This window comes from Anomalospiza imberbis, chromosome 17, assembly GCF_031753505.1.
Source record: "Anomalospiza imberbis isolate Cuckoo-Finch-1a 21T00152 chromosome 17, ASM3175350v1, whole genome shotgun sequence".
NCBI classification, from domain to species: Eukaryota; Metazoa; Chordata; class Aves; order Passeriformes; family Viduidae; genus Anomalospiza; species Anomalospiza imberbis.
The window spans coordinates 10,046,554-10,623,269 of record NC_089697.1 but is presented as its reverse complement, the minus strand read 5'-3'; the positions used below and the strand labels follow the sequence as shown (position 1 = coordinate 10,623,269).

General features: G+C 42.2%; 2 protein-coding genes and 1 long non-coding RNA gene across 5 annotated transcripts in view; 1 reads left to right on the top strand and 2 right to left on the bottom strand.

The window, feature by feature from the left end:
* Positions 1 to 104,110: 104,110 nt before the first annotated feature.
* On the top strand, positions 104,111 to 527,912 carry CDH4 (cadherin 4). 2 transcript variants are annotated; one of them, XM_068207967.1, is made up of 16 exons: positions 104,111 to 104,273; positions 106,251 to 106,362; positions 354,840 to 355,063; positions 370,185 to 370,361; positions 425,924 to 426,079; positions 435,070 to 435,214; positions 448,276 to 448,448; positions 480,895 to 481,032; positions 500,433 to 500,618; positions 505,912 to 506,165; positions 509,250 to 509,392; positions 513,310 to 513,543; positions 514,600 to 514,833; positions 518,957 to 519,096; positions 520,933 to 521,097; positions 522,472 to 527,912. In XM_068207967.1, the coding sequence occupies exons 1-16, from the start codon at positions 104,202 to 104,204 to the stop codon at positions 522,676 to 522,678; spliced, it is 2,760 nt and encodes a 919-aa protein (XP_068064068.1). In that variant the 5' UTR covers positions 104,111 to 104,201; the 3' UTR covers positions 522,679 to 527,912. The 2 variants fall into 2 exon arrangements, with proteins under 2 accessions (XP_068064068.1, XP_068064069.1); XM_068207968.1 differs by lacking the exons at positions 104,111 to 104,273; positions 106,251 to 106,362 and adding an exon at positions 189,385 to 189,448.
* On the bottom strand, positions 283,448 to 284,323 carry LOC137484450 (uncharacterized). The gene is made up of 2 exons (XR_011004869.1): positions 284,004 to 284,323; positions 283,448 to 283,771 (listed from the first exon to the last, which is right to left on the bottom strand). It is a non-coding gene; the product is annotated as an uncharacterized lncRNA (long non-coding RNA).
* Positions 527,913 to 557,147: 29,235 nt separating the features above from the next.
* Positions 557,148 to 576,716, bottom strand: part of TAF4 (TATA-box binding protein associated factor 4) — a 37,376-nt gene continuing 17,807 nt past the window's right edge. The window contains exons 3-16 of one of the 2 annotated variants that reach the window (XM_068207966.1): positions 572,459 to 572,625; positions 571,600 to 571,719; positions 569,833 to 569,952; positions 568,978 to 569,100; positions 568,190 to 568,279; positions 566,891 to 567,145; positions 566,539 to 566,683; positions 565,931 to 566,045; positions 565,162 to 565,331; positions 564,434 to 564,564; positions 563,666 to 563,791; positions 562,228 to 562,284; positions 562,013 to 562,132; positions 557,148 to 558,679 (exon numbers count right to left, since the gene is read on the bottom strand). In XM_068207966.1, coding sequence (XP_068064067.1) covers positions 558,512 to 558,679; positions 562,013 to 562,132; positions 562,228 to 562,284; positions 563,666 to 563,791; positions 564,434 to 564,564; positions 565,162 to 565,331; positions 565,931 to 566,045; positions 566,539 to 566,683; positions 566,891 to 567,145; positions 568,190 to 568,279; positions 568,978 to 569,100; positions 569,833 to 569,952; positions 571,600 to 571,719; positions 572,459 to 572,625 — 1,907 coding nt within the window. In that variant the 3' untranslated portion in view covers positions 557,148 to 558,511. Of the gene's footprint in view, positions 558,680 to 562,012; positions 562,133 to 562,227; positions 562,285 to 563,665; positions 563,792 to 564,433; positions 564,565 to 565,158; positions 565,332 to 565,930; positions 566,046 to 566,538; positions 566,684 to 566,890; positions 567,146 to 568,189; positions 568,280 to 568,977; positions 569,101 to 569,832; positions 569,953 to 571,599; positions 571,720 to 572,458; positions 572,626 to 576,716 lie in introns of those variants that run through there. The other variant, XR_011004797.1, reaches the window with a different exon arrangement.

The window sequence follows — 576,716 nt, the reverse complement described above, 5'->3', positions numbered from 1 at the left end:
GTTAGACTCAGAGATTTGTTGATGTAACTGAGTGAGGCTGCCAAAAACCTCCAAGAAAAAGTTGTTGATATCAGGATGGGAGCAGCTCTATCCTGGGGGTGTCCAGGCTGCTTTGATATCTTCTCCTGCATCATGAGGTCTTGTGAGAGCTGCCTCAGCCCTTGGTTCCCTGCAATGCTCTGTGGCTGTACCTGCTCATGTACCACATGAGAATATTTTCATCTTCTGCTTTATGTCGTCCTAACCACATCTGAAGAATTATTTACTGCTTAGACTGCTTGCTTGTTTTGGGTCAGATTACAAAATATTTACTTATTTTGCTGAATGGTCTACATGGCTTTTGGTGGTCTGCAGGTTCTTAGAAGCTGGGGAGGTAATAGGTACACCCACCAGAAAAATCATGGAATATTTGCCCACTGAGTTGATATCCTTAGCGAGAAACTAAGAACCAAATTGACAGAGGAAAAAAAAAAAAAAGATGTTTTCCAGAGTTAATTCAGAACAATGAATTAATCTGCCAGTCTATGGCAGAGTTTTCCAGGGTCAGCAGAGAATGGCATCAGCAGTCTGGTGGAGGAAAGCTCACCTTGGCCTGTCAGAGCTGTGCAGTTCTCTGTGACTGAGGAGTTTTGGAGGTTGTGTTATTTTCATTAGTGCTGTAGTTCATTTGACAGAGGTCAATATTTTTTTTAATTTATAGCTGTCAGTTTTCAGGGGTAAATCTGCATTTTTACTTATTTTTATGAGGAAATACATGAATTTACCCTATTAAGATTTCAATCTACTGTATCTAATGTACTTGTTCAGAGAAAAGACTTAAGCAAGAATGAACACATTCCTCTAATTAGTCCATCTATACATTAAGTAGTAAAAAATATGTGAAAAAATTAATGCATGTATTCCAAAATTTGTCCAGTTTGGGACTTAGAAATAATATCAGCTCTGAAAAGTGATACTTGATAAAGTTTCCTTGCATTCAGCTGATAACATCTCTTGCTCTTTGGTTGTGAGAATAGCCAATCCCCCACCACAAGCTTTGAACTGCAGTGTCTGCTGTGATCCTTTCACAAACAGCACAACTCCCCTCAGGAACTCAACACCCCTGAGACCAGAAAACTTTTAACTGGGGCACAGTCACAGTATGTGACTGGTGGCTCTGTATGGGTGAAGTCTGTCTGACAGCATCACCTGATTCAGCCTAATCAAGTGTCAGATCTCGTCAGACACGAAAAAAGATGCATTTAGAATCTGGTGAACATATATATTACCCTCTTTTTCACCCTATAATGTTTACTCACACCAAAGAGATCTTATGAGACCTTTTGTACTTTAAATTGTTTGACACCACAGACAGAAAATAGGAAGTTTGTGGGTGAAGAACCTGCACACACTAGTCCAGATTCACTTCTTGCAATTGTGTTTCTTTGCTGTCTCTAGCAAGTCTCTTGGTCTTTCTGCATCTCTGTATTTTTTAAAAGAAGTAATCTTTCCAGTATCCCTAAGTTCCATGCATCTCCATGAATTTCTGGTTTAATAAGAAATACCATGAGAAATCTATGGAGCAAAACTTCAGTGTGTGGTTACCTAAATGCATGATCCAGATGTATTTCCCAGCACCTTGGCTCATGACAGCTCTCAGTTTGTTCCTGACCACTTACAGACATTTCTTCTTGTCCTGATCTCTGTGGGGTCAGGACCAGAATGAAGAGCACACTCTTTTAGCCTGTGGGATGGCGAAAACACCTCCTTAGAGGTTCTGCCTCACCCCACCCCTCATAATTGGGTTGGGTTGAGTTCCATCATTGCCAAGCCTTTCCCAGCAGAGCTCCTCTCTGGCTCTGCTTGGAGCACTTCAAGAGCCAGTCAGATTCCTTCAGGCCACCCCTGAAGGAGTTCAGGAGAACTTTCCACTGCCCTACATCAGAGAAGGAGTCTCCCATAGTGGAATCCTTTGAATGCCTCAGGGAAATCCTAAGCCCCCACGTTGCTACATCCCATTTATTTGGGGGCACATGAATCCATCAGATCAAAGGGAAATATAGGTTGGATATTAGGAAAAGTTTTTCATCGAAAGGGTGATAAAGGTCTGGAATGGCCTGCCCAGGGAGGTGGTGGAGTCACCACCCCTGCATGTGTTTAAAAAGCCTGGATGTGGCACTGGGTGCCAGGGTTGAGTTGAGGTGCTGGGGCTGGGTTGGACTCAATGATCTTTAAGGTCTCTTCCAACCTGGTCATTCTGGGAATTCAGTGAAAGCAGTGCCTGTATATTTGGCTGGTTAAGCAATGCCTTCCTGCTCCAACAGGAGGTTCACTTCCCCTTCCCCTCTGCTTCCCTTGGCAGTTCAGTGACCCTGGTTCAGCATAAAGGATCTCCATCCCTGGGGTTTTGCATTTCAGAGCTGTCTGTGTGTTCATTTTAGGGTCATGCTGGGCTGGGGTGAACATATTCCTCCTAAGGACTCTCAAAAAAACTGAAATTATGAAAACTGGCAACAATCATCATTCCTTCCTAAATTTATGTGCAGTAAAATAAAGCTTTGTCTCAGCCTTTGTGTTCTTGGCATGTTCTGCTAAGGTTAAATAGTTTAGTAAAAAGGAAAAGAAAGCCCAAAACACACTGGGGATATCAAACCAGTAGAAAAGAGATGTTCATTGCTTTTTTTTTTTGCTCTGAGTCAGTGCAGATTGACTGTTCAATAATAGCCTTTATTCTCTTCTAAAACGTGCTCAGGAGCTATGGAAACTATTTCTCATAATCTTGCCTTTTGTTTCCCTTTGCTTGTTTATATTGGCAAGCTTTAATTTATTAATTGGAAAACTGTCAACATTTGTTAATGTAATATTTGAAACAAACATATAAATAATCTTAATAAGTTTGGATAAATGGGCTTAGTAATTATTTTTTCTTTGAAAGTTTAATTAGAAAGGGGTTTATAGAAGAGTTTATACTATCTGCCTGTAATAGTAAAACTTTGAATACAGGTTGTGTTCTCTCCTTGGTAATTTTAAATATTTGTGAAAGCTCTCTGGTACCCTGATAAAGCTTCTCTAGCACAACTTAAATCATCACAGGTCTGTCTCATGCACAGGCCTCAGATACTTCTTGATCTGCTGATAAGCAAATGTCAAAATATTGCTTTAATATGCAATATTAGTGCATATTAAATGCAGTGCACCAAACCTCTGTTATTTCTCTAGAATAAGCCATCTCCAGCCTTTTGGAATTGCACCTCACCATTAATGGTTAGAGATATTTAAGGAACATCTTTCTATCCTGGCTGAGATACAACTTCAGCAAATTTGCCTACCCTTGGAAAAGAGGATATGGATTCAGCACTTGCAGAGCTGGCAACCTGGCACATGCTCATAAATCAGGTCATTTCCCATTCAAATGGTAATATTTGCACCAGCAATTCATGTGCAGATGGAGGTACATCTTGTAACCCCAAAATAAAGCCTAGAATTTGAAATTGTGCACTTTATATGCAAGCAATTATTCTTTATCATATCCCATCTATCCCTGGTGATAAACTGGCAAAAGGAGCAAAAAGGCACTGCAAATTTTTTAGATCACTTCTGAATAATGCTGCAAACAGATTTGGGTGAACAAGGTACAAACCTGTCATTCTGTAGATTATTTATATGGTTAGATGCTATTCGTTCTTAAATTCTAGATGAAAGAGTATTTTCTTACAAAATTTTCTTTTTCTGGCTTTTAGAATGGTGTAGTCTCTGCTACACAATTGGTCCATCTTCTTGGCTTCTTTGTTCAGATTTTGGGAACATGTCCAGCTCAGATTTAGACATCTGTGTGATTTTATACAGTGAATATTTCCCTTGAAGCCAAAGGGAAGTACCATCATTTCATAAAATAAGGCACATTCATAACGCTTTGCAAATTTGTGGCCTTGATCCCTGCGACCACTTCCAGCTTCAGCTGGGTCATGGAGGTTTATGATGACTCCAGTTAATGTTTGCTTTACTGGGAAAATGATTTTTTCCACCTTCTGGGGATCTACCTCTCTTTAAAACATAGAAACCCAAAGATACCAGGACCACCTTTCAAATCAGGATGTCCTCATCGTGCTGTGAGAGCAGTAGGGTGATACCTGCAGCTCACAGCTGCATAAAGGCTCTTTGAATTCTCTGAGGCCATCACAATTCCAGGAATTACAGCTGAACTCTGTGTTTCTCAAACAAAGTCAGAGGAACCGGCTAAACTTTTTTAAGAGTATTGCAAAAAAAAAAAAAAAAAAAAAAAAAAAAATTCAAGTAGATGCAGATGATGTTGGCTTGTTGGCACTGTGCTTTCTGTTCATATGCTAAAATTCAAACATCCATTTATTGCTTGAATTTTGTCCCATTCTTTTTCCTCACTTGCTTGTGGGAGCTATAAAGAGAAAAGCAAAAGAAGAGGGCTTTGTGGACCAATGCTGATTTCTGTCAGGATGTCACTGGGGTCCAGGCTAGGGACACTGGCTTGCCTTGCTTGATAATTCTGAAGAAAATCATTAAGTGCTGGGTTTTGCCTAAAATACAGGCTGAAGCCAGGCAAGGGATTTGTTTTCACCTGTTCCAGGGTGAAGAGTATTGTGTTTCCAGTCTGACCTGCCAGGAACCAGATTCTGTTATGCACCAAACACCCTCAAATTCTATTGACACCAAAAAGGGTTTAGATCTCCCTGCACCATCCCATACCCAGCCCTGGGTTTTTAAGCCTCTTTGCAGACCCCTCTGTTTGATGACTGCTCTGAACAACTTACAGCAGCTGCTACAAGATTTTAGCAAGTCAGTGAAAGCGCTGGAGACAGAAAAAGGAGGCTTAAAATCCACCTGTCTTAGGGGAAGAGGATCCTTTCAGGTGTGAGATAAATGGCAGCTGCAGCAAAACCTCCACAAAAGCTGCAGCTTAATGAGAATCCATCAGGCAGAGCTGCTTACTCACAGCCAGCTCCAGCCTCTCAGGGAGAAAGGTGGGAATTGGCTGAGTAACAATCGAGGTATCAGCCTGTGCCTGCTAAGAGATAAAAACAGGAAAGCCTGAGCACAAGCTCTCTCAGACTCCTTGAGTAAGGAGGCCAACATGCTGGCAGGAAAATTCAACTTGTTCTGCTGAGTTTGTTCACAAGACCCCATTCAGTTAATTTAACACTGCAGAGAGCTGGGAGTAGCATGGAAAACAACCACAGAACGCTTTGAGAGTGGTTGTTTTGCTGAGGCAATACCATGAAGGTTGGCTCCTGGTCTTGCTGGGGAAAAAACAGGTCAGTTTGGCATAATCTGATATTATTCCTGTACTTCAAAATAATTATATATTGTTTTCTTGACAGCAAAAAAACATAGCAGCGAAACAAGACATTTTAATCTAGTAGCAAAAGACCAAGGACACAGACAAATCTGTGCTTTGGATGAATTTTGGTGAAAATGTGCTCAATCCATATGAGAAAACTTCCTCAGTGAAGGCTTTTACTGCATGCTTCTCCCATTTGCTAAGTGATAATCATGATATGCATAACACTGGAAGGTTATAATTGAAAATGTCTTTGGGTCATCACTGGTGGCAACATTTGTTTGAGAGTTATCGGGTTAATCTAATAACGCCTGTAAGGAAAGCATGCAACCACATTAGAGCCAAAGCCGTGATTGCCACCCTTCCCACAGAAAAAGAGATGACTATAAACATTTTCTGAGTTTCTTTCATGGTAGATTAGGAAATGAACCATCATGCATGCTGAATATTTAAGAATGGGACTAAATTAAATTTCTGAAACAGAGGAGGCAAAATACTGTATAGCCAAAAGTGGATATTTTAGAAATCTAATTTCTTGAAGCAAGATAAATGCATAAACAAGTGTTCTGCTTAAGCTTATTAAGCATCTTGCTACATTTCCCTTCTGCTATTTTTTTGGCCATTATTTTTAACAATCAGTAGTAATTTGGGCTGTGTCCACTGCTTGTGTTTTCAAGCTGAGGCATCTCAAGAAAATATCTTTTTTAAACAGAAATTGCACTGTGTGTGGTGGGTTTGTCCTCAGCTACTTATACTATTATTACTTTACTTTATATCAATGTGTTTATTGCAATGCACTTCTGTGATGACTCATGGGCAATCACCTGCATCTTACAGAGGTATCAGCCTTTTGGGGCTCCCCTTTTAAATTTCTCTTGGCTGCTGTTCTGTTGCTGAAAATTAATACAGCACAAAAGGCAACTGTAGGTATTGTTCAGTGAGTATCAACAACATTCCCTCGCTAATCCTTCTTCTGAGCTGAGCAACCAAAACTCAGTCTCCCCTTTAACCTTCTCCTTTGCAAGAATACAATAGCCTAAATTGTATTATTTTGTCCTTGTGCAGTGTAGTGCTGGTAACTCTTGTCAAAGGGCGCCCACAAAAATGTTCTCCTTTAGCTTGTAATAAATCCTTTGTCCCCAGGGTGTGTGTACTTGCAGACAAGGCAGAAGAGGAAAGGCTTTAGAGCATCTCTCCTATCCTTTAAACAGAATTTTCCCCCAGTATTAAGATGCAGTTCCTGGAGACAAAATCTCTTAGTGAATGACTTGTATATGTTTTTGAACAGTGTGCAGAAAGAAATGGAATGGTGTTGGCCTAAAACTGCTCCTTCTAACAGTGGGGGGGTGTCTGTTGTTGAATTCAGTGGGTATTGAGTTAAACCAAAACAGAGCATTTTGAAAATCTGGCTTAGAACTTCATTTCTCAATGGGAATTTAGCTGGACTATTGACTTCAGAGGGCTGAGTTATGAGAACCTTGGTATGGATGCTTCATGTCTCCAGAACACTTTCTCCAAGTGACTTCTGTTCCAAAGGCAAGCCAAGAAACACTTATTCACAGCCCTGATGTGTAACCTGTGGTGTATAATAATGAGTGGTGTTCCCCTGTGCAGCTGCCATTCCAACCAGAGTGGATCAGGCAGCAAAACCCACCAGTGCCAGAGCCCCTGGACACTTTGGGGTCCAGCTGGGCTTGTCCCCCACACCCCTCAGGGGGACAGGGATCCAGACAAGGATCCACATTGCCTGGAGGCTTTTCAGAGCCCATTTCACTCTGCAGTGCAGATGCTCCAGGAAAATGAGATTGCTGTATTCTCCTTCAGCTCCCATTCATGGCAGGAAGATTCTGGGACTGTTTCTTGGTCACTTTTTTCAGGAGCTCACACAGATTTGAAGCTTCCTTAAATGCCTCTATTTTGGAAAATCATGGCCCTCAGTGTTTTTTTTTTGTTTTGTTTTTTTTTTTTTTTTTTTTTTTTGTGTGTGTGTGTGTTTTTTGGTTTTTTTTTTCCCTTTAATAATCACAGAACTGAGAATAGAACCCCTGTCTGCTGAACCATGGAATAAAATTTATATCCATTTGAAGGGCTAATATAACGAGGTCATGAGAGTCCCCTGTTAAATTTGGTGTGTATCCTCCAATCACTCTGAAATTAAGACAGGACAGTTGAACAGCTTGGACAAAGTGCCTGGGCTTGCTGGAGCCATAGATGTGACTTGAGGGATGGGGAAATTCACAGTTGCTAACAATAGTTTTTTCTAGCCAAGGAGAAAAGATGACAGCTGAAAGATTTGTCTCTTAAGCATGACATAGCTTTTCAGTAAAAATATTGGTGTCTCAGCTGGGTGAGGTGAAAGGGTTGGAATAATTTCACTAACACCCTTTTGCCTCCTGTTACCAGAGTGCTACTGACCATGTGAGTTTAAGGTTTTAATGTTATTTATTGGTGAGTCATCACATGTCCCTGGTGCTTTAAAATAAGATCAAGACAAGTATTCCTGTCCACTAGAACTTATAAGGCAAATTAATTACATTTTTTTGGTACCAGATGAAGGGAATCATAGTGGAAAGGTTATCATAGCCTAGAGAAATGGGCATTTTGTACACAGGTAGATGTACCTTAAAGTTATAGATGAGCATAGAATAAAGCCCAGTTTGGGGTTATTATCAGCCTAAAATAAATTATATAGAATTTCCTATAAAACATCTGTGTATTTAAGTGAGTTTCTTCTACGTGTGACATTTCCTAAAGTGCACCAGACTTCCCTTTCAGCAGATTATAAAGGAATGTTTTAGGGACTCATCACTTTATTTGAAATCACATGCACTAGAAATACTAAAGTATTGAAGAAATATGGATTCTTGAACTAATTTGGAAACCACTTAACTGTGGGTCTATATCTTGGCATATTCCTGGGTGAGGTGCAACCACTCTGCCCTCCAAGTATGTCTTGTAATTCCCACCTGCTTCTTTATAGATATTTTTATTTAGGGGGAAGCAATGCTCTAAGAAAAAGACCTTAATGGAGCTACTCTTGCTTTTCTCCTGAACCCAAATGTGTGAAGACAATTTTTCAGAAGTTAAATAATCTCCAGCAACTGACACATAAATTATATGATTTTTGTAATGGCTGTGCTAATCTTTTTCATTTTTATATGGAAGACATTTGTTTTAGTCTTAATCTATATTTTTTTTCATGGACTCTGCCCTTTTTAATATTTGAACATCTGAAAAAGAAATAGACTCTTCAAGCTAATTGATAATCTAAGTAGTTTGGTCATAAAAAATAAACTGAAGCTAGCGGGCAGTTTTCAGCTTTTTCATACCCTCTATTTCATCTCAGATCTCTTAATTACAGTACCTCATCATAAAACATCCCTAACAGAGTAAGCCAATTAATTTTATACAGCAGCATAAAAACTACACAATGTGATGAATTAGGGTATTTGCCCTGCTGCAAACTTGCACATAAACTTGGTGCCTTGGTCCTGATAAACCTGAGGTTTCCAATATATCCACGGGGGTTTGAGTTATTTCTTGTGTCTTATGATGCTCTAGGTAAATGACTTGGTGCTCAACAAAGTAGGAACATAACAAAAGCAAAAAAAAAAAACCCACCCTAAAATGTAATTTTCTCAAAGATCTGTGCTTGTCTAGTACAATAATTGCATCAGTTGAATGGGAATTTGTCACTGAAAGAGCAAGAAGAATACAGTGTACACCTGAAATTTTAAGGGAAATGCCTTGAAGCTGGGTGAATATTGATGGTAATATTAATAGATTAGTATTTCCAATAGGAAAAGGAGAGATGGAACAGCAAAACAGCACAAAATTCAACTTTTGACTGCTATAGTAGTCTGGGAAAGTTCAGATCTGGGGCTTGACACAAATTTCTCAGCTTTGACCCCTTGTAATTAAAAGGCCGTCTCACGTGAGTGAGGCTGACAATGGAGTGTGTCTGGGTTGAACTCTCTGAGCTCTGGTCCTTCCTCGCACTGAATTCTCTGGGTGGATTCCACCTAATTGTTCAGGAAATCTCTGTTCCCCAGACCCTGTGTGACCCTCGGGTGGCTCCTTTGTAGGAGGGGACCAGGGACACCACAAAGAAAAGCTCCAACCCCTCTGAATGTCACAGAGCTGCTGCTTCCTAAGGACTGGGAAGGGGTGGGTGGCCAAATGGTGGCTCAGTGCTCGGGATGAGCCATCGCCTGCAGAATGAAAACTTGACATCTGTCCAGCAGCACTGCCTGACTCAGCCACAGCCCAAAGTTACACCCCCCAAAGTTAAGCCCCATCGCCCCCAGTAATTTTGTGTAATCACCACTTTTGTGTTCTCTTTCTGCGATAAATACAATAACAAATACTGATGGGGAGGAAGAGGCTCATTTCACACATCTCTGGGCTAGAGGGTATTTTTACTGTTTCTATAATAAACACAAATACATATCTATGCACTCTCAGACATGTATATTTTAATTAATCCCTGCTCCTGAGTTTAATTACAAGCTATTCCATAGCCAGAGTGTGGCTCACAGCACAAAGATAAATTGATACTCTGTCAGGATACCCAAACATCTTTAGCAAATTTTAAATCAAGTGGCATACAGTGTGAGGTTTTATCACTCAGCTATTCCTGCCAAATTATAAAGGAACAATATATATACACCTCTCTCTAGGCTTGAGTATGCTAATGATTAACTGAGAATATTTTCTGAGTGATTTGTTACATTAAAAAGCACTAAAATTACTTATGCCAATAAGTATGTTATAGTTAAACTCTATGTATTATTTAAACAGTTTGGTTACTGCTAGCATGATTTATAAATTCAATAAAAAAATGCTCAGATTTTCACTGGTTATATTATTAGTCTCTTGATAAAAATTCCTCGCTTTTCTCCCATCTCATGGGAACTTAATTTAAATATGAATAATGGAAAAAAGCCCACTTCCAGAAATTTAAACTAATCATGCCTTTTAAGGCAGAGAAACCTTGGATTGAATTTTGGAGTTAGCATAAAAGAATGAAATGGTAACAAATTATCTTATAACTTGATGTGTGATAAAATGCTGTACGGGTTAGATGCAGCATTTGTGTTTTGAAAGTCAGATGGGTATCTCAGTAAACAGTCATGAACATGCTAACAGTTGATAATTAGTGCAAAAAGGTATAAATTGACAAATCTCAGAGGGGGAAAAAGTCTTTAAGTTATTTGCAATATTTTCCAGTCACATATTCCAGTAATACTGAATGGAAAGAAATGCAAATAGATGATGGTGAGAAAGGAGAGTCATTATTTTTGACTAGCTGAAGCTTTGGGGATGTTTTATTGTGGGGAAACTGTTGGAGCCCATCCTTGCCAAGGAGAGGGAGGCATTGAAGTGTTTGTATGCTCCGTTACTGGAAATAGAGCACCTTGAATTTAGGGCAGTTTTTCACAAGAATCAGCTGCTGAGGCTTTCCTTAACAAAGTCTCTTTGTCTTCAGAAGTTCTGCATGAAAGGGCTTCAGGATCTTGAGGAAAACAGCCTTGGGTGGAAGTGGCAAACAGTCAGCTGGAACTCAGTGCTGCCCAGCAACACTGATGGGTCACATTGCTTTGGACTCTGAGAAATTATTTGGCTTTCTGAAGAAATTGGATTATTGAGGGTCCTGATTGGACTCAGGGGTGCTGTTGTATCATGATCTGTCACTGCTGGGTTGGTTTTCAGGAAGGTCCTGGTGTTCTGGAGGTCCCGGGGAGGGGAGTCAGTAGCAGCAAAAGTTGGCTTCTGAGTTCCACCACCCTGAGCCTGCTTTCCACCATCCAGCACCTCCCGAGGCCAGCAAGGGAAACCAAACCTGCTGAACTCACGGAAGGAGTAAGATAAGTACAGAAAATTATCCATAGCAGTGCTTCCATGCTGGTTTGATGCCAGACTTTCAAATGGAGCCATGTTAAGGATATCCTGGAGCTGCCCTGGCTTTTCATATTTGGTGTACAGATCTTTGTACCCAAAGCTATTTAACTCTGGTCACATCTTTACTTTTGCTTGTCCTGATTTCTTCTGATCTTTACTGTCTCCTTTTCTATTGCTTTGACATCATAAATTGAATTGTTGGGTTTTTCAGAGATCAGCTTGAGGTACATCCTTTCCAAGAATTAAAAATGTTTTGCTGAAATAAGAATGAATTATTTGGTTTTTTCCCACTGGAGCTTAAATCTGGCATGTTCTGCAAGTGAAGAAGAGTCTGATTGGTGGTCCCGTGTGTGGTTGCACTAAAACAAACGTCAATAGTGGTTTAAAGAGAGTGCAGGAAAATACCCCATGGGTTAATTAGGCAAGTTCCATAGCTTGATTCAAATTAAGCTCAATGGGTCATGGAAAAATCATTTTTGTTTATCCAAAACCAGAAGTGGGATTCAAATCTTGATAGTGAGTTTCAAGTAAGTGTTCAGGCTGCAAACAAATGACACATTATGAATTATTTAGGAAGGTCACTGACTGTTCTGGCTGTGCCTTGAATTCTCTCTGCAGTCAGTCCTGCTGTCTGCTACACTGGCTTTAGTTTACAAACATTACTGGCACTTTGGTATTCCAAAGTTATCTTTTTTTTTTTTTTTTTTTCCCTTCTTCTCCCTCTCCAGGATGTCTCATGCTTTTGTGAAGGTTTGGCACGTGTCCACTCTCCAATCCTCACAGATGTTGCCCATTTATTTCCACAGCTGGGTGATAACATCCCCCAGTGTGGGAGCCTGAAGATTTATCCGCTGCTGCCAAAGTTGTCTTGTTCCTTGCTCAGGGCTGGAAATGTGACATCCTGTGTCTCCCTTCTTCTGCCTTTGTTTCCTCATTTCCGAAAGATATGGCACTTGTTAAGAGAATGCTGGTAAAGAAAGTTAGAAATCACTATTAATGAGCCTTCTGTATATGCAAATTCAGAAATGACAGCTTATTCTCTGGTATAATTAACAGTATTATTTCTGCTACCATGGATAAGGTTTTGTCAGTTCTCTTTTCCAGTAAAATTTCTGGTGTAGTTTAAACCCCTGGAAATAGATCAATTTATGAGGAAGCTCTGTTCCTATACATTCAGTCAAGAACAGAATTATTCATAAAATTCTATTTAAATGACATTCACTTATTTTCCATTAGAAGAAGATAAAAGAATACTTTGCTTACCAATTTACCGTGGTTTGCTTTTTAGTTTGCTAACAGAAAAATATGTTTCTATTAGAAAGTATTTGGCCATTATTTTTTAGCAGCTATTTTTATAATGTAAGAAACTGAAGAAGTAAATGGCTGTGATATTGTAGGTCACATAGTTATTCTAGATACAGAGAAAATATTCTGTAACCTATTCCTGTGTTTATTCTTAAACATCTATCCTCCCTGAGTGCCAAATTCAAACATTAGTCTGCGGCTGGTGCATCCTTCTGGCAGGCTGAGAATCTGGACCCCTTGGCTGCATGTTCTGGTTGTAAATCCTGTCACTTAATCTTGCCTAACTGAGCAGAGAAGTCAGGGTTCTTCATTAGCATACAGCAGATCCTGGGATGAGGATGATTTGTGCAGCAGCGCTCTCAGATGAGCTATTGATGATCCCCAGTGAGATCCCAGCAGAGGGAATCGCTCTGATTTAAGACCATAATTCAACAACTGCTCCTCTCACCTAAGATTTGTATGTTTAGAAAAATGACAGCTCGCTCTGGTGGTCCAGAAGCTTCCCAGCAGAGGGGTGGGCTCCTCCTCTCCCATCTTTCATTGCTGTTTTAGGAAAACTGAGCCATAAAATGTGTTGAATTTCTTGGGGTTTGCCTTCTAAATTTTTGGGCTCGGTGGCAAAAAGCACCTGTTGTGTTTGCCCTCAGCAGGTGTGTTACCTTCCTTTGGAAAGCTGTGCCTGGATCAAGTAGAGCATTTTGGAAAGCAGCAGATAATCTGGGAGCTGGGGATGATGGGTGGCTCCAGCTGATGGAGGGGCAGGAAGGGAAGGGAAGTTACAGCCCCAGTGTGCCTGGGGGTGGAAGGAGAAGTGTCCCAGAGACTCCATGGGACCAAGCACCAGGTCTTGAAGTGAGAAATTCCCTGTGAGAACATGGCTGGGAGGGAAATTGCTGCTCGTGACCTTTTTTATATCTCTTCTGGTTTGCTTTCTAGTTTTCTGTTACAGAAATCAGAATCAGCCCAGTTTGCATCCTGAAAACAAAAAGCTTTGTCTTGCTAATGGCATGGAAAAGGTCTGGATGAATCTGCCTCAAAGCCCTGGCTGACTCTGGGAAGCACCAGTTGCTGGATTGCTTTGGGAGCTGTAAACAGAGGTTGTGTGATCTGGATAATGAGGAAGACCCACACATAGATTTCTGTTTAATATTTTCTGCTGGTACAATTTTCATTCAAAATTGAATATTTTGTTTGGCTTCAAACATTCCATGGGCAACTAAGGATTTGGTTTGTGGCACTTGGCAAAGAGAAAAGAATCTAAATTCATGGGAAGAGTTGAAATGATTAAATACATTTTCAAGTGAATTTCTTTCCCACCAAAAGAAATCTACCCCATTGTTGTCACCACTTAGATGGACTTCACTCCCTCACCTTTTCTTTACACAGACAGATACCTCTCACAGCCTTGAAAGCAAAACATGGATCAATGCTGTTTTCAGAACAACAGCTAAACTCTTTCAGCTGATGTGTCACTCCAGAAGGTGCCATTTCAGATGTGATTAAACAAAGGAGTCAAACATGCTACAGTACATTAAGTTTGAGCCAGTCTTTGGGGATCTGTTGAGTGATAGTGGAAATGAATTTAGCAAATCACACTGGGATTCAGGATGCTGGTGGCTCTACATGATGCTTTGGGCTGTTTTCATTAATTGCTTTGTGCACTTGTGGTCCTTTTTGGTTTTGAAGCTTGTTATATTTATCAAGTAATGTAGCAAACAGGCTGTATTAGTGGCTGTTTAGTGGAAATAAATAACCATATGTTTGTGAGCAGTCCTTTGGCTACTTGCCATGTCCAAATTATTGTGAACAACCAAGCTTTGTAAGCTGCCACATGGTCCCTGCACTAAATGCCTCAGATTAATTTGATCACTTAGTGTGTGGCTTTTGATAAAGTAGAGTAATATGGAAAATACAAAAAATAGTAATGGTAGATTTTTCTTGCTTTAATTATTGATTTCAGATCCATAAGTATTTATATGATTTGGGAGAATTCCTGGTTTGACTTCTAAGTTGCCAGACATGTTTTCTTTTCTTTCCAAACAGTAGAAATATTGACTATAATGTCAGTGAGTAAAGTTAAATGTTAGTGGGAATAGCCAGTAGGAGAGAGAGGGATGGGGGTGGGCAGAAATCAAGAATAATTTAAGCACAAGGTTTTGAAGATTTTTGAAGTCCACAAGCACATACAGGTGACTCCATGGATTCCACTACAGGATTTCCTGGGGATGATATCTGAATTGTAGAGTGTTTACTTTTCTTCGGAATTAAGAGAGGGTACTCTTCACATTGCTTTTAATAAGTCCTTATATCTGGCATAACTCTCCATCTGCAATGAATTTTAAATACATAAAATGTAGGAAAATGTGTACATCATCTGCATTTGCAATATTTAGAAACATATGCAATGTTACATCCTCTCTTCTCCCATCACTAATATATAAAGCTTAGAAGAAGCAGTAACAGCAGCAGGTTGTGCTGAATTCACCTTGAACTCCCATCCCTATTTTACACAAGCAGTGTTTTTAAGGATGTCAACATCCTCTAAACTATCCATGCCTGCAGATCCTCAACTTAGAGACACCTGTGCAGAGTGAAAGGTCTCTTGCACAGGCATTTCCATATTGCTCCAAGTTCTAGAAAGGAAGCATAGTTTCTTTTCTATGGATGGACAAAAAAAAAAAAAAAAAAAAAAAAAAAAAAAAAATCAAGTATTAAGCTGCTAAGGCCACAAAGGGAGAGATTTAATAACTGGATCCAGGCCTCCTGATCTGTTCCTTCACCGGGTGGCCAACTTTTCTTTCCAAAAACTTGCAAATGTGGCTGTTTTGAGGATGTAGATCTGGCAGCACTTTAGAGCCCCTGCTTTTCACATTATGCTTTAATAATATTCAGTTCAGTATTCTTTATGGGTGTGTTTCTCCCCCTGAACTGCAATGTCTGGGACTTTGGTGAAACTAGACCTCCAGTAACTGCAGATTTCAGAGTGGCTGTAACTGTTTACTGAGCATGGAAAATGATTCAAAAATGAGACCTCTAGAATGATGCCAGGCTTCATTCTACTACTATTAAATCAAGGTTCATTTTTATAGAGCAGTTTGCTCAATTTTACTCCATATTAGAGGAGATCAATGAAATAATATGATATTTGACTAGAAGTGACACCTGGAGTTGTACGGGAATGTTTGCTTTTCTTAGCAAACCGACTTTTCCAAAAAGACTTTGATCCTGTTCTTGTATCCACAGACTTTGAGGAGTCAGTGCCTCTCAGGTACTTCAAAGTCTAACCTGGTGACATTATGGTTTAATAAATATATTGCTTTCCACTTTCACTTCCACTGACAGAATACTCTTTTCACATTTCCATTACCTAACTTTCAGTATGCCTTTCAGCACTGAGCTGGCCTGTAGCTGCTCCCATCACAAGAAAATTTGTTCTCCTAATTCCAGCCACACTGTCTCTCAGGCATCAATTCATCACTTAAATTTGTCATAAGTGCGTTAAATAGAACACTGAAATTGTTCTTGTCAAGTAATCTCCAAGAAGTATAGAGTATGACTCTGCTACATCCTTGGATTCTGCTCTGACATTTTACACTGTCAAAATAAAGCAGACGTTCCCCTCCTCCCCAGTAAAAGTCCTTTAAGCCATTAAATTACATTATCATTTATACATATTTTTATCTGCTGTATTTGCATGGCTATAGTTATGGATCTGTCAGTGTTTTTACTATAAACCCCTATTTCCAGGGATTTAGACAGTAATTCTGCCTTAATAATTTGCTCCAGGCTAAAGCTTAAAATGCAAAGTCTCAGGCTGAGAATAGTATTTTTTTTTCACCATTTTGAAAAGCAAATCATTTTGCCTTCTCTTAAGTATGGGAAGTGCAGTTGTGCCTTCAGGGAAGAGCTCCCTGGAGGGGGCTGGGGGTGTTCTCCCAGGCAGAGGATGAGCCTGCTGAGCTCTGCCCTCAACTCCAGGGCATTAAATGCTTCAAGCAAGAGAAATCTTTCCTACCCTCCTGAAAAATACTGGGGTGCCTATGCAGCATCCAAAGATTGACTGCAGCTTGCAAAGGCTTGTGCCAAAGAGATCTGAAGTGGGGAGTTGGATGGTAATAGCAGTAACTCTGGCAATGTAGAGCTCAGCACAGGTTTTTGGGTGGTTTTTTGTTTTTTTTTTTTTTTTTCAGCACTGTTCCCAGATAGCTTTTTCTGCAACTGCTGAAAACTTGGCTGTGCTTTGGTGTTCAAGTGAAAGCAATCCCCATCACTTGCCAGCTGCCATGGTAACAGTCTTGCCCTACTATTAAAAAATGAATGTTATCACCCCAAAATCATGAGTGCCTTTGAAATGATGAGATTTGAGGTCTCCCTTTTAAATTTTTTTTTTGGGGGATGACTTTATTTGGAGCTTTTAAGCACTTTAGTAATTCCAAACTTATACTGAGAAGATGCTCTCAACCTTTCTGCTATGTGAGAACCTGGTTTTATGTATTGTTATCATTAATAAAAGAAGTTTGGCTTAATCAGATGATTCTAGGACCTATGATTTTAACAAAAATGTTTTAAAAATTGCAGGGTTTGAAGTGAAATTCTGAGTTGGTACAGATAAGTTAAATGCTTTCTGACACTTTACACATAATTGCTGTTTAATTTCTCTCACTCTCCCTCCCCCCATTTTCTCTCTCTTATAGAGTGCCACAGACACAAGAGGCAATATTTGAGTTCATTGCCAGAGAAATCAGATGGAGGGTGAACAAATTGATCATAAGAACAGAAAGCAGCCATTATTTGCCTGATAATTTTTGGTAATCAGCAATAATGAGAACAGAAATATAGAAAGTTCTTGCTAATTGCATCATTTTTTGTGTGTGTGAAATGTTAATGTTTTCAAGAGAGGCAGCAATCATTCAGAAGAAGAAAAGGGTGCATTTTCTTACAATATTTGTTGCAGGTGGCTATTGTTTAAAGAGGTTTCCTTGTACATCTCATGCTTGTTAATTATTTAAAATGAGCTGCTTCTATGTTATCTAACTGCTCCTGGATTGGAATTTCTGGAAAAAATATTTTTGCTGTGAAGTTTAAAATGTGAAGGGAATGAAGGGAATGAAATAACTGTGAGGAATAAGGAAATAAGATTAGAATTGACCTTGCTGCTGTGAAGACTCTGCTCAGCTCTTGGGGATGGGGAGGAGAAAAATCAAAGATGTTAACCTTATTCTCTTTTTTCCCTTGCCTGCAGAAGGCCTCTTGGCACATACATCACATTTAATTTTATTTCTCCTTCTTGTATATATTGCATTAACCTCAGTTTGCATTTGGCTTGTTTTCTGCCTTTAAAAAATGATCTGTGGGGAGCTGTACCTTTCATTTGGCAATCTCCAGTGATTTAGATCTGAACTTTCACCAGAAAAATGATTTGGTTGGAGGGCAGGTCCAGTGGCCTCCAGGCTAACTTGCAATTGGCTTGGAATTTCCTCCACATGCAGCAGCTGGCAAAGGGCTGGGAGACCCTGGCTGCACCAGGCAGAGACTTCTCCAGGGACTGGGATGGCACCTGAGGAGCCTGGAACAAATCAGCTTCCAGGTCAGCTCCAGCTGGACACTGTGTTTCATGCCATGTTTTATACTCTGTGCAGGATGGAAATGTTGGTTTGAAGAGATGCTGGCTTAGGACTGCCCATGGCTGCAAAGCGTCTGCACTTCCCAAGTTGGGACAGGGGTTTGGGTTTGGAATTCACATTCTCTGGACAGAGAGACACAATTCTGTCTCTCAGGAGAAGCACAGAGAGAAGAGGAGAAAACAATCTTTATCTCTGCTCCTCTGTTTTCCCCATGTGGAATGTGGTGTGGAGATTGTTTACCTGCAGTGATTGCTGGGTTGGATTCTGGTGAAGGTTGTTTGGGGTCAGTGACCAGTGGGATCCAGCTGTGTTGGGCTCTCAGCAGAGTCACGAGTTTGTAGTTAATTACATAGGTAAGTAAGAAGTAAGTATGTAGAATAGTACAGTATCTCTTTAAATAGTATATTAATGTATTATAGTATAGTTTTAATAAAGCTATCCTTCAGCCTTCTGATCTGGAGCCAGACATCATCATTTCTTCCCGTTGGGGGTCGCCTGATTTCCGATATTTGGGGAGTGGCTCCTTGGGCAAGGCAGACACATCCCTGTCCCCTCCTCTTCTCGTTGCAGGCGCTGCTGCTGTTGAATGATTTGCTGGTTCTCCAGGGTTTTGTTAATTCTGTCCAAAGGTAGAGTCCTATGGGAAAAGTTCCATCAACTGGTGTGTGCTGCTCTTAGCCCTGAGCCCTGGTCTAAAGCACTGGCCAGTGCCTGACCCTGTGGATCAGCAGGAAGCAAAGCACACTCCGAAGCCTTCTTCCCATGCAGAATCTTGGAGAAGCCCCAAAATCCAAACCAAAGCCAAGCTGTGATGCCATTTAATAAGAGAATCCAGGGCTGTACAAGGGCAGGAGAGATGTTTGCACAATAACCTGCAAATGCACCACTGGAACAGCAGAGCTCAGTCCTGCCAGGGAAAGGCTCTGGTGGACTCTCTGCTGTTTATTGGAAATGTCATGACAACTGGATATGACTTTTGCTTAGAGTTGCAGTGCTCCAGTGAATTAATCTCTCTGATAACTGGGAAGATGTGAATGATCTCAGCCTTCTCTGCACCTCCTTTATGTACTTAGTGTGTCCTGAAGCTGAGAATTTTGGCAGCAGGCAAAGATTTTGTCTTACTCTTTACTTGATTGCTTGATTGCTGCTGCTTCTTGGCAAGAGCTCATTTACTGAGAAAAAGATCCTTGATCTGGAAAGTGTGTGTGTGTGTATACTTTTTTTTTCCCCCCAAGATAAAAATATTCTAAAAGCAGAACTGAACAGAAGATTCAACAAAGTACCTGTCATGGATATACTTTGGGTTTGTTCTAAGAAATGGGAATATTCTGCCTTTGTGGTGAAAAAAATGGAGAAAACATGTTTGTGTTATTCTATGTGTATTTAAAATGAGAAAACCATGAAAACTGACATCTCCACTTCCCTATGCATTGTTTAAGTGACATTAAATGCAAATCTCAAGATAGAAAAATATCATAAGCAAACAATATTTTTTCTCAGTATTTGTAGTATATTTACAATTTTTCTAAATGTTCCTACACCACAGAAATGTTGAGATGTATTTTTTTCTATACAGAAATACACTAAGGTTTTTTCTTTAAGCTAAGAAAAGGAGGATTTTTCAAGACAGATTTTAGATATTTAAGTATGTATTCTTCATGATTTTCTCTGTTATGCACATAAGAGCTTCTGCTGAGGCCAGTTATTATTGTGACAGTCTTTTTCATGAAAAGAAGAATTAAACCTGCAGCACTTCTCCCGTGAAAAACCTGCAAGGCTGAACTCTTGATTTTCATACCTGCTGAGGTAATGGTTAATGGTAGTGCTTCACACTTTTGGAGTGCTTCAGCTTTCTTTCATGCTGCATATTGATTGAGTTACTCAATATTTGACAACACGAAGCTTCTTTTCCCAAGATATTTGTTAGAGAAAATCTCTGTTTTTCCATTTCCAAGGAAAGGCTTTAAGCACGTTCCTCAATGTTTGTTGTGTTCCTAATGACAAGGTGTGCAACCAGCCCTGGGTGCCTGAGCAGGGTGGGGTCTGTTGGTTCCTCACACTCAACAATTGCTGTCACTTGAAGACATTTGAATAAACAGTTATTTAATTCACGTTTCCCCTAAAATTACCTGCAGAATTTTCTTAAAAAATCCAATCAACTTGGATAAAATGATTATTTGATATGTTTATGTTGGGTTTGTGTATAGAAAAATATTTGGGTTTGTATCTTGCTTTGTGATTTCTCCCTTTTTCAATCAGAGCAGGTTCTTTGCTTTCCCCCCACCCACCACATACAACTCGCCAAGAATTCAGTGGTCGTGAAGTCATTCTGTCAGCCTGCCCTGCTCACAAAAATCTGTACGGTTGCATATTTCTCTATTTTTGTATTCCTTTTAAGAATTTCCAGAAAAATAGTTGATGACCATCATCACTTTGTAAAGGACAGAAAACCTCCTGTCAGCGTTACTCTGGCTGCTGGGGTGAAAACTCTGTGAAGTAGCTGTATATGAACTGTTGCAGTAACTCGTAAATTATAGATGAGTGCTGTGATTCCACATTCTGTAGCAGTCAGGTGCTGCATATGATCCTTTCTTCCATCCTTGCCTATTCCCTGACTAAATAAAAGATGGGCTTTCTGTATAACCCCTCTCTTTTAGGTTTATTTTATAAATATGTCTAGTGGATATTAGCTGATTTTGACTCCATATAGTCCAGCACCTAAAGGAAGAGAGGATTTCTCTTTCTGTTTCTTTAAATAAATCTCTTGAATATTCGTCTGGAAGCCATCAAACCTGTCTCCAGCTCAAGGTGACAGTGTCTGTACCTGCTACACATTTTTGGGGATTTAGCCAGTCCTTTTCTTCCAAGGATGAGAAGCCACATGACCTTCTCCTGAAAGAGAGACACAGCCCTTGTTTAGTATTAGAGACACAGGGATGTCTGCAGACATCCTGAAGTGCAGGGTGGGAAGGTTATTTGCAATTTTTCAGGATGTTAAAACTACACTAAGAATTAATTTCAGCAGATGTAAACTTCTGCATGCCTGTGTGTGCAGGCTGACATAGTGGTGACTTCATTAGCCAGTCATCAGAGAGCTGTGACTCATGCTCTGGTGGCACTCGGATGCATTGCAGATCTTTGTATTAAGTAAGACTTAATTAATATTTAATTGGCAATTAGGAAGGAAAGTTTTGAAGAAGTTGATTTTCACTTTTTTTTCGTCTTCCGGGCAATACTAGGCTCTTAACCTCTAGTGATGGTTATTGTTAAGTAGGTTGAAGGAACTGAACAGGAAATACATAGAGAATTGAACTTTGAATGATTTGAAATTACCCATTTCTTCTACCTCCTTCACCACATGTGCACAAATTCTTCCTTAAAAAAATAGCAAAAAATTCTCTGTATATTGTTTGCTATCATAAAAGTAAAGGCTGAAGTTTGATCATAAAATGTATTCCTGCATCAAGAAGTCTGGCAGAAGAAATCAATAAAAAAAATTGCTTGTCTTGTTTTTGTTTTTTTTTTTTTATTTTTTTTTTCCAAAATAATACTCAGAGAAAATACGGTAACAGATCTTGAAGGCAGGTCAGGAAGGTCAAGTTTAACTGAGCAGAGGCATGGCATGAACAAAGCGTGTGACTAATCCATGGATCCCTTTATTCTCTGGGCACTCTTTCCATCTCTGTTGGACTGAATTAAAGAAAAACATCTTTAAACATTTTGTTTACCCAGTGTTCACCACTGAAATAGCAGGGTTTCAGTGATTTGCACAAATTTAGGGGTTTTATTTCCACTGCCACTCGTTTGTGAGTGCTCATGGAACGGGTGACTTTGACTGCTCTGGTGGAAAAAAGAGCAAGTGACAAAACCCCCAAGGACAGATTTGAATTAAATTTTGTACGTTGCTTGATTTGGGGTTTGCTAAGACCTTCTGTATGTGTGAGAAGCAAGGCTTTTCTTTATCCTTTTCTTGTATATTTTTGGCAGCTTATGGAGATTATCAACATTTTATATGACACAATAATGCAAAGCAGGATACATCATGCAAAAAGGGCTGAGTTCCACTCTGGGCAACTTTACCAAATTCCTCCCCACTCTCTTTCTGTTGGCTTTGTAATCTTTTCTTGAGAAACAATTGCTTCTTCACATGGAAACAGGTATATTAGTGGCAGCTCCAGGCTCTATGCAGCATATGATGCTGGAAGTTTAATTTAGACTTGGAGAAATGAAAAACCGTGGAAAAAAATTTGTGTGGGTTTTCATATATTGCAACATACTAAACTATATTAACTTTATCCAATGACCTTTGTTCAGCCTATGGTTTCATTTCTTGGAATTGCCAACACCAAAGCTAGAAAAATCTACAGGAAGCCATAAAAGATGCTTCATAATAAACACAGTCACCTCACCACATCAAGTTGCCCAGGGTAATGATTAACTCTTTGTATTCTTCAGAATTTCTTTATTTCAGACCTCAGTTCCTTGAGGTCTTTTTAGTAAATATGCAGCTAATTTTAGATGTACTGTAAATACATCAAAGGCATGATGGCTTTTCATTTTCTTTTAAAGTGCTTGTAGACCTTTTGGTATTCTGTAATTCCAGGACCTAGGTGTTACCATCTTTATTTTGACAACCAGAAGTTAAAATAGAGAGGAAAGTTTAAGACCAATGTTTGTGGTCACCCCTTGAATATGGGGCCACACTGACCACAAAACCTTCCTCTCCCATTGCATATGGAGATCCCTAATGATTTCTTGGCAGTAGGGTCAAGAATACAAAGCTAATGAAGATTTTCTGTAAAGGTGATAAACAGATTTTTTTTTTTTCCATTACTCTTAAATTTTAGTGAGGATTAAGCTCTGTACAGATCATGGAAGCCTGCAGAGCTTTAATTACTCATCACTGGAAAAGCTTTATTTTGCTGAATAGTCTTTCTGGATTTGGCATGTTTCTGATATTGAAAAATTACTCACAGGAATAAAAAAAAGTAGACAAAAATAAAATTGCAAAATTTTAATACACCAACAATTAATTTTAATGAAATTCAATCAGAGTACAGTGAACACATCTTAAATTAGCTAAAATATTCTGTATGTGATCCTGATATTTTAATTAAAACATCACTGTAAGGATTCAGTTAGTATAGGATTCAGTGGAAGTACTGAAAATTAACTGTGGACACAAATTCTTAGAGGAATGACAAAAATATTGAGAGAGTAGCTTGTTATTGTTTTAGCAACAATCTGTGATTGTAACACATCCCTGTAGCCTGCATCAGCTATTTTGAATGAGGCAGGTTCAGCTCTGCACTGTGTTTTTCTCTTTTTCCACTCTCATTGAGCCTATTGTGTCACATCCTAGAACAGCCCATGGGTTGGTCATTTCCTCCTTGCAGATTAATCTCCTGTCTTTTGGCAAAGAGAACAGAAAAACAGAAATATAAAAGCACAACACTCTGCTTTCTTTTGGAGCTTAAAAGTAGGTTTAAGAATTATTTGTCTCTTGATTACCAGCTTCATATTTTTTAGAGGTTGTTTTCATTTGTTCCTTGGAATCTGGGTTTCATCACATATCATTGTATGGTCAGTTGATGAAATGATTGAGAGGAAAAAAGGTAATGAATCAGCCTTTAAAAACTGTACGTCTGCAAATCCTAAAAGCAGCCAAACAAAAGCTAAACTGAAAGGTAGGACCCTTCTTGAAAGAAAATTAAATGGCTTTATAGATACTATTATTTTCTAAGAAACTATTTTTTTATACTGAAAAGAAACTCTTTTCAGCAGTATAGTACATACAACTTCTGACAAAAAACTGGAAAGCAATTTAAAATTTCCCAAAAAGACATATGACAATATATTCCAGACCTCTGAAAACCGGGGTGACGCTGTGGGGTGCTTAATTATAGACCAAAGTTTTATCAAACTAAGGAAAATAGAAAGTACTAGTCTAAGTATAAAGCTGCAAAGAATGTTCAGTGGTTTAATTCTTAGAGTGAAGTAAATTTTTTTATTCCTTTTTTTTTTTCCTCAAGACCAGCTGCAGGACCACTGATAAGAAGTGCAGGGGAATAAGAGCCTTTGGGCTACTTGTTCCATTATCTTTGGATGAAGATGCTCTCGATTGTGGATGGATGCTGCATCCACCTCTGTGGAGACACATGGAAAATACTTTTCAGAAGAATTTTAGACAGAATAATGAATGAGCAGGCATTTTCAAAAGACTTTTCAATAAAGAAATTATGTCTTTGAGGGGGATTTGATTCTTACCCCTATAACAAATTGTAGGAACACCCATCTCAAAAATCTCTCCTAGCTTTCCCAACCACAAAAACTTATCTGTAGATTATGAAAATGCTGCACTTCATTCCCCACAGGCTGGGAGGGGATATTTCCTGGCCTCTGTCACTCATTATGGCTGTGCTATCACAGAGTGATCCAGGCCTCTTGACTTCTCTTTCTTTCAGCACTCCATGGCAGTATCAGCCAACTGGAGAAACATCCCAAAACCAGATGTTTTCCTAAGCTTGGAGCGAACGTGAACCTAAAATTCCTGTGAGTGTTATTCTGCATTTAATGAACCCAGAACATCTGTGTGTTGAATTTTAAGGTTTTGTTCCCCTTGAGGTGTGGGTGTTCAAAGGATGTCTCACATTCAAGAGGCAAATGTCTCTTGCAGTTCTCTCTGAGGTGCCTTCCACAAATTTTAGCTTTTCACTTCCTGAGAGCCACAGGGCTGGAAGCCCCAGACGATGACATCAGGTGGAGTCCATCATGCATGTCCTGATGTCATCACTCAGGGGCAGGAATCATTCCAGTGACACCGCAACCAGCCAAGGGCCACCCAGCTTTACCTTAAAGGCACCTGCACACCAAGAACTTCCCAAAATAAGTGTGCATCAATTTCCTCTGCTTGCCAAAAAGCAAATATCCCCAAGGGACATCCAGTGGCTTTTCTCTTTATCATCTTGTTCTCTTTCCACTCCCTGCCCAGGCTTTTATTTTCTGCCCATCCTACCCTCTCTTAACGCTTTTCTCACTTCTAATGTGCTTGTGTCCCTTCCTCCCCACCCTCCCCCTGCTCAGTAGCTCCTGTCCTGCTCCTGTCCCCCGGGTCCTGCTGCTCACACACCCCTCCATCCCCCTGCTGCAGATTTGAAGCTGAAGGAAGTGACAGGCGGAGTGGACAGCTGGAGTTTTTCTGACATGACAGCTTTCCCCTGTGCCAAAGATTAGTATTGCTGCTGTGGTGGTGCAGCCAGATATAAAATACAGCCCCAGCCTTTCCCTGAAATATGCCCTATATAAATTCCAAGCCTTGGGTGAGAGAAAAGTTGACTATACTTGATGCCATCTTTTTTTCATGAACATACACAATCTATATATAATTTTTATATCCAAGCTTTCTTCCAGCCTTCCCAGTCAAAGCAGCAGGTCCGAGGTTCAGAGAGAATTGCACATATGTAACTTTTAAAGCCTGGTTGATATTCTGTGTGAATTGGCAAATAATGACAGAAATTCCTAAATCATGATTTAGCACAACCAGACAGGTGCTATCAATGTTTACTCTAATCAGGAAAATGACTTAATCTGTACAGTCATAGAATCATAGAATTTTTTAGGTTGGAAAAGACCTTGAAGAACATCAAGTTCAACAATTAAATTTATCTTTAAAGGGAAAATGTTTAATTTATCACTCTACAAAAACACTGAGTGGGCTATAATGTTAAAAGCCAAGATGACCTGGATTTTACTTGTCACTAACTATAGATAGCTGCAGACATAATAATAATCATCATCATCATCATCATCAAAAAACAATAACATCATCTAGTTCTACTAGATTAAAAAAATGATCTGGTGTGGAAATGTGGAAAAACCACACAAACTTCAACAGTTTGTGTTGAAACACCTGCTATTGCTCATATCTTGCAGCAGCAACAATCTACCCTGTATTTGGCAGTATTGTATTGTTTGGTATGACAATTGTCATGTTCCAATGCCAAAAAGTAGGATTTGACTATTTTCTTATTGACAGTAATATAAAGCAGCACATTAGTTTTATTTTACTTATTTTACAGAATTCCACAAGATAAAACCAGAATCTGTCCCATTAACTTGGCATTGAAAATCTGGGTAAAAACCTCAAACCCATGAAACCCATGAGGGTGAAAGTTTTAACTTAAGATCACATGGTTTTCACAATTATTTTGGACTAATTTTAAGGTTTTTTTCCTGTGCCAGTCTGAAATGTCATGGGTCCGTCATGACTGATCTAAATTAATAACTAAAATACTGAAGATTTATTACCATAAAAGGATTTCTGCTTTCCAAGTGATAAGAATGTTATGACAAGTATTGATCTACTGAGGTGGTAGTAGTCACTGAAAGATGGATCTTCCCATTTAATTTTTTTTGTTCTCTTTGCTATTATTGTATTTATTGAGAACATGTCAGAACAATTGGCACAAAACCTTGAGATGCTGATAAACTGATAAGATAAGCATATATGTGAAGCAATAGTTGATAAATGTATATTAACTGAGGTTGTTTGGACAAGGAAATGTAATACTTTCCACATCTCCTCTTGGAAATAAATGGAATAGTCTATCTCACCTCCCATGTGTTTCCCAGTAATCATCTTCAGTTATTGTTTCCCAATTAATTGCAGCCTTTTAGATAATGAACGGAGTCCCTCTCATGGGGACAGAAAGTCAGAGGATTGCTTGGAAAAATTCTCCTTTGAACAATGCAACCTTACATGCAGATTATTTCTAAGCAGATTTTTTTCCCTATGTCACACTCATTTCAATGTGTATTTGGAGACTCCAGAATTTATTCCAAGCTAATTTACAACTAAATTAAAGGAGGTGAAGGAAACACCAGAAAGAAGATTTCATGCAGTTTGTCACTGTAAGCTCCAAGCTATTGAGGATTATTCCCTTGTTTTTGTGGGGGCTTTATGATCTTTATTGTGATTTAAAGAGGAAAGTGCACTGGATTCTTTTTTTCAGTATTCTTTTCTCTTCTGTTTCTGTTTACTCCTTCCCTCATTGTTCATTTACAATGCTCATTTGGAGAACACACAACAGTGGAAACATTTGGGAGCAGGGAAAGATTTTAATTGTAGTCTTCCAAGGCAACAACGACAAACATAAACCATTCTACATCAATGTCTGTGTTACAGCAGAGAAACTAACTGAGGAATAATGGGGAAGCAAACAGAAAATATTTGCTAGAAGGCAAAATTGGGCACAGGCCAGATCACAGATTTCGATAGGAATTTTTTTTCCTTAAGCCATATACCAGCCATGCTACAAATATATCCCAGAGCAGGAATTAACTGCTTAAGAAGGTTGTGCTAATGGGGATGATTTTAAAGCAGGGGAAGCTTTGCTGTTTGTGTTTCAACACCAGTAAAAGAGGCAGCATTTGGAGTCCACTAAAGTAACTCTTCATGCAGACATCTCCTGACAGGCATGAATATGTGGTGTGCATAAATAAATGCATAAAATGCAATAGAATTCTTATGGAAAGTGCCCCATTGCAGGGAATATATTTTTAAAATGCTCAAGGTATCAAAAGTGCATCACCCCCTGTGCTGTTTAGTTGCTCCTGGGATATTGGAACACTTGACATTGCAGTGCTCCTAATTCTGTTGGGCCCCACTCCTGGTGTCCCTGAGTCCAACTTTTGAACATCACAGGTAATTTCTCCCTTTAGTATAGAGCTGAAAGACTGATTATAATTTAGACCGCTCGTGTGATTTAAGTTCATTTAGTGTGGGCTTCACTTAACAGATGGGCCAGGGTTACCACATTGATTTGCATAGAAATTAGAATTGATCAAAACTAAATTATTGATTTTTTTTCAGTTGAAAAACACCCTCTTCAACCTTGCATTCTCATGGAGCACCTCCTAACTGATGAGCTGTTATCTTTACAGAACTGGTAAATAAATAATAAACTGGTAACATAATAAAAACATAATAAATAGGGTGGGATTTTCTGGTCATTTTGAACATTCTAGAATGGATAATAAGCTTGAATCAGAAGAACTCCCTTTTAAATTCTATGAAGACCTGATGATACATTCTGATATCATCTTATTATTTGAGAATGAAAAAGGCTTGATTTTCTGCTTCACATTTAAAATTTGGTTTTCCATTTAAAAATTAATTAGAAATAGTCCTCCTTCCTAGTTTTTGTTTGTCAGTTTGGTTTTAGTGGTCAGATTAATTTATTTCTTAGAAGTCCCTTATAGCACTTTCCCACATTAAATTTTATTGAGTTTTCTTCCTCCTAACACTTCCAGTTCTTTATCTCTAGTGATACAAAACTCCTCTTCCCTTGCCTCCCCTTTTTTCCTGTTAAATGCTTTTTATTTAAGGAACTCACGAACAATGGCATTTATTGGAGAGCTCTGAGAACAAAGTTTAATTCTCAGCTCTGCTGTGTGATCCCTTTATGACACTGAACAAGTTAGCAGGCTCTCTGTGTGCTGTTCTCTATCTATAAAAGACAGATAATAGCACTTTCTTAACTGGCAAATCTTAACAATGTAGGTATTAAAGGTTATGTGTATTTCTGCTGAGGCATAGCCAGAACTTTTAAATATATACAATTTTTGAGGTAGGTTGTGAGCCATTTCCTTCCTTTTATTTATTGCTAACCTCGGCAAGGTTTTTCTTCTTGTTCCCTAAGAAATGTATTTTCAAAATTTGCTGCAAGTGCCATATTTGATCACAGGTATCAGAGATCCAGTTAGGAAATGGTGTGATTTAGGAACTGCAGAAACAGAATTCCAGAGTCACTTTTCCACTACTTAGTTTCCATCTGAGGGAAGTCTGTACCAATGGGTATCTTGCTGGAATTCAATATCCTGAATATTACTTTGATTTTCTTTGGGTAGAGAGGAAGAAGGTAAGTTCATTAGTATCTACTTTCCTCCAAACCACTCCTGCAATGACTTTCCTTTGGTTTTTCAGGTAGGTGATTGCTTTTTTGCCTTTTGAGCCACATTCAGGTCATCCAGCTCCCTAGTAATTTGAATACCAACAAACTGGGTCTTTCTGACAGCCTGAGCTTGACAGGCTGCTCTAAGTCCCTCCACTGAATTGTTGGTCTGTCATGTTATTTCCCCTAGAAATGCTATAAGAGCTGATAGCAACCTGAATACCTAAAAATAGATGGGCAGAATAGGCCTTGGAATATGTAGCTGGTATTTTATCATCTTGGCTCCCTCTGCCATTTCGTGGCGCAATGTGATAGCTTAAAATAACTAAGTGCCATTCTGGTGCCAAAAATATAAAATGTCATCCAGTATTACAGTATCCATTTCAGCTATGGACACACTCCTCACACTTCCTTCAGCAGTTTTCCCAGCACAGTTAATTCCAATTACTGTCAGAGTGAAAACTCTTGCAGGTAACCAAATTTATCTAATCCAGAGAGACAAATTTAGTAAATGGGGCCGAGACATTGCTCTCAATCTGCACACCTGGGTTTGATCTTTCTAAACTCTCCACGTGGCCTAAGATCCTGCATGGTCCTTACAACAGCTGCTTTGTCTTTCCACCACAAGTCAGGAATAGAGTAAAAGGAAAAAATCTGCCTTGCCAACTTGTACTTTCTTATAGCCACAGGCTAATTTTTGTTGTTCTGGGGAGTAGTGATGCATATAATGCATGTACAGTAGATTTGATGAGCTGGAGGCTTCTGCTTCAGATGGTGTTTCTGGAGTTTTTTTGCTGCTTTAGTGCAAGTAAAAGGTTTCTTCTTTTTGGCAGAATGAGTGTTGCTGCCATAGATTTTAGATGCCTCTCCTGAAAAACACATCATGTGCTGGAATTACTCTATAGAAAGCCAAGCTGCAATTTTTAATCAAAAAGATACAGAATTGTGTACAGCATTTTTTTACCAGTTTGACCAAGGTGAAATGGGCAAAACCCAGCTGAGTTCTCACCAGTAAGAACCAGAGAGGGGAATGGGAAGGGTAAACCCAAAGAGCTGTAATACAGGTTAAATCAGATAGAGGGATTGTTTTAGCTCTTAAATTTCATACATCCTGATTCCTCCTTACTCTTCGCGTAGCTGCCACAAGAGCCTTTCCAGCTGCTGGGGGCTCTGCCCTCACTCTGATCTGGGGGGAAGCGCAGTCACTGGCACCTCAGCTGTGTCCCTGCAGTGCAGGTGGACAGGGAAAGGAAGAGAGAAATTATTGCTGCTGCCGTGGGACAGGTGTTTTGAACACTTTTATTCAGTTCTCTGGTGCATGAGAGGCTTCATTGAGCTCCTCCTCATTCTGTATTCTGACCCTAATCCAGTCTGGGTTTTTCCCCATTCCATATTCCAGTGCTGATACAGACTGGGTTTTGCCATTCCCTACTCCAGCAGGAATCCAGTCTGGGCTTTCTCTCATTCCAGCAGAAATCCAGTCTGGGTTTTCCCCCATTCCAGCAGGAATCCAGTCTGGGTTTTCCCCCATTCCAGCAGGAATCCAGTCTGGGTTTTCTCCCATTCCAGTAGAAATCCAGTCTGGGTTTTCTCCCATGCCTCATTCCAGGTAGGATCCCATCTGTGTTTTTCCCCATTTCACATTCTGGCTCTGATCTAGTCCCCTCGTTCCCAATTTCGGGCCCTGCCAGAGGTTTTTTACTTTGTTTAAACTATTCTTTCTCCTCTTGGAAAAGCACAGTTGTCTCTTGCAACTGTCAGGTATTTTTCTGCAGTAAGGAATGAGCTAAGAACTGGACAATGTTTATTTTATCATGAGAAATAATTAGTGTGTGAGAGATTTGGGCTGTCATCAGTTTTTATGCCCGTGATAAAGCAAAATGAATTGCTAGAAAATGAGCCAAAATAACACTTAGAGGGTCCTGTGCCTTGTGTATTTTTGGTACCTTTGCCTTCAGATATTTCCACTCAGATCCTCACTTCATCCTTTCGCCTTTCATTTCAATTGGTTTGGAAGTGCCAAAAGCATCTTGTTTGATTCAATAAATGTTTTGTCAGTCATAGGCAGATTGTTTGTAGAGCTGCAGTTCTCTTAGGTATGTGTTTATGAAGTACACAAGCCTGTTAGTGATGTTTTTTCCTTATATTCTCTTGTGCTTTGTATTTCTGTAGAGCTGAATAGAAACATCGTACCATGATAAGGTTGGGCTGGTGGCTGACTCACCTCCCTTCTCACCCTCCTGAGCTGCAATTTTTTGTGTTTGCCTTTTCTGCTCAAGTTTGGCAAAGGCACTGTGATTATGCACTTCACACGTAGTGGTCCCGAGGTAATGTTATGGATCTTCTTCCTGCCAGGAATGGGGATTCAGTGCTACCCTGGGCTGAATATTTGGGTTGTCAGAAGTGTTTGAAGGGTGGCAGGGTGGTTGTTTCATCTCCTAAAAATGAGTGTAAAAACCAGTGCAATAAAATACAGGACAGAGGCGAGAAGTGATTCATTAAGGATGGACAAATTGGCTTTCAAAAGACAAAGTAACTGCTCTCCAGAGGGGTAATACAGCAAGTTGCTGAGCAGTCTGGGTTGAATCCAGAAAAGGATTTAATTGTGTGCTTGATTTAAAAAATTCAAATAGTCCTTTAGCTTTACAGGGAAAATCCATGTGTGTAAAGTAAAACAGAATAGAGTCTTCACACAATTAATCTCTTCATCTTGCTCCATTTCCTTGAATTTTGCTCCAAGGCTTCCAAGCCATGATTCCACCTTGGAGTGATCTTGTATTTCATAGCACACAAATGTTCTCAGCTGTGTGCAACCCTTGGTTTCAGATCTTAGCTCCTGTCTAGGGATTTTTGGGATATTCACATGCAGCATCCCCAGAGTGAAGTACACACTCAAGGAAATAGCAACAGAATAGTGCTGGTTTTCACAACAAATCCATTCTCTGTCCTTCTCAGGGCAGCAGTTTTCAACTTTTCATTGGAGAAGAAGAGGGCTGTGAGAAAGGGCTCCTCACAAAGGACAAAGGTTCTGGTGTAAGTGAATATATACATTAGCAATTAGCTGCTATATGATGGCTAGGAAAACTCAGAGAGAAGTTTAGGATAATAAGATGAGTTCAGGAAACTGTTCTGAAAGACCTTAGGGCCAGATTCTAATTAGCAAATGACAAAATAGTTCAGAAAATAAGACTAGTACTGTAAGAATCTTGCCATAGTCAAAGCCCACCATCAGCAAAGATGCTTAATTATCCTGCATATGATAATTCCCTTGTGGAGTTATATGATAAGTATAAAGGGCATTGAAGTCAGAATTACCCTGAAAGTCTTTGGCCTGAAAAGCAGAAGAAGTGAAAGAAAATATAACCATGAAAACAGTTTGAAACAATTTGCATCTTTTCAGTAACTCCTTTTTGACCACTCTGTAAACAACACGACAGGAAAACAAGGGAAAAATCTGTGGGCTGGAGTCTCTTCTCTTTTACATGAGCTTAATTGTGTTTCATTAGTCCTGATTTTAATTATTGCAAGCAAAAATGAAGCCAAGGCTTGCTTCCTCTTAAGCTGCTCAGCTCAGATCCATGCAATTCTTTGGAAAGAACAGGAGCAAAGCAATCTTTGGGTACCATAATAGAACCCCTGAACTTTGATCTCAATCAAGGCATTCTGAAAAGAAACAATAATGTCATAACTCCTTGAAAGCTTGCAACACCAAAAAAAATAAAACCTCTATCAGAAACCTGCCCACAAACACTGAGACATAATTCTCCTGACCCCACAGCACTGCTCCATATGTTGTATATACTAAAGAGAAAAAATGGGTTTTATTTGTACCTACACTCTCACCAATTATAGCTGAAGTTGTTGGCTCCCTGTGTGTTGTCATTGACACAGATGGATAAAAACAGATACAGCGTGTAAGGGAATATTATAACTCAGAGCTCTCGTGCTGCACCACAGACAGGATTTAAATTCCTCTATACCTCTTAGCTTGAAAAGTCCTCTGAGAAATAACCTCTCTGATTAGGGCCTGTGTAAAGTAAAACTTCCAGCCTTTGTGTTGGCTTTCAGGCTGGAAGGCACAGCAGGAGGAGATGAGACCCCTTGGGGCTCAGGGGTGTTTGGTACTGGTTCTGAGCTGCACATGGGGACAGGACCCTGCTCGTGTTGGGAAATGGATGGAGGGGCTTTTTTGTATCATGGAAGGGAGCAGTAAGTGACAAAGTGGCCAGGACCCTCCAGGCAGGGGCCTGTTTGTGCTGGATCTGCAATGGTTTAGGTGGCAAAACTATTTCATTTACCCCTACTATCCACTTGTCCACAGAGAACAACGGCTCAGCTGCAAGGCTTCCAGCTCTGAGCTGCTCAGAGCCCACATTCCTGTTCAGGGGACTTGCCCATCAAGTGGTGACAGCACAGGGTCCCACCAGCAGGGCACTGCAGTGCCAGTTCCACCCCAGGGATGGCACAGGCTCTGCCTGGAAGTGCCAGTTCCACCCCAGGGATGGCACAGGCTCTGCCTGGAAGTGCTTCCTCACTCATGGTGATGCCTTAAAGAGCTGGAACAGAGGCTAAATGGAGTTAAGAGAAATAAAGTGGAGATTTATTGAAGTGTCTTCAAAGCCAACGCCCTGGCAGTACCCAGATGGCTCCAAGATGGAAGCAAGGCTTGGTCATGAGATCTCACATTTTGATAAGTTTTAGTCCATTTGCATATAGGACTTAACTGTCCAATTAATAGCTTCAAATGATGAAGTTTCATCCTCCCTGCTTGCTTGCCCACCCTTGTCTTTTCATGTTGTTTGTGCTTTGGGCATGAAGTTTGAAGAGATTGTCCTTGAGTCTCCAGCTGGAATAGGACTGTTTTGTCTCCAAGCACCCTGTGAAAAGATCCTAGTAACACTTACTATAAAGCTAAAAGCTGCACACCAAAGCAGAGCAGAAAAACTTAAAACCTAAGGTATCAATGGGTGTCAATCCACACCAGGACCTGCCCATTGCTTGGTCATGGTTTTCCCCAGCACTATTAGGAATCTGCAGGGAGGATCCCTTCAGCCTGGCAGCAACTAGAGAAAGGGCCCAGCTTTCAGTTTAGACCCCAAATATCCAAAACCCATGGTCCTTCCATTGTGGGGGGTGTTTTGTGGCTTGGATGGCTTCCCATGGTCCAGGAGCTGAGTGTGAGGGAACAGAACTGAGATGCTGTCTGTGTGTGTCAGCAGTGATCCTCATCACCTCTAAACTCATGTGAACTAGATTTGAATAGGAGAAGTATATTAAAAATTGGATTCTGGAAGCAGATGAGGCATAGCTTTGGAATTGAGTGATTAGTGGTTCTACTAAGAATGGTTTAGTCAATCCAACTTCTGTCACGGGTCTCTTGAAGTCCTGTGAATGAGAACTTTGTGCCTGGACCTTTGTTTTTGGAAGGTTTTCCCAGGGTAATTACCTTAAGTGAAAAGCTGGGGAAAGCAAAACAGGACTCACAATGAGCAGTGCCAAAAATCACACTTCCAACAGACAAACCTACAATAATAACTGATTTTAACCTTAAAAGAATGATCACCATGAATCAAAAACCACAGGGGATTTTTCTAATTTTGCAACCTGCTTTAAGGTTTTTCTTAGATTTTCTATTCACCACAACTGAAAAATGGTGTTTAATGGCCTTTTTGAATCTTGCTAATAAAGTCTTTAAACTATGTAATAACCACACTAAATATAAGCTAAATTACAACTTTAAATTTGCAAACAAAATGATCCCCATAGGTTTGAAGGCAGGTAGTGTTACATGCTTGTGATGCAAATCTTTGATGCTGAGAGAAGTTGTACCTTTGAATTCCAGGATGTGGGAGATGAAGGGTGTGGTCTTTGAGAAGCAATTTTCCAAAGCATTTCCTTTCAGTTTAAAAACATTGTCTTACCTGGTATCCAGGTAAATATCAGGAGATATGTGTGACAGAATGTGTGCAGACAAAATGTTTATGAAATTAGGTGGAATTGTGATAACTTTGAGCAATTGCTCCATGTGGAAGTCCTGAAATTTCTATTCTGAGCAAATCTACAGGTCAGTTCACACATCCAGACGGGAGATAGAAACTGCAGATGTGGTATGAAATAAGAAACAGAGAAAAAATGTGCTTTGGGGAAGACCCAGATGACACTCAACACCTTCTGCCATGTTGGAGTGATAATCTGAGTGCTATTTTAATACTAACCATAAAAATGTAGAGCTAAGATCTCTCAAGTGATAGGCCCCTAAACAAATCAGAAATTGTACACCAGCATTTTGATTTAAAAATATATTTTTGAGAAATCAGAACCAGTTCGTAATGATTTAACAAACACAAGTGAAACAACCCAAAATTCCCAATGCAGAGGGGACCCAGACTGGCCAGATCAGGATTTTTTTGAAGGTCTGCTTCTCACAGAGCATCCCATAGTATTTCTCCAGGCAAATCTTCTCTCCATGACGAAACCTTCATTCCCCATATATATTTACATAAACTTGCTGATGTTTCTCTGAAATTCCAAGGTAATCTCTGTGATAGGACACAGCTCCTTGATTTATTTATTTATTTACACGACACTAGGCAAAACAGAAATTTGAGTTCTTCTCACAAGAGTTTTTTAGCATCACTGAGGACATGGGGATCTTTATAGAATTAACTCAGACATTCTGGAGATTCCTCTGTAGTTCTGTGGGATTAAAACACATCCGTGCCATTGACAGCTGTCTCATTATCTTCAATGGCAGTCCTTGGATTTATTACCAAAATAAGTTAAAAATGAGTGTTGAGGCTTAAGCATGGCTTGGTTGCCATTAATGTTTATCAGTGCTCTTTGCATTTGAACCGACAGAGGGGAGATTGCAGGAGGCAAAACCTGCGCTGATCCTGCTCAATGCAACAGAATTGCAGGGTCACACTTCACGTGTTTTCTCTGTTTGTTCATAAAGCTGGAAATGCTTTTAGGAGTCCGTGCTAGTGCTGCAGGGAGGCAGTTGACCTGCCAGCCTGTGGAGATGGAAAGGCCATCCCAGCCCATGCACTTGGAGAGCACTTAATGAAAAATCCCTGTTTTGTGTGGGCATCAGTGTGGGGGTATTTTTGTGCACTGAAAAAAAAAAATCAGTTTTCACGAAGAGTTCCCAGAAAATACCTTATGTGATAAAATTTTAAACATTAAAATTTGTGTATCTACACCAATCCTGCAATGATCTGACTTCTCTGATGTTCTCTCTTCGATTCTGTCCACAGACAATGCCACGCTGTTGTTAGAAAGACAAAGGGGGTGAAAAAGGAAAAAAAACCCAAGGACATTTAATGATGAATTCTAAAATCAATTTCTGCCCTGTCCTGTCCTCCCCCCTTCAGACACTGAATTATTCAATGAAAAGATCTGAGGCACATGAAACACATTACAAAGGAAGATGTCAGCCAGGGTCTCCATCACCACAGTCTTCTTGTTTTTTCTTTCACAGAGAGACTGAAACCCAAACTAGCCATATTATTTGATGGAGTTTAAAGAAGCAGAAATTTTCAGGGGCAGGAAAAATAGTGTTTGTAATGAAAGATAAGCTAACTTCCTTTGGAATTTTTATTTGCAACACACAGGGCAAGTGATACTACAATGTGAGCAAGGGGTCTAAAGAGTGTATTTGTGATGGGGGAATCTCTGATGCCAAACTGGTGGCAGCAATAGTGGGTCAGAGGAAGAAGAAGGAGTTGCTGGGCCAGAATCTCATTTAGACAGTGCTTTTTTGGGTGGAAAATATGGACTGTTAGCTCTCCCCAGTAAGTGTGAACAGGGAATGTCCTGTGTGCTGAGCCAGGCTTTGAGTGCCACATGTCTGTGCTGGTTAGTGCAAGTGAGCTGGGAATTAGGGTACTTGGGCCTCTCTGAATTGTTTCCATTGGAAAAATCAATTATTTATTGATTATCAGTGACAGTTCATATTGATTATCTGTTTTTAATACATTAGGTATTGCTTTGGCATGTGTTTTTCCTTTCTGAGGAATATGCCAAGCCCTTTTCCACACTGAGCTGTGAATTTTGGATCATGTCTCTTTGCTTTGCACAGTGCAATAATTCGTTTTTCCCTGTGGCTACACAATCCTCTGGTTGTGCATCTTTATATGTAGTATCACTTCCTCTGTTTCAGAGAAACAATTATTTGAGATTTGCAGAAATATCCACAAACCAAACAGCATTTACCCCTTCCATTAGATGGAAAGTGGTTGCAGTCACCTTCTGCTGAATTATTGAGCTAAGAGGTCACAAGTAACAAATGCAATAAAAACCCATTTGCTTTAGGACTATTAGCACAATTTGGAGATAATTGTATTATTTTTCAAATATTCCTGGTATTTATTTTAGTTCTACAGTCATGCAGTTGAGCTTTCAGCAATGGAAAGTATAAGAAATCTCTTTTTGTTTCGGTTGTTTCTATAGAAATCAGGGGAATTATTAATAAACAGAACACTTGTTCTTGTAAGTCAGGTTAGGAGAGCCTCTGAAATACAAAGCAGTGCTAGAAGAGTTGCTCTCCATGTTATCCAGTCGAGTTTCTAAGTGGTAACACATCCTCTCATCTGTGATGCTGGAACAGCCCTCAGCTTCCACTGCCATCAGCAAACACACACTGGTTTATCTCACTTAAAGATACCTCTGGTGTGTTTAAAATACATTTTAAAAGATTATTTGACTTAGATATTTCCTCAGTTTTTTTGTTGTGTGTTGATATTAGGGGTCTGTTATTAGAAATTTAGAGATATTAGATCCCTAGGTAGGTCCCATTTCATGGAAATGAGAAAGATATAAAAAATATATTTGATTTTTTTGAGTTTGCTTTATTTAATATGAATTGTTCTCTGTATTCCTATTGCTGGGAAGATAGAAACTTGCTCGTGAGTTGTCTGTGAAAGTCAGAAACATTTATGAAAAGCAGGCAATGTTCTGTGTAAATGATTGAATTTTGGCTGAAAAGCTGGAACTAGAGATGCACTAGATTTACTCAGAGGTGAGACAAAGCCACATCCACTCGTCCTCATCCTGCAGATCTAAAAAAGACTTAATTTATGATTTAGGCTCTATAATTTAAGCTCCATCCCCCAGTGTAACCTCTGTACTGGTGTCTGTGCTGTCATGGCCACTCATGGGAAGGGCTCTGCTATTCCTGCCACCTTCCCTGGAGGACAACCATAAATATTACGGGGGGGTCTGCATAAATAAATATTTCTTTAAGCCCAGAGAAGTTAAGGAATAAAAATTCATGAAGTACAGGTCTTGTCCAGGGTCAAGTCTGAAAGTTTAGTGATAAATTTTGGGGTTTACCAGGGTAAATTGCTGCCTGAATTCAGAGCTGCATTTGCTGCACAAACCAAGGTCCCAAACATGGAGACTGGTTTAGCTTAAATCAGGCTCATACATCAGTAACAGAATTGTTAATTGACTACAGAATCATTTATAGCCACTTACACAATATCAAGGTCTCTGATACTAAATTTACAAGTTTGTTTATAAGGCTGGTGAACAGAAAAACTCTTTACTTGGAAACTGTTGCAGTTTTTAGTGAATTCATTGATATAAAGCTGCAATGTCAAATTCTCAGCTCTAGACTCCAGTTCTGCCTAAGAGAATGAATCTGTGCCAGTTTACAGTGTCTGAGACTTTGGTCCCATGGGTCCATTTTTAGATTCACGTTTTGACTATAATTGTATTCTAAAGTGTAAGAGAATATTATGTGGCATTTTTTCCTACTCTGTTAAAATGATCCCAGTATAATGGAAACAGGAAAAAAAAATCACTTAGACAGTTTGCAAAATTGCAGTTCTGCAGAAAGGAGGGAAGCGAGTATTTCTATTTAAAAACGTTGGCAAATTGTCGGGCAACGGAGCATGGATGGAAGAAGAAATGGAAGCAGGAATGTCTGCACAGCTTTAGCAAAGAATCTGTATTTGTGGGCACTGTCGACACTTGCAGAGCCTTCAGTGAGCTCTGCAGAGCTCTGTGCTCTGGCAAAAATGGTGTGGGTTTGGGAAAGTTCTGCTTTCCATTGCACTCACTTGACTGTACTTAACTGTGCACACATCAAAACTCTTGCTCCTCTATCTGACAGAAAAATGACTTTGAAATATCCCCAGTCATCCTTCCTGGGTATGTATGAAGATGAAGATAATGTCAAGCACTTTGATATATTCATTTATAAATAATTCATCCAGCTGCACACAGTTATTTATTATTATTATTATTATTATTATTGTTATTATTAATTATGTGTGTAGAGCTGAAAAAGACAGGAAGGCTGTACTGCCCCATGAGAGATACTTAATCTTAAGAATTTGGTTAGACCACGGTGTCTATGAGTCTTCCTTTCCATGAGAAAAGGAAGACAGGCAGTGATAAATAAATCTGATGACACAAAGGCTTTAATAATGTTGATGGGGAGAAATATCATTTGTTTGAGATGATTGCCTTGGGAGCACAGGCTCCAGCGAGTTCCCTTGGCAGGAGCTGAGCTCGCCCTGCTGCTCTCAGTGAGCTGTGGCTGTTCAGGGCAGCAGTTTCCATCAGAGCACATCTGGATGTTCGAGCACCAAGTCTACATTAGAGCACATCTGGCTTGGCTCTGCAGCCTCCAGGTGGCCACAGCAGCTGACTTGGGCAGGTATGTCAGGAAAAGGGCAAGAATTGCTGTCCAGGTTAAAGCAGACATCCAGAGGAACGGCACGGGCCCAGAGGCAGCCGTGTTTGAAAACAGAATTCCTGATCTCACTTTATTTAGCTCTCTGAGAGAAAAAAAAGGGTGTGAAGCAGAAAACAAAGATGCAAAGAGGAGCTTCACAGCAATAAACCACTCTCAGACAATATTTTGCTTTTATATTCCCCCTGCAATTCAGAGATATCAAAAACACCTCATTGAAATTACATCAAATGTAATGCTGTGATTTACTTCTGGCTTTACTCAAGGAAAATATTTACATTTCGTGGCAGAACTGAGTAAAGTCTCAATAAAAATTAATCTCTACAGAGGTAATTATAAAACCTACTTGCTGTGTTTAGACTTTTAGGAAAGCATGTAAGGAAATAAACTGAACTTAGTGCTGGTGCAAAGTTATTAATCTTGAATTCTACATTGTGCAGTAAAAATGGAGTACTATAGGACTAATGTACTACAGGAGTACATTCCCTTTGGGAACCTTATTTGGTCCTGTGCAAGAATCATTGAAAACTTTTCCAAATGTAACTAAGGGCAACAAAATATTTCAATATGATTTTGTCACATTTTATCAACCTTTAATGCTGTCCTGGGCATTATAATTCCCTGCATTCAACCCCTTCCAGTGTTCTTCCCTCTGCAAGAACACCTACAGGTCCTTGTACCTATAGATGGGGCAAATAGCTGTGTCTGGGGGAAATAATTTTCTAGATAAGTGAATTTGAGTTCTGTTCAATTAGACTCTATATTATGGCTTCTAGGCTTTTGGACAAAATATTATTTAATGCTATTATAATGTTGTTATGCAGGTATTATAAAGATGGGTTTGTATTTAAAATTAATTGTGTGTTCCAAATTCAGTAATTTAGTGCTTTGGACAGGTTATGGCTTTTTTGCACACCATTACCACCACCACCCCTATTTTTCAGTTACCCATATTTGATAAATCAAATAATCACAATGTTTTTAATTTTTCCTTTTTATAAGGAAAGTGTAGCTCTGTGTCTGAAAACGTTGCAGCTGCTGAATGGCTGAAAGCTTACCCCAGTCTATTAACAGGAATATAACAGTTTTCCTTCTCAGCAGCCTAGGTGTTGAAACCATCTCCAATTTCATTAAAGCATACCATGGAAATAATTTTCTTGTGGGAGATATAATGAATGTGTGAGGCATTTTTACAACATGCAGGAGGCTATAAATTTTTAGAGAGCTTTTATTGTTATTTCTATGCTGTAAGTCACATTTTGCTGCATGTCATAAAGGTTTGAAAACCAAGAATGCTTTGTAATTACTCAGAAAAAAAAATTGACTCATTACATCTTAGATAACAAAAGAAATGCAGTTTTTGGGCAGGATGTTTACCAGTTCTACTTATTCCAATGGGCCTGGGTCAAGGGCAAACTGTTCTAAAGCTGGAGTTGTGTAAAGCAGCCTTTGCTGTTTGAGTGCACACAAACAATAACAGAATTTGTCTGAAAGTGAGGGCTGATGGGATTCAAGGTGAAAATGTCCTTTGTAAGGATGTGTTTTACATAGCAAGGCATCCATCTTTTGTTTTGTTCTAAAAGCTTTGCGCACACTTCTGCTTTGGCAACATGGTCACTCCCTTTTCCTGCAGAAATATATGCACATATGTGCAGTAAAACAGTGAATAAGAAGTGTGTCCTCCTTAATAAGCATTCATTTCAGTATTGTAACACTCTTCCAAAATCAATTTTCTAACAGAACAACTCCTATAACACAATAGAATAACTCCTGTATCAATTATACAGGATAAGTGTGTGAGGACACTGAATGCCCCAGGTCTCTCAGTGCCAGGGCTGCCCAGCTCTGAGGTTGGGCATCCTCTTGCCAGCAGTGGAAAATGAGCCCCTGCCACGCTCCTGTGCCGTGGGGAGGACTCGGGCTCCTGCCTCTGCCTGGCTCCTTTAGATCTTCTCATGGAGAAGCTTTGGAGCTCTTCCCTGCTGACAGAGCTGATCAGTCTGTGCAGGGTGCTGAGTTTAGAACACATCCCTGCAAAGTGGGTTTGCTGTCGTGTGGGTGAGGAGGAGCCATCACCACGCAGGGACAATAGGCAGAAGTGTGACACTTGTGAGAATGTCCTGGGGACTGAAGAGTACTTCTGTGTAAAGCCATTCTCCTTGGAACACACTTGTGTGAGTGGCACATGCTGATTTTGTTCTGTCTCTAAGGTGTTTGTTTTTATCTTTGCACAGATGCCTGAATATGCTGGGTTTTGTTTTCAAGGTGCTGTTATCATTTTTTGAAGCTGAGAAGTAGTACTTTAAAAACAAAGTGAAATTTAAGAGCCAGATTGAAGCCTTCCTTATAAACCTGTTTGGAAAATAGGAGACAAACTACTTGTTTGTTAAAAGCAGTTTGTTATATCATGTGTGTGACCCTTATAATCCACCATCTGCAGTAAACATCCTTTTCAAACTCTCATTTCTTTGAAACAGACCTAAAATAAGTGTAGCAATATTTTTGAACAAGTTACTGCCTGTCACAGAAGTTCCAAGTCCAGCTGAAGAGGAGGATATGATGCTGCCAGGCCTTGTATGTCAGAATAGGCTGTTGTGAATACACCATGAGCTGATCTGTGTCTCACTTTAGGGCTTGGGAACAGCAGGAAGCTCCTTCTCTTCCAAAAATTACAGCACTGGCCCTTGGAGTGTAGAAAAGTGAAAATGAGCCCAGCCTTATACACTCTTAATGTGAGTTGGTACAAGTGAGCCACAGAGAACCTTATTCACTTTCACATTGAGGCTTTAAAACTCACTTTTTTTTCCTACTTTACAACCAAAAGAAAGAAAGGAAGGCATTTGTGTTGCAACATGTAAATTCCTTCTGGCCAAGGATGAGACAGTCTGATCATTCAAGGATATTTGTCCATATGTGAGATTATTTTGCTTTATCTGCTGATGAAAAAAGCACGGTGGTTGCATAGGAAAAAGTAGTAATAGTGATTAAAAAAAAATTAAAGAATATTGTAGTGTATAATCCTTGCACAAAATGAGACTTTATCAAAGAGATAAAGAGATATTTGATTTAAAAATATATATAAATAATTTTATGCCAGTGAAGTACAGATTTTCCAGGAAATGAGAGAGAACTCCAGGGTCAGCAAGTTTGCATGGTGGGTCCTCAAATGTGATAGGATGTCACTCAACTGTTCCATATTGCAAACGAACTCTTCTCATCAGGTCAATGATTTTTATCTTGTTTTGTTTACTTGTTTGTTTGTTTACATTGCAGCATATGGGAAACCTCTGCACTCTCAGAATTCCAGGTATTTTTTGCTGTTGAGTAGATTGGGAATATTTCAACTATAAATCATAGAAAGCGAGGCTGCAATGATGGGTTTTTCTAATGGCCCTGCTGAGGAGTTTTTTGGCAATAACAATGTATCTGCACACATCTGTATTGCTGTCTACTTAGGGCACAAAAAGCTATCATTACATGTGATGGAACATCAAACAACTATTTCATTAATGGTCCTATTATGAGGAAACACAGTGACATTAGAATACCAGCATGGTGTTACTATAGATACCTGGTTTCTCTGCAACACTGGTGTTTTCATAAACTCACATATATCTGTCTGTGTTTTATAAATAAGTATAAATGTATTTGTAGATACATTTCCCTCTCATTCACGGAGGAAAATCTTCTCTTTTCAAGTATTTATCAGACTTTAGTTCATCATTATCCAAAGGACACTACACAAGCTGTATGTGAATGGCTTCAATTTGATGAAAGTGCTTTAAATGTAAATGCTCAAGAGAATAACTTTGTAATTCATCTTATCTAACAGGCAGTATATTTACTGAAGACTCTCAGATTTCTCTGGTCTGTTTTACACTTTTGCACTGTAATGTTTCCCTGTTGAAAGCAGGAGTTTGAGGGAGACCAGGTTTGGGTGTGATCCCTTCAGCTGAGGCACAGAAAATTGTTTTAAATGTGCTGGAAAATCAAAACTATGAGTAATTACCATTCTCTCCCTTAGTTGTGCTCAGACAATGTGTATTCAAAGCATTTCACAAACGGTAATTGGTTCTCACAATTTGTGTGGCTTAGAGAAACATGGGAATAGTATTTTCCTGACCATGTGGTAAAAAAAAAAAAGTGACAGGGACTGCATAATGTGCCTGAAAGGAGGTGGGGAGGGTCATGCAGTAAATCAGTGTGAGATGAGATGCTGAGCCCTATTTGTGTGCTGTAATCACTGGATCTGCTGCCTCTGGTCACCACTGGGATCAGCCGTGCATCACTGCGGTGCTGGTCTGCATTTTCCACAGGGGTTGGTTTGTTTGTTGCTTTATGAATGTTTTTAAGACTCGGTTGCATTTAGAGATAAAAGCACATCCCTCAGTACCAACGTGCTGCATATTGATATAAAAAAGTGCTGGCTTCAGTCAGGCAGTTGGATTTGACCTTACTCATTAACTCTGTAACAGGAAAAGAGAGGAGAATTTGTCCTCCAGCTAATGAGAAAGCCGCGGAGTCCAAATTGTCTCTGATTCAGTACATATATTTTCTGGAACCTTGACTTTCTTGTCTTTGAAGCTTATTTGCTTTGTATTTCTGCTGGTTTTTCTCTCCCCCCTCTCTTTCCCAAAAATTGTTATAAAAATGATGTGGCAATTTCTAATGTGAAATAGAGGCAGTGTGTGGAGCCGATGTCTGCAGCGTGCAGAGATTTACGCTCTCTGCATCTCTCTGACCTTGAAGTCATTTTGTTCTCGTGCTGTCACTTGGAGTCTGCTCTGTGAGATGCTGAGCATCCCTGGCAAGCTCTCTCCACTTGAGTAGAGCCAGTGTTTTGCAGGATTAGCCTCCTCACTGAATCCTTCTCCTGAAAAATTCCACCAATAACTGCATGCACAGGGGTAGGATCTTGGTCAGGAAACTTTCTCTGCTTCTCCACCTAAGCCATGAAAAGGAGCAGCTCTGTCACCATTTCAAAGCAGCTCACTTTCTTTTGAACACAGCTTGATTGGGATGAGTTGTGTGGTAGTTTTGTGACTCAAGGAAAAACCTTTTAGAGGCACAACTGTTACCAAGCTCCTTGAGGAGAGGAGTGTGGATGAGTGTTCCTGTGTTCCAGTGCAGGACACAACTGCAAGTTTGTTTTTCATTCAGAGGGTACGTGGCAGAACAGAGAGAAATATGTTATGTAATTCAAAACTTTATTCTTGCTTACTTAGAAGTTGTGACATTAAAGCAACCATGTCACCTTACTCTGATTTCCTTTCGGAAGAAATGCAAGGCCTCAGAAATTGCATGTAACAGCTGTTTTTCATAGCCTATGCTTTACCCAAAGTCAGGCAAGAAAGGGAAGATCAAACTCCATCATACTTATGTGTATAAAATGTAATTATTTTGTTTACGATTAATCATACCTTTGTGTTCTCTATCACTGCTGAAACTTGGGGACCTGAAAAATGAGAAAGACAATATCAATTTGGACGATAGCTAAGATTAAATTCAAGGGGGCTCCTTACTGAGATTTAGTTTACTCCTCTTTAAATGCTACCATTTCACACAAAATTGGGTTCTGTTTGGATTAATATATTTGAAAATTAAATTGATTTATAACCAATTTTCTCCTCTTTTAAACAGCGACCTGCAAGTGTTTCTCCAGGGATCTACCAGGATCAGAGAAATTATGTGTTGTTTGAGTTGTTCACTGGAGCAGAATCTCTCACAAACATGTGCATATGGTGCTGGGTGCTTTAGGGATCGCACTAATACATTCACCTTGCTGTACATTTTTCTTCTTATCTTGAACTTGTATGTTCTCCTCACTAGGAATTAAAAAAAATAAAAATGAGCAAAGAAAACCAGCAAGATATTGCTAATTTGATGGCTACAAAAATAATATATTCCTTCTTATTCAAGTCTCAGCACTGAAAGTGTAAAATGTGCTAATTCTGAGTGCATCTGTCGGGTGCCCTGGTCAGCTGCTTAGGGAGAGTTGGCAATTCCCCACTGCAAAATCAGAGGAAAGTGGGCAGTTAAATTATCCTCCCTAAAGCTTTGAAATAATGAGAGAGTTTTCTCTTTATCCAGTCAATGTTTAAATGCTGGCTGTATTCAGAAACCACAGCTATATATCATCTGAGAGTGAGACAGAAAATAAGTGAAAATCCTAAATTGTTCTCTGAGCAGCAGAATTAATGGGTCGTGATTTCCTAAAGTTCAATCTCCTTAAGACATTTCAGTCCCTCTGGTGTTTTTAGCTGTTGATTGCCATTACCATGAACTCCCTGTGGAAATGCAAGGCTTGTCTCTGCCCTGCAGAGCCTTCCTGTACAGGGGCATTTTCCTACACATGGAGCTGGGGGTCAGCCTCTTCTCCCAGGAAAAAGAGGACATGGTCTGAAGCTGCACCAGGAGAGGTTTAGTTCGGACATCAGGATGAATTTCCTCACAGAAATGGTGATTCAACATTGGAATGGGCTGCCCAGGGATGTGGTGGAGTCACCATCCCTGGAGGTGTTTAAGAACTGGATATGGCACTGAGTGCCATGGTGTGCTTGACAAGGGGGTGTTGGGTCACAGGTTGGACTCGAAGATCCCAGAGGTGTTTTCCAACCTAATTGACTCTGATCCTGTGATCTCACTCAGCTTGTGTGCCCATCACCCACAACCCCAACCTTAGTGCTGTCGGGAAACGACGGCAGCGAAACAAGATTTAAAAACTTGTCAGTATAATTCCTCAAATGATCTAATCAGCGCTATTGCTCTCTAGTGCTATTGCTGTGTCTGCTGCAAGGTAATTCCCAGCCATAACTCATCCAAGCTGTTCCTGCACTGCACCTTTCCCAGGGCTCTGCTGGATAATTGCTGCCGTACGCGAGCACGCGGACGCTTGCTGAGCGCAATCACAGCGGGACCCGCGCTCGCCGCTCGGCTGCCTGAGGGGATAATGCATGCCCCAAAAAATGAGCTTAATGAAAATGTTTAGGATATCAAATTCAGCATCAGGGATGCTTAGAAAAGCACTTAGCCATGGAGTAAGGGCAGCATAATGCACTAAGCTGTTGTAAGGTCAAGGTTTAGAATTCCTTCCCTAAGTTTCATGAAGAGAAAATTAAAAATAGCTATAAAAAGAAAAGTCATGAGGAAACAACTCCAATTTTTTTTTGCTTGTTCTGAAGCTGTAAGAAGCTTGTTTTCGTTATTGAATATGTTGGCTACTTAATATAATGAAATGGGATCAAACATTGCAAAATGAGTCAACTGATCTGATAGTTATGAATTATCTAAACCTCCTGCAAAATATTTATTTACCCTCTATGTAAACGTTTCCACTGTAATCACAGGAAAGTTTATTCATGTCTCAAAACTCCCTGAAGGCACAGGGTGAGATTTCCCAGGCAACTCCCTAGGCTTATTTCCCTATTGGAAAACTAAAATAAGTAGTCAGGTGTCCAGATGTCAGATCTGAGATCACAAGGAAGCATTTCATTGTCAGGTGCATGATTACATTTAATGTTGATAATCCTACACAAAACCTCTCTCTGGAACAAATGGGGTTTTATTATCCCAATGTTGATGGGGAATGATCACATGGAGCCATGGGTGAGACAAGTTAAGGGTTTGCAGGTTGCACTGTTGCATAAAGCAATAGTGGTGTCCAACACTGAGCTTTCTTATGGTGCACATAAGGATCTGGTGCTTCTCCCACTTCCGGACCAAACAGTGCTATAAGAAACCTCTTTGGGGTAAAAAGAAAGAATTCACAATCTCAACTAAAAAAACAATTATTGACAGCTTTGACATGGATTGCAGGTCAAGTGATTCACCAGTGCCTTCTGCTGTTTTTTATATCCATCTCTAATTATTTCAAGACATACGAAAACGAAATAGGAAATGACACTCTTTATTTGTAGGAGGATTGAATTTATGAGTGAAGTTAAGAAAGGATATGAGATGCAGAGTTATTATTTGAAGAGAAAAGTTAGAAAATAAAAAAGAATGAAAACTGGCTGTGTAGGGTTAAATTTACTCTCAAAGTTAAATATTTAAACCTGGATGAGGTCAGGCTCATTAGGCTTTGAACAGGTCATCTCCTGCTTTCTGTGAGGAGAACAGTGCTGTTCCCTGGTGCCCCAGGGAAAGAATGCAGGCAGAAAGAAACACAGAGACAATGAAATAACAGGGAGAAAGCAGGCATTGCTGCAGAATAATATTTCCAAATTTCGGAAGCTGCTGATACTCAGGTCAAGAGCCAGGGAAGAAAAAAAAAAGTACTCAAAAGCCAAGAAAACTGAAGGCTTTATTTCTGGCCTCAAAGTTTGATTTCACTGTTTCTGATATTAAAAAAAAAAAAAAAACCCAAAACTTTTTTTCCCCCAGTGTGCAGAATTTCAAATGGCTGCTTTTGAAGGTCTAGCGCCTCTCATTCAATTCAAATTGCAGAGTCAGGAAAAATGTGCACACACCAAAAGAGGCATTTATTGAAGGAGAGAGGCAGGGCAGGGACTCCTGAAGGAAGTGCAGGAGACAGAGCTGGGACAGCTCCAAGCCCCTGCTGAGGATGATGAGCCCTTTCTCCAGCTCCCAGTGCATCACAGAGACCCAGCTAAAGCTCTGGTCAGGACAGGCCCTTCAAATTCAGGGTTTCTGAGTCGTGGCCTTGTTGTCTGAGCACATCAAACCCTGTTTGCCATAAAATATGAACCATTTCCTGGAGGTTTCCAGGAGGAGGTTGGGAGGCAGCAGCGCTCTTCGCTCCACATCCCTGTTTGATGCATGCAAGGAATTGCAAAGGAAATGGTTGCATATGCTCTTTATATTTTCTTTAAGAAAAATAAAGTTATATTAAAAAGAGGCTCTTAAAAGGAGATAACATCAATGCCTTTTTGGCAACACTGTGGCCTGCAGTGCAATCTTGAGGAGGCAGGAAAAGGTAAAGCCAGTAAAAAGTGAGCTGGTTTATATGAGATAAAATTCGGCCCTAAGAAATGAGGTTTAAAAAGCTATTACTTTTGCAAGTTTCAGTGGAGCTTGGAGTATATTTATTTTAATTCCTTATCTCAAGCACTACAAAAAGAGGAGAATTGAGGGGAACCCTCCCAACCTGCAGTACTTCCATTTTCCATTCACTCTCTAGGCCTGTAGTTTCCTGATGACAGATGTTGGTTTTGCTGCAGTTCAGTCTTGTTTTTTACCCTGTACAGATGTGATTTACTAGATCATAAATCAGTCACTACTTTTGGAATTTCAGCTAACAGATGTCCCCTTTAAAGATTTTAATATAAACACTGTTAACCCACAGATTCTTTTTGAGGAAATGCCAGTTGCATACAAGAATGCCAATTGGCAGGAATGTGAGTTGAACATTTGACATATTAATAGATTTCTTTTTCTGAGCGAAATCAATTTATTTTTTATAGAGAAGGCATGGATGCTTTAGTCCTCCATTAGAGCCTCAGCTTGCTGTATCTGTTTGCTTGCAATGATGTCCTTAACTAGAAAACAGATGCACTCATGAGCATCAGAAATCAATCATAGCTGTTGGCACTTTAATAAACAGCTGCCTTCTTAAATGATTTGGAATAAACACTGATCATCACCAGCTCTTTTTGAAGGAGGAGCAGTAGATTATAAAACTGCTGATTAGAGGGGGGGAAAACCTTGAAATTAGAAACTTTAGTGGTTGAAAACCCCTGATTGAGTTCTTTTAGACTGTCATAAGATTTACAGAAGAAAATAATTGCAAGATATTGGCTGCTCCGTGCAATATCAGTCATATGACCGCAAGAATGGTGCTTGATATATTTTCATAAACTTTCTTCTTCAGAAATAGATTTTATGCATTAATAAGTCATTTATCAAACTTGAGCAAAGCCGAGCCTTATTACTTCCTTGTGCAGTTCAGAAGGAATTTGTTTAAAGATACCAAATTCCTTTCCTTGCTCTCAGATGGAAACTAAGAGAAAATGTCTTACCCTCCTTCTGCTCAGGAGATGCATCTGCTTTCAGGGTTTTTTTACTACCTGTGCATGGGCCCAAGGATTTACCTTTGAGATAGCAGCTGCAATTCACAAAAGGTACCTGGGAAGAGGCAACCAAATATCAAACAGCAGCACAGTGCAATAGCACATCACATTTTTCATACAGCCCTCAGATTAGCTTCAACTCCACCTTGCTAAGTAGCTTATCAACAGAAGAGATGTAAGAATAATTCTACAGCAACTGCTTCATATGGCTTAGTGACAGAAAAAAGCAGAGATATGTTACAGTATATGCTGCTGCTGCTGGTAATCTGCTTGTTCTGCTGGCTGTAACCTGCCCCTCTGTAGCTCCTGTGATTTTGGTTTTCACTGTATTGTGCAATCAGGGCATCATCTGGACCTTTTCCAGTGGCACTGGGCCCTGCTAGTGCAAGTCCTGGCGCTGTGGCACAAAGTTCCTTGTACTTCTTTGTCACAGCACTGTAAACATGTCTGCACAAGAGATTAGAGCTGAGGAAAGGTGTTTATCTGCAGCTGAGGTCATGGCTGTGTGAGGCACGGGCACGGGCCCTTCATGCAAGGCTTTGCACTTTGGCATTGTCATCTGTGGCCACGGCTTTGGGGAACTCACACTGGTGATGATGGAGATAAAATGGCATTCAGGAAAGACATCCTGGATCCTCTGGAGATTTCACTTATCTCGCCCAGAACACCTATAGAGAGAGGATCCATGCTGCACTCTATTATGAAAAATAACTGCTCCAGTGTGCTCACAAAGGCTATTTGAAACCATATCCTTCCCTTCCGGACTGCGTATTATTTTACATTTAGGTCCTGTTTCCAAATGGCTCACAGAGGTCTGTTGAACGATTATTCACTGGAATCAACATCAGAACCCATCCTTTTCCCCCAGGGTCCTCATCTCTCTCAGCTCCCTGTCCCTGAGAATTCCACTGCGTCTCTTCCCTTGTTCTCACTGTGCCACTTGGACTCTGCCAGAGGGACTTGTTCTCTCAGATCTTGTGTTCTGTGCTGCTGCAGCCCCTGGCAGCCAGGACAAGGAAAGAGTGAAGTCCTTAGCTTCTTGTTGCATTAAGCAAAGCCAGCACAGGCTGAATTATCAGAGATCTTTAGGTGCCAAATTAATTGGAGTTTTTATTGTTCATCTATAAACTGAGATTTTAGGGGATGACACTTGACAGAATAGGAGAAGATCTGAAAAAATGTTGCAAGGAGAGTTAATGTTGTGTATTAGTTCAACCAGAACTCGGAAAAAAGGAACCAAACAAAACAAAAACAACCAACCAGCTATTAAGGCCCATGAATCTAACCTGAAGAAGGAATACCCCAGACACCTCTTCCCTCTCACCCCCTATTTCCCATGTTTCCTCTACCAAAGGACCATTTCTTGTGGCAATAAGACTTGTCTGGCTGCAGTACAGCTGTGCTGTTCTTCTCCTGGGAAGTTATTCACACTTCCAGTGCTGCATGGGAAGAACCCTGGGACCTGGAACTGCTTGATTTAGTGTGCAGATCTCATCCTTACATGTACACACGCTGTAAATGTTATTTTGCCTGTAGTTCATTTTGTGGACAACATCAGGCAAATATTAACAAACTGAGAAAAAAAATTCCCCCCTGCAGGAGTAGAGCCTTACTCTGGGAATTCCTGGCACAGCTCACTAATGCCCATGACAGCAGCTGTCATGCAGTGGATGACAAGCAAATGCTTTCCTTCGTTACTGAATATTTAACATTTTGAATCCCACTCCACCTTCCTTTTACAAACTGTCATGTGAATGCTTTGTCTTTCTGCTTGTGTCTGTGTAAATGTTCAATGGCTGGCTGTGCTGTCTGTTCTGGTGGCCATTGTCCCCACTGCTGAGCGCTGTATGCCTCGTTTATTCTCCAAGAACTTTGCAGTATGTCTTAGAAATCCACTTAAGATCACAGTGCATAGTTTCCAGGTTTCATTAGCTTCAGTACAAAAGCAGTTTATGCTCCTGTTTTGTTGCTGCTTGGACCTTGATTCCCCCTAAAAGCAGCTCTCCAGGAAATGAGCAGTGCAGGGAGCTCACTCTGAGTCCTCTTACTGCACGGCTGCCTGCTGGCACAGGAGGGGCACTTTAGTACTGCCCCAGATGGAAAATCATTTTAAAGGGCAGTTCCTCTTGCTGGCTTCTTCAGGTCTGCTTGTGAAAACCAGGGCTCTGAATTTCAGCTGGCTCTGAAGGGCACAAAACAAATGAACTGTTTTTTACCTTTGCCTTGTGCCCATGTTATGAGCAGGCTAAGCTTGCTTTACTACTTTTGATTGTATCCTTTCTCCAGAATGTCATTTTTTCATTGTTAAGCTGAGTGGCATAGTCAAGAAAATTTCTGTGGCATATTTTTAAAATAACTCTAGATTTAGGTCTTCTTTTGTGGTCTGATTGTCAAAACTCAAAGGAGTTCACAAAGGAAGTTCTGAAGTTCAGGGCCAGGTGTTACCTGTGTGTTGAAGTATCCATGGGAGGCAGAAGGTATTTTATATTTGTTGTTGCTTTTGTGCTACAAACCTGTATTTAAACCTGACTTCCAGCAAGAAAACATAAGCATGTTTCCTATCCCTAGTCCTAGAACTATTTTATGTTGGAATCAGTATAAATATCCCAACAAAAAAATAAGCATAACTTGCTGTCATTTTGGTCTGAACAGAGCAGTGATCTTCCCTGGATTTCACGGACAATGGAGACAAGACTGTGATGTGGAGGACTGAGGAACAAACCTCTTTTTTATGTAGTGAAGTTCAGAGCAGAATTCAGTTTCACAGAAACTTCTGTGCACTCTGAGGAGTGCAGTGCACTCTGAGGCCAGCGGTGACATTCTGGGGGCTCGGTGGCACTCACAGCTCCAGCTGCCACTGTGCCCTTTGCCACTGCCCCCACACAGCCCTGGGCACTGAGCTGCTTCCAGAGAGGAGTGAGATGGGGAGGGATTGGCTACAGAGCAGTGCAGAACACAATGCCTTCCTTCACCCACTGCCCTTATTCCATAACCTCCCTCAACGCCTTTGAAAACTTTTTACTAAAGATCAGCCCAAAACTTCACATCTTTCAACCTTGGAGAGCCCATTCAAATTTTATGACTTCTAGCCTGTATAATAAGCCAGGCCGAATCCTTCTGCTCAAGAAAGCTTTGGAGCTGAACTCTCACATTGTGGCTCAGGTATCTTCCCCTCTGGTGTTTTTTATTTCATCAGTCAGCAGGGAAGGAATGGAGTATAAAAATCTAAGATGAAAATCACCCCACATTTATCTGTGATACATTGAGGTGTTTGTCAAGTTTTCACTGGCATGATTAAAAGAGGGAAGTTTCTGTCCTAATCCCACCCAGAAAGAAGCATTCCCTTTTATTAAGTCTCCCTTCTTATACTGAACCTGCAATTCATTCATGGTGGGTATATAGCATGATCCTGGGATGTGCAAAATATTTAATTAACCAATTACAGCCTAAAGTTGTTTCTCCCTTTTTCCAGCATGTGTCACTACCTGCATCACTCCTGGTTTTTAAGCCATCTACCTGAGACAGAGAACTGGTTAAAGGATGTACAGGTTAAAGATCAGCTCTGTTGTCACACAGTGCACCACTTTAATAAGGCTGCAGAGACAACTCATAGCAGGCTGTTAAACAGCCACAGGTACCTGTTCCATGGAGTCAGCAGCTGGGCAGGAGATTTTCTCTCTGTTTAGTTTATCTCACCTGCACCACCATGTTACAATACACACATCAGCAGGCAAGTATCAGGCATGGCTAATTAATGTCTCTGAAGGGTTTCTGTTGACAGGGAGACTACACTGCATTTTGCACACCAGTTTACTTCAGATGAAACAGCTTGAAGTTTTTTCATGTCAGATTTGCTTAACTTTCAGATATGCACAATAAATGTATTTCTCTATTAGTCCCAGTATTTAACTCCAGCCTTTTCTTTGTCACATAAGAGCCACACATCAGTGGGTGGATGTGCTGAGAAAAAGGTGAATATCCTGTTGTGTTCCTGAGCCCAACATCATTGAGAAACGTGGCCAGAAACTCACAGCTTTGCACGGTGTGCAAACTCAAAAATGAGTGTCACTCATTCCATTAATAAACATATTGCATGTGACTGGAAAGAGAGATAATCTCAGAAATCAGGCCAAGGGCTCCACATTATGAATATTGCAATTTCACTAGTCAAATCTGGGTCAAAAGTGGTCAATACAAGCATAAATCTATGCACCTGTCCACAGCATTCTGCCTCTATTCCAGCAGCAAGCAAAGCATGTTAGATGGAACAATAAAAATTCCAGGCTAGGCATTTCTTCTGGGTTATGCTGCCCTGGATCAAAGCAGCCAAACTCCCAAATTCCTGATCAAGGCTGAGAACAGTTTGGACATGCTGTAATTTATGAACAACCCCAAAACTCAGCATAATTAACTGCAAATCCCACCCCTCTAAATCAATAAGAAATCATCTGAGATGTGTCTTTTTTTTTATTCTTCCCACAGGAGAAAGTGGCACACTTGATATCAAAAGAGCACTTTAAACTTAGCAGGGTGGCTTTATTCACTCATTGTTCTTTTCCACAAGCCTGTCCCTCCAAAGTAAGCAATATTGGGCTTTTTAAAATCCATTTATTTTCCTTTTTTTCCTGTCCTTCTCTCCAACTTTGACTTTCTGGCTTTTCAGCCTGTCCCCACACTCTCCAGTGTGCAAACTGTGGACAGCAAGGCACCTGCTATCAAAGCAAACAGGTTCCCTCACTTCCCACTGTGATACTGTTTTCTTCTGGCTCCAAAGTTCCCAGTGGTTTTGGAGACAAGAACACACATCCTGCACTCTGTGACTCATCTTCAAAGTCGTGTCTGTTGTTCCAAAAGCCTTTTAAGATGCTTCCTCAAAATAGTTTTCTAAAAAAAAAAAAAAAAAGGAAATTCATATCTAATGATCATGAAGTGATTGAACACAGTAAATGTGAATAATTCCCCTGCTTTAAAGTACAAGAGAAGGAGGGGAAGAGGCTGGTTTGTGTCCTTTGTACTTACAGCCAAATTCTGGGCCAGGAGAGGGATTTTGGTGGGAAAATGGATTATCTCCCAGCTCCTCAGATAATCTGAAGCAGCTATTCACCTTTCAAACATTCACTTCTGGACTTATTGATAACTTATTTCAGCTTCCCCTTCACCTTTTGGCATTGACGTAAAGCAGGAGGCAGAATTTACTGCTGCTGGAGCTTATTACCATGACTGCTATTGCTCACAAAGGATAACAATGCAAATTATGAGCTGGGACTCTCCTGGGGTGGAAACCAGCAGCAGTTTAGTGAAGTCACCCAAGGTGGGACAGTTTGCACCTGCACAAGGGCTGCTCCATTAGACCACTTCATGATTGCAAGTTAATGAGCTTCAGAATCCTAAACCTAACTGCAACAACAATGTGATCAGCAGGGAGAGCCTTCCCCACCTGAGAGAGGCACAGCTCAGGGTGGGAGGAGAAAAGACACAGCCTTGACTTAGGGTGGTTGCAGAAAGAAACCTCCTTGGTACCACCAAAACTTTCACTGCAGGCCCTGAAATTTGGCAAATGGGACTCGAGGGTTGCTTTTTGCCCCCTGTATGTAGAATATTTAAGCTGATACTGGAAGCAGGAGAAGCAGAGTCTTGGTTGGTAACTAATGTAACTGAACACTGCTGCAGCATTGCAGATTTGATTTTCAGGAATGACTGAAATTTTTGTTTGCAAACGGTGGCTTGAAATGTATTTTGACTGGGAAAACATTGCTCAGCCTTACTTACTGCAAGTCTGTCTGTGTCAGACTTTTACATACTCCAGGCTCACTGTCACAAACCCTGGACTGTGCTTGTAACTCCCTGTGATTTTACAGTTCCCAATAGAGTAAATTGGGGTGATTTATTTTTCCTCCTCTCTCCCCCAAATTATACCATTTTCACAGAGCCCCCAGGGACTTAAACACCCCAAAACTCCAATAACCCCTTCAGGCTGAAAATGCCAGCCTAAATCCCAAGTCCTTTCCAGGTGGAATACTCCAAACAAGAGAAGTCAGAGCCAGCACTTACTCTTACACACCTGCAGCTCATTTTCTCACAGGAACTTCTCACCACAAATAGCACAGAGAATGTAATTACATGTAACTTTTTCTATTATTTTTCTATTAAGGGATTTCTTAATGCAAAAAAAAGTTCCACTTTTTTTAATAACGAATGAACAGAGAGATGTCTCAGCATTGAGAGGGTTTTAATTAGAAATGCTACCTGTAAGTACATCTAAACAGTTGGTAGGAGCCATGGAACACTTCTAATTATAATCATCATTTTGTTTTTCTCTCAGGTAGCTTAGCTCATTAATTACTTTTTAAAAAATCAAGTCTAGCATTCAATTTTACTGTGCAATATAAAATTCAAATTAGACTGCTATCACTACCAAAATATTATGAGCTGATTTATATTAATGGTATTCCATACACATAAATATCAGTAAGTTATTGTCTATAAATAAATTGGATATTGTATTCCAAACCTTTGGATTCCCAGAGTTCACCTGTGTATAGGAAGTCATTGTCTTAAAGAAGTATTTGTATTATGTATATTTTTGGGGTTTGACCTGTTTGATAACTTATTCCCATTCCAGATGCAGTGTGGGGCAGGACAAATTTCATCAGCACAGTGAGCTTAGGCCATGACAAGGAGTCCGGGACTCTTTTCATTCCTTGTAATAACATCTTCCATGGACACTCTCTGTGGTGACGAACTTGAATTCCAAAATCGTGATGACTAAACGAGGTCCAAATTCAGATTGCTAAAAATACATCTCCTACATTTCTGGTTTACTTTGCTCCTTTATGCCCAATTGAGTTAAATGAGGTCACGACAGAGAACTGCTTTCAGTAAGACCCACACAAAACCTCTGCTCTCAAAAAGACCCAAGGTGCTCACAAAGATATGCTGAAAAATGGGAGTGTTTAAAGCTTCCCCACCACTCTGCTCACTTTTAGCTGTCCCTGAGCCAGCACACTCGTGGTGGAGCCTTTGCCTTGGGTTGCTTTTGGAGGATTTTTTTGGGATGTGAGGTGAGGCTTTCCTACCTCAGAGGCACCAAAGAACCACAGCTGAGGGTTTCATGGGAAGGAGTGTAGTGATGTGAAGGAGCCAAACCTCCCTTCTAAGGGTGATGTGCTGTCTCTCTTTTTTTTCTCTGCTATATTCAGTCCAGCCCTCATGTAAATGTGTTATCGGGATGTCTCTTCCATGAGCCCATTATCTTTACACAGAGCATCTTTGCCTTCAAGTTCAATATTTTCAGAAAGCTGTGCTCCTTCTGGCGCTTTGCTCAAGTTCACTTAGTCCCATGAAGAAAACTAACCATGAAAAGTCACTCTACTCCGAGTGACTGCACTGGAAAAAATTTGTGCCTTTAAGTTTTTCTTAAAGGAGAAGGGAATGCAGCACCCTCAGCTCAGCTTCAGCTGTGCAGTCTTTTCTCTGGCTTGGTAAATGTTTACCCTCTCATTTGTTCAACAACAGCTTATTTTCACACTGTAAACAAAGGCCTTGTGTTTAACAGCATTAATTTGACAGTGTACAGTGTTGGCAACATCCCACTAATATGTGGTGGTGCTTGGTAAGAGGTGTGTTGAGCAGGAAAGCTGGATGAAGCTCGAGAAGAAAGATGCAGCAGGAACAAGATCCTTTGACTCTCTGGGTGGATGCAGGTCAGAACTGCTTGGCTCAGAGTCCTCTGGCTGTTTGCAAACCTCAGTGCATCAAAAACAGAGCATGAGCTGAGCAGATCTGAGCACTGAAGTGCGTGGAAGGAGCACTTGGCTCTTTGGAATTTCTGTTCTGACTTATAAGTAATGGGACTGCTGGAAAAATTTGGTTTTCCTAAGCACAAAGCTCAAAGCACAGATTTGGTTGGGTTTACCTGAGCAAACCCTTAAATAGAATGCTTCAGAGATGCCTGCACTTTGTGAGTTTACCATATTGCTCCTCAATTTCAGTCTTAAACTAAGCCACTGTGGTATCAGAAGCCTCTCACTGAACCCACGGTTTACTTATTTCAGTCACATTCAGCTGGCATCAATGTTCTTGGAAATCCAGAAGAATTTATGTGGGAGATGGAGTGCTTGCTCTTGAATAAACCAGGATAAGAATTACGACTCAGGCTGGAATGTAACGAGAAATGAGGTCTCAGGCTTAGAGCGAGAATGTTCTGAGCTATTTTCTGTTCTCAGGTGCTTGAAATAAGTATCATATTAGAGAGGGAAAGTTATTATTGTAAACTTCTTCCAATTCAGTGTATATAATAGAGATGTCATGGAGGAGATAAACTGTATTTAATTTTATGTTTGAGTTCTGGTTGTTTGTTGCTATCTCAGGGGGAGGGAGCAGAAGGTTGTTTCTCAAGTCCTTTAGTCTTTAAAAATGTCAGAATTTGATGCAGTGCTGTAGAGTATGCACAATTCTTTCTCTCTGTGATCCAGAAATTATTGTGTTGTGAAATGCTGAAAGCTTAGGAGCTTCAGAATAACTGGAGGTAGTTTAAATATGAAGTACTGGAGTATGTTGTGTCTTAGAGGATTTCATGCTGGATTTTATTTGCATCAACAACGTGGAGAAGTTCTGTCATTCGCTTGCACATCATGCATGGAGCTGAGGAGCTGGATGGCACCCAAAGAGAGACCCTGCTCCCCTTGTCCCCCTCTCCTCAGGCCCGTGCTTCACACCGTGGTGGCTGCAAAAGCTGGCTGAAGGCAGTGTCTGATGGCAGCCAGCAGCAGCTCCTCTGCTCGGCAGCGTCTGCTGTGTTTGCACTTCTCTGCCTTCTGCAGGCAGCTCTGAAGCACCACAGCTGTCCCCACAGAGGAGCCAGGAGCTGAGGGGGCTTTTCAAGTGTCTGCACATCTGGGATTTGGTAATTAGAAAAACAGGGGTCTCTGTCTGGTTCTCCTGCAGCACAAAGCCCAACAGTTCTAAGTGCATCAGCAGCTGAAGTGCCTTTAGAGCTTTGTGATAGACATTAGTGCTCTGTGGTTTTTTGGTTCTATGGACAGCTCATTTCAGAAGTCTGAAAGACTGTGGGGTTTTATGATAAATATTAATTTGATTATGTGCCAATGGGGCTTAGCACAGCCCCAGCATATGTTGTTCTTCCTGGGGCTTACCTTGGGCAGGAATGTCAGAAGATATTTACACAGCACATGCTGTGTCCTGGTAATGGCCAGCTGACTCGGACTGGGACTGTGTATGAGCTGTGCTTGAGAAAAACTGCAGGACTGAATTGACTTTGAGGTGTCATTTCCCCTGAATTGCTCAACCCCTCCCACCCCACTCCCGAAATACAGTTAAATGATTACAATGACTGCCTAGACACAGCTGTTAATAAAATGTTAATGAAATCAGATTAAGTCAGACCCATTATAGTTTAAACATTAATATTCCCCTACTGAAACTCTGGTACAAAGCTGAGGATTCCAGATGTCCTCCAGGGAGGGGCTGTGGTAAAGCTGAAACCTACACACAATGGAAATCAACCTACAAAAGGATGTGTTAGATCTGATATCTGCAGTTTGCTCTGCACTGATCTCTTCATGCTTGAAGCAGTTTCTAGAAGGTAAAAACCCCACACACCATGGCATATTCTGAAGCAGAAAGCTGTTTCATTGCATTAAGGCATTGATTGTGTAAATTCAACACAAGCTGCTCTAAAAGGACATTGTTGGAGGTATTTGGAACTTTAGCCCTGAGGAAGGAAAGGCACCCAAATTGTTTGCACTGCACCCATGAGGGCTCTCAGTGCTGCTGCTCCCTCCTTTCTGCCCCTTGCTCTCTGCTGGTACTGGACCCATCACAAGGAAAATTACATGATGTTGTTTTCCTGTTACTGCATTGACGTTTTCTTTTTTCTGGTTTAAAACTGAGCCCAAGCTGTGGCCAGAGTCTCTGGCCTGCAGGGAACTCTGCTGCTGCACTCAGCTGGGACAGCCGTGGTGGTGGAGCCAGGGATGTGCCACCCTCTGCAGGTGTGACTGTGATGGGGCTGGGGGAGGACAGGATTAGCCAGGGATTCCTCCCGGTGAGGATCAGCTCCTTTCCTCCCTCTCCTCTCCTCTCCTCTCCTCTCCTCTCCTCTCCTCTCCTCTCCTCTCCTCTCCTCTCCTCTCCTCTCCTCTCCTCTCCTCTCCTCTCCTCTCCTCTCCTCTCCTCTCCTCTCCTCTCCTCTCCTCTCCTCTCCTCTCCTCTCCTCTCCTCTCCTCTCCTCTCCTCTCCTCTCCTCTCCTCTCCTCTCCTCTCTCTCCAGAGGGCAGGACACATGGGAAGCACGGCCACGGATATATATTTATGGGTTATCTTACTTTGGAGGTTTTTCTGGGATGGTCTTGGCACCCTTAGAGACTGCTATGACTGAATCACAGCCTTCTGGAATTTGTGTTTAGCTCCTAGAAATGCACTAATCTCTGGCTGGAGTACCAGGCAGTAACCTTCAGTCATTTATACACCTGTAACCCCTCTGTCCCCTGTTTGTCACTGCTCCTTCTCACAGCACAGATCCATTCCACCCAGCCTGACTACCTAGGACGAGCCCTGTGTCCACTCCATCATTTTTATTGCTCTCTTCAGTAGTGTCTCTAGTTTGTCAAGGTACCTTCTCTAGAGGAGAGCCCTAAAATATATATATGCACTACATCAACCTTGAGCTGGGTTTGTGTAACTGGGAATTAATCACCCCTGTGGCCTCACCCCCTCCCCTCAGGTGCTGGATACCTTCTGCTGGGTGTTAATGCTCCCAGATGTCCCCCAGTTCCTGTGAGGAAAAAAGTTCTCAACACACAACATTTAGTTTCCTGTGTCTAGAATTTAAATACCATGTACTTCATATGTGGAAGGATTGTGCTGCTCACTCATTTTCAGTGTTTCCAATACTTTCCTCCTGTTACAGTACTTCCCTCTGATTTTTTCTCTCTGATTGACATCCTTTATTTTTATCTTTGTAGAATTTAGTTTCCATTATTTTTTCCTGTTCCTGGAAAAAAAAAAAGCCTAAAATAGAAATTTCCCTTGATTTCTGCCCATAATTTAAAATTTATTTCCTGTGACCTTATTAGCTATTCTCCATTGTAAGTGTGGCAATTTCCAGAGCATACTCAAGTACCACAATTTGGCTGGGACAATAGTGACTAATGTGGTTATTGCTTTCATCAGCTGTGTTTTCAAACACAGCAAACAGAAACATGTCAAACTGTAGGTACTGAGACCTCAGAAAGGTAAGTAGGGTGTGATTCAGCACCACCACATCAAAAAAAAAAAAAAAAAAAAAAAAAATCCAGTCCTTTGCTGTGTATGACCAGGAGTTTGTGTCACTTACCTGCATTATGGGTATTTTGAGGGTGTTTTGCTATTTCTTGTTCCAAACTTACAGCAGCAATTCAATATGGCTCTAATTTCCTTAAAGAAAGAAGAGACCTAAATTTCTATCCCACAGATCCAGAGCCAGAGCCTCCTGCCTGTGCATGTGCAGGGTACAAACCCCTCCCTCACGTCTGTGAGATGAGCACACACCTGCACACTGAGGCTGATGACAGGAGCTCCAGCTCTCATGATCAGAGAACGCACATCTGGAAACCAAAATTCTGCACTTACCATTTCCACAACCTGTATCCTCCCCGCCAAAAATCAGCTGTAGTAACCCAGAAACCAGAGAAGGAATGCAGGCACAGCATCAGGTAAACCAAGAAACTATCAATAAAAACATAGAGCTGTAGTACTCTGGTTTCAGTACTGCATCAATAAATTATTTGATCTCAGGTACCACAATGATATATAGAATATCACATCAACAACAACTGCGTCTGGCAGTCTCTGGAACTGACTTTGTTCACTGCTGCCTGGCAGAGCTGGGGCTCACTGGATTGATTAATTCATTTCTAGGATGGTTATGCTTCACTTCTTTAATCCTTTCTAACTTATAATTTGTAGAGGGAAAATAATACTTAAATTTTTAATTGAGTTATGAGGATACTCCTTTTAGGTTGGGCCTTTATCAGGCTGTTCCACTTAATGTCACTAAATGAGATGACTGGGAAACAAAACAGCAAGGCATAAATTTTTCCTGGTTCTTTGACAACTCAAGTTGCATTCATCTGTGCTTAAACACAGTTCTGAACCATAACTTTAACTGGGAGACGTGAGAATATTATCAGGGAATGATTCATAGCATTAGATATCACCCTCCTCTTGCAAAACATCTTCTCTGTTACACTGTTTAGTTTGGGTTTTTTCATTTGTCGCATTAATGTGAGTTGTGAGCCGAGCTCCAGAGGCAATGTATTGCATACAGGAGTTGTTATAGAACATTAAGTCCATCTCATAATTAAATGCTCTATCTATTTTCTTGTAAACAATAAGACCATAAAAGAGGTAATAGAAAAAAATGATGTCCTGAGTGTAATGGCTTACACAAAATACAGCCAAAAGAGCTCAGTGTTACAGCCTGCTGGAAGTGCCAAGTCCTCTGGCTTTGTCCTTAGCCCAGTGCAGAAAAGTTACTCTCACCCATGGGCTTTTGAGCACAGCAGATCGTCTCTTCATGGGCTCTGAGCATTGCATGGCAAGGGTTCCCCAGCTAATGAAGGAAATAATACATTTTTCTGGGTACAAAAGTACTTTAAAAAGAGAGTTTTGTAATCAATTTAAAAGCTAGACCTGAATTAGTATTAGATTTTCCTTATGTTTAATTAAGTCTAATTAAACAATGCAGACATCTTCCTGTCACCTGTGTTGTGATCATGTTAAATATTTAATGCCTGTGAAGGATTAGGCTGCACATCTAATCTATATCTAGCAATCTGTTCTCTCTCTGGAGTATTTTTTTATTTAGTTCTGCTTTTGTATAATGGGCTGCCTTTCAAAGGAAACTGTTAAATACTTTGGTGGGAAGGGGATGTGTCATGCTGCACTGGGTGCAGGAGAATATTGCTAAGGAGGCACAGAGTGTGGGGGCTGCAGTGCCCTGCCCAGGGGGTGTAGCAGGGACAGCCCACTTTGCCTTTCTGGGGGAGAAGGCATCAAAATCAAACCTTTCTGTTTGTTTAGAAGCTTCAGTACATCCCTCTTCCCCAGCAGAGCCAAATGATTAAGGACTTTGAAAACCCCAGCACAGGGTTCACATTGAAAATATCCCTTGCAGCGTGCACACATTTCAAGGTTGCACATTTCTTAGACTTGTTTTCCCAAGGGGCTGTCAACTGTGTAATAGAAAAATGTATTTGTACATCTCTTCCCTCCTGAGCACCTCCCCATCCCTTCCTAATCTTTGCACTGCCTCTGAAACACAGGAATGCATCTGTTTATATCTGGTCACCTCTTGGGATGGACCCATTTAAAGGAGAGGCCAAGGATGTGTTTCTGGGAGCAAGTGCTTTAAGAAATGGGTATTTGCATCTGGTCATAATAATTGTCTTCTCTAACAAAACCAGTGGAAAAAGAAATCAGCTATTCATCAAAAATGGGTTAAATGTATTCCTATTCATGCTATAAAAGGCACATAAAATACTTCTCTGGCAGTTTATTTGCATTAGCCATTACTTGCATCTGAGGACAAAAGACAAATTCACATAATTATTTTTCAATTGGTTGGGTCTGTGTCTGTGTAATCATTTTTTCACAGTGTATGAAGCCCTTTTTCAATAGACCATAACAGTAATAGCTATTTCTTATTTACAACTGGAGGAGAAGATCCAGCTACCAGATTTTATTATGCAGAGTGAACTTTTCAAAATTAAATTAGCAGAGCTAACGTGGTGGACCATAGTAAACTAATTAGTTGTTAGACTGTTGGCAGAGATAGTATCAACTCTTTCAGACTTCCTAACAAACATCCTCAAAAATTACAAGCAAAGGGTTTCTATTGCAGTTTGTTTAAGCATGAAAATATTCATTCTCTTTAGTCAGAGCAAAAAGGTGATGGCAGAAGAAGCAGCTCAGGGGCAGAGCAAGGCAGGAAATGGCCCCAAACCTCCCTGATCAAAAGCAAAGCCCAGTCAGATGGATGAGAGGTTTTCATTGCCACAGTTTAAGTGGCTTGAACATTGGTATCTTTATGATCTCTGGATAAACCCACAGGCTTTGATCTACAAAAGCAGTACGAGGTCCAGGGGGGTTTGTGGAACAGAGCTCAGTGGGGTAACCTGGACCAGAGAGGAGTGCTCAAAGACACGAGCACACCCACCCATCTGCTGTGGGGCTGTGACTCCAGCAGCACCTTCCTGGCTCCTGTTAGGAGCCTTGATCCTCCCTGTCCCCAGCCTGCCCGGCTGCCCAGGAGGAGCTCTGCACTTCTGTAAAATTAATGGCGTGCTCATCATGAAATCCACGCCACATCTTATTAAAAGTGCTCTGTCATTGAAAGTAGAAGGTGGAGGCTTCTTAAGCTGGGGTTTTGTTGCCCTCTAGTGAATGAGGTCAGCATTATGCATGGGAAATTATTTTGATCACTGCATAATTAATGTGCTCTGAATTGGTACAAAAGTGCAGCCAAATTGCATCCTGTTCCCACTTGAATTAGTTAAGCTACAGATACTGTTTCCTACAATGTGTTGCTTCCTTGCCTGAGCCTTTTTTTTTATTCTTGCAATGAGAATGCACGACTGTGTGGGTATCATGATAAGGCAAGGAAGCCAGAGACAAGGAATAAATCAACTAAATAGATCTGCAGCACAGTAGCTTTAATACGTTGGTATATACTTAATACGTCTCCTGAAAAGAATGTCTAATTATACTGTCATGGCAAAAAATGTATTTTCAATAGTGATAAATTATGCCATCATTTACTTTCTGAGAACATGCTGAGATTTATAAAAGATTACTGCAAAATTATCATGCCAGAATTTAAAAAAAGAAAAGCCAAACTCAGTTATCATTGGCATCAGGAAAGAAAGAATGGGGGGAAAACCCCTTTCAATAATGAAATAGAGAGGAGAACTGATAAAATGTTATGCAGAATGAAAATATTCTGCCATGGAATGAAATTCAGCCTTACATTGCTCTTTTTTCTGGATTTTTTACCTGCTAGGGACTATTTTGGGGCTTAGATGAGGAGGCTGTCCCAATCCTGTGCATAGTTGGAAGCCACATGGCCTAATTTTTCAATGACAAGAACTTGACAGTTTTGCTTATCTGGTATAAAACCAGGAGGAATTGAAGGAGTATCAGGCCCCAGAACAGCACATTAGAAAATGTGAACTTATTTCATGCAGTTTTTGCTCCAACAGCCCCCAGCTCAGCTGACCTGGGGTGCACAGGCAGAGGCAGCAGCACCAGGACAGACCCCGGTGCTCGCTGTGCTCTGGGTGTGGGTGACAGAATTGGCTCCAGAGCAGCTCAGTGACATTTTGTTAACCACAGCTGGGGCACTCCAGGCACATTTTACCAGCTGTGATTGTGGTATGCAGCATATTCCGTACCTACAGCACCCAGCACTGAATTGCCTTTTAACTTTTTAGCTCTATTTTAGCTGCTGCGAGATATTTTCTTCCTAACAAGCGTGATTGGCAGCTGCTTTCATTAGTCCAAGTTAACAAATACAAATCAATCTCTTGTTCCCAGCAAACTCTTAATTCTTTAGAAAGTTTTTCCCTCTAGCCATCAGCAAGTACTTTTGGCCATAAGAAAATTAACAGCTTTGGTGTATTTTATAAAGACATTTACATGCATCTTCTTCATGTTTTACACTTGTTCCTTAACATTTTTTTCTCACATGGTGAATTTTCTGTAAATATTGCTGCCTTCCTCTCTGAGTCTGCACACTCTCTGGAAAACACTATAAATAGAGAGGGTTCCATTGGAAAGTACTATTTGCTGTTTCTAAAATTCAACATTATCCTTATGCTTAAATTTAAAAATACTACTGCAAGTTCCACAGTGAGGGTTGAAAGTGTTTCCTGAATATGTGGTAACTACTTCAGGGATGGCTGTTGTTGTTGACGTGGCAGGAGGAACAAATCCACACTTATTGTTTTGCTTTTCTTTCTTCTCTTTATTAAATACAGAGGTGATAATTGCTGGGTTTTTTTCACAGCTGGCACTAAATGATAAGTTTTCTTCTCATTAGACCTGTAAGCCACAGAGAGATTTGCTCAGCTTCTCCATTTTCATCAGATAAAATCTCAGCAGATTTTAGTCTCTTTAAAATGAAGGCCACATTTGGTCCCAAGAAGCATATTAAGTTTGTTTATTTTTTTTTTTTAATTTGAATCCCAATTACAACATTTTCTTTTGATGAAAAAGGCATTTTAAGGGAGGGGAGAAATGATGTGACCTGCCAGTCACTGAAGATCTCCACTGCACGAACTGTGCTATGAGGTGAGAGGACATCTATGGCTGCAAAACTAGATGAGATCCTTACACTTCTAATTTTAAAATTTCTGGACACTCCTAGCTTTAAAGCATAAAGCAATCCTGAATGCTTCCACACTCATTAATCTTCACTTTCAGTTTATTTAAAAATTAATCTTCCTTTTCTTTATATTTATTGAATCATATTTATTAAATTGAATACAATTTATGCAGAACAAATATTAGCTGCAGCACAAAATGACCTACTGAGCTCAAAGTCTGCAAGAAGAAAAGGAAAACAGTTGTGCTAATAAGATCTGGCTTCACTTACAACACTTTTGCAACATGAATCACTGGGAACAAAACCTTTTTTCTATGACTGAGTGGTCTGAAAACAGAACATTACCAACCAAAGAGAGAGAAATTTTGTACGTGTGATTGTTCACAAATGGCTTTGATACAATGAGTAATTAAGAGGATTGTGTCTCCCCAGGTTATTCCCAACCCTTCTTTTCCAAAAGCTCAAAAATGTCACCTCCCCTTCAGTGACCTCCTGTGCCCTGAGTGCTGCAGAGCTCTGTGGAGTTTGGGTGTCCTACAAATATTCCCCATCTTTGGCTGGTGGGAATAACACAGGAAGGAGCTGGGCATCTTTAATCCCTTCAGACATCGTGGTCCTGCCCCACGCTCTGTGTTTCCATCAGGGATCCCTGCAGTCTGCTGGGATTTTGTCCCTGTGAGCCCAGGCAGGCAGATCTGACCCGATGGCTCAGAGGAACGTTTTCTGCTGGGTTCTTCCTTGGAAAGCCACATGCTGACATTGTAAGAGTTGATGCAAAATAGTTTGAAGTTGATGGAGATTCAGGATTAACTCAGAGAGTCTGAAAGTCAAGCGCAGGGTTTGATTTCAACAATAGCTACAGATTTGAGAGGGGGAAGAGCTTTGGAGCTTCCTGGGTTAGTGGCAATGCTCTGAGCTGAGCCAGTGCAATTTGGAGGCACACTTTTGCCCAAGAATTGATTACTTTGACTGAAAACAATATTTGGATTTTCACAAACAACCCCCGATCAAGGATGCTTTCTCTCGGAGGTTATGGGAAAGATGGTCAATGATTAAAAAAAAAAAAAAAAATTGAGGATTTAATTTTTTTTTAAGAATACCTGCAAATTTGAAGGGCAGAAATAATTACCTCTCCTGCTGTAATAGTCACAGATTTTCTCAGTCAAGAGAAAACCTCCAGTTAGATTCTTTAGAAACTGTATTTGTACAAATACAGGAAATGGATGTTTGCTGTCATCTCTTCAAACCTCCAATGTTTGCTTCATTAAACTCCATGCAAAATGTTGTTTCATGAGTGGGTCCTTTCCTTTCTGCAATATTTTTCAGTCCTCTTTTCTGTTTGTTCTTCCTTCTTATTAGTGATTCTGAAGATATTTTGTACCTTGTGCACATTTTTTCTTATTAAAAATGTAGAAGTAAATATTGCTCTTAGGGGTTTTGGAGTAAATCCAGAATTAACTTAATGCTGTCATGGAGCTTCCTTCATTTTTGTAATGCTATATATCAGTGCTCTGAGCCAGAGTCCCTGCATAACATAAAATTTAAATTCTACTCAACAAAAATATTTCAGTGAAATGTTTTTCCATTTTTTCTCATTAATCAAAATAACATGTTTTTCAGAAAAACAAGCCCTGATCGCTCTCTTTGTGAAAAACTGAAACTGGATTATCTTGTTAGAAAATGTAAATCTCTGGAACCTGAATGACACATTTCCACTACCCACAAATCAGATTTTCATTTCCAATAAACTTCTTTTCTGGTTTTGTTTTGTTTAATTATAAAAACCTAAAGCCTGTCAAAATCTCAGAATGACACATACAACAGAAAATCAGATTGCTGCCCACCTCTATTAGTTTCTATAACAGTCTTCAACTACTAGGAGGAAAAATGAAGCATTAGGAATAAATCTGTTTCGATGACAAGATGCATCTGAACTTCTTATTTTCTGACAAATAAGAGGAATAACTTTACATTTCTCTTGCTGCTTTCCAGTTTTCTGACAGTTATTTCTCTGCCTTCTTCAGTGCCAACAGAAATGAAAATATAAACTTCCATTTCCAAACTGCACATCCTCCTCTGTGGCTGCGGGGCTGTGCACACACATGCTGGGTACATTTTTTTTTTGTCTGGTGCCAATTAAAACACACACACACACACCAAGGCTTGTGTTTTCATCTGACCGTGCCTTGATGTTTATTTGTAATAAGGTGTGCATTTCTGGGAGCCCTTTTTTCTCCCTCAGAGATTGGTGTGTGTCTCACTTGACAGATAAGGGTGGCATTGACTCAAGTGGGATCATCAAAACCAACACACTTTGACAGAAGAGGCTTCATAAATAATGTGCATCGGTTTTTACTCTGTCAGTGTAAATGCATCTCCTCCACTACTGGTTTCCACTTGTTTTATCCAGAATGCCTCAGAATAATGAATAAATCATGGTCCTGTATACATGTATGTATGCATATGTATGTGTATAAATTTATAGATAATTCATGCCATAAATATCTATTTTGGTCTGGCACGGAGGTCACCTATAAGAGTGGAGGTGTGTTAAGACATTGTACCTAAAGTATTAATCTAGTTTCAGATGCTGCAGATTATTTCATTTAACAAGAGAAACAGATGAATGCAGATCATCTTGATGCAGTCTTTTTTCTTTTTTTTTTTTTTTTTATCCCACAAAGAACATGCAGCGCTTGTGATCCCCAGTGGAAAGTTCTTTTGCTTATCACTCCTGGCTGTTTCCAGTCATTAATTGGCCCCAAATTGCTCATTAAGCTTTTCTGAGCCTGCCAGTTCTCCTAAGCTGTATGTGGTGCTTTCTTCTGCCTCCTCTCTTTGGTTCTCTTGTCACATAAATCTTCATAAGCAAGAGTCATTGCCTTTCCTTCCATGTTCCTTTAAAGGAGAGGTACAAGTCAGTGTATTGGGTTTCTTTTGAATTTTTGGCTCCACACAGGAACATCAATTGTTGACATAGTCGCTTTTGTTTATAAAATATATTTGAAGAACATAAACAAAAGAAGAGACATATTTTGGTTTGAACTCCATTTATTGGGCGGATTTTACACCATCTTACTTCAGTGATGTTTAACCTGTTTGTGACTTAGAACACAAAATTGATAACTTCAGCATACAATTTAGCCTCTCCAGTTACCACGTGGCCTTCAGCCTGTTCCATTTTTATTTTCTCCACAGGATAAAAGACACTCTTTGTTTTCTAAATCACTGTGCAAGTCCCCATTGCTCATTTGCAAACTATAATTTACACAGTGTTGCAACACTTCAGTACTGAAGCACCTGGAAAACAAAAGAGCCGCATAGAAAATGTGCAATAATGTCTGGAAACTAGCCCCCAGGACTGTGGGGTACAAAGCCCATTTTTCTCTGTCATTTGCAGAATAAAAGAAGATAATTTAGACCTCACTGATGTATAATTAGTACCCAAGGAGTAATATCTTCATTGGACAAGAAGGAAGGAATGGAGAAGGGTCCTCAGGAGAAAGGGCTCTGACTAGAGCTGTTGGCATCAGCCCTGGATGTGATTGGATTTTATAGATATGATGCACTAATAGAGGCACTCATCCCCCAGAACAGGCAATGCTCTCAGCTGGGGCTCCCAATGCACTAATTACTCTGTTTAACACAAAGACAGTGGTGAAATGGTATTCTGATAGAAAAGCCATGTTATCTGCATGCCCTGGGATTCCTACTGAGTCCTGCACCTTCCACCTGAGAATAAATGACAAATTGCTTTTCTACTTTGTTCTTTCTTCATTACCTCTGAAATGCAGGATGTGGTCTGTGGATTATTGTCAGATCACATTATTCCCCCCAAAATATCCAGAACATGTTCATGGCACTCAGAAGGTGCCAAGTCTGACATTATTTTAATGTATTCTAGGACATTTTTGCCTTTCAAATGATCCCTGATTCTTTCCGAGGATTGTACACTGCTGATGAGTAAGAGAATAGGAGATGCTTTGTTTAAATTGCTCAAATACATCATAAGGGAAGAGGGGGAAATGAGAGGAAGGGATCAGAGCTGGAAGAGCTGGAAGGGAGTGCTGAGAGGGAAGTGAGTTCAACTGCCCAGAATCTACTGGTTACATTTTGGAGATGGGTTTGAGTTTGGGCTTGTTGGCTTTTTTTTCTGTTTCCTTGGGTTTTGCTATAGAGGGAGGAAAAGTAAGTTTAAGTTATGGTCAGAAACTTGACAAGTTTAGAATTGGTTGACAAATCCAATATATTGCTGGCAAAGTTTGTGAAACATCAAAGTGCAAGAGGTTGGAACACCTACAGTAACAAGTGAGAAGCAAATCATGACAGAGTGAGTGACTAGGGTGTTAAATAAAGTCACAACAAAACCTGTCACAGGTTTTCTGACAAGCTTTGGAAGAGCACCTGACAAGGTGTTCTCACATTAATAGCAGCAGTTATTGTTTGATTACATTAGTACTAGGAATGCAGCAGGGCTGTTATTTTGTCTTTCTGTCTCCATAAGAAACAGGTTTTTGGTCACCATATCCTACTTTGGCAAAGATGCTGAGCAATTTTGTTTTCATATTAATTTACGGTGTCCCTTTCCTATGGGGAGATGGTTTTATTTTGACAAAGAGCAGTAACACTCAAGAACTCCTGATATTTAATGTATAGAGAAGGTCATGAATTTATGTCCGTGCTGGGGCAAACCTTACAGTCTCTGTGCCAGAGACGGATGGCACTTGTGCTATGCCTCACTGCAAAGGGAGACAGTAAATCATAAGATGTTACTTCTCACCTTGCTGAAGTTGTAAAGTGAATATAGCATTTCTCTTTATTGAATCATCCAGTTAGGGATCATTCACAGGGCAGGTCAGGTCACACAGGCTCCCCAAAAAGCAGAGTTACATTCCCAGAGTAATTGAGACACCTTTTGAGACACAAAATACAACATTTTGGTAGCAAAACCTAATAAATACCTGGCTGTCCATCACTGTCTCTTTGCATTGTCATGATGAAGCTTCTTCTTGACATCTGATTTAAAAAGAGATTGAATTGTTACTTCTGCTAATGCAGGGTTGATGCTGCTCTCACCATGGATCAGCCCAGAGTGCAGAGCTGGTTAGGCGGTCCCTGGGAAATCCCAGCAAATTATGTTTGGGGAACACGTCAGGGCTTGCAGGATGATTTTTGTTTCCTTTCCCCTGCTCCACTCCATTACCTCATGCTGCTGTAAGGTCTGACAGGCAAAGCTGAGGCAGCAGCTCCTTGCAGGGAGCCGCCCAGCACATTTCAGTGAGGTTTGGGCAGGTGTGGCTTGGCCTCTTCACCTCCCAGCCATGGACAGAGCAGCCTGAGCCAGCAGGGCTTCTGAACAGAGCTGCTCTGCTCCCTGGGAGCTCAGCAGGGAATCTGCCTTTTGGGACAGCAGGCATTTAATGCTAGATCAATTAAGGTGGTTTTGTGGGTTTGATAATAATATTTCAGATTAGTGAAATCAACTGATGCACATGGACACTTTTCCTAAATTGGCAAAGTGTTCTAAAGCTTGTTCTAAAGCTAAGATTGCACGTTAACTTCTGAATTATTTCATAAACATTGACTTTTTTCTTTCATTTTTGCTTTACTTTTCCAGGTATTCACTTTTTGGTTAAAATCTGTGCATTGCCCAACCATCTCACACCTTTTGCAAGGATCCACGTTTGACAATATTCAAAATACTGCAGTGACACAAACAAAAACTGGCTTAAAAAGTCCAGAGATTACACATTCAAGCCCTGATTTTATATTAACATATTTATTTGCTGAAATAAGTGGGTGGTAAAGGAAGCCAGTGCCACAGGCAATCTGTGTCACCAGCTGCAATGTGCATCTTCTTGGTAGTTTATAAGCAAATTCTTTAAATTTTTTTATAAAGAATTTGAATGTTTTTTGTTCTGCACTCGGATCTGTCCTTGATAGTACAAGAAAAAAAAAACACAAAACAAAGTAACAAAACAGCCTCTCTGATAATATAATATAAAATTATTGAAAATTGTTTAGCTGTGGGAATGGAATAAGAAAAAGATGTAAAGAATCCTGACCTGTGGGAAGAGGATTGGCTTCTGGAAAGATAGTGAGGGTTTGCCTTTTATGTTTGGTGCAAATACAGATCATTCAGCAGAGAAATGTGCAGCAGTTACAACATTAGTTGATTGGATAGTTAATAACTTGGACACAGAGGAATTAATAAAAGGAAATAGATGGCATTTCTAATAGCAGTTAAGAGGAATAATTGTTCTATCTAACAACTGACTGAATATGTCAGGCAATAGCAGCATCAGAAGGAAGGTAAATGCCAAACAAGTAATTGAAACAATGATAGCTTTAAAGCTGGAATATTTGATTGGGAAGCAAACCTGGCATTATGTAAGGACTTGTGTGCATGGGGAAATCCACCAGCATACCTTTGTGGGGATAATTGTCCCTCTCAAAGCCACAGAAGCCTCCAAAGGCAAGGCATTGGAGTGCAGAATGAGATTCTCCACCCGAGGAGCTGCAGAGCTCCAGCTCCTCCGGGTGCTCCCAGGGCTCAGCTTGCCCGTGGGGCCAAACCCTGCAACATCTGCTGGGTGATGCCAGGTCCTGCCCAGGCTGGGCCATGCTCCTTGCCCAGCACAACGAGGGCTGCAGTGCTGTGACAAGATGCAAACCAGCTGATGCTGCTCAGGCTGTGACACATCGAGGAGCAAAGTGACAGCCCCACGTGGGAAACATCTTTTAAAAGCACTCAGGCTCCTCACACACCAAACAACCCCACCACTGCCATATTCTACTATGGCATATTTTCCAATTGTGCTAACATAGTTTTTACCATTCTTTAACCTGCTTGCTAAGAAGAAAAATGAGAGTCTGATGTTCTCTACACCTTAATTAAGTTGATAAATAGTATCTTTGTGACATGTGAATAAAAAGTTAACTCAAAGCTTTGTGTTTGCAAAGAGACAGTAATTTTCATGACTCAAATTTTAATAAGCTGGATTTGAAACTCGGTTGACTGGGAGGCAATGAGGTAAAAGGAAAGATCTAGCATTTCTTTCTCAGCACCTCACACACTTGGCTCTGAATCTCTGAAACCTCACTCTGGTGAACACAGAGTATCTCTTTAAATGGGAAAATTCATATCTAGCAGGTGAAAAAGCCTAAATTAACAGATCTGAAAACCACTGCTCTCGGAGAAAGGAAAAATTCATCTCCCATCCGAGGGTCTGAGCTCATTCAGTGTGTAGCAGTGTCTGTCTGTGCTCTGCTTTTGAGAGAAGCTCTAGCAGGGACTCCAGCAACCAGAACGGGAGCAGGGACACGCCACAGGTGCACATCCTGTCTGAGCCCCCTGGAGCAGCTGTGCCACAGCTGGCAGCGGGTGTCCAAGAGCACAGCTGGGGAGTTTCAACCCTCCCAGGCCTGTCAGAAATTGCAGCAGAGCAGCACCCTCTGCTCTGTGTGAGCCTGCATTTGGGTTCTGCCTCTGCAGACATGGCAGCTCGGAGGAGCCCAGAGACAGCACTGCCTGGAGAACATTTTATGATTTTAACACGCTTATGTACTATTTGACTCTTTTTTAAATCACTGTAAATGCATAAAGATTATAGGTGCTCATGTAGGCTATACTTTGGTAGAAGAAAAATCAATTTTTCATTCGTCAGCAGCAGCTTGCAATACAACTGGAATATTACCTGAACCAAGTAAACAGAATTATCCTCTAACCTGAATAAGAAAAATGTAGCAGAAAGTATTTATCTCTCTATTTTCAACTTATATTATCTAAGTTTGACTGTGATTTAAAAGAAAGAAGGGAGGGGAAGATGAGCCAAATGCAGAATTGTTATGAAAGAAGCAAAACCAAGCCCTATGAAAGGCCTGTGAAAGGTTCACAATTGAAATGATTTTCAGTTTAAATTACTTTTGCAGGACTATAATGTGGCAGTCAGGAAGCTTCTGTGAAAAGTCCATTCGTTTTTCTTCTATATTTTTCTATCCTTTTATTGGTTTGTGTTTGTATGAACAGCCTATGGCCCTGAAAAATGCCTGTTTTAAATGTTCATCCCTATGTTCCTGGAATATCCGAGCACATCACACACATTAGGACTTTTTCTTTTATAAATCCTCTGTAAACATTCTATTGTTGTTGTTGTTATTATTATTGTCCCCTAACAGTTATAAATTCCTCGAGGTCACATTAAAAGAAATGGGAAATGAATTTTTTGTCATAGAACTTTATTTTCCTTGTATCCTTAGGCTGAAGATCCATTTGTAGAAATCTCCCTACAAAACTGCCAAAAATGGTTCCCAGGTTGAGGAGCATTCCATGGACAGCAGCAACACCCAGCAGGGCATTGTGCTCCCTGTGTCCCAGCCCTAAATGCTTCCCAAAGGTGCTGCATCCCATTTGCCCACCTGGAACATTGCTTTCAGAAGTTGGATAAATCTCAGTGACAGATGCAAAGAGCAGGACAGCCCCACTCGTGACACATCAGAACATTTTGGTGTTTAGAGATAAAATTTTGGATGCTTTTTAAATTATATATTGTAATTACTCTGTCAGGATTAATGGAACTGCACCACTCTGTGTGAGTGGAGTGTTTTGCTCAGGGGATTTCTGTGTTGTGTCCTTACCTCACTTTTTTCAGGAATATTCATCCCCTGTAATAACACAAGTGGTCAATGACCCAGGGCTGCACATGGAACAAACAAATGAAAATCCACTCCTGCTGGATTTCACACTCATGGTTTCTCTCCTTCTGAATGTATAAAGGGAAATGTAGAAAATTCTTAAAACTTATATTAATTATATACTCTCTCATAATTTACTCTCCCTTTTATGATCTAATTATAGAATTTGATTTTGTAAGCTTTTTTCCTGCTTTAGTGCAAGAAAGAAGGATTGATATATTCCTAAAAAAAATGTGTGGTTTAATTTTTCAGGATATACTGGGGGGAAAAGGGATGTAATATTAAATCTAGAATAGACTAGAATAGACTAGAATAGAATAGAATAGAATAGACTACTAAGAACATGAGATCTGTTCGTTCCATGTGGAGTCATGCACAGCTTTTTACAAACAAATGTTTCTTAACCAGGAGTGATTGCCACTTACAGGGGCCAAAAGCTTGCCTGGAAACTGCTCTGTGCTCCTAAACTTAAGGACTTTAAAGTAATTAAACTCTATTTATATATCCAAATTTTCATCTCTTAATGCATTGCAATTTTTCATCTTCTATACTTCCAGTTTTGTCTTTAATTTAAAGATTTTAGGACAGTATAGTTTTCTTTTCCTTAATTTCTAGGCAATGTTTTCACCTCCTTGGGCTGTTATAGTTTCACCTTTCATCTTGGAAATAGGTCTGGATTGATGTGGCGATGATAATTGTTATGGGAAAAAAAGAATTTTATTGAGCGTCAGGTTATTTCTCCCTTGAAATATTCTAGATAATTTTCTTTATTTTAAACTCCTTAATATGCTTCTTGAGTCAGCAGAAGTTTATTGTGTGAAGTTATTAGTTGCCAGTGATCTCTCCTGGAAAATGGATAGCATCTGGTTTTTTGTAAGACCGATCTTGTCATGTTTTTTAAAGACACCATCTGCTTTCCAGTGCTCCAAAGGGGACTGTGGTGTCCAGTGGGATTTTTATCATATGTTTGCCTCCTTTTCTGAACATCTGAATATTTTAGAGAGCAGCTAAAGGCATAATTCTTCCTCCTAAATAGTATAATTCTTTATATATTAAAAATCACATGGATGTATTTTCAGCGAATTGAAGTTTAAGTCATAAAATGCTTTTTAGAAATGTTATACCTAATGATATAGTTCTGTATTTAATCATAGATATTTAGTGTGTACTCATCAGAAGCAATTTTTCATTCAGAGTCATTACAAATATATTAAATTAGACCCAACAGACCCATTTTGTGCAATAGAAGCTTTGGATTTGGTCCCCTACAAATCGCTCACCAAAACGCTCTCAGAAATGCCTTTTATTATCACCAATCACATCTACATTTTGAAAAGAACAAACAAAATCTAGCTTTATTCAACTGTGAATTCTATTGACCTGATTGAGCAACTTCTGTTCCTGTGAAAATCCGTTCCTTGCATGCTAATTACAGCAGAACCCTTTCGTCAGGAGCACGGCGGGTGTGGGTGAGGATTCCACTGACATTTTATTTCCTTTAAGTCTAACTCACGTCCCAGGCCCTTTCAGCCACCAGCAGCAAAGCACATGCTCAGTTTTAAGCAGGAGCTGTAGTGTTTTGTTGAATTCGAGATTTGGCAACGGGTGGGAATATTAATGGGACTGAAGTCATATAGGTGCTTAGAGCTAGAAAGATTCGAACCATAGAAAAAAGAGAAAAATAAAATGGAATTCTTTGCCTCATCTGAGGTCCCATTCTGTGTTTCAGGACTGAAACAAGAGGATTGTTTTGCCTGCCACTATTGAAAAAAATATTTACATCCACACTGTGCAAAGTCCTTTACCCTGACCTCTGTTTTAATGTCTGACTGTGGAAGACCCGAGGCAGTGGCTGAAGTATCTGAGTGTGTTGTTAGCAGGGCAATTTCCTTAACAAGGCTCTTGAATTTACTAGGCTGTTCTTATGCAATTTTTCTTTGTATTCCTCTATGTTCAACATGTGCCAGATGTCACTCCCAGCCTGGTTTTTGAGTGAGAGATGCTCAACATGAGGGACAGCCCAGCAAATGCAGCAGTGGATGCACCTTTAGTGATGAGCAGCAGCTCCTGGTGCTCCACGGCATCAGGCTGCATTCCCCATGGAAAATCACAGGAAACACCACCCCAGCCCCATCTGTTCCTGTCCAAGAGGTTTTACAAAAATAGGGAGGGCACATCCCTTCCTTGACTTATTACCAATGCCCCACCACAATCTCTTTATGTACAGAATATTCCACATTTGACCTTCTTCATCCATACCCATCCCATGTGTCCTTGCAGATTTCTACATTTTATATGTGCAGATGCACACCTTAAATAATGTGTAAAATATTTATGCCTTCATACCACGTTTAAAAAAAGACAATATTTTGCTGCATACCATAAAATCACATTACCCCTAAATAAAAACTCTTCCAGAGGATCAAGATACTGTATAATACTGAATTCTTTCTCATTGCCTAGAATTGAATTATATCAAAACACTTGATTCAAACACCACTGAAATACACAATGAATATTAAGCTCTGTTTCAGCCACTATGAATAAATGAGATTATTTCTATTGAGGTGGGACTTTATCACATAATGTCCATAGATGTTTGCTGGTGCTCATTTTTATTACAGGTGTTAAGCAGGTGATTAAGAAGTAAAGCAGGATAGATCCCTGTTCAGTGACAACAAGTCAACAAGTGCCCACAGAGATCCTGGCTGAACATTGCTCCTTTTCACTTTCCAGGTCATGCCACTCCTGCTGTCAGACAAATACAATAGGAATTACTCAATTTAACACCATTTCAGTTCTAATTGAATTCCATTTGCTAAATCCTGAATAAATACATTACAACTGCTGCTTCGGTCAAACAGAGAGAAATAGCCATCTTATAATGACTCCCCTGTGGATTTAATGCCTACTCTATCTGTTAGAATAATGATTCCTACATCACTGGAATATATTTAAAGGATAATAGTTATTTAAACATGCCAAGACTTCATACGGCAGATAAGTATTTTTAATTTGCATTTATGGAAAGAAAAGGACGGCTAGAATAACTGGTTACCAGTTTGTCTGTTTTCTGAAGTATCTTGGTATCAGAGCAAAGACACAGGATCATGAAAGGGGTTTTTGCTTGCTTTCAATAGCAGTCTTAGGTGGGGGAAAAGGATGGGATTCACATCACCAAACACAGGAAACCGACATGGAAATGCACCCCCTGCTCATCACCCCTCATTGTCTGCTGGGGAAATTAAACCTCCTGCATGGCACTCATGTTCCTGGACAGCAGATTCACAGAAAAGCTTAGAGGAATAAGTGATGTCAAGAGGCTTAAATTCAAAGATATTTTGTCTGTATTCAGGGATATGAAGTGAGGTGAGATGAATGCCCCCTAAGAGCACAACGAGAAGTCCATTTGTTGGAATTAGGAGACTCACCCTGGAAAGGAAGGTGAATTTAAGGGAGAGAAGGGAGTGAATTTGTTCTACTTGAAAAGAAAAAGAAAACAAACAAACACATTTGGAATCTTTAATTCAGACCAGCCAGTTAAATATTTCAAAATGTCATCCATTTTTTAATTTCTTTTCATAAGAGCTAGGAATCTTTTTTGCTGATGATGTCAGCACTCACCTGGAAATGGGAGGCTGCATTCCCAAATCCTGCTCTGCAGCAAGCAGAAGGAACTCTTGAACCCACATCTCCCTGTGTGAGATGAATGTGATGGTCCCTGAGACAAGGCAGGGATTTAGAGCTCTCTGACTTGCAAGTTTTGTGAATGGCCACCTATGCCCCACTTTTTTTTTTTTTTTTTTTTTTTTTTTTTTAATGAGCCCAAGTTATTTGCCAAGCTTGACTCAAAATGGTGAATAATTTCAGTTCTAATTAACTTTTTTTTTTTAATAAACTATTCACAGCCTCCCACTCGCTCTGCCTTCAAAATTCCATCTTTAGCTCAGATCTTGTGAAACAATGTAGATCATGAGAAGGGAAAATCTAATAGAAATATGCACTTTGCAGAACTTCTTTTAAATATAATATGTCAAGAATAAGGGTCTTAAAAATATATGGTTGTAAAAACCTATCAGTGCCAGATGATTGTTCAGGGCTGTGTTCCAATTAAATCCATTGAAGCTTGAGTTGGAGGTTACAGGTTGAAAATCCCTGAGGCTGTGAATGACTCTGGCTGCAGAGGTGGATTCCGTCCCTCTGAACAGACCTGTTCTAATCCAATTGCAGGGTTTCTGCTCCCTCCACCCCTCCCACCCAATTAGCCAGCTGATGATATTTGTGTCTTGGTAGCAACATTTTTATAAGGAAGCTCTTTGCCCTTGCTGGTGAGTCAGAGACTGACTCTCAACAATGAAGAGTTCAAAGACTCATGTAATGTTTTGTCTCGGAAAATTGCCTCGAATGTTAAGTGAGGAGAATGAACACTGAGAGGGAGAGAATTCCCTCATCAACAGCATGGAGAGGAGAAGAGTTACCTCCCCTGCTGCCTCCAGGCATGATGCTCTTTCTTCTGTACCACTTCCTCTTTTTCCCGGCTGTTTTCCAAACACTAAAAAACTCCTTTGATTTTTATTTTACCCTGAAGAATTTTTAATGTTTCACTAATATTCCAAATGCAGATCACCAAGTGAAAATAATTCACCCAGAAATTAGCTAAAATGTAGCTATGGCAAAAGTACCATGTACCAGGAAACAGATTTTGTGACTTAAAAAATGTTTGGTCTGTTGTGTGTGATTTTTTTCTGTTTTGGAATTCCTGCCCAGATCTTTCAAAGTGAAAGTTTCAGGTTGTGCAGGTGGCAGAGGGACTCCTGCTTTCTTTACCTGTGGTAGCTTGCTCACAGCTCTTTCTCCACTACCAAAGGAGAGTTGTTTCCAAATATATCCACAATAGTGCTGCAGGAAGTTATGTTTTTCTATCACAGCCCTTGGTAAATGTGCAACCTGGGTGAGTTGGCACCTGGTGGTATCACCATGGGTGGTGAAAATCTCTCAAGGTCAGTATTTTCAACAAGAACACAGCAATGGAGTTTTATTTTTGAGTTGAATGAATGGGTGAGATATGGAGCTGCTGAATATGACAGACTGCTTATTTTCTGCTGATTTTACTAGCTTTGGGGACGGAGTTATTGACAGAATAAGTGAATTTCCACCCACCCCCTCTTTAGTTATTTTAGTATACTTGTGTACTACCTTACAAAATCAGAAACTATCTGTTTTTGTGACTCTGTGTTGTTTTCATACATGATGATATTTCCACTGTGGTCAAGAAAGAGAATAAAGAGAATAACTTGCAGTGATTTTGCTTCTGCAGGAATGAAACACTATTAAATTGAATGCATATTTAATTAATTTAACCAGGTATTTTGGATCATCTGGCTGTACTACCTGATCTTTTCAATATTATGGTCAAATAATATTTGTGTGTCTTTGGAGCACTGTCAAGAGACAGGGGATGGGCAAGTGTTCACAGGATCCCCTTTAAGGCTGTCTGGTTTTGTTTCTTGTATTCCTAGACTTGAAAAATCAGTAAGAATAATTTGAAGAGATGGCTAGATGTGATATAGGATGATTTATATTAGAATATATGGGTTCCACTTTCTAATAGTTTGCATTACCCTTGTTATTCTTCTCTTCTCTTCTCTTCTCTTCTCTTCTCTTCTCTTCTCTTCTCTTCTCTTCTCTTCTCTTCTCTTCTCTTCTCTTCTCTTCTCTTCTCTTCTCTTCTCTTCTCTTCTCTCTTCTCTTCTCTTTCTCTTCTCTTTCTCTTCTCTTTCTCTTCTCTTTCTCTTCTCTTCTCCTTTTTCCCAGGGTGACCTTGAACTAATCTAATCTATGTAGATAAAAAAACCCATCTTCTACCTAATGAAAAGATAAGATAAACCCACCTAGATCTGAGGTGTATGATACACTGTTATGTGCTTACAAACCAAAATGTATTGGCAGCAGTCCAAAAGTGTCCTAGAAGATACACAGAAATAAGATAGACAGGTAGAAACAATTATTGATCAAGACCTTTTGTACTGGGAGCTAAAGTTAATAACATTTTATATCAAAATCAAGTGTGGATCCTGAGGGTGAGAGATGTATTCTGAAAATATTTGCTTGTACTTTCCTATGCACAGGCTGGTAGGGAAGCAATTCAAACTCAGTGGCATGGAGGCAGGGAAATGGAAGATCACAAAAACTTTGGAAATATAAGTACGAATCAATCATTATTTGGTCTTTTTTCATCTAATGTGGCTACCTGTGGCCAAGCACAACTAGATTGGATTTTTTTTTATTTAAAATCCCATGGTACACAGAACAACCATTTCAGGAAAGAACAGGCAGATTATTATATTTGCAATACACATTTTAGTCATGCTGTTTAATTAACGAGAGCAAACGTAGTGTGTGGTCACAGTGTAAAATGAAGAACCTCAGTTAGGAATGGGCTGAGAAAACAACTAAAAGCTGTAGGCTTTGCAGAACAGAGCTGTGTTTCAGCTTAAACACAGTTATTGCAGCCACAGAGTTGCAGGCACAACTTTGCTTGGTCACTTGGTACATTTTGTTATTTATTTTGTGTGCGCAGTAGGAATAAATAAATGTAGAAGTTAGCAGGAAGATCAGGTCAGTGTGGGAAAGATGGCAGAGGTGATGGCACAATTCCTGTACCAGAGCACAGGATTAGTTTGTGGCAAGGCAGGGATGTGAATTGGGCAGACTCCAGAGCAGCACGTGCTGCATGCAGGAGCCAGACCTGTTCAGTGAAGGTGCTGTGCTGTCACATTGGACTGAAGGAAGCTTTTACCATCAATACTTTGGGTGCAGTCTGTGCCAAATGAAATCACCACTGCAGATTGAGACAACTGTGAGCAAGGAACAGACCTGAGCATCCTGGCTGCATTTACCCATTGGCCCTGAAAAACAACAACTCCTCCTGTGTCAGGTGTCAGGAATTGTCTGTAACCCCGAACCTGCATGTCCACAGCAGGAGTTTTGGAAGCAATTTTACCTGCTCCTTTGTAGGCATTCTCATCTCAAATTAATGAACTCAGGGTCCTTTCTTTGGCTCTGACCAACCACAGGCACATTGCTCTTATAGGGGCAGGGACATGACAATGTTTCTTTTACAGTTGTGACTGGGCTGGGGTTTTTTCCAACCAGAATTATTTTATTCTTTCCATTTCCTACCCTGCAAAAACGTGTAAAATATTTTATTGCCTTTCTTCTTCCAAGATTTGCTAATTATGCTACAAGTAGGAACCTTACCCTTTACTTTCTGTTACATTTGAAAAAAGATGCTTAAAGACAGCATTACCTGTAGGAAAGATTTCTGGCAGAAGAAATTTCTATTCTCACAACACTCAAGGCTAAGTTTGTTTTGATTGAACAGTCTTCAATTGTTTTGTTGTTTTGTTTTCTTTTTTTTCCCTTTATACAAAAGAATAGCATTTCTTTAAAGGAGAAATTATAATCTGAAGTCTCTCTCATACTTTGGAGGTTCCCTCAGATGCTATAAAGAATATTTCTTGTTTCAGAACAAAAAGGGAAATGAAGATGTTCTCCATTTCCCGAGTGTCTGATCTGCATAACTGAAAACTCCAAGACAAATGGCCACTGGGAAAAAATCCCAAAGTATTTAAGTAAAACAGGATTTCATTTCTAATGGAAAATTCAGAGAAAGTAGATTAATAAGTCATATGCATTTGAAAAGTATGCTTTTCACTTTTTTTCTTCTGTAATCCCCCTCAAAACTGGTGATTCCACCGCTCTGTTTCCTTCAAGGCATTTTAAAAATAGACTAATATCAGGTCCCCAGGAGCTTCAAAAATCCCTCAAAATGCCATGAGCCCCACAAGCAGGGCAGTGTCTAACAAAAAGGGTCCAAACACTGCTGTGACCCCCAGCTAAAACTCATGACCAGCTCATACTCCATCACCCACATCGTTCACATTTTGGAATTGTGAAACATCTTGTTGCCATTCCATCTCTCTCCCACTGCTCCCAAGCTGGAATTCTTCCTCACTTCATCAGACACTAGAAATTTAAATAATGCTCCTTTTTACACCCTGAGCTGCTCCCACAGGACACAGTCCAGAGCACCCAACCTTTGGAAGCTCAGTTGTGCACTGAAGTGCTTGGCAGCCCAATTCCAGGTTATTATTGCATTAGCATCTCTTCCTTCACGTCCAGGTGGGGATGCTGCATCTCCTCTCCTGGTGTTCTGTGCTGAACAGGGTATAGTAAAAAACAGCAGAACCCCAACCGGGAAGAAACGATGATGTCTGGCTCCAGATCAGAAGGCTGAAGGATCTGCTTTATTAAAACGAAGCGATATTACATTAATATACTATTTAAAGAGATACTATCCTATTCTACATACTTACTTACCTATCTAATTAACTACAAACTCGTGACTCTGCTGAGAGCCCAACACAGCTGGATCCCATTGGTCACTGACCCCAAACAACCTTCACCAGAATCCAACCCAGCAATCACTGCAGGTGAACAATCTCCACACCACATTCCACGTGGGGAAAACAGAGGAGCAGAGATAAAGATTGTTTTCTCCTCTTCTCTCTGTGCTTCTCCTGAGAGACAGAATTGTGTCTCTCTGTCCAGAGAATGTGAATGTCACACAGGGTCCCCTGGGCTGGACAGGACAGCAGAAGGTGAGGGAGCAGCAGCAGACCCTGAGGGGAGCTCAGGTGAGTTTTGCTCAGCAGTTTTCAGAACAGGATTTACAGCTGCCTCGGCAGCTTCACAAAGCACAGCTGATTGTGACAGGGAGCCTCCACCTCTGCACTAAGATCCACATGGAAGGTGGTCTTGTGCCTTTAGACCTTGGGAGAATTGTCCTCATATGGGGTTTTACCAGCTTAGCTGGCTTTGCCACTTTTATGCAGGTAAATAAAGTGAAATTCTCACACTTCAGCTCCATTTTCCACCACAAGGTTTTTACATAATATGAGACAATCTGGCTCATGACCTTGGATATTAAAATTAAATAGCCCACATGCTTGTATAATTTGCATGTGCCTCTGAACATCTGAGCTAACCTGCATTAAAGATAGACCTCAGTAACCCTGGATGCTGAGATCACCCAGCCAGGAGTTTCTAGGAAGTATTTGTCATGAAGCTGTGGCAATTACTGAAATGACTGTGCATTTCTTCTATTGATTGTTGGCCTACCAAAATAAAATTACATTTGGCTCCAGATAATTCATTTTCTCCACTTGAATATTGGTGTGCTCTGTGCTGAGACCTATCAATAAAAAATATACAGTTAGTGGGCTGGATGTTAACATTTTTCTTGCTCTGAAAACATCTCATTATAGACTTTTTTTTTAGAAAAAAAGGTAACCACAGTGAGGTATAGATATGCAAATGTCATTTCACATTTGTATCTTGTGAGTCTTATTTCTAGGAGTCAGGCTACTCACAGGCACCACCTAAATACTGAGAGGTATGTTTAGAAAAGTCCTCAGGCAGACACAGAAAGGCACAGAAGGTAAAAGGACCACCAGTTGCAGTAATTGGGTTGAAAGGATGAGTGGAAATTTGGATGAGGTGTTGAGTCCCTGAATGTCTGATTTGTGTCACTGCTGCCTGGTAATGGGGCACTAACAATTTAGAAGGCCAGGAAACACAAGAGGCATAATTTAGGCCAAGATGCTTATCTTTGGTGCCTGGATTTTTTTCCATGTGTTATCCATGTTTAATCCTGCAGGCACCCATTTCTGGAAAGCAGATGCAAGGCTCTAGCATTAATAATTGTACATAAGTAGCAAGTCTGGAAATGTGGTTCTGTGTTCATAGAGTGGTGGCATAAAGGAGGCACCATTTAATTTTTGTTGTGATTCGTGCAGGGAACTTGGAGGATTCCTCACACAGAGAAGATGCCTTGGGTTGGAAAATGCAGACAGGATTATACCAGTCATTATAAAAGAAAATTATAAATACAATAAGTGTTTATCAGCAAATGTGCTCATATCTTTAGAGCTTGTAATGAGGGAGAATTTTTAAAATGTGACCTATTTGAATCCAGTACTGTGATACAGGGGCTGGTCAACAAACCCCCACTGTCACTGCCTCCTGCACAGACCCAGTGATCCCACACTGCTATAGATGAACATACCAAACACTCTCGAGATGATTTGCAACAGAGGCTTTGATTCTTCTTTCTCTTGTGGCCTTTCAGTACCAGTCCAACCCCGTCAGAATCAGGGCAGCTCAAATTCCTCCTCCCTGGCATGATGCTGGATGCTTCCCTGATTATTTTCAGTGGGTTGTGGCACAACCATTTCTTTACACTGAAAGATGAGCAGAGCCCCTCAGATAGAACTGTACACATTTAACAGATTCAAATCATTTTTCCCTTGAGGTTAACATAATGATTCCTGCTGATTTCAATGAGCACTGGGCACGGCTCTTAGTGCAGCTTTCACCCCATATGTTTTAAAATGAACATTTCTTGCCTCTATTTTCAGGTTTACTGTAGCTTCCTTCTGCCTCAGGCAAGGAAAAACAACAGGACACAATGACAGCACATTATATTGGAAGTAGCATGATAAATTCTAAATAGATATAATTAGCATGTGACCCCAAAGAGACCTTCCTATAATTAATATTGAAATATGGTGCATGCATTATATAGGAAAACATATTGTGTATTCAGAGGGGAGCCTTTGGAGAATGGAGGTCTGTCTGTAATGGCTTGTCATTTTTTTATTTTAATCAGAATTGAAATTTCTGCACTTGAAGAAATAGAGAACGATCATTAAAAAACACTTGGACTTTAGAAAGACACCACCTGCTTCGTTTTCCTCTTTTTTTTTTATTGTGACAGTGATGAAAAAAAAGGCCTTAAATCTTCAGCTGGGGAAATGTGCACTAATGGGGAAACAGACCTCTGAGGAGCGAGCAGACTGACAAGCTGTTCAGGAGCAGGAGGCTTTTCAGCAAATAAGATTCATTCCTCTAGTATTTTTTGGTAGATTATGTCATATCTAGAAGTCCATACTTATTCCAATCCAGCAAAGTGAATGAGTAACAGATACATAATGAGCATCCCTGAAAAAGGGAAAGAACATCTCAGATATAAGGTGAAGATTAAGAGGGGCAAAGCCACCAGTGAGCTGGGGATGTGTTGCCTTCTGAGTGACATTCAGTTCCTATCACACAGCAGCTCATTACACAGTCTGTTTATACCAGAAGGAAACAAATATAAAAGTTAGTTCTTTATATTTCACATTAAATGCAGGAGTTCAAGGGAACTGAAAGACTTCATTATGGGATCTGATACCACGCTTTGTATTTTGCTGGGTCCTATTTTAAATAAACTGAGTAATTTTTGTGGGTTTTAAAAAGACTTTATATCAAATATTTAATTAACATTCATTCTGCAACTTTGGAAGATGAAGCTTTGGATCCAGGATATAATTTTTTATCAGAATGAATAAATATAAAACCGATGTTAAGCAGAGGCAATAAATTTCATCTTAATTGTAACTCTAGAGATGACTTTCATCACCAAAACACTTTTTTTTTCTCTCTGTAGTATTAATTCTCAGCTCTGCAATTGCCAGTGCACTGTCCAATTGTATTTTCCCTTCTATTTGTTCTTCCTCTACCCTAAGATAAATGTGAGAGCACAGCCACACTGTCGAGTAGTGGACTTCACAAACAGACCATGCCATGGCTGAGTAGCTGCAAATCCAACATTTTGGGTCTTGTGGCAGTTCTGTCTGGTGAGGTTATTGCCACGGAAGGATCTGGCATTTCTCTCCTGTAAATCTCCCATGTGTGATGGTACAAGAGCCCAAAGGAGCGCTGGTGTCTGCAGGCAGCCCCGCCTGTGTGTGACCTCGCTAGAATTCCTCCGTTAAATGGAGTTGGATTGGAAGCAGAGCTGAGTAGAAGCTCTCGAAGACAAGCCCAGATTGCAGTGGGAAGTGCTGTCAGTCAGTTACAGTCTGGCACTTCTCTCTGAGCTCCTGCCTGGGACTGATGTGTCTCTGGGTTTTGAACCATTGCCCAGTGTAAAACTGAGCTTTCAAAGGGGAGTTCATTGCAGGCAGTGTAAAACATTCACAGAACTGGCACAATTGGGCCTAATTATTTGTTTTACCATGTGTTCTGAATATTTTCTCCAGTTAATAATTATTCTCCATTATTCTCGCCCTTTGCAAAGTAGTTGTTTAATATTGTGGTTAAAAACAATGAAATTCTTTACTTACTGTGCTTTCCAATCAATTAGTTCTGGGCAATGAAACCGAAGAAAACTCTTGACATCTTCTCATGGCCAGAAGAAATTAAAAAAAAAAATAAAAAATAAAGCAAACCAAGGTTATTGTAGAGGAAATTATAGATTTCTGTACAATATTGCTCAGTATTTCTGCCTCTTGGCAAGGAAAGCCTTGGATGAGCATCACAGAAAAAAACTGAACTGTCTTGTGTGTATTTTATTTATATTAAATGCTTTTTGAAATAATCTGGTACAGATTTAAAAGAATGCAGAAGAAGTTACAAACAGAGATTTAGGTGGGGGGAAAGGGGTGGTGAGAAGGTTCATAGTGCTGGTCATAATGATAATTGAACTTGAATTAACTGAGCATTCAAGCTGCTTGAATCTCGACATTTCCATGCTGTTCATTATACAAAAAATTGTATGACAAATGGAATTTTATTTTTTAATTGCTGCAGAATGTTTGATTAGCTTTGTTTCCAGGCCTGTGCTATTGTTTTTCAGTGCTGCCTGCAAACCATTCATCTTTGGAATACCCTGCACCACAGACCCTCAGACCCCAGCAAACACAGGTGTGCTAAGACATGAAGGGGAAAGTTTCCTGGGCCAGTGTCTGACCCACAATCACAATTTTTTATGATGCTTTGATAAGCAATTTAGCAAAGAACATTATATTTCAATCCAGTCCTACTGAAATCTACAGAACCATCAAATGGAGGGACTGAACTGGGCTATTCCTGAAGACCACCAAGATTCCAGCATTCCCTTCTTCATTCCAAACAAACAGTCATTGCAGGTCTTTTACAAAATGCATTCTTGAGCTAAAAGTTCACTGGACTCTCAGTTTCCCTGGTTTTTCAAGCCATTTAAATTGTCCACGCACTTTCCTTGTTCTATTGTCAATAATAAGCACCAAATAAGAGTCTCTGTCAGTCAATATTGCAAGCAGTTTTATTTTGCCCTTTTCAAACAGTGAATACCATTTTTAAGTTGTTGCAAGGTGCATTTTGTACAAAAAAAAATGTTTCTGATGGTGAAATTGCCAGTTACACATTGTAATTCCTTCATTGACTGTCAGACCTGTCATGTTGCAGAAAGGTAGGTCAGTTGAACTATTAATGGATCTATTCAAAAATAAGCATGTAGGGTTTCCCTTCACACCCCCCAAAAAGGACTGCCTACATCACTTATCTGTGGAAATGAGTAATGTCTTTATCTTTTTTTAGCCAGTTAATAAACTGTGATCCCTAGAACAGTAATTTCAGGATCATGCCATTATTTGCTAATTCTTCATTTCTTCATTTCTTAAGAAAATATTAAAACTGCAGTTGGCCACATCAGGACAGGCCCATGCATCATTGAAGAAACCAGTAATTTATGATGCTTTTGGAACTCCATATTAACATTCCAGGCTGTAATGAAGTTTCATATTGAACAAGGTCAGGCCTGATTGTATGATTAAATAATTTGAAAATGTTATTAAAAGTTTGCATTTCTCTTCAGCTTTTCAGAATGAGTATTTTACTTTGGGGCACTCCATCAATCAAACCCACAGAGGCTTTGTTGGGTCTTGTTCATTCCATCACCTATTTAGACATGCAGTGATCATGTTAAACGAGAAGCAGAGGGGTTATAAAGTTTTCACAAGTGGTTTTTCTCCTTTTTTCTCCTGTTTTTCTCCTTTTCCTTCTCAGCTGGAAACTAGACAGGTGTCAGTTGTTGTGGCCAGGTCTTTGCCATGCCTGGGCCATCACTGTGGGAAAGCTCCTGGCTTACTCCTCAACCAGGTGTGTGCAGCTTTGAGCTGTTATTCTTCTGTTGTGCTTCCAATTAATGTCCCATTTTTCCCAGACTCTCAGGGGACAGAGCTGTGAACCTGGAGCACATCACAAGCAGCATCCAGGCCCTGGGAATCTGATGGATTTATGCTGACGCCACCTCACAGCCCTGCAGCCCTGTTTGCACAGTGAGAAGGAGACACTGAGCTGAGAGGACAGAGCTGAGATGTTTCTGAGCTTCTGAGAGACAGAAACTCAGCTCTCCTAAATCCCTGAACCTAATCAATGTTTTGGGAAACATGTAGAAACCTTTTGCAAATTAATGAAGAGATGTTTGGTAATGGATGACAGCTGCGAATAGGGGGTTTGAGAACAGCATTGGGCTTTTTCTCCTGGGATTTAAACATTGGTCTCCACAGTCCCTTAAACACAAACCAGGGGACAAGACATTAATACTTTATGTACTTTTAATTGACTAGGACTGTTATTGAGTTTGCTCTTTGCAAACCCCCATTAATATCCATGTTTCTTGTTTGGAAATCTGTAAAACTGAATCCTTCTGCAAAATTACATTAAGCCATCTTTCATCCTGCTACTTAGCAAAGACCTTCGGTCCTTGTTTTTCACCTCTTTTCTGCAGCTCTAGCACTTGTCAATTTGTATTATGCATGCCTGTAAATAGCAGAAAATTAAAAAATATATTATCCAGGTAGAAGGTTGTGGAAGTTTTATAATGCAGGCTTTGAATAATCCCAACTTATAATTGCAGTGTTAAATTTAGTGTGTGTGTCTGTATAAATGTACAGTTGTATAATGCATATACACATTATATATGTATTTATATAAATATATGCATATATAGAAACCTTGTAAACATTTCCTCTCATTGTTGGAGAAAGGCTCCAACAATGAAAGATATGGCAGGAGATTTACCACTGATATCAGCAGTGTTGGATGACAGCAAGAGGAAAAACACTAAAAACACTGAAAACACTAAAAACAATTGTCATGTATGTTTTGTTCTCTGAATTTGCTTTTTTTTGCTTTGGTGGTAGAGCTGACCATCCTCCTGGAGATCTCAAAGCACCAATGAGGAAAGGGATCCTGAAGTGAATGCTATTGTTTGAGTCAACCCTGCAGATGAGAATAAGGATGGGGAGGCAGCATGCAAAAAACAGAGCAGCTCTGGATTTTCCCAGAAAACTTGTCAAGAAAAAAAAAAAAAAAAAACCCAGAAAGTCTTCACTGCTGCTATTTTTGCATTACATATTCAGCATTCACAACAAACTCACAATGCCAAGAAATGGGGAGTGCAGTCTGAACGAGGCGAGATGTGGAGTGCTGACTGACCCTGTTTGTTCCCCTCTCTTTGGGCGGGCAATGAAGGGTTAAAAGGAGCACTCAGACAGGGATTCCTTGGGCATAACTGAATTTCCAATGTGTGTAATCCACATCCTGTGTCTGTCAAGGAGCAGGGAGTGCCTGGAGAGTTCAGCAATCCAGAGGCAGCAGGATGGTTCCAGGGGCTGCCTTCCAGCTGCTCTGCCTCTCAGCACACCCCAAAAACTCTGTCCCCAAATCCCAAGGGACACACCCATGGCATGACACACTGGGCATGGCCGAGGTGGACTTGCTGCACTTTTGGATCTACAAGTTTTGTTCTCCTTTTAACTGTCTGAACTCTAAAATAATAAATGTGCATTTGCAGACTTATCTGCGGGCCTTGCCAGAGATATGTCATCTGATTATGCATGTAGGTAGCATTTAACATAATCTGCCCTGACACATTCATAAGATAAGACAAAAATAGTGTTTTATCACCGTGCTGTAGCAGCCTCTTATCAAACTCCAAAGTCTTAATTAGGGATTTCTCTCCAGGTCCCCACTTGCCTGATGACCATATAAATGTCTCAATTAGATAATTAATACAGCCCGCAATGCATGATAGTATACAGCAAATTAAAGCCCTAGGCAGGGAGTTCAACACAAATATTTCCCTTTTATATTGCTGGGAATTCAGCTGGATATGTACACGTAGAATTTCCTCTTATGATATTGATCCTACTCTTTAAATCTTTATAGTTTCTCTGAGGAAATGCTGTTGTCTCCATTCTCCACAAACTCTGAGAGATGAGAGGATATCAAGTTGTTTATGATACTTGGCATAAATGTCATTTTGTATTTTATTTCAATTTGTAATCAATATTTGGTCTATAGTGTGCAGAATAATGTACAAGATGTACACATTCTATGGGGGGGAAACCGACCCAGTGCATCATTTATATTCCAAATATATTATCCCTATTTTCTCTTAACAGAAAGCTTCTTGCAGGTTTAAACTGGAGTTTTGAAGTTCCTTGTCCACTTCTACCACTGTAGGAATTATGTCTAATATTTAAACAAGTTTTTAGTGAATCCAACACTGAGAAATCTTAGTCTATAAGTAATAAAAAGCCACATTTTCAAATTTTTTCCCTTGATTTTTTTCTTTAAATGTAAGTGGTATTTGTTTTTTCCAAATAATTTCTGGAGATAAAACAGTCCATGACAGGATTCACAGTGTGTGTGACTCTTGTCTCTGAAATGAAGACATTCAAACTTGAATGTCTTTCCTGGTCCAGCCAGGAGCAAGTGGGAAAAAAAATCAGATTAATTTCTCAGTAAGATTAATTTCCGTGGGATAGCTGGATAGGTGGGATCCTCATTTTGGAATGTTTGCTCCTGGAATTGTGGGAGCAGTGTCTGACCCAGGCTGTGCATAAACAGGACAAAAGGAGCTAAAAATGGAACATTTTCTCTCTTTGAATCTCACATGTTCAGAAAGATGATGTCAGAAACCAGAGTTACAGAATTGTACATAGCAAGATCCGAGGCCAAATTTACAGGCAACAGAAATATAAAGAAAAAAGATATCAGAAAGTCAGCTGACAGTTTGAAATTCAGGTGAAGAACTGAGGTCACTGCTACTGAAATTGTGGTATTTCCTTGGAGATAAACAGTAAGATAGCAGCTCAGAACGTTTGCTTACAGTTGGATTTATTCTGAGGAAATGATCTGTTAAAGTAAAAGAAGGAAGTGCATGAACAGTGGGAAAGGCAGAGACAAGGCAGCCAGACTGATGCCACCACACAGAGCTGGCCTTGGCAAAGTGGATTTCAACTGCTGGAAAATATTACAGCCAATTGTACAATTCTTGCATCACAAAAAAGATATTAGAGTTGACATACACTGATTAAACCTTGGAAAACCTGAGGGGGCGGGATTTCTGATGGTGAAACTACAGCTAAACTCAAAAACTTCCCAGAGAAATTGTAGACCACTATAAATTTATTTCTAAATATGTAAATGCATGCCCACGAAATGTAAATGCCAGAACCACACTGTTTCTGGACTTGCACCTGCCCCTGTTCATGGCATTTGAATTTTGCATTTCTGCTGTTCTCTCTAGAGGACATTTTGGACAGCTGCTGTTCCCTACCATTGCTTGGAGCTCAGAAATTATTCTATAATATAAATAACTCATACAAAGTTGCTTTGAGTACTTTGGCCACTTCCTCTGATATTGAAAATGGTTCCTTCTTCTGTTAAGAGTTTACTTATTTTACAGCTGTTATACTCATTTCTATCAGATTTTCTGGTATGAAGCTGATTTACCTGTAATATTTCTTTCTCTCCTGAGAAATTCACATGTGTCCCTAACATCTGTCTCAACTCCATTCAAAAAAGGAGGGGAAGGGGTCATGTGACATTAGTTTTATGCATATACAGGTACTGTTGCATTTCTGTCAATAAATAATTTGGTTTTTTGGTTTTTTTTCAGGAAGAAGCTGCAACCTCTAACTCAATATTTTTCTGAAGCAGAGCTAATGCACAGCAGCTAAAAATCATCTCATGGAACAAAAATGAAAAAAAAAACAGAGAAGTCAATGCTATGAGTTAACACTGACATATTCTTACCAGAAAAAGACCAAAGAATCAGCAAAGCATCAGCTTGTTTCAGCAAAATTTATAGTAGTAATCAGTTCCTGTACAGCTTTGATACCCTTTCGGCTTTTGATTCTTGATTTAAAGCACTTCTCAGGGAATGTTGTGAATAAGCCAGCACCCTGCACACAAATACAGTTCACAAGAGGCACTAATCCTCTCCGCAGAAGTTCCACTTCCTTTTTGAAAGGATTCTGCTCAGCAGAGCAGCTCACGCAGGGTTTCAGTGGGAGGCAATGTTTTGGGTCCTCAGATCTGCTAAGAAGTGCTGACTCCCAGGCTGAGCTGGGCCTGGCTGCAGACACAGCACCTGATGGCTGTGGAAACACAGAGCACTGCACCTGCTCCCTCAGGAGCTGTGAAATCCACCAAGAGACCACGAGGATCCAAGAACCTGAGTGTTCATTGACCCACCCTTTCTGTCCATCCTTCAGTTTGTAGGACAGACCCACGGCAGAGAAAAGGAGTAAACTCCTCCATGGATTGGGGTTAAATAAATTCCTCCTCCTCCTCCTCCTAAGAAGCAGGACAGGAGCTTCCAGACTCCTGAACTGGGGCCTCTGGGACTGCACAGCTTTGCCCACTGATCCTTCCCCAGGACCCTCAGACTGAGAAGCACCATGGGTGCAGAATTGCTTGGGGCAAGGGCTCACCGCACTGCAAAATGTGGAATTTGTCAAGATTATCTTAATTCAGGATGTTCCTTGATGGAAAATTGTTGCCCTGATTTTTAAAAGTGTTTTCTTTTATAGTTCTTTTGAAAGTTTTAAAGTTCTCATAAAACTTCTTTAGCCTTCTGATAATGTTTACATATTTCTACTGGAGTTCTCACACACTGTTCATGTCAATAATCATTGTTTTGCATTCTTCTTTGTGGGAGGAGAGAACTGATGGACTGTTGGTTTGACCACTGTAGTTGGAGAGGTGGTAATTCCATCCTCCAATCCACTGTCACTTTTATATTTCTATACATTGCAAAGTCAGAAATAAAATTGGCTCTTTTTCTCTCTTGAACTCACCAAGCTTCTGTGTAATCATTTCATGTCCAATAGTGACATAAGATCTTTGTGCACTTCCAATCAGCAAGAAAAGAAAGATCTAAACAGTGGAACCAGAGTAGCTGCATCTCTGTCAGGACATCCAGGAATTAACAAGCCTTGGGGGTGTATTAACATAAGATATTGATGTAGATCTCTGTACACATTGCTAATTTAGCAACACACTCAAGGTCCATGGATCCTAAGCTTGAATATGTTCATTATAATACTGAAAATCACACCTACAGACCCTGCCCAGGTGCAGACCCTTCCCCTGGGCATGTGGAGGTGTCAGCTGAGGTTATGTAATCTGTACAGAAAATACCAACCAACCATCACAGAGGGGCTGTCCTCGGCAAGTCACTAAATCCAAATTCCTGTGTATAAATAATGGCATGAAAAGCCCAGTGGTGGTGCTTGATTTGTGGAATACATGGAGCATCCGGGCTTGCACAACTCTCAAATAAATAATCTCTTGAGTGTGTAAACATTGGCTTGTTGCACACCAGGTAATGAATCCAATTTTGTGGGCAAAAACTTGGGTGTCAAAATGCCAAAACAGCTCCTCTGCCTGCTGCATTTCCACTTCTCCTGGGACTGAGGAGAGCAGAAATCGGAAACTTTCATTCTCCTTCTAAATTTCCACCCTGTTTTTCACTTGCATTGTTTTTGGAAGGTGGGAAGGATTAGATGTACATGTATATATGTACTCAAAAGAAACCCTATTTTCTACTTTTCTTTTTTCAGTTGATAAAATATGGAGCATATGTTTTAAAAATAAGTTTGGAATAATTGCAAGTATTAATTAAGCGTTTTTCTTCAGTTTTATTCGGTAAGTACTTCAAGTTCTAACCATAAACTTGGAGAGAACAATACTGATAATTAAGAAAGAAGGCAGACAAAACCTTTTAAAAATTAGAATTGTTTTCTGTAATCCTCTGCTTCAGCAGGGCTCAATCTTTGGATTTCTTTAATCTTTCGGATTGGCCTGTTCTTCCCCCTGATTAATCCGCTGGCACAGAAGGATTAAAGCAGCGCACTGGACACTTGTTGAGTGTGTGCATCAGTCTGATCAGCCTGGCAGTGCCTGCTCTGCTCCTCCCCGGGAGCTGGGTACCGCGAGGATGCTGCGCTGTTTAGAGCACCGCTTAGCGGCAGAAAGCGAGCTGAAACCCTCCCTCCTGGAATCGGACCCGAGGAACTTCGTTCTGAGTAAAACCACCCCGGAACAGCGCGTCCTTCTCCCCTGCGGCAAGCACATTTCTCTCTCTCTCTCAGGATTTTTATGAAGGTGCACAGAGAGAAGTGAAAGAGAAAACAGTTTCTATTTCTGCTCCTTGTTTTTCTCTTGTGGAATGTGTTTGGAGAATTGTTCACCTGGAGCGAATGCCTGGTTGGATCACGGTGGATTGTTTGGGCCTGATGGCCACTGAGATCCGCCTGTGTCTGGGCTCTGGAGAACAGGGTCACGAGTTGGGAGTAGTTAGATATGATAGAGAAAGTAGCATGGAGTTTTTAGTATCCTCTTTTATACAGTATATTAATGTATCATAGCATAATTATAATAAAGAAATCATTCAGCCTTCTGAAATAAGTCGGACATCAGCATTCTTCCCATTGGGTTCGCCGACATCTACAAAGCTCCCCTGCTGCCCCAGCTCTCAGCTCAGAGCCTCACCAGGCTGGCTGTGTCCCCGCGGCTCAGCATCCCTGGCCAGGGCAGCATCCCATCCCAGCAGCAGCTCAAACCTGCCCAGCCTCCCTCCTCCCTCTGCTCCTTGCATTTGGCTGTGCCCACAAAGACATTTTGCCTGTGTTAGTGGCTGATTGAAACGTTTGACCTCGAGTTGTGGGTAAATAAACAGGTGCTCCTCTACCTGTTATGCTCAATATCAACACAATGACCAGAAAATAGGAAAAGATCACAAAGCAGGCTGAGGATGTTCCCTGCTTTCAGCAGCCAGAGCATATCCAAACAATTTGGGCAGGTATTTTTCTCTGCAGGACATTGAAGTCAGGGATGTTTATCACATCATATTGAAAGAACTTGTTCTCTGTATTGAATTTTAACAACGTCAGCATGAACTTTCTAACTTTGGGGATATAAAAAGAACTAATCAGTGTTTAGAGATAACAAAACTTATAATAACATCAATGCCAGGAAAATTAAAACAGACAGATAGATATCCCTTTTCTCACCAAAACTCCCTGATCCTCCCAGAGGGATATTGTGCTGTCATACCACAAAGCCTGCTTGGATGAGACAAAAGGGAGCTTGATCAAGACACACAAAGTAAAATTTGCTGTTTGTTTCCAAAACACAAACTGGACAGGCAACAGCAGGCTACAGAATTCACTTTTAATTTTAATGGCACCACTTCTTGTGCCATGGCTCTGATTTTATTTTCCTGATTTTTTTTTTTTTTACAGCTATGACTCTCTTCAAGCCACAGATTAGCACAGGATGATTGCAAGTGAATACAACACCAGTAATGGTAGAGATGGCAAATTCTGTTCTTACTGTAAAGCTCCTCACAAGCTTTTGCAGTTTCTTCCCAAAGCCCCCTCAGCTGTCCTACTTCTGGCCGTGTGCTCCACTCAGTTATTCCAACACAGTACTGAGAAACAATTTTTTCAATCAGTTACATGTCCAAATTGCAAAGGCAATGGCTCACAGAGTTGTGTGTACAATTACTGAGATTCCATGCGTGCATTGGGTAATTTCTCACATAAATGCACTTAATTAGTCATCTGTGCATGAGTTTTCCTATTTGCATACATACTTAGGGCAATTTTGTATGCAAATTAAGCACTTTATATATATATATATATATATATATATGTAAAAGTTTGACTCTCATCATGTTTACTAAACAGAAGCTTATGTTAGATCTGGAAGAAAATAATTGAGTTGTCTGACAGCACACAATACAATGTGGTAGCTTGCATATGGATTATTACAGTGTCTGCATCCTGCTGAGGTTTTCCCAGAAAGGTTATTAGATTTATCTCTCAAAAAGTACTTAAGGATCAGCTTGCAAATGATTATTCTGGTGAAATATCTGCATAGGTGAAGTCCAGGTTACCACAGCTTGCACCAGACATAATTTGTATTTGTTAAAATCTTAAAAATTTCCCATCTAAATCCTGTACTGCTTCCGGGCTACAATGAAACCTGATCCACAATTCTGCCATTTCCTACTGATGGATCAGCACAATCAGAATCACTTAAAATGAGCTTTAGTAAAACACAAGCCTGCCAGTAGCTCACACCGAAAGATGGTGCAGGAATATCTCCCATAGATTTCTCTCTGAAAGAGATCAAAAATGCTTTTCAGCTGGGGGTTACCCAGTCTTGGATGTAGCAATATTTTAGCACCTGTTTGTGTGTCCTGGACACGGCTCCAGTGTGACTTGAAAGCCTGTGTGCAGCTGGGAATGGATTAGGGGATGTGAGAGCACAGGATCTGCTGGCCAGAGTAAATGGGATAAATGCAGATAATCTCGTTAGATGAATGCATGAACTTGAAAAATTAATCTTTGGAGTTCAGGCATTTCTAGACACTGGCAAAAGCAGCAGTTACTTCATGTACAGAACTCCACCAACATCAAAATCAGCCTTTATCAGCTGAGCAGCAGTCAGGTGGTCACTACCAATGTTAGTTGATAATGCTTTAACCCTTGTGACTCTACACTTTCTCTTCCTTTCTGCTTATGCATGTGTGGAAGACTTTGGTTTTCATTACTCTTGGCCTGCAGTTAGTCCATATTATTAATGCATATGGTGTTCCTAAATAGTTCCCTTTCTTTTATTTCTAGGCTTTATTTCACTGAGGCTTGTAATGTTAGTGTTAGTATGTAATATTATCATATTATTATCCTCATTTGTAGCTAAATCACCGCTTCAGCTAGTTAAATAAAGTTTGTATACATCTTTAACTTGACAGGAATTGCAAGGAGGCAAACGCTGTAAATTTTTCATTACTTTTTCTAATGAGAAATATGCTGCATTACTTTGAGTATGGGATATCCTGTCACAAAGTAAAACCTTACAAGAGCACATCTCTCCCTCTCTCTCCCCTCTCTCCAAGTTCTCTTATCCCTTCAGTTCCACTATTAAAATCCATAGGTTGTCAAAGCTGTCTCTTGCAAAGTGCTTTGTCTTCCAGGTGGTTTTTGACCAAAAATGCTGACAGCTGCAGAAAATTAGTTCATATTAAAAAGGTAACTGGGACTTTCTCTGAGGAGTTCTGCCTCAGCATTTACCACACACAATTTAGAGTATCTGCTGCAGTGCAGAAACTGTTGGATATATTTGTGAGGAAAAATATTTGTAAGGAATACCAACAAGCTGGGTGCCACAAAAGGCTGAGAGAGCTCAGAACATCACTTCTATTTATGTTTTACCAATCTTTGCAGAGGAAAATATTTTATTTTTCTAATAAAGAAGAAAAGAATATACTGTAATATTAGAAAGGCTGGTCTGAACATCATGTTTTTGCTAGGTAAAAGAATGATAATTTATTAATACTGCTGGTTATTGCAGGGTAAATTATTTTGAGATTTGGACTGGAATAAGTTACATTACTGTTAACATTTCAATGTATTTGGGGCTAAGTCGATCAGAAGAATGCAATGGTGATGAGATTTGCTGCTGTAAACAATAACAACAGCACAAGCTGCAAGTCTCAAAAATTCTCATTTTCCTTCAACAGTCACTTAATAAAATTATTATTTATGTTGATATTAATTTGGAGTTTTCTGGCATGTGATGACTAAAAATTAAGGAACCATAAGTTTTGACAGGTCAGATCCTGCCCGCTTCCCCTGGTACCTGACTGAATGTGGAGTGAGCATTCCAGTGGCACAGGAAATCACAGGCACAGGAGTTTTTTTTCCTAAAAAAAGAAAAACATCAGGCTCCTCCTGAGCTGCTGAGGGTGCATAGAGAGGCTGGGGAGGAAATCCCTGGGTTTATTTTAGTGTTTGCTAATGTTCTCCATTGCTGTTCCAGGTAAAGCAGCTGATGACCCTTCAGTTGACTCCCTGTTTCTGAGGTGATGGCACAATCTTGTTTAAACACGTGCTCGTCTGAGGTGAGTCTTAAAATCAGTTTTAAGTTTGTGAAGGCTTTGGGGAAACTGGGAATCTGTGGCCTTCCTCCTACTTGTAAAATCACAGACTGGCTATTCATACCTTTTTTTTGTAGTAAATCTGGTGAGATTTCATTGTTTCCATGAATATCAAGCATTGCCTCATGGAGCAGACTGGGAGCTGCCTGCCTGCTGTGTCAGGAAACTCTTGCAGTTTATTCTCCTTGGTGACTGAGAACAAAACTAATTCTGCTTTTCTGTTTTCTTTTATTTTTTTTTTTAATACCTATTCTTTAAACAGCAGTCCACTGCAAAGATAGAGTTCTTCTAAGCCTCTTGGTCTGCTTTTTCCTTTTTCCTTTGGTTTTGCAAGAATACAAAAAAATGACCAAAAAAAAAAAAGAATACAACTGTTAATTGTTTTGCACAGGTCAGTTTTGTTTTACAATATTTTAGAAAGAGTTGCATTACTATAAGGTGTGCTACCTCACCTAAGGTGAAAGAAACATGGAACTGGGAGTTTGAAATTGATTTTAATATAGCCATTGCTGGCATGCTGCCACTAATGCCTGCACAGCTCAGTGAGGAGACCACAGTGTGCCTCATAATTGGAGGTCAGACTGCACCAGAGCTGGCCTCCCTTGGTCAGTGTAATTAAGTGAGCAGGAAGGGTTTGTACAGGGCCTCTGAAGCTGTGTTTTCCTCAGTGCCATTCACATGACCAGCTGGGAAGAAGAATCCCTTGGATCCACAATGTGCGGATGAGTAGGTAGCCTAAAAGAGGGAAGGTTCAAATTCCTTGGCACTGCAGCCTGTCTGGCAGGACTGAAAATGTGATTTCAAAAGAGCTGTTTGACCAGGGAGATAGCTGTGCCACCCCCACCATTCCAGCACACAGGGAACACGTGCAGGGATGGAATTAGCTTGGACTGAAGCATATCCCATTCCTGCTCAGTGCAGCCTTTTCTTGTGGATTCTTTCTTTGAGTCACTTTCTCCTCTGTGATTCATCATTTTGTCTTTAGATTTTGTACTGGAGCCAGATCATAGGCAATCCAGAATGTTGAGCTGTGCCCAACTATTCATGTAGTTCCAGTTGCTGTTGCTTAAAAAAATTACTTAAATGTACAAACTCTAGCTTTTATCATTAGTTATTTTCCATCTGTGGTTGTGGTCTTCCTACTTAGGAGCATCCTCTTTTTCTTCTGTTGGTTTCTATCAAGATCTGGTAGAAGTCTTTTCCTGATCAATAATTTCTCCATAGCTCTGATTCACATGTCACTTCTCTGTTCAGTTTCATCTCATCCCATCTTCCCTACGCATCTTTAGAAGATCCCAAATGCATATTAAATCTGAAGGCATTGTTCATTCATCTCGTTTTTGAACTGCTGTCACAAACACATAATTTGCCATTATCTATCAAACTAGAATCATCATTATTTCCTGTTGTGTCCTTTGTTACTACTTCTGACACAAACCCAAATTAGTAATAATGACTCCAAACCACTGGTCACCAGCTGTCTCCTACTTTGAAAGGAAGAATCTCCAGATCGTACAGAAGAAAGCCACAGTAAGGTCTGCACACTTTATTAATTTAATTTCTTCTTGTTTATCACACCTTTTAATAAAACCACTTTTTTATCCTTGGCATCTGGACCACAACTATTTACTCAAGTTCAGGGAAATATTTACTTGTCAGAGAATTAAACGGGTTAAGCCAGCGGGAATATTTCCCAGATAAGGAATTCAGATATCAGCCCTAAGCTAGGAAGGCAAAAGCCTCTTGAGACTCTGTTTTCTCACCTCCTGTCCATTTAATTTGTTATTCCCATGCTTTCATGTACTTGATGGCTGCTTGACAATTTCATTGTATGTTGTACAGTCCCTCAGTGATCACACCTCCCTCTCCCTGGCTCCCTCTCCGTGGTCACACAGCTCACATCCGATTCTCATCTCCTCCACCAAGGGTTCTACTGTCCCCTTGGTGAGGATGTGCAAGTCCCACTGCTGTCAGCAGGAATTACATGTGTGCATCAAGGAGGGGAAAATCCCTGGTGCGCTCTGCGCTCCTCGTTATCCTGGCACAGTCAGCTCTGAGGATGTCTCATCTGTGAGCCTTTTATTCTCTGGGGTGTTGTGAGTACAGCAAGTTGCCTCCTAGGATCAGCAGTTTTGCTCTTGAGGTGTTTAGCAACTTGATTTACTGTGCATGTGTACATTCTTAAGTGTCTTCATCCCGCCAGCCCCACACGTTGCAGCGTTCCTGTGTTAGATGGTGGAGCTTCCTATTTCCTTTTTGTGCCACAACACCAATTCCTAACCAGTCTCCCAGCAGACTCCAAGTGAAGCAAACCCTCCCAAATAACATATGTTCAGGCCCAGCTCAGGCCTGCCATCTGAAAGTTTGGGAAAAAAATTCAGAAGGTACAAAAATGTAAATGGCATATTTTAAATTTTCCCTAAAGATCCAAAGGAAGACATTTTATAAGCACTTCATGTGAGGTGCTGCTAAAGAAGGAGGCAGTTCAAATAATAGCTAATCAGTTAGAAAAACTGTAATTCCTTCCAAAATTAATTGGAGTGTCAAGAGTTGAAGGAAAATGGTTGAGTGACAGCAACCACACACATGAACCAGAGATTTCCACTGTGTGAACATGGATCTGGATTCTCCTCTGCTCCTTCTGGAAACACCTCAGTTTGGGAGTCACCTGCTGTTTCACACCGGCCACTGTTACTGAAAATACAACTGAGAATTCAACTCCATTTGCAGCCTCATTCCTGGAGCATACAGTTTGTTACCACAGCTTAGAAAAGCTGGATGGCAAACTAGTTTGGGAAAAAAATCAATTTGCCATCAGATTAGAAATCAACTGTAAACATGTTGAAGAATTCTTTTTTTTTTTTTTTTCCACTACTGCTCTGCCTTTTCTTCACAATCTGTTGTGGTGTCAGACTTATTTTGATAATACTTGTAGAACTTGTCATATTAACAAAGTTATCAAGCAGAGCGAGCACTTGCACAGCAACAGCTGTAGTCCAACAACAGTCAAAATAACTGGCCATAGGTATTTGAAAAAGAACATCCACATTGTAATTCCCCAAATCCAAAATATCCTCACTAGTCTCCAGAGTACTCGTAGTTCTATTTAAATGGCAATTGCCCTTAAACCTGGAACAATCTGCTCCAAACTTTGAAACTGAGGATAAAGATAAAAGGAAAAAAAATCAGATTTTTTTTTATATCTATTAGGATTTATTTTTGCTGTGACAGCATCACTCAACTATTTCTGACTCTGTGGAAGTGCTTCATAAAAAAGGGATCTACATTAAATTCAATACAATGATGGCATTTATTTTAATGTTATATAACAAACTCAGACATACTTGTTTAAAAACAAAATAAACCCCATAATCCACTAAGACTGTAAATTGGTGGGGCTGGAACAATCTTTTCATTATTCTTGTCCACAGAGCTCAGTACAATGAGGCCTCAGTTCTTTGCTAACGTCTCTAGGTGTTAACACAATGCTATTAAATCTACTCAATGGCCAAAGATGCAGCCAGTGGATTTATGTGTCCCATTCCTTGGGAAATGTGCAAATCCAACAGAATGGTTTAATGGCAGGATTTTTCAGCTGCAATGTCTGATTTTGCACGTACAACAGATAATATGCATCTATTTATGCAAATTGCTGCCGGATTTACAGGCACAAAACACTCGTGCCTGGGAATTCTTATTTGTTGAGCTGGAGAAGAAAAGGATGAGACCTGGGTACCAGGGTCCTGCTGCAGGAGAAGAGCAGGAGCCACACTCTGCTTGAAACCACTGCTTTCAGTTCTCTGTGAAACTGAAGTTTCACTTGCTGGGCCTGTGTTGATCTGCCTTTATTTTTACACCAGAAATTTACTAGTTTAGTGGAGTTAGCTTCCTCTGCTACTGATGTGGATGTGGATTAGGGCTGACAAGCCTATTTTCCTCTAAAAACGCAGGGCCAGGCTCAGGCTGGTTTGCAAATACGGTTGAGGAGGCAATCCTGGCACTACCCATTTCTCTACCCTCTCCTCAGTTTTTCATCTCTGGATGTATCAGTTTTTTCCTCCCCAGTACATAAATTTTTGTAGATTTGCTACTACTGCCTCATGCCACCTTTTCCTCACAGCCTGGGCTCTGCTCTCCTCACATTATACACTCATGAACCCCGGGACACAGATCTTTTCCTTATTTTTCCTCATGGGGTTTTCACCTGGGTGTGTTAGTTTTTTTGGCCCACTGAGTATGTTTCCAGGGCTGTGTTAATTTTCCCCTGGATATACTGCTTGTTCCCTTGTGGGCACATATAAAGAGGGCTAGAGGAAATTATCTTAGGTTGAGACAGGGGAGATTGAAATTATACATTAGAAAAAACTGTCTCTGGTATGGCAGTCAGGCTTTGGAATGGGTGGTGGAATCACCATCTCTGCAGGTGTTTCAGAGGTGTCTGATCAGGTGCTGGGTGATGGTTTGGGGGTGACAGCAGCAGTGCTGGGTTGACGGTCGGATTTGATGATCAGGGAATCACCAAATCGGAGCTGGAAGGGGCACAGATCTTCAAATCCAACCCTTCAGTGAGTGGCGGGGATCTAAACCACAACCTTGGCATCATCAGCACCGTGCTCTGACCAGCCTTAACGATGTGAACCCACGATCTCCCTCCATGCAGGCGCTGCCTGGGCTTCCTTCCAGGAACACACCAGCTTTCCGCGACAATTCGGACGCGTAAGTTTCTTCTCCGGACAGACGAGCCTCCCGCGGAGTCGCGGAGCACGGCAGGGCGCAGAGAGAGGAAGCGGCAGCGCCGCCGAACCCCTTTCCTTCTCCTCCTCCACCACCACCACCACCACCACCACCATCACCACCACCACCACCACCACCATCATCATCACCACCACCACCACCACCATCATCATCACCACCACCATCATCATCGCCTTCATCCCCCCGCTCCCCCCGCGGCGGGGCGGCGCCTGTCGCTTTAAGCGGCGCGTGCCCGCGCGCGCGGGGCGGGGCGCGGCGGCGGCGGCGCGCGGCGGGCGCTTCACCTGCAGCCCGGGGCGGCCGCGGGACCCGGCCGGCTCCGCTCCGCTCCGCGCCGCTCCTCGCTGCCCTGCTGCACCGCTCCGCTCCGCTCCGCTCCGCTCCGCCCGCCGCGGACATGAGCGCCGGCCCGAGGCGGCGGCGGCTGCTGCTGCTGCTGCTCCTCCTGCCCGTCTGGGGCTCGGCGGCGGTAAGTGGAAACGGGCGCGGAGCCATCCCCGCCGCGGCTCCTCCGCGCCCGCCGCGGCAACTTCGGGCTCGGGGAGTGAGCGTGATGGTGGTGGGTGCGCGGAGCTCCTTTTTTGAAAAAAAAATCGAATGGCCGCTGCGCGGCTTTTAATTGTTTGGTTTTTATTTCTTGAGCCGGCGCTCAGGTGCCGCCGCGGTACCGGCACAAGCGCGGTCCGCGCTGCGCCTCGCCGGAGAAACTTCGGGGGCAGCGGCGCGTCCCGGCGCGGAGCCGCTCCGAGCCCCGCGGAGCCCCCGCGGCCGCGCCGCGCTCCCCGCCGAGCCCCGCGCCGCCCGCGCCCGCTGCAGTCCCTAACTTTTATTTTTATAAGCCCATAAACCCAACCGAGCGGGCCCGGATCGTGCTGTGGGGATGATGCTCTGAAAGTTTGGGATTTTTAGGGTTTTATTCCCACGCCGCCTGAAATTGAAGGGTTTCTGTAGAACATCAACAAGCGCCTGAACGCGTGGCTGCAGTGTTACAGAGCGAGCCGGGCGGCTGCTGGGTTTCGGGCTAGGCTGGCTGCGGGAACAAGAGCCGCTTATTTTTCTGCCTCAATCCCCCGGTGCCAAGTAGAATCCGTGAGGATGTCCCGAGCCTTGTGGAGGCTGGTGGGTGCTCAGGAATAGCCCCGATGCGCTCTCGTCTAGCGAGCACCGCTCTAATAATGGGGCGATTTCAGATTCGAAGCCCGCTATCCTCGGTGAGACCCTTTGAAATATTTCCTAATGGCAACATCTTGCCAGCCGCGGCCAGAGTCCAACAGAGCCGCCGCTGCCTTGCTCTTCCCATGCAGTAGCTGGCATCCGTCTCCCGAGCGTGATTTTAAGCCGAGTACATTGGCTTGTGTTCTGCTTCCTAAGCTCATCCGAAAGGACCCTTCTCTCCTCTTCCCTTCTGTGTGTCGGATGCAGCGCTGTCTGTGTGCGGGAGTGTTTGGGGGTGCGGGGGGCTGCGGTGCTCCCCGGGGATGCAGGTGCACGCCCGGACTTGCACTTTGCGGGGAAGCGCCGCTCCCGCTCCCCCGGCTTCAGCCGGCGCTGCCGGCTCTGGAGGCGGCGGAGGTGCCGGCAGCATCGCTAAGCGATGCTCTGGCTGGCTCTGCCGACAGCCCGGGCGCGTTAGAAATCCCCTGCCACCAGCACTTGTTAGTGCGTAAATCACCTGGCACTCTCCACGCATAAATCACGGGCTTGTGTGCTGTCAGCGAGTTCCTTTGGAGCTGGGGTCTGGGACCGTCCCTGCCGGGGAATCCCAAGGAGTCTGGGCTGCTGTGACTGGGCTGCCCTGTCCCTGCTCAGTCCAAAGTTGCAGCTGAGTGTTTCGTTGGCTGCTTCCCTCTGGGTGCTGGCACGTTGTGCACGATTCTGTGCATTGTCACGCTTTTAATTGGGAATCCCTCCATTCCTTCCCACTGCCAGGGGAAAGAGCAGAGCCTGGAGGGTCCCAGAGGCAGCAGCGGGCAGAGCCTGGGATGCTGCTGAACGGGTGAAGGGGAAGGAAGGGTGTCCTCACCTGGTCTCAAGCTCCTGTGTTTCTCCCCCTTCCATGCTGGGGTCTGCCCAGTTTCTCAGTAGCAAACCTCGGTGGTTTGGATGTTACAACATCAGGCCTTTGCGTGGCTCCAGTGCGAGCACAGCGCCTTGATGAATTGCTGCTCTTTGTTTCCTCCCCTCTTCTGACAGTGCCCAGTATTCCAGCCTTCCTACAAACAATGCTCTCTTGTAGTCAGGCAACTATTGCTGGCCCATTTTATTTTTTTGCAGCTACAGTATGGATCCACTCCAACAGATAGGCACTCTAACACAAGCAACTTCTACTTGCACACTGCTTTACTGTTCAGGTTTGCTCATGCCTAAACACTTCATCACTGGGTGCAGAACGTTTTCCCAAATGACAAAAGTCATGGTGTGCATTTTCCTTGTTTTGTTTTTCCAGGCACACAATGGGGATCTTACAGTTAGACCCACATGCAAGCCTGGTTTCTCAGAACAAGACTACACAGCTTTCATCTCCCAGAATATCATGGAAGGGCAGAAGTTACTCAAAGGTAAGTGGAATAAAAAGCTTAATAGCTTCTGCAATAGCTGTATTTTCAGGAGGTGAAAGGAGGCTTAAAGATACTGGGTTTGATGGTGAAATTGTCTGCAGAATTATGTTTGTAGGAGGATGAAACACTAAGTGGTTTACCTGAGCACAGTTTTGAATACAGATGAATCATTCCAAGTCCGTGTGCTGTCTGCTTCAGGTGGATTGTTTGTTACACCATCGAGGTCATCACTTCACTCTTGAGTCTCCCACTCCCACCCTGTCTGAAGGAACTCTGCATCTTGCATTTTAGAAAGTATTTTTATGTATGAAATTCAAAGATCCCTAAATTATCTCTGCTTTGAAATGGATGATAAAGCAGACGTTGTTGTTGGAAATGTGGTAAACAAGCCTACAGACATTCTGTTCACAAATGTGGCATTCATTTTCATTACTGCCCCACTGACAACATGAAAACACAGGCAAAAAGAAACTACCAATTAGCTTTATAGTAATTGCAGGATTATAACCACTTTTGTGCTTGTAAACTCTAAGATGTCTTCATAATCCAAATAACAGTAGATTATCCTGTGTATTGCTCTGTCTCCTTTTCAAGTTAAAAATAATTAAACTTTATATTTGCATGACACAGTAAAATACTTTATTCTAAGAGAATTTTTGAAGATCAGAATCCCATTCCCCCCCACCCCAGCAGCCCAGGAAGTTGGGGAGCATGTCAGGACTTGGTGCTCTACTCAAGGCTTTATAACAGTATTTTGCAGTGTTTTCCTGGCTACTTTTTGCTCACATGCATGTCTCTGTGCCAAAAAGCTGGGATTTCTGTCTTCCTCCAGACCAAACACCTGCTCTGTTACTTTGATTTTCCGCAGAAGAGAGGGAGAGTTGTCAGTGTTCTCTCTGGCTTCAGCAGAATCCAGGACTGGACATTTTTGCTCTGCATGAGCTGGCAATCACTTTTGTTTCTGTGCCCAGTTGTCTTACTGTTGCTGTTCAGGAATTCTCTTGACTGGCCTGGCATTAATTAGTAGACCTTGGGGAGTTTATTTTTAGTTTGAAGGGTAACCAAAGAGGGAATTCAGATGGACAAGCTCAAGATGATGCAGCCCAAAAGAGATCAAATACCAATAGTTTCCACACTTTGTAGCAATTTTTCCCAAACGTAAAGGCGGCTTTAAGGCAGGTCAGTCTGGAAACGGGGTAGATTTCATGCTCTTTTAGCTTTGCAAATGATTTGATAAAAAATGTTTTCTGAGTACAGTAGAAAGCTGTGTCATAAATATATTTGCTCAGAAGAGTGGTTTTTTGCAGTTTAGTGCTTGATAAATTGTGCTGTTTTTATGGAGATGGACAGCAGGGATGGAGCAGAAGGGTCTGCTCAGACGCATTAGATGGCTGTGACTTTCAAAACAGCACAGTGGCTGTCATTTCATTTCTGATAATTTCGAAATATGAAATTATATTTACACAGGCTGTCAAGTTGATTTGAATGAAAATATATATCTATTTGATTTTATCCTTTAGGGACCAGTTGTAGTTTTACATTAGTCATGGCAACCCTGCCTCTGATTTAGGGCTGTACTCACCCCAGGGACATTATGTATCCATGCCCCACTTGTAAGATTCATGTCCTGATAACATTGTCACAGGTTCCACGATTTAAAAGCATTTTCTCAACAAAAAGAAGGAAGAAAAAAAGTGCAAGTGCTGTGTTTGCTAATAACTAAACCATCATCTTTGCACCTTTTAATCTACAGTCAAGCATGTGCTGTTGTTTATCATAAGAAGCAAATATATCTAATTAATTTATACAATAATGGGCAAGAAAATTATTTTTCATGCTTGTTTTGTTCTTTATATATGCTCTATCATGTAAAATTGGTAGTTTTCCAGTTTAGGTTTAATTTTACTTCCTAGCACTTGATGTGTCTGAAGCATAAAATGTTTATCTCTTTCTTCCATCTGGGTGAAGTATTGTACAATAGTTCAGACCAAAAATGGGTTCAGATTGCTTACATTATCATGTTTGATAGATTGACATATGTACTATTTCACACCATCTTACCACGCAAAGCTCTGCTGCCAGCAGCCACCACCATCTTATTCATCAGCATGCAGTAATTCATCTGCAGGCCAAATGGGACTGTTTGCCTGAATTAAAAAGAAAAAAAAAAGTAGGCAGAAATTCACCTGTCAGTGCTTTCCTGGAATCTGGGGGTTGGAAAAAGCGTGTCTGTAGCTTGGATGGCTCTCGGAGGATTTCATGGAGTGAACATGAGGTTTTTATGGATAATGCTCACCTTGTCCTTAGGAAGGAAAGGTGGGCAGTCCTGGGACAGTTTATCCCTGAAGATTTGTCCATCAGAAATCAGGGAGCGTGCAGCCCACAGCATGGTGGTGAAATTCCTCCCCACCATGGAGAAATTTGTGTGTTCATGGTTCGGGATGAGCTGTGTGGCAATAAACAAACCTAGCATTTCCCTTTTAAGCTTTGCAATATCCAGTTCTCAAATGTATGCACTGTTATGAATGCATCAAAATGAAAATGTTTATAGTATTCTAAGTTTGAATCAAGTTAAACAGATAATCACTGCTTATAATTGGTTTATTCCAATGGAAATAGCTTAGCCTTAATTTGACAACAAGAGCTTTTACAGAGTCATTGTTTTATTATAAGTATGCCGTAAGCTATTAGCTACTACTTTGTGGTTCATCTTATTTGCCTGAGTCAGCTCTCTAACATGCTCAAAACATACAGATTCTAGCAGGAGCTATTTGTTACACAGTAATTAACTTGTTTATGATAAATGGATGGGAGAAATGTCACGGCATTTTGTTTTATGTATAAATGAAAAGCATCTGCATTCTAAAAATTTCATGTTAATTAGACTTAAAATAGTTTTCCCCAGTAGTGCCACAAATACCACACGCTGCACATCACTGCCAACACTGTGGCCTGATGATGGGGTGGTAGCTGAGGTGATTTGTGGAGCCAGTGCTTTCCTCAGAAATGCCATCACTGCATCTCTTAATGAAAGCTACTGGGGTGTAATCTGTTATACTTTTTTTGTCTTTGTTTTTGTTTGCAGGATAATAAACTTAGTCTTGATCACTGATGCATGATAATGTTTAAGATAGCTTTGTTAAGTATTTTCTTCTTTAGCCTAAGGGAAAGATCTCCATGTCTGCAGCATGGCAGAGGACGATTGTGGCACGGGGATCTTTTCCTCTTTGTTAATTATTCATGGTAACTTAACGTGGTGAGAACATTGGTGCTGGGTGGGGAGCAGGGACCCGTGGGGCTGCACTGAAGCAGTTCAGCAGTGTCCCAGGGGATCTGATTCCTGATGTGAACTCAGTGTTTGGGAGTGATGAAGACCAGCGGCCTCTTGGGGAAGGAGGGAAAGGAGGAGTAGGATGCTGAAAGGGGTGTGCAATATGATACTCTTGCTATTGGCTTTATGCCCTTTTTGATTTTTTGTAGCTTTTTTTAAGATGATAGTTAATAAAAAAATAAATTTTTAGAAATGAGAGGTTCAGGTTTAATTGGCAGGCTGTGAGGCTGTGGTGACTGGGAGTGGGTGGGATGACATCAGGGTGTCGAATGCTTTATTTCTCCAGTGTGGCCCCACCACAGCTCCAGCACCTCTCAAACACACCTAAACAAAACAACTCGCAGCAGCATGAGAGACAGAGTCACTTTTTTGTGCTTTCTGTGCATCCCTTTGTGTGCAGTGATTCATGTTTCTTTGCCCACTCTGAGCAGTGCCTGTGCTGATGGAGCAGGGGAACTTCTCTTGTGTGGGCAGCCACTCTGGGGACAAGTGTGTGGCAGCACACTTTATTTTCATATGGGGAGATGAATAAACTCTGCCAGCATGTTCTGCTCTGAGCAAAGGTAGCCAAGCTCATGCAAATGCATAAAAATGTAATTGCTTCTATTCTAGGATTTTTTACTAGCATGATTTTTGGTTAAAAACAAGATACATAAAAGCTTTATTGGAATACCTTTTTTTTTTTTTTTAAGAAGAATTCACTATGGAGATAATCTCTTGTAAGTTTTTGAGAGATAGGATGTTCTTCATGGTCAAAAGCATTTTTGTTCTCTCCACAGAGATTTCAAAACCTCCATCCTTTTTAGCCCTTACCACATCCAATATTAAAACTTAGGAAGGCTGTGAATGCTATTTAGAAAATAGTGACTGCATAGACCAAAAAACCCCAGCATCTGCAATCTCCCTGGGATAGTGGAGAACACTGTAGATGATGTAGGCTTCCCACTTTTCCTGGCTTTAGAGTCCAGAAAATACCCAGTGCCCATCTGCTGTCAGTTTTGGCAGGAGCTCAGTTCCCGCAGGCAGGTCAAGGTGTGGCTCTGAAGAGTGTGTGGATGTCTGAGGCTGCCCTGCCCACAGTCATGCCTGTGTCTGCCAGGTCCCCTCTGGTGTGTCCTAAGGGTGCTTTTGGAAAGGGAAGAGCCTGAGCAATGCTGGATTTGTTCTGGTGTTTGGTGAGGTTGTTGAGCTCCTCTTAGGGTTGCTCGGTGCTTGCAGCAGCTCTGCTGCAGCCTCCTGGAACAGTCAGTGCCTTCTCCATGCTGCTCAGGGTTGGAAAAGCAGAGAGGCTTTTCCATTCGTGTTTTCATTATTTTCTGGTCTGTGATTCTGCATGAAAAGCAGTTATTGCAGTTATTGTACAGGCAATTAACTTCACAGTTCCCTAATAACATCTGAAAGTAGGAGAGCGGCCACTGGGAGCCCAGAACTCAGCGACCTTCCTTCACTCCTTTCTTGGAGGAAAGGCAGGCAGGCATCAGCTCTCTGTGTTCAGCTCGTACAAGCTCCAGTGAAGATGCCTCTCAGAAAGCAGTTCTCACATTCCACAGGACAACTTCTTTGAAAAGCAGTTTCTTGTGATGGGCACGTTGCAAATCAAAACCATAATTTCCATCATGAGTTCCAGGGGAGACCCCAGAAAGAGCTGTTGCAGATCAGGGAACTGCTGATGCCTATGTATTTTTAATGTTGTTCTTCAGATCTAACTTCTGACACAAAAATGATGTTTAAGATGACATTTTTATCTAAATAAAATTGCAGTTAATGAGACTGGAGTAGTCAATAACACTCTGTAGAGTTAATCCCCTTACACTGTTTAATAACTCTATATATTGCTTTCTAGTTCAGAGCTTTGAACCAAATTCCTCAAACCCAAGCAAAATTACATTTTTCTGCATTCTGGGGAGTTAACTGATTTTTATCTGAATAAATCTGCTTCTCCAACAACAGACTTGGAGCTTTTCTGTTTTTTCAGGGATTTGTCTATTAGAGAATTGTGCTGCTTCAAATTAGTCATTCTAGATAGGTATTAACAAAGAAGATGAAACAACAGTTTCTGTTGAATAATTTATTCATTTCTTTATTTATGCTGAGGCTTTTAGGAAATAAGCTGTGTCTCGAACAGTATCAATTAGTTATTTATTGTGAAATACCTGTTGTTTTGAACACTAAGCTGATAATTTTAGGGCTTTTAAGGTTGGAAAATGTTAATTTTAAAGTCAGTTCTTTGTACAGCAATTGACTGTCACTGACAGAGCTCATGAGCTCTGATCTCACAGAGCAGATGCTGAAAGCATTCTGGAAATTACGGTTTTTGCATGTGGCAATTGAAACTTATTTATTCTAGCAGTGAAATATTTTCTTGCCTAATTTTCATTGACCTAATGCCAGTTCTCATTGCCTAATTTCATTGATATTTATGTGCAGGCCTCCTTCTGCCTTAATTTCTACCCTGGAAATGAGTCTCATGTATTTTTAGATGGAATTTATTTCATTGCAAACTCAAGCTGGGGAAGTACTTGGTTCCACAGCAGCATGGGCCATGTGCACAGCTCATAGAATATTTTAGCAATATAGATAATACTTAAAAGTCTTATTTGAAGGGCAAGAAGAGATTAAAACTACAGAGGATAGGATTTCATTGGAAATCTGCTGCTTAATGTTTCTCATAGAATGAATTTGAGTAACATAGGGGAAGATGGGAGTTTGTTTGATTTGAGGTTACTGGTATATTCAGAATTAAGGCCATCGCCGTATCAAGTGGGATTTTTTTATTTTCAGGCAAATGGAAATAGTAGGAACTGAGACCAGACAGTGGTTGAAGAGCAAAGAGCAGTCCTTGCCAGCTTTGAGTGCTTTGGCAGGGGGGTTGGGATGAACCTGTGGCTGTGATTCCAGACAGGTTTCCCCAGGAGCACTGCAGGAGGAACCTCTGCAGGCTCAGTGGAACTGATCTGTATCCCTTTTTGTGTATGTAAACCTTTTGTGCCCTGGCCAAAGATTCTGAAGAGGATTTAGCTTTACATTCTGTTTTCCTTTTGGTACCTACATGATCCCCAGGGTTGTTTTTCCAGGTAAAACCCAGAAGTGCCCTTGGCCAGCCCTGCCGTGGCAGGGTTTTTTCTTAATGCTCAGGATGCCATGATATATTTGTTTAGATATTTTGCTTTAATATTTATTTATTAATGTTTCTGAAATGAGAGTGCTGGGATTGTTTAGCCTGGAGAAGAGAAGACTTTATAATTGTGTATAAACTCCTTGTGAGAATGTGCTGAGATGAGGTGCACAGAGGAAGGGCAGAACAAAGTGGGTGCTAACACTGAAATGCAGGACACTGCACTTAAATGTGGTAAGAAACTTTCAGCCTGAGGGTTGTCAGACAATGGAGGAGATTCCTCAGAGATGCCATGAGGTCTGTGTTCTTGGAGATACTTGGAAGCCACCTGGGCGTGGTCCTGGAGCCTGCTTTGGCTGTCCCTGTGCTGAGCAGGGGCTTGGGCAAGCAGCTCTGCAGCCTCCACTGGCCTCTGACCCTGGGAAACACTCTGCAGGTGAATAAACGAAAAGACAGAGGGATGAACTGAGCTTTCCTTCAAATACGAATCACACAGCTTTAAATAAAAACATTGCAACAGCCTGCAAAACATGATCTTTACTGGGAAATTGCATTTTTTTAATTTCTTGGAAGCACAACCTCTAAAGAGGGAATAATTGAAACACCAGGGACCAGCATTCAGCTGTTTGCTTCCATTAATGTCCAGACTTAACCTAGGCATAGTTTGTCTCCTGGCATAAGGAGATGTAACGCTTACATTGACAAAGCACTCAGTTTCCTCTTTATTTTTAGCAGAATGAAAGAGAACATGTGGAGTTACTGTTTAACCCAAAATATTTGTCTTATAACCAGCTACTTCGCTTCTTTCAGGAGGATGTTTGTTTCATAAGCAAGTTTTCTGTGGCATGAAAAACGCTTGGGCTGAACAAGAGCTCTTTTTGCCACAGGCTTGCGATTTCTCTTGTTTATGTTCATTATCCCTAATTTATTTATTAATTTTGGATTGCAGTTGCACAGAAGGAGCGTGAAGTGGCAAATGCTCTGGCATATGGGCTGCTCTGTCACTGGGAACACTCAGCCGCCCCGTGCCTCGTGACCCCAGGCTGCAGCATCCACATTCCCCTTTCCTGCTCCCTTCCAGTACAAAATTATAATTTTTTAATGTTTTTTTTTCCAATCCCTCACTACCCTGGTGCCACTGTTGTGCAGCAGAGAGCCAGTGGCAGTAACTCAGGGCTGTGCTGGTTGTGCCGCTCGCAGGGGTCACATCAGCTGCAGCCCATTAACACGAGCCTGGTAATGGCAGCCACTGTGTGGGGGTGTTGGAAGCTCCTCCAAGGACCCTGAAGGTATGTATGGGCCACCCATGGAGGAGGAAAAAGTAAAATAGATGCCCTTTCTGCTTTGAAATGAGCCAGTCTGTTTTCATTGATACCCAGAAGCACTGCAGTCATTAAAGGCTATTACTATGCCTATTATAAATCACAATTTCCTAGCAGTTCAGAGGTTAGTCACAAATTTTGTTACAATGAGTCTGTCTCATAGTAGTTCCAATCCTTATTAAACGAAATTGTCTTTAAAATAATTATGAATGTAGCAATTATCCAAAGATAAATAGTCAAGATTACAAGAATTGTTCTATACAGAGCTATGTATCAACTCTCTCTGTCAGTTCATGTCTAGAGAATCATAAAAGGTAGGTCAGTGAAACAAATATCTGTTATTTCACCATGTAGCAAGAAAAGCATATTGGAATTATTGGTATATGAAGGAAAAACTTTCAAGCTTGGTAAGATGGTGGAAAATAAAGAGATTGCTAGAGGTGATAAAATGCAAGTCAGGACTAGTTTAAAGTATGAAATTTAATAACCTATTTGTTCCTGATGTAGTCAGTGGGGGTGAGCAGCTGACTGTATAAATGCCACCAGGAGCTGTTTGTGGTGTCACCTGGAGCTGTGTGTTGGTGTTTCCTGAGCTCGGAACTGGGGCTGGAGGAGCTCAGGAGGATTTCTTGTGCACACTCCTTCCCCAGGGCATGAGCAGCTCCTGTGTAACAAGTTTGTCCCTGATGTGGGCTTGAAGATCCATTGCTGGGGACCAAAGCCAATATATTACTTTGCTTTCCTGTCCTTCCTCTGAGTTTAAGTGGAGCTCTTTTGATGCAATTTAAACCTGTTTGTATTTGTCATGGACACACAGAACAGTTGATGATTTTTTTTTCTCCCCCCAACACAACTGAATTTTTTTTTCAGGTTCTGTAGGCTGAACCTCTCATTTGTTGCCTTTAGTGTGTCGTGCTTGGCTCCCTCCTCTGAGCTCTTGTCTTTGTTACTAACACGATACTCCAGGTTGATGGGATGCTGCCAGCCAAGTCTCACAGTGCTGAACAGACAGGGAATATTCCTTTGCCTGTTTTGCAGGCAACACTCCACTTGATTTATCTAATGTGATGATTGCTTTTTTTCTTAGCAGTATGATACTGTTGACTCATGTTCAGCTTGTGATCCAGTATAACCTCCCACATCGTTTTTTGATGAACTGCTACCTACCCAGTCATTTTCTATATGTGTAGTTGATTAATCCTGCTGAATCGTGTTACCTTGCTCCTCTTCTGTTGAATTACATTTTGTTTTTGTTTTATCATCAGCCTTATCTAACTGGTTTGGATTGTTTTGAATTCTGATCTCAACATCCAACAGCGCTGCAGTTGAATCCTGCTTGTGTATGGTTTGCAGATGTAACAAGCATATGCTGCATTCCTTTATCTGTTCCGTTAATAAAGGATTGAACAAGCCCAGTTCAAAACAGGCTGTGGCAGAGCCCATGTGATAGAGCCTTCTGCTGTGACCATGCACCATTAAAACATGCTCTGGGTAAGGTTATTTCAGTAACTAAAATTGGAATGGTGGCTTGGTGAACAGAGCCTTTAATGTCTTATGTTGTCTGTTGGGATCTGTAGAAACACAATTCCAAATGTCCTCAGTTGTCAGTACTTGTCCTGACTTTTATGAGGATTACAAACATTGGGGCCTTTGAATTTCCACCATCTAGAGACATTGCAGGTTAAAAGCCTAGGCTAGGTTCATGCAATTTCAGTGAAATGCTGTTGCTATTGGAGGGGAAGGACTGCTGGAATTCTCTGCCCACTGGGTTGTTTAAATGCCCCAGCTGAACTGCTGGAGCAGGGGCATGCCCAGGCTACAGCACAAAATGTCCAGGCTGGCTTTCCTCAGGATTGTGGAGGTCTGCTCCTTAAAAACCATTTTTATTGACAGAGCTGTTACTGCTCCCAAGGTGAGCTGAAAGAACAGGATTAAATGAAAGCTAAAGCAGGGTTGTACCTGGATGTGGAGTATGGACTCTGGTGTAACCTGCTTCCACTGGTGCCTGGGGATTTCCACTTTGCTGTGTTCCCATTTCCCAGCTCATCTTGGAAGGTGAGGAAAGCAAGGTGTTCACCCTGCACAAACCAGCTGGGTGTTGCACTGCCTGTTTTTATAGATCTGTATTATTCACAGAGCTTTTTAGGAGGCCTAGCCCACACTGAAATATTTTACTGTATAGTGGCTCTCTTTAATTTTGCCCATCACTCCTGTGTGTTTTGGTAACTGAAGAAAAGCAGATGCTGCTCCTTGTGCTGGAGGAAGAGACTCTCTCTGCTGAAATCTTCTGGAGCATCTCAGTTTAGAGGGGAAAAAGAGCTGGGCTAGAGAATTTTCAGTATTTTGCTCCCAGTGAAAAATCCTTTCCTGGAGAGGCAGAAAAGGTCATTGTTTCAGACCCTGTGTGCCCTGCTGCCTGTCTTTTAGGAGCCTGATGTTGCTGGCTGGTTGCTTTGCTCCCTTCAAAACAGGTTTACACAATTCCACATGAAAGGCAAGTGTTTTGCTCATCTCCATAAACCTTAAATATTTTTGTGTCTGAATTATTTTGGAAAATAAACTTCCACTTATTTACCTTTTTATGGGCCTCTGAACATTTTTCAATTGATTCAATGCTTCCTTTTGGTCCTCTGTAGAGGCCAAAGCAATATGTGTAAATGGCATTATAAAAAAAAAAAGGTTTTTTGATGTTGTTTGGATTTTTTCTTTGCCTGTGGACAGAAGGGACAGGTTGAGGATGAAGAAAAATATATGTTTAGTTGATAGGATGAAGGAGAAACTATAGGTCAAAGCAAGATTTGGAGTGATGAAATATTCAAGGACTGCATCTATAAAAAAATGTTTGGAATGCACCCAAAGATTTCCCCATCCTCTTTTCAAACTGCAAGAAGAGACCCTCATCAGGAGAAGTTCAGTGATCTCTGGAACGCTAAACTCTAGATGCCTGTTCAAATAACTGAATGGGAGATTGATTATCTCTGTGCAAAGTTTACTGAAAGATTTTTCTTCTTTTTTTTGTTTGCCTGGAGTCTCAGATATAAGAGAAATTCAAAGTTAAAAGGCTGGTTGCTGTATCTGCTAGCAAGCAAACTACTCCAGTTGTGTACCAGCTGGGTTTGAGACCTCCTGACAAGAAGAAAGGGAGGAGATTTAGGTTGAGCAGGATAAAAACTTCCTCACCAAAGAGGTTGTTAAAGACTGGCACAGCTGCCCAGGGCAGTGGTGGAGTCACCATCCCTGGGGGGATTTAAAAGCCATGAGGATGTGGCACAGTGAGTAGTGGATGATCTTGGAGGGCATTTCCAAGCCCAGCAATCCTCTGATGCCCTCCCAGAAGGGCTGTGTGGGCAGGGGCAGTTGGCAAAGTCTGGGTTGGTGTTAGCAGAGCCTTAATCCCACCCTGCTCACTGAATACCCAGGGCATGGCACTGTGGGGATTCCTGAGTGCTGAATTAACCACGGTGTTTTGGCAGAGATCACTGCAGATGAGGCATTGCACAGAATGAATCTTCCTGTATCTTCAATAAAACAAAGTTTTATTTTCCCTTTCTGCTGTGAATTGAGACATAACATTGGCTGTATCCTGTTAAAGAGCAGGAGAACCAAGCAGTGGTGGCACAGCCAATTTTACCTGTGCAGTAATAGAGCAAGTTTTGTTGCTTGGAAGCTGTGATGATGAAGCAAAGTTCCGTAAATGCAGCAGTTGCGTCCTTTGGCAGTGCACCTGTAAAAGGGAGAGTCTGACATCTGTGGAGTGGAGCTGTTTGGGGAAAAAAAATGCAGAAAATTAAAATAAGGGTGGGTGGGAAGAAGAGGTGTGGGTGCCTGGAGCCCTGGGGACTCCACAGAACTGCTGGGCCAGGATTCATGTTGGGTCTGAAGTGGTGCAAATTATGGAGACTTAAAGCAAAGACAATGTTTCTGCAATACTTTATTAACAGTCTAAGTGGTTTTTTGACCTTTAATCTGCATTGGGGTCCCGTGTGAGCAGTCTTTTATTGCATTTTATCTGTCTGCACTTCCTGGAGAAATTTGTAGGGAATCCACACACTGAGGAACCTGTTCTTAGGAGAGCTGTCCTGAAAAAGGGAAAACAAAGAAACCAAACCAACCAACAAATCCAACAGTGAAAAGAAAAAACCTCAAGCTTATATATCAAAATCTGTAACACATGCTCAAAGAAAGTTAATATCTGGTGAATGTCAATTAAGTTCTTCCTCAGCTAATAAATAGCTTAGGAGGTATAAAATTTAATACTCCTAAAATTGCAGAAGCCTTTGAAGAACACATTTAAATTGGACTCGTTGGAAGAAGGAGATTTAAAGCTGACCTGTTCAGAGGTGAGCAGTGTAAAAGACGTGATGGAATGAAGCTGCATTCCTCCAGTACAGAGGCCTTTTGCCTTAAGTTTTTGTTTCCTGAGGTGGCTTTTGGAACAGCTTATTTTTAAGTTCTTGTGTAACACATCAGCTGAACTGCTCTGGTAACAGTGGCCTGTTTATTTCTGAGCCTATTTTAAAGTGTTTCTGAAGGCTCAGCTGGGCTGGGAGTGGGTCACTGTGCCACAGAAGGAGCTTCAGGAGCAGCTGTGTGTAGTTCTGCCCGTGGCCACACCTATGGGTTCTGCTCACTTCTGCTCTAAAAGCATCAATCAGTTTCCTATTTCAGGATCCCAGGCACCAAATTCCCACTTTCCTTCTGTTCCCTCCCCATCGTGGTCACCTGTATGTAACAAGTGAGATGTGTGCACGTTTCTGAGGGTGGTTTTAGGTGGGTTTTACTAAAGTTTATGGTGGATCTGTCTTTGAGAGGTGAGCAGATGAGCAACAGAAACTGCTCTGAGGTCACAAGAAATGTAGTGCTTGTTCTGAGTTTATTTGGAAATCAGAGGAAACCAAACTTTACCTAGTTGGCTTGCTTCCTCAGGAGCAATACTGCCTGGTTTTTTTCCACTTGTGTGTTTTTTCCTAATCCCAGTGGCAGTCATTTTTTTGGCACTTGCAGTTAGGAGAAAAAATTAAGTAATACATGGCATTTGTTTTGGCGCTGGTTGTGACTCATAAATAGAGATAACATCTGTGCTGATAGTTTTTTGTGATATATAACCAGATTGAATGAACAAAGTTTTCATTTATTGCTGTTCTTTTGCCATTGTTATATTTAGGGAGCTCCAGTGTAACAAGTGAAAATATATGCTTATGTATATTGCTCATGAATAGTTCAGAATTTATATACATCCTGTGATTTTTCAATTTGGCCACTGTATCTTTTAAACTAAAAATGGCCTACTGCCATTCCCTGAGCCTAAAACTTTTTCAGGAGCCTTCCCAAATCTTAGTCTCTTGAAGGCTCATACTGCTGCCAAGTCCACACCATTCTTTTAATTAAAAGACAGAAAAAGAGAAGTGAAACTTCCAGTGGATGTAAATCCTGATAATCCTGAAATGATGTAAATCGGTGCAGCTCCTTAAGTCATTGGAAGTATTCTGACTTACATCTCCTGAAAATCTGGCACATAATATTCCTGCTGGTCCTTTCTTCTGCCCAATAGCTGCTCTACTCAGAGTTGGCACCGTGGACAAAGCGCTCTCTTATGAGCTGATAGAGGGTGGCACGGCTTCCAGCACTGCTGATTCAGCACAGCAGAGGCCATTTTCCTGATTTCTTTGTGAGCTAGATTAAATTACTCTGCAGGCTGGACTGGAGCCACAGGCCATAGTTTTACAGCCTTATAACATGGTATCCTAGCCCGTGGCATCTGAGAGGTCTGGCTGTGTGTAAAGCTCTTCTGCTTTGCTGCAGAGGATTTTTGGATTTGGCGCTCGGCCCCTTTATGAGGCTCACGGCAGCAGGACTGGAAATATTTGGATTGTCTTGTTGAGATACACTAAAGTGGGGCTCTGTTAATGGAGGGAAGGGACATCATGGGGGTCAGGTTAGTGTGAAAACTCCACTGTGTGTGTTTGTCATGGCAACGTTTCTTTAGATTTGCCTCACAGAAAAGCAGGATAATAAATAACAAATGTGGGATTTAATGAGTATAACACAACAGGAGCACCAGTGAGGCAAGGGGCTTGTGCCATCAGAGCTGTTCCAGCTTACCAAAGTGTGGGGAAATCCACTTCTCTTTGTGTCTCAGTACAGGGACATTTCTCATCTAATCTGAGCAGGTTTGAAGTTACCCAAGGGGGAGCAGTGGGGAGATGCCCTCTGTGGTGAGCTGTGCCCTGTTCACATCCTGCAGAGCTGGGATGCTTGTGACTGCTCTAACAGGCACATGGGCAGAGGCAGAAGCAGGTTTTCTGCTCTCTGGCAGCTGCTGGCTTTATGTATTTCCAGAGCAGAGCCAGCTCTGCTGTGCTCTGCAGTTGGACTCCACGACTGCAGCTCGCTGTGAAATTGGTCCAGTTGTCTTTGGCCAAGTTCTGCTCTTGCTCTGATTTACCCTTTCCCCTCCAGTCCTCATGATTGCAAAAGGGACTCTGGCAAAGAGAGAAAACAACTGTTAATGAGGAGAGAAAAGGTCAAACAGATCAAGTAAAAGTCATCCTGCTTCCAGCATAGAGAACAATCTAAGCTGATCCTGCCCAAACCAGGTGTTGGACTGAAGATGAGACCAGGCTGAAAGAATTTTCACCATAAGTTTGGAAGCTTCGCTCTGTCCCTTCTCCTTCACCTGACTTCCAGTCACATTGTTCCATAGCTTTAAAGGGCTTGCATTTTATCAGGATGGGCACCCCACATGTGATTATCTTGGAGATGCATTACTGCCTTTCAGCTTTATCTCTGTAATCTAAGAAAATTAAAAGAAAAGCACCTCCAAACAAACCCTCTGGTTTTAATGCAAAGATGAGTATATTTTTGCAAATAAAAAGTATTCTTGATTCAGAACATCAGGTAACAGTTCTCTGAGTGTGATACAGAGGTTAAGTTCATGTTGCTGGTTTCAGTGCAAAAACAAAAATGGGCAGATCAGGAAATTTGCTTCTGAGTGGTTTTTTCTATTTACTGAGCCCTAGTTCAGTCTCCTGGACTTTGGTAGAGCTGCTGCACAGAGGGTTTATCTATTGATTTCTGAATGTATTGTGCTGTTAATCTAAAACCTCTTTCCCCAGTGGAATTTCTATTCAGAAGGCTCTAGCCAAGCTCAAGAAAGTTATTTGATTTGGGGAGTTTGAAAGAATAATAAAAGAAGGATTGATGCAGTTGGATTTTCATGAGCTCAGTCTTCTAGTAAAATAGACAGGCTTCTTCCTCCTGTGTGTGTCTGTGGTGGTTGGCTCATTATTTAGGAGGAAAGCAGAGTATGGAGATCACTTAAGTTTTACTGCCTGAGAATTTTGCAATTATGAAACTTGTTCAGAATAAAGTAATGAGAACAGTTTTGGTGATATAACAAAATATAAAAATTAATGGGTTAGTGCAGCTTTGTCTTTCCATAAATTTGTGTGCTTTATTTCTTAGCAATTGGGCCTTTTCTGCTAATTTTTAAACCAATAAAAATTTAGCGCCAGTATTTGGGAAATCCATGTAATTTCCTAATAAGACATATGTGGCAAGGGAATTGCACCATATAAACCAGGGAACTTTGCTCCTCAGATATTTCCACCACCCTTTAAGTATTGAAGATTAAGTAAGCCTTTTAAAAGAGCTGAGACAGGAGAGAAGATAGTGCTCTATGGATCTTCTTGTTTTTAAAATGTTCATTACTTTTGCTGAGAACTGAATATGGGAATAAACAGTGTTGTATTACAATAAAAAAAAAATCCCAAAAAGTGCTTTCTGCCTTTGAGTGCACTGGTGTTGTCTATAGTGCAGGAGTTAATGAAGCAGACAAATGAGATGAAATTGGTAGTGAAATGAAATGAAATCAAATCGAGGGGTTTTTTTGCTTTTTGGGACTAAGGTCCTGTCCAGCTGAAATCAGTTGCCCTTGATTTCACAGTGCCCATGGCTGGTCCAATAACAGATTTGTTCTGTTTCATTAGGATGTTGTCAAGTTAAGTCAAGGAAGGTGGACTTGTATCTAAAAAGAGATTCCTTGTGAGAATTCCCTGTCTCTAGAGCACTGGAGTTTATTAGACATAATTATTTTTTTCCTTGGGTTTGGAAGCATACTTGTTGCTCTTATTTATGCAAAAAAATGCAGCTCTCTGGAGGTATGAGATGAACCTGAGGCATTATTTTATTGCAGACCCAGGTGGGAAGCTGGAATTTCAGAGTATGCATGAAGAATTATCTGAATATGAGGCAAAATGTTGTATTAACTGTGCATTTAGTCTTTGTCAGCAGTATTTAGAGTTTCTTCAGCCCTTGTGGTGACTAACCTAGCAGATTTTATTGGTGAATAGTGAATTTGCTTAATTGGGCTGATTTTCTTGAGTAGGCAGAAATTACATCTTCTTTCAGAATGTCTCAGATTTAGTTCAACTGAAAGGCCAAATCCAGATTTGACTTGTTTTTCTTCCCAAACACCTGTTTAAGTACTGGGTGAAGAGAACACCCAGGATTTGGCTGAGGGAACTGTTCAGAGGGACTTAATTTGCTGGAGCTGGGGTAAAGAGTTGCATTTAAAACTGGTCTGAAAACTCAACTTTGAACCAGATAGGAATTGAATTTTTTTTTCCTTTTTTTTTTTCCCATGTAGAAATAAGTGCTTTAGGAATATCTGAAACATCTACCAGTATCATTTCACTGCTGAGAATTGGCTAACTGTGTAAAATTATATTGACCTGAGGGGATTGAAATATAGAAGTGGCCGTGCGCTTAACTGTGCAGGAATCAAACTGTTTTACTGATAACATTTTATTGATTCATCTTCTCTGGATGTTACAAGTAGCCTGAAGCCTGGCAAAATGAGCTGGCAATGTTTCTGTGTTGTGGACATTGCAGTACTGCAGCTCTTCATAGGTATTGAAATTTTATATATGGGCTGAGAGCTCACGTAATTATTGTGATTTGTAATGACTGAGACTGCAGATGGGGCTTCCCAGAGGCTTCATTTCAAGCTAGATAACTGGTAATTTCTCTTTTCTGTTTAAGAATCTGTTGTCCCTCCATTTCTCTGCAGCTGCTGAGGTTTTTCTCTGTGAAAAGCTCAACAGTATCTCTGACTTAATGAAGATGCGTAAAATGATTGAAATTGCCTTAACAAGGCAGTGCTCTATGCAGAGCAGCAATGAAAATGTGTCTTGCTGTTTGCAGGGGATACTTTGTCCTTTTCATAAAGGAACTGTGCCTTCCCACCATATTATAAAAATAACAACAATTAAAAAATACCCTTCTTCTGACAAAGCTTTAAGAAAATCAACGGCTTAAAAGACCACAATGGCAGACTGTGAGTGCAACCTGCATGTGTTGACTAATGAAATTCTTTTGAAAGAGCTAATTTCATGTATTTTACTTAATGAAAGCTTATTTAAGATTTTAATGATGTGGGTCTTTTCTCTTCAGCAGAATGCCATATTGACTCATGACATATTTTTACACAGGCTTCATTCTGCCGTGAACAACAGTGGTTGGAAATGTGAGCACTTGATAAAGTATCATTAAATTAGCCTATTGTAGTTGCAGATTTTTATTACGCTACTTCACCGCGATATGAATTGATCGCGTTGTACTTGCTGGTTTTAAAGGTGCAGCATTGTTATTGATTGTGCTTCTTTATCTCAGGTGCTTCATCACCTGCTGGCAGGCTGGTTCCCTCTGCAATTTTAGGAAGTACTGGCTTTGTGCATTTTTTTTATTCTGTGCCTTTTGTCTGTGTGCATGTCTTTTTTATTGTAAATACCCTAAAAGAGAGCCTGTTTTGGGGTTGTGCCGAGCCCTTGTGCTCAGCAGCTCTGCTCTGTCCTGGGGCTTTGGGTGCTGCTGTAGGGAGGTGAAGCAGTGGGTGTCCCATGTGGAAGCACTGCTGGATGGGCTGTTGTCCTCAGCCGATTTCCAGGGAATTAATGAGATGTACCAACACAGGGAAAAATCAGTTCTGCTCAAACTTTATAGCATGTGCATTTGGACCAGGGGTTTCATCTCTTGGTGTAATTGTTGGTAATGTGATGTGTATCACAAATAAAGTCAGAAAAACAGGAGCCTACATCTTGGTTAGTCAGACCTTTCAGATATTTTTCCACATTAACATGAGTAGTGGATTTCTTTTACAAATCTTGGAACTCCCAGACCTATTCCAATACTAAGTGTATTGGAAACGGATTGCTGTCAAGGCTTGTCCATCTAATTAAATTCCCTTATTAGCACCAGAGCTGCAGACTTCCAGAGAAGACATTAGTTGAATAATCTTTCCAACTTACCTAGGTTAAAACTAGATGGCCTTTCCTAAAATGCTGAGCTAAAAGTTCAGCAACAACAGACATAAGTTCTAGTCCCCCCATTTGTGTGATCTGTGGTAATTCAATATATTCTTTAAATATAAATTGGTATTTCAGCTGTTCTGTAGAATATTTTCAGACTTCAATTATCACAGGCTCTCGATGCCGTGAGGACTGTCACCTCATGCTTCAGGCTGAGGGCAGTCCAGTGATGGCTCTTATGCATTAATAAAGTTTTTCATGATTCATTTTGGCATATTCTTAGCCAAACATAATAATCTTCTTGTCATAAAGTCCTGCTGATCCACAGAGGTTGTTTGTGCTCTGTGCTGGTGATTGTTGTATCTTTGTGGGAGAAAGGAATATCAAGATTTTGACAGAGAACCAAAACGTGAGGTTTAGTAGGGGCCCTGATGGATTTTCCAACAGGTGGGGGACTTGCCCTTGGAGGGAGCCAAGTGAAATGAAATATGCTTTGACCCTTGAGCTTTGCAGATGGGGATTGAGTGACTCCCAGCAGATGTGCCTTAGCCCAGCAGAATCCACTGACCCTCTGGAATGTGAGAGCATCCAGGGGTCCTGCTGCCCCTCCACTCCCACGTGGGAGGGCAGGGATGGTGCAGGTGGGAATGCCTTGTTTCCTTCCAGAAGGGTAAGGGAAAAGTGTCTTTGTGTCAGACAAAAGACCCACACTAGCTCAGGGCTGGGAATGAAGAGCTTCATAATAACACTGAGCAAAAGATGTTTAAAAATTGCCCGAAGTTTCAGGAAACAAGATATTTGTGCTAATTAGACTATTTGCCTGTCATCTTTATTCACTATTTAAATAACAAAAAGCCCTCAAGTGAAATCAAAGCGTGGTAGAACATATTTCTTGAGTCTCCTTGATCAAAGCTTATAAAAGGAGGGGAATACTGCTCATAACTATTTCCTCAAATTTAGATGTGAGATATACCCTCTATTGTAGTCCTCTCTGTTGAGGACTCGTGTATAACCTGTGGCAAAGTGATGGATGTCTGTCAGGTATCAGACATCCTGCTCCCTTCCAGGAGCAGTGTGATGAATTACTATTAATTCTGTCAGGATGTGACAGAAATAATGTCTTCAAATAAAAACAACCTGCAAACTAAATGTGAAATATTTTGTTCTTTCTTATTAATTAACACTGGTTCAGTTGTGCACTTGTCTTCCTCTGTATCTACCTCTTGATCTTTTCTTAGATTGAAAATAATCTCTGAGATAGAGATCACCATTTTCCTGACCTGAGTTTATAAAGCAAATGGCATAGTGGGATCCATAGCATTTATCTTGAAGTCAGTACTTAATAAAACAAACAGGAGATGCCTTTGTGTAGCTGTTCAGTCTCAGCTGTTCAGCTGCTCAGATGATGCTTTAGAGAAGGGTGATACAGAAATCTGTTCAGGAATTTTTGGTGCATTACCTTTTGGTTTTGTTTTGGGGTTTCTGTGTTACTGTTGTCTTTAAGGACGTGGTTTTTTTCAGAAAGGGAAGAAGGCATCCTCTAGACCTGAATAATTGAAAAAGAAGATTTTTCAAGCTTGATCATCTATGAATGGGAGAAAGTAATAAAAGAGCAATGGAAGCTTACACCTCTCTGGAGCCAGGTGGGAGGAAGTGGTCACAAACGTGGCCTTTAGAGCAGGACAGACAACCCGAGCTGGCTGGGACTTGCCCAGGTCAGCACAGCTCCTCTGTAGTGCTGCAAGTTCTCCGTGTCTAGTCTGAAGGATGACTAGAAAACACCAAGGAAAATGGAAAGAAGCGTGCCAGGACCATGACACGAGATAAGGGGAAATTGTATCTGCAGTGGCAGAGCTCATGTGCTGCCAGCCACTGACGTACATCTGCCTCCATTCTCAGCTTTGTAATTGGCACCGGGATGCTGTAGCAGAAACCAGCTGATTGCTTTGTTTCTTTTCCTTCTGCACCTTCTCGATAAGGGAATGAAAGGATTCCTCCTTAGGTGTGTTATTCAGATGTTGAGGCTCATTACAGAGCCCAGCACAGCCTACTGAAGAGAGCCAAGCATCAGCATGATGCTCCATCTGATCACCCACCCAGACACTTCTGTCAAGCTCGGGAATGCCATCAGCCTGAAGGATTTCCTGCTGTGGGAGTTCCTCACCTGTGCTTGTGGAGCTGACTCCATCTGAGTTTGCAAGCCACAAATTGTGTGTCATTCCTGCCCAGGTGACTTTAAAGGATATTTTAAAAATTGCATCCACTACTCCTATATTATGTTTTAAAGAAATAGGTCAAATCTGTTGGTAGAAGAGTTGCCAGAATGTGTTTATTAATCTGTGAAGAATAAAGGTGAAGGTTCAGATTTGGGTGCTGTAAGTGGTTTTGGATTGGCCACAACTTGATTTTTAGATCTGTCTTGTGAAATTTGTCACCATTAAAAACTTACAGCTAAATGTCTTTCAAATTTATGGATTTTCTCTTTTTTCCTTAGAAGGGAAAGAGAGAGAGAAGGGTGTGCACTTCTCCTCAGAGGCATGCCCAAAACTGGAGATGAAAATGGGCGGGGGGAACTAGGAGAGTTCAGTTAAGTGTCTGCTGGGTTTCAGGAATAGTTTAATTTATGGTGATAACTTCTCTTCAGCAGTTGACTTGCTGTGACCTTAAAGAAAGCTCTTGCAGACGGAGCTTTCACTATTTCTGGGAGAAGTTATGTACTTTGTACATGTGTGGTTTACTGCCACAGATGGGTCCCCCTGAATTTGGAGGCCAAAGGCAGTAGCAGAAGGTTACGAGATGGCACTGCTGCATAGAAAGTTTCTAAAAACAAACACATCAGTTTTTACCAGCACCCTCTACCCTGTAAGGTCTGGTTCAGAAGATATTTAAAAACTCTAAAAAAAAAAAAAAAAGAAAAAAAAAACCCACAAACATACAAGGAAAGGGGAAAAAAGGATGTTTTCCTGCTTGCATGCAAGTATCCCTGAAAAGTTGATGGGTTCATTTTTACTTATTTATGGGCAAATTACAGAGGTGCATCTGTTCCTTCTCTGTATACAGCCAGGCATCTCAAATTTCTAAGATACTTTTTGACATTCTTTGAAGATTTAATGCCAGGTGGAAGATCAGTTAGAATTACAGATATCTTGAACTTTGAAAATAATGCTTCTGCTGGAAACTTTTTTACTTTTGCTACCAACTTTAATGAGGCACAGTCTAAACATCATAGTAACTGAAGCAGCAGAAAGGGGACAAAAAAGCCAACCCGACAATTCACAAGAAAATATTTTCACATGTTTGCAGTAAGTCAAAATATTTGTGCTGTGTTTATTTAATTCAAATGCTTAGAACTATGTCATGTTATAAAAATAGTATTACTGGAATAAAACAGTAGCCTGCAAGTCAGATACCTGAACAGGGAACACTCAGCTGGAATCCAGTTTTTACAATTTTTACAAGTTGCTTATACTGCTGTCACTAAAGAGGGGCAAATAATTTTGGATAAAGCTCTCTTTGCCTGCCATTAATTGTGAGAGTTAAGATTGTGCCTTTAGATAGCAGCCTGATTTGCATGTGCAATCAGGTGTCCTGTAGCCCTTCTACATCTTAATTGGCTCTGCCAAGGGGAACTTTTGCTGTAGAGATCACACCTCTAAAAGTGGAGAACAACAGGCTGTGCTTCACTGGGATTTTGCTTTGCTTTGCTTTGCCTTTTTCCCTTAAGTTCAGTCACTCATTCAAGTAAATATATGCATATACATATATACACATATGCACACACAAGTGTATATATATATATATATATATATATATATTTATACAGACCCTTTGAAAGCATGGCCTGAGGAATTTGACACTGGCCATCAGTTAGTGGATTTTGCTTAGTAATTGCTTCATCTATTCAATACTATTGAAAATACCCTTGAGCAGAACATAGCTGCAGGGGAACAAGACTCTAAAGCAGCAACCTAATTAATGAATCTTATTGCCACTTAGACAAGCCTTATACAGCTGGCCTTGGTTGTCAGGATGGATCTGTTCTTGCAACATCATGTGTTTGTCTGGGAAACTGCAATTATTAGAAAAATGAGTGAAGTGGGATTGGTGTGTTTGGGTCTGTGGAGGCAGCAGGTTCCCTTTGAGTGTGCAGTTGCACTCCTGATGGTGCAGGTGTCACCAGCATCTCGTGTCTGTGTGGGACAACAAATGAATTCTCCTGGCTTTTATCTCGGTAGCTGTGACCGAGATTATTCGTTGCATTCAGATGAAGTGAAAACAAAGTAGTCACAGCCAGAGTCTGAAAGCAGGCAAATTGCTTTCATGCAGTAGAAGGGTGAGCAAAACTGAAGTAGGAAAGGATTTTCTTTTTCATTTAATATTTTAAAAAAACACAAGCTGTTGTGTGTGTGTCCAGAGAGCACCTGGGTTTTTGTGAATGGTGGTGTGGCATGTTTGTCTACAGCAGAGTAATTCAAGCAATAATACCTGCTGGTGATGGTGTGTTTTCTGAAGATCTTTTGAAGGAAGTTATTTTTCATAAATAATTCTTCATTCCTACCTTTAAAAATATTGAGTGCTATGTTTGGGATCTGTATTGCTGAAATCATTGTACCAACAAAAACTGTAGCTCTGGGTGCAAGTCAGAGCTTGTGTTTCTAATTGAAGTCATAGACAATTTACTGAGCAATCAAATAAAAATTCTCAGGTTGCACCAGCCCATTTTTTGATGTCCTTTCAACCTTGGTTACTCTGTGATGCTGTGAAAAAGGCAAAAAGACTTCTATGAATGTCCTGTTCTATCAAGGACTACAATAAACTGCTCTTCTTTCAGAAGATCTTTTCTGAATGATGCAAAACCTATTGCAAAACCCATTTCTGCAAGTCCCCACTACCACATGGGGATATGAGACCCCACGTTAAAGACCCCCATATTGCTTATAAATCCTTTAACTTTCTGTGATGCTTTAATATGTAATTTTCTGCTTCTCAATGGAGACACACTGAAACCTGTGATTTCTACTTGGCCTTAGGAGAGTTCTTCAGATAAAATAATTTTCGTTAGAAAATTCCTCTGATGGGCTTATGAACTTTTAATGTGAGATCATCACTGAACCTTTTTTGTGTTCTCTGAAGTGACCTTGGCATATGGTGAGTTTTGATCCTGGAGTATCTTTCCTGGTTTGCATGTTGGTGATTCATGTGGCAGCTTCTCTGCTTCAGCCTGTTCCTGCTGCCCCAGCTCCTGCCTGAACTGCTTGGCCTGGCACAGATCTGCCCCACTTCTGCCTTCCCTTTAGAGCTACTTCAGGCATTCCTTGTCTACATTGTGGTGTCAGCTCCGTACTCTTTTTTTTTTTCCCATGTAGGGCAACACATGAACACACCTCAATGTGAAATTTTCTGAAGAATTTTTAATGCCTGCAAGTGGCACTTGAGTGGCTAATTCCAATAACTCCGGCAGTCAGTTGATGAAGCATTCTTTGCTTTATGATTTGGGTAATAGAAGTAGTTGCATCTGTGGTTATATATCAGAAAAATAGCTTATCCAGCTCTTTTCAGTCCCTTTGATTCATTGGACGTGACCACAACACAGTTTAGTGCTGGTCAGTCGTTTTCAAGTCAGTGAGCATCTGGGTTGGTCATTAGCCAGCAGAGAAATCAATTAGGGCTGGTGGGGGTGTGTTTGGAGGAGAGGACTGGAATACATGAATTCTATTGATCCATTGTCCTGGATAATCAACATCCCCAGGAGCAGATCTTAAAGCTGTGTGAGGACTCCATGGAAGTTCCTCTCTGCTGTTGCACCTCTGTTCCACCAAGAGTGAATCCTCCAGCCAACAAAGATGGCAACTCTCCGAGGTTCCAAATTCCCAACTTTGTTAAAGCAATGAGCTAATTAATAAAGCATAAATTGTTAGCATTTTTCTGCCGAGGATCCATTATTTTATTTAGTGTATTTGTCTTAAAGTGATTATGTTACTAATTATAAGGCTCACTAGTCTGTTTAACAGGAGTCCAAATAATTATAATTTGTTTGCATTCCCACCCTGCGTGTTTTCATACAAAAAGGAAAACATTTTGTTGAATGATTAATCTTGTGCATGCTTCTCTCTGTGTTTAGGAAAATTAAATGTCTCGTTTTTGTTCTAAATGAGAGATTTTTGATTTTGCTACTCTTGTTCTCAAGGTGCACTGGCACATTCTGAAGAAACATGAGGCTAAAGCCACAGGGGAATGATGGGCTCTTAGAAGTCAGTATGTTCCCAATAAAGTCCATAACAAAATTCCTTTTGGTGTCAAATTCTTTTGCATAATTTGTGTTAGAAAAAAATGGGTTGAAATTCTTATTTACAGGCAGTCTTGAAGCAAAAGAAATCCTTCAGCCTTGGAAGCAATTTGGCAGCCAAATGCCATTGATCTTACTAGAATAATTTGAAGACAAAATTCCTAACAGGATTTTCAGTGAATGCTCAGTTTAGGGCGCCTTGGAATCAGCAGCAGCATCATGAAACCCTGTTTGAACCTGGAACATCCAAAGAATGTGTTACTAATGTTCGGAAAAAAATTGTCAAGGTTTTATAAAAAGCTCAGTAAATTGAGGCAAAAGTACTGAAGTCACTTTCAGAGCTGCACTTCAGAAAATGGCTCAAATGAGAAGTCAGCACTGTGAAGTTAACTCCTTGTTTTATGGCAAAAATAAATTTAAAAACCAGAGTTGTTTCTAGGAGTCTACTTGGAAATTTGCTGAAGTTCAGGTAGCGAAATGCTTGCTCGGAAAAAAGAACCAGCAGAAAAATCACAATTTCAAACTCAGATAATAGTTTCTGAAAATAGCTGGGCTGCCAGAATGTCAGAGTCAGGAATGAGAAGATTGCTGAGGGGAAATGGCAGAGTAACAAGGGGCCCGAGGAGACGTGAGGCGCTCATGGCTTCATCTTGGTTTGAGGGAGAGAAAATTGCTTAGTGCTACTTAGAGCATCTCTCATTCAAAGATCTCAAAGCTTGCTGAACCAAACATAATCCTTTGAAGACAGGTACAGACTGATGATCACTGTGCTCGTCCTCGTGCTGCTGCTGGAGCTGCCCTGGAGCATCCTGATCTCTGGGCATGGTGGCACCACGGAGCTCAGCACAGGAAGGAAGAGGAAAATGCACTTGGGAAGGGGCTGAGATGACAGAACACACTGAAATGCCATCACTAAAGTCTGGACGCCACCATGCTTCTAATGAATAAATAAATAAGTCATCAAGTGCAGGTGAAGATATTTCCTCTCTTCTGACATTTGTGTTTGTTATTCTGCCAAATGTTTCCTTTACTTGTGAGAAAATTGGAGCAGCCAAGATTCTTAATATTAAAAGACCTCAGCGGAACTGTTAAAATTCCATTCTGTTCAAAATTTTTATGCCAGTTGGCTGTATTATCTCTTTATAATTTTCTTCTTCAGTGCATACGTAACTGCATTAGTTGGTCATTTACCAACAGACTTGAAAGACCAATATCATTAGCTGGAAAAATAGCTAAAGTTTTTTTGGTTTTTTTTTTTTTTTTTAATGTAAGAGAAATATGGAAGTGCTACTTGCTTTTTGATGATGGTAGTAGTGGTAGTATTTATCTTTTTTATTTTATTTTTCCCCACACTTCCCCCATAAAGCATGAACTCCAGTTTTATCTGCATTAGTGTGAATAAAAACAGTGCATCCTCAAACGAGGTGCATAAATATAACCCCTTTTACTATGCAAGTAATAACTGCACTCACAACTCTCGTAAGAGCTGTTACAATGCACAAACAGGTCCTGAGAGCACATTTGTCATGGTAATTTCAAATACAGACCTTCTCTGTGGAGTTGCAGCCTGCAGAAAGACCTGGTGTGTGCAGGTCACTCACACTTGGGGTGGAGGGCTGATGAACTCTGGTGTTAACCTGAATCCTTTCCTCGAGCCCTGCAAAGCCCTATGAGCAAAATGGCATTTGATCAGTGCTGATAATGCGTTGTCAGGTGTTCAGGCAACATGAAACTTTGTACCAAGCTCCCTGAACCAGAAGGAAAGGGAAAATTCCTAATGAACCTCCTGGAGAGCTGAGCCCCAAGCGTTGGGTCTAGCACTGTTTTTTTATCTGATGCCAGACGGCTCTAAATAGGTCTTAAAGCAGCTCCAACAGTTTATGCTGTTTAATAAATCTAATCTGTAAAACAGGTCACGTAAAAAAACCTAAAAACTTTTCTTCTAATTACAGTAAGATTTTATTGAATGCGCATTATACATATAGATCATAATACTTATTAAAAGAAGACTATTAAGATTTTACAGTTCAAGATTTTACAGGCAATGGGAACAGTGGAAGCCTAATGCTTTCTGAGAATCATATCTGCATTAGCAAGATAAAGGACAATTTAGGAAGATTACAAAAGCAATGATTTAGAGTACAACATAAAAATCTGCTGAGAACTAATTCGCAATGCCAGCTGCTGCTAAGCTTCTTAATCTTTATCTAGTTCAATTAAAATCTGAATGTTTGGGATTTCATTAACAACTGGGGACTTGAAAATTACATGCACTTTTACACTGTATTCAACTGCTTATGCACGTTACTGGAAGTTGCCCGAAATGTCTTCAGGTAGACTTGAGATATAATTAAAACTTAAGTACTTAAAGGATAATGCAGAGGTAAAAGAGGATTATTTTAATTTTTCTGTCAGATCCAATTGACAAAAAAAGAATCTCTCACGAGTTGAAACGAGTTGCAAACCAGTCAGAATTTTAATGCAGGGGATATTTATGGACGATTGTGCAATCAGATGTGCAGATCAAACAGCCTCATTGGAGGGCGGAGTGAATCGGATATTGTAATTGTGCCCTGTGCTGCTTGTGTGTTTTTTGTGGAAAAACCACTTCACATCTATCGTTCACTTCTGTACTGATGTAACCATGCTGCTATCAATTAATTATGCATTTCAAAGAATCTGCAAGTAGGCCTTTCTAAAATTAAACTAAGCAAAGTGATGAACAAGCTTTTAATCACTTAATACTGTGTATAAAAAATAGTTTCTTTCCATTAATTCCTCAAGAATAATTCTTCTAAAAGTTTTTCAGAACTAGGAAAAAGCTTTTTTTTTTTTTCTCTTTTCCCCTCTTCATTGCTTGTCTCCTGTTTCCCATGCCATCATTGCCATACCTGCTGATTTAAAGGAGGGAAGTGAAATAGCATTGAGCAGATCTGTATTTTGGAGCAGTGCATTGAAAAGGCTTTGGATATTTGATGGTGCACAAGAACACTGACTTTTTCTTGCCTGTGTCATGGAGTAGATGTCATGCTGGCTGTGGATGTCGTGCTGTATTTCCAAGGGGAGCTGGGTGCTGATGGAAGTGCCATGGGCATTTATTTTTCTGTTTATTCATTAGAAGCATGGTGGTGTCCAGACTTCAGGGTTTCGCAGGGTTGGGGGCAGCACTGTGGGATCTGCTAGTTAAGCTCTGGGTCAAATCCTGAGCTGGTTTAAATTTTCAAACTGGAATGGATTTCTTTATTTTAAATTATTCAGTTCTAAAGATCTTAGGTGCCATGATAGGATGTGGAGGTAAGAATATTTCCAGAATGAAGGAGGGTGTTAATGGTGGTGATGTTCCCCTTGGAAATGTTGAAGTGGTATTGTGCTGTAGGATAATTGGTGCAAGACTCAGAGACAGCCTGGACGTGTTTAAATGGTGTGTTTTGATCAAGTTAACTTTTAAATGGAGTAATGATACAGAGAAATCATTCTGTAGCAAAATTTCTTAAAACACCTGGGGAGTTGTTGTTAACTTCTGTCATGGTGCTGTTCCTAGCAAACAAAGAGAGTGAGATTTTGCCTGACTGGCTACTTAAAGCATTTTTTCTTTTCCCTTTTAAAAAACAGTCATGCTTGGAAAGCAAAACCAGTGTGTAGGATTACTGCTATATCTAACTTTAAATAAAAAAAAAATATATTTACCAAACATTTACCATTTTTCCCACCTCCCTGCTTCCATCATACTTTTAAGTGGAAGCATGTGACCACGTAACCCAAGGCAAGTGGAGAATGCAGGAAAAGAAAGTGAATTTTGAGTTGGGCATAATTTGGCCACAAGGGTAGCTAATGTGTTCTGCTGTCCTGTGTCTTACCTGTGCCTAGAAACTTCATATGCCAGAGAAGGGGGTGTCTGCTGAAAGTCATTATTTTGAGCAACTTAATATCATGAAGTTACGTATTTGGCAGGAAGGGAAACTTGCAGAAATTTGTGTATGGTGGTTTCCTTACCCCAAAATGTCTGGATTCTGTGTTTTAAACAGTGATGCTTTCTATATTATTTAATAAGGTAAATTGTAGCTTCAGAATTTAAAATAGGCCTTTTGCCTTTGCATTTAAGGACTGAAGATGTGTAGATTGCAAGAGTTAAGGACTCCTGGAGCATCACTTAAGTCTGTGCTTGTCCTGCAGGTGGAATCTCTCAGCTGGTTTGCAGTCAGGGTGGCTGGGAGGGGAATGCAGGATGCAGGCAGCGCTGCCTGAAGGAGCACCACCAAAATTTAAACCAAAATTTGAGTGCAGGTTTATTTCCTAAGAGCAAAAAAACCTGTTGCCCTGATTTTTCAAAGTGTTAAGTTTTCTTTTGTGGTTCTTTTGAAAGTTTTAAAGTTCTCATAAAACTTCTTTAGCCTTCTGATAATGGTTACATATTTGAGACTCAGAGTTCTCACACAATTTCATGTAAAAATAGAATAGTTTACGTATTTCTCTGTGGGTGAAGAGAAATGATGGATTGATCTTTGGACCAGTGTGGTTGGAGAGGTGGTAATTCCATCCTCCAATCCATGATCACCTTTGGAATTCTATAAATACCAGATGTTGGAATAAAACTGAGTCTTTTTCTCTTTTGAACTTACCAAGCTTCTGTGTACACATTTCATGTCCAATAGCAACAAAACCCCCTCAAACTTCTCTCATTTCCATCCCTCAGGTCTCCTGCCTTCCCTGATAAGGTGGGCACCCAGCTGTGTGTGTGGCAGGGTCTGGGTGTGCAGAGAGGACCCTGGTGGCTGGGGGTGCCACTGGAGCTCCTGGCACACAGCTCTGGACACCACTGCAAGCCCTGGCTCAGCCCTCCGTGTCACTTGGGGCTGGGGGGTTTTGTGGTCTGGGGCTGATCCTGTGGCTTTAAGGAATTGTAATCTACCTAAAACCTTCCACATCTGAGTGCTGAACCCAGGGAGATACGCAGCATTTCATCTGCAGAGATCTTAATTTATCTGCTGGGATAGGTGTCCTCAAAAGAGCAGAAAATGTGCCCTTCCCTCTTGACTGTAGAGTGCATTGAGTCCTTGGAGGCATTTCTTTAACTCTGGAGTTCATTATGTGCTCTTAGAATGGATCAACCACTCTGGTATGATGATCTGGACTTGGGATTTTACGCCTTGGATTTGGGTCCTGTCAGAAATGGAGGGGTTGTTACCGGAGATTAAAATCAGCTTCCTTCTTTTTCTTTCCTTGTAAAGGGAAAACTGAAATAAATAAAATGAAGGGTATTGATATATCACAAATGGAAACAGTAAATGTGTCACTGGGGAGATGAGTGGGAGTTGAGAGCAAAGATAACTACAGACACGAGAATTATCTGTACGTTTGGCTTCAGATATTGAAATCTGTGCCATGGATTGATCCTGCAGGAATAATAAATACACATTATCTGTAATTATTCTCAAACTTCATAAACCTTACTTTAGTAACATCCTTTGCATAATTTTTTTTTCTAAAATATTTTATTTTTATGACACTGTCAGGCTTTTTAATTTTAACTCCAAGAAAATTGCTCCAGCTGTTACAGATTTTGTCCCATTTCTGTTCTCTGGAGGCTGGGAGTTCCCTTTGGAGAGTTCAGGTACCAGGTTGGAAGGTTTCTATGTCTGAGATTATTTTTTTTTTTAAAGAAGATTGCAGGGAGTGAATTTGCAACTTTTATTACAAATAATAAAAATAAATACAGTTTCAGGTATAAAAAAATATTCATTTTTTAACTTGAATCCTAGAGTTATTATTTTTTTATTTAAAAGTATGATGCCAGATAGGAAAAAATGTTCTTGGTGCACGTGTTGCAATGTGTTCATTTATCAGTGGGCACAACTGAGTGGTGTTTGAGTTACCAGCCCTCCCATGGTTGCACACTGAGCTGGGATCAGCATGGATATTGAAGCTGTTGATTTGGTTTCTTCTGCTGTTATCAGTGTGATCACATTCCAAGATGTCCCGAGGTCTTAAAATATCGAGAAACAACAGTAAGCAGAATTTCAAGTTCAGCTTTTCTGAAGAGCAGGAATTAAATATAGGCCAGAGCATTCTTGTGCATTCCTGGTGGTGTGCTGGCCACGTGTTGTGAGCTGAGGATGCACTTGACGTTAAACCAAAATTTGAGTGCACAGTTTTATTTCCTGATACCAAAAAAAACCCCTCAAACTTCTCTCATTTCCATCACTCATGTCTCCCCCCCTTCCCTACTAAGTTGGGTAGCCAGCTGTGGGCTCTAGGCCACATCTGTCCAAAACTGGCTGGGCTTGTGGCCATGTGAGGGACTCCCAAGGGAAGCAGAAAGATGAGTTTTGGTGAAAACCCCAAATGTTTCACTTATCCAGAATGAAAGATTGAGTTTTCACACCAACGCACATCTCCATACTACTCTAACTTGTTAAAAAAAAAGTAAATTTTTAGTATGAAAAATAAAACCAAACCAATAAAAAATTCTGTCTTCTTTTTCTCTTTCATAAAATGAAACTGGAGCGATTCTAAATAAATTCTTAGGAATTTCAGCCCTTGAATTAATTTTTTTTCTCTCATACAGTTTTAATTTGAAATTTCGCATTTGCTAATGACACATTTTTGCTCTATCTGAAGATTGCCATCTACTGGTATATAAGAGCTTTTGGGGTCTGTTAATGTTCATAAATTTGAAAATTCAATAAAGTTGGTTATTTTCTCAGTTGATTTTGTTGATTTCATTATGCTTTGCAGGGTAGGGGCAATAGGAGAGGAAACATTAGCAGCATTTACTTGATCTTACCAAGTGCTGTGCAATGTCTGCTTAATTAAAAGCACATTATAACAACATATTGATGCTTCCCACATGAATGAGCTCTCTATTCCTCCAAATTAAGCCATATCTCATACTTCTAGCCTATAAGAACAGAAGAACACATTAATAATAGTAGACATTTTTTCTAAGCATTTGAAGTGATTCTGACCTTCTGGCACGGTAACAGTTAGGTAGCTCAATAAACTACAGGGGGTAGAATTTAATAGTGTAATTCCAAAATTGTGGGAGACACCTCTCCCTCCTCAAGCTAATTTCTAGTTAATCCTGAAGCTCTTTAAATTTCTAGCCCCTGATGCCTCCCAGCATCCTCCCTACTCAGCAGGGCACAAGGGTCTCCAGAGGAACTTAATTTTCTCCTCACCAGCTGTGATGGGGCTGATGCCACATCCCCCAAGCTCTGAGCAGCCCCTGCCCCTGATCCTCTGCTCCAGGGCTGAGCATTGGCACTCACCTGGCACCAGCATCACCTCCCAAACTGGGGGCAGCTGTGGCATCACTGGGGTGATGGGTTGCAGGTGTGTGACCTGGCTGCAAGGAGGCCAGGGTGAGCTGGGAGTCAGTGTTTGCTGGGAAGCTGAGGCGTCTGTCTGGATGGGGCTGGGACTCTGAAGCAGATGAGAATTCCCCCAGGGTAACCAGAATTCTCTTGTCTTTGTCCAGTTCTTTGCTGTATCTTGATGGTGAGGTGTTCAGTGTGCTCCCTGGTCTGTATTTTACATAGAGAAGTCCATTTTTCTGCAAGGAAGGACTTGGGCTCCTTGTGTGTGGCTTTGCTTTCCTTCCCATGGTTGGGGCACCTAAAACTGACCTGCTTTGTGTCCTGGCCTGCCAGTTGTGCCCTGTGTGGAGCTACAGCTCTGTAAACAAAGGTGCTGTGGTTGTGTAGAAGGGACTGGGCTGTTTTTTGGTGAAGGTGATGGGGCTGGTTTTGCTTTTAGTGATGCTGACTGTGGAAGCATCGACGCTGAGAGGGTGAGATGGGCAGTGTGGATATGCTGCTGCTTTTTCAGCTGCTCTGAAGAGCACAAGAACCTGCCTTGCTCTGGGAAGGTGCTCTGTGTCGTGGGGGTGAGGTGTGGGTGGCGTGTGATGAGCGAGCTGTTGCTGTACTGTAACTCCCTGAGCTTTATGGAACTGGAAAGAAAACAGTTGTGTAAACCCTGTGTAAATTGCAGAGATGTTAACTAAAGCTATCCTGGGGCTGCTTTCACATACATGCACTGTGGTTGTTGATTTCCTATCTGCTGTTCTGATTTTATTTGGGAATTTGTTGCATTTCTGTGTTAGTCATCTTGATGGTGTTCACCCCTCTTATTATTTGTTAATTCTTATATAAGAGGGTTGATCTGCAGAGAAGGATGAAAATAATGGTAAAACAACATAACTATTTCCATAAAAACACTTTTTGAGGTGCTTCTGTGTGAACTCCATGAGGAGTTTTTGTTTATTCTGGATGTTGTTGGCACTACGCTTTGATTTCTGCTGGATAGAGAGTTGTCAGTTCCACGCTGTGGATACATTTGCTGCTAATTATAAACAGCCTTCTTGGCTCCTAAAGGCAAGCAGCCTTTCCGCCATTTGCTCACATAAGCCTGTTTTACAGTTCTTTGGTGTGTAAGTTTTTGGAGTGTAGAAGAGTGGGGAGATTTATTGAAGGGCCATAAGGCATGAGCCTCCAACCTGCAGCTAAGCTGACTGTGAAGAGAGCTGGATGCAAAGAGTGAGAACAGAAATCTGCCTTGTCTGGGGTAGGCTGAGGGTGTTTGTGGTGTGCACATGTCAAGGTGCTCCTGACTGAAGTCCCTGTGCCTGAGGGATGTGGCAGTGTGAGCCCAGCCATCAAACCAGCTGCTCCCCATTCCATCTCCCTGCTGAAGAGAACATTTACCTCAGGTTTTGGGGTTTTATTTTTTTACCTCTCATCAGATAAATATTGACTTTCTCAGTTCTTCAAGCAGCAGCCTCGGAGAGGCAAGTGCTGGTTCTTCCTCTTCTGTAACAATCTCCACAAAGTAAATGTGTGTTTACAGTGCAAAATGGAGCAGCACATTAATGTGGTGATTGATTGACAGGAAAATGCACTTCTGTGATTGATGAGACAAATACATGTTGCTCACAAAAGCTCTGAGGAAATGTGGTCTATACCATACTCATTTTTACAGATTTTTTTTAGTGTGGGTTTTTAATTTTTTTTTATTACAAGCAGTCAATTTACTTCCAATTATAGTATGAGCTGCAGTAGATCTTGCTGTAGTAGTGGTGGTTAATCACAGATCAACGGGCATAAATCATATCAGACAAGTCTTGGCTATTAAGAGATAGACCATTCATCAGCAGAAGCACCTGCATTGTTCTGGTCTCCTGCATGGCACACACAAGTGTTGTTTCCCTTAAGATATTCACAGTGCTGGCATTGGCCTGTAATACACTTCAGTATCATTAGATGCACTGTGGACTGAAAATTCTCATGCCTGTGTGAATTAAGAGGAGTAGTTTGAAGTTTCTCTGCTGCTGACTTGCCCCAAAATTGCTGTCAAAATGCAGATCACGAATTATTCAGGCATACACCTCTTCTGTGGATAAGTATATTAAAAGGTGGTGGGATGAGAATGTTAAATATGGGGAGAAACTCTTTAACTTTTTTTAGCAGTGATAGAATCTTACCCTTGATGTGTCCTGAGCTGAATCTTAGCAAAAACTTCACACAGATCATTTCAAACTTGTGAATTACTGTTGCTCTTGTAGGGTTTTCTTCTTAATTTTTTTTTCCTGACAGTTGGGATTATTTTGGATGAGATTGATTCAGTTGTACTGAATTCTGCTGGATAGTTAGTTCTCCTAAATAGTCAGTGCACAGCTTTTATTTTAAGTGAAACTGAATAAATCTTTGGCTGGTGTGTAGTAGGGGGAAGGGCAGAAAGAAGAAAGAAACTCACCTGCTTTTCAGCTGCTTGATTTCTTTTTTTGAGAGGTCCTCTTTTCATTAAAAAAATGCTCTCTCTTTTGAGAAAACAAATCTCTGTACCTTCTAAATGAACTGCAAGCTGCCTTTTGGTGGGGATGATTTAGCAGGGTAGTCGTGTTGTTGATGGATGCCAATGTTTGATAGTAAATAAACTTGTTAACAAATGAAATGACACATGAAACTGAATAACTGAGGTGTTTTCCCTGATTTGTTCAGTGCTGTGAAAAGGGATTGATCAAATACCTGTTGCAGTCTATGGGAGCCTGTGACTCTGAGGGCTTTTGGAACAGGATTAAAGCTGATTCCAGCTTTTTGCTGGGTTTATTTACAGTGGGTGTGCTCACAGGTCGCTGTGTGTTTTTCAGGCCCCTCAGATGTTTGACTGCTGGCTGTGCCCATCAATGTGACCTTTAGTAACAGAAAGGTGGGGAGGGGGAGCTGCTTGCTCTCCAATGCCCAGCCTCTCTCACCAATACATGCAGGAGCAATTCTCTCTAAAACAGAAGTTTTCTTGCTGGGTTTTAGCTCCTTATCTGTGAGCCCACAAAAAGGAGTCTGTGTCATGGATCATTTACCGCTTGCGTTTGGATTTCCATTCTGGAATGTGGCTCAGATCTGATAAAGGGTTCCTCCTCTACCATGGCATCTCTCCCTGGCTACACGCTGTTACCTCCTTGCTGGGTGGGAGTCTTGGTGTTCCCCTGAACACTCCCTTTTTGTGTGTCTAGAAATTGTATATGGCCTTGGGAGGCTTTTGTGCAGTTCTTCCCTAACTGGCAGAGATGATAAAGCTTCCTTATCTCATTGTGGCATTTCAGGGATAAATTCCCACATCAAATAACCTCCTTGCTGGTGGTGCTGTGTTAAACCAAACTGGGAATATCCATCTGTGTGTGTAACTCTGTTCTCTGTTTCCTTGGGTGGAAGTTTGTTCAGTGAAAGCATTCTGTACATCTTCTACAGAGCAGACATCTCATTCTGTACAGACCTGAACAGGAATAAAAGATTTGCATGACTCCTTTTTAAATTTGGAACTATATTGTGTCTTTGTGGCCTTGTTCCTTTTACTGGTTGACTGAAAAGTTGATTGACTATAGTATTTATTTTACCAGTTGATGAACCTCCCATCCCTAAACCTGTAAAATAGTATTTGCACTGTATGTAGCATGTACCCACAAAAGGGCATCCCAGGTCGTGATTTGATCAATCTATATTTATGCAATACATTGTTTATTGTATGAAAACTTGACCTCATTAGCTGTAGTCCCTTTCCATCTCAGTTGTTATCTGAAGTGTATAATAATGAGAACATCATCTCAATCTATCAGTGCAATCAGACAAAGAGATTCTGTTGCAAACTCGGGGAAGATTGTGTCCCAGATGGGAACAGCAAATTTAATTACTGACAATGGAATGAGTATGAAATGTTTCTGCACGCACAGTTCTGGACAATGCTCTGCTTCAAACCCGGGCAGCTTGAGTTTTGCTGCATTAGGCTGCAAAGAGGATGGTAATCCCCTAAACTGAGGCCGAGTGCGAGTGCGTGTGTGGCTGGAAAGCTGGGGAAATGCTAATGAATTCATTGAGCCAAGTCAGTGAAATAGCTAAACATCTACAGAGCAAATATCAAGCGCTGATATTTATGTAGAGATAGCACAGAAAAACTGTTCGCCTCTGAGAGGCTCTGGAAAGAAGTTTTTTTTTAAACATAAAGCTCTTTTTTTGAGTGTCTGCCTTACCCTAAGAGCTTACCTTGGTGGTGGTGGTGTGGTCTTTGCTCTGTAGGAAACAAGCATGTGTGTGTAAGGTAGGAGTCACTGAACAAATACTGCAGAAACATACCCAAAAATCTTAACTATGCTGCTGCTTAAGAGCTGTAGTTGGAGGCCATGTATCCAGGCTACAGCTGCAAAAAAAACCTGACCAGAAGTTGATTACAGGCTCTAATTCTTGCAGGAGTTCCTGAACAGCTGCCCATTGGCATCTCTCTTGCAATCCGTGGGATGAATCCCTCTGTGTGCTGGAGGTAACGACCTTCTGGATGCTTTCTAATAAAACAATGAAGAGCTGACTTTATCATCCTTAAAGCAAATTACTTCTGCAAAATGCTTTACAAATACCAAGGGTGCTCTTTAGATAGGGATGTCTTCTATTAAAAAGTCTTGAATATTTTTTCTGCCTTTAAGTGGAGGAGCTTTCTCAGGCCACTGAGGTGTGCAGGAATAGCTCACAGAGAGAAGGCAGGGGTGTTTTCTGTCTGGATCTGTCTATAGGAGCTGTGCCATCAGACTGATTTGGTTTAAGTTGTCTTAAAGAAGGTGCGGTAAATTAGGATTTATGTTTTAACTTTGTCCTCTTCAGCTTTACACCACTTTAATTTCTGTATATAAATGATCTTGGGTAAAGGTGTTGTGACAAGTCCATCAGTGCCTTAAAGGGTTGTGTGTGTGTGATGGGAGGATGACAGTGGTAACACTGCAGGGCTGGGCTTTGGTGGGATGGAAATGGAGGATTTCCTCATCAGCTGGAGTGCCAGAGCTCCTGTCTCGGGGAGGGTTCTGGTTCTGCTGGTGCCACATGCGGCTCCGTTCCCAAGTGCTTCACTCATGTGTTTATGTTAATATTGGATAACAAGGAAAACACGAGGCTGGCCCCAGTGTACTACCGTGGGCTTCCTGCTGGCTTGTTTACGCCTTCTCATCCCACAGGTTTGTCTGTTGTCATAGTTTCCATTTCTTTCCGTTTTCAAAAGCAGGACAGGAGGTCTCTATGGAGACAGGCATCAGTTCCACTCCGTGCACTAAACTGTAGGGGTTGCTGTAGGAGCAGAGCTGTGAACACGCTCCATCCCCCATGGAAGGCAGGAACATTGCCATGCTGACATCTCCAGTCCCCGAAGTCACCAGAAATTAACATTGCAGGGTCGCTGTGACAACACTGTCTGCTCTTACCTTCATTGGAGCAGCAATGTGGTCACAGAAACATCATCTCTGTACAGCACAGCTCCAACTCGCAGGGCTTTTTCATCAACTGCAGAAAAGGCACCATCACAATGTGTTCTTAGAATTAATATGTGTGAATTTCATCCGAAACTAGGAAGTTCAGTGAGATTCCAGTGACTGGGTCATGAGGGGAAATAACTTTCTAGAGATGGCTTTGCCATAGAGATGGATGTTCATGAGATCTCTTGGCTGCTGTGTGAATGTAGTCACTCCAGCTCCTACCCAGAGGAGCTGGGTTGCTGAGCACTCTATAAAAGATGTGACTTATGTCTCCTAACTCCTGTGAACAACAAATCACTGGAGACAGAGAGGGATCTGTCTCACCTGCTGTCCTTGTCTGGGGCCGAGTGTTGTTGTTGGTGTCAGCCCTGTGATGGATATAATGGGAGATGCTGTCAGGCTGGCTCCAACAACTTTAATTCCTGTGATGATGTCGTAGGTGTTACAGGTGTAATTTTCAGAAGTACCCAAGCAACTCGGGAACCAAAATCCATCAGTGGTGTCATCACTGAAGTGAACTGAGGACCTAGAGAAGTGTGTGTACATAAATACACACACACATATATAAATATATATATATATATATATATATATATATATATATATATATATATATTCCTCCCTGACTGCTCTTCATGTGTGCTTATCTGTAATCACAAAAAGCTGTACAGGAGAGGCCTTTGCTCCCAAGGCAGGTAAAAAGGGGAAATCCTAACTGCAGATGCTGTGAGAACAGAAGGATTGAATTGAGGAGGATGAGTAGAATCTGAAAACTCCCCCAGACAGGGAATAAGAGTTACCTGTTGTTACATGTTTTATTCTTTTCTCCCAGTGCGAATGGTGCTGATCTTCTACAAGGTTTACTTTGGGGTCCTGAATGAACTGTAGTCCTGATGCTGACAGAAATAGAATTTCTTGTTAGTTTACAGCATGTGAATGCAGTTGAATTTCAAAATCAGTTTCCTGGATAGCATTCACCTGACTACCTAGGTGTAGTTTAAATAGTACTCTGGCTGGGTCGAGCCCTAAGGAATGTTAAAAAAAAAAAAAACACAACAAATCAGTGATTGAAAGGTGGCACTATTTTGATCGTTGATTTTTTTTTGACCAATTAAAAAAAAAAATACAGTAAAAATTCTAGGCTCTAGTGTCATATAGGGCATCCAAAACTTACAAAAGCAGTTTCCTGAGAAGGCATCTCAGCCTGTCACTGGTAGCACAAAGCTTTGTAGCACAGTGCCAGTCTCAGAGGTAGAACAGAGAGACTGACTGTACAGGATTGGTTGTGAAGTAAAGGTCAGGTTCTGCTGTCTGAGAAATTTGCTTTCCGTTAACCTCCTTGTGTGCTATGAAATTAAGGTTAATTCAGATGAAGTCATCAAGGAATATTTGGGTGGGCAGAGGGTTGGCACAGTGACTCCCAGCCTGTGCACAGGTCACAGAGAGGGAGCAGTCCCCGTGGGCTGCTGGCAAGAGATGAAATCCTCCTTTCACTCCTGCAGTGTCAGCTCTGTGTCTGTGCTGGCTGCCTCCCACCAGGCACAGGAGGTTGGGGCTGTCTCAGTGTGGAAGTGGATCAGGTTAATTCCAGGTCCCTGGGAGCTCAGCTTCTTGGCGTATTTTCAGGAGCAGAGACAAATGGGGGGATTAAAGCCACCTTTTGTGTTGTAATCCAAGTGTTCAAGGCTCCTGCTGTAGCACAGAGTGGGGAAAGTCTTCAGGGAGATTGGTTTTGTGTCCAGTGTGGGTCATCCTTTGGGAATATCTAAGAAAGGCCCACTGGGAATGGTGTTTATTGTATTGCTTTATACTTCCAGCATATCACTGTTCCTCTGCTATTGATGAAACATTATTTAAAGTGTAATGGTTGCTTTAGGCAGTGACTTTGGCCTATGTATGGTATTGAAGGAGTGGCATAAGGCTGGGTGGAAAAAATGAACAGAAAACTCTTCTGACTTACTGACATACTTCCATTTTCTACTCATTTTTATAGATACGATCAAATATAAGAGCCGTAGACAGGAGCAAATAAAAATCAGCACCAAATCAAATAACAAAATTTTTAAAAGGTCAAATTAATATATTTTTACAGCTACCTCTCCTGGAATGAAGGAGGCATTAAAATTCTGATTATAAGTTCTCGTGAGAATGGATTGTAATGAGAACAGGAACCAGCACTTTATAAATACACTCTCCTGGTAATAATTTAACTAGAGCAGTAACCAGTACAAATGTAATTCATTAATTCATTTTTATCACAATTTAGAGACTGAAATCTGGTTGTTATCATGTGGCCTTCTTGTGCCATATCTGGGGTGGGTTTTCTGCAGCTAGAGTTGAAGTACTGAGATAAATCACAAACCAGATGGATGCAAACCTCCTTGGAGTTTACCTTGCCACAATTGCTGCCTTTTATGAAGTTCTTATTTCACTTAAGATTGGGTTGAAAGAATATTAAAAAGTAGTTCTGATTCGTGTTTATTTAGGACAGATGGCTAATTTAACTAGGCTGATCTCAGCTTTTTTATTGGACTTCATCCAGCGGTCCTTGATAGTCTCATATCTGAATTCAACATTTCCCAGAGTCATCAGATGCAAATAACAAAAGTAATTAAAAGACTGCCTCAAAGTGTAAATATCCATTTAAGAAGTGTGAAATTTTTGCTAATAACATTTGTGGAGCTTTCGATATTTTGAAGAGTTTTAGTTGCACTGACAGTAAAGACTGACACCAAATATGGTGAGTGGTTTTATTTGTTTATTTGCTTTTTTTCTCCCCTGCTGCTTCCAAAGTATGTGAAAAAGACTCTGTAACGTGACTGATGGTTGTAAAACTTCTTGCCCTTGTTTTAGCAGTGCAGTGAAGGGAGGGATGATGGGATTTCTGGAGTAAGGGTTGTTTCAGGATGTAGGACTGATGCTTTCAGCGTTGGCTTTTATCCTCTGCAGCTCCTGCTTGTGGTCCTTTGGCAGGCCCTTAGGGCTCCCTGTGCTCCCTCCCAGGAGCTGCTGATGGATGTGGCCTGTGTGACTGTCACAGAAGACATTTATATGACAAAATTATTGTAATCTGTCAATTCAAGACAGCTAGTTTTGCTTTATGGATTTTCAGGTTACTTTAGGATGTGTGCTGCCACTGCCACAACCAAGGAGTACAGTTTTTTATTAGTAAATACTTGTGGCTGGGGAAAGCCCTAGAACAATTAAAATCTCTATTTTAATCTGTAGTGCTTGGACGTCAGGAGCAACAGAACTCCTCATTGATTGGAGCTGGGTTGGTACTTATGCTACAGTAGATGGATGGAAGATACAAAATGATAAAATCCTTGTTACTCCATTCTTTTTTGCTGTTCAAAACACAGAGCAGGTTTCCTCAGCCAGGGCTGGGGCTCTCCCACCCTGCCTGTGTCAGGTCCTGTGCCCTGTGAGCGCTGGCTGCTCATTTGCTGTCACTGGATTTTCTGGCACCTTCACCATGGGATGTGGAGCTGAATTTTAATCAAGATTAAGGAGCTCCTGACTGAGGAGGTGCCCCTGGAGAGTTTACCCTCTAAGGCCTCTCTCACCTGTATCAAATGTGAGCAGGTCTTCCAGAATCTTCGTCAGTGTTCCAAACCAGTGTTTGGAGACATTAATGATGGTTCTTGTCCTAGGCAGAGGTTTAAAAGAAGATTGTGCAGATAGTGGGAGAGACCTGTGTGCATGGGGTGGTTTCACAAGGACTGCTTTAAAAATTGATTGGAGAGTAGTGGATGCAGTTTTAATTATTAACTGTAGATACTGATAGATCTTCCTTGCACGTAAAAAGGTGTTTTCATGAATGGTCTCTTTATTGTGCTCTTTGGAAACTCAGGTTCTTTGTTGCTTGCCATGTATGCAGTGCTAATTTCATCAAAGTCTCTTTAGACCACAGAATTTCCTAGGTTTTATACCAACTCTCTTTGTCCTTCCCACTCCTTCAGAGACAGTCTTTGTATTCCATTGCAGGTTTTCTATTTTAAAGATCTTTTTAAATATGATAATGCTGAATTCCCAAAAAAAAACCCAATTAAAGGAAACGTGGCAGTAAACAAAGCTGCAATCTGAACCTGTGCTGAGGGCTGCTGAAGTTCTGTGTAAAAGCAGTAAATATTTCTCACGTAAGCCATAATGCAGCAGGGGCTGCAAACTGCTTGTGGCTGCAAGAAGCAGCAGTGGTGCCTGAGTCAGGAATTGCACGTGCAGATTTCCAGCAATAAGGAGGGCTGGTTGAATGGGGATTTTGTTTTTGCAGCACTGCTTGTCAGCAGAACACTGGTGGTTTTAATTTCGATTTTTGCAGCCCAGAAATGTTTTCATTGCCCAGGTATCACCCGAAGGGCAACTCCTTAGGGTGCCTTCCAACACCAGCCCTTCCATGCTGCTGCTTCCTCACATGGTTTGCTTTCTCCTGTAAGTCAACACAACCTAATTGAAATTCAGCTTTCCAGATGGAGAAAGTGGGAAATGGCTTAGAATGGTTGACTTTGGCTTCTGGAAACTCTGAGAGTCCCAAATTTCCAGATTCTGTGAAGGTCACTCAGTTGCTGGGAACTGGCTCTGGCCCAGATGCTCCAGCCAGAGAAGCTGCAGAGGAGAGAACCCTCCAGTAAAACCTCTTGTTTTCAGCTCTTTTCATGACTATAGGAACTTAACTGTGGACTATTTCTGTGCCTCAGAAGAGCAATGCAAGGTTTGTTTCTGTCAGATGCAAAAAAAAAAAAAACCCCAACAGGAAATACTTGAGCTTCCACTCCAACCTCAAAAGATCTTACAAGGCATTTTTGCCATGGCAATGTTTTGCCACATCAAATCTCCCACAGTTTTCAACAGGGCACAGAACAGTTTGTATTTTAATAAACATGATGACTGAGATTTGTTGCTGAGTGAAACTAATGAGATGAAGGATGTTGACAAGTCTTGCATTTGTATTGTTCAGCCTGAGTATAACTTGAAAGCTCAGCAGTACTGGACAAGCACAACTACTCAAAATGTGAATATATTTACATGATTTGAAATGAAATATGGAAGCCAATTTGTTAATGGGCAAATTCAATGCCTGTTTTTATATATTGAATAAAAACCAGTAGGTCAATTGTAATGTAAAAATGCACATTTTACTTTGACTTTATTTTTAGCACTAAGCCACATATTCAGTGTAACAAGAAGAGAGTTATAACCTTTTGATTTGATGATATACAGCACCTTTTATGTAAACCCATGAAAAGTGATTACTGGTATCATGAGGAAACAGCACCTTAGGGAGATTACCAGGCAAGGCAAACAGCTGGAACCCATAATCTCCTAAAAGTCTGATTGTCTGTGGATCTCCGTGTCTACCCTAGGGGGCTATAAGTAATACTTTTTTTTTTAATTATGCAAAACGATAAATTCGTTGGAAATTTTGAGTTTAAAATTTTCAGTAACCATGAAATTTAACTGTGTATTAATCCAGATGTTCGACAGAAGCTCCAAGTTTAGGACTCTGCAAAACTTGGTTTTGTGCAGAAATGACACATTACCTATTGTTTTCTTGACATTTGAGGTTAACTATTCCAGCAGTTTACCTGAAGGTTAATTTAACTGGAGGAAAAAAATATTTCTAATCCACTGGATGGGGTTTTTTTTCAAGTTAAGTTAAAAGAAATATAATTGTATTTTAACTGAAATAGTCTAGCTTTGTATGTATTTGTATTGATTTAATTAGATAAGCTTTAAAAAAGGGACAACTTGAGTGCAGATGGAGCAACTGTATTTTTTATTTTTTCTGGGGTGTAAATCTCTTGGAAACGTTCCTGCCTGTCTGTTGACCTGGTGGTTGTACCCTGCTCTTGCTGCTGTGTGTCAGTGATTGAGAGGCTGCAGCCTGACTTTCCTATAGGCTTTAGCCCATGCAAATTCCCTGAAATTAAGAAGCATGGTCTTCACTTTGAAAGAAGCGAGATCATTCTTAAAATCCTTCCCCAGTCATCTTTCAGTCTGTTCCTAGGATGGTGAAATACCCAGATCACCCCTGGCACGTGCAGGGGTCTGAGTGATGATGTTTTAACCAGGACCTGGGGCCTGAGCTGCATCTCTGCCTCTTCTGGGATGTGGATGGTGCTGCTCCCGAGGAGGGAGCATTTCCCTCGGTGCTCATCACAGAAAATCCAGCTCCCAGGGTGGTGACACAGTGCCATGAAACAAAAATCACTATTTTCAGCCAGGCATCCTGCTCCCTGTTGACTTGAAAGCCCGGATGTCAGGCTGCATGCTGCTGACTCCAGAAGTGCTTTGGAGAGGGATTATCATAAATTCAGATACCTGCACATTTGTGTCTGTCAGGTCTTTCAGGATGCTAATTTTCCTGGCAGTTTGTATCAGTTTTTTGGATCTCTGAGGGAACTGTCCAAGAGGCACCTGGGAAAAAAAGAAAAAAAGTGTTGGCGCTTCTATTGTTAAGATTTTTTTCTGAATTTTCCAGGAGGGTGTTCCATTATCTCTGCAGCTAGAGGTGCTGCTGAAATCTTCAAAGCCAGCTGTTGGACTTAACAATATAATTTTCACCTGAAACTTTTTGTTCTAGCAGGTGATAATGATTAGGAGTTGGATATTAAAATTTTTGCTTTTTTTATCCAGGATGAGGTTTTAGCCAGACATCAACACAGACAGAATGACTGTGTAGCTGAATGCTGCCTTCTCTCATCTCAACTGCCCTGTTGGAAATAGCTGCATCGTTGGTAAAATGTCATCATAAAGCTTGTCAGACAATTTCCATCCCTTAAAGGCAAATTCGAGGTGATCTAAGTGTGTAATTTGCATGTTAAATGTGTGAACTGGTTTGGGGTCAAACCCTCAGGTTTGATGAAAGCATTGAGAGAAGGTTACCAGACCTTTAAGATGAGTGATGAACAGGCGTTGTGTAAGATAAAGATCCACAACTTGTTGTCACTTGTGGGAGTTTGTTGGGAATCCTCAATTCCAGGCATTTACTATATCTGAGTACAACTGGCATTTCCTTAAAGACAAGTGTCTAAGCATGTTCTTCAGGAATAGCTCTAGTGGAGGAGAGGGCATTTCCAAATAGTCATCTCACTTTATGATGAATAAGTTTGACAGTTCATGTGAGATTTTAATGTCAAATGCAGTTTTGCTGTGTGTAATTCTACCTTTTTCTCACTGGTGGAATTATCAGTTACTTAAAATTTTGAGCTTTCTTTGTATTCGAAGTTCCTCTGATTATGTAGCCCTGAATAGAGAGAACAGTCGAAGTTCTTGATCTGTAGGTAAATTATGATACTGAGAAATTAAATTTTCACTAAATTCTGCTCAGAGGTCAGGGTAAAAGGTATTGCTGTTGTATATTTGGGTTTGGTTTTTTTTTAGTAGTTCAAATCCATCCTGTATTGGTGTGGAAAGGTTCATTTGGCCTAATTGTTCTTGCATGTCTCTAATTTCTCTAGTTTTATTGTAGCTAGGACAGTAAAAATCATTATGGGAAGAAACTTCACATGCCAGCTTCTGGACTACTCATAAATTCTGCTCTGGGACCAACACTTCTCACTCATCTTACTTTTAGTCTGTAATTTTTGGTAATTCTTTGTTGTTCTTGCTTTTAAATGTTTCTCCCTTCATTTCCAAATTAACATGCTGTGAGAAGTCCCAGCCTGCATGATTATGGGATGTCAGAAGGATCCTGAGGTAGAGCAGGGTGGACACTTACCCTCAGTGGGAGGGATGGGTGGTAATGATGGTTTAATGGCAGTAACACACGAGGAATTTTAATCAGTTTGCTCCAGGTTCAGTGTGCTGGTATTAAGTAACAATAATTCAGAGTGTTGTGTTGAAATAACACAGCAGAGTGTCACTGCTGAACACAGAGCAAACCCCCAGGAAGATGTGTTGTCTCTGGACTAAAGGAACTCCACTCCAGCTGTGAGCTCTCATGGGTACCAGCAGAGGGAAGGTGTAAGAAAAGGGGCCAAAGCTGGAATGAGTGCATTTCTTTGTTAGTTTTCAGTTTTGAATATTAATAGCTAATTGATACAATCATCTTACAAGTAAGATTCGGTCTTTTCTGGTGCTACAGAAACACCAAGCAAGGTTTCTTTGAGGTTTTGATACCTGGAGCTGAGAGAATGCTTACAGGAATGGAATTGTCATGAGTTAGAGCTTTTTTTAGTGCTCCAGGTTTTTACATACTCTGTCTTATTGAAGTTGTGTGACCCCACCCTGCACGGGGAATAATGTGTTTTGACTTTATGTTGTAGAAGGTTGAATAAATTGTTTTTATTAAGTTGCATTATATTACATTAATACTATATTATACTAGAACTATATTATATTAAAAAGATACTTAAGAAAAAGCTGTGACTGTCTCCAGTTATGACACAGCTTTGACCCAACTGGCCAGTCAATCTAAACAACTTTCACTGGTGACCAATTAACAAATCGCTCTTGGGTCAACGATCTCCATAACACATTCCACATGTACCAAACAACAGGCGCGGCCAACAGAGATAAGAATTATTTTCTTCTTTCTCTGAGCTTTCTCACTGTGTCCCACAGCTTCCCAGTAAAAATCCCGGGAGAGAGAATTGTGTCTCTCTCTGTTCAGAGAACGCGAATACCACAGTGTCTTGCTTTGAAAGGTCTGGAAAATAAAGCATAGGTGGGGAAGTAACTGTCCCACAGGAGCCCTGAGCAGCTGCAGTTCCTCTGCAAGGACCTGCAATCCTGCTGAGATCTGGGATCACAGGGTGGCTGAAGCTGTGTGGCAACCTCAGCTCATCTCCTGGCACTGCTGCTCCTTATGCAGGTGGTGGCCAAATTAAAGCTGTTCCACAGGTTTGGGGTTGTTGCTGCCTGTCTGGATAAGCCAGGAAGGGTCAGCTCTCCACCCTTCTGTGCACACCCTTCCTGTGGTGCTTTAAGCTTGTCTGCAAGGTTGAGATTCGTGGTTAATGCAATGAGGATGTGGATTGCAGACATGGATTATGTGCATCTTTTGTGTGAACAGTGTCATGACAGAAGTGACTGGGATTATGATGCTGAGCATCTGTGCTGTTGTGAAAAGCTGAAGCTTTGTATGACTGCAGACTGGACATTTTCACTGTCACCTGGGAGAGTAACACCTGGCTGGGAGAAGGAGGGTCGGGTGATGCCATGAGTTCAGTGGTGCAGTGTCGGAGTCCAGGACATCCCTCTGGCTGCCCTGGCTGTCTCGAGACCCTGGCATGAAGTCAAAAACACCTGTGGCTTCGATTTTTGCCTGTGGGAAAAGTTGCCAACTTTATATGAGGAATTACAAGTCCCAAGGGTTTGAGTAGTGTAGTAGCTGAATTGACACAGGGTGAAAAAGTAGAATTTTGGGGTTTTTAGAATGTGATTCAGGGGTAGATGATGGAGGGATTTGGGGTATCCTAGCGTTCTTCTCCTTCTTCTTGTTCTCCATGTCTTGCTGTGATGGTGACATTTTTCTGTTGGTTTAAGGTAGAGACACACTGTCTAACAAAGATGATAGGTATTGGCACAATATTGTAAACATAATACATGTAATTTCTAGTATAAAATGTAAACGCCACCTGAGGCGACACGCAGAATGCCATGGCCTCTTTGCTAGACAGAGCTTGGCAGGTCAGAGAAAGAATGTTATAGATACGGAAAAATAAACAACCTTGAGGAGCTGATCCTATGCATTCCGACTCCTCCTTTGGCTGCACGGCTGGGAAACAAGGACGTGAACAATCTTGGGGTCGTCCCGACACACAGAGACACCGCAGACCCTGAGAGTGCAGAGTTGTCACCCAGCTTCCAGTGTGTCACACTGACCTTCGGCTGTGTTAGCAGAGATGTCCTTCCTGCTTGCAGCTGCCAGGGCACCAATGTCCCTGTCTGTGAGCTCGCCCAAACTCCTCCTCATCTCCCTGGATCCTCTCATGTGCTGAGGTGCCCAAGGGCTTTAGGAGCACTCACTGCTGGGGTGTTCCTGGTGCTGTGTGGATTTTGGGGTGTCCTGCACCTGTCATGGGCACAGCAGGGCTGGTACAAGCTGTGACATTGCTTTTCCTTCAGGAGAGGCACTTCAGGGTGTGTTGGGAGAAGTATTGATCTACTTCAGTCTCACTCACTTGCTTAGCTCCTGTGATGAGATTTTATCTCTTTTACAGAAATACTAAGGTTACAAAGCTTGAAAAAAAGATGCATAAGGTGTCTGTAAGCTGCTCTGGAAATTTTCCATCTGGGAAACAATGTGATATGGTGCTACTATTTATTTTTCTTATTTTTGTATCTATAACCTTATTTAAAAAAATCAACTACATATTTTACCTTGAGAAATTGTTCCAGAGCACAGTTCTTGTGAAATGTTAATGAAATACTGTGACCAGCTTTGTATTTCTCCATTCAGGATCACAGCAGAAACTCTTTAAACACTAATGTTTGATTTTTATGACAGCATTTGGAGAAGGAGAATCTTGATTAGGCTGCTCCAGCCTTGCCCTTTTGCTTTACTCTTTGCTTTACTGACTGAAGGACAGTGACAAAGACAGCTGTCTGTAAGGAGCTCCATGCCTCCATATTCTTTGAAAATAAATAAAAAATCATGTCCTTATGCTAAATGGAGTTCCATCAGCTTATTTAATTAACCAATAGACTGTTAGATGTTTTTATTTGGAGCAGGGAATTAAGTAATTCTAGAGTCAGGTTGGTAAACACAGTGGTCTGGCAATTAAGAAATTGATTGGGGCCCTAATTCACTATAAAGCAGTCCATCTTTTGCTGGGCCTGTAAATATCTCCTTATTGCTTAATTCTGCAGTCTCTTTAATGGGAAACCTGGTCATTTGTGAGGAATCAGCTGTACATGTGGTAAGCTCATCTGTTTGTCCTACTCTTTTTCCAATGTTGATTTGCAACAAAAGCAATTTGGTGCAGATAAAAAAGAGCAAATGGTAATGGGCTTGAAGCTGAAAGCTCTTAGCTTTTAACACTCAGGCACTCAAAGTGGAGGATTTGGGGATAAAGAGCCTTTGCTTATGGGTTAGAGATCCTTTGTTCTGTGCTTGACTGGTTGTTTTACTTTGGCTTGGTTTTGCTATAGTATTAGTAGATGGTGGGCTGCTTGTGAAGTAAAGATACTTAATTCTGGGGCCTTGAGCTCATAAAACATTTTTAAAAATGCAAAGGCAGCACTCACTGGAAGCCCTTTGGCACCCATGACACTGTGTCAGGATTATGGATTACTGCCAGTCGTGCATTTCAGTCTGAAAAATTGCAGTTTGGCTTTCTGAAAACACGCTGATTTTTAAGAGCTCTCTGTTCTGCTTCAACTGCTTGTACAGGACCCTGGGCCTCCTGCATTCATGGCAGCTATACCCATTTTGAGTTTTGTAGTATAACTTCCAAGTGATTTCTTGAGAAAAAGAATAAAACTAAAATGTAATCCTTGAAAAATATATATACCAAAAAGATCATGTGGTGCTTATATATAATGAATGCTTTTTCATCAGACTTGAAAGTGGCCAATTTCAAGGTTAGGCAAAGCTTATTATTGGATCCAAACAGCATCTCAGTCAATTGTAAAATGAACTTTTAAACCCTTGGCTTTAGAAGCCTATATTAAGCAACAGGGGAAAAGTATTAATTGTTATGAAAATGCAAGTATGGGCTTCATTGTTAAGGGGGCAGGACTGACATTTGCAGCATCTTTTTTTAGACCTTTAGGAGAATCAGCTGTGTGAGCTTCAGGCTCCTGATGGAGTCAGCTCTGCCTGAGCTGAGGGAAGGGGTCTCTCCTGGTCAAGCCCCAGTAAATGAAGTGGTGGCTCTGTGTTCCCTTGTTGTCTCTGCACTCCTCCCGATGGCCCCATGGTCAGCAAGAAAAACCTGGTACAGCCTGAAAGGTTGGCACTCGTGTACTTCACACACCAGGTGTAAGGAGGAGAGAGACTTTACTGTGAGCGGTGAGGCCCTGGCACAAGGTGATGACCCAGAGGTGATGGCTCTGCATCCCTGGAAGTGTCCAAGGTCAGGCTGGACAGAGCTTGGAGCACCCTGGGACAGTGGGAGGTGTCCCTGCCCATGGCAGGGGTGGGACGAGATGACCTTGGGGAGTCAACTCAAACCACTGCAGAAGGTGCACCCCTGTCACTCTGTGGAAAACCAGGGGGGAGTTAAGTGTGTGAGGTGTTTTTATAACGTTTGACACTTACTCTACTCATACTTAACAGAGCAAGAACAACACAGGATGTGGACTCCTACGATCCATCTCGGCGCTGCCTGAATATAAATATCTGTGACAGGCTGCACAAGGATGCTTTAATGGCAGTTGTCAGAGACATCTAAAATGGATTAGACCTTTTCAGTTTTTTTTCCTCTAATAATGAATATTTAGTGAGACTTTTAAAGCTGTTAGCTATTAATTATAGAACCTAAAAATATGATCGTGTTCAGTCAAGTAGGAATCAGCATGTGACTGTATGCAGAAGTATGTTCTCTGTCTAGCTTTTGTGACATGGCTTACTACTTTACATTTGCTTTAAAAATACAAGAAATGATTTTTTAATGATGACAGCTGGTGATGAAGCAGACTTGCCCTTGAAGTTGTAAGCAGGCTGGGAATATTAACACTAAGGAGGTAAAAGGAGAGATTAATAGATAAATGTCCTGATAGTTAAATAATGTATGATAAAATTAGATTACCATAAATTTTGTTCCATTGTAGATAATGGTATTGTTCTGAGGCTAGAAATCCAAGTGTGGCAATAGAAGGTTAATGTTTGCATTAATAAAAATGCAGGCCATTGTCCTTTGCTGGTGTTGTTGCTGCTTCCTGCAGATAAGAAATCACTTTTCTCTTTAAATTAGTTTATACTAACAAGGGTTACTTTTGCATATTGGAAATAAATAGGGTTATATTTCTACAGCTAAAATAAATGTTTCTACTGTTGAAATAAATGTCTTACTCCAACAGTAGAAAGCAGATTATACCATTGATAAAGAGGCCGTCAGTCAAATAATTCTCATTTATGTATTCAAAAATCTTAACTAATAGTGCAGTGAAAAAAGCTCTAGTAGCTTTATTAAATTCCTGCTTTTCAGGATGATTTTTATTCTTTGTAGCTGGAAATCATCTTCTGCTTGCAGCCTGCTGTCATTTCCGTGAGTAAAGTGTTAGAACAGAGTGAGGAGACTTCAAGTCTTGGTTTTGGTTACTCTGTTTTGTTGGTGTTTTGGTTTTGTTGTTCCCCCAGGTTACTCAAGCATTGGGAAACGAGCTTGTGGGATCTAGTTTTAGCCTTTGCTGGTCTGTTTCTTTGGAAGAAATCTCTTTTTTAGGAAGGAGCTTGGCAGTGCCTCTGTGCTCCGGGGAGAGCTAGCCTGCTGACCTCCTGTAGTGATCCATCTCAGGCCCTGCAGCCCAGCCATCTCAGATTTCTTGGCCTCCCAACTCTATGGGGAGCAGGAACTGCTCTTGCCCCATTTTCCAGGCTGAGGGATTGATTTCCTCTGGCACTGCTGTGAGAAGTTAGACACTGAGCCAGAGTTAGTTTGGTGAGCTCCCCTTGGTCAGCAGGGACAGAGAGAAATGCCCTGAATGCTGTTCGTCCTCTTCAAGCTTGGATTGAGATGAGTCTTAATTGAGACTTGCACAAAATCACATCAGAAATGTGTGGTAGGTCAGTGTCCTACACTTGGCTTTTTGTTGTGGTTTGGTTTCTTTCTAGCATGGCTTGATGTCCTGGCCATGGATCTTCACTTTGCTCTTGCCTGAGCTGGGGCTGTGGCTGGAGCAGCCTGGTTGCTGCATCTTCCCCGAGGATCAGTGTCCAGAGAGTTCAAATTCTCCCTTCCAGGCCTTTTTATCCATCAGCCTTGCAAGTCCTGTTCAGTGTGGTTACACCCTGGGGGTGGGGTGGTGACCCAGACTGAGTTCCTTCCCAAGGTTCTGGGGTGTTTGTGGGAATGGGACTGGAGCCTTGCCCGTTTCCATCAGAGCATCCTTTTAACTTCATGAGAACTATCACAGCTCCTGGGAGGGTGGGGGGGTGAAATTTTAAGTTTGTCTTGCATGGAGTGCTTTTCTCAAGTAGCTTTTATGCAAGAAGTGTGAGAAAATGAGAGCAGAGGTCCTAGAGGAGAAATTTGATGGGTAAAGAAGGAGAAGAAAGGCCACAGAATTTATTCTGAGTCCACCTGTGTGCATGTACATGCATTTATTTCTGCTTAGGCATTGACATTCCTCAAAGTACTCTCAGTTGATAGCTCTGAGTGCCCTAATGATAATTGCATTTACACTAAATGTGGAGCAGCATCATTACTGATATACAAATAATTTCAAGCTGCCAGCCAGCCATCCTAAGTAATCAAATGGAGATTTCCCCCTGTCTCAGTCAGGAAAGGCAGGGAAGAATTCATCTTTAAGCAAGAGCTTAAGGAAGGGTGGATGTGGTGGCCCTCCTGCTAAAGGTGTCCTTCTAGGAAAAAGGATACAAAGAGGAACAAAACCTGTCTTGGGGTCTGGAGCATAAATTATAGCACAAATGCTTAGTTTTTAAAAATGTAAGCAGTGATTTTATTTTTTCAGCTCTCAAACAGAAGCATCTCAGATTCCATCCCTTGATACAGTTATGCTAAATAAAAATATTTAATTGCTATCCTATTTGGAAGGAAAATAGGCTTTAACCTTGAGGTGCTGAAACAGCAAATAAGATACTGTGTTCAGGTAAGGATCTGTGACCTGTAACAGGTGTGAGGGGCTGCAGAAGTGACCTGCTTTTACTTCACAGCATAGAGTAGAGGGAACCTTGCTGAGTGCTAATTAATTGTTGCTTTCATGCAAAATAATTTTTACCTTCAAATAGCCTTGAAAAGAGTTCTCCCAGTTTTCTCATCCAGGAAAAGTTGATCCTCAAAAGCTTTGTAAGATATGATTTAACCCCAAGAATTGAGCTCTTTTAACATTATGGATTTGAATGGAAACAGGTTTGCTACAATTTAAGCAAGGCATACACAACTTAAAAGTAGTCTTGTCTCTTTCAGGGCATTATTGCAAAGGGTTGTTTTGGGTTTTTTTTTTAGGGGCTTTATTTTAACTATGGAAATAAGTACTGCAGGTGATTTTTGGTTTTTTCTGCATGCAGTATTTCTGCTGAGATAGGAATATCTCCTGACCCTTTCACTGACTTGCACAGACTTTCCTCCTGGGGTGGGAGCAGTGTTGCAGGGGGAAGCCCCTCTGTGCTGGGAAGGTGCACAAACACCTGTAGCACAGGTAACACTGTTCCCGTGGCACCTGGGGTATCCCAGCTTCCCTCCAGGTGTGTGCCATGCGCAGCTGTGTGGGAGAGCCCATGTTTGCATTTGTTCTGTCCCTCTGCAGGTCACACTGCATCCTGAGAATTGGAAACAGCTTAATGCAAAAGCAACCACCCACTCAAAATACATAAATAAGACTCTTGGATACATAATCCTTTAAAATACAGCACAGGGGAGATTTCCAGGGAGTGTTTATTATGGTGACAGGTAGAACCGAGTGAGTAAAAGCCTCTCTTGCCTCTCACTTCTGGAAGGTCCTCATTTGTGATTACAGTCATGATGATAAAGCAATTAAATGCTACTGAACATATATTTTTCATGGCTGTGAGGCTTCTGGCATAATTATATAATAAAAAAGTGCCATTAAAGAGCAATAATGTTATTAGTGTATCACTTGGAAGAAGTGCACAGCTTGGATGCTAAGAGCACAAAACAACCAAAGCCCAAATCAAACCCTGATGTTCTCAGGTATGAACTCAGAACAGAAACCTGCTCTGTGCCTGTTGTATGTACAAGATACTGATTCACCACAGAGTATCTGCACCTCCAACTGGCCAAATCCTTTTTGCCATGCGTCTTAGAAAATCTAAACTTCAGGTTGGGTATGGTCAATTAAAAGCTACGAGACATGTCAGTTGAGAACTCCTGGGTCCTGACTCACCTCGCCTTCTTCAGTAAAACTTGTGAGATTAAACCTTGCAAAAATCTGAAAATACATTTCCATAGTGTGAAGCCTGTTTTTATTACAAACTCTGTGTGGATGTGTGTTTCTGTTTTTAGGATTTATACAGCCAGTCACTGGCATAATCCTGTTTTATATCCACCAAGATGTGCTGTGTTGTTAATGAGTGACCTAAAGGCTTTGGTCCCATTGGTCCATGGCCTGGCTTATCCTTTTCCAGTTCCCCAGGAGTGAGACTAAGGCAGCAGACCTAGGGTTCCTAATTCCATTTAATCATACAGATCAAAGAGTTTTAGTTTCATAACTTGCATTGTATCTCCTATTTTTAACACTAAGGTAAATAATTTGCTCTAAATAGTATTGATGAAAATCTTCCAGAGGTGGAAGCATCTCAGTAACAGTTGAAACTAGTCATGTAATAGATCTACAAAATATAAAATGTGTGTCAAGATCTATCTGAAGGAGAAGTGTTCTAAAATTCATCTTTTCTGGTTTGATACTCGAGAGCACGGATTGATCCATGGCCTGGGTCACTGTTTGCTTGGTATCCTGGTGCTTTTGTACAAGAGTAGGGCATTCAGGGATGTTACGGCTGCTGAGTGACTCTGACCAGATGCCCAGAAGGTCAGGCTGTGACTCCTGGCCATAAACTCCAAATCACCTCTGGAAACTTGATAGCACCCTGTGTAAAAAGAGCAGAACCTTTATAAAAGAGGTCAGGCCTGCCCTTAAACTCAAACAGAATAGTTTTGCTTATAGTCTTTTTGAAGTTAGGATTTAAAAATCTGTTATTAAAAAAAAAAAAAGGAAGAAACAAATTACAGCTGTAATGTTTTGTTTTCACAGCTGGCAAAGTGCCTTTTTAGAAACATTTATTTTAGAAAGAAACCCACTGCCATCTGAGTGCATGTGTTTATTTCTTTTGTCTGAAATGTTTTTGGATGTTTGAGAACATCACAAAATTACGCCATAAAAAGACTGCAAAGAGTTAGAACGGTCTGCCAGGAATCTGGCTCAAAAGCCCAATTAATTTTTTTTTGTGGGAAAGGTGATTTTTCTGAATTCCTCACCGTGTCCCTTCCACTGTGTGTGGATCCTGTATTTGTTTCACCACTGACTGGAGAATGTGCTGCCCCTAATCCAGTGGCCTGAGCAAACTCCTTGTCAAGGAAAACCATTCCAGACCCATCAGGGACACTCCAGCCCAGCCTTTGGAGAGGACAGTGAGCCCTGTGTGGGTTTGGGAATAGGGGTGGATGCTCTAGCTTGGGTTTATAACAAGCCCAGGGCAAGCACCAGCTTTATTTAGACAGCACTCACTCACACATGTAATGAGGCCTTTAATTAGGTTTTCCCAATGTGACAAAAAAAATGTCTCATCAAAATATTTATAGTTGGGTTTTGATTTAAGTCTTCATTGCATATATAAAACAAAACTTGTCATCTGAGGTAAAGCATCTGGCAAGTCAGTAAGTGTTTTAGCTCATGAATCGAGCGTGACTATTCTGGGACTGGGGAATTACTCAGATGTAGTAGGGATACATCCAAGGAGGGATGTGGATAAAAAGAGAATGTCAAGTTTAGGGTGTGATTTTATTTTTTTTTTTTAAGTTTTTTTTCCTCTTAATGTTTTATTCAGGACAACAGGTTTATGCACAGCTCATCCTGCTGCTTTTCCAGAGTTTGTGTAGAGTTGATAGATATCCATGGGAGCATCCTGGTAGTTCATAGATGGCATTTGTGGAAATTAGGCTGGTAAGGTGGGCTCAGGTGTTAGGGCAGTGGAGATCAGAGGTATACAAATTAGTCATTAGGTTCCTTCTAAATTAGTGGCCCTGCAACAATGGGGAAAACGTAGAATTCTTATGTATTTTGGATTTGAAGTCTTGCTTGTTTTAACCTGGTGGCAAAAGTCAGGAGAGGGCAGAGAAAAGTGCTGTGAAGTTAGAGCTGAGGAGCAGCATGTGGGGACCAGTTCTGGGCCATCCAAATCCCCTACCCCAGCTGCTTGGACCAAGCTTGGACATGCAGGTCCCCAGTAAATGCTGGGAATCCTGGCACAGCAGAGCCCTCCTTGGGCTTGTTGTTTGGGGAGGGAGGGGAAGTGCTTTCCCCTGGAGTTGTCCCAGACCCATTTTGCATTTTGAAATGGAGCAGGCAGAACTGCATGGTTAGCTTTAATTTTGGTGGAAAAGTTTGCCAGTGTTTCTGCTTTTTAATTTTTTTAGTGTTATTTGTAAACCCTTGCCAAAAGCCTCTCTCTCTTTCCCACAGCAACTCTTTTAAGAGAACTTGTTTGATCTGTTGTCTTATCTAAGATTATGGCTAATTACTCAATAAAGAACTTTTTTTCCAAGGTCTTTTTTCCCCCTTTCAAGTACCATCTCATGGGGTGAAATTTCTTCCTCTTTTGATTCTGCTCCATCACAACTGAGCTTTCATCAAGACATGTCTCAGAATCTGAAGGGAGCAGTTAGTGCGAAACGAAGCCTTTAGATTTTCCCTTTCCTTTTTATGCTAAAGCTGAAAGATGAAGCATATGGAAAAGAAAATAGCATTAAATCTCCCACTCCAAAAGGAAAAGCACTGAGGATCTGGCCGCTGCAGGAGAGGTTTGAGCTGCATGCTTCATTTACTACTTTGTGCAGACATAACAAAGAATTTACTTTAGTCCCCGTGGTACTCACACAGCTATTGCGTGGTGGGCAGAGGGAAAGCAATGAGCCTTGTGTTACAGTACAGCAGCAAACTGGGGATTCAGGTGCCTTCAAGACAAATGTTTCCTTAATAATCTCGTTGTACAGACCGAGTTCCTTTTTGGTTTATGCTTCTGAAAAAGGAGCTTTTGAGCATTGTGCAAATAGTTTTGTTTGAATGAAGCATACAGTGGGGCCCATAGCAGAGATTTTACTTAATAATACAAAAAAGAAGGAAGAAAAGCAAAACCAAAGAAGTTCTGTCAGAAGAGATCTGTCTTTCACTAAACACAAGGCAGAGGGGGAAATGTCAGAGATCTCAAGTCAGATCTTGCTTGGTGTTTGTGAACTAGTTTGGTAAGGAAGGAAAAATACTGGCATGCCACAGTCTAAATTAAAATTTGGGTTTGAGATTTTGAAATGTTCATGTAATGAGCCTCTTGGAAAAATCTTAGAGATGAAAAGTTCCCCAAGGGATCTTTCCCTGTTCAACATTGGGTGGGGGGAAACCTGTGAGATTCCAATCTAAATCCAGCCTTAAAACCTCACAGCATAGAAATGCAGAGTGTGGCTCATCAGTGCCATTTATTGTAGCATTGTGCTGTTAGGTCACAAAACACAGCACCGCCACTGAAATAATGGGAGTAGATAAAAAGGCTGCTTAAAAGGCAGAGGTTTTTGTGTGCACACATCTCCTTATATTGACAAGTGGGCAAATATTGAAAAGCGCTGGAGCATTTAATTGAGTTTGTGCAAAATGTCCAGGTATGTAAGGCTGGGCCATGGGGGCAATTTAAGTATTTGTGCCTGCAAATGGAGCGGGCCCAGCTCTGTTTCAGGTTGGTTTTGTGTTGTGTTTTTGCCATTAGAAAAACCAGGTAAAGAACCTGCAGCTGTCTCACCCCTGCCCCAAGAACCACTCCAGCTTGTATAGTTTTTTTTAATGGAAGATCTATTCAGACTTGTAAAGAAACAAGCAGAGAAAAATGGATTTTTCTATATCCCATTGAGAAGAAAGAATGATGGGAAATAAGGGAAGTTTAATTAAAAATAAAAGCCAAATGGATTCAGCTCTCCTCCTGCCCAGGTTACCAGTGTATCTTAGGTCAAAGTGGGCCTTGGGAGGGGAACTCCAGTTAATTCACACACAGATGGGGTCAGTAAATACTGAAGATGAAAGGAAATTATTTTAAAGCTCGTGTTCTCTGTCTGATCTAGATATACTCTTTAAAATAAATGATTCAAGTCTAATTTTCTTTGTGTTCTGGCAGTCCTGAGTAGGCAGTGTTGCATTGAGAGCTTTTCAGCCTGTTCTAAGGAGACAAAGCTTGAGTGCCCCTTGTCTCTCCCTGACTGAACTTTCCAACCACCTGGGCAGCTTCACTACCCTGATACAGGTTTTGCTGGCAAGAAGTAGAAGTGCCAAAAATAATGAAGTACCCTCCAGGGTTATAGGTGGGCATAAGAGGGAAATTCTTTTACCAAAATCTTTAACAATCTTATACTTTGTTGATACTGGAGCATTGAGGCAGCAGGCAAAACCTGATTTAAAAAATCCCAAAAACCCCCTTCCCTGACCAGAGGAAATGTTGTTGTTTTAACTCCTGTTAAAATAATATTTTGGCATTCCATGTGTAGGTTCTGCAATGCAAAATATGAAAATGGAGTTCAGTGTATTGTCTTGTCACAGCAATGCTGTGATTTCAGCAGCAGCTAACTCTACTCCCAGGGCTGCTCTCTGATCTGTAATGGCAATGTAATTCTTAATTTGTATAAAGTTCTTTTAAATTTTCACACTATTTGATCACCTGAAGAGGTCTTTTTCTCTGAGGGAATATTGAGGTAGACTTTTGGTCTTGCCCAAAAGTGATATTAGCACTTAATTACTTGGGTTTGTGTTTCTGTTTCAGTAAAAAAAAAAAAAATTGAAAAGCTGATGAATGAAATGAACAGAAGAAGCAAGTGGGGAATGTTCTTAGTGGGCAGAGAGGTATTCATGGTATGTAAGTTGTAAAGGAATTTTTCTGGAATAGAATGACTGCTATCAGCTGACATCACCCTCATTATTCAGAGGAGTCTGCTATTCCTATGAGGCTTATTTCTTAAAATTTTACTGTTTTCTTGCATATTATTAGAAGCAAATCTGTCACAAGTCCTATTCACTGAGGTCTCCAGCATTGCCTGACATCCTGGAGGTGTTGCCTTACTTAGACTGAGAAAAGCCACAAGTCCAAGCAAAAGGACTTAAAAGCCTAATTATTGTTTAAGTGTGTGTTTGCAAAGTGGGGCCTGGTGAATAAAGGCTCCTGCCTCTCAGGGAGTGACTTTGTGACAGGATTGGGGACAGAATTGAGCAGAACCTGGGGCTGGATGGCCACCAAGCCCAAGCCAGGTGGCAGGAGAGCATCTGTCCCTGATGCAGAACTTCTGCTTGAACGTCTTGAAGGACATGTTGCTACTAGAGAGTGGAAAAATCTGCTTCAGTTTTGAAATTAACCAGATTAAACACAATGTAAACTTACAGTCGGCTTTGGGGAAAAGATTGCCTCTTTAATTGTACCCATTTTTAGCAAATGAAATCTGTGTTTGCCTCTTTAGCCCAGTTTCAGGGAGAGCCTTTCACTTCCATATGTGAAAATGAAGTTGGATCCCAAACAGTTCTGTGGACCATTGTGTTTTATAGATCAGACACTGAAATTGTTTTGATTGTTTTGATTGGTGGTTGTTGTTGGTTTTGGGCAGGTTTTTTTTGTTTGGTTTGGTTTGGTTTGGGGTTTTTTTTGTATTGGATAACTGGTGTTTTTTCCAGCCTAGATTGCAGTTTAAATCTTTATTTTTTATGACCCTTTGCAACAAGAAGGTGAAATGTCAGTGGCCTGTTTTCTTACATAGCTCAAGGAGCTACTTGTAAAAAACATGTATGGATTTTAAGCCTCCTATTTCCTGAAGCTTTCCAGAGTGATCTTTGGGTCTGAGAATTTCTCACTTGTGACCACAGAGTTTCCTTCCTCTGCTGTAATACCATTATCAACTTGTGGGTTAACTCCACTGAAAAATAAAGAGTTGGGCTGTGGTGGCATCCAGACTGTGGGTCAAATGTGACAGACTGTGCCAGGAACCTCTGCTTGAGCTCTGCAAAACCACCTTAATTTCCTTATTCAATTCTCCAAGAAAATTACTAAACGTGGTTATTTCCTCCCAAATCACAACTTTCATCTGACACACAGTTTCTTCTGATTTAAAGCTTGAACGTGTGGCCAGAGACAATCCAGACTGCAGGCTGCTAGAGCAGCAGCTTTAGGTATCTTGGAAAGTGCTTAATAAAGCGATGATGGGATGGAAATGCGAACTCCACCGGAATCCTGATGACGCCCCGCGGTGTCTGTTGTGACGGTCGCGGTGGCAGCCGGCACAGAAGCTCCTCTGCCTGATTGGGAGCTGCAGGAAGCTGCTGTTCTCATTTATCTGCGTGCCACCAAGTTTCCCACAAACACTCCACACCTGCACGAGCTTGCTCAATAACTGAAAATTAGTTAAAGCCAGCTGTTGGGGTAAGGAAAGGCGCTTTGTCATCCTGCCTTTATTTTTGCCGCGTTACGGTGGGAGCGTTCTTCAGGCAGCTACTGAGGAAATGTGTCAAAACCAAAAGATGTGCAGCATGAGCACTCAGGAGTTTGGAGAGGTTTTGCAAGGAAGGGAAAATACATCACCTTTGTGGAGATGGCTGTGTGCTCTGTATTTAAATACCTGTATTTATTATACCTGCCAGAGGAGTTACAGTAGCCAGGCACTGCTGATTTGGAGTAGGAATTTTACTTACACGTGTGGTAAGAGCACAAGGAATTTGTCACCAAAAAGAAGCTCATTCTGATGGTCAGCCAGGAGCTGTGTGCCAGCCTGCTTCTGACAAAACGTCTTTCTTTTCTTCTCTACTTTTGGCCACTGAGGTCTAAAAGACTAACTGTTAAATTTGGACTAAAGTTAGCTAGAGGGAAGGCTTCCCATGCCATTTCTGTTGAGGCATCATCATGGCACTCCTGAATTTCCTGAAGTATTTTGGACAACCCCTACTTTCTTGACCTTGCTCTCAGATAATTGCTGCTTCACAGACAGTGCAGTTGGTCCTGTGAGTCATCAGAATATTTTTTTGATTACATTTTTTTTTTTTTTTTTTTTTGCTCAGATTTCAGGCATGGCTGGAGGTTGAAGCAACTAATATTGAGTGGTGAAAACAAGGCCTCCAATAAGCACCAGAACTGCTGATTGCATTGATTGTTTGGAACCTTTTAACAATGATGTTTTACCACAAATATAATGAAGGCTTTTGTTTTTACTTCACATTAAGTTCTTTAATTAGAGGACAAAATTTAGTTGCTACGTGTAAGTTACTGTACCACAAGCTGTGCTGGAGTTAATACTGTATTAAACCAGTAAGTGTTTCATTAACTGTATTAACAGACCCATAATCAGAGCATGGAAGTTTGATGTCTTCCTTTTAATATCCCTGCGTTCCAGCTTTGTTTACAGCTTTATTGGCAAAGCTGGTGTGTCAGCAGGTATTCTTACTTTATAGTATGCAGACCTTTTAATTGCCCTCATTGTTGAGAAATTAATTTCTATTGAATTTTGAGAAGTGATAGCTGCTGAAGCGTGTAATCAGGTTGGGATGTATTTTGCAAACACGAGCCCATGGCCCCTGTTGTGACAGCTGCTGTGCCACCTTTGTGTCTTGCTGTGTGCTGCAGAGATATGGACACACTGAGCATCAAGAAAAAAGAAGGATGTTGGCTGGGTCAGCAAGCTTTGCTGCTGCATTTGATGAGTAATTAGGTGATGTTAATACTGTTGTGCTGTAGGTGAGATTACTCTTCCACTGAATGAAAGTAAACACCTATTTATTCTGCAGCAGGGTTGGACTCTTGTGGGTTTATCTCCCCCCAGAATTACCTTTCTGGAATGAAATTTCTAGTGTTGAGTCATATTTTTTGAGTTTTTCCTTTTTTCCCCTTTCCTTCATAGGAATTTTTACGTTAAATGGCATTTGGGTTTTTTTTGGAGTGTGTGGTGTTGCAGTGTGTGCCTCTAAAGTGCATCCCCCACCTGCTGCTGGGCAAGGACAGTTCTCCACTTGAGTCAGACAGTCTGAGCTGTTGTATTTCAGTTTTGAGCCCCTCAAATTTGGATGGTTGCTGGTACCATTTATAGCATTGTGACTGGTGAGTGTAGTGGCATTTCATAAAACTGAAAGTGCCTGGAAGATATCCAGAGATTAAGATGTTTGTGTGAATCTTTTCTGGGAAGTCACTTAAGAAGGGATGTAAATAATTGGCTGTAAATACCTTAAGAATCCAAGAGGCTTGGGAGAGTAATCATGGGTGACTGGGAAGGCACACTGATAAGTTTTTCCAGTCCACTTTGTAGTGATGAATAGGTGCCCTGTGATAAAACTTGCAGGATTTTGAACTTGGTAAAAACCCAAGTTCTCTGGGACACCGTGGGGAATATACACTCGGTTAATCTTTATTCCTTCTCTTTTGCATTGAATATGTAGGAGTTCTGGGAGCCAGTGTTCACAGTAATCCATCAGCTTTTCCGTTTGATTTCATGCAGCCTGGCTGTGTGGCTGTCAGCACATCCCCTGCCACCCTCTCCCGTGGGGTGACCTGGCTGAGCTCTCTGCTCTGGGTCACTTTCCCTCTGCTTCTGCAACTTGTGGGGAGTCAGCAGAGAGGATCAGTGACTCTCTCCTCACTGAGAAGGGTTTTTATCTCAACCCACCAATTTTCTCAGTGTTACTCCTTGGATTCTCTTCCCCATCCCACCAGGGAAGTCGGAGCTGTGGCTGGGGTTAAACCGTGCCATGCTGGGAAGATTGTTAATCTCCTTCACCCATTGCTGCTGTTCTGCCTTCTGTCATTGATAAAACCTCACTTTAATACTAGAGACAGGAAAATAACCCCCCAAAATGCTTTCCTGTCTCTGGAGGAAATAGGGGTTTTATTTTCTATCTAAACATTGAAGAAATGTGTGCACTGCCACTGCAAGCACCACCTGTAGTTAAATGGCTGTTGTTTCTGCAGAGAACCAGGAAAGCTCTATTTTTCCAATTACAAATGGGAAAATCCACAGGGTGATATTGGATTAATTGACAGACAGCCATGCATGAGTAATCCTGCACTTCCAAATGTAAATAACAAGTGCTTTGGAACAGTTAGAATAAAGATTTTATATTTATTGAAATGAATCCAAAACTCCGAGCTGTGTCTGTACACAGCAAAGAAATAAGCGATCATTAAACAAAACCCACAGCCTTGTCTATGCTGCACAGAACCTGTGTACCAGCCTTTTTAAAAGTCATTGTTGGAGTAATTGCTTTTCTTTTCTATGCTTTAGCATAGAATAGCTCCAACATCACAGTTTAAAATGGGAAGAAAAATGAGCTTTAAGTGGTTTTAGTTAACTAATTACGTGGTTAGGCACATAATTTAAATAAAATGGCTCGACTTGTTAATAAGTTGTTTAAATTAATAGGGAGGAAAAAGTGCTCCATCACTTCATCTTATACCTCTGCAGTTTAACTTGGAATACCATGTTTAATGTGGCAACTGGCTTTGAGGGCGTAATGCACCACCAACAACAAAAAAACAACAAAACAAAGATGTTCTAGCCCTGGTAAGATGAATTTTCTTCCTTATAAAAATAAACCAAGAGAAGGAAATCACACTCCTTGTGCACATTTTTCTTTTGTTTACTTTTATGCAAATCAGGCTGTTGCAGGGGAGTTTGTTGTAAGTTCTAGGAGCGACTAATTTGATATTGTCCCAGAAGGATGTACACTGGAATATTTAACAAAAGCAACAATGCCAGTGAATAGATGACATTAAAAGTATTACTTTTGCATAATTTATGTTCAGTGGCACTGATATCAGGCTTCACTTCATCACCTGCTTACACAGAGAGTGCTGGATGTTTCAAATCACATTAAGCTATTTATTCATTGTAATGAATGATTTCAATGTACTGTATTAAGGTTATGCCACACTGCATTGTTCAAAAATTCATCTTACTGTACATATTTTAATGTTTGCAGTCAAATTAATACTTTTATTACTGCCTCAGTGGTTGAATGGACACTGTTCATACATTAATCATTGTTGTCTCTGCTTCATCCCACTCCTTTGTTGAAGTTTTTAATGCCACATTCCTTGATAGAGATGTAATGATCTACCCCTCTGGGTGCAAAGGCCAATGCCAGAGCCTGCCCATTATGTTTTCCAGGTGTTCTTAGATCCACAAAATGTATGGTATTTCCATGTATCTTGTCAGAAATAAATTAAATTTTAAGGGAATAAAGTGCACATTCAACAGCCTCTGCTAACTCCCTCTCCAAAATCCTTCATATTGTTGTCTGTGCACAGCAAAGACAGGCAATAATACTTCATTGCACCAACAGCAGGCAGATTAAGTTGAAGTTCTTTTACTCCTGCAATAAATTTGATCAGATTTTAGATTTAGATGCATTTTGAAAACATGCTAATTGCCGAGTGCCAATATTAGGGTGGCTGGTAGGGATTTTGTACATTACTGTTAACACAGCAAAGGGCAGGTGTCAGCTGTTACAACTGAGCTTGCAAATTATATACTTTCACTTGATATGCTTAAATATAAATAATGTCTTTTGAGTTGATTTTCAGTCTCTTCTCTGAAGTTTTTTTACTGCTCATTCTTTATGACCCACTCGGTGCTTGAAATTCCAGCCATGTGAAAGGTGATTGAAAATTGCTCATCAGAGAGGGGAAAAAGAGTTAAAAGCTGTGTTTTACTGGAAAACGTTTGTGGAAAATTTGGTTAAATGAGCTGTAGATAACTAAATACTGATTCTGGTCCTAAGACTGTGATTGATTTTGATGGCAAAGATTTTAAGGCCAGCAATGTCAGAACATGAGAAGCAAAGCTTCAGCTTGGATTGTAGCTAAATCGACTGCCCAAATGTTAATTAACCAAAGTCTGAGTTTCTCACACAGTAGTAGCAGCAGCTTTTTAGCCTAAATGAATTCTTTAATAACTTCATACAGTGCTTGTGTGTTATAACAATATGAGAATAATGAAGGTTTTTCCTCAGAATTTTTTTCCCATCATGATGCAACAGAACAGTGCTGGAATGCGTGCACTGCCCGTGGGACAGGATATTCCATCCCTGTGCAAGAAGTAAATGCTGCTTCTGTCTCTGCTCTTTCACAGGCAGATTTTTAGCACCTGGTTTCTAGGTCCTGATCTGACATCCAAATACAATTCTATAATTTAACAGAAAAAACTCCTGAAGAGCACAAGGAAAACCTTGGAGCCTGACAAGTTCCTTAGTTTATATCTCACTTCCCAGTCTGTGTAAGTGTTGGTGATGCTCAGCCCTGGCAGGTTGAAATTGGATCCCTGTCTGAGGTGGAGTTGCCCATTTTGATTGCAAACCTCTCCAGTTGGGGAAGGACAACGAAATTTCCTGTTCTTCTGGGTATGCAGTAAAGTTTGGAGGCAGAGAGGTGCAGCTGGGCTGGCATTGGTGTGTTCTAGTACGGCATTATTTACGTGTTTAAAAGACCAAAGAGAATTAAACCTTCTCTGCCCAAAAATTTCTCCTAATTTCTAAGCAGTGTGCTGCTAAGAGGCATTAGTGAAGTTTTTGGACTCCTGACAGTTTTCAGGATCAGGCTCTCTTTGGGAGTCTACCCTGGGCAGATGTACACAGCATTGGCATGCTGCTCAGTAAACTGAAAGAAATCCCAGGGATCCTAAATTTGGGCCAGGTTTTCTCCTAGATGACAGAATGTCAGTGAGCCAGGGAAGAAATTTAAGGGGGTTATCTTCTCAAGATATTAAGCTCTTCTAAGCTGACAGCTTTGTTGCAGAGGTCAGCTAGGAGGAACAAGAAAGAGGCCCTGTGATGCAAAGATGGACTGACAGATATGATTTCTTTTCCCTTTATTGAATTATAATGTCAGTGGTTGTGTCCCATTACTCCTACGAGGCTGGAAGCCTCCATCTGAAATTGGAAAAAATGATTTTTAGTTGGTAAAGACAGACTTTTTTTTTTTTTTTTTTCTTCACAACCACTCTTCAAGGTAGCTCAGGTGTGAGGCAGTGTGTGGGCTGGAGCTGGCTGATGAAATCCAAAATAACTCAGCATATGGAGCAGAAGCACAGTGAATGCAAACCCTGAGGATGGGGTGTTTTTCCCAGTAATGAATCTGCAGAGTCATCATCCTTGCAGCCCCCAGACAAAGGGGTTTGTGTAGCTCAGTGCAGGAAATGCAAAATGCTGAAGGTTTGATCTGTTTGGCTGGCCTGGCTAGGCAAATCAGGTACAGTTTTCCTATGTAGAGTTTCTCCATGGTTGCAGTAATAACAGGGTCCTTTCCTAGTCTGATTTTCCATCTCATTTATTTCACTTTAGTTGCTCCATGTACAGCAGAAAAGTCATCTTGTCTTTTGTGCTCTGCTTTTGGGGGTGTTGGTTTCATTTTGACAAAGCTGCATCATCAGCTGCGAGAGGCAGACTTCTAATGTAAGAAGAAAATCCTTGGGAAAACTGCACTGAATGCACACAATTATTTTGGGTGACATGTTCATCAAAGATAATTGGCAAGTTTGAAAGTGCATCTTTTGAGCTATGTATGAAATGTCTAGTACAGTATGGCTAATACAGTAAATATATTTAGTGTTTAAGCTTTCCTAGCGACAGCACTGCCCGGTGAATAATGGGATCAGAGAAGAGGGAACAGAACCACCCAATTTCTCTTTTCCAGTCCTAAAATCTCTTCGTAAAACTGGGAAGGCAATTTCAGCTCTCAGAACATAATGTGTGAATTAACTAGTTATTTGTCAGAACCATTTTTTATGTTCTCATTTGTTCATACTACCTAGTGCTTTGAGTGGCAAAGGTGTCAGAACCTTACAAATGAGCTTTATCTGGTTGAGTGTGGTGGTAATAATGTGTATAGTGGTAATAATGTGTATAGTGGCTGTAGTAGCTGAGCTGAAGGCAAACTTATTCTATAGGGCTGCTTATAAGAAGAAAAATTAATTAAAAAGAACACTACTAAATACACAGCCTGTTGTTCTTGAAAGAACCTGTATAAATATTGGAAGTAACAGAATAGAGATGTTAATTAGAAAAGTCTTGTGATTTAATTCTGAGACCTAGGATTTGTGGATAGGTGAAAAAGTCCTGACTTCTCATAATTTTTCCCTCCTCAAGAACTTTTTGTGGAAGTATATGAGATCCCAGCCTTTGAGAGCTCTTTACTCTCCTTTTTCAGATAAAAAACCCTAAGTTTTTTTCTGTAATATTGAGCTATCTGATCATCTAAAAAAGGTAAACATCCCCCAAGAGCTGCATAGGTAGGCCAAGGTGCAGCATGTATCTTGGCATTTTCCAAGGGAAGCATTTCTGTGAGAGCAGCTCTTACAGACAGACAGGAACCAACACCATGGAAGTGGGAGAAGGTGCAGAGGAGGTTTATTTGGTGTTGTATTGTGTTTTTATATCTTTGCAACAGTTCTGTAATGGTTTGCCCCTTCACCCCCCATTTTCCCCCAATGGCTCCACCCTGAGCTCTCCCGCCCCTCCTCCAATGCCACCCCTCCCTGGTGCCTTGTCCATCACACAGCTCCTAATCCCACCCTCCCAAATTTTTCCACCTTGGGCTTCGAGTGAATGGACAAAGGCCAGGGGTCCCTCCCTTAACCTTCCCCCATTGGTTTGTGTTTCTGTCTGTCCCTCTGCCTTCCACTCCCACGAACTCCCCCATTGGGCAGTGAGCGTCCCTCCCCCTTGTCTCCGCCCCGGTACTTAAGGTGATTATGAAAGCCATGCGAGTCACTTTCGGCTGCAGGAACATGGAACTCAGAGCTCCTTGGAGCTTACAATAAACCTGAGACTTCTCCCGGCCGTGAGTCGACTGCCTCATTACCTGCTCGGACGCCGCCTCTCCTCCATACAAGGCAGACAGCGCAGCGCTCTGTCTTAGCCGCTCCCCGAATCTGCCACGAGACACAGGGGAGTGTCCCTCACTGCTGACCGTGCCTCTGCCGGGCAGGCAAAGCCAGGGGGCTTCAGAGAGAGCACAGCGGCAATTTGGGGGAAAATGGGAAGTGTAAGTGCCTGGCCTTGGCTCCTGGAGAGCACATTAGCTCTGGCAACAGCAGGTGCATGGCCCCTCTGGATTGTTGGCAGAGCACTGCTGGGAGCACCAACAGCTTTTCCATGGTGAATGATTGGGCACAGGCACTTCTGTCACTCCCTGTCATGGCCCAGAATGAAAACCTCCTGTGTCCTGTAAAAATGGTGAAAGCTCTTTTTCAGATTGAGGAAAAAAAATTAGGAAGCAGTGAAATCCAGGGTCCTGTGTAACCTGGAAGACTTTTCATGGATGCTTTAGTACAAATTCACCTCTTGCTGGCTCAAGAGGCACCACACAGAACTCTTAGAAGGCAGGGCAGTGGATGTTTGGATGTTTGTAGTTAGATGTCAGACATAAAATCTATTGAAGAATTTTTTTTTTTTTTTTTTTTTTTTTTTTTTTTTTTTGTGGGCAGCCTTTTAAGGTTGATTTTTAGGGAGAGATGATATATAATTGTTTCTGATATGTGCAAAGTTAAAACAAGAAGAATGTGATTTCATCTGTGGAGCTTCTTCTCATGAGAAGAATCCTTGCATAACTCTCTCAGTACATCCTGTCTGCCATTTCAAATAGGGATGTTTTACTAAGGCACACTTCTGGGAATTGAAAGAAATGTGGCATGAAAGAGGTTAAATCAATACCCAGATTTTCAGAAATGTATTTCAAAAGGAATTGTAGCAGTTGATTTTCTCCATTTTTCAGGGAGGTAATGAAAAATAAATGGGGAGACTACTTAGTACTTCATGTCTGATAACTCAGAGCATATATACAAAGCTGTAGTCAATTTAAAGGCGTTTGAGGAGTGATACATTTATGGATGAAGGCAGCATGGATGGTGTTCTTGGCTGTTCTGGCTGGAACAGGGTGTGTGGGTGTGGCAGTGGGGTGACCTGGGTATGTTGAATTCTGTTTTTTTCATACTTTTATGCCATTGACCAAACCCTCTTTATGCTTTGATTTTATTTTTTTCTGCTGTTCTGTCTTGATACAAGGAGGTGTAGACAGAGAATTGGGGGCTGCTCTGGAGCACCTGCAGGCAGACACTGTTTACAGAGCTAAACATAAATGAAATTAAGAGATGACTGACAACCTACATTCATAACTCGGTCTTAGTGCTTCCTGCCTTTTCAGTACTTCACATTGCAATTTTTATATTCTTTAATGCATTTTTTTTTTCCTGGATGTAGGCGGCCAGCAATAACAGACCTTACAGGCATTATTTGGGAGTGATATTACTCTGAGGGTGGCTCTGTTCCATTTTAATGTCTTTATAGATGAAGTGTCTTTTTGTTTACTCTAGCATGGATATTAATTGCATGTTAATGTATTATATGCACAATAAAAATTCTTATTACATGTCTAATGTTATATTATGCATGTAATACATTAATATGGAATAATTAGCTAGGTCTTCACTTTGAGATCCATCACAAATTCTTTAGCTACATGAATTCAATTCATCAAGTAATTTCACGAAATCTTAACTTCTATAGTGACTAAAGGAAGCCTTGCTGAGAGCTGGAACATTTTATAGATAGGGCTATTTATCCAAAGTTCTATTATTAGCCTAGAAAGAAGGGCTCACCATGTATTTTTATTAAAAATGACAACGTACTTAACATCTTCAATGAAAACTAACCATTGTGATATGAATTTAGAAACCCTGACACCTTCTTTTATAGAAATGAAGTCCCATAGTATATTAAAATTAACATTTTTTAATAACAAAAGTGATATAGTCCACTGGAGTAGGACTAAATTTATCTTATGATTGTACTTGTCATGGCTTTGAGTATTTATTGAGTAGTTTTAAAAGTTCATTAAACTCAAGAGATTAAATATTGCCCTGAGCAGTGCTCCATAAAAGAAAAAATATAGTGCTATTACTTGGTAAAATGTTGTGCTATGTTGTTAATTTAACTCCCCTGAGTTCTCATCTTCTGACTCAAAAGACGTTTCTACGTTTCTCTGCACTGCTGGATGTGACATTTTCCATGAATCCTGGCTGTCCTGGGCTGTTGGGCTGTCTGGGCTCCCGGTGGGATGCTGAGCCTGCCCCGCTCCCAGGGAGGGCTGTGCTCCCCTGGGAATGCCAGCCCTGCTCCATGGCGCAGCTGAGCTCTGCCAGGACAGCCTGCCTGGCCTCAGGGTACGCCCAGCTTTGCTCCTGACACTCCTGCCTTGGCAGTTTTCTCCAAGGATACACCTTCAAAGCCTTCCACAGGCATCGTGCTGCGGATTCTCAAGCTGAAAGTGTGTGTGTGTGTGGGGAGCTGTGTGAAAAGGCTTTAAATAATGCAGCTGGTACTGCATGGGATCACTGACACATCCAGAGCAATGGAGTGGGAGCATCCTGTGACAGAGCTGGTGTGCTCTTCTGTGATTTCAGACCACTCGTGAACTCGTTTATCTCTAAACAGTTGAACATCAATTGCAAGAGATCCTTCTGAGCAGAAATCTGGTTATAGTTATTGTAACTTAAGTAAAAGAACTCTAATTTCTAAGACATACTCGTTTTAAGACTTATTCTAGAAACTGAGAGTAAGATTTCCTTATTTGCTGATGTGGTCTGTATTCCCTGCTCCCTTGAGTTTCTCTTCCCTTTCTCCTTATGCAGATGGTTGAGGGCTTTCTTTAATCATTATTTTTAACCCCCAGATCCCTCTGTGCAGACATGAGGTAGGTGGATATTTTTCCAGTTCTGTGTTTGTGCAGCAGTTGCTGCCTGGGGATGTGCACATTACGCATGCACGCCAGGCAGGATGTGCGTGTAAATCAAGGATTGATTTGAAAATTAAACTTGCTGGCCCTCTAGCAATATCTAAGTTTACAATGACAAAACAATAACAGGGAATTAGAGAGAACCTCTCCTAAAATCAAATCAGGCTCTTGTTTTGCAGCAAGTAATTAGATTGCAGTTTGTTTCATTGCAAAACTCACCATGACCAGTAAATTAAACTATCACTTGTCTTGCAAAAATAGTTGCCTTTGGACTATCTGACAGTGGTCTTTCTTTGCCCATATTTTCAGGTTTTGTTACCAAATGAAATTAAGCTTTACATTAGAATTGGAAGCAGCTGCTGTTGTTAAATTTGTAGTCTCAGACCTGTTACACAATTTATTCTGGGCTTTATTATGAAATTTAACCTATTACTGATCTGTCTAATAATGTTATGTGTCTTGGGACAGCCTGAATTGAATGCACCAGAATGAGTCCTGAATGAATTGCCTTATATACAAGGTAGCAGTCTAATAGAGTTGCAGGACAGAAAAAACAATGTACAGTTCATCTTCTGCCATTGCATCCCCTCACCTCCTCTGAGCAAAATGTGTTTATCAATTAAAGGAGTTACACAGAATATTCCGTTCATCAACCAGTTGCTCTTTTCTTGTTTCTAATGCATTTGTTTGAGCCTCAAACATGTTTTTCAGTTGTGAGATGTATCTTCTGTCTGTACAAATAAACATGAGCTTTAGCCTTTAGCGAGATACTTGAAAAGGAGATAAATACATGTTTAACTCACTAAGTTATGCAGAAAAATGACAAAACAAAATTGGATGATGTTCTATTGCCTTTATATATGCAGGGGGCATGGGAGATGCAGCTCTTCGATGTGCAGCTAATAAAAGCTGATGTTTGGCCATTTGATTTTTCAACTCCTGTGCACCTCGCAGGCTTTAAATGGCTCATGGAGAGTTTGGGAGATAGGCAAGTCAATGATGATAATTTTTTGAAAATGAAGCATTTCACAGCTGCTTGTTGCTGTGCTGAAGCTTTAACCTCAGCACAGGCGTATTTGGAGGCTGATCTAGCTCCCTGCTCATCCTCTCTTGTTGTCCTCCCTTTCTGCCCCATCTGCAGAACCGTGGGGCGGTCGGTGCTGACAGAATCCTCACCCCCAGCACCATCAGGTGCCAACCAGGACTGAGCATTTGCAGCCCCTGAGTGTGCTGCCAGCAGTTAGCACTGTGTTTGGTAAACCCTGAATAATTAATTCCTATGATTTTTTTTTTTTCATTTTTTCTTTGTATGGACTCTAGTGTTGCTCAGCCTTTAAATTCTGTGCCAGAATCCAGGTTAGCCCTATTTGATGATCACTCCTGGTGTGCAGTTTTACACAGTAGCAGTGTTTTTTTTATCTCAGGATAGGCTGGGAAAGAATTTATGCTGTGAAACAGGGGAAAACTGAGGCTTTTATCGAGGTAGGAGGGTTGTTTGGTTTCACTGCTTGCTTTTTTTTGTTATGGGCTTATATTAGAGCCAGATAGCTTTATAGAAATGGTCAAAGGATCAATAAAATTGAATAGTAAATTTTGCTGTGGTAAAATCTGTGTGGAACAGTAGTTATGATTTGATGGCACGCTCGTCTCAAAATACAGAGGTGTTTGTTTCAGCCTGATTGAAATACAAGATTGGAGCCCTGTTGGAACAAACTACAGGTTTATGCTTTTTATTTTATGATTTATGATATAAAATGAAAACTATACTGCACAACATTTCAGGTGAGAATTTATTTTCATAAATAACTCCTCACAGGATAGACTAAGTTCTGAAATACCAATGTGCTCATAAGTTAAATATTCAACTCTTCAACTGGCTTTGGTGTGTTAAGTGAGCAAATTATTTCTGCTTGCTTTTGCAATTAATCTAGCTCATGCCAGTCCCAGCACTGAGAGTTGTGGTTCCACCCTGGCAGTGTTAGGTTCTGAAAGACAGGAGCCCCCAGTATTTGAAGTGGAAGGACTGGTTAAAATGTGATGCCAGACTGCAAGTCCAAACTTCTGTCACTTGGTTCTCTTCACTAAAATAGTGCTTGCGTAGTCTCAAGTATTTGGTTTGTTCCTTAAAGTAAAATATGAATTTTACAGAAGGCAACTTTTAGAAAATACGGAGATTTTTAAAATTATTTTCTTGAAATACATAAATGACTGGTAACCATGGAAAATTAAAATGTTAGGGATAAGTACTGCTTTCACTTTCTATTGACCATAAAGCTTAGGGAGTAAGCTTTTTATTTGGTGACTACCAAGCTGGTTTAAATTGGTAGCCTGACAATGAGAAGATATTTGCTGGTTTTTTTACCTGATTCCATTTATTTGACTCAGTCTTCTGTATAGCAGTAAGAATAAGAGAATTCCATTTTATTTTCCAAAGTGAGCTTTCCCTTTTTTCCCCCCCATGGAGACAATAGCATTGCAATGGCTCAGTATCCTTGACATTATCATCTTTGGAAGATTGAGCTAATTTATTTAATTTTCACAGTTAGCACACTCTGTCATAATGGTGGGTTGCTGTCACATTCAACATCAGAAAAATTTTACGCTTCGCAGCATTTCAGGAATGACCAGTGACATTAAAACTGTGGATTGCACCTGGCTTGGAGGTAATTCTTTGAGATTTAATTGTAATTATGATGGTTGCAGAGAAGCTACATGATGATTCTTGATGAGGGTTGCACTGTTGCACAGGGAGATGGTAAAGCTGTCAGGTGTGGCATGGCTTGATGGAGAATTTTCTCCTTGAAGGTTTTCCTCCAGTTTTGTGGTTTTCCTGATCCTTTATCACCTCTAGTGCCTTGTGTGTATATAGCACACTTGAGAGAAAACTGCAGATGTAGTCAGAGATTAGGATGCTTCAAAAATTCCATGGTGTGCAATATATCATGGGTGCATGAGTTGTTTTTTTTTGGGTGGGGACCTTTTGTAGCTGCTTTGTGCTGAGTTCAAGTCAAAAGACCACATGCAGCTCAAGTGAGTGCATTGAGAGAGATTCTATATTTATATATTCCTGTGTGTGTATATATGTGTGGTACTAAAGGAATGGCTATCTTAGGGAAGCACAGGACTGATGATACCTTGGCTTTTATCATTAAATTCCCCTATTGGAGAGAAGCCTTGGAAGCCCAAAGGCTCTGGCTGGGCAGTCTGGCTGGTGGAGCAGCCCTGGCACAACTGCATGGAGCAGCTTGGAAGCAGTGGTGGTTGGAAACGGATTTGGGGGTCAGGACTGAGCATCCAGCACCAGCATCAAGGATGGTTTTATCAAACAGCCGAGGCTGGGGATGCACAGCAGGAGAGGATGAGCAGTGCCCAGGGTCCTGTGGGCAGGATGGGCTCTGCAGCACCTGAGAGTCCGAAGTTTGCTGGGATTGAAGCTCACACGTAGCCAGAGAGGTGGGGAGCAGCACATGGATGGATGCACAGGAGATCAGAGGAGTCAGAGGGCTGCCATAGGCAGGAAGGAAAACGGGCCTGAGGAATTGCTCCTTGTGGGCAAGATTGAGCACCCGTGTCAGCACTTCTCACCAGCAGGGCCCAAGTTCCATTTATTATTTTCTTAAAGGATGGGCTCTAGCAACTTTATGTGGGAAGAAGCAGCATGAGCTGGCAGCACCGTTTTCGCTGCAAAACTGTTAAACAAATAAGTGTTACAGAAGTAAACCTGTGAGAAATGAAACGTCTTTGTAATTTACTGAGCCAATTAAAAAAAAATCAGGGAACCCTTCCTACATGTATTAGAAATCTGTTTTAAAATCTGTTAGGTGGATATTTTCAGTTGAGGGAAGTTATGTTGCTGTAATGTTTTCTCATTCGTTTCATCTCAAATATGTGAAACCTGCTGTTTCCTAAATAAGTAAAAGCAGATGGAGCAGCCTCAGTGATAGGTTTTGCTGAACACTTCAGCTCCCTTAGCTCAATTCTCACTTATTTAATGCCTTTACATTAGAGATCTACTTGAAGTTTGCAGTGTGGAATGTCTCACAAGTACAATGCTGACTGGAAAAGTTAGTGAAATAAATACAAATATTTATCTAATCGGTTTCATTCTCTTTACTATCTTTTACTCCAAAGGATTAATTTGGTCAAATCATAACATTAGAGTTGTGCCAACCTTGAAATAAAAAAAAAAAAAAAACCTAAACCAACAACCCAAAACTTGTGAGTCAGTCTCCAGATGTTTATGAGATTGGTGAAGAGGGATGTGTTTTCAAGTTATTTTGGTTTCTTGGTTCTAGGGACTTGAGATATACACTAATTTCCAGCCTTTCAACATTTGTATTGTGTTTTTTTGTATTCTATATGTTTAAAAGGATACTTTTCCAGTAACCTAATTTCCAGGATGTAGAAGAAAAAATAAATGTTGCAGGGGTTTTGATGCCAGTGGTGACAGTGACTCTCAGAACCACAAAGTAAATTTTCCTTGATTTTATTTGTTTTTACTGCTTTCCAAGTGAAGTTGGGTCATCAATTATTGAAGTGTCAAGGTTAGCAGTACGTTTTTAGTCATGCACACTATGATTTGTACAAATTAAGGCTTTGACCTTTTGATTTCTTTTGCCTTCAGAGGGGGATTGCCAGTGAAGGTGTCGGAAAATGTTGTGGAGGAAATGCCAAACGTGAGGAGGAGAGGTTTCCAAATAGAAAGCTGTCTGGAGTCACGTTCATCAGTCTTTGTAAACACATCAAATCCAAATGTTGTAATCCTGCCCAGACCAAAGTTATCACATTCCCATTGTTTCCAGTAGGTGAGGATTTAATCCCACAGGACTGCTGGAGCATTTTGAGCTTTGATGAAAATAGCTGCCACTGTCTGACATTGATGGTAAGGTGAATAAAGTGAACTTTTTCCCAGTTTTATCTCCTCTTTCTTCAGCTACAGCAATTAAATTCATTCCTGAATTTTTGTGTGCTGAGAAAATCTCCTCTGAGTTACATAAATTTCCTCGCATTCTTTATTTACTTTATTGAACATGTGTAGTAAAAATATCAACCCTAAAATTCATCTTCCTCTTGGAATTTGTTTTGCCATCTGGTAGTCATGAATGAGAGAGAAACTTTTCATTTCTGCTGGGAGAGCTGTGAAGGCCTCCCTTATCTTTTCTTCTGTTTTTTTGAAATAGAAGACTTTGCATGAAAAAAAAACAAAACCTGGCCAAATGGCCACAGTGCGACTGGGCTTCCATCAGAAGGACCTTGGCTTCATGTCTGGGTTCAGAGCAGGCATGGGGAGCATGGTGCTGCTCTTGGTTGTGTTTGTTGTAGGAACTCGGTCTCATTTCTGTGCACGATGCCCATGGAACTCATATATTTAAGGATAGTGAAGCAACTTGCATTTTCTTAATGAGGCTCATGATAGTCAGCGTGGTGGGCCTTTGGAAATGTTAGTGCAATAGCAGCTTTCTGGGATGGGTATTGCATCTTCCTGTCTGCCTTAGAGGCTCTCTGGCAGATGGACTACAAGGAAAAATAGTTTAAATGGGGACACGGGTTCAAAATAACTCGCCGTTTAATTGCTCTCTTTCAAAATCATTGTGTATCCTGAAGGTTTTACCACCAGTTAATGTTGCATTTACAGTTCTTAAGATGTTCATTATAGAAGCAGAGTCAAGAGCCTTTTCTGAAGGGAGCTGGCATGAACATTCCCAAGATATTGTTGGCTGCGAGGCACAACTTTTTGTTTGGTTTGAAGCGAGGTACTGGTGCTTTGTGATGAATTTTAATTGATTCCAGTTGCAGTTAGTTTAGAGCTTGTCATTGTTAGGGAGAAACTTGTTTAGTGTGGGGCAAAACATCTCTGTATTTTTCATCGTGGTGTACAGGACTTTATCCTCTTTCGGTGTATATGAGCCTAAAGCCACTGATGTAATGAAACTGTGCAGATTTCTGCCACTTGAACTCCTCTTTTTGCTGCCTGACATGCAAAACACAAAGGGATTACTCAGTGTGGAGTGCCTGCAGAATCAGGCCCTTCAAAATAAATTACTCACATCTCTGTCCAAGCAGATTGCAATAAAACAAGAAATATGAGTAGTGCTCTTAGAATAATTTTGAACGTAAAATTTTTTTACTGTGCTTCTTCTCAAAGGAACTAAAATGTGGTCTCTTACAGATAAATATAAATGAGCAGACCAGTGAATTTGGATGAAATCATACCTTTTTAAAGATGCAAATTGAAAATTAAGCCTCAAAACAATAGAATCCTCCTGGGCCTTTCAGGAAGGATTGTATATTGCTTGTCAGACACTGCTGCCAGGTTGCAAATTTTATTTCACAGTGAATTCCATGGGAGAGCTGCTGGAGCTCGCTTTTATGATGAAAAGAGAAGGATCTGTTGAAAAGATATACAGCTTTTTTCACAATCTGGATCATCTCTTTTAGGAAAGAGATTCTTTTATGGGGAAGGAGCTGTAATGGGGGGGAGTGTTGTGCTTACCAAGTTTTGCCTGGGCCTTTGCATTAAAACCAGGAGTGTTATGGGGATGTTCCTCCTGATAAGGGAGAGCCTCTTCTATTCACCCAGTTTGGACCCACAGCTATAGCAGATTTTAATTTTTTTCCCCCTCAAGTCATCTTAGGACCATCTCCTTTCCATCCCTTTCCTTCTATTCCTTTTTTTCATTCCCATTTTTTTTTTCTTGGGAAGATTTTTTTTCAGGCTTTGTGACTTCTTTTGACCACCATTATTCAACTTGAAAGTCCCCAGAATGAAAATGTAGAGAGGGGAGAATCTGTTCAGGAACTGTTCTAATAAAAATATAGTCATGATAAAGGAGGCTAAAATTAAGCAGTTTACTCAAGTGATAAAGTGGAAACAAGGTTGGTAAAAAAAGATGGGAAATTGTGTCTATACAAAATTATGGGATTGTAAGAAAGGTGAATTGTGTAATTTGATTCCCTCTGGTAGGGACAGGGCAGGACTTTCTGGAGGAATTTTGCTCTGATGTCATCCTGTTTCTGCTGCTTTTTATGGGATATGAATACTGGCCAAATGTGGGAAAGGTGCCAGAAACGGGTTTACAGGTATAAATCCTGAGGGTAACCTGGGAGTGTCTCACAAACCTCCAGCTGGCCATTGGCTATTTTTGAAATGAATCTCAGACATGGACTTAAGTGTTTGCAGTGATGGATCTTTGTAACCGAGTTCCGTTAAAGTAAGATACAAAGAAGAAGAATGTTTTGGATTTGTACTGAATTAAAAAAATCATGGTTAGTACTCCAAAGTTGCTGATCAGAGAAAGCAGCTTCAACTCAGGAGAAAAGTCTTAATTGTAATTTTGAAGGAAATATTTTCATGGTTTCCAATACTGCAGTCAGAAAATTCTTCTGCTGGTAGCTAGCTCCTGTTGATGCAGATCAGGTTTAAAAATGCAGTTTTACTGGGCAACTCTGGAACAAAGTCAACAGTTTATAAGGCAGAGACTTGCTTCCAGCAGGAAAGTGTTCAACTGGAATTCAGCTGTTACAGATGTTGTTCATGGGGAGTTTGACAAACTGACCCCTGTAGGTGGAGCTTCAGTTTGGGGCTGGTTATAGCAATTCTGGTTGTGCAGCTGCAATATTAATAAGCCCATGAAATAGTAGAAGTGCAGCAGTGAGCTGGCATGGAACGGAAACTGGGGAGGAAATGGCTTAAAAATGTGGCTTTGCATATGTTTTCACCGTGCTGGAAATGTATTTTAACTTGCAAATTTCCTACTGCGGTGCTATTACGAGCTGAGAAGGGGACTGGACCCTGTCTTACAGACCAACTTTTTTTTCAATAAATGGAGGCTTCAAACCAGCTTTAAAAAATGTATGTGGGTTGGTTTGGGCTTTTTCCTTTTCCCTTGTAAATCAGTTTGTATTTAACTGCCAGTACCAATCTGTCTCTGCACCCGTGCTGTATATGGGCAGAAAAAAGCATATTTGTGTGAAGCTATGGTGTTTGCCCTGGCTGTGAGAGTGGGATCAGGAGGTTGATCATCTCCTGGGCCCATCCAGTCAGTCCCAGCAAATTCCCTTGGCACAACCAGAATGGAATGGACAGAAGCAGGGACCAGCCATTCTTTGGGTGGATTAATTTCAGTAAGACTGTTTAGCTTTTTTTTTTTTTAATATTACAGTTTAAAAGGCTCAGTTTGATGCAGATAACACCCTGTAATTAGAATTTAATTTCAGAGAAGTATTAGAGAGCATACCCTGACATGCCTCCCCCATAGGAAGTTTATTTCAAATTGTTGGGAAGATGGAACATTAAGTAAATGAAATGTGAGTAATACCTTGCATATTGCCAGGGAAATGTATGCCTAGGCATTTTAAAAGTAATGGTAATATTTCACCAGCTCCTGAGAAATATATCAAAGATGCAGAGATTTTTAAGGCCAGGAGGCACTGTTAGATCATCTCTTCTGACAACCTGCATAACAAGCTAAAAAGTTTTCCAGTAATTGCATCAAACATACACCAAAAAAAATATAAAAGAAAACAGTTCTGATTAAACAGCAGGAAATGCACACAGTGAAGGTGTTGTCGTTTCTCCGGGCTCCAGTTTGCAGAAGTTTTGTTTGCTTGCATGATGCAAATTGGATCCACTGCCTGACTCATCCAGCAGTTACCTGCATTTTGATTCCTTGTTTTATCATTTATAACATTTAGGTGGATTAGATGTTCTTAGAGATGAAGAACGTGTTTCACACAGGGGTGATTGAGGCCTGAAAGGGAGAATCATGAACTGAGCAGCTGGAGGTACCCAGTAGTGCCAGGTCTGGAGCTATCCAAACTTTGCCCATTTCGTTGGCATGACTTCTTCTCAACAGCAAGAATTACCTAAAGGTCTTTTTTTTTTAAGAAACAAGTAAGTAATGATAATTTAAAAAAAACCCAACACAAATAAAAAAGTCTCTCTACTTTTTGAGTATCAGTGGTCTATCTGGTTTTGGCACCAATTCGATCATTTCCTGCAGTTTAGGTTCAATTTGAGCTCTTTGCCTGAGTTACACTGTGTGCCAACCTTCCTTTTTTTTTGCCCTTCACTGCACCCACAGTGATTTTATTTTGTTTGCTGTTGAAGTATGGCTTTACACAAACTCTGGGAATGGTATGCATATGGATCACTTACAAATAAATCTGTGTACAGAAAACATAGATTGCCAAGTAGGCAAAACATAAAGATGTCTGTGCACTCATAATTTCCTAGCATTACTGTGTACTGCACTTAGCAGGATTAAGAGCTGTGTATCTTCACTGCAGAACATATGTTCAGGCAGGAAAACCACCTGCATTAATTTTTGTTTTCAGGTGTCACCGCACGTGAATCTTCACTGCCTGTTGGGATTCATATAAATGGTTGATGTAGCATCTGAAGCTAACACATTGTATTGGAGGAAATATTCTGTGTGAACTTAGAAGCTCTTAATATTGGTGTTATTTAGCTTCTCTGGACTCCATCTGCTCAGCTATTCTCAGCACAGGTCTCCAAGGCTGCTTGGGTAGTCACTTGGCTTTAACTGTAGTTAAAAGGTGAGTTTAATATAGGATAGCTGTCAGGTAGGAGCCATATCAAATTTTAGATTTCACACAGGGCACTTCATAAAGTACTTTTCGTTACCAGTAGTGGTGTGCTGATGGTTATGATGAGTTTGTACAGCGATAAAATCGTTCAATGGTGCATTTGTCAACAGTGTCAAGGTAATAGAAATGACTTGAACATCATCTCTTGCACTTAATGCTTTGAAAGACCTGAACTATTCTGTAAGTATACTTGAATTTCACATAATTATATCTGAGAATCATTTTATTTTGCAGAACATTTAGTAGTTGGTCTCTGCAGCTTCATGTTGGTGCCATCTCTGTACCTGTACATCCCATTCAGCTGGTGTGGTGCTCTCTGTTCCTCCCCTCCTCCTGCCAGCTTTGCTTTCATATGCTTGATGTAATTGTTCAGGCAGATACACTGCAGATGGATCATGGAAAGCTCACGTTAGGATAACGTGAACAAAGCTACTCCCTGAGATCACTTACTGATGTGAATGTGGGGAGTGATTTGCTTGAAAATGCTTGTCGTGCCTTGGTTAAGTGAGTGATCATGAGTAAGTTTTCCTCTGTATTTAATAGTCCATTAAAGACTCTTTAAAATACAGCTTTTCTGAGAAGCTGGAGATGGAAGGATGCTCTTGTGCTTTATGTTGATTAATACCAACTCAAACAGCATCCACAGCTAAAAAGGACTTAGAGCAGCAACCACACTATTAACTGTGGTGGGGCATGATTATTCACAGATTATATAATCTGAATTTAGTAGAAGCCACTTAAATTCTAACCATGGCTTGTTTGGACTCCTGTTCACGAGGAGACTTCCAGGGCTTAATTTTTCTTCTTAATCACTAGAGCTTCTTTGTGAGAGGATCTGTTTGTTGTAACCAGCACTGAGGGCTCCTTCACAAGGTTGGAATCACTTCACATTCAACACATTCAGGAGGGTGTGATTCTCATTGGTTTGGGATGGGTTTTGGCACTGGTTAAAGAACACATATTAAACAACATTTCATGAGGCTTTTTTAAGCAAGTATTTAATCAGTGAGTCCTGATTTGTTTCTTTGCAAATTGATTTTATGCAGAAACAGCTGTTAATGCAGAAGAAATTTGTTGGACTTAATCCTTTTATTGGTAGCAGCATGGTCTTTATTTCACATTGGTGTCTTCCATCTGCACCGTGTCACAGAAATTTGCCTATTTATATCATTCTCTTCTTTGTAGTTCTGAATGGAAGAACCAGCAAACATCTTTGGACTTAAAAAATGACAACAACTAAAAAAAAAAAAAAAAAAAAAAAAAAACCCACAAAAAAAAAAAAAACAGCACCAAAAGAACCTGCCCAGCCACACTTTAGTAGTTGCTTGTTTTTGGAAATTTGAAGAGGTTTTTCCTATCCTGGGTAAGTTTTCAATCTGGAGCGGCACTTGAGAATTACAGCAAGTGTTGTAGCAATGCCACCTAAGAGAGGATGCCAAGAAATAAGGAAATAGTCATTTTATTACAAACAGCAGGTGGTTCAGTTAGTGTGGCAAGCAATGCCAGGCATGTCTGAATTTGCAGTGAGTACGAGGCAGTATCTTGTCATGGGATGGCAAAGGTGGAGTCAAAGATGCAGGTGGCAATGATGATAAATGTTCAGGGCAGATGCTGCTCTTGCCAAGGCATAGATCACCATCAAATAGAGAAATAAATCTTCCCTGTGTTGACTTGCATTTCCTGCTCTGCCAGCAGTTCTGCTCCCATTTAGGCCCATTACTGACGTGGTTTGCTGCTCTTGTGTTTTACTTACCAACACACAAATACTCAAAGCTTTATTAAGTTTTATTAAGGAATTAAACACCCTCTTTTGCCCTCCTTGCTGTTTTCTGTCCATGTCCTGGTGGTGGAGTTGGTTTGGTTGGTGGTGCTGATGCTTCTGGAGTCATGTGTGTGCTCGCTGTGCATAAATTGGGACAGCTTGGAGTCACAAACTGGATCATCTGAGTAAAGATTTTGCTGCTTTGAATGGGCTGCCTGAAGCTGTTGACTCCCTCCTGAAAGACCTTTGCTGTTCAGGAGGCTGGAGCTGTTTTACAGTGGCTGCACTGCAGTCCTGGTTGGGAGAGCTGACATACCTGCATATGCTTTGAGAATTTGATTTAAGAACAAAATCAGGTGTATGTTAAGCATAATTAGTTGAGAATATTTTGTCTTTCTATTTTTAAAGAACCTAAAGCCTGTTTTAGGCAGCTGTGACAGCTAAGCTTTTCAAAGCTTGGGAATAAATGATAATACACCCTGAAGCATATTATAAAAGGTCCATGTTCTTCATGGATGGGGTCGTTGGAGATGCACAGGAACAAGCTGTCAGCTATGGTGTGCAAGGAGCTGTTTGTTCCTGTTCATTTTCAGTGGCTAAAGCTGCTGTTCCACATTTTCACTGACAGCCCTTTTGTCGGGCTGTCTGGCAGAGGGGGAGGGCACACAAACCACCTGTTATTTCAGGCCAGTCCCAGGACTTGTCTGGTTGTTGCTGTCACTGCACAAAGGGTGTGACTGGGGTGGCTCAGGTCCCTGCTGTGTGACAGTCTGGGGGGACGGGTAGGGAGGGAGGAGTGTGTTCTGTGGCAGTGGTGGTTTCCCCTCTCTGTCCCAATATTGCATTACTGGTATCTCAGGGAGGGGCTGTGGGAGAAGCCACCAGCGTGTCCTGCAGCTGGCAACACCTGGAGGAGTTTTGTGTGTTTTTCTTCTCTGTGGAGGATCTGTGTGGGTGACCCATATGTGTGGGAGGAGATGCAGATGTTGGAGCAGCTCCTCCTGGGGACTCTGAGGTGTTTGGAGGTCATGGCCAGTCATGAGTTGCTGGGGATTGGCTTCTGCAATATCCCACTTCTCATGGCTGACAAGGAGGAGTGTGAGCCAGGTGAGAGCTGTGGTTTCTGGGTGGGAATCGTCCTCTGCCTGAGTCCACAGATGCCCCCAGAGTTGTTTGGCTCATCCCTACTTTTATGTGGCTAATATCTTATTTTGAGCTGAATACAGAGCCAGAATGGTTGAGAGCAGTAAATTTAACATTGCCTTGTCTCGGTGTGAGATACCTATACCAGAATGTAGGAATTGCTTTGAATGGAGCAACAGGAGAAACAATACGGTTTTGGCAGCATTGCTGTAGTGTGAGACACTTTAGGGTGTTTGAAAACCAGATTCCTCTGCTATTGTCAGTCTGGAATTCCAGGTAGCCTTGTAGGAAAAAAGAGAAGGTGGAGCTAAAGAAAACTCCCATTATGTAGAGATGCAATGCTGTGAACAGGGTTCTTGTGCAGATGGTGGCTTGCTCTTGTGTATGCATAGCTTTCAGCTCCTCTTAGAGGCAGCTCCAGTTAATGCTGATATAAAACTGCCTGTTAATTGGAGTACATGGAGATAATGGTAGGTATAATCTCTAAGTAAACTCTTAAAAGCTCTGGAAAAAGGGTATTTAAAAAAAAAAATCATTTCTCCCCAAAACCTGAGTTTGCACTCTGCTTTGAAGATAGACTCATCAGTGTGCGGAGCAGACTTCTGCCTTGAGGCCATTTGTAGTGCCGAAGCTTGTGAAGCTAAAACAGTTTGATGTGTAATTGCAGGAGGAAATGGAAAACCTGCTGAGCATGGCAGGATATAGTGCCTTATCACCCTTTATGTGCATCCAGTGCTTGCTGAAATTGCCAGCGGATCCGCAACATCGACAGAACGGTGACATTTTTCATGGGCCGCCGTGTTCTGAATCAACACTGCAACAGCGCGATTAGAGCAGGTAAAGTAGAGGGAACAATCAAAGAGTTGCATGTGACAGATCAGGTTTTAGTCATTCCCTGCTCCTTATTGCCTGCTGTCGTGTGTGATATGCAAAACAGCTTCTCCAGACGCATTACACCTTCACATTACCTGAAAATTGAATTTTATTTGGTGGCCTGCATATAATTTATAGCACTCTTCCAATGCACTTCAGTTCTCATTTAGCTAAAAGTGTGTTCTTTATTTCCTACTGGCAGGGAAACAGAAATAAAACTGAATATTCAGCACCACTTACAGTATATAAGAAACCAGGCTATTGAAGTTTTAAGCTGCTTGGATGTGTTATTGACAAGAACTGTCTATTCTGGAGTTAAGCACACGATGTATTTGATTCCCAAAGGTATCATCTCTCCATAGTAATTAATCAGGGGAAAGGCACTGACTCTGAATAGCAGTACTTGAAGTTATGGGCCGCTGTTAGCACTTGAAAACGAAATGGAAATTGAACATACCATACGGAGGAGAAATGGGGGTCCAGGCTAAGGACTTGGGATCCAGCCTTGCAGGGTGGAGAGCAAAAAGGGTTTTTTAATTATTCAAATAGAAGTACTGCTAATGCTAAGCACTTCACTACATGGAAAAACACTCTGTAAATAATTTATTGCTTGTATTGTTGTGTGTGTGAGGCTGTTGGAATCAACTCCTGGGCCAGCACACATTGTCCACCCATACATACTGAAGTAGGTACTGCTGCTTGTGCAGTGTCTCTGTATCAACAAGTTACTTGAATGCAGAGAAAGTGGCAGTGGAAATTCATTTGGGTTTTAAAACAAAGATTTGCAGCTAAGATTTAGGGTCTGTGTTTATTTCCCTTCCACCTAAACGCACAATGCAATGGGCTGTAAAAGATCCTGGGAAGTTTGCTCAGCAAGCAGAATGTTAACTGAATATCAGGATCTATGGAAAAGCCTGGCCAAAAGGCAAAAAGAGCCATTAGAAGCAAGAGGTAGACAGGAAACTGTGCTAGAGAAGTTACTTGTGGCTGGCACAAAGTCATGGATGAGAACTGAAATCGCCCTGCATCCCAAAGCACCAGCACTGCCACGGCTTTTGGAGGGAGGGTTCAGATTTCAGCTGGTTTTGGGGAGTGATGCAGTTTATGCTGATTTATGCAGCCCTTGGAGAACATTTAAAGGTGCACCGATTCTCTTGGCTCGTCTCCAGGTCAGGTTTAAACTGCTCCATGATAAGTACAGCAGTAATGGGGCTCTGGTGTTGTGCACCTGAGGTTGGCACTGGGGATATCCCATGCTTGCAGTGCTCCATGATAAGAATTTTAACTAAAGGAAGTTTTATCTGATGCTTTCTCAGCTCTCTTGTAGCCACTCTGCTCTTAATCATGCAGGTTCCTTCCTATGGTTTTCATTTTCTTAGGTCAAATCTGAGGAATTGATATCTACTTTTTTTTTTTTGTTCATGTCCTTTGTTTATATCTTGTTTGAGTTTGATTTATAGAGCAGGTCATTTGTTGCAACCAAACATTTATTTCAATCTTGTCCTTACAGTTTGATCTTTCAAATAAACTCAATTTAGTTTTATTCTTCAAGAAAAATTCATCTCATCTAATAGGCTTTCAAATTTGATAGTTTGAAAAAATGAAAACAGCTTAAACTGTGTTTTCAGGCAAAACTTTTGCCATGTGGGACAGCTAATAGTAGTGTAAATTTCAAAGTTTAATTTGAAACAACTCTGGGTTGTTTTACAATAAAAGCCCTTTCTGGTGTACTGATGTGCTAAACACAGTAACAGATTTATTTTCTGTTATCATGAGAACAAATGCAGTTACAGTGTAGGCTTTTGAATAACATCAACACATCTCTTCCCAAGGTAGAGATGAATTTTGTTCCTTTGCACAAACATAAACATGGCTTTGATGGAATAACTAGAATCAAAAACATTTTCCCCATATCCATCTGTGAGACACTCCTTGCACTTTAGCTCGATAAAACACTTTGTAAACAAAAATTTAGTGTAATAGAAGTTGATGTTAAGAGAAGAAAAACAACAGCAATGCTGTTCTGGAGCTGCTCAAATCTCGATTACAGTCCTGTGAAAATGTGATAAATTATTTAAAAATTGCAGTTTCAAGAGCAAACAACTTGGTTTCTTCAAATGTAAATTTAAGGTTCACATCCTGTTCTGTAACACTTTTAATAAATGCACTTTAGCAGCTTTCAGTTTATTAAATAGTAAGCTTTGTTTAGATTGTTGGTTACAGTAGAAGTACTGATTATCTTTACATTTATAGTTGCATTTTTGTCCTTTATTTCCTATTTTTGTGACGTAAAAAACTGTAGAACACAATCTGTGCATCAGAAAGTATGAGAATATGTATCCCTGTCACTAATGGTATGGAGTTTCCTTTACAACACTAGTGCTTTCTCCTAAATTTTAGTTTTATAGACTAGGTTTTGTTCTCCTTGAAAGTACATTATAAATCAATAAGATGCATTTTACAGCAAAAGGAAAACATTACGTGTGTAGAGCGCTCTTTGGGAGAGCTTTATATTTTATTGAACCCTTGAAAAGTTGCAGAGTGGCACACTTGGAGTAAGAGAAACTTGGCTTTCCATTGATGCTGGCTTGTGATTATGGTTTATCACCTTCAGTGCAAATTTATTGCAGATCTGGGTATGTGTGTTTCACTAACGTGTGGGGAATGTTTATTGGAGCCAGCTCTCCTCTGCAGCACCACAGCAAACACTGGCCTGAGAACTGATACATGGAAAACAGAAATTGGCTTCTGCAGAACTCTTCAGGGTGAAACCTTTACCCAGTGAAGGGAGCTGGGGGCTCTGGGTTGGGCTCTGAGGGACTAAAGGGATTTTTTGTTGTGCTCACGCCATGGCAGTGCCTGAGGCTCCTTCCAGAATCCTACAGGACAGCCCAGGTCTCTAGAAAGAAACCTTGAGGATGCAGATAAAAACCCTAAAAAAATAAAAAGAACTGAGGGAGTGTGCTCCTGTTTTTGGATGCATCTCCTCTCCTACATGACTCCCAGCTCTGTCTGCTGCTTTGGTCCTGTCCCCCAGGCTGTCCAAGGTCTGACTCTGGTTCTCATTCAGTCGAGTAGGAAAGAAAAAAAAAAAAAGGTACTACTGTTCTTACTGTTGTTGAAACAAAATGTACATGCCCTGAAGGAGAAAAGAAATAAATAATTCAGGCACTAGAAAAATTAAAGCATCTAAATGAAGCCAAAGTCCCAAATCCCAGCAAAATACTTTGATTAGTTATTTCCTCTTGTCACTTTCTTGTGATGATTTTTTTTTTAGCCACCAGTAAGTTTGTCAAATCAAAGTGTTTATTTAAAGGAAATATTAACAGCAGTGTTTTCTTTTAGGGGTGTCATATATTCCAAAATTAGAAAATAATCCCTTTTATATATGTGGTTAAAGACAGTTCAGCAGTGGTAGGATGTTTTATTCCGTTTCAGCCAGGTGACACATTGCCTTGCTGGCTGGCAGGGTTCAATCTTTGTTTGAATCGTTGACCTTTCCCTCAGAAACATCTGCTGTATTAAAAACCTGTGTTGTTCTGTTTCCTTTTGCTCCCTCATAAAAGGATGGAAGTGGAAAAGCAGAACGCAAAACTTTTCAGAATTTCAACTCTCCCTGGGACACTAATATCACTGAAATAGAATCTGTTTCTGTGTCTTCCATGTTATTTGTTCATTCTGGCTCATGGGGACTGATGCTGTGGTGTTGATGTCTGCATTACAGTTGGTGGAAAACATTTTGGACATGCACACAGTTGTGTTTTTTGATGGGGACTTGGAGTTTCTGCTTTCATGCAAATAATTGCCATTTTTACTTCTATTTCATTCTATATCTGTCTCAAAAGAGAGGGGGAAATGCACAATGCCTTAATCTGAAGCATATCCCTGTTTGTGTGGCTCTGGAGCCACCAGCATCAGTGGGAGGATGCTCCTCTTCAGAGGGAGGAGAGTTCATAGGAGAGGAATTCGGCAACGTGCTGGGAACAGTTCAGTAGCAAAGCAGTTCATTTACACCTTGTCCTGGGAAAAAGCAAAGTCTTCTCTTGAAAATATTTGTGAATCTAGATAAATCAAATTGTTTTAATGTAGAATCTCCCACAGGAAGGACAAGCCAGCTTTCTATGGAAAAAACAAACTTTTATAAGCTTTGGATGCTGCTTGAGTGGAGCCTCGTGTTTCAGTGGCAAACACTTGTTGGGCAGTGGTTGCAAATTTTTTGCCATAATATCAGCCGCCTCAGAGGTGAATACAGGTGCATCCCCATTGCCTTGGAGTCTGTGTGAACTGTGGGATGGTGCTTTGATGGAGAATGGAGCCCATCAGCGGTGGACCAGCTTGTGTTGGTCCTCTCACGCACACAGTGTGCTCAGGGCTCTGCCGGGCAGTGCCACAAAGTAACTGCATGTGGAACGAGACCTGAACAAAATCCAGGCTCACTGTGTTTCTCTCAGCTTCATTTCCAAGGATGCTTTGTTAGTGGAATAAATGCTTCAAAAGGTTGCAAAGCTGGGTTCATGTCCAGTGCTCTCCTGGAAGCAGTGGTGCTGTTTTAAGGATCATCAGGCATAATCTGCTGTTTGGTGCTCAGACTTGCACAACTGTTACTTAGGGCTGGTTAAGGGATGACAGGCTGTCAAAGCTGGTTGGGAAGGAGCTTCAAGGGGCCATTGTTCTTTCAAATTAAAACATTTAAATCCAAAGCCAGGACTGCAGGCTTGTTTTAATTATTCCTTTTGTCTGGTGGAAATACTTTCCTACTGATGATCACACAGCTGTCACATATACATTACCTTTAGTCAGGATACATGACAGTGCTTTCCTATTAGCTGTCATTGTTTTACAAGGAAAACTAAAAACCACGGAGGCAGATGTATTAATTTCAAAAGAAGATACTGCTGGTGAAGTTATTAAAATAAAAATATCTGAGGACTCAAATTCATCTGATATGTAGGAAAGATTTGCAGTGTTGCCTCATGGCAGCTGAAGTGACAGGACTTTTTTTGGCTGTGTTATGGAGATGTCATTGCTGTCTGATCCCACTCCCATCAGGCTGAGGAGCACTACTCAGAGTAGCTGGTCATGTGTTAGTCATTCCTCCTTTGTGAATCAGTTCTGTCAGAAATAAGTTTATTACTTCTCTGCTCCTCTCCTGTATTACTATGATTAATGGATTCTTCAGAAGAAAAAAATTAGGTAGTGTTTTTTTGGCTTTACATCTGCTTAATTCTGGCTTCTGAGCTGCAGACTTTACTCCTAAAACTTAAAAACCTGCCTGTTGATACAGTTAGCCATGATTCAAAATATCTTGCCTTTTTCTGGGTAGATTAAATAAATGCTTTTTTAATTGTTTCCCTAGGAGATATTTCAGTAGGTAATCCTGGGGTCTGGTGCAGCAGGAATGTTGATTTTCAGTAATATTTTGTTATTTCTTATGAGACATTACACAAAATAGAAAATCAAGAGTTCTATCTGCAAAGGCAGGCTGCCATTTACTGTCCAGCCAGGTACAGTTAATTACATGTGGTTTTTTCATATCTAATCTCCTAAAAATATATAATGTCATTTTATTTTCATTTGTATTTGCTATGTTGGTTTGGAAATAAATGAATGCAGTATGTTTTCTGAGAGTTCCGGAGTATTTTAAAAAGGGCAAAGCAAATTGATTTAATCAGAGATATTGTTAAAAGCTCCATTTTAATGGAATGTGCTGTGATTGCTGCTGCAAATAGCAGACTTTCATTTTTGAAGTTGTTATTCAAAAAGAATATGCATGTCCCGAGAATGAGCTACAAAATGAAAATGAAAATAATAAGCCGAACAACAAACAAGTCATAGGAGGAAAATATTGTTGTATGGGAATGGTTTTATATAAGAACATTGGAGCATCTGAAACAGCTTTCCTGCTCCATAATTCATATGAAAAATCGTGAGGAAACACAAGCCTTCAGACTCCTTTCAGTTTACTTAAAGTTAAGTGCAGGGAAGAGGAGATGATGGCTTTTCCTGGGAATCACCAAGTTCAAATAGAAACCTTCTGATCCCTGGTAATTTGCTTTTCGCTGTGGATGTGACACGTGGAGTGGTTGTCACTAGCAGCTTATTAAGAGGCCTGGCAGAGCTGTGGTGGGAGCTGTGTGCTGATGGATTGCTTTATTGCAGAGCAGTGTTCGTGCCTCACATTCTCCAGGAGGGAATGGGAATGTCCCCAGCCCTGGAGCTCCTTGGGAGGGTTTGGCATGGAGCAGGTGTGTGCTGACAGGAGGGAAGCATGGGTTTAACAAAGGTCATGCTTGATGGCTACAGGTAGATCCCATCAGACTGGATGCAAAGGAAATAATTAAAGCTTTTGATATCCTGTATTATGAGTTTTTACTTTAGCCTCATTATCCAGGACTTTGACAGGGACCATTTTCCGCTTCCTTTCTTTTCCCTCCTTATATTAACTGAGTAGTAGAACATGAGCAGCTCTTGATGTAACAGCTCTTCTGTCCCACAGCATTTTCTTTTCAATTGCTTGGCCTAGGCTTTCTTTTCCCAGACCAGTCAGTGTGGGTTGTATTTGTTAAACCTGAAATCCAGACCTTTTTGTTTTGTTTGTTTTTATGCACAGCACTCTGCCTTGCTCCTCTGCAGGTGAGATTTCTAAGGAATTCTGCTTTGAGCATGAGACGCAGTCAGTAAGGACTCTTCCAGGGCTGTGTGCAAGAAGAGTCATGCTTGTAATCCTAAAAATAACCCCAGTTCTTCATCCAGATGGAGCACCCAACCTTGCAACGCCTACCAGTCCGCTCATGTGGTCAAGCTGGTGCCTGTGTTGATAGGGAAGGATTTTGGGACTGGGAGGTTCCCAATTCAGACTGACTTGGTTGTCCACATCAGGGCCCATCGGGGTCTCCAAGCAGCAGCACGAGTGGGACCATCATCTTTTGAGCTTATGCAAACAAATACAGGAGAGAATGAACAGACAGCTTCATGTGGACTGAGATGGGTTGACAGAGAGAGCAAAGTATAAACACATGTCAAGATTCTTTTTCTCAAACGTGAACATTGGGTGGATTGTGGGTGTAAAGTCAAAGTGAGCCAGAAAAAAACCACATTTGGAGTATGGCCAGTGCTGAAACAATTTTAGCTAAATGTCTGGAGTAAGGGTGCAGCACAGGTGGCTGACAGAGACCGTGAGCAAATCCCTGCTGGGAACTCCAGCCTTTACTCACCATGGACAACAAGGGGGTGACTTAATTTGTGTGGGTATTGGTGCTTATCATCATCATGACTTCAAGTAGATTCTGATTTCTTTTCATATCTTTTCATAAAAATACAAGAGATTTCAAGAATAGTGCTCTTAGAGGGATAATGTGTGGCTTTCAGCATCTTCTGCCAACAGGAACGTGAGCTACAGAAGTCAGATATACAAGGGCTCTTCATTGGTAGGATCATTATTCTTTTTGTGTTGTTCAAGCAAAAAAAATTGAAGAAACTACAGTGTAATGGTAAAGAAATCCTATTTTCTATTCTAGTGAAGGTTTCAAAATCATTAGTTATTTCTCTGGGTTTGATTTTCATAACTGCTGAGATGGGAGCATTAACAGGTGTTGCAGGGCAGAGCAAGCAGAGTGCATTTCCATTTTATGTTCTTACAAAGCGTGTGTATTAGAATTGACATCTACTTCTTGCATACAGATGCATTCTTTTTTCTGGTGGAAACACTTGCATAAAAAGGGAAGACTTCTGTCATAATGCATGTTCTGAATTGTCTAATACAAATAAACCTGCAAGGGTTGAATCTTCTCTGGGCAGTGCTGGTATGAATTTTAATATTATTTTCTTCTGACATATGTTTTGGTTTTGTTTTTCTGCTGGAATGCTGCTTGTGTTGGCACACTGATATCTGCATGGGTTGTTAAGATTCTGTCTTCTGTATGTGGAAATGTCTGTATATCTGCAAGTGTTTCTCAAATTCAGAGTCTGTATTAAGCAAGGAAATGAAGATATGCAAATTAAACTTTGAGAAATAGCCATGTCAATTTATAAAAAATGGCTAAATACCACAAAGAAATCAAGAAATACAGTCAACTTAGCTAAAACCCAAGTTGAATATATTAAAATATGCAATGCAATTAAAATGTCACTGTAACATGAGAGAATATTAGTGATTTATATCTTACACATAGGGGAGGATTCTGACTTGGGAGATGAGATAATCCAAGAAGCTCCCTTAGAGACCTGACCTTTCACTGAAATACATCTTCTGTTTTGCTCTGATAAGGACTCTTGACATAAAAGAGGGTGGGATGATAAATTCATGTTTTGCTATTTTCTTGTTCCACGTTGGTGCAATTCCTGGCTGCCTGTGTCATACTTTAGGTTCACACAGGCAGATGTGATGAGGAAGAAGCTTCCTTGATCTGACTAAAACATCTCACTTGTGCATTGAAATCCCTCTGGAATTCCAGCATTGATGTCTCCTCCAGCCGCCAGTTTTGCTGAGTTGTGCAAAGACTTTGTGATGTACACAAATGGCCACTGGGGACCACAGAAGATCTTCTGTCCTAAGGCAAATAGAGTTTAATCTCTGGCCCTTGGAGGTTTCCTTTTTAGTTAGAGTGGCCCCTGTGCTCCATCAGTGCCTCCTGATCTTGGGGAGATGGGCTTACCTCAGCCGTGTGTGCCAAGTGTCTTGGATGGAGCACTCCTGGAAATACCCAAGGATGGGTTTTTCTTTTGTTGCTGTTTTACAGCCTGAAGGAAGAAGTGCTTACCTGTGCATAATCCTGCCCTTTCAAGATTTCTTGACGTTAACTGTGGCAGCTACTTTTGACACTGTTTACCGAGTCAAGATTTACACACATGTTCAGCTTTGTGCACTGACTGCTCCCATTAACCCACACAGGTAAATCAGCAGTGTAACAAGAAGTGCTGCTGCCAGTTTTGAAGTCATTTATTTAATGCTTGCATTTGTACGTCCCTGCTTGTCCCCAAGTAGTGCAAGGCTGTAAATCCAGCTGCTTTTGCTGCACATTTTAGTGGCTGGGTTCACAGGGGAGAGATAATGCACTTGAAAATATGTTCCTTTTTAATTGGGGTGGAACAATAGGAACTTTTTTTATGTGCATCTATAATTTTGTAGAAGCTCTAAGTTTAGAGTAGTTAAACTTGTGATACACAGTGAAAATTGTTTATATGCACACATATTGAGCTAAATTCTGAGTACCAAAAACATGAAACAGATTGCTTTAATTGCCAGTAATATGACTGGGTAGGTATTGTATGACAAATTCTTTTGTTTTCATGCATCCTCCTTCAAATTGTGTATAGGGTCAGTTCCCATCTTGGTTATCCCTCTTCAGGCTCTGAAGGGGGAAAAACCCCTATATGAATTTCCCAAAGGCAGAGTTAATATGCTGGTCACAACAATGGATCCTGCATTTAACAATGAGTCATTACCCCTGTTCACTTTTCTGTCCTCAGCTGATCCTTTCTCTCATCTTTCCAGAGGTTAACAGCATCTCCAGATCGTTTCCTTTGTCCCAAACAAGGTGTAAGCCACGGGGAGCTGTCTCCATGGGAAACATTTTTATTCAAATAATCACACAGCATTGCACTACATGAAAGCGGGGGCTTGTGCAGGGCTGGGATGTCTGTGGTAATGACTGCTACATAATAGGGCCACCTGGTGATTTGTGTGCTGCATTGCTCGGTAGGAACTGGAGCTCAGGAGCTGCTTTGGGCTCTGGCTGACAGGGAACACGCTGGGCAGGTGTGTTCAGCTCGTTTGCCTCGTCTCCAAGTGAGGTCATGCTGACCAAGCAGCACTTTGAATTTTCCTTACCTGCTGGCAGAGGTAGCGGCTGTGAGGAAGAGGGAGAGTCATTCCACAGGAAAACTGTGCAGGGTGGATGGATGCTGGAAGCTTTGTGGAAATGAAGAGCCAGCACAATAGCTGGATGTGTTTTTCCCATGTAGGTTACTACACCTAATCCTGTTTATAATTTCTATTGGTTGTCCCTTGTATTCCTACATACAGGGAGAGGTACAGGAGTGAACACTGCTGCCTGTCAATAAATGCATTCAAATGGTATCATCTTTTTATTATTTATTTATTAGAGGCTGGGTTTTGATAACTGTAGATCTGCATGCTATTTTTTTCCAGAGTTCATAACTCTAAACATGTGTTTTAATTACTCTGCTTATCTCCCATCATCACTTGGGTGCTTGCTGTTTATGCAGCAAACCCCATGAACGCTGCAGAGAGCAGAGCAGACATAAAGAGAACCACATCAGAGCAACATTATCAATTTATACCAGCTGAGAATCAAGCTCAGAAAGCAAACTCAAGAAGTCAGTGGTTTTTAGTATTGGAAACATGCTCTTACACCCAAACCAGCTTTGCTTTGTTTAAACCCCCCACTTTTCTGCCATTGCATCTGGTCAAATTATGCCAAATAGGTGAAGTTGTCTCAAAAACAGTAATAATATTTTTGCAACCTTTCTGAGAAGTGATTTTTTTTTTCTGCCACTCTGCTGCTTGGCCCCTTGGAGATCTGCCAATCAACAGGGAAAGTATCTTTAACTATGGGACTATGCCTCTTCAGGAGCTTGGAAACAGGGTACCAATGTATTTGCCTCCTACTAGTAATGAGCTTGGTTTAAGTCCTGTACCTGTTCCCATACATCTCATGTCAGCCTGGACACATTCCCTAGGCTCATGGATATGCTGTAAGTGGAAGATAACTTTTATTTCTATAGGAATATGTCTAGGAGAAAACCACAAGGTATTTGTGAGCATTCAGCAAGTACAGTGTGGGATCTGTGGATTGTCTTAGAATGCACACCTATCCCAATGTTATGCTTTCTGATCTCTGTGGCAATAATCCCTAGAGGAGTGAAATCTTCAGGATTTCCCAACTTGCAGGAACTTTTAGGTAATTGTTTTTAAAAGAAAAAAAAAAAGAGTATTTTTCAGCATTCCCTTATGTCATAACCAGAGGATAAAATAGAGCATGCAAAATTCACCACAGCTGAATTAACAGGAGAGGAGACTGTTATATTTAAGCTATGCATTTTTCTGTAATTAAGTGAGTTTCACGGAGAGAATGTTTCTTCTCGAGGAGAAATTCTCTTAATTGGCAGTTATGTGGGGTTAATGAACTACTTAGAGTACTGAGGGGGAAAAAACTGGGGAAGGAGGGGGGGAAACAACCCCAAGTGTCAGAATGCTGTGTCAGAACTCAGCAAATCCCTTATCAGAGCTTTAGCCAAGCTCAGATGAAATGAGACTGGCCCTGGAGAAGGAATGGCCCTTCCTGACAGGAATGCTCCGAGAGCAGGGATGCTGCAGATCAGAGCAGTTGCCTACAAAATGAAGGCTTGAGGCAAAGCCAGTCATATTAAGGAGGCCATAAGAATGAAAATCTTAAATAAACAAAAGGTGTGGGGTGTATATCTGGATGGAGATGGTAGCTTTGATTATTTTTTTTTTCCAAGTGCTACTGTGGGGAAATTGGAACAATCTCAGTTTGTGTTATTTCTGCATTTGTGAGGTTGTTCACTTAACCTGTGCAGTGACCTGGAATACTCAATGCCACTGAGACAGAAAGAATAACTGAGAGACTTGTGATTTCAAGGAGGAATTTTATTGAACAGCAGCAGATTTACTTTACACTTCAGTAGTAAGTGATAAGAGAGGAATTATTCAACATGCTTTCTTATTTCAGCCCTGGGAGGTGGTGTAAATTTTGAGGGCACAGAACATAGTGCCTCATATCATGAAAGTGAAAACTGTTTTAAAATTAAGATGAGAAGTGCCATATTTCATAGATGTTGCTTAAGTTCCTCTAGCGTTCCTCTGAACTTAAAGTTTTTAAGTCATGGTAATGCCTTTTGACAAGACATTTTGACAAGAGCAGAATGCTGAACTGATTAAGAGACTAAAACTGAAATTTACTTAGAAATTTCAGAGGGCAATGGTTTTGGCAATATACATAAACACTAGTTATGATGTGTCATTCTGCATTAGACCCTGGTTTTCCTATCTTTCCATAGGCAGATGTTGCTTTTTTCACTCTATAGGTTTGTTAAGGATTTTGGTCTGCCTTTCTCGCACCCTCAGGCTTCCCATCAACTCAACCACAAAATGCATGTCACATAGGATTCACCTTTTCCTCTTAGATTATATACTCCTGAATGGTCAGCTGGAAGCTTTTTATTTCCCCCCCCCCTCTGGTTTGTTTGGTTTTTGGGTTTGTGTTTTGAAGAGGGGCTGGGAAGCTAAATAGATGTGATTATTGGAATTTGACTTCATAGCTGATAAGCATGAAGAAAACAAACAGAACAGACTGTTATAGCAAGATAATCCCTCTGACAATTAAAACTAGGCTGATTTGGGAAAACATACACACCCAAAAGTGCCATTTATGCACTGGGTACTTCTCCACGTGATGTTCTGTGCCCATGTAATTGATGATAGTGCTCAGTGTAGCTCTGTGCATGCAGGAGATAATTTATATTGAATCTTAAAATTCAAATCAGCTTCCTTCCTGCAATTCAACATGGAGTTCATACTCGGAGTGCTTTTGGTTTTTCGCTCAGAGATGAAGCAGGATGAAAACCTTTTTTTGTTAAGGAACGGTGACATCCTAAATAGACCTTTAGTAAGAGACAAAAATATCGCTGTGATTTAACCAATTTACTCGTAAAAGGCTGGAAATTGGGAAATTTCCTTTTGGCAAATCTGCTCGAGGTTGTGTGCTGACACTGCTTTGAGAGCATACATGCCTCAGGTTGTTCAGATGAACTTTGGGCTCAAATACCCCCTTGGTTCATCAGGCTCCAGTCTGCCTTTGCAAGCAGTGTAACCTCTGGGGCAGGTGTGCCATCACTTGTACCAAATGTGTGCCTCCTGTTTGAACAGCCTGGACGTATTTCAGGGTTTCCTAAAGATATGTTTACAGAAAGGAATCTTTAAAGGTTGATAGTTTTTGTCTTTTGGCTATTAAGTATATTGCACATTTTTTGTCAACACAATGTTGTCATACTACTAAGGCTTTTTATCTGGCATTGCCAGGTGTCTCTTTCTTTCACAGAGTATCCCATGAATGTCTTGCGTGCACATCTTTGTATACAAACTCAGCTGAAGCTGAGAATGGCATTTGTTAAACACACATCTTTTCTACCCTCTGTTCTTTCCAGCTGCTGAAAGACTAAAGATACACATTCTTTGTTAGCTCAAAAAAATGAATAAAGTTTTGAATACATATAAATATATACACGTGCTCAGGGTAGAAGTGAGCAAATTTGTAAGATGTAGATGTTTTATGTTTTAAAATTCTGTCTACCCTCTGTGCTTATTTGTTAGCTTTATCTGCAGAAGATTTAGCTAACCTAGGTGAAGAAGCTGCCAGGCTTTGGGTATGGTTTTTTTGGAGATGAGGGAGTCTGATTTGAACCTTATGGAGCAACACAGAACAACGTAGTAACATGCTGTGATTCGGTGCATATCAGTTCATAACTACCTCTGAGAAAGTGCTCCGAGTATGAATTAAACAATACTCTTAAAATGTTTTATTATATTTAGTTCTCTACAGTGCATACCTCTGGCAAAGGTTAATTGGTTTGTGTAATGCTAGAAATTATAGTCCTTGATACATCTGCTAGTCTGAGTTAGCACAAGAGCTGCAAGATCTTTGCTAAGGATCTAATAGCTAATTTGAATGCCTCAACCCCCAGAAGAAGTGCAGAATAACTCTGAGCTTAATCAGGGTTCTCTCTAGAGCAGAGCTGGACAGTGGATCCAAATTAGGTCGGTTGTTCCATGACACAGATTTTCATCCAGTGGAGACAGAGTTGCTACCAAAGTAGCTTTACTAAGAACAAAGTCCCCAACTTCAAAAACTTGGGAACACAGCAGAAAAGAATGGTACTTTCATCCAGGTCATGCATTTTTACATTTTTCCCTATTTAATAAGCCAAAGCCTGGAGGTGTAAAATTTGGTGCATGTATTAGGCAAGTCTTTGGAGTTACTGTAGGTTTTCAAAACACGAGGGGTTTGGCTTCAGTGTTTTTAATTTTTTTATTTTAACACTCCTTTACATCTAAAGGTTGTGCTTCCAAATCCCCACTGACGACCAAGAGAAACTTTGATCACAGACATGGAACACTGGTTGGGTGTTTGCTGAGGGAGCAGAGTAGGCGTTCTCTTGTGGGGCACGAAAATGAATGCCCAAGAAAAACATTAAGGAGACAGGCTTTTTTCTGCCCTGTTCAAATGGAGAAACCCAGCATGCTGGCCTCCAAGTTTTAAGACTTTTAGATAAAAGTTAATAATGTATATGTATGGAATACACTGGGGTGCTCTCCTGGCTGCTTAGCTGATAGAGCTGAGATCTGAGTGCTGGCAGGTACTTCTGCTGGTCTGAGGACCCTTCTGAATTAGGGCAATAAGTCTGCTTTTCCTTCAAGAAGAGTTACCAGCTGCTCATTAGGAGCTGCTCTGCTCTAGGTTGAGGCCACAGTTGTGACCTGGTTACTTTCACCATCACATAACTGAAAGGTTATAGCTTTAACCTTACAGTTTAACACAGCTTTAATCTGCTGCAGTAGCTGCTCCACTTCTCTCAGTTTAAGACCTGATTCTCCCAATGGCTCCTGTGGCCAGTTTCAAATGGGATTTCTGAGCTGGGGGTAGCATGGGAATAGGCCTGTGGGCAGTTCATTGAGAATGCTCAATTATTTAAAAAGTCTTTTAAGTATTGTACACATCTGCATTTTTTTTTTCTTCCCAAACTTAAAGGGCAACAAGCTTGGGCTTGCCACTCACTGTAAGGGAGTGGATGTTCTCTGAAATTCTTGTGCATCTCTACCCAACAGAAGGATTCTTTCAGAACTGAATGAAGGTACAGAGGAGCACAATGTGCAGGGCTCATTCAAGTGCTGAGATAGCATCAGAGCACAGCTAAAGACTCCCAGCGCTGCCCAGGCATGAATGAAGCTATTAAAGGAAAAGTGTCCAAGTGTGACTGCCTTTGATCCAAGGTTGGTGAGATCTGGTGGAACTGACAGCTGTTTAATAGGAAGCAATCATGTTTGATTCTACCTGGCTCTTTCTCCGCTTCTTTTATCTTAAGTAATTTAGAGAAGAATTATATGAGTAACAAGTATGCACTTAGCAGTGGTTAACATAACCTCAAAGGCACGAGTCACTGCTTGTATCTACAAGCTCGAAAAGAAACTTGAGCTGTCACTGTGCATTTTAGTACCATATAGAATTTCCTAATATAAGCCAGGAATTAAGACTTATTGTAATTTAGGCTTTGGTCCACTTTTGGACCTCTGGTCTCAAAAGCCATATCTTCTCAATCAAGGAGTGCCATGAGCATTGAATTGATTTTCTGCTCTGGAAAGGGTATTTATTCCTAATAACTTTTAGGCACAGAGTCACCTGCTGCAATTGATGTGCTACACACACCTAGTTCTGACTGTCTGCAAATCTATACTTAAAGGCACCTCTAGGCAGTCCTTTTATAGTGAAAAGGACCTAACTGGGCAAAATGTGCTAATCTTTCCTGAACCAGGGAAATGACTTTATTATTCTCCCCATCCTCATGCCATCATTATGATCTAGTGTTTTCCCTTCATAAATGAGAACAGTAGCCTTGCCTCTGACCTCCATTAATGTGTATCATAAAAGCTGCCTTTATAATATGCTCCTCTGGAAGACCTCATTCCCTTGCAACCTGTTCCTTGGTTGACAGTTCAGGGGAATGTTATGGATTCCAATGAAACTTACCAAATGGATGTGATAACCCCGTTGTCAGAGGCTGCCTGAGCCATTATTAAGCACGTATTGGATAGTCCATTTGTTATTATATAAGCTCTTAAAAATAACATTAGTAGGAAAATAGTTGGGTGAAGTCAAATGCTGCTGGGTCGTGTTGTAATAGGTGAAACATGCAACTCTCAGAGCTGGGATTTGGCGAAAAGGAAGCTTTGATCATAAGCAGAGCAGGATGAAAATGTTCAGCTGTTGGGGTGTGTTGTAGTAGGTACTGGTCCATCCTTGAGTAGCTAAAAAGCAGGAAATCCAAACAGAAATGTTGCTTGTATGGAGCAGCATCTCTTCATGGCTGCACATCTTTGAGGTGATGGACACAGCTTGTTTCTACTTCCAGCTGCATAATTTTGTAGCTATTTCCATATCATTTAGTGTTGCAGAATTTCATGGAGCAGTGAAACAAGAAGCAAACAGGTACAGAACAGCACCTGACATAAAATACAGACAAAGGGTCTGGACTGTACATGCATTCAGAATAAGAGTCTGAAATTTCTCTTCAGGTATAAGTTGTTGAAAGAGTTGCCAGAGCTAATAAGGTACTTCATGGGTGTGTGCTATGTGGAGGATTTCCTATTATTGCCATTTTAGTTTTTCCATAAATGTGGTCTCAGTTATTACCTAACTACATATAACCCTGAGAAAATCACATTATAAGCTGTCTTCAGGTTTTTCCAATATGAGAAATACATTTTTTCTTTCACTGAAATGTTATGAAATAACTTTATATATATATATATATATATACACATATATATATATACACACACACACACAGAGAAGAGTTGAAATGGTATAAAACACATGTTCTCTTGGCAGCATTTTTTTCGTGAAAACAGAAGGAAGTAGTGTGAGTAATGAATCAGGGATTGTATTGACCTGACTGTCACTGTGATGACCTATTAAAATCTAGAATGTTTTATCATTCTCTGAAACTGGATTCAAAATCTATGTCTAGCTAAGGATACAGTTATTAAATATTGTGCTGTTAATGCTCATATATATGAACAACAAATGTGTTGGAGATCACAGAACCATGAAGTTGTTGAAGGCTGGAAGTCACCTGTGGAAATCATGTGGTTTCTTTTTATGTTTAAATGGAGTTTCCTGTCTTTCAGTTTGTGCCTGTTGTGGTTTAACCACATCCCCTGCACTGGGATGGGGGAGAAAAAGGAAAAGAAAACATGTGGGTAAAGACAGCTTAATAGGGGAAGTAAGGAATTCATTAAGCACTTCCCACAGGCAGGTGCTCAGGCATCCTCAGGAAAGCAAGGCTCCACCTCGTGTGATGGTGGCTGGGGAAGGCAGATGCCCTAATTCTGAACATCCCCTCCTCTCCTCCTTCCCCCAGCTCTGTATGCTGAGTGTGAGGGGTGTGGAACACCCCTTGGGTCAGTCAGGCTCAGCTGTCCCCCCAAACTCCCTGTGCACCCCCAGCCTCGCTGGTGGGCTGAGGAGCAGAGAAGGTCTTGGTGGGGTGAGCCCTGCTCAGCACTGACTGAAACACCCTTGTGTCATCAACACTGTTCTCAGCACCGCTCCAAACCACAGCCCATAGCTTATCTGGGAGAAAATCAACTCTCCCAGCCCAAAGCAGCACTGTGGTGCTGGGCAGGGAGCAGCCTTGGCCGAGGGGACCATGGGCGTGCAGCCTGGGATGCTGAGAGACCTCAGGTGCACTGAGGACAGCTCTCACCTCTTTTCAGCTGCATTTTGCTGTTTCCACTCTTCTAATCCGTTCTTCCCTCCAGACAGTTCCAGTCATGGACCAGCTCTGTTGGCTGGCCTGGGCTGTCAATATTAAGTATCAAGACACTGGTAATAGTAACTTTTTTACTAAGCTCTGCATTTCTTGGAGGAGATTTTCTATTGTGGCAGAAGTGCTGGGCATGGCAAATCCTGCTTCAGTAAGGCAGAATGAAGTTACTGTGGAGTAAATCTCATTTAATGCTGTGAAACATAGGAGCACATTCCTATTTTGATACATATGGACAATAAATCAGGTCTCATGAAGCTGTTATCTGTCTAAGAATAGCAAAGTATAAAGAGAAACAAAATGAATTCATATTGCATATAGATTTAAGTGTTAGCCCTTTCTGATATCCAGGATCTTTTTTTCTTTTACAGTGAAATGACTTCTCACAATTGCTCAATAATCAGTTATTATTCTAGAAGGTCAGTGATGCTGCTCATAGCTCATGAAATACTGACTTGATATGTTCAGTTCTATTCCATAGGCCTGCTTTATGCTTTCACTCAGAAAATATGGGGGCAAGAACACTGTCTCCTTGGCTATCTAGAGTATGCTGGGCATATATTTTAAATTTTTATTGGTAATACAAGCACCGCTTTCTGCTTACTTGTGTCCATATATCTGTTGCTCATCTAAATAGGAAATTTCTCCTTTATTAAAAAACTTGAAATAACTTGTCTTGGTTGACTCCAAGCTCAGTAGCAGCCATGGTGGACTCTGTAGCATCTGCTGCCCCAGGATGGTGTCAGGCTGAGCTTCATTTTAGCACCGTCTGGAATTTGGACTGTGCCTGTGATAGCCTTCAGCTGAGGTGCTGCTTTCATCCTTGAACACTGGAATTGAGTTAGACGTTGATTTTTCAAAAGGAGCGAGCTAAATCTGAGTTTATACTTAGTTAAATTCCCATCACTTGACTTGGTTGACTGCTTCACCCAGTGTTTAAAAGTCCCGCTAACAGAGGCTGTTCAGTAGTTTGCAGTAACAAGCACTTGGCTGCCAGTGCCATGGTAACCAGGCCCATTTGGGTACCCTGCTTGGCAAGATCTTTGTAGGTCTTTTCTCTTGGGGTCTGCCTTACATAGTTAATGTAGAAAGCAGAACACAAAAGAAAAGATTTCACAAAATTAACATCTCCTGTTAACAGTAGGGTAGGGATGCGTTGTCCTCCATGGCATCATCTGCAGCTGACATTCAAACAGTTCTAATTACTTTAATGACTCCCACTGGTCCCCTCTGTAACTGCTGGATGATGCCTGAGGACACTCTTCAGAGGTGGGAGAATAAAGCCAGGGAGCATCCAGATGAAGCTGCTCTTCTTGTTGGCAAAAAAATTGTTCCTTTGAAGGTCTGTGGAGTTAACAGGCCAGGCACTTCCCTCTTTGCCAGTCAGTTTTCTCATCCTGCTTTTAGGGAATGCTTGTACCTCAGAGTTACTTTAGATTCCAGAATCAGTGCAAAATCTTTGCTGTCTTGTTTGTTTATTTTACAGACACACACACATATATATATAATTTTCTTTTTCAGGCAACTCTAATTTGCTTAGGATAATTTTTTTGTGGAGTTTGGCTGTGAGGTTTTCCTGTCAAACTCTGTAAAATGTCTTGATAGTTACCAGTCTCCATTTTCCATCCCATTTTTATGTGGTGAGCTACAAACACCTGAGATAATTTGATTGTTGCATCTGGTGGGAGAAGATTGACATGTTTTCTTGGGATCACAGGCTGAGTTTTGACTTTCTCCCTTTTTGTAGTCTTAGACAGTGCTCACTTTCTTGATATGCACTTCCATAATGGACTTGTACATTATTATTGGTGTTCTTTGATACAAAAGAAATTCAATACCTCTGGGGCTATAAATATCATTGATTCACTCCAAATAGAGAAAGATACTGTATCATTTTTAAGATTATTAAGACTTTTCCATTTTCTCTCTGATGGGGAAGAGTTATGAATTTGGTAATCATTATGCCCTAGGTAACTGAAGTTACACAATCAAACCCTCTCTTTAAAGCATAATTATGATTGTTTCCAACATTTAATTCTTTCTCTCTTTCAAAATATTATTTTTAATGCCTTGGGTGGTTTTTTTTTGTTTACTGTTTCAAAGAATTGCTCCTGTGGCTTGTGTTACAACAGAGGAGCCTTAGTAGCAGCATAGCAGATTATATTTCTCCCCTACAAAGCTTTAATGGAGTTATTGAGCATTTCAAGATGTTGCAGTAGGAATCCAGGCTTGAAATAAATGTATGGATTTCTTTTTCCCTATGGAATGACTAGGATGAAAAATCTCAGTCCTTCCTGTGTGGAATTCAGCTTCTTGGCCAGCTTGTTTAAAAAAATTACAGAAATTTGGAGGAAAAAAAGTTCTGTGAAGATGCTAGCTTGAATCTTATTAAAACAGCTGTCACTCATATAAGTGATGTAAAAATACACGAAATCCTATAATTCTTCCTGGTGTTTATTCATCAGTCACTAATACATCCAGAGATACACTTAAGGGAGAAGTTCTGTATATGCATGCACATAAATTCTGTGTAAATTTGAGTTCTGAATGTGAAAATTCCCTCATTTTAAAATTATTTTATGAATTGTGTTTGGGAGGGATGACCTGTGGTGCACCTACCTTGGTCTGTGCTGCCTGGGAGGGGATGTTCAGGGTTAGGGGCTGCTCAGGGGATGTTCTGCTGCCTTTGCATAAAGTTTCTTTGGAATTTTGTGGGGACAGAGGTGCAGATATTGAAAAGCCCAGGCAGAGCTCATTTCTTCAGCTCAGCTGCTGTTCACCAGTCCTGTATCCAAGGTAAAACACAAGAGTTCTGCTGTGTTTTATTTCAGATAATGCTAGTGGAACTTGGGCTACAGGACAGTAGTCCAATTCTTGGGACAGAATTGGTGGGGCTGAAGTGCTTTCCACCACATCTGCAATGCCTTCACAAGCAAATAATGCCTTGTCAGGGCAAACTCAGCCATGGAGTAAACAAAACCAGCACTGGTGAGACATGTGCTGTAAAACCACCAGCCTTGCTTGCTTTGCAAAGCTCCAGGAAGGTTTCCTGTGCTGGGTGTGCAGCACAAGTTAAAGCACGTTAAATGGTGTGTGGATGTTGGTGCTCAGGAGAAAAGAAGCTCAAAACTAAAACCCAGGGGGGTGTCTGTGCTCTCCCATGGGAGCATTCCCACAGGGATTTAATGTGCTGCGACTCCTGCACGGTGACTGCACGCCATCAGTGGATTTGCTCAACTTTCCCGAGTGTCCTTATGCTGTTGATCTGACTTTTGGTCCTGCTCTTGCTGCTACCTGCAGAGTGGAAGCCACAGATTTCCATGGGCAGACCTTACTCTGCAGATCCTGCACCGCGTCGCCCTTACGTGTCAGTCATTTAATTAACCTTTCAAATTGTCTCCTCAGTCCCAGTTAGAAAGGGCAAAGTCCCATGGCCTGTTTTAATATTTAAAATGAGAAACCGATGTTCATCACTGCCGCTTCATTTCCTGTAGAGTGATGTGCCTCAGAGCCCTTTTATCTGCTGGACCTGATGTGCATGATGATGCCTCTGCTGCATTAACACACCCTTTTCAGCAGGACTGTTCCCAGTTTAGGCTGATTAGGTTAAAAGATGATCATCCAGAATACGATGATGATTCAACATTTATGGATTTTAGCCATGACAGGCTAAATATATTCTCAGCAGGGTATTTGGGGGTAGGGAGGGACAGCAAAAATGCTCTGCTCTGTTGTATTTCTAATGGGTTTAGTAATGCTCAGTAGAAATGGTATGTTCACTTTTCTTGGTGCAGACGTTTGTAACAGAGTACCCTGTGCTATAAAGGCAATTAATTGTCTGTCTGATGTGCCTACTGTACATCAAAATCTGCTTTTTAATTATGAGTATGAAGCTGGCTGCACAAAGGATCAATTTTTGATTTCCTAAGATACTTAATGTGTTATGAATGGGAAAAGAAGCCGCAGTCAAATTGAGCACTTATTCCTGTTTTAGAGTAATTGTCGAGGTTATGAAAATATTTATGTAGAAACTAGTGTTTTAGTTGTCTGATTACATAAAAAAATGTGGACCTGTAGAAATTAATGGTAGAGAATGAGGTTTCCCCCCCTAGGAGATCTAGCAGCTTTTAGACTAGAAATTTCTAGACAACTTTTTCCAATTAATCCAGTTGAAAACATGAGAAACTGACACATCTCAAAACAAGCATCTAATTTAGGAGTCTGTTGGGGACTGAAGTTCTTTAGATAGTCCAGAAAGTTTCCTGAGGACTCTGACTCATCCCTCAGAGTCTGCAGTGGTGAAGTGGAAGCTTGGGTTCCTGCCTGTGCCTCTCAACTTCACACCCCACAAAAAGGTGTGAGAGCTCTCCTGTGTGCCTGAGGCCACCTTTCCAAACTTTGTGTCCATATGGGAATATACATGATTAATTACAGTGTTTGGCTGATGGTTGGACAGAAACATGGTTCTAGAGCATGGAAGTGAAATTAAAAAAAAAAAAAAAAATTGGCGTATGACAGTCTTTTTTCAAACTGAAGGCTACGCTGTAGTGGGATTTTGCATGAAATTTTCAAGTGGTGCACTAAGATTTAATTTGCTGTTAGGTTTGGGGATAGAGCAGCTTCCAAATGATTAATAAACATTGAGGGGGAAATTGTGATTTTTAAGTGCTTTATGAACTAATTTTGAAGAAGGATTAAATACTTTGTTCTTTTTAGTTTTACTGTTTCTGTTGATATAAATCCATGGACAATTTGCCAGCATAGAATTAGAAGTTGATCGAGTTGGTTTAACCTGGAACAACGTGAGCCAACTGTGGAATAAACTCTGAAAGTACTGAAAAGTGCTCAGCAACGTTCATGGCTATCCAGAAAAGAAAATGTATGTGTTTATCCAATTAAAACTCCAGGAATAAATAAGCACTTTAGACACAATCTAATTATCCAGCTGGAATTTGGCCAGGATTTGAAAAGTTGACAGCCCTTGAGTTAGAGGTGCCAACAGGGAATTGATAGTGAGGGTGGGAAGTTGGGTTCTGCGTCCCTCATGTGGGGTGCTGGGCAGTTCTGACAGTGCCCACCACAGAGAGCTGCTTCTTTATCCCTGCCCTTCATTAGTGTGCCCTGAAAAAGCGTGAAACTTAATTAAAATAATCCTGAATTATCATTATTTTAAGTGCCGCTAATGGCACTATTGGAGACAATGAGATGAAATAGTATCTAATTTTTCTCATTAATATTGTCCTTTTAATTCCTTTTGGATCAAAGGCTTTTCTTGCATAAAATTGCTCTTGAGGAGGATGGGGCTGTATTAAGAAGTATCACAGAGTTTTGGGTTCTTCATCTTCAGGTCTTTAAGGAGGAAAGATTTATTTTATTTTTGAGCTTCTCTGTGGGGCAATCTTTGCAATATAAAGTCCTGTTTTTAAGAAATAATAGCAACTATCTATGCTAATGGTACCATGTTTGTAAGTGTTTTTTTTCTCAGGCTGGTTTTTTTGCAGTTACAGCTGTCTCCCAAAGAGCAGCTGAATTACAGAGGGAAAACTGGCAAGATTAATTTAATGTGGTAACTTTGGCTGGAGTTTTATTCCTTAGCAGTGAACACCTATAAACTCAGGGAATGTGTTTCTTACTAACTAAGTTTCAAAATTTCCTTCTTCCCTTCCCCCCAAGAAAGGGGAATCAGTGTAGCTCAAGTAATTTTTATTTTTATGCTTTTCCTTTTCCCCCTCCTGCTGTTTGGTGTGTCTGACATGCACAAGAATGTGTTTTTTGGGTCCACTTTTGAATTGCAGCATCAGTAGCTGCAGGTGAGTCTGTGTGCTGTGGTCACCACAGTTCAAAGCTGTGGTTTTCCAAGTGAACTGGCACATCCTTCACAAGCATTTTTATTTGTCAGCTGATGATGGCTCAAAGTTTGAGATGCAGAATCTAATGTGTTTTTTGTTTGAGATGCAGAATTTAAAGTGCTTTTTGTTGGCTGCCAAGGTGGTTTCCTGCCTGCTCCAGCCCTTTGGGTCCCTGTGGCTTGGTCATCAATACAAATATTTGATTGCTTGCCTTGCTCTTCCTGCTGCTGTGTGATACTGGTGGGACTGGGAGGAGCCCTGAACACACTCCTGTGTGTCCAGAGCCCCGTATTTAAGGGCTGTTTGCTCCAGGATCTGAGGTGCCAGTGAGGCACTGGTGGAATGAGATGAAGTTGTGCTCACAGTCACTGCTTCAAACACAAAACTGCTCCTGAGGCTCACTTGGCATTCAGCTCCCAGAGATGTGAACCAAGTACTGGAGTATCTCTGTCTGACATTCTCAAACCCAGGCTTTTGTGCATCTGTGTCTGATGAACTGCACTGGTGGTATAGCAGAGACTTCATAATGGTTGTCTAGACAGGATGATGCTTATCCATGGAGATAAGTTCCTTTTTACCAATTAGGAAAAGAAAAAAAAGGAATGTTTTTTGCTGAAGCAGTACCTAAGAGTAATAAGAGTAATGCCATTCTCTCGGTTGGTTGCTCAACTGTTAAGGTGATGTTGAGGATATTACTGAACGAGACCAAAGTACCAAGGGAGAATTAGCTAATTCAGCTTAATAACTAAACATTTCCTGTTTGGGTGGCAGCAGGATTCCCCATCTCTTGCAGGAGAAGCAGCTAAATTAGGTTTTTATTAAGGGATTAGTCCATGTCACTATTGACATCCTACAAAATTTTCTGTCACAGCGGAGGCTGGTTCTCAGCAGACTCAGTTCTGGAGGCTCTGCCTGGCCTTTCCAGTGTCCTTGTGGTTCCCTCAGTGTTGGAAAATGGGCTGTGGAGTCTCCAGTAGTTGCCATAAATACCCAAGTGCCATCCATTTTGTCCTGCCTCAGGCACAGTTGTTTTGCGATGTGCTGCAAATCAGGGCTGTGACTGAGGAGCAGACACCACGGGGATGGTGTCAGGGGTAATTCAAGGTCCTGACAACAGTCTGTAGGCAGCCAGTTTCTGCAGACCCTGATAGTTTCTCCAAACTGGAGCATGGTCATTTCTGGACTGAGGGAGTGGCTGCTTTCTCTCCACTCATTATCTCATTTATTAACAAGCTGCTGCAATTCTGCACTGTCCTTCCTATCCACAGGAGAGGGAAACCACTGTGTTCAATGTCAAACACCTGCCCAACAAACCTGTCCTTCAGGAAGGGGATCCCTCCTTCAGTTTCCCTCTGTGTGATTCATTCATCCCAGTGCTGCCTGCTTTGGAAGAAGCAGAAAATGAGCCTTTTCTTTTTCTTCTCTTAAGAAAAATAGTTAAATACTTAAATGCAGGCTATTTTTTTTATCTTCCTGTGAAAAGCCTCAGGGCAAGGTTACAGTAATTGTGTGTTATGCTGCCCTGTTATACAGAGTCCCATTGTAATTTGGCTCGTTTTTGTAGCATCTCTCTCTGGAGAATCAGCTGGAGCAGCTCTTGCAGAGTGTCACTGTGGTTTCAAAGGGTCTGTTCTGTGTGCATGTTCCTTGGGAGGATGTTTGCCAAGGTGTGGTGGTGAAAACTGCTGTGGGATTTGTGACTGACAGGGTTTTTCCTCCTTTTTTTTTTTTTTTAATGGGATATTGAAAAATTAAAAGATCTTTAAGCAGAAAGGGGATTTTTTTTTGTAGGTTAGGTAGAACATTGTGGTCTCATAACTGTGGAGTAGTTTATTTTTCTCTGGAGGAGTACACAGTGCATGGCACTGATTCCCTGTGATGCTGCAGTTTTTCACTCAGCCCTCCTACCAACATTTCTCTTCCTAACAGCTAATTCTGGTCAACCTGACCCATTTCTGACCAGAAGTCTTTATCTGATTAAGGGACAAATTAATCAGGCATTACATATAAAATGTCAGTTCTTGACATAGTAGTGAAATTCCCCTGAGCTAATTTTTTAGATTACACAGGAGTGCATTGCTGCTGGAATGGGGCCCTTTTTTAGACTTTCCCATGTTTTGGTACAGGTTGTCCTCTGGGGACTGAAAATCTTTCAGGACAGACAAAAATCCCAAAAGGTTTTTTTTTTTTTTTAATGATTACTGAGCCTTTACTGTTACCAAAGAGAAATTTAAGGAGTTAGAACAAGATTGGTTTAGAATCTGTTTGTTTTCCCTCAAGTCACTGCAGGTTCAGGGAATGGCTTTGTGCTTTGTTTCCTGGCAGGAACACGTTTTCAATATAATCCAGCCTTCCCTGTGTGTCCTCATTGTTTGGATTGTGCTCCACAACGTTTCAGACATGAGAGCAGTTAATATGGATTGTTCCTCTTGACCCTGACCACATTTATCCCCAACAATTCATTTCATTCCAGCAGATGATTCCCTTTTGGCTAAGAACGAGGTGCCTGGAAGCTTTGCTTTCCCCCAGTGCTTTTATGACCTATTTCAGATGCCAGAACACCTTTATAGCCATGTCACACTGTTCTGTCCTTCCTGCCTGTGCTGGGTGCTTTAACGGAAGGACAGCTTGAAAAATGTGGGGTACAACCCAAAATTTTAGATTTTTCTCCAGTCAGTAGGGGTTAGTCTCTTTGTAATCAGCTCTCCTGACCTATTTTACCCCAGCAGCCAGAAGCAGTCTAACTTTCGTGACGTGCATCACCCAATTCCTTGTAGTTGTCAAAACACAGAGGTGGTGCGTTTCACCGTGTACCAGCAGCAACATTGCCTAGAAGCTCCCTCTTAGCAAAAATAAAAAATTCTGTGAACATTGGGGTGCATTAAAAATTTAAAATGCAACTAGTGTTTTCCATATTGTAGGCACATAAAGGTGTAATAGGAGCTTTTGCTTGGGGATTGTGTCTTTGATACGTGTGTATGTGTCTCGACTCTGAAAGCTTTCCTGTCTCTGCCTGTTAAACTTGGCCGAGCTGCTTTAGAAATCCACCCCACACTGTGATAGCTCCAGCATCTCCAGGGTAATCTGGGATGCTGCATACAAATCCTTGTGCGAGTTTTCAGTCTGACAGGCTCGAGCTAGACCAAGCATATCTGTGAGAGGTGTTCAGCACCATTTGTACTGCCACTGGACTGGAAACTCAGCTCAGATGTTTATCGCCGGCGTCTCCAGCCCGAGTCCGCTGTGTTCCACGCAGCTTCTTCTCCTGATGGGGTTTTCTCAATAAAACTTCACGCCCAGCAGCTTCCCTGCTGTCCGAGGATGTGTTTGTTTCTTCGCCTCTGAGCCCGTGGTCAAGCTCTGTTGAAGAAGAAAAAGTTTGACTGTGGGCTTGAGTCCTTTCTCATGAAACTCTAAAGACGCAGAAGAATGTTTATCGAGACGAGAATTTTTCTACAAAACGCAACAGCTTTTGGCACTTGATTTTGGCTCTGCTGCACTTTCACTGTTACTTTGGTGTCTTGTCTCACTTCTGACAGCCTGGGTTATCTTAGCAGGGAGCTGAGTTGCTGGCCAGGTTGGCCATCCTTCAGGGCATGGTTTAATTTGCAGAATCTCAGAATCCTGGAATGGTTTGGGCTGGAAGGAACCTTAAAAACCATCTAGTTCCAACCCACCCCCTGCCATTCAGAGAGATCAAGTCCACTCTGCCCTTTTTGTTGTTGTAGCTGTTGTACTGCAAAGTGGTTTGTTTTGGCTCTCTGTGGTAGAGGGGCACAGAATTTGGAGGTGATGCTCTGCAGAAGTGCCAGGAGGAGTGGGGTCCATAAAAACTGGACCTGGTTGCCCCAAGCCCCATCCAACCTGGATGGCTAGAGCTTGCCCTGCAGTGCAGGGTGTTGAGAAGGTGGACAGGGCTGGAGGAGTGGAAAAAGCTGAGGCTGGACACAAGCTCAAACCAGCCACAGTGAGAGGGGGCTTGCTCTGGTGAGGAGACAGCAGGACAAACTTCTGGGTGCAGACACGGGAGAAGAGAACAGCCACAGCCAACCAAAGCGTTAAAATGAATTAAACATAGAACCACTCTCTGGATTTGCAAGTTTTCAGCTGATTCTGGTCTCTAAGTACACGTTTCCCAGCTCTGCAGAGTGTGTGAGGCTGTTCCCAAGGGACCCCAGGGCTGCTCCTAATGAATTACAGGCCTGCCAGCCTCCGAATTGGTTTAATTTGTTTTTCTTTTATAAAGTGAATTTCCTTTGGTTTTATACAGTGGGTGGAATCAATTTTTTTTCCAGTGCGCAGAGCATTATTTTATAAATTCTCTAAGAGGATTGGAGTATCAAAGCTCTGGATAAGTCTTGCATTTGAATTTTTGTGACTTCTTCGCAAACGGATCATTATTCATTTTCACCTTTACGGGTGCTGCTTTCTGTATGAAATGCAGAATAACCAGCTGCTAAGTGAGTTTCAAATGGAGCTTTTCATTTTCTTCTGAGGAAATAACACGAGCAGTGGTGGTAATAGATCATCTGTATAGGAGGCAAATCTATTTTTTATGAGTGTGATATTTTGATGGCAAGTGCCAAAATCATATAAAAATAAGAATACATATTGCAGATAATTAGTTCTGAGGGTTTGGGGTTTATTTTATTTTATTGTACTAAACTGTAACTTTTACATGAGCAGAGATGAAGAGCTGCTTGCTGTACATTGTCTACTGGAGTTTCAGCCAAATGGGTACAAGCTGAGTGTCAAAGTTCACAGGGTTTAGAAAGATGGTAGAGATAGAACGGAGAAAATCTGAGCCAGATTTGGAAAGCAAATCTCCCCAGTGCAGCTGCCTTCAGTCTCAGGGTAGGTTGTGTTGGACTGGGTGCGTTGTGTCTCATCCCTTGTAACTGGAACAAGAGCAGACTTTTGCCAGTACTCATCCCAACTGTAAACTCATCGTGTCACTTCAACTCCTGTTCTGCTCTCCTGCAGGGACAGAGGGGATCCAGAGGGGAGTCCCTGGTGTGCAGCAGGAACAGCACTGAGGGTGTCATGGGCAGAGGGGTCTGTCCAGGCTGTTGTTGCTGCCCTGAGTGCAGAGCTGTCATGTTCAGAGAAAAAAAAGGTGAAATAACACTTGTTAAAGCCACTGCAAAATGTAAAAAGTTGTTTGGATGCAACACAGAGAAAAACGCAATCTAGAGGATGCTATTTCATGCATGTGCCCCTCTCTAATTTGTTCATTGTAGTGTGTTTTATTTACCAAATAATGGAAAATATTATTGCAGAAGCTGAAAATGAAAATTAAATTTCTGGTAGGGTATACTGGAGTAATGAAGAAAAAGAGAATGTAAAAAGGATTCTTCCATGATAATTAAGAATTATAAAGTCATTACTTGCTTTCTGAATTACAGAGAGAATTAAACTGCTTGTTTCAGAGCAGAATCCTTGTAGCATTCCTTCATTAAAATTCTACATTGTCAAACCGGATAAAAATGCATATACAATGACTAATTTTGTTCCAACCTTGCCTCTGCTTTGGGCCTTATCTCTCTTCACAACAAAGCTCACCTTGAAGGGACTGAAGTAATGATATATATTTGCTGAGCACCTGGAAAAAGAAAGAAGCAAGCATCTACTTTTTGCAATCTGTGTTCTTTCCCCTCCAGATACTGAGAAAAGGAAAAGACCTGTGGGGTGCTAAAGCTCTCATGTACCATAAAGTGGTATTATAATGAAAAGTATTACTTTTTATGGCATCCCTACAGTATTAAGGAAAGGCATTTTTCTATAAATGTTAATCTTTAATCTTTATAAATTGCATTCTGTAAGACTAGAAGGTCTGTGAAGCATTTGTCCCGAAGGCTTAGAAGTATCAAAATAGCAATGCAGACTTTCTACTTTTTCCTTTTTTTTCTCTCCTTTTTTTCCCTAAAACTTATAACTATTACCTTGTTTGGAGGAGGAATGGGTGAGAGTGATGTAAGCCATTAGACTCTCCTTCCAGGTAGCCCTTAAGCTGGTCTTCAACTTTATGTACCCACATAAGTCCAGCTGAGTCACTGGGACTGAAGTCTGTGCTAAAATCCTGCCTGGAATAGGAAGATTAAGGACTGAAAGCTCCTCTCCCAGATTTCTGCCAGCTCCCACCACAGGACACTTTGGGGGTGTCAAATGTCCTCTCTAACTGGAGTTACAGGGAAGCTCTTTAAAGCCCAGAGTGGAGATGAACAGGTCTGACAGATAATTAAACCTGGTTTAAATATTTCCTGCCTACAAGTTTTTTCCCCCCATTCCTCTTCCCAGTGAATTGTTTTGTTTTGCACTCAGCCTTTGCTCCACGTGGTGTTTCTGAGGGTGCTGATCTTTATTGCTGAGATGAGGCTTCCAGAGGTGGAGCTGGTGTTTGAAAACAATTGGGTTGCACCCTGAATTTGAACCTTAAGTATTTAAGTTTTACTTTGGTATCCATTTGCCTCGTGCATATGGATTTGTACAAGTCTGAGCTTGGGGCTTGTTTTACCAGCTGGTGAGCAAGGGGTTGATTAAACCTAAATTGAGAGTATTAACAAATCCCTGCTGAAAGCTGTGATAAGCATCAGCAATTTCCAGTTTTGTTGAACTTTTTAAAATTGGTTAGCCATTCTGAAAAATACACATTAATGGTATATTAATACTTGATATCTGTTTATCAATGAAACCTTGCTATAATAAAGTATTTATGAGATGTAATTTTAATCTATAATGAAAGTTTGTCCAGTGGAATCTCATCATTTAAAAAGCAAAACTTTTCCAGAAGTTTTAGGCTCTGCCTAATGTGTCCTTTAATAGCTTTTTTTGTTGTTTTTCTCTAGGTAAGTGTCTCCATTCTGAAACTGCAGGAAGGTTCTCTGAGTTTGGAAAAGTTGGATGCCTGCTGAGCAAGTAAAGTTCCTATGCTTCGGTTTTTGGTAAAGTCTGTCACAGATTTTCAGCCCTTTCTGACGTTTTTACCTCTGGATTTTGTCATGTTTAATGGGTGTTGCAGGTTCTTGAAGAGGAGGCAGGTTTGTGTGCAAAACATTTTTAATTTAGATTCAAGTTTGGGGCTGACTAAGGGTAAAGACTGAATGGAGTAAAATCAAGAACATCACCTTTTAAATGTTTTTCTTTTCCCTCTATTGTTGGCTAAAGTCCCATGAATTTGAACTGCCTGTGAGTGTGCAGACAGGCTGAAAGAGTCTGGTGCTCGTTCATCTCAACCCATCTTGATGGTGCTACAGAAATACTGTTGTGTAAATATCTGTGATTTTAGCCTTCATAGTAACAACCGTGGAGGGAGGATTGAGGGCTATCAGGTGAGGGTTTTTTGGACACAATTTGGTTTGGAAAGAACTTTATTTTGGTTTTGGTAGTGGGAGAGATTGGTTGGCTTGGAATTCAACCCTCCCAAAAAGCAGCCAGCCAGCAGTGTCTGGGTTAGCAAGTGGAGAAAAATATCCTGGTGCAATGCTATTAGATCTTCTTTGTTTTTATTTAAGTGGGAATTGCCCAAATCCAGGAATTCACTGAAGGTTTTTTCTGCAGCCAGATCTCAAAGCCTTAAAGAGCTGGTGCTCTGGTTTCACTCCAGATCTCTCAGGTTTCAGAGCAAACCCAGCTACAGTGTGTTGTTTTCTGAATTAATCTGAGGGGCTCAACTACATCTTGTTTAAAGATTGAAATGATGAGGATGTGTGTGTGTGTGGGAGAAGAAAAAGGGTCTTACTCTGGTTTTTCATGTGAGGTTAAGAGGTAAATACACCTTTGGATGCAGATGTAAATTGTAATTGTGGCTTTACGGTGTCTGTATTAGAATACTGACCTGAATTGATACTACAAATATAATTACATTGATTCTTTCCTGATGGCTATAAACAGTGACATTTCCCTTGATCTCTGTTCAGAGTTAGTTATAAAACACATGCTCCACTTTCGTATTCACACATTGCATTCTCATCACTTTTGTCTCCTGCTCCCCAAGGGCTTGATTTAGAAGAAGTGTCTGATTTAATGGAAAAAATGATGAAACAACACGGACAGCAGTTTGGAGCATTTCTAATGTGGCAGAAGGTGTTTCTTTTTGATTACGTTCCTCAGACTTCATCGCTTATATTTGAATATTTTGCTTAAGAGAAATATGATGCCAGTTTATTTTCAGTTTTTAAATTATTTTAAACTGTGTATCTGCCTTCACTGATCTCAGAAATTACTATTACTGAAGTAAGAGTTACTGCTCTGATCTGATTTAACGAACTGTGCTCCAAACTTCCCATCAGGTTATCAGACTGGAGAGAGCTCTTATTTGAAAGGACAGAAAGGAGACACAGAACCTCAGACACTGCAGTTTTTACTAGTGACAAATATAGATGTCATAAAAATAAGGACTAAACATTAGGAAAATGGGGTTGGTATTATCACTTCTAATGTAGCCTGGTGGATTCATTTCACAAATCGTGCAGAGACCCCCTCCAACTTCTGCCTTCCTTTCTTTCAAGTAGATATCAAGAAAAAAAATGCTCACAGATAAGCGTTTAAAAATGGATATTTTATTCAAAAATACTGTTCTTTTAAAGTGGCTTCTTTTGGCTTTCCTTGTTCTGTGTTGCCAAGTTGTACTTGTATCTCTGGAAACAGTTCCTGAGCTGTCTCATAGCATTCTCAGAATCATCATCCTGAGGATACTGTGAAATGAGACCAAGTAATTGTGACTGAGATTGCTCAATGTGCTGTCAGTGCTAAGATTATAAGTGTGATTGTTCTGGCAGTCTGCTGTGATCAAGCCACCATGTTGTTTATCCTTATTTAGAGAGGAGTTTTTCTGGAATGTTTTTTTAGTAGGCTACAAAAGGAATGATTATAATGTCTTGTTTAAGGAGACAAATGCTTCTGACTGCTTAAACACAGAACAATTTTGTTCATCGCTCCCGATGCAGTAAGTCAAGAGAGTTTTCAGTCTGAACAAGAAAAATACCTGTACTGGCATTATATTAAAACATTTTTTGCATTTTCCCTTTGCAAGAGGTGCCTGTTGACACACAGGAAGCAGAGCCAGTAAAGCTGGTGTTTGTGTCAGGTGTGTGTGTAATCCAGTTTGTACATAAAGAAGTAAAAAACAGTGAAAGGGGTTTTTCTTCCTCCTGACAAAATCTGGAATAACATTTTGCAGTGTCTCTCATTAGGAGATAGCAGAGTAGAGCAGAGCTGTCTTGATTATAATAACCATCTTTCAGATAATCCAGCAGTACATCAGCACTTTACACTGGATTTGTAATTAGATTTGTTTTATTTTCAATTCCTAGCAGAAGACAAATAAAGGTGGCTGATGCTTTTGACCGCAGCAAAGAAATTCCACCCAATCTTTGCTGCCTAGAAAGTGTCAGGTAGTTTTGGGGCAGATGGTGTTGGTAAGGGACAGGGTCAGGGAAACGAGAGCCTGGGAAAATGAGGAGCACTTAGGGACAGGTTTTAGCAAGCTGGCTGGTACATTGTGCTAGAGTTTATTGGTTTTTTCTATTCCTGTGCATTATTCCAGAGCAGCACCTTGTTCAGTCTGGGCACAGGCACTCTCTGAAGCCTTTCACTGCTGCTCACCCAGGGCACAGATCCTGCTCTTGTCACCCTGGCTGTTCTGTAAGTGGCTGAGCAGCACTTGAGGATTGCTGAGAGTACTTGCAGCACTGTTCAAAGCAGTGATTGTCCCTTCCTTGGACACTTGGGACTGTTCCCCATGCGTGGGCAGTGCCTCTGTGTGTGTTTGTGTGGGTCCTGGGGATGGAGCCCATGGCCGGGGCGCCGCCAGGGCTTGCCTTGCTGTGGTTCAGCTGCATCCATCCTGACACCACTCCCTGGGAATGCAGTGGGAATGCACACACAGCATGTCCCAGCCCCTAGGCATAGTGCTGAGTCCCTTCAGGCTGAAGTGGCCCGTTTCTGTAGCTCCTGAGATGCCCTGTTGAAGTCACATGGGGAGTGTGAGGGCAGCTGGCGTAGCACTGAAGGTTTTGTTACTACATTTGTGGTTTAAGAGTGGCATAGATCAGCCAAAACTAAAGCTATTCAGTGCTGGCTGAACCTCTGTGGAGGCAGGAAGGGTGGTGAAACTCATCTGGTCCTTCACCGTGAGAGAAAGAAAACCGTGTCAGGGCAGGCCCAGTGAATGTTGATTTGTGTCAATTTGAGCAGAGGGGATGGGGTGGACAGGCTTTTGTGCTTAATTAAACACATTACTTTTGTCCTCACAGACACTGCAGGCACCACCTTGCCTTGGTCTTGACCCTGCATTTGTCCTGGTTTTGCTCTTTTAAAGCTGTGGCAATTACCACTAAAAGAAGTGAAAGCAGTTGGACAGTAAAAAGCACATATGTATTGAGTTATAATCCCAAATTACGTGAGAAGAAATCAGCATGTTTCAGTAAAAAGCCCTTAAGTCAGGGGGGAAATGCAGGCTCAGTTTCAGGTGGAGCACTGGCTGGGTTACAGCAGCATTTTCTGCACTGCTGCTTTAAATACCCGGGGCAGCTAGCACTGGGGGTTTAATATTGCCTATGATATTACTTTACTGTGATTAGCTCAGTGATATATTCCATATATATGTAACCTCTGGGCTATTTCTTTGAAATGTATTTCGATTTTACAAGTGTACTACTATGACCATACTAAGAGGAAAATTACCAAGTTCAGGAGTCATTGCTGCTGAGTATCTTTAATGGCACATGTAACACTGTGATGCCACAGTTTGCAAAATGTGCTTTAAACACGAACCTCTCCCTAATTGAACAGACACTGTTGCTTTTCATGTCATGTGAAAATACTGCCCTTGCACTTATATCAATTCAAAGGGGCTCTTGTATAGGTGGCATTTTGAATTAGCTGATCAGAAAGCACCAGGAGCATGCCTGCATGTTTAAAGAGTTTCATCTTTATAAATCATGTGTCAAATACACTTTCCAGTGGCACTGGTGTGGGTGAGGTTAGAGATTGATGTATCTGGTGGAAATATTCAGCCTTTTCAGCAGTCCCAGAGTATGTTTCTCAGCAAGTTGCTACACACAAAAATACCTGCATTAAAGGATATTTGAAAGGCAGCTAAACAGAGCACACAAACCTTAAGAAATCCTTAAATTGAGATTGTCTGTGCAAGCTTTATTTGCATCTTATGTGCATCTGCATTGCAATGAAGCCTTTGTATGGTCTCATGCTATTTCTGCACAGGACCCTGGCCTCAGTGCACAGAGAGTAGGATGCTCAGTTAATGAGGGGCTATTCAGTATTTTGTTTTCCTTTCATTAATCAATGTGTCCCCTATGGCTTATTTCTGCTTGTAATTCAAACCATGTTCTGGAGATAGAATTATTAATTTCCTTTTGGGCTCCTCTGTAGTGCTCATCATTTTAGTATTTGACTGGATCATAAGCACCAGAGAGTTTCTTTTCTTGAATTAAAACTCCTTGTGAGGTAAGGGAGTTCCAGTTTTTCCCCATCTTGTAGGATTGAATTGACCAACAAGAGATTAAGGTCAGAACTACCCATTAATTTCAGGTGTCCAGTCTGACATGACTTGGACCTGTTTTTATCAGCTTACTTAGCAATGTACAGCACTTTACACAACCAGATTGCAGCTCCCACTGAGTCCATTTGCAGCTGTGAATATTTAGCCCCTGCACTTAAGGTAATGAAATCACCGACAGGAGTGGAAAGATTGCCTTCCTCTGTCCAGGCTGGCACTGGTGAAGGTGAGGAAAGACTCCTTTCTTAATTAGGTGTGTCCTGCAGACCATTTGATTGGACTCTGTGATCTTTAACCACCAACTCGCCGCCTGTTTCATCCTTTTCACCTCCGTGAACATCCCTTCCCTTCTCCAGCCTCTGCCCTTCTTGGCAGTCCTGTCCTCCTCACCTCTAACCCCACTTCAGCCCTTCTTTACCTGACTTCTTGCCTTGCCCTGACCCATGCCTCTTTTCATGTCAGTGATCTGTGTTTCCCTGGAGCTCTGACCCGTTCTGTGTGGAATACTGAGCAGTGAAATACAGACCAGCATTTGCTGATGTTGTGGGATCCAGCATCCCAGTTTTCAGAGGACTGGAGGAAGGGCATCTCTGTCGTGTTCGAAGCCCTCTCTGTTAAATTCCCAGCTGTTGCTCAAAGCTGTGCAGATGCCACATCTTTTCAAATAAAAGGTTGCCAGATTCTTTTAATGCATACAAATGTTTGACTCACCCTGATCTTGAACCCAGCTGACCTCCTTCAGCTAGAGCTTTCAACCTGGGGCAGGCACTTGGAAAGACACATCTTGGCCAGTCTGATACTGATTTGGTTAAAAACAGCTGAGAAATCGGATTTTACAAAAGAAACCTTTAATTGTAGTGAAGTTGAAACACATCTGAAAGGTACCACATGCATGAGACATGAAGAATTGCATGATAAGAACATTTAATTATTTATATTGTACAAAAAAAGGTACTCTGATAACCTGACATTAAGGGTGACAGCAGATAGTACACATTTAGTTTGTATGAAAATTAAATATTATCATTACCTTTTCTTTCTTGTGTCTGTGAAAGAGGCTGTTATGTTTACTCTCAGAATGACAATATTGGTTGGGTTTCTCCAAGATCCTGGCTGATGAAGAGTTGTGTCTCCACCTTGAAATACAGCCTGGCACAAAATGCCAGTTTCCATTTCCCTTCCTAACGGAAAACATTCCTGTTTTCTCAATCCCTTCTTGCTTTTATTAAGTAAGAGAGACAGTCACACCTGTAGTAGATTAGAATTGATCATTCCTGCTCCACTGTGAACCTTTGTGGCATCATTATTTCATGAGCTGCCACATTCTGAGATGCATTATTACTGCTTTGTAAAGAATACCTTTAAGATCCATTTTTCTTTCGTGTCTGACAATGCAACACTATGAAGGATGAGAAAGGTAAATGAGGCAGCAACCGTTGTGAAAAGGTAATTTTGTTAATTGGGGATTGCTGCAGTGAGAACAGTTCTCTTGTTTTGCCAAAGAAAAGCTGTAAGTTTTTATCCTGAAAATGGATTGAAACAGAATGGATTCTTGAAGTTTAGGGCTGGAATTCTTTTTTGATAACTTACTAAATATATATAAATATAAATATCCTAATATATACATATTGTGTACAAATATAAATGTATATATAGTAGTGTATCTATAAAAAAGGCATTTTAAATAAGAAAAAAAAACCAAAATGCTCTTTCACTGAGTGTCTGTAGTGTTTTACATCTCAAGACTCAGCTCTCTGCATAGTGGATGTAGGGGTTTTCCCCTTTCCATTGAGTTCTAGAAAGGGGCTCTTGAAGCTGTTTCATAAATGAGAGATAAAATGAGGACATCCAGTATTTCCATGTTCTCAGAATATCTTCTGCGACTATGGCTATTCCATGCTACTTGGGGACCTGTTCCAGTTTTAACAGTTTCCACAAGTACAACGGGCAGAAGGTATTAAAAAGAATTACAGACTTTTGCAAAGATTGACAAAATAAAGCTGATGGGATTTTCTCTTTCCTTGAAGACTTGGTTGGGTTATAACACCTCTGTGTGGTGTCAGAGGTAACATTAATTTTAATCAAGTAGGGATAAGTAAACTTTCCCTTTCTGTCTGTGGCAGCAAGACATTTCTCTTGTGTTTGTGGAAGAGGCATTCCTGGTCCCTGCACGTTCTTGGGCTCGTGGGAGTGCTCTGGAGCTGCAGCCTTGGGATTGAGAGCAAGAAGTTGTGGGAATGGAAAAGGGTGGATGAAAAGCTGTTCTGGTGGAGTTTTCAGGAAAGGAGGAAAAGAGCAGGGAACCTCATAGGTACAGAACCCCAAATTTCTGTTTACATGCTGCCTGACCAGCCAGGGTCATGCTGGAGTCTGTGGGGGCTGCGTGCTGAGAAAACCGGTTTCTCAATATTTGTGTTCAGCAGGACTTTGTTGGGTTTCTGGTCTGTAAATCAAGAGGAGACAGACTGGTGGTTACTGTAAAAATACTATATTTTCTTCTCTGTAGTGAGCTGTAACTGGAAGATGTGAAGAAGAAGATAATTCCATTTTCAATGTCATGATGGTCCATTATCATCATTGTATAAAGTTAAATACCAAATGCACTGGTACAGCAGCAGCAACTCAACATTCAATTCATCTAAGCTGAGAGAGTGTATTAAATCTAGAGTTAACTTTCCAAATATTGCCCTTTAAATTATTATTAGCAGATGAATGTGTTCATGAATACTACAAAAATAGCAGAAATACCCACTGAAAGATGCTGGAGAATGGCAGTCTCCCAGTGAAGCATCAAGTTGGATGCAAAACTCCAACTCCACTTAAAGGTCTGATTGTGCAAGGATGCCAGAGTGCTGTGAATGTGTTTTATTAGCCCTCGGAAGTGGGTGAATTCACCCATGGTGATGAATTTCTGTTTGAAATGAAATTCAAGCAACTTCTGAATAGCAACCCATAAACTTCATCTTCCCTGTACTCGCTGGGTTAATTGAGGTGGATCTCACCTGGAAAAAGAAGTCTTCAGAAGGCTCCCCGTGCCAGTGTACTTAATAGTATTCACAAAGACAGAATCTATCACCTAAGGACATTGATACTACAATAAATTGGAAGGAACTATTTCCACATCTCTCATGTATATTGTATATAATGAGTGTCTGGGATGTCTCTACGCTGCTGATAAGCAGCCTGCAGCAAAGTAGATACAGCTCGTTTTATCTTGATTTCAGACTGCAGCACTTGACTTCTGGGACTTGGGAACTTAGCAGCAAACCAAATAACACCCTTCACAGGCATTGACTTTGCTGGGCTTCGTCCTCAGTCCAAAGTTGGATGATCCCAGGCTGTTTCCATGCTCAGAGTTTTGCAAGGACACTCATTACTGGCAGTGGAGACTTTTACGTAGCTGAATCATTTCCTTGGACTTCCAGTAGAAAAACAAGCCCAGCTTTAGGTGCTCCTGCCCCACTGCAGGTTCTGCTCTGAAATTATTCTGACCATTCCTCATTGGGCTTCAAGTGGGCTTCCTTTTCCTCTCATTTTCTCCATGTCATTCCTAAAACCTCCCACCACGCTGCTGCGGCCACTTTGGTCATGTCAATGTTTGTGCAGGAGCACTGTGGGACTCCCTTGTTGGGATTGGTTTTGGTGCACTGGATGTCAGGATTAAGGCTGTAAAAATTAGGTTGAATCATGCAAATTGACAGAGCTTGGTCCAAGCAGTCCAGATCCGATTGCTGTAATAGGCTTCATTTGGGACAGAGCAGAGAGGAATGAGAGCTTTAATACCAGGGCTCACCAAAATGTACATTACTCTGCTGTATTACTTACATTATGACCCAGTTCTGCTATTGTGAGCCTTATAAAAGATAAAATAGGTCATCAGATGGAGATAAATCAATGGAAGTAAAATTGAATGTGTTCATAATCATTTTAAGATTTTTATATGGGCAAAAGATTAATTAAATAGACAAAAGTAATTTTCAAAGAGCGTTTTTAATACTAAGTCTCAGATGAAAGGGCAAGTGGAGAAATAATCTGCAAAGCTTGTAAGGGTGGCCTAAAAGTGCTTGTTTGTAGTTGCTCAGTTGAACAGGAGGACAAGTGCAGAAGGTCAGAGGAGTGCTGGGATCTGTGTTCTTGGCTTTGCTCTCAGTTTGGCCCCAAAATATGTGACTTCTCCTTGGCCCTGCTTAACCCAGGTGAGCAGGAGAGCTCCTCATCTCTGCAGCTGCTTGGGGCTTGTGTGCTTGGTGTCCCAACAGTGCTGGGCTGATTGCAAGTGCAAGTTTATCATGAAGGAGGAGAATACTGCAGGGAGAAAATGTGTTGGTGGGGATTCTCAGAACTCCAACCTGTGCATCATCCTCCTCCTCCACAGGACAATTTTCCATGTACTGTTCATAAAGTCATTTCAATATTTGCTCATTAAAGTACCCAGTGGGCCAAAGGACTGTTCATCCTGAGCTTGGACATCCTGCCTTGGAATCCAGCAGCCCTACTGCTGTGCTAAAAGGTAAACAGACACTTAATCTCCAACAATTCTCCATGATGTGACGATATAAAATAGAAAATGTTGTGTACATAACCAGAAACATGAAATTGAGGATTTTCTGATTGCTTAAAATGGTGCCTTTTTTTGGGGGGGAGGAAAGCCAAGGTGAATGGTGTTAAAAAACTGCTTTACAAGTGTTGATTTAAAATTTAAATTAATTCACCTTGGCCACTATTGCATCACTTTGCTCTTTCCTTTCTGCACGCATTTGGGCAGTCAACTTTCACTGCTGAAATTCAAAGCCAGGCTGCATTTGTCACAGTGTGAAATCAGCTGCATAGGCAGTGGAAGAAGAGAGAAAGCATAACTAATTGAATTTAGACGTTTCACAAAATCGAGGCAGGGGTGGGAAGTGGCTCTTCCCTTGATGCTCAGGCCCCACTCTTGTAGTAAACACCCGGGGAAGTCAGTGGGCGCCTGAGCAGGCACTCGCTGTGGGAGCTGCTGGCACAGCACGTTGGATGGTGGCTGGCTGAAAATGCAGCAGCTCCCATTCTCAGGAATGCTGGTTCTCTCCACTCCCTGAGTGACAGATCTGCAGCCTTTGCTTGGTTGTCTCCATCTGAGCCTTGAAACGCTGTGCCTGTGTCGTGGTACAGAATGAAAAATCTCATTTCCAGGGAATGGGGGAACTGTTTCCTGCATAGCAGGAACAAGAATGGGATGCATTCAGCTGTGTATGATGTGTGTGCAAATAAGGCTGAAATAATAATGACTTTTCAGGAATAATAAGCTAAACACCCTTCACCCCAAGCTGCCACATTGATAGTGCCTGCTGTTGTTGTTAGACATTAAGCTGTTTGTCCCCAGTTAGAGTTTACATAAAATGGGGTCTTACTGTTTTCTACTTCTTTGTGATTTGTGCTAATAAAAGAATTCTGACATGGTGCTGGCTATGATGAAAGAGGTCAAACTGTTCATAGTGTCTAAACAGAAGGCCCCTTACGTGGCTTTGTGTTTTCATTGCAGACACGTTATTAGAGCACAGCTCCGGCTGCAGCAGTGTGGCACTTAGCAAACCCAAAGTTTCAATATTATGTAGAAGCTGTAGCTCTGGAATCTGGTCAGCAATACTCCTGAAAAGCAATTCCCGAGTTTAGGAACTGGTTTTGGTGTCAGCCCTCTTCCCCTTCCCCACAGGTGTGTGCAAGGTCGTGCAGAAGCACAGGAAATAGTATTTACTTCTCTCAGGAAGGTTGAAAAGTGAGTTCAGGCAGAAGGCAAGGATATACTTGATAGTCACAAGATGTTGTAAGGGAAAGTGCTGCTCTGTCACCTGCTGTTGCAGTCACAAAAGTTTAATTTGATCTTTTTTAATATCATACCCAGGTGTGTCTGCCTTGCAATGAAGTGGTTAGCATAAATCTGCCATGTGCATTGGTATTTCATTTTTATTGGCTTTTATTTAACTTGGTAAAAGGTAATCTGTTTTTATTAATTGAATCACTCTCCTTTCTCCTTCTGGCAGGGGCAAAGCTTCCCTTGGAAATTGTATTTAAGGGGGGAAACAAAAATCAAACAAACAAAAACCCAAAACACTGATATGATTGAAAGCCAGGAGCTTTCTGTGTTTCCCACCCTTGTCCTTGCTGCTGCCTGGAGCAGTTTTGTGGGCTCTCTGGGTGACTGCTGCTGTGGGCTGCTCCTGTCTCCCCAGGTAACCCCCAGCCTGCCATGTGCTGACCTTTGGGCTTCCACCAGCTGGAAGGATGCTCTGGCCATCCCCCACAGTCCTTCAGAGCTCCACCTAGTTGGGATGGAGGTGCCTTTGAGCCTGTTTGTTGTGTCTGGGTGTTTCCTTGAGCCTTGCTAAATACACTGCACAGGGCCTGATGCCTGCCCCATGTAGCTGGTGATAAATTCAAGAAGAAATGTCATTTAGAGGGAATGGCTTTTGGATTATAATCTTTGGTTTGTCCAGTGCCTCAACTGAGCTATTATGAACCCTTCAGGAGTGATTGCTACAGCTGATTGATTTTTTTTTCAGGGCAGCTGAGACTTCTGAAGGGGAGCAATGAAGATTTGAATTCCAGCAGTGGCTTATTGTACAGAGAGAAGTAAATATTGATAGAGAATGCTTATTTACTGAGCAGGGTTAGTGTCAGCAAAATTAAGGTGTGTACTTGCTCTTCATTGTACAGAAGAAATAAAGAAATTGATGGAGTTCAGAGTGATGGAGGTGGCAGTGTAATTCAACCCTTTCCTGGGTTTCTTTTCTTCCCCTCTATTGAGAGGTGTGACTGGGCAGGGATTGGAAGAGATCTCCCTAAAACCTGCTGATTTTTTTTTCCTTGTGGGCCAAATGCCAAGTAGTGCCAAGTTAATTCTGTTTCTAGAATGTGCAGCCTAATGGGATGTGGATGTAATAATCCTTTTCCATCCCTCTTTCACCTTCCAGGAGCTTGGGTGGCATCACCCCTCCAGTGGGCTTCACAGGGGGAAAAAACTGGGGAGGATCCAAGTGCATCAAAGTCCACTGGCCTGTCTGAAATGCTGCCCTGCCTTGGGTTTGTTGCTGATGTGGCCTTTTTACCCCAGTTTGGGTCACAGGGAGGGAAATGAGGCAGAGCTGGAGCACAGCCCCAGCCCCTCCTGCTCCCAGCACTGTGCCTGTGGTACTGGGAGCCCATCCCTGCTGGCAGTGGGGTCTGCACACATCCCACAGCCCCCAAAACAGCACGGGGGGAAATAAAGACCAGGAATGTGCAGCTGTTCTCCCAGGCAGCCAGCAAGTGCTGCTGGATCAATGCGGTGTATTAGCAGGACTGTGCTACAAGGGGAGTTTCAGCAGCATTGCAGTGTAGGCACTTCCACTGGGAATTAGCACAGTCATAAATGTAGGAGAGCTTAAAAAAGGAGTAGCAGGGGAAAAGTATTGTGTATCTGTTAATTATAAACCATAGATTGTGCTTGCAGCAGCGGTGTTGGGAATGAATAGCTTATATTGTCCTATTTCCAGCAGCACTTTAGACTATGAAAACTGATTTTATTTTAGATGGTTATTTTATTTTCAGCACTGCTCCGCTCAGTTTGATCAGGGAAGGTTCACCAGCTAGTAATCATGTATAAAACAAAGCTTCTGACTCAGTGCTGGTGGTAGTAACCGTGGTAGTTTTATGGTGATAGCCAGTAATTAAGGTCAGGGTTTCATTGTGCTGAGCGCAGTGAAAACACATGCAAACAGACTGATAACCTCAAATTGCTTACATTGTGAAGAGCTGAATGGTGCAATTGTCCTTTTAAAAAAAGACAATCCGTGTTGCTCAGGTTCTGACTTTCTCCATGTAACAAAAAGAATCTCAGTGAGAAGAATTCAGTACCAGTGGATGGGGTGGGAAGAACACGGGTGCAGGTGATACTTGCACCGAAAGGGTTTTAATGATGCTAAAATAACACACACTCTCCCCCTCCAAAAAGAAAAATTCTGCCTACAGTCAGAATTTCAAAGACGCTTCTTTTTCTAACAACTCAGCCTCCAAAATTGGGCTGGCAATTAATTGTATTTGTACATTTTGAGGCTTAAAGGCTGATATTAAGCATCTGCTCCATTACTATTTAGGTACCCAAACAGCTTCATTGTAGAGCTGAACACTTTATTAGTGTTTGTTCAGAGTACGTGCAGAGGAGGTTAGATAGCCTAGAAATTTTAAATGCTAATTTGTCATCACAGATTGTTTATCTACTTTTTTTATTCATGATAGAAGAGCATTTTATGGAGGCATAAAAAGAGATATTTATCACACATGCCCCTTCTTGGCTGTAGCCCATAATCACTCTACTAGAGTTGAATATCAAGAGCTGGTTAATTCACAAATTGAGATATTGACAGAATTTTGTACAACTTTTTTTTTTCTTAATTTCAGTTACATCTTTAATATGATTTTAAATAGCACTATCTTTCAAAATTTCCTAAAAGTAATTCCCTACCAAATTGCATGACTCCACTAAGAGGACTACTTTTCTGCAAAATTGAAATTACTTACATGCTTATTTCGGTGACTAACTGCAAAATTATCAAATGATGTGTTTTAATCCAATTACATTCTTACTGGAGTGAAACTTGCCTAACACTTCCCATGTATACAGCCAGGGCTTTGGTTTCTGGCATGAATTGTGTGTTAGGAGCTCAAAAGCATTTAAAGGCTTGTCAAGTTATCTTTTAATGCTTTTTTGAAGTCTCAGAATGAGCTCTAAGAAAAAAAAAATATTCTGATGGATTTCATATTACACTAAAGGAATTTACCAATTCCAAAGTGTTACAAAATTATTCTAATATTCTTAACTTTTCAGGTATCCATGTGAAAATACATGAGGGAGGTTTGGACAGGGAGAAAAAAATCATTGTGGTGGCAAGATTTCATATCTTTAAATAAAGTTTTAGAGTAAAGGAAAAATAAAGGGTGAAACATTGATTTTGCAGTCTTGTTTGAGAGATGTGCACCTGTCCAGGGTGTATGGTCTCTAATAATTTTGGGATGCTCAGGGCATCTGGTTATAAATCTGTGTGGTCAAAAATCTGCCTCAGAAAAGTAGACTCTTATAATGTCACATTATTTTTTAAATAGCTTTGTGTATGCATGTGCTTTGCCTTTATTTTAAGGGCTTTTTAAAAGTTCAAGGTAATTTTAAGGATTCTTGACACTGTCCATTGGTAACTTGGACAAATTCAGATAAATAATTCATGTGAGTATTTTGTGTGGTGTGTGCCAGGTAGTTTTTGGAAAGCTTTAGTAACAGTTGTCCAGTCATACTCAACAATGTGCTTTGCTGAAAAAACACCCTGTTTTTCCAAGCTTGTGTCTTGAATTTGCAGTTTTTAAGGTCTTGTGTAACCCTGCTTTGGTGCAGAAACTTGACATTTGGCCCAAGGCTGGAGAAGGCAAAGGATCAATTCCTTCTCACAGGAGCTGCAACCAAACATTCTTAGTTTTTGAAAAAAAAAAAAAAAAAGTGTGTTAACATCCTCAGTGGAGATGGGTTCAACCATGGATTCTGCTGTGAACACAAATTCAGGAGAGATCTCGTTTTTCTTGGATTTTGCTGTCACTTCCTTGGTGCCAATGCAGGGCCTTGTGTAACCATGGTAAGGGAAAATAATGCAGCAAAAATCCCCAAACCCTCCTGTCAAACCCATCTCTGCCCAGTTGAGGGACAAGGATGTTGTGCAGGACAGTGGCAGATGCTTTCCACAAGCCCGGGTAACAATGTCAGTCCCTCTTCCCTCACCCACCATCACAGTAACCCCCTTGCAGAAGTCCCCCACATTTGTCAGGCACGATTTTTCCCTTCATGAAGCCCCGCTGGCTGTCATCAATCACCTCTGTATTTTCTGTGAGCCTTAACATAGTTTCCAGTATCTGAAAGAATTATAATGAAGAAGAGCTAATTATGAAACAGGTAATAAAATAGCTTATTCAGGTGATGCTGTTTTATTACCATCTCATTATGATTAAATAATTCCTATTAAGTTCTGGATCAAAGAGAAATTTCTCACAGGAGAGTTTACAGAGTAGTTTAATGGAGTCTATTTATTGTGTAATCCCAGGGTGAGTATTGGCTTTTATACTGTCATATTAACTTATTGTGACAATTCTATGCCGCACTCCCCTACGAACACTGGCGAGTATAAGGGTGAGATTTTTTCCCTTTCCTTTTTTTTATAATACTGCTGTCCAACAGGCTGTAGAATGGTTACTGTGCAGGAATATTTTTATCCTGAGCTTCTCTGGCTTTAAACAAACTGAACTGACAATAGGCTGTCTTAAGGCTGAGATTAAAGAAAAATATCTGGGCAGCTTTTCATGTTGTTTGTGCTGATATTTGGAAGGGTGGAGGCACGGGTTCTGCCTATCAAGGAGACAGAGAGCATTTGACTTTAAAACTAAATAAAATCCCTGCAGAACTCTGCATTCACTTACTTCCTATGCATGATGAGCTCTTGGCACTTCATTTTTTATTTTGTTTGAGGGTTGATGTGGTGTTGTGCTGGGTTTTGAGTGTGGGGCTTTCAGCTTGTGAGGTTTTAAGCTTGTGAAAGCCTCTTGTAGGCTGACATGGCACAGTTTTGCTGTTTGACATGTTTAGGCAGCGTGGCTGTCTCTGGCAGTCTGGAGCTGGCACAGCCTGGCAAGGCTGGACACGAGATGTGGTGGTGATGGCTGCTGAGAAAATGCCATGAGCAAAAGGAACGAGTGAGAATGTGGAAAAGAGAAGTCAGTGCAAAGGCATAACCCAGATTAAGCAGGGACAGGAGCTTGCCTAGGTGTGTTTGCACTCTGACATGCCACATTCCAGGGGTCTGTTCCCCTTGCCTGGCAGCTCAATAGCTTAGGGTCCCATGCAGTGCCAGTGTCATCGTGGGGTGTCACTGGTCCACTGCCTGCTGGATTTCACTCCCTGCAACCAAATAAGTTGAGTGGGAGTCTGGAAGGTTTCAAATCACCTTCACAATCAAGGAGCAGCAAACTGACCTTCAGGATCCCCTCATCATAAATGATGTTTTAACCCTCCAGTTCATGGAATAACATAAATATGAGAACATGGCCCTTTTTACATTTAATGTATTACTTTTTGTAGTAAATTCTGTAACTTTTTAGTGTTAGAAAAAAGCAGCCTGAAAAATGACTGATGTAGATTCCTGTAAGATAAAAGGCAGCTTCAAAAATTCCCAAGAATTATGTATGTTGTGTCTCATTTTAAGGCACTGAAATGATTTTGAGGGGAACTGACTCATGATGTTTGAGTACTTCAGGCTGAAACACTGGGCCTGGAACCAATACCATGTGATGGATATGAACCATCTTCAAATGAAGAAGAGCTATTGACTTGGCACAAACATTTCACAGTCATCTTGATTATTGGAAATGTTTGCACACATTTTTAATGTAGAATTTCAAATGTATGTGCAATTTGCTCTGTTTGGTTCATAAGCTGAGAAACAAATATGTTTTAATGGGAAAAAAGTTCTTAATGTATTTGCCTTGTAGATGAATTTGTTTGGGAATAGATCTTGCCTTGTTGTTTATACTCCCTATTTCTGGAGATCTGGTTTCCCTTATTCTCGGAGGAGGAAAGGAATTATTCATTCATTTCCTTTCATTTTTTTTAATTTAAGATTGCAGCAAGGAGATTGTTTAACTGTACTCAATTTATTTTCAGAACTAATTATTGTCTTTCATCCCCTGTATTACAATTACAGCTTACTGGGTTGGGGCAGAGAGAGGCAGGCAGAGGTTTTCACATGTGAGATGCTGTGGTGATTTTTTTCACCCAGCAAACCCTCCAGCCACATTTGCACACCTATGAGTGCACTTCTTTTGATGTGGCTGCATTAATTAGGGCCGCAGCTCCAGGAGCCATGTGAGGGGCACAACGTGCCACACCATCAGGAGATCCTGATGTGATCCAAAGCCCTGCACTGCTGTTGGATCAGCTCTGCCAGAGCACAGCCAGCTGGAATACGGTCCTGTGCTGCACAGTTAATCCTCTAAAAAGGGCACAAAATTAAAACTGAAGCCAGGCAGAGTTTCCACAGTGAAAATGTTTTCAAGCTGTGGTTGTGCTCCAGCTCTCATTTGAAGAACTCTGCTGCCACTGCAGTGATACGCTGAAAGCTCTGCAGGTCAGCCCGTACCTCCACAGCACAATTTAGCCATTGCTCAGCTCTCCTTCCTCTCCTCAGCAGAGGCCTCTGTTCCTGCAGAGGACAGGCTGTGTGGTGCCCATTTCCCCCCTCTTTGCCAGGGCAGGTCCCCGTGCTGCTGTTAGGATTTAATGAGTCAGATGTGTGAGCGTGGCTGTGCTGCCCTGTCACTGCAACTGCCTGGACAGATTCGGAGCAGTCAGACACAGCTCGTCAGCCGCTTCCTGGGCTCCTTTCTGGATTAATAACTTGTGTCTTGTGTTATTTGATTTGGGGCTCTGGACATAGGCTCCAAGACCCACTCTAGCTCCTCCTGTTAGAAGTGTATCACTTGGACTCCAAGTTTAACTGTGGGCTGTGTTGTCATTTCCTGGGGATCTTATCATGGAGTAAGCCTCTCAAAAGTCTTTATTGGGTGGAGATAAAGAAAAAAGTGCCTTTCTTTTGCGTATGCCTGTCCTGCAGTGAGGCAATGCTTGCTGGAGGGTCCTTTGGCGAGTGTTTTGCATTCAGTGAAAGGTTTGGAACATGTTGATTAATTAACTGTCGTAATTTGGATGGAGCTTTGCTTCCTCCGAGAATGCTAATCCATTCTCACCAGGTGCAAGTGTGTTAGCCCAAAAAAGGCAGGTGAGAAAGCAGCCTCTCTGTGAATTGGAAACAAGGGAGACTTGGGGCTTCACTGAATGTTGTGGGGTCTGCTCTGGGTACTCAAAAATGGAGCTTGTTCAGTCAAAGCCAAGGGCCTCAAAATACAAGCGTCTTTGCAAATCTCCCTCTTCCGCTTCCTTTGCTGCAGTTTCAGAGCCATGAAAGCATAACTGCACTTCTTTGCCTCTCAAGGGTGCTGAAGGAATAAGTATGTTGTGAAACAGCAGATGGGAACCTGCATTAGGGCAGCCAGTGGGAGTGGGATACCTGGCACCATAGGGTGGCAGCCTGGAGAGAGAGCTAAACCTCAGACTGTCAGGAGAAGGATGAGGGTGAAACTCCTGGCAGCTGAGATGAGGAGGACCAAAGAGCCCCCATGACTTGGCAGGAGCTCAGGTTAATACTGGTTGAATAGAGCTGGAAATTGGACGTGGTAACTTCCTTCCCCCAGCATCACTCAGGGAAGCATGATTTTTTAAAAGAGGATTTAGATAAAATTGCTTATTAGTAAAGTGAGGATTATCCAGGATTTTAAAGTTTGTTCTTATCTCTAGTGTTGTTCAAGTGTGCAAACTCGAGGATATTTCAGCCCTTCATCATGGATCTTCAGCTGTAATAAGCCACAGACAGTCTTACTGGACTGAAACCTGTCTATAGCTTGAGGGCTTTGCAGCTGTGGAAGATTCAGGATAGAGCAGGAAGAAAAAGGGCTACAGACTTTATAGAGAAGAGAGTACAATTATAAGCCAGAGCATCTTTCTTATTGTTCTTTGATTCTTTTCTTCCTTTCTTCTTTCTGGCATCAAATGGATTATTGCCATTTTAAAGTGCATGAGTGAAATGGGCCTTATTATAATTTGAACATTTTCTTCTCCCTTGAAGTATCTTTCACTTAAACCATCAAATCCTGACAACTTCTCCCCACACCCTCTTTTGCCATCATCAGTCACTGAGCGTGTGTGACATCAAAAAGGCCTCATGGCTGTGTGAGCACGAGGAAATCTCTCTGCTTCTGCTGGTGTTGCTTTGCCTTGCAGTCCCTTGGAGCTCTGCCCCACACTGAAATAAAAGTGAGGTGAAGTGGAGGTGGCCCCATTCCCTTCCTGAGTGATTTTGTGCTGCTTGTGTCCCATGGAGCTGTGAGTCTGTCAGGGCAGAGTTTCTCCTGCCCATCCCTAGGGATGTCAGAGCTGGGCACTGCTGGAAGACATCCCTTAATGGATTTGGGGTCAGTTCCTTTGCTGGAGGGTTTGTGGGACAATGCAGCATTTGTGGTGTTCCATCAGGAAATTCAGCTGACAATCCCTTTTCTGCCTACAAGTTTGGCTGCATGAGTAACATGAATAATTGATTTTTACAAGATGGCAAACAAAGCAGATTCTCTGTTTGGCTTGACATGCTTTTAAAGTTTTTTTCCCCCCATCTCTCTTTTTCCTCATGTGAAATGGGGTGGGGAGAGAGGCCAAAACCAACAAAACTTGCCAAAAAAAAATTGTCAGGGTGGGACAAAGAAAAGTTGTGCCAGACAAGCCCTTCCATCAGAGCTCATCCAGGACAGTCATTTCAGACACTTGTGGGAGAAGTGGTGAGATGCTAAACGGGAGGAGCAGAGCTGTGGAAGGATGTTGTGCTTGAAGGCTCTCTTTGTCCTCTGTGTCACCTACAAGCACACAGTTCAAAATCTGAGTCGCTGATTTGCCTTCCCTTCTCCTTGAGTAAGTCTGGAGCTCATCTCTCTGCTGTCCTAGGAGATCATCCTGATTTCCACATCCCTGAGGTGTCAGGGAGGAGCAGAGGGTGCCGGTGGCTTCTTCTGCTGCCAGTGCTCTGCTCAGATAAAATAATCAAATACACTCCCTCTGGGGTCCTGGTGTGTTATATTTGGACACATCTCAGGGGGTTGAGCACCTCTCCCTTGAGCTGTTCCACCCTGCCCTGGATACTGAGATGAGTTCAGGGGTGTTTAAGGGGCGCATTTCCCATTTTGCCAGCCCTTTTCTGCAACTGCCCCGGCGCCGTGCGCGGGCTGGCAGCTCCCGTCTGGCGGGCGAGCGCAGGAGTTCACAGCTCTCCCTAAAATGATGTGATGCACAGAGTGATGTTCTTTCAGCCTTGGCAGCACAGCAAGCTAGAAAGTTAGGACAGGAAATACTAGGAAAAGAGAAAACAGGGGCATGTGTCTTTTTTAAGGCTGCAGCTCCTACTGGCACAGCTGCTGTGGCGGGGAAAGCCGCGGCTGCTCCTCGCTGGCCTCCTTGTGCCTGGAGGGAAGAGTGTGGTGTGCCAGTGTCCTGTAATGCTCATCCTCCTCGCCGCCACCCTCTCACCTCACACTTGTGCTGCCTGCCTCTCCCTCTGCCTTGAAGAGGAGCAAAGTTGGTGGCAGAGCCACTGCTGTGCTGCTGGCGCCCTTCCACGCTCGCGGAATTTCTCTGTCGTTCCTTCCATTGCTGAGGGAGCATCTTGTGGGGCAGGGAAAAAAGAAATCTCTGGTTTTCAAGGTAGAAAAATAAGGGTGAATTTCTTTCTTTCGTGTGGCATAACCCAACCAAGTGAATGTTGCACTGCCACTGTCAGCTGCTGTTCAGCTATGGCTGCTCAATATGTGACACTTCTAAAATGAGAATTTTTTAGAAGGATGATTTGAATTCTCTGTCTCTGCTTCCAAGAGTAAGCTTGAATTTTTGTGCTTTTTTACCTTTTAAAGCTAGCACAGACTTTGATTGATATAAATCCAGTCTGTTTAATTTAATGAGATGCGCAGGAGAATTCAGGCAGCTTTTATTGATGTTGTTTTTTAAATTTTTGTTTATTTTGTGTTTCAGCATTGTCATCCTGTTTCTACTTCCAGCTGATAATATTGATTTTTTTTTAGAAGTTTATATTTCATGTTGCATGCAAGTGCATTGGCATTCCCCTAATGTAATATTAATGGATTATCTGTGGATTAGAAATATTATTTAGATTGCTATTCAAGGAAATGGTAGGTAGTGGGAGTGAATGTCCTGTTCTCTCTATTGGCAGAATTAACAGTGCATCACTAAAGAACACTACCGGAGGAAAAGAAAGGGAAATGCATAAGCTGATCAGGAAATAAAACAGTCAGATAGGGCGATGGACAGAATGCTGATGTCACAGGGACAAAGCTTAGCCTCAACAAAAATGAGAATTTAAATAAGTTTCTCAGTTTATGAACACAATCCAGTTTTGTAGAGGCAGCTACATAGAATTTTAGGTTGGTTTATTTAATTTTATTTCATTGATGCTGCTTCTACTACTCCTGCTACTGTTACCCTTTACTTCTCTTATGGGATCCATTCCTAAAAACAGGGTATCGACAAAATGCTGTTTTCTTTGAATATGGCCTCCAATATTGTATTATATTAATGAAGTTATATTAAGCCATGTGTTAATTTCTTTCTGCTGTGTCTTTGTGTCCTGGACACTGTGCAGGATCCTGAAATAGTGATATTTGCCCCCCTTGCTCCAAATCCTAATTTTTCAGCTCTGTCCAGCAGTAGCAATGTTATGTGCATACGTGCCTAAATTTGATGGTGTAGAGGCTGGGATTCCTCAAAGCTTAAACTTCACTTAATCATGTCTTTGGCACCATTTCTGCACAGCTCAATGTTTTGACATGTGTTTTTGTCCCATCAATGCCAGTGGGGTTTAGGCATGTGCTTCAGAATCCTTTGCATGGACATTCAGCTATCAGTGAAATAGTGATTCAGGGCAAAACCAGTGCCTGGTTAAAAAACCACAAACAAAAACCCATGAGTCAGGGTTATCATCATCAAGATTAGAGTGATTTTTTTGGTCTTTTTCCCCTGTAATAGTTATTCAGCTGGTTTATAAATTGGGAGCATGCTGTAATTTAGCAGGGGAGGTGCTGACCATCAGCAGGCTCTTGAATTAGGAGCAGATGTTGCCGTGCTGATGGGAGAGTTTGCCTTTGGTCCTGCCTGTCAGCACTGGAAATGAGGGGCCTCTCTCGAGGCACAACCCACCAACAAAATGCAAGTGCTGCCCAGAGAAGGTCACCAACCTGCACAGCAGTGTCCAGCAGCAGAACTTTGCTGAACATTCAAAATAGGAAACAATAAATAAAACATTCCCTCGGTGAGGGTGGTCCCACATCTTTCATATTCCTTGGAGGTAACAGTTGCTATGGCAACTCCTCATTTACTTCCCTTTTTTTATTTTTTCCTCCATATATTGATAATTATATTAAGCAGCACATAAAGGCTGCTGGCTGGTGCAGAGCTCTGCTGCTGTGAGCTCTGCACTGTTCCATTTGAAAATCCACCCCTTCACGTGTTTGTGGCTCTGTGCTGTCCCCTCCTCAGGGTGGAATGGCTGGTCCGTCATGGCTCTACAATAACTGTGTGTCTGGGGTTGTGCTCGTGCACCCTTCCCAAAGGCTGCCCCAGCACCTGCTTGTTTCTCTTTTGTGCTCGCTCCAGGACTAAGAGATGTTTTTGGAGGTGTTCTTGGAGCTGTGCCCTTCATACCCCTGCTTGCTGCCTTCCCATCTGCTGGGCTGGTGGATCATCCTACACAAGCTCACTGGGAATCAGAGCTGGGAGGAGAACATGAAGTGTAGACAGGAATCTGAGACAGGTGGAGCTGGGCTGGCTGATGTGTAAACTGAGTGTACGTTCCCACGTGCGTCCCCAGATTTGCAAGGCTGTGCCTCACTGTTGTATCTTAGTGCTTGCTCCTCCTGAGGACATCCGCTGTGAATACATGAGAGAAAAATTCTGTGCTGGGCCCCTCAAGACACAAACCTTTTCCCAGTTTTGGGGCTGCACTAGCAGCAGGGGTTTTATTTCCCATTTGCTCTTGGTAAATATTCTGTGCATTGACTTAGACCACACTTTACACTTGTCTCTGCCTCCTCTGTGGGTGCAAGTACCCGTTACCACAGTATGATGGGGTGTAAAATTGTTGTATATATTCTCAGCTTCATGGCCAAGTCAGCAACCTTAATTGCTTTGGCAGCTTTCCAGCAGCACTGGGATTGAATGGCTCTGGCATTATCACACCGACTTGCAGTTGCATCAAGTCGTAATCAAACAGGATATTCAGTTTAAAGCTTTTTGCCAATCTCTTGAAAACCATTTTGTCTCTGTGCATCACCTGCCACGACTAACTTCTCTTCCAAAAGGAGGTGCTGGGAGTGGGAGTGTAGGAAGGGGATTTGGCCATTTTGTTTGCACAAGATAACTTGTTAATTGTACCCGAACGCCTTTACACTTGGAAAAGTTGTGGTTTCAAACTGAAAGCCTGTCAAGGGGGGTATAAAAAGGGGGTGGGTGTGTGTGTGTGAATTTTCACCTGCTCATCAGAAGCAGCAAATTACAAGAGGACTATTTATAATTTGTTTACTTTGTCGGTTTTTTAGTACCAGGTTGACAGATATAAAAGTGGATGTTTTGGGTTGTAAAGTTTCTAGTGGTGAGTTTTAATAGGGAAGATGATGCTAATTTCCTCAGTTTAGGATTCTTTTGTTACTTTCTCAACCGTGATACATTGCCCTTGTGACAGTGCAAACACAGAACTGTTATCTTTATTTTTATGATAAAAATAAATTGTAAAACATTTGTGATTTGTTGCTGCTGAGAAAGACGGCTGGGATATTGTAGTGAATGGCCTACTTACAGCTGTATGGCAGAATAATGCCAGACTGAAATAATTTCTTAAACATTCTGTCATTGCATGTAATCTTGGAAGTGCAAATTGGCCTTTTGTAATGTTTATTTCAGCTGAACTACAGAAATGGAACTTTTTTACCCTAATCCTGCCCCATTAGAGACACAAACACAAGCCCATTTATCGTAGCATGCAGTACTAATTTTTTACAACTGCTTGAATTATGCTAAGTGGTCTTGTGCAGTCTGAGAAGCAGCAGCAGAGGTCCTGACCTTGCTTCTTTCCTCGATCAGCAAAGTTGAAATTAAAATATCAAGAGAAACAATTTCTGCAGCAAAATTGTAAAAGTTAATAGAGTTGAATCTACTTTTGCCTTCATGTTCCCGTTAAATCAGTTCTATTCACATTATATTTCTGAAGCACATGAAAAAAATAAAGCCACTACTTTTTTGCTATCTTTGATGTAACAGATAAAAGAAAACAGAAGAGCTTTAAATTGAATTTACTAAGTGCATATTTAATTTGCATTTAATGCAGCAGGTATTGCATGTTAATCAAACTGAAGATTGCTATTCAAATATGCATTTAAGAATTAGTTGCTGTGTGTTCATGACAGTTGTTGCTCAGTGTGTTTAGAAGAGCTTCACAATACAGGCTAGGGGACAAATCCCATGGCTGGTTTCTATCCCAGCCAAGTTTGATTTGGTGACAGCATGGTTGAATTTGCTCCTTTGCCATGGTTTAGCAGAGTTTCTTTTAGTTAAAATCAGGGGATGGCCCACAGGCTGGTACTTCTTAAAGTGGGTGTGGGCATGAAGGGGCTTTAGTATTTTATTTGTTTGGGCTGTGGAGGTGCCTGTGCCCTCTGGAGTCCTTGCACAGGGGATTTAGGTGCCCTGAGCTGGTCCCAGCTGAGGCTGAGCTCCTCTTGCCTGACCACCCACGGGGATGAACTCAGCACCACTTCAGAGCATCCCAAAGCATGGTCTGCTTGTTTTTATAGTGCTGGTTGTGCTGACAGAGCACAGGGGATGGCTGTTTAAGACTCCTCTCCATCCTGTGTAGGCTCCTGTGTGACCAGATGCAAAAAGCATGCAAAGTTGTCAGCCTTGAGTACAGGACAGTAAATTTTGGCTCATATATAGCAAACATTATCTTTTTACCTCATGCAATTGGGCTGAAGTAATTCTGGGCTATAACGTATCAGGCTGCTGCTGATAGTTGGAGAAGGATATTCCTAGAAAAACATGTTTTAAGAAGACTTGGTAATCTGATAATATGTATTTTTAAGGATATTTGCAAGAAGGGGAAATTGCACTTGTCACCATCTGGATCAATACTTTCAACAAGTCATAATAAATGCTACTTACTGCTACTTAGGAGAGCATAATTAGTATTCAGTAAACCAATATTAAAATGTATGCTATGCTTTAAACTGTTTGACTGTATTAGCATTTAAATACCCTATTGTGTATTTGCTATTTCTTCTCTTCTTATAAAACTGTATTCTCCAGAGTTCAAAATGATTAATTTCCTTTAGAATATGTACAATGCAAGGATTTAACAATTCCTTGTATTTAATAATTGCTCAGTAGCCAGGCTTATTATTTCACATAAGCACTTGGGTACAGAGTCATCCAATATTAGGTCAATCATGCTAATAGGGAAATCTGCATAGCACATTCCCTGTGCTCCAGGAGCACAGGGGGAGGCTGGGTGCAGGGTGGGAAGGGCTGCACCACGCAGGCACCGTGAGGATCCCTATCACATGTCAGCCTTCATTTTCTGCCTACCAGAACAACTGACAGCTGGATCAGGGCCTTGACACGTCTGCAGAGAGTTTTGCCCTCCTTGGCATTTGCAGACAATTGTACAGCTCTGTCTGACAAGCAAAACCTTTTTTTTTTTTTTTCTATTTTCCTTTTTTTTTTTTTTCCCAGTAAACTGACTCTACCTCCACTCACTCTTGCTTACAAGCAGCGATTCCCTCCCATGCCCAAGGGGCATCAAACACCAAGGTGATTTTAACTCTGGCTCCAGGTTTAGCCCCTGCAATAACATGAAGGGGCTTCCCTCCACCATAATACTGTAAAAACTTATGGTAAGTCCTGTATAATGCCTGGAAATTATATTCCCTTTTTGTCTACCCCCTATATAATCTCACCTTTTTTTCCTTCTGCAACTGTGAATAAGTTATTAAATACATGGCAGCTGAGCTGGTAAAGTGATTTACATCCTGCTTGCAGGTCTAGCCTTGAATATGATTAGTGTGTCTGTCTAAAAGATGGAACTGAAAAGTTCTTTGAAAAAATGTGGTGAGGCAACTTTTTTTGTTAGCAGAGGGTGTTGAGAAAATCTGGTAATAAAAATGAACGTTGAGTTTGGCTGGCTTGAGGGCAGATTATTGTACCTACAGGCTATTTTAGGAAGCAGCTTTCTCATCTCCATATGGCTTTCCATGAGATGGAGATGAAGCAGTTGGAGCTGCCCTGGCCATGGGGACCAAGCATCTCTTGGTGCTGGGAAGGGAGGGAGCAGGAGGCAGGCAGAGGTCAGCAGTGCTGGCAGTTTATCCTGACCAATCTGTCTGCTCATGTGAAGAAGTAAATAACCAACACAGCCTCTGTTTGCCATGCAGGCTTTGCTCTGGTTGAGGTTTGGAGATGGGGATGTTTCCTGCTCCCTGCTATTGGAAAGGAGACTTGTTTCCAGACTTAAAGAAAAGTGATTTTAGGGGTTTTTTTTTAGCTAGATACAATTAGTAATTTTTAAGAACAGTGTCCAAGCTCAGCAGTTTTTAAAATACACTAAAGTCCATCTTTTCTTTGATAAAGACATACAAGCAGCTGAAAAGAGAATTAGGGATGGGATTTAGAAGGAATGGTTGGGCTTAATAAAGCCACAAATTTATTAAAGTCTCCTGCCTAGCATTTTTTAAAGGTTGATATGTGTGAATTAGGTGCTTCTGCTGTACCATGACACGGGTTGGGCTCTCTTCCATGTGTGTCCTTGAATCCTTCACCCTTCTGCCAGAGGGAAAGGACACTGTGGAGGACATCACCACTCCCATTCTTGCAGACTCTTCCTTTGACCTGGTATCTGCAAAGGCCCCCAGGCATGAATGATTTTGTATTAATGCTCTCCTGAATGATTGAATAACGAACCTGTGGGTCTGCACCTTTTTAAGGCAGTATCATTCCTGGGCAGTTTTGTGGAAAGCAGGACTCTGCCTCACCCTCACGGGACTGTGCAGAGCTGGGGTGTCCTGAAGATGCTGTCCAGAGGGGACATCAGAGAATCAGGGCCTCAAAACACCCTGGTGAACATCAGCAGTACTGGGGGTTGTAAATGAGTATGGAAATGCTGATCAAATCTCCCGCCCTGCTGCAGGATATTCACGGCTCCCGCGCCTTCGTGTCAGGGATATGAGACTCCCTGCTCAGATAAGTCTCTGAATTTGACTTTGTGGGCTGAAAGTGTAGCTAAAAAACACCCATGGCCTTGCAGTAATATTTGTTTTTCATAAATTCAGGCTTCCCAGGCTGTGTCAGTGTGTGCTGCTCAGATGGATAGGCTGGGCAAGCCTGCTCTCTGCTGCAGGGGCAGTATTGATAAGTGCTTGAAGAAGCACCGTGCATCCTTCTTTATCAAGGGGATTGCATCTCCAATAAGGGCAGCAACAATAACAGTTGGACTGATATTTGATTTGAATGAGAGGGATTTCTTAGATCTCTCAGCCTAGCTAGGAGATGAGAGATATGCCTTACAGAAGAATCACACACGGTCTCTGAAATACCCAGCAAAACTCCCCTCCCTCTCCCTGTAGGCTACTTAGCTGAGAAACTCAGCCCTGCATCTTGTGTAGATAAAATTGCTGTCAAATCCTTCTGAACTCTCTCTGCTTTCTGAAAACATGTCACCGAGGTGGAGATTTAAATCCAGCTTTTAAACTTCAGCAGGAGTGGTAAAAACACACTTTCTAACACATCAATTGGTGAATTACAATTTATTTCCTGTAGAAGTGCATATTATGTTCTCAATAATGCCACATGAAACACCATAATTAATATTGTTACATTGAATTCTGAATTAATTATTAATGCCTTGGTGCCTACTTTATTGCCTTTTTTTGGGTCATTTGCATCTCTGGCAGGAAGCTGGGGTTCTAGTCCTGCCACTTTAGCTTTACTTCCTTTTGTTTTTTTCTTTACTTTTACAGTGATTGTATCAATTGTTGGTTGAGGATCTGCTGGAATTGAGTTTAACATTGTCCTTTAGGAAAGGGAAGGTGCCAGCTTGTGGTCAGGGACTTTTTAAAGGCAGTGAGGCCACCAGGACACTGTCTGCTTTCCATAGTTTATCTGAATTGTTAGGATGACTGTTGATGGAAGAAATTACAATTATGAATACAATACTTTGTATTGATCTTTTGTAATACTTCACACTGTTGTAAAATCTGATGACTTTTATATCTGATATTGCCAGTTCTGGTAGTTTTTCAAAGGTATTTTGGAGGTAGTGAACTGAAAAAAGTAACAATTTTATTTGACTGTTAAGGCTAGAGAGATGAAAAATGCAAAAAGTAGTCACCCTGATAATGTATTTATTAAGTAACAAATATTGAGTTTGATGTCAGGACAGAAACCCATCTTTCAGCCAAGAGACTGGAACTAGCCATGGCTTTTCTGTTTTGCTGCAGCAGCAAGCAGATTTATCAGCTTAAAAATCAAGCTCCAAGTTAGTTCTCAGTGTTCGTAAACTCTGTGCCTTGAGACTCAAAATCCTCATTACTGTTTTGGTCTTTGGTACCAGCATCAGCATATAAGACAAGGCCAATATATTTTAATTATGTATTCCTCATCATGACACTGTTCTCTGTTCTCCTGTGGTCAAATGTGGCACAAAGCATGAGAATCACATTGTGTGATGTGCTCATGCACTGTTAACCCTGAGCAGGGTCTCTAATTGCAGGCAGTAATTAGCATCAGGTTTTTATAGATCTGTTGATTGTATCTGTGGATATGTGAAAAGGAGAATATAATGTTGACCAAGTACACATCAGTTTAAAAGAAATATTGCTCAGCCTTTATAGTTCACCACGTTGCCTGTTAGGATTGTCAGCTGCAACAATTAATTTGGGCTTCAAGTGAATTAATGTTCCATATTTAATGGACAAAAACCAAACAGGCAAACCAGAACAAGCTCCCAGATTTGGTTATTTCCATCCACTTTCTGTCTGGCCCTTGGGAGTTGACCCTGCTATGGATATTAATCCCTGGCTTTGAGACTGCAGCTCCTAATGGAGGAACCAGTTCCATGCTCTCAACAGATGGCAAATGTTTTCATCTACTTTTTTTTTTGTTAAGTAGGCTTTAGCCGTAACAGGTTTTTTATGTTATTTCTACCAAATTTTCTTGGATGCAAATACTGTGTTTTTATTTCATTTTGGTTCTTACTTGGCTGTAAAATTCATCTTAAATAATATGGGTTATGCTTGTTTTAATTTTCCACTATAATTTTAAGACAGCAGCTTAAAATATATTTATGATGCAATCCAGTGTTGGAAAATGAGCTGTAATGTACATTATAGTTGGTTTCCTACAATGTAAAAATATCTTTGCAGTTACATTCTGAAGGAATAACTGTCCTTAGGGGCTAAAAAAGCACACGCAGTTTACTTTGCTTCTTAAAGTTAATCATCAGAGCTCAAATGTAAACTTAAAAAGCATTAAACACTGAGATAACATGTAAGGAGTATTCTGTGGTTTAAAGCCGTGAATGATAATGCAAAACATTTTACAGCAGAGAGAGCTTTGTATATCCTTGTGTGGAAATAAACCTTGAAAAATGATGGTCAGACCCTTGTGCTGGCCCCACATTAAACTGCAGTGGCAGAACACCAGGCAGTGAATGGCACCATTCGGGATGAGCAGCCAGCCAGGGAGCAATGTGCTCAATCCCTGATTTTCATCCCAGTGACCTCATACTTTAGCCCTTTCCTCTATGTCTTACCCTCAGCTTGTTGAGAATGTGAACTTCACTGTTGTGGCTTTTAAAATTCAACTTTGTTTATATTTTAAGTGTATTTTGCAAATAGAGAGGAAACAGCAGAAAGAACAGAGCAGGGATTTCACTTTGATTTTTTTTACCCTGTGTGTGCATTTTCAGGCCCGTTGGTAGAAATCTGCCCATGCAGCACTTCCACTGTTGGGCCTCCTCCTCTGACTTGTTTCCTGAATGATTTGTGACTCATTCCTTGGTGTGAATAATTTGAATTCTGCTTCTTGCCTAGAGAATTTGGGTAATGTGCCTTCAGAATGAGCTCAACTCTTCAATGAGGAAATACCAGCTAAAAAATGGCCTTTTGGTCAAGACCTGCAACTTGTGTGTCACAAAATACTTTATTCTTGGAAAGTTCTGCACAGATCAGCTGTAACAAGAGTAAAACAGGATACACAGGTTGGCTAAAGTATATTTAAAATAGCACATGAGGGAAGGAAGTGAATCATCTTTCTCACTAGATGAGTCCAGCGAGTAGGATGGCATTGTTAGTGTGGTGGAAGGGAGATTTCCCATTATTAACTGCATTTGTTTGACATGAAATGTCTGCAGCTAAAAGCAATTTATATGTAACTTAAGGAATAATCGATATTGATTTGGAATGAAGAATGTTATGATCTTGTTTCTGAAAGATTCATGCAACTTGCAGTTTTATGAAAACTTGATTCTATTACACCTTCCCTGCAGCAACAGACCATAAAGATTGATTATACATTAAAAGCGATATTTGGGTGAAAAAATACACTAGGCAGATTTTCAACTATCTTTTCTGTAGCTGCTTTTGCTTTCTCCCCTCAGATGTACAAAAATGAGTGTTTCCAAGAGGGGCCACAAGCTTAGACACTGGTAGTATAAATACGTAACACTTAGCATTTTACACCTTTGTAGCACTACACAAAAGAATGAATTCATTCTCAAAACACCTTTGAAAGAAGAACTCTTTGAATATTGCATGTGGCATTAATGAACAATCATATTTGTAACTTATTTTTCATTTTCCAGGAGTACTTGTTCAAACAAGTTCTTGCTTACAAGGTGGCTCATGAATAAGAAAAACATTTGTAAATACTCAAGCAAAATACTCTGTATGCTCAAGAGTTTGCATCAGTAGAATTTGATTGCTTTGAAATCTCTTTTGGTGATTAGGGAACAAAAGCAAATCCTGTTTTAAAAGGTTACTAGCACACAGCTCAAGGTGTAAATGATAGATACCCCAGCTAGTAATTGTGGCAAGTAAAATGTCATGGGACCTTTGGCTGGTATATGGTAGCATGGGCCCAGACTTTTTCCTACTTGCTGTAACTTGTGCTTTAGAGCCTACATTTTTATGAACTGCACTAAAAACCTTCCCCTTACACACAAATAATGATGTGGTTTGGCTTGAAAAACTCACCTTCAGAGTAGGAAAGAGAAATGTATATTGATTCATCTTTCATTTCTGCAGCCAGCTAGAGGTGCAAGTTCTGGGAGAGGGAAACTTTGTGTCTTGCAGGTTTGGGGGCTCTTGTTCAGGATGAACTGAACCATCCGTGCTGCTTGAGTTGAGTGTCAGTGCAGAGTAACCACAGCAAGGAAAGGCAGCACAGGCATGTTATAAGAAGCTGCAGAATTTGGAACTTTGCTCCACCCAGTGTGTAGTTAGTGGTGCTGGTAGAAACGCACTGTATGGGGCTTCTCCCACAAACCAAAGTCACTGCTTAGGACCATCTGAGGAAGCAAAGAGAAATAATTCTTTTGATGTCCCAATGACTCCGAGCGAGCAGCCCAGCCCTGCTTCAATTAGCACGCAGCAACAGGGCTTTCATTTCTCGTCTTTTGAGTGCACACACCTTCTTTTAGTGCCTCACTGTGTTTATCCAAGAAGGTTTTTGATATCTACTTCTTTTTTTTCTTCTCAATCACTTTCAAATTTTCCATGTCTGGCACTTGGTGGGAGTTCCCTGTGCAGTAGCAGTGAGCAGACCTCCCATCCAAAATCCATCCAGGCTTCTCCAGTCAGTTTATTTCAGGAAGACTCTTCCTTGGGAGCTTGTGTGCTAAACAATTCATTCGAACATGCTGCTGCTTCCTCTGAGGTGCTTCTGTACATACTTATTTTGGGGCAAACCTGCACAGAAATATGGCAGCTTTACTGCCCAGCAATCGCCTGGCTGGAGCTGGGGTTTGGGTTATTTGTTGTTGCCGCTGAGGTCGTGCAAGTTTCTGGGTAATTACTGGGACAAAACATGACATTAGCTATTGCCACGTAATGTGACAGCTGGTCTGGGTCACCTGCACCAACAGTGAGTGGGTGGGAACAGAACTGTGTGCAGGAGGCATTGCCCATGTGTTGAGGAGGATGGGGGTTATTTAATAACTGATGCAAGAAGAAGTGAGAGCCTCGAGTGAATGTGGAAGGTTTCCAGTATCGCCAGGATTGCAGGGAACAAGACATTTGTACAAAGCCTAAATTGAGAATGTACTTGGGAATTGAGCTTATTCTCAAGTCGTCAAATCACGTGTGTGCTGCTCCTGCTAGTGCAGCCTGTTGTCTAATAAAGCTCATTGGTATTTTTCCAAAGAAATCCTGCTGACCACTTGCTGTAGATTGTGCTGTGCAATTGCTTGAAACCACACTGTTCAATACTTGAAAACATTTGAAGTCCTAAATGTAGTTAGAGGTGTTTGTTTGCAGCAGACAAGGATTTTGCAGCAAACATCAGGGAAGGTTTTTATCAGGAGGTGCTGTTTGGCTGGTTCAGGTCTTGGAATCAGAATTCAAACTAGCCACTGCTGTGGTAATAGATTAGATTATAATATTAAAATGCAGCTTCTCTATGATATATAACATCTTTCCCCCCCCTGGTTTTGGGAATATATCTGAATATTTTTACCTAACAGAGATGCTGAAGGGTATCTATGCTTAGGTGATAAAAGGATGGGTTTCAGACCCCAAACCTCAGAGATCCATTATCCACACAGAAACCGCACTGCCAAGACAGGAGCTGTGTTGCATCATGGCAATTCTAAACAGATTTCCAGCTGTGACCATAAAAAAAGATCTTAAGGCAGGTTAGATGTAACTTCTATTATTTTTTGGTTTTTAATATGCCTCTCTGATATAACTTCCCAATTCTCCTCTTTTAGAAGTCCATTGCATTAAATTCCTGAAGAGTCTTATCTTTTACATTCAAATGATGTATTGGCTTGGAAATAAATGCATGAATGCCAAAACAAATCAATGAAATAAAAGAATAATAGGAATGAATCAGGCAAACATCACTATAAATGGGAAACAATGAAACCATGGTCATTCCAATTCGACATCCATAAATTCATAGCGGGGCTGTGTATATGTTAAGTTAACCATGCATATAAGTGTTTGTAGGGTTGAGATCTGACTTAATTATCACAGAAATGCATGATTAAATGCCTACAAAAATTTAAGCACATGGGAGAAAATAGATTAAAATGGAATCAAGTAAGCAAGACTTAAGTGTCCCCAAACTAATATTGTTGTGTAATTTGAGACCAGTTAAGAACCTATTTTTGTATGTGTAGTACTGTATCTAAGCAACATTCTTTATAGGATGCTGTAATCGGGGAAAATAAGATTGTCTTCTTCAGAAGTGTAAAATGGTTGATATATTTTCCTTTATTTTTCAGCTCTCTGAAACAAGGTGACTGCTGACAGTCACTTGCTGTTATGGTGCAGATGGTCTTGAAGACACTAAAACAAGGGTCAGGAGACTGGCTCTCACTCTGTTAGTGACTTTCCAGGTTACCTTCAGTGACTTACTTCCATCTATTTTTTTTCGCCTCTCTTCTCCTTTGCTCTGTATAGACACGGGTTTGGAGGGCATGGCTCCCTGTGGTTGGTTTCTATGGTATGTGCTCTATGCTTGGCTCTTGTCCTTAGAATAGTTCTTGCTGTACTGCAGTAGCATCAGAAATGGTGTTTAAATTCCTCTAGTTCCAGAGCAAAGCACAGCTTTGTTTCTTCATCACCTTTCCCAGGGAAAAGTGATTTTTTTTTTCCCTAGGATCTTACAGCATAACATTATCCTTGCCTTCCTCCTGTGGCAGCAAAACCCCACTGAAATTGGGAAAACACCAGTCAAAAACAATTGGTCAAAAACAATACAGACACGGTGCTTGGCAAGAATTGGTCCTTATGTTTTAGTAAAAATAAGCATCATTTAGAGAGTCCACAAGTGTAGAACTGGGGCTCATTTCTGGTTTTAATGTGTGTGAATTCCATGATAATCGAGTCAATGCCAAAACTTACCTTTGAACCACATCAGGAGGAAGAAAATAGTTGCTGTGCATAGCAGTAGTCCCAGAAGCCTGGCCCTGAAATACCAGCTTATGTTCTACAACCCCACCAGGCTTCTGGATGTTTTTAATCTTTCCACTCTTTTCTTTTCCCTTTTTTGGGGAAGGGAGAGTAAAAATAAACTTGTGAAAAGAGGTGGCTGTTGTCATGCTGATCTGAGGTTTGAAAAATGTGAGTTGGTGTTGATTGGGCAGAGGCAGGAGGGTCTGGGTTTTAATCATTCTCTCCCACCACCTCTGTGTGCCCTCCATTTCCTGCAGAAGTCTACACCGAGTGACCCAAAGGCCAAAGTGATATTGTAACACCAGGCAGCAAAGTCTCAGGGATATAAATTATATATCAGGTGAGCACTGCCTGTACTGCAGAGAGACCTGGACATGTCCAGTAGCACTGCTGAGCATGTCACCTGTCTGTAGTGGTCAGCAAACTGCTGTCCCCGGGGTAACTGCAGCAGGCAGCCCCTGGATGAGGTTTCTTGGCAGCCCACTGACCCCAGCTCCAGCACTAATCTCTGATCAGGAACCATCTGCTCAGTGCAGCCCAGGTGAGTAAGCACTTTTCTAACTGTCAGGGATGACCTGGAGAAACTCATGGGGGAAATAAAACCATCAGCCACTGATTGGAATACTGATAGCCATCATTTGGAGTGGTGCTGCAGGAAACCAAATTATGCCTGTGCTCCCTGCCTCGCTGCTCAGCAATATTGTCAATTTGAAGTTAAATCTTCTTGATCAATCCAGGCTCAGTTTTGCCACCCTTTGTGTTGTATTGAATTACGTTTCCTAATGGGAACAGTCTCCTGTAATCCAGTGGCATGCATCACTCGCTAAGAAAGTGCAGTTACAGGATGTGATGGTTTAAAAAGAGTTTGTGTGTTTTCTTGCCTGACTTGGAGACAGCTCTGATTTGAGTTATTCTGCACGTCTGGAGTTACTTCTTTAGAGTGCAAGGAGTGGTGGTAGTCACACCTGTGCAGTACAGGGAGAGGAAGCTGAGTCACTTCCATTGTATGTGGAGGAGAGATTTGGATTTTACTTTAATTTGCCATGGATGCAAAGCACGGGAGTTTCTGTAGTTGCTCTTCTTGGAGCAGGGAACAGACTTTTTGGCAGTCATGTGTAAACCCATGGAAGCCAAACACCTGAAACAGGGATCCTTTGTCAGTCAGCATCTGCCAGTGTACACAATTTCCTAAACATCTGTTCAGTCATTACCATATTAAATCTGCAGTACCACAAGTGTCTGCATGTTAAATCACAGATCCGTGTTTGAGATGCCTTAATTGAGTTGTAAATGTTATTTTATTACCTAGGTCACAGGACACAGGGAGAAATAATGTTGTTTGTGAAAACTCAGAGCCAAATACCACAATCATCTCTTGGTGTTTGCTCTGGCTGGCTTCTGCTGGGGTTCAGAGTCAGCAACAGAGTGTTTGATCTCGTGTGGCAAGGGTTGATGAACGCCTGTTGACACCCCTAATGCACTGTCACAGTGGTACCAGCCAACACAAACATGGTTCTTAGTATCTATGGGACTGGTTTCCCTCACCTTCCCTCTGCTGTCCTAGGAAAGAAAGTTGAAGAAGTTCCTTTATGTATGCAAAATTTACTTTTCTGTCATCTGATTCTAGGCATGGATCTTGGAAATTAAGTTGCTTCGTGAGTTTATAGGGTTGACTTATAACCATATCATTTTACTGTGTCCTGTTGATGCAATGATTACTGATTGCAGGTGAAATAGTTTCTCTTTCCTGTTCAAAGAGTCTCCTTGCAACTTGTGCAATCACTTGTACCTTGACGTTTATTCCAAGATGTACTTAATGCCTATTTATGTATATGGATCCTCTTGTCTTGAATAGTCCTGTAAATGCTGAAAAGAGCATGAAAACCTCTTTGAAATGGGAGAAGAGCTGAAGGATGGATTGTGTTTTTCTGGCTGTTTGATGGTCAGTGAGGGAATGCATGGAGAAGGGAGGTGCATCTGACAGAACAAAATGATGAGGAGAGATGCAGTGAGCTGAAGTGGGGAGGTGTCTGAGGGGACTCAGGCACTGAGCTCAAGATGAAAGGGGGTATGTGGTGGGGTAAGCAAAAACTAAATTGGAGCTGGGAAGGGTTTTCATGCAGGACCCCTCTGTTTTCCAGTTCTGGTGCTGTCTGGTGGCCCTGGTCCATGATTCAGCTCCGGGGTGGGACTGACCCAGCCTGGGCTGAGCCTGTGCTCAGTCCTGCCTGGGCTGAGCCTGTCGGGCTGTTCTCTCATCCTGCCTGGGCTGGTAGCCAGGGGTACTCGGATGCCAGTCGGGAGCACTTCCGCAGGGCAGATGGAGCACAGCTCCTGTGCCTTTGTGTTTCCATCACGGTCAGGGCACCGTGTGCCTGGCTCCAGCTCCTTTGTGTGGAAGTGCAGTCCACTCATTTCTCACTGGGCTCTGTCTGAAGGCACGACCTGGCTCTGTTCCCACCTCCAGCGGGCTGGGAGTGATGAGATTTCTCTGGTGTGCCTCGTCCAAGGGCTGGGAGGAGGCTGATGCCAAGTCAGCACGTTGGCAGCTGCAGTTGGAAGATGCTGACCCATATATTGTGCTGTGGCAGCTCCTTCCTTCCCTGCCGTGCTCTGAGGACGCCGAGCCTGGCTCGTGTGCCGTAGTGCCGGGACCTGACACTGGGCAGGGAGTTTGCAGCCACAGACCGAGCAGCTGGAATTTAATCACTCCAGCTACCCTTGATTAAGCCCCTGAATGCCCCTATCTACTGGCCAAGTCAGTGTTAGCCCAGTCCTGCAGATGGTGAAACTGAGACACGAGGAGGTTAAGTAACTCGCCCAAGGCTGTGCAGTGAGTGGTGACAGACCTCGGATTAGAGCTGCGAGTTCTTGGCTCGCAGAGGCTCCCACAGGCTCCTGGACAGGGCTGCCCAGCCCAGCACAGTGCCCAGGCCTGCTGCTCACAGCAGAGCTCTCCCAGCCAGAAAATCTTGTCTCCCATCTCCAGGGGAAAAGCTCCTGTCCTCTCAGCACAATCAAATCATTGAATGTTTCGGGTGTTTTTTCATTCATGGGTTTAGTTTTAACTGGTACTTCAGGTTTCCAGGTTCCCCAATCCTCCCAGGATCACCTAGCTGACCATAAAGGATACCTTATTATTTATGCAGGAAACTCCATAGGTGTGGAATAGCTCTCCTTGTTCACATCTTGCCTTGCACAAGAAGCTGTTGCTTTTCAGAGATACTTCAGAGATACTTAGTGCTGTAGAGGCCACCTCCTCCTGTTACAGGCAGTTTCATTTCTCCCCAGTTAAATTCCCAGCCCACTCCAGAGTTGTGTTCCTCCTGTGCTGTTCAGGGCAGGCTCCATCACTGCTGTGTGATGCTTTCCCAGCCCATCACAGCTCCCCACAGCACAGTGAGACCCCAGAGTGCAGCAGAGCCTCTCCATCCTCAGCTTTGTGTGGGGGTCCTGGTGCCTCCCCACAGCCACCCCCTGTTGGTGTGGGTGCCCAGGAGCCAGGGCTCCTGTGCCAGCTGCAAAGGAAGCTCAGGGTGCTGCTTGTGAAGCTGCTCCAGCCCTCTTTCCTGCCAGGTGCCACAGCTCAGCTAGATCAGGCTCTGCCCCACACACTCGTGTTGGATGCCTCAAGCAGCGTTGTTTGAACACAGTGGGATGCTGGAGAGAGGCACCATTTGCCCCTCCGACTTCCCACTGCAAAACAACTTGTTTATGTGACAACTCCTCAGGGTTAAAAACACTAAAAAAATAAAAATTCGTTTAAGTGATTTTAACACCATGGGAGGATGACAAAGAGCAGAATGTGGCTCCTGGCGACCAGGCTTTCCCTGCAAACTCTGCTTCAAGTGGTTTAAATGCTTTCCTCTTTCATCCTGCATGTTGTGCATCTCCGCACTTCCAGCCTCCTGCCACTCTGACAATAGGAAATGTCAGAAGAGAAGGATTATTCCAGCACTAGCTCCAGCCCCACTGGAAGCAGGCAGTGCCAGGAACGTTAGGCAGATGCCTGTGCTGGAGAGAGTGCCAGCTCCGTTTTGCTGGCCCAAAAGGTTCAGGTAGGCTGGGTAAGCCTTGGATAAGGACCCGAGCTGCTGGGTGCTCGTCTGAACCGACAGCCAAACTGTCTGAGGTCTGCCTGGTGCATCTTGAGACCAGATGTAAACCCATATTGTGCTTGCAGGGCTGCAGGGAGAGCTGGCCCAGCTTGTTCCTACATGCTCAACATCTATGAGGATTTCATTCCCATTATTTAGCAACATTTTACTATTAGATCACAACTTTAAAAGAAGCGTTTCTGATTGCTTGTTTTCATCTGCTTTATTCTCTATTCGCTTCCTCAGGGCTGAGTAAATAATTCAAATATTTTTCTTTGAGGAATTCTTTATTAAAGATTTGACCACGAAATCCTTAGAGGGGTTCCATATTTGAAATTATTTGTAAAAGTCTTTGATGCATCTTTCTGGGGCTTGTTTTCTTTTTGCATCACAATTACTGCTGAATTTTGTAGTACTGAGTTTTTGTATCATCCCGTGTTTAACTTTCTTTTTCTGTATTTGACTCTTACACAATAACCCAGCACAGTATAAACTGAAATTTAGAATTGAATACACAGTTGGAAGTTATTTACAAGCTCAAAATCTGTTGCTGTGCTCCTCGATATTAGCTGCAAATCCTGAATGCTTGCCTGTTTGTAGAAAGTGGGAACAAAAGCTTTTTAAATACTGTTGAGCTGAAGCTGAATCTCAGCATTCAGATTCAAAAAACCTTTTCCCCCTCATTTTCTCTCACTCTAATTTCTATTGTAGTCCAGATTTATAGAGGCCTCGAGTTTATCTGTAAATCTGATTGCATTTACCCTGCTGTAGTTTTCTGTGTTCACAATCCATAAATATATTATTGTGCCAGCAATATATAGATACCCATCACTTTGCTGCTGGGGAGCAGAGAGCACAGAGGAAGAAGAAGGCAAAGAGAGAGATGATTCTGCCCCTCAGCAGGAAAATATGCAGCTTTTTTCCCCACTTCTTATCCACAGCAGCTTCTTCCCTGTGTTATCTCAGCGTGCAATGACACAGCCATGTCAAGGGAACCAATAATACTTGCTGTCCCCAAAATAAATACATAAACAAATAAAAATCCCTATCTAAGAGCTTGAGATGGAAAGAAATACAATATGAAAGAGAATTAAATTCCAAGCCCAGGTATGCTTCAGGCGTTCCAGGGCAGAGAATTGCTTTGTTCTGGATGGGGCTTGCAGGAAGCAGGGGCCACCATTTGTCATCGTCAACATTTGGATTGAAGTTTGGGGAGTGAAAATGTTTTCATAAGAGAAGTGATACCATTGCTGGTTTGGCAGAGCAATAAAAGGAATGCTCAAATGTACCAATTAAAAGGTGTGAATGGCATTTTTATGGCCTTGTTCTCATGCACTCTCAGCACTGGATGCAGCCTGTATGGTAAGCCTGCTCTGGTCGGACATTATTCACTCTGATTTATATTCTTTAATTAAAGGCTTTTAACATTTAATTATATTGGGAAAGTAGCATTGGTGCTTAGGTCACTTTATGGCACAGGAAATAATCTTATTTTTATTTTCTAGGCTGTGATTGCAAAGCAGAATCTCCCCAAGTGGGCAAACCTCCCAAAACATTAGGTGTGCAGAATTGTGCATGCACTTGCACAGCTTGCACAGCAACTCAATTATTGCACTTACCTGCTTTGAATGCATAATCACATTAATTACTTGGGCAAGCTAGTTATGCATTATGCATATTTTTACAAGCAGTGGTTGAACTGTATGCTTGTAAATATAACTGAGCTTTTCCTAACTGTAGTATATAATGTAATGAGAAAATTATCTGTGGAGTGGTAAAGTGGTAGCTTCTATATTGCCAGGAAGGATTTCCAGCATGCAGCAATTCTAGCTGTGAACATATCTGATTAAATTACATGAGTCTAGAATGAAAGTTGAATCAGTAAAAAATGTTTTCATCTTCTTACTGAAGGCCAGAATTTTCAAGCTGGGTGTTCAGGATTGTGTACCAATTTTTCTCTTCATTGTAATCCCCCCACATAATGTAAATAAAAGATCATATAGAATTGATACATACTTAAAAATTAAGAAGAATATTCCAACTGATGACCCTCCAATTGTAGAATGCGTGTTTAGCATCCAGGACGTGGATGTATTTTGCAAGTCTGCTTAGGTTTTTATCTTAAATTCTTGGATACTAGCCTACCCTTCCAAAACTCTCAACACAAAACCATCTCACAGGTTGTCCCTATCCATGTGCCAAAAGCTGTTGAAGCAGAAAGGGGGAAGATGAGGGCTGCTAAGTGTCCACACTTCTGTCCCACACTGGGACCAGGGGGATTATCCTTTTTGTTCCTGTCACTGTTATATTTCCTACCTTTGGTACCGTTCCTCCTTGCTCATCTCCATTTTTTTTTTTCACTTGATTAAGTGTCTAATTTGAATATTAGGGCAAGACTTTTCCATTCATGACATGATGTCACGATTTCCAGGCACTGCATATGCTGCATTGCTAGGTAGCACTTAGCAATGTTTGGATCCCCATCTGTTACCTCAGTTTGGCACATTGTGCCTGCACTTTAAGCTCCAAAATGTTGTGACACTGCTTCCTACGTTCCTGGGTGCCAGGTGGATTGGAGCCATTCCTCGAAGGATGTGCATGTGCAGTGTAAAGCAGTAAATCACTTGGAATGGGCATTTGTCCTTGCTGTGAGGGTGTCATTGTTCAGTACCCAGCACAGCCCGAGCCAGTCACTTCCCAGAGTAATACTCCAACTTCCTGCTAATTATTTGCTGAAAAGATGACAGCTCTTTGGACATCGACTGTGTTGTGGGTATTTCAGTAAACTGCTCACGTCTCTTACAGCAGAGTTCTTTCCTACCACCACACCTTAGTGCATGGCAGAAGTACATGGTTCTATTAACAGTGTAAACTTAGCAGCACACGTTGGCTGGTTTGCTAGTCCCCCACAGCCAGTGTGTTGTTATGTCTGTGTTTGCCATGTGGAGTTAGGGAGAGCTACATCCCTCTTGTCCTCATGTCCTTTCTGCCAGCTGATGAGTGACTTGGTAAAGCTTTGGGACAGTTCTCCTCTCTGCCTCCGAAGGCATTTTGCCATTTCATTTTCTCTCTATGTCTTCTCAGTTTGTTAAAACTTACAAGCCATCTTTCTCCTTTTTTTTCCTCTCTTTTTTTTTTCCCCTGGTTTGAGTGGAGGGTGGGCCAGATGGCCTCCATAAGTCTCTTCCAACATCCAGGACTCCACAGTGCTCTTCCTCTCGTGCTCTTCTTGACTCTCCTCACTGCAAGTGGGCACCTTGTCAGCTTTAGGGAGCTGTCAGCACTGGAGGGGGGAAGTCAGAAGAAAGCATTTTCATTATTTTACACAAAAATTATGAAATCCCCTCAAAATAACTTCACTAACAGTGACCTAAATACTCAGTTACGTCTGTATTTCTCTTAAAATTCATCAGAATTTAAGTCCCTGTCGTGTTGGTATACTTGAGAATTGGGTTAAAAGAGCTTGAAACTGGAGGAGATAATAGGCCAGTTTGTAGACAGTACAAATATTTCAGTACTGACCCATTTCCAGCACATTATTTTTAGTGTACGACATTTCGTATCACTTTGCATTGAGATTTGATGTGACAGTATTAATAAACTTTAAATAAGGAGAAGAAGAGGAGGAAGAAAAAAGACTTTCTTTTTCTGGGCAAGTAGTGTTTAAAATCTGATGGACTGAAGGAGCCACGGATAGGGAGCAGGAGAGCAGCACCCTCAGGGGATGGAGTTTCCCTTATACCTGTAAAAAGCTGTGGTGTAACACAATGGCACATCTAACCAAAGCTCTCAAAACCATTTCATAATTTAGCAGTCAGTGCCTAGGGAGCCCAAGGGATTTAAGCACAAACAGTGGAATAAGCAGAAACCCATTAATGGAGAGATTAACAGGACTGGAAGAGTGTTTTCCATAAGCTGTTCGGGGTGCTCTGTGTCACCTGCATCTCCTGACAGCAGAGGGGTGACTCTGTCCTGGAGGGATGGGCAGTGACAAAGCCAGAACTGGCTGCACCAAGCAGGGAGAAGGAGTAGGAGACAAGGAGGAGATATCTGCTCTTGGGCAGAAGGTGGAATGGTGCCTGTGCTGCCACTGCAGTGCCAGGTCCTAGTGAAAGGCAGGAGGCTTATCCTCAGGAATTCAGCTCTCGTGTTTTCACCACTGCTGTGATGGAATCCTATAAAACACAGGTCCTGAAGATTACTTTTTTTCCCAGATACTTTTTTCTGGTTTTTCTTTTATTGAGCTGCTGAGCAGAGCTTAATGGTGGTGACAATAAATTTGAGAGTTTATGGGTGAGAATCAGGGAAGGCCAACAAGGCAGATATCCTTGTGGGAGTCTGCTATAGATCACCCAACCAGGATGAAGAGGTGGATGAAATATTCTGTAAACAGCTGGGAGGAGTCTCACAACCTTTTTCTCATGGGGGACTTCAACTTTCCAGATGTCAGCTAAAGAAACATAGCAAAGAAACTGCGGGGTTGGTCTCTTCTCCCAAGTGACACGTGTGTGCTCTCCCTTTTCTTCCAAAGGAATTAGAGTCCAAATGATGTTTATTCCCTGCAGTCTAGGTCATGATTGAAATACCGTTTTGAAAAATTGAAGTGATTTGTCTTTTTCAATGTTTGGTCCTTTGGATTTTTTTCCAGTGTTTGCACTGTGTAGATACTCACTCTGCAGAGGAAGTAACAGAGCCAAGAAACTTGACTCTAAAATAATTTTCTTTATACTAAGTGTTTGGTTTGGAGTTGTTACCTGATTAACCTTGTTGGGCTTTCTGCCCAACTGTAGCTGTCACCAAAACCAGAGAATGAATGCCTGATTGAATTGAAAATCTTATGATTTGGGCAACAATTGAATTGCTGTCATCCTGTCCTGTTGTATCTAAATGGTAATTACATTCTTCCTGCAAGTTTGTGATTGGAAATGCTCTGTGTTTCTTAAGTGGAGCTAAAAAGTGGACATACACCTGATGCTAGAAAAACCTGTGACATTTTACAGGAAACCATTTTTTTCCTAGACAATTACAAAGCAGAAGGGATTTCAGCACTGAGAGAATGCATGTTATTGGCTGAATAAATGCATATTATTTGCTAGAGAAACAGGTCAGTGTAACGAGCACTTCAGCATCTTTTTACTTTAGCTGTGAAATACCAATTTCTGTTTTCCTAAATACTAACGCTGTCCGTGAGCAGTATTTAAGTCAAAGAAATCTGTTATGGATACTCATCCAAAGCAAATTCCTGCTGTTCCAGAGAGGAACTTTTCCATCTACTTGACTGCTCAGTTTTGCTCTACCCTGAGCAGCTGTGTGTTTCTTGCTGTATGGGGGGAAGGGGGTTCAGACAGGAATGTACAAAGAGATCTGAAGTTGACCAAAAATGTGAGCAGCTTGAAATATGACTTGCCTTGCCCTTAACTCATTCCTTTTGAGAAAAGAAGTGCTACTTTCTGAATGATAAAACTGCACAGCCTGAAAAATACATTAGAGGAGATTTTGGGGGTACCTGGATGAGTATATAGTGGGAAAAGTTTTGAAATTCAGCTTCCATTGAAAATGATTCATTGTTTTTATTTTTTGAATGAGTCCTCTGTAAATAGACAAGTAGTAAATATAAGTCATTATGAGATGGTTTTATGTGTTATTTGAAGAGGTTTAGTGTGTTGTTGACTTCCATGTGACCTGCTGCTCTCAGTAAAGCTAAAGGCAGTGGTGGTGCTAAACTGGTGCAGTTTTTGTCTTGTATATTTACTGTACATTTAGAAACCACTGAGCCAATTTTAATCCAGGTTCGCAATCCAAGTGTCTGCTTTTCCAAGGATGCCAGCCTGCCTCGAAATGCATTGCAATTCATGGCTTATTCCAAGAGGGTTTTTTCTTGTGGATTGCTTTTCTGTAGCACATAGGCAAATAAATTGTTAAATGCCCAGAAAAGTGCTGTAAGCACAAGCACATAATTAGTTTTAGGTAGAGAATTCATTAAAGTGACTGGGTGAGTTCCTTAAGAGCCATGTCACTGATCCCCAGGATCCTGGGCTGCTGTGGCATCCTGATGTATCCACCCTGCATCTGGGAGAGGAAAACCAGCTGCAGAAATGCTGTACGAGCTCTCCTAAAGGCTGAGGGCAGTGAAAAACTCTGCTGAAAAAGGAAAAGGGTTGTCTGAAGTGATAGAACATCTCAGGGACTGCAAGTGGTTTCAAGCACTCTTTCCCTTACTTAGATCAGGTTAAATTCACTTTCTACCTTTCAGTAAGCAGGAACTGAGTTTTAATTGTGGCTGCCTACGGGTCAGCTGCAGCTTGGGCTTGTGATTGATTGGGTCCTCCAGAGCAAGCCCAGATGAACACAGGACAGTCAGCAGGAGCAAGCTCAGGCCAATTAGCTCCCAGTGCTATCGGCGATGCTATGGGAAATCCATTTTTTTATCAGTAAGACTGCAGCTTGCATCAGCAGTCTTCATTCCTCATAAGCAGATCATTGACTTATAAATTCTTCTGGTATCTTTGGGATGTTTTTATCTTCCAGCCTATTGCATGTACTGAATTTGAGGGGACATACCAGTAGCTGTAGCAATGGCAAAGTTAATATTTTCTTTCGAAGTATTGTGTTATATGTCAGCTGAAACAGCAAATGCATTTTTGCAGTGCGTTTTGCTGTCAGAGGATTGCATACAAGAATCAGCACATGCTCCCACTAGCATACTCTGTTCCTCCTTCTGATTTAATGGGGTAAATGATCAAGGTTCCTAAAACTGGGCTGAAAACTCTGTTATGTATTGCTGCTCATTTAGAAAGCAGTAAAGCTTAGTAAGTCAAGGCAATTGATTAAGCATCTCTCCTAAATTATAACAGAGCAGATCTCCATGCTGTGTCACTGGTAACATGTTTATGGCATTGAGTTCATTGCTGCATCCTTCAGCTGAAATACATCTGGCTGCCTGAGGAGCCTGTGTGGGACTTGGTGCTGAAAATCCCCCTACTGAGCATGAGGCTGGAATTGGTGTGGGCCAGGACTCTTGAACTTCTGGCACACCATCCCATGCAATTAATTCTATGCCTAATGCCCTGTCTCTGCTGGGAAGTTGGCTTCATTCTGCAGCCCTTTTCCAGCAATCAGTCATGCCAGCGATAAGAGATAACCCATCACCACTCCCCTTCTCACAGCTGAAGGACATGGCTCCTGCAAAAGTGTCACTGTCCTGAGTAACCCTTCTGTTCTTCACTTGAAAGGTTTTTGTTTGTTTGATACTTCAAATATCCTTAATCACTTAAAAAAGCTTGTTTGCATTGTCTTTCTGAAAATTTTGCTAAAAAAAAAGGCAAGCTAGGAAAGCGACCAAGAAAATACGAATTGATTCTTAAGTTTGTAAAGTATGGAATGGTAGAGGAGAATTAGAACCTCCTTGGTCTAGAGAAGTTTCAGAGCAGAGCTAATACTAGAGTGGAAACCATTTCAGCACATCACCACATCTAATAAATGCCCAGAGCCCAAGGATATTGCATGTACACCACTACACACCAACATTTCTGTGCCAACATGCTTGAGTTACTCCTGCATAAATGACTAATAGGTAAATTAACGAGTGTATTTAATGTGTGGTCATAGAAGGTGCTTAGTGTATGTGCATTTGATATGTTTTCCAAGAAAGTTGAGACTTACAGGCCAGCACACCGATGTGACTTTGGACAAGCATCTTGTAAAAGAAAGTCAAGTGATAGGAGAAGATAATTTCTCATCTGCATTTTCGAGTGCATAGGTTGTTATTTTTCTGACAGCTCCATCATTTATTATCTGTGCCATATTTTTTTTTTTACTGTAAAATAGTGCTATTTCCCCATCATCAGCCAATTGTTCTGTAAGGGCTGTCTTTCATCAAATCCATGTAGACTGTCAGACATGGGAGGCCTGATCCAGGTTGGAAGCCAATCATGTTGCTGCTGGCAATAAGATACACAATAAGATTTATTCTTCTAATGAGAAGAAATGAATCCATCAACACTATAAGAGAAACAAATGCCCCTTCTTACATCATCAAGGCACATTCATATTTTCAATAGTGATAGATGGGAATTTGAAGTACAAAGGTATTTTATCCTTATTATCAGTCCCTGTCATTTGGGGCTAAATGTCATTTCCTGTGAGTTGGATTAAAGCAAGGACAAGCAGAAAAAGACTGAGGTTTTCAGTAGATTAGACATGTTTGCACTCACTGATCCTTTTAAACAAAGTGCTTATTGTTTGAACATTTTCAAGATGTTCTGCAGTCATGATTTGCCTCAGGTTACTCAAATTGTACTTTTAATGCAAGAAGTGATGGAAGCAAGCACTGGTTATCCCATATCCCTGGTGGGAGGTTCACAGCTACAGAATTCACACAGAAATCAGAATTCACTGATTGTTGCTGGGGTGCTTGCTTTTGGATGAATACAAGTGGGGAGAGTCAGCCCTTCCCTGGTACTTTCTATCTCATCACAATGAATGTAGAAGTGCAGATTATCCACACAGACCCTGGGAGTTAAAAGGACTGTATGTATTAAGTATGCAGCTGTTCTATGACTAATTTATGCCTTAATACTTTGCTTTTATCATGAGTGGTGGCGTGAAAGCAGTGAGTAAGATGTTAACAAGATGCTCTGTCTTGTTTTTGAAATCTCCTGGTAATGTCTCAATTCAGGCATTTTAATTTGGGTGGTTTTCCTTCGTGTTACAAAGATAAGGCAGAGGAGGAAGGGCATATTTTTGTCCTCTGGCTGTGAAAAAAGTTTTTCTCAAAAGAGAGTTACGTGGGAGCAGGAAGCATCTTACCTCCTGCTTAAGAACCGCTTTGGGTCAAGTAGTGAGCAGGTCTGTATCAGCTCTTTAAGCACTGGCAGATATTTTATCTTGGTGCTTTTTAAAAGTGCCTGGTTGACATTTGGCTCCAGAGATGAGATGTTTTCGTTTGTCCAGATGTCTTGGATATTTTCGTGGCCAGGATGTCTTCCCTGGGGTGTTGGTGCTGCCGAACAGCTACAGACACAGGAACGTAATTGCTGTGTTTTCCCTGGCAAAACCCGCACCTCGGGTAACCCTTGAACAGTGCTTGGAAATGAGAAGTATCACAATCCACATTGTCAGGGAAGCAGATAAAATCAGAGGCAGAGGAGCTGCTGCAGGAAAGGGCAGGCAGAGTGAGAGGAGGAACCAGAGGGCTCTGGGGAAGGAGATGGCTCTGTGATAACGTCCCAGGTGCCACCTTGCCATGGGCTGGGGGTCAGCGGTGCCGATAACCCAGGGCTGAGCACACGCTGCTTCTCCTGCCTCTTGCTTTCTCAGCCTTTTCATTAAGCTGGAATAATGCTTAGGTGCTCCTGCTAGGCATTGTCAGTTTTCTCTTAGCTAGATTTAAACGTATTTATAGCACCTAAAACGTTCAAATTGGTGAAGTAATCTCCATGCAAGTGGAGCTTAGCTCTGCTTTCCCATCCTAATGTCTCTGAAACGGAAGCATAATGCTTATTTTCCATGTGCCTGTCTGCCTCCCCCATAAGGAAAACCTTTGCATTTGAGTTGTTCTGAGTCCAACAGTGCCAAAATGTATTTTTGTGAAATAAAATAGCTAATTAGATCACATAAACTTTCCGAATGTAAAAAATGAAACTGTAAAACAAGCAGCTGTGCACTTGAGGTTCATCCAACCTTTTCTGCACAAGTTGCATTTTGATCAGCCTGAAGACTGGGAGTTCATGGCATTCCCCCTTTCTGTGATCCAGGCTCAGTGATGTTCTTGAAGAACTGCCTTCTTTAAAAAATTGAGCATTTAATTCCGTTGGGCAGCAGCATCTTACCATCTTGTAAGCATCAATCCAAATCCACCTCTCTGTGCTATGCAGAAATGTCTCTCTAAAAAAATGTATCGCCATCATGTCTCTAAAGGAGCATTCTCCACAAAATGAGAATTCAGAGCTTAGTCTCCTTAATGTGGGAAGGAAGAATGCTGCCACCTCTCTTTGTGCAAGGTTCTTATTAAGAAAGGATTTGCAAGAAAGGAAGGGAATGTCTTTCAGGGGAAGAAAGGTGTCAGTTCCTTACTGCTGTATTCTGGCATGTACTAAATAACTCTTTGCCAGACAGAGAGTATTTATCATTATCCCTGCATTCCCACTAATGCTGCAGAGTGCCTTGACCTCCAAAGTTGTGTTCCCCAAAGATGGGAGATGTCTCTGTGCATCCTGCTGCATCCCTCAAAAGGACTGGCTTCTGGTTGATGCTGTGTGTTCTGCTGGCCCAGACTATTGAGCCAGGAGGGATTTCATAAATAGGTGTGCTGGCAAGACAGCTTAGACCTCATCAGTTCCCAAATTAATGTGGCCCAGGCTTAGACACAGCAGAGCAGGTGTGTGCAGCTTGGCTCTCCTCAACTCCCAAGTTCCCACCTCAAATGCACGGGGAGTTTCTTAAAATGCAGAGAAGCCCCAGCATGTGCTACCCAAGCCCAGATTTCTCTTTACTTTTCCAGAGGTTTATGTACTTGCTGAAAAAATGATTACTGTTCTTAAGAGTTTGCATCATCAATATTTGCATTTGTTTGTAGAAGTATCTTAAATAATTAAAAAAGGACTATAGCACACATAAGCGGTTACTGTTCTGAGAGGAGGAAAATAACTTGCAAGATACAGTTATTAGTGTCAGGATTTGATTTCCTTTTTTAAACAACTTAGCTTCTGAAATTATGAGGAGATGTCAGCGATAATTAGAGAATTCTTAGATTCACAGTGCAATCAACAAGTCATTTGTATAGTTTTCCTTTCCATTCTGAACAGTTTTAGAAAGACAGCAAATCATGTGTTTATAGAGATACATGTATAATAATATGTATTTGTGCTTAATGTCTGCTAATCTCCATACTTCATAGAAAGAAAAAAACCCAAGTTTTTCTGAACAGTTTTCTTCTTTTGAGGATTTTTGCATCTGACGTCGAACATTCCCCTGTGTTCTGCAGCTGTTATTTTTTACCATGTATTCATTTCCATTCACTGACAATGTGCTACTCTGAGACCTGTGCATGTAAACTGCTCTTGAAAACACTCAGTGCTCAGAAGTCCTATTGAAATCAATATGAGAATAGAGAACAAATACTTGCCAATTTGAGCTCTGGGTGCTTACAAATGCAGCTGTAGTGTGGTAAAGATTAGAAAAGCTCAAACATTTCTGCTATTATATTTCTATAGAAATGTGCCATAATAATGTGGAATAAATATGTGGGAAGAAAATCCATACTTCAGCTTAACTGCCTTGGGTAATTAATATTATCATCATCATTTTATGGATGAAAAAAAAAAATGGCAGTAGAGGAGCTGTAGTTTCCCCAAGGCAGAAAAGTACATTTGGAGCTGATGCTGAAATTCAGGTTGGCTTGATCTCTGCTCCTCTTTGCTGAGGTCTCTGGAGCCAATGCTGAAGCAGATGCTGTACTTAATTTTCATGTTCTCTTTCACTTGAGTGAAGAGCACAGTTCCTTCTCAGCTTTCTACCTTGTTAGTGAGAAGTGAGAGATATTTCCACCGGGCAGTTCAATCCATTGAAAATTCGAGCTGTCGTTTTTCTCTTCCTTGACTTCACAAGCAACCTCTGTGTCCTTCTGCTCTTTTGAAAGTGTTTTAGCCTAAAGTGCATGGAAATTTTAGACTTGGGGGAAACAAAAATGTGGTTTGACTTACTATCACAGATACCTGGAGATGTGAGGTTTTCTCCAGAAATTACAATCTCTCCTGAGCCTTTCATTTCAATTAAAAGAAGAGGAATGTGCTATTTTAGTGCAGTTCTCATCGTGGCTGCCCCACTGGCACAGGAATGGCTGCATGATGTGAGCATCCCTGGGCTTTGCATTTCCTGAGGACCGGTCCTGGGAACATCTCTAGCAGTATTCCTGGGAATAGTGGCATCAGCTCCTGGCACTGCTGTTTGTTCTCAAGGTGTGTGCCCAGCCCAGAGGAGCCTGCAGAGCAGGTTCTGTGTGCTGTTAGACAGAAATGAGGGCGAGGGCTGGACTGATCACAGAAAAGAGCATTGCCATCCCAACAGGGGCATGGTCCGTCCCCGTTCTTAAGTACCTGGAGGGATGCTGCTGCTGGAACAGCAGGTGAGAAAAACCAGAGGGAAATATCAGACTCCTGTTGAAAAGAAACGGGGGAAGAGACAGCAGTTGGTTTGCCATAGGTTTCGCACTGAGAAGTCTCAAATAGAATGTATTTTTCAGTATGTTAGGACTTTTAAGAGCATTTAGTTATTTATACAGAAGAGCTAAGAGTGGTTCTCAAAGAAGAATAAACATTAAATTACCATAATTCTTCCTTCTTTCTTTACAACAAAATGTGTAAAGGAGCTCTAAGAGCCCAGGAGAAAACACCAAGAAAAAATTTTAGCTCAAATGAGAGCAAGGGGTTTTTTTTCTCAAGCAAAGTTTTCAAAGAAAATGCTATTTAATATTTAGGCCTTGAAAAGCAAACACATTCCTTTGTCACAATCAGTTCAGCATGCAGTCAACACCAGTCAGCTTTGACTGTGAAAATGTCCACTCTGGGTTACATTAGGGTTTTTGTTTTGGGGTACAGTGCTGTAGGGCCAGAGTTTAATGGTCTTTTGTATAAGGGCTGGCTCTAATGAAGGAATTTATCTTCAGCCCTAGAGCTGGTTTTATTTCACACAGTCAGTATTCCAACATTTCTCTCAATCTTTGTCTTTGCTTCTCTTATTGCCCCAATGACAGGGCGTCTGCAGGCCCTGGGCACTTGTGCCTGTCAGAGCCATCCTTGTTCCTGTGTCCATATGGATCCATAGAAAGGCTTCCCTGGCTGTTAAAGGCAGCAGGCTGCTTGCATTGAGTGCTAGAAGAGAGCAAGGAATGGAGGTTATTGGTGGAGGGTCAGAGAGTTCCCTAATGAGCACGTTGGTGGAAGGGATGCTTTGAAGCCAGTGGTGGAGGAGCACAGTCCACATTAACTTGTGCACCTGGTGCTGCTCAAGAGGACACAGACAGATGAGCCTACTTTGAAAGGTAGCCAAAATCATCTCTTCTTTTTTTTTTTTTTTTTTTTTGAGTAATCCCTTGATGTGCTGGAAAAAAGGAGACTAGGGAACATAACGTGTTTTAATTCAGTGAGTGTTGTGCAGGAAGAACAGACTATGACCTAATTTGACTTAAAGATGCACAAATGTTCACCATTTCCTTGACAGGCATTAGTCCAACCATTGCACAATATGTTGAGTTGAGGGTGGGAGAATGTATAGTATGAATGCAGGTTAAATAAGAGCAAATTCTGTCATTATTTTTGTTTCTACAGCTCCTAGCACAATGAGTATTGGAGTTGTCCTCATTAGTAGCATTGCAATAGGAAAAAAATTAATAAAAGAATTTTAAAGTAGAAGGAATAAAGAAACAACAAACTTGCAGATTGTTAAATTACTCTTTGTTTTCATTATATTTTTAAATGCACGATAAGTTGAAGGTATTTGAGTCTTCTAATCATAAAGTATTGTCAAGACAACTGGGTCAATGTGTATCTTTGATGACTGCCTTTAATTGGGGAGGGAGGGCAAATCAAGAAACTCTGTCCTTCAGGAGTACAGACAATAGTACTAGCAGAACAGTTAAAAATATTTTAAATTGATTTTTTTTTCCTCTGTTAAAGAGACATTAGACAGGCTTCTTCAGCACTGTGCAGGCTTGAAGAGAATAACAGGAACTCATTTAAATTCCAAGTGCATCCCTGTCTGTGTAACCAGCTTGTTGTTGTACTCTGCAGAATTGTTCGATGTGGATTAATATTGTTGACTAAATTTACAGAGTGCAGGGAGGAGAAGATTGAACTTTGCTGGGGTCTGGATTTTCTCTTGTTTCTTGAAAGGAGGGCAATAGATGCAGATTATTTGTGCATAGAAGGAAAAATTAAAAAAAAAACCAAAACCACTGACTATTTGTTAAGGGTAGAGAGAGGGCACAATTTACTTTAAGTGATATCTCCACATTTAGCTACTGGAGGAGCAAGTGCTTGGGAAAAACCACATGGTGCTCAAAGCTCTCTTCTCCTATTAAAATAAAATAAATCTGTCTGTGCTCAGCAGTCAAGATGAAACATTAATTAATGCAATGCTGAAATCACTAGGAACAAAAATGAAATTAATCCCTTAAATATGCTATTTTTATTCCAAGACTTTAGCTTCTCTTCCCAACCTGGATGTATGTGTTTCTCTGCAAAAGTGGAGCAAATGTATAAATGTTGACAGCGTGAAGACCTCTCTGTCTCTCCGGGGGACAGGAGAGCACTGAGCCTCCCTTGCTATCCAAATGAGCCTTCAGGAAGAGCTGTTTCACCCATGCTGGTGATGGAGAACTTGCCCAATACAGCAGCTGCAGCTGGGTTTGGTGGATGAGTTGGGAAACTTCTCCAAGCTTGGCGAGGCAGGGAAAGAGATGGACCAGGCTGATTCTAAAGTAAATAGACTACAACGTGTAGGTGGGACTTCAGGAACACTAGGCATATCTGCTAATTATTTTAATTTCTTATTGCTCACTGGAGCCAGATCAATTAAGAGGAGAAGATGATAGTAATTACTGTCTGCGATGTAGACTAATTCCTTCTGGGTTGCAGGGAAGGGGGGGATAGTCAGTGAAACCCAAAGCACCCCAAAGGAAAAGCCTTTAATTAGTCAGTGGAACTCACTGGCACACAACATCATTGGGAAGGTTCCAAAACCTGTTTGGCCGGAGCAGTTGTGACAAGATCAGCAAACACAAGCAGGTGAACTGCTGGAGCCTGGTTTCCTGCTGGGACATCCCTTGGAGATGCTTTCTCCAGAGCCTGTGCTGTGGCAGCAGTGCTGTCCATGGTTGGGCATTCCTGGGCACTCTGTCCCAGGGGCATGGCTGGGAATTTGGCAGGAGCTGAGCTCTCACTGCAGCTCTCCTTGGTGGAGGTACTTACACAGCAACAGTTTTTTCTGGAACTTGTTGATAAAAGTTCTCGAGATCTCTGCCTTTCTGGCAAGGTCAGCTGAAGTGGGCTCCAAGTTTCTGGAGGGCAGTGTGTGAGGGGAGCACAGAGACACTGAGATTCTTTAATACTGGTTCTTTGAGGAATGAGACTAAATCACCAAATAGCCAAAAATCCAGGGAAAGGCATAATCTCCTAGGCTGGTAAATCTGCAGATTTTGTTAAGTGCTCTTGAGGACAGTTGGATTATTTTGTGACTGCCAACAACAGACTCTTGAACGTTACTCCAAGCTGGATGTTTAGAAAGACTGTCACAGACATGATAAGAAGGGAGATGACTGCAGAGCCGTGCTCCTGTATGACAATTTATGTCACTCCTTATTATTCCTTGTAATTCCGTGCAAATCAATATCTTTGTAAATCAAAATTTCCTTGTAAATCAAAAAGAGGGATTTACATGGGCCAGTAATGTTTGTACAGGCCATAAAACCAGTGCTCAAATGGACTGTCTCCACCAGGAAAGCCTTGCATAAAATAAAAATCCCCAAAATCCCCAAATACAATTTTTAGCCCTCAACTTCTTTTACTTTTGGAATGCAAGGTTCTTCCCATTTTTTCATTCCTCCAGCTGCAATATTACTTTTGTGTCTGTGAACTCCAGCTCACGTTTTGTGCTCTGTTGGTATGAGTGAGAAGTAATTTGTTTTGAAAAGCAAAGCAATGTAAATGTGTCACCTCTAGCTTGTTTCAGAGGTGATCTGTACTGTAGCAACCATGAGACCTTGAGAATTGCTTTGGGTTTTGGTGCTTCCCATGTCAAATCTGATTCTTTTCTCATTCTCTCCTCAGCTTAGCTGCTCCCACAAGTTTTTTTTCCTCCTCCATGGACACAGAGCTGTGTCAGCTCTGCAGCCATCTCTGGGTGCTGCAGATGTGGTTTTGTTACAGATGGGTCTGGCAAAACTCTGGGGACAAGCACTGTTTCTTTAGCACCATTACTGTAAGGGTCATTTCAACACCCTAAGTTCTTGTTGATGGACCAGGGATCTGTGAATTTGAGGCAAATCTCGGTGGATCAGTGGCCAGGGCTGTCCCTATTTTGTTTTGTGGGTGACTAGAGTTGTTCCTTGCTGACTGTAGGCTTGCTATTTAGCAACATTTTTTCCTGCACTTTCTTCCTTCCATTTCACAGCTGCTTCCAACAGAAAACTTTCTCTGTTTTCTGTCTTGCCAAAATGAAATCCTGTCCTGTTGCCATTTCCATGTGTGGTGCCATGGAGGAAAGACAGACTTTCAGCTCCTGCTCTGTCTTGGAAGGAGAGAAGACCAGGCTAATGGTCATTTAATGAGCTCTTCCCAGCAGATGCTAATGTGCCCAGAAATAACGTGGCACAAACACAGCTTTAATGAATGAAGAATGTGGAACAGGCTTTATTATAATTTTCAATTTGCTTTTGAGTTGAGCAAGCTGCATGAATACCCAAAGACATTTCTCTCTATTTGTCAACAGATGAATGCCCTCCGAATTGTTAAGGGCAACATTTTGTGAGCAGAGAGATGTTAGCCCCAGGCGTCTTGGCTAAATTGCAATTTGGGTAATTCAGTTTCACCTGCTTGAATTCCCCCTGCAGTTTCTGTTGGATGTGGAGCTCTTGCCTGCTCCTGCCCTGCACTGCTGTGCACTCATACCATCCGCTATTAAACAGCTGCTGCCCATAAGTAGCTGAAACATTTTGGGATCCTCTGGGATGAATAGCTCTGTATAAATATAAAATGATACCATTACCATGTTTGAAGTAAGATTTAATATAAACAAACGATTGTTTCAGTAGATGGTGCTCAGCTGAGTTACAGCAACTTGGGGCTCTGGGGAAGCAGTGGAGTACCAGCAGTCCTCCCCTCATAGCACTCTGTGTATGAGGTTTTTCAAAGAAGGGAGTAAGGAGAGAAAGCTTTTTCCTCTTTCCAGCTGAAGAAGGGAATTATGCCTCTGAGGCAGTGGAAGTGAGCAAGGCAGCTGCTGCTTCCCAAAGCAGAGCCCAGAGACTTGGACAAAACCATCTCTTCCCCAATGCCAGAAGAGGTGTTGGTAAAGGGATGTATTTTCTGTGCCTTTGGGGAAAGGTTCATTACCACCTTCTCAGTGTTCAAGGGGATAGAAGGGTATGGCAGTGAGAGAGCATAGCTGGTTAACAGTCTCTAGACCAAGTTATAAAGTGCACTTTTCAGGCTGTGCTGTTAGTCCTGGCAAGGAATCATTTCCATGGATGCTCTCCTAGGTCAGTTTTTATAGCTGCCATTGAGTTCTCACGCAGCACAGTGGCAGTAATGACCCTGTGGTTACCTTCCAGACACCAGCTTCTCTGGTTTCTTGAAACATGTCTTCCCACAAAAGTTCAAAATGTCACTCACTTTACACTAATGAGAGGAAATTGTGTTGCAATCTCTGTACATGGATCTGCTTAATGCATACAGCCAGTCAGGCTGGACAGCACCCAAGCTTTGCAAACTAAACATTCTTTTCAATAAACATCCTTTTCGCTCACAGCACACTTGGTTTAATACAGCAGATGCCATTAAAAAATGTGCCATTTAGTGACAGAATCATTAATATTTTTAATGTTTTTTTTTGATAATTCCACAGTCCAAGCATTAGTGGGGATGGAAATTCCATCACGTATGGCAAAGTTGTTAAGGCACTGAGCTACATGTCAAATAAATAGGTCATTTCTAGGTATTACAGGGAAAAGAGAAAGTGCTGCTATAGAGCCAGGTCAGTGGAGATGGAGGAAGGTGTTCTGCAGTGGCACAGCCACATATGCCCTCTGCGCCAGGAATGGGAACTGCTGGAGTCAAACCTCCTGCATCTTCTGTCTGTAGAACAGATGCAGCGTGGTCCTGGGGCTCCTGGCTGGGACTGACTGTGGACTCTTTACCCAGAGGATTGGAGAGGCTCCCTTGAGAGCATGTAGCCTGTGCAGCCTCGCTAAAATATTTTTATTGAATAAATGCAGTATTTAAAAGATTACTCTCTGTGTTTCGGATGGAAACCTCTTCTTCAAACAGCTCCTTTTTTGTTGCTCACAGGAACTCCAGGAGAATCACTAGATTCACCATCTCATTATCGCCTTTGTGGGGATGCTTCTTTTCTATTAGTGTTTTCAAGTTGTCTGCTGAAAAATGAGAAATAAGTACACAGAGACCTCTGAACAAAAGAAACCATGAGATGGATCCTCAGCTCAAGTCTAGTGTTTAACTGTGATTGTAATCAGGGGAGCTGTGTTGTGTGACATCACCAGCGATGCTGGGCAGGACTCTGGCTGGCTGCTGTGGCTTATCATTGACTCTCTGAAAAGCTTCTGTTTCTGAATGTCTGAATGGAGCATTAAGTGCTCTGCAAGGTGCACGCTGCTTCCTGATGTGTCATCTTCTGAATTGCTGAGCAGCCTCTCTCATAATACTGACTTATTAGTAGAGGTTCAGAGCAAAACACTGCAGGTTCTGTGGCATAAAGCAGCTTTCTCAGGAGGCTCCTGCATGCAGACCATGCCCCGTTTTTCAGAGGAGAGTGCTTCAATCCCATATTATTGGTCTCAGTGTTGGTCTCCAAATGAGGTGATGCACTCAGAGCCGCGTTCTTCCCCGTTCAGTGTGTACTTGGTGCAGACAGATGTTCCTTCTGTGGGTGATGCACCAGCTTCCAGGTGAGCCTGTCTTTCCCATTACAGAGGAGCACAGATGTGTCTGCAGTGGATGGAAATGCTCCCAGAGGGCATTACAATATTTCCATCCACGGCCTCTTGCCTTGTCTTTGTCGCCAGCATGACTTCTGCTGCTGCTGATGCTTTTAAGAATCCTGAATGCTTTACATACTGGGGTTTTATGTGATTTGTCACTGGGAGGTCACAGTCTTTTTCATCTAATTATTTTCTACTCATAATTACTACTATTATTTTATGCTTACTGTTTTATGATGCCACATAGGGACAGAGTCCTACTGTGCTAAGCACAATGCAAGCCATAATAAGGAAATGGTTCCCACATAAAAAAAATTTGCTAATGTAGTATGAGCTATGATCCATCATTGGAATAGGCAGGAGGAGGAGGAGAGCTTATGGTGATAATTAAATATGATGGGCAAGATGCAGCCTCCAACTCCCAATTCTGAAACAAGGGCATGCGTTTACACCCACAATTATCACGACTGGGCAGCAGCAAGCACTGAAACACCTTTTTACCATCTCAGCCAAAATGGGACTGTAGCTGTCGGTTTGATGACTCTAGAAAGTAAAAAGCTGTGTTGTGAAAAATGAAGGAGAAAGATTATTTAGGGTTCAGCTTTAGGAATGGGCTTTTTGAACAGTCAGTAGTTAAATAATAAATAAGGGAGAGTATCTCAGATTTATCTGCAGAGAAAAGCTCAAAGTCATCTTCTACATGGTATATTGCTCATACAGAAAGATGGAACTTGGTAAATGAAAAATAAAGAATCCTTATTTGCCTGTTTGTCATAGATTTCCATAAAATTTAAGTCTGCCTGCAGTTCACCACCCTACCCAAGCAACACATTTAATTTCTGCATCAGGAAGTACAATTTATTTATAAAGCAGGAACAGGTTGGTAGGGCGTTCCTTAATTTTGCTCTGGAAGGGGTGATGGTAAATTTACCAAGTGTCTTGAATTGAATCAACATTTTATAGAAGTTACAACTGTCATTTTTATAGTGAATAAAGAACTAGGAGAATGAGGGGGGAAATACCAAGTAATTAGCTGTTGAAATCACCAGCAATGTTTTGCAGACTGAAGGCAGCGCAGTGATTTACGAAAGCGTATGGCTGTAAATATTTTGATGTATATACATTTGTGTTTATATAGCTATAGATAGGTTCCTCGTTCAAGTAATGCTGCCTTCTCCTCTTTCCATCACTTCAGAACAGCACAGAGTGCATCCAGGATCTGTCCTCTCACAGGGTGGGTCCCATCATTTGCTGCATGTGGGGCTGTGGTTCTCCACTGCTGATGTTCCATCAGCAGTCCCTCTCCAGTCCCCCCAGTTTTATTCTCCTCCTGTGTAGTGGAGCTCATTCCTCTGCCCTCTGACGCACCCCGTGCTTCAGGAGGCACCAGGCATGTGACAGTCACCAGGTCTTTGATCTGATAGGAATGAAATGGAGGGAGAAATAGAGGAGCTTTTCAAACAGAGCAGCCGCTGACTCATTGTCTTCTTGGGGCGTGAGCGGGGCCTTCCTGAGGATTCCTGTGGACTTCAGGAGATCCAGCACTGCTTTAATGTGGCTGTTTGATTACAGTTCCCAAGGCAAGCCTTTCAACTCCACTTTCTGGCAAACAGAACTTTTCTTGGCCTTTCACTGCAGTGTTCTTTCAGCAGTGTCTTTGCATTGCCTGATGTCAGAGCAGGCTGCTTTAAAGAGCCAGAAACCTCATCCTCAAGTTAAAAGGGAATTTCAGATGATTTTACTGGCGCTAAAATTTGGCAGAGTTCCATGGGCCAGGATCACGAAAGGAATCGATCTGTGCAGTCAATAGGTCGTCTGCCCACTTCTCCCTGTTCAACGACACATCCCTCACAGACAGAGCGAGGCAGCCTGACATCCTGCTCCCCAGCCACTGTGCTGGAGAATATAAACCAGGTGCATTGGGACACAAATACTGCACTGATCTCGGCAGGATGCCAAAGGTCCTCAGAGCTTTTTGCTCTTCTATCACCTTTAAACAAAGAGATCCCCATTATTATTGCCTCTGAACAGGGCTCTCTGTTGACCTTCCACTTGCTGCTAACAGGGCTGCTGTTCCTCTTGAAGGATTCAGCCTACCTTCCCTGTTCTGGCTGGAGGAATTCCTCACAGAACCTCTTTCCCAAGCCTTTTTTGCATTGCACTGTCCCCTTTAGCTCTTAGCTCTGGTGTTTCATCACTTGATCCAGTGGCATTGGGGTGAGCAGTTTAGGTGAGGAATGTGTTGCTGAATATCATGTATAGCTGAAAGATGCTCAAACGGATGTTTGCCTTCTGACTGCTTCAGGTTTTGTATTACATCTCCAGAGATAAAGAAATATTCATAAATTGATATTGGGAAATTGTGGGAAACGGGAAATTTTGGAAGGAACCTATGAAGCAGTGGATAGAAAACATTTCCATTTGATTCTGGTCAACAAAAATAGACTGTTTTCTGTGAGCCTCTTCTTTATTGAAAAGAAGAGCACTGGAAACATGTATTCCCATTTTTCATAGCTAAACAGCTTGCTCTGATGGTTAAATGTAAGAAACAGGTCTGTCATGTACAATAATAATCTGCATAATTAATTATGATACTTATGGCTATGAGCATCATTTCAAGAGGAATAGATGTAAGCAGCATTTAACAGTTTGAGAAAGGAGTCAGGATAAATGATTTATCCAGTGGCTTGTATGGAGGAGGGGTTGGGCTGTGAATGAGTGGCATCCAGAGATCCAACCTTGCCCTTGGTGTACCTGGAAGGAGAAGGGAGGCACAGGTCAGGGCTATTTGCCCATCTTACCTGGTTTATTAATTTGTCAGCTCAAAGAATCACTCTGGTATGGCACTTGTCCAAGTTACAAGCTATTATGTGGAATTACTTTGAAACCAGTGGGAATACTGCAGTTAGATTAAGTAGGAGAAGCAATTTTCCAGTTGTAGGATTAAATATAGCAGCAGAGCAGTATTTTCATATTATTTTATTTATTGATGACTTTTTAAAAAGCCCACTCTAAAATTTAATGGTCATTTTAGTGCTATTAGGTCATCAAGTAGTTAATGGTTTCAAGAATTTTAAAAACTGTTTGAAGGCTTTTAGATTGAATATTGCAGAATATCAGTTAACACGTTGCCTTGCTTTAAAAATGTAGCATTTCCAGTGCATGTTTGACATGCTTGGGGCTACTCCAAGTCTTGATACTCAGAAGGAACCAACTGCAATATTAAGCCTTAATATTTTATTATGAGATTGAAGCTGTTTACAAGGTGTGTAGGGAAAAGTGGATTATATTTTGTCATGGTGCACGTTTTTACCCAGAGTTAGGTACCTGACTGTAATGGGACAGGTTTAGCTCCTCCCCAACAAAAGGAATAAAATGCAACTGTCAAAAAAAAATTAAAGAATAGATTGCCTGTGTTGAATTAATTGGATTGAAAAATATAGCTGGGAAAACCATCAGATTTTGGGTTCTGATCTAGCAAAATGTTTCTCTCTGGCCTGCTCCTGTTGTCCCCCATGCTGGAAATATGCAGGAATTAGGCCATCGAGGATGAGATTTGTCCAGTGTTCCTGCATTAAGAGCACTACATGCACTGTGTAAGCTGGATCCCAGAAATGTCAATTCAGTTTATCAAACGCATGTTTTTAAGTAATTTCTGTATGTTTTTTTCAGTCTACCCTAGAACCTTCCATTCATTTTTCCCCAAGCAAATAAATCCTTTTGATATGTATCTGTATACACTAATTATGAATAGCTCTCCTTTTAACCATACTATTTCAGATAATTTGGGTTTCCTGTAACAGTTTCTTAGATAATTATTTAGTTGGATGTTAACATCTTCATAAAACAGAAGAATGATTGCTTGATTTTTTTCTTTCCTCTTCTATAATGGGTGACCATTCAAAATGGAACAGCTGTAGTGACTGAGAACTGTTATTATCCAGGGTGTGAATTACAGTAAAAGGACTGTAAAATGCGATAGAGTTACAGACTTTGATAATAAAGATTCATCTCAGATCACCCGAGATTATAAAGGTGTTAAATGACTTCCTTTCTGTGCCTTTCTAATATTTCAGATTTCATAGTAGCATCACTGTCAAGATCTATTTGACATTCTGTAACACTTTCTCAAACAACAGCCTGTCTCCTCTCCTGACAGGGAGCATGCTTTGAATGAAAGTTCATTAGTCTATTGAAACATCTCAGTTAATTGCTAAGCCAGTACCCAGAATTGTCAAGTTCATATTTCCATCTGTGCTACAAGCATAGCAATAAAGAATTTTTTTGGACAGGTTAATTTGCCTAAAATACCGTGTAGTCAATCAGAGGAACAAAGTTGTTGATGGGAGCATCTGTCAAACTGGAGCTTTCATCAGAGCTGTCCCTCTCTGCGAGACGAACATCTCTGGCTTCCACGAGTTGGCAGAAATACAGCAAACAATAACAGCAGCTGCACTAGAATAATGTTATTCCACTGCTAAACACCAAACAGCTGGGTGTTGCATTGGTAAGAATGCTTTATAGTTTAGCTTCTTATGAAAATAAAATCCAGTCATTCAAATATAGCATTGTTTTAATATTTAATTTAGATTGTTTATATTATTTGCATTTTGTTAATTTTACATTTCATATAATTTGCTTGAAAATAGCACTTTCTTGGAAATTGTGTATGTACATGTGCGTGCATAAAGATTCCTAATACGTGGTGTTTTTCTTTAAAAAACAAAACAAAAGCAAATTAAATGTCTGCATAAAAAGCAAATTAAATGTATAAACTGAAATTATTTAAATTAGCTGGGAGCTTGCACTGAGATTTCCAAGGCATGCACTACATGGCCCACAGTGTGCCATTAATTTTCTGACAATCCGAAAGATCATTTAACAATTAAGTTCTGATCTTCTACTGATTTCCCTCATCATCGGTGCTGCACACAGTGACTATGTCCAGTATTTGCTACATGAAACACATCAGTGTTAATGGAGAGAAAAATACAATAACTCATTTTACCACAAACATTTTCATGCTCTAGGAGATGAGCTTGAAATGCAAGTAATTCCAGCTAAATCAGTGGATTTAGCCTAGATTTACTGTAGTGTGAAAGAGGGTAAAATTTGACCAGCATCATCCAGAGCTGCAGAGCATTAAAGGCTGAGATGTGAGGAGCATTACAGTATCCAAAATAAGGTTTCATCTGGACTTTTTCACTGGTTCTGAGGAGAATAGATGTTCCTTGAAATATTTCCTTGAAAGTGTCTCTCTTTGTTGTTGATGACTGTAAATTTGAGGTTCACCCCAAAACCGAACATTAAAAAAAAAAAAAAAAGGAAAAAGATGAATTGCAGTCCTCTGCATGGAAGAGAGTTTCTTGACTATTTTGTAGTTTTTATCTTTGTGATACAGTGTGAGGCTTGACCTTGAAAATTGAGAGTACCTAACTATCCAAGAGAGATGCTGCAGGCTGTTGATTTGCAGAGCACTTTTAATATCCTCCTCTAGAAGATGGTGGAAGTGTACCCAGCATTAATACTATTTTGGTCCTTCCTTGAGAAGGCATCACTCCTCCTCCTGAATAGATTTGCTTTTCCATCATGGCTGGGTTCCCTGGCAACTTCTTCAGTGAAGTCAAACATATGTGTGTTAGGGAGAGAGTCTGCTGAGGGGGGAGTGTTACAGAGCTCTTTCCGTGGGATACGGAGTCCCTTGTCACTGCCTTGTCCTGATGTTCACAGTGGGTGGAAGGGAAGAGAGGACCAGGTGGGCAAAGATAAATTTGTGCAACGTTTGATTCCATCCCCATCCACGCTGTCCTGCTTCTCTCCAGGCCTCTTAGATGAGAAGGGAGAGCAGTTGGCAGTGGAAAGACTTGGGAATAAGAAAATCCATCAATTCTGGAAGAACATAAGCCTATCAGCTACTTTGTATTCTGTCAGGCTGTGGGGGAGAACATAGCTTGTCTTATTAATGTCATATCAACATGTCTTATTAATAATGATAGAATCACTCAATACCGTTGAAAAAGAATATAATAAGACCAGCTATGATAAGAGGTCAGGGCACAGAGCAATTCTTTTCTGAATATAGACATCCATTTAAATTTATAGATAGCTTTTCTAGCTCCTTTTTTGAGAGTTTGTACTCAGCAAAGTCAACAGAGGTTTGCAGAAAGCCTCTGCTATTTTCACTATCCTGAAATGGTGACTCTTGCTCTTTGAATTGACCTGAGTATCCAAATCCACCAATGTTTTCAGGCTGGTAGCCAATGCAATGACTGAAAGTTAATCTGTTTGCCCCAATTAATGTATCATGTCATCGGACTCAATCTTGTCCTGAGAACCATTTCCTTATTGAAAATCTTGCCAGTAAACCCATGGTTTCATTTACTAGCAGATGGTGGAGTTGGTTTTTTGGTTAGTTTTTGGTTTTTTGGGTTTTTTTTCAAATTAACAGCTTAAATGTAGAGTTTTGTAGGTGTTCTGGGTTTGTACAGAGCTTTGCAGATGTGACTGCAGTGAATCCAGGCTGGGAATACGGGGCTGGGTGTTATTAGGTATCAGGACACATGCCAGCTAAAAAGTCAGTAATGTGTATTCAGAATATTACCAGAGAAGACCTCATCCCAACAGCTTTCTCCTTATTTTAGCACCCATCTTCATAAATCCACTGATTTGGAAGTGGTTACTTTCAATTTACCGTGTGAAAGAGGGTATGCCATTCTTTTTCTTGTTCAACTTATTTGAACTTTGTTTTAAATGAAGGATTAATTTGAGGCAGTTACGGAATTTTCTGTGTGTCTTGTGTAAATTGAGTTCACTTATGATTACTCATTTTATTTAAAAGTAGAATAATTGACCAGCTGTTAATGGCAAAGTTCTGAGGAGAGGTCCTGATCCTGTGTTAACTTTACATTCCTGGAGGACAATTTGTCATGAAACCAACATGATGTGTTGCTAATGATTCCTTCCTTGAGTCCATTGGCTCCCTGGGAACCATTAAGCTGCAGGACCATCTGCTCCTGTTAGTCCATGCCTGCCACTCCTGTGGTCTGAGCTGCAGGTGATGTACAGGGAGTTTGGCCAGCACCTGCAGAGCACCTGCAAGCTGGAGATTTGGGCAGGTATTTGCCCTGGTAGACTCTCCTCCACAATGACTGAAGCAATGCTGAAGATCATCAAATCCAACCAGTTCTGAATCAAGAGGGATCCAGAAACAAACAATTATGGAGGCTTAGTGGGGTTATGAAGTCTGTGATCAGACAGGAGCTAGAGAAAGTTAAAAAGATAACAATTTCCCAGACAACAGGAGTAACAGGAGATGAGTAGAAATTGCTGGAGTCCCCTCTTTGAACCAGCAGTGCTGATTTAATTAGCTCCTCTCAGCAGATGAACTGCACATGGAGCCAGGACAGGCAGGGCCCTGGGTGGTCACAGGACAGGCAGAGGTTAACACAGTCCAAGGCCCTTAGGGGCTGGGAGGTCACTGAGTGACTCGTACAGATCACAGGCTGCAGGATTTTACCCCATGACTCTGTTGCTCCTGAAACATCTGTGCAGTTAAAATTCTCTTTGCAGACAGGCAGCTCGTTGTGGTTTCAAAGCGATGGGATAGGGAACGTGTTCCTCCTTGTGACCCTTTGTTCCATCTCCTAAGTGCCTTTGCTGTAAAGACAGTCACACCCTACAGCTTATTTTCTGCCTTCAGTCGTGGCCATTAATTCTGGCTGTTTCTTTGCTGGGTGGAGTTCCTTTGTATCTCTGTTTTTGCCTTTTGTTGGCACAGAAGCCTTGAACCGTGCTTGTTTGAAGTTCAGAGACCTCACAAACACGTGCCATGCCAGAACACTTGCCTGCTGCTGTTCTGCATATCAGTTGATCTAGTAAAACACATTACCTCTTCTGTAAACTGTGATAACCCAACTTAGAAACCACCAGGGCTATGTCAACATCCACAGTGTTGAATTATTACATTGCATCTTATATTTGCACTAACATTTTAGATGTGCATGTGTTTTTTCTTCACTTACTTCTGTCTGTGAGCTCAGGCACTTTGTGGTACTTATAAGTTATGTCATAGAAGAATGACAGTTTTATTTGCTTTTATTGTCCACTGTGGAAGCACTGGAGGTTTGATTCTAAATTAATCTTTATTGTGTTTTTAAATTTCTTCTTATTCCTTGACATAACCCGCTATCTTTCAGACTTAGCTTTGCTGGCTACAATCAATTTATTATTCATAAATTCCCTGTTTTGACAGCAGTAGTCTGGATTCAATTATGCCAAAAGGCCCAGTCATACCAGGCTGCAGTGCTGAAAATGAATTGTTCAATGACACGATCTGTCTTAGCCAACGTTAAGTGATGCTTTGATAATTATATAGACATACGTATGCAGCCAAAAAAAAAAAAAAAAAAAAAAAGCTTTGGGAACATTTTTTTTGTTACCCCCCCCCCCCCCCACCCCGTGGAAAGCAGAAGAGAACAGTGGAGGAAGATAAATGGACAGATTATTAGCTGAGGCATCTTGTAAAGCCAGCCAGGGCCCGCTGCTCCAGCTCCGCTGCCTGCGCCGCTGGAGGCTGGACCGCAGTGGAAGACTGAAGACTGCAGCAGTACATGGAGCAGCAGATAAAATTAACACCATCATTTAGTTTTATTTGTTAGAGTTTTAAGTGAGCTGGAAGATAAAAATGTTTAAAATAACCCCTCGGAGAGAGGCTGTGCTGGAGAATCCCAGAATCTTCATATTTCCAAGTGACAGAACTGTACCTCTGCTGGTGTTTTCATGGAGGAAGAGAAGGGAAGAGCACTCCAGGTTATCTTTCAGGCTGACAGGTGAGAGGATTGACTGTAGTAGTTTTGAAGGCTGCACAGGGTGTCTGTCAGGAGACAGCAAGTTTTGCTGACAGCATCAGATTTACACACTTGCATGGGTATGCACGTATCCTGCACACCCAGACAGTGACTAAACGCTGCTCCCCTCCCCAGACTACATTTCCCTTCCAGGGTAAAAACACTTTCCTGCTAAAATAAGACCCTGCAGACACTGTGGTTTAAAAAAAAAAAAAAAACCTACAAAAAAAAAACCACCTTTTTTGCCCTGAGATCTTCGTTGTGTCTTTTTGTGAGAATTAATTTTTGTGGTTAGAGCTTTCCCTGAGCAGAGTTGTCCTGTAGGATTAAAACAGGTACAGGAGGAGGACAGATGTCTCCATGGTCATTTGTCATGTGCTCAGGCTTTTTTCTGGAGCAAGAGTGGAGCTTTTTGGCATGTGCTGCCTTTTTTCCATGTGGAAGTACTCAGGTTCAGATGCAGAAATCAGCTCCATGATGCTCATGAAGGGTGGAGGGATTCTTGAGAAGCTGAGTCCCCCTTCCCACCGGTGAAGCAGAGCTGGGGGAGTTTTAGAAGAACCTTTGTGCAAATGCTGGGATCTGTTGTGGGAGAAGCTGGCTTGGAAATGCAGTTGTTTCTGAGTGCCTAAAAATGGGCCAGAAATTGGAATTCTGGGGAGCTGAATTCTCTTGAAGGTCACATCCTAAATGTTTCAGGTAACAATTTCCTCTAACACCTTGAGGAGGAAAACTGACTTTTCATTACTGAGTCAGCTGATTCACCTCACCACCTTCCAGAGACTGCTCAGAAACTGATAATTACACTCAGCTCATGTAATTGTATTTTTCATGAGTAGGTACTAAGGCAATAAGGCATTTCAGGAAGTCAGTAGCAGTGCAGCTGTTACACTTGGAGAAACTGAGGCAGAAAGGTGTGAGCAAGGTCATGCAGTACCCACTGGTAGGGATGTGGATAGAGCCCAGCACTGTGTGCTCCTTTAGCTGTTCATGCCTTGTAAGTTTGAGAAAGATTCTTTTAAAGAACATTTTATTTTTCACGAATGCCAGCAAAACCAAAACAAGAGAGGCCAAAAACAACTCTCCTCTTCTGTACTTTATCTCACAGGCATTTATTTTCATTTCTGCTTGCCTAGATTGTTGTTCTTCAGCAGTGATAAAGGAAAATATTCCAAAAATGAGGAATATATGAAGGAGAAAATACAAAAACTCCCTGCATGAGAAAGGCAATTTCAGTTCAGGAACTGGACTTCATGCTTGGGCATTACAGACAGGGAACATGTGTCATCTTTCCATTGGAGCAATACATCCCTCCTGTGATTGGGAAGAAAATAGCAGTGCAAAGCTTAGTTCTGTAAGGGCTGAATATTCTTGGAGGTCTTCATGTTGCCACCCGATCTGTCTTTAATATTCCAGCTGGGGGACCATTTTTGCAAGCCCAACTTTTCCCTCTCCTATTCTTCAGCTCACTACAATTCTGCTTTCCTTACTGCAGCTGCCACTTCCTTTTGTGTATTCAGTTGTAATTCAAATTTCACACTGACTTTGGTCACCCACTTTGCTACCTGCCAAAGCAGCTTCTCAGGCTTCATAAGGAAATCTTCATCAGTCTGGCTCCATTGATAATGAAGCAAAAAAAAAAAAAAAAATCCAGGTGAAAACACTGCATGGGAGATTTGGAAACCCTTCATGGAGTTATCAAAAGCAATGGACTAAATGTGCCAGATAAACAATGATTTATTGTCTGCCTACCTGACCCCTAACTGAGGTAATCAATATGTTTATGATGCAGACTGCAAAGTGTCTGAATTATATAGAGCACATCCTGTGACATCCTCCTCTAGCAGGAGCAAAGGCAGTTTCTCAAAAGGCTATTGATAATAACCAGAGGCTACATCAACTCACATGGTAATTTACCAGCTTCTGTCTCATTGAATTAATTGATTTCCTTTATTGGCTATGTAAATAATTTCCTGTGTTTTGCTATTTTTCTCTCTGTCTCATTGAATGCTTTGTGCCTTACCAGCATTCTGTGGTACAAGAATTTGGTAATTGAAGTGTCTGAGTCCTAAAGGGCAAGGAATGGAATGTTATTTTTTAATCTATGATAAATGCAGTAATAAACAATAATCCTAATGGTGTCTTGCACATCAGCAGCTCCTGATACGGGTGAGCAAACCCAAGGACTCTGTTTTCCAACTTCCTGTGCTGCAGAGTACCAAGGGAGGCTGTGCCACCCATGTGATGGAGCAGTGCCCATCCAAAGGGTTTTTCTCTCTAGGGTGGTCAATGGGACTTTGCCAGGTCAAGAGGTGGTGGAGCACATGCATTAGGTTATATCTGCCAATTAATGCAGATAAATACATAACTCCATCCCTACACCTCCACCTAAAAAGCTCCTGTAATGCCACTCTGCCAGGCTTTTTTTAAAAATAGATTTCATTTGAGAAAATAATGTTTTCAAAACATATATTTTAAATTGTGTTCAAAACCACCCAAACCTGGTTTGTGGGGCTTTTCATCTTCAAAGCAATTTGTAGCACTAGCTGATAAATATTATGTTACAGTTAATATATCAAAGCATAATGTCATCTGTGACAGAATTGGTAGGTCATCCATCTGTGTCACATGAAAGGAATGTTTTTCTGGTTTGGTCTGCTAGTTACCTCTTTACCAAACTAAGGGAAATAACTTTGTAGTGAATCTTCAAAGACATGTTAGATTGCTTTCTCCTTTTCTTCTCTTCATAGGGATTTGGAATAGTTTTAAAGCATCAAAATCCTGATGTGTTGGAAAAGCGTCACATGCTGACCATAATCTTTGTGCTGTTTCAGCTGTTGGGTCAGCTGTCTCACCAAAGCTGATGTGAGTCTCTTGGGGAACAAATGCCTTTCTGGAAAAAAGGGGTGATATTTTATTGTATTATCCAGATTAGATGCAGGTGCTGTCTGAAGAGGCCTCTATTTTTCAATTTCATATAACTTCAGCTCTGTCCCTTTAGACATTTGCTGAACATTGTTAGAAGAATGTTCACTTATATTTGAAAATGGAGGAATGGCAAGGTCACAGAGTAAACAGTTCATATGAAAGAGCAGCATTTCTCATTTCTGGTTTTGCAGCCCATTAGATTTGTGGCTCTAATCAGTCACATGAGAAAGCTCTAAAGGCACCTGGTGATTGCAGGCACCTTTTCAAAGGTGGTCTCTAAAAAAATATACACAGCAATTAGCCCACTAAATCGACTTGCTTCCTGAAACATATTAATTCTCTCTGAATTACTTAAAGTGACTCATTTTCAGTTTATAAACCTAAAGATTTATTGGTGATCTCAAGCTCTGCGTCCTTAAACTCTGGATTAAGGATAAAATTAAAGACATAAAGCCTGTGGTGAAATGGGAACAACTTCCAGCCAGGGCTGTGAACAGTTTGTACAAATGGAGGCAATATAGTGCCCGCACCCACTCTGTCAGCCTGAAGGAGTTCATTGTGGCACAAACTCTTATCTCTGTTTACATCTGTAATCTGATATTCTTGAAATGTGATAAGGAGTTCTGAAAGAAAACCGCTGCTTCCATCTTTAATTACCATCCTAAAGAAAGCTTCCAAATTTCAGCTACAATAGTCTTACTGAACCATCCTACTGTTCAGGATACTTTAAAATAAAATCTTTAATCCATTTTGAATCCATTTAGTTTGAAGAATAAAAAGGAGTATAAACAAGAAGGTTCAGCTGTAAGCACAGAGCAGATACGAGAAGTGAGAGCTTGAGAACAAATCCTCGGAAAACAGATGGGGCTTGTGCTGTTTCCCTTTCTTCTGAAACCTCAGTTCTCAGCACACCATCTCGTGGTCTGTTAACTCCAAACATTTGAAGGGCAGATGGCTTCTCGGCCTTTCAGAAAACACAAGCACTGCTAGTGAAGGAGTTGCCATTATAATAGATACAACTTTATCTCCAGCCAAGACTTCTGTGTTTCTTACCAGTGTTTTTTTGCTGTGGTGAGGGAATGAGGAAAATGGATTTGATAGCCAAGTATCTTGTCTTGGACTCATTCTTGTTTCCACTGTTGCCTTACACACATTTCTCTTCTATCTGATGAAAAGTGTTGTACTCATTTTTATTTCCTTATTATGCTAAGAATGAAACTTTGAGAACAGTGGCTGCTGCATTCACTAGGAACTGAATTCTTTAACTATAAAATTATGTTCTGCGTATTCATGAAAATGGATCAATTAAAGTCAAGGGGACTACTCACATGAGCAAATGCTAATTAACAAAACGGATGCTCTAATGAAGAGAACATGATAACGTTGCAGATAGATGCTGAATATTAAATATACTTTGCTTGGCAGCAGTAGAGGTGTTTACTCCATAGTATATGAGCAGTTTATTAAATTTCTGGTTGGAAATAAATGCTTTGGGTTGGTTCTCTAATTGGTAAATGTTCTGTACTTCCAGACTCGAGTGCTGTCTGGAGCAGTTATGATGCATCCTAAGTGTGCTCCTAAGTCAGTGCTGATCCACAGATTGCTGATACCATCTAACTAAACCAGACAGGTGGCTCTGCTGCAATAAGAGCTTAAGGTACTTCTTGCCCAGCTGGTGGGGAAAAAAAAGAGCTGTCTTTTTTTCCCCTCTGAAAAAATAAAATTAAAAAAAGCTCAAAAAGCCTAATAATTTAAAGACGGGACATCTATTATCACATGTAAGTCAGTGGGAGAGAGTCTTTTAGAACAGCCTGGTAGCTGGATTTTCACATTAATTTATTTTCCTATTCATGGAAATTCTACTTTCATCACCAAGTGAACTTGGTGCTAATTAATTAAATATGAACTATTGATTAATGTATGAAGAACAGTGAGAGCTGTGGCTACAGCACTGGTCTATTTTCAGAGACTTTTCTGTATTCTCCCTAATATCATCTTAATATTTCATAGTTCAGGTCTGAATTAGGAGAAGTAAACAACCACTCCAAGGGGGATGGGAGGTGGTCCCAGCAGTGTTTTTGCAGCAGGGCTGGGAGCAGCCCAGAGCTGAAATGGGGCTGAGGCTGGGGCTCTGTGGTGCCCTGGCCGTGGTTCCTGCGCATGGATGGCTGGAGCTTGCCTCAGCTCAACGGGCAAGGGCTGGCACCAAGGAGAGCAGGACATCCAGGGAATGAATGAGTGATGCCTTCGGCTGGAGGAGGGGCTGGATCAGATGTGTTTCCTCATCTCTTGGGTCTTTTGGGGCAGGATTGGGGTAGGTGGAGGTAGGGCAGGCAGCAGAGACAAGAAGCACTCAGGAGGGAGGAGGTGGATGCTTTCTGTTCCCTCCTCTGTTCCTCCACCACCCCTTACTTGTCTTTTCCACAGTTTTTTTTCAAAGAGGGAGGTGGGAGGGGAAGAAACCCAGCAAGTCCTGTTGACCGAACCTTCCATGTGCTGCTGACAACCCCTAAGTCCAAGCTTGTCCTTCTGACCCAAAGCCTGGTTGAATATGGAATCATGAAACCATGAGGGAGGTGCCTCTGGCAGAGGGGTTTCTCTGATGCATCAAGCAGGACAGGTAGGATATGTTACATGAGGACATTCAGCTGTGACAGACCCTGAAAACTGGGATCCTGGAAAGAAATTCTCTGCATTTCTACTTTTAAACAGCAGATTTGTTTGAAATGGCTGCTAACTTAGGGATATTATGGGCATATATATATATTATATGGCCACTAAATCCATGGAAAATGGGACCGGCACTGTTGCTGACGAACAAGCTACAGTGTGTTTCATGTTGCTTCTCACACAAGTATGTTGTTATTTCTGATTTCTAAAGTAATTTTTTATGGTTATCAAAGTCTTGTACAGTCTGAGCACTGAACAGTAAGACAGAATGGGCCCTAATGAAATAAATTCAGGGAAAAGATTTTTTTAAAAAAGCCAAAGTAAAAAAATACCCAAACACCTTAAAATCTAGGTTTTGTCAGTAGGTAATGTGTTCCTGTAAGTTTAGGTATTGTCTTTACATTTTCTTAAGAAAAAAAAAAAATCATAACACTTTGCATTATCAATCAAAACTAAATTTTCCCATGGCATGCATGGTTAAAAGTGTATCCTGACTGCCATCCTGGCACATCCACATTCTTGTAAGCCCATTCCCAAGATGTTCAAAATATTCAAAACACTAAAGAGCTATGTTTCCATTGATGTCTGATGAAGTTCACCACACAAAGGCTTTCCTTAAAGAAGTTCTTTGAGTCTGAAGTGACAGACAGATGTCAAGGTAATGCTGAGTGTGAGATGAAAAATTGAAAGCAAACAAATTACTTAAGTCATTTATGGGATGTGATTTGGCCCAACCTTGAAGTCTTTTGTGGGTGGGTTGGAGTGCTATCAATCACCCCTGACACATGCTATTTGTGCATAAATATATGTTATTGACCCAATACTCAGTAAAAAGGGCGCTGTGCATGCTTAGCATTGTTTGATCCCAGCCTCATCTGTCATTGAGACATAATGCACCAAATATTGCATATTTCTGTTCTCCGTGCAGATAGGACATACAGGTATCTCCACTATAATCTCTAATTGCCCTAATACCAATCCAGAGAAGGCTAAACCTCTCTTTCCAAGATAATCCATCCTAGCATTGTCAGGAATCAGCAGCTTTTAGTCCAGGAGGAGAAACATCCAGCTTGGAGCAGGGATTTCCAAGGTGAGCCATGGTGGTGCCCTGCTGGTGCTGGCTCTCATGGCAGCGTGCCTTTGATGCATGGTCTGTCACAGAGCTGCCCACATCCAGGGCTTCAGATCTTCATCAGCCTGGGAGATGAAAGCTAATTTCGGGGCTGTGATGAACAGCAGAACCTCGTCTGGTCAGTTCCGAGAGCCCTGCGGCGCTAATTAAGATCTCAGATGTCTTGGTGACCTTGGCTCTGCTTCCCTGTGTGTGCAGGGACACAGGTGGGGCAGGACAGAGGGGGTCTGATCTGACACACTGAGTGTCAGCTCATTATCAAAAAAGGCATTGGAAGGAGCTGGGCAACAAAAAAAAGAAAAAAAAATTGGTAAGTGAAGTTACTCAATGAAGTAAGGACACAGAGTCTGAGCCATGATCTACTGAATTCAAGGCAACCTTGACTTAAGGAGGCTTTTATTATGCTTAAAGAAAGAAAAATTAAATCTTCCTAATTGCTGCAGTGATGGTGGTGCCTGTTTTTCCAGTGATGGTGTTTTGTGTTTTAGGCAAAGCCTCTATGCCTCTTTTCAAAGAAATCTCAATAGGAGTCGAACTTTTTATATATTTTACAAGGTTTTGGGGGATAAAAATACCAACTTTTTTAATTTGCTGGGAATGCTCTGTCTAACAAGTACCCTTTTCCATTTTTTATTATTTTTACAGTAGCATCTATAAAAAAAGCAAATTAAAATATTTAAACACAACACTGAAAACATTTGTTCGTGCCTGCTGGCTGGCTTCCAACTTGTGTAATTAAATCTTGCAGTCTGTTACCTAAATACTTCCCGCAGCTCCTACTCAGTGCAGTCCCTTCCCTGAGTTTCTGGCCCCAGCCAGTTTTACTCCTGCTTTGCACTGCAGCACAGCTGCCACTTTGGATCACAGGGATGGCTGCGTTTCTTTGGGAAAACTGACTCTCATATATAAATAATTGTTAAAGCGCTCAGGAAACCTCCCTGGGGTGAAGAGCACCATTGAAAAATAATAAGCCTTTCAGATACATTATTAATATCGATCCCGTTGCTGGTCACATTCCAGCCCAGGGACAGGGAGAAGGTTACTCTGTGCAGTCTGTGTTGTACCCTGGCAGCTGGGGAACCTGGCTGTGACACCAAGCCCTACCCCAAACCCCTCCATGAGACTGGACAAATCATTTATCCTTTTGTGCCTCATCACCCCCCACCTTGGACTTCTTGCTCCCTGGCTTATTTAATATATATTTCTATGCTTTTCAGAACAAGGGATTTTTGTTAGTGTGGGTGGCCCATTCTCTGATTGTGCTGTCGAGGTGGAAACCATGAATTCAGGCTGAAGTGAGCAACCAGCAAGTCCTGATGTGTGGGCTCATTTCATGATACCCTCCTTGTCAGTACACTTTGCAGGTGAACACAGATATTTTCCTAAGTTAGAAATTACAAAGTATTTTGAGTACAAAGGATCCCCCAGCAGACTGGTTTGTCCTGCACTCATTTTCTGTTGCACAGTGGTGGCATTTCAGCTGTATCCACTGACAGCTTTTTTATCCTTCTTCACCCCTTAGATACTCTTTTGTAACTTTGGAAAGCAATTTGTAATGCATGTGAATGTGCAGAAAATACTCAGTGCTGATTCCCATACAGTAGAGCAGTTACTTATAGCTGTCCTTTAGTTTGAGTGAAGTCCTTCACTTTATGCTCAGATTAACCAATGTTCCAACTGAATTTGATGTTATCTCTCTTTTATTGATGTGAATTATTTATAGCAGAACTGTTGAATCATCAAAACGCAATTCCTGAGACTATTATTTATGCTAAGATATTAATCCCATGTTCCTATTAAGATTTATCCTTCTGTTCCTCATTCTGGATTCCTGAATTAAATTTAATTATTCCATCTTTCCCTTTTGCAGTTGAAGTGCAGTTAGGTTCATAAAGTAGAAGTATTAGCTTGTGGGTGACTGTGTTGAGGTCAAACACAAAATCTGTCCTCCCTGCTTTCCTGCAGGTGTAGATTTGAATTTTTATCACAACCAAAGGCAGCTCATTGGAGGCACCTGGGTTAAAGATGAACTGCTTCTATACATGAGATTTTCCTGGACATGTGGATGCAATATTTAAATTGGTCCAGATAACAACACTTATATTCATTCTCTCCAAAGTGAACTTTTTGTTTGTTGCTGTTGGGAGAAAGCCCAGGTGATACCACAGGTGTGGCCCTGCAGTTTTGCTTTTTCCTGGACATCCTGTTTGTGCTCTCTTTTCTTTTCCTGTCCTTCTTTTTGCAGGCTGGACAGGCAGCTCAGCAGCACTCGGGGTTGCCCCCAGCCCAGTTCCCTATCTCCATGCATCCTCCTGCCTTTGCCCTGCTCCTTTGAAGTCAGAGGGGCTGCAGGTTATGGCAGCACATTTAATCTTGTGCAGCTACAGCCACTCGCTACAAGCACTCCTGCAGCTGATTTTAAGACCTTTTATAATAATTACTGGTTTTCTTGCAGGCATTTCTCCATCTTTGTATTCCAGTGAAGCCCCTCATCTCTTGTGCTGATAGTAATGATGTTATGGTGGAGAGATCCCCCTGGCTTTATTAAACTCAGATTTATACGGTGCTTCTGTCTTGAATAATTCAAAATGGGGCCCAAACCAGGGTTCCAGATAAAGGCCCCACATAAATATAGGGCAACTCAGGTGTAAAGTTTGCAGCCATGGTTCTAGTTCATTTCTGACCTTTCTTTGTATTTCTGATAAAAACAAAAAAAATAGTAAAAAAAAAAAAAAAAAAGGCCTGCTTTCAGTAGAAACCAGTTCTCTCAGGGACTCTTCCTTCAGCATATGTGTATATTCATATACCAGGATTTGGAAAAGCTGCTTTAGGCAGCTACAGGTGGTTTCTGAGAAAGCACACATTCAGAGCAGGAGTAGTGCCTTTTGTTTGTGTATGAATGTCCTCTAACCTCTGGTGTTTGCCTTTCTTTCGTTCTGAGAGCAGAGCTTAACTCCTCCTCCTCCAGGGTGACAGGGTTAAACAGCTTCTGATACCACTCAATGGAATAGCAATAATGGCAGTCAATAAAGTACAGCCCATTTGAAATCATTCCTAATGATTTAAAGAAGGAAGAATGTCACCCAGAAGAACCATTTCTGCATTTCAAAAGATTTTTCTACAATATTTTCCCGTGACTGATGTGCTAGATGCAAGCCCTTGATCTCCAAATCATTGTTGTGTTTTCAGTGATAAATGGCAGAGTTCTGCTGAGTTTGTGTGTGAGCACAAGCGTTCAAGGGTGGTGTTTGGGACTGCTGGATTGGCAGATTCCTTGCACTTTCAGAAAAAAACTTAATGATTCATTTAAATAATCAGGCAGAATGTGCTGATTGTCATGTCTACTCATTCTGAAGAACATACTTGACCATTTGAAGCATGATGCAGCACGGAGTTTGGATTACTATTCCTGTTATCAGTGGGGCTTCCCTCAGTTACAGGTTTGGGTTTTCATTTGCCTTGTTTTGATTGAGATCAATCAAATACAGCTTGTTTGTGTAGTCACATGCAAATAAGAATAATATTTAAAATATATAGTACTTGACATATCCAAAACACTGTGGAAGCATTTGCAGATGTTCTCACAACCCCTGTGTGGAGTAGGTAAATAGTGAAGTTGGTAAATACTGGAGATATGACTTTAAGGCAGTTTTGCATGGAGGATAACATGTCATAGTATTGCTGATGGAAAACAGGCATCTGACCTCCAAACCCGAGAGTGATGTGAGGGGGCCTGACACATTTAATGTTGTTTATGTTTGTATCTCAGTTTCAGAGCTTTCAGGGATGACTTTTTCAGGTTTTCTTGACATGGAGGAGTAGTAAAATCCACTTTGCTTTTAATGAGCAATGAAATGATGTCACATCTTTCCTGAGGCTGGAGCCCCTCAAAAGGCTAAGAGAATTTCACAAGACTTACAGCCACAGTCTGGATTGTGCATCCCTGAATTTGGCAGAGATACTGTCACTGAATTGGGTAGGATTTGTGTAACACCCCTGTCTCCTGGGTAGAGCTGACAGCATTTTAGGGGCTGGTCACGGCAGAAATACCAGATTTCATGATTTGCCATCGGTTCTTGAAAGAATCCTATTAAAGCCATGTGTGTACATTAAAATCTGTGCAAAAATGAAGGTGATAAGCTGTTATCCTTCTGCTTGCTGCAGGGATATTTGCTAGCTTTTTTCTGGCCTCAGGCTGTTGTCTGCTCACCTGTTGGTCCATCTGGTTGTATTGAGTGAGGAGGAACCATGCATCCAGTCATTCTTTGTGTTTCTGTACCTGACAAACCTGTCAGTGTAAACTTATTTGGGTGGAAAGGATGAATCATGCTGGAATTAACATGCTGATTGAGTGGGAATTACATTTACAAATGTGCAGCACGGTGTGATGGAGTGTTTATGCCCCTGTGAAAAGGCATCTGGTGGCTGGAGTGGCAGCTCTTGAGCTCTCTGCAGCTACTTCTCAGCTCGAGCTGCTCTGTGCCAGCTTTCCTCATCTTGTGTTGAAGGAAGGATAACCTCATTGTAGAAAATTACACTGAGATTCCCAGCAAAAGATGGGGATTTTGACAGTGTCACCCTTGCATTCCTCTAACTGGATTTCCATTTCCAGCAGGAAAGGATAAATGAAACAACAATTGTTCTGTTTTTGCGCTGCTGCTGAGGAGGAAGCGCGGAAGGAAACCAGGCATCCTGAAATCTGTGATCCTTAGGAGCTCTTTATCAAACAAAAAAGGAAGATACTTATCCACGATGTTGCCCTCCTGTATTTACAGGGATTTGAATGCATATATCTAGTCATTGGTACTAATGAGCTTATCAGAGTCTGTAAAGTGTTTTCTAAATCAAATAGACAGAGCTTACCCAGGCTGTCCTTGAGGCAGCTTTTTTTTTCCTTTCTTTTTTGAAATAGATTATTATATTTCTCTCTCTGAGGTATTTACGTGATCTCAAATGCAGAGCACTGATCTTCAGTGCATCTCCAGGAATACAGATAGCACAGGAAGGAAATGACTGATTGGAAGAGTGGGGAATTGAGACCTGCTCTGATATACTGAATCCTAAGCAAGTATCCATCCTACTGCAGTTATTGCTGTCTCCTAATGTTCATGTGAGTATTCAGAGGCAGATGGGCCTTCCCTCCTGTGCAACACTCTACAAGTAATTTAAGCTGATGAAACAAAACAAGTAGTCCACAATTATTAAGAGTTTATCATTTACTTTTTGTAATTCCACCCATCACAGGAAAGGATTTCAGCAGCTCTGCAGAATTGCAGCAATTTGAAGGATACCACGCTCTTAATACCAGTTTTAGCAGACTTAATCTTTTGCTTCTCTAATTCCTAAGTGAGTGTGTAAATGTGAGGTGCACATTTCTGCAGATTTTCTTCATCACTAAAATAAATAAATGAAAAAAACTGGCTTATTCCTCAAGGACTTTCAGCTCCATCTACAGAGAATGTAATTATGCCCGTATCAATGATCAGGGGACTCCTCCCCTCTCTCCAGTCTGTATAGCACCAGGATTTAGCATTTAAACTATATTTAAGTAACTGATGTATTAGACAAAGGAAGCCATGCAGTAAGTGGATTGCCATGTACTTTTAGCTCAGCACGCTTGTTGAACGTGTGCCAAACTTCCTCGTTTCCTGGCGTTTCCTTTATTGTAGCCTGAGGAGCAGCGAATATCTGTGTGCAATTGGAGGTTTCTAGCATTTCACTTCACTGAATTCTCTGTTCCCTGTTGTCTCATACAGACTGTCAACCATTTGTATTTCTGGGTTGGAACTAATCAGACCCATCTGGTCTTGCTGACAGTGCGAGCCAGGAGAATAGCTCTGTATCATGATACAGGATCCTGGAACTGGGGACACAGAGAAATTTACTGCCTCGCTTAGTCCTGCTTTTAATAAACTCAACGGTGCCACAGCACAGCTCATTTTCTCCTTTGTTTTAAATCAAAGATAGCAGTTGTCTGTCAGACCACAAATGTATGAACACTAAGCAATCCATGCATTCAAACATTTCCTTCTTGCTCAACCTGCAAGTCATTCTTTGCATCCGTGCTGGAATGGAGCATTTTGTGCCAGAAAGAGTTTTTTAGTTGCAGAGTAAATTAGAAACCAGACAAAGAATAATGATTGTCTTTTCAGTGTTTCTTAATATCCGATGGTAAATGAAGGTGAGGTAGTGTAAGAGCTCCTGTTGCCTAGTCTGCATTGGAAAGAGCATCCAGGCAGCTCCTAGGTGGCTCAAAGAATGCCAAATCAAAGGCCATGTGAGGCACTAATGCTGCATATTGTAGGAAGTGTGCGTTCATTGTACATTAGGGAGAAAATTCAAGGCAAATCAAAAGTTTGTATTGATTTTGGGACCAGGGGAGGGGTTGTGGAGGATTATCTGAATAATGCTATGATTCACCTTTCTGTTGGAAAATTAAAGTGGATAGTGCAAAGAGCACTACTGAGAGAGATAAATGAGCTGCTTCACTTCAGAATGAACTCTTGTCTCAGCAAACTGTTGACATTATTTGCCTAAATTCCTTATGTACTTAGTAGAGTTATCTGCATAAAATATCCTTTAAATTCAAGAATGACTTCCATCAGCCCTGTAATGCTATCAGGGGATGATTGTGCTCCTATTTTATTTCAGTGGGTGTACACAAATACTGCTATTCTGCGAGATTATTAAATCGCAAAGGGCGCGTTTTGTGATTATTTAGGACAGATTCCATTTCAGCAGTTCCAAACCTTGCAACCTTGTTCAGAGCAGTAAAATAAACCTGTAAGATGAAGAAAGACATTGTTGTCCTTTGAGCAAACATACTGAACAAGGGATTCTGTAATTGAACTCCTACCAGCACCTTTGCCAGTGTAGTATCAAAGGTACAGAATTTGATAAAGCCAGTTACAAGCCTTCTCACAAATCATGACACAGAAACACTGTGTTGGAGGATTTAGGGACTGTACCCAAAATGTGGAAGCTGGATCACAGCTTTGCAGGATCCATGGGTGCATTTTTGTCCCTACTCCATCCTGGCCCTGCCAGGAAGCTTAAAATTAGTTTTAGTACCAGTGGATTTAATTTGGCCATGTTAGTGCTTATTACTGAAAAGCTTGAAAAAGGATAAAGTTAAAAAGTCCAAAATCTCAGTCACCAACAGTTGGAAATTCAAACCTGCAGAGGGGAAGGAAAGAAAAGGTTGCTGGGAATGCAACTAAACAGAACCCTCGCAATATCATGCACCAAACAATTCACAGGCACAAAAAGTAGATGAGGCAGAGCATGGTTTGCTGATCTGACATGGAAATCAGAAACAAGAGCATCAGTTGCAGCTATAAATCTGCCTCACCAACAGCCTTTCTATTCCTACCCCAAAAATGAGTTAGGGAATGTGAAGAGTATTTGTTCATGCTGTAAGAAGGGGTGAAAAGAAGGTGTTATATGGGTGAGCAACAGCACTGGTGGAAACGGTGCTGAAGGAAGAACTAAGGTTTCTGCGAAAGTTTTTTGGCAAGAACACGTATCTAAAGGTTTTCAGTGATGCAGATATCTCATTTCCCTCATCTTGGAGAGGAAAAGGTTTTGAGGATAAAACTTCAAATTACTCTTGAGCCATCTCATGGGGTTTTCACTCTGTTTCCTGAGTCTTGTCTCCAATAAGCTCCAACTCAATAGAAATTTGCTTTAGTCCTAACGCTGTAAAAACCAAGTAAGCACTTTGAGATTTGCCCCATTGATTTTGCCAAGTTTTGGTTGAGTGAGAACTTAATAAAGGTTTTGGATAGTGAAGATAAAGAACTGACTTCTGACATCCTGATTCAATTTCTAGCCAGTCATTTTACGGATTAACTCCCATTGAGTTCAGCAGGAGCGTGTCAGTGCAAGGGCTGAGCCAGGATCCAGCCCTTGCTCCCCTGCCAGGAGTCAATGTCTGCCTCCTTTAACCTGCCCATCGATCCAGGAGTTCAGAACTTCAGGGAAGAAACAGCCACAGCTTCTGTGATGAGTTTGATCAGAGGGCAGGGGTTACAATGGCTCCAGCACACAGAAAGTTAAAAGGAGTCCAAGCTGAGGGAGGAAAGGGGAGGACATTTGGTCCTGAAAGGAGAAAAAGGGATTTTGTGGGCCTTGGGGCAACCTTTGTTTGTCAGCAGAGGAGAGCAGTGAATTAGATCCTGCAGTTACAGGCATGGTGGTTGGCTGGTGTTGGATTAAATCCAGCATGCAGAAGGAGAAGGAGAACGTGGGGCTTGTGCCTTGTGTTGGTGGTGATGAAAAAGCACCAGGAGGGTGAGTTGAGTTTATGACCATGGTGAGGAGCATTCACCACACAGAACTGCACCACCAGCTGCAGAAATGGGTCCACGTTTGGAGACTGATGGGCTGATATCACATATCTCTCTAACCCAAGTATTATGGTTTCAAAGGGATTCCAGACCCCAAAACTCCTGTCTGGGTGGTCTCCCTGCAGTGAGGGGCAGTGGTGTCTGTGAGCTGCTGTGGCTCTCCTCCCTCAGAGATGCCATCCATGGACGCCCCCATAGCAGTGCAGCAAACTCCACACCCCTCTACTGCACAGTTCAGACACTTGGAAAGTCCCACTCAGCCTTCTCCAAAACAGGGGAGCAGGGAGGAAGCAGCCACTCATGCTGCAAATACCCCTTCTTCCTCCAACAGCACAAATCAGACAGTTTTCATATGATTTCCTGAGTTGCTGTCATCGTTATTCTTCCTTTTCTATTTTTTTTATATCTTTTTTAAATCACTTATGTCTACCCATTTGAGCACAGTCTTGATGTATCTGGGATATTTCCTGTGAGTTGTCTGTCTGAGTTTGGTGGGAAATACATAGCATTTGTACAAATTCTCATTAATAGACAATACATTTGGGAAGGGTGGAAGATCTCAGATTTTGAGGGGAGTACATTAATTTTAAAAGCAAGTCTGCTTGATCAATAGTGTAGATTAATAAACTAGTGAGATTTTGTTTGGAAACATGAAATTTCTTTTTTTTTTGAGTTGCATAAGCATGGCACAGTCGCTTAAACATTGTAAATCAATTTTCTTTGCACTCTTAGAATTCAAAAACCACAAAATGGATTTCTTTCAAGTTTCTTGTATTCCAAGGTTCAGCCCAGAGGGATTTTTTTCTTTTTTTTTTCTTTTTTTTCTTTTTTTTGTGGCTTAGAATAGGGTTTTGTAGTGAAAAGCCTGACATCCTTTACTATACTGCCACTAGGTTCAATGCTCTAATATATAGTGCAAGATTAACTTGTATTTTAATAAAGTATCTGGAACAGAATAAAGGGAGCTTTTTAAAAGTATTAGTTGAAATCTGTGTTAGTTTGGTTTGAAGTAGTGTTAAGAGAATACACCTTCTTTAGTTTCCCTGGTTCAATCAAGAGTATAAGCAGCAAAACTGTGATGTAGAGAGCCTTTCAAATGGTTAAACATTTCAGTCCTCTGTTCCTTACAAAAGTTGATGCCTTTTGAAAATATAGCTACGCTGTCAGCTTCTCAGAATGATAAAAATGTGTTGAATTTCTTTGTGTAACTTATCCCTTCTTCCCAGTTTCTTGCTAAAAGAAAGGAATAATAAAGGGCATCATGGTCTTTCTCTCTGTCCATTCCAAGCCCTGGCAGTTGTTTGCTCCCTGCCCCTCAGCACACGTGGCTCTGGAGCATGGCCATTCCCAGACAGAGGCACTGCTGACACAACAGCCTGGGGTCCCATTGCCACAGGAGCAATTCCCAGCCTGCAAAACTATGGGGGTTCATTAGCTCAGGTTCTGCTTTTAGTTGTTTTTCCCTGCAGATATGTGTGATGGTAGCTTTTCATGTGTGTTGGATTACAGAAAGAGTTAAAATTGTCCATTTTTTTAAAAGTTTGTTTATATATATATACATACATATATCTATATATATATGTGCATTATCCAGATTCTAATTTTATGCATTAGCACACTCAGATGGATGCATATATAAATATATGTAGGTTTATTTATGTAAATTTGCATTATCCATCTCAAGTATCTCATACTGGCCATTGGCCGAGATAAGATGTAATTCATAGCAGGACCTTTGATCTGATCCCATGTGTTAAATCTTACAGGATGTAAAGCTTGATAAGATTTGCGGGAGCCCTGAATACTTAGGTAGGAAAGATGGCCAGGGTTGGATTAGTACAGACTGTAGACCTTTGTTCTTTGCAGCAAGCTCTAATTAAGGGGGTAACAAGCAACATCCTTGTGCTGCTAACACCATCCCTACTGACAGCTGACAGGCTGTGGGGTGGGCTGCAGCTGAGAAGGAGGTTCTGGACCATTGGCCTCATCTCAAAGGGCCATTTGTGCTTCACATGATGCACTCAAATATAAACTGCATGAACATGTCTGTGGAATAGCTTCATACAGAGTTACTGCAGCTTTGCTCACACCAGAGAATCGTCCACACTCAGTGGAACAGGAGCTTGGGTGCAGAGCGCTGTACACGATGTCCTGAGTGTCACAGATGTGTCACAGCCATGGGCACCAAAGTGATTAAATCCATTAAATTCATCTTTAAATTCCTATAGGTGCTGTAAAAAGCAGAGCCCCTTCTCCATGTTTCTGCTAGGATAGTTATATTCCATGGATGTCTGATCCCTGCTGCACCATCCACATTGACTTTGAAAGTGGAAACTATAATATTATGTAATCTTGGCTTGAAGGCAAATATTAACTAATTTAACCAGATATAATCTACCCCCAAATGTCTACACTACTCACCATTGAAGCAGTGCTTTTAAAAGGTTTCTTAAAATAAGCACAAATTTAAAATTGTATGTTTAGCTCTCAGGGAAATAACTAGTATTTAACTGGAGCATTGGTTTCCCTGTGCCATGCACTGCTGATTTACTGAAGCTGGACAAAGTAATTCCCATCAGCATTGATTGAGAATGTCCAGGTTTTGCCTTTCAATTAATTATGAAACAATCTGTTGTCAGCATTCCCAACAGATAGTGAGACTTTGCCATTCAGAGTTAATGTGGATGAATGTGGATGTAGTGAGGCACTGGGAAGAAAGGCTGTAATGAAATTCAGACTGAGCTGAACTGGAGAAAAAGGGCAGAGAGGAGAAGAGAAGAATGAGCACACTGAGATCCTGGACAAACAGAGAGGAGCTGATGAATTTTTCAGTTCCAGCAGGCAGGGTGGCTGCTGGGCTCCAAGGGACTTGGCATCGGGAGCAGCATCTCTCAGGGAGGGAAAGTCCATCTGGGCCCCATGAATGAGCTGGGCTGGCCATGGCTGACTGAAAGCTGCTTTCCTGAGCTGTCACAGGACACTGGGGTGTTCACACGTTCTGCAGCTGCAGGTGCTCATCTGTGGTAAGGACATAGCAGCAGCAAAAACTTTCAAGGCATTGAGTGTTTATGTAGCTCCATCCTCACCGTATCTCTTCTGTTAATGTTTGTAACTGCTCCTCCCTCAGAGTATGAAGGAGTAAGATTGCAGAAGTGTGAAAAGACCCACTGCTGGCAATTGCTGATCTGCTCAAATGCGTGAGACCCAGAATGGGGCTGTGTTTGCCGAGGGCACTTCTGTCCCCATCGCGTGCACAGGTGTCCCTGTGTGAGTGACACTGCTGTGTGGACACATCCAGTGCTCATCCAGCTGTCTGGAGGGATTCCATTCCCCAAGGGTGCAGGCAGGTGTCTGGTGGGATTTGCTAAATGCTTAAACCAGTTGGCTCCTTAGCACCCCATGGAATTAGTCTGATCGGGTGCATCATTCACTCATGCGAGGCGCTGGGTCGAATCTTTGCGCCAGCAAAATGCCCTTTGAGACTCCCCAAAAACCCCATCTAGGACATGGCTATAGGAGGTTTGTAAGATTCAGCCTGTGACACAGCATATGTTTGTTTTTCAGTAGTTTTCCCTCAGTAACTTTGGAAGTAATTTTTTGTCTGAATTTTGAATGCCACAGGGCTGTGCCTGCTGAGAAATTAGCAGAAAGCCATGCAGTCCATCCATCATTGTTGGTGTGTTTGTTGGTTTTTTTCTTCCCACGTTGTATATTGAAACCCATAATTAAGACTAATCTTTTAAATGCTTTTGTAGAAAAAAAACAGAGCAGGCATGAAGTGGACTTTTTTATAAAAATTAACAAAAGAAGCAAAATTTGTACACAACATATAACTACTGAACGTAGACTTAATAATTAAAAGGACTTCTGTAAGCCAGTTCTTACAGTTACTGAGTAAATAAAAATGCTGTTGCTGGCAGATCAATATTTCTGTTCACAATAAAAATTTATAATTTAGGATAAACAGTTCTTCCATTATAGGCTGTGGAATTCATTGGAATATGTCCTTCATGTTAACAGCAACAAAAAAAATTAAGAATCACCAACAGTTGTCAAGAACTGCATATTTATAGTTATCTCAGAACAGAAGGAATTCTCTTCTGAAGTAGAGGATGCTATCCAAACACTAAGGTGTTACTGTATATAGGTTTTGAGAATTAGACACACCCTTTTTAAAGCATGTGCTTCTCTGCTGTCTTGGATCTAACTAGTGACCTGTGCTGAATGAAGCAGAGCACATGCCAGTGCATTTTATAACCGTGAAAATGATGCTATTTACAGCTACCAAGGGAATGATGCTATAAATAAGCATTGATTTGGGGGTTTTTAGCCTCTCCAATTCAGTGTTTAACAATCCTGTTTTTCATAACCAATAAAACTGCTTTGGTTGCTTATTGATATTCATCATTCCAGATTGTGTTTTAATATTCTGGAAGAATTAAAAAATATTTTTATCCCTCTTTTGTCTGTAGCTTTACTTAAAAATCAACCGGAGATTTTAATCTCCTTAACAATACATGAATGTTCAAAAGAGGGAATGGGTGATTTCTCTCTTGGGTGGTACAAGTTGATTATCTTCCTGATTGCCATTTCTCCCTGTTAAATGGTTTTAGTGACTACCTAGGAGCTGGAATGTCCCAGATGTAGCTTCTTAGCAGATGATGAATGCCTTTTATAACATGCCCTTCATAGGGGCTTAGACAGTCTGGAAGGATTCACAATAATACCTCAAGATTACTCTGAGCACACAGACACAATAGCACAGCAGCTGATGTTTATTCATCTTTCATGAGGCTCGTGTAGGCACAAAGAGCAAGGTTGCTTCCTGATTTACTGGGGTCATTTGGCATCAAACATGTCCCAGACCTTTGGGTGTGTCATGTTGAGGCTGTGTTGCACTATGTGCAAAGATTGTATTTTTAACTAGTGCTGTCTGCTGCTTTTTTTCCTTTTTCCCTTTCACCATCTCTTTCTTTCTTTCCCCAGTGCTGTTCATCCTCCAGGATGATTCTGGTTTATAGTGAGCTTTATCTTTGAATGGCACAGGTAGTGTTGGCAGAGGGTCAATGGGATGAGGACAGGGACACTTTCCTTTATCCCAGCTTGCTCCAAGCTCCATCCAGCCTGGCCTCGGACACTTCCAGGAACTGGGAAGTCACAGCTTCTCTGAGCAAACAGTTCCAGAGCCTCAACATCCTCACAGGGAAGAATTTCCTCCTAATATTGAATCTAGACCTTTCAGAGCCATTCCCCCTTCTCCTGTCACTACATGCCCTTATCCAGAGTCTCTCTCCAGCTCTCTCATAGGCCTGCCCATGTTATGAAATTTGCCTGGAAGGGTGAGGAGAAGAAAGAACATGGCCCATAATTGCAGATCTATTAACTAAATGACTAAAATTAAACACATTGCTATCACCATGACTGGGCTGGGCCATTGTGCACAGTGATTTTGGAGATGAAGCCTCAAGAATGATTTTTGAGCTCGTTGGAGACCCTAAGGGCTGATTGCTATAGTCTGGCTGTGGATTGGAACAGATCCAGCTGTGAGGACATCCCACCACCTTTTTCTACACCATTTACAGTGGGGAACCCTTACTTTTACTGGGATAAAGCTTCAGAGTTAGTGACGTTACTATTATTACTGCTTTACAACTCTTGCCATCTCTTGCTAAGAATAAATAGGTGGAACTTTTTGCTTAAATGTCTCTTTTATCTTCCTGGAGTGAATATCTGCGATGATGTTCCCTTGTTCTGTGGTATTGTCTGGAAAGCTTTTCCTTTCTTCTGCATTCTTGATATTTTCTCTTCTCTTCTAAAAGAAACCCCAGCAAAATGCAAGCAAACAAAAAAGAAGGCATCTCAGAACCTGACCTCCTTCCCCTCCCAACACATTGAAAGGCTTTAATGAAAATAACTTTTGGCAGCTGTGTTTGAGTGGCCAATGTGGAATGGGATGTGACATCGGAGCATAAACAAAACGGATAAATGTATGCAGGATGCAATACTACAGATGGAATAAAAGATTCGGATGCCTCCTCTCTTTGACACATCACATTGTAAGGTCACAGACTGAGCTGAAGATGCAACTTGAGGAATGGAAATGTCTGCGTTGATGTAAACTGATTTTAACCCCCTCAATATTTTGAGATAAATAGCGTTGACTTGGAGAAGGCACATTATCACTTTGCATTCAACTTCTCCGCTTCCTGTAAAACATTTTAAATCTTAGAGGTCTGAACCAGCCACAAATTAGGGAATAATGGGGGTATCAGTAAGGTTGTTTCATAGCACTAAAAATTAAAGGAATTCTTAGTGAGCTACCGACAGCTTGCTTTTTTTCTGTTTTTTTTTTTTTTTTTTCTTGCCAGCTCTTCACTGGCTTCACTTTAAAATTCTTCAATGAAGATTGGCATGGTAAGATCAAAATCAGTGCTGTGTAAAAAGCAAGTTTTTACAGTTCAGTCTTTTTTTTTTTTTTTTTTCCTTGTACCTGGTAAGAAAAGATGTCATTAGGAGGACTGGCGATTTTCACCTCAAATGAAATGTCAGATCTAATATTCCCTGTGAGTCTCTGTGTCTTTGTTAAGGTCTCATTATCTTGTGAACATGTGGACCAAGTCCAAAAGAATTATATCTTTAATATTTGTCTATCAGTCTCATGTCCTTTTTGCTTCTAACAGAGCTGAGACAGGGAGGGTTTGTTAGTGCAGGGATTACTTCATTAGTTTGATTCGGCATGTCTTGGATTCACAGTGCTTTCAAGAGACATCACAAAATAAATTCAAAATGTGTTATGAGGATGCCCACAGAGCAAATAACATGGGCAAATTACCTCACTGCTAAAGGGAAAATAAAAATCACATATCCGCTGCATACAATATGACAAAACAGAGCAGCATGCAGGGGGGAAATCTCCTGTAAATACTGCACATTCATATTCATGTGTTTTACATTAAAGCAGTAGAATCCATATAAAACTGCACTTATTAAAATAAAACATTTCTAAGAAACAAAACAAATAGCTAAGTACTGGGGAAGCAAAGTGAAGCTTTTAAAGTAGTTTCCTAAAAATAATAATCCTCTTATGTAACTTAGAATGGCTTTTAATTATCTACACAGCTCCAGCAAGCAGAGCAGTGGTGAACTTGGGGATGTGTGGCACCATTTAGGTTTTAAGTGTTATTCATTTTGCAGCAACGGTGGTTCAAGGGAGACAGCACCTTTGTGAGTTTTACTGCCAGGAATTAATTTGTAAATTCTCCTGTGCACTGGTAGCTGTTTGGAAAATGTATCTATATGGATTAGCACAGGGTGTTGGCTTGGATAGAGCAGCCTTCAAAATCAGTTGTTTTAAATAACATTTATATGTTTGTGTGTGTGCATTTTGAAAGGAATTGATGAAATCATCATTTCTGGAAGGATGGATTTGGGTGTCCATAGCTTGGAGAAACTGACAGTGAATTTGGAGTTTGAGAAATGCTATCCTGCAATGAAAAGACTGTAATATTTTATTATGGGCCTGACAAATTCAGAGCATAATGAGGTTTATAGAGACGTTGCTGTTGACTTCAGCAATGGCAGGATTAGGTCTTCACAAGTTTCTGTGGAAATAATCTCTATGGATAGCTTATTTACAAACATGAGTGGATCATTTAAACTCATGGGACATGTTTATTATTCACATATAAGTAATTAATATTCAAGCATAGGGGAATTTATTCCTCTTACTTATCTGTCTTATAGGAACTGACCTTTTTCTCCATCCAAAAGATTCCCTTCCCACTTGTCCTGGCAGAGTTGGCACATGTGGTGCAATGGGCTGGAGGGGCTCATATGGCAAAGGGAAGGGGTTTTGACAGGATGCAACTTGCAAACTTCATTTAGACCAATTATGCACATTAGTTCCTGCCTAAAGAGGTTCATTTGATGAGTTTTCATGCAGGTTAGATACAGTCCTTAATTATAGATGAGTAAACATGGCTAAACGCATTCCTTTGGTTATTTTATCATTGAAATAAACTCCAGATCAAAGCAGGACACAGTCATCTATAGCAAGGTTGTCTCCTCCTATGGTAGGCACTGAGCATTTGTGTATTAGAAAGCATTTATTTAAATATTCAATTAAAACCAGGCATCATTGTACTGTAAATAACATTTAAATTGACAGAAAATTGAAAGTGTTTAACTACATGCAAATTATGAAGGATGGTTTTAGGGGCAGAAATTTCATTTGGGGCCTTGCCTTGGGAAGGAGCATTTTTATACATATCTTCTAAGTGACAGAATCTCAGGAGGAAGAACATCAGGCACCCCAACTGCTGGTGTTTTAGAAAAGCTCTCCAAAGACTTGAATTCTTCAAATTAAGACGTTAAAATCCTGCACTTGTTAGTATGGGGATTAGTTAAGTGTGAGCCAGCATGTATACATGTACTGTAATTAGGGGTTTTATTTGATCTTTATATATCTGATGAAAGCAGTGTGAGGAAAAGAGTCATCTCAAAAAAAAAAAAAAATACCCACTCCAGTTTTGCAGTGGTTGTTCCTCTGCTGGTGCTCACAGGGCTTTCTGGAAACCTTTGCTGCAGCTGGGTGCAGCAATGGGCATTCCTGAGATCTTACAGGCACGTGGGCTCAGTTCTGCCAGGGATGTGAGGGGGCTGACGGCAATATTCCTGCTCACATTCCCACTGGGATCCTTCTTTCTTCCCCCTTCTCACCAGGGAGATAAAAAGACCCAGGAATTCCTCTGCAGCAGAGTCCCCAGTGTGGATGTGAGGGTGTGGGTGCCACCCACCCGGGGGTGGATGACTCTCATTTGCTTTTCTAGACCAAATATTCCTCAGAGAAAATTTGTTGGAATGGCTGAGGGCTTTGCTGTTCATGCTGGGAAGGAGCTGTTCCACTGCTCTGGATTTTTTACTTCTCTCTTCTGTGCTTTGCCTCTCTATAAAATCATTCTCATAAGGCACCATTCTGCTTTTTCTGCCTTCATATAAAGAGAAACAAAAAGTCAATGTTTACCCCAGCTCAGAATGTACCTGTGCCTCAACTCTGCCTCCACATGTGCTGAAAACTGGATATTTGCAAACCCTCACTTCGCAGGTGCAAGAAGAAATCTGCTAACGTTTTGACAATTTTGGCAATCCTTTAAATGGCCTCACACCTACATGGCCCTGAATTTCCTCCTGGATTAGTATGGTGCACAGTTTCTGCAGCTTTCTGTGCTTATTTTTGGGTTCCTCCACAGGTTGGTGTTATTGGATGTGGGAACACAGGTGCAGGTGTGTGCACACTGAGGCTGAGGAGTGAAAATCCATTCCTTCTGCAGAATAAAGTCTTTAATTTCCTCCAGACCACATTTGAATGTAATACAAAACATAATGGGACTTGGCACTTCTGGAAGTCAGTCCATACCACCCACTGTGCTTTTTGTTATAGTGTGAGGGAAACATGAGCAAAATGAAATTACATGAGGTGCAGAAGAAGCTGCAATGTCCTGACACCCACATACCAAGAGAAAAAAAAAATAGTCTAGATCTGTAATTTTGCCCTCCTAAAAATAGAAAGAAAGAAAAACCACTCCACCACCCTTCCTTCTGGTGTGTTTTGTGGGCTTATGTTCAGTGTAGTTGGGAGGGAAATTCAGAAATTAATCTCTTGTCCTGTTTGGTGCCATTGACATAAGTGGTGTCAAAGAGTCACCCTGGATTTAGGTCACCCACATTTCCACAAGTGCTTTGTGGGGACAATGTGCCTTATTGCCCCAAACTCACAGATTCTGTATGCAGTTGCTCCCTTGTCATTTTTGGTGGCACATCTTTTGTTCTGTATCACACAGTGGAAGAGGAGATACAATTTAATATGGGTTACCTACAAATCACATGCAGTGTCACTGAGTAGCTCTTTGCAGTACCTGGTGTGGATTCTCTCTCGCTGACAAACCGAATAATGCATCTGAAATTTAAAAAAAAAAAATAATAGATTAAAAATCTGATGCAGTGGAATATAGTTAAATTGGGAGGTGCCAAAATAGATTAGAGGAGCTATATGTCTCTCTATATTTATTTATTTGTTTGTTTGTTTGTTTATTTCTCCATCCCTGTTTTATTTATTTATATAGACTTACAATGTTAATTGGACACAATCAGTAAAAAGATGTCTGAGCATCTTTTAAAATTTGAGTACAAATGCCCCTGAAGTGGGGACACCCATTTGCAAACATCCTTTAACTGCTGCCTGAGTGACAGTGGGCAAGAGCTCAGGGTTTTGCCAAGAGGATTGTTGTCCATGAATATACAGGAGCTGACTGCTCGGTGTACATGGCACTGCATGCATGGAAGGGCTGAATCCACTAAAACTGAAACAATAGTTACCTAAAGAAAGGCAGGTTGTTCTTCCATTAAAGCATACGGTGAACTTGTAAATTCCAAAGAGCTGGGTGAAAGAATGGAAGTTAATATAATCAGATTTGTCATCTTGTCCCTGCTGCAGTGTAGGAGAGCTACTGGAGCTGAAAGTGTTCCTGTCGTGGGTACAACTGGCTGCAAAATGGCTCCAGAGCCTCTGCTTCCCCTGGGATGCCCCTGGGACGTGGCCAGGGAGCTGAGCTGTGCCTCCATCCTGAGCCCACCAGGAAGGGCCAGAGCTGGGGATGCTGTGCTGGTGGTAGGACAGGGATTTGGGGACTCCCCAGCACAAGGAGCTGCTGTGAGTGCTGTGCCTGTTCAGGTGCACACAGGGGTGAAAGGCACCACGGGGCTCCCAGCAGCTCACGGCTGTGATGTGAAATCATCCGTAACACTCCAGTGGGGCACTGGGAAGTCCACAGTTCAAAGGGGTCTGTCTAAAGAGCAAGTTCAGCACTCCCAGGGCACAGTGTGGCCCTTTAGGATGTCCCTCCAGGACCATGCACCTGGCCTGGACTCGAGCTGACATTCCAGCCCTCCCTTGCAGGCCAGTTAAACGTGCCGCTGCCGTGGTGCAGCCCTTCCATGTGTCCAGATGTTATCTGAGACTGCCAAAACGGTGCTGACAAAGGGAGAGAACAAAATGGAGATTTTCGAATCATTACCCCTCAAATCTGAAACAAATTTCATGGACCAAGGAAAAGGCTTCAGGGCATTTTCTGAGTTTCCGAGACTAGCTGCAAAAAACCACAGTGTTAAGAACTCAAAAAAGGTCACAATAATATTTTATAATAGCAAGTGTTAGCCTAAATGCAAAGGTTGGAGCCAGTGCTCCCTATAAATAATACATACAAACAGAAAAGCAATCCATGAGGTCTGTGTTATTCCTGCTAACATGCAGTAGTATCATTTTAGAGGAGAAGAATACATGTAGAAATTACAGAAAATGTTGAATACTTTTGCAAGCTGCTTTTGAGAAACTGAGTGTCTTTGTGTGAAGATGGGAATGACAGCTCATAGTACATTAAAGTGAATAGAGTTCCCAAGTCATTCAGCAGTTTCAGAAATTCACTTAATCTCAGTTTCATACAGGGCAATTTTTTTTTTCCCCACCAGAATGATTGTCTGGGTTTGCATGTCTGCTCCTTCTCTCTCTGCTTCCCTCTCCAGCTAAGGTGGGAACATGAAAGATTCTAAGAAATGTTACAGTTAATTTCACCTGTTTTGTTCAAATTTACCTGTTTTAAATACATTTCAAAAATAATACAAGCAGACAGTTACGAAAGGCTCCTGTTTACCATTACCCAAACCAAAAAAAGGAAGAAGATGAAGACACTCCCTCAGTTACTTAGTTTGATTTTATTAAGTCCCTGATAGAATCATAGAATATTTTGGGTTGGAAGGGACCTTAGAAGATCTAGTCCAACCCCCTGGCACGGGCAGGGACACCTTCCACTAGACCAGGATGCTCCTGGCCTTGAACACTTATTTCTGATTAAAGTAGCTGATAGAAACAGCATGGATAAGACATGGTTAACTGTTAAATAAGTGTTCAAAATGGTTATGAACCCTGACAGATAGCATGAGCCTGAAAAATCTTTTCCTTCTAGCTGTAGGACAAGGAAAGCTGCTGGGAAGAATGGACATCTTGTAGATTCTTCATTATTTTTCAACCACAGCAAGAGATGTGGAACCTCATGAGATGCTGTTGTAGGCAGACGCACTTTCTGCCTTTCAAATTCTGCTTAATCTTGAATGTAGAATCTTTGGCTGCCCTATTTGCATTTGCAGAAAGCCAGCTGGAATAAATTCAACTCCGTTACAATAAAAATTTTTAGGCAAGGCTCCTCTCCGATAACGTCCTTGCTGCACTCCCCTAAATAAAACCTTGGCAATCCATAAAGCTGGAGAGGGGCTAAACCTGAGTGTAGGATTTGGGGGCTGGTGTGGTAAATGATTTTGGATCACGAGCTGACCTCTGAAATCACCCCTGCCCCAGTTTTGTGTGGTTTGGGTATCCTGGTGTGGGGTTTGCCCACTGGACCCACCGCAGCCTTTGGCAGGTTGCAGACACAGGAACAGGTGCAAGTACAAAGCACACGATGACTAATTTGTAGGATGCCCCTATAATTTCATGCATATTAAGCCAGTTATGCAGAACAGTTTCAGTACATTTGGAGGCACAGATCTTGCACATTCAAGTTGATCAGTGAAAATGAAGCTTTTAGCTGTTTGTGCCGATTAGCATTTGAATACCAACCTACCCAGTTTTGGGGCAGAAAGGGAACTATCCCATGGGATTAGTCATAAAAGTAATTCTAGGTGGTTATTTATAAAACTCCAGTGTCAGTAAGTTATTTCAGAAACAAAGTATTTTTATTTTAATGGTGAACAAAACTGCATTCACGTTCTGTTGCTCAGTTTTCAGTATCCTGCAGAATTCATTTGCCAATTGCTTTTAAACATCAGCAATTCTTATCCATTCCAACATCAGAGGAATTTGAAAGAGAGCTCCATGCAGAATTGATCTGATCCAGCAACATCAGGATTATGTTTTGTGTGAGGGTTTTCTTCAGGTGTAAGTAGACCAGAATGTTCCCAAATCATAATTTTATTTTTTTTCTTTGCCAAGATCAAGGAGAGCTTGCCAGTTTTTACTGGAAGAATAAGAATTTTCAGAAAACTCCTGTAGATCTCCAAACTGTTCATAAATTTATTGACAGTTGGCAGCCCTGCTGTGTGTGCTGTACTGTTCTATATCTGCCTTCTTCACATCTGCTTTGTCGGGGTATGAGACAGCGAGGCAAAAGTAGCTTAAGGAGGCTTAGCAGTGTCTGTAAATAAAATGGGAAAAAAAGCTTTATTTTTTTCCCTTCCTCAAAAGATTTTCCATTTTTTTAACGTGAAAGGATTTTAATGAAATCCTTGAGTTTAAGAACAGCAAGTGCAAAACAAAAGGGTCCAGCTCTTGTGTTTCCTGTGAGTAATTCCCTCAGACAAGAGATGAGGGAGTGGAAAAGAACATCCTCCAAATGCAAAAAGCAAAGTCTCCATTACTTTTACTGCTGACTAAAATCTTAGTGCAATATTAGTGCTCAGATCCCTCTGTTCAGAGGTGATGTTTAGTTTATAACAGCATCCTGGCTGGTTTTTTGCCTTGCTCCATAAAAAAGGCTCCCAGTCACAGCATGGCAGCTCAGGGTATCAATGCACTTCCAAATCTTCCATTCTGCAAGGGAAACAGGCTGCTGTGGTTGTTTCTCCTGCAAAGCTGTGCCTTGCAGAGCCAAGCCCAGGGCTGCTCCTGGCACTGCTTACCTGTGATGCATCACACTGTGCTTTGTGCTGACCATGCTGTATAAATTGCACCCCTCCCACCCAATCCTGCAAAGTCAAATTTAACTGGGAAAATTGAAGTACAGTGTCTGGGGCTTAGTGAAGCACAGCAAATCCTTTCTATAAGCTATAGAGGTGACCTTTTAAACCACCTCCCACACCAAGCCTCCTACTTTTATTTTTGACAGTGAATATAAACCATAGGAAGGGCTAGTGAGAGGGCTGTAATACTTGTGCTCTGCTTGTGACTTCTTAAAGAATTTCAAGAGGACCTGGGAGTCTCTCCTGTTTGTGATTTGACACAGTTATAGGGACTTCAGTGCCATGACAAATGACAGTATTAACTCAACACCCTAATTCAGGTGAACAGAGCCATTGGCCAGATTTGATCCTTCCATAGGCAGTGGATAAGCACAGTGACAGAGCTGCTGAATCAGACAGTAGTTTAAACATCTACTTCATTTTAATTGAGCCTAAGAAGTATTTTTAGGGAATGTTTAAAGTACAAAGGAAAATTTTGTTTAAAAATAGATTTTTGACAATGTAAAATAGGTTAGCACTTCCTTTGAGGCAAACAAACAACCCACTTAAGAATTAAAAATTTTCAAGCAAATGATTTGGAAATCCTTCCTTCTTGAAGCATGATCAAAGTAAAGTCTTGACAGGTAGCATTTATCACAGGTAGTACTTTCTGCTCAGTAAGTACTTGATGAGGCAAAAAGAAAAATTAAAATGAGGGTTCATGGTTACAAGAGTATCTATTGTACTTAAAGCATAAAAATCCTCCCTTTAGGAAAAACTCTGATTTGAAACTAGGGGTTTGTCATTACATAACGGGATTTTGGATGGAAGAAGCAGAAATGGAGAAGAGGAGCTGGATTGCTCTTTCCAGGCTGCCCTGCAGAGCAGGATTGGCTGGGCACCCTGGTGCCTTCATCAGGATGCTGGTCCTTTGAAATGTTTCACATGATGGAACTTCAGCCTTACCATAATCCTATGCAAAGCACTTGAGTGCTTAATTTTCAGCCTGGAAATGGACCAAGTGAAGTGAATAAGGATTAGTTAGGGTCTGAGGAGAAAACTTCCAAAGGCATAGAGGACAGTTAGAGCTTCTAATTCTTTTCAAAAGCCAGAGGAAGTCAAGCACCTAGTACACACACTCAGAGATTGTAAATCTTTCCATAAGGTAAAAAGCATGCATTGAAGTGATGTGCTGCATGAAGAAGCCCCTCTATGACGAATTTCTCTTCCATCTCAATGTTCAGCCCCAATTTCCTTTCATTACTTGAATCCCTTCTCTCCTAGGTATAGCAGCTGACACCCCTCTCTATATTCACTTTCTTCTTTCTCACTTTCCTTCAGGTCAGGCTTTGAACCAGTGTGTTGTGCTGTAGGTGATGAAATGATTATTTTTTCCCCCAAAAAATAAGATCTTTAAAAGAGAAATTTTTGTATCCTTCTTCTTTAACTTGATTTAGATGTCAAGACATTCCCTATTCACAGAACAATTCTTCCTCATTTGAATGGTTAAGAAGCAGAAACATTGACACTGATCAGGGAGATAACATGGTAACTGAGATCCTGATGGGAATGCAAAGAAGGGGTCCAGGTTGTGATTTTAAATATTTCTGAATTGCCATCATGCCTAGAACTTTAAACTCTCTTTCCATAAGAGTTCCAGTGCAGTAGCAACAGATTTTAGATCTTGCTCATAATGCACTCAGCCTGATACCTCTTGAGTGGGTAGAAGGTGCACAGTTAATTATTCCCCCCATGAAAAGTGTGTTTTCAAGAGCAGCCATGTCAAAATTTAGTGAGTGCTGCAAGTGGTTATGAAATATAGCTGCAGTGTGTGGAAGGCATCCAAATATATCCTATTTCAGCTTCTCAGATCCACCATTCTGGATTTATGGGCACTCTTTCTGTGCGTGAAGGACAGGATCTCAGAGCAGGGAATGCTGATTCTGTTTTCCTGGGGAGAAGTGATTCTTCTCTGTATTTTACTGAGCAGCTGATTCTTAAAATAAATGGACTAAATGGGGGGGGAAGATTTATTAAGCCTATCTGACAGCTCACAGCCCCACCCCAAATACAGTAAAAATATACAGCCTAAGCGAGCTCCAGCCTAATGGACCCAACTTAAAAGAATTTATTTAAAGGAATTTTTAGTTTCTTCTCCATCCTGCACAGCAAATGGCCCTCAGTCAGCAGTATTCCCTGCAGTGCAAGTACAGAGCTGCCTGGTGCCAAGATCCCGGGGGACCCCGCAGTGCAGGAGGCACACGTTCCTTGGGTACCTATGTCTACAACTGATGTCAAGCCTTTAAAATATTTAGGAAGGTACAACTGCAAATTGCAAATAGGAGCATTACCCGTGCAAGGCTTTTAGTATTTTTTGCTGGAGGCTGCAAGGCTTTGCAAGGAAGGCGCTGGGGCTGTTGTCTGCACTCGAACACCCCAGCTTGCACTGAAAAGGAAGCCTGTGAGCCAGCTGTTTTCTTTTGCAGATGCAGACACTTAACTGTGAGACACCTGATTGTCAGTAGTGGTGAACAATCACAGCTCCCATTCATCTTTTTGAGAGCCTTGGTGCTTGCTGCAGTTGGAAATAAGACCACTTGTGCTCAGGTGCCTGACAGAAAGTGAGTTTGAAATTGTTTTGCCTTGAACAATGATTTGCCTTCTTCAGGATGACTGAGCCAGGCTAACACACTTTGCCTTGACTCTGGAATCTGAGTTGTTCCTGAAAGGCTTTGCCAGTGACTTCATAGGATTTGGCATTCTTCAGGAAACGATGCCATTTTCCTCTTTGTCTCATGCTTACTTTGAGTTTCTCTTTTACACCAATGCTCTGACCAAATCTTGGTGTTGTCTGAGCAGATGAAATGTCACCCTGGCTGTGTCCTGTTGCTCAGGTGAGGTGCTCACAGTGTTCTCCAGGCAGGCAGTGTGTGCTGGTTCCTGGCTCTGGCACATCCCTGGAGCTGCTGTGGTTCCTGCTGTGTGCAGATACCCGAACCTCTTGCTCTGGAGGTGACTGGCTTTCCCATCTGGTGCCCTGGTGTTTAAGGATGAACACATGCAAAACAGACATGTTCTGGCATGGAAGTGCACCCAGTTCTTAGTGAAAAGCATCTACAGAGTTTTGGCTTTCTGAAGGCATGGAACTTCCAGGTTTGTGGTACCAACATTTCATCTTCAGCCTTTTGTGAGCTCGGAACCCTTCCAGGGCTGGATTACATTCCTTCATGTTTTCTGATAAGTGCAGATCAGACACTTCCCTCAGCACACGGAAACCCTTCCTTATCTAGTTCAGACATCTGTACCTCATAACACAAGTTCCATTTTTGGGGTTTTTTTCTCAACAAGAGACTTTACTAAAGCCATATTTTCCAACTGTTTAGTGTAAAACCTTCTTTGAGTCAGAAGAAGGACTGAGCACTATGAATTCCAAAGGGAAGTTCTGGATCAGATTATGAATGGATATATGTATTTTAAGGAAGTTGCTGTCCCTGTTTATGACATAAATCATCAGCAACCTCGCTTTAAATCCAGTCAGTGAACTAATGTTGACTGAAACTATGTATGGAAATGATGCCCCAGCTCAGGAACCCTTTGGTTGACCCAGGTTCTCAGAGATTAGAAGTGTTTGAAAGATCCCTTCCAACTCAATCTCTTCTGTGATTCTGTGCTTTTGGAACAAGTTGCTTGCACAGGAGCCCTCAGACTGATGGCTTTGGGGTTTTTTGGCTTCTGATTGCTGGGTCTGCAAAGACACCTCTCTAACTGGAAATATTAGGTGTGGAGACTCAGGTGGAATTTTGGGTGTCTAAATTCAGGCTGAAGTGCCTTCATTTTGCAGTTTTTCAGATATGCAGTAGAAAAGTAAAGTGATGGTAACGCATGTAAAATAGCACAATTGCTTTTTAATTACTTGCCTAAATGGGAAACAATTATCAGGAGAGCAGGCAGGAGGCTGAACAAATGTTTAAATAGTAATTGACAAAAAATTTATTGGTTTTGTCCAGTGCTTTTACCAGAACATTCCGTGTTCTTTGAGAGGAGACTGCAGTTAGAAATTAACATCTCTCCTTCTCTGCAGCACACAGCAGTGGGACTTCCAGAACCCAAAATCTGTTGGACACTGAGCCAGACCATTCTGACAATTTTCCCAACGAAAGATACTGAGAGATACTTTGAATTGTCTAAAGCCATGTCGTTTGCCTCTTGAAATTTCCTCCTCTCCTACCCTTTTTCTCATCAGGCTGTAAAAGGCTGGTTGTCGTCTGTCTTTTGTACTTTACACCACCAGAATGTGCATTCAGTAGGATGAAATCACCCACGTATTTCAGAGACGAGTCATTTCTTGTGACCTTTAGCAATCTGAACCCGCCTAATTACCTTGTTCCAGTTTGCTGGGCTTCCCTTGCATCTCTCTGGCCAGGATCCTTCCTTCCCCGAGCTTCTAAAATCCCAGGCAAGTAACCTGGATGGAAGTTAGCAGTGCTGAGATACAGAATTCCCACCGACAGCGAAGTGCTGACACGTGCAAAGATGTGTAAATAAGCTGAGCATTGTGAGTGTTTGAGAAACAGCCATAATGCAAAAAAAAAAAAAAAAAAGAAAAAGAAAATACCCATCTGGTTAAGGCTATCAAAGGGCTTGGTCTCAGATTTGCTGAGAGTAAAGAAGATTCCCACTTGCTTGAGCAGACTGTGGAGTAGCCATGGGCTTTTCAGTGGGTTTTTTTAGACTCACTAGACCAACAACATGAAGTGAGGGAAGTCTAAAAGAGAAAGTATTAGAACAGAGGAAATGAAATGCGGCTAAAGAAAATTGATTCTGTTTCATCAAATACTTTTTGAAGTTATGAAGTTGCGGTATTTATCTCAGAAGTACTTATTTTCTGCATGGATTTCAGAGCTATAAAAATATACATTCTCCTTTGTCAACATTTTCTCCTAAAAAAAGCTCAGTTTAGATAGCTGGACATGTACTAATCCCTTTTCATTCTACAAAAGAAGGAATGAGAAGGAGAGAAAACAAAATTATTTGATTCCTTATGAACTCAAACAATTTGTTTAAATGTATTATATGGGAGATATGCATTCTGAGCTGGGAAGCTTTTGGAATGATTCATATGGACTTCAGAAGCCCAAGCATTCAAGCTGCACAAAGGACAAGAAATGTGAAAAATCATGTCTAGTGGCAGGGTTTGGTATAATTCCTTTCATAATTTTCACTTGGATTGCCCTTTGTATAAAGGGCTGCAGCCTGAGCAGGGTTAGAAACTTTTGGGTAGCTTGGGGTTGAGCTTTGCCTGGGACAAACAGGGACATGAGGGGACGTTGCAATCCAGAATCCTGCCTGTCCCTGGGCTTCTGCCTCTCCCTCTCCTGCTGGCATTTCCCATATGCTGTAGCAAAGAGTTCATTGCCACAAGATGTCACTGACACTAAGAATTTAGTGAACATCTTCGACAGGAAATATGGCATTGAAGTGGCTGCAAAACATTCACAGCTTCCAGATTCCACACTTGGTAAATAAAAGCCTGAAACTGCTTGGAACTGAGCTGATCTGCAGTTCCTAGGGTCAGGATGAATTCCCCACTTTTCCCACTGTTTTCCCCCTGTCTTCCTCTGCCCCAGGTAGGGAGCAGCATGCTAGGAGAGATTCCAGGTTCGATCTCATGTAGCAATTCTCAACACCCCATTCCCAGTTCAGTTTAGTCAGCAACTGGTTTTCGCCAGATCCTCAGTCTGCTAGATGGAAGTGACAATAATTACTTGTTTCCCAGGCATGGTGAAATATTTAATTGCCTGAAATTGTAGTCTTGAGATGAAAATACTTGGAAACAAAAGTGTTATTGTGATACTGAATTGCTGTTAAAACAGCTTTCCCCATCATTAATATATCCACCATATTCTGGAAGGAAATTAATATGAAACACAACAGAAATGACAAATAATGCCAAACATTCTAAATAGTGGATCTGTGCTGTGTTCAGTGCTAGATTTGTGGTGAGTCACAGTGGAAAATAAGGCAGTAGCTGCTCTAGTTGGAGCACAGCAGATTTAGGGAGGGATAAATGTCCCAGCCTTCTGTGCTGAGGGTCCCCAATGCCTCTGGCTAAACCCTCATAGCTGCTGGCATGGGCTAGTGGAGATGTTTTGAAACTGTTTTTCAGTCAGCAGGATTTTGGGATTTCACTCCCAGAAAAGGAACGGAAATGTCTTGTATGATTGCACATCTGAAAAATTTCAACTGGAAATGTTTAAATATTCCCTCTGTAAGGTTTTATTTTAATGAAGTCAAAAATGTTTTGTGGCAGCTTTGTCACGCATTTATTCTTCAGGTTCTTTCAGAATTTTTCAAGCCAGCTTTACCTGTTGTGGTAGTTTGTTGCTGAATCTCCTCTGTAACACGTTGTGATGGCAGCCATTGGAAGGTTAATAGGAAACTATGTGTGGCACTTGCAGCAAGCTACAACTTTTAGATTGGAATTTGGGATGTATCAGAAGAAAGCCTTCCCTGCGAGTTAAATTTCGCAGAGGAAACTAACACTTATAAATGTGTCTGCTAAGTAAAAGAATAGTGAGTCAAAAACATAAGACAGGATCAAGTGCAGCTTGATGAAACATTCCCCAGCATCCAGAGAATGCTCCAACATCCCTGCCTGCAGGGTTCTTCCTCTCAAAGGCACTGTCAGGAGTCTTGTATGGTCTTCATAGACACTTATTTTCTGGAGCCAAACCTTCAGCACACCCTGGGTTTTTCCAGGTGTGGTGGGTCAGGTGAAACATGCAGAATCCCATTGAAGATGCAGCCACGTCTCCCTGTGATTGCCAGCTGGCCTCTGTTGAGAAATGTCCCTAATTCCCATAATAGTGTGGCTATTTCATGGTACTTTAAAGTGAGAACTCTCGGGTGGCTGGCCACATAAGCAGCTTTCACATAAACACTTCAGTTCTGCTCCACCGCAAATGGCTTAGGTGCCGATAACACGCTCGAACACGGCGCAGAGCTCGGTGTTTGTGTCATGCAATTAAATTGTCTCAGGCACGTTAGACCCACCTGGTGTGCACATCCCATACAGATGCCTTTCCAAAGAACTCCTCAGTCATCTCCTGGTGCTTTGTCCTCTCTATTTAACTGTCTGTTTCAGTAGAAACACAACTACAGACCACGAGCAAAGTGCTGAGGGCATTTATTTAAGTTCTGCTTTTTTGTAAGGCGTGTGTGCAAATTTGCAGTTGGAAGTCACTGTGTGCAAATGGCAATCTGATGCCCAGAACAGTTGTTCTGGCACAAACACTCTGAGCCTACGTGAGCATCTGTCATTAAATTTGTACATCAGTCAAATTCCTGCTTGGTTGTTTGACCTTTGTAAGATGGAGTGCGTGAAGATTTAATATAGAGGTCTGAGGCTTGAACAGATTTTGCTTAAATGACATTTTATACAAGTTTCTTACTACTATCTCTAGGGCAAGTCAAGTTTGTTCCAAACTGCAGTTCCAGACATTCTGCGGACTTAGTAAGGAGGTACCTCAGGAGGCAGCTGTACTGTGAGGTCTCACTCACTCTCTGCTTCCCATGTACCACTCACAGGTCGGTCTGAGCCTCTTGGACATTGCAGAATACACAAGTATTGTCATTAGGTGATAATGAGACATGGATTTAGCAAATGTTTTCTGTCACTTAAAGTGTTCTTTTGAATCGATGTGGTTGTGTCTGTTGGTACTCCTGAAACGTTTTTCTTCCTTCCCTGTGATCCCAGCCAGCTGATAAGTACAGCAAAGCTCCGTCCTGAAGAGTCTGACTGAGCAGGTGATCACCTTCAGACCTTGTGTGCCTTCTTTATCAAGCTCATGGTGAGCAAAGGCTTTGGGTGCTTGGTGGCTCAATACCAAATTCCCCACAGCAGGATTCCTAAGGGAGGTGTGGTTTTGGTGTCCTTTTGGTGACACTTTTACTCGTGCACCTTTGAAAGCTTTGGTAGTCCAATGATTACTCTTGCCAGATGGTCTTGGGACCTGGAAATTAGATAGGGAAGAAGGGAGTGAAAGTGGAGCTCTTTCCAAGACTTGAAAATGGTTTTGCTTAAGGTAGAGCTGCAACACAGCTACAGGGCTTGAGCTGTCAGTCAGCTGGCACAGGGGGACAGGACATTTTTGCTGGAAAGCCTGCTGTCCATGGTTTATTCCCAATATCCTGTGTGTGCTGTAGGGCACAGCTCACAGGCACTGCCAGAGCTTCTCCAGAAGCCAGATTTCCCCAAAGCAGATGGGTTGTGAAGGGTACATGTGTTAAGGTATTGGCAGAGGGGAGTTAACATCAAGCTGTGAGAGGTTGTGGCTGAATGTTGTTGCTGAGAGAGGTCCCCTAGTACAGAGTACTTAGCTTAGAGTTTTACATTCATATGAAATCATGGTGTGGATATTTTTGCATGTTAATAAATGCAAAGAGCCAAATGTAGACCAAAATTTGCTTAATCATGGGGAAAAAAGGCATGGGCGTCAGTGAGAGTGGGATGCTGCTGTTCCACAAGCACAAATGGAGACTAAGGAGCATTTCAGGGTAAGTTCTTTGATTCATTCATGTTTCTCTGTGAATGAAACACAGAGCTTCCCTCTGCATCTCTCCTGCAAGACCTCAGGTAGACTTGGAGTTGGTGCAGCCACTTTCCTACCAGCCTGATTTGACATTAGGAGATTTTGAGGCTTCAGTAGGCTCTGCTGTGGTTGATCATTGCAGGTTTATGTGACTGTGTAGTGTGGTGGTTGGTAAGCAGGCATGCCAGGATTTGACCAGCATAGCTACCCAGAATAGGGATATTGGCAGAGTAAAATAATTAATAAGGCTGAGAAAAGTGACATTCAGTTATTTTATTATGGGTGTCGCTTACAGTATAAATCTATCTTGAGAGTGGTTGGTCTCTTTGAGAGTTTGGTTTCTTCTTTGACTTTTTATTCCTGATGGAATTAAGCTGGAAGACTGGAAGATTTCATCCAAAACATGGGTTTGACTTTATTATTAAGTGCAGCTTTTCAGCTATTTAGTGTGTTGCACTATGAAGCTGGATTCTCTCATATTGGCACCAGTATAAGCATAAAATAGTTTAGCAGTAATAACAAATTGGAGGGAGTGATTGATAGTCCCTTGTCAAAATAAATTTCATATCATACATTTTCTGCCCAGGGAGGCTGGGGGGGGAGGCAGAGTATTATTCTGTTTCATTTTATTGTTTTCCTGTTGCTGTTAGCAAATGCCTCACCTACTGGCTGCTTCTGCTGTATTAGGTTGCAGAGGGAGAAAAATAAATAGTGAATCTTTAAAAAACCCCAATCTTTTATTAATAGGGAAGGGATTAAAAACAAGCAAAAATCCATATTTTCATTAAATGTTTCATGAAGTGTCCTTGTTTTGTGGAAGCATTTTTAAAATATTTGTCAGAGAGCCAGGTTCTTGCAGACTGAACTACTCCTGTTAAACACCAAAATATTCAAGCATGGGGGGAAGAGGAGTTGTAAAATCACCCCATGCATGCATTTCTTGAGGCGGTTCAAAAGTGTTCTTTCAAAATGCTTCTCTGCTCTGCCGGTGAGAGGATTAGTTCTGTTTGCTGTGAGACAGGGCTGTGTCCTGAGGCTGGTGACCAGCCACAGGTGCCACCACTGCAGGGGGACGTGGGGGTGGCAAAACCATCCCCAGCTGGCGCCCGGTGGTGCTCTGCAGCACCGCTCGTGTGCCAGTGGGGCGGCAACACAAAACCCGCTGGGAGCTGGGAGGAAGGAGATTTTCTGTGAGGAGAAACAATGTACCTAAACCAAACAAACAGAGCTGGGGCCGCTGCAGAAGCGGCTTTTGGAACGCTCCCTTTGCCGGCTGGGGAATACAGCGGGAACATCCGCTGCGTGCGGGAGCCGGGCGCGTCCCCTTCAGGATTTACCACCCAACTTCTCAGTTCTTTAAAGGCAAGATTAATGAGCACTTTATCCAGCGCATATGAGCTGCCTATCAAGAATATTTTCAACAGTGCACCAGTGATACACTGCAGATAGTGCTGACAGAAGCTAAAGTGAAATGTCATACTTTGAGATCTGACGCCGTGTGCAGTTGGAAGAGGGCCTGTACTGCCTTCAGAGACTGACAGCTAAATCCTTCATTCTTTCAGCTTCCAACATATGGCATGAAGTAGGGTGTGAAAGATAAATTTCTTTGGATAGGTGCAGAAAATATGTGCAACATTTTTACTGGTTGGCTGCATAGAAAGATCAAAAAAGACGTGTTTTCTGAGCGCAGGAATTTCAGGCTTTGAAATTGTACCTCCAGACTGCCCATATTAATGATGGGTACCTGCCTGGAGGAATTAATGGAATTCTCCATAAGACTGGCAGAGACTGCTTGGGAGAAAATGGGTCAGTGAGGCCATGAGGGTTCCCTGTCTGCCCTCAGCTGCCTTGTGCCATATTTGCTCTTTAAACAGAGAGCTGGGAGAAAGTTCCAAATATGACTCAACTTTTCTTTACATCACTGGAAGGTGTCCATGGAGCCACACTGTCTGTTTGTATAAGCATCCCCTGTATAGCTGTGTGTGCCTTTCATAGATTCCCAGTTATTTCAGGATATTGGGATGGGATTGACTATGAAGCAAAGCACTCAGTCTTCATCATCTATTACCCTGATACAGCCTTGTCAGAAATTTGGTATATGCTTAATATGATGTTGCTTAAAGATTTCATCCTTACAGCTGAAGCAAATTGCTTCACATAGGTGGGTGTTTTAGCCAGACAGAAGATAAAATATTAATCTTGATTAACTCAAAGTAAACAGATGTTCTCTGATGCCAATATTGCTAAAAACTACATTCATAACTGTATATTTTAGGATCAATGCAATTTATTCTCTCAGGAGATCTGTGCTATTGTAAGTTTAGAGGCAAAGTAACCAGGCAGACATGGAAACCAGTACATAAATATGCAATTAAAATCTAGAGAACATGAAAATATAGAATTTAGCAATGGGGAAAAAAAGCACTTTTATATTGTCATTTTATAAGAACTAAGGGGAAAAAAAAAAGACATACTGATAAAATATATCCTCTTTTTTAAGCCTCTTCCCTTACCCATCTCCCCCTGCCCATCTGCAGTCTGGTCTCTTAATTTTGTGCTCAGTAGGACAGGACTGACCTTTTGCTCTACCTTCAAGCCATCCCCCAGGTAACAGCTCCCTTCTCCCAGTGCTGTGCACCGTGAGAGTGGGACAAAGGATATTGTTTGTTTCTGGCACAGAGTTTAAGGAAAATTCTCTGACACAGAAAGTCAAGTCTTTATTTTAACTCCTCAAATTGTTACCCAGAACAAGTTAAATACATAATGTTACCTTTTTACCTGCAAGTTGGTGACAGATGCACCTGATGGGAAAATTCACAATAGGAAATGCAAATGTGAAAGGCCTCATTTCAGTGAGTGTGGAAATCAGATGCCTCTGGAAGTAGGAATTGGTGTTTAAAATGTCATATTCTGAAGTATGGCCAGATGATTCTAAATTTCCCAGAATACTGGAAAATTATTGTATTTATACCTACATTTTGCATGTGCTCATTGCAGTATGTAAGAGTGAGGTATTTGGATTTTAACGTGAAATGTGGTCATCTGGGACACACTTTGGCCTGCTCAGTCCTTTCCCTGTTAACTGACTGACTGTTCCTTGCTTCCACAAAGGTTACTCAGGCTGCAAGCAGAGGAGCACATGGCCCAGCCAAGGAAATTAGAGGAACAAGAGAATAGGGAGAAACTCAGATTCAGAAAATGTATAGAGCAGTCAAAACCTGATGTCCTCCTGCACCTAATACATATTTTAATGATAACAAATCTGGCCCCCCACATTAGTAGTTGTGCCATGGATAGTGATAACGAAAGAGGCAGGAAGTTAACTTGCTTTCATTGCAGCTTGAAGATTCACTCTGCTTTTCTTCTGGGCTCACACACTTCCAGCAATTGAGGGAAGAGTTTGAATGTTGAAAATTCCATCTAACTGTTTGCATTTTAAAATAATCTTCAGATTTATTAAGGTGGCATCTCTGCAGGATGAAATCTAATTCAGAGGCTAACAGCTAATAGCAATAATTTATACACAGAGATTGTTTCTAACATGGGCAATCCTCGATCATTCCCCAAATGCTCTTCTTTTTGGCCTTGTAGCACTGCTTGTGCAAAAAGATAGATGATCTGTCAAGAGAGAGACTGCTTTAAATTGCCAGCTTTAGGGGCAAATGTGTCCTCTCCTCTCCTCCCCTCTGTGACAGCAGCTCTGCCCTAGGGCCATGGTACATATGGATCATACGGATCACAGCCTGTGCTTTAGGCAAGCATCCTTTTTCCCAGTTGTGGAGACAGGACTGACCCAGGAAGTGCAGCCTCTGCAGGGATTTTTGGAACCCCAGACCTGTGGTAACTCTGCTCCTGGAGGGAGGCAGAGAATGGAGATGGTACAATTTACTGGAATGTAAATTGAGAGACATGCCAGTGAAATCTGTGAATGTGCTATTATTTAAAACACCACTCAAATTAGACTCCAGCTGCATTTATGGATACGTGCCCTGGCTATTTGCTGGAATAACCCAAAGGCACAGGCACCTTTGAGTGAATTCCTCTTTTCATTCCTCCTTTTTACTTAAATCCCATCTCATTTATGTGTAGTTGATTGATATTATTTCTCTGCTTAGCACGTTATGAGCAAATGAAACTGCCTGCAAAGTTGCCAGTGAGTTCCAGCCGAGCCTGGCCACCCGCCCGTCGGAGCCAGCTGTAATTCCACCTTGGCAGCCACCATCAAAGGGGACTCTCCCGGCACCAGCTTTCCGCCCCTGTTGATCCAGCCTGGCTCTCACTGGGCAGATAAAGGAGGAAAATGTTTTATCCCCATACCAGTTTTTGCAACCTGATCCCTACCTCAATGTTTGGTTGAACAAATCAGGTGTAAGCCACATTAACATCCTCTAGCCACTTCTTACCTGTGATAAAACCTTCCTATCTTTCAACCTACATCCCATCTGTTTGGAAGTGGTTTAACATAGAGCTTTTTGCTTGTGGGGAAAAAAAAAAGCCAGAAGCAGCCCCATAATGTTTCTTAAAAACCTTTTATGATGTGCCTACACCTTACTCTGGGATCCAATCTCATTTTGATTCTTTTTTAAATCGTGGTCAGGAGAAAGAGTAGAAAATCAGTATTGGATAAAAGTGAATTACAGCCTGATCCTGGTGTCCTCTAACAGTAATAAATAAATGCCAGTATTTTTTGTGTGGCAGAAAGGGTGTGGTGGTGGCAAATCTGGAGTCGCACGTTTATAGGGAAGTTTGTAGGCAACAGGGGAGATGGGAATCTGATAAAATTCTTCAGGCATCTGTGGAGCCAGCACCAGATCAGCTCCATTCTCCTGCTCATGGCTCCAAGCATCTGGCAACTTGGAGAAACTGGAGTGCTGCTCCAAAAGAGAATGGGATGATGTGCTTGCAAGGTTGTTACCCTGCCTAGAAAGTGGGATAAGCAGCATTTCATTCACTTTTCTTACTCAGCTGTAACTTCAAGAACTGATGTAACCAATAATTAAAACTAGAATTTTCAAAAGATGCTAAGCCAATTAGACTCAAAATACAATGGAAAGTCAAGGTGAGTTAGGCTTCTAATTCCCTTAGGGGCTAATTTCCAACAAAGTCTAAGAGATTATGTTAAGCCTATTAATGCAATGTGAAATTATAAATGTTTTATAAAAAATTATCTTGTGTAGCTATCAGTTTACTTCAACTCAGCAGTGCTGATTCTTTTCAGTAAGGGCGAAAGATGAGCAGAAGAAAGGAACAGAAATGGTCTGTCTGTCAGACCTGTTTCGCAAGAGAGGGGATTTAGTCATCTTCCTTTGGAAGGCAGAGGTCTTGTGTGGAAGAAGTTTATGATGGCTGTTATGGCTCAAAGTAATTTGTAGTTTTTCAGTCCTGGTTTGTTCTGGGGCTTGAGAGCATCTCAGCCTACATGATATGGCCCCAGCATCACTTTGTTACACAGTATTCTGTCTTTCTTAAATGCATGGGTTTGTTTTTTTTATTTAAATACAGAACTCTGAAATCATCCCTCTGTATTTTCTCATAGCACAGAGTACTGCATTTGAGCATAATCACTTCTTATGTCAAAGCTTCAATTACATGATTTACTCTTCTAAAATTAAACATGCAAGTACCAACAATAATAAAAAGTGTTCTGCTTAATTCTAAAATTATTTCAGCTACCAAACAGATTAGTGTCTTCATTCTTCAAATTTGGGAAATATTTTGCATAGAGCAGCTAAGGGTGAAGAACATCATCTGTAATTTCGTTCCTCAATTGTCTGTTGTGTCCATGTGTATTTAAATATCCTGTGACTTTAGTCTTAAAATGATGCATAATCGTGCATTAATTAGAGGTACTAATGCATTTATTCCAACACATGGATGTAGACATGGGCTGCATATGAGATGCAGCAAGTCTTGCATTGTTGTAGCTCTGGGTGTAGATTCAGCATCTGTTTTGCAGACACTGATGAGCTGAATTCCTCTTTGATAGGGAAGCACAGAGTGGAGCACAGGGTGAGATCTGCACTGCAGCATCCCTACTGTCTCCTCATCACTCAGGCAACCTGTTTGTGCAACGTGGGTGCATATGGCAGGGTGGATTTGCTTTCCAAAATCTCCTTTAGAGCTCTCCCTCAAAAAAGAGGGTTGGGGATTTGGGGACAGCTGGTGATGCTTCCCAAAGGTTCTGTGGCTGGAAGTGTCCTGTTTTGGTTCTGCAGACTTCAGGGAGCCTGCTGCAGGTGCACAGCCTGGCTACCTGGAAGGGCCCTGTGCAAGCTCTTCACCTGGATGAAATTGCAGGATTAAGGGCTTCTGTTTGTATTTCTCTGTGAGGAGAAAAGTAAAGATGAGAATTAAATTAATCTGGATATAGATTATATGAGAGGTGTAGACACCACAATCCCTACCCTGAGTTGGCTGACAGAACAGCTTCATCAAGTGCTTATGACTGCCTTCCATTTTTGTCTTTTACTTTTTAACTTTGTAGACATTCTGATTTTGCAGTTATTTATTCCAATGTACGCAAAACTCTGAGTGGATTTGTGCTGCTGAAATTAAACAGGGAAACAAAACAACTGTGAGTAATTAGGCACATTTCATGTATCTGTGTACACATCTTAAAACAACAGAAACTGTCTATATTTGCAGTGGAGCCTCGGATTTGATGGCATTCACTAAATCTAATTACAGGCTACAGGAATTTGCAAAAGTCCCTGAATGTTTATGTAGAGTTTACTATTTTTCCCCACAGTACTTTGATGGATTTTACAATTAATCTTCAGATTCATTTGATTGGAATTTAGAATTCTTGGGTTGCATCTGTTGCTGGTTGTGTGGTGTGGGTTTACCCTACACCACTTAGTGTAGGGTGTTCTTTGCATACTATTGTACATAAGGTTTTTCTTACATACCAATAATATTGCTCATATAAGTTTCAAATGAGAATAGAATCAAAGAAATTGAGCTTTCTTAAGTCCCAGGAGACTTTAAGTACTACAGGCATTGTTGAGATGCTGAAGATATCGAGAGAACAAAAAAATCCAATTAAAATAACATTTCTTTTCAGCCTCCTCTCTTACCTGATTTCTGTGAAGTATGCAATCTTGTTAATTTTCTACTACATCATCAGGACCCATAAAATCTGAGTCACTTCAGTTTTTGGCATGTCCTTTTGAACAGAGGAAGTTTTTTTCTGGGAAAACTATTATCTTTATATTTCCTCTCAGCACCCACTTTGTTAGTCACTGCTGGCTGGTGTTGCTGACTCTAGAGCTCCTTCTGGAAGGAGGAATTGCAGAAGAATAAAATATGCTTCTAGGCAAATAAGCCTGGAAATTCCTCTGGCTTCTGCTGTTCTGGCAAAGGCAGGACAGAGGTTGATGGGGGAGCTGAACCTGTCTCTGTCCTGGTTTGTTATGCTCAGTTCTTCCCAAGCAGCAGCACATTCCATAGTCTGGTGCCACTGCAGGAGCTGGAAGGATCTGTGCTTCAGCTGAGCATCCTCGAGCCCCAGGGACACCTCTCCAATCCCACCTCTGCCTCCCACACATGTGCATTTTTCTTGTTCCACGTTTGTTTCTTTTTTTTGGATCTGGCAGCATCCCTTTACTGATTTCTCACAAAGACCTGTCCCATTGGCTCCTGGCAGATAAAGTTTTTTCCCCCACTCCTTTACCTGACTCCAGCTGCATCCCTGGCCAACGGGGGAGCAGCGAGTGGTCAGGGGAGGTCACTGCGTGCTCCGATGGAAATTTCTGAGCATCACAGAACTTCAGGCCACAGATTCCCGACAGGCTGGCACAGTGAGCCACCAGGGCTGTTCCCAGGGACTGCCTTTGCTGCTGGCACTGGTGACTCCTGGAATGACCTCCTGCATTTGAACACGGTGTAGAAAGGCACTTGTGAGTGTCTGTCTAAACCTCGGCAGCACATGACAGACTGCACTTAGCAGGAACAGCAGGCACTGAGTGCCCTTTGAGACACTGCAAAGGGATACTCTGACACCTTCTCCATCAGCCACGGGAAGTCGCTTGGGAGGTGCTTTTGTATCACTGCAGGGAGTACAAGGAGCTGCAGAATAAAAAGTGGGTTTAATCAGACTTACTTGGTGATATCCTCTCACCTCACCCTCCTGATTGTATCTTCCCAGCGAGGAGTTAGTTAATTTTAATGACATAAATGGAGAATCTCCTTATTGAAATTTAAATTAGGTTAATGACTAGTGATATGGCTAAAGGGTATAATTTACAAAACACAAATCCCTAATGCAAAAGTGTGTGTTCAGTATCACACATGGAAATCCCTCAATTTTGATTTGACTGTAAAGGCAAAAATAAAAGACCAAATCTCGTTAGCATTCCCAAGACTGAAATGAAGCCCACTTGAGAATGTGTCTCCCTCTTCCAAAGAGGAGTCTGCCTCTGAGCAAGCTGAGCTCCTGCCAGAACACTTCCCCCCTCTTTTCCTCCCCAGGAAAATACCTGGATTGTGAGAAGGGTTCAACCTCCATTTCCAAAGGCACCTGGAGTTGGCTGCTCAGTTGTAGACTTCTGATAGCTGAAACCAGGTTTTTAAGGATGGAGCCGCCTTTGAACCACCTGATGAAGTTACCAGGTTTAGGGCAAGGTTTGAGTCACTGGGGGATGACTGTCTGTCTGTGTGTGTTGTAATGGGAATGGAGCATCTCTCATACTGTGACCTTAGGTTTTTTTTAACCCATGTTTCAGCAGGAACTGCTGAGATGCTGGTTTCTCTTGGCAATCTGGCCCAGTGTGTTTGCACTGGGCTTTTACAGCCTTGCTTGGTACCAGGAGATACAGGAAAATGTGATACATCCTTGTTATGCTGGCAGTGTCCAGCTTTAATCACAGTGCAGGGTCATTATACTCTGCCAAGCTCATCTTAGTGTAATTGGTACACCCCAAAATTTTAGGAATGAGTGGAGCAGTGAAGGAACAATGAATCACTGGCCTCAGCATCCCTTTCTCTTCTGCTTGCAGTCACCCACTGTACCCTAAATGTGTTTCCTCTCTCTCCTCACCTCCCAGCTGTCTGTGCATTCCAAGTTACACTTCTGTCGAGTAGACAGCAGTGAAATGAAGGATGTGGAGGCGAGGGAGGGAAGTTGGGGGACTCAGGGCTGTGGGGATACAGTGAGTAGGAGCTTCTCTGGCTGATGGAGTAACAGCATCATGAGGCACGAGACTTCACACACAGTGATTTTGAGGAGTATGTGAATTTCTCTTCCCTTGGCACTTGAAATAACATAGAACTGAAGGCTGTGTCTGTGCTGTCCTGGTCAGCTGGTGTGTGGAGCTGCTCAGACAGGTACTAATGGGCACCACGGTGCTGAAAGGAACATCAGTTTCCCATTAGAACCAAATGTTTCCTGTGTCTCTACAAGCAGTGGTGTGCATGAAATAAAAACCTCTAATGTTTATGAGGTTCTTTACAACATGGGAGCAAACATTTACTTTTAGTGTCTTAATTTCATATGGGCATTCTGCTTGCCTGGTGCATTCAGTGACATCCATGAAGAACAGGAATGACATTAAAGCACCGCACTGAATTGCTGGTAATTTGTAGAACAGAACTCATTCTTTTCTTATCATTTCCCATTTTGTGAACATGACTTTGTGAATTGATTTGACTTCAGAGTGCACTTAGGAGATAGCGTTGCATACAGGCTCTTCCAAGTCATCTCAGAGTACAGCCATGCTGCTTTCTATCCAGCAGAAGTCTGAAAAAACATTTTGAAATAAATTAACTGGGACATGCTGCAGCTTAAATGAGTACAACTGTAAAAGTAAAGGCAGGTACTCTCAAATCTTCAGCAGATAATTGCTGTATAAATAATGGCATCACAGGAGGGAAAATTGGAGGTATTTCAGAAATAGAAATGGAAATGGGTCAGTTGAAGGAAACAAGGTTTAAAAGTTGAAACAACACCGGGTCCTTGGACTGAGAGCAAAGACTTTCTCACCCATGCCCCTAGGATGGTTACAAAATGGATGAGAAAGAGTTGGTGTTGTAAGATGGTCTAGTCACGCTTTTAATCAGAACCATCTGTCCTAGGTAAATTTCTGAAAGTTTTAAAGACAGTAGGTGAGTCAGTATAGCAGTAGCTGAAATCAGAAAGTACAAATCAGAAAAAACCCCAATAAACTATAGGATGTTTCCTTTAAATTAGTTACACCACAAGATTTTGTTGGGAGACTACTCAATTAAAAAATGCTTTCAACTGCTGCTATCTCTTCCCTCACTCGCCTGTCCTGGTTTCAAGTCACATATGAGTAGAGAGAGGGGTTTTACAGGTATTAAAACACATAACAGATAAGAGAATAAGGACTCTCCATCTGTGTATTTGCAGCTACAGGTTTCCATGCTAGAATTACAAGGTGAGCACAGGATGTGTTTTGTATTTTAATCTTCTCTAGGTGTCAGGCTGTTCAGGGGACAGCCTGGATCTTTCATTGTACCTTGGGGTCTGCTACCATCATCTAAGTAATGATAAGCCATTAAAGAATAAACAAAACATCCCATGTGTTGACCTGCTGCTCAGGTCTGTTTTGGAGCTCTGTGTACAAAATGCTGTTGAGAAAAGTGCCAGGTTTCCCCAGCAGCTGGGAGGCTGAAAGCTGGCTGCCTTTTTACCTGTGTGAGTAATACAAGAGCAGTCCATGAGTGGAAGGGCACTAGGAATGGCAGTGGCAGCACTGAGGCATTCCAGCTCTCAGCACTCCGTGGAACCAGCACTTGCTCACTGAACATTTTTTGCTTTCATTTAATATGAAGTGAAACCCATTGATGGAAGAGTACAGGCCTCAGAGAGAGGAGCTGGGTGGCACATGGAGGATATTTCACACCAGTGCCTGCTGTGAGAGACATGGGAATGAACTCGGGGAAGCAGCTTCTCTGAGCATTTCTGGTCCTGGTGTCCAGCAAATATCTGTGTAATGTGGGCTCCACTCTCAGCCCTCCTGGCTAGCTTTCCTCTTTCTTACTCAAGCTTGTGCAGTGCTGTTTAACCTGCTTTTCATTCTGTGTGCAAATGACCCTTTTGCAGCAATAATGACAAATCTCTCCCCGTGCTGTGGGAGTGCTGTGAAAACAAGCAAGGACAGCCTGCAAGACCAGCCTGCTAGTCACTTCCCATTTTTATGGAAGCTGAGGGATAGAAGTTCTGCACCCTCAGCATGTTTAAATGCCTCCAGGGGATGTTGTACAAAATCAGGTGAAATCCAGTGCTGGATGCTGATCATTTTTCCTGCTTTCCCTCTAAGGCACTCACCTCTATTGGCTGTTGGATGCTGAGGGCATCCATTCCCAGAGCCTGGGCATGCAGCACTGCACGTGCAAGGACAAAGCTCAGCTCACCACTAAGTTTGGAGTAGAAAGACCTGGGAAGTGTGACTCTGTCAGATGTAACACTGAGGAGTACAATTCCTACTGCCATCACTTGTGAGTGAGCTGTGAGACTCGATCATGCACCAACACTCGTTAGCAGGGGTGAAAACTGGGTAAAATTTATGTTTTAGCTAAGTATGTTCCAACATACTTCAAAATCATAAGAATTAATCAGTGAATTGTCAGAGAGCTTCAGACTTATTACTTTTTAATAGCATTTTTTATTACTTGCTAATTATAAGGTGAAAAAGGTGTGAGGCACAGCTAGTATTATAGTTCCTTAAGTAAATTGGAGCAGAAGGTCACAATAAATTGAAAAGTTATTAAGTATGTACTTTGCTGAAGACATAATGCTTATCATTATAAAACACAGGAATACAGACACACTGGGTTTTTTTAATGTCCACAGATGGCACAAGCTAATTATTCTCATTTGTATAGCACCTTACACCTCTGTAGATTTTTTTCAGAATGTAGAAAAACAGATGATCACGTCTGTTTTTGTAGCTGTGTGAGAGTTTTTCATTAACAAGATCAGGCAGGACCATCTGTGTGTTCTAGTAAAAAGTTTACCACCAACAGTGAATTCAAAACTTTCAAACAATGGATGAATTCATAATTTGTCATGTGTAGATACGGTGCCTTGGCTGACAGCCCATGCAGCTTAGGCATAGGTTCCTAAATGCATTTCTTAGGGAGAAAATGCCAGTCATGTTCTGCTTTGCATTATTGACCAAAGGAGGTTTTTAGGTTTGTGCCTTTTTATGTCAGTGCAGGCACTCTCCTGCTGCACCCACAGGCACCTCATTCAGCATTGTCACCAGAGGGGAAAGACCAAAAGGATGCTGGTGGAGCATCTTTCCCTCCCCTCTGTACACAGAAATGTGGGAATAACCAGGAAATCGAAGGGGAGGTGCAGAGGTAGGTTTTACATGGATGGTGTGATTTCTGCTCTCCCGCAGAGCCCAGCAGGACGGGCGGCTCCACGCCCACGCTGCAGTGCACGGTGTCACTTCAGCCTCAAGATAAGACTGATGGAACACGTCAGTGTGGGATACAGCTGACGATGGAATACAGCGGCGTATGGAATTGTCTGCTGTCTGTGACTCTGAGTGTTGCACTTTCACACTTCCCCTGCAATTTCACTCTGCCTCCACCTTCTTACAGTGCCTGGCTGGCTCTCCCACTTCCCTTCCCTTGGGGTCAGTGCTTGGAGGCAGCCTCATAACTGCATGCAGGGCCTTGTGCAGTACAGATCCCAGCTGCTCTCCACTCCACGCCAGGGCAGCTGCCCCCAAAATGTGGCAAATGCCCTAAAAGCAAGGCACTAGTGAGGCAAACCCCTTGCATCCCTGGTCCAGTGTTGTTCTGCAAAAGGGATAGTTCTGTGGGGCACAGCCAGGCTGGGGAGATGGAGCTCAACACAGGAAGTTGTTTGGAAAGGACAAAAAACGTTGAAAACAGATGGGGGGGAAGAGATGTCTGGGTATTTTAATTTTATTTTGTCACTTTTAATTTCTGTTGGACACAGCCTGGAGCATCGAATGGGTGCTTGACAAGTAGTCAGGAAATCAGTGATTTCTAACCCTGAGCACTATCAGCTTTCCCAGTGTAGTCTCTGGCTCGTGTGCCTCCCATGTGAAGTTGTCAGCGCTCGCTGAGGTTGTGAGGCTCGTTAGCCGTGGATGGATATCGCTCGTTAGAGGTAGAAATGCGTCTTGTCTTTCCAAGGGAAGCATTAACAATTCCACTCTGCAAATTAAGGGGTTCATTTAAGTCTCTTCCAACATTCCCATGAAAAATTGTGGCTCGTACACGTGTCCTCAGCCAGTCCTGTTTTCACTGGAGTGCACCAATCAGAGAGGGCTCCATCTCGGAGTGTGGTTCTTTTAATGAGACATTGCCTTTGTGTCAGACATAATTCATGTGCTTGGGAGCCTGCTCAGGTGGGATTTTCAAAATTCAGTTCTTGGGCTAATTTCAGTTTTTTAGTTTTACTGAGAAACTTAAAACCTACCCCAGCTGAAGTGGGGAGCTGCTGACATCCCCACAGCCAGTGTGAGAAGCAGCATCCGATGCTGCAGATTGTCAGCTGCTTTTTCTTGGATGAACCATTAAACTTTTCCCTTTCTCAGGTTCCTAATTTTGCAGAGAAGGAACGGTGATGCTTTTGTATCACAGAAAAGCTTTTCTGAGTTGTAATTAACGACTGACATGTTTGGGTGTTTGGGGAGGAAATCTCCCTTGAATTACTGGTTTGTGAGATTATTGGTTTTAGAATGGCATGTGAAAAATTTCTTCAAATATATTTCATCTTCTCCTGGTATCCTTCATCTTCCTTGTTCTTATGTCCAAAATGTAATTATAAAAAGTTCCCTTAGGAAATAAAAATTTTAAGTGGACTCTTTCAAGCCATACTTGAAATTTGGGAAGGAGGGGTAGGAGCTGCAATTGTTGCTTCTTTTATTTCTTGATTTGTGCTGCAGTGCTATTGAGCAGCTGCAGTTATAGACACCAGAGAAGTAGGAGCTGTACAAAATAAAGATTTTAAATATAGCAGATTGTAATACATTTTGCTACTTCGGCACCCAACCCCAAAACAATGATGAAATTATTCATTTCTTGGCTTGCTTCTGTTTTTAAAAAATAAAACCTCTAAAAATAATAACCAAAACATTTAAGTGCATTATTTTCCAGGCATGGAGGATACAAGAGCTCATTTTCAGATTCTGCCATATTTAAAATAAACAACCAACAAAACTTCAGGATATAATAATGCTTCCTATATCTTGGGATTTTTAGATCCATATACAAAAGGTGCTTTGCTGCACATTTTTGTCTTGCCCTGTGTCTGCATTTTTAATGATAGGTGTGCTTCCAGCTAGCACTCAGCTTCCTGCTTTCTCATTAAAAGCAAACGCCAAGGACAGACCAAGGGTCATGGAGAGAAGATGTGTCACAGGAAGAAAGAAACTGAGAGAAACCCATCCCAGTTTGACACTTCTCTGTTACAGCCTCAAAGGTGTTTTTAGCCAAAGTATCATTCCTGTATTTATACAAAAGCATAATTGAGAATTATTTTGCGGACTGTGGTCTTTGGTATTTTAAATTAATTGAAGAAAAGCTGTTTATCTGTGCCTGTACCCTCACTGGAAAAAAGACCTCTGGTTATTTCTAAGCAAGGTTCCCAGCCTCGTGGTTGTGCTGTAAATGATCAATAGCCTTGTAATGAGTGAGCTCTGTGCCTCCACGAGAGCTGAGAACATTGCTATGGGTGGGATGGCTTTAACTTAGTATTGTGGGATGATAAACTGCCTTTTAATAGAACATTAACATTAATCTAAACAAGATTAGTGGAGCAAAGCATTGCACGAATAAGCTTGCTCAATTAAAACAGATGGTCTTCCATGCTGAATCCCATTATGTTCCTGAAGCCTCCCTTGCATTCCCACACGCTCGGGCGTGAGCTCCCTCCTTGCCGTGGCACGGAGTGTGGCACATACAAATGTGCTCAGCTTTGTGCCACAGCACTCGTTCCATCATCTTTTACTGTGAGGGCTCTTCAGGACTTCATATTTATCAAATTATTTCTGAATTATTAACACAAGATCTTTACATTTTCTTCTAATTACACATCTGTCATTAATCTTCACTATTTCTTTTGCCCTGAGCGTTTTAGAGGAGGTGGAGAGTGATAGGATTCAGCAATTAGGACCGGCTGGAAGCATGATTAAGGCTGTCTAAAACCAGAGGAGAAGAAAAAAATCTAAGACTGCAGCCACACTAATGTGTAGTGTTAGCTAAAATTAATGATCAAACATTGCATCTTAGCATCTTAATATTGTCTCAAGCAAAATGGCTTTACGTTTGGAAGTAACACACATTCACAATCTAATCACTGGTTTTTCCCCCCAGACAAGCTTTTACTGTTCATTACTAGAAGAAACAGAGTTTTGTTTCTTCGGTAATTTTATTTTTTTTTCAGGGCAGAAGCACAGCAGCGTAGTCACATGTTTTAGGAGGCCTTAAGCTTTTCAATTTTTTTTTTTTTAATTCATTGCTTTAAAGAAACCTCTTAAAGAGTAATTCATCTGTAGAGCAAACCGTTCAGTTCAAGCCAGCTGAATTAAAAGGTGGCGTAAACAGGCGTGATTTGACCTTGTGTGCCCACACCCTGCCTTGCTGCTAAAACAGAAGAGAATGTTTTAGTAATCTAGCTAGAGCTAAGCAGAATAAATCACTAAATACTGTGTCGCTTCAGTGTAAAGGCTTGGAGCAAGCAGGATGTAACAAGAGAGTAACCTCTTTGTCCTTTGCTTACCCTAGAGTATTCTTTGCAGGCTTGACCCTCCTTTGGCCCTCATTTGCCAGATGAACAGTGCCAGAAAAATGGCCTAAATTCCAGACTAATGGAGATAAACCCTGCTTAGGAGGCTGCAGTGTAGCTGCCTGTGAGTCCTCTGGATGCTCAGGGCTGGGCTGGCTCTTCTCTGTTCTCTGGTAGACCAGATAGAGTTTGAAAAGATGAAGTGGTGCTTTGCTTGCCAAGTGATGTGAGTCCATAACAAGTACAATTTAGGCCAGCCCAGGACCTTCATCCTTCAGTCTCCCCTTTAAACATTGACTTGAAATCTAGGCAACGGATAATGCCCAGTGGAACCAAGATTTTCAAGGCACTCACAACAAGCATTGGGATGAGAGGCTGGAGAGGGCACAAGCACTTTCCGTGGCTGTTCTGTGGGGTGCTGTGTAGTAGGTGAATAAAATTCATTAATCCTTTGGTTGATTTCCTACCATGTCTGAGGTACTTGGCACCGCTCATTTTGAATCTCCCTTTCAAATCAAAACAGGAGTGTTTTTCCTGTGCCCAGAAATGGAGAGGTGATTTTTGGAAAGGAACTAAACTATTGCTGAAGGAATGGCTGCCTCTGCTGAGTTTCAGGTGTGAATTAGTTTTTGTGGAAATACTGTCTAGAAAGCCAGTCTGGCTGGTGGATGTCAATCTGGATTTGGAAAACACCCCCATATGGTGAACAGAGGCTGTTAATTGTTGGTGGGAACTGGAAACTGGATGATGGATATGTGCACCACTGCTCAGTCACTGTGACTTAAATGTAAATGAAATTTAATGTGAAATTATTTGTGATTGACAAGATTAACTCTGGTCTTAAACCAACTAATATGCTGGTGGGAGTGTTGGCTTTTCATTTTTCAGGTTTCCATGGCTGGCTTTTCCAGAAACAAGAGCCTCAGATGTCTCTAGCCTGTACACCAGCTTTCCAGTAAAGATAAATGAACAGTAAACCTCAGGAGAAAGGAGGAGGTGTTTTAGACAGGAAAGCCTGTTCCAGAGGATAAGCTTTCTACCCTAAAAGCTCATGAAGTTTGCATGATAACGGGCAGCTCATGAAGAAAAACCCATTTGGTTCCTGGTAGCAGGGGCTTGGTGTAAGCCATCAATCAGAGCCAAAAAGCAGCGGTGCCACACGGGGACGAGGTGTGGGGAGCGAGCAGCAGAGCCATCCCTCACTGATTCCTCCTGCCCCAGCTGAGCAGAGCTGCACAGGATATTGGTCCCTTTGCTCCTTAAGCATCCAGAAATAACAGGGTAGGGAGGGAATATAATATCCCCCTCCACAGGGGCGTTGTGTGGCACAGATACCCAAATGGCTGCCTAAGCACAGTGTTTTAAACAAGACAGCCTGTAATTTTCACTCTGAAGCTGCTTCTTGCTTGGATCTTGCCCACATGGCTGCATTGCTCCCCTGTACCTTTCCCTTTCACAGCTTCAGTCCCTTTGGTGCTGGAGGAGAGGGGTGGTTCTCAAGCCAAGGGAGCTGCAGGTGGGTGCCAGGCAGTTGTCCTGGCCACAGAGGGACCATGTCAGCACTGTGCCCATCCCAGCCTCCATCCCTGGGCACTGCTGGAGGCTCCTGGGCACAGCCAGGACCTCATCTTCACCACATGGGATCAATGTCCACGGTGTACTGAGAGGTGCATCCAAAGGGAGTCCTGCAGAGACAAAGGACTTGCCTGTGCCAGGCAGGTTCAACAAAAAAGATTTGCTCTTTTCTGTTTGATTTTTATAGACATTCAGGAAAATGTTAGTGACAGATACAGGTCAGGATTGGTGTGGCTGGTTGGGGTTTAGTGGATCTCAATGTCTGTCCCCTCTTCTGATTGTGAGGTGGGTTGAGAGTGGCTGGTAAAGTTTTGATGGCATTTTATTTTTTATGGAGTAGTAACGTTGTTGTATTGGAGCTGCAGAGGATTCCTTGTGGGTAGTTTCTCTTTTCTTTGCTGGCTTTTCCTGTTACTTTTTCTATTTGACCAATGGTCTGGGCGAGCTATTCATGCTTTTTGCTTTAAAGGTCAGAAACTGTATGAATTATGGACTGAATAGTACTTTTTTGTTTCTTACTTCAACTTTTTACAAGTTTTCTGTTGAGAAAAGGAAGTAGATGGTTAATTTTAGCAGACATTTGGGGGATTGGAAGCTTTGGTTTTGATTAATTCAGGTATAGCACCAGTACATAGACATGAAATTGCTGCTTGATGTACCATTTATTGCCACTGCCCACATGGAACAAGGGGAAAATTTAGGACAATTTCATATTTACAGGACAGTTTCAGGAAACCTGTGCCAGTCTCCATCATATAATCTGTTACGAGGTCAGTTCACTGATAATATTGTAGACATTAAAGGCAAAAAAGAAGAAAAATCTCCTTTGTAGGCTGAGTCAATAATATGAGCCATCCCTATAAATGAGTATTTTAATTGGTTTATCAGAATTTATTCATGCAAGTAAATTTTGTAGAATATCCTGCTTTTTATATAAAGGGAATCTTTTTTTGTTCTTTGGATGGTTGCTGGTTGTTTTTTTCTTCCTTATCACATTGTAGAAAAGTAATGTGATTACTGAACAACTTGAATTAATTGGAAAAACCTGAGATAAACAAGTGCCCATTCTCCCTCAACTTTGCATATTAGCTTAATTTGAGACCTGATCCAGGATGAATAATTAAATACTAAAAATTAAAACTTGTGTTCATAGCACTGCAGGAGAAATGAGTGCATACTTGTTCTGTGCCAAGACTTATTTTAGTATTTAGAATAAACCTGAGGGTGTAATTTCATCATGTTCCTAACAAAGTGTTTACACTGAGCTAGACATCACTGACAGTGGTAGCTGACAGTCCTTACTGGGGCCTGCTCTGGAAAAAACTGCAAATGTGTGAGTGCAAAGTGTTGAAGTGCTGCTCCCTGTGTTGGAAAAGGACACAAGAAGCAGTGCTGTGTCCTCGTGGGGTTGGTGCTCTTCACATCTGCACAGGATCAAGATCACCTCATTCTAATCCCACTGCTCTGAGCAGAGACACCTCCCAGCTTGCTCAAAAAACCCTGTCCAACCCAGCCCTGATACCTGTGTAGTTCATAAAAGAAGTGGGGATTGAGGTTTGGTAGGACTTCCTGTGATACCATTCATCGCTTTTGTTTAACCTTTCAAAGACACCAACGAGTCGATGTTTCTTTTTCAACCGATCAATCAGTAAATAAAAAATAAAATTGCAGGCCTCATAACTGACTTTTATCTCTTCAAATGGCCTGACTTTTTGTTTTCAGCTTGAAGCTCTCACAGTTGAGCTGGTGTGAAAGGGGAGCAGACGGCCCGATGACTGGCAGCTCTGAGATCACTTCCATGGAATATGGTATTTTTTAATCATGTTTTCCCTAGCAGTCGCCTCAGAATGATAAGTAGTGGATGTCAGTGAGGATTTGGAAGAAAATAAAGTATCTGTTTGCATGCAAAACTTTTTAATTAAAAAACAGATATGGAGCCAAGGTATTTCTTGCATTCCTGTCGCTCTACCTGGAGGGTTGGTTGGTCTGCAGACAGTTCAGCACACGAGTCGTGCTCCGTGCTAACACTGGGGGAGGGAAAACGCAGCTATTGGCCCTTTTTACTTTCTAATTTCAGCAGTTCAGACATCTGGGGCAATTTCTCATGGTATTCCCAAACCTCCTGTACCGTGAGTAGGACAGGATTCTGCCTAAATGCCTAAATGGGCCTGAGCTGCCCAGTGGGTGTGTTGGACTGGCAGAGATGAGATCTGCTGGTCCTCCTGGAGAGTCTCTGTAGGACCACTAAACATTTTCAGAAGCCTCAGTCATTCAACAGAAAAATTAGGACTTTTCCAGAAATAGTTTCCAGCCTTTTTGTAAGTTGGGGAGAAAAGTTGGTTGGGTTCGTCACATCCTTTTTTTATTTTTTATTTTTTACAGAATTAATTTTGATTGGTGATGTGGAGGCAGATAAATTTGAGGTTTGCAAGTGGTATTTATTTATTTGTTTATTGCACTCTGTGTTGTGGTGGTTGTTGTTCAAGCGTAGGAATTTAAAAAGTCATTTCTGAATCAACTCATTCCCAGAAAGATCAAGAATATTATGAGGGGGAAAAAAATAAAAAAAACACCAGAAAATTTAGCCCAGAAAAGTCTGAGTATGATGGCTTTGAACAATTGCATTCCTGACTGTTACCCAGGGGAGGAACAGTGTTTTATTCTTCAGGTGCAGTATGGATTTGTCCCATCTGCTGTGGAAGTGCCACCCCATGGAGGTGCTTTAAAATGAGGACACCTGGCCACTGGAACTGGTTCAACATCCCCAAGGAACCCCTGGGGATAGTGAGAGGGGTGCAGTAATGAGGGATTTTTACCTGTCACCACACTGGTTTGCATTAAAAGCAGCAGTCAGTTTTATACTCTTATGTTCTTTAGGAGTTTATTGTTATAAAAAGAAACTTTTTAATCTTATACTGTTCATGAAATCAGGTGCAGGCTTGCCTGCTAATCAGTGGTTTCAGTGGTGCTTTTACTTCATCTAAAAATTCATTATAGGGATTACTTTAATAAAGGCCATATGCATATTTTAAGTATGTTTTTGTACTATTTTTAGAAAGAGCTTTCAGTTTGTTGTTAATAGTGTAGAAAAATATCTCAGTGGATAAAACAAATACAAATATAATAGTTACAAGATCTACTCATAATTAAAACCCAAGGGGAGTGAAGACAAGCAATAAATCAGTGTTTGTATGAACCAGATGTTGTCTGTTTGGGGCAGTGGGTGAGGCTGAGACTTTGTGGACAGTAAAATCTGCTTTTCCAGCAGAAGCTGTTTGCCTTTGTGTCTTGTGCCAGAACTTGGACACTTCTGTCATTTGCTGCTCTCCGGGCCTGAAGGAGGTCTCGGTTCAGCTATCTGCATCTGAATAGTTTATGGAGCTTGAGTGTTTTAGAAGGTTTAAAATGGAGAAAGAAAGAGTTTTTAAGAGGGAATCCACGCAGGTAGCAGGATGCTGCTGAAGGATCACATCCTGCATCAAAGCAGCATGTGTGTTGTAAGCATTTTGCAAAACCAAATATGTTTTAAAAGCAAAATGGAAAAAAAAATCTGATATATCCAGGCTGATGCTATGTGCTCTCAGGAGCAATTTGATCATAACCCTCTTTATATCCGTCTCTTCCGCTGCTGAAGTTCCCTACCTTAAAATGAATTTGTTCTGAGACTACTCACTGGGGGAATCTAAACCAGTCTTTGCTATCAGTGACACGTGTTTAATGACATTTTACTGCTTGTCTTACCCAGCTCATCTGTGGAATCCTACTGCTAATTGTATTATTATTATTATTATTATTATTGTTGTTGTTGTTGTTGTTATTTTGGTTGTTATTTGCTGCCCCTGCAGCCCTGTGGGAGAAGTGGCACTGGCACTGCTGGTGCTGGAGCTGGGCTCGTACTGGGTGCATCCTGACCCATCCTTCCCACATCAGCTCCCAACTCACCATTCATTTCCCAAATCTGGGAGGAATGGGTGGGCTCAGCCCGACCGCCGGCTCTGCACACGGGCTGCTGCCCATAGGTGGTAAAATGTAAATTTTTATTGCAGCAAGACAATATTTTCCTTTTGGATTCTGGGTTTTGTGTGCTTTTGGAAAGCATTTGGCAGCCACAGCAAGTATGTTTACAAAAAGAGCAGAACTGGTAAAGTTCAGGTTCGTGTTTGGATTCAGCCCCAGCAAACTGAAGCTGAAGCTGTGCCAGACGTTTGAAGCTGCCAGACGACAGTTCATCTCAAACAGAAAGCTGAAGAGGGGGAAAGAAATTTGTCAAATGTATTCCATGTGGAATTTCAGGCAATTTAATTTGATTCACTACACTCTGAAATGTCTTGGACTTCCCTATTGTTTCTTTACTTTAACACTAAATTTGATACCTTCTGGGATCTTCAGTGCTTTGTGCTGCATTTGTCAGTTCTCTAATTTACTGGCTTCAGTCTCTCTGTTTTAATTGAAGGGACTGAGCCCTGCAAAAGTGCTCCATGAAATTTAAGGTTGCTAGTTTAATCTTGAAGTTGTTCTTCAGGCGAGGGGACAACCTTTCTTTTGGACACCACTGTAAGTAAGAAGGGCCAGAGGGGATGAATGTAAAAGAGGAAAGAGGAAGTTTCAGTAAACGTCATCCCTGTGGCTCCATTGGTGATGGCAGCAGCAGCCAAGCTCTGTGGCTGTGGGGATGCTGTGGTCAGGCCATGTCCCAGGGTGGCTGCAGAGGCCAGGAGGTTGTGTTTGGGTCAGTGATGGCCACCACCAGACTGCCTGGATCTGTATTTTACTGTGGTTTTGCTTTTCCAGTTAATTTCCTGCTCTGTGGGTGAAGTTCCTGTGGAGTCGGTGTACACTGGAGTCCAGCCCCGGGGCAGGATCCTCTGTCTCTCTGCAGCCTGGCAGCTCTGACACTGGCCAGTGTTTGTTACCCCCACAAGTGCAGTTTGGGCATCAAGGCCACTTGTTCTCCTCCTGCTCCCTCTGATCAAGTGCCAGACACAGAACCCAGAGCCTCCATCTGTAAATAAAACTCACTGAATTTGTCCAAATGTCAAAGCACTTGAGCCCACCAGGAACCAAACAGTGTTTTATTATACATAATAGTAATTTTTCTTGAAACCTGCAGACTTGTGTAGGTTATAGCTGAAGGTAAAGGACTGCTGCTGCTTTTTGTGCAGGCAGAAGAGCAAAGGTGCACAGCAGCTACAAGTTAAATATAGCTACCCTGCCTTGACTCTTCCAGGTAACAAAGTCTTCCATCTCTAATATTCTTGCCTGAAACATCTTTTCATTTACTGCATTGGGATCTGACTCCCTGGATCAGCGTGCGCTCACACTTGAGCCAGGCTGAGGAAGATGAGAACACTCAACCCCAAAGTTGTCAGTGTTTACACACAAGTCAAGTCCATAAGGAGTTCGGTGTCTTTACTGATGTGTCTGATTTCTTTTCCCCTGACATGTGCAGCCTCTGTTTCTAGGTGCTGAGAGTTTGTTTGTTTGAAGAGTGTGAGGAGAGAGAAGCCTGAGGCTGTATGACACAGCTGCAGTTGGAGCATCTCTTTCAACTTCTTTTCCTAGGCTGCAAATGGCCTCTGTTCACTCTGTTTCTTTCCTCACTAAAAATCTTCCTGCAGCTCCCGATGTCTTCCTAATACACTTCAGGCTAGTTGAAAAGAGATCTGTGACAGGAAAATCCCCCAAGGCCAGCAGGTCACTGTCGATGGGGCAGGGGGAGCTGGCAGGGATGGCTGTGGCTGTGCAGGAGCTGTGTGTCCTTCCCACTTCCCACCAGTGCTCCCAGGTGTCGGGATGTTCCTGTAGCAGCAGGGCTGGGCTCTCTGCTCTGCCCAGGAGGACTCCAAGCCTCACATGGGGATTGTCTCCAACACAGTCACAGCCCCCCAACAGCTCCTTTCAGAGATGCTCCTGTCCACAGGAGTGATGGGCAAGCAGCTGTTACAACCTAGAGACTGCCCTACCATTGCACAGACTCCACCTTTTATAATTATCACACCAAGCTTCCATAAAACTTGAGTTCTTCCTCAGGAAATGCATAGTGGTGTTTAAAGTCCTTTCCCACATAGGTAGTTTGACAAACATGAGAGTGTTGTGGAGATCATTAGTGCTAAGAGAAAAACCTCCAAATAAAGCACCCTGGGATTTATGTACTCTGTGCTGGTAATAATAATTAGAACATATCCTACTGCAGGTAACTCCCACAACTTGCACTTTGCTCTGAAGCTGGGAAACTCATTGATTAATCCATGGGGTCAATCAGTCCATCTTGTTTCGAGAGTTAATCTCTGGTGTGCACCAGGACCAAGAGTGAAACAGGTTTATTTACTGCTGCTTAATCAGAGAACCCAAACTCTCCTGTAGAGTGGTGAGAGGTTTGTTTCTACTTAGCCTTTAATTGCAAAATGATCTCATTAGTGCCATAGTGAATCTCAGTACCATCCTATAGATGTGTGGAATTTAAAGAGCAAAGAAAAAAAATGGTTGCCTGCAAAAACTCAGCATCTGCCACAAAGTGTGGTGTAGTTGGTATTGGCAGGATTACCCAAACCAGGCTTCTCTTTATTAGCCTTTTAATCTAGAGCTGGAACATAAGCTGCACATCCCAGTGGCTGTCTACATTGCTGTTAAAAACAGGGCAGGACTGACATGCTGAAACTGCTAGGAAAGGTTTTTATCCAAAGATAAAGACTCTGAGAACATGGAAACCAACAGCAGAGTCACTGTGGTGTTTACCAAAGAAAAGGGCAATCCTCCAAGTTAACCCAGCAGAGAACTTCAGACCCTGTAAGTGTCCTTCTTACCTCTGTCATCAGGCCCTGGCTCATGTATTAATTAACCATTCCTGAGATGCCTCAGTAAGGGAGAGTGAGTGGATCTCAAATAGGCAGTGAAATCCCAAAAAAAGCAATCCTTGCCAAAGCAGGTGCTGGAAACCAGGAGGTGAGGTTGCATACTCACAGTAAAGCTCTGAGCATGAAAATAAGGAAAGCAGTGAAAAAGGTCTTTAACATGAGCACCAATAGATGCGGGTTCATGCTTCTGTGTAGAAGAAAATGCTTGAATGTGAGTCCGCATCCTGCAAATCCAATTCAAACTCGCTGCCCTTTGAAATCCGGGTAGTATCTCTGTGATTTTTTGGCAGGAATCTACTGGATAAAACATCGAAAATCGGAGATCAAAAGACTCCTCTTAATGCTAACTACCAGAAAGAGAATAGAAGGGAATATTCCCTTTACTAATACTTGTTTCTAATCAGATAAAAATAAGTGACAGTGTAGGAAGAATCCCTCTACTAACTGCCAGAACATGTCGATTTATCAAATTTTTCTACCATTGCTCTTTTTTTGAGCTCGCCTCGGAGCTGACAGTGTATGTTTTACAGTGCAGCAAGGTAGATTGATTGATCCTAAATAGAAAAGCCTTTGGGGTCTCGAGCTGATGTTTTAGCTTCAGGAAAAAACTGAGTAAAGCATGTTAATGTAGAGAAAGGAGCCTGGCTTAATTGGACCAACTCCTGGCTTGCTGAAAATTAATGGCTGGCTGGCTGTTGCCACAGTGATTCATCTTTTCTATCATGTTCTATAGTCCTTCTCTCCAGGGGTCTGTACTCCCCTCCAATTCCAAACCAAAAGTGAAATATACTTCTTCATTTTTTTCTTCCTTAAAAACATGTATTTCAGTTGAATTGGCTTCCAGTAAATGAAAAATGGCACAGGTGGGAATGTGAAGGAGGCACTCAGTGTCTGGGATTTAGATTTTTGTTTTGTTTGAATGGGATTTAGATTTTTTTAATGTACCCTTAACTCCTCATTGCTTCTGGTGACTGCACACGTGACAGAATGACTTTTTAAAGGATCCTGATTTGTCTGTTGAATTGTATTGTTCCTTTTCTGTTTCTCTAGCCATGGAAACAAAAATTCTGCGTAAGCAAGAGCTGATAAAAGTGAATATAAAGCTGGAAAAGGTGTTGAAAGCATTTAGGTAGCTCTGAGGTAGCATTTAGGTAGGAAATGAAAAGATGACTTTTCCATGTAGTTCCATCAAGCCCACAGAAGTATCTTGTATTTTTAAAATACATGACTGGTACACAAAAAAGCCTTGCCATTTTCTCCATAAAACCTACAGTCCTGGCTTTGTGGAAGCAAAACAGCTGCAGATGACAATGAGGTAGTCAGGAATTCAGTGGTGTGTGCCTAAAACCCACATGGATAATCTGATCATGGAGGGGGTTAAGCTTTGGAACTTAAAGAGGGCAAACTCAAAATATGCCTTTAAACATAAAATACTTCTGAGTCCCTTTTGAAATCTATCTTGAGTTTCTGCTGGAGGCAGATTGCTGCTCGTTTGCTGATTCCAAGGTGTCACCAGTCGAGTGGCATGTGGAGTCATTTCCAACAGGCATGAAATAGGTTGGGAATGTCATGAATGTTGTATTATTGCATAGTCTGAATGGGAGGATTCGCTGTAACTGAAGATTACAAGAAGATAAATAAAGAAAATTTTGTTTAACATAATTACATATGGTAAATTGTTATGGTAATTTACTATTATTCCAGTAAGGCAAATATTAGCAGTCATAGCTCAGAGATCATAAATAATGCACTGGAAAATTGGATGTAATGTTTCACATTGACCTGAAGTTTGAGAAATGGATAGAATTGCAGCAGATTTCTGTGCTATTAATTGCAAGAAGATAACATTAAGAACATGCTAAATCATGCTAAATGTTTTCAGCAGATGATAGACTGTGGGATAGTTCATTAATTCTCCAAAACTCATTCATTATATTTGTTTTTTACTCCAAGAACACTTAATGAATAATCAATGCTTTGTGAAGCTGAGGATGTGAGAATACATATTTTTATATACATTCATATACCAACCAAGATCCATCCATTTATTTCCTACAGATTTTTGTATCAAAGCATTTTTTTAAACTGTATACTCTAAAACTCAATCACTAGGGATGTGTTTATTAGTCTTTGAAACAGCTGTTTGAATTGCTGTTTTTACCTTTTACCAGAAGAGTTTGGCTCTCCCACAGTGCTATAAATATTAAATAAAGACACTAAGAGTTTATTAGTGTGGTATCCTTTATGGAGACATGGTGGAAAATGTAACCTATAAAATTAGTAATGAGAATATAAAAATTACACATTGTCTCCATCAGGTTTTACAGCCATCATTTTTTTCCTATTTATGTGTTGTTTTTCTTGTAGAGAAGGGCCTGAGCATTTATTGAAGTGCATGAAGCAAATCTGGCTGTGTATTGTATGATAGTGTGGGATTTACTGTAAGCAGGAGTGGGATAGACACAGGAGTCCAGGCTTAGATGTGGCATTGTGTGTAGGTGTGATGACTCAAGTCAGTTTTAGTTTCCACAAAACACTGAAACACCATCTCTGAGTTGTTCCATAGTGGTTAAAACACCTGTGGTACCTGGATACATCCATCCTTTTAATACAGAGAAACAAAATAGGACAAGACAGGGTGAGAGGGAGCGGACTCAAGTTGCGCCAGGGGAGGGTTAGGTTAGATATGAGAAGAAATTTCTTCATTGAAAGGGTTGTCAAGCAGTAGAACAGGCTGCCCAGGGAAGTGAGGGAATCACCATCCCTGGAAGTGCTCAAATAACATGTCGATGTGGCACTTGGTGACATGGTTTAAGGGTGGACCTGACAGGGTTGGGTTAAGGGCTGGACTCTGTCATCATAGAGGTCTCTTCCAACCTTCATGACTCTGTAATTCTATTAAAATCCTCTTGCCTTCATTTCAGCATTTGCCTTTTGTAGACAAGATATTTCAGTCACAGAGTAATTCCACCGTGTATTTACATGTTCTCATGGGACTCCTTTTCACACAACAATTGCAATAATTTGTGTGACATCCCCTAAGTTTTTCACCCTGCACTAATTTGGAAATGCCCAGTAGTTTGTAGGGAGAAGGATCTGCCTCTCTTTGCTTTTTGAAAGTCCATCTTTCTAATTTTTCTGTCTTGTTCACTTGTATCTGGGCAATGGAGGCAGTTTCCTGGCAGTTTGAATTCCAGGACTCAGATCCCAGCTTTGCTCCGGGTTTCCATCGTGGCCATGGGGAATTCACTCAGCTGCAGTTGGTTCCCACTGCTGTAAAACACTTCTCTCGCAGACTCACAGAGGGATTGCACAAACATAAAGAAGGATGCCTCGAAAATGTGGCCATGTAAAATTTTATGCTGCATACTTACTTTGCCAAATAAATGCAGCTTCCCAACAAGGCACAGCACGCCCTGCTTCACATTAGCACTTAATGGAGAAATCACTTTGTGAGGCTGTAATATGCCCGTGGATTTTTGTGGTTAACTGAATGGTTTCATGCCTGCTCTTAGGCAGCAGGAGCCTCTCCAAACAGGACATGTTTGGGATTTTTTAATTTCTGGTGTGGTGACACACAGGGAATGCTGGCCAGGATTGAACCCTGTGCAGAAGCCAGAGGAGATAGATGAGTGCAGACATTTGGGAGCATCAGGCCAGAAGTGCCAGGGTAGGAATTCAAGTGATTTGCTCATGATCACAGAGGAGGGACATTTCTGTGCATGGTGAGGACTCTGCAGGTTACCCAGACATCTGAAAATCCCAAAGGTTGCAGTTAAGCCATCCTCACCTTAATGATGTTCACAGAAGGGCTGAGGGGTGGATTTGGCAGCTTAGATTTATCACCGTGCACTGGGTGTAAGGGAGCTGGTCAAGAGACACAACTTGAAAAGCAGATGGATCCTGCTGGAAATAGTGCTGTGTGTTTGCTGCTTAAAGTTCATCAGGAAAGAAACATCTTTTGCAGAGATAATCCTCAAAACCATGGTGAAAAATAGAGTCCTGAAGGGACCCATATCCTGAACTGTGGGATGATGTCCTGCCAGGGGGTTTATCCTAATAAACGAGTATTATCCCTCCTGCTCTTCCAGCCCTATGCTGCTTGCCAGAGGGGGCACTTTTTAATAGACTAGGAGAAGTCAAAGGAAAATCCAGAAGGATAAGGCTAAAAGCGAATTCTTTGGTTTATACCATTTATAGTCCTATTAAATTCAGTATTTCTCTCAGACATTTGGGGGGCAAGAAGTTCAGTGTATTCGTACATCTTTCAAGATCCTGACTTGATCATTTGACTCTGTCCAGCCAGCTTAACAAGCTAAATAATAAAAGGGAACAATGCAAAACTTGTTGAATTTTTTTTTTACCCTGTGTCTTTTTTGAAGTAAAATGCCATTTTTTTTCTCAGATGCCCAGCAGTTTGCTGCAGATTCCTGCAGCTTCTCTGCCCATCACTCAGTACCTGTTCCAGCTTATCAAATTGTTGTACTTCCTCCTTTCATAGAGAAGCAATTAAAAATGATGAGGGTAAAGGGTTAAACCTAAAAGCTTGCTAATGAGGGTGCCTTCTTGGTTTTCCTTTCATCAGGTATTAGATGTTGTTTTCAGCATAAGCTTTCGATAAGCTTCACTGAACATTTTTCCAGCGTATTTTTTAAAACGTTGGGGTATTTTTACCATCCTGTAAAAATGATAGATGTGTGACTCTGCTGTTTATCCAAAATCCTAATTACTGATGCTGCAGCTTTTGAATGTTAAATTTGTGCAGTGTTCTTTAGGCTTCAGGCTGGTCAAAGAAAGATTGATTTGTGTGCACAGAGAGTTTTAAGACTAGTAAATCCAGCCAACATTTGTTTATTTATTTTTTGCATTATTTGAAAGTCAAGAGTTGCATCAGCTGCAAATTATGTAGACTTAGAAATTTCTAAGGGAGGAAAAGGAGGAAAAAAAGCAAAACTTGTCTGCCACTGAATGAAATTTTAATTTCTTTCTCCACAAGAGCAAAGAGTAGGGGTAAGAGGTAGAATTTGAAAATATGGATGAGATTTCCTTTCCTTGAGCTATGCTGTTTATTACAGAACAATAGCTTTATTTTTTTCCTAAGCCTGTACACGTATATTTGGGTAAAGTATTTTATATATAAATATATATAAATGAGGTTTATAGATATTTTGAATCTTTGTGTATATGTATATACATATATACATATATACATATATGTATATGTACATATATGTACATAATATATATGCATATATTATGTACATATATGTATACATATAATACATATGCATATAATACATATACAATAATAATAATACATATATTATATACATGTACATAATATATACATATTTATATACATATAAAGCTGTGCAGCTCAGCAGTCTTGTAGCATCCCAAGGACTCATTTTCAAAGGGCAACAAAGAGGATGATTTAGGATTTCTAATCACAGAATCATTTGGGTTAGAAAACATCTCCAAGATCATTGGGTCCAACTGTTCACCCATCACTGCCAAGCCCAGCACTGAGCTGCGCCCTTCCCTGTGATGGAAGTGGGAGCAGCTCAGCTCTCCTGCATTTCCAGTGTGTTTCCTGGGCTGTGTATGAACAGTGCCTGGAGCCAGAGCAGCTGCTGTGCCTGACAGAGCCAAGCAGGGTCATCCCTGTGGGGCTGGAATCTCCGGCAGAGCTGCCCAGGTGAGCCAGGGCCATTGCTGCTGTGCAGAGTGACTGAAAACGGTGGAATCTTTGTGTCCTTGAAGCCTTTCTTGCAGTTCCTAAAGGCTCTTAGGAGAGGAGCTGGCTGTGCTAATCCCTTGCTGAGCATTCACCTAGCTGTGCTACCTGAGAGGAGCAATGTGGGACAGAGAAGGTACTTGTTTAAAAAAAAAAGGAAAAAAATCAGACTATTTCTCTCAGGATTTTCTCCGTCTCTAGTCAAGTTTGTTTTAAACTAATGGAAGTAATTAGCAAGTCACAGAGGGACTTTGTCTACGAGGTAGCCTTTTTTAGATAATGGAGCATAAAAGTCGACACGGTGACATATGACACCAGAGCAGCGTCTTGGAGCCACGAGCTGGGTCTTAAGCAGATGTTTAAGTACTTTGAATACTGAAATCACTACATACACATATAGAAAGCTTTTTTTTTTTTTTTCTCAAACTACTGTAGGGCTTTCTTTTAATCTCAATAAAATCAAAGTAAGCTCTGAAATGTTTTTTAATGTGCAGTCATTATCACTCCTTTCTCTCTTCTTTAAATGTCTTTCAGTGAATGACACGTGGGTTCTTGGGGAGTAGGGATGGAACTTGAGTTTTACCTGACCATCACACAACAGAGGGGTGCAATACAGCAGCTGATGTGCCAAGTTCCTAACAGTGACCATGGTGTTTAGCTGAAAATAAATAACATTTAAAAGTGAAGATGCACTTGGTATGTTCACACGTATTTATTGTAGCCGTGAATGCAGGGGAGATTTGCACAAATTCCAGAGTGATGAAGGCGATCTCCCAGCAGGGTGGTCCCAGAGGCCCAGGGTATCTCCCCTCACAGGTCTCTGAGATTTTCCTAGTTCTTGTAGGTGCCAGTAAACCATCTGTTTGCTTACTCTCATCCAGGGCTTTCAGGTAGTTTTTATGAACTAGATAACTTTATCCATCTTATTTTTTATAAATCAATGTGCGACATTCACTGTTTGTGCCCAGCAGTTGCTGCAGCATGTGGAAACACTTCCCACCACGTACATAAAAATGTACCAGAGTGGTCTAAATAAATACACAGAACAGAAAGCCTTTGTAGATGTACAGTTACCACATGATCACAGCACCCCAGTTATTGAGGGGTGTACTTTGGTGAAGGAGGGGAAGGATTTTCTCCTCCTCTACCGCAATCTGCTCCTCATTTCTCCATACTTTGATGCACCCGGGGGCTTTGACAACCAGATGTGTTGAGCCATTTCCTGGCTGCTTTTTTCTTTCACCTGTGCCATGGTTGTTTTTTTTTTTTTTTTTTTTTTTTTAATTTAAATCCCAATTAGTCCTTGATTCAGCTCAGAGCAGCACTGCAGAGCTGTGGTTGGTACGGGGGGAAAGGGACAGCTGGGCTACAACTGTCCCAGAAGCTTCTCTCACCCGGAGTGCCCTGCATCCCTTCTCCCACCACAGCCACTCTGGGTCGATCCATCTGACCCAGCCCTTCTTTTGCAGGAATTAAGTGTCTACTGAAGCCCACCAGAGCTGGCCCAGCAGGTTGTCCTCATCTTGAGGCAGGCTGGATCATCTCAGCATGAGAACCTGTCTAGTGATCCGAGCTGGAGCGCTGTGCATCCGTTCTCAGTCACTTGAGATGTTTTTACGGGTACAATATGTTTTCCTTCACCACATGTGTGTTCCACCCCGTGGATTACTGAAATGGCAGAAAGTGTTTTGTTTCCTGTGTTATTAGCTGCAGGTTCAATTTCTATCAGATTTGTCAATTCTGTCATATAATAGGGTGAAGGTTTTTTCTGGTCTAATATATGTGACATGTTTCATAATGCCAATAAAAATAGTTTTCAAACTAGACTGTGAAAGACTTTGACCAAAAAAAAAGGCGAAAATAGAAATATCAGCAACTGGGGAGCTTTGATCTGACAAAGTAGGCTTTCAAATGACATGTTATGGTTTATGAAGCACGGTTTTACAGTTACTTTTTGCAGTAGCTGTAACGTGTGAGGGTTTGGCCAAGGTGGGAATGCAGCTCAGGATGGGGAGGTCCAGTTCCAGCAGCAGATGCATGTTCCAGAATGGTTTCAACTTTTATTTCCGTGTTAAATTTTTTTTTGTTGTTTTTATATTTCTGATAATGGAATTGTTATGGGCTTTTGAATTTCAGTTAAGAATGTGCAAATAGGCTATTTGGTAAGTAGGTTATTGAAGGGTTAGGGAAATGGAGAACATTTCCTGAAAAAAAATACCCACAGCGTGGGTAATAGACTCCAGTTGAATTTAAAAGATAATGGCGACAAGGGAGAAATCCACTTGTACAAATGGGGAACAGCTGTGTTTGAGATCTAATGAAACTGTATCAAATACTTTAAAAATGGCTTACAACTTCTTCCCTGGGGAACAGAGATAAAGCACAAGAGCACTCCTGAAAGGTCGAAGAAACAGTTAAATCATTTCCTTGATGGTTATTAGAGATATAGAAGACATCAGTGAAAATTAAATGTCTGAAACTTGTATTTGATTGCTTTCCTTATCACGCCAATCTCACACATTTCTCCCATCTCTTCCTCTCTGTTCTAGTAAAATTTAATAACTGTGCCGGTAACAAGGGCGTGCGGTACGAAACCAACAGCCTGGACTTCAAGGTGAGGGCGGACGGGACCCTGTACGCCGCCCACCACCTGCAGGTGCCCTCCAAGCAGCTGATCCTGGTGGTGACTGCCTGGGACCCCCAGACCCTGGGCAGATGGGAGGCCATGGTCAGGTTTCTGGTGGCAGAGAAGTCCCAGCACAATGGACACAAGGTAAGAGTTTTTCCGAAGCTCTTTTTCCTGCTTTGTTCTTCCTTTGCCCCCAGAGTCTTTGTGTCGCCTGGTCTGTGCTTCATAAGGAAGTGTCCAAGTAGGAGATACCGTGAGCAGCATCAAATTCCTTGCAAATGATCCTTGCACCTCTGTGACAGAAATTATTTAAGGTCTCCAGTGAGGGAAGTGTTCTCTAAGTTCATACTTCTGTATTTTTAAGTGACCACTCTGTCATACACCGCAGGTCCGGTACATCATGTTTGCACCTCACAGCTGATAATCTCTCTTGACTCAAGTCAAACCAGGAGATGAAGGGTGAAGAGTCAAAACCAACCATCTTCTTGATGGTTTTAAGCTCAGATTTCTTTTGTGACAGCGCAGGCCTGCAGTCTCGCACTGGCAGCTCTGCCCTGCTCCCCACCTCCCCGGTTTTCAGAGTTACTCTTGCAAACAATCTTCATGGCCCTGCAGCTTCCAGAGGGGAGATTTGGGCTTGTTCCTTCCCTTGCAAGGACAGGGAGCGTGGCTGCTGCCTGATAAGGGACACATGCTGACACGGGGCAGGCAGCGAAGCGCGGTGCGGCACGGCGGTGCCAAACATCCCCTCTGCTCAGTGCCAGCAGCTTCCCTCGCCCACTCCGGCAGAGAAAAGCCAGAGCCAGCGTTGCACTCAGAAGGGTACAGATGGTTTCTTTCTGCTTTAGTTCTGTACACGCAGCTGAAAAGCAGGAGGGCTCTGTCCCTGCCCAGCAGTCTGAGAGCAGTGCTCCTTCAGTGAAAATCTGCTGGTGGGCTGTACAGAGCCACGGCAATTGGGGGCTGCTCCATGAAAGCACATTTCTTCTGCTCTGCCCCTGGAGAAGCTGTCACTTTCCCACCTCTTCCATATCATTTTTGGCAGCAGCAGTTCACCTTCTCATTTTCAGTGCTGGTCTGGGCTGAAGATCTTTTACTACATAGAGTAAATGCAGTTATCTTCTCTGGTGCTGGCTCAAACAATGCAGTGTTGGGCTGGTTGGGTGGTGACATTAGGGCAGCATTTGGCCGGGAATTGTTTCAAGAGCCTGGTTTATTGCTGGATCTTGAAGGCCTGCAGAGTAAGGATGAAGGTGTGTGTCCTGGGAGCAGCCATGGCTCCTTCAGGGACAGGGCGGGGGTCTCTTGGCCGTGGCTGTAATTTGGATTAATGCACCCCAGTAATGGCCCAAACAGCAAGACTGGCCTCTGCTGTCATCCTGTCTGTAGTGCTTGGACAGAGAGTGCAGGGCAAGGTGGGGAAAGAAGGAGAGACTTTCTGTGTCAAGTTGTTAGAATTCCACCATGTAACTCTGTGCCATTTGGGAGAGTTTTTGCCACATTTGAGACAAAAAGGAAAAACTTGGACAGACTTAAATCTCTCACTTGCACAGTGGGCTGACCCCTAAGGTTTTGCAGAGCTTAGAGTCATATGAATATACTTTTGCTGCTGTTCAGTAAGGCTTGGGCTTGTGCAAGATGTAATTAAGCCCTGTTTGTTATTGTCAACTCTATTTGCCATTTCTAACCAAAGAAATACTGTTTCCTTCTAAAAGTAATTAAATATTGAAGGAAGCAAGTAAGATGTCTTACATACTGTTTTAAATTTCTTCTCAGTGTAGCAGAAAAAAAAAACCTGAATAAGCACACATTTCTGTTTTAGTAGAATATTTGGTTGGAAATTCATCTAATGCTAATGTAATCTGAACTCTGGTTGAAAACAGAGAGCTAAGCTTCTTAAAATTCATATCCCTCCTTTCTAAAAGCCTTATTAGTGTGTAGTTTGAGGCTGGAAAAATACAGAAAACAAGACTAATGACAAGGTCATAAGCAGTTTTATAGTGGGTCCCTATAGCAGGCATCTGACTTGTGTTTTATTTAAATGCCTGTGGTTTTTGCAAGCAAACTAATCCTTTGTTTACTAAAGAAATAAATATGATTATGAGATTGTTTTAAAAAATAATAGTGTTTGTGCAGAAAAAGCACCCCAGACCTTACAACATACAGTTCAATATGTTTCAGGCCATGACCCTTATATGTTTTGTGGCTTTTACTAGAGGCAGATTTCACATTTGGTTTTGTGTAGAATAATATGACTCAAGCAGAACTATATATAGATATATATGTATTTTTAAAGGCATTTCAAATTGTTTTGTTATACTCAGGATATAGAGATAGCAAATGTGGGAGAGAAAGGAGGAGGTGGCCTGAGAGAGGGAGGGAGACCAGTTTTCTTCTGGTGCATTCATTTATTTCCATTTTACTTTGTAAATTTGTGGCTGATTTTGTGAAAATGCTGAACAGTTCCGAAACATTATAAATAATTGGCATAAAATTCAGTTACTGCACCTGCTGATCACGGTTTGTTGGCACCTATAGCACAAAAAAAAGTCCTTTTACCTTGCTCTTCCTCAGCTCGATGAGCAATGGCCCTCAACAAGGGCAGCCCCTCATGACAGGAGGCTTGGTGCCCCTCAGAACCCCCTCTGAAAGGATAAATCAGAATTTTGTTCATTATTGTCCAGGAATTAAAACTGCATCAAAACCAGCCCTCCTCGAGTGGCCATTATTAGCCATTTGGTTTATTGTGGAGTTTATAATACAGAATAAATGTTATGGGAGAAATCAATGTTTTTGGGATACTGGCTGAGATTTTGGGGGGCCAGGAGTGAGCCTGCCTGCACAGTGGGGACAGTGGGCTGCTTTCCAGGAGAGCACAGAGGATTTATCCATCAACAAATGATCCTTTGGATCTGTGATCCTTTCTTGTCACTGTGTGTATGACTGAAAATCTGTGCAACAGGCTGCTTTGGTGGTGGCCAGGGGCTTCAAGGCAGCAGATCATTTCTTGTTGGGCCAGTCCCTCCCCTTGTGTGCTTTCACTGCAAAACCAGAAGGTTTGTGTCTATACCTGTGCCCCAGATCCCCCAGCTGAGCCTTGCTCCTGATGAAGCCTAACATTTTAATGGGGAGGGACCCAGCACAGTGACAGTTCCCCCTCTTTCACTGTGTTGGCCTTACAAATGTGCTGATTGCTTGAGGTGACTGAATAACCTGTCAGTTTTCAGTGAAAAACACTGTAAGGAAAGAGTTCTAACTTCTACATTAAAGTGTCATGCTAGTAGGGTGAAATGATAGAAAAGAAAGCAAATACTTTAAAAATGTATTTTATGATACATGAAGCATACATTTCCCCTCCTCCCCAGCAAACACTTGAATGTAAACTTTTTTTTTTTTTTTTTTTTTGGTTAATATAAGCGATGTTAGTAACTCAAGGAACTTTTTTGTTCAGTCTTGCAGGAAACCTGATAGCAATTCAATTAGAAAATGCAAATGAGGTCACACATTTCCCACAAGAGTGCTGAATTACCCCAGAGGAAACTGAGTGATATTCCAGCATAACAATAAATACTTAAGATAAAGTTTCTTCTGCCATTCTTGTCTGGCTGCCTGTTGTTCCAGTTGAAAGTATCAGTCAGGACTGTGGGTGTACTTTGGGAAAAAGGAAAAAGAAAATAAAAGAAAAGAGAAAAAAGAAAATAATAAAGGAAAAAAAGGAAAAGAGAAAAGATGCTATTTTATGAAATAATATAAAGTCTTTGTGGCTTGTGTCAGCATTTATGAAAGATGAACTTGAGTGGCATAATGCTCCAGAAAAAAACAAAGTAAAGCCGGGCTTTACTTATCTGGAATTAGCAGTGTAATGTCTTCTTTTCTAAGAATGCATGCTATTATTTTGAAAAATTGGATATTGATACAACCAAAAGTCTAAAAATGAAGATTATGTTAGTGAACAGTGACATTGCTGAGGACTGCAGTCTTCAGAGTGTCCTCTTTTTTAGTTACAGAAACTCAAATCTTCCCAGTTACAAGTTTTGTGCCTTTTGTCCTTCACACCCTGCACCTGCCCTCTGTGTCCATCAGTCCAAGCTCCTCCTCATCATTCCTTGAAATTCAACTTTCTCCACCCCTTGTGTTGGCTCATCCCATCTGAAGTTCTGACCTTCTCAGTTATATTGGTTGTTTTCTTTAATTTTCAGTCCTTTCATGTGTCTAAGGCACGTCTGGCTAATTTTCTTCTGTATTTATTTAGCTATTTTTCTGTAGTTCTCACCTCACGAGTTAAAATCCAGATTGCAGAAATACAGCATAGAAAGGAATTCACAGCAGAAGAGTTTAGAGGTACAGGATATATTCAGCACATGTAAGATGTCAGTCATCTGCTGCCAGTGACTTAGTTTGGAAAAAAAAATACAGTTTTCTTTGAACTGTGTTTATGTCAACCAAAGTTTCTCGTTGCAAGAGCTTTTCAAATTCTGAGCATGGAAATATGTAAATTTTTGTAATGTTAAATCACTGGGAATTGTGCAATTAAATTCAGAAATATATGAGGTCTGCAGCTAGTGTTTAAAACATTGAGAACTGCTGTCAGAAATCAATTCTTGCTTAAGCCCAGCTTGTGTTTTATTATATCTCATCTTATTTTGGGCTGCTTTCATAACCCAGCTATGAGTACACAGCCATACAATGTGAATGTGAAAAGCTGGTTCTTACAGACAGAGGGCTTTTTTTTTATTATTTAAAGCCTTTAAATAATCATCTGTGGTATTTCACCTGGCTGAGGTTTTAAATTCCAAGTACAGCCTTTTATTGCTGATCACAAGCACAAAGGTCTCTGGGCAAGGAAAGGCTTATTCAGCACTGCTCTCGTTCATGACCTGGGTTATTGTGCATCCAGGATGCTGTGCACGAGGCTGGGGAGCCCTCCCTTGAAGGAGGAAAATCAGAGTTTAAGTGGGATCTGTGCTTCCAGTGACTCCAGTCTCCCTGACACTCCTGAGCAGGTGCACCTGGACAAAATGAGACAAAATGTGTTCGCTGTCTTTCTTCCTTCTTTTCCCTGCACTGGGGTGAGATGTTATCTATGGCATCAGGGTGATGGGAGTTTGCCCCATGAAACTGTTTTATCACTAGAGAAAGGCTGAAAAAATGAGGTTTTGGTTGTCATGCTGCCTTTTTCTGACAATAACTGGTGCATATTTTAAGTGCTGGGTCATTACAGTGGCACTGTCCTCTTTCACTACCTCTGTGGGGGATCCAAGGCAGTAACTAAATCCAGCAAAATGGCAGCTGGAATAATTTTTATTTCTGTATCTCATCAATCAAGCAAGACCTGGATTTATCTGTCAGGGATGGTGCATTCAGAGATTTCTGTTTCCTTCAGATAACTTGTGAGACATTGTTTGGAGTTTTAACAAATCAGATCAGTGGAAAAGATAAAGAAGATGACTAATAAATTAGTATCATATAACAGTTACCAGTGAGACTGCTCATGATAATTGTGCAAGTCTAATGAAGATGCATCTGCTGAACTTGCCTGACCTTGTGCTTGAGTGAATTTGAACATCTCACATGTAATCATTGCAGGAGACAGTGGTGTTTGTGAAAACATGTGAACTTCCCTGGCCTGATTTTCAGGTGTGCTGCAGCCAAGATAAGATATGACACACAGATGCTCAGTGCCTTGGAAAATCAGCCCACTACGGGAAGTTTCCAAGCCCTGCACTCGCTGCATTTAGTTCTTAAGCAGTCAGCATCATACCAAGGGTCAGGCTCAAAGCCATGCTCAAAAGACCATCTGTAAGTGAAATTCACTCCAGATCTGTCTTCCTTCAAACAAAAAGAAGTCCTAAGGATTGAACTGCCTACACAGAAATAAGTTTTTCCTGATAAAACAAACCCCTTGGACTGCTGCGTGCTCCTGCCTGTGATGTGTTCCTTGCCAGATCAAAGCTTTTGACCTCCCATTTCATGTTCTTTGTTGGTAACTGCTGAAGTCTGACTGCCACTTCAAAATAATATTTTGGACTGGATATCCTAAAAATACCTTCATTGCTGTGATTATCTGATGACAGCTGCTTGTAAACATGAGATTGAGTACAGACAAAAATTGCTTCATACAGGCACGTCCATTAAAACAAACTGGTTTTAGGGGCTCTGAGTGTCCAGGATTTTTCCTTTAGCCCAGCAAGCTGAGACAGATTGGTAGGTGCAAGGTCAGTGTGAAGTAGGGTTTTGGTTCCTCCCAGCCTCTGGAGGCCAGTTCCTGGACTGTTGGATGAGGTAGTGACCCTCTGGCATGTCCAGCTGGAGGAGTGAGGAGAGGAGCCAGGGATGGGTGTCCAGCAGGGCAGGGTGGCCTGATGGCCTCAAGGAGTGGGATCTCAAACACTGTGCCCACCCAGCAAAGCTTTTAAACTCTGGCTTAAATTTCATCTTGCAAATTGAGATAAATTGAATGTGTCATCATGGTCAAATTTGAGCATTTCTTAGGTGCACTCTGGAATTGGAGAGAAAAAAAGAAGAATAGTCTTTTCTCAAGAGCCTCTTGAAATAACCAACGGATAACTTGAAAGGGCAAATTCTCACACTAGCACTGAGGATAAGTACCAGACTGAATTACTTTACTTTGTGCTAAAGTAGCAGCAGTGCCTGTGATCTTTTAAATCTCTTGTGATCTTTTTACTTGCAAACATTATGAAGAGGAGGAGTATTGTTACATTTAATTCATTATGATTATTTTAATTCATGTATCTTTTGAACCTTATGGCTTTAGAGAAATAAAATGAGATTACAATTTTTCACAGGCTTTTAAGGGGTAGACTTGCTCCCACTTCTTTCTGTGACGAAGAGCACTTGTAGTAGTCTGAGTTTTAGAAGCAAAAGAATTGTATTTTGGAGTCATGTTTTCAATTATTTTTTATAAATTTTATTGGGGAGGAAGAACTCAGATTGCTAGCCCAGATTTTTCATACATTTTTCTCAAGATTAGGTACAGAATGAGAGAGGTAATTCCAAACTGCAGTAGAGGTTTTCACTGTGGAAAGATCTACTGCCTTTATTCCTAATACACAGGTAACGAGTATGAGTATTTTGTGATTTAATAGCCCTACTCTTGAGAAGTGCTTGTACTTCTGAAGCCATTGTGTATGGCTTCTCCCAATTATGAGAATGACATTAACTTGAAGGTAGAAGTGTCTCTTTGTAAACACTAGAAGGTAGAGTACAACAGTAATTTAGATGTATCTTAAACAATCCTACCTGAGAAGCACTGTGAGATTAGATCTTACAAAGGGAGTGTGAAAAGGTCAAGTTGATGTGGGGAGCTTTGCAAGGAAACAACCTCATCAGAACTTTTCCTGTTGGTGGGATAAGATGTTCAAGCCTTAAAATGAGGAGGAGAAGTACATCCAGAGCTGTGCTTTGGGGGTGATGTCATCTTCTGTCCATTGACAGCTCTTGCAATATTCAAAGCCTGACAATGACAAGAAAAATATCACAGATGCTGGAAACCTGTGGGAGCCATAAAAGATTCCACCAAAGACAGACAGATTTCGAAGGTACCTGCTTTGGTGCGTGATTCTTCCAGAGAATGGAAGAGGAAGATCATTTGAAACCCTGAGAGAGTGCAGTGGCCAGGAGGTGTCTCTTATCATCTGTGGTACCACAGAATAAGTCTGAGCACAGCTCTGCCTCTCCTTCCCTGCTGAAACTCCCATCCCTTAGAGATCCTCTGGGCATTTTGTGTCTGCTCGGTAACGAAGTGAGCGTGCTGCCCGCGCCCGTCCTGACTCTGCAGCACAAAAGCAAAGCCTATTGAAGTGCTCTGGTGACTGGCTGGATTTCAGCTTAAATTGGTGATAACTTACCCAACAGAAAGTGTGGGTGAGTTCAGGAGATTTCTGATTTCAATTAAATTAGACTGGGAAATCAACATCTCCTGTCCCAGCCTGGTCAGCAGGCAACTGAAAAGCCCCGTTCTGGCCCTGGGGGCATTAGCTGCAGCCTGTGTCCATGGGGCCCTCACCAACCTTGTTAGGTTTTCTGATCAAAGAGATTAACATGTATTTGGGTTTTTTTGGATAACAACCTTCTGTGGTAACCACATGTGTTATGCCCAGAGCTGGTGCATCTCTTTTCTCCGGAGACCAGACTTAACTCAGCATTTAATTACAGTAACCCACAAAGGGCCCTGCTGCACCTTTTGCAGAGAAAGGATCTTCTCCCGATGACTCACAAGCCAGTCTGTCGTGTTCTCCCTATTAAAAAATTCCCTGGATTCACCTTGTACTGTTCTTCAGCTTTTTTCTTGCTTTGCAGCCCTGCAACACCAAGGAGCATTTTGATTCCTCAGTCACTCTGATCACATTTTATTAGTTCTATCAGATAAAATTTTCCAAAGTCTGCAAAGCCAGCCAGATACCTAACAACCTTAAATTTGCATTCATGCCTCATTTTCCAGCTCTCAAGGAACAGGGCATGTAGAGCTTTGACACTGTCTCCTCGAGAACGAGGGGTTTTGGCATGGCTGATGTATTTGTGTGTGTTACGCGGCTCATTCTCTTCCTCTGAGGGCAGTAACTTGGTTAGCTTTTAGTCAAACTTTTTCTTCCCTGTCAGCTGATGTGTTCTGGAAGCTCATGCACTTGCCAAATCTGACAATTTTTCTTACTAATTGACTCTAATGCGAACTGCTCTATGCAGCCCCACTGCTAGCTGATATAAACAAAAAGTAATGAATTTTTGCTTAACTAGCTGATTTAATTAAAATGTTTTATACTGTACTTGTATGGTTTCTATAAATGGAGAGGTAATTTTGTTTAATGAGTTCCTAACCAAACATAACATTCCTGATTGTACGTAGCCAGATTTGATAAAGGTCACAAACGCTGCAATTCCACTGTTTGCTTTTGGAAGTCGTGATGATCAAACAGCTTGCTTGGGTGCTGGAAATATCCTGTCAGGATTGGTTCCCTCTATTCCTGTTTATACCAGAAATTATTAGTATAGTTTTAAGAGCAGAGGGGGTTCTTCTCTGTATTTGAACACTGTTCATTATCTTTAAAGTGGAAGTGTACTGCCAAAATCCCATCTCATTGTCAATTAGTGGCTTCTCTGCAAACACATTAATTTAATGCCCCTGCTGAAGAGCTGTGTATGTTGGAACATCTTGCTGCTAAAACAATAGTTTTCAGAGCTCTTTGACACAGATCATTCATGAATGGCAATTTATGCCGTGATGGTAATGGGATATGACATGCAGCAATCTTTGATTAAATTTACCACATTTTGCAACTATTAGTAAATAAAGCTAATTCAGACAGTCATCTCAGAGTTCTAGACGGTGGATAAGGAGAAAAACAGATTATGGATTCCTTACCTAAATAATAGCAGTTCCTAAATAATAGGTGCACGTAGCACAACTATAATAAATTAAAGACTAAAATAAAAAGTCTGATCTCTTTTAAAACTACTTTGTTTTCCTGTCTCCAACTTCAGCAAATTCAGCAATGACCTAAATAAAAAAGGAATCAATTACCGTAAAATAAATAAATTTGCTGTTTGTTCTGCAGCCCTTTCATTCTACTGTATGAGAACACAAAATGGAATATCTTTCTCTACTGAAAGATCAAAAACTGGAGAAATGCTGCATTTTGGGAAAAAAGGGTTCATTCGTCCTCCACTGCCGTCCCTGATGTCAGCAAAATGTTGTTTCCTTAGAACAGAATTCATGCAAATGTTTATTTTGCAGTGCTCTCATGTTCCCTTTGTTAAAGAACTAAGCTCTATTTTCATTGTCTTATTTTCTGTTTGGTAAATATAATTTTCTCCTGTCCTTTCTGCAGGTACCATGGAAACAAGCAAAAATGCTTCAGATTAAATATTTTTTTTAATAGATTCTTTTTTTTTTCCCTGGTAGAAAATGGTACCAGTTTTCAAAATGTATATTGATATAGGAGATGAAGGGAAATATGTTTGAACAATGGACTTAAGGTGGCTTTGTATCCCCTTGTATTGAAAAAATATATTAAAAACACGTTGCCTCAGTTAAACCCTATGAATGACACTAGAAAAAAAAGCAACCCAAGTATTATTTCATTTCTGAAAAATGTCTAGTGTGAAGTGTAAAGATCCTAGGAAAATAACAAGACTGGCATATAAATAAAACAGGTTAAATCATGAATCATTTTGATACCTGGAAAATAAAGGCCTTATTTCCTTTCCTCCAATTGCAGGTACTTTTTATTGCAAATGCAAGTATAATATATTTTAGTGCCGAAGCATTTCATTTTTCGGGTTGAGCCCTATGAAATTATTAATCTCCAACAAACCTACCCTAAGACTCACTTGTTATTTATATGCAGTGAATGGCAGCTTATGTACCCAAACATTAGAGTGATCCAAAATGTTCAGCTAAGCAGGAACACAAAATATGATATTATATTATGTAAATGGGTTTGTGATACGCTCTGCTGGATAATAACTTCCAGATGTCTCCGTAGCCAGAGGCTGACGGATATCAAAGGCAGGTTGGCTGGGAGGGGAGACAAGCCAGCTGGCGAGACTGGCTACTGCTAAGTGTAGCGGAAGTTGGAAGCTGGTGTTTCTTCACACTCACTGGTTTTATTTGTGGGCTAGTGAAAAATCAGCGGCTCGTAGCCTTGTCACGAGCAGGATAGGGCTGGAGGGGCTGCTGGCAGCCCATGTGTCTTGTTCTGTCAGGGGATTATTTTTTGACCTCTTTTACGAGTAGAGGTTGGGTTTAGTGTGAGTCTCCCAACAGATGAAAGGCTGACGAGCCACAGACCAACACTGACAGGAGATTATAGACTCACTAAATGGCTTTTCCAATTTATCCTTTATTCCCAGTGCCAGGTGCAGACAAGGAATGTCCCTGAGCTCTCAACATTGTGGTGTAAATGGCGTTAGTTGAAGCACCCTGCAGCCTCACTAGTTGGGAGTAAGGTGTCCTGAAGCTGTTGGGTTTTGAAGTCTGACAGTCCCTTTGGACATAGCTCCCTTTCCCAATGCAGCAGATGGTGTTCACCGTTCTTAAAGGCAATTCTAGATTGAAAAGGGACTGGAAATTACTCCTGGGAGACTCCACTGGAGCTGCTGACATAGACTCCAAGATACCCCTACACCTTCTGTGAAGCAGGATGGGAGAGGAAAGTTCTTTTCACAGTCCTTACAGATTGTGAAAAATTAGGGTTGTGATTGAGGCTGCATCTCCTCCAGCCTCACATTGCTTTCTAAAAGCTTGATCTGCCATCTCAATGAAAGGTTTCTGATTGATTTCTATATGTTTTTAATTTATTTCAATTAATAGCCAAAAAAATAACCCCAAATCAAAAAAGTGCTAAGGGGAATTGCAGGGCAGATTCTGCCACTCTGAGCTGCAGTTGATCCTCAGCTCTTCAGCTACCTTATCGAACACAGGGAGGATGGTCTCCAAGAGGCTCTTCTCTGCCCTGCAACTGCTCATAACAAGTATTAGAGCTGCACATTCCAGAGAAAGAAGCGTCTATCAGCAGAAAATGCAAGGGCTGTGTTATGATTTGCTAGCACTGGCAGTGCCCATGTGTGTCACAGTCATGGGCCAGAAGCCCACTGGAGGAGACATGGAGTAACTCAGTGCCAAGTGTCAATCCCAGGCTTGCAGAATTTGGGCTTTAAATAATGCAGCCAGCACTGCACTGCTCAGCTTCATCAGCAAGCTCTTAAAAATTCTGCCCCAATACAATACTAAGGCATTAGATTCTACTGAATCCAAACTCTCCTAGCAAGTTTACATCCCAGCATGGGCTCTTCTCCTGTTGTTTCTCTTCATCCCACACTTTGTAATTACTTTTTCCGCTTGATCTTGAAGGTTTTCATCTGTTTTGGCTCAGCTGTATTTCTCTATCTTATCAGTGTCCTAAAGTGATAGACAGGCATAATTGCTGAATTATCTGACTATTTTATATCCTCCTGTAATTATCTTTGTATTACCAAAGACCGTGCTCACGTGTTCCATGTTTAGAGTTTGATCCTGTTGTAACTAGTTATAAATGTCACTGTGTAATTTTTGGAATGGAGAGTGGATTTCACTTTCCCCTGGGCACGTGTTTCATGGATTGCCTGGTGCTATATGCCATAATTTTCGTGCCATATGTAAGAGAGTCACAAAAACAATAGGAGGGAAACCACCCCAAAGCAGCAGCACTAAAGGTGCTTGACTTGATTTTGTGAAGGACTGTGGACAGTTTGTGTTCTGGTGGCACTACAAAAGGTGGAGGAATATTTTATCTTTAAAAAATGCTTCCGAGATTCCGTAAAGCATGTGGCCAGTGAGGCCATGAAAAAGGAGCAGTTGTCATCTCAGTAAAAGCTGTTACTCAGCAAAACTAGAATTGGAAGCTGTATTTTAGAATTAATTGAATATGGTGTCATATTCTGCTTTTGAACTTCAGATTCTTGCAAACTCAAAAGCACGGGAGAGTTTTCTGGTGCTCACAGTTTGACAATGCTGTTATTCCAGATATGTTCTGGGATGTTTCAGTCAGAGATCTGAATAGTTCTGGCATTTATACTCACCAGACTTTGTTACTGCATTTGTCTCACAGCTTTTAAGGAGCAGAAAACATGTATAACATATTTAAACAACACCAGAGAAATTAAGGTCAAGAGAATGCATTGTCAACAAATGAAGATAAAAAAGAGCTGTTGTTAAAAAAAAGAAAAAAAAATTGTTGTTGCAAGATGCTTTTGAAATTCTACATATCAAATTCAGAGTCATGTTGATGATTTATTCTAATATAGGAAAACATCATCAAGAGTGACAAGCAAGCTAGTCACTGTCTAGTCACCTGCCAGCAAGTCTTTCATACAGACTAAAAAGGCTGGTATTGCCTTGCTGAGCTGACACTAATTATTTCAGTATACACGGAGCTTTGGGACTCGTGTTAATTCTCAAGTCTGTCTTTAGTTCAGACTCATTCCACTGTGTAAACTCAGAAGGGCACAAATTATTTGACCATCCTTTCATAATCTGTCCCCATGCTCACTTGCCAATTATATAAACTGATCCAAATACCTGCTCTCAAAGGATTCCCATTTGGGAATCACAAGCCAATTAAAAAAAAATAGGGGATATCCACTATTCTGTGGCTCATGTCTCATAGTCCTGTTTGATGTTGTCATGCATTTCTGGGTGTCTTCTTTAGGTAAGATTGATTTAATCAGTGTTCAGAAAAGATACCTTTCTGTCAATAAAATCATTTTTAAGTGAAACCTCTTTTGGATATAGCATTGCATCCCATGGGAAGGAGGAGGTCAGCAGTGCCTACCAGTATCCTGACTATCCCAAGAAAGTCTTCCACTGCCACACCATGATTCTGTTTCTTTGTTTATTGCCCACTTCAGTAAGTATTCCAAAAGCAGCATCTTAATAGTGTACATGGTGCTGTGATTTTGTTGAAGATGTGTAAACAGCACTTAGGTGAACACAACCCACATCAGAAGTGTGAGACAGGACCTGAGGAACATGCCTCTCTGTGTGTGACTGAAAAGACCGTATTTGTCTGTTCTGTGAAAATTCAGCTCTGGAACAGGCTTGTTTTTAAGTTTTGCAGTAAAAATAGCTGCATTTTGGCACAAATGCTTCCAATCCTTGCAGCCAGTGGATGTCTGCCCTCCAGAGGTAACAGAGACCAGAGCCATGACCAAGCTGTGAGCATGGGCTCCTTGCTGCTGTGCCCTGCTCTCAGTATCTCCAGCCTTTCTGGAGAAGGTCCACACAGCTCTGGAGCCACACCTCAGTTTAACTTCCATTTACTGCTTAGTTTTCATATACTGTGTAGTCTGGAGGTGTCTGCCTGTTTCTTTACCTCTCAATCAGAAATTGAATGTGCTAATAGCTGGATTTACATCAAACTAGAAGGCCCGAAGCAATGATTCCCACTGAAATCAGTGCCTACAGATAACTGCTTGGAGGGTGTTTGGGTTTTTATGTTTGGAATAAGACAAAAAGTGAATGTGGATTAAAATGGCAGGAGCCTCAGAAAATGTTTTGATAGCTTTTCCTGCATTGTTCTTGTGTGTTGGGGCATTGAGTTTGGGGTGAGTGGGGTTTTTTTTGTTGGTTTTTTTTGGAGAAAAATAGCTGAAAATTGTAACATTCAGAGAACAGTATTCCCACTGGATCTTACCTCAAATGAAAAGAATGAGACTTGCAGTCTTTGTGATTTATGAAAGTTTAAACATTTTCTGGTGGGAGTACGGGTCACCATATGGTAACAAAAGCCCTTGCTAGTTATCTTTTCTGCAGACTTTCAGAAGTAATTGCTGGAATCCTAGAAGACCTCAGAGTATTGAAGTATTGGGACTGCATAACCTCTGAAGAACCTTCCCAAATCTACATTTCATTGATTCATCATTCTATAAAGCATAAATTTTCTAATAGTGACCCAGTCTCTCTAAGTCAAAACCATGGTCCTACCATTTCCATTTTTATTCATAGCATTGTAGCATTTCCAGCACCAAAGTGTTCCATTCAGAGAATCCATGGTTTAAAAAAAATCACAAAGAAGGACTCAAAGTCACACCAAATAATGAAAATTTACCGTGCCTGAGATGTGTTACACTTCCCAGGCAGCTTGGGGTGTGTATTTTGGGATTTGTGTTCAAAACCCAGCTCTCATATAAAGATCATTTGTTATGAAGCACTAAAAATCTGATCTAATGCACCTTTGCAGCCATGGGGCTGACTGGGGTTGGGTTTGTGTGGCAGAATACTTTTGCAGAACCACAGACTGCAGGTTTTTTAGCCTGGCTTATGCTTAACACCAGACTATAAATCTGGACCCATGACATGGACTGCAAAGGAATCTTCTCCAATTTTTTTTTGTGTTCTGGTAGATTGTACTTACGGAACATTTTCAGCAACTTCTTCACCCCAATTCTCTGCTGCGTCTCCTTGCAGCTGGTGTAATGAAGACAATACATTCTGGGAGGCGTCTTGGCTTGGGAGTGACAGCTCCATATATTTGTGAATGGTTTCCTTGATGAGGTGGTGTTAGGTCATAGGTTTGACTTGATGATCTGCAAGGTCTTTTTCAGCCTAGCTGATTCTCTGATTCTGTGTTTCTGTGAAAACGAAGTGGCAGCAGAGCTGCCAGTAAACACGTTGCGTCTTTGTTCCATGTGGCTGTTTATGCCACTGTTGGACAGGTCCTAAGAATTGAGGAAGAAGCTAACTGGTTGTGCTTTCTTGTTTCCAAAACAGCCCAAAGGAAGGAAGGCACTGTCTGGAGAGCTGGTGCAGCAGCAGAGTGACACCCTGCTGCCCTGGCGGCAGCACCAGAGTGCCAACGGGCTGCGGCGGCAGAAGCGGGACTGGGTCATCCCACCCATCAACGTGCCAGAGAACTCCAGAGGGCCCTTCCCGCAGCAGCTGGTCCGGGTGAGTTAAAGTACAAACTAGTGACAATAGTGCTAATAATAATGGTGATCTTGTAATGGCTCTGGTGAAGCAGTAGGTGTGGGAAGCCTGGCTCAAAGCACAGGCTCTCTGCTCTCCCTCCCTCCTGCAGGAATGGTTGCCTTTTCCATGCTGCTCCAAAGCTCCTCGCCCCAGTTTCCCTCCCCAGCTGACGGCAGCCTAATCGCCTCCTTCCAGCCAGTCCCTCCTGAGACACTGGCACTGCTGCCAGGATGGCACTTTGCCCACACTCTCATCCAAAAAAGCGGCTGCAGGTGTAAAAGCTGGGCTGGGTGGCACCCAGCGACGAGGGTGCTGCATCCTTCCCTTCCCATCCCTCCCTCCCGCGCCCATCCCGCTACAGATGCGCGGCGGCCCGGGGGAGGTTGGCTGCCTGCCGCCGCTGCAGATGGATCCGGCAGCCTCCCCTGTGTTGCTACTTTCTTTCTTCACAAGGATAATCTCTGCGATCAAGTTTACCCATGTGGTTTTCTGTGATGATTATGGGATGACAGGAAAAGAAAAGGAAGGGAGAAGGAGTGTTTTACAGAGACATTTGGTTGATTTATTGTTGCTGTTGATAAGTGTTAGCGAAATACAAACACATGTTGCTATTCCTCTTGTGGGTGCTGGTTTCGGTTTTTGGAGCAGTCAAACGATTAGCTGTTAAAAAAAAAAAAAAAAAAAAAAAAGTAAAACTCCTTGGCAGACATTTGCAGCTAGCTCTTGGAAGAAAATGGCAACAATATAAAATTTCAGAAGTTATTTCAAGTAGCAGTGGTGTGTCATTTGCATCCCTTCTCAGGAAGTTCTTTTAGTCCTTTTGAAGCAGTGCCTGGATTCACATGAGTTGCATCATTACCTGTTTCAGTGTCTGGGAAGAAGGGGCATGTTCCCAATTCAACCAGGGATTGTTTAAGCTTGGATTGTTGGTGTCATTTCTCTGTGCAATTAGGGAGTACAATAAGGACTAAGAATACCAGGTGTCCAATAAAACCAGGGAGGGAATCCAGAGAGTCTCTGTGTGGTCAGCAGTGCGGGGTACGGAATGACCCATTAATGTGTTGTCCTACTAAGCTGAAGAAATGTCTGAAGAGGAGAATAACCTGATGTGTCAAAAATGCCTTTCTAAATCAATAATTTAGATTAAATCTTGAATTGCTGTGAAAAAGAAAGGGTAGTATTGCAAAATGAACTTGTGCTCTCTTCCATTCCCTACTGATTTCTTTTGAGTTTTGACTAGACAACAAGAGGACAACTTGGCACCAGCTTACCATGGCAAATTTGTTGATTTATAAGGACTGAAATCTCTGTGGCACTTTTTACCCTACAGTCTGGAGATGAAACAGAAGGACTCGGCTATGCAAAATTCTAATATTAATGGAAATGACAAATAATAAATTTTATATAGGTACTGAAGAATTTATATTATCACTTAGACTACCAGTAACCTTGGAAAGATAACCTGGCTTATGGAAATACAGAACTCCCAGATTTTCAGCAATATATTCCATTGCAGTTTTCGAATACAGATGCTAGAGGAAACACTAAAAATGAAGTAAAAATGGTATGGGAAATAAAAAAAAAAAACAAACTGGCTTACAAAGGGCTGTTTTCCTCTTCACCTGACATACAGAAAGCATCATAATGACAGGGAAGATCGTACAAAGAGTGCAGCTTGATTAAGCGTGAGACCCCTGATGTTTCAGGCTTGGGTTGAGTTTCTGCTCCTCTGCAGCATCTGGCCCTTTTGCCAGTGCCTGAATGTGAAGCTTGGGTGATTCCTATCAGGAGTTACAGCTCCCTCCGTTAGACTTTGCTCTTTAATTATCCAGAATAGGACAAATCAACATCTTCAAAGACCAGCACTATCTGATTATTTCCATCCACATAATTTTCAGATTGCCCTGGAGCATTTTGCTGTCTCCTAGATCTAGGTAAGAGTTTTGATCTGATTTCCCATGCTTTTGCTCGCTGGGCACTGAATATTTTTGTGTCCATCTGCTCACAAACTGGAACCAGAAGTGCACATGTGAAGTTGCAGCTCAGCTCTCATTTGTACAGAAGTAGGTCTGTCATTTTTTTTCTCTGTTATTTTTTATAAAACATTCAAACCTACTGCTGGTTCTTGGACACTGAACTTTTTTTGGTCCAGAAAGAGCAGCCTGAGCTTACATTTTGTAGGAATAACTAATGGAAACCAGTCCCTCCATAGTGCTGTCTTTGGTTCTGGCTTCCTCCAAGGACAGGAAGGGATGGCATGAAAAATATCATCGCTAAAAAACCAAAAAGCCCTACCAGAAGTACATTTTCATAGAACCACTTGCTGTTTGCGTTTTTATAGGTCAGACTAATTTGAAATGCATAGGCAAATCTTTCAGGTTCCCTCCTACTCCTGCTTCCTATTGTGAAGGTAAAAATTCCATTTTATGGAAGTTGATTAGTTACTTGTCAGTATTTTTAGCAAGGCTGTGCCTGAATGAAGTTTAAATCATAGCAAAGGTGAATGCAGCTTGATGGGAGCCACATACCTCGAAAGGCAGCCCTGTCTGGTTCATCTGGGATCAACTGTAATTCTCTGCTCATTAAACCATTTCATTCTGTTAAAATACATTAAATGAAAAAGTTTTTAGAGAAAAAAAAGAAAAAAGGAACATTATCCCTGCCAAAAAAACCCTTCTGTTAATTACAGAGTTTTTTCTTTCTGAGGAACATCCGTGTCTGTTCATATACATCAACCACACTGACTAGGAAATGTGTTTCATAAAAATAATAGCTGAAAAAATAATAATAGGAAGTTCTAATTAATTTTGGCTGCTGAAAAGATTTACTTACTCTTTGAAGAGTTTAAATTAACATCTGACATTTATAAGCTAAAAAAAAATTGTTAGTATATAAAAATGTTTTGTAAATTCTGCTTTTGTCTTTGAGCTGGGAAAACAGTTATCAAAATTTATTGATATATGCTTATTTATTTTGGAAACATTTATGAAAGTCTCGAGTTTAATTTCCTTCTGCTTCACTTCCACCGTTGTACTAGGAATAATATTGTACATGCTGTGAAATATTTCACTGTTATGAGGCTAATTTCATTACTAATTGTCAGGTACTGTTATTATTATAACTGAAGTCCATAAAAATGCCTATTAAAAATACAAAAACAATATGAAATCCCCCTCCTTCTCCAAGCAAATGACTCATGCAGGCACACTGATCAGCTATGATAATATATTAAATAGTTGCACCCTTGCTGAGCTCTGTCTATTTTCTCACTGACTCATCCTTTTTAGCTACATGCGTAGCTAATTCTTAATTATCTATTATCTAATTATCTATTAGCTTATCTTGTATTTCATCCTCTTTTGAACTTCAAAAAGAATCTCAGTTTTGTATCCACAAGCCAGTCTCCAGCTGCTTCTAATGGGAATCTTGACTCAGTTTTCAAGGCAAATCTTGGTCCTTCTCAATGGACTACATGAAAATAATTAATTTTTAAAAATAAGTCTTGTGCAGAATTGGCCTTTGGTCATCTTTGACATGCTTAGATAATGGGTTCCCCTGTCAACCACTGCAACTGTGTTCTCCTTTGTGAGGGCTCCAGACTTTCAGCTCATCTCCAGGACCTTTGCAGAGCTCTTAGAGCCTCCCCTCTTGCACTTCACAGACCCTAATTTTTCCAGCCCGCCTTTATTAAACATAAAACTGAAAAATATATTATTTTTCTGTTAGATCTCTTATTATAAACAACTTGTTCATTCTCATTATACCAGCATGAAAATCCCCTGAGGATGACCAAGACAGGATCCTGGTGCTCTCACAAACTGCCTTGATTGCATGCTACAGGCACAGCATGTGCTCCGGTATCCGAGCGCTGGTGATCTCAGCCACAAGAATACTAGAAATAACCTGATGTGTGTAACAGGGAATAAGAGGGAAGGATGCATTTTATGTAAATTTAATCAGAAAGTCCTGAAGTGGCTCGGGAAGTTGGCAGAATATAATATACCTGAAGACTCTTGTGTTGTTGCTTAGCAGAGGTGTTGTCGGGTCAGGTTTCCAGCAGCATGGGGCACGTCAAGGGAGCAGAGAGCTCCTCTTGACACACTGCAAAACCCTGTGGTGGACTCACAGGTGGGTTTAGCACATCTTAAGCTATCCTGTGACATTGAATATTTAATATGAAAAACGTTGATAGCACACTCTCCAGCTCAACAGCCTGTTTGTGAGCTACGGCCCACCGTGGCACAGGAGATGGGTGAGACAGCTCTCCCAAAGTCTGAAATCCTGGTGCTGGAGACACACAAGGCACTCTGAGCTGTGAAATCCCTGCCAGCTTGGACCATCAGCCCTCAGTGCTGCCATCTCCTTTGCTCCTCATGGCTGTTTCAGCGTGTGCCTTTACACTGTTTTAAATAGTTTTATTGTAGGAAATCCCTCTTGCCTCCTCTATCACAGCGTTGCTCACTGCTGTGAAATTGGCAGTGCAGAATCCATTAGCTCCCAGCTGCAAGACAGATGGCATCTGTCTGTGGTGAGAGAAGGTTTGTTGAGAAAAGGCCTTGCAAATGCTTCCCAAAGGACATCAGACCTTACTTTTCCTGAGAGAGATGCAGACAGCATTGATTACAAATAGACCTAGATCTTCCTTGTTCTCCACAGGAACAGGTGTTTCTTTTGCCTTATCAGCCACACACACACTCAAAGAAAAAAAATGTCTAGTTCTGGGTCTCAGTGCACCTCACCTTTGTGATGCCCCGTGAGCATCATCAGCTGAAACTCATTAGGAATGAGGGGATTTGGTCTTTACTGTAACACTCAGAAAGGGGTAAGGAGCAAGCCCAGAGGGTGGACAGGAAACAGGACGTTGTGCAGGTTGTGGTGCTCTGGAGAGTCACAGCCTTTCTCTGAAAGCTGGTTCAAGGATGTAGGTTGAGACAACTCTTTGCTCCACTGCAGTTTCACACCACAAACCAACCTGGCACCAAAGAGGGAAAGATGAGCAGGAAAATGGTTTGTTAAATGTTCATTTTGGGTCAGGTATTGATCTCTGGTACACTCTTGTACACTCCTCTGTGTGTGTGTTACCAAACCAGGACTCATATATGACTCAGAGAATGAATGGACAAAGTGAATTAATGACACAGTGCTACTTTCTTGATGTGTCCATTTGAAATTCCTTTAAAACCTACAGTCTGAAGCAAGTTCCTGAACATATTCCACACTATATGTACTGCTCAAAGGACATCCTTTTGTTTGCATTCTCCCTGATGATGCCATTCTCCGTTTCCAGCATTCACCAAAAGAGAAGGGCAGATCCTGATGTAAATCACACATCTCTGCCAGAGCTGGTGGGGCTACCCCTAGTGTGTGCCATTTGGGAATCTGGGTCGAAGGAAGCAGATGCCCAGTGCTTTATGGGCTTTCCATGCACACACACATCCAGCATTATGGATTGAAAAGTGCAGCTACAGCATAAATGCTCCATTTAAAATTCTCTTACAACAGCATTCAAGCCTATACTGTAATTATACATATTGTATTTCCTTGTATTCAGACCCATAGGGAATTTATATTGTCCTTGCTAAAGCCAGAGGGACTGAAGGAAAGCAGTCATTTAATGATTCAGCTGTCTTGGGCTCTATGATTTAATCAATCATATGAAAGAAATTTTTAGATTCTTTGTGTTTAGAGTTCTCTTGTCTGAGCAGAAAATGTTCCCTTTTTGAATTGCTTTAATAGCTGTATTTATGCAGCTGAAAGTTCCTTAAGAAATGAAAGTAAAATCAAATTGCTGAGAATGCCTAGATAATTTATCGGAGAATATTCAATTAGAATATATTAATATTTTAGATTTCCATCATTAATTTAATATTCAGAGATTTAATTTAGTCGTTGAATTGCTGTAGTGCCATGCGTGGGTAGATTGTTAGGCTGAGTGCTTAAAACACCTGCCACAAATGGGTGAATCTCACTTTGATTCCCAAGAGCACAAATGCCTTTCTACTGACATAAGTCTTGCAGCAAAAACTCAGACACTAAATCTTGCCTGTGCTCTGCATTTTTCCATAATTGCAGAAAGGAATAATACAATCTTCTAGCAGAAATAAATGCAAGAGCCTGATTTATTTATGCATTCAAATCCAGACTGAGGGGGAATTTGGTGCTCTGTGGTTCTGAGTTTGTCAATGTATTACTGAAAAATTTCATTTTGCCAGACTGGCCTTGTCACTTACTCAAGGAGAACCGTCGTAAGTGAGGTTGGGATTTAAAGGTGATTGACACTTTGCAGACAGATATCAAGGACTCCTATTGCCCAGTTCAGCTAAAAAAGCTGCCCTTGAGTTTTTGCCATTTTCCAGGATACTCTGGGAATAGTAACGTGAATGGGAAAATGTCCCACTAAATCATAAAAAACCCACTAAATCATAAAATGCCATTTGATTTGGAAGATTGATAAATCTTTGACTGTAGCATCCCAGATGCATGAAGGAAATGGAACCATTTTTAATTTCTCACACAACATAAAAACTGAGATTTTCAGAAGCCACTGGAAGCAGTGAGACTGCTCCCACTGATTGGGAAGTATCAGCATGACATTTCAGAAGTCCCAAAAACCATTGATAATATTTATGATTAACTTCAAGTCATTAATTTAGGGTACAGCAAGTCAGACTGGGAGGAGGCTGGGATAACAGACCTGTGGTCTGACCTTGTGCTTGATGTTTCAAACTGTTTTGCAGTCAGTCAGCATCCCCCGAGGCAGTGGGCTGGGATATACTAGCAGGGATTTGTGACCCTACTACCAGTGACTGCTGGTTAAATACAGATTGTAAGTGAGAGACACAGAATGATAGAATTGTTTGGGTTGGGAAGGACCTTTAAGATCCTCAAGTCCAACTGTGATCCATACAGCTTTGCTTGGGTATTTTTCCATGCAGGATCTGACTTTTTCAGCCTGCCTGCATCACTGAGGATGGGCTTTCACAGATAAGAAGCTGAGGCAGGGAAGCTGAGTGGCTTTGTTTGAGACCACAGAGCTGTTACCATGGCCATGGGCAGCCCTGTCTGGTTATCAGCACTGGGGCTTGTCCTTGGGTTATTTGAAGAATCTCATCATGGACTCGGATTTTAATGGAGTGGTCAGAAATCTTCTGCTGGTGGTTATAGTCAGTCACATTATTCCATGTCTGAGTCCACCTGTGCATCAGGTCTGTTAGACACAGTTCTGTTTTCATAACCATGCAAAGGTGCTTCTCTGCTCTCTGCTGATTCTCCACCACCACCACCACCCCCATCCAGCCCACCTTTTAGCTCCAGCTTTACATCAGGAGCAAGAGATTCAGGAAGCACAGAAGGATAACTACCCCTCGAATTGTCATCCCAGGCATACTGCAAAAGAGTTCATCAGTCACTCCAAAGAGTATTTAGCTATAATACCCCATTGCACATATTGTAACATATCATTACCTCCCATCCTCTCCAGAAAGTGAGATAACTGTAATAGCCACTCAGGCTGGCTGTTACGTGTACAGGCAAAGGCAGGAAGGCATAGTCAGAGCTAATGCACACAGCTCATGAAAGCTATTGAAAATCTGTGAAGACAGTGTACACAAAAACAGTGGGTTAATTTGCTTGGAAAAGAGCTTTGGTTTTACTCCTGCCTTTTCCGAAGTAAAACGGTAATAATGAAAAAAGCTGAGACAGAACAAACAAAGAACTTGCAATCTGCCTCTTTGCTGCAGGAGTTCATTCTTTAACACTCATCACCTACATGGGTTGAGTGTGGGACTTGGCTTCCTTGATGACTTGAAATGGAGTCCCAAAGACAGAGTGGTGCTGTGTGGGTGTGAGTTTGGATTTGCAGAATGACGGTGCAGATATATCCTTGACAGCTAGGCTGTTGCTGAAATTCACTGTAGCATCCTGGGATGAGATAGGAAAAAAGAAATCTACAGTTTTTATTTCCTTACTAGTGCATATGTTCTTGATAGTCTGCACCAGTGAAGACTTAAATACAGCACCCTGGAATTTCAGATGTCAGCTTTTAAGACTTTAGAGAATTTACTCTTGGGCTAATTTTAAGCTCTCACTGCTGTGGTTAATTGTTTTTTTTTTTTTATAACAGCTGAGATTTTCAGTGATAAAGGTGTCACCATCCAAATCCTTTCTTAGCTGTCTCTAATGCAGCCTGATGAAAGATAGAAGCCCATGGCTACATGATGGGGCAGCAAAGAGTGGATATGCAGTAGTTTACCAGTTTCATTAAAGCCCCCATTTCTTTGCAGTTTTTCCTTTCCCGTAATTCTTACCATGTTTTTTATAATTACCATATTTATAATAACATTCATATGTATTGCTAATTTCCTTAATTTAAAGGACATTTTTCCTCCTATCCGAACAGTTAGACAACTTAAAAAGCAAACAAACAAAACCTTGGATTATATTAAGGGAAACATTTTGCCCAAGGCAATTTGGATATCTGCAGATGGTGGTACAGAACATTTTGGCCCTTGTTCAGCAGAGATTTTAAGAATGTGCCTAAATTTGAGCCTTCAAGTAACTCCAGTGGCTCTTCAGAATATATTTATTGACTGGAAACTAAGGACATGAATAATGCCTTACTGGTTTAATGTACCCAGCATGGTGCAATGCTAACCTCTTTGGCCATGTTTATAGTTTTTATTAGATTCCCAATTTTAATTACACTTCTCTGAGCGTACTGGTGTGTACAGGGAGCACACTCTCAGATGTACATACACATCAGCCTTTGCATATGTCCTTTTTTTCCCTAATAGACACCAGAAACTGCCTTGAAAAGCCACCCAGTAGACCTTGGTTGCATTTTTTTGGCACTGGGTAAAGAGAGCTGAATTCTTTCCCCTCCATGAACCAACTCATGCATCCCCTAAGAGCCCCCACAGCTGCTGAACCTGCCACATACTCATCCTTGCCATAACAAACCACCTGGCCCTGCCCTCCCCTTGCAAAATTTCACCTGAGGAATTCCCCTTTAGGAATCAGGTTTTGGAAACCAGGACTAATCCTCTATGACTCAAGCTGTAAACTCCTAATCCTAGAAGTTTCTCATGGAAATATTAACAGACCCCTAAATGCCATAGTGCTGGTGGCAAAGCTGGGACATTTGCCTTCCTGACTTCTCCTTCCAATCGTGATCTCTGCTCATTTTAATCAAAACATCATGACCCGAGGAGGGTTTTGTATCTGTGCTTGGGTTTTTAGTCCTTTTGGGCTGTTTTTCAGTTGACTTATTTGTTTGATTCGTGCTTCAAGGCTTTGTGAGCTGTAACATTTATTTACGGAAAGAACCTAATTTTCTTGTTGTTAAAAGAGGGTCAGCTTAAGGAAGAAGAAAAGCTCTGTGGGCTTGTTGTTTCTGTCTAAGAAATGAAAGGCATGCATTGTGTTGTGAAAAGACTGGACATGGAGCCCATGGTTTGAACATTTAGGGGAACTTGTAGTGCATGTGCCCCTCTGCTAGTTAAACTCCTCTGTGCAAAAGGCAGAGCTGCACTGTCCCCATTAGTGCAGGACTATGAAAAATTCAGTGGGAATGGCCAATTTCCCTTATTTCCAAGTCGCTGTAAAAAGCTATGGCAGCTAAAAGGCAGAGTCTCTGACCATACTGTGAGCTATTTGGAATTATTTCTGAAGTAACATCACTGGAAGGGAACATATTAGTAGAGAGAGGAAAGGAAACTAAGATAAAGGATCTGCACTAAAAAGTGTTGCTAGTTAATCCAAGCCCTCGGAAGGGATTTGTGTGAGTTGGAAAACAAAAATAAATGTTTGGCCAGCTTACATTTTCAGTGGTGTGGTTTGCAGTGAAGTGATGACACAATTTAGTTACCAGTAAGTGGTATTCAACTGCCTCTAACAAAAAGAAATTACAGTAGAAGAATCAGACATCATCAGAGCATAAATCTTTTATGGAAGATTATAGCAGTTACTTATTATTTGAAAGCAAAGAATTGAGAAGCAATGTGGCATTTTCTTTCAGTCATGGGAAATGCACCCTGTAATGTCTCCATGGAAAAAAGGAAAATGCTACACCAAAGTGTTCCCATTCAGCTCAATGGCAAAAGCACTGTTCGTGAGCATCTGGTTTTGCAGGGAAACTCCTGTTAAGAGAGGAATTTAAATATCGGAGGAAGCATTTCCAGCAACTGTCTGGGTTTACCGAATATTTTTCAGACAGTGTTATGTTTATGGCACAGGTTTTTGTGTGCTAAAGGAAAAGGCAATTCAGAATTTATGAAGCAGCTGCTCTGTCTTTTGAGCACCTAAGGGACAGAATGACACAACACATATGTATTTCTGAAGTAATTGGAAAGAAACAACCCAACAACTTTCTGTACTTCCTTTTGAACTGTAACCCATGGTACCTGCAAGCATTAAAACATTTTCTTCTAATTTTTTAATTAGACGTGAATACAAAATGTAACATTTGGGTATAACATGCTATTAGGAAATCAGCTCTTTTTCTCCTCCTTCTGTATCCATTCAGTTGTTAAATCTCCCCCCTCCCTTCCTTTTTTTTTTAACCTCTTGTTCTTAATGAGACTTCCTCCTTCTCCCCATGAATCTTTATGTAGGCAACCTTAGCTCTTGATTAATCAGTAATTAGGGAAGGAGTCATACTGATTTCAAGTCCTTAGTATCATACTCTCCAGCTGAAATTCAAAACTAAAATCTGAAGGAAAGCCATAGTGTCAATATTATGCTCTGTCTAACCATATGATGACAAAAATCACATCAGAGTCAGACCAGGCATATCTATTTATATAGGCACAAATCTGTCCTGCTTGATATTGAGTGTAACACAATCATAATTCTCTCCCACGGCTGCTTTCTCACACATTCCCTGCCTTTGTCACCATCAGCATTCAATATTTCGCCTTAAAGTTTACTACACCCTCTGTCATCTCATCTGACACGAACTGTTTCACTTCACTCCGTGTTTGCTGAGCAGTTAGGGCTCAATTCAAAGTTTAATGAGCCCTCATTAACCTCCATGAGCTTTGGATCAAACCCTTGTAGTCTAATATGGAAATAATGCCGGGGTATTTTGGAGTTAAAAGCTGCCATACAGTGGTCTGAGGATAAAGTCACTGCGGGCGGGCGGCTTAATGGGGTATTAATTGGATAGAGGGTGTTCCTAAGTACTGAGCACTGAGTGTGTATGTTGTTGAAATAAGGGAGTAAATGCTGAGTGGTATGATCCTAAACTAAGGTTGAGGTTCCCTTTGCATCTGTGCTGTAACTCTGCTTCAGCCTTTGGGGAGTTAATGCTGATGGGTACGAGTTTTCTGGCCCAGGTTGATGGGTGCTGTTGCTCACAGGTCATCTTCTCTCTCATCCTCCTGCTCTGAAGTCGTGCCTGTCTTGGCTCCATCAAAATCATTCTTCCAGAAACTAACTGTTAGCAAAAAGGTGGTGTCCTTGGAAAGGAGATGCTAATTCCACACCACAGCTTTTGCATTTCCTCTTTTTTTCTTCTCTGGGGTAAGGTGCTTCCAACACAACATTTAAAGTAACCCAAAATGTTGTGTTGCCTGAGCTCTTGGTGCCAGTCAGCCCCCCAGCAAGGCTGTCTCTCTATTCCTATGGACTGCTTGGAATATTCCCTGGGGCTCTGCTGATCAAAGACATCCACCAAGCCACATCAAAGCAGCGTATGTTCAATGTTTTAGTCTGTTCCCTCGAGTTTACCCTTTTTGTACCCAAAATACTGGTAATTCTTGGAGAATCTCCATTTCTTCCTCAGACAGTGTGCAGGGGATGCTCAGGAGCAGCAAAGAATTAGTCCTTATTGACACAGATTCCCTGAGGTCTGAAGGATACCTGAGTCCCTTAGCAGATCCTGCCACATGCCCAGGGCCACCACAGCAGGGACACCGGGCTGCTGCTGCCCCTTCTGAGCTGATGCTGCCTGTGCAGCGGGGAGGGTTTGGGAACTGCGACATCTTCTCTTCGCCAGAGAAGTGGGACTGATTCCTTTCATTTATTTATCTTAGATATTCTCTGTGCTTCTTGTCTTTTCGAAGAGCTGTTCCTTTCCTTCTGTGAAGGCACAGATGCAACACATCCTGTCTTCCTCCATGCAGCCAAGTGCTTTTCCCTTTGGGCCGGTGACAAGTCACTTATTTCCTCCATATAGCTAAGGAAAAAAAGAACAATCACATATGCAACCATTACAGAAATGTTTTTCTGGAAACTCTCAATCCATATCTCCATAAGACATGTCCCCATTCTCTATAATTTTTAAGCGAAAGGCTGTGTAATAGCTGTCTCTGTTCTGCCTGTGTGCCAGCCTGCAATTCCTGCCTATCCTGATCCCATATGGGAACGAGGCTTGAACATATATGCTAGGAAGGGTTATGAAATTCTGCTTGAATTTGCTGCTCTCCTTTTTATTTTTCAATTGATTGAGCAGCTGGTAAAATAAACCTTCCATTGGAGGAGTTCCATAATGCCCTCCTCTCTAGGGCAATACTGCAGCCTATATACCTCCCTTCTTTGTGTCTACACATTTCCAGTTCTTGTCTCCTGTTCCACCTTTTCGGGTCTTGCTTTCACATTTTTGTTTTTGCTGTAGTATATATGTTCCCATCTTTCCATGTGTTTTCTCTGTCTCAGGTGGTCCCTGTGCCAGGATGAGGAGTCAATCACAATCCCTGAAAACTGTGAGGTTGGCTGAAGTCTTGGCTGTCTCTAGTTTTTGTACCATCAGTTCCAAACCTTTCTTCTCAGTTGGAAATATTAAAAAAAAAAAAAAAAAAAAAAACCAACCAACCAACCCACAAACACCTAGACTTGTGGTGCCTCCAGAAATTAAATACAGAGCAATCTGTGATGAAATCTGGAGCATTCCCACCATCATCTCTCCGTGGATTTATGTACCAGTTAAATGTGTTTTCCTACAGGACAGTGTGGGTGGAAGTGTGGACATTTCACAACCAAGGGTGTTGCTTTAAGGGCTGAATCAAAGTGTGGGAGATTTCATTAATCTTTTCCATTCAGTTTTTCTGATTGAGCTTTTTTTATTTATAATTATATGTCTGTCTGATTGAGAATGCTGTTTATCCATTCAGTGATGAATTATCAAGAAGAAAGGATGGACAGGATGCTTTTAAAGCCTTTCAGCCCCATAGTTGTAGCCACTTATACTGATAGCTTGCACTGGAAAATGGAATGTGAATCAGAGAAAACATGGGAAATGATAGGAGGAAAATTCAGAATCCATTTCTGATGAGTTTATATTAAACCCAAAGATCTTCCACTTCATAGAGAAATTATTTAAGTTTTATGCAGCTTTTGAGATTATGACAAGCTGAACAACTTGTTCTGGCTTGGTGCTCAAGCACCATATGGTACTACTTCAGCAATTTGATGTGATATTATGAATAAGAGTGCATGAGTAGTGAAATGTTTGGGGTTTTTATATCATACTGGCCTTCTGCAATAGACATTAAAAATGAATTCTGTTTAGAGTAAGGGAAGGGGGGAAAAATCCCCAGACCTGCAGGTTTCAATAGCATAATTGCAGCAAGCAAGTGGAAAATGAATCTGTGGTGATTAGGAAACCAGTTGGTGACAGGATCTCTTGGACAGGTGGGGATAACCCATGTTCTACAGGCCCTGTTCTCCTTTTAGGTTTTCTCTGGTACAATGCTTGTATTATCTTTAAGGAAAAATCTTTATATGGTATTATCTGTGTTCAGGGCTAGTGGTTTGCAAATGATTGTTATGCAAGTGGGAACTGACTTTGTATGTAAAAATAAAATCTAAGGTAAGTTTGTAATCCCAGAAAAGTATATGAAAGCAAAAGTCAGCAAAAGACAATGATAAAATCTCAATGTCCCTGTCTGAAGAAGAGCCATCACTCTTCCTTGTGTTACCTGCCCACTTGTTACAGGAAGTTGCTTCCTCAAATTTTGTTGCTAAAAGCAGTTCATGGATAACAGGCTATAACTGCCAATTTTTGGAGGATGAAGTAATGTGGAGATGGGAGGTTTGGTACAGTTCACAGGCAGTGGTCTCCCTTAGTGTGTCAGTGTGTACTGAATTCTGAAGATAAAACAGATCCCACCCCTACCAATACATATGTATATTTTTATATATGTGATAAGTTTGAACTAATGGTGTGTGTAAATCATGGTGTGCCCAGAGAGGATGGGACTGGTCCAGCAGTACGGATCTCATGGGAGGAGTCTGTGGGAAGCAGAGGGTGGCACAGGCTCTGCCTAAGGATTCACTGGAATAACTAGTGGGATTGAACACCTGCCTGGAAATTTTGGCTCAGTTTCTTACTCTGAATTACAGCTACATTAGAAGAATTTTAAGAGACAAATGCTGCTTTGAACACAAACTGTTCATATGGAAAAATGTCTGATTTTTATAGTAATTTTGGGATTTGTCTTGTCTGGATATTTCCCTAAATTTGTTTTTCAAATGGCTTTTGGTTCAGAATGGAGCTTTAGTTTGTAGTGTGGATAGTGCCTCCATTCCACAGAGCTGACTGGTTTTCACTAGTTGCTTTGCATTGTTTTTTTTTACCCTGAGAATTTCTTTCTTTTTGCTCTTAATATATTCCCAGTCAGAATTTAGTTTCTGAAAAAAAAAAGAAATCCTTCATCGCTGCAGCGATTTTTAGCAGTTGTATCCTTTTATGCATCATTCTCACACAGTGTGAACATTTTAACCTTTCCTTAATTATTAGCGTTTCCATTCCTGCTGTTCATTAATCTGTGCTGGGCAAGGACCATGATGTGTTGCCCAAGGATGCAGCCATGGAGCTGCTCAGCTCCTGCTCCGTGGAAACCTCAGCCTACAGAGATTTTCATGGAGCATCTACCATTTCGCTTTTGAAATCTGAACTTAGAAATGATTTTTTTTTATTTTTTTTTAATGGATAGGTTGGCTCACTGTCCTGCTGAGTTATCTGCTTTAGTTATATATGTGAAAATGTTGTATAAATCCAAGCTGCTGTTCACTGCACTCAGATAGTAAACGATGCGTAACGTATTCTTACCACAAGTACACAAAACTAATTATTCTTGAAACTGGTAAAATCTGAAACAAGAAACTGATATAAATTAAGCAGTAAATTACCTAACAAAGTTAAGGTCCAGCCTCTCTTCCTCCGGCTCCAGTTCTCACTTATAAATGGAGTTGTGGCCGCATCTACAGCTTTAGCTACCTGGATTTTCTCCTCAGATATTTAGTAGTATGTGCTCTCAGACTTCAGTTCACAACTGAATCGCAGGCACAAATGGTGCTGATGCAGGGGAGCCTAAATGACTCTGCAAAAGTCAGAAAGGAAATCCAGGGTATATTTGAGAACTGAGCCGACTCTCCCAAATCCCCCAAATAATCCCTCCACCTTAGGTTTTTTGCATTTGCTCTGGAGTTGTTAAGATGTTGCTGCTGGTAACTTGAGCTGATAGATATTTCTACAAAATCTAGTTTTAAAAATAACATCCAGCCCAACTGAGACTTTTTTCGAGTGTTCACATTCCATAATGTTATCAGTAGTAGTATACTTTTCATAGTAAGTGAAGGCCCTAGTTTTCAAATTGTGACTGTATTTTGGCAAAATTAAGATTCTAATATTCATGTAGGTTTTGTTCTTCATTAATTTTCTGCAGATAAAGAAAAAAATCCCACTTTCTAAACAGCTTTTATTTAGAATACAGTTCAGTGGTGCTTCTAGAATATTGGTTTGTAATTTTCATAGTCATTTAACCCCAGCTTTCCAAGCTATATGTAGTGAAAATATAACCACTTTCCTCTTGGTTAGAATACAGTACTTAGTGTTTTTTAAGTCTAGCACTGGGCAAACTGTGCTGGGTTTTATGTTGATGATAAAGGTTTAATTGCACTTCTGAAATCCTCATCATGTGTAAAACAGTACCACTAAGCTAAATGGAAACAGCATCCCATAAAAACCAGGCAGCCTGGAGTATGATTAAGAGACAGTAATTTTCCTTATTCGGACCAGCACGGTTTCAGTTTTCATACTTTGCTTTCCAACACTTCACCACTGCTCAGACACATGTATTCCCTACCACCATCCAAAGATTTCCGGGCGGCCTCCTAAATTCGTCCCACTCCCTCCTGCATGGAAGCAGCGAAAACTCTGCAAGAATTCAAACAGTTTTTAATTTCCCCAAGATTCCTCTGCAGCCAAGCCGTGTCTGAACAGCTTGTTGGCTCGGCGGCTCTGCTGTGTTTTGAGCGCGTTGCCGTGTACGGGTGGCAGGAGGTGACGAGAAGGTGGCACCACATGACGAGAAGGTGGCACCGTGTGTCCTTTTCAGGGAGGAACGGTTTGACCCTCGGCTCCTTGTTTCCATGCCTGATGTGGGGAGCTGTTGTACATACGGAATGATACCGGCTGCATGGCAGCAAAGCAAAGCCGTCTTGAGAGTTCTTAGTAAGCGGGAAATGGGAAGAGGAAAAATGTGAATACTGTAGAAAATCCACTTTCTTCGGCAGGTGCTAAAGCTGCTCCTGCCAGCGAGCGCTAACAGGGCTTAGCTCACTTGACTGATCATTACTTGGGGGAGATTTTGGGCCGCGTTTCCATCCTTGCCAACAGTTTCTTTCTCCAATGTAATTCATTAGTTAGCAGCTATACCTGTTTACATAATGAAGTGTTGGAGAGCTTTTATCAGTGTGTTGCCATCTGAAATGTCACAGTGTTCTCTTGATCAGATTAGAAATGTCTGTCCAGAAAGTCCCCAGCATTTCAGGGCATTGCATGTGACTCATGAAAGGGAGCAGTTAGTGATGGTGACAGTGAAAAAGTCAGACCAGATACATTTTCTACAGTGTAACTTCCCAATGCTCAAATATTTGAAAGACAAAAAAAAATTAATACTTTTGTGCACACATTGCGTAAGTTTAAACTTGTGTTCTCAAATGAGATGTTTTATTTCTGTTGCTCAGTCGTGCTTAAAAATAAAAAACTAGCCCAGACTCCAGCCCTGTTAGATCCCTAACCAGTTTATAATAAATGTGGAGATGGCAGGATTACTATCCCTAGATGTGGAGCACAGCATATGGTATCTACATAGCAAAATACAGCTTGCACTGGGGTCCTGGTAATAGTTTCTATATGTACAGGAATCTATATGTACATATAGATTCCTGTAACATTGGTTGGAGAAAGATGCAGAGCTGCCATCATGGAGTATATTTAGATGGGTTTTTACTTTCTTTTTGTCAAGGACCTGTCTCTGTTGTGATGTGATTGGAGATTAGTTTCAGTGAATATTAGTATTTAAAAGGATTTTCCACTCATCTTTCCCTTAATCCCTCTTTGCTGAATGTATGCTTCATTTCATTCTGTTCTATGCTGAGATTTGTTGAAAGGGATGGAGAAGAGTTTGTATTTCCCTTTTTGGCAGCCTGAGCTCTATGTGGTTTGTGTTAATTCTTCTTTCAGGAGAGAACATTTAAAGGCAAGAACTCCTCTTTGTGCCTGTGGAAGGGTAAAATCAAGCCTCTCCTACAGCGCGTTTCAAAGCGTTTCACTAGGAAACAAGAGCGTTTTGCATTCACATATCCTAACCAGGATTCATTTTGAAGAGGCTTGAAGGCAGTGACAAATAGAGGGATTTTATAATGTGTTACTTGGCTGAACTGCCAGGGTTCTGCAGAGAGGCATCCTTTGTGCAAAGCTAAAAATGTCATAGGCTAGAATGAAGTAAGAGCATAAAGTAAATTTCTGAGATTTTCCTTTAAAAATATGCTCCAAGTATTCACAATAGAGCTGTGCTTTTAAAGCACTCAGACCCATCCCCTAGAGATTAATTAGTAGTACAATGCTTGATTTTGAAAAGGAGACGATGGTAAAGGTGGCTGCATTGCAAAACTTGTCAAATGTCTTGAAAATGCATGGAAGGAATTAGCAGCAAGGACACTGCAAGGGAGCAGAAGGATGTCCAGAGACACACAAACCCACTGTGGAGTAGGTGCCATCACCCTGCTGGGTTTAGAGGTTCTCTTTGGCACACATCCTCTGCTCAGCCCCTCCATATCCACTTTGGGACTCTCACATCAGTGACTGCTTTCCTTTCAGTCTGGGGGTTGTAGTGTCCTCTGGCCATCACAGCAGTCTGCAGGGCGAGACACCAGATCCCCCCTGTGCTCAAGCCTCTGCCATCCTGAGAAAACAGGTCCCAAATCTGATCCCAAAATATGTTACTGTTGAACTTTGCTGTTAGTCTAGAAGGAAGAAACAATATCAAACCAAAGAGCTCAGCTTTGTGAAGGGTTTAACACGCTCTTACAGTGACCTCCTGTGGAACAGAGCAGACACCTTGGTGCCCTGCAATGGGCCAGTGACACTTTCTGTAAAAAAGTGTCCCTCACATCCTGCATGGCTCTGCCAAAGACTCCCACATGTTTCCTTACTCTTCTCAGGCAAGATGTGGATTTCTTTCTAGCTGAATGAACTCTCACCTTCAGAAAAGACATCTCTGATTAGTGTTTCAGAGCCACAGGCTGCTCAGCGTGTGTGAGGCCAGAGCTGGCACTTGCCTTCAGCAGTTCAACTACCCAACCTTGTTCTTTGCATGATGGTTTTAATAAATGTTATATCAGTTTTAATATCATGAGTATTTCTTTTACAAGGTGATGATGTGTTTGTAGAGCATGCAATGCGTTTCATTTAGCAGTTACATGCATTGAGGGATGCACTGAATAAAATATTACTTTAAAATTAGATGATTTCTTTAATTCTATATACAGGCTCTCTGGGTTAATACATATTGCATTTAACTCAAGCGGCGATGTAGCTACTGTAACCTAGTTCTTCATGCATTGTCATTCTTTCCATTGTGTTGTCCAGTGAATTTTATGAGTATTATTTGTTAATATGTTCATTTTATTTGAATAAGAAAGCAAGTCATTCCAATGCAGTGACTGATCATGCTGTGAAATTAGATTTTGAGAGCAGTCTGTAAAGGGAAATAGTCTGTTTGCTTTCTTAGGGAACTGTTGCCCCTGTGGTGTTGGCTTTGCCTTTGTGAGAGTGTCTGTAGTGACAGAGCCACTCCAGGGGAGAGGTGCAGCAGCAGCTGCTCAAAAGCCATGGCTGGGAGCATGTGGCCTGAGGACAAACAGGAGCCCCTGTGCAGGAGCCACTGCCCCAAGAGTGAGGCATGGGGACACCGCAGGGAATGCCTCAGATCACCCAAGACAGGTGAGTTCTTTGAGCAGTGCTGGCCAGAGGCAGGGCAGGGGCAGGCACAGGGTCCCCCTTTGCGTGAGTGGAGCTGAGGACATGTCCTCCTGCTGCCAGAGGCTACAAAGGCTGTTCCAGAGTGGCTCCAGCCTTCCCACAGCATGGCATGCATCACTCCAGTAGCCTTGCACGTTGAGGAGGCACTAAATTGTCAGCCAGCTGAGGGCTTCCCTTTTATCTTCTACCTTCTGCCTTTTTTGAGAGAGTAGAAAGACAAATTAAGGCATTCAGCCTCCGTGCTACGTGAGTCACTCGTCTTGAGTCACTTGTGGAGGAAAAAACCCATTCTGGGCTTTTTTGGGCTGTGCTGCTGAAGGAGTCCACAGGACCTCTCAAGTACCTCCAGGCACAGTTTCTAAGCCCTTGAAAGTTTCATTGCAATGTTGTTTGATACGTTATCCAACAGAATAAAATATTTCCAGTTAATGTTTTAAACATGTTCAGCTCTAACCAGCAAGTGCAGAGAGGCCAGCACTGAGCAGAGATGAGAGCCTGCATTTCAGCCTGCTCCTGCATCACACTTACCAGTAAGGAACCGCTGGAAGTTGCAGTCCCCTTGTTTGCTGCTTTCATGGAGGGGGAGAAGAGGAAAGGGGAGGGAAAGAAAAGCTTTTTGGGAGATGGAGCCACCTGCCTTGTGCATATTTCTGTGTACAAAAGGGAAAGCGATTATTCAGCTGCCATGCAATGAATATTTTGCTGGCATGAAGTCGAGATGATCAGAAGAGTGAATTCATCCTGCAGGTTCTATTTCATCAGTTTCACATCCAGAAAATGTCCTTCTCTCCATAAAATCCTGATTATTTTGCAGAGAGATGAGACCCAAGCCCAGCATGGACTCTGGGAGGCAAATGAGTGTGGTTTGGGTAGGGCATTAGATCTAAAGGCAAGGTCTGGGTCCCTTTCCCACCTGTGGCTGGGTCTGTGCTGGAGCCAGAACTGAAAACTGGGAGGGAGGTTCTCAGGGCTGTGGTCTGGCTGAGTTAACTGTCCAGCTAAGCCTCAAAGATTTTTTCCTTTTTGTTATAATACATTGGGGAAATCCAGCAGGACTCCACAAGCTGAAGCCATCCCTACTGTGTCCTGAAACTCCTTCTGTGCCTCAGAAGGCTCATCTTGGCAAGGTGACAACATCTCAGATTCTAAACACAAAAACTTTATCTGAATAGTAGTAGATTGGCACGAGCAGATGATGCTTCTCCGTGTCCTTGTAGCATGATTTCTGCTGCAGTGTGAATGTGCACATGAACAGCAGCAGGTGTTCAGCAAGTGCCAGGCAGATCCTTGGTTTCTTTGTAAATTGGCCTTGGCTGATGGAGTGAAAGGAGAGAGGAAGGAGCCAGGAGAGTGTTTAACCCTTTAGCTGGAAAGTTGACCTTAATGAAGCTGTAAAGAAGTTGTATCTTCCCATAATTGCACTAATTATATTCTGAGGGATTTCTCATTTTCCTTGTATTTAAATGAGGTAGAACTTGACTTTTCTTCCCCCATTCCATTCTCATCCTTTTTTTCTGGGCAGGACTGCTTATCTAATCAGCCACTAGTGTTTTCTCTGACAGTCTCGCAGCTGTAGTGACACTCAGTCTCAGTCACATCAAACAAGCAAATGACTTTCATTCACAGCACCTTTTGTCTGATCAAATAGGTAATTACTACGTGAAATTAAAGGCTTCAACAAAAAAGTTCTTTATTGTTCCTGACTGACAGAAGCAATACAAAGAGAAAGTGCTGTGATTCAAATGCCATGGTGACACCAGCCCCATCGTAGAAGCAATCAAAGGCATTACTTATACACTCCAGTGAGAATACAAACCAGGCAGAGGCAGACTGACAGACTGTCTTTAATCTTTGCTACCCCCCACAACTCTTCCTTTTTTTTTTTTTTTAAGGAGAATACCATTTTATGCAAACAGTAAATATGACAGGAAGATCCAGATATTTGAAATGTATTTGGAGGATCAATGCAGTTCCCACCATCAGTAAGTAGGGTGCTGTTTTTGATTGCCAAGTGACATCAGGCTAATTCATGCTGTGGGTTTTGGGACTAGTGATCTAGATTTCCTTGAAGCAGAAAACAAAACAAAGAGACTTTTTTGAAAATTAAGAATTTCAGCATTTATCCTCAGCATCTCCTGTTAGAGCCAGCATTTCATCCTCTGTTCTCCTGCTCTGTCCTTTAATCACTTCTTCTCTCTGCTGGTGAGCATCATTCTCTGCTCTTTGCATTTTACCTTTGGGAGAGGTAGGTTTGCCACCAAGGTGTTTCCAATCCAGTTTTCACAAAGGACTGGTGATAGAAAATGGGATGGATACAGTTTCTCAAAAAGCTTTTCTTTAATGAGGGCCACAGGGTTACTGCAATGAGCAGAACTAATCGGGGAGCCTGGCTGTGAGCTTCAGCCTGTGCAAGGGAGGTAAAGAGAAAGGTAAACATCAAGTAAATATGCCTGTTTGTCTATCAGTTATTAGTGGCACAGAGCTGCCAGGAACCGAGTCAAGGTCGTGTTTGAGCAGGTATCTGTGACAAGAAATTGCAGGTCTGAATTATGCCAGCAGGGAGATACAGTATATTTGCTCTCAACTTCCCTGGGTTGTAGGCCAACTGGGTAATCTGCTTTTTTACAAACTTTTAGGGTAATCTGCTTGTTTTTCACCTTAGTGCATTCCAGGGAAACTGAAATTTAGGGAGGTGGTTTTATGTTGGAGCAGGTGATGTGCTGAGGTCAGTACCTCCAGGGAGGTTCCCATGAGGGCACCCCATGGGTTCTGTGCAGCTGCTCAGGTACCTGTGCTGAGTCAGACTGTAACCACAGAGCTGCTCCACTGAAATTAGTCACAGAGCTGTGTATTAACCTGGCACACTCCCTGAACCCAGACATTTACAAATATATAAGGAATACTAATAGCAATGTGCTGCAAGAGTGTAATCTCTCCCTGCTCTATGTGCCAAGGCAGAAGATGTGCTTTGTACCCGTGCTGGATACATCTGATGAAGTTCTAGAGGTGAGGTGACTGCACAGATGAAGTTTTTCAGCAGCAATCACAGATTTTGGAAAGAACAGGTTCCCTTCATTTGCAGGAGTAGCACAGAGTGAGCTGAAAGCCAGCCCTGTACAGGATCAGCAAGAATTGCTGGCCACAGACCACTTTGGATCAAACTGTGGGTCACAAATCCAGCTGGTTCACAGACTCATTTGCCATTCTCCGAGCCTGCATCTTCCATGCCCTCCGCTCTTCACCGCGGTGTCCCCACTGAGCGCAGTTGAGTGGAGTTTTGTTAGAAGCAGGGCTGCTTGTGGAAGATCAAACGGCAATTGTAGCCAGAAATAGGATTTTTCCTCATCTGCCTCTAGCTAGGAATAGGAGACAAATCCTTTCTCCGCGGCCTGTGCTGTACATGAGGTTATTCATTAGGACTAGTCCGGAGCTAAATTAGAACACAGCTGCCACTCGTTGGGTAGTTCATCATGCAGAGCAAGCCGCTCTGTGGCTCCCACCGCTGTGGGGGAGTCCAATGCACCTCGAGAGGCTGTTTTTAACCTACACATCACCAGACGGTTTGAGCACAGATTGCTTGAGGGGTGGAGAGCAATCTCTTAGCTCCTGGGGCTGCTCTATCCCAGGAATCCAGCAGCTTGCTCCTGCTGTTCCCAGCAGTCCTGCAGAGCAGCCCCGTCTCACTGGGTGAGAGCAGGGCTTGGCAGTGGAGGCAAAGTAGGATGTCATTATATGGTTATATAGGATTTCTTAAGCTTTTGAGAGTCAATTCAATCGTCTTGAAAGAACATATGCAAAATATGTGCTTGGCATTGAAATACCTCCAAAGTCTGGGAAGAATTGCAGCCTGTGGATGAGGCTATCTCTATTCTCACATGAGGTTTATTGTAACTGATGTTTAGCAGCTTGGAATATTCCTACCTGTAAACTGAAGCTGCTGCTTTTGCTGATTGACAAAGGTATCAATGCTGTTTGCAGGTCTGTAGGAGAATGTAGGTTAAAAAGCTTAAGGAGAAGATGTCTGGCACATTTCTGAATGAGTATTAGAGGGGGAAAAAATGGTAAGTACCCAAAGCAGAAAACTACAAAAAATGACTTTATAATGTCCATTTGATGGTGGTTTGGGAGTGGAATGAATAGATGAAGAGGCCATAGGGAATACAGACAGCAACACACTTGGAAGTGGCAGAATTCCTGTTTGCATAGCTGCTGGTGTCAGAGCCTAGCCCGTTACCAGCAAATGTGCACTCCAGCAAGGGAAAGTTTGATTTCTAACCTTATAGATACAATCTGTTTTCTTGGATTTGTTTCAAATTCTGCAGTGCCAGCTGCATAAAATAGCACTAAGCTTTTGCACAGAGACATTTATAATCACTTTGCCCTGTAGCAGGAAAAAACGTCTCCATTTAGACACTCATTCTGAGTTCATGCACACATTAAGGACAAACTTTAGATCTTAATGAGGTGTAGGAGGGTTTTTCCCCCCCTTTAGTTCTGTTTTCTGTTCTCTTTTAGTTCATACTATATTTCAGAGCATTAGGAAGAGAGATGCTGAATCTTTAATATGATGTGAAACAAAAGAAAAAGTCTGAACTGCAACAGAGATGAACTTCAGAATTGTAATCTCTTTAAATCCTGATCCAGCACTCACTGAAGTCAGTGGAAAGGCTTCAATTGATTTCAGTTTCTAAAGCTCAGTGGGTTATGTTGGTTTTTGTCATGTTAGTTTAACAACTTGCACTTCCTTCTTTGGAATTCTCTTCTGGTACATTTATAAAGATAAAAGCCTTCCAAAAGCCACTTAATACACTCAGATTCTGGTGGTTGTGCTTAGTTCTGCCTGGAGGTAGTGGCTTACAAAGAAAGGGTTAAATGGAGACCTTCTCTGCATTTCCAAGTTCCTCCTAGATCATTTTATCCCAACACCCAGTTTTCCATGCATCTTTGGGGGTATGGCTGTGCCAAGAGCACTGCCAGTCTCAGCACAGGTGGTTCAGAAATCTCCACAGGACGTGCCATGGTCGTTGTGCACAGCCCTTTGTGAAGGCTGAACCTGTTCCCTATGTCCTGATGCAGCCGCCTTTTCCCAGGAACAGGGTGTTCCTGGATCTCTGCATCCTTGGTTCCACCACAGCAAGAGTTTCCCAAGCTTCTGAATTTGTGTTTGCTTCATAATGGGAAGATAACAAACCACTTCAAATTATTTTAGTTTGGGGAAACCAAGCTGGGTGCAAGTATTCATTTTTTCAGGCAAACAGTCAAGTTGTTCAGGGATTTTTTTTGTTAGACTGGATTTTCTTGTCTCTCTGGCAAGAAGTGACTAAAGAGCTCAATACTGTGGACACTTTCCTGTAAGCAAAATTCTGTAACTATGGAATATTTTCATTTCACTAAACCTCATCTTTCAGCAATGAGACCAGTTGTGAAAAGCATGTTTATAGTTTTGTCTTAAAGTGCAGATCTGATCAGTTCTATTAGACTATCTGGAGCATGAACATAAATATTAACAGAGACTCTGTATAATTCAATATTTACTTGTCAGCCTGTGCCCCTTTGCCCAACATTCATAGCTAGATACCAAAAGTTCAGGGTTTTCTTCCTTTTAGAATTTTGTACTTCAGACCTGAGAAGCTTGCTTTGATTATTAAAAAATACATATCTCAAACCTTTATTTGCATCTGAGCATTTTGGCTATTTCTTTGTGTGCCTGGTTGGCTTTGATTCTTGTTAAGTGTTTGCAAGTGAGAAGAGAATAAAGAATGTGAACAAAAGGCTTTTAAGGATATATCCTGCTGGAAAGCAACCTACAAGTCATGACCATGAAGAAAAAACCTAGTGCAGTAGCTTTTATGTGTGCTGCCTTTTGCTTCTGCAGATCTTCTTATCTCAAATGTGATTTTTCATTGTGCTTCATGACAGGTTTTACCATTGATGGTAGAAATAGAAAAGTTACAGATCTGACACTTGTGTGCAGAAGTTAAGATCTGAATGAAAAGGGTGTTCACCCCTAATGCTGTAGCATGACAATCCTACTAGGTATGACTATATCTGGTTTATTTAGCAATGAGCCTTTTCAAATAAAAACAGTTCTTTCTGATACTCATAAGACAATTGATATCAAATAATATCCAGTTAGAACTGTTTGAAAATTGCTACTGATTTCACTAGTCTTAGAGCAGTTGTAGGAATGGAAAATCGTTGGAATTTGCTATTAGGGTTGTGTAAAAACTGTGTTCTTATGGAACATAAGGGAACATTTGCTAAAATAAATAGGTTATGAAGATGTGTGCTGTACAGTGCTGAATAGTAGAAATTAACTTCTCAGCTGCCATGTGGACTTGTGTTTTTTGTTCTTGTGTGCCCTCATGTACAGGAGGGTGTAACTGGTGGATGAACTTGGTTGCCTGAGCATGCAGTGTTGTTGTTTGTGATGCACAGTGATGGGTCACAGAGAGCAAACAGAGAGCATGGAAAACCACATGGCCACGTTTTATTCCTGCACAGGTTAAAGTGCACAAAGCACAAGGCTGTAAAAATGTATTATCTTAATCTCTGGGAATGTAATCTTGACTCTGCCACTTAATTCCATTTGTTTTTTTATGCAGATGACTTCAAGTTCTTGGTCAGTTTCCCCCATAGAAGGATAATTTGTCCTATTGGAAAATAATTTTAGATTTGGTTAAAGAATAAATTTCTTAAGCATTTTTTCCCTTCCCAAACAAATTCCTGCTAATTCCTGTAAGGAGAATAGTAAAGCAGAGCTAGCTCAGGGCTTCCCAAGACTGTGGATGGATTCAAGAGGCTGGTTGCTCCCATCACAGGACAGAGGATGGAGCTGGGATGAGGATGGAGACCCCAGGAGGTGATGAGCTGTGTGTCTGCAGGGAGAGATGGATGTGAGTGGTAGTGGTTGTCCTGGGCTTTGGCACTACCATTTTGCACTTCTGTTTTTTCAGTCTCTGCTATGGTAGCAGTGACAGCAGCCAGGCTGGTTTTCCAGGGCTTAAAAATCCCTTTATGAGGCCAGAGGGAGCAGAGTTGATTTTGTCACAGCCTCCCAAACCACTTCCCCACACAGCAGCCTTTGCTCAGAGCCAGCCCTGTGTAAAACTGTCACAGGAATTCCATCTCCTCATTTATAATGTAAATACAGAGCAGCTCAGCTGCCCAGAGTGGATCTTTTTTAGATTGCCCAGGTGTTCCAGAGAAGAAAACATGGACTGTTACTGTTACGTGCACTTGGCATTAGCATCAGTTCCAGCAAACCTGGCCTGTGTGGAATCAGTACCAAGTGCTGTGTTTTGCAGTGTTGTGGGCAGTGCTCAAATGTCCAGCTTGGAGCTGAGCCTTGTGTGATCCCAGCACTACAGAGAGGGGGTTCAGATGAGCAGGCAGTGCCAGGAAGGGACCTGAGAGCACCAAGGTCAGCTCAGACCTGAGCTCTGCCTGAAACATCAATAGCTCAGTGGTGATCCTGGAGCAACATCCTCGGTTCAGATCTGGGCAGAGAAGCTGTTTGCCTATCAAATAAAGAAAAGTGGGATAAAAAAGTGTTATCTCCTGAGAGAGAGGAAGGCTTGCTGGGGTTGTGCTGTGGCCACCAAGTCCCCCACAGTGCTGGTCTGGGGTCCCTTGCACTTACAGGTAATCAGTCCTTGTATGCTGAGAAATATCTCCTGCCTGAGTAATTATTCAGATGTGAAATGGCTGAATTAAATAAGGATTTGAACATGCTACTTCTCCTGTATCATGAGAAAGCAGGATTATTCCTCTGTGCCTGCTCATCGGAGGAAATGGCAGTGGTTTAGGGGTGACCTCCTGGCCATGGGGCATTTCTGTCCAAGTGGGAATCTTGGAGAAAGGGTACAGTCTGCTTCTTGCAAGGCACATGAAAAGCAAAGCCCTGTAACTCTGAATGTGGGCTGTAGTCACTCAAATCTTGTTTAGAAAGGGCATAATATCTTTGCCAAACACATTTGCAGTGTTGAAGCTGCTCATAATTACGACCTTCATGAATTTATAACACTGTATGCTCCAGCAATGGAAAAGGCTCCTACACTTGAGCGATGAGATTTTGATAAAATAGGATTTAAATATTCTATTAGCAGAAATGTTATATTAAATGATGAGGAGGCATTCAAATACTGCCTGACTTTCACCATGTGACTGTGAACTACATTATGCCTGGGTCAATAAGGCTATTTTAAACCTGTGGCTTTCTTGGATTAATCCTTTTCACAGAAAGCCAGTGTTCCCTCTGAATTTCACCATTTTTCTCCTCTGGCCTCCTCCAGATACACAGCACTGTCTCCTACAACATCCAGCAAGCTCTGCTATTTTCCCTCCTTCTTTACTGTGACATGAGCTGCAGTGTGTGAGCACTGGGAATGGGGTTAATCTTGATCCAACTTGAAATAGGTTCCTCCAGCTCCTGCTTGGATCTCCCTGCTCACTCCAGCTGCCCCAAAATGAAGTTGTGTCCCATTTGTCATAACCCCTCCCCAGCTCACATGTAGCAGTGCAGGGTCCCAGGGAGCTTGGACACAGGATGGTGCTCTTGGGGTGTGCAGAGGTGCTGGCACAGCTGGACACTGGGGCAGATTGCAGGGGGAGCAGCTTTGTCCACACCTTTTAGCAGGTTGGTCATTTCTCAAGGGGGAGAAGGTGACTGTTCCAAGTATTTTCTGTGTTGTGTCTGAAAGCTTAACAGAGATCAAATGGGAGCGTGTGGTGAGCTGGGGTGGGAATTTACTGCACCCTCATTATTTGCACACAGACACTCCTCAAGGAGTATTTCACTGGCAAAGTGGAATAAGCTGTCGCCTGCAGTGACAGTTCCAATGCAAACATCACCCCTGGGAGAGATAGCAGGAAATAGCCATGGAAGGAGTCGGACATGCCCGTGGATGGGCTCGGGGTGGAGGAGAGGTTTGCCCCAGAATTTATGGTTGATCAGTAGATTGTTGCATTTGAGTTGACTAACACCTCCCTGTGTGGTTTTTTTTTCTTCCCCTAGTGTTAATGCTCTTTTTCTTTTCTTTTTGTACACCAGTGGTTTCTAAAGCAAAGCTGGCACAGCTCTAAGTCACAGGCATGCTGCAATAATTGACACACTTTGTCAATCTCTCTGCTCTTTGATGACCAATAGTTGACCCAGTCCCTCCCATATACCAGGTGTTTTCAGGGATTCAGTATTAAGACACAATCGCTTTAGTGGATCTGAGAGATAAATCCTGTAATATTAAACTCTTAGTCAAATATTTTGAGATGTGCTGAGGCCATATAATTCTTTTTTTTCCTTGTTTTAACAAGAAAATAAAACCTGCAGGACCTAAAAGATCACTCAGTGATCCTCTTCTCAGTGATGTTGTATGACACAGTTGGCAAATGTACAAAGGCATTGGATCAGAACCAAGGCAGAATTAAATTTAGGCTCGTGAAACTTTGTTCTCCTATTTGATTCTCAAAGCTGCTAATCCTAAATTATCATGAGAAAACATGTAAAAAAAAGAGACATAAAGACATCAGAGCAGCTGAGTTTTCAAATGGAAAGTCAAGTCAGACCTGCTGTCTGCTTGCTCTTTACTCACTGGAAATGGGATGTTGTAATTGCCTCGTGATCAGACCTAATTGTGCTTACCTAAACCTGCAATGATTTTCCCCATTTACAGAAACCTTAAGGAAGCTTCTTCTGTGAGCCATTGCAAGAGAATTGAATAAATCATCCCACAAAAATCAATTACTGGGGCAAGAATTATTTCTGACTGTTTTTTTTCACATCTGGCTGTGATTCTTGGTGTTTTTCAGTGTGAATACCAAAGACTGTAAACCATGCCACAGAAGTCAAGTTTGGATACCAGCACTGAAAAGCAGAGTTGTAGCTCACTAATGAGATCCAGACAAACAGCAAGGAGGAAAATGCAAATAACACAAAGGGGGAGAAAAAGCATGAAAAAATTAGGAAACATTTTCATTATTCTTTCCCCTTTCTTATTGACATCTCAAGTAATTGTCTGGGACAGGCTTTCTGTAGCTCCCACTTAAGAAATAGTTAAAGGTCATGCAGTTTTGCCAGGCAAGATTAGCCATCCTTACAGGCTAATAAAATCAATGTTCAGACAACATCACGGTCTGCATTTAGATGCAGCATATTCCAGATTGTGGTTGTTTTAGAACAACCACGCTGCACAGAGTGCAAATTGACGGTGAAAACTTTTCAAAGGCTGCTCCATTCTTACAGGAATGAAAAGAACATTGAGTTAACCAGTTTGTAGAGCAGCCAGTTTCATTTGAGCAGCCTGTTTGCTTGTCTGCCACTGCTTCTAGTCTAAACTTCAAAATCCCATGCAGGACAAATAATAATAAAGTAAGCAAATTATATATCCAAGTGACAACAAGAAAGCCCTCAAATTACTAATCCTGGACTCTGTATTTGTGTGAGTGTTCATGAACAGACAGCAGCACTAAATATTAGTTTTTGTCCCCATTAACATCTCAATGTGTAATTATTATTGTTTGTACTGCAGCAAACAAGAAATGTCAGCCCCGTTGCTAAAAATAAGAAGGTTGCCAGTAGGTCTCCTGAAAGTTCAAACATTTCATTAAATGGTTTTATGTTAGGTATGTAACAATGCTGGTGATAATATAGTGTAATGGTAATATAATAGAAGCTACAAATAATGTTTTATGACTGTTTTGTTCTCTATACTACAAGTCTAAATGGTTTTCCTCACAAGCCAAGCAGAAGGTGTTTTATAACGGTGTCTTAAAACCTCCTAATTAGCAGCAGTTTTAAGATACACACTTCTTGGCAATCTTTTGGGGATCGATCGAGAATAACTGTAGCAGACTTTAAATCTTCTGCCTGGAAAGATTATCCTAATTCTTTTTCTAATTCCCCTGTCCCAAGGCACCATGACTGGAGATTTCTGAACAAAACAGTGTTGTGCTGGCTCTACTGGCATGTAGGTCAGGCACTCCAGAGCCACCATTAGCCTGTGCTGTGCTTTGAGGGGGAAAATTTCATCGAATCCATTTCCTTATCACACCCCAGAAGCTGTTGGACCTCCACATTTAACCACACAATTAAAAAATCTTTACAATATGTGGTACTTCACTTCTTTGGCGATACCTTATTTCCTCCAGAAGAAAAATCTCCCCATGTATTCACATTCCATGGGGTCTTTTGGCTCTCTGATTTATCCTGTGTCCTCAAAATACATCTTTAATATGATCACATTAATATGATCACGTATGCATTTACAGAGGCAGGAGAGGTATAGATGGAACTCATTTTAGGATGACATTTTAGTCATTTTTTTCTAAAGGACTGTTTTGCCATGATTTAGTACTCATGTGTATCAGTTACAGAAGTGTCATATTTGGTGTCCTCAGTGTTTCTTTTCCTCCTTTCTGTGCTGGTTGGTATAATTTATATGAATGCTTTAACACCCCCTCCCCATGTGTGGTCTACTTGTAATGTACATATAATTACCAGCCATTTTCCAGCTTTTTTTGGCTATATGGAAGTATTTTTAAATCTATATCAGTCCTGCCAGTGGATATGTACCCACACACATGCACACACATTTTGGGAGCATGGTTATTTGGGCTTTCTAACATACTGTGCCTCCCTGATAACGCCTTCTTAAGAAGTGAACAAAATGTCTTGGAGATAACAGTATTCTGCAGCACAATGTACAGAAGGGAAAGTTGGGTTTTATTCTTACTAGGCTGGCAGGCTGTCTCAAAGGAGACAGGCTAATTTGAACGGGGTTCAGGTTGCTGTAGCCGAAGTTTTTCTGTAGTTCCTGAAATTACATTTTTAAGCTTAATGGCAGCTACAAGTTCTCATCCTGATGTGCAGGTGAGCCATCCTTAGTAAAGAACAAACCTGCAGGATTCAGACAACTCCATCACTTAAGGATGCAGTGATGGAGGGGTATTTGCAAATACATCACACTGTGCTGTGAATCAGTTCTCTAAAGCAAGCAGCAAGATGTAAATAAAATACTTTTGGTGGGGCCTCAAAGACTCCCATTGGCTTTGGTAGATTTGGAATTGGTACATATTAACAGTGTCATTGGGAGCTTGTGTGCTACAGGCTGTGCTTCTAAAACTCAGGGTCTGCTTGTGAAAATCAGATTCACAACATTCAGGCAGTCAAATCTCTTCAGCTTCCTCCTACTTAAAAAAAAAAATAAGGCTTAAAACTGAGGGAATTGGTGTCCTTCAGAATCTACTTTCAGCCCTACTTTATAGAGGATCAATATAAAAATGTTGGAGCTCTATTTCTGTGTTTCAGGGCTACTCATTTCTTCAGCTGATAGTACATCAGCCTTTAATCCCCCCAAGTGGCTTTCACTGCTGCATAAACTGCCAAATTTGCATTTGTTTTGAAGAGTTTGTTTGCGCACAGAGGTTTCAAAAGCTTGGAAATCAAAATGTAGCCACTGGTCTCTAGATATTATGAATCCTGTAGTTTGTTATTCCACTATGGAGACTAATAAGAAGCTGACTTCATTTGCAGTATAGTGAGCAGTTCCCATAAAGACCCTGAGCTCTGAGGAGCGATGCCACGGCCAGCACATCCGCGTTGCCTGGCGGGGCTCTCCGGGAGAGAGAGCAGTCTGAGCTGCTCCACTGGGCTCTCCCCCTTCCTGCTGTTATTTTCCTTCTTTTAAAAAGGCATTTGCAGGCAACATCTGTCCTCCGAGCAGGGCTGAGAAACGCGCACCTGTACGGAAACAGGAGACAGATGAATGGTCATGTCTCGCTTCTTCTGCATAAAGATGCAAAACAAATGTTGGCCATCAGGACCATCAAGTTGCTGTGGACACTCCCTGGAGTACACGTTCTCTAAAACCACGCAAAATCTGCTTGGCAGTTTGTGAAATATGTCATCTGCTTTCCATATGTTTCCTTTCCAAATTCACGGCGATGTCAGAAAATATAAAGTTGCTTCCCGCGCAAAGGGCACAGGTCCCCTGGTGAAATTCCCTTCCCAGCATGGCTTAAATTCACACTTTTCCACAAGAAGTCATGGATTTTAAATGGATGCGCGGCTGTGGACTGTTGTTTTAATGCACATTATACATTGCTGCTGCAGAGAGAATGTGTTGTACATCACTGCATTGCATCTTGGTGCAGTCTGATTTTCATCCCATGCTTGATATTTTTACAACAAAACCAAAACACATTAGGAGGGGAACTCTGTGTTCTCCCTGTGAAGCTCTCCCTGCTCAACTTCGTCTTTCCATGTAGCATTCTCCCCATTGAACTGGAGTCACTGGTGACTTCAGACACTTATTTGGGTTGTTTGACCTTCCTGTTCATCTCCTGCAGCACAGACTGTTGGCAGTTCTGGGTGGCAGTGGATGCAAATCCATTGGAGTTAAAGAGGATGGAATAAAACACAAGGTCTGTTTGCTAGTCACGTATACCAGGTTCAGGATCACTGTATAAAAAACTTGGGGGATGAATAATATATAAAGAACTTTGATAATGTGTTCAAGTAACAGCCTGATATAGCTCTGGCCTGTGCACATGGGTCTAGGCTCCTGCTTGCAGACATGGCTGGAAAGGTGCCTTGGATAACTGAATGATCCCTGTAATGGTTTCTGTTGGATAAAATGCTGTGTGGAGTGGACAGAGGCTGGGGATGTGATAATGTGACACTATTTTCCTCCTTTTTAGTGGGAAAGTTGTCAGTGTTGCTTTAAATCCTCATTAGAATTCAAAGAGCCCTAACATCGCCAACACTGTTTCAGGATTAGAATTTGTTAATTAATTTAATCCTCTCCCCTTCTTCATCTTCACGGATTCTGCAGCGACAGATGGTAAATCCTTAAGACTTCAGTAGGAATAAAGGGTTAAAATCCAAAGGCCTGGATTAGATGGGATTGCAAAAAGTGCATGAACAATTCTCAGTGTCTGTCTTATGATTTGCCAATTTCTTGGGGGCAGGGTGCTGAAGTGCAGAGCAGGCAGAGTCCCTGGCTATTAGCACTATTTAGTTACAGTAGATGAGATTTAGGGCTGTGTTTCCTGAGCATGTCACTGTAATAACTTACTTGTTTGTTACAACTGTTTTCCAAAATCACAGGATTGTTCCCTAATGTGTTGGTGAATAATGTTTTTATTATGCCTGTCTGCAGTAAAGGGCATCTCAGTGCCTCCAAAATCACTCATGTAATAAAACCACTGCCATTTTATCATTTTAATAGAATAACAGTTTTGTATAATGTTGCAAATATTACCCTCCAATATACGATGGTGACAGTAACAGCAGAAGACAGGCACTTTTACAGCACAAAATTATTACCTTGTTTAGATTATCAGATAAAAATTTTACCATCACATTAAAATGAAAATGAAATGAAGGCAAATAAAATGCAGAAGGGCCCTGTCCAAGCAGGAGCCCTGGGAGGTTGGCTGCTGGCCACAGGGGCTGCCAACCTGCCTGGAGGGCACTTGGCCATGGAAGCCATGCTGAGAGGTCGCCAGCTGATTTTACATGGAGAAATTCAGCTGCCCAAAATGCTGCTGCCAACCAAGGATCATCTCTTGGAAAGGATTTTAAGGTGCAGCAGTAAAAGGGAGGAATACAGAGGAAGCCTCAAGCTCTCTCTTATTGTGTCGTTGGGAATAAGAGTGCAAAATAAGGAGGATCAGGTCTTTTGAAAATGTTCTTCCTATGTAAGTGTTGAACCCTTGGGGGGATCAATACAGCTCTCACTGATTTGAATCAATACTAGCACAACCTGTTAAAAAGAGGAATATGCCATGAAACCACTGGGCTGTCGGAGAGCAAGCCAGCCGTGGCACATCCCTGTAACACATCCCTGCCTCCTGCAGTGCCCTGGGCTTTTTCACTTTGCCCTGCCTCTGCCAGGAGCAGCTGAAAAACTCAGGAGGAAGTTGTCCCGTCTATCCCTTGTCTCCAGCAGTGCCAGGAGGGAATGAGCAGGATTCTGCTCTGTGAATGAGCACCAGCACTGCAGCCTGCTTATCTAAAATCAGATATGTGGCTGCTTCTAGAAGGTCAGTGCAAATTAAATTGTTACTTGGTGTCCAAAAGATTCAAAACCCGTTTCAGTCTCGTTATTCTCTTACTGTGTGGGTTTTCTCTTTCATTATTTACATCTTTGGTATCTGCTTTTGATACCTCCTGTTAAATTTGTCTGATGCTCATTAATGTCTTCCCTACTGGCTCATAGAGGTTTTATATCCCAATGTGCAGATACAGTGAGATCTTTCTCCTTTATCACATGGCTGCAACTGATTTCTTTCCCATCTCTTCTTCCTAATTTTTCTCTGCCACTGTATCACTCCGATGTATCAACATGTTCAGCACTGGATTCATGTCAGGGTCTTGCTCCTTCTTTCATTATCATTGGGGAATATCATGCAATGCCCATTCACCAGGAGCAGAGCACTTCTGGTTTTGAAATGCTGGCTTCTACAGTTCAGTTCTTAATGTGTCACCTAAATCCTAAAACATAAAAAAGTTTATTTCTTTGGATGGTATCCCCCAGTGCTTGAGATATCACAGTGAGCTCATCAGTCTGTTGAGAACAGTGTTTGTGCCTTTAACCTGTGTTGGCATCAGTGGTATTGCAGGTAACATCCTAAACTGGACCTCTATTATAGTTCCTGAAAGAGCAGGACAGGCGAGTTTTCCTTGCTGAAAAGAATTGGTAAGTTCAACGTAAAGGTTTCCAAGTACAGTTTGATACTCTGTGCTAACAATGTTTGGCATATCTCCCAGCACATCCCAATCAATGCAGAATAAGGTCTACCCAGCATTGGTGACAGCTGCATGTATAATATATATGCAGATATACTCTGAATAAATCAGTGTAAACAATGCTGAAACAGTGGGACAATCCATTACCAGAAATAAATTGTCAGGGACCTGCTGCAGAGCTCTCAGCATTGCCAGCTCTGCCTGGATCAAAGAGCCATGCCCTACCTCCTCCAGGGGAGCTTGCAAAAGGTATAGAGCAAGCTGGTAGCTCTGGGATGCGGTCGGTGGATGCAGCTTTGGAGTAATGAAGCTCCTTTATCTGATCAGAGCCTGTTGAACCCTCGCAGGAGGCAGAGCTCACTGCTGCACAGCTGGGGATACATCAGCACAGGTGAGGCAGCCGTGGTACTGTGAGCAGCCAGGACAGCCTGGCCAGTGCCCTGCAGAGCTCCAGCCCTGCTCCAGCAGCCCCACGGTTCCATTAGCCTGGCACTGTGCCCTGGCAAGCACCCCCAGACCCTCAGCAGGACCAGTTAGCCAGGGCAGGCACAGCCACGCGGCCTCCAGCACTGGCGCTGCTCGCTGTGCCCTGCAGACACTGCAGACCCTGTGCCACACTGAGTGGCCAGGCTCTGCCCCCATGCACCTGATCTCTCAGCGTTTCCTTGGATCCAGCCTTTCCTGAACTCTGCATCCCTTTTTTCCTGTTGTGCTCCTTGTACTGAGCAGTCCTGCGAGGGCAGGGAGCGGTACCAGCACCGCTGGCTGTGCCCCAGTGGAAATTCCCCATCCCCAAATGGCCCAGCTGCCAGAGTTAAGACACAATTTGCCTATCCCAGCACAAATGGAACAATATGGTGTCTTATTTCTAGCCTCTCTTTCCATGGCTTTGCTCTGCTAATTTCCTAAATTAGGAATTTTTCACATGAAAGGTTCCTTTCTGACTTCCATCGGCATTTGTCAGATTCTTAGGGCAGAGGGCAAAACTCAGAACCTGTGTTGGGGAGTGCAGTTCCATTGATGTCAGCAGAAATGTGCCTGCTTACATCAGTCCGGAATTTAGCCCACAGTGCTTCTTTTGTAGCATCAGAAAGCTCTGTGTGCACCTGAGCTGAATGTCCACGCTGTAAGATCAGAGTGTGGCTGGGACAATTGGCATGTGGGTAATTGGTACATTTCTGTAAGAGAAAATGGTTCATGATCCTTATAAAGGAAAATAAAATAAAGTAATGTTATTCCCCACTGACATATTAAGTGAATTGATAGTGTTTGAAAAGGCAGGTATTAAATCTGGAAGCAGCATGAGTGTTATGAAGTAGCTAGCAATTTTATCCCAGCAATTTAAAATTCCTATCATTCAACTCTTGCTGAAAGTCACACATTTATTTTAGATTGTAGCCATGAATTTCTTGGGAATTACCTGACATGAAAGCATGGAAGAGTCACTTGATATGAACTGACAAGACAATATCAAAGAAAACATCTTGATACACTTAATCCAGTTGTAAGTGACTTTATAAAAAGTTTTTTCATCCAGCCCTGTTATTCATTAGGAGCATCTTGGTATTAGGAAAAACATTAAGTTGGCTACAAACTCTGGGCATCCTGTAGAGCAATAATCCAAAGCATCCTTGGTGATCTGATTTCAGACTCCAAATGGATTAGGGCTTTTTCCCTCCTTGTGTACATCGTTTACTCACAAGTATGAATTGTCTGGCTCTTTATTTCCTTGCTGTTCCGTTAATGTGGAAAATGCTACATAAACATTCAGCTTGTCGGGATAAGAAACTGTTACTGGGAGAGACTGGGACTACACTGGTAGGTGTATTAGAAGATAGGACTCAAGTTTTTGCCTTTGGTTTGTATCTGTCCTGTTCTGCTGTGCTTTTTTAATGCTGCCAGCTTTCATGATCACTAAAAATTCACCAGCTGATCTGTGCTTTGAATTAGTTCAGATTGAAGGTGTGGGAGATGAAGCAAACAAGGATCCCAGATGCTTTTGGCACGATTTGACACCACCCCTGGTCTGATGGAGATGACCAGATGTTGCAGGACACGGGAGATGGCTGCTCTGCCTTTGCCTGCCCCGCTGCCCTGCCGCGGTGTCAGAGCGCAGAGATGCTCTGGCTCGTGCTGCTGGGGAGCTGTCTCCTCCCATTACTGCACCAGATGATCTGGAAAGCGTGACCCTTTTCCCATGTGTGTGATATCCAGACCATCAAACACACAGGCTGTCACAGCCAGCTGTTGCCCCGAGGAAAGGACGGCGTGGTGCCAGAGGAGGGGGCACACGCTGCCCAAGCACCTGCAGATTCTTCTGAGGATGCAGGATGTTCTGCTGGGCTTCTCTTAGCACTCCCTCATGGGGCAGCAGTTCTGCTCCAGGTCAGATAGTGATTAATAAAGAGTTCATTCCCCAACATGTTTAGTTAAAATAAGCCATCAAGCTCGGTTCTGGCTCCAGGGTTGCTCTCTGGTAGGAGCAGGATAGGGAAGGATGGATGTGTTTGCCTTCCCTCCCCCGAGAGGCAGAAAAAGAAATCTGCACCGGGTTTCTCTTTTGTGTTGGCTTTAACTTTATGGTCAGCATCTGTCGCTGACGAGCAGTGGGAGCTCTGAAGTGCTGACCAGCTCTTTTCACAACCCTTTAAATAACCAGAAAGACACAGAAAGTAATAAAAAGAGGGGATGAGAATCCATATTAAAGGCATTAATAACTTGAACAGAAGTCTCTATTTAAATAATTTTTTGAAACATACTGTCAAATATTTTTCTATTGTATGGGCTTTGCAATGCAGCCTTTTCCCTCTAAAGACCTGGGGACTGTAGTGTGCCAAGTCACACAAGGGAAGTTCTGCATTCAATATGTTTTTATTAAAATTCTCATAAGATGGTGGTGTTCTGCTGTCATGACTGTCAGTAGAAAAAAACATCAAGACCCTTGTACAAGGAAGGATTTAATTGCTAGCATCACAAATATTTATTCTCCTGCAAAACTTCCAGTGGATGTGTTTCTTTGTTGGGACTAAATGGAAATAGGCTGAAAATCAGTAATGTTCTCATGAGAGATCCTGGATGTTTATGTACCTCATACCCTTTTTTTGAAAATTATATTGTATCTGCAAAAAGATGCTGCTTAAAGAATGAGCAATAAGATGTTTCCAAGGCATCTTCTAACTTCTGGCTTGTAAATGGAATTCTTTATTAAGTGAACCATTTTTAACAGCATTTCCTAGGAAAACAAATTTGAATTGCTCTGTGCTCTGGGTATGTGGCATCTCACAGACCTCACTGGGCAAATCAGTGTTTTGAAAGAATCCGCTTGTTAAAAGCAGGAGCCTGTGACTTCATAAGTGATAATTGTATATTCTGTGTACCGTGCCAGTATCTGTGTGTGTGCCTGCACACCACGCCTGTCTCTGCAGTATCCAGGAACCTCATGAGAACCTAACATGGAACAACACTTTCCTTAATCAAATCCAGCTACCAGTTTCTGAGGAAAACAAACAATTTCCCCCCATGTTTACTGTCATGCTTTCACACATCATATACACAAAAACCCGTTTCTGCTAATTTAATAATTATGACAGTTCACCCCTTCTTTCCTTCACACTAGAGCAGCAATACATTTTGAGTCACATCAGTAGCATTCCTGCTGACCAAGATTATAGCTCAGCAGGAAAACAAGTCATTCCAAATTGTCTCCTGGCATAAACATTTTGGATCATTTTTATATTACAGCTGAAAGGGGAAAAATCTTGGGTTTCAGACTCTTTTGTGCTCTTGTCATGGGAAAAATGACAGGGCTTTTATTTCTACAATAAGCATTACTTTTGCTTCTTTTTACTGCTTTAGCAATAACAACTTTTAAAGAAAAAAAAATAGCTGTGTTTTTAGTCTGCTGTTTTTACACACGTATCTGCAGATTAAAGACTCCCTAGGTACCTATTGACACAATAGACTGTAACAGCTCCTCTGGAGCCGTGTCAAACTGTTATAATCAACCCCGCCAGTGATCCACAGATAACAGGACATTAAGAGGGGCTTGAACCATATCTTTCAATCCCAGCTGGGTATCTGAAGTGATGTGGAGGTTGCAGCTCTTCAGCCCATGCTCCAGTCACACACTCGAGGTGACCACTGAGGTGACACGTGGTTGGGAGCAACATGAAGGGAAGGATGAACAGCCTCTCCCCTGGTTGAACATTGTGGTTTGACATGGCAGCATGGCTGGAAAAAGAGCTCCCATCAGCTGCTGCTGCTCTCTGCTCCTGTTCTCTCCCACAGGGTGAAGGGTTTGTCTGGAAAGCCTTGGGACTGGGGCCTTTGGTGGACAGTCTTCTGTGTGGTTTTCTACTAAAGAGCTGTCAATCAGGCCTGTGGTATCTGGGTATTTGTTGGATGTTTGTACTCTTCTCTCGTTGGTAACAATGCTGCTGGAATTGTCATCCATCCATATATATCTATATCTATCTATATCTATATACATATCTATATAAATCTCTGCGTATGCAGATGCTGGTACTTACTCTGATACACTTTGACAAAAACATCCAATTCAGAGTTGATGGAGGAAAGAATTAGGCAGGATGGAGCATTTAATCCCAAAATCTTCCTTTAATACTGCCCCAAATTTTCTCAAGTACGATGCAGTCAAGAAAGCCACTGCAGCTTCCACTGCCATCCCAGCATGGCACAAACAACCTCAGGTGGGATTTATCTGTTTACTTTCTAAGACTGTTGAATGAATAAAAGCTGGAGAAGGATAGTGCTGATAGAACCATAGTGCACAATGTGGTGCTGCTGGTCCTTACAAGCTATTTAAAAAGCCATCTCAATTTAGCTTTTTAAATAGATAAAAATAAAACCCTTGTTTCATCCACTGACTCAACACTCAACTACAGCAGCTCTAGGAAGAACTGAATGTTATGAAGGTCAGTAAAGTTATGACCCTCCAGTATTCAGGCCTGGTTTTCTCCCTTACAAAATTTAAAAGAAGAAATCCCTTTTGTACCTCATAGGCCTTAAGGTTTGTGTGTTTTAATGGATGTCTGGCTGTCACATAAATACATAGCTTTAAAGACAACGAAATGTTCTAGGCAGTAAAAGAGGCTAGTTTAAACAAATTGCTTGTGTCATGATTTCATATTCATCCCTCAGAGAAGATGATTAGGTCCTGTGAAGACAAAAGGACAAACGATACATTTGTAGCATGGAATTAAACACTAACATTTCCAGGGAAAAAGAAGAAAAAACCTCTTCCTTCTTCGAGAAAATAAATTCCAGTGGAAACTAAAACTAAATTAGTGTCTATATCTAAACATGCACAGAAATTCTGAGAGTTTTTTCCTATGTAAGTTAGTGAAGGTCTTCCAGAACTGTCAGTAGAGCTGATACATCTGTCTGTGTGTCTCTGGTACCATCAGCTGGCCATGCTTGCTGCTGTCAGACTCTCCTTATTTCTAGCAGCTTTGCTGAATTTTTGACCATTTGAGGTATTTGACACTTGTCTCAGGCAGAATAATTTCAAAAAGTTCCAGCTGAAACAGTTCTTTCATCTCATGCAATTAGGGTGAGACTCAAATGCATTTTCTCATTTTGGTACTTGCTTGTTTTTGGTTACAGGCTGTTTCAGAGCCCTTTGAAGTCGATGGAAATGTGTCCATTAACTTCAGTAGACTCTAGTTTGTCCCTAATCGATAGTAATTTGATTAAAATAGCTCTGAATGTTCTGGATCCCAGTGGATGTTGCAGTTGTTCTTTATGTTGCAATAGCCCCCAGCTCTTCTGTGCACTGTCAGTTCTGTTTGCCAGGGTAAGGGAAAGCACAAGGAGACTTGGGAGTCTCACGTTTCTCAGCTTGCCAAGGGCATCTTTTTCTCCTTGTAGCTACCTGAATAAATGCTCACAGCCTCCCATGGCTGCTTACCCCAGACTAGTGCACCCGTCTCTTTTCTCAGCTCCTGATTCTTTTAAACTCAATATTGAAGGGAAAGAGAAGGAAAACAGCCACAGAGCTCTGCATTGGAACTGAAGTTCTGACGCAGATGCAAAGTTTTCCAAATCAAAGAGAATTGATGAGCCTTGTACTGGCAGGTGCCTCAGCTTAGTCACAACCTGAATAATCCTGAAATTTAGATTAGAGTCTACCAGTGCTGCCAGATGTAGCCACTGCCCAGTTCTGCCTCCTGTGCTGTGGTGGAGAGCCCTGGCACAGAGGTGCTGGTGCACCACTCCTCAGTGGGGGAGACACTTCTTGGAGTCCTGGGGATTCGGGTTCCAAGAGGCACGGAGATGACGGGTGTTCCATGTCACTGTGCACCCCCTGCACAGTGATTCAGGTCACAGAGGGGACAGCCCCATGCACCACCTCTTAATTAGGGGCAAAATGCCATCCCCCAGTCGTGGCCTTGAACCAAAAGGGATGAGCTAAGAGTTACTGTCAACCTCTGGATAAAGAGATGGGCAAGAGCACAAATGCCTGGGAACAGGGCCATGGAGAAAATTAATAAGATGCCCTTCCAAAGCAACTCTTGCTTTGTTAGGCTTATTTAAAAATATATAAAAAGTAAGCTGTAACTTGTATGCTCAACACAACATTTTAAAAGTTCACATCGTTTTCAACCATTCCCTGCTAAGCACAAACGAGGATTCATTTGGAATTTGCTAATTAATACTGGCATAGCCTTGTCCCCTGCTGTTGCCCAAGTTCTTGCTTGAGAGAACTTTTTCTTTTTAAAGAAAAAAGAAAATATTTTATCTTGGAACAGTAAGGTGCCTCTTCAGATGTGAAGTCTGCCAAGATAGAAAAGGGGGAGAAAAGGGGGGATTTTCCCTTTGCTTTTACTGAATTACTTTATCATCACTAGCACAACCAACTTTTTAGTAAGGTGATGGCCAGAAATTCCATTGCAAGAAATGCTAGCTCTTTTCTCATCCACATCTTTAAGTCCTAAAAGCTGGGGAAGAGTAAATCGTCATTTCAGCTCTGGGTATTGCAGCAGGAGAAATGATTTTGCCTCTTTTCTCTCTATGAACTAATGGATGTGGAATCTTTCAAAAAGTAAACCAACTCCTCTTAATAAAGCTCTGCATATAGATATTTAGCAGCTAAGCACTAAATCCATGGAATAGGGGGAAAGTGCAGAAGTAGTGGATTAATATAAAAAGGATGCTTTTTCCCCTTCAAAGCCTCCTTAAGTGCTGACTGATGGAATAAACCCTGAAAACTTTCTCTGTGCTAATTGTCATGTTCCTTGGCTTGCATCCCATTTGCTGTCCATCATCCTCTGCAGTTTAAGAAGTTTCACACAAGAGCTTTCTTCTTGTGTTTACAGGCATGCCATGTCCTGTATTCAAACCCAGGGATAGTTCAGAGGGTCAGGAAATCTTCCTCCTGCTTCTTATTAAAAAGAAAAAAAAAAAAAAAGAAAAAGTCCTGAAGATTTAGAATTTGAAGAAACATCATTTCCCCACATACATCCAGCTCCTCAAAGGCACAAGAGCCAACTTTGAGCTTTCCCAGAAATAAACATGAAGCGATATCCCACTCTAATCACCACAGAAATACTGGGTCAGTCTGGCAGCCCCTGGAAATGGGTGCAAAGCTGAACTTAGAGAAGCTGTGCTGGTTTACACCAGCTCAGAGAGCAAGGCATGGCTTGAAAAGCAGCTGCATGGTTTGGGTATGTGGCAGAATGTTTTCTTTTAATTTCCTCTGATACAAAAACAAATAAATAAATAAAATAAAATAAAACAGCCAAACAAACAAAAAGATACTGTAAGAAATAATAATAATCTGTTCCTTTTTAGTATCACCTTTGGAGTGTGCCTCCAGCACACCTCCAGGATTGATGGAGGGAGACGACCTGTAATTCCGTCCCAATTAAATGCCCAAAGTCAGCAGTTCACAATTCTTTTGCTGGTGGATTATTTTCAACCTTCCTGGCTCCCACAGGACCTATTCCCTGCGTCATTACCAACTTTTTTAAATTGAAAGTATTATGAAGGCAATTTCCTGCTACCAGCAACCAGCAACTTTCACATCACTTTCTCAGGGCCCTGCAGCTTGAGAACAACTGCTACAACTAAATCTATCAGCAACGGGGTATTGGATGGAGTGACCTGAATTACCAAAAATCAAAATGCTCACAAAATGTGCTATAAGAAATGGGTTCTGCTTACTCACTGCTGATGGTTTTAAAGGTTGTTGGGGACAACAACTACTGTGTTTCAGGTTCACTCCTGCTGTCACCAGGCTCCAGCAAGGCTTTGGGAAGGTGTGTGCTGGATGGGATGGATCTGTAAGACCCAGAGAACATATTTCTGACTCACAACTGAACTACAAAATCTGACACGACAGTGAATGTAGTGAAGAGATCAAAGAGCAGGAGAAAACATTGAGATGTTGTAAGAGCTCAGATTTCATTAGTGGTTCAAAAAAAGAAACTGGAGCAGGGTTTCCCAGCCCTGTTCCTGCAGGGCAGCTCACGGGAGTGAGGAGCAGGCTGGGTGCTGCTCAGCAAAGCCATCTGCAGTGCAACACCTTTTCTGTCAGTTGATGTTAAGGAATAATCTTTTCCAGGGCTCACATAGAGGCTGCAGCATCCTGTGGCTGCACGACAGGAACCCATGGCCAGATATGCTATATGCCCATGGTAAGATGTGCAGGAAACCCTAGGAATAATTTGATTTAGGTTTCAGGTGTTTTGATAGGAACCACAGTTGAACTGGAGATCTGATCCCGATTTCCCAGTGTTGAATATCTTGAAATGTGTCACTGATGCTGTCAAATGCACAGAGGAGACAACATCTCTTTCAATCTGTTTTACTTGCTGGAGTAGTATGTGTTTGTTGTAGCTGGTGCTTGACTCAGAGTAAAAGTGGTAGAAGCAGCACGATCTGGGGTGGGTAGTACCCCTCTAAATAAGCCCAGTGTGCAGATTTCTGCATTTCCTACATGATTTGGCTGTTCCCAGCTGGTCCTGATCCTCAGTATTGCCAGAAATATCTCTATTACACAGCTTGGAAAACAAGCAGCAGGTCAGACGGGTTCTCCATGCTCACAGTCGTTCTCTATTTCGTTCCTCTGGCTGCAATTGATGGACCCAGCGGTGTAGAACAAATATTGCTCCCATAATTACCTGCTGCCTGTTAGATCCACAGGTAGCACTGGGTCAGGGGAGCTTTGGTGGCAACCAGAACAGAGCAATAGGTATGTGATGAGCAGACACTGCCATTTCCTCACGTGGGTCCCCTCACTGGAAGTATTGATGTGGTTGCTGGGCATCTCTAGCTAAGAGCATGCAGTTTGTTGTCCCTGCCAGCTGCATTTACAGTATTTTGCTAATCTATTCCTTTCGACACCACGAATGGTGCATTTCCTTGTGCTCCTTTATTGATCGAAGGAAAGATTCAATTTGACAGCAATTTCAGGAAAACTTTCAAGTTGTCCAAGATGCAGTAGAATTATTAACCTCCCTAGGCTGACATATGGTAATTTAGCGTTTAATGTTTGCCCTGACACGCTGAGGAGTCATCATACCAAGTTACCAGCTGATGCCCACGAGTTTATGAGCATATACAGAATAGCTGAAATAGTCTTCTGTTTAAACACCCAGCCCTTTATTCACTGGGTGTTAAACTTCCTTTGGCAGGGAGGTGGGGGCTGGTTCCCCCCTGCACTACCCACTGTAGTTGGCATAAATTAATAGGATTTTGGAGCTTTTTGCAGCTGTATTTGTACATCTTCATCTTGAAATAATTTTAATTTCTGTGCCTAGGCTTATAATTTTTTCAAGCGCGTTACACAGTTGGCTGTACATAATTATGTCTTACAGCCATAAGCACTGACAATCTGCTTACCTAAACTATTCTGCTCTAAACTTGTCATTTCACTGATGGTGAATTCATATAATGCATGTAATTCACCATATCAAAAATTAAATTATCAATTAATAATACTGCAGAAAAAAAAAATTAAACAAGAAATTCCGTATGTCTATCAGAGTATCTGCAGTTAAAAGGGGAGTTAAGAATAGGCAGCCCAGACCAGTCTGGACTCTATAATTGTTGATTACTTGAAAGCAGTTGTTGTTGTTGGGGTTTTTGGAGGGTGAGAACTTGTGTTTGTGATCTTTGAGGACTGTTACTTGCTTTGGAGAGTTAAATCCAGAACCAGAATGTGCCATAAATGGAAGTAAGATATAAAAAGGCTCTGGAATGTGTCAGAAATTACTGGGGGGTTTTTTGTTTTTTTTTTATCTCTGGCGCCATGTCCTCAAGCTGGCCTGTCTGCCTCTTGCATTAGAAGTGTATGGATGGGAAGCACATCAATAAGTCACATGAATAAGTCTAACATGAATTCAAGTCAAAGCAAGCAGGGGTCTCAGATCAAGCCCACACAGAAACAGAGTTAATGAAAGAGAAAAACTTGCCAAAAATCCATCCCTGTGAATTCGTTCCAAATGAGCAGAGTTCAGCCAGGTTTGAAATTTCCTCGAAGGCAATCTCCCATCCCTGATGCACGAGGCACATCTGTGATGGATGTTTGAGTTGAGGACAGCCACACCAGAGGGAAAGGTACCCTTGGAACTCAGGGTGTTGGTGCAGGAGCTGCAGCTGCTGGGGGACCCTGAGCCTGGGCAGGGACTGCAGGAAGGTGATGGGAAGGCACAGGAGAGCTGGCTGGGAGAGGAGGTGCTGGCATGAGCCTGGCAGTGTGTCCTGCAGCTGCTGTGTCCTGCATGCAGCTGTGTGCCTGCCAGATGTGTACGTGGGCACAGGCTGGACCCAGCTGTGCAGGATGGGTGAGCCAGCCTGCTCTCAGCCTGTTTGCTGTCACCTTACTGGGCATTCCTGAAAACAGAGCTCCTGTGGTGTCTTGCTCTGCAAGTTTATTGAAGGAAAAATACATCTCTGGAGTGTCCAGCATAGCTGTTGTGGAAGGAAACATATGTGTGTGTGGCCTTGTTCTTTTGAGAGTTTTAAAGTTTTTCTAAAATTCTTATACTTTCTGATATTTATGTATTTTAACTAAGTTTTCTCATGCATGTTTATGTAAATAATAATTGTTTTACATTCTTCTTTGTGAGTCAAGAGATTTAATAAGCAGTTTAACCAGTGTGGTTGGAGAGGTGGCATTTTCACCCTCCAATCCACTGTCATTTTAACTATTGTATATATAGTAAAGTCAAAAAATAAAGTTTGCTTTTTTGAGTTCTTTTTCTTTCCTTTTATGTCTAACCTACTTCTGTAAGTTATTTCGTGTCACAGTATTAACATGTGTGCATCCATGGGCAGAATTTGGCCATCAGGGAAGACTTATCCAGGAGGATTCAATATTTTGTCTGTGTAACAAAAGAGGATGAGTCGTAGGAACAAAGACATCTCACACTCAGTAAATCATAGAATATCTCTGGTTGGACAGGATCCTGCAGGATCAAATCTAGACCTGCACTGATGTCTTTTAGCATTGCTCCCGTGGTGCACAGAGAGAACTTCATTCCCTGCCTCCTCACATTGGTGTTTCCTATTACTGACCATTGAAATAACTTTTGTGTATGCTGTGCCATGTAATCTACCCTACATACCAAACAAATAGGTTTGCTTTTCCTATAATTAAACTTTTTAGAGAAACTTCGAGAGCTGCAGAGCTTTAAAACCTGCTCTGCAAGCATCCCAAAGTAGTGTCTCAAATACAAGCCTCAGCAGATTTTGTTCTCCAAAATAGACACACTGGAGGGTTTTATTGTTTTTTCCCATTGTTAGCTATTTGCAGGCAGGTCCAGAAGCTTTATTTTATGCTGAGAGCAGCACTCACAATCATGCCACAGCACCACTTCTCCATGATCAGGGATATCTGTAGGCATCATGCCATTGGGAGTTCAGTGCACAACTCTGGGAAAGCCAGAGCTCCCTGCAAAAGCAAAGGTCACACACACTAAGACCAATTCTGTCCCTTGAGTCTGGGAAAACCTTCCTGAGGACACCAGTGTGTTTGCTCTCCCCTGAATGCTTGTTCCCTGTGTCCAAGCTCACTGTCCTACCAGGAGGAATGCTGCTTGTGGTAAATTGCTGTGGGTCGAGTGAAGATCATTCTTCACTTGTCCTTCTGCTGTGCAGCTAAATTTTTAAACGCCATGTGCTGGATCTTCAGCTGAAATAAATTAGCGTGCCTCTGTTTGAAGCTACTGAGTCTACACTGATTTATATCAGCTGAGGGCCTCAATCATTAGTTACAGTGATCAGGTTACTCCTGTGTAGGTCAATATTTGCTACCCTTATTTATCTTCTGTACTGAGCACTTGAGTTTCCTGCTCAGTTTTACCCGGAAAGGTGCTGGATTCTCTTTTCCAGGCTTGTTTTGTGGCAGACATGATGTAATGACATAAGGCTTCAGGAGAGATACACTTCAAAAAGAAATGAGGACAAATTCCCACTGCCATGATTTGTTTTTCTTTACTTTGTCTTCATTTAGGCATAGCCATCACAGGCAGCAGTTGGGTCAGCTGCAAGAAGGTGCTGCAGGATGGTGCCCTCTGCAAAGAAACAGTGGGTAGCCCTTCTCAAATAGATTATGAAGGATGATCTTCTCTTGCCTGTCACAACTCCTCTGTCAGAGGAGCAAGAACAGTGTGTTTTGAACTCTCGGATGTATTTCCTCTCACCTTTTGTCATGGAGCATCCTCTACAGCAGAGGAGAGTTTGTGCATCTGGTTCAAATCCCAGCCAGGCACTATCAGCCCCTTGCATCTTGCACAGCAGGAACCAGCCTCAGTTCTTCAGGGCCAAAATTCACCTGATAGCAGCACATCAGCTCCACTGGGATGCCTTCAGTCACTGCAGTGAAGAATCTGCTCTCTTGCAAGAGAGATAAGGGAAAGAGTAGTAAAAACTAGTTTTGTTGCTTCTGCTATCAAGGTTCTTGCAGTGATACGATGTTGGTCACGTGGAGGTGTTCTGTAATCTTCTTTTCCCACCAGAGCTGCTCTTCTCCCTCTCTCTTTCCTTGCTGTAGTCTGAAGCACTTCCACAGTGGAGTTCTCAGGCTGCAAAAGGCCCGAAGAAAGGCACATATTACTTTAGAAATGACTGTGCCATATCAGCTACTGTTAGATGTGGAAGATCCATTAACATTGGCCAGTTCCTGATATGGGGACCTTGGCTTCTTGACCTTTATAATAGTGAGTGGGAGAGATAAATAATTACTTAATTATTTAATCACAAAGACCATGAAACAAATTGCAGTTTACTGAGTTTTTCACTGGTAAAGACAGAGACCTGACATGAGCTTCTGGCAGTCCCTAGTCACCACTCAGAAACTTTGACCAGCTGCAGAGTTACACAGAGCAGATTGGCCCCCTGAGCCCTGCAGACTTCAGTCTTTTTGTGTCAGGATAACTCAAGCTAAAACATAAATTCTTTGCTGTTTCAACAGGTAGGAAAGTAGAGTTAAGCTGCAGCAAACCCTTGGCCTGATTGCACTGCTGCACACCAGGTACTCTGTGCTTGTAGTGTGTCATCTCATCATGTACAGGATTTGGTTTTCTAGGAAAAAGCATTGTTATTTCACTTTTATCCCAAGCAGAATAATGGTAGTTTTGAATTAGACTGTGAGTCTGACAAGTTCAATTTCATCCTGTACTTATGCGTGGGGTCACACACAGTTACTGGCCAGAGTTGCAGGCAGAAATTGTCTCCCACTGCATTACCAGCTCCTTATTGAGCCTGACTGATATGCTGTTCTCCATCTGCTCAGTGTTACATTTTCATCCAGGTAGAGGAGAAAAATCCTGGTAAACAATTAAAAAAAAACTTGGAAGCGAGAGGAGTGAAAACTATCAAAGCTACCCATGGGCATAGGGAAGGCTCCAGAGGAGTGTGTCCATGTGGATGTAATTGGCCTGAAGGGAGCAGCAGGGTTGGAGAGGAGCCCTTGGACAGAGAGAGACGTGTGGAAGCCAAATGACCTGTGAAATGCTGGGAGCTGTCAGCAGCTGAACATTTGGTGCAGCACCTTAGCCAAGCACTCGCAGGGTGCGTGCAGAGGAAGCAAATCCTCCTGGTAAGGAGCAGGAGAGCTGGATGGGAAGGGCTGGATGGGAAGGGCTGGATGGGAATGGGCTCCTCTGCAGGTACCACAGAACAAGCCGGGCTTGGAGAGGCTCTTCTCTTTTGGGTTCAAACATCTCATAGCTTCGTTTCTTTAACACAGGCTGCATCATCAGTTACATTAATGGCTTAAATGACAGCTTGAATCTCTCTGGAGCACTACTTGGACTCTATCCTATCATCAAAATAAATAACATTTGAAATCACTTTGCACAGATTACAGCTGGAAGATTGAACCTGACATGGGAGAGATCCAGCTCTTGGGGCAAAGGGAACGTTTTGTAGTTTGGCTTTGGATTTGTATTTTAAAGAAGAGGAAGAAACTTAAGCTCTTTGCAGTGAATCTTAACCATGTAAAAATGTGGTCTCTAGTCTAGGTGTAGACCTTGGTTCTCTCTTTCTCATGGTGGAAAGAGAAAACCACTTCTTCCAGGAAATGTGATGTATACTTGAGCCTTCAGGAGGATGGATTTTGCCCTTGAAAGACTTGCTTCTCTTCTTTTTGTCTGAAACCAGAAACAGTTTTTAGAAAATCATGTGTGAGATGAAGCCAGTCCCAGTTGATGAAAGAAAGAAATCCCCAAGTAAAAAAGTGCAGTTCCATCCCTTCTTTCTTTGCCAGTAGAAGTCTTTCCCTGCTTTACCTTGTTTGTAAATGCCACCACCATGGACACTTGGCTCACTCAGTGGTCATTTTGTCCAGGGGTGGATGAACACTTAAGGGCACGCTGCTGCTAAACCCAGGGCTGGAGTTAGTTAAAATGCTGGATTCCTACAAACCACCCTTGCCATGTCAAAGCATCCTCTTTGCAAGGCACAGAAGAGAGGCTTTCCTCTGAAGATCCTCTGTTTTAGAGGATCTTTTTGGGTTTTGGGTTTTATTCATTTCCTTCTAGGACATAGCTTGGGGTCATTGGCAAGTGTGTGATAAAAAGAGACAGAAGTTAAATGTTACTTTCACCTGGCTGGATCTCCAAATCTGTCTTAATTTTTCTTTGCTTGACTTTTGCATCTTTTTATTGAAACCATATGTGATTCTTTCAGCAACATGCAGTAATTTGTTTGGAAATACAGGGCTAGAGATGTGTCTCTTTACTGGCTTCTAAAACAACTGTGAAATAAGAGTTAAGAACTTTTATACAAATGAGTCCTAAACATATTGCAAATTCAGTTAAAAATAAATAAGTCCTTAGCAAAGATTTCAATAAACAGTAAGAGTAGTTGAATTAAAATATTTCCACTAAAATTAATGAGCCAATCCTGGAATGCTTAGACTGACTCTTAAGTGTGCTCTTTTAAAGTCTTCGAATATGTTTGCCTATCTGAATTTCTATGAAGCATTTTGAATGCATGACAGATTATAATCTTCAATTATTTTAATTTGGTTTTCTTAATGGGCAAAATAGCTAAGAGCTTAATAACAAAAGACACTTACTGCTTATCATTTACATTATTTTATGTGTTCATTAATAATTATAATGGTTTTTATAAAACAAAAAAATCAAGTCTAAGTATCCCCAGGTCATGTTAGTGCAAATGTTGCATACTATTCTGTGGGAGATTTGGTAAACTAAGTGTTTTTTGGAGGGCATTTTTGACTCCATATGTTGTAGAGCAAGACAAAGAACTTCAAAGGAAATTTATTTTCTGGTTCATTCTGTGGAAGGAAAATGTAACAGAGGATAAATGTCCTGCTTTGCTTTCTCCAGATACATTTCCAGGCACAGTGCAGGGATGGGCAGAACCCAGACCACAGCACCTTACGAAATTCTCTCAATATAGTTTATTAGGTACAGGAGTACTGTTGTTACAGTCACATCTTCTCTTCTATAGGCTCAGTTGTCCTTGTTCATTCAGCTTTTCCTTACACACCTCATTTCCTGGGCCTCCAGGCATTTTCTTTACTTCTCTCTAAACAATCTCCATTGGAACACCTTTTTTTCCTGGCAATGTTGTGCTCCAAAAGCTGTATAATTTATGGTCTCACTGGTGCCCTCCAATCTGCTGACCACATAGCTTTGCATACTCTGTACCACCCCTGCTCCTGGCATTGCAGGGATCTTCGGTGGTTTCTGTCACTGCCAGGACAAGGGAGGAGGGCTTGTGGATTCAAACCCCTGCAGCAAGGAAGGGCAGTGCTGGGAGCACAAGGGTGTGGGTCAACAGAAGAAAAACAGTGATAAAATCTGGTACCTTAGAGGAGCTCACCACTTGAAATTCTGTTCACCAGTAATGAGTGGTAATGGGAATGGTTTAGCTACCCAGTAAATCCTGACAGAGATGCAGAACCCCTAAGATGTTATCTGTGAAATCAGGATGCAAACACTGCTTTTCTCTCCAGATGTGATATTGAGGAGAGGCCAGCTTGGAAGGGCTTAGCTCTGTATTGTCTCAAGAGTTGCAATGTTCATTTTCAAACATTTTCATTGTTAGATCAGAACCTGCGGTAGAAAATCCCCATCTTGTGAAGTTGCACCATTTCTCCTGTTTCTGGGATTGCTTTGTAGAAACAAGGGCTGAGTCAGAGTCCAGATGTTCTGGTTCTGAGTTGCAAACATTGGAGTGTTTTGGGTGATGCCTCAATGATGTGAGCTCCAACCAGTCACTGCTGGGCTGCAAGGCCACCCTGTCCTTGCTGGCCACAGCCAAGCAGAGGGATGGCAACTCCAGAGAGTACCTGGCTCTACTGCAGGCTCCCTCTGGGGCTTTGGTGGCTGATCCCACAGTTTCCAGATGGCCCATTTGTATCTGTCAGAGTTGGTGAGGATTCCTGCATGGAAAATGCTACCTGTGTTCCTGAGGTAGGATAGGAACAAGGGACTGCATCTTCCAACATAAATTGCCTTTTGATCTGGGACATTTTCCCTCACCAGTGTATCAATCCTCTCCAAGCTCCATCCCGGAGGGGCTTTTTAGAGCATAAAAGCTGCTTTGCAAGCAAATTCCTTTTATGACAGTCATCAGCCATCATCATTCATCCTGCTCACATCATCATATGCAGAGTTGTATCATGCCAGGCACTGGAGAAGCTCAAAGCTCCAAGGGTTCTCCGAGTAAAAAATGTATAAATGCAGCTAAGGAAAACCATCCCTCTGCCATCTGTTCTACAACCCAGAGCCCTGCATACCTCTTGACTGCATTATAAAAGGAGAGATAAATGAAAGGAAAATTCATGTGTATGTTCTCCAGTCAGAAGATTATCATATGGATCTGTTACCATCTTCATACCTCCCAGGCTAAATGAAGGAAAAAGTAACTTCCTTCTGAACCAGTAAATTCCCCCACCCTGTAATTTTTACTCCTGATTTAGTGAGCACCTTGGGAATAGAGACGGCTTTTTTACTATTAGTACTACTACTACTACTATTATTATTATTATTATTATTATTATTATTATTATTATGGTAAACTGCTCTGGGAACAATTTCAACAAAAGAAGTAAACCTTGCATTGTGTTCAGATAATGTTCTTAACTTCTCAACGAGATTTAATAAATTGCACCCTGGGAATTAGGCAAATGAAACCCTTGGTCAAAATGTTACAGGATTACTGAAAAAATCTTTTTTTTATTATTTTTTAATCTCATTAAGAGTGCTAAAATTATATGCTCCAACATACAAAGCATGTATGTGATAAATATCTCCTTGGTAGTAAAATGTACTATGCTTCATTGTCAATGGTCTTTGCAACTTTTTGTGACAAGTGCTACTTCTTACATTGTTTTTCTTCTGAACACTTCAAACCCTTGTATTTTTACTGGAAATGGATTTAAGTATAGGTAGCAGGCAAACCCTTGTGCTATGATTGCAATTAACAGCAAATAATGAATCTTTGCTGAATATTTGCAGTATATTTCTCCCATCTTTTTTTACTCAATGCAGTATAATTAGCTCATGGATTTCTCTAAGTATAATTGGCTGTGAGTCTTATGATATATTTCATCTCCTAGATCTGCAATGATTTACATACAGACAGCTTAGACCCTATTAATGCTAATAAAAGTGCTGCAAGGACATCCTATAGCATGCACTTTATTAAACTGTACATAGCTTTCTTCGATAGCTTCTGTTTATCTGCGTTTCCCAAAAATAAAATATAGTGCCTTTAGCACTGAATATTTAAATCCAGGCTCCTTTTCCCTGTTTCTGTCTCTCTCTATGCATTTCTAATGCTTCTATCACAATGGGATCTGGGTACTATATGCAACAGGAAATAGAGCAGAAAAATGTCCACTAACAGGCTCTTCCCTTCTGTGATTTGGGTTAAAACTGTTCCCATTTTGGTTCCCTGGAGGGTCTGCTTAGTTCTTTGGCATTTGTGCTCAAGCACAGCCATAGCTGAGACAGGCTGGGGCTGGGCAGAAGTGCAAAATACCTTTGTTGGGTTGTTTGGGGTTTTTTCCACCTTTTTTAAGGGTAAATTTACATTGCAGTTTGTTTGGAGCTGTGCACACATACACTGATGAAGACACACAGCTGTGTCCCCCACATTACCCTTTTTAATTTGTACGGTGGGAACCCCACCCTGGGTCCAGCAGTGTCTTCCTGTTCTCATTTACCTTAAGCTGGCTCCAGATGTGGATGGAGCGGGTTGGAGCTTGAACTCCCTCGTGTGAGCTGTGCATTTGCACAGACATTGCCACCAGCTGGATTTCCAGCCCTTCTCTCTGACAGGGCAGAGCTGACCTTCTGAAAATGGGGACTACTGTGATCTTCAGCTGTCAAACTGGTGACAATGCTGTCACTGAAACCACAGTTGTGCAAGCAGTGCTTGATTTTACTATACCCTTCCTCACCCACAGATTTGCTAATGAAAGTTGGATTCGTGGCTTGCCTGCTTGGGTCTTTCTACCAAATACCTGCTAGCCCCACCTGGGCAAATAAACCTGGACAAATCCTCCTGTGCAGCATGAGGGCACTTTCAGTGTCCCCAGGCCCTCTTTTAAGTGACTATACCAGTGTCAGTCCAGTCAGTTTTCCTCAGTACTAACAGTGTAACAAGCAGTGAATCCTTTGGAGAGAAGACAAATGGAACTGTGTCTGTTCCCTGACCTGCAGCTCCAGCGGCGTAGGTCAATCCTGGCAGTGTCTGTAATAACTGACATGATTAGCCATTAGCAGGAGCAGACAGTTTGGTGGGGGAAGTACAAAGAAAACAGTGTACAAACTTGGTAATGATCTGGACAAATGTATCAAAGGAGATTCTGGGAGCCAGGGATCTGATATTGCCCTGCACCAACACGTTCAGCGTGTTGTCAGCCTCCTGTGTCAGGAGAAGAAGGAAGAGCAGAGGGTCACATATGAGAGGAGTGTGCAGCAGCCCACAGCCCCATCTCAATTCCTTTACTTGACAAGCAGAGCCTCCTCTTCCCTTCGGAAATGACCTTCTCTCCCCAAATCCAGGCTGTTTGGGGGACACAGGATCCCACTAAGTTCACTCAGGCCCCTCCAAGGGTGCAGCTGCTGTAGCAGAGATGCCAACATGCATTCAGCTACGAGGGCTCTATTATCTTCCCACTACTTCGTTGTACTCATAGACCTGTTAGGGAAACATTTATGCACATCGCTTTTTACAGTGCCAAGACACTTTGTGATGGTGCAGGGGGTGGTAATTTATTTGTACCTTGCACTTTCTTTCGGGAATAGTCATGCTGTTGCAAGAACTTCTTTCAGCATTTGATCAGAAAATTGAATTTGTGTTTAAAGAGATAGTCAGGGTTGCTAGGACAACATATTAACCTCCCTTCTTTTTTTCCTCAGCTCTGTATCCAAGGTTCATGGAACTTGCTGTGCTGTACTCAGCTTGCAGCCTTGTTCTCAAGGTGCAGGAAGGAAGGGCTTTCAGAAACATTTTCCAAAATGTGCCTTTCCTCAACAAATAATCACATGAAATGGTAACATCCCACTGGGCATTCCCAGCCTGGCCTTGTCAAGACAGCAGGGTTGGACAAAGAGGAGCAAACAGCCTCATTCTTTGAATTTCATGGGAGTATTTGTGTGCACAGTCACCAGGACAGAGAATACAATGGGAGAGCTTGCAGACAGAGTTTCCAGAAATGATTAATGGCTGGGAGACTCAGGGTATGGCTGAAAAATTTGGACACTTTAAGGAGACCAGGGTTTCAGTAATATGTAAACAGTAGGTTTTGTGCATTTTAGGCTCTTCCACATCTCAGTTGAAAAGTCACAATTTCAATGATTTCTCATGAATTAAAAAGGAGCAAAAGAGCTGAAACTATGTGGAATGTACTTTTCATGGCTTTTCACCAAATCTGTGGTGTTCAGCTCCCTTGTCAGGACTGACAGTGGTATTACATCTCTGCAGCCTTCAGGCTCAGATCTTTTAAAGTTGCTTAAACATCCATATGGCTTCTGTCCAGAACTTATGGATTCTTGTCTCTGTTATTTCCTCCAGATCCGTTCCGATAAGGACAAGGAGATCCATATCAGATACAGCATCACTGGAGTGGGAGCCGACCAGCCGCCCATGGAGGTCTTCAACATTGACCCTGTGTCTGGCAGGATGTACGTGACACGCCCGATGGACAGGGAAGAAAGAGCTTCCTACCATGTGAGCATCAAACATCCTGACCTTCAGCTGGGCTCACAAGCTCAAAGCAGAATTGCTGGGTTCAAGAAGGGACACGCTAGATCAGCCAAAGTGCTGGTTGGTGGCAGCTGAACGTGAGCCAGCGTGTGCCCAGGTGGCCAGGAAGGCCATTGGCACCTGGCCTGTATCAGCAGTAGTGTGGCCAGCAGGACCAGGGCAGTGATTGTCCCCCTGTGCTGGGCACTGGTGAGGCCACTCCTCAAATCTGGGGTCAGTTTTGGGCCCCTCACCACAAGAAGAACATTGAGCATGTCCAGGGAAGGGTGGCAGAGCTGGAGAAGGGTGGAGAGAGTGAGTTTGATGAGAAGCAGCTGAAGGAGCTGTGGGGGGATCAGTCTGGAGAAAAGGAGGCTCGGGGGAGAACTCATCACTCTTTGACTCCCTGGAAGGAGGTTGTAGCCACATGGGGGTTGGTCTCTTCTCCTAAGTAACAAGTGACAGAACAAGAGGAAATGGCCTCAAGCTGTGCCAGGAGAGATTGAGGTTGGATGTCAGGAAAAATTTCTTCACCAAAAGGGCTGTCAAGCCCTGGCACAGGCTGCCTGGAGCAGTGGTGAAGTTACCATCCCTGGAGAGATTTAAAAGCTGTGTAGATGTGGTACTTGGGGACATGGTTGAGTGATGGGCTTGGCAGTGCTAAGGGAACAGTTGGACTTGATCTGAGAGAGCTTTTCCAACCTAAACAGTTCTGTGATTATATGAAAGTGGAGATAAACTGATGTCTTTTTCAGACACAGTCATTTGTTTAAAATGGTGCAACTTCACACTGCTTGTTAAATCCATGCAAATTTATGTGTAGACTGAACCACCCAAAACCATGAGAAGCCAGTCACTACATTAGCATGTCTTGGGAAATTACTAATTTAAGAATCATTACTGCATCTAAACATGCAATAATTGCTATAGTCATTTTTCACTTTAATTCACCAGGAGATGTTCAGGCAGTATCATGGGGGTGTGTCAGATAGGTTTTTAAATACACAGATAGGCTAATATTAAATATCAGGGAATTAATCAACATTAATTACACTCAAAAGTGACGGTGCCTCATGCTATCCTAGTTCATAAAATGCTCTACCTGCAGAATGCTCACAGTGTAATTGATTGCTATGTTTTGATATAAATCCCAGCTCCTCTGTTGCACAGTGTAATTGCACAGCAGATCCAGTCCCACAAATTGCTAAAAGAACAGGTCGCCCCTTGCATGATAGCCCTGCAAAATTTCAAATATTTTCTGCATCTGCACTCTGGCTGTCTGCTGGAGTGGTTGTGAAAGGTTGTTTCATGGATTGCTATCAGCCTTAGCCCATCTCCTGGCATGGTAATAGCCCTTCCCAGGGATGCTGTAATGTCAGCAGAGCACACGGGTCACTTCCAGTGACACCACATCCCGAACTGCGCCGCCGGAGATGCACATTCTGTCAGCTTTATCAGGTATCCAGTTAGCCATGTTGACACAGCTTCTGGGCTGGGGTGGAAAGATAAAGAAAATAGATTACCTCTTTAGTTGGGTGGAAAAAGAGATTTCCCCTGGGTAAAAGGAGATCTGAAGAAAAATTATTTTATACTCTGTGAACAAGAACAATTATTTTGTTTGTTGTGCCTAGGAAAATATGAAGAGAGGTTGTTTTGGAGAAGAAATATTTGAGATAAAGTGTATGTCATCTCAGCGTTGTTGATATTGTTTCAGCAGTGCCAGGTTATTATAACAGTCTAGTCAATAATAAAAAAGTTAAGACTTTTGATGGAGCCACTGTGATGTCTGCAATCAGACACTCACAGTCAAAAACATGAGATGAAATAGATTTTGTCCTCCATCCTAACAAACCCTGTGCCCCTTAAAAATGAACTGAACCTACCAGTCACAGTGAATTCAGCAAATTGAATTCTTGCCTTGTCAAAGGTGATGGGATGAATCTGCCTTGCACATACCACAGGATTTCCAGCCTTTGCTGTTCCTCACAGGAGCCTTGAACTAGTGCCATCCATATATAAATAAGCATATTCATACTCTAAAGGTTACAGGAAGATGCATTTTATAGAGAGAATAACTGATAAGTATGTTATGAGACCTTATAGACAGGAATACTGAATGATATAAAAATCTTCGTTAGGAGAATAGTAGAAGATGATGAACATTTTAAGTTGTGTTTGTAAATGACCTTTAGATCCTTCAGCGTCAGCAGCAATGGATTGATGATTTCTTGAACCATCAGTTGTTAATTTACTAACCATTTACAAAGCCTTTATAAATACACCATGCACAAAGCAATGACCCAAACGCTGGAGCAGAAACTTACAGTAGGAATGAACAGTGCTGGAAACGAGAAAAAATTTGGTCCATTTCCAGAAAGAAAATAAATTCCAAAATCTTGGCTGATGGAGGGTTTTAAGAAGTCATTTAATTTATGCCACTTCATAGAGCCCAGTCTCTAGCTGATGGGAAAGGCAACATGTAGCCAGGTTTGAACTGAGTGCTGGAAGAGCTGTGACTGAGGTGTAGCTTGGATGTGAACTGGGGAGCTTGTCCACCTTTAAACTTGTTTGAGATCTGCTGTAGTTTCCTTTAGCTTGAATTAGTAGCTTTGCTCTTCAGCTGGGGTGGAGAATGTCAGTGGAGCTGGAAGGCACCACTGGTCCCTCTGACCCAGCAGGACATGGGTTCCGTGTCTGATGCAGCCTTGTGTTCCAGCTGAAGGTGGGTGCATTTACACACCTTCAGGTTTTCTGCAGCCTCAAAAAAACCCAAGTCTTTTCAGTATCTCTGTCACTCTCGAGTGTGGTCCTTGCTGCTTTTGTTCCCAGGTAATCTAAAAACTAATTATAAAAGAAAGAACAATAATTTGCAAGTCTTTGTAAGGCTACATATCAAGAGTTCTGTTTCATTAACTCACACATTTTCAACACATATTTTCTTATGCATAATTATCTGTGTTGCTTCAGGACTACCATTTTTAAAATACTAGTGTTTTATCACTCCCTGCATTCAGCAAGCCATTTGTCTGATGAAACCTGCCTCATTCCCTAAGGTGAAACAGATTTTTTTCTAATTAGATCAGGAGTTCTGCAGCAGAACTTCCCCTGTTTTTGTGATCATTCTTGAACTTTTAGGGAGGATCATTCCGAGCTTGAGTTATGCAGAGATGTATGTGCCTCTGGGACTCACAGCCCCTGTCCAGGTGCTGTGTGTGCTGGTGATGGCAAGTTCAGCTGTATTTTGGCCTCATCTGTTTGTGTCTGCACTCCAAACCAGAGCACAGACTCTCCCGGGACCTCGCAGACATCCCAGACACAAAGTCAGCTGAAAATACAAGCAGAGAAAAGCAAAAAGGGCTCTGCAGTCACTTAACCAACCCCACATTGTGGTGTGGAACTGCACAGGTGCCATTGAGTGATGCCCTGGGAGCCACCCTGGCGTCATTAGTGCCATGGGACACACATCTGTGGGACACACAGCCATGGGACACACAGCCGTGGGACACACAGCCAAGAGACACGCAGCTGTGGTACACACACCTTCAGGACAGACAGCCATGGGACACACAGCCAAGAGACACACAGCTATGGTACACACACCTTCAGGACACACAGCCATGGGACACACAGCCATGGGACACACAGCCAAGAGACACACAGCTATGGTACACACACATTCAGGACACACAGCCATGGGACACACAGCCAAGAGACACACAGCTATGGTACATGCACCTTCAGGACAGACAGCCATGGGACACACAGCCATGGGACACACAGCCGTGGGACACACAGCCATGGGACACATCTTCAGGACACACAGCCGTGAGACACAAAGCCATGAGACACACAGCCATGGGACACACAGCCATGGGACACATCTTCAGGACACACAGCCGTGAGACACAAAGCCATGAGACACACAGCCATGGGACACACAGCTTCCAGACAGACAGCCATGGGACACACAGCCATGGGACACACAGCTTCAGGACACACAGCCATGAGACACACAGCCATGGGACACACAGCTTCCAGACAGACAGCCATGAGACACACAGCCAAGAGACACGCAGCTATGGTACACACACCTTCAGGACACACAGCCATGGGACACACAGCCATGGGACACACAGCCATGGGACACACATCTTCAGGACACACAGCCATGGGACACACAGCTTCCAGACAGACAGCCATGGGACACACAGCCATGGGACAGACAGCCAAGAGACACACAGCTATGGTACACACACCTTCAGGACAGACAGCCATGAGACACACAGCCATGGGACACACAGCCATGGGACACACATCTTCAGGACACACAGCCGTGAGACACACAGCCATGAGACACACAGCCATGGGACACACACCTTCAGGACACACAGCCATGAGACACACAGCCATGGGACACACAGCTTCCAGACAGACAGCCATGAGACACACAGCCATGGGACACACATCTTCAGGACACACAGCCATGGGACACACATGTTCTGGACAGACAGCCATGAGACACACAGCCATGGGACACACAGCTTCCAGACAGACAGCCATGGGACAAACAGCCATGGGACACATTCCCCACATTTCTCTGCCGTCTCACTGTGGCAGGCGTGTGCTGCATCTCCCCTTGCAGTCAGCCCCTGAAGTGCTCACTGCATGCCAAGGAAGTTTCAGCAGGTAGGAATATTTAATATGCATGAGTTCTCTTGGCCTTATTTAGCTGCGCTCCCCGAGTCCCGTTTGTGCTGCTGACAGAATTAGTGGCTCTGAATGTCTTTTCTGATCCAGACACCAGTTTCATATTAAGCTGCAGTTAGGCCTGGCAAGTACAAGGGATAGAAAATTGGTAGCTTCGTTTTCCAAGACGTTTTTCAAGCTCTGTTTTCAAAAGACATCAGCATAAACATGTCAGTAAGTAATCATTGCTTATGACACTCAAGTAATATGCATTACAGGGAAACTTTGAAGCAAGTCCTAATCCAGTTCCAGACACATGTGTGCACTGTCAGCTTCAGGCTGATGAAATACTCCCTCAGAAATGGCTGGAGCAGAACAGGTGGGTTATAAACTGACAAAGAGTTGTTTTAAATGCAAAGGAACAAAACAATTTTACTGCAAATTAAGGGATACAAGAGCTAATTCCATTATTTTGAACCATGTTAAATAATGCCAGCCATTTGTGTCACAATGCTCTAAATTGAACTTTTAATCACAATTAAGAGGACACAAATTAGGCATGACATTGTATGCTTATTGCTTAAAGGCTCTGTCACTGATTGATAATGTATATTTGTATTAGTAGTATTAGTGCCTAAGTAATATTCATATTTAACACAATTCACTGTGTTGACTTTGACTAACTACCTTCAGATACCACCAGCCTCCAGTGTAATCAATAATCATGATACCAAATCATTTGTATGCCAACAGCTACATTTACACTGGAAACTGTCGGCAGGAAAACCTCAGAGACCTGTGGTAGCTGCTGCTGAATGTGATAGCAATAATTGTCACACTTTTAAACAATATTTGTTAAAGAATATTTAAGCTCCTTCGCTGGTACAGCAGAGTGATGCATCAGCTACAGATTAGTTGGCTATGTGTATTCATTTTTCAGAATCCTTTGCAAGGTATTAAATTTTATTTTATTCCTTCTTCACTCCTGTCATGTTCTCCCTCTTGGGGAAAATGTAAATATTTCAAACTAACTTTATAAATGTTTCTTAACTGTCTCTTCAGCCACCCTCCAGATCTCATTTGAATACTTGTGCATGCCCCATGTCTGGCATGTGTCCTGTGGCCCAGGTGATGCTCACTGACCTTTCACTGGTGTGTTTTCCAGCTCAAAATTATGTGTGTGCCTGATGGAGCTCAACCATCACCTTTTGTGCCTTGCCCATTGCTACAAAGCACTGCCACGCATCTGCTTTTCATCCCCTCCATCGCTTTAACACCAAAATAGAGGTGGCAGAGGTGGCTTGGTCACAGGTGGCCACGGAGCACCACATGGGCTCTAACTGTGCCTCGCAGAAATGAGCCCCATCTCAGCCATTGAGGAGTGGCTCCAGAACAAAGTGTGTTGTCCAGCTTGAGGATGCCTCATGAATACCAAAAGCAGGACAAGAGAATGAGGGAGAAGATGAATTAAGGGAAATGTAGTATAGATCTGCCTTGGAGATCCAGCCAGTTTCCCAGCAGACAGATTGACGCCCTGGAGTCCCTCCTTCCTTGGCTCTCTGCTGAGGATGGTCTCTAATGAGGAATTCTCTCTTAACAAGGAATGGTTTGTAGCAGGAAGAGCTCCCATTGAGTTGAAATTCAACCCTGTGGCTCAGGACTCCCTTCTCCCTTAGCCACGGCTGGCACTGACCACAGAGGGTCCACGTGTTGTGGGAGATACGGAGGTGTTGGCTCATGAGAGTTGTTCAGAGAGAACGGGCAGAGAAAAGTATTGCAAAAAAGCACAAAAGGAAAAAAGCAGAAGTGTTCACTGAAGCCAGGCCAAAAAAAAGGAGCAGGAGAGAGGATGACATGTTCCTGGCACTGCAGATGCCGAGTCAGGACACCAGTGACCACACCAGTGTGCCCAGCACTGCCCTGCCTCCCATGGCTTAGCCCAGTGGTGGTGCTGGGCTCAGGACACTTGAGCATGTCACCACAGGTTTGAAGAGATTCCTGCAGTCTTGCTTATTGAATTTTGTTTGCCTTGAGTGCAGGCAGTAATGCGCTGATGGGTACATGTGCTCAGTGAGTGCAACAAGCAGATAGATGTGCATTGCTGAGAAATCCCTTACTCCTGGAGATTTCAAACAAAAGCCATCAAATGTAATTAAAAATTTGCAGGGGGAGAGTCAGATCTGAGGGGGGAGATACCAGCTTTGCTCTCTGCTTTATCTCTGAATGGAACCATTTCCGCTGCTGGAAATGCTGTAAGAGAGAGCCCAGTGCTGCCTCAGTTTGAAGATAATAACTTTAATTTTAGCTCTGAATTACTTTTTTTCAAAGACAGTCTGACCTCTGACTGTAAAGTTATTGAATTGCTACATCTGACATGATGAAGGATAGCTCAACAGGTGGGAGCCAAAGCAGTTCCTATGTAGGAAAGAAATGCAGACATTAAGAGCATTGCAAGTCATGAAACGCAAATGGTACACCCTGTATTGAAAGCAAAGCTGGATTTCTTCAGGCTTTAAAGAAAACGTGCTGCTTAATTTCCTTTCGAAAAAAAAAAAGGAAAAAGTGTTTTTCTCCCAGCTCATTTAATGTGGCAGTTTGTTCTCTTTGCTTGATTAAATGTTAATCCAGCCCATCCTAACGGTGTGCAGTTCCTTTTGTTAAGCTCCGGACTTCTGAGCACCATACATGAAGGGGAAAGTTGCATCAATCACCAGCACAGCGAGAGTGAAAGACAGAAACCAGGGCTAATGCAATTAGCACATTTATTTGTCATGCATCAGAGGAGCCAGAGACCTCCCTGTAAAGTCAGCTCTGACTCCCAGCAGCAGCCTGATGGTGTAGGGAACTGTTGGGAGGGACCAGAGGCCTCCATCCCACTGGATGGCAGAGCTGGTGTGTCCCCTGTCCTTCAGCCCCACTCTCCCAGCCAGCCCTGGCATGAACAGGTTGCCCAGAGGAGCTGTGCCTGTCCCATCCCTGCAAGTGTTCAAGCACAGGTTGGATGGAGCTTGGAGCACCCTGGTCTGGTGAAAGGTTCCCTGCCTGTGACAGAGTCTTGGAACTAGATGAGCTTTACGGTCTTTTCCAGCCCAGCCCATTGTGTGATTCTGTGACTCTGTGAAGCTGACGTCCTCTGAAGCCTTGGCTCCTCAGCCCACCAGCCCTGTGGGATGTCCCACCACCCTGAGTGCCGTCCCCAGTTCTCGTGGCAGGGTGGAGGTTCAGCAGTGCTCACAGGGGCTGGAATGAAGAGCTATGGTGGCCAAAGTCTGCAGCACTCAGAGGCAGGCAGTGCGTCCCCAGTGCCAGCCGGGTCGGGGGCCGTGCAGCTCTTCCCTCGCTGTCGGAGTTCTCCCGACGCCGGCGCCGGCGGCGTGTTCAGCCACACACCATTTAGAGTAGCCATCTGTTCCCTTTAATGAGAAAGCTATCCATTTTTTTTCACCTGGTTACTGATTGTTCCAGACTATTGTGATTGCTTCGTTTTATTAATTACTCATTTTGACATGCTGTATCTGTCTCTTTTGTTCAGAAAACAGATGCTCTTGTTCCTGGGCATTATTACTGATGGTTATTGCTAATAAGATAAAGCTGCAGTTCCAGTTTAACTGAGGGCTTAACACTGTGCCTCTGGTTATTGAAATGCCTCAGCACTGGGTATTTTATTCAAGCCTGAGGAAATTGCATTCTTAGTGCCATGGGGGCTCCCATTATTTGAAGGAAAGGGACTTTTTAAATGTCTTTTGGTGCGCAGAGCAATGGGGTTGGTAGTTGTTGCTGTTCCTGGAGACCATGATTAAACAAAGAATAAACATTACTAAGATCATGCTGAAATCTCTTCACTTATTAATCCCTAGTATTATGGGTGTGAAACGCTGCAGCTTCCCATAAGAAACTTCTCACTCAAAATCATTTCCTCACTTTATTTGGAACTAAGCAAAATTTGCTTTTCAGATTGTCAGACGAGGTTCAATATGTCTTAAAAATTAAATAGAGTGGTCTGTGAGCTGTGAAGGGGATAGGATAGCATCACTGCACCAGAGTTGAAGTGTTACCACTGACAATCACTGTTTCAAAATATGATTTCAATATTACATTAAGCTCTGAAAAACTGTCTGTGAGTCGAGTGTAGATGGAAACGATGTCAGTGCTTTCTGCTGGAATTAGATACTGGCTCCATTCAATTTTGAGAAAGTATTTATGATGTAAAGTCAATCTTTGCGAAACAGTCTCTCATTCTGCAACAAATCCAGCTGCTGATATTGTGCTTTCATTGTGCTCGTTCCCAGCTCCGGGCTCATGCGGTGGATATGAATGGAAACAAGGTGGAGAATCCTATTGACCTTTACATCTATGTGATTGATATGAATGACAACAGGCCAGAGTTCATCAACCAAGTCTATAATGGATCTGTTGATGAAGGCTCTAAACCAGGTACAGTTGAAAAAAAGTCTCAAAGTTTCACAGATTTTCAGCCATTCATCTGGGGTGGTGGCTTGGGCTCTGCTGGGAACACAGGGGATGAGGGAGAGGTTTGCTCTTGCTGGCTGTTGGTGAAAGACTGGTGGAGGTGAGAACAATCCCATTGTGTCTCTTTTTCTGGATGAAGAGAAAGTGCAGACTTGGGATGGAGGGAACCTGGGTCCTGGTGGTCCCTTCCTGGCTGTGGGATTTGTAAAAGCAGCAGTTTTGTAGAGTAATGCTCTGTAGCACCATTCTCATACACTCACTGCACACGTACAGGGCTGTTATTCTAATTACTGAGCACTGAAAGCCAGCCTGGCTGTGGCCTTTCCCTGACCCTGTGTCTCAAATGCTCGATATCCTCCTCCTTGATATTTAATTCAGTCATTTGCCAACTCAATATCTGGCATCCTGTCAGGCTCCAAAGAAGGCTCTGTCTCAAGAAAACACTTTCTTACTTGGGACCTGATGGAAACCTGCAGAAATGGGAATATTCACATTGAAATTCCAGCCTCATCCTCTGTCCCCACAAACTTTTCTAACAGAGGGTAAAATGGGGAAAAACCTGAAGCTGAATTTCAGGAAATGTATGGGTGAAAAAATCAGTAAGGGTGTAGGCTGTATGGGGAATAGTGATGATTTTTACATGAGCACATTTATATGCTTGGAAGAAACAGAGCTGTAAAGGTCTTTAATGTTCTATTTCCAACTCTACTGCTGATCTGTTATTTAAGTGTGGTGTAACCCTGCAGTTTCCAGTATGGGATCAGGGTTGGTTTTGCTCATTGCTGAGTGCAACTACAATGAACATATCCATTCTTTGAACATAAATTGTTCTGTGTCGCCAGTACAATTGGAAGCCTCCTGAAATCACAGGGAGTTTTTTCCTAGATTCTCTCCTTGGTTGTTTGCCAGCTGAGGGGTTAAATACCCCGTGACTTTGGTTTGTGTCAGCAAACATTTATCAAGGCGGCTCTGCTGCCGGAGGTGTGACAGGGAAGTCTCCGGTGGGCACTGTTTTTAACAAGGTGATTCACAGTCGTGATTGATTGTCTTCCAGCTCTGTGAGGGACGGGCAGCTGTGGGGGACATGTGGTGGGGACAGAACATGGCATTATTTCTGAGCAAAGAATAGCTACAGCTCCCTTTCTGATTCCTTTGAGTGGTGATGTCCCAGCTTCAAAGTCCTGATCCTGGTTCTGCTTGGAGGAGGGAATGTGAGAAGTCCCTGAGCTGACAGCTCTGATGACATCTTCCCAGAGAATTTTTCCAGCTTTCATTTGGAGGCCACTTTGGGGCATATAAAGGTTTGAAGATTGATACAACATTTCCATAGCAAATCAAATTTCTTACATCTTATTCGAGGACAGATCAATATTCAAAGTGTTCCCAAATGTTTTAACTAGCTCTGTTCATCTGTCAAAGAAGCAGTAAATTGCATCCTCTTCTTGTCTGAAATCCAGATAAGCCTTTGAGCTATTAAATAGAACAGGATAATTTGCCTACAAAATACTTGTGCCTCTGCTTCTAGCAGTGTTTTTTGGTATTCTTTATCCCAGGCTGGAGTGCTTGCCTTTAAGGCAGGAAGGTAGAAAGCAATCTGTTCTTATTCAAAAGCAATTACATTTGTCTTTGATGTATTTGTTGGGTTTTTTTTCCTCTCTTTCCTGTTTAATCGGTATTCTTTTAAAGGTTTATATTAGTATTGAATTTCTCTTCCTTGCTTTTGTTGAGCCTCCTAGGAATTTGGGTATCAGAGGCCCTCATTTTGTGTGCTTGGCAAGAAACATGATCTTGTGCCTTTGAGAAAGTGATAGAGAGGTCATGGAGTTAAAGGGAATATCTGCATGCTCCTCCTTTGCCTCAAAATTATGTGTCCCTCTTCTGTGCAGAGACAAGTGTAGACAATGTATTTAGCTAAGGGTAGAGCTTGCAAATATTTAGAAACTTTTTATTGGTTTGAAGATGCCTCAGAATATTGTAACAACTAAGGGAGGTACCACACCACCCATTGCAAGAGAAGAAATACGTTACCAGAATTCATGATTATTTCTGGCAGCGGTTGAGAAATGAAAGACACTGCATATTCTTTGAGGTAACAGAAAAATTTGTACAGTACTGATTCAACAGTAAGTTAAATCTGTATATGCATCTATAAAAATATATCTGCATATGTGTGAATATCCATGCTTCAAGCAAACCAAAAAATCTTGTTATATGTTACAGGAGTTCAGCATTCATTTTCCTCTGCTCAGTGCTGCTGAGCTATGCCTGAGGACTGAAAATGCTTCCCTGGATATCCTGTGCAATTGTTATTTCTCACATCTTCCATATGCCCATTTATAATGGCTGTGATTAAAAATGTAGGATTACTTGATTATGACAGTATCTGCAATGTTCTTAATTTTGCACACCTCTGATGAGAGATATTAGACTATCCCAAATAAATGCTGGCACTGAGGGCAGCTAGAATGAGCAGCCAATGGCTGTTTGAAGTCAGTCGGAATTTTGCCCAGATTTAATTAAAAAAAAAAAAAAAAAAAACAGATTAAAAAAAAGGCTATATGGAGCTTGAGCTCTACCCATGGAAATTTTGCAGAGCAAGACCATCACAAATGTGCTGTTGAGCAGAGGCTGAGCAGGGCATTCAGTGACCTTGAGCTGCAGGGAAAGCCCCGGTAAGGCTTCAGTGGGATCAGTCGAGCAGATGCCATTCCAGTGAGCAGGAAAGGGCCCTGGGGTGCTGTCCAGCACTCCCGGGGTCCAGGCTGGAGCAGAGGCGGGGCTGTGTGTGCCCAGCAGGCAGGGCTGTCCCTCCACAGGGGTCTGGGATGTGGTGACTGTCCTGGTCCCCGCTTGGGGCTGGGATGTGGTGACCTGGAACAGAGTGTGTGGCCTCATCTCTGAGCCTGGCAGGGAGCTGCAGTGTGTGCCAGGCCAGGGCAGGGCATGGAGAGTGGCCAAGTAAGATTTGACCTACTGACCCAACAGTGAACAAGCCAGAAGAGGGTGGAGTGAACCAAGGAAAGGGAATGCAGAAGGAGGCGTGTTCCAGCCTGCAGCACGGTGTGATGCTGCTGGGCACTCAGCCTCCCGCAGGAGCAAGTTTGCTTTAGCCTGGAATGCAAATATACAAAATTGTCCAAGAGCTGGAAGAATTGGCAGCGATGTGAAGAGACTCATTAGACAGTCTGATGGGGTTTAAGTGAAGGGGCTTCCCAGCCTGCAGAGCACTCAGCCTGGGTTCCCAAGGAGCGTGCTCTCTGCAAGTCACCTTGAAGCAACCCTTGACAGGAATAGAAAAGAAATCATCAAGTATTATTAATTATAATAGGTTGTTGTTGCTGGTTAAGATTATAATAACTTAATTGAAATAGTGTCTTGAGCCACAGCATAGTGTTCTTGAAATCAGGAGCTCACTCTTGGTGAAGTTTTCTGTAGTGAGAACTGGCCCCTGGACATCCTCAGATGTGCTGGCTCTTAAACTGAATTACATCTCTTTCCTTTTCTGATACTCTCTGGAAAAACAATTTAATGCATTTCTAGCTTATCTAGCCTCAGGTCAAGTAGCTGGGCAATTTAAAATGTGTAAAATCAGACCCTTCCAGAAATGCAGAACAGGAGTAGTGGTGCAGGATTTCCTTTTCCACAGGACCATCTTTCTTCCTCACTCTCCCTCTCCACGCGTTGTTTTGATTTAAGGCGCCACTGCTTGAAAGTGTATCTTAAAAGACCGTATTTTACTCATGTTGAATAATGTTCTGCCTCTTTGAACTTTGCCTCTGTGTGAAGAACACAGCCAAGTTTTAAAAATGCAGCTGCAAGCTGGAGCTGAAATTCCCCTGCTCCCTCTGGCAGCCTTAATCAGCAGAGCTCTCCTGGAGCTGCGCGCTGCCTTTCAAGCGCTGACAAAGCGGGATGGGTGCAGAGCTCGGCTGCCCAGCACTGCCTGCCCTGCAAGGGTTCTGCTGCCTTTTCCATCCCCACACCTCCGAGCTGCATCACACCAGCTCCTTACAGCAGGAAGGAACTGGGGCTTGGAGTGGGATTTTCCCCTCTGCACAGCAGCAGTTGCTGCCTGCTGTGAGCACAGCCCCTGAACTTGTACTGCTGGGCGTGCAGGATCCCAGCAGTGTCCTTGGGGAGGGCTCTTTTAGGAGAAACTTTCAAAAATTACTCAATAAGATGGCATAAAAATGCTTAAATGTGAAAGAAGAAAGGGAATTTAATCACAAACCAGTAGTGGGATGGAAAAGGATTATTTTTTTAGAAGCTTAGTTTTGCTGTAACCACAGCAGACCCTTCCTTGTGGAAGGATGTGGATGTCTCACTTAACTGAAGTGTTCAGTTCTGAAAAGGTCAATATGAAATGCTGTGCAGCGACTTGAGTGCTTTGGTCTGAGTTGTATCTATTTTGTTTTAACAGAAAGATTGTCAAAAATTAACTCATCTCTCCAAAACAATTTGTTCCTGTCAGACTGACCTTTTCCATTCCCATTCATCCTTTCCACTTCACTAACTCTCTCGATGCATCTTGGTCCCTTTCAAGTCAATAGCACAAGTCCAAGTGACTTCTTTTAAACTCTATCTAGCCCCTTCATTCTCCTGGAGTTGTGTAGGATAGTTTACTCCTACCACCCGTCTTAGGAGTGGTGTGAAAGAGTGCTGAGTATAGAGAGTCCTCCAAAATAAAGGAATATTAGTATTTCTTACATGAGAAATGTTGTAATTTAAAATTTCTCCTTCTCCTCCTGAGTCCATAGAACTCTGAGAGAATAATTGTTGATAACATGCTACGTGAAAAATGAAATAGCTAGGAGCCAAATCTATATGTGGCAAATCAAGTAAAAGAAATCTCATAAAAAATAAGCAGCATATAAAAAAACCCAAGGATTTTAAAAGCTGATTATTTTACTAGTGTCCCAGTTTGTTTATTTTATTTCTATGCCAGCAGAGATTCCCTCAGAGATTAACACCATGGACTAATGCACAGATGGGGCCAGAAACTCGAAAGTCATCTGAATATTAAGAATTTAAATCTTTAGCCTCAGTGATTTGAGCAGAAAGCCAATTATGAGGCTGAATTAGTTTTCAAATTAAACTGCAATTTAAGGCATGTGAAATTAATCTTTTAAGGCATATAGTTGCATTCATATATATATTCATGGGGAGAATTTGGATTCTGCAGTTCTGGCTTGTTCCTGTTCTCCAACCTGACAGTGCAATTCATGGGGAGATGCCTGGTGTGCCTGGTTGTTTGTTCAGTGAAGGAACAGAGCAGGTGTAGCTGGGTGGCAGGGCCTGAAATCTGAAGAGAAGATATTTCATTTTGAAAAATTAATAGGACACAGAGTGAATCCTTCTTCCTGCCACTGCAACGCATTGCAAAAATGCCGTAGTACTGCTCATAGTCAAAACATTCAATATGTTTTTTCAGCTTGCAGGTAAGTTAATTTTAGAACTCTTCATTTAGGAAGGTCCCAGTTCAAGAGAGCACCTGAACAGGTTCATGGATGGGGCTGCCACACGTTCTGGTTTGTAGCACTAGAAACTAAAAATAATGCAAATGCTGAGTGTCTCAGAGAGATCATGCACAGGTAAAATATTCCAGAGGGTCAGAGTAGGACTCAATGGATTCTTCCATTCATCCCAGAGGTATTCACAGGTTGGGTGCATTACTTCTGGATCCATCCCAAGCTTGAATATATTCCTCTATGGCAGTGCCATCTTCTGCACCCTGGGCAGGTGTTGCTCTTATCCTTGTACTTTATATGCTATTAATAATGGCTTTGTCCAACCTGATTCTCTTCTCTCCCACATTACACACAGACTTAGGATACACAATATTCTTTTTCAAGTTCTTTTGCTCAGCCAAGCACAGTTTTAAGGTAAGAAATTGTTTTTCTGCAGACTCATGGGGTAGTGCTTTCCATTTTCTTTCGAGGTGAGTGGTTATGAAATCTGTGCTCTTAATTTCCTTTTCAGAAGCATCCAGTCCCAAGAGCAAGGAAGTGAATTATAGGACTGTAAGTGAGGAAAAAAAATGCAAATTCCAAGACTGATGGGCTTTCCCTCAAAAAAAAAAAAAAAAAAAAAAAAAAAAAAAAAGAAGGCCAAGTTGACGTAAAGGAAAAAAATGTGGAAATCACGGTCTGACACCGATGTAGGAGGCAGTTACAACTGAACACTGTAATAGCCTACACTCTGCCTCCTTTTAACTAGCAGTTACAAATACATACAAAATAGCTACAAATAGCATAGTATGATATATATAATAACATTTATATTATACTACAGCACTTCGTATTGTATTCTAGTGTCAAAATTCAGGGATTGGATTGAAGCCTTGTGGAGGATATGTTCTGTGTCAGGTTGTGTGCAGCTGGGGCTGCATGAGATCTGGAGTCACACATGCCTTCAGTGGAGCATCAAACCTGGGTGTTCACCACAATTCAGTGGGGATGTTCAGGATATCTTGTCCTAAGTAGTCATGCTTTCCCCCTTCTTTAAATTAGCCCTTAGAAATTGAGAGGATGCATGTGCAGGAACTCAGCCGAGCTGAACCTTGTGGGTTTTTGCGGCCAGAATCACTTGTTCAGAGGCTGGATGTGCCTTTGCCTACCCTGGCATTGGACTGGTGGGATTTCTCTGGGGTAAGGGGGTCTCAGTGAGCTGCAGGCTGCTGGAGGGGAGTGATCTCCAAATCTGGCAAGGGCCACGTGTGTGCTGCAGTCAGTGCATCTGCTCGTTGGCTCTCCGGAGGTATTTATTCTGTTTTTAACAATAAGGAGGTCTTATTTCCGTCCGGGGTGACAGCAGCCTCTTCAGCTCTCTCTGTTGTCTCTCCAGACCTGCTCGCTCTCTTTATTCTCATTAGGTTGGCTCTTGCCCTATCTGAAGCTGAAAATCCAATGTCTCTGCTAATTAGGAAGTGGCATCCGTTATGAATTAGGTTAGCTGCTTGAAAGGTCAAAATTTGCCAATGATTACAAAAATTATGGTGAAAGAGAATGACAGTAGCTATCTGTTACAACGGAAAGAATGTCATTCGGAAGGGAAAGTGCTGCTTCTATTTCGGTTTTTTTATCCAGAGCATGTGGGATGCAGTTTAATTTAAGTATATTTGCAATTTATTACACCTACAGTACTTGCACTCCCTTCTGTCATCTTGATGTCTTGTCCATTTTCCTGCTCACCTCTGTGACTCCACTCAGCACTGTTGCTGGGTCAGCTACCCAATTTCATTTGAAACCCTTAACAATGAGTGTGTGAAATTGTTTCACATCACCCATTGAATACATTTAATTTTTTTTCACTTGAGGATGCAGGTTTGTTAGATGAAATGCTTTAGTCTTTTAACACTACAGAAAGTTCAGTTGTACTCTGAGGACTTTTTCAGGATGCCATCATACTTGTCATTGGAACTTGGTTTTGATGCCTTTGCTTTTTCTTGTGTGTGTTTCTGTCCCTGAGACCTCCTTGCAATGAGTGAAATCACCTAAAGGGTGAAGTGTGCCTGTTATGAGTAGTGGCATGAGATTCCCATCCTCTGTGGGGAAGGAAATGATTATCAGGAAACTGTTCTGAGTGGAAAATTTTGGTTTTAAGAAATGTAAATTTTACACTGTTTTTCAGTATTTAATCTTCCCAACAACTCTTACTGTCTTCTCTATCTAGCATCAGATGCAGAGGATTCACTATGTGAGGTTTCCAATTTGGGGGGAAAAATGAGGAGTAAGGGGAAGTTTCCATTAGTACAAAGCCATTATTAACTTGGGTTAATGAAGATCTAATGTAATATGGCTATCACCACATGTCTGCACATAATGATTCCGTCCTTTTCTATGGGGGAATGATTAAATTAAGTATCTTGTAGGTCAAAATTAGACTGAGAAGGTTAACCAACCTTTAATGATTCTGCAGCCATTTACCATCCATTTAAAAGCATAAACTGTAAGATAAAGCTGGATAGAGAAACAGCATTATCAGTAAAAAATGGGTGAAGTTTTCGCATTTTCTGTGTATATTATAGAAGACTGGGTGGATTATGTGGTTTTGCAGTGACATGTGGGATAAAAGGCAAAGTGAAAGGAGTTTTGATTTTTATATTTTGTTGGCTTCCTGGTAAGTGCCCATTAGCTCTTTATTTTAACATGCATTAAATCTAACTAATGGATATCTGTGGAAACCCAGGGCACCGGGAATATCAAACCAGCTTAGAAAAATGGCAATTATAAAACAATTGTAGTGAAGACTTCGGGAGCACAACTGTGCCAAAATATTGTTTGTGTGCCTTAAACTCCTGAAAGCTCTGTCTTTATGGAGAAATGAAGTTGCAGAGATGGGAGAGCAGAGATTGCAGTGAGGGGAATTAGGAGCCCTCAGCATGCTTTGGGATTGTCTGAGCTACAAAGAACTGTGCTGATTCTCAGATTCCAGAGTGATTTGAGGGGGAAATTTGTTTATGACTGTGCTTATCTGCTTACACATGCTCAGGGCAGCTATCTCTCTTGTTTTGCCTTTCTTTTTCCTTAGCATGTACAGATGGAATGAGATATGGTGAATCTAGCAAAATCTCTTTGCAGTCTTTTACAAGGAGATGCAATTCATTTTAAAATTGACAAACAAATGAATGTACAGGTATAAATTATTTCCCTCTGCTTCCATTCCCCCAGGTTCAGTAAGGCATTTTTTTGCCTATCCTGTAGAAACTTTAATTAATCCAATGGGAATATTTTCCATAAGGGTTGCTTTCAAGCATTTCTCTCATGTTTCTTATCCATGGTTAGAAACAAAACCATCTCATTTGACAAAATAACATCTGGGTGGTTATGGTCTCTGGGAAATCAAAGGGAATGCGTTGGGAAGTTACAGATTTTGGAGGTCTTGTCTTTTATTGATAGATCTCCTTCGTCATGCCATCCATTAATTTTAACTCAGGTGATATATGAACTCTGCACATTAGTTAATGAAGGCTAATGCACAGTAATCTTGTCATCACTAGCTGTGCATGGTAATTCAATCTGCTGCTCAGAAGAGCTGTTCAACATGCAGCAAATTTGATTTAATATTGACATGATGTACTAGGTTTGGTATTTTATTTAACGTACCATGTGCCTTATTTGATGAGAAATGGATTTCTTTCAACAGGTTACGTACCGGAGCTAGGCCAGGTGTGTAGTTTAATGCAGTTATATCAGATATATATCTGTTATATCTGCACTGGGTGTGCATCCTGTGATACACTGCACAGACTGGGGCAAATTTCTGAGTTTGGGCACTTTATGCATTCATTTAATGTTGTCAGTGTGCTTGAGAGCAAGCCCTGCAGAGCAGAAAAATAAAGGTGATACTTTTCTCAGGCACTGAAAGCAAAGAGTCCCTCTTGCCCTGTTTACACTTGTTTAACTTACTCTTGGAGCTCCATCACCACCAGCAGGATCTGATGCAAAATTGACAGAGTACAGATTGGGGGTCTTGAGTGTGACTTGGAGGAGTTTTCTCTGTGTTTCTGGTCTGCAGTAATTGCTCCTAGCCTCTGTTTGGGTAGGATATAGGGCTGTAAATATGGTGTGGTTAATACTTTGATTTCCACAAAAGACACACATCCTGTGGGCCAGATTAGGCAGTCAGTACTTTGTCACTTAAAACCAAACAATACCAGCCTCAATCCTTGAGGGTGTTAGAGCTGTGCTCTCTGCCACTGTATATTTGCCTAATTTCTGTAGTATTAGGGGCTGGATGCAGGGATATATTGCCTTTATTTTAATATGAAGTACATGAAGATGTATCTCCATGTAAAGGACATAGAAGTATGACGTTATTTACTTTATTACAGGTAAATCATCACCAACCATCTGAGTACAGAGCAAGAGTTTATACAGCACCCAGAGGATGTCAGACACTTTATCTGTGTATATCCACATCGCTCTGCTGAATACTCTTGTGCACAGATCTATGTTTGTGTCATTCACTGCAGCATGCAGGTATCTGGAGGATAAATCTTCCTTAAAGACAGGCTAAATGCAAAGCAAACCAAGTGGAACATGGGCAGTGGTGTAGGTTACACCAGCGGATCCCTCAGAGCCATCCCTAGGGATGGTGCCCTCAGCATGAAGAACAAGAAATGCTGTCGGTCAACACTGCCAGGTGGGAGAAGTGTGTACACAGGAAAGGGAGAGGAGATACCAGCCACTGTCCAGACTGTGGAGAGGGAGAAGCAATTTGCAGCCAGTTTACAGCAGACTGAGGTCAGACAGACAGCCCCAGGGAGAGCCAGGAAGGAAGCGGCTGCTGCAGCTCCGTCATGTGCTGCAGCCACACAGGGCCCTTTCCAGAGGGCGTTTATTAAGTTACAAGACAGTAATTAATGCCAAGTTCCCCTCTTTATTTTCTCTGTGGTTTGGTTTCATAATGGAAATTAAAGATAGGAGATAGGGAGCAGATTGCCTCTTGAAATGCAGCTGCCTGGTGCTCAGTTCATGACTTTAGAGACATTTGTCCAGCCCCATCTCCCTTTATGGAGAGCAGGTCAAATGCTGTTGAAACAGTCCTTTTTCTCTAGAGCAGATGTGCTCAGTCCAGTGCTACAACGCAGGAAAGAAGCAAAAAGGTCAGAGGAAGAGTGAAGGAGACCTTCTGTGCTCTCCACAGTACAGCTGCTATCCCCCCACCCCCTCCCACCAGAGTTGCAGCCTGTCAGGTTCTCCAGCCAAGTTGGGAACCCACCATTTCACTCATGTGCTGGGTAATTTTGGAATCTATAGTACAGTCTGAGACATCCCACAGGGGGAGGAACCACAATTGTGGGGTGCCCTTGTCTGAACCTGAAAGTCCAAGTGACTTTCAGAGCTGTTTTTTGAGCTAGAAGTGCATCATGAAACACCACCTGTTTTTTGGAATACATCCTATGACTGCACATGTCCTAAAATAGATTCTGTTTTCCTCTTCCGCTTCTGTTTTCATTAGCCCCAGGTTCTGACATTCTGTTCAGAGATATTTTCAGTATTGAATGCATTAAGATAACATAAATTCCAAATCAAACATCTCATTCAGCATATTTCCTATTTAATTTTCTCCTGTACATTTTTCCTGTAGTTATCTAAGGGTTGGTTTCATTATTTGTATCAGCTGTCTCATGATAACTAGTTTTGAAAAAGAACAAAAAATGAGTGCTTATAGAGAAAATAGAGAAAATTTGTTGCTTGCACAGCCTTGTTTCAGTTCAGTGTTCCTTCCATCTTCTGAAGTTTATTGATCGGGAGAATGTTAAAGTTGTTGAATAGTTTGTTTTCATTTCACAAATGTGAATCAGGATTATTGCAGAAAAACAGGAATGTATTCATCGTTAAGATTTGCTTTACACATTCATTTATTTTTTTAATCTATAACTCTTATCGAACAAAGAAAACTCACAGGAATATATGCATCACCACCGAGAACAAAATGAGCCTGACGGAGGCAGATGGAAGATCAGCAAAGCACTTCCCTCAAGTGCAAAAATACAAACTTCTTATAAACTTCTGCTAATACTGAGAAATACTGGTTTCCCAGAGTTGGGAAAGGTACTGGGGGGATATCCTATGTGCTGAGTGGCTTAAAGACACTTGGCTAAGGTACAAAATGCTGCAGCCATTTAGAGCATGGCATGTTTTTCAAGACTTTTGCAAACAGATACAAGCTCTCCAGCTCTCTGCTCTTCCTGAACTGGCAGTGTGGTAGCTCCCAGTGTGACCAGGCTGGGGACCTGGGTGTGCCAGAGGAGAAACAGCACGATGCTGACGCAGCCTCATGTCCCCAAGTTTGCCCATGGCTCACATCTAAACTAGAGAGCAGAACAAACTCAGCTCTTTTTGTAAAGCCACGTGTGGCTCCATCTCAAGTCAGCTCAGGTTCTTGCTGGGACCACTTTGCATCTCTCCAGCATGGCAGGCTTATAAGTTGTTCCATGTGCTGGGACTTCCCAAATGCGCAGTGTTCGAGTGGCACCTTCCCTATTTTCATGGATGCTGTTGGGTTTGGTGATCACAAAATTAGGTTATGACTGGTTTTGCTGTCTCTCTTTGCCTCCCACTCCTCTTCTCAGGTCTTATATCACTGTATTCATCCACTGTTGCAGATTGCCTTGTGTGAGCAGTGCGTGCCTGCCCTTCTACCCATTCCCTCTCACCAATATAAGAAGTGTAAAGCTAGGCCCTATGAGCTCTGGGGGGGTCACAGGACCATGCAGCTGCAGGAGTCCATCCAATCAAGTAACATCTTTTACGCTCATAATGATAATTTCCCACTTTAGCAAAACACCCTGCTGCCAAACTCCAGTGCTAATGAGCCTGTCAGTGCATCAGTGCACTCCCGACAGTATCGAGAATGGAGGGATTGTTTTTTGCAAGGCAAATGAAGACACTGATGATTAGCAAGAAACAAACCAACAATTCAATACATCACTGGCCACACATACCAAATCATTGATTTTCTGTCCTGCTGGGCAGCAGCTGTTGTATTTGCTCTGCAGAAATGGATTTTTTAATCCTGGAGGGACAAGAAAGGTGGATGTTTCTCCAAGAACTGGAGGCAGCAGTCAGTTGCTTCCTGCACAGGGCATGGGCATGTTGATGGTGTCCTTCTGAAGCTGCTGAGAAGTCTGATGGGCTTTCCACTATTAAATTCTGCTTCTGAATGCATGTGAATGCAGTGATTGGATGGAAAAAAAAAAAAACCTCCTGTGAGAATCTGAAATTGCAGGACAAAAAAATGCTGCCCTAAAACTTACAATCACTGAAAGAATTAGAAGTTAATCATAGATACCCTCACATGACTTCTCTCTATCTACCAGTTACGTGTAATCAGCATCCTTCCAGATCATCTATCTCAGCAGTGTTGCTATTTCCATAATCCTTGCCTTGCCTGGCTGGATTGAAGTGAGATCTCTATTCCACAGCATTTCCGAACAAAATGCATGACCCCGGGTCAATGGGACCACAGTCTGCTCTGCAATGAGGTGGCACTGATAATTCCTCTTGCCTTCTTCCCAGGGACCTACGTGATGACGGTGACGGCGAACGACGCGGACGACGGCACCACGGCCAACGGGATGGTGAGGTACCGGATCGTCACCCAGACCCCACAGAGCCCCTCACAAAACATGTTCACCATCAACAGCGAGACAGGGGACATTGTCACCGTGGCTGCTGGGCTCGACAGGGAGGTGAGTTTGAAACCGTCTCACCATGGGTTTGTTGAGGGATGCTGATGTGAAAAGCCCAAACCCTGTCTTTAATCCCAAGCGTCTAAAAGCTGGAGTTGAGGTGTGGACATCACAGTCTTTGCTTCTGCGGCGACTGTGTGGCTTTGATGTGGTATTTTTGTCTTAATCCATATCAGTCAATGAAACCCTGAGAGAATCTGCAAACTCCAGGAGCTGATGTTTTCCTATCCTAAGTTTGTAAAACTCAATGATGTAGAAAATACTCCAGGACATGTAGGAGGATGAATAAATGGTCATTTTTCCTCCCTTCTGTTGGGGGTAAATAAAGTGCCAGACATCTATAGCCCTTTCTAGACCTGTCTTTCTTAGTTCTTTGCATGTTATCCCTGAAAAAGGAACACAGCCTGCACTCAGCGCACTTCATATCCTTATGTCATTTCCAAACTTGTAAAATGTCTTCCAGTGATTTGGGGTTTGTGTGATGTTCTGCCTTTAGTGCCTCTTCTTTCTGGCATTTTACAATGTGCAGCTTTTCCAAATGCAGCAGAAATTTTATTTTTACTGACAAAAAATACTCTGCCAGCGTAAACTATATAATGTGATTCTCAGAGCTCTGCCTCCTCTTGTTGTAGGTGTAGCTTAAGGACAAAGCATTTATACCTCACAGATTAAACAAAAATAAATGCAGTGTCAGTGGTGGGATGGAGTGAGTGGGGAACGAGGGAATGGGGTCAGTGGGTGTAAAGGGAGGAGAACCCCAGAACTTCAGTTCTGATTTTATTCCCTATTGGACTGTGCAGGTGATGGAGTGCAGCTCAGTGCAACTGGGGGAGCTCTGTGGACTAAGGGATGGGAACAATGAGCCACAGAGAGTATGGAAGGAAGGACTGGCTTAGTCTGAGGCTCAGATGTTTATTTTCACAACACATCCAGTGGGAGAGTCCAGTTTGGGAGATCCCAGTGTGCTGTGTTTCTGGGAGAAGGCACCAGAAATTGCTTTTGTTCTTTCTCTCCTTTGCTCCCCTGTGGCAATGGCAGGGGCAGAGCAAGCAGGAGTCCCCAGATATGGGCCTGGGACCTAAACTCTGAGAGGTGAAGCCTCCAGCACCTTGGAGATCTTTCCCATGCCCCTCAGACCAGCAGCACACTTTTGGCCCCACTGCTGATGCTGTGCCAGGCTCTAGCCAGGAGACATTCCCTGCCAGGGAATTCCCATGTGTGGGGATGCTTTTCTGCTTCAGAGCAGCTCGGGGAGGATCCCAAAGGCAGCTGCTGAGAGCAGATAAAAGCCCCAGGAGCAGCTCAGCAGCACATATGGAGCCCAGGGGCATCCCAGGACACTCGAGATGGGATGGGATGGGATGGGATGGGATGGGATGGGATGGGATGGGATGGGATGGGATGGGATGGGAATGCTGGCTGGGAGCAGCACAAGGCTTGCCCTCGGCACCGTTTCAGGGTGAGCTGGCCCAGGGGGGACACGCTGTGTGGAACAGCTTTCCAAGGAGAAGGTCAGGAGAGCAGAGAGCTTTCCAGGTGTGAAGACAGGAAGCAGAGCTGGGGGAGCAGGAGGAGTTCCAGCACCTGCTCCTTCCCACCTGATGAGGCAGACTCTGGAAGCACAACCTAGGGCAGATTTGACCTTTCCCTACTCCTTTTATTCCGAGAGCTGGGAAGTTGGCTGAATCTTAAGCAGGTAGATTATCCCAGGCTGTGCTGGAGCCTGCGGCAGGCTTGCAGTGGAAGAGGAGAAACAAGTGCTGGAGAGATTGCTGGCAGCCCCCAGGGGGACGGTAGCAGAATACTCGGAGAAGAAATTGGAATTCTGGCAGGAAAATGCTGATTTTATGGAAATGAAAGAACTGTTATTGCCCCCCTGACATCAATGGGGGCCAGCATTTTAATGCTGGGCTTTATGGGCAGAGAAAGGTCATCGGTTTATATTAATTTCAGAAACACAGATTGGGATAACTTGGTGGGAGAGAGGTTTTAATCTCAGCAAATCAGGTCAGAAAAGAGGCAGGTGATAATTAGGGGGAAAGGATAAAGCAGAATCTTTTTTAGCATTTCTCTCATTGCATCTGAAGTATTTTAAAAACTTGCAGGGCAACCATGTGTTTTGTGTAAGTCCCCTTGTGCACCGGGTCCAGGAAATCACAGCTGGCACATTGTATGTGGAAATCTGGTGTTGAGTGTCCCAAGATGAGTACAAGGTTGGGCAAGGGACACTTGGATCAAGGCAGAACAACCAGCTCTGGGCATAATCCTGGGGCTGCCCTGAAGCTACAGGGCATGCTTATACCCAGCTCTCTCTCCTGCTTTCAGGCTTACATCTGGAATTGGCAAAACTTTCTGGTTTTTTAACATAAAGTTATATTGCATCTAAGTTGAAAATTGTGTTTAAACACCCCCATTACTGTACCACAGACTGGTGTTTTGTTTTTGTTTGTTTTTCCTGAAAACTTGAGGAAGCTATTAGAGGAGTGAATTTGGGGTTGCTGCTGACATTTCCTTTTCGTTAGGAAAAGGAGACAAAGAGCAATATTTGGAATGCAGATTTGGGTAAATTAAAATGTTAACAAATCTGACCTATTCAGCTGAAACTACTATAACCAAGATAAATTCCCTGGATACCAGTTATTTCTCCAAATGCTTATTGACACATTTATCAGTGCCTGAGACATGATTAAGTTAAGCTGTGGTGATACAGAATGAGGTTTTCAGTCTCCATTGGACCCTTCTCCCTTGCTTCTGCAATGCAAAGCAGGCATAAAAATAACTTCCAGAGCTATTCCATGTCTAAGAGACGGGTCCATGCTCCAGATCCAGCATTTGTCTTTCAAAAGGGAGAAAAGTCACTTCAGAACTGGCGTTCCTAGCTCAGCATTTCTGTTGCATGCTCATTAAATGAGATTTCCTGATGTTCTCAGCATCTCCACTTAAATATTGGTTCTTTGCTGGTTTCCTCAATTACCTTCAATCCATGAAAGAATGAACTGGATGACGTTTTAGTTTATTTTTTGTCAGGACAAGTGTTTTGTTTGACCTGTGAGATACCTGTTTTAAGACCAAGTCTTTGCTGCTGTTTCTAAACCCCCATTTTTGCTGCTGTTTCTAAACCCCCATTTCCACAAACCATGGAGGAAATTAAAAACTCAGCCTCTCAAATTGTGCTGGTCTCTCCTAAATGTGTCTGACACTGAAGATAGCACAATCAAAAGCCAAAGAATTAAAATATTGATGGCTTTAAAGTTATCTTACCTGGTTCCTATTAATCTGGATGTAAATATGGTGACAGTGCTCTGTGTCCACTCACTCATTATGACTGCACTTAATTGAATGGATCCCCAAGGAAGATAAAGTTAATTGGACTGCACTTCATAAAAATTATTAAAGGAAGACAGTTTAGCAACAGCCTGATGTAAGCCTGGATGCCTGAGGGTGAGAAATGCCAAGGGTGGAACAAAGGAACACCTATCCCTTGAACTAAGAGGGGAAATAATAGGGATTTAGGGTCATGAGAGGTTCAGAAGTACATTCAGACAGCCAGGTTTTGATGAGAAGGTTAAAAGCAGATAGTTGCTGCAGGAAAACTTCAGAGTAGCATAGGAATTCTGCAGCTGATTTAATGAAATTAGGAGGGGGAAATCATGTGACGGTGGGAGCACAGAATGTGTGGATTATAGGGAAGGCTGTGAATGCATGAGATGAACGGGTTGTGGCGAAGTTCAGGGGTAGGAAGGGACCATGGGAGCTGATTTAATTTATGGCAGGCTGCTGCAGAAGCGGGTGGTACTACACAAGATGCTACCAGGCTTCGTTTAGCAGCACATCTGAATTCCACATTTCATTAATCTGGGGGTTTTTTTTCCCACTGAGAAGAAAATTGCAGAGGTAAGAAAGGGTCAGGTGAGTCTCAGACACAAGCAGAACATTCATACTTTTGTTTTGCATTCTGAAAAGTAACATTTTTCTGTATAACCTTGCAAAAGCAACAAGCTCTGTTCCACGTATTACTTTGTTCCTTCCACTCAGCCCAGTGTCCCAGGTGGGATCAAGCCCAGGCTGTCAGTCTGATGGTGCCCCTGGTGCAGTAACTCAACCCCATGACCAATTTTGATTTCTCTAGTGGCAGAATATCTGTCTCAGTAGCACAGTAAACCTGCACTGGGGCTATAGTATAGGCAATATCATCCTCTGAAGAGCATCCCCTAAATATTTTATGAACACGGACTTTGAGCAAGCAGGAGGGAAAAAAAAAAGGAATGAGAGAAAAGGAGGTGATTGATCCCAGGCTCTGCTGGCAGGCCAATAAATGTTGAGACATCTCAAATGTCATCCAGGTTTATTTGAGATAATAAGTATTTCAGCACCGTGTTGCTTGTAATATAATGTTGCTAACTTTTCGAGATGTCCCTTAGAAAAGAGTCCCTTCCCAGCACATTCATCTGGTGCTGGAGAAATGAAGGAAGTCAGGAGCACTGAGTTGCTTCTTCCAAATTTCTGTATGTTTGTATTTCTTTTAAAAGTGATTGGATCTCTGCTGCTGCAAATGCTTTTAAAAATACATGAAATCCAATTCTATGATTACTGCACTTGGCTTTCTGAAAACGTGATGTTGCTGGTCCTTCTCAAGTGAGTGAAAGATAAAAGGGAGAGCCTGCCAACAACTGAGTTAGAGGTTTATTTTATTTATGAATGAAATGGCAGAATTTTTGTGGGGAAGAGGAGAAGTTCTTCTTATTAGCAGAGACAGTTGATTTCTTTTCCAAAACTCTGGGTTCAGTGCAGCTAGACATTTCTGATAGTGCAGAATTTGAAATGTTATGTTAAAGAAAAAAAACAAAAACCAACTATACACTACTCCAAACACTGAGCTGGGATTTTTTACTATCTGCAGTAACTGTTTTGGGTACATTTATCTCCAGGTCATTGCAATAGCTTTTTAAAACCTCCTTGTTGATTCAAATGCTGGCTGGGAGTAAACAAAGCATTGCCCTGGTACAGGAATGACTTTAGCCATTGAGCCTGCTGTGAGATATTCCCACAGATAAACATCCACTAGTCTGAGATTACCCAATACAGTGGGTTCAGTCTGGGTTTGTCTCTTCCAGCCAGACAATCATCCAAGGGTTGCCAGCAGGTAGCTCAGGCTGAGCCTGGCTTTCTGTGCCAGGAAACTTCCCCCTGACAGTGGAGTCCAGCAGCTTTCAATCCTTCATCCACCCCTGGAATACAGCAAAAGGAATTGATTCTCTTCTAAATTACCGTGGCCCATGCTAGTTATTTCTCTCACTGCATATCAATGTGATGTTCTGCAAAGCTCCAAGCAGGGCTGGAGGAACATCTGCTGCAGCATGAGGCTGAAGGATCCCACACCACACCAGTGATGCATGAGTTTACCTGGGCAGGTGTGTGTGTGTACTGACAGAATACAAAGAATGAGGGAAGGTGACATCTAAGTGGCTTGACTGCATCCTGAGAGCTCCTGTTCCCATTTTCCTCAGTCAGATTAGCCTTCTCCGAGGAGCAGAGGGGAGTAATGCAGAATTGCTACTAGCATGTCACCTTCTGACACGCACAATCCAGCATCCACCCTGCTTGCTATTTGTATCTATCACAGGAGTTCTTTAAAGTGAGAGGAATTCTGCTTTTCATGTTCTTTTCACTACCTTTTCCCAGAGAAGAACTAAAACAAGATTGTTGGACTCTGCAAAGCCACAAGTATCTTGCTTTTCAAGATGAGCTGCCCATATCACTGCATCAAAACATTCAGGAAAATGCCTTCACAGCTGAACTCACATGAGGAGAGCCAGGGTGAGGGATTAGTAATTATTTTGCCAGTGAAGCACATCCATTTCTATGAACTTGGACCACGAGTCCTTGTATTTAGCTTCCAGACTTGCAGGCTCCCCAAGTGACTGGAATGATGAAGGACTGTAACAGACTTCCAGGGTTAAGTGGCTTTTCCACTTCTCACAGCATTCAAGCAGTGACTGGGAGTCCTTGTGGAACGTGTCTTCAAGCCAGACATAAACTACCAGAGTCTTAGCAGGGATAAGCAGGTAAAATACTTCAGCATCCTCTGTCAGACTGTGTTTTACTTGTCCCTTCCAGCCTTGGCCCTAATGTGTTTCTGCCACATTAGAAAACTGTTCCCCTCTGCCACTGAGGAGCAGTTTGCCCTCTGCAGCTCTGCCCTCGCTGTCTGCCTGGCAGCCACGTGCCATCCCAGGGATTTGTGGAGCACAAAGTCACTCTGAGGGATGAAATCCACTCTATGCACATCATTTCTCTCGTGAATACTACGTTATCCCTGATACCTTGTAATTTTTCAGGGCCATGTAACGAAAATGTAAATACTGGAGCTTTATGTATTAATGTGCCTGAAATCATTACTTAAAGATAAAACTGGTTAAATTATTCAGTTATAAAATTATCCCATTTCCACAGCAGCATATCCTGTCAAAGGAAGAGCTGATTAGCCATAAGCTGAATTTAGCCAGCAGATTTATGCTGGATTCTGGTTTATGTTTCTGCATTGTACATAGGACTGATTTGAGTTTGCTCCATCATTCCGGTGCATTTCATTTTCTCATTACAGACAAGAATGACCTTTCTCGGCAAATTATGGTGAGGAGCACTACCACTCATCAATGAAGAAGATTCATTTTATTAACCCTCTTTAGGGCCTTGGAAGTGTGTTGTGCACTCAGTGGAGGGCCACTTGCAGTAATTTGAGATACGAGAAGTTAGAAGAGGGGGAGGGCTCAAATCTGCTCCACAGCACTGCTTAAGGGATCCCTCACAGCCTTTTGTTGTGGTGGGAAAGTTGTGAGCAAATCCTTGTCACAGAAATCACACCATTTGTTTTAATTAAGAAGGGAACAATGCCAGTGGTTCTGAAGCTTTGTCACAATTCCCAGAAGGAATATGTCTCCCCGTTTCAGCTCCGGGTGGGTGTTTCTGCAAGGATCTGTACCTTTTGCTCTTCTGCATGATTGCTGCAACTCTCTAAACAAGAAGCTGGCAATCAGTTTTAGAGCTCCTGTGTTGGAGCTCTAAAGCAAAGGGGTTTTTGATTACTTTTCCTTTAAAAAAGCCTGATAGCTAGATAGACTAGTAGAACTGATAGAGGAAGGGCTCTGAGCTATGGCCTTGGAAGAAAATAGCATGAGTAGGAAAAAAAAAGCAATTGGATATGATGGGAGGCATTTTTAAAGAATAAAAGAGCTTTCCAAAGAAAGAGGCTGGTGAAGAGCATGAAACCTGTGGGAGTCCTATGAGGAGACAGCAAAACAGCCATGGTATTTATCTCCCAAAAAGGCGCACCAGGAGGATGATCAGGACACAAGAGTAACAGGCTGGAGATCATCTGGCTGTACAAACTGAAATATGTTGGCACAGTTTGGCTGTGAGTTTGTGTGAGCTCAGCATGGCTGTGTGATTTGCTTGCACTCATCTTGACCCTGTCCTGTCCCAAGGCCTTTCATTCCCCATCAGATCGCATTTTTAATAAAGAGGATCAAACAGAGCAATAGGGCTGGTTGTATTGGTCTTCTGTGTAGGTTTTCAGCCCTGGTCCCAGTGGACTGTGTGTCCTTCCTGAAGATGTGCACAGCAGGATGCTCCAGCCTCACAACTGGGCTGTAAATGGAAACCTACAGCCAGTTTACGTCTCCCGTGGAGCCGATTCCACCAAGAGTGAGTCCTGCCCTTTGGCTGAAATTAAGAGTTTCCTCCCACTCAGGCAGTGCCTGTGACACTATTTACTGCCTGCCAGAGTAGCTCCCAGTTTGGTTTTTAAATTCTTTCTCCCATTTGGCTTAGACTCTCTTCATTCACCTGGCTTGCTTTCAGTATCGCCAGCATTTAGATGCTGGAGCCTCTGGAGGAGGTTGTACTGACTCACATGTGGAATTGTAATGGCTTTTTATTCATATTTGGGTGAGCTATTGAAGAGATATTACCAAATTGAAAAGCTGCATGATTTGGGGTTGAACTATTCAGATAAAGCATAGCTTTGAATTTAATTGGATCCGATTATAGAGTCCAAGCAAGAATACTGACACCCCACCTAATCAGTTTCCTTCTTTTAAATATGGAAATCTTCAGAGCCTCTCCTATAAGAAAATTCCACATATACTAATAGTCTATAGATCCTTTTCTTTCTTCACACACATTTTAATATGTTCCGAGAGTTCTGGTGCAGTCTGGTTGCACTTGTTTCAAGTTGCTCATGAAATCCCACCTCTGACTACAGTGGGTTGGTTTATACATTATTCAGTAGTAAAATCCCAGCTGAATAGGGAGGAGGAAAAAAAAGTTAAGTATCGGAGTGGAAAGCTCACCAGGTCCTTAGCATAATCTCTCTGGTTCAGACCTGCATTTCTTTTTCTATTTGAGCTTGTCTTACAGTGGAGAAGAGTATATCATTCCAATTTCAGATAGAAGACTACCTGCTCAGCTCAGGCAGATTTAAAGTTTTTCTTTTGGTACATCACATCGTTTCCAACAGCCCCTTCCCCTCTCTAAAGGGATTATTGACTAAATCTGCACCAGGTCAAGTGAAATAATTAAACACAAGTTGGCTCCACTAATTAACTTATCCACAGACCATTGTCTGTTATTAGCATTTTAAAGAGAGACTTTGTTAACTCCCTCTTCCTAGACCTAGTACTACTTTATTTTAATAGGAGAATTCATTCCTGTAAGCATCTTTGGCTCCATTTCTTGCTTAAATATTGTCTTCAACACATTTGCCAGAGCATGAGTGAGTTTGTGGGATGTTTCACCCTGCATCAGTTACTTTTCTTAACTGGGCATAAGAAGAAGGCAGCTTGAATGCAAAGGACTGTGACTGTCAGAAGACCAAATACAGTCTCCTGTATTCTGAAATATTCTTAAAATAGGAAGTTCTCAGTGTAAACAGAGGAGAGGCTGTTACATGCTCTGTAAAGTATAATTTAAATTGTGATGTATCTAGAGCTTTTATAGTACATCTCATCTGGAACAGTGTCAAGATCGTGGCGTTTGTATTTGCAGAGGATGTAATACTTCCAGAAATACAGAAATGTGTGCAGAGGGACCAAAATGTGGGCGTTTGCTGTTCTGCATCACGAATCTTGTCTATTTCCTCAAGCTCTGTACTAATTAGTACCCAGAAAGGTGGCAGAAGGTGGCTCTTTGAAGGGGAGGACTGTTCTTGTTAGACACTTCTGAGCATCGCTAGGCTGACTATAAATAATCACAACATCAGGTACTGAGGTTTGGGCTGTTCTCCATTCACTGCAGGCTGGGAGAGGGCCATGGATAAGGCCAGCAAGGTGTCACATGCAGGCAGGATGGATCTGTGTGTTATTCTTCCCAGAACTGCACATTAAAGCATCTAGGAGCCTGTAGCAGCAGAGCCAAAGCAGTGAGGCACTTTGTTCTTTTGTCATGGTAACCTCACCATTTTTCTTCTAATTTGTAGGCTAAATATTTTCCTTTCATTGCTGTTCTGTTATTCCAGTTTTCTAAAAAATTCTGAGGACTTTGTGTAAGAAATCCTCATTAAATAGACTACATGTCAGTACAATCATGTTTTATTCAAGCTATTCATTTTTTGCACTTAAAATGCTTTCTGTTCTAAATGCCTTTCCAGAAAAATAAATGTGATTTTCAGTTCAAGTAAACAGGTCACATAGTCAGTGACCAAAAATCTGATGGCTCAAATTGAGAAGGGGAACTAATTGCATAAAAATGCAGTGACTTATCCAGATGTTCAATAAGTTGGTCTTTCCAACTTACTTACACATGCCTGAAAAATAAACAGATTTTAGTTTTCTATTAATGCCTACATAGAATTCACCTCAGTTTATAGGGGAGGATCTTGTTTTAATGGTTCAGGGTTGGGCAGATGCCCAAGGAGGGGTGAACTGACCAGACTGATTGCAGCTCTCTGAGGATGGGAATCAGGGTTTGTAAGTCAGCAGCAAATGACTCTTGTAGAAGTGGGAAGCTTTTCTGCCAAGTATCTGCTATTCTAAAAGGGAGGGTTTGATGCTGCCCAAGCAGGAACATGCCAAATAAAATGCCTACTTAGGAATCATAGTGGTCACCTTCTGAAGGTGGATTTCAGGGAGTTCAGAAGAGCAGCATCCTTGTCTCTTGAACTCAGGGCCAGCCCTGTGGTTTGCTTGCAGCAGAGTAGAGCTGGCCCAGCCTCAGAGATCTGCTGTGATCAAAACACCCTACCCTGTATTGGGTGTGTTTTGCTCACAGGGGAGCCTGTGCTGCTGTGAAGTAGTAGATGAGAGGATACTCCACACATTACTCATTCTGGAAGTGGTTTGTTTTGGAGATGTGTATGTTTCTGCAATTATTTTAGCCATTAAACTTCAGCCCTGAAAATGCTTTCATCTTGGCTGATTCCATCTTTTTGTGGCCATGGCAATGGAGAGGAGTGTGATGGGAAATGCATTACTAGGTTTGTAAATTATGTGCAGTTCCCTCCCCCCGTATGTTTGATATCAGAAGATGATGTTTGACAGAGAAGATAATGAACAGTATTTGCTGGTAAATCAGCAGCTAGATGTGGTTTGAAAGAAAGCATATTTGGGCTTAAAGAGACAATCTGGAAGGTTACCAGTACTGTGCACTACCAGAAAATCTGCTCTACAGATGAGCAGCAGAGCAGCTTCCACCAGCGAGTGCTGGAGAGGATCTGGGTGGCCTCATGACTTCAGGGTATCAGCTCTTGACAAAGCAATTGAGCAAACTTCCCAAGAAAAACAGCCTGCAGGGTAATCTGCAGGGCAACAGAGGGTTCTTAGGGTAGGTACCCCATCCCCAGCTCCTTTGGCCATGGCCACATCCCTGAGAACCCCTAAAAAAAGCAGGAGAATCTCTCAGATCTATCCATCAGATTAGAAATTGAAGCATCAACAATCATTTATGTAGATGATCCTGATTAAGCAGGAAGCTCCCTACAACATTTTCCCCACCCCCAGATTAGGACAAAATAATGATTTTTTTAAATTGTCATTACCAGTCAGAAAATAAAATCTGGAGAGATTTAGCATTTTTATTTTAATAGCTGCAAAAATGTCGCATTGATATTGGTCTTTTAAAATGATGTTTGACATTTTGAAAGATCAATTTTTGTCAAAGCTAGCTCAGACCATTAAAACCATTTTAAAAAGGAGTCTTTTGCAATGTAAAAATAAATTCCAAGTGAGGGAGAGCTTTCAAGTGCCCATCCTTGGGAGCAGTTTCACTCTTAGCATCTTGTGATGAAAAACCATTTTGTCATAATATTCTCCACCAGTTTTCATCCTCAGGCCCCTTCAGCTCTCTATATGGTCTCTGCCACTACTGTCATCCGACCATATCAAAATGGGTATTTAGGGATGTTCTTCTGAAAACTAATTCCAGTGTTTGAAATAAGAGCTGCTAATGTAACTCGGAGTGACCATTGCCTGCAGTATCAGCATCTTCAAAGGCTGACTGACACATTTGAGAAATGGATTTTGTGTTACTCTGCTGACCCCAGACTCTGTGCCAGGGTAGTTCAGAGAGGGGCACAGGCACAGTCCTTTCCAGCTTCCATAGGGAATAAAGAAAGCTAAGTGACAGACTTCATATCCAGATGTGCAGGGGAGCGTTCAAGGAAAATGCATCAAAAACACCCTGCAAAAACTCATTTAAAGTTACATAAATTATTGTTTGCATTTTCACATGCAGTTATTTTCAAGTCTAACCAGCTGTATCTGATTGAAGTGGCCCTAAATAAATAGATCCTTACATAAACACAACATTTGTTTGGGGATTTTTTCCCAATAAGGTCTGGGCCCTGTTTGCTTTGCAATGTTGCACAGACTGTGAGAAGGAGGTGTCTGAATTTCAATGGGACATTTTGACACAGAAAATCCCATTCTTAGTATGTTTGGAGTTTCTAAGTCATATGGTGACAGCTACCATCAAAGAAGACACAGTAAATAATACAGCACGTATTTTGCAGAGAAATTGGAATGCAAGCAGAGAGTCCAAAGAGGTGATCACATTTCATTTCACGTTTTTCCCCCCATTTCGGTGCATCAAGCCAATGTCTGGTGCGTGGTGAAGCACTGAGCAGGCTTTCTGCTGACAGGCTCCCCAGCAGCATCTTGGGTTGCTGTTTGCTGGGAAGGGCTGATGTTTGCAGTTCCAGGAGAGCCCTTTGTCACGACCCAAGGTGATAACACCTCACTCCTTCCGCCCGCCCGCAGGTGTTGTCATCTCACGGATCCATTACCTGATAAAGGGTGACCCTGGGCAGGCCTTGGTTACTCACTGCTGCAAGTCCAGTCCACAAAGTTCAGAAGTCCTTAAAGCACCACCAAAATTCTTTCTAGCAGGTCCCAAGGTTCTGTAAATGAGGAAATAAACCAAGTGACTCAAGGCGCAGAAATGCTCGTCTGTGCTGTCTCTGTTCAAAACCAGAATAAAACATGAAAGAATAATCTGAAAGACGTGATGGTTTTTATTGAAGAAATAATCAGAGAGTCGCTTATCAGAATCAGGAGACCTGCTTTATCCTTTGTTGCATTATAAATAAGAATTATATTTGTTCTTGGGGAACAAGCCTGAAGTACACTGCAAGATGTTATTATGAGTGATGCACCAGGTGGAACTGAATAAATACTGCCTGTCTGCCCCGTTAGGTGGTTTTGTTTCTTACATTTCTCTGATTCCTTTACCAGGAATGAGTTGTTTTATCATTTCAGAGGTGTACTCAGAGGTGAGCCATGATTGGTTTGCTTGTGGGGGCCTGAATTCCAAGCTTACAGAAGGGAGGATGCCAGGCAAGGAGTGTGGTGCTGGTGAGGAGGTAGGGGTTGGGGTCTCCAGGTGTGCCCCAGCTGCTCGCTGTCCAGGTGGGCTCTCCTGCTGCACAGAGAGCACTGCTGGCCAGGGCAGCCCATGGTGGTGTGGAGGAAACGAGAAGGAGCAGGTAGATAAAAGTGAGAAACACAAATGGGAGGAAGAGACATTTGTAGGGATAGAAGATTAAGGAGGGTGGAAGCGAGGAGTTTACTTTATCCACTCTTGTAAACTCTTGCAAAGGCTTTTAGCTCTGGATTTGAAGGGTTATAGAGAATGCCATCCTAGGCAGAATAACACACATAGTGCAGCATTCTCTCACAATCCAGGCATCTGTCAGAGCTGCAGGCACGAGCTCTGGGAGCTGTGTGTGCCGGTTATGTCTCGCGCTAGGTGATTAGATGTAAAATTACACAGTATCATCCCAACTTGGAACATAAAACCACTTCCATGCTCTGTCTTGACTGTTCATAATGTTTCTTGGCAGAAGATGTTGCAGACACCAGCTTTCAATCCTTCCAAATTAAATGTCAGTTGATGGCAGCGCCGTCATCAGCGGGAGCGTCCTGCTCGTCCCACTTCCCCCAGCTCTGCACCTCCTCAGCTGGCTGATGAGCAGCTCAGCTGGGAGCAGTTTCGAAGGAGATCTTTGACTTTCTTTGGCTTCCCAGAGGAATTCATAATTATTTCCTCCTTTATCATGGAGTGCAGCTGGAATCTTCAGCTCCATTAGAACTGCCCTGGTAATTTCACAGTGTGAAATTTACAGCAAACTAGGGACGTTAACGTTAAATAAATTTATGCAACAGCAACCCTCACCCAAGTCATTAAAAGTGTGTGCAGTTTTTAATGGATGCTTCAGCATGGCATTTGATAAGTTTGTTCATTTCTTTTCCCAGTCTGTTGATTATACATACACACACACATTCTTCTGCCACAGGTATTGGTGAAAGCTGGCTGTGGCCACGGATGTCACCTCCTTGCAAACACTTTAAACATGGCTGTAATCCCAACCTCAGTGAGGATTGGAGTGGGGAGAGGCTGTCACCAAGAGTGGATTTGGTAGGGGGGAAGTGTGACAGTGTGGGTCTGTGTGCGACTCCAATAATCCAATTGAGCTGTGCAGTGATTCCGAATCTCGTCTATTTGAGAAGGCAGGATATCATAAAGGCTGCTAATATGGTGGAAAATTGTATTAAGCTGAGACAAGACAAAGTTGATTATGTGCACAAGTAGTGCAGATGTGCCTGGCACTGGTCGTTTATGCATATTGATTGATCTTAAATACAGCAGAGCAGGGATGGGATGGGGTTTCTATGGTTATTGGTTTTGTTTCAGCTCCTTGGGCTGTCATCAGAGGCTTTCAGATCCGACTGCCTTGACTGATACAAGCCCTGATAAGAAAACCTGATAAGAAAGCAGGCACGGGGCTGATGTCCTGGCCAGAGAAAACCTGCTGGGTGTGTCCTTAGAGAAGCAGATATTCAGGAGCGCCCCTGCTCTTCAGCTCCGTGGAGCCAGGGTGTGGAATTCTCTGGGAGGCTGCAGTTGGGCTTTTGGGCTGCCTTGGTGGATGTTCCCAGCTTGGGCTGTGAGGAACAGCCTGGAATGCTCACAAGGGTCAGTTTGCTGCGTGATCTGCTTTGCTTCAGTTTGCTGAAGGAGGAGACTTGGTTTCCTAATGGTTTAATTTTGGCTTCTATAAACCTGCTGGAGCAGAACTGTTGTTTTTCCACCTCTCCCACGTTCCAAGCAGTGAAGCTAGAAACAGGAGGTTTTCATCCTGTTCTTTGGTTGTTGTCTCATTCCTCAGGAGTCTTTATTAAGACAGTTTTCTTTAGTCCTGCTCTGCCTGGAGCCACTGACCTCTGCCACCAGGCAGCCAGGCTTCCAAGGGCTCTGTGACTCTGCTGGCATGAGCCATTTAATGGTTTCCAACTGAAAGAGAACAGGTTTAGATTAGATATTAGGAAAAAAATCTTTACTGTGAGGGTGGTGAGGCCCTGGCACAGGTTGCCCAGAGAAGCTGTGGCTTCTCCATCCCTGGAAGTGTCCAAGGCCAGGCTGGATGGGGCTTGGAGCAACCTGGGATAGGGAAAGGTGTCCCTGCAATTGGCAGGAGATGAGCTTTCGGGTCCCTTCCAACCCAGGCTGTTCCATGATTCCATGATTCTCTGATCACTGCCATGGAGCTTGAAACATGATGTGGGAGTCAAATAAGATGCTGGTTTTCTAATAAACAAAATATTTAGGAGTAGAAATAATTAAGTATCTAGCAGTCAGGAAAAGGGATTTGTGGATGTTTGTCCTGGGAATTCCCTTACCTCCCAGTCCTGAGGGTTTTTATATGTATGGGCATCTCCACCTACCTTGGCTGCAGCCTGAGCTCTGTGCAGGTGAGTCTGCTGACACAGGTGAGCTTTCATGATTGTGCTTTAGTTCTGAAAGAGGAATTTGTAAGCATGTTGAATTGAGTGCGTATAAGTTACCTTGATTTATATTTGAGCTGAGGTGAAAGAACTCTGTCTGTGATTATGGACATCAAAGACAATAAATTGAAATTCAGTTTTCTAATGTACACATCATTTATCAAATCTCTGTCCAATAATGCCAACATTTGCTGCACAGAAATACAGCGTGATGGATTACCTGCTTCCCACCAGCTTTCTGAAGGCCAAGGAAGATAAACACAGGATTCTTGTAGAAATGCCAAGTTCAGGCTGGGGAGAGGGACTGAAATCAAAAACCCCAGGGCACTTAGGAAAATTCATAAGCAGGATAAGAATTTCAGGGAGGTTACAGTCATCAAAGGAAACAAGTTTCTTGGTTTCTTGCTGTCACCAAGAGCACGAGTGACCCACCTGCTGCAGGCAGAACGTGTCACCTTTTACAGAATTTGACCTGGTTTAGTGCCTGCTCTTGAGATGTGATGATCTAAACACAGCACATTTCCTACATCTAAAGGATGTGGACTTGGATCCATAACAGCCAGTTCTTGCCTGGAATCTGACAAAAAAAAAAAAAGCTTAGAAATATGAATTTCAAATTAAAACCAGGAAAAAATAAATAGCAGAAAACACTTTTATTTCTTGCTGAGCTTCTATTCAGTTCCTGCTTCCTGTGTTGACAGTGTAAGTTATACTTGGGCAGGAAAAAAAGGAAGCCCACAAACATAATTGCAACCATGTCTAATTAGGCAGAGCTATGTAAATTTAGCGTTTCTACATGATTATAAATGTCAGGAGAGCCTTAGATAAGACATGAGAGTTTTGAGTATCTCTTGTGTACCTAGTCTAAAATGTCCTTATTGCTAATCCTATTCATCTGGAGTTGCTTCCTAATTAGAATATTTATGGGCTAATAAGGAGGTGAACAAGACACTCCAGTTCAGTTCCAAAGGTGAGAGCAGGGATTCATTAGACTCGGCGTCTCTGTTTTGATTGCTGTACAATGTAATTAACATTGTGCTAGACAATCATTTTAGATTTACCTTAACAACAAATGTTTAAGAAGATTCCTGTTGTTCTGTCTTTGTGCCCCGGTCTGCTGAAAGCAAAAGCAGGGATGTCAGCAGTTTTGAGAGATTTGGGGGTTCCTGGATGTTTTTGATTTTTTTTTTCTTGTTGTATTTTCTGAACTGTTTTGTCCTCAGTCTGTCAGTTACTGATGTTTCTGAGTTTTGACCATGCAAGCTAAAAATGAATCTGGTTTGCATATTTTATGAATTCATGTTTTATAAATTTTATATCACTAGGACCTGCTTTATAGGAAATGCTTACTTTGATATTTTGGTGGGTTTTTTCAGAATTTTCTCTTGCATGTCTATAACCAGTGACCTGATATAAAACAGAATTTTTAAAGTCAGATATAATTCAGCTGGTTTTAGGTTATACTACCATGAAAGCACTGGGAGTGCCTGATGATCAGTTTATGACTCTATAATTTTTCTTCTGGAATGTTCTTCCCCACCAGGAGCCCCACTGAGCCCAGGCACAGCAGCAGCAGGAAAAATGCCTCCTGCCTCCAGACTGAGAGCCAGGCAATCCTGAGTTCCATCCCACGAGCTTGTAGACCTTGCTGATCCACCCCTGTGTGAGGATTTGGGTGTTTCCTTGGTGGGATCATCCCCTCTCTTCCCCACTGAGGGAGGGTCCAGTCTTTCCCCACCCATCCAGCCCAGGAGCTCGCAGAAGACGTCTTCCAGATTTCCTCCTGCTGCCTCCTCTGGCTTTTGCAAGATGCTTCTTCCAGCTTGCTGCCAAAGCTCCCGTTGTGAAGGGCCCCTCAGCACTGCCTAAGGGGAGATGCTCTTTCCCTGAGCCCAAGGGGGAGCTGGGAGGGTTGCCAGCCCCAAACCCTGTGGCATTGCTGCTCAGGCCAGGGAACATGAGGGCAGCTCCTGATGGATTTTAGAAAGGACAAGACACGGAGCTTCTGTTCTCCCTCCCACATCTCTCTTTACTTTAAGCCCACTTCTGTCTGCAGACCACATCTGAGTTCTGCAAAGCAATGGCCATAATTAATACAAATTGTACCTGTAATTGTCCCCTATTTTTGCCAGTGCTGTGGCCAGTCTCAAAGTCAACTCCTTTCCAAGGGCAAGCTGATCAAAGCAAAACCTGGGGGGCTTGATCTCTTCTCTTTCCTTTCCATACTGATTTGGTTGTCTGAGAAAACAACGTTCTGTGGCTTTAAAGGTGTGATCAGAAAAGTTGTTAAGATGTCAAGTCACGTTACTTCAAGTCTTCTCTGTATAAATTATAGTGAGCTACGGTGATCTCATAAATAATGATAAATATAGCAACATTCTACTGCTGATGGAAATCATTATCAGCCATTATCAACTTTAATTAATATATTCACATTATTCAAATCCAGGTAGAAAATGTTCTTTGGCATCAAGTCTAGAGGAATATGGATTGTGGCTTTTGTGCAGCTTGAAAAGCAGCTGGCAACAGGGGAGCAGCTCTGGGGAAATATTTTGTTTAGACCTAGGGTCCAGCGCATTGATTGTCCCATAAATGTCCCCCACTTTCCCTGTTTGTGTGCAAGGGCTGGTAGATAGATATCGTGCCTTCCAGGGTTGTTTCTTTCCTTGGAGCACTGCTCCTGCACCAGAAGAGCTTTTTGTTGTTTGTGGCATCTCAGTTGTCTCCATAACAACCAGGGTAATGCTGGGGAATACACAATTGAAGATGCTGGAGATGAGTACTGGTAGCAAATGTTCTTTAACATGAAAAATGAGTGAAAACAAACAGAAAATATGGGCTAAATAAACCTCTGCTAGTTCTAAATGGAATAGTTCTTGAAAATTTCCATTAGGACTTCACAGCTCTTTAAATAAATAACCACTCTGCCCCCTTCCATCTGAGGGTTCCCATCTGTTGATTGTGTTTGTTTGCTTTTCTCCCATTTTGTGAAAATCCCGAGGCCCAGTCCTGCTGCACACCCAGCCCCTGGGTACAGGGCTGAACGTTCCCTTCCCTTTGGAAAAGGAGCTGAAAAACAACATCAGAGAAATGTATCCCACCTGCCACTCCAGGAGCTAACCCATGAAACCCTGCATCCACACCTCCTGCTGCTCCTGGAGTTTGGTCAGAGCTCTGTTTGCAGCTTTCCAGGAGAGAGAGGAGGGTTTGTTAGAGCAGGAATTCCCTGTGTATCCACTGTGCTCAGCCAAGGGCAGAGGGCTCTGCTCCATGCACACAGGAGAGCAGGTGGGAAGACTTCCTGAAGAGATGCTCCTGCATCCATCTTATCCCTCTGTGCCTGCCCCTGCCCTCTCAGCATGCCAGGAGCCCAGAGCATGGCCTCTCTCCACAGGCTATGCAGAATCTCTGGGATAATCCCTGTCTCTCAGACATGCACCCTCTAATATCTAGATCAAAGAAGAAGCCAGCCTGGGATGGTATTCTCTGTTCCAAAGCAGTGAAAATGGGGTCTCTGTGGTGTGTGCTGTGTTTTCCATGGGAAAGGCTCCCATCAGTGATTCCCTGGGCTAATGGCTTAGTTAGAGACCTTAATGAGTCAGAGTAAGGACCTGTTACAGCTGGTGTGAGGTAGCACTTTGTTTCTGCTGTCAGATAATACATCTCTAAATCTGCACTGTTCTGACATTTCCTGTTAGAAAAAAGAAATAAAAAATCCATACAGCTCCCATTAACCAAGAGAGAGAGGTAAACACTGCTGTTAGTGGGGTGAGATAAAACCTTTTCACTCTGGGACACAAATGTGAGTTCAACTTAGGGTAAAATTAAATACATTTCATGATGTCACCTTACATTTCATGATCTCAGTCCCCACAGGGAATCACTCCCATCTCACAAAATTCTTGACACACCTTTATCACCTTCAGCTTCTTCTGAGAGAGACCAAGGACCAGAGTCCTAAATCCCTTTGCATTCTGCCTGAAGAGGATGGTCCCACCAGCTCCATCCACATGGAGCCTGGTCTTGCAGCCCTGCTTCTTTCTTGCAGTGAAGAACCTCAGCTTCTGGCTCTTCTTCTTTCCCAGCATGGTTTTGTCTGAGAAGTGGAGGAAATACAGCACCACACATACAACATTTACTTAGTGTAAGTTGAGACACCTGAACCCGAGGTGAGCGGCTCCCCGGGAGCTTAGCACTGCTGTGGGAGTAGGAAAAATACTAATTTGCTTTTCCAAAAGTACATGTCTCACCAGTATTTTGGAGAGTATTAAACTTAGAATCTCATCAGCTCCTCCTAAATCTGCTGCAGGGCTAAGATGTTCAACTGGATTCTGAAGAAAATAGGGATGCAGTTTTGGGGATGTTTCCCTTGCATTGTAGAGGCAGCTGAGATTTTGGAGCATGGACCACAGATGAGATGGTTTCATTTGAATTCCATGTCACAACCAAAGCAAAAATAGTTTGTTTTGAGGGAATTCTTTATCCACAACGTCTGTTTTCCTTTGTAATTGCCAGAAATTATCAGTACTGAGATAAGGGCTGTTATTTGCAATTAACATAGCCTGAAAAAATTCCAGCTCACACATGGTACCCTTAAGAGGGATAAGACACCCCAGGTTCGTGGCAGGTGATGGGTGGCATGAAGCAGGTCCTGTGGAGGTACTAAAGCACTGTAAATCCACACCCCAGCTTGTCTCACAACAATTTTTGTGTACCTATATCCTCAGTCTGCAGTTACATTTTTGGACTGGTTCTGTCACTGAGCACAAAGCGATGAATTGCTGCCCAGAACTTACAGTCAGTTTATTTACATGGGCAAAAAGTTTCTCTTTGGAATAATCCTGCTCAGGGAACTGATGCAACTCAGCAAAAGGACTGTCTTGCACGTAAAAACAGATCTGAGCTGGGGGTGGGGGGAAAAGAAGTAACGTTGTGAGGGTGGATTTAATCAATGCAGTTTTACTTCTGTGCATAAAGAAGGCTTAAAACTGCATTCAGCATATCCAATTGGACTCTGCAAACCAATGAATCCCTCTGAAAAAAGAGCCTTAATTCCTCTTCCTGTTCCCCATTTGAGGAACAGGAATAATTCTCAGCTTGCAGAACTTTAATGAGTATGAATTTGTCAATATTTATGCCTACAAAGAAAATAAAATATGCTGGCATTATTTATAGCATTTCAGTAAGCTCGTCAGAGCAGCATCATATATGATCAGGTCATGGGTTAACAAGGATTAATTATCTTGGCAGAATTATGCTTTGCAATTTTTCATTTCAGTCTGTTACTTTCGAGTATTTGATAATGTAGCCTACTAAATTCAGGGTCATTTTGCTTCTTGTGTGAAATTCAGCACTTCCCTTCATAAATGTTTTTAAGCGGAAATGTAGCTAGAGCTGGGGAGAGCTGAAGTGCTGAAATTCCCTCTTGCAGCTAATAGCCAAGGAACTGCTACATTCCTCCAATTTTGTAACTGTGAAAATTGCATTTCGTCACATAAAGGTGGTTGGCAAGTTCCTCTTTCATACCTCGTGGCAATGTGAAGTTAATTCCATATTACAGGAACCTGGGAGGTTGTCAAGGGGGTCTCTACAGTGCCAATTCCTTTATAAAATTTCCCCTGCTACGATGGAACCTGCTCCTGGTCACCCAAAGGCCTTTGACACTTGCAAAGATCCTGCACATCCCTTAGTTGACAAAAAAAGCATAGAAATTAAATGCTGTTTGATGAAGGCCCTGATCTGGGAAAATTAAATTTTGCCTTCGATTATTGCAGTGGCTTCTGGCTGCTGCTCCATCCTCTTGTCATACAGAGTCACCAGAAAGGGCCCAAGGTACCCTTCCAAAGGTCTCCCTGTACAGCTGGGACAATTTAGGATTATCAAAAATCCTTCTTGGCCTACTCCCTTCTCTTTCAAGTTAATAAACAGGGCATTTAATTTCACACTCCATATATCAGTCTGCTTTTTCTGGAGCTCTGCTCTGCCCAGACCCTCTCCTGTCACTGACATGGAGCAGTTCTCCTCTGGATGGCAGCGGCTGCTCTCTTTGGAGTCTCACCTGGGTGTACAGAGACTCTGCTAAGGCAGATCTGATTAAGGCTGACAGGCTCAGTATGGGAAGGAAACCATCCCTGCTCATCACAGCAGCTCTCTCAGTGGCACTCTGCCAGCCTGGTGTCTCAATCATTTCGTTTATCAGCAGTTTTTCCATTTATCACAAAGTCATTTGTTCCTGTTCCTCACTTGCCCGGTTTTATCTCGTGTCTGAAGCCCTCTGAGCAGGCAGGACAGTGAATTGTACTCTCCAAAGCAGAGCAGGCTCCCTTTGAAAAGCATCTGCAAAGCCTCTGAGTCACCAGAGGCTGGGGTTCAGACCTCACTGTGCTGTTTCTCTGCTGGCTCTTTGGTTATAATGGAACCCAAACCTAAGTTTGCCCAAATGCCCTGCAGCCACTTCCTGTGGCAAACCCATAATGGGTCAGGATAGCATCAATATTTTCCTGGGATCTCATTCCCCAGATGAGAATTCTGTGTCTCTTGCCCCAGATGCTGTAGCCCAGAGAGCAGTGAGTGCTGACAACCATCAGGAAGCTCCCTGGGAAGCCCTGTGCTATTAAGACTGCTCTCTGAAAATAGTTCTTCATTTTGGTGGCCTTTCTTTTGCAAGAGTATATATAATTGCCTTGATTTATCTCAAATCCATTAATACAATGTTTAATTAAAAAATCCTTTTTTTCTATTTGTCTAATACAACTAGATATAAACATCAGGAACAGTAGCTTGGGAAAAAAGCTGAGATGCCTCCTTCAGAAAAGTGTAGCCCTTTATCCTCCATTAATCCTAGACCTTGCTCAGTGAATGATTTGTACCATTGAAGTAATTATAGCTGTGTAGCATTTGATAAGTTATCACAAACTTTATTACTGTATTTTGCTCTGGACCTAAGTGTTTTTTCCAACAGATTCAGTCTGAACTGAATCTGCCCTTCTACACCAAGACATAGTACAAGTCAGATATTGAATCAACTACATGTCTTTATTTCCTGTGTGTTACATCTTTTACATTATTAATATGTACAAAATTAGCAAGATCAAATATTGCTCATGTTCAAATGTCTTTGTTTCTTGTTATGGGTCAGAATTTCCAGCCAGAAAAAAAAAAAAATCCTTCACCACTCACAGGATAAGCTTTCAGTTCATTTTCCCCCAGCACTGGAGATCTTTTTCATTGCACCTGTTACCATGTAGCCCTTCTCCAAGGCAGGGAAACAAAGCCTTTGCAGGCACAGCTGGTTTTGACAAAAGCCCCCTTCATTATTTCCAACTTCACAACCAAACTGAATTTCTTTTCCAGAAGTTGTCAATCACATTCTCCCTCAGCAGATCGACACAACATGACCCTGCCCATGGTGGGTGAAACAGCTCTTAAGAGAAATACAATAGGGAGCATCTCACATTAATCTCTCCTCTGTTATTTGACTGTTTTCCACTAACCTTTCCTTCTGCCAAATTTAATTAAATCAGCTGCTTTTGTGGCTCTAACCTGGTCCTTCTCTGTTTGGACATTCCCTTCAATTCAAAAGGCACATATGATTTGCAGCCAGCAGGGACTTAGCCAAGCTATTTTCTTAAAATATTTCTCAGCAATGAATAACAAATGACACTCAGTGAGTTTATTTTATCCAGACCATAAGGAGTCAACACAGTACAGATGCCCTAGACTTGTGTTGTGCTCCTGACTGCCAGTAATTTTAAAATCCAGGATTTTAGTGTTGTTCATACCACGTGTATACATACAGGATTAGACAAAATGGTTTGAATGCATTGCATTGATTTTATTTTTTTAGCTGCTGCACTGATAGATTTTTTTAAAACCTCATCTTCCTCAGAATAAAAAGGTCTGGCTACATCAGTGGTGTCATGAGTGTGGAATTTCAAGCTTTCTGCAAAAATGAGACCAAGTATAAGTAATGAGCAATATTATGAATATTTATTCACCTACACTGATCCTCCTGATGATCTTTTTCAAGCTTCCAGCCTGACAGAGCTTAAAAAAGAAGGCAGTTTCACCTGAATTGTGAAAGGTTTTTCTTCTTCTTTCTAATCAAGCGTGATATACCAGAAAACAAATCAGGCTGATAAAAACAGAAGTCAGACTTACAAGAAAAACAGCTGTAGCAGCTAAATGGCTTAAAGCAGAGAAAGTAGGAAAACAGCATGTGGGGCTAATGATGGGTGGTTTTCAGGTTTCAGAATACATTAAGGCATTCTCCCTGTTTATTAAATTGCTCTGGCAGCATTTGACAGCAAAGGTTTTGTGGATTATAAGAGTGCAATGGACATAACTAGGATATTTTTTTATCTTAAAGCCTGGCCTTTGGGTAATCACCAAGAAGTTACACACTGCAGGAGGAATTTGCTTTCCACAAGTCCAAAGAAGGTTGTTTTTTTACCTAAAAAATAAATGTTTCTGAGATTGTTGTTTACTTTCCCTTCTCTGCCTTCAAATTTTGATTTTTTTCTGTCTCAGCACTCACTGCTTTTGTCAGTAAGTGGCAGAAACCACCTGGAAGCAGCATCAATTTACTGCTGGCATATTTACCAAAGGGCACCTCTCTGCAGCACCAGGTGCTCTGTGACCACCCAGACTTTGAACTATTGCTCGTCTCTCCCTGCTCGAGAAAAGCCAAATGTAATTTCATGGTTCTACAGAAATTGCCTCAGCCAAAAGTTAGAAGGCATATTATTCCTGAGGTCTCCTTTTAAGTGCTCTTTGTGAGATGACCTGGACTCTCTGGGACATAAAGGCTGGAAAGTGTTGATGGGAGTTGGGTTGAAGCTGGTTCCTGTTCCTGGGAGATGCAGATGGACACCAGCTCTGTCCTGGGCTGAGGGAAGGGGCTGGAGATGGGAGCTCTGCAGCCTCCCTCATCCCAGTGGCCAAGTGCTCCAGCCAACAAATGGATTTCTCTTCTCACGGTATCACTGTTAGATAAAAAAGAGTTTTAATTTCATTTTTGAAGTGTTATTTTGAATTTATTTGATGCACGGACAAATTAAATGACCTGCTAAAGGTCACTTGGGGAGGGTTTGGGAAAATGCTAAAGAAATCCAGATCTTCCAAGCTGCAGCCTGCAGCCTTAATCACTACCCTCCTCTGTTTTGGCACAGTGGCTGTAGTCAGAATCTAAATACATTATCCAAGATATTCATCACATCTCTTTTTTTTTAATGAAATTTATCAGTAGCTCGTGCCAGCTCACTGCCATCCCTTTGCATGACTGTCAGAAGCAGGTAATTCAGTTTTCTTATTTCTCCCCTGCTACCTTGTGGACTTACATTTGATCTGGAGTTTGGATCACTGAAAAGAGAGATGCTCATTTCTAGTGATGCTCTGATTCTAATAAGTGAGATAACCATATGAGAAGCTCATTAACTGACATTTAGTCAGTTTAGTCATTTATTCTTTCTAGAAAGAAAAGGTGACACTATCCAAGGACAGAGATACTATAAAAATGGGGGTTTTGACAGTAATTTTGATAATAATTCTGATAATAGTTTCGAAGTCAGCTCATATCACCTGAGCCACTTCATTCAAGTTTTGAGAAATGCCTGTGCTCAAATATCAGATAAGAAATGTTGTGGCCTCTGTTGCCCACCCTCTGCAAGTTGAAATGCAGAACAAATACAGGGTTAATAACAAACCCTACTGTGCTGTCAGCCTTGGACACAGCACACTTCCAAATGTGCTGCTGCCACCAGTGGTGGCCAGCTGGGCTCAGAGCCTGGCAAACCCTCTGCAAGGTGTGTTTGGGTCACTTGACTGTTTCGGTGGGTGTATTTTCCTGTATGCCTCTTTCTTTGGGCAGAAGTTGCTGCATTTAAATTCCACGTTTTCCACTGCAGCATGGGTGTTTTTTCAAAACCTTGATAGCCTAGGCTCAGTGTCTAATCCCTTAGGGGTAAGACTCCAAAAAAAAAAGGAAAAAAGTATCTATCTCAGATGACTGTGGTGGCATCATATTGCACTCAAAGCACCTCTGTTCCAGTTTAATACAGCAGCCTTTCCTATGCACAGTATTGCTGGCACCAGGCATTGTTAAGAGAATCATTAAAATGATCCATCAGGATCCCCAGTCTGTCTTACCATTTCCAGTTATTTGTCTGCTGTGGGTTGGTTTTGTTCCTTTTTTTCCTTTTTTTTATCTCCTGGTTTAGTCTCAGGGCTGTTTAGTGCTTGGAGTTTCTATTTCTGAGCTTCCCTGTGTGTATCCCTGACAACTGGCAGATCGTTCTTGGAGCTGAGCTGCTCGGTCAGTAGCCCTGCTCCTGGAGCAGCTCAGCAGCGTCCTGGCACTCACCATGAGATGAGGTGCATGAGCAATTCTGTTTGGTTCACAGACCTTCTGTCTGGGAGGCTCCAGGGAGATGTGGCCAGGATGCTGGAAGGCTTTTTGGGATGCCTGCTGGGGTCTGCTCTGTACGCAGTGCAGGAACAGTTTCCACTTTCCCACTTCCCCTGCCTGGATGACACAAGAAAAGGCAGCCGTGGGCAGCAGCCACTGAACTGTTTGGTCTCACGCTACTAAAAAGCCAAACAGAGTAGACTCCTGAAAGGCTTTCTGGCATTCTTTGATGTTGTAACCTCTGTGTGATACAAAGATCATATTCACTTTCTTTCAGGTAAGTTTTAAAGCACTTCCCCCTGCTTCCATAGGAAAGCTCAGCTTGCTAGTGCTCGGTGTTGTACCCACCACCAGAGGCTGTTTTGCTTTCAGAAGCTGTCACACGAAAGAGGAAAGAGCTGCTAAAAGCTGGAGCAGGTCCCATTTACACTTATGTGGGAGATTCAACACCCACCCTGGGAGAAGCTGGAAAAGTTAATGGTGTGTCTGGTGGTTCCAAATGGGTTTAAAGGTGTAAATTGTAACACATTAATATACTATTATAAAGTGCAGTAGCTGAAGAGAGAATAAGGTAAGTTGTATAATGTGTGAGATCTCCCACGTTATTGGTCTTAGGTGCTGAGAGGGAAAGTGTTAAGAAGTAGTTTAACTGCTGGTTGTTAATCAGGCTGCCAGGAGAAAGCCATTAAGGGTGGATGTCAATATAGCTCCCAGTGCCAAGTGAAAATCCTGAGCTTGGCTATGGACCTTCATTTGTATCAGACAAATTGGTTTTTGAAGGGGGGTGGAACAGCTCCTCCAGACTGGAGGTGTGGATGAAACTGCTGTGGGTGGTGGGACTGAGGCTCTTCCTGGCACAGAGGAGTTCACTGGTGTTTAGGTGGTGGCAGGTTTGGTCAGAGGGCCACAGGAACACACAGGGTCTGACCAGCACGTCACTGGCCAGGGTGTCACATCAGCACCTCTGTGCTAGGAAGAAAGGCAGCCTGGTGAGCACAGGGCTGTTCCCAGCAGGGTAAACTGTGCCTTGCTGGCAGAGCCAGACCAGCACCAGCCCTGCCTGGGGCTCTGCCAGCACAAGCAGCTCATAAAATCAAATACACCAGAGGCTTGTGAAAGGGGAACACCTTGCCATGCTGGAGGAAAAGCCAGTGTAGCTCCAGCCAAATGGAGAAAACAACCCTGGCTGTTTCCTTCGCTGTCTGGCTGTGCAGCACTGAGCAAGTGCCCCAGTTTGTTTTAAAAATAGCACTCCCTCCCTTGTTTTATGCCTGTCTCGGCAGAAACATGAACACCTCTGGTAGGAGCTGGTCCTGTACAGTGAGGTAGTGATGGAGCAAAACTGCATCTTTTTAGCTCAGGCAGCAGCCTGTGCATTGGGATTTCCAGGCCCAGGGTTTGATGTCTGCTGAGGACTCTGCAGCCACAGCGTGATGCTGTGTTGGATGTGAGAAATGAAAAAGTCAGGGTTTATCCAAGACTGCTCAACTCTGGCTCAGGGGTGAAATTCCCTCAGCACCACCATCTCTGGGGGAGCTGCAGGTGTGCTGGGTTCTCTGGGTGTCCTGTGAAAGCTGCCTTCTTCCCAGAGCTTCCAGAACACAGCTTTCTGCTGGAAATCTGTTTTTATTTAACCAAGGCTAAGTAGGGACTATTAAGGGATAGATGCTTTAAAACCTTTTCCTGTGAGCTTTGTGGAAATGGTGGCTATTTAGGTCTTTTTGGAAAAGTTCTTTTGCTTGAGTCAAGTGCATGTTTGGGGGGAGTCTGTTTGTTTGTTTTTAAATTGCCTTTCCTGGTTCTGGTGCAGTATTTATTAATTATGTGTTTGCCATCTCTGATACCCAAAAACATGGACATCAAGTCTTCACTACCATGCAAAAATGATTTAGAAAACACAAGAACATCTCATAGTCATCTCATTGGTGCTGCAAAATTAAGGGGAGATGAAAAAAACATAGATATAAAGAAGATGTGAGGATAACCACGGGAAGAAATAGAATTTAGATTTCCTATCTCCTTCACCAATAGATTCCTGCTAATACATCCTACATCCTGGTAACCTTATTTGCTTTACCAGACGTGGTGCTAAAATTAGCTAGTCATACATTTCTCAGGAAGTAGTAATTAATTGGACAATATTTGTACAGAGCTTTGAAAATGTAGGTCCTAATTTTGCAAACCCTTTGTCCATAATGCAGATTAATTTAATCACATAATTACTGCATTTCTGGACTTTGGTATACACAGTTCCCCAGCTCATGTGTGATGTATAATAATTGCCTGTGTAAACTGGCAATAGCCACATTTCTCAAATACTGTGCGTGCACATTTGAAAATTGGGATCACAGGTAGCACTCCATTACTAGGACTTCATTTTAAAATGCTTTGTTCTTTTCTACTCTGTCTCTGAATACGACTTACTCTTGCTTATAGCCTCTCTCAGCAAGGGAGGGTATAAGCTGTGCTCGGCTCAGCCAGGGATTTGAGCCGGCGCTGTCCATGCCAGCCTGTGTCTCGATGGGGAGAGCCAGTTGCAATAACTGTAATTTTGTTTGGGGCACCTGGTCCTTTGTGCGTGCCAGTGGAATGGGTTGGTTCAGTGACAACGATCAGTGTCAAGCCTTTTCACATCAACAGCCTGTGCTATTTGGACTGAAAGGGTTTTTTTTCTTCTTCGAAAGTTTTTTGTACACAGAGAATGCTGAGAGATCTGCCTTCTACTTTATCTCAAATTGTCATAATTTCTACCTAGACTAAGATGATTTAGCCCTAATTTAATATATTCTTTTGAACGTTTTTGCTCCCCAGACCGTGTATTAGATTGCTCCAGCATCTCACTCCTTTATTGGTAAAGGACCTACTAATTTCCAGCCTAAATTTATTCATGGCCAGTTCATACCCATTTGTTCTTGTATCAACATTGTCCTTTAGTTTAAATTGCTTCTTTGCCTTCCTAGTGTTTATCCTCCTGGTGTTATTTATAGACAGCAATCATATCTGCTATCAGCCTTCATTTTGCTAGACTAAACAAGCCAGGCTCTTCCAGGCTCTTCTCCGGTGATGGGCTCTTCAGTGCCAGCACCTGGTTGGATCCTGGTGGCTCAGCAGCGAGCACGAGGGCCTGGGCTGTGCTCAGCATCACGATGAGCCCTGGCTGCCTGGCACAGGGAATCAGGATTGCCAGATGTGCACTGCTGAGAGCTGCACACAGGGTGTTTGCCTCCTTGCTCGGCAGCAGGGAGCTGGTGGGACGTGGGGACAGACAGCCCTCCTTCCTCGTGTCCAATAGAACAGCTTCCAGGAAAGTTTTATTTTATTGGTGCCTTGCTGCATTTTCTTGTATTCTGTGGTATTAGATCACATCTTTCTATTACTCAATTGCCCTTCTTCCAAGCTGCCATTCCTCCTGTACAAGATACATTTTTAACCAAACTCCTGACTAATTTCCCATTAACCAGCTTAACAAATTCTTACAACTAATTCCCATCTTCTGGAATTTAGCTGATGTATTTCTTTTGGACACTCTATCAGGTGATTGACAGAAGAGCAAACCGATTAGATCTGCCAGCCACAGTTCCTTTAATTATTCCTTCCTTCATAATTTTTTCCTTCAAAAGTCTTCCTTAGTTTTTAGGTCAGACTAAAAGCTCTGCACTTATCAAGATGAGTTTTTTTTCCTTGTCTGGAGTAGAAACAGCACATTTGCTTTGCTGTAGCAGGAAGATCTGTTAGATTTATTAGAAGCACTTGCCATGGGACCTCCCACAGGCTTCAGTGGGGCTGGGTTTTTAGTCTAGACCCCCTTGGGCCACAGGATCATTTCCTGAGTTCCACAGCATCACCATCAGAGCAAATATACAGTAAATGTTAGGACCATTTTGGTTTACCTCTATGCTTTATTTTCTGCCCTGTGCTATTTAAAATGTCATTTTTGCAAAGAAAGAGAATAGGAGAATTATTCTGTATGATCAAAATGCCATCGAGAAAATGTCTCTCATGCTTGGGGGCATGAGGCTGCCTTTTTTTTTTTTTTTTTTTTTTTTTAATAGTTGTAACAATAATAATACTATTAGGACAACAAACTGAGATGCCCCTGGAGATGATGTGACAAATTGGAAGGACATGCTGAAATTGAAATTGATTGAATAGTTCAATAAAATCAGCTTAATGCACAAAAGCAAAAAGATTAGCTAGAGAAAAAACAAAAAAAAATCAGTAATTTGTTATCTGCTGGGGCCAATCTTGCTAGAGATTGAATTAGTTATAAACTAAAACTAGGCACTTGAAAGGAGCACCCTTATATTCACACAGTGCTGGAGCCTTTGGGATGGAGCTGGATGTGGATGGAAACCATCCTGAAGGTTTGGCAGATCCAATCTCAGACTATGTCCGTTTGGTGGACTTGGAAATGTTGGCTTTATGGCTGGACTTGATCTTAAAGGTCTTTCCCAGCCTAGATATTTCTATGATTTCGTATGTCTGCGTTCCCATTCTCAACTTCCCACACCATTCTCCATGTCAAAATCCACCTTTGCTGTAAACACAACTGTTTTGTGTTCAGTTGGTGGAAATCAGTGCAACTTTGGGGATGTCTCTGGGATTCCCCCAGCAGCTCACTTCTGATGCGTACCCAGTGGCTGTCCCGAGATCCTTACCTGTCTCCAACTTGTGCATTCGCATCATGGTCCTGCCTGATCACTCCATCCCTTTGAGATCTGCTGTAATTCCCCACATTTTCTCACCTGGCTTGGACTGCCTGCACTTGCTGCACAAGTGCTGTGTTCCTTTGCCATCCTTCCCTTTGTTCCATCCTTCTACACCAGCTCCTTGTGGCTGACACATTATAATAAATTCTGGCCATTTTCCTTCTCTTTTTTTGTGTCGTGTGATCTGATCGACATATTTCTTTTAAACTTCTTTAATTTGTTGCTCTGAATTTGTGGTTGTTTTTTTTTTTTTTATTAACATTACAGAGCTCAGTGAACGGTGCTTTGTTAAATAAAACAACTCTGTTGTAAACCTGGGGTCTGTGTGTACACACACACAGATATGTTTTTCTCATTTATGTGAAATCTGATTGCTGCTACTGTTTTAAATATCCTCCCCACTTCTATGATTTAAACCTTCTGTTATTTAAACCAAAGTATTTGGCCTGAAATACTTCCATCAGCCTCCCAGGTCATCTATAACACAGAATAAGGAAGAAAAAGCTAAATATGAAAGAGAAATTACATTCACTAATAAGGACATTTCAGCCTTGTGCAGTGCTTTACGAATGGAGTAATGAACAGAACCTTCTTGCATGAGGCAAAACAAGGGCTAACAATAGTTCCTCCCTCATGTTTTATTATACAAGATAGGAAGAGATAATGAAAGTGCATTTCCATAATATATTCCAGTTGCAAGGTGCTGATGGATCCCTAAGTGTGATGTCTTGTCAATTTAGCAGGTCAATTAAAAGCCCTGGAATCAAGATAAAGCTAGAATGCAGATCTCTTATTCTGGCAACTCAGAAGAACTAAAGACCTGAGCCAGTTACAGCACTTCAAGGATGTTTATATGGGAATAAAGATACCTAATTGACCTAATTCTTGCCCTTTGAAATTTCAGAGGACATCTGACATTTTACACACGCTTGTAGCATTGGCACCTTGAAGGAGCAGCCCTGGGTACCTGAGCTGTGTTCTGGGAGTAGTTGGTTTTTCCTTGCATCAAAGTCCCTCCACTTGACTTCACAAAAAAGTTTTTCCTGCATAAAATTCTGCCTCCACTTGGTTTACACACCTTTGGGGCTCTCTGATGTGCCTCCTGCAGCCTTAAGGAACAGGGTTGTGTTGAGCTTTTGGCTGGATCCTTCCCTGGTTCCCATGCCTCCCTTTGCCCACTTTCCAGGAGAGGAGCTTTGCTTTCCTGTCTGCCTGTGAAGTGCTCAGTGAGTAAATTCTGCAGGTCTAAATGAAAATTTACTGTTGAGACCAGTTGTAAAGATCAGGAGACTTCTCTTGATGCAGGCAGATATTCCTGAGTAAAGAGATCCCAGGAAGATATATACATACGCAACATCAGATGGCCTCTCCTATTTTATTCAGGTTTGTTTTCCAGTTGCGTTGACTTACAGCATCCTTTAGAACTTCACTGTGTGATTTTTATGGCTGGCTCTGTGAGGTTTTTTCCTTTGAGAGCTGTGTTGTAGGGGGTGCTCAGGAATTTAAATTAGTTCTGCTGAACTGCTGTTTATTGCACTGAATTATTTTTTTCTTCCATACTGGACTTAAATTCTCCTTATTTACCAAGACTGTGTTAAGGATTGAAACACGAAGAGCATTTTAATGCTTTTTGGGCATCAAACTGTGTGAGCAGAACAAGCTGGAGGGCCGCCAGGCAATGTAGATGTCAATTTTGGGGGTATAATGTTCTTAGCAATGTTTTCAGTGAAAAGACATGAACAAAACTTTTACTGGTTTTCAGAAGACAGAAGCTAATGTTGCAGAAAATGCTTAAAAGTTAATAAAAATGTCAGCTTCAACCAGGGAATTTTGCCCATAAGATTTTTGTTTTCCCACGAGACAGGTGATGTCCACCAATCTATGCAAAAATCACTTCAAAAACGATACAGAAAAATTAACTGATTTTTTTTTTTACTAGCATTTTTAATCCAATTAACTTCTTAGTCTGCTTAAAGATCATACTTGTATATGGAAAATAAACCAAGGGTGCATTTTTGTCTCTCATCTTTTCCTTCTCTTCTATTTTTTTTTTCCAGAAAGTTCAGCAGTACATAGTCATTGTTCAAGCAACAGATATGGAAGGAAATCTTAACTATGGTCTCTCAAACACAGCCACAGCGATCATTACAGTGACAGATGTGAATGACAACCCCCCTGAATTCACTACCAGCACTGTGAGTATCCACACAGCAGCGGGGTGATGCATGGGCACGGTGGTTTTAATTCATGGATGTTGATATCTGCTGTCTCTCCGAGCTGGTTGGGCAGATAGGAGGAGCTTTGATGGATAACTGTGGAATAAAGACTTTCAGGGGAGGAAAAGGAAAAAGGAAAAGACTGATTCATGAACCAGCAAAACTGTTGGGTGACTGATTTGGCCAAGGCACTGAAGGAGCAGAAATAAGGTGGCAGACAGCCCATGTCTGATTGCACCAAAAAGGATTCAGTTGTTTCACAGCAATTGGCTGTAGACATGTCAGAGTTATTAATACTTCTGAGTGAAATCCTGAGCACTGAGAGGTATTTGGGGTTTATGGCTTGGATATGATTTCAAGAGGGCTGTAAGTACTCTAAATGGTAACAGGTAGCTGGTAAAATTTGTATGTCACTGATAGCTCTAACAGATGTATTTGCGCGTGCTGGCAGTAAATGTGTAGATATTCTTCATTACATCTGGTTTTAATCAGTTAAAGATTTTTCTTGTGTTTTATTGGCAGAGTTTTCTTCTGTTCTGGTCTCGTGTTCCAAGGTATTCCTAGAGGGCAAGGGGAAAAAACAGAGATTGCAAATGTCAAATTTTTAGAGCTGGTTAAGGTAAAAATGAAAAATTGGAAGGTGAAATGATGTGATCAGGCTCATTCCAGCCTTCATAATCCATAGATGTAGAACATCTGAAATGTGCATAGTAAATTTAGAAATCACAGAGCAGTGCAGAGGTCTATATGCTAATAAATGAGAAATGCTTGTGTACCCCTGTCTGTATTCATATGAGGGTCAACAAGGAGCAGTAAGTGATGTATCTTAAATGGACATCAAATCTTTACAAATACAGAAGGTCTAACTTCTTTGTGCTCAAATCACTGAACATCCTTGCAGGAATGTTTTTATTATTTATATTATTCTGAATTTTCGTTCCATCCTAAAGGGTCTCTAGATATTTATTAGCATAGGACCAAAGTTTCCCCTTAGTTATACTCTTACAAACTGCAGATATGTCACAGAATTCAAGGAAGTCATGCAGAGCCCAGTTTATGCCCCTGTGGACCCCAACTGGATTCATGTCAGTTCTGGAGGCTGGGTCCTTCCTTCCCATCTCCACTGGGAGCTGGGCTTGGGGCTGTGACATGCTCAGCTCCCAAACAGCATTTTCTCACAAAGTGACTTGGACATAGGTTCTAAGAAGAAAAAAGGCACTAAATTCCTCCTGAGTCTCAGCAGAATGGGCACCCAACATGTTTTCAGGTCTGGGCATCAATCCCCAGGCTGTGCTGCTGCTCCAGTGGATGTAACAGCACACTGTGTGCTCTGTGTCCATCATGGATGCTCCAGTCTTTCTGCTGTAAAGTTGTGGTTACAGATCTCCTTCAGTATGGTACAATTACGAAGAGCCATAAAAATACAGCACAGATCTTGGGCTGTGTGGTCCTTTCTCCTGCCAGGACAGAATTATTCTCTCTGGAAGGAGGTTTGTGTCTGTGGGGCTGCGGGACCTTGCACCACAGCACTGCCACAGCTCCCTGGTGTGTGGGGGGACTTTATTCTGCCAGGCAGGTGCTTCTCTGCCCTCCATTTGAGTGAAAAAGGAATGACATCTAGTGGCCATGTCACTTCAGCACAGGCTGTTCACATGACCCAGGTCGTGGGGTCCTTGTCTCCAGACACAGGTTGGGAGGTGAGGTTTTGGGGAGCAGGGTGAGCTGGGTCAGGGTTACTTGCACGAGCACATTGGTGCCTTCTACAGGACAGCATCCCCTCCAGATGTGGTGTTTTTTAATGGCTTTCCAAAGCACTTCTCAAAGCTGATGGAAGGTGGGATAATGGAAATTTTCTTTCAGGTGAATTCTGAGTATTTAATGTCTCAGTGTGTATTAAACCTGGAAGGAATAAAAGCCATCAAGAGAATTACCCACAGAATTGTGTTAAATGGATTAGAAAATGCTACTCTTCCTCTAAGCAGAGTTGATGTGTACCATTATTTCTCTAATTTCAATCACTGAAGAAAGAGTTTTGCAAGGGCCAAAGGGCTTTACACAATGGCACATGGGACTTCCTATAAAGAGTTGAAAACCAAGGGTGTTTTACAATAATACTTTCTGATTCTATGGAAACAAATATCTCTGATATACTCCCGGGTATAGCCAGGCTGAATTTCATGTGAGTATGAAAGTATAATATGTTTTTTCTCTTACTGGCAGAGGGAGCAGCATCAGGCTGATGAGTTTCTTTAAGCCTAAGCTGAATCTCCTCACTATCCTCAAATAGTCTGATCTGCATTTTAACACCTCTAAAAAAAATAGCAAAAATCACTTTCCAGGAAATCTATAGCTCCTCAGAGAGTGAGAAAGCCCATGGTCTCTTTTAAGTCTGCGGACTGTTTGGAGAGATATTGTATATTTTTATTTTAAATAGTTGTATTGAGATGCTGCTGTAAAAACAAAAATAGACTGAATAACTGAAACTGTGGCTTGCTCTTGGCAAGCAGCCAGATGAGAGGAACTCAGGAGCTGAATTCATCCCAGACAGATACAAAGGCCCACCCTATAGCGCTCTTAAATTACCTGTCATTCAGCCAGGGTGGTTTTAGACTTAATCGTTTCTGGATGGGAATGTAGCTCAGGAGGACACTGCACCACGCTGGTGTCACAGCTCATGTATTCCGCAGCAGGAATTAATGTTGCTGTGTAAAATTTAACAACGGGATGGGAGAGAGGAAAGCATCCACTGTGATGGTCAAGAGAGTCAGGGCACGTCTACAGCCAAGCACAGGGCAGGGAGGGGAGAGGGGAGAGGCTGTGTGCATGGACCACGTGCAAGTTCAGACACAGGCACAGCAATGCCAGAATGGCACGTCCAGCAGAGGTGTGTTGGTGAATGGACATCCAAAATACCAGATGGGCTGGCATCAAAGTGTAGTGCTGGATGAGAAGTGGTAAAAGAGCAATAAAATGACAGAGAAGGTCCTTAAAAGTACAAAATGAAGATTCCTCAGTAAAACTCCAAAATTCTTGTGTGCTTCCATAAAAACTGATGTCAGGTCCACCCCCTGAAAGGCAGGGGAAGAAGGAACCCCACCTTCTCAAGCAAAGGGTTCTGAAATTACATGGGAGGAAGGAAATCAGAGTCTCTGGACAAAATAATTTGGAACTCAAGTCTGCTGTTAACTCTAAGGCCATTCTCATCAGCATGGCCAGTCCTGGCAGTCATGAGGATTACCTGCATCAAGCTGCAAGGCACTGGGCACAGCGAGGACCAGGTGCCTCCTCTGGTCCTGTCCAGCTCTTTCTTGGTGATGGTGAATGTTTTCATGATCTGCAGAGCTACCTGTGCCTGAGCTGAAAAGCATCAGAGAGCAGCCAACAGTGGGGAAGTGTCTCCTGAGAGACACCACAAGAGTGGAGCATCCCCTGAAATGCTGTAAACATCACAGGCAGCTGTTTGGGGCATTTTTCATGGTTTAATGCAGGATTGTGACCCAGGGAGTGCTCTTCTGGCTATCTAAATGACTTCAGCCTGTCCACAGTGTTGTGTTCTTCATGTGACATTGTTACTTGCAAAAATAAATAAACTCAGCCAAGGAGGAGAGGTAGCACTGACTCCTCAAAGTGCCCAACCAGCCCATGCCCACAGGGTCTGGGTCAGATGCCATAGAAAAAGGTATTTTAATCCCCCATGCCCAAGTTTTCTGTGACTCATTCATTTCTGTGGAATTTTTGGTGGATTTTGCACCTGCCAAGTCACCAGCTGTTGTTTTACATTGACATTTTAACTGGACTGTGTTACAAAGGCTTTGTAGGAATTTTTATTGTAAAACTGGCTCTCCTACTGTTGTAAGATGAAGGTATCACTGTGCTCTCCATTATCCAGAGTCCTTGTTACTTATAACAGGGTCAAGTCCTCTGACATGTCTTAATTATGGGGAAATTCCTCAGTCTCCCTTCAAATCTTTATCTCCTATGTGCAAGTGAGTTGTGGTTTTTCCATATTAATATGGATCCATAGCCTCTGGTCAGATGCTCACCTCAGATACAGGGGATGTAGCAAAATTAGAGTTGGTATTTCAAAGATTAAAAGTCAGCTGAGACAGAACAATGCTGGATAGTCTCAGGTGAGGTTTATGTAAGATTGAAATATCTTTCTTGCTCACAGGAGGAACACCTTTAATTCCAGTGAAATCTTTACCTCCTCTCAGGCAGGCTGCCCTTTCCAGTCTGACCCATGATACTGTTAATAGCCATTCAAGGATTTCCACTTTATCTGAGAAAATGCATAATCAGAGGGGAGGAGAAGTGAAAGAAATCCATGCCTACACTTGACTCATACAAAATCTATTTTTATCATATTCAATCAGGAACAATCAGGCACAGAGAGGAGACGCAGATGAATTTGCATGATCAGACTTCTGTGTCTGAAATGTTAATTAAAAGTTATTTTAAATTTGCCTACTGTGCAGAACTTGTTTTTGTAGTAGCCCATGTGAGGAAAATATTATTTCACAGGGCGAAAGTGCTCATGGTTACTTGAGTTTGTGGATTCTTGGGAAAACCTGCCTGGCAATTGACCTCTCAAAAAAAAAAAAAAAAAAATTGGAGGGAAAGAAAGTGGAAAAAGAAACTGGGATATTCAAGTTCTTTAAGCTCCTGAGCCTTAGGAGGTCTTATTTTAAGCTACTTTAAAATTTGCCCTTTTGTCACTGCTTTGAGAATCTCCTCTTCCAAAGCTGAATCCGGTGGAGTCTGTTTTAAAGAGGCAACTCTAGGACGGCATCCCCTTCCCTGCCTCAGTGGCTAATCCTGACACTGACACCAGTAAGGAACAGCTCCAAAGGTTTAGGACTGGACCACTGGGGATGGGTGGGTGCTTCCCAGCTCACAGGGCAGTGCTGGCTTTTACTGGCCTGGGAAAGGCCATCTGGCCAAAGACTGGCTGAACTCGAAGCAGAGTTGCTGGTGTGGAGTAACCTGAATTCAGAGAGGCTGTGTCGGGGCAGGAGGGACATGTTTCTGGGTAAGGTTAATCTGGTTACAGCATGGTCTTGGCTAATCACTGAAGGAGCAAGTCCTTGTTGCAAGCACATTGGGAAAAGCAGTTCTTGCCAGTTTCTAACTGGCCTATTTAATGAATATTGTCAGAGCAGGCTCACCCCTGGCTGCTGCAGTGAGGCTGAGTTAACCTGGCTCGTGCTGGGCTGGATCAGGCACTGCTGGAATCTGCAGAGAAGAGCTCGGTGCTTCCTGCACAAAAGAACACAGAGAGAGACCCAAATTAAAAGGGCTTCTTGGTTTTGGCACCACACTGCCAAAAACGTCTGACCTTTCTCTGTGCAGGTGTTCTGGTTCCTCGAGTGCTATGGGAGATGTTAATGAGCCCATTCTGAGAAGTGCTCTGGAGTTTGAGAGTGAAGATACTCTCGGAGCACTGCTGCCCTCCTGACATTGCCTTTACCAGAAATAGTTCTTCCTTCTCCCATTCTGATGTTTCCTTCCCATTTTCTCTCTCCTGTGATTTACTAGTGTACATCATTCCGTGAAGCAAAACAAGACAAGATCCTCCACCCCTTCTGCTTTACAGCTTCCCTTCCCTGGTTATCTTGATAACCCTGCTGTGCTCCACACTCTGCTCAGTTTTCTTTCTTCTGACCCAGTTTGGATGTAGTAATCCAGTTTCAATGCCTTAAATAAGGGCATTAGTATTTCCTTTTTCACAGCCATGGTGTACCTCTCACTTAGCCTCCTGCTCTGTGAACTTGCCAAAATTGTGGAAACAAAGCAAACAAGCATAACCTAAAATTGTATTCCCGGTTCTGAATGTGTTTTTTCTCACATTCATTGTTTGCTTGAGGAGAGAATATAGCTGTGCATCAACCCATGCAAGAGCAGCACTACACAGAAATAGCAATATGAACTGTAAAAATGTGACTTTTTTGCAAGTGGGGTGAGTGCTTTGCCTGGGCTGCAGCCCCCTCAGTCATATCCTGCTGAGCTCCATTTTTAACGGTGAGTTTCAAAGTAGCAAAGTAGCAGGGAAAACCTCAGCTCTTCCTTCAGGCTGAAAGATTGTGACTTCCAAGTGACTGGGATACAAAGATGCAAATAGGTCTGCTTTGGAGAAATGATATTTAGTGGTCGTAGGAAACCAGAAGCAGCATCCACGTCAGGCTGCCTTGGGGTTTCCTAAACACATTTATAGGCAGATGTACCCAGAAGCATTTGGAACATGGGAGTGTTATGAGAAATCCCTTTTACATGCATGCTCATGTTTTACAAATTCATCTTACGCTGTGGAGGGAGAGCCCAGCAGGAGTGGGATGTCACTGGGATTTCTGACAGACAGAAAATTGGACCAGGATGCTTTCGAGGGCTTCCTAAAAAGAGATCTTAACAGGTTGATCCAAGAAAAACTAGTGAAAGTGGGTTGCTATCTCCCAGGACCTTGGCACGTGTCCATCGGCCTCCTCCCTGTTCCTAGACCCTGGAAAAGATTAAGGGCTTAAATCTTGAGGGCTTTGTACATGACTTGCCAGTGTACAGACTAAAGCTGCATATGGAGCTGTCCATTCAGGTCTCACTTCCCTGTCACTACACCTGTGCCATTCAGAAAGTCTGCAGTGGCATTTGAATGTAGATTAGCCCGGATCATACAGCGTTTTTAAATCATCAAAACTATGCCTGTGGCATAATTTAGAGGCAGCTGTCACACGAGGCAGAATTCAAGTAGATTGCACAGGTCAGAGCTGGCAAGGGGAAGGACCAGTGCTGTGGTAAGGCAATGTACAGGGCTGTGTTGTTTTACAGCTGAAGACAAGCCCTGAGTTCTGTACAGTCCTGCAGACAGGCTTTATTGTTAAAAATCAATTATGCTTTCATGGAAATTCCCAGATGACTGTGTTCACTTGCAATTTTCCAATCAAAACAAGGCTCAGCCAAACTACCCAGCAAAGCCTGGGCTGTTACAGAGCTGTCAACCTCTAAATGAAATAAATTATTATATTCAAGTGAATTGGATATGCCCAGTAGCATTTGGGTATATGATCATCTACCTAATTCTGTGTGCATTTCCATTAAATATACAGTCAGTGAAGTCTTAAAAACCACAAATCAGTCTAGTTTTCCTAAATAAGACCCCAGTGCTTATAAATTGAAATGGACTTTCTGCCTCTCGTTGCATGTCCTGGTGACAACCTTTGCCATGAACCATGAATTTAGATTAAGGATGTTAGGTTGGGAGGTAGCAAAAACAAACAGAGCACCAGGAGAAACAATATTAATTCTTCCATCCTGTTACAGCCTTGTGCTGAACTCACCACAATAGTTATTCCAGGGCTTTGCAGCTGTAGACATGTCGCCCTGCTCTTTTAATAGTTTTAAAGTTCTTTAAAAAGTTTTCTATGCCTTCTAATATTTACATATTTCTACTAGAGTTTCTCATGCACTGTCATGTAAATTATGAATGTTTTACATTCTTCTTTGTGGGAAGAGAGAATTAATGTACTGTTAGTTTGACCAGTGTAATTAGAGAGGTAGCAATTTCATCCTCCAATCCACTACCACTTTTAGAATTCTATATATTACAAAGTCAGAAATAAAGTTCCCTCCTTTTGCTTCCTTTTACTCTTTCCATCCTAATGTACGTACGTGAGGTATTTCGTGTCGTAGTGCGACATAGACACACAGGTTAGCCATCATCAGGAAATTATTTACATCTTGATCAGCCTTTGGAGTCAAACTGACCTTTGGAGATGGATCCCTGCCTCAGTGCACATCCTGTCCAATGGAGCTGAGGAAGTGAGATGCCCACAGTTTCATTCTGTGAGAGAAGGAAGGTGATCCCCAGCTCTAAGTGCAGATTCCCTGGGAGCTCTGTGGCTTTCCCAGCCACAGCATCTCCGAGCGCCTGGAGGCCCTTTCAGTGCTGTGCTAGGGAGCACAAAAAACACTTCCTGCTCTCTTGTGGATGCTCAGCTTTTGTTCTTTATTTTATCACTTCTTTCATCTAAAATGAACGATATTTCTCACTTTATGAGAAACAATAATTCCTCATGTCTTAATGAAGAAAGCATCAGCCTCTTCTGTGATGTCTGTTATGCCTTTACACCAGTGTAACACATGACAGAAAGGATGAGATACCTTTGAGACTGCAAAACAGATAGAGATACAGAGATGTACATGTATAAATACCAAATATAGATGTGCATCTTGCTGGATCCAAAGCATGGATAGATGCTGATGCCAGGGAAACAGTCATCAATCACATCCAAGTCTTTACTCACAGATAAATTGTGGTTTATATGAATTATTCCATTACATTGTGTGGGTATATATGCATTGATTAAAAAAAAAAAAAAGTCATCTCTGTGATAGAAGTCTCTTCCTAATATACCCCATTAATCAAAACCTAAATTTACAGTGCCTTTTGTTTTGTGTATTTCCTTTCAGTACATTCATTTTCAAATTATCACTAAATTAATCATGTACAGAGCTTTAAACTGGCTGCCACGTGGTAAAGCAGTTCTGGTTCCTCTCCATTACACTGAGCATTAGTTATTAAGGCACAGTTCAAGGCTCTGTTTAGCCTGATTCTGCCCTGAACCTAATTGGAATCAGCTAGATTCTTCCTTCTAAACGGGTCAGTCACACAGAAAAAGCATCAAATGTAATCTCGAGATTGTGAAATAAAGCAGAGAAAAAGAAAAAAGAAGATAATTTTATTTCTCCTCATTGATACCTGCCTGGTGGTTAAAAGAAGGATTAAAATGAGGTCATTAAATTTTCCTTGGAGACAAAACCCAGACCTCAGTGGTAATGTGATTAATCAAATATAAAAGTGAAGCTCTTCTGAATGAATAACTCATTTTTATAGAATATCTAATTACTGAAATGTCGTCTGCTGCAGAAAAAAAAAAAAAGGGGGGGGAAATTAATTGCAATAACAATTCAAGAAGATAAAGTTTTTCTGAATTAGGTCTACACAAGAAGCTAAATTGAGTTGATTAAGTAATTTTGGTTTCAGGAACACCCTTGATGGAAGTTAGTGGTAATGAATTTTTCAGACCTCAGAGTTTAAAATTGCCAAAGACCAGTGATTAAAAAAAAAAAAAACAGGAATGATAGTTTCATTACTAATTTCAATTTTCTGTCTTGAAAAAAAAAAGCGGGGGGGAGGATATAAAAAATACTCTATTGGTCTCTCTCAGATTGGACTCATGTAGTACTTGGTGTAAAATCAAGAATAATACAACCTCCTCTCATGCTGGAGAGTGTAATCTCAGTCAGCTGGAGCTGCAGCACCTCACGGGAGGCAGAGCCTGGAGGAGCACCACAGATTCCATGTGCTTCCTGCATGTGTTCCACCTGGAACACCCAGCACGAGGCCCTGCTGCCTGTGCTTTCAGCAGCTGTCACTCACGGGGTGAGTGGCACATCCATCCTCAGCACCGTGGAGATACGTAACAAAGCATGGATGTGACACATCAATTGATTTGACATTTGGCTTTCTAGCCTGCTGGTTTGTGCAGCTGGGTTAATATTATAATTAATATTATAATATCATTATATTAATAATTACATTTTAAATTTTAATTAATATTAAATACCATCTAATATTATCAAAGCGCAGACAAGCCCCAGCCCGCGACAGCGCCCATCAGCCATCGCTCACCGTCCCACATTTGTCATGAGCCCTCTCATTTGCAGCATCTGGCAGAGCTGTCTCCTGGTTCAATGTCTCATTTAGCAGGGATTTCTCTCCTCCCTCTCCTCCCCTGCTCAGTCTGTGCAGGATCCAGTGGGAGAAGCCACAGTCCACATCCCCACCCCATGCTTTCCATGGAACTGTCCAGTGAGAAGGAGGTTCCAGGCGGGTGTGAGCTACCTGTGTGCAGTGAGGTGTGACAGGGCCACGTGTCACTGACAGAATCTCTGGAGTCAAAGGAATTGTCAGAGGGAAATGCCCTTGTTACTCTGTGCTGTGCTGTCATGGAAATCGCCCTGGGCTGCGCCACCAGATCCGAGCGTGGGGATCAGACGCTGTTCCCGTCATCTCTGGTGTGTCAGTCAGGCTACAATTTCAATGAGAAATCAGACATTGATGCTCCTCTATCACGTATCTACCCACGTTTCTTGTCTGACGTTTTTCCACCTGTAGCATTTCCTCAAATTTGAATAGTTTCTTGTAGATTTTGTGCCTCTTTCTGCTTTTGGTTATATACGAAATATCCTAATTGTCCTCCTCAACCCAGACCTGGCTGTGGAGAGCCTCTTCCAGTTGTCTGAATGTAGACAACCAGCACCATCGTGGGTAGGCTGGACGTCCACACAGCCCTGCCATGTCCGTGTCTGCCAGATGTCCCAGGCAAGCACCCATTTGTGCTGGATTATTTCATTATCTCTAAAGTCCACAGCATCTCAGGCATTGGTGTGAGGCTGAGAAATTTAAATACATTCTGTAACTCCATTATTGGAAGGCACTGAAATAAATCCCCTCCTGGGGTTGGCTAACTTCCTTGGGTCGGCAGGTTTTTAATTCTTCAATATTCTTTTGCTTTAAAAACAGTTGCTTCCGAGGGCTGTCATTTTAAGAGGATATATATCTGGAACTTCATTAAGTACATTTCACTTATGAAATCTTTAGTGGCATGCTGTGGGGGAAGAAAAAGGGAGATTTAGCAAAGGATTTGGGAGTGCTGTGAGTTTTCTCTTATCAAATCTTTCTAACTGTCCAGGATGTCTTAAAGCTTCCCAGTTGTAGAAGAAAGGGTCACAACACAGAGAAAAGCCAGTTAAAATCAGAGAATGGCTGAAAGGTTTCACAAAGTTTTTTGAGCATGGCAGAGTTTTTCAGCATAGTGTAATAAAAGATTTTAATTGCTAAAAAAATTTAAAAATGAGAAATAAGTCTCTCTTTCCTGAATTTACAACTCCATCTTTTCTTTGACCCAATATCCCATGATTCTCACTGCATTTCCCTGCTCCATTCCACCACAAATGTTGTAAACAAATTTTCAGCAAGAAGCCTCTTTTTCGTGGCAAGGCTGATTAATTACACAGCATTTAATGTACTCTTTTCTGTGCTCTGAGTCACTGTAAACAGGCTGGCATTTCTCTAGAATGCCAGATTCTCACCTAGGTGAAGGTGGCAGAGAGTTGGGCTAGGTGACCTTTACAGGTCCCTTCAAACACGAACCATTCTGTAATTCTAAGATTTTAGGCACTCCATCCTTTCCTGTAGGAACCCTGGCACAAATCTGTGAGTGCAGGTTCTCACTCCGCTGGCAGACACTGCCATTATATTTTAAGCATCAGTAAAGACATAAAAAAACGGCCATTGTGGCACCAGTGCAGAAGATAGTGTCTTTACACCACAGAATAAACCACGCTTTCAGAATAAAACACCTGCTTCAGTGGCTTTCTCCTACAAGACTGATCCGTCCAGTCAGGAACCCTTTCTTTGGCCAGACCAGAGGGTCTTGCAGTCCCTGATGATGGAGTTCCAAAATACTCACTAAAAAAACCCAAAAACCCCCTGTGTGCTAATTCTGAGACTAATCTGGAAATAATAGAGATTCCAATTGCTGTGCAGAGGAAGTTTGAGCAGGAGTCAGTGTGCAGATGGGCTGAGCTGTGCTGCACAGGAAACTTGTTAAAAATCTCAATACCAGGATTATAGCATATGTAAAAATCAGTTTCAGTACTTTCATAATTCTTCCTTTCCCAAATACCCATCTTGAGATCCCAGAGGCACATGAGCAGCTTTCATATGCCTTAAAATCTGAAAAAATTAAATTAAAAACTCATTATGGGAAATGGGCAGTTAATAAGAAAATCCTAAACCAGACTTAGCAGCTTAAGGCCCTTCTTTATGAAACTTTATTACAGGTGCCTGAATTGAAACATTCCCTTCTAGACACATTTCACCAAGAGATACAGAGCCAGACCTGTGGAGTACTCTTTGCTTGCTTAGGAGCTGAGCTCTCTCATGCAATTTTTGCTGCTCTGGTTTACATGTAAATCAGGAAAATCTTGTTTTCAGTGTGTTGTTCAAAGCAGCGTGGCTTTTTGCTGCTTTGCAGTTTGCAGGAGAAGGAAATGCAAGGCCTGACGTGCCAAAAAATGAATTGATTGCATCCTCTTCTTAGGAAGCTGGTTATTTTAGAGAGTAAAAATACATTGGAAAACCCCCCCCCGTGCCTTGGTGGGGTGTTGCCCTGATTTTTAAGAGTGTTAAGTTTTCTTTTATAGTTCTTTTGAAATTGTTAAAGTTCTCATAAAACTTCTTTAGCCTTCTGATAATGTTTACATATTTGGGAGTCAGAGTTCCCACACAATTTCATGTAAAAATAGAATAGTTTACATATTTTTTTTGTAGGTAGAGAGAAGTGATTGATTGATCTTTGGACCAGTGTGGTTGGAGTGGTGGTAATTCCATCCTCCAATCCACGGTCACCTTTAGAATTCTGTAAATACCAGATGTTCAAATAAAACACTCTCTTTTTCTCCTTTGAACTTACCAAGCTTCTGTGTACTCATTTCAAGTCCAATAACGACAGTGGGGGATGCAGGGGGCACTGCTTTGGCAATTCCAGGTCAGGGTATCCAAACCCATGGGGGTTTGATTTGAGGTGGTGGAGCTTCTGGGAAGCAGAACGAGCTTCTTTTGGCTTGTTTCACCCCAGCCCATACAAACCTGTTTGGGCTCCCAGTGGAGCTCAGAGCCTGGGAAGAGCCGTGCTGGGATCAGCTGATCCCAGTTCCCTGCCAGCCTTCCCAGGGCTTTTCCCCCGCCAGCAGCTCAGCAAGGATCACAGGGCTCTGTGACAATGCACTGGGGAGATCGATAGGCTAATCCAGCCTGACCTAATGGATTTATCAAGTAACACATGAATTAATGATTTTTCTCAGCATTCTGCCCCAGCACAGGGCATGGCTCCAGCCCATTCTGCAGCTGCCTTGGGAGACAGACAAGTCACTTCAGCCTTTGGTTCTGCAGCTGAAGGGAAGCATAGGGCTGTCAAGCACTGTAGAGCCATGATGTATCTGTTCAAAAATGCTCTGTTATATAAATATATGTATATAAGGGCTTTTTTTTAAGAATGAGGCTTTGTAGGCAGTTCCAGCTGTTTTAAAATCTATGTCTCTCTTCTAAAGAGAGCATTACTAATTACACCTGACAATCAAATAGTCTGCAGAAAAGTATCAGCCACCTTTTCCTGCTGTTCATTCCGTAGGCAAGAAACAAAGGTATGTTAGACAAGAGAGCAAATGAAATGTTCAAAGGATCCTTGTCTAAAACTGAAAAATAAAGGGCTGTGCTATCAGATCAGAATTTTAATGTATATTGTTTCCACTGGTTCCTGACATAAAATCTTTCATTGTTGGGTATAACCATTGTTAAAGGTCACTGTTGCAAAGGCTACATCATTTAGATGCGATGAGATCCCATTTTGGATAAATTCACAATTTTTGTTCCTAACAAGGAGATAGTATCAGGATTTGAATGTACAAGAGTGTCGGTTTACGGATTAAAGGCTTTTGTGTTCTGGAAACCACACTATGCCAGATTTCATGAGTTTCAGTGAGATGTGCAAGTCCCCAAAGTCAAGTAGGTTGATTAAAGTGGTTCTTTATAGCCTTTGAAATAGAGATAAAGTACAACTTTCCTACATGGGTTAATGTGGATTTTTTTTTCTTGACAAGGCTATATGCCTTCCAAGGATATAATTTTAATCTCTTTTTAAACCTTTCATATGAACATTGTAAAAAGCTCCTTTGTGTTGTAATGCACTTTTATAAAATATCTAAATTTCTATGCAAACTTCAAACCTCATTTCTTAAGATATATTTATTTGGAAATGGTTATCTTGCAGCAGAATGGTGTCTTGTGTCATCATTTCTGCAGCATCTTTTCATACTCTCAAAAGAATGTAACATCTGATAAGGAAAAAAAAATTAGTGCTCTTTGTTAGATATGCAAACTACTTTTTTTTTTTTTTTTTAATATCCTTTTACTATTATGTGCTCTGAACTCCTGGCAAGTACTCAAAGAGTCTTTGAACCAAGGTGAAACCTACATGTTCCTTCCTCACACCGGAGTCTGAAGTAAGAGGGTTTTCTTTTGCTGCTTCTGAAAGAGAAGGTATTGCTTTATTCTTCTCTGCTCCAGCTTTGTCTTCATATTCAAAGAGTAAAATTTGTATATTGAGCCAGAGTTAGTCGTTACTTGAGATTTTGAAAAAATGACATCAGTAAAGACAAAGTGTAAAGCCAGTGGCTGTCACCTGTGGCAGGGACATGACAGAGGTTGTCTGTGCTCCAGCCTGAGATCAGCTTTGGAAGTGCCAGACTTTAAGGCTTGCTGTTGTTTTTCAAACTCTTCCAAAGTAAAAGAAACCAGCACATGGAGACCATGCTGAGCATCACTCAAGCTTCCAGCACAAACTCCCTGTGAGTAGGTGGGTGCCTTGTCTGCACACACCATGCTCAGAGCTGAGAGAGCTCCTTTGCAGGCAGGTGAGCTGCTTTACTGGCACAAACTGCTGAGGACAGAGGCAAAGCATCTTTTCAAAGCTGGTGAGCCCATTGTCATGCACCTCCTTGACTGGGCTGGGCAAGGCTGACTCCTGCCTGACCACCACGAGGCAGCCTGGGCAGTTCCTTTGCCAGGGAGCACCGTGACAGCTGGGTATGAATGCATGCGTGGGCTGTGGATCCACGTGAATGTGAAGCTGAAGCAGGGATGCTGCAGGGATGCATGAACCTGGAAAAACAACAGCCCAGAGGTTTATGGAGGGGCTGCTAGCTGATGGAATGCAGAGCAGCCTCAGAAAGGAATGAGGATATCAGTGGTCATCACTCGAGACCTCACTGGAGTGAGTAGTTTAATAAAACCAGAAATGAGCATCTCAAAGCCTGACTTGAAAAATAAGGCTGACTTTACAGGGGTTTTGTGGGTATTTGAGCAAGCTCGTGGTCTTCTTTGCACACAGTGGAGCGAGACCCTGGCAGTTCCTGTGTGACTGTCACAGCAGCTGAGAGCTGGGTTAACTCACAGCCCCAGCACTGCCATCCCTACAGGAAATGATATTGGAAATTAAAGGTCACAGAATTGATAGTAAGGCTTAAGAAAACAGCAATTATTCTGCTAGGAAGAAAAGCTAAATTACCAGTAGTAGGAGTAGAATGGGGGGAGAAAGAGCATTATTGATCTAAATATCACGTTGGCAGATAGGCAGAGTACAATCTAGAGGTTTTTTACACCTCTGGGCTCATTCAACCCACACAATAAAAAATGCAGGCCTATAAAGATGGAATAAGAAGCAATCAATTAGGATGGCATTTGCTTGTTTCCATGCTGCAGTTAGGCAGGCACATCACAATTAATGATTTATTAGGAGATTTTCTCCATTCCCCTCCCCCCTGCCCCATTTTACACAGACTGCTGCAACCAGACCACAGTTGTTTATTAATTTCCCTGCTTTTCAAGCATCTTTGTTAGCAGAAAAGGTAAACTCTAGCCTGGGATGCCAGCATGGGTTTGGGTGGATGCCCTGAAGCGTGAGGAGCTGTGGGTTTTATTCAGCCAGTGGAGCCCCCTTAGTGCTGGGCTCTCTGGCTGCACATCACCTTATCTCCAGAGCCTAAAGGGGCAGGCTGGCAGCAGGAACTGGGGAGGGATGGGGCTCCCCACCACCACATGCACTCACTCTCATTTCAGTTTCTGCCAGCCTAAGGGACCTAGAGAGAAGATTCAGCACTTTGCAGCAGTCCTATCTGTCAGGGGAAGGGCTCAAAGTCTAATAAGAGGACTGAGATGCCCTTATTCTTCTGTTAATCCATAGCTATAGGTCATGAAAGACTATTTGTCCAGGCAATTCAGCCTTCATAAACCACTGCTGCCTGGAACAAATGTTGTGCCATCATTAGTGAATCTTGGAGGCAACAGAAAGATCTTTCCTGCAGACATTCATCTGAACAAATCTTTGCCTTCACAGCTTTTTTAGCAAAATCAGCCAGGGAAAGAAGTAAGAACATTGTAAAAAAAGGAATTCCCTTTAGAAGGAAGCCGGAATAATTATTTTTGTGTTCATCTGTCTGAATCCAACACCTCCCTAGGAGTGGCTGCAGTAGCTAATTGGTTTTACTCAGCTGTGCATGGCTTCACTGCCCAGACTCCAGATTTATTGCACAAAGTCAAGTCATGGTGTGAATCCATCATTTGTCCCCCACATCAATCCCTTTCTCCTCTGGAATGATATTTGTCTGCGTGTTTATGTGCTGTCAGGTCCAAATGGCACGAATGACAAATTCTGGGATTAACCAATTTTAGTACCAACCCAAAAATCAGAATGAATTATTTCCTTTTCAGCAAGGCATAACTTCAGAAGGGCCAGCTCAGGGGGAGTGGGAGAAGGAGTTTTGCCAGCACAGGCCTTTATAGGAGGGGAAGAAAAAATACCCCACAGAATTTAAGGATTTAAGAACATGCCAGTTTCAGAACAAATCCTTATCTGAGAAGGGAAGTGTGTGACAATCAGCCAGAGAAATCCTTGTGAGTGGTCTTTAAAATTTTTCTGGAAATCAAGGACTTCAAATGCAACAATTCGAAGTGAAGCTAAATGAAATACAGGGGAATATGAGTAAATGCTACAAGTATAGGTCAAGCACTGCTTTATCAATCTTGTGTTTACTCCAGCAGCTCCTCTGTTGCCCATTGTTTTACCTTGTTTAAATAGATATGCTTCTCTTTATTTGAAAATCAATTGTAATCCTATGAAAGAGAACTTAGAGCAGAGGGAATGCTGGAAAGCAGCATAGTGAAAGATGTTCATTATCCTGAATTACTCCAGGGTAGGGAGGGAATGACATTAAAGAAGTGTGGGTAGCTTTGAGCTGCCATCCTTCCTCTAGCAGGTGTAATTTAATGTCATTACTTAATTTTATTAAAGGTAAAGACAATTGTGGACAATACACATTACAGCATTTATCTATAATAATGATAGTGGGGGAGTTTGAGAGGGAGGAAAGGCAGACTCCAGTTTGAATTCCCAGTGGCTGCTGATCTGTAGCTGATGAAAATTACTCTTTTCTTCATGGCACATCTCTCCAAGATTTGCTTTTTACCCTGAATAGCTTTGGATGGCTCCTTTGATTCCAGTGAAGGTGCTCTGTTCTCATCAGAATAATACTTTGCTTTATAAGCACAGTAAGCAGTATCCACTCTCAATTCTGCTAAGGACTAATAATTTCCTAACTGTACCTAACAGAGGTCAACAACAAGTGGATGAACTCCTGGATTGCCCAGGATGTGCTGAGCATTGTGGTTTTCACCCACATCAGCTTGGAAAAGCTTTATAGGCTGCTGTGATCTTCCTCCAGGCTTTATATTGGCATATACTTGTGTATTTATAATTTTTATTATAACCTCATGTTTTTAAAAGTGTAAGCTCTATCACTGTGGGCTGAAAACAGATGTTGTGATGGCTGCTAGAGGAGCTGCTGTAAAATCGATTGTGTGGGGCTTTTCATGTAAGCCAAACTCATTGGCAGCACCTGGGGTGTGACCTACTGAAGGTGTTCAGGGATCATATAAGACTGGCCCTCTTAAACGGGTTAAATACAGCTGATGGTTTGTTCTTAATGACTTACTTCTGTTTGGTTCTGCAGGGCATAAGCCTAGGATTGACAGATGAAATCTGTGGTCCTGGGTTGAAGATTTGAGATGGTTTCACAGAGTGTTTAACTCCTTTGGAATTACAGTATGATACCTTGTTGTCAGCAGTGCAGCCTGAAAGAGAATGGGGGCTCGTCAGCTTGTCACTGCTGCCATGCCATACAACATTAATTTAATGTAATGGGCAATAACTAGTGTGGATTTAGGAAGAGATGATCCTGTTTAACTAATCTGCTTCAGTTCAGACAAGGTTGATAGTACAGTGTACATATGGCATAATCTAATGGATTTTTCAAGAGGCTTTTGATAAATTTCCATATATTTCCCTTGCTTAAGCTGTGTGCCACAGAGGCTCCAAATTGGGCAAGAGAATGGGTAAAGAACAAGTGAAATCAGAAGAAATAAAGAGAATAGAAGAGCTGTAGCATGTAGTGGAATAAGAATTATCCTGCAGCTTCCCACTGTTCTTCCCCACCACTCGGCATGGCTGGAAAGAGATGCCATCTGCATTCACTAATGAAAACTTGTTTAGGACAGGTGCACAGCAGAAAAGAGGGCAAGATGCCATTCAGGATACCACTAAAGGGTAAATTTAAATTTACATTAGCATAAGGCAGATTGAATATTTTTGCTGTCAGCGGTGAAATAATATATACTAAATACAAGCATCCATAACAGAGAGATGCCAAAGGATGGGGATGGGTTAGGAGGAGAAACGGACTCTTGTGCTAAGAAAGGAATGATTTATTACCATTTACACAACCTGGCATTTGTGCACACCAAAGGCCAGATTTTAGGAGTGCTCTGCTCCTGCAGTTTGGGGCCAGAATTTCAGTTGCAGACTCCGAGCCAGCTGCTCCCGGCGTTTCCCCAGTGTTTAATTTGCCATATGTCAATCAGAGTGTTGATTTGCAAGTGCTGCTAATAGGCAGTGCTGAGACATGAGGACAGTTGAAAATTTGGGAATGTGTCTTACTGGCAGCTTTTGAGCCCCAAACACTGGAAGTATTCAGAGGCCAGGATCCATGATTAGCCATGAGATAAATCAGGGACTGGAAAGCAGAAAAAAATGCAGTTAATGTGTCAGGATGTGCCTGAACAGGACATGCTCCATGGAAATCAGTGCTAAATGAGAGAATTAAGCACCAGGAAAGGCTGTGGCAAAATCACAAGAAACACTTCAAATAATGAGACAAAATCAGGGGCAAGAAAGAAATAAAATGAAGTAAAATCACTGAAGAAGCAATAAAATGCCATCACTGAAATCTGAGTGAGGCAAAATACCTTGGGATAAATGAAGATAGTCATCTTAAAAAATTTAGACATTTCAGTATGCCATTTTCCCCTGCTGTTGACAATTAACTCTCTGGTTGCTGTAATTGAGCAAGAATATCAAGAATGTTTTTTGTTGGATTCCTTGGAGCATTTGCTGGATCTTGTGCAGTGGCTGTGCAAAAGTGGGTTTGTTCTCCTTCGGGCTGAGAGGTGAAGTTAGGCTTTGGGAAAATACTCAAAGGAAAAAAATAGGAAAAGCAGAATTGAGAAAGAGATGTGTTGCTCATTACAAATAATTCCATGGTCCCCTTCGTGGGACTGGCTTCCCAGTGGGCAGGGTGATGGAGGAGAGAGGGCAGGGAGGTGTGAGGATGGACAGAAAGCTCCCTCCATGACCACCCCTGTCATTCCTTTGCAGTATTCAGGAGAAGTGCCTGAGAACAGAGTGGAGGTTGTGGTGGCAAACCTGACGGTGATGGACCGGGACCAGCCCCACTCTCCCAACTGGAACGCCATCTACCGCATCATCAGCGGGGACCCCTCGGGCCACTTCACCATCCGGACTGACCCCGTCACCAACGAGGGCATGGTCACCGTGGTGAAGGTAAGGGGGAAGCCAAAGCACACTGGGTTGTCACCCTTACAGCTGCAGGGATCGCCAGGAGCCTGCAGTTGTTCTGAGCCTTCCCTGCCTGGAAATACGAGTGCTTGGGTCTGTTGTTTCCCATCTCTTTGTGAGTAGGGAGTCCTGAATACTCTCCAGTGCATGGCACTGGTTCTGGGTTTCCCAGCTCAGCCCAGCCCACCATGAGCTTTCAAAAAAGCCTCACATGCTGCAGGGAGTCCCAGCACCGGAGCCTGACCTCCACCTCCTGCTTCTCCTTGGCTCTTTGAGCTCTGTAAGAGAAAACGAGACTGGGCTGGGCAGCCCTGCTCTTCTTGAGCCAGTAAAGCCCCTGTTTGTTGTGGATCAAGGGCACTGTTTCACTGCCTGGGTCAGTCAAGTGATCCTCTGTGAAAGCAGGGAGTGTAGGGGAGATCTCAGGAGGAGTGAATTTTCTGGTAACAGAAGGGAAGGAAATTTTCCCTTTGACTGAGTTGTTTGGCAGCAAAACTGTTGGAAAGATTTTCCTTTTCCTGGTATTAAGTGATAAATGCACAGTGTGGGACAGATCCTCAATTCAGGACAGCTCCACTCAAAGCCACCCCCCAGGCTGGATCAGCAGAAGATCTTGTCTAAAGACTCCCAAGAAATCAAACCAGAAATATCCACCATCCCTTCTTCCCTCCATGTGCTGGTACAGCTGGAAGCCTCAAGATACCTGCAGCAAGTGCCAAATTGTGTTTCCTTCCTTGCCTCCGTGTTTCCAAAGAACATTTCTCTATCTTCACTGGAGCATTCGCTTCTCTTTCAGTTTTGAGGCCAGTGAGTGTTTCTGCAGTCATTACACACAGCCAGGACACCACTGGATCCCTTCAGCGTTCACTGAAGCTCTTCCCAGATAAGATGCTTGTGGATGCTCCCTCTGCCTGCAAAAACAGCAAAGACATCACACAAAGGCTGTTGAGATGTGCAGGAGCTGCACAACACACACCATGCACTGCACGTGGGAAGGATTAATACCTGCTGGGGTGGATAAAGGCAGCACCTTCTGATAAGTCTGGCCTTCCCTGACAAAAAGTTTTAATCAACAACATAGGTAGAAATACTAAGTTTAAAGAGCAGCATGATTCAAGAATAGCTGTGTGTTGAGCCTTGCTTCCTTGTTATTAGCCAAACAGGTTGCAGTCATTCCTAATGTGTGCAGTTTGTCTCCTAGGAAAAATGGCATCAGTGAGATGCCAGTGAGGTCACGCTGGCAGGAACGTGTGAGCCTGTCCTGTTCCCTGACCCTTGGCCTAAGTGTGTGTGTCTGCAGATGCTGCTCTGCTGAAACTTCAAGGGACACATCATCCTACCTGCCAGATGGTATTTCAGCAAGGTCCTCTTAGTTATCACTTTTTATTGCTCTTACTATGAAACCCCTTCAAGCTTAGACACATGTAAATGGTTGTACATATGTGTGTAAGTATACACAAATCCAAATCTGTATTTTCTGCTTCAACAGAAAACATTCAGTGAAGAAAAGCACAAAAATTTAACTTCCACTGACATCAGCAGCCAGTCTGAAATCGAAATGCCAACATTTTCACTGCAAGTAGGGGAAGACCCCTTATTCCTAATCTTGCAAAGTGTCAGGACTGTAGTTTAAAGGCACATCAAAGTGAACAACAAGGGATTTGCATGATCAACACTGCTTCACAAGGAATTGTGCATAATGAACCATCCCTTATTCACAACTTGCAGGCAAAAAGCAGGGCAGATTTGTCAAGACACCATTGATGCCGGTGTTGATTTTCCACTGCTGTGTAACCCACAGTGATCACAAAGCAGAGAACCCCATGAAAATCCGAACTCATCAAGCTGAGCTCAGAGCTTGAAATTGCATTGGAAGTCCTCGCTACATCACCTCACCTGATCCTCCTGGGCTTTTTTGGTGTATTTTCAGCTAGGAGAATGAGTGAAATTGCTTGTGATTAAATTTTCATGGTGAAGAAGGGAAGACTCTTAGGATTCTGCCCTCTTTGAAATATTTTGTTCTCTGTTAATAAGTGAATATGCTTAAAGGTTTGGGGGATGTATTCTTATCAGACTGGGTGGCCAGTCAGAGCTTGTTCTTTGCTGTGTTGGAGCAGTTTCTTGCTGGTTTGATCACTGATGTGGGTTGAAAACACAGGTAAAAAATTAAAGTCAAGTAATGAACCATTTATTTACAGACCCTACATGGCTGGATTTTCACGTGGCTCTTCAAAGCCATTCATAGATAACTTCTGATGGAAGCAAAGGAGTGACAGCAGCAGTACAGGGAGGGGGGCTCTGTGCAGAATCCCACCACTTCAGCATTTTAGGGGCCTGAAATGGAGAGCCAGAAATCCTTCCAAACCAGATTTCCCTTTGGAGTTCAGATTATGCTCATGGGGGCCAATTTGCAGATGCCCTCAGCAAAACCCCATCTGTAGCTCCAGTGTGATCACCAAAAGTATAACATTTCCCATTTCTGTTCTTGCCTTTCCAAACCATTTCCATACTGTGCGAGACCCTAATCTTCAAAGAAAGCCTTGATCAAGGGCAGAGGGAAACTTCCCACTCAGCTGAGACACCGCAGAGTTGGAAGACAATCTCCCAGAGCAGCAGTGGCTGCCCTGTGGCAGCCAACTAAGTAAAATGTTATTATAAACTCTGCATGGATCAGAGCTGTGAATTTATAATGGAGATGCTGCTGAAGCTTCAGTTATTATTTGCCTCAACTATAACACGAGGCAAATTTGTTCACTTCAGTTCAAAGTACCCCGAGGAAAGGAGGACACATGGCAAGCCCTCGGCATCGCTCTGCTGCAGCCAGGTCGAAGGTGCTCGTGAAGGAGGAGGATGTGCAGCATCTCCAGGGGATATTTCACAGCCAGATCACACACCAAACATCCAGCAAGGAGTATCTGCAAAAGTGCTGCTTTTTAATTTCATGTCTAGTGCTTCTTGGACATGAAAGTGAAAAGTAGGCAAGAGTCCCACATGTCCTTGTCCCAAATGTAGCGGCTCTGTGGGATTTTTCAGGATCCTGCTGTCATAGAATCAAAGAAAATACTTCTAGGATCATCAAGTCCAGCTGTTAACCTAGCAATGCCAGGTCCACCATGTCCCTAAAACCACATCAAATGACCAGTGTACAGCATTTCCAGTGAGATGAATGGAGGGTGGAAGGGGTGAGTGTGGTGTGAGGAACACAGAGTGCTCTGTGCACCACTGTCCTCAGGGGGAGGCAGTTTTAGGGAGCAGAGGTATGAACAGCTCTGGTATAAATTGCTTATTAAGGTGTGAAAGAAGTTCTGCCTTAGGGCTGGACAGTGTCTGGCTGCAAGGGGCTGCTGTCCCGGGGTTCAATAGCCCAAACTGCCAGGACAGCACAGACACGGGGGTTTTTTTTTTGGTTTTTTTTTGTTTTTTTTTTTTTTGTTTGTTTGTTTGTTTTTTTTTTTCTTATTTACAAAACTGTGAAATAGGATTCAGTGGACACAGGAGAAATGAGCACACCAGCTCTGTCTTGCAGACTGAAGCGTGGTGGACGCTGATGACAGTGTGGTGACACTGATGCCTCCTCAGACAGCATTTGGGGTGCCTGATCCTGATCCAGCTCTGCTCCTTGCTTGATTTTTCTGCAGCCCAAGTTTTGTTGCTACCAGAAGAAAGACGAAGAAGCTGAGAGAGCAGCCCTACATTTTTGGGGGGGAAAAATCCCCACTACTTTACATCAGGCCACATCCTAGCAGAGCTGTGTGTGGTCAGTGTGTCCTGAGCATCAGCAGCAGGGAGCTGCCCGCATCATTCCCCATGGAGCTGCTCAGCCCCCAGCTGCCTCTGAGCCCCCTTTGGGGAGGGAGGTGCAGGGTGGCTGTGGACAGCCTAGCAAACAGAGCAGAATGAAAAAAAAAAATAAAGAAAAAAAAAAAAAAGAAAACGGAGGGAATATAAATTAGAGGGGATGTGAAAAAAAATTGAGGAAATGCATTAGTCAAATTGTTTCAAGGCCTTGAATAGTGTTTAAATGGGAACTTTTACCATGCATTGGTTTTGAATGCAGCACAAGTCCATGAGTCAGCACGAGTGGGTGTACTGGGAATCTTTATGCTTCCTTTTATTTATTAAATGTTGGCCCTGCCTGTCAGGAAGCCATTTAGCATTGGGAACATTTGCACTTCAATCGAGTAGAGATTCCGCTGTTTTACCTTTTGCCCCTGAAATTTGTTTCTCTCGTGTAGGCTCCTATGATTTGATTTCCCTCCTGACAATACTGGGTTTTAAACAGGACATGGCAGGCAGCTCCTGCTGCTGTAAATCCCTGTCCAAGTCGGTGTAGCTGTGGCGTTTTACACCCTGAGTGAGTGCTTTGCAGACTCAGTGCAGGAGAAGGTATTAGGGAGGATGGATAGGCTTCTAAATTTATAAATCACGGCAAAGCAGTTTTTAACAAGCAGAGGTGTGATCCTGCATAACTCAAGCCTCCTTGACAGATGATTAGTGACTTCCCTCATAATAATTAGTGGGATGGTTTAGAAACTATTATTACACTGGGCTCAGTCAGTCGTGCCAGCAAAGGCTTTTCACTCTGTCTGGCTCCTGGGACAGACACATTGTCTTCATGTGTGTGTTGAGAAGAGATCTGTGGCCTCCCAGCAGCAAAATCCAGCTGTAAGAGCTGTAGGCAACCTCCAGAGACCACGAGGTGCCTTGCAGGAGGATGAGAGGTCCCACTGGAAGGACCACCTGCTTAACCTGACCAGGGATTTTTCCTGGCAGCTCCACCTTTGCTTATAAACTCATTTAAGAGGGAAAATAAAGAGCCCTTCAGGCTCATGAGTCCACAGAGACTGTCCTGGTTCCACAGTCAGCAGTTTCAGTGCCAGTAGCAGTTTCACTGCTAAGTGCCTGTCCCATCCCTCTGAACAGGCTCCACCTGTTGCATCAGGTGGGTTTGTTCATTTGATGCTCAGCTCTCACAGGCAGGTTGTCTGTTGGAAACCACTTAGCATTGGAGCAAAACACAAGGCAAATGCTCCCTGCTGTTTGCAGTTTTTCCTTTGTGGAATTTTTTTAACTACTTGACCCTCCAAAAACTGGGAGGCCAAATCCTCCACTGGATTGAAGTTGCTCTGGATTTACACCTTCAAAAGAACTGAGCTCAGGAGGAAACAAGATCAGGCTATGACTTTGATATCATCTGCCTTCTAGTCTTGCAGCTTCCAGCCAGAAGGTAGAATTTATCCTCTGCTTGGCTCTATACTTGCTTGTTTCTTTGTTTTAGGCAGTTGATTACGAGATGAACAGAGCTTTCATGCTGACAGTGATGGTATCAAACCAAGCTCCCCTGGCCAGTGGCATCCAGATGTCCTTCCAGTCGACAGCAGGAGTCACCATTTCAGTCACAGATGTCAACGAAGCACCGTATTTCCCAACGAACCACAAGCTGATCAGGCTGGAGGAAGGGGTGCCGACGGGGACGGTCCTGACCACGTTTTCGGCGGTGGATCCCGATCGCTTCATGCAGCAGGCAGTAAGGTGGGACACCAGGCAGCCTGGGGGCTCCCCTGCAGCTGGGGGGTTCAGCTGCACGAGTCTGGGGAGCCAAGCAGCTGAAAGCTGGTTCCCAAACTGGCTGGTGGGATATGAATGAGATCTTGGCAGGGAGTGGCACCTGCAGTCGAGCACTTGCAGTGTCCTGCAAGTCTGTAAACTCACAACCCCACCCTGCTCCAGGTAGGCCAGGCTCTGAGCAGTTGGGTCAAGGAGAGCAGAGTTGGATCCTGTATTACTGGCTTGCTGTGGGGCAGATCACACCTTCAAATGAAGCAGATTGACGGGTTGTTACAGAGGTCAGGGCTGCTTTGCACCCAGTCTTCGGCTCTGCTTCACCCAGGGTGTTCTGACCTGTGTGGTTCATGCATTTCATAAACACAGAGGTTTAGAAAAAGGTATCTTTGTTATTTCTGTTTTATTCGGGGGAAACTGAGGCATAGAAAGGGGTTTTCAAAGGGAATGGCTTTGATTTTTAATCATGCCTTGCGATGCTTCCGGAGCATTTAGGCTGAACCTTGCTTAACAGCACAGTGCAAGAGGAGCTGTCCCTAGTTCAGAGCAAGGCTGGTGGGGTTACAAAAAGCTGCTGGGCAGGCTTTTAAAGTGCCAAATTGTTTAGTGTTGCCTGAGCAGTCAAACACCCATTCACAGGCCATTGGCACTTGGTCTGTATCTCACCAGTGCTCCCCTTGCCTGCTCCCAGTAGGTGCAATTTCCTCCAACCTTCCCTTTCTCTTCAGAGCACCTGCCTAACATAACCTCCTCCTTAGCTGCTTTCCCTGTGAATGGGATTCAGCTGGCAAAATTTTAACCTTGTAAAAGTCAGATTTCTATCCAAGCAGCTTAAGATCACTTTTAATTCATGCTGTGACCAGGAGGATGTCACTGACTCTGTTTTGTCCCACCTGGGCAGACGAGGGACTGAATCCAGGGTCCAGGACCCCAGCTCACACGCCTTCCCAGCAGGAAATAATTGGCAGAAAAGCGTAGGTGAGAATGAGTCCTTGTGACACTTTCACAACTATTTCAGCTCCCTCCGTGCAGACAGGAAATGCATTTCCTGCTCTTGGATACTTTTACATCCACAGAAATTGTTTTCTTTTTTGCTCCCAGTCTGTAAGAGCTGAGGTATTTTTGGCAAAAACTGAGTATACGATGTGACCATGGCTGAGGCCACTTAAACTTGCATCAGTTGTGACATTATGTGTCAGGAAGAGTTTGAAATATTTCACCTGGCACAGAGCTGTCGGGTCTAGAAAATGGTAGTTTATTCACTGCCTCATCTTGTTGTCTTTAGACAGGAACTGTGACTTTGGAGGAAAGAGACCATCCTAACTAACAAGCCCATTTTTCTTATGTTCTTTTTGAAATATTGGCCTTTGAAGGGTCTTTATTTCCCTGATGTCTGTACCAAGGCTGGTTTTCAGAGGAGAGAACAACTCATTTGTGATTGAGTACCCCCTCCAACCTGGAGGGGGGTGATCTGTAATCCAAACGAGCGCCTGCTGTTCCTGTCATTGCACAGGGCTTGTGTAGGGTCTGCTAAGGCTTCCTGTGAGTATGAGCAGCCAGTTACTTGAGTTGTTTCTTTCTAGGGCTTCCAGGACATTTATTTTGTGCATCCACCAGCACCTCATTTCCAAACCCCAGTACAATCTCTCTCCCTTTGCATCAGGACAGTCAATGCACAGGCTTTGCAAGAAGCACTGGGGTGGTTTTGGGGTCCTGTCTTTGTGAGATGTAAAGAAGATATTTTATTTTTTACTTCACAGTTGGCATTGGTGAGTTAGGAAAAAAGATATCCAAAAGGCTAAACCTACAGATCCATGATAAGCACTTTGCAGAGTTGATCCAGCTGCTAGAGCCTTGCATACAAATTTCAGTCTCTAAATAATCTTTGATGAAATAGAGATTTTACAAATAGAAGATGAGGAAGCAGGAGCATCTCCAGTAATGCACAGCTTGGCATGGGCAGTGTCACACCTCAGGTTATTCTCATTAGCCACAGACACATTCACAAAGCCAGCTTTGAAACTGGATTCCTGGTCATTTAGCAGAGAAAGGGCAGGAGCCTCACAGCAGTGATACTGAAATGAAAACATCCCAAAGAGTCTAGCTCCATGAAATGTAATTCCTTCCTTTGGCAGGAGTTTGTGCAGCTGTGTGTTATTTTTCTCTTCACATGGATTGACTCAGCTCAAGTTTCCCTTTGAATTTCTGCTTCAAACAGCCCAGTTCTGGAAAGGGATATTCACCAGAAGCCAGTAATGCTCTCACCTGCATATCTAATGACAAATTATATAAAACTATCAGCAGGTCTGAGTTACCCATTAAATAAGCTCAGCTTCTCTTTGCTTATTTCAGTAATTTATAGTCTGGCCATTTATTAGCTTCCAGTTGGATAGTTATGGTCTATCTCACTTCAAACAGTACAAAACTGGGAGGCAGAACAGCAAGAAAACAAGCGAGTAAGAAGGATGAACTGAACACACTGATCTGGAGAACACGGGAAAAGTTTGCCCAAAAAAACCCTATGTTCTCAGCTGGTTTCATGGGACATGAATAGACAACAGCTGTAAATTGACTGAGTAGTTGGGAGGTGACTCTGATGGTATGGTATTCCCAAACTGTTGTTTATTAGTGGTGGGCAGAAAACAGGAATATCTTTGACTTTAAAAACCTGTTTTCAGAAGAACAAGGTCAGGAGCAGGAAAAAAGCAGGAATCCATCCTCTAATTCAGGCATATGAATGCAGTGGTCATTGCAGACCCCGTTTCTGCTCAGCTGCAGAGACCTCAGGAAATGTCCTCTGCTAGCAGCAGGAAACTGGCATGTAAGTGGCACTTAGTGGAAAGGAGAACCTTTAAAACTAAAGTAATTGAAAAATTGAATAACTGTAAAGGTCAAAAACCGGATACTCAATTAGCATTGTGTTTGTCAACAAAACCAGTTATCCAAAGGTCCTTTGAATCACAGGTCAGGAGTCCAGAAAAAAAACGTATTTCAAGCAATATTAAGGATATGTCAGTGAAAAGACTGCCATGTATTTATTTCCTTTCTCTGTAGATACTCTAAGCTGTCAGATCCTGCAAACTGGCTGAACATTAATGCCACAAATGGTCAGATCACTACTGCTGCTGTCCTTGATCGAGAGTCAGACTACATTAAGAATAATGTCTACGAGGCCACATTCTTGGCAGCTGACAACGGTGAGCCCAGGCTTCACATTGTTCATGCTTCAATAAGACTCTAATGTGATGCATTAAGAGAAATGATGCCCTGACAGAGTTGTCAGTATAAGTTATCTTTTTCCCAGGTTTTTATGGTCAAAAATGTGAAAGTGGGACGGGAAATTGCTGGAGTAAATTAAATGTGCACAGTATATGGAGAGTGTTATTAAGGGAAAGGGAGGACAAATGGAAAATTGATCTGGGGAATTCAGTGTAGCGGTGTAGCCTGAACTTAAAAAAGTGTCAAAGGGATGTGCTCTCCAGGGGCTGCCGAGCACACCGGTCCTGGTAATCCTCCCAAAGGCACTGATCAGAGCATTCAGCAAGCCTTCCGTCAGGAAACCAGAAATAACTTTATGGGATGGCAGGAGGGTGTTAAAAATAAGCCCATCTGTTGAACCGTGGTGGCTTTCATAAAAGGTGTGTCTGTCACTGGAGCTGGGCTCTTTCTGGCCACTGCCTTCCTGAAATGTGCAGCCATCATCAGATCATCTGGGTGCTGCTGTGCCTATTACCAAAGCCACTCAGGCCAGTCAGATCTCCTGGAGAAGTTCTGTTTGCTCTTCTCTTGGAAGATCACTTGGTGGTTCTAGTCCAGTCAGCACTGAGAACTTCTGCGCTGGCCTTGCTCAAGGGCAAGTGGCCCAGTGATGCTGGCCTGCTTTTCTCTTCCTAATCCTGGTTAGGAGGAACTGATGAGTTTTGATAACCACACCCAAATGTGTCCATGCTGGTATTTCATTCTTCAGTTCCTCCATCTGGAAAAGGTTCAGGAGTTTCCCAGGACAAGGAGAAGGCCTTCCTCCCCCTCACCCACCCTCATTTCCCGCTGCAGGATGCTGAGCACTCAAACCAGAGCCCTGCTTCAGCAGCACAGTTCAGTCTAGGCTTGGCTGTGAGCACCTAAATATATTGCTCATACTCTGCAGGTGCTTTCAGGGCAGTGTTTGTGTGATCCCTCAGGCTGGAGGTGCTGTGGTCATTATGAGCAGATTCGGTGGTGGTTGCAGGGCAAAGGAAAACTTCCTCCCTCTGGGGTTCCATGCATCACTTCAGTCATTGCATCCCAGGTCACAGGGGTGAGGGAAACTCATGGAAGAGTTTCAGTGCTGAGGAGCTGTACCAAGAAGTGCATTTTGCCCCTTCATTGCACCATGAATGGTAGGACTCACCCCACAGCCCCATCCTGAGCTTCCTCTGCATGAAGACAACCAGGACAGGGAAATTCAAAATATTCTCAAATGGGTCTAATGGTGTTCATCTGGAAAACCACAGGGCAAAACAGGTCAAATGAGTAGGCCAAGGCTGTTCACAGATGCAGTGGTAGAGTTTGAACCTATCAATCTAATCCTCCCCTCCTGACCTTGCAAATTCAGGCACTGGTGCAACATGATGGGGAGTTAACCCCTTTCCCTGGCTGTGGTGCTGATGCAGCAGTGCATCAGCACCTCTACATCCATCATTCAGCAGCTCAGAAAGTGAGGGCCTAGATAAATCTCTTTATTCTGAAAAATTAATCTATGACTGGTATATTGCAGCCATTAAAATGCACATAAAGCAACACCTTATTTAAAATTCTGTCTAGAGTGCTTAGGATAACAGCTAAAGTTTCATCTAGGCTAATAGACTCTTACCACATTGCTCCCAAGTTCCAGGTTCTTCAGCATAAAAGAAAAGCCTTGGGTCAAGGGTTTTGCTGGGGATTTTTCTCTCTTTCTTGAAGAAGCAGCAGCATCTTCTTTCCTTGAAGTTCTTTTTGCTGTTCTCAGTACATGATAAAAAAGAAGTTTAGCCAGTACTCCTTGGACATGCTCTTTTTCTCTCTCTCTGGGCTCCAGTGTAGAGATCCTGTCTTTAAGAAAAGTCTTGGCTGCAATGTAAGGAGGGCAAAAAGGGAGTCCTAATCAACAGCATGGTTTTGACCTGGTTTCTGAGGAGAGAGTCCCTTGGATCACACTTGTGTCTGCACAAGAGTGGAGCCTGCCAGTGTTTGAACCCCTCAGCCAATTTCAGCCAATCTCCCAGGGAAGCTGAGAGCTTAAATGTGTCATATTCCAGCAGGTTTCATGAAACAAAGAGCTGAGCTTGAAAACCTGGGCTTAGATCTTGCTGTGGGAATGCAGACACTGGCCCTGTGAAAAAGGCGGTGATGGAGAATTCAACAGTTAAATCTAGATGCAGGAGTTGTATTGTCTTCTTCCTTTTGTTATTAATATTTCAGTCTTAATTTCAGGGACCAGACCAGCTTCTCCACTGGAATCAGTGGTGCTATTTTAGTCCTCATCTCTGAGGATAAAGTCCTAGGATCCTTCATTGCACATCAGTACCTGTTCTATGTCCTTGCTCTCCCCATATAAGACAGCTGAAATAATGTGAAATTTGTAGAACTTGGCCATTTAAAGAATTGTTTACTTTTCATTTTTCCTAAAACTGCCCCAGAACTGCACTCAGGGATACAAAGAAACGAGAATACCAGGACTCAGATCCCAACAATACTCAATGGCCCAACAAAAGTGCATTTGTATGTGCAGCAATTGCAGGTTATCTCAGCCACGTGCCAGTTAGTGCCTCTCAGGTCTGAAGGTTTGTGTTCACTCTGTCTCAGAGGTTACAGTGCTTTTATCCCAGAAGATACTCTGGGTAATGGGAAAGCAGTAAAATCACTTTGCTTGGTCCCAAAAGTCAGTTTTCATGTCCAGCCCTGGTATCCTGGTGGGCTGTCTGCCTCTCCAGAAGCTTTCAAGGCTGATCAAAAGACATTGTTTTAGAGGGAGATCTACCCCGTGCTTACAGGATGAAAGGATGAGAGTCCATGATTGAAGAGCTTGTGTGGGAACCATGAAAAAAGGATTTCCAGGGCTCCTTCAGAATCTTTGAGGCTCCCTTGAGACATGGAGAAAGGAATGTAGGAAGGAAGGTCTGTGGAAGCAGAAGCCTGATGGGGAAGTGGTTTGTGTGGCTTTGTATCTAGCACTAGGAGGAAGGGCCAGGACTGAAAATACAAACTTCAAAAAGAATTGCTGAAGCCATGCTGCCAGATGAGAGAGGCAGGCAGAGGGCAAGCCAACACAGAGCTAAATGTGTGGGGAGAGAAATAAAAAACACTGTGCCATTTCTGGGAAGGCTGTTCTCTAATGCCAGGGCAGATACTACTTTGTGTGAGTAGGCATTAGTCTGCAAATGTGGCTCTCCATCAAGAAGGGGTGGAGGACTAGGACTGCTGTGACATCCCTGCTGGTTGGGACAGACGTGGAGAGGATGGGGAATTGTGTATTGGGACATAACACTGCTGCTGGGAGTTAGTGGCATCACCCAGCAGGTCTGGTGATGGCTCATACTGTGGGCTTCGAGCAGGGATCTCTCACCACTAAAGCTGGGGCTGGATGTGGGATGTGCTGGGGAGTTGGGCTTTCTTTGGAGCAGAGTAATGATCTGCAAAGCTGAAAACTGGCCAGCAAGTGCTACAGTAAATGCTGACCAATGGGTTACACTATGTAGATTTTTCTCCCCTCCAAGCCCCCTTCTTCCTCTTGTCAGCTCTCTTTCTAATGGTTTTTCTTCTTCAAAACAGCCATTACCAAGATTCGCAGGAGCAGCTTGGCATCACCTGCTTGCAGTTTTAGTTTGACTAGGGGCATTGCTGTAGGCTACAGATCTGCAGAACTCAACCTCCTGTTCTGCAGGAGTGAAAAACAGCAACATTAGGAGGCTTGGGGAAGTTTTATACCGCGTAAAGCAAGGGACCATGAAAGTGCAGTATGTCCCTAATAAGGTCCAGGGAGGGAAGGTGAAAATCCTGGTTTGCTGGAACTGTAAGGTAGAGGGGGGCTGGTCCGTGGTGTTGCCAATCCCGCTGCTTCCCAGGTGGTGCTCACAGGTCCCTGTGTCCCGTGCAGGAATTCCCCCTGCCAGCGGCACCGGCACTCTGCAGATCTACCTGATCGACATCAACGACAATGCCCCGGAGCTGCTGCCAAAGGAGGCGCAGATCTGTGAGAAGCCAAACCTCAATGTCATCAACATCACGGCCGCGGATGCTGACATCGATCCAAACGTGGGGCCCTTCGTCTTCGAGCTGCCAAGTGTGCCATCTGCAGTGAGGAAGAACTGGACCATCACACGGCTCAATGGTAAATGGGGCAGGCAATCCTGAGCACATTTGGGCTCTGGTTCGCTAATGAGCCGCACGTGTGGCTTCCAACTTCAAAACTTTCCCACTTTTTTAATCCGATTTTTATTTTTTACAGCACATTATGGCTGACATTATAGACAAGATAGTTAATCAGAAGTGATTTGTATCAGACCTGCAGCATAACTCTAAGAGCCTTGGCACTTGGCTTTTTTTAATGCAGTTCATAATTATGAACAGTTATCAGTAGTGAACAGAGTATAAATCATCCATAATGGCCAAGGGGAAAAAAGCTATTATCAGTCTTCCTTATGTTCCTCCAGTGTAATTGTCATAAGCCACAATCAGGATCAATGTTCATTTCTCTGGCCATAATTGCATAGAGGCAGCCTTTTAATTTACCATGGAACCAGGAGGGTTAGGTAAGTGTGAAGATTACCAGTATGTGAAGGATTTTTATATTGCAGTGTGCAACCACAAATGGCCCTAATTGCTCTGCTTATTGGCAGTTTCAGCAGAGGATGGAAAATAGCGTGGAGTTGGGGGCTGGTTTTGGCTTCAGTGCTGGTCCCTCTCTCTGAGCTCTGGCAGAGGGTGCTAGACCAGGGGCAACAGCTTGTGCCCTCACAGCTCAGGGCTCACTCACAACGGGATTACCTGGCTGTGCCTGTCATCAATGAGTCCCCAAAATCCTCAGGGGGAAGGGTGACTGAGTACAGAACCTGCACAAGTGGCCAGGGGCAGCCCAGCCTCAGGAAGCATTATCCATGGGCTCCTATTTGTGTTTGATGCCATTTTGAACACATGCACGTGGATTTGCATGTGGCATCCAGGTAGTTGAGTGCAGCAGTGAGAGCACACAGTACTTCACAAAGCACAGGCTGCTTGTTGGCCAGACTGTTGGGGCAGAGGTCTGAGGCTGTCCTGCCCAGGTGTGTTGTTGCTAACCTCTTCCGCAGGGCTCAGAAGAGGGCTCTAGCAGAGAAGCCTGCACAAGTGTGGCTGCAAGGCTCTACCAATGTCTGTCATCTGTCTGTCTGTCTGTCTTGGTCTCCAGGGGACTATGCCCAGCTCAGTTTGCGGATCATGTACCTGGAAGCAGGAGTGTACGATGTGCCCATCATCGTGACAGACTCAGGAAACCCCCCCTTGTACAACACCTCTGTCATCAAGGTGAAGGTGTGCCCGTGTGACGAGAACGGCGACTGCACCACCATCGGGGCCGTGGCTGCTGCAGGGCTGGGCACGGGGGCCATCATTGCCATCCTGATCTGCATCATCATCTTACTGAGTGAGTACCACAGGACCTGGCCTAAAACTACAGACTGCCTTGGGTTGGAAGGGACCTTAAATTCCATCTTGTTCCAACCCTCCTGTCACAGGCAGGGACACCTTCCACTATCCCAGGTTGCTCCAAGCCCCATGCCGTGGACACTTCCAGGGATGGGACAGCCACAGCTTCTCTAGGCACCCTGTGCCACACCCTCACAGTAAAGAATTTCTTCCTAAAATCTGCTCTAAATCTACCCTCCTGCACGTTTCCCAGTTCTTCTTTCCTATAGAGCTTGTATTTTTCAAGCTCCATGCAGAGGGCAGATCCCTGAGCTTGGGCTGTGGAGGTGGTTCTCACATCTGCATTCAAACCTCCTTCACTGCAGCATCAGCAAAATGAGCTCTGCCTGTGTCAGACCTGTCTTTCTAAGACTTGCAGTAGCTTTGCAAACACTATTACAGCTGACAACAACTTGTAGGTAGTGAGTGTGATAGGATCGTCCACATTTTACAGGAAGAGGTTGAAGGCTTCTTCCAAATTTCTCTGTCAGATTCTCCCACAACTCTCATGTCGGTCTGGCTGTGGATATACTGGTTCCCAGTACCAGATACACTGGTTATGAGTGTCTGGCTAGTCCCTTGCAGAGCCAGTGCACAACTGTGTTTTTCTGGTTGTTTCAAGGAAAAGAAGAATGGTAGTTATTCCCATTGCTTTTAAAATAACCTCGGATTGGGGGGATTATGAGTGTTTTTAGAGGAAGGATTCCCAGTTTGTCAGAAATGATGAAGGACTGGGGATACATCACAGAGAAGGACTGGCCATCCCTTCCCTCAAGGCAAAACTATCCCTTTTGCCCAGGAGTGCTGTCAGTCCCAAGCTTCCATGAGCATTACCAATAACCATGTGTGCGCCCTCTTAAAAAGTAAAAATTATATCATTATAACTTCAAGCAGGAGTTGGCACAGTAGGAATGGATAAAAACAAGCGCTGAAATGAACAATGAGGTAAATATTAATCAAGAAACACAGGATGAATCCATGGGACTCTCATTAAAGCTAATGGGAGTTATGGTGCTAAATCACATTTAATATTTACCCCCAGTGCGTTTTAACAGAGAGCAGACAGAGTGACTGCTCCAAATGTCACCTAATGGGGACATGACATGGTACAGTAGGAGAATGGGTCACCCCTGGACATCCCTCCACATCCTGGGCTGGTGCTGGGAATGTATTGGTGTGTAATTGATCTGCTGGATCAGGATGGAGAGTGAGGAAGGAACTGGGTGTTTGTGCAGACCCTGCTCCTGTCCAGCCCAGCTGAGCTGATGGAGCATCCCTGTGCCCAGCCAGGGTGCCCAGTTCCTGCCCCACATTCCCAGGTTTGGCTGCTCCCTTCAGCCACAGTGGTTGTTCAGGGCACCGCGGTTGCACGCCCCGATGAAGATGAAGGTGTTCATCAGCCTCACCTCCTTTTGCTGTGCGGGTTTGCTGCTGCCTCTGGGCTCAAAGTTTGCACTGGAGCCACAGAGGTGATTAAACACAGGTCTTCTTTTTGCTGCTCTTGTATAAATCCAGTGCTAAAATAAAATTTAAAACGGTTGAAAATCCTATTGACTGAAATTAACTTCAGCTGAAGGACATTTGATTTAAGAGATTCCTCTTTCCATTTTCAGATACATTATCCCATTTTAAATTATGGGTTTTATTACAAAAGCTTATTTTTACATTCATTGTAATTCTAATTGACTTTTTTTTTTATCTTGGAGAGCTGCAAAGCACTGTATCAGTGATGAAAAATGTAATTTGCAATGAGCAGTTTTACAGTTACATCCTTCAAGTGTTTTGCCTCCTTTCTATCTGTTTCATATCATAGCCTCTAAACAAAAGCCTAGAAAAAGGCAGAAGAGGAATTTTCTTGTGCCATTTGTCCATTTTAGAGTCAGCAGGTCAAAGTTGGATGACTTTAAAAGGAAGAAGAAACAAGGGGACAGATCTAAGATTGCTCCTGTGAAGGAAGTGTATGCCTTTACCTTTGCTCAAAGGGATTTTTTTCTTCTTGCTACCTGATGTATTAGCTGCACAAATAACACATTTAGAAGAGCAATGCAGTAAAAAATTGTGAAAGGTGAAGACAATAGATTTCAAGGAAAACCACATGCAGAGCGAAAATGGTTCTAACAGCAGTAATAGCACTTCCCATTCTGCAGAGTGAATAAAAGGAAGGAGAGTGCACTACATCCACCATTGACACTTTGAAGGTGTTTTTTTTTCCAAGGTAGCTGTAAAGGCATTAATGGCACGTTTTTTCCACAAGTGCATGAAAAAGCATCATTTAAAAAAAAAAAAAAAGGAAATAAAAAGATAAACCCCAGTAACCATTATAATATTGTCTTTGTGGACCAGTCAGGTATCTTGTTGTGAGAGACTTGAAAAGGAACAATGAAAAAAGGACTTCAATAGTCTGCTAAATAGCTGAGGTTTTATATTACAGATGAGAGTTACGTTTTCTTTCCTTTTCTTTTTTTCTTTCTTGAATAGATCTGGGATAAGCATTAAAGAAATGCTGAACTATCTGAAAACAATTCTGTTAGCTGGCAGGCAGGGATGAGCCAGTTGGCACACAGTGGCAGTAATTAGCTGTCCCGTCCTCTTCACTCACTTCACTGAATTCCTGTTGGGTATAAACACTTTGGTGCTGGGAGGAAGAATTGGGATCCTCCTAACCATCTCCTTCTGCAAGTTGGACAGCCCTTCCATGTCCCCTGGGTCTGGTCTCAGCTAAAACCCCCAAACTTTGGGATCTCACACCCTGCCTAAGTTTGCTTGTGTTGGCTGTGTTGGTTTGGCACAGTTGAGGGTTGACCCAGGTGTAATGAGCCTGGGACACTTGTTCCCACCTCCACTGTCCATCCATTACTCTCTTCTGCAAATTGCCACCGTTGCAGCTCAGTGTGGGGCTTGCATGGAGAATGGAGGGGAGAGCAGGCAGTGGGAGATGTGACTGCAGCAGCTGCCCAGACTGAACTTTCATTCTTCAGGGCATTATTTGCAGCTACTGAGTATGAGAATGAAAACGAACACATTAACATGGTCTTGAAGAAGACAAGATCTGGCTGCCGTATGTCAGCGGAGACTTGAGTTCCCAGATAATCTTGCATGCAGTAATTCACAGGGAGCACACAGCCCCTGGGACACGGGTGTCCCTTGGAAGGGTGAGGTTGTGGAGCAGTGAGCCAGTGTTCCCTGTGGGTAAAGTTGTTTAAGAAGGGAAAAATTTCTCATGATTCAAGAACTGCTCATCTCTCCCTGTTACTGTGCTGAGAGAGACTAGCCAAGCCTGGCATGCAAATGCTGATGCCTGAGGAGCTTGGCTGTGTGCTACCAGATTTGCTCTCCCTCGTTCTGCAAAGCTAGCCCTGCTCTCTGAAAGGATTTCAGATGATCTGAGATTTGCTTTCCAAGTCGATGGCCAAATGCATGTGCTAATGTCCTGGTTAATCTGATCTCAGAAGTCTAAAGAGCCTCCCTCATGGACCAAAGAAGAATATGAGGGAGGCCAAATTGGATTACAGGACTCAGTGTTGTGCATCCTCCCCAGATCAGTCTTGCCTGGCCAACTGCAGAAAACAGCAGAGACTGTCACAGTCAGGGCTCATGACCTGAATGGGCTGAACCTGTGCCATGCTGCTGGAACAGCCCCTTGTGCACAAAGGTTGGGTATCTGCACCTGCTTCCTTCTCTGCAGATCTCTTCCCTTCATCTTTATGTCCCTGAATGAAAAGGTGGAAATCTAATCCTGAAAACTCAGGATTCAGATTAAATATTTTCAGAGAGCTGCAGTTTGCACACTTTCTGGTTTCTTCTGCTTTGATTGTGTGTTTTACTCCTGATTAATATCAGCGCAATCAGCATCGGTGATGGATCTTAAAGAAATGTTTGTAGTGGGACTCTGTCACAGTATTTACAGCTCTCACTGATCTCTCCTTTAAAAATTAGACCATGCAAAAAGTTAACATTTTATTCCTCCTGCCAGCAGCCAGTGAGGTTCTCTGCAGTGGATGAGGGTAGGTGATGTGTTAGGACACCCTCAGCCTGGCCTGCTGCAGGAGGTCCCAGCTCACCCAGCTTCCTCCCCATTGCAGCCATGGTTCTGCTCTTCGTGGTGTGGATGAAGCGCCGGGAGAAGGAGCGCCACACCAAGCAGCTCCTCATCGACCCCGAGGACGACGTCAGGGACAACATCCTCAAGTATGATGAAGAGGGAGGTGGAGAGGAGGATCAGGTGAGAAGAGCCCCTGAGCTGTGGCCAAGGAGCAGCTGTGCAATCTGTACTCCAAAAAAAGGCAGAAACCAGATTATTTTTTGTAAAATACATGCAAAAGGGTTGCGTTCCTTTATTTATGATCAGGCAGCTTTATTGGCTTCCCTGGTGTGGTGGAGGGTCAGTAGGTCCAGGACATTCAGGATATTGCTGGGACACCCTCCTGTGTAAGCAGGACGAAGCCAGGAGGCCAGTGCCACACAGATTTCTCTACCCCCTAGGCATCTTCCTGGGGAAGGAGTATAAATCACTCCATTGGCACTCATGTTCAAACCATGTTTCTGTTACTTAAGTCATTAAAATTGTATATTTTACCAGAGATCATAAAACCAACCAGTAGCTACTGCCCTGCCCAGCCCTGTGGCTGCAGTCTCTTGCCTTGGCTTGCTTGATCTTCTGTGGGCTTTCCTTAATCGTCTCTAATGTGCTTTTAATTTCTTTTAATTTCTGGACATGGTTTGTGAGAAATGTCTAAAGAGATTTGGGGATTTTCTCTTTCACGACGCAGCGTGCGGTGGCAAAGCTGTGCTGGGTGACAGAGCCCTGAGCCACAGGCTGCCTGAACATGTCAGCTTTCCTGCAGTGGCTCTTCCTACAGACACCAATGCTGATATTGCATGAAAACTTCCCTGGCCTGCACTCCTGGGATGTGCTTTTTCACTGCTGTGTGTCCAATTCCTTAGCTAAAAAGTGAAGTTTTCTCACTCATGTTGAAGCCACCGGTTTTTAACTCCTACCAAACATGAGTAAAGAGCCCAGGACACTCTCAATTATGATGTTCATTTCATGCAGATTATGTGACTGTACATTGTGTAATGGCTTTATTTTTGCTCGTTGAATTGGACTGCATGGTTCCAGGTCAGTGCTTAGGGATCCCCCAAAACCACTGCGAGCACGTCGTGCCACAGAGGTCCTGGTGGCGAGCAGGTGAGCCCAGGGAGAGCTGCCTTGGAAAACTCTGAGGCAGGAGTTTACCCAAACCTTGAAAAGTTCTTACTCCACAGAAAAATCCTCGCAATTAACTTTGCTTTTTTTTCCTGTCGCTGTCAAGATATTTTTAAATATTGCTCCTGGAGATTCAATCATCCCCATTTGAGCACAAGGATAGTTTTCCTGGTAGAACAAAGCACTGTTCTAAGCAGTCCAAGTAGCTGAAGTATGTGGTTTCAGGCAACTACACAGTAGGCTTAAATATTTTAAGAAGGATTCGTTAAAAATAACAGCAAAGGATAAGCAGCAAAACACCATTACCTACATGAATACATTTTTAATGAAATATTACCTGGTTCTCATTTCATTATAGAAACCTATTCTGTTGGGATTTTTCATAAGCAAAAAGAACATAATTACTTTGAAAGGTCTCCATGCATAAATGCAATACACATTTTAATGTTTTTACTTTTGTAGAAATGTAATTGCAATAATATGTCTACTAACTCTGTGTCTCTACATTATATTGTGTATTTTGTCAAAAAAGTTATGTGTACACCTATGCACATGCAAACAAAAGCCAGGGTTCTATCCCAAATATTTATACACTGTGTGAAATATTCAGAAAGTATTTAAATACTTTATTTCACTTATAAGATACACTCTTAAGAGGTCAATTTTATGAGCTCCTCAGAGGTCAGGTTCATCTGTAATTCAGATGGAGGTGCTGTATACCCAGGGATAAGAATTGCCATCAAACTTCAGCTGAAACAGAATTAGAGCCCTTGACTTGTTTGCACATGGAGTGAGTAGGTAATGTGAACGAAAAGCTCTGGGTTTCACACTGTGCCTTCCCATTTGTCACAGGATTACGATTTAAGCCAGCTCCAGCAGCCAGAGACCATGGATCACGTGCTGAACAAGACACCTGGAGTAAGAAGGGTGGATGAAAGACCTATTGGTGCTGAACCACAGTATCCTATAAGACCAGTAATCCCACATCCAGGGGATATTGGTGATTTTATTAATGAGGTATGTTCTGGAGGGGGTCCTGTGTCACATCTTCAGAGCTTCAGCAGCCAGCTAAAATCAGGTTTTCCTGACTGCACGGACCATGCAGTGCTACTGCTCAGACCAGAAATCTGATGCCAACCAGGGAAAGGATTGGTATGAGCAAAGGGTGCAGGGCTTGGCCTAATGTAGGCATTGATCAGCAAAAAGCCCAAGATTTGTGTCTTGTGGGTGTCACAAACACCATGCTTTTCAGAACCCAGGCAGAATGAGCCATTTGTGGCTCCTGGACTTGTAATTATTTCAGCACTCTGTGCCTTCCTCGTAAGCTCTTTTTGGTGTAAAGCCTCAAAGAGTTTACAGCACAGAGAGACTCAGATCAGAGAGAGTTTCTTTATTTTATGTCAGATTACTGCTCCTTTATCTGCCTGTACAAATATCTATCCATTTGGTATTTCTTATCGCATTTTTAGTTTTGAGTGATTGAGTGGTTACAAACCAATCAATGCATTATTTCCTCCGAGACAAAGCACACCATCCATTTCCTAAGCCAGAAAAATAAATGTTACAGCCATTTAATTCTATTATGACATGCATTTCCTGCTGTGCTTTTCTCATTTTCATCATTAAAATCTCTTCTTCCTTTGTCCCTTTGCCCATCCTTCACTCACATTTACACACATCCATGCTGGTGAAGACTCGCTCTCCTTGCACACGCCCCTGCTGCTGAAACCAGTTCCACCTCCCCACGCTGAGGTCAGGGCTTCTGAAGGTGGGAATATGGAACATTTGCTTTATTGCAGGGCTATTCCACACGGCTTTCCCTGATGCTGGGCTGTGCAGCAAAGCAATTCTTTTTCTCCATATCCCGAGGCCATTTCCATGGCCTGCCTACACTGCTGCCCACACTGCACAGGAACAGCAATGCTCCCCAGCCCTCTGCCCAGGATTCCACACCCCACATCTGTCCTAATTGCAGAATTTTGCCAGGAGTGATTTTTTTTTTTTTAATTTTGTTTTCCTAAAGGAATGAAAATCATCAGAATTAAAATATTGGTAGGAGAGGAAGGGTGCTGTTTTTTCTTTCATTGGCTAAGCTGGAAATCTCAACAGGCAACCCCAGCAAGGGCATGCTGGCCAGGACAGAAAGCTTTCCAGATCCAGAAATTGATCATTGGAAATAAACAACTGGAAATAATGACTCTTTTTAGGGACACTGGGAGTTACTGGGCTTTCTGCTGGGGGGCAGCTGAAAGGTCTCTACCTGGAGGTGCATCCAGGACGCCCCAGGACATTCATTTTCCCTTTGCTGTGGGGATCCCAAATATCCCCCCCAGCCCAGTTCCCCCATCAAACCCCGTGGTGGGCATTAACACCATGTGTTCACCCCCCCAGGGCCTGCGTGCAGCAGACAACGACCCCACAGCCCCCCCCTACGACTCCCTGCTCGTCTTTGACTACGAGGGCAGCGGCTCCACCGCCGGCTCCGTCAGCTCCCTCAACTCCTCCAGCTCCGGGGACCAGGACTACGACTACCTGAACGACTGGGGGCCCAGGTTCAAGAAACTGGCGGACATGTACGGGGGAGGAGAGGAAGATTAAACTGACCTCATCTTATTACAAAAAAAAAAAAAAAAAAAAAAAAAAGAGAAGAAGGAAAAAGAATTATAGGAAACAAAAAAAAAACCACAACAAACCCACAGACAACGTTAACGAAAAGAGCCGATGCAGGAGCAAGAACTGTACAGATGTGGCAGCTTTTTTAATTAATATCCCCTGCTGACTGTATTGTTATTTTTAGTGGTGATATAGGAGGTTTCTTTTTTTTTCCTTTTTTTCTGTTGTATTCTTTTTTCCTAGAATATTGAGCTGTCTCGCATGAACACTTGTCTCTGCTGCAGGTTTCTTTTTGGTTGTTTTTTTTTTTGTTTTTTTAATGTCAGCTGGGATATTGCTCGTTTACCTGCTTTATGACTAAAGAGAGTGAAAGGCACTCTGTCTTAACTTGAATTTCTTAGAACAGAAGCACTGTTTTTAAAATATATATATATATATATATATTTGAAAGTGCCTTTTGGTGCATGTGTCAGATTCCCTTCAATCTCAGGAGTGATGAAAACAAACATACAACCATCCTGGGCAGCACTCCCTGTGACCCTAAGCCAGTTCTAGCTGGGAAGGAGTTAACAAAAAGGAACTGTGGAGATTGTTTCTTTTTTGCCTTGTTTTGTTTTGTTTTGTTTTGTTGTTTTTTTTTAAGGGGGTGACTCATTCTGGGGCGGAAGAAGATGGGGGGGGTGGGAAGGGGGGGAGATGTTTTGAGTCAAAATCTTAACAGCCATCTTTAAGCCTCAGCAGGTGGTGAACTAGTCATCATGTTGTATATAATTCAGTGTTATCAGATGCAAAATACTGACCAGAGGGCTCTGCTGGCCCCTGGTCACACTCAATGTAGCTGCATAGAACTATAGCATTGATAAAGCCTTTGGTTATTGCAACAGAAATCTCCGACAGCCCTTGCCTAAACCCTACGAAGTAAATGGTGACATGACCAAAGGCCCATCTGTTTGTTTTTCTGCTATCGCCGTGTTTTGGCTCCCATGACCTCGTGAGCGACGGACACGCCGGCGGGGTGAGGAGGTGCTGGTGGTCACGGTGCTGGTGTCCCCCATCCCTGAGGATGCCCAGCACCGGTGCTGCTCTCCCAGGCTGAGGCAGGGTTTGTGCGGCGGCGCCGCTCGCGGCCGAGGCAGTGCCAAGGACAGGGACAGGTTACCCACACTTTTCCCATCCCTAAGTATGGAGTTAGTCTAGTACCACATTAATGCCTTGGAGCATTAGTAGCCAAAGCTCAACAACATCGTGTAACTCAGCTAATGTGTGTCCTTTCTATTCGATGGGTAGGCGCTGCTATCTGTAGTAAATGTGTTTTTTTGGAGAAGAAATGCAACGAGGGCCTGTTAAGTAACTTGTGGTTAATATGCTCAAGCATTGCCAAGTAAGCAAGAGGTTTTGCAGCATCCAGGCATAATTCAACATCAGTATTATAAATGGTAGCAAACTACCTAGTTTATATGTAGGGTCAATTTAACCAATAACAAATAGTTATTAGCTTTTTTTATTACATTTTTCCTTTACTGATTTGGACTAGTGGGTTTATGTCTAATGTTTGTAAAATGATTTAGACTGCATGGATGTGTAATATAAACCACATTTAATGGATTATGAGCCACTTAATTAATGTGCTATGAAATCTTGGATTACCTGTGTTTTATATTCTGCAGACGATTTTGCAGTGGGTTCGCTAAAACTTGTAAAAGTGCTTAGATATATTTTCCTTTAAATCCAAGAATGTGCACAGTATTGGAAGGTGATTATCCAGGGGATAATCACGCTTTTTTTGATATCTCTATTGATTCTCAAGTCGAATGCTAAGAGTTAAGGTGGGGGAGGCGGGGGGAGCGAGCGCGTGCACATGAGAGCGAGAATGAGAGGACGAGAGCTTGGGGTGATGAGTGGGCGCCTTTCAGAGGGTAAACTGGGCTGCAAGATCGTCTCTATAGATTTTTGAAATGCTCCTAGTGCATTTTATATTTCATTGTATCATATTTTCTATAAAATGCAATTTCTGTAAATTAATGAGCATTTGAAATGTGTCTTGTATGAAGTGGAATATGGTAAAAGTCTGCCCAAGGGGACTTCAGCATTACCAGGATGTTATTAACTACCAAGGGTGAGATCTTTCTTTTTGTCTTGGTCGGTCAGTCAATGGGTCAGTTTGTCTTTCACGGTTCAGAGAGCAAACTCACTCTCACCCAAGGTTCTTGAGGAGACCGGGAGGCAATAGTGTGGACCTCAGAGGAGAGGGATGGCGCTAATGGCAGCAGCAAGGTGAGGATGTCACACCACAGGCATGGGCTGGCAGCACCTGACACTCTTCCAGATTCCCATTCCATCGTTGTGAACTCAGTCATCTTGTGTGACCACCATGAACGTCTTGGTTTGCTTCTGCCGTGTGCCGTCCCCCTCCTCTTGGCCACTCTTGGCAAACCTCACAGCCCCTGTTCCCAGCCACCTGGCACAGAAGCTGCATGGCCCTGCAGCCTCTCTTCCTTACCCATGGCACTCTTGATTCTTCCCTGTTTCTTTTGGAAAAGCCACAGGCTGGAATATTTCACCACCAGGGTTTTGCACCTCTGCAGAAGCTGCCTGGGCACAGGCACAGTGAATAATAAAAATGCACTTGGTGTTTCTTGCTGCTGGTGTCCGTCGCCGTAGCCTCATCACCAACACGGGAGGAGGATTCAGCTCAAGGGCCGGGTGATGCCGATGGCACTCCATCCGTTGGGTCGGTGCCACTGCCTGCCGGCTCCTTGCGGCTCCTGGAATGCTCGTGTGGATTCTGCAAAGCCAGGTCTCTGCTGTGAGCTGTGCCTTGCCATCCACCTGGCACTGCTTACCTGAGAGAGCAGCTCAATCCCTGCTCCAGAGCGCTTGGTGCTTAGCATCTGCTGCGGTTTTGGCTGGGATGAGGGATTTCAGGTGGGGAGGGGCGGCCAGGGATGTGGGATGGCGGCTCCAGGCCTTCAGCAGTGCGCGCTCTCCCCAGCGGTGAAAGGAGCCACTTAGCCATGAAGGGGATGTTGTCTGACTTCAGCTTGTCTAAACATTTCAGGTTTTCAAGAGCATTTATGCAACCTAAGTCAAACAAAACTCTTTGAGTGATTAAAAATAAACCAACCTGTTTCCATTGCTGACTTTTTTTAAAATCAGCGGATATTTTTTTCTGCAGCATTTGCAATCCAGACGTTCCAATCCCATGAGCCTATAAATCAAACCAACCAGATTATTGTGTTTTGACCCAGTTCTGTTCAGTCTCCCTCTGCAGGACCTCTTCCTTCTTTCCCTCTTCCCCTTTCTCCTCCCTGTATACTCCCTCTCTGAGGTTTACAGCCCCACAAGCAGCAGCAGCATCAGGCCACTTTTGTTGGAGTGGGATCACTGGAAGGTAAGCAAGGGGCACATCCAGCAATGAAAACAACACTTCTACAAACCTTTTTGCTTGCTAATGTTACCGGTGGTTTGTAACCCAGCTAAGAAAATTTACATTAATCCACGAGGTCCCATTGACAAGGTGACTTTGCCATCACTCTGTCCCACTCTGGTCCTCATGGATGTGACACAGTGACAACCAGTTGCAGCTGGAGGTGATGGTGACTTACAGGGAGCTGTGGTGAGGCAAAGAACCCTTTGGCTGAGCCTGCAGTTGCTGTTTATTCTAGAGGCCCACAGGAGGGGTTAATGCGTTGAGATCAGAGTCCTAATTCCCTGACTAATCTAAGCTAAAACATTAAACGATTTAAAGAGCAATCCCCACTCTTTGTACCTGAGAAGGCAGTGGGGAAGGACTTGCTTTCAGGCAGGTGGAGGGTATCCCATCCCTAAAACGCCGCTGTCCCACCCTGCTACCCCACAGCACTGCCAGGGGACACCACCACGGCTCTCCTGGCTGTCTAAGGGATGGGGACAGTGAGTTCCCAGGGCACTGGGGCCAGACACACGTGGTGGCCTCCCTACCTCCCAAGGATGAGGAATGCACATCCCCAAGCCAGGGACTGTGCAGGTCCAGTGTCACTGCTGTACCCACAGCCACCCCTGGCAGAGCATGACCCACAGCCCTGGTGGTCTGTTTATCATGTAGCCTAAAACTGGGAGCAGTGTCAGTCTCAGAAATGCCTTGCAAGGCAAGGAGGAGATTCAGCAGGTAATTAATGACAGTAAATAGGCAAGTCTGTTCTAGGTGTCCCACGTTCTAGTCATGCTTTCGCCTTTGGTTTTGTGTTTTCTTTTCCATTTTTTCCCTTTTTTGTTGGACCAGGCAATGCCATTGGCAGTTGTACAATGGTGATGGGGAGTTTGCTCCCCGTGGGTTGTTAGGGATAGTCAGGTCCAAATCCAGCCTTCAGAGGTGGCTGTAACTGCTTCACGTAGGATGGACACTCGGGCATTGAAGAAAGGCAATGGTCAGTGCAGCATCTGTACCACACAATATGCCAAGATTGCAATTTTGTTAAAAAAAAAAAAAAATTAAAGGTAAAATACAGAACTTTTATTTGTGATGTCTTTTGGGGCTCTTCATTTTAAGTGTGAAAAAAAATACTGGGGAAGGGGGGGGAAATGCTGTGTCACAGTGAATGCAAGTGTTTAAAACAGCAGCCAGACAACGTAGGTGTCTCCCACGCAAATTAACTCAGTTTCATGGGGTAAATAAAAGTTCTTTCCAGTCCACACCAACCCCACATACAACTGTTCACACACAGTGTACATAATGTAGTTAGTGCTTGAAGCTACAAACCTAATAGGGGAAAAAAAAAAAACAACAACACCAACATGTAGATGTATAATTGGAGCACTTTTCTTTTAATTTTCATTTTAATGATGATTTTGCATGTTTCCTTTCTGATGGATAAGCTGTGTAGCAGCCCGCATGACTGTGGTTGTTCTCAAGGAAGACTTCTGCTGTTCTGCTGTACTCACGCTGAAGCGCAAAAGCAAAAGTTTGCGTCCGTTAACCCAGTTCAAAAACCTTTTTTTGTAACCGCCAACAGCACAAATATTTTGTATTGTTGTTTGTACCATTTTTGTACCAAAAACAAAAGAGGAAAAAAAAAAAAAAGGGAAGAAAGTAAATGTTTTCAATGTGTTTTTAGTGCCACTGCAATCTTGGTTTCCAAACTGAGTGACAGGTTTGCTGATTTATTGTGTATCAAAGCTGAACTGGCGCACTGACGCCTGGCTCCAGTGTAATAAAAATAAAGTCCCCCTTTTGAATAGTCTCACTTGCTTTTTTTAATTTTTTTTTTTTTTTATTTGTTCCATTTCCCTTCCCCACATGCCCACCCCAGCTCAGTCACTGTTCGTGGCTCTTATACTCACAGTGAGCCAGTCTGGCTGCAGGTGTGGGTCTAGGTGCACAGACATCAGTGGGGTTTTTGGAGATCTTGGGTGCTCCTGCAGAAATTTGCATTCATTAACGGTAGGAGCATGGCTCCCCTCTGGCCCATGTTGTTGTTTTGATTATGGCGGAGGTGGTGCATGTTCCTCCCACATCCCAAAGCGACCCATTTCTGCTGCACTGAGCTGTTGGTGCAAATCAGTTGTCTGGTGATTTCACTCCTGCAGCCCCAGATCTTCGTGCTTTAGCACAATTCCAGCACATTCAGGGGTCTTTACTTTCTGCTAACACATCGGTCACCCCTGACTGCTGCATCGGGGCATCCAGCCCCTCCACCTGCCCACTGCCAGGGAACAGGAATGGTCCAAAAATGTCTTAAGGAATGACTAAGCACCCTGGGCCAGCTGATGTCCTGCTGGAAACCTAAGCTTGCTTCTCCCAGCTGTATTTCTCCAGCTTCTCTGCAAGTACAGGAGCAAAGTCACGGCTGGAGATGCTGCTGTGAGTGAGTGTGCAAACCCTTCACGTCAGCGTTGCTGTGTACAGCAGCACGTCTCCTTCAGGGCCAACATTCCTCTTTTCTGCAGCTGCTCTTCCCTGGTGGTTTTCCCCCCCGGGAGGGGGAACAAACACCCTGGTGCTGGGCTGAGCAGCAAGTGCTGGGCACAATTAGCAATTAGAGCTGGGCAAAATCAGCAATTAGTGCTGGCGGCCACCGCTCCCTGCACCCTGGGGATGTGTCCAGGTGGGCAGCTGGGCTCCATCACTCTCACCCCAACACCAACCCACACGTGCCATGAGTTAGCAAGGTCTCAGCAGGTCCCAAGGCTGAGTGAAGCCAGCAGGTCACACTCCAGTGCTCTGTGGAGCTGCTCTGGCCAAGTGTGTGGAAAGCAGCACTGTCTCATTTTTAATACACATTAAGATGTATGCAAATCCTGTACATGGCAATTTGCTTCCCCCCGGAGTCAGCTAAGAATATTTTATTGCTAGTTTTGCTAATTCTCAAGCTGTTCTGTTTCTTAGAATTATCTTTAACTGCTGAATAATGAAAGACTGTTGCATCACAAATATTAGTTTCTGCTATCAGTGGAAGGCTGGGCTCTCATCATTGTGTTATTAGGCTCTTATCAGCCTGCAGAAAGTCTTGTTCCTCAAATGATTTAGCTGCATGCTTAACTTTGACCATGTGAATAGTTTTCCTAAGCTGATGGAAACAGCTGCCCTCCCCTAAATCCAGGGACTTTTGTACCAAAATTAAAAATAACAACAATTACTATTGCAGTTATTATTATAGGCTCTTGGGTTGGGGTTTTTCTCCCAAGTCAGATACCAGAATTTGAAATAGAATTTGGTTCAGATCAAACCAAAGCACACAGGGATTACGATTTTTTTTTCAATAAATGAAAAAAATGAACTTTTCTTTGTTCTCCAGACTAAAACCTTTGCATTACCAAGACCTTTTCCTGCCCATCCATTTTTAAATACAGAGCAGGTTTTTTAGCCAAAAACTGAGTTAACAGACATAAGAAACAAAAAAAAAAAAAAAAAAAAAAAAAAAGAGATCAACCCTAACTCTGTATGCCATACTGCACTACTGTCAAAACATCTCCTGGGTGAGGGCATTGGGAAGGTCAAATGTTTTATTAATCACTGGCCAAATTGTTTACTAGGCTCAAAAATATATTTTTAAAAAGATAAAAGACCACTTTTCTGGTAAATTCATTCCACATGTAAAGAAAAATGTGCTCAGCTGTACTGATGACATGGTGAGGTCCTGTGTGCAGCTGAGCACCTTCCCAGTCCCTTGGTGTGCACATCCCTTCTGCCCAGCGCTAGCACGGACTGGTGCTGACTGACACTGAGCTTTGGCCTCTTCCCCTGCATTTATTGTTATAAGTAGGATCAAAAATTCTTCAAAAATCCAGGATGGGACAGACAGGGACATAGAGATACCTGTGGGAAGCCCAGCTAAGTAGCTCCCTAAACTAGTTCACTTGAAAATAGCCCCAGCACTTCTTGCAGCCACCAAACAGCAGCACGGGCCCTGTGCCGTGGTCAGGACTTAAAGATAAAAATTGAATACACCCTCCTGGAGTATTAAACCCTGTATATAAAACCTGTATTAAACCCTGGGGTTTTGTGAAAAGCCAGGGTTTGCTGGCCGATTTGCCCTCCCTGCTGCTGCCCTCATCCATCCCCTTCTCCATGGAGATCAGAGGATTGGGCAGGAGGGACGTCTCCATCAACACCTTCCATCCACCTCCTTGTAAAGGTGGTTTTAAAGCCAGCCTAACCCAAATGACCCCAAACCTTTGCTGAAATGCCTGGAGGCCTTGGTGAGCTGCACTCAGTATACAGGGTTGGAAAGGAAACTTGGCTTCAAGGTTTTGCTTTAATTAGTGATCAGTGGCTTTAGGAAGGGTCATTTCCACCTGCACTCAAAGGAAAGTCGTCCCTCCCCAGCTAATTGGGAATTCACAGCCTGGGGCCAGGCTCTCACTATGTGCAGGGCCATGAACCCCAGACCACACACTGACCCTACAAGAAGTGCATTTAGAGCAGCAGCTGCCAATTGAGGCACTTTTAGTCCTTGAATCGCTGTGCAAGCAGCTCCTGGTTTGCCTTGGCGAGCAAGATCCAGTGCCATGGATTTCCCTGGGGCTGCTGCAGGCCTGGCACTGGCACCTTTAAAACTCTGTCGTTAGATCTGGCAGCAAAGATGCAGAGCAGTCATCATTTGATGCTCAGCAGCTGCTAAACTGAGCTGGACAGCCAGGCAACAAAGATTAGCTGGGGGTGAGATGGGAAGGACAGAGAGCTGGGCTGGGTTTGTCCAGCCAGTGTCATTCAGAATAGTCCAAACCCACCCTGGTTTGGAGAATTAGCACAGCCCCTCTGGCTTGTGCTTATCCTGGCTCTGTTCTACCCTCTGAGCACTCACAAATCTTGGCAAATAAAAAACAAGTTGGTGTTCACCCAGAAGTTTTCCTCAGAGAGATAAAGTCTCTCTCTGCCTGTGCTGGAAGCTGCTGAAAGGGGATTGTCAAAAATCCCTGGCAGACTGCAGAAGGAATAAGTCAGAATCGGGTCTCTGTCAATACTCCCAATCTTCATAAACCAGATTTATGATACCTGAGGCCACATGGAAGCTTTGTAACTGAGTACATAACAACCATGCCATTAACCTGTGCTATCTATAGCCAAACTCATTACTTTATGAAGTAGTTTGAGTTACCTCAGAGTAGAAAGGGTCTGTGAAAACCATATTGATTGGGTATGGAGTGCAAATCAGACATGCAGATATACACATTTGTGTCAGGACTCCCTGGCCTGTGCCCCCTCGCTGCTCCCCAGCTGAGTGCTGGCAGCCAGCTCACAGGCTGACATACATTTATCATCACAAATCTTCTCTCGCCTTGTGCCTTGAGAAGGAGTGAGTACCATGCTTTAATATAGTGCTATTGATCCTGAGGGCTCAAACAATAACCATCAGGTAATCAGAATTCTTATTTTACCACAAACTGGGGTTGAGTTGCTTTTTAGCATTTTGTAGGGACAGAAAGGAATTCAGCACCCTGTGGAAAAGGCACATGAGGCACCACAGAGGAGAGGATATAGGAATGCAGCTCACAGATGACCCCAAATTCCAGAGCTCAGGCAAAAAGCAACGTCAGGAAGGCAATACATCACATCACTATAGCGCTGTATAAAATATTTAACTTCTTAGTATATTACCAAAGTGGTTTCTTTTGACATTACATTTGTGCTCTTGTAAAAGGCATGAAGCCAAGAGCAAATATCCATCCCAGAACAGCCAAACATCGCTGCAGTGCCACAGCCATGCTGGCTCAGGGGACCTGGGACAAGTCTGACAAGAAATTCTCATTACCTCCTGCCCCAGTGCGGGATGCCACCACAGCCACGTGCTGTGCACGGCCCCCGAGCCCTGGCTGAGACACACTCCTGAGTACATCAGGGCAGGAAAGCATGTTTGTACAGAGAATCCTGCTATTTAAGTGCCTCTGATGAAAAGCATTTTATCATCTTCCCTGCCTTAATGCAAGGAAACATGCAAATGGAGAGCAGGGCTCTGCTGCAGGCACCCAGCCCCCTGCAAGCAGGCAGTGCCTCGCTTCCAGGGCATGTAACAAATAGAAAAGGAACAACCTTTTCCTTGCTTAAAATGCTTCTCTAAATTTTTCACTGAGCATCTTACTTTTCCACTTGTTCTGCTTCTGTTCATGCTTGTCTCTCCCATTTGTTCTTATACTTCTGCAGCTGCAGAAGGACCCTGGTGGCACGGAGGCAACTGTATGTGCAGGGGGGTGGAGGGGTGGAACTGCTTAACTTGACATTTTACAAAGAAATCTATTTCAGCACAGCAACCTGTTCACAAAAAAAAAAAAAAAAAAAAAAAAAAAAAAAAAAAAAGTAACACTAAATAGCCCTAAAAACAAACTAACAAAAAATAATCAAAATATTTTCATCCAGACTTATCAAAGAAACAACAAGTGAGGCTTCAGCCAAACTGGAAATTTTGTCCAGTCACTGGGAATTCCCTGGCTGTGCTACCCCTCTGCAAATGGAATCTCTGTCCCCATCGTTTGGGCTCCCTCTTTCTAGGGGGAGATTGCAGTCACCCTATAGATTTCAGCCCAGGCAGAAGAGGGCTTCTTTTAAGAGGAACTCCACATTTCCTTGTAAGAGCAGCTTAGGTGAAAAGGCAAAGCATCAAGTCCAGGCTGAGCCTACCTTCTGCAGGGGAGTATCAGGGCAGGGTCCTCAAGGAGCTTTTTTTCTCAAAGCATCCTAACGAGCATGGCCCAACAACACAGCGGCTCCCAGCAGGCTGAGCATGGAGCAGAGGGCAATACTGGGTTATCTCCAGAAAGGAGAAGTCTTTTTAGCAGGGTTTCTTAAGCAAAAGCAGCTGTGCTCTGCCTGCATCCCCCTCCCCTGCTTCCCCCTGCTCCACAGCAACACTTGAACTCGTTGGCAGAGAGAAACTAAATTGGACAAAGCCAGAAAAATTATTAAGCCCCTGCATCTTTTGTTACCTTTGTTCAGGCAGGAAAGGAGATCTTAAAGCTGCCCTCAAGAGGGATAAATCCTCCAAGGGGCCTTGCAGCCAGCTACAAGGAACCACGAGGAGCTCTACATCTATTGCCCTGGCACTTTTAGGATGCCTTGTTTGCGATGAGGTCACTGGCCAGCATCCCACCAGGTGCCTGGAGTCCCAAAATAAGCCCTGTTCCTCCTGCCAGCGAGACATGGTGGCACAGGGCATCTGGAGGAGCAGCATGTCACCCCCTGGTGTGGGTGAGGGCTCAGCAGGATGGGGAGCAGGGCAGAACCCAGCAGGGTCAGGCCCAGCCAGGCAGCTCCTGCTTCCCCAGCTGCTCCCCGAGCTGTGCGAGGGCTGCCAGGCCGTGGCCCAGGGTATTTCACATGTCTGAAAATCATCCCATGGGCTCCATCCTAGTTATTTATAGGAGCTTATTCTCGAAAATCTCAGTGGGGATTGGAGCCCTGCTATGCTAAATCCTCTCCAAACACATATTAACAAACCCCAGACCGGGCTTGCTGCTCAAGTTGTGATTTAAAGTCTGTGCGGAGATGGCAGGTCGGAAGCAATCCTTCCCCAGGAATATGCTGCAGACCTCAAAATATTCATTGCCATCTGTCCTTTTTTGTCATGGGTTTAGAGAGCTCTTCTCAGAGTCCTGCCCTGGGCAGGGTGATGCCAAGGCTCCCGAGGAGCATTCAGCAGATGATAACAGAAAATGCAGTTTCCTGGTGGAAACAAAGCGGCCGGAGCGGGCTGGGTAATCCTGACAGGCTGCCTGCTCTGGGACAGCCTAATGCTGCTCCTTGCAGACAGGAGGTCTTTTGGGCTGATTGCATTATAATTTAATCCATCCTTCAGCGATTTTAGCTCTCAAGATTGTTGTTATTTTACACCTCAGCAGAAGTTCACGAGGAACAAAATGAGGTTGCAATCCTCTAGGGGAAGCTGGCAAGAGTCACAAATCCATCTTTGTGGATACAGATTTAAGCTTAGGTCCAAATAATTAGTTCTTTACCCAGGCCTTAAGTTAAGGAGACAGTGAGTTCATGTGCAGAGGCTGCAGAAGAGCTTCCCGGGAAGCCGCAACACGCTCACATTCTCTTTCCTCATTATAAAGCCAAGGTTCCAAGCAGTGCTGGATGTGGCTCACAGTCAGGAGCCCAGTACAGTGAGGGCAGGATCACCCAGAGCTCCTGGCTGCATTGCCAGGAGGAGCTTTTCCCAGGGACCACAGAGAGCTCTATAAACTGAAGCTCGTGTGGGTAAACAGCCTTTTTTCCACCTTCTCCCTTCTCCAGGCAGCCTCGTGCTGCTGTAGCACAATGTCTGTGGCTGTAGGTTCACCACCAGAAAGTCCAGCAGGATGGAAGGAGGGAGGCTGCACCCACTTAGGAAGTCCAAGGGCATTCCCAGCAGCAAGTCTCTGCTTTTGAAAATTCATGATGAATTAGCTGTGCCTTTAGCACCACTAATCAGAGACCCAGCTAGGAAAAGCCTGTTGTCAGTGCAAGCAGCATGAGAGCCATGGGAGATGGGAAGTGGCATTGTCCCTGTCCTCGCAGGAGCTGCTCCTTGCTCTCCCTGCCCTGTGGACAGCACCGCTGTGGGGGAGTCCAGGGAGCAGAGCTGCTGAGGACCAGTGCAATGCTGGGCTTTAGCTGGGCTTTAGCTCTTTGCCACAGCACCCCCATTCCAGACACAGCCAAACCAAAGGCAGGGCTGCGGGGTCCCCCATGTCCCCCCTGCACCCACCTCTCACAGCCTTTCTGAAAGGCTGGGCACTAAGTTCTCCATCCCACACACAGGCTTTAATTTGCCCTTGCCAGGGAACAGGCTGTGAGCCCAAGAGACATGGCAAATTCAGCTCATGTTTCAGCCCTTCTGCTCCCCATAGGATGACCCAAACCCATCAGGAGGCATTAGGACACCCCCAGCCTCCACTTCTCCACTCCTTCCCCTCAGTGGCTATGGGGACACCATGGGGACATATTTCTCAGGTTGCCACTGAGGAGTGATGGCTCTATCAGCCTCCCTCTGCCTGCCTGTGCCTTCCCTTATTTATTCCCCACTTGGAGCTGTGGAGTGTGGCTGTTGAAGCATTTGGAAGTTTGTGTAAAGGTTTTATTGCTTCATTTTTAACCTCTGCACAAATGTCTACATTGTTAGCTTGTGTTTTTTCGCCCTGGATCACATCCCCTCTGTGCTTTTCTCCTCCCCATGCTCCTCTCCCTGCCAGGCAAAGTGGAATGGGGACCTGGAGTGGGGGATTTATTGGTGCTGAGGCTCTTTTTCTCAAGGAGGGAGTTGGTCTGGATTTTTTCCATGCCATATGCAAAGATGTGCACACACAAGGTCTGGTTTTCCACCACTCGCTTCATTCCCATGTCTTGACTCCTCAGCTGCAAACAAACCCACCCCAGCTCCTCTCCCACAGCCCACTTGTGGGGGCAGCAGTGCAAAGCCATGGCACACACACCAGTATCAAAACCTGCCCACTGAGTGGTTCCTGGCACACACAGCCCACTTTCACCACGAAAACACCAAAGCCTGGCTTGGAAAACCAAAGCTGTGACCAAGATCACAGCCTCCACCTCCCTCAACCCACTGGGATGGCTGGAGAGCAGACTTGTGACAGGCCATGGCTGATTCCCAAGGCTGACCAACTGTGCATGATCACTCTTTTGTGATGCCCTGCTTTAAATTCCCAGCAGCATGAGCCTATCCACCCCATGCCACTTGGGTAATGACCATGACAAACCCTACAGGGCGGGAAGCTGGGGCTGGGCTGTGACACCCACAGCCCCAAGTCCCCATCCCGAAGGAGAAGCTGCAGGAGATGCAGCCCCATCTTGGGAGCAGAGACCCCTTCCCCACCTTCATTTCACATCCAAACCCACCACAGCAAAACATCTGATCACATCCCATGCAACCAAGGGGTTAAAAAAGTGCAGGTGTTGTAAAATTTATCATGCTCTGGCATTCCTGTCTGATCTCCTTGCTTTTCCACACACAGTAAAGAAGCAGCAGAGGTTTTCTTCTCCCTTTTGAAGATGTGCTCCTGCAGCCCTGGGCACACACACTGGCCATTTTGCCCTCACCCTGGCTAGGCTTGGCACAATTTTCCTGGTTTGAAAGCCCCCCTTGTCCTTGTCAGCAGGTCTAACCCACAGCCAGGCACGCAGCACGTAGGGACACACCAGCAGTGACTGGGCATTCCAATGATCTCTCGGTTCCCTGGACTTCAGAGGCCACTTTGCTGCCACCAGTTGCAAAACCCAACCCCCAGGAACAGCGTGTTCAGCGTTTCTGATCATCTCAGACCATGTCTTCAAGGTGGGGGATAAGATATGCAGAGCAAAATTCTTCCAGAGTAGGAATTCTGCCTCTGCAAATATTAGCGATGCAGGCGTCGCATCGGGGATTATCCACCGTCATGGCGTGTAGAGGGAAGATGGATTTCAAGATGATAATAGGAATGACACACATTGCTTTTTCCCCTTTCTGCTGACACACAATTTAGCAGTCACTGCAGAATTTTCTTCCCATTTAAAATTTCCGTTTAATAGCCAAGGAGCTCATGTTAATTCAGATGAACTTTCCCACAGCAAGACGAGGAAGGGTCCCTCTTCTAGAAGCTTTTTTCCCAGTCTCAGTAGCTGTGGCTAATAAAAAAATATCTCCTGTGGCTCCACAAAGGCCACAGAGAATGTGTCCTTTACCACACTGTCAAATTCCACTTGACTCAAGGTTGGGCAGAGTCAACAGTGTTTAAAAATCAGACTCTCCTAATAGCATCTCCTCCTGGGAGGGGTCCAAGGAGTTTTCAATGTGTTTTCAGGACCGAAGGGGGGGCAGTGAGTGTCCTCCTGCCTGCCATCCCATCCCTGAGGCAGGATCCCCACGGCAGGCAGGCCAGGCACTGGTGGGGACCCTGTGGTGACAGCATGAAGGGCTGCAGGGACAATGTGCCAGCAGAGCTGGAACACCAACAGGCATCCCCAGCTCAGGGGGATGTGCTCCCCTATCCTCCCCTGCAAACCTCACCCTCAGAGGGCTGGGCAAGACAGGGGATATTTTACATGTGCTCCTTGGTTTTATTCCAGTTTTCCCATTTCCCGTTCCCTGAGCGTGCCCTAACCCAAAGCCATGCTGAGCACAGGGTGTGGGCTAGCCCTGGCCCTGCCAGCAGGAGATGGGAGCAGGGCTATGACCCCCCTGACCTCCCCACGTGCCAGTGAAGGTGTTGTCTTGCCAGCTCACCCCAGATAGGAAATTGCATCTTGCTTTTATTTATCTGTTTTTCCAACCAAGTGTAGCTGGTGGACAGGAGAACCCACAGAGCAAACTTCCTCCTCACTTAAACAAACAGCAAAATCATTACAAAATTCTCTCCTGAGCATTGCAGTTGCATATATTCACTTATCCTATAGAGCAGAATCATGGGGCATTGCTTAATTAAGGATGTGGGTGTAGAGGCTCCAGGAGCAGAGATTTCACTTGCAAATCTGGCAGTGAGCACAGCCAGGGTACATAGGGCGCATATTAATGCTTTGTGCACTGAGCCCCCCTGCCTAAATCAGTGCTAAAGCCATTCTGAGGGAAGGAACTCCTGTGCTGAGCAATCCTGGGCTCCTTGCTCTTGCTGAACTTTATTATTTACCCAAAAGCATCCCCGGGATGGAGCAAGAGAGGGGAGGGCATCTCCGCACAGACCTCAGTGAATGCCAGCCCATCAGAAGTCCCTCCCTCATTCCTCTCCCTGCCCTGAAATAATAATATAAACCCAGCGTTTTCAACTTCTTCCTTTTTTTTTTTTTTTTAATGGTAGGACATAATTCAGGTTATTGCCAAGAACTGCAAATTGTTTACCAGCCTTGTGCAAACAAAGACTCCGATCAGCCACAGAAGCACAGCCCTGAGGCTTTCCAGCAACCCGGAATTCTTTAATTACTTAACAAAAGCTCAGTTTTACTTTTTTTTTTTTTTCTTTTTGTTTTCTTTTTTTTTTCTCTTTCCCTCAGCTGTTACCTTGGAAAACCACAATCCTGGATGCCTTCCATACCACACGCTGCTAAAAACCTCATTTAGCGATGATTTTGCCCAAGTAGTTCCCCAGCTGGGATTGAAGCAGGGCTGTGTTCTGTCAGGAAGAGCTGCCTGGAACCAGCAGAACGGCCTCAGCAGGAACTTTCCTGGTGGTAAAAATTTCTCCTGAACACACACATGTGCTCGTGGACACATGGAATGAGCACCTCCTACAGAGCCTGGCAGCTGGCAGTGAGCATCCTCTAATTTATCTCCAATTTTATACCTCAGTCTTCGCTCGGATCAGGTTTTGGCCACCCCAAGAAGTGTTTTGGAGACAAGCAGGTAGATGAGTTTTCACAAACGTAGTGGGAAAGGAGAGCAGGCACTGGGAATGCACATTGTAGCTCCCACAGGCAAAACCCATCACTCCTCCAGCAGCAAGGGAAGGGAGAAAGAAATCATCATCCTTTAGCTCCCTCCTAACCCAGGCACCACCCCACCATAGTCAGGGAGCAGCAAGGCAGGTGGAAGGTAGAGTTCACCAAAATTTTGTGAGATGCCTAATTTTTACCATCTCGAAAAACCCTCCAGCCCCTTTTCACTGAAAAAATAATCTGCACATTTGGGAAAAAAAAAAAAAAAAAACCAAAACTTTTAACAAAGGAGCCAAATTTGCATTGCATTAACTGAGGAGCAGTTCAAGGTGCAGAATAATTCACTGTCAGTCTCGGGGAGGTGTCTGTGGAGGGTAAATCAGGCTCTTGCACAGCCAGCTCGGTGTAAGCTGTCATTGCAGCCAAGGCATCAGTCAGAAGAAAAACATAACGTTGGCGGATCTCAGAATACATAAATTAAACATGCTTACCACTTGCCATCAGCGAAAAAGTTTTAAAAAAATAAAAAAAGCTGCTTTTCGAGCTCCCCCCCTCACACACACACACACCTCCTTATCTCTACTGCTTCTCCTTGTAGCATAAATTCAGTTTTCAACATCTCTGTTTTCAGACATCCAAATGGGCTCCAAGGAAAAGGGGGAGGGGTGGAAAACAAACCCAGAAGTTTGGTGAAGCTGTGAAAATGCCAGCTCAGCACAGAGAGATGGCATCAGCCTCATCACAGCCCCAGGTGGTGATTCCCGGATTTGGGAGAAGCAGGAAAGGCATGGCAGGGTGGGGCAGGATGGGCTGAGCTCTCAGCATGCCCCAAGAAGCCCGATTTTCCAGCCTGGACCCTGGACAGCCGTGACACCGATGGCATCTCCGAGCCCTCTGGCAAACAACCCCATCAATCCCCAATCAAATCCCTGGCAGCACCAATGTCACAGTCAAACGCAGTGAATTGATTTGCCATAAGTCATATTTAATGTCTCAGCCATAAATGTGTCAAACCCAATCTTTTTAACTGTAAATAATGCCAGAAATTCTCCTTTTTCCTTTTTTTAGAAGCTTCCACTACAGAACCTCCAACCGAGAACAGGAATTGCTGTATTAAAGTGTGGGAGTGTCAGAGCTGTGTTTACTAAAATATCTGATCCACACAAGTTTTGCTTCATCCTCTGGGATCTACCCTGGATGGGGAGGCCAGGAGGGAGGTGGGATGGTGGCAGCTACAGGATGGGAGGAAGGTGCAGATGAGACCCCACACAGGGCACTCCCCAGCAAAGAGAGGAAGGTCAAGAGGGAGGGCTGATGTTGCCTTGCACTGGGTTTGCTTTTCCTTCAGTTCCTGGGGGAATTGCACCCCTAGAGCTACTTGACACTGCTTTTTGGGGTGATCTGATGAAGCTCAAGGCGAGTGGCTCTGAGATGGAGCCTGCTCACTGGCAGCCTCTGCCTGTTCTGTCCCCACATCCTGAGTGCTTCCAGACTTCCAGAGCTCCCTGTGGCTGTGTGGATCCCTGCCTCACAAACAGGGATTTGGGCAGTCCTTGCTCACTGAGACCATTGCATCCAGCTTGTTCAGGGTCTTGGCTCTCACTAAAAGAGCCAGAGCAGCACCAAACTCAGTGCACTGCCTCATACTCTGCTCTGCATCACACCTGTGAGTCAAACACATCTGTCTCCAAAGTGCACTCCCCGGGTTGCTGCCAGACCAGGGAGAGACAGGACTGCAGTAATTGATGTCAAACTGCCCTTGCTGCCAAGGTTTTGGGCTGATCTGACAGTACCAATGGAAATCACAGCTTAGGTTTAAGAGAAACTCTCCCTGAGAAGGATCCTGAGCTCCTGTCCTCCCCCTGCCTCTTTGAGCAGTGTTGGGAAACATCTCCTGACACATCCCTCACCTCCTCCCCGTCTGTCAGGACCATCTTGATGGTGTTTCCCTCCTCCCCTCTCCTTTCTTTGCACTCATTTCTCTTTCCATCATTCTCCTGTCTCTGCTGAAAGGATCAAAGCTCTCCCCCCCAAACCCATCTAATCACAGACAATCATTCCCATTTCCCTGGAATTACACAACAAAATCAGGGTGTGAGGCTGCAGGAGAGTCCCTTTGGCACATGGATAAGAGCACCAGTCCCTTCGTCCAGCCCTTCCCCAGCCTCTCACTGTCCCACCTCAGGCAACACTGGTCAAAGCTCCAAGTCCAAATCCACCCAACCAAATAAGACCCACAGCTGGAAGAACCAGTGGGTCATAAACGTCAGTTCTCCTCCAGCTTTCTGCAGCAGAGAGCTCAGCCCTGAGCTGAGGAGCCCTGTGCCTTCATCACAAGGCTTTTCCTCCAGAGTGCCTGGCTGATCCCACTTCATCTGTTCTGTGCTGCCTGTGGAGCCCACAGAGGCATCCCTCAGAATCGTGTCCCAGCCGTGGCCCACAGCCATCCCTGCTGGCTATCCCAGCAGGACACCTGCTCTCATTGCCAAAGACCACCTTGGGACACGGTGACCTTGCTGCCACCTGGCCCAAAATGAACTTTTTTGGGCACAGGACACATTCTCTCAAGATCTGGGTTTCTCCTGCTGTTACATAAATGCTGAAGCAAAGCCAAGCCTCTGCAGCAAGTGGAGGAGCTGCTGGTGTCTTGTGCTTGTGGTGGGGTGAAGGGCTCAGAGAATCATAGAATAAGCTGAGTTGGAAGGGACCCACAGGGATTGAGTCCAGCTCCTGCCCAGTCCTTGCTGCAGGCATCAGAATGACACGGTTTAGTGGTGTCCATGCAGGGGCTGGCCTTGGGGGTCTTTTCCAGCCATAATAATTCTGTGAGTCCATGATTTCTGTGTCTGCCTGACCTCCCACCTGCCCTGGTACAACTGAACCACCACCCACTCTGAAACCTCTCTGGCCAGCTCCGGGTTCCCCTCCGTGTTAAATTGCAGGAGCTGCAGAAGGGATTTCACACTGGAAATCAGAAATAAGGGCACTGCTTTGTGAACTTCCAGCTCACTGACGTTCTCCCTGATCATTAAAGCCAGCATCCTTTCAAGATGAGCACAAATCTCCCATTAAACATGCTCCAAACCAGAAGGCACACAATGGAGGCAGCAATTAGGAGCAATTGCTGCATAGACAGAAAAATAATTGATCAGTATTTCTTTGGAAAAGCAACTGGGAGACCAACCGAGCTGGGGTGGAACAGACTCCCTGGCCATCCCTGTGATCTGGACATTTTTCACAGTTTTATATGGGGATAGAAGTAAACAAAAAAGGGTCTGTATTGAATTTTGTTTGCTAAATGTTGAAAGGTGGAAGCATCAGAAAGCCTTGGGAAAGGACACTCCAGGTGGGAAGGACAGGATGACTCTGCTCTGACTGAGGACAATTTCAGTATCTACCTCTATCAATGCCACCTCCAAGCACCCAAAACACTGCTTCACTCGGGCAAGCCATGGCCTGATGCATAATTTCTTTATTTTTTTAACAGGTTTTCCAATTTGTGTCATGCCTAGCATCTCCTGGGCTTTGTTGGTGGCACAGGAATGCTGAAATCTGCCCCTCCCGGTGTCACCTGTCAGTGGAGGATGTCCCTCACTGGCACAGGCTGGTCACACAAACTCACTGCTGCATATTCAACAGCACCAGTTTGCCTCCTGAACTCTAATTTACTCAAGGTCTCTATGGGATCCTAAATGGACTTTGAGATATTTAATAAATGGACCATTAGTATTCCCTTGGTTTTCCATGTTCAGCAGTTTCAACATGTTTCTAACGTATGGCAGAGCTTCCCAAACGAGCCGGGTTTCCTCCCTGTATCTCAAACTAAGCTTCCTGCTTTCCTCTGCTGCATCAGACCAAAGCCAAACTGACACAGCCATGGGAGTGGATATGAAACCCCCAAAAAGCTTATGCATTAGATCCTCACAGCAGCAAAGCCTTTCTTTAAATCAAATAAAGAAGACAGCCCCTTCCTTCCATCCACTGGCAAAGTTTAAACTCCAAGGATAAAGTCTGCCACCAATTAAAAAGAAAAATGTGCTGTGCTAAAGGATGCAGAGGGGAGGTGGTGGTGGATGAAGCACAGCAGAGAGGGAAGAGCGTGCTTGGACGCTTGATTTAATTTGGGCTGAGAATTACACGCTTATCTACATTTTTTTCCAGGCTGATTGGAAAGCTCACAGCTTTTCACGAGTGGCCCACAGACAGTTACCAAGGTTCGTGGCTCTGCCGACCCCAGCAGTGCTGTGAGCAGAGGGGCAGCTGGGCACAGCCTGGAAGCGCTCCCTTCCAGCTCAGGGGAGACAGGGATGTGGGATGGTGGATGGCTCCGTGGAGATGTGGGGATGGTGGAGATGACAGGGATGTGGGATGGTGGATGGCTCCGTGGAGATGTGGGAATGGTGGAGATGACAGGGATGTGGGATGGTGGTGGAGCTGGAGAGCAAGACAAGCTCAGGCGGTGATCCTGCCTTGGTGTCACCTCCTGAGGGAAAGAGCAGAGCAGCCCTTCCAGCCTCCCTGCCATGGGAGCGGTTGTATGGCTGAGAAACAGCCTAATGCAAACACTAATTACCCTAATTCTGATACAGTCTAAACTTCCCACGCTCGGCTCTGCAACAGTGGCGTTTCTTTCCCTCAGCCGGTCGGGTGTGATTACATTTAGGAGGGAGGCAGCACAAGAAAGCAGAGCCGAGCTGTGCTCGAGCCATGGCTCGTGTGAAGGAGTTAATGCTTTAGAGGCTGTGTTCCTGTTATCTCACACCTCACTCACCATATAATCAGACATGAGTCCAATATGCAAAGGAGACATGGCATTTTTTAAAAAAGCACTTGAAAGTTGCTTATAGTTTTGTTCCATACAGGCAGCATTGATCTCCCAAAACATTGGCATTTCAAGGTGCAAATGAGCCTTTCCTGCCTCTTGCAGGCTTTTCTAACGCTCTGACTCCGTGTAAGCGAGGTTAAAGAAGGTGTGAGAAGCACTTAATTACAAACACTCCGAACTCCTTTGACAAGTCCAAATGAGAGTTTGCCTAAGTAAGAATCATTTCGATCCCAGCACAGAGCCACCACAGTCTCTGAACCATGTATGGGGAGGTGAAGGCAGAATAATTTAAATAAAAAGAAATTCTTTGACTGCAAAGTTCATCAAGGAGAGTTGCTGTTTTCATACAAAGCTACTGATCTCAAGGGAGGGAAGAGTTTGCAGATCCAGTGAGGGAAAAACACAGAAAATTTGCTCAGAAGTTTGAAACACGGACTGAAATTAATAGTATGGGAGCTAACGCTTGGGTGAGTACTGCAAGAAATAGCCACTGAATTTGGAAGCTGAATTTTTAAACGTACTCACCTCATTTAGGCTGCTCCTCTCCTCACATTCACTTCCCATGAATATTCAAGCAGAGCAGAGAATTTGCTGGCAGGAATATTAGCGAGAGCAGTGCCAATATCAGAGCATATATTAGCTGGTCCTGGAAGGGATTCACAGGAAAGTGCATTCCAGAGCTGTAATTGCACTCGGCAGTGCCCGTTCAGCAGGGCCTGGCAATGCCCTGCCAGCGCTGGACTGGGGCTGGGCACGGAGCTGAGCATGGAGCCAGGCAGCTCCTGGGGCCATTCTGGGGTCTGGCACCTCCTCAGACCCTGAGCAGCCCCAAACGGACTGGCAGCCCCAGGCAAAGGTGCAAAAACCAAGATGGAATAAAGGAGGCTGTGAACAGAGCCCAGGAGAGCCTCAGCTCTGGAGCTCATTCCAACCCAAGCTGCTCTGTGCCCATCCCAGGATGGGGACACCAGGAGAAGAGCCGGACACACCACGGGGACAGGGAGCTGATGATCCCATTGAGTCTGGTCATACTGATGAAGATGAAACCTGCCAGTGCTTTAGCAGATCCCATTCTCTTCAGATGTGAATAGAGCACATTTGTCCCACCATGGCAGTGAAAATCTATTGATGCTCTTGGTGCCTTTTGCTCAACACACTCCAATTTCTGTATGCAGCAGAGTGTTACATGGAAATGCAGACTGAAACCCATGAAAAATCCTGAGTGGGACAGGGCTGGAGGATTGTCCTCACAGCATGCACAGGATGGGGTCTGCAGAACAAAATCTAAGGGATTTTCTCCTGTGTAGACACACCTCAAGCCAAATCCCACCTGCCCTCTCCCCCAGCCAGCTGAAAGCCCATTTTTGCTGAGGAGGAAGGAGGGTTGGTCCAGCATTCCCTGTTTTTGGCAATGTCCATATATTTTGGGGAGCCTATAGCCAATGAATTAGATGGCACTCCAGGGGGAGTGGCACTGAACATATGGCTCTGCAGTGTAATATATTCAGAGAAGTTTGATTTAAGGGTAGCGGGGAGGTAGGTGCAGGTCCCACAATCTGTTTAGGTGAAGTCGTGCCTCTCAAAGAATTTTGAGGCTATTTGCAGTGCAATGAGATGTGACACTGAGCCAAGCTCAATGACACCAGTGCTGAGAGCATGGGGACAACATCAAAGAAAACTGCAGGAGATGCAGTGAGCTCAGGTGTGTCTGGACTGGGCTCGGGTGGGACCTTCCCACTGCTCAGAGGTCACAGCACAGCAAGAGGCCCTGGTGCTGTTCATGCTGGAAATCTGAGTCAATGTCAAGCAGTTTCCGTGGCTTTTTTTTTTTTTTTTTGAGCTCCCAAATCTTAAAACAAACAAACAAAACCTTCTTTAAATGAACAAAAAAGTAAGCCTCAGAGACCATATTCAATGTCCCCACATGTGCTGACTCCTGCCCAGGAGCAGGAGGGAGCCAATGCTGAGCCTCCAGCCTGCAGCAGGGACCTGCTGGCCAGACACAGGCTACTCCATGTAGGGTTTAAAAGAAATAATTAGGTACAGTAGTTTAAAACACACACAGCAGCATTCTGCTGGTCGGATGACCTTAATTAAGCTGTGAAGTGGGGAAAGCGTCAGTAGGAAACAGTGCCTGCCTGGAGATGATAAATAAAATGCATTGATCTCTAAGTACCAAGTTGGCAATTCTTTATTTGGAGGAAAACATATGATTAAAAGCAATCCAGCAGTAAATCTAGCCCAGCTCCCTGTCATCTGCTGTGGGACAGGTTAGTCAGGCACATCTCTGCCTCCAGTGCAGGACCAGCTGCATGGAGCTACAGGTCAGCTCTGTACAGAAGCTTGGGACTGTCCTTCCCAGCCTCAAAGCTGGGGTCTTTGCAGTCACTGATGTGCTGCTAGTGAGGCAGAGGGAGATTTCCTTGGAAAATTCCACTTGAATTCCCAGAGGCCAAAGTGGGGAGGTCATCACTCGCCTGCCTGTATCACCTCCATCTTTCACCCTGTGTCACCAGCAGCCCCTGGCAGCCTCAGTGGCTCCTCCGGGGCACAGCCACAGCCCCCATTTCCTCAGTGCTTCCACTGCAGCAGCCCCAAAGCCTGGAGGGTCAGTGCATGGTGCCAACACACCCTGAGGGCACCTGGGGCCGGGTGGAGCCAGGTTCTTAATACCTGCTCATGGCCAGCCTGGCTATAAACCGATTCTCTGCAGACCAGGAGTTCATTACTGGAGTTGTTCAGTGCAATTACATTTTCTAGGGCTCATCTGGGAGAGCAAAGGTGAATCTCTGCAAGAGCAGGAGGAAGGAGGATTTCGGCACCGGTGTATCCCAGGGGTTTGCAGGTGGTTTCCCCAGCAAGACATGCTGGCAGCATATGCATCATCTCCTTCACATCACACAGCTGGGGAATGGATTTTTCCCCTCACAAAGCCCCTTTCCTCCTTCCTAGGATGTGTCCCTCAGTGTTATTCCATCTGCAGTTAATGGGGCCACAACATCTGGCACATCCACTCACTGCTGCCCCTTCCTTGGGGAACAGAGGGGAAAGCAAGCAGGGAATTTCTTTTGTTGGTTGTGCCATTAAGTGATTTCCACACAGCTGAGGAAGTCAGAACGTCTTGGTGAAGGAGCTCTCAGTGAGCAGGGCTCAGTATTTCTCATTCCCACATCACAGGGTGTTCTGCTGGCCCCCTTCCCCTCTCATCTCCCAGTCTCCAGTGCTCCTGTGCCTGTCATTTTCACCCCCGTGTCTCTCTCAAAGCTAAAGAAAACCTGGAAACATCCCACACCTCTGTTCCCAGGAGTACACACTAAATGCTGGGAGATGGGCAAACAGCATCAACATCAGATTTGCAGGCTACAGGCAAGAAACCTGGAGCAGAGTGTCTGCCTGGGTGTACTTTTAATTGCTCCCATCCCTCCTTTTCACCCAGCAGTGCTCTCTCTGTCCAAACCGCAGTACTGGTTTTGCATGACACGTGCTTGGTTTGGGAGGTGTTTTAAGGGACTTCTCTGCAGAACTATGTATTAAATTCCTTTCCAATTCATGCTTGTTTGGTGCCAGAATTGTGTTATCATACACCAGATGGAGCTAAATAAAAATACCACGAGTGCTGCAGTATATTGATGTGATAGATATATAATAATTAGATGTGCTGTAAAGCTATTAAGGCTGCAAATCTGAAGTATCTATTATATTTTCTCCATTTGTATTTCCACAACATCCCTCATAGCATGGTGACAACTGGCAATGTTAACATCCACATACATCTTTTTTTTTTTCAGGCACAAAAAGGCTGTAATATCTGCAGGATTTATCTCAGTGTGACTCACTCTGTGTGATAACAACAGAATGAAAGCAAAGCCCTCTCCCTGCACAGGAGAACTCGTGGGAGCTGGGGGGATTCCTCCCAGTCCGTGGGAGTGGAAGCAGCAGTGCCGTGAGGGTGGCCAGGGACAGAGGGACAGCGCTCAGAGCATCCAGGGACAGCGTTTCTGCTGGGGAAGTGTCACCACTCACCAGCCAAGGGTTTGCAGAGAAACCAGCGTGGGGACAGTGCTCCCTGCTTGCAGGCAGCAGGAACACACCCTCCGAGCTCTGCCTCCCGTGGGATGCCAGCGGCTGCTCAATTCCTCAGGGTTGTAGGGCCCCATTCCAGGGGCAGACTCAGTCTGCAGGGAGTGGAGCATGTCTGAGCCAGCATGGGGCAACAAGCCACCTGCCTCTCTGGCAGGTCCACTGGAAAAACATCCCTGAAACAGCACCTCTCTCCTGCATTTTCCCCTCCAGTATCCCTTAAATTAAGGGACCAGCACTCCCAGGCTTGCATCAGGCAGCAACAGCAGCCAAATGTGCAGAGGGATGAGCTGCCAAAGCATTTACTCTATTTTTGTGGAGAGATGGCAGCTGGCAGGGGGTGCCCTGGCTGGGCCATCAGCCCTGAAGCATCACTACAAGGCTTTGGTGGAAAACCACCCATCCCTCGTGCTTCCCCTCTGCTCCCATCCACATCCCACACACCCGCCCCGTGCAGCCAAAGGCACCTGGACTCACTTTGCTGTGCCAGAAATGCCATCCCCACCCTGCTGCCCCCATTCCTGGCAGGGGGAAGCAGCTTCCCAGCCCTGGTTGGTGCCAAGCACCAGCCTCAGCACAGCCTCCCACCCTTTATCCACTGGCTTTTCCAAGTGCCTTTGGGCTGTTGTGTTGGCATTTCTCCCCTGAAACACTGGGTTTTGTAGCTACCCTGTCATCTGTGATGAGTGGGCTCTATTTTAAATCACTCTTTATGTTATTCAAAAAAAAAAAAAAAAGCCACTTCCAAGAAAAACATAATGAAAATCCCACAAAAAGCCACCTCAGGAGCACTGTGCCAGCTCCACGCAGAGCAGCAGCAGACGCATTCATAGAATCACAGAATCATTAAACTTGGAAAATACCTCCAAGATCATCAAGTCCAACCAAACGCCACCTCGCTCACTATACCATGTTGTCCAGTGCCACATTTACTCATTTTTCCAGTGCTCCTGGAGCTCTAGGCTCTTCTAAGCTCAAGCCTAACACTCCTAACCCCAACTCTTTAAAATATTAAGGGAAAGGAGGGTATTTTCTGCAAGAACAGCTTTCAAATAAGTCTTAATTTAAGTAATTGAACAGGCAGCATTTATTTTTCCTCTCATTTTTATTTTCCTACCAGCTTCCCTGTCAGTTTAACTCACAGATAACGTGTTTTGTTATCAGTGAGCTGTGGGCATGTCTGTGGGATTCTATGGGCTCTGAACCCCTAAAGATGCTTCAGGATCTTGGCACGTTCTGTCCAAGACCCATGGGATTGGTCCCATCCTGCCTGCCTTGGATGGTGTTTCTGCCCTCTTGGGACACAGTGTCCCCCCTCCCTGTCAGCCCCCTGCAGGGGCTGCCTTCACCTGAACAGCCCTCCCTTTCCCCAGAGCTGCAGCCAAACCTCCAGAGTTTCTGCTTGCAGTTTTTAAAGAGCATTGGGATACATTAGACAGGATAAAAATTTTATAAGGGAAACATTATATACACATTTATATGTATAACCCTCACGTTTCAAGGTAAAAGGCACCTCCTAACGGCCTGGGGTGAGGGGAGGAGCTCCTCCACTGGATGCATTAGAGCTTAATTGTTTGATACGGATGCTATGTGGTAAGTTTTTAATAAAACTTCCAGATTTTCTTGGACGCTCACACGCTAAAAAAAAATCTCATGGGACAGAACACTTGGGCTTGGTGCAGGGCAGGGTTCACCATCAACCACAGAAGACTGGAGGGAACTGCCTGCCCACAAGGCTGGGACAGGGCCTGGGCACTGCCACGGACATGGTGGGATGGGGAGCTGAGGAGGGGCTCAGGCACAGCCCATCCCTGACTCCCGGAGCAGCTGGGCTCCCCCTGCTCCCCACACAACGCCCCACTCTGCCAGCCCCGCTGGAGCACAGCGCCTTCTCCCTACCAGCAAACACAGCCAACAAACCTGTTTACATCTGAGTTGGGAACGGTGTCACATCCCCTAAGTGTCTTAAAGTAATACTTGATGATATTCTCTCCTTCAGTAAACATATTGATTAGATTACAAATGAGATTACCACTGAACACGGCCCTTCGCGGCGTGCGAGGCAGCACCGCGGCTTCCTCCTGCCAAGCAGCTTCGAGTTCATTTGTTACAGAAGCTCTTGATTATTGTGATTTACTGTGGCTCTGCTCTTCTTCCCCCACGGGGACACCAAACAATTAGTGGCTGCATTTTGGGGTGATTATAACATACCTTGGGGGTGTTCAGGAGGCAAAGAATTAAAGAGCAAAGGATTTAACGACCTAGAAAACAGCGATTCCCTGACACGGAGCTGCCCGTGGGGTGGTTTGACCTGGAATCCATGCAGCAGCCAGGGCTGGGACACGACAGTGCTGGCAGCCAGGACCAAGCCAGCCCCTGAGCCACAGAGTAACATTAGAGTGTGGCTTTGGGAGCATCCTGGAGGTTTACAGTGACTTGGGCACCCAGGGAGATGGGAAAAGGAGCAGACTCAACCCTGTGATTGCTGCCAGCAGCACGAGTGGCTGGGTGGCTGGGTGGATGGATGGATGGATGGATGGATGGATGGATGGCTGGATGGCTGGATGGATGGATGGATGGATGGATGGATTGCAAGCAGGCTCACCCCACTGCTGTCCCTTCAGCCTGGACCTGCACCCATCTCTCTCTGATGGATGAGGGGCGGGAAGTCCCTGTGATGCACAGCTCAACACAGATTAGGATTTAGGGATTGTGCTTTGGGATTTAGGGCCAAGTGCCGCAGGGATCCTGGCTGGATCCAGGCAGCTGGGAAGCCCACACCAGCCAGCTCCTCCACGCAGCAGTTACGGTTAGGGTAAGGGCAGGAGGCTGCAGTGAAGGAGAAGAACCTGGACAGACCCTGCTCTGCAGCCCCGCAGTCCCAAAGCACATTCCTGGGATAGTTGGGATTTTTTACCTCCAGCATCCACAGTTCCTGGCTCAGTTTACCTCACCCTTTCCAACACAACTCACGTGGACCTTCATCCATTTGCAACTTGCAGGGATTGCAGCACCTGAAAGAAGGGGGGAAGTTAAGAGGCGGTGGTTAAAATGTTTATTCTGTGTGTACTGTGCCTCTTGACACCAGTTTTTCTCACATCTTGCCATCACCAGAAGTTCCCTTTGAACATCTCTGTCCTGTTCGTAAATGTTTCTAAATTACAGTTTCATTTTCTTCTGTACTTTTCCCTCAGTTGTACCTGCCTTTGCTCTTGCAGCTCACAGACATTTGCTCCACTCAGTGACTGTGCCTCCCAAAAAGCCTTAAATACATAAATAGTATGGGGCAGCCATTCTGATCAAACCTTACTGAAGCACAAATTCCTTTTCTTTAAATTATTTTTAATTGGAGTTCGGCAGAAGGGGCGGGAGGGGATGCAAGCTACATCCCCTTTTCTCCCTTCCCCACTTTCTATTATTTAACAGTCAGCAAATTAATAATTAATACTTCGCATTAAGCAGAAAAATCATTGCCCCCACCGCGGTCCGTGGCTTGGGCAGGGCTGTGTTTTCTTGCGGGGCCGGAGTGGGGATGGAGCGGGGATGGAGCCAGAGTGGGGATGGAGCAGAGCCGGAGCTGGGATGGAGCTGGGATGGAGCGGGGCCGGAGCGGGGCCGGAGCGGGGATGGAGCGGGGCCGGAGCGGGGATGGAGCAGGGCCGAAGCGGGGCCAGAGCGGAGATGGAGCGGGGCCGGAGCGGGGATGGAGCGAGGATGGAGCGGGGATGGAGCTGGGATGGAGCGGGGCCGGAGCGGAGCCGGAGCGGGGATGGAGCGGGGATGGAGCGAGGATGGAGCGGGGCCGGAGCGGGGATGGAGCGAGGATGGAGCGGGGATGGAGCGGGGATGGAGCTGGGATGGAGCGAGGATGGAGCGAGGATGGAGCGAGGATGGAGCGGGGATGGAGCGGGGATGGAGCGGGGATGGAGCGGGGATGGAGCTGGGATGGAGCGGGGCCGGAGCGGAGCCGGAGCGGGGATGGAGCGGGGATGGAGCGAGGATGGAGCGAGGATGGAGCGGGGATGGAGCGGGGATGGAGCGGGGCCGGAGCGGGGATGGAGCGGGGCCGGAGCGGGGATGGAGCGAGGATGGAGCGGGGCCGGAGCGGGGCCGGAGCGGAGCCGGAGCGGGGCCGGAGCGGGGCCGGAGCGGGGCCGGAGCGGAGCCGGAGCGGGGCCGGAGCTCGGGCGCGGCGTAGCCGGGCTCAGAGCACCCTCTGCCGCCTGACGAGGCGAGCCGGCCGTGCGGGCTCCCAGCCTTTCCCTGCGCAGGGAGAAAACGGATACGGCTCCTTCCTAATGAAATAACAGCAATGACAGAGCGTTTCCCAGCCGAGGGTTTCCATGCCCTCCCTCAGCGGGAATTCAGCTGAGGCACGGATGGGATGCAGTCGGTGTTAATCCCCTCTGACAGGTGGGGGCACGGGAAAACAAGGACCAGCTGCCTCCACGATTCTCACCTCTTTGTATTATTTTTCCCAGGAGTCATTATTGCCTTCTCCCTCACCCCCCAGGGCAGGGAGAGCCCAGCACTGGCCTCTTTCCTCACCCCCACCCGGCTCCACGCTGCCCCGTTCTCTGCCATTAAACTCCTGCTGAATGTTGAACTACTTTGTCTACATTTTGATTCCATTTTTTCTCTCTTCAACTTCTCACACTTCCTCACACCCTTTCCAAATCCAGCCACAAAATACTCTACAACCAGCGTGCTCGCTGGATATAAGGGGAAAAAGATCAGGAATTTTGCTTGAAAACTTTCCTTAGCATCCCCATCCTCAGAGGGAGCATCCCTCTGCAGTTTCCATGTGCAGGATCAAACATCCAGGAGGCTCCTTGCTAGACAATTATAAAATTATTCCATTTTACACCTTTAAACAGCTTTGAGTGACACTTACACTCCCCAGTTCTGCAAAATCAGCTTTTGTCAGGATCAGGGATACAGGAGAGCTGCTGGTGGGTCACAGAGTCAGCCCCACTTGCATGTATCAAAAATGTGCATCTTTCATATATATAGAGCTGACTTTTATAAATATCTCTCAGTGTATGCATGTATTTATACACAACTATATATACAGACACACATATTTCATGTATATATATATATGTGTGTGTGTGTCCATAAATTAGGTGGGCTGGGAGCAGGGGCAGCCCATGCCAGGAGGAGCCCAGGGGATCCCAAACCTCCTGACCTTCCCTCCATGCTCACAAAGCAACTTCACAAACTCACAGAAGAATCCATCCAAGCCTACAAACCCTCCAAGACAGCACTTCCATCTCAAGAATGTGATGTTGGCACTGGGGACTTGAGCCCTCATCTTCTCCATGGCCGCTGCTGACCACTCTCACCCACCACACTCCACATTCCCTGCTCCCCTGACTGCTTCTGTTGCCAAGGAGATGGGGATGCTCACACAGACCTGCTTGGTGTTGTGTAGGTATCAGGTTTAGCTATTTTTAGTTTTTTGGGGGTTTTTTTGGGGTTTTTTTTGTTGTTGTTGTTTTTTTTTTTTAAATTTATGGGCAGTGCCAGGTACATTCCCATAGGATGAATGTGCTCAGAGCTTCCATCTCACCCACCCTGCACTGCCTCACTCCTCAGCTGTCCAAGCCTCTCATCTTCCCCTTCCCCAGCTGTCTGCTCCTGCCATCACCCTGCCCACATGAGCTCCTGGACATTTTTTCCATCAGGGAATTGAGTTTTGGGGAGTTTTTCTGGGATCAAGCTGCAGGGACAGGAGGGACAGGCCTCCCCTGGGCTGGGGGAGGAGAGGGCTGGATGGGAATGGTGCCCATCTCCACTGGCACACTCAGCTCCACCAGCACAGCTGGTTTAGAGCTGTGCTCTAAATGGAGACCTTGAAATATCTGTATCAAGAATAAGCAAATACACACAAAATATATTCCCACCACTTGAGTAGGAGTAAATAGGAAAAGTAGGATTTCACACCATGCAATTAGAATGAAAAGGGCAAACAAAACTACTACAGGAAGGAAACCCTCCCACAACTTCAAATCACACACCACTGCCATGCATCAGTGTGGAAAGTGAGAATATAATTATTTTTAAAGGAACTTAACTCTTATTTCTCAAATATAAACAATCAGTCCCACCAATTCCACCTGAAGGTGAAGAGCCTTACCAATAACTTACCCGAATTTTACTCTCGTCCCTCTCAAAGTGGAGCAAAGGAGCTGAACAGTGACACACTCAACATGAGGATTTTCATTTTCACTGAGAGAGGCTGTGCCTAAACATCAGCACGTTCCTCTCCTGGGAAATTAGATACATTGTTCTTCATATTCCAATGTGCCATAATTGGGCAACCCTCCAAAGTGTTTGCTCGAAATTAGAGCACCAAATGCATCACAGCAAACTAGAAAGCACTCACTTTTTTTTTTTTTTTTTTGGCAACTTGATTTTGTTATTGGATTGAAAAAGTACATAAGTGCTTAAGTTAAACCATGCAGTACTTTTACAGAGCAGTAAAAGCCAGATTTGTTATGCATTTATGCAGCACTTTCACAGCAGTATGGTACCATATCACAGCCCAAACGCTGTTCGTGTTGTTTGCACAAGTCCTCTGTTGACTTCAGAACAGGGAAACTCCCAGGAGGAAACCAAACAGGGTGCAACCCAGCTGCTTCCAGAGAATAACAGTAAATAAGCTGAGCAGGAAAACAAAGGGAAGATAAACTGTTTCACAGGAGTTATTTCTGAAGGGGCAGAACAAAGTAAGATCAGGCAGTGGCTACGAGGCCTCCCCAGAATGTGCCCAGAGCTTGCCTTGCCTTCCCACATCTGCAGCAGCACTGGGCAAGTTTCCCTCAGCTGACAGAGGAAAACATGACTGAATTCCCAAAAGCAAGATTTAAAGAATGTATTCTCTTTCTCTCACAGCTCTGTGGCCTCTAATAACAACACAAAATGAAGGAGCTCTGGCTTGCCCCTGCTGGGCTCTGGCACAACCATTCCCAGGACTCCAGTGGGAGATGGGAGAGTGCAGGGTTTGGTCACCACAGATTTGCAGGAGGAGGACAGATCTGGGCTATTAAAATGCAGTTTTAATTCCCCTAGTTGTCATCCTGTGGGATTTCCTAACTGGGGAAAGCTTTTGTGGTGGGCAAATAAAAGTCGGGTCAGCCATGGCAGAGCAGCCCTTAAGGTGCTGCCCTCCCTATTCATCCCTCCAAGAAACATCTCCCAAATTCATCAGCCTGGCAACTTCCATAGACAGGGAAATGTCACCTGCTAAAAATCCGCCCCAAATACTGAGGAGCAATCCTTGCCAGGGGGACTGCTGGCATGGCATCCCCAAAAATCTAAAGATTGGGATCAATCCATACTACCTAAACCTCTTCCTCCTGGCACCTTACACCACATTTTAACACAGCAGGTCCTCGCCTAAAGCCCTGCTGTGCAAAAATCCTGGCACAAGCACTGAAGTCTTTGAAGGAGGGACCTTCCCACCTTGCACACTCAAGCACAGGGCTCTGCACACTCACCTGGGCAGGTGGATCCACACTCCCACACTGCAGGGAAATGTCATTCCTGAAAGTGCCACCACCCCAGCCCAGCTGCCACCCTCCCTCACTTACCCCAATGGTCAAGACTCTTCTCTGCAGATGGACAAACAGCTGTAAACCTATGAAAACGGTTAAAATTGTCATTGGAGTTCTTTTAAATTTGCAATTTAGACAATCTCAGAAATGTGGGGAAACTTGGATCACAGGGAAACCTCCAATAAAATCTTAATTACTGTGAAACTGGTGTTATTTATCATGCATGCATCTCTCACTATATATTAAAATGTTTCCTGAAAACATATCTATTTAATTATAAACCTGTGAAATAAGAACAGGCTGAATTCAGAATGCCTTATTCTACTACCTGGTCTGATCAATTTTTCTGCTGGGAAAAGAATTATATCAACAATTCAGCAACATTAGCTATGCACTACCCAATCAAGGGTGTTAAAAAAATACAGACTTCTGTAAAACAGGGCAGAGAGTCCACTACAAGTCGCAGACTTACAAGAGAGAAGGAACCTGTCCCTGACACTGAGCTGAAAGAGCGTGATAAAATAAAGGTGCAATAAACCCTCACTGACTCACACATAGAATATCCCAGTTGTGGCAAACTGCAGTTTAGGGGGTGCTTGCAACAAAGGTGCATCAGTCTTGGTACAGAGAGCCAAGGGAAGGGGCAGTAAATTCTCTCCCACGTTCACCCTCAGTCTCTGGTGGAGCTGCACAAGCTTTGGGGCCAGGAAAGAATCATAATTTCTCTCTCTACAGGTCACTGACACACACAGAGGAGTGCTGTTGTACACAGGTATTGCCCTGTAAATGCCACCCCTCCTCAGCTGTCACTTTGAAATGTCAAATTTCTGAGCAGCTTCAAAAACAGTTACCAAGTTTTATCATAAAATAACCAAACCAACAACAAATGAACCAAAGTCTTCAACTGCTGTGCTGTGAGAACTCCTCACAGTGCCAGTGTACTGACAATAATGTGCCAATTCTCCAGTCCAAAACTCCATGAATTTGAACTACTGGAGGGAGATGGATGCTACCAGCTTTTCTAACAGGAACATTCATCTTTTAGCTGAGAAAAAATTATATGGAATGAAGGGCTGCCTGTGCACTTAAAACTGATGTTATTTAAAACAGAACCAAGGGCTCTCCTCTTACAGGAGATCTCTCCCTCCTCCCTTGGCCTCTCTAGAATATTTCCAAGCTACCAAGCAGGGAGAGCAAAGAACAGCACACCAGGTAATAACTTTAATTTTCCAGTTTCTTCCCCACTTACCTGCCACAGCTTTGCAGACACTGTGCCCAGTCAGTGCCTGGCCACTGGTGATTAACAATTACAAGCAGCTCCTGCTACAATTCAAGGGATGCTCCGGCAGTGTTGTGGCCAAAAGTCAAAAGTGTTTCTTTCCACTTAATACCATGACACAATTTAAAGGCTGTTTGGAGTTTACAAACAATGAGTCTCGGGGTCAGTGCCACACACGGTGTCAGGTGAGCACATCCCTTTAGGAGCTGATCCTCTTTTTCAGAGGCACTGATCTCCCAGGGGCCTGCTGCCAGCGCCTGCTCACAGCAGGGCTTGGGGCAGTAGCCTGTGGACAGATTTGTCTGTATGCAAGGAATAATCAGCAAATTAATGTATCAGCAGGATTAGGCCCTCAAAATTATTAGGTTAAGTGGCCCATGAGAGGAGGAATTTAAAAAAATACAACCCAAAAGCTAAATATTCAGTGCAAGAACATGAAAGATGCTTCTTAGATTTTCACGTTGATAATCAGAAGTCGCCCTGATTATTTTCTTTCATAATTGTGCTCCAAATTGTGTTTTATGTCCTACCTTCTTCAGCAAACCACTTTAGCTGTGTTGGAGGGAGCAGGCTGCCCTCAAGGAGAGGCTATTTTATTAAACCTTCACTAGACAAAACCAAAATATTTCAGATGTTTCAGACACCTTTCCCTGCTTAAAAACCAACCAAACCAAACCCAGTGTCCACTGATGCTACCCCAAGACCCCTAAGACAACAATCAAATGCCAAGATTCATGAAATCACACAGCTCCAAAATACTGATAAAACAAAACAGTATAAAAACATCCCAAAGCGCATCTTTAGCAAACAGCATCCCCTCAAGCAGACTCATCTTTTACTGTACCAAGAAAAATAAATCCAAGTGGAGAAAAGATTTAGAGAGAAAAATACATTAGCAAATACAGATAAATTTGTTTTTAATAAAGGAGTTAATTTTCTTTCAATCCTATATAAAACAATAGCAATTAAAAACTTCATTTTTGAAAGTAAAATATTTACATATGAACAAGTAACTGTGCAAAATTTACATGAAAAAAAAATGGAAAGACAGGATTTCCTAAAAGACAAAATAAAAGGGGTGTAACAGTTGTCAGGTGTTGATAAAAATACTGATCAGCATTCAGTTTACACGCAAGAGTTAAATTCTACCATGAGAGTTCACACAAAGAAAGCCAAAGTATTTACAGTCATAAAAGTACTATCAATAGACAATTTAATACAATAACCTCTGAAAATATAAAGAACCAATTAGTATATTTGTAATAAAAAAATAGGTACAAAGAAGGGACTTTGCTCTGGACATCTTTAAAGTAGGCCCACAGCTTGCATACAGTCTTTTAGCAAAATAATTATAGTTTACATAGCCATTTTTATGTTATGTGCCAAAAATTATGTACAATTACTGACAAAATACACCAACCATTTTTCAACACTTGATTCACACTGAGAAAGTCTTTCGATGATTCCTCTCAACTTTTGATTTTATTTAATCTAAGCTTTCACTTTAGCTAAAAAACACAGTGCAAGTAAAATATATTTATGCTGAAAAGGTTTCTCTTTTTTTCCTTTTTTTCCTTTTTTAACTTTACAGCTTTACAAACTATAGCAAATAAAATGCATTTTTACAGATGCTCCTAAAACATTCAGAAGTAACCCTCCTTTATGGGATTTCAGGGCCTCTAATAAGCAATAATGTGATTAAAATTGAGGTTATGTTTAAAATTAACTGTATATCCCTCTAGATTTTGAGCATTTGGGGGAAAGATAAATATTCTTAAAAAAATCAGTTTGCTTGGCTAACTGACTGTTAAAAAAAAAAAAAGCTAAACGAAATGAGGTCATCTGCTGTAGACATATGCCTATGTAATGGATTTAGTTGAATAAAACTGAACTAAAATGAACAATTAATGTTGAAACTGCTACAGGGCTGACAAAGGGTAGCTAGTTATTTGCTAAACGATTCCATCAGTCTTTATATATGGCTTGTTTGGCAAGAAGGCCACTCAATCAAGAGATGAGTTAAAATTTAATTGTCCTTTTATAATATCCACAGGCCTTGTAAGTATCCTCACTGTTACAGAAATGTATTTCTCTCATACTGAAGAGTTTATTTATAAACAGGAATATAAAACTGTTCCATGTAAAGAGGTGGTTGTTTTTTAAACAATATCCCATTCGCTTGTTACAAAAAGGCGTCATTTGCAAATATATTAAAAAATGTCCTCAGGCGTCTCTCCGTCAAAAATACCTTGATCTTTTCCATTTTACTTAAGGAATGCTTTGTATAGCAATAGTGAATGGCTTGTCTCTCGCTCATTTTCTAAACAAAATATGAGGTCCCTGAGGTTCACCCGCGTTATCCTTTGTCGCGTAAACTGTCTGGTTGTTCCAACTCCAGAGCTGCCTGGGACTGCTGCACTCGAACCAGATCCCTGGAAAGCACAAGAACAGCTCAGTCAGTCCATGCCTGAAAGCACGACAAAACTTTTCAGAGAAAACATGTGACCTAAAAACTCTACATAGTCAGGCAGCTGTAGGCTACCAGATTGGAGATTTCCTTTTTAATTCTGATTCATTAATAATAGTCAAACAATCACAAGTTTTCAGTGTCACTCCATACAGACAAAAAAGCCCCAAAGCACTGCCTGTGTTTTTAGGAAGGCGCTAAGGACAGGCAATCCCAATGACCAAACCAAACAGAAAGGACAGGATTCTTCACAGTTTCAGCATACAGATGCCAAGGAGCTGTGGGTGACCTGGGGAACAATCCTATTCCCAGGACTCTGAGGCCTTGAATCATGTCCTAGATCCCCCTGATCTCCATGGCAGGGTGCTCGCCTTCTGATGACAACAGCTGTAACCAATCTCAGGACTAAATTTAGGAGAAGCTTTCCTAGACACAGTCACATATTGTCTAATGACCCCTGAATGCTTCTCCATCTCTCAGCATCACTCATCCCTCTGGTGCACACTGGGAGTTTCCCGAAGCGGCAGGATAAACAGGCGGCATATAATTATATGAATCACTTTAAGAAAAGAAGAAGAAAGCAAAAAGCAGAAGGAACAAATGAGCGGGCCGAGGCCGGGGAGCAGCTGCAGCACCGCGCAGCGGCTGGCAGATGGCGCGCGCGGAGCGGAATCCAGGCTGTGCCCCCCGTTTCCAGCCGGGAATCTTTGTGCGCTGACAGGGAAATATTTACTAAATAATGAATTCTTCTGGGAACGGGCTCGATTTCCGAGGCTCAGCTACGCATTCGTTTTTCTCTATGTTATCTTTTCTTTTTTTAATGAAACTTTTATACTTCATGACACCAAACACACTTCAGCACTGAATAAAGACTGATCTGCCACTGTGTTTGGAGGATTTTCAAAATTTTTTCTAAATAAAAACATCCCAGAATTGAAAAAAGCCCAAATTTAGAGTGGTGCATGAGCCATGTGAATAAGCTGATGAGGCTCCCACTAACAGTAATCAATTAACATTACTGATGATCAAACCAACCTAAACCTGCACTGGAAATGATCACTCTGGGTTAGCAGAACTCTGGTCAGTGCAGGTGAACTTGCTTCACCACAGTGCTAACATTAAGGTCAGATTTTTGTGTTGATTTTTGATTCTGTTTTCAAGCATTCTGTTGACCCAGCAAACACCAAATCCCTAAAATCCTGTTGTTAGGGCTGCTCCAAGGCTGGATTTTCAAGGGATATTTTAAGGCACTTGCACAATTTGGCCATCTAATTTTCACCAACTTCAGTGGAAATTAGAAGATGCAGGAAAATACTGGACACTAATTAAATTTTCTCACATACGTATGATTGCTAGAGAACAGAAAGACTGGCTGGAATAGGGTTTATTCTTGGTTTTTAAATATTCTTTAGTGAAAGCTCAAGCTTGAGTTTTATTCTGTAGACCATAATATTTGAAATGCAAAGGTAAAATTTCAGGAGTCTTTAAAGACACAGAATTATGTATGGAATAAGTTAAAAAGCTTTTTGGTAACTTTCAGTAAAATCACATGGACATAAAACTCCCAAACTGACAGCAACCTGTTTTGTTGAATTTGGAAACAAAACAGTGCAATTACTACTTAGAAGTGATTTTACATGTAATTAAGAGTCAGCATTTGTAGACATCAAAAGCTTCCATTTACAAAACTGTGTCTAAGTAACAACAAACCTTATTTTCCACACTTCTTGTAATATGCTTTAACCACAAACTGCATACAAATGGTGACAAGTGGAGCCCAATTTAAAAATGTCAAGTGACACAGCAGCAAAAGCACAGCTGTGAGTATCAGATCAAAGGCAGCTGCTTCTTAATTAAGCAGACAAAAAGACTGGATTTCCAGGGAACCTGTAGTTAATTGGTTAACCAGTGATTAATCCAAGATAACTAAATTAGTCAGATTTAGATGAAATACAAACAAGTGTTCACAGGAGATGCAAAATACATCCCATAACCTAAGTGACATTAACAGACCATTAAGGTGGCACAGCTGAGCATGCAGGAGTAAGCAATACCAGCATTAACTCTGCATGAGGTACTTCAGCATATTCCTCTGAGACAACTTCATTTGTGTACACATCTATCTTTGCAAAGTGCCCCATTCTGTAATTTTCATAATTTTAAACCACATCTATAAACCTTTAATAGAGTAATTTGTCAGCTAATATAAAAACAAGTCTTATTCTCAGTAGCAGACATTTTAGTAAATTTCAAAACTTAAAATTACTTTAAATGATGCTCAAGAGGCTTGATTTTTATAAACAAAAATAACATTTACTAGTATTCAGATTTTTCTCTACCATTTTATGTCAAGCACATGTAAATTAATACTTCCAGCAGCTCAGTTTAAAACAAGGTGAACTCTTTTGAGGCTTTTCTACAGTATAAATGCTTTAGCACTGAAAGTTAAGAATGCTCAAGGACTAATAAACAGGACTATTAAACTCTTACTATTCTGTCACTTGCTATCAGACACAAAACCCCACGGGGGAAAATCCTCAAATTATAAAGAGAGCTTTTGGTCCAACAAATGACAAATTTCAAGAATGTTTAGTTCTTTTCAAACATTAGAGAAATCCTACATTGAATGTCTCATGCAGAAAGCAATTTTATACCATTTCTTGTTTATTAACTTGTTTAGAAATACAGCAGATAATCATGTACCAGAATGTAAATTAAATGAATCAGACACTGAGCATTCCAATAACTAGTCTGCAGAGAATTTTTTAAAAGGCAGAGTCAACAGTAGAATATAAAGAGTATTTACAAGAACATCCTAATCAGATGGAACTGGTCAAACTCATGTGCTGTGGAGACACTAAAACTAAGGCAAATTAACTGCTGAAGAGAAAAATCAGGTAAGCTCCTGTAATTTGAAGCTCCTGCTGTCAAATTTAGCAGTGACTGAATTCTACCACCCCACCTTCCTCAGCATTACTCTGCACTTCAAGTTAGATTGGTTGTAACCACAAAAATCTCCTTCCAGAACTATGGAGGTCCAAAAAGCTGAGACTAGTTAGATCAGAGATGGTTTTTCTAACGACCCTCCAGTTCCATGAATCAGGGAATGAGCACTCAGATTCTATTCCCTATGCCACTACAGGTGCTAAAAATTGATCCTGGCCTTGGAGTGAGCAAATCTGAACACGACACACTTCTGCTGCTCAGGGAGCTTCCACAAACTGGGGAAAAAGCTCTCAACAGAAAGGTTTGCACAGAGGCTGAGGCAGCAAAACCAAAGATGACAATTATACTGTACCTCTGTCCCTGATCCAGATCCTGGTGAATCTACTTTCCTTTTCTTCCTGGGACCGATGGCAGCTAACGCAGTCAGGTTGGCATCCCTCTGTCTCATTTGTGCTAGCTCTTGCTGCTGCATCTGTGTGTGCCAGAACAAGGATGGGTCATTATCTCTCTTTCAACTTCCAAAATAAAACTTCCAAAATAAAAGTTTATGTTAAGCTCAGCACTCACCTCCTTGGCCTTCTGTTTCAACCTAAGCTGTTCTGGATCTTCTTGTCGAGATCGAGACTGTGTTGATAAAGGATGAGCAGGAGGTGGTTGGAGGAAAAGAAAGAAAAACTAACTCAGTTACAAAAAGCAGTTAAAGATTACATATGAAAGCTTTTCTTAAATTTCAGCAGGAAGTGGGGAATACCTATCACTCCTACAGAGGGCAACAGTGGTAAACAACTTTTAGAAATTAAAAGTTTTCCTCTTCTTAATGTTTCTATTTTTGAAAAAGGCATCCCATTTTTCTGCTTTGTTAAAGATAGCAAAGGAGTAGCCAGGTAATTATGTCTTAAATGCAACCATTACAAAACACAAATTACACAGATCTGTGAACTGAATTACACACTTTGCATATGAACAAAGGAATCAGACCTGTACTTTCTGGAACAATTCCTCCTCTTGCTGGGTAACCAAGCACTTACTCAGAGCAGATCTTTCTGCTACACCTACACACACAGGTCAGGCTGCAGGCTGAACAAAGTGCACCTGAGTGACCCAAGACCATTTACATCAGCAACTGCCCATTTCACTGGGCACCTGCACTCCTTGTATGTGTCATACTTTTAGAATAATTAAATAATTTAGATTAGAAAAGACCTTTAAGAACATCAAGTCCACTGTTTCCCCAGCACTGCCAAGCCCACCACTAAACCATGCCCCCAAGTGCCACGTCTATACAATACTTCCAAGGATGGTGACTCAACCACTGCCCTGGGCAACTTGTTCCAGGGCTTGACAACCCTCTCAGTGATGAAATTGCTCTCGATATTCAATCTAAACCTCCCCTGACGCAACTTGAGTCTATTTCCTCTCATCCTATCCAATCCTGAGCGTTGTTAATCCCTTACATTCTTTAGGCCAACAACAAAATCAATTTGGATTTTGACATGTCAACTCATGCTGGATCACAAAACTAACAGAAAACATAGGTTGTTTTGTGAATTATTTCTAGGGTACTCTTATCTAATCATATTCATTCTATATTCACTGAGTAGAACCACAGTTTAATATTCACATTCATGTTTACATCAACTGCTTCCTATTTATTGTATTTCTCCGGTTTGTAAAAATCTTTCTGAATTCTATTTCTAGTCTCCAAAATACATTTAAGAGTACCACCAAGCTATAAAATTTATTTCTTTACCAATGCAAAACGCAAAAACTAAATTTCATGACTCCTTTTAATTTGGGAATATGCAATTAGAGGGGCAAAGAAGCTGTTTCCCATGCTTTACAATGAAAAGCAAAACTGAGCTCTATTTAAGAACACATTCATCAAGTTCCATCTTTGAAGATTAGTCTTCCCCTTCATTGCAAGTGTTTTAGAATGAAAAGAAACTCTGCAGTTTTGATGTCAAAACTGACACTTTGCAAACACGTGTGAAAGCCAAGCACTTGCCTTTGCCGCGCGCATTAAGATTTCCCTTTCTTGTTCATCTTTACGCTGCTTTTCTATTTGATCAAGTTGTTCAAAGAACTTGAGCTGTGCCCGAACGTCACTTGCTTGTTCGTATCTTTCATCATCCTGAAAATACAGCAAATACATTTCTCATTACTCCCTTAAAAACAAAGCTGTTAACTTGTACTGTACTGGGGAAGAACATACACATTCAAAGCTCCAATGTTCACTTTGTCCTTTTCAGACAAATAGCAGGAGTATATTTACACCAGTCAAACCAGCTAGAACTCTTAAAAGCATTTTGTTCTATTCCATGAATCATCAGATTTTGACTTCTAAACTAATATCATCACAGCTTTAACCTCTCAGACATATTTCACACAGCTGTGTGGTTTTTTAAACACTGCTCAGTCATTTGCATCTATTAGGAACACATATCTGTCAGATAGCAGTCCCCTGTGAATTCAAAGCAGTGCTTTTATCTGTCTGACTCTACAATCACTCACAAACTAAACATTTGACATAATAAATAAAGGGGAGGGCACAGCTTCTCTGCATTTGTTTTAAAACCATTTTGTATATGCAAGCTGGAAAGCTCCAGTCACCCATGTGTATTAATATCTTAATGGAAGGTGAATCAGTCAAAGAGAATAAACAACCTGATTTCACAGAAAAAAGAATACCTGAACTCCTGCATTACAGTCAACACCACAGCCTGCTGAATTTGTGCAATTTTGCCATTTGATTCGAGCAATTAAATACAGTTACCTTGTAGGAAATATTCCTCTGTTGAGCAGTTTCTGATAGTTTTTCCACGAGGTTTTGTAGTCTTTGTTGTGTAGCATGCGATACGTAGCTAACTACATCAGGATGGATTTCTGTTATTCCATGTTTTTTACCTACAATCAGAACATAAGTAGGTTGCAAAAAATCATTTTACAATACAACTAAATATGAGTAAAATCTCAGTCATAGAAATTTAAATCCCTTTTTCTAAATATGATTTGCAGGTTATTCTCAGACAAGGATTAAACAGGAAATTACACACATATTAAAATTCACATTAGTTTAACAAAATTGACAATCTATTAATAAATACTGTGTACTACAGTGTAACAAAGAATTCAGGATTGCTTTTTGTTCCGCCATCAAGTCTAAATTACTAAGTAAAGCTGATAAAAGTGCTTCTGGACTTATTTCATTGTTTGTGTCATGCTTGATCCACCTTATTAGTTTATACAGTCAGACTTTCAGCCAGATTGAGTAGTTTCAATGTTGAGTTGCCATCACTTTAGAAGACAAATCTATGTTTGCTATTCCTTGACACTATTCTACTTTCATAAGACAAATGAGCTCCCACAAGCATCTGAAAATACCAGAAGGTAACAACTCTAGCAACTTTTAATTATTCAAACCAATTTCTTTGGAAATGCCTTGAATTAAACCTAAGAGTAGTGAAATTTATTTTAATTAACATTCAAGATAAAAGAACATACCTATTTCTAATATCCTTCTTTGTAAAGGTGCTGGGAAAAGGAAAGTTTCGTCTTTACAGGACCTTGTTAATGTGCCCACGAGCTCAGAGTTTGTAGCCAATATCCGAGCACTTTCTTCTGACAAGTTGACTCCAGCCATTGATGCAACATCATTAATGTCATCATCATCCCTTAAAGGAAGGAAAATTTATTATAATCATAACATTTAGTGCTTATCTGCACACAGTGCTATGATACCACAGCTGCACATAATGAATTCCACCATAAACCTGATTAATTTTACATTTTATTTGCTTTTGTGATATAATAAAATACAACTCATTTGTTTGTAAATGAGAAATTACTGCTTTGACTTCAAAGAGCACTAATTTTGTACTTCCTGTTTTTTCCAAGATCCTTTCTTATGTAATGTTTCAACACCTTGAGAAATAAGAGACCAGACAAATCACTACTACAAAACAATAATAATCTGCCCTCACCACCAAGACAGGCTGTACCTCACTGAGTAACTCAAGCAGAGCTGGGAGAAGTGAAGGAATGAATTCCACTTGCTTGTCTGGGCAGGAATTGTTTATGAGGTTTAGTGCCAGCTAAATGCTAAAACCAGTCTGGCACGAGTATGTCCAGTGCTGTTTGTTGAAGTCTTTAATGAAGAAGCAAATCTGCCCCCAGAAAATCCACCTCTAGGTTATTGTGAGTTTCCCCAGATGGATTCAGCACCAGGAAGGTCTGAGTTCAGCTGCCCAAGCATAAACATACAGTTCCTCACCTAAAAGAGCCTCCCCCAGGTTCTTTCAGTTTATTCTTCTGAGCAGCAGCTACTTGTGTCGAAACAGTGGCAATAGCTTTGTTTCCAGGTAATACTGCTGGTTTTACCACAGGTACTGCAAGAAGACAGACAGGATTTGTACTCCATCAATAAGAGTTCACACGTGCAAGCCAGTCACAGGTAGTTATGGCAATAGGTCTGGTACAAAGAATTGACCTCAATAGCTTCTGTCAGCATTTCACCCAGGTAAAAACAGGACCCTTCCCACAAAATTCCATTTCTCTGTCAATGCTGCCATGATAGATCTGTACCCCAGCCACTATGGCACTATACATTGGAAGATTTTAGCAGTAGTACAAACAGGGCACTTATGAACTGACATTCATAAAACCACAGAATGGTTTGGGCAGGAAAGGACCTTGAAGATCATCTTGTTCCAACCCCTCTGACACCTTTCACTAGACCAGGCTGCTCCAAGCCCCATCCAGCCTGGCCTTGAACACTTCCAGGAATGGGGTATCAACAACTTCTCTGGGCAAGCAATCCCTAAACTACACTTCAGGTAACGCTACCAAATATGGCATATCACAAGTATCTTGACCTGTTACCTGTCTGAAGCTGATTCAGTTGGATTTGAGGAGTGGTGAGCATAATACGACTGTGTGGTTGCCGCAATGCCACCATGGGGGTCTGTGTCAATGTTACTTGTGGAGGCCTTATCAACGCCCCTGCTTTTTGAGACTGTTGGATAACCTGCAAATAATAAGGAAAAAAAAAAAAGAACTGTAAATAATCTGAAAATCAGGTGGCAAGAACAAACCCTAAGAGCACTTTAACCAAGATGCAATTTAAGTTATGCTTTTTTTCTCAGATCTTTGACTGAGCTAAACCACCAACTTAAGAAGTACTATCAAAATGAAACCCTGTGCAATAACAAACGCTGCACTTCAGCTCACATACCAGTGGCGTGGACTGCCCTTGTTTACTGACACCAACTTGTGTGGGCTGAGTGAGGCTGATGACGGGTTGCTGGAGGGTACTGGTGACAGTGGCAGTGGCCTTGCCCGCCGTGCGCTGCACCGAGGAGCTCAGCAGCACGGCCGCCGCCGACGGGATCGTGGCTATCGTCGCCTGCGTCGTCGGCTGCTGCTGCTGGCTCTGCTGAATGAAAGCTGCGGAGTCTGGTGTTAACTGTCTCAAGGCAGGTAAACTCCTCTGTAAAGGGGAAAGGAAAGAGTTTGGTGGAGTTGTTTGATCCTGGCTCACACGGTATTATTTGTCAAGAAGCGACGCGTTCCGTTTCAGTCCAATGGATTGGTCTGCCTGCACCCGAGGAAAGGTAAGCACACAGAAATACCAACCTGCTCCTATTTAATAAGCAGGACAGAGGGACAATACCTTTTGGATATCATGGGCATCTAGGCTATGCAGCCTACCTGGAACCCCTGGTATGTATTTAACAACTCAAGGCCATGCTGCCTTCCTTGACTGTCATCCTACAGCTTAAAAGTCACACTGGAACAGCAGGGAAGATTTCAGAATAGCTCAGCAGAGACCACAGTGTTTTGGTGGCTTCTTGAATTAGTAATTTTCTTATGGCAACAATTTTTGTCCTCGGGAACAACCTCAAGGTAGAACAAGCATTTAAGAACCCAGAAATGTCAACACACACCTCCAACTATATCCCATAATCACACATTAGTCAAGCAGTTACATTCTTACAATTCAGGGCTGTTGTATTTTCACTGATTTCACTGTGATGGTAAATGTTTTGCAATAAATACTATTTTGAGATTTGCCGAACTACTATAAAATTTATGTCAAATGTGATTTATCATTGGGAGATGACAAATTTCCTGCTTATCCAAACCAGTTTACAGCACAGGCAAAACTTCTCCAGAAGGTACAGTTTTCTAGATCATTGAATCCCTCTGCTTTCTGAGACTAAAAATAGAGCAATAAATCATTCATAGGTTTGTGGTTTAAGTCATAAAAAGAAAACTTTTCAGATTTCTCAAAAGAGCTACAATGTGTCACCATGGTAGAAGTTACATTACTGACTGTTCCTAGAGTAACAAACTCTAGGAACTAAGACACAAAAAGTATTTTTTAAGGGAGCAAAAGCCTAACCAGGCACCATTTAAAACTTCCTTTAATGTGATTTTGGAAGTCCTCCTATAATGGCAAAGGATGTGCTTGTGCTCATTGCTGCTGATATGTGAGCACAGAGATAAAGGAGGAGTAGTGAAGATAAGTTACCTTCAGGAAAGGCACAAGGTAAGGTTGAGGTGAAGAATTAAGTTCTCTGTAGAGCCTACTGGTGAAGTCTTCTGGTTCAATTTTTCCATCCTTCAAAACAGAAAATCCAAATGAACAAACTTGTAGAAATTAATTTTTACAGATATCCAACACTAAAAAAAAATTAAGACTTGGGAACATACTGAAAATAAGTGGTTTTATCATCCTTCACTATTTTTAGTTACCAAGAGCTTTATGGTAGTAACCAACTTTACTACAAATTTCAAGTAATAAGACCTAACGGCCTCTGGTTACTGCATGCTGGAATACACAGCTTCACCATAACTTAAAGGTTGCTAACAAATAGGCTAAGCAATATTAGTACTCATTCTATAAATATTAAATATGTCAAACTTTATATTAGAATCAGACAACATTTATTACCTTTTCTTTGGTAAAAACTTGTGATTTCCTACAGTCAGCTATTGTACCAGCTATAGTGTTTTCCCTCAAGTACGTAATACATCTTTTTATTAATTGTTTTATCAAAATGTAGAATTTAAACAGCCACTGCTTGCATTACTCACACTCCAACTGAATTCATGTTCTCATGCATGAATATAAGCAGTAATAAACTTAATGGAAAATTTATCTATCTATTTTAATTCAGAAGAGGCAAAGTTAATTTGATTTAGCTCAGATTTTATAAACTCTGTCCACTGACGAAAAAAAAAAAACACCAAAAACCAATTTGGAGTCTGAATTTGCCCAGATACTGTATTTTACAATTTCTGATGAACTTTTCTTACCAGCAGATTCTGTACTAATTCCTTCACGTTAGCCGCAGTCTCGGTGGACTGTTTTCCAGATGATGCCAGTTTTATTAATGTGGACAGAAAGTTTTTGCATTTCTTCACATTTTCCATAGTTTCCTTAGAAGGAATGGTAAAAGGAAAACAATCAGAGAAACGAAGACAAACTCCTCTTAATATTGATCTGACCATATACTCCATGAAATAAAGTCCTTTAGTTCATCAGTACAGAGTAATATTTATAGATACATATCCCTTACCTTAAAGCATAAACAGACTGAAATTATTTTTTTTCATATACTCATACATATTGTACATTTTTGTTATCAAAATTTAAGGAATTGTGATTCTTCATGAAATTAGGAAACACCAAGTATTTTAAGAATGGCACATTGTATATGGGAAAATACATGTTTTAGCAGGACAAAAAATAGTAAAGCTGTTGTTTCACAGTGCACAGTACATGGATTCTCCCTGTTTTGCCATCCTGGAAACATGCAGCTTGAATCAATCAGTGCCAGCTGCTTATCCCCTCTTATACTGATTCTCTTCTACAGTGCTGAACAATTCACTGTTCTATAAAATATATCTAATATATTTTTTACATGACTGCTTTAATACTGTTACAGAAACAAAAACACTTTGATACCTATCAAATTTCAAGTGACCTCTACCCACACCTTGTAAATTATATGGTTCTATTAAAGTTTACCTTTTCAAGGTCAACAGCTCAGAGAATTCCTGCATCTTTACTAACCTCCACTCCCATCTGTGTTTACATATATGTGTATATATGCACATCATGCATATGCGAGTGGACAAAAAGAGATGTTACATTTCTCAGAATCTTACTGTGGCAGCAGTGGAGGTGGCCGTTGTCCCTTGCACTGTTCTCTGAGGAGTTCCAGTTTGTACAGCTGTTGCTGTCCCCAATGTGGTTGTTTGTGCAGTACCACCCAGAACAATCTGAGGCTGCAGAGAATAAAAACACAAGATTATTTACCGTGGAACATACCAAGAGCCTGTTTTCCTGAGCCATCAAACAGAAGATGAGCCACAGGGCAGTAGAACACCTTTCACAGCTGCTATAAATAAGTTGCTCATGGTCTGGTGCAGTGGAAGGAAACGGTCACCAGATGGCACTAAAAACATTGGAAACGGGAATTCCAAAGTTGATTAAAAATTGCGCGATTTTTGGTCACTGAATAAAATACCATAAACATAATCTCAGCCAGTGGGGTTTCAAAACTCAGCTAAAACAAGTGCTGAATTCCTGTGAATTCAATTTATCTTTTTGCCTGTTTCATTAAATGCCACTTCCAAAGGGAGGAATTTCTAAAAAGGCACAACTGACACAAAAGCTTTGGTCTTATCGAGGTCTTTGTGATAAACAACAGCAGAAAACATTTTTTCTAGTTTTGTAGACAAATTGGTAATTTGAAATAGAAATATCAGCTCCAAAGAATCACAATTACAAGCAAGAGCCTCTCACATACACAGCTCATTCATGGGCTTCCAACAGTCTAATTATTAACAACAACCCAGTCTGACAGACAAATTCCTACCAAGCTACAACTGACACTCAGAATGTTCACAAATAATTTGTAAACTTGCTCTTTATACAAAGATGCACAAAAAAAGAGGGTCCCCTGCTGTCAAAGCTAACTTTCTTGGTATTTTGGGAGAAACTAAGGGAGACAAGGATTTGTCTGTGTTTTTTTTTCATCAGGATAAATGAAGTCCATGGTGTGCTCATTACAGCACAAAATAGGCAGATGGAATGATGGTGGGGTTTTTTTTTTGTCCTGTACAACAGCAGTGCAAATTAAGGAGACTTAGGTAAATTAACTCTTAGATCTAGAAAGATCACTGGCATAGGGAAAGGCTCTCTGAGGGGAAAAAGGTTAACTGGATGCATAGCAAAACCTGCATGTTTTAAATTAAAACTCTCTAATCCTGTCTACTCAAAAGATGAAGAAAGCACAATGAGACAGATTAGGCGACAGCAATCATATTGTATCACTGCTGCCTGGAAGCCATGTGGAGAATTTCACACTCTTATACTGCTTTTTAAACTCTTGACATCTCAAAAAAATGTCCAAGCAAGCCCAAAATGAATAGAGGGCCAGCCCAGACTGACATCAGTCTCTCTGTGAGTTATCAGTCTCCAGAAGGACACAGACCAAAGCGGACTCATGTGAAAGGGAGAAGGCTTCAAGAAGAGAAGGCTGCCAGTGCAGTAATCTCTGCAATTGTAAATTTTGCTGCAGAATTCAGAGGACTGCAGATCCATCACAGGAGTAACACCACAGCCCCAAATCCAAGGGGAATTCTTGTCACTTCCTTTAAGCAGAAAGGATAAAGTATTTTATTTTAGTCAGCTTTGTGATTGTACAAACTACAAACACAATACCTTTAAATGGAGATATGCACAGGTGTAATATGAAATAATACCAATATACATAATAAAAAATTATACCTGTACATCCAAGATATGCACTGAGACCTGCAGATGTTTTAGAAAGGCTAATCCAGAGGGCATTTCTTCCCTGCACTGAGCAATTGCATTTCCTGAGTGCCTGACAGTCTCATGCACACATCACTTCTCTAAACACTCACTTGCACAACCGGGGGACGCTGTAGCGTTGTCGTGGGTTGCACTGTTGTTTGAGCCTGAGACACTTGCTTGATGATAGTAGTTGGTGTCACCTGTCGTGCAATAATGGGTGTTCCTGGAGCCTGGGGAAGAGGAAAAAAAATCATAAACACACCAGTGCCCATAGTTCAATACCAACTGCTTTATCTAGTGTTCTGATTCTGCATTATTACAAATAGCAAAGAATGCATCTGAAGCACCACAAAACTCCAAGAAGGATTTTCAGTGTTGAACTTAATGTAACTGTCAAAATCTTGGTGTACATATATCCATATCGATTTTTTTTCTTTTAGTCTTGTATTTATTCTGGGGAGAAGAGTTGTACACATTAACCATATATGGTCTTTATATCAAAGTTTTCAACTTAATGAGATTCAGATATGTAAAAATATTTTTGATGAGTAACAGCCAAGCTGTAACAGAATTAGGAACAAAATGCAATGCCTATGCCTTGTGGAAAGTAGATTTAGATTAACTATTTGGAAGAAATTCTTGGCTCTGAGGGTGATGAGGCCCCAGCACAAGTTGCCCAGAGAGGTGTGGACTCCCCATTCCTGGAAGTGTTCCAGGGCAGGCTGGGATGGGTCTTGAAGCAACCTGGTCTAGTGGAAGGTGTCCCTGCCCATGTCAGGAACTGGATGAGCTTTAAGGCCCCTTCCAAGAGCTTTCCAACACAAACAATTCTGAGATTCTATGAATCTATAAAAAGTCTGTACATCCCAGTTAGATCTATGGTTTCTTCACTAATATCACACCTGACTTTCTCATGTATTCTGCACAGGGAACAAAACCGTTTTTAGCAGCACAACTGGCTGGACTGACCTGCACTGTGGATATCTGCACTGGGGGTGCACTGGTAGGTGTAGCAGGACGAGGAGTCAGAGTGTTCTGAGGCTGAGACTGGGCATGTGCCTGTGCCTGCATCTGTGCCAGGGCTTGCTGGGGGATCATCAGCAGCTGCCCGTTCTCACTGCGCACCAGGACCATGCCTGCAAAACAGAGAGTGGTCAAGGAACACATCCTTTGCAAGTATCAAAGAGCATATTTTTCTGTTTGTTTTTTTTTTAATCCAAGTTGGATACACATGGAATTAATGTACTGCTGAAGGACTAGGCAGCTAACAAGAGAGTTTAGAATAAAAGCAAAATACCCAGCTGCATTATGGTATTTTGTGTAGAATAACTTAATTTCAGAAATACTCTATCTAAATGCTCAGCATGGTGTGCATTAGAACACAGTGAGTTATCTGCCCTAACCATAAATATTCCATGTGACTTGAAGTTAAAATGAGTAATCCTGTAAAAATCCTACCTGCTCTTTACTAAGAAATTTGTTTTATGAGACACCACAAATAGAAGAAAATCCTGCCATTAGGCAAGATTCCTTTTAGTTTGTCTTTAAGAGGGGAAGAAAAATAATCAAACCTAGGCTTCACTATCAACAGCAACACAATTGTCTAAGTTCTAAATTAATTTCCCATAACCAATTTAGTAATGAAAGTGGCTATAAAATCATAATCTCTCTCATGTGCATCAGCAACAGACTGCACTGTGCCATGTTACACCCCAAATGAAAAATAAAACAGAGAGGGAAATGAGGAAGTCATTCCCTGCTCAGTCACTCAGATCAGTACTTTTAACCCCACTGGGTAGCTGTAGGGATTTTAACAGGCAGATATTCAGATGTGATTCTCTCTTCCTTGAAGACACAAACAGGATCTGGATAACATGAACTGTTTGCCAAGAGCTCCTTCATTCAGCTTGCCAAACTCAGTCCCTGAGAGCCTCAGGACCTCATCAGTTCTGAAAAAGCCACCTAAGGAAACAAACTGGGCACTAAAAATTAGTTGGCTTTTCTGAGCAGCTACAGGAAGAACCCTTGCCATGAAAATCAAGAGGCACTAGTGAAATCAGAAAGTTTTCCTTAAGTGTTGTTCAGTGAATCAAAAGCCCATACACGCTCCCCGACAATATCTGGAGATGTGGTCTATTGCATTTCAGAGCATGACTACTTCAAAAGAATCAAGCTTTTATTTGCTTTTCTATTCTGGTGAAGTGCTGAAATGTTTACAGGCAACGCCTTAAACAGTTTTCTTGGACAGTTTTACAAGTAAACTGCAAAAATTCATATAATGATTTCTACAAAAATGAGTTCAAAAGAAAAGCCTCAGTTGATTTGCCCCTATTTTTTTCCTCACACTCTCTACATTAACTCTTTTAATGAAGCAGAGTCACACAGAGATGTTAAACTAGTTTACACCCAAAATGTGACTTTCCATCACAACTTATTTAAAAGTGTTAAGGTGGGACCCACAAAGTGCTATGGACAAGTGTTATATCTAGAAACAAATATCCTCACAGTGTTTTTATGTAGGAAAGGAGGAGGGGGAGAAGCTTATATATTATCTTGCAGAGTGTAGGAGTAAATACTCTTTGTTTAGCTGTCAGGTCCAAAAAACTATTTTTCCAAGCCATTCCAAAAAGTAAGGTCTCTTCTCCTGTAACTTATGTAGGGAGAAGTATTTCCTTTAAAACAGCAAAGGCACACACCACCAGAATCTCCACCACATCTTAGGAGAACATTAATAGTGAACACAGAGCTTGATCCTGTGGGCTGCTCATTGGAACCATCACTACATTCTCACCATCAGCCTAACACTATGGGGAGGGGGCTACTGACAAAAGAGAAATGGAATATTTTAAAGACTACAGAATGACCTGCTACTACATCAATCTCACTCCTGCACCAAAAGAATGTGGCATCCTCTTCAATGTGCAAACATAAAATCTTGGGAAATTAACTCACATTGCCCATTTTTGTCATCCCTCGTAATGATCAGCTGAAGCAGCTAAATGCTGAATCGGTGGAAATCTTCAATATTATTATAAACTAAATAATCAGTACAGTGGAATTCTGATTAGAGGAGCTATTTTCAAGTCAGCAACAAATATTAAGGCTTTTTGAGTACTTATTTAGTTTCTAGCAACTGAAAAGGCCCCATGCAACTACCTATGCCCGAGCTTTCATAAGTCCTTAAATGCCACAACTACACTGACACACCACAACAAACCCTTTTTCCTGAAATTCACCAGTTTGGGAGTTCCCTACGATATCCTAAAGTTAATGTGCCATCCAAATTCTTCAAAGAGTTACATATTTTTTCCTGACAGAAGCCACATTAGAAATACTAAGTCTAGTTTTGGATGGGGTGGTGTGTTTAAACTTCTTTCTCGGTGCAGAAGTGACTGAAGTTTGCAAGCACAAAGCCAAAGCAGCTCCCTTGCAGATTAGACTTTTATGGCATCAGGCAGTGGCCCAGAGCTCTGTAATACCTGCTCCTGTCTCCAGCTTGACACACCCATTGGTCTCAGCAATGTGTCTGCACCATACACCAACACTCCAGTACGGTCAACTTACTGCTTTGCTCCCCAAAATATGAATGAGAGAGAAAAGATGGGAAATAACCACAGAGTGAAGGTTCAATACCCCTGAAGTGCAAGCACAACATCTGAACAACGTAATATTCTCCCTGAGCTACATGCAAAATTAGAACATGCCTACACATTAACATAACACAACTGCTGAAACAGACAGTTGAAAAGCATATTAATGTGAGCTTTAGAAAACATATCAAGAAAGTTCAATTTTTGGCAGCAGACAGACAAAACAATCATTTGTAATTCAAACCCCGACTCTAAGCACTACCCTGTTAGATTTCTAACTCCAGGAAGTCTGAATTACTTCTTTCAAGTATTGAAGTCATAATAAAAAAGTAACTCATACAAAGTCACATTTATATCTGTTGCTATTTAAATAGTTCTTTCATTCCCACTCAAATTTGATACACGGTTATTTTTAATTTATATAGTTTCTAACATGTCACTAAGTCAGCCTCTACCACTGATAAATTCCTGTGCACAAGTACTACATACAGACATCTGACTAGTCTTGCACAAACTTTAATGACAGTATGATGATATGAGACATTTTACCTGCTCGGAATGTTAGCCTGTTGGTGTCTGGGTGACTTTGGAAAAAGTGTAAAAATTCAGAACATGATGAACTTGAAATTTCTGTGCAGAAATTCTCCAGTACCATAGTGTGCAGGCAAGGAACACAAAATACCCCTCCAGCTTGATGGGAATTCTTTAAAAAGGGAGATGGAGCTGCTCTCTGAGCTTCTCTCCGCACAACAAACTACCAAGAGTCTTTTCCAACCCAATTAGCTAAAAAAGGAACTCACTAACCCAAAACTATACCCAAGCTGGCATTAAGTGGATTTTCAGCGAAGTTCAGAAGGGTCATTGGAGATAACTCGATTATGAATTAAAAACAAAAGTCCCATTTATCTCCTACTTCTAAACAAAATCACTGTGGGACTGTAACACCCCCTCTCTCCATCCACACGTGAATCTCAGTTAACAATTCGTGACAATGGAGAAGATGAAGGGCTAACAGCCACACGTGTAGAAAAATAAATTGCTTTACAAAACTTACATTTTAAATATTTAAATACAGGTAAGTATCATAACCTCAAACTCCAATGCATAAGGTTGCAAATGCTGAATGAACAAGGTCAGAACTGACTACCAGGTACTAGAAGACAGCTAGAATTGTATAACTTACCTCACTGTTTCAATTAAATTCAGCAACATATTTAAAGATGGAAAACATCTTTCTGTTTTATCAATCAGGTTTTTGTTCCTGGATTAATGGATTAATTACTGTTTGAGATCAAACAGCTAATAAACATCACTGGAAATGCTCTATTAGAAAACGGTGACAATAAAACTTAGCCATTTTAAATATCTTTCTGCCTTCTTTTTCCTAGAAAGTCTGATAATGTGTACTCTAATATCATATTCATTATTAAAATGTAAACATTCAAGAATTCTTTCCAAGTCTCTCATTAAAAAACTAATTAAAATTAAAATTAATTACCATTTTTGTTAGAAGTTAGATGCTTAAGAGAATCCTGAAAGAGGTTCATATTTTAGTTTGAATTAAACAATTCATCGTGGCTGCAAATGAAGGATTAACAAACTTAGTTGGCTGTTTCTGATGCCAAACAGACTTGTGT

Coding starts and splice junctions, on each gene's coding strand:
- CDH4 (XM_068207967.1), top strand. CDS start 104,202: ATGAGCGCCGGCCCGAGGCGGCGGCGGCTGCTGCTGCTGCTGCTCCTC. Junction 106,363..354,839: donor AGGGCAGAAGTTACTCAAAG/GTAAGTGGAATA, acceptor TCTCTGTTCTAG/TAAAATTTAATAACTGTGCC. Junction 514,834..518,956: donor CTGCATCATCATCTTACTGA/GTGAGTACCACA, acceptor TCCCCATTGCAG/CCATGGTTCTGCTCTTCGTG.